At 38.2% G+C, this 508,784-nt stretch overlaps 1 protein-coding gene, 3 long non-coding RNA genes and 1 pseudogene across 10 annotated transcripts; 2 read left to right on the forward strand and 3 right to left on the reverse strand.

Moving 5' to 3' along the window:
• Positions 1 to 734: 734 nt before the first annotated feature.
• Positions 735 to 65,058, reverse strand: LOC141571113 (uncharacterized). Its single transcript, XR_012495706.1, has 2 exons — positions 64,402 to 65,058; positions 735 to 9,399 (listed from the first exon to the last, which is right to left on the reverse strand). It is a non-coding gene; the product is annotated as an uncharacterized LOC141571113 (long non-coding RNA).
• A 13,285-nt stretch (positions 65,059 to 78,343) lies between these two features.
• On the reverse strand, positions 78,344 to 81,497 carry LOC141571330 (uncharacterized). The gene is made up of 4 exons (XR_012496093.1): positions 81,299 to 81,497; positions 80,101 to 80,169; positions 78,546 to 78,636; positions 78,344 to 78,422 (listed from the first exon to the last, which is right to left on the reverse strand). It is a non-coding gene; the product is annotated as an uncharacterized LOC141571330 (long non-coding RNA).
• Positions 81,498 to 94,475: 12,978 nt separating this feature from the next.
• LOC109451149 (uncharacterized) lies at positions 94,476 to 110,174 on the forward strand. Of its 3 annotated transcripts, XR_002137925.2 has the most exons (7): positions 94,476 to 95,327; positions 97,689 to 97,759; positions 100,473 to 100,699; positions 101,358 to 101,508; positions 102,290 to 102,376; positions 109,282 to 109,520; positions 109,655 to 110,174. It is a non-coding gene; the product is annotated as an uncharacterized LOC109451149 (long non-coding RNA). The 3 variants fall into 3 exon arrangements; XR_012495707.1 differs by lacking the exon at positions 100,473 to 100,699 and having other exon boundaries at positions 94,490 to 95,327; positions 102,290 to 102,415; XR_002137926.2 differs by lacking the exon at positions 100,473 to 100,699 and having other exon boundaries at positions 94,624 to 95,327.
• A 93,229-nt stretch (positions 110,175 to 203,403) lies between these two features.
• CCDC171 (coiled-coil domain containing 171) lies at positions 203,404 to 480,395 on the reverse strand. Of its 5 annotated transcripts, none has more exons than XM_074330354.1 (26): positions 480,138 to 480,395; positions 476,030 to 476,187; positions 469,327 to 469,462; positions 459,759 to 459,933; positions 454,813 to 455,003; positions 453,550 to 453,681; positions 444,654 to 444,800; positions 426,616 to 426,708; positions 423,164 to 423,324; positions 419,502 to 419,640; positions 401,240 to 401,342; positions 388,105 to 388,211; positions 386,294 to 386,383; positions 385,099 to 385,299; positions 382,053 to 382,220; positions 380,339 to 380,527; positions 371,076 to 371,580; positions 370,185 to 370,301; positions 353,050 to 353,279; positions 352,393 to 352,575; positions 346,952 to 347,137; positions 304,363 to 304,508; positions 302,375 to 302,429; positions 284,380 to 284,511; positions 254,559 to 254,711; positions 203,404 to 205,845 (listed from the first exon to the last, which is right to left on the reverse strand). In XM_074330354.1, exons 2-26 carry the CDS (start codon positions 476,071 to 476,073, stop codon positions 205,624 to 205,626), a joined length of 4,005 nt encoding a protein of 1,334 aa, XP_074186455.1. In that variant the 5' UTR covers positions 476,074 to 476,187; positions 480,138 to 480,395; the 3' UTR covers positions 203,404 to 205,623. The 5 variants fall into 5 exon arrangements, with proteins under 5 accessions (XP_074186455.1, XP_074186454.1, XP_019594757.2 ...); XM_074330353.1 differs by lacking the exon at positions 302,375 to 302,429 and adding an exon at positions 298,486 to 298,540 and having other exon boundaries at positions 203,412 to 205,845; XM_019739198.2 differs by lacking the exons at positions 302,375 to 302,429; positions 453,550 to 453,681 and adding an exon at positions 298,486 to 298,540 and having other exon boundaries at positions 203,412 to 205,845.
• Positions 476,154 to 477,008, forward strand: LOC109451153 (small ribosomal subunit protein eS8; annotated as a pseudogene).
• Positions 480,396 to 508,784: the final 28,389 nt, after the last annotated feature.

A 508,784-nucleotide genomic window follows, 5' to 3' on the forward strand; every position in this document is an offset into this window, starting at 1 on the left:
TCATGTTTACCAAGTATTCAAGATAACAAAATATTGAAAATATTTGTTGTGTCTTCTCATTGTCTATGACTTAAGTCTCTTGACTGTCCAGACCTTCCTATCTTTCAGATGTCTCACACTCCCCAATTCTCTGCTATAGTTTATCCAAACTATTTCCAAGTTTCCCTTTTGCCAACAATGCTTTTTCTTCTATTTATACTGCCCAAATGCTACCTTTTCTTTAAGTTTTATCTCAGATACTTCCCACTTTTATAAGTCTGTCCTGAGCTTTCCAATCACCTGATTTAAACCACCAAATCACTACATACTTTCCAATTGGCATTCTCTTAATTCTTTATTGTATAATGAGTTTCTGTGTATTTGTCTATATCCTTTAGAAAAAGACTAACAAACAAATCCCTGGAAAGAATGAACTAGGTTAAATAGAGAGTTGGTATAAATTACCAATACACACCTACAGGCATTAAAGAATATTAAGAGGATATTATAAATAATTTTACTTTAATGAATTTGAAAATGTAGGTGAAATGGACAAATCACTAGAAAAATGCAAAAAAGAATGATCTGAGAATAAATAGATAATTTGAATATTTATATATGTATTAAAGAAACTGAATCCATAATTTAAAATTCCCCGCAAGGAAATCTTGAGGACCAGATGGTTTGAGTGGAAAATTTCTTTCAAATATTCAAGGAAAATATAGTATGAATGTTACACAAACTCTTCCAGGGAATAGGAAAAAAAGCAAACACTGTATTAATCATGTAATGAGGCCAGCATAACCTTAATACTGAAACTTGTCAAGAACATTATAGGGGAGAAATATAGATTTTATACTCCTAAGCAAAATATTAGCAAATCAAGTCTAAAGGTATATTAAAAGAATCAAATATGATGACAAAGCAAAGTTTTCTCCAGAAATGCAAGGTTGGTTTAATATTTAAAAGTCAATCAATATAATTCAACACAATTGCAGAATAAAGAAAACACCATATAACCACCTCAATAGTTGATTAAAAAGCATTTGATACAAGTTAGTATTGGTTAATGATTGAAAGGATAATTCTCATCAAACCAGAACTAGAAGGAAACTCTTTAACTTGTAAAAAGTATGTCTAATAAACCTATACCTAATTAGTTTCCACCTGAGATCAGGAACAAAACAAGGCTGCTCACTCTCACCACTGCTATAGAATGTTGTACTGAAGGGTCTAGCCATGGTAATTAGACAAGAAAAAGAAATTTAAAAACCTAAGGATTAGAAAATACATGAACTTGATGTTATTTGTGGACATCATTGTAAGCAGAGAATATACAGGTGAATTATTAGACTAAATAAGTAAATTTAGTTAGATTAATGACTATAAGGTTGACATAGAAAAATCAATTATATTTTTGTATACTGACAATAAATATTAGAAAATGATATTTTGAATTTGATACCATTTATTATAGCATTTTAAAAATCATGTACCTTTATAGGAATACATTTAGCAAAATATACATTTGATTTATGCATAAAAACTTCAAAACATTACAGAGAATAGTTTTTAATGATTAAAATCAATGAAGGAAAGTACCATGTAAATTGAATTGGAAGTCTCAATTTTGTAAAATCATTAATGCTCTCCAAATTAGCCTATTGCCTTGGAGTAATATCAATCAAGATCCCAGCATGTTTCCTCCCTCCCTCTCTTCCTTCCTTCCTTCCTTCCTTCCTTCCTTCCTTCCTTCCTTCCTTCCTTCTTTCCTTCCTTCCTTCTTTCCTTCCTTCCTTCTTTCCTTCCTTCCTTTTGTTTCTTATGAAAATTGATAAGCTAATTCTAAAATATACATGGAAATGCAAAGGGTAAAAAAGAGTCAAGGTGAAATTGAAGAAGAAGAAAGTTTGATATCTGCCAGGTATCAAAACTTATTAGCATAAAGCAACGGTGATAGAGACAGTGTGAAATTGGTGTAAATAGAGACAAATAGACACATGGAACAGAGTTGAGAATCCAGAAACAGATATATACATACATATATAATATATCACCTGATTTACAGCAAAGGCATCCTTGCAATGCAGTGTGTGAAAAATGGTCTTTTTTATAAATGGTTGGATTAACTGGATTTTTAAAAGTAAAAACAAATTACTTTGACCGCTATCTCATATCACATACAAAAAGCAATTACAGATGGATCATAGACCTAAGTGTAAAAATTTAACTAACAAAACTTCTAGAATGTAACACATGAGAATATCCTTATCACCTCATGCAGGTAAATTTAAACAAGACATAAAACACACTAGCCATAAAACAAAAGATTGATATAGTAGTCATATTAAAATTAAGAACTTCTTATGAAAGAAAAGAAAACAAAAGAAAAGAAAAGGAATACAACCATATAATTAAGAGAATTAAATGTGAGTCATAGAGTGGGAGAAGATATTTCCAAAAATACATCAGAAAAAGGACTTGTATCCAGACTATTTAAAGATCTCTTACAGTACAACAACATGACCTACAGCACATTAAAAAAAAGGGAAAAAAACAACTGAACAGTCACTTCACAGTAAAAGGTATCTAAATTGGTGACAAATTTATGAAAAGATGCGAAATTAAAATCATAATTCAATATTAACCACTTACACATTAAATGTGTGAAATTTAAGGTAAGTTGACAATTCTAAATACTGGTATGAATATGAAGCAACAAGAAATCTCACATACTCTTAGCAGAACTGTAATCAGGTATAACTGCTTTGAAAAACTCTTTTGCAGTGTCTACTAAAGGTAAACATATGCATACCGTATGACCCAATCATTCTCCTAGATTTATACCCACAGAAATATATGTGAAAGTGACCCAAAAGACATGTAAAGAAACGTTCGCAGCAATTCTCTTTTTACTAGTCAAAGACCGGAAACAACAGAAATATCTATCAACATTGGAATGACTCAATTGTGGTATATTCATACAACGGTTACTATATATCAATGAGAATGGGAAAAATACCACTCTGTGCAATAACATGGCTAAAAATCATAATGTTTAATGAAAGAAAGGTAAAAAAGAAATTTCAAAAATACTTTATAACTCCGTGCAACCCTAAGAAACAGGCACAACTAATCTGTGCTGACGGACGTCTGAAGGGAGGTAACACTTGGAGAATAGGAGCATGACAGTAGCTTTGGGGTAACAGCAGTGTTCTTTGGCCAGATCTGAATGGTGGTCCTAGGGGTGTGCTCATTCTAATACATTAACCAAACTGTACACTGATGATAGGTATATAAGTGATACTTCCAATTACCATGCTTACCAAAACAACAATCGCAAAAAGCCTAGACTGCAAGACCTGTGTAAGTTCATTTGAGTCCTAGCATTCATCGTTTACAGGTTGCTTTATGTCTTTGCAGAGCTGGCAGTGTCTCCATTCATAGCTTCCGCTGCTTCTGTCTGTTGATATGGTTCTATCACTTTCCTCTATTCTGCCCTTTGCTTTCCGTTTGAACTTGATATATTGATCCCGATCCTTCTTCTTGGTGTTTTGCCCTTGGAGCTGATTTCTTATTCTCAACTTCTATTTCAATGCTTCGCTAATTTATAGAAGAAATATAACTAACCTGTTATGGGGAAAGTGCCATATCGGGTTAGTTCTATTTCTTGTATAAATTTTGTTCATAGCCTTGGTTTAAATTTATTGTTTAAATTTTTGCTCCTCCCTTATTTTATTTTTTTCCTCATTTTGCCTAAATGATTTTTTATGTTCTTATTATCTATAACTTCATAATTACTATTAGATTATTTGCTTGGCCACCATTTTCCTCTTTAAACTCACAACTTTAAAAAAACCCAAAAAGGCTTCATCTCTATTTTTCTGTCCAATGGGGTGTAGGTGGGTGTGGGGGTGGAATTGGAGAAGCTGTTTCTTATTCTTCACCCTTCAGCTCCAGGAGTAAAAAGCCAGGTCATCTGACATGCAATAAGAAAGGGGGGGGGGGGGAATGGACTAAAAAATGATAACTAAAACAAGTGCTTCCCAGTTGCCCAAAGTGGTTTAACAGATTATTTTCCTTACAGATTTAGCTAAGAAGCCGTCTGACCTGAGTCCATTTATGGAACTATTTGGCCTCACTTTTATTTTATTTTTCTCTTTTGGAATAAATCCTCTAGTTTTCAACTGGAGACACTGAAGAAACAAGGGAGTTTGTATTTTTTTAATCCATATGAAGGTTTTGGCCAGGAATTTTTCAAACACTGGAATAAATTTTTAATTTGGACTTTGATATCCAGACAAGACCAGCTCATGTTCTCTTGGGTCTCCTTCCCAAAGACCAGACTTCAAACAGACACTGCTCAATGTCTTAGCAGAGGCAGAGAAAAGCACCACACGAACTCCGGTGGCAGCAGTCAACGGAAACCCTGCACATTGGGCCTGTCTGGGCTGGACCCAGTTTGCTACCTCACCCTACAAACCGCCATATCCTATTCCTTGGACCTGAAGCAAAGTTCCTCAGAGGAGAATGAATGAGTCTGTCGTACATCAGGGCAGGAAATGCTGGGGACGTGCTTCCAGCTGGGGACTCTGCCTGGAGCATTTTCAATAACAGGACTCACATCTTGAAAGGAAACAGGCAAATAAACGTTATTTTGTTTGGCTTTATTATTTGCTTCTTATTCTTTCAGTTTCCTATCTTGCCTGTTAGAATTTGTATTGTGGGAGAAATAAATGTGTTTCTTACAGATGAGACCACAGAGAACCTTTGGTTTAACTCTTAGTTTAACTTCCTTGAAAATTGACAAAACAGAGGGTGGGAAGGAGGGGAAAAAAAGCCTGATTTTCTGTGACCACTACAGAAGCAGCTCATTTCCTTTTGGAGACCTAGATTACAGACTATAAGTAATGGAAACTTAATACTCAGAGTCCCTTGGAAAAGTGACCACCCTGGGGCCATTACCATCGTTTTCTGTTCATTGTCACCTGAAATAACCAGTTATGGAAATGGCATGGGGGCCTGAAGCAAAGGAATGTAGTTTGGGGAACGACTAGCCCACTCATGTTCCTTAACAAAATACAAATGATTTAACAGCAGTACTGACAGGCTTCTCAGAATAAATCATTTCCATTCCTGCCACAGCAAATCATTTACCGTGATTGCCTTGAGACAGATTTGGGGAGCTGGTTGTTGGTCACCCAAGCTCTGGGACAATTCCCCCTAGTTTCCTACGAGGATAAATTGCAGTTCTGACCTAATTTATGGCTCTTCCCTATGGCTAAAGGGCAAGTACTCTCTGTACTTTGGGAAGCCTAGAAGCTAAAGGTGACCAGATGATTACGGAGCCTTTCCAAGAATCCTTTCTGTCCATCCACTGAGCACTCTTGAAAACCTCAGGGCTCACATGTGGAGCTGCTGCTGGGCCAGCCTGGTTTTTCTACCAAGCCAAGGACCTGGTCAGACCCAACCATGCCCTTCTGTGTATTTTCCCATTTTTCCCAATCTTTCTCTCCTCCCAGTGCAATGAATAAGGTTTGGAACCCCTCTTTTTTCTTTGTTTTGGAGAGGCCAAGCTCCTGTGTGCTCTGACCATCCAGAGGTAGCATGACCTGGGAATTGTGCTTCTCCCTTGAGTTAGTCACATTGCCCTCGTGGTCTCCTCAGCACTTTGGCCATGGCGGTGTGTCAGTGTGTCTGTCTGCTGTGGGCTGAGAACACCTGGCAAGAGGGACCTGGGGCCTTATACCTTTGTATCCCCAGTACCTGCCAGAGCATGCATGGATGAATATCTCAGGAAGCAAGAGAAGTGAAAGGATGGTGGGGATGAGAAGTCTTGGCTTAGTGATCTAGTTCTCTGGATCTGGTTACAAACCAATAAAATGAACAGAAATAGAACATCAAGGGAAGCCTCCTGGAAAGTTTTTAATTCTAAGATGGAAACCCTGAGGTGAATGCATTACAATATTGGTAGGCTCAGGATGTTGGGGCAGCTGCCCCAGACCTGCCAGTATTATATCTTTTCTTTATCTTGATACCCAGAGCCTTAGTCCTGGCCCTTGTCACTCCACACCTCGGTGGCCACCCTGGACAGATCATGTGTCCTGACTCCCTGTGGCCTAATCATCGTCATTCCATTATGGCCAAGTGATCATTCCCAAATGACAGATCCTGCCAGAATCCGATGCTCACCCCCAGGCCCCATCTGGCAGTCTAGTGGTCCCATCCAACTATCCAGACTCCCTGAGGACCCTCAGGCCAATTCTCTTGTCACATCTCGATTAGTCACACTTTGAGTCTTTCAACGCTTCTCTGCCAATCAGTATTCATCTGTCATTTCATAACCCAGTTAAAGTGTCGTTTCAAGAAACCTTCCTAAGGGACTACAATCCAGCTGATCTTTCTGGACCTTTGTCTCCCCTCTTTGCTCGGGTACTCCATCTGCACCACATCCTCAGCATTCTCTTCCTCGTTTATTTCTTTGGTCAAGGCATATTTCACAAATGCCACACATGTTAAGTGGCAGAGCAGACTCAAATCCACGTCTACACAACTTGGGAGCCCAGTTCTCCATCAGAATACCACATCCCCCCGCCGGATGCCAGGAGGTGGCATGCTCCTTGCTCTGGCACGTGCCTCCTGTCTCAGTAAAGAGAGAGGTGGCATTGGTCATAAAAACAAGAGCCTTTCCAGTTGGGCTGCCGCCACCAGGGTCCCTCTCTTCAATAGTTCCCATGTACTGCTTTTGAAATGAAATAGCTAGCAGGCTCAGGTGATGCCTTTTTTGGAGTGCAAGAGAGCAGCCTGGCTTCAAAAAAGGATGAGTATAGAAAGAGAAAACTGTTCCTCCCTCCTCATCCGGCGCTTTCTTTCACACTAAGTGGAGAAACTCAGACGGGTGTGTGTTTGTCTCATCATGGGATAAGGGAACAAAGGAAACAAGCAAAGAAGATGGGGGCAGCGGTGACAAGAGGGGGCTCTGGGCCAAGGCACAGTGGCTGGATGGAGAAAAGGGTCTGGATTTGGACACAGGGGCTGTGCCCTCCTTCCCGTCTACAGAGGTGTCAGCCTGATCCATAGCTGGCTGGGCCTGTGGAGAAGGAATCTTTGGATGTGGGCCTGAGGTTTTGAGTTCACTCATAGTGGGCGACAAAAAACGAGCTGGTTATTTGTTTTATGGTAATGATCTCCGTGAGCCTCCCAACTCCTGGGCGCAGTCGGCGTGCCACACGGCAGGCCTTCCTCTGGGTGCGAGAGGATTTCCTTGGTTTTCTGGGATTCATTTGTTTTTTAAACGAGGCTGTTTATTTTCTCTTCTTTTAATGTTATGATATTTTTCTCAGACTCACAAGGAGGATACATAACGTACAGCCGAATCTGCAGTCTCCTATTTTGTCAGCTGCTTGTGTTGATTAAAACTTCAATAAAGATCCTGTGATAAAACAGAGCTATGTTCAAAGGATCTTGTTATGTTTTTAAAAGCCTGAGCTTGGCAGCAAAGACGTGGAGTATAGGTTTGCTACCTTGATAGTTCCCCCCTTTTCCAGGTTAGAAAAGGAGCAGACGGAGGGAGGAATGCGGTGTTTTCTAGTGCCTGTGGGACAGTTAGAGAGCACGTGTTTAACCAAGTCCCAAATAATAAGCAAGGTCCAATTTAAATGATATGGAAATTGTTTATCAAACTGGTGTTAAAAGTGTGACCCAATCGCCCTCTTCCCCCAGAGGTCTGACTGACAACCTCTCTCTGCAAGAGGCCTCAGCCTAATGCAGGGGGAGAGGAGAAGAACCACCGGCAAAGTGAGGTCACAGAACTCATGGAATTCCACACCCAGTGATTCACCCCACATGCCTGAGCTGATCAATTCCAGCAAGATTCCATAGAATTGCCTGTAACACGCTGCTTTAAAGCCCCGGGATCATTCATGGATCCCAAGGGAGAGGTGTCAGCAGTGGACACCTGCTCCCCACCCGACCTACCGCCCTTCCCTCTAGACAGCCTATTCCTGGCAGCCACCGAAGTCTCGCAACTCTTTTTCTGAAAGAGGCTGAGAAATGGCTGTGCGTGAAAGTCAGGCTAGCCAAAGTCGCTGACTTTATGCAAAACAGGCAAGTGCAGTCAAAACACTTACAGCAATCAATTCGAGTTGTTGGGTAAAGTTTTTTCCATGTCCCATACATTATTGAACAGTGAATTTCGTCTTTGTGCCTGCAAGACATTCCAGCTCTCAGATGACAGCTTTATCCATTAAGGAGCGCTCAGTGACAGGCAGGCGTACAGTGAGAGCTTTGCTAGCCCTGCCTGCCGGGAGGCGAGCCTGCATCACCACTGAGAAACCCTGGGACATATCAACGTCTTAATCAATATGCGAGAGTCAATTACCTGGGAAGCCAGGGCTTAAGCAGGACTTGATGATGAGGTTCACGTGCAAATGGGCTTGATCAATAGGCAGCTGAATCTCACGTGTGGATTCACATGAGGCCTTCTCCCCCAGCACCCAGCGACCTTCCTAACAGGCCAACCACACCTTCTCCCAGCATCATTTCCAAACTGCCAGTCACCTGCTGTACTGGAGCTTGATAGGAACGGAGAAAGCAGGGTTGAGAACAACCAAAGCCAGATTCTGTTGTTGGATACACAGGCCGGGCTCTTAGGATTGATCACTTGGAGTTGAGAGCTCTTCCATAGGCGCATCCAAGGGGACAATTAAACCCACCCTGTCTAGCTGAGAAGGGGGCCTGCTGGGACCCCTCCTTCAGATTTTCATCCTTTTTCACCTGGATGACTGCATTAATTTCTTAGCTGATCTCTGAGCATCTCATGCATTACTCCTCCAAACTATCCTTCACTAGCTGTCAGAATTAGTTGGATTATGTCACACATGTCCTAAAAAACCTTCAGTGTCTGTCTGGGTAATAGATGCCCAACTCCACTGAGTGTTCTTAAGACTCCCCCTGGTATAGGCCCCCATTCTTGATATGAGTCTCGTGATATCACTCAGCCTTGCTTCCTTAAACACTAGCATGCTCTTGTACACCTTCATGTATGGCCTTACCCTTCTCCACATTTGTCATCCTTAAAACGCTTGAATACTTCTCTGATTTCCCTAGTCAGAAGTTAATGGCCTCACACCATTATTGGCTTGAGGTCATTGTGTTAGGATTCAAGTTCGGTGTTTGCTTATTTGTTTTTTCCATGAGATCATTTGCTCCATGAGAACAGGCACCATAATGTTTTTTTCATGACTGCCAGGAAGGTAGGTAGTTCTCGATGCTCCCATGTCCATGACTCCTTTCCTCATTATTGTAGATTTTGTCACATTGGAAGCCAGGTGTAAGTGGTCCCTTTGTCCTCCAGCTCCCGTCTCTCCTCAAGCACTCTTTATTGTTCTCCTGCACCAACACAGTAGGGGAATTCAGCTCCTATAAGAGTTCCACACAAAAATAATAATAATCCATTTGCACGAGTGCTTTGATGAGCAGTGTAGATTTTACAGAAAATTTGGTGAGTCTACACAGACTCCACAGCAGACAACTTAATCCCCATCGATATTCCTGGTCTCTGCTGTCCCTCAGAGCCACCTCTGGATTCCCACTCGCTGCTCCCCCACGCAGCCTCCACATACTGGAGCACATGCTTCAACATTTCACCCCCATCCCCAAGTTATCTCCCTACTTATTCCACAACATCACTCTCCTCTTCAAGAAGCATTGCTGTATAAACTTCTAAGAGAATGGAATGTTGTTACATTACAATTAGTTGTCTTTATCCTCCTCCGTCTCTTCCCAGGACCTTAGGGCTCTCGAGGACATACAGTAAGACATGCTGAAGAGCCACTACAGAAACCAGAAATTTAAAAAGAGTGGGAGTTGAAAGACAACGCTTCTATCCTTTCACTGCACGTGAGGAGAACGGCGAGTGGGCCCACTGGGAGGCAGAGAAATAAGATTCTAGATTCAGAAAGGCTGGAAAAGGGGCATCAAGGGGGTTTCCAGTGGACTGGAGGCTTTTTTGATCTTTGGAGAGGGGTGCTGTTGGCTCTGAGACCCAGAAAGGGGTCTAGTGGGCAGGTCATGTTGGTTCCTTCTGTCTGTAGGCCCAGGTAGCCAGAACCACCTCGCAGGCTTAACAGAGAAGAGAGGAAGTCTAGACTTGGGAGAGAAAGGGGACTGCATTCTTCCCCTGTGCTGATGGACCAGAAAGCTGAGAGAATCCTTATAAGAAGACTCCTTTTATCTCTTGTATTTGGATTCAGAAACTCCATATAATACAAGGACATTTGGTCAGTCTGTGACATTCTTGTACAGGGGCAAGAGTGAAACCCCGGCCCCAGGAGCGTAGGGCCTCTCTATATAAGTATTAAGGACTGCTCCCTGCAAGTGTGGGTAATTGGGGGAATGTTACAAAAGGCCTTTTCATGAATGCTATTTTATTTAATTTAGTCTTCACTGCAGCTCAATAAGTATCATTAGCACCATTTCATAAGCATGGAAACAGAAACCAGAAACCAGAAAGGAGAATAGGTAAAGTAGCTTTACTAGGGTCACATGGCTTACTCATGGGGGAATTAGAATTCCAACTGGGTTCTAAAGGGTGCATAGCGAATGGGGTAAGGTCAGTTCCTTTTCTATGTGGACACAGAACATGATCCTAGAAGGGTCCACATAAATCTCAGGTTGCTGGGTTGGTTACACTTGAGCATGAGGTTACGAAGGCCTGTCTGATGATGTGAGTGCTAAGGTGTCCTGCGTCTCCTCCACTAGACTGCAAGCTCTTTGAGGCTGGAGACATACTCATGACAACTCCAACAGCAACAACAGCTATCATTTATTGGTTTACTGTATGCCAGGCTCTGTGCCAAAGATTTTATGTGCACTATGGTATTTACTCCTCCCAATCACCCTGAAAGTTTAGGATTATAATTTCCATTTTATAGTGAGAAAACTGGCACAGAGAGGTTAAGTAAATTTCCCAAGTTCACACAGCTAATAAATCGAGGAAAAGACTCAAATCTAGATCTACCTGATTTTAGTCCTTGATCCCTTTAAACTCTAGCCTGGAGTGAAAATCTGAGAACTTAAAGGAAACAAGGTCTTAAATGGATTTTACCTTTCAGGAGATGCAAAAGTGTATACATAGTAAAAGTTTAATAAATATTGTAGATGAAACACCCTCTACCTTAGGTTCATCCAAAAGCATTCATTCCATTGTTCATTAATGTGTTCTTTGAACAAAGAAGAACTACTCTGTGCCATGTACTGTCCCAGGCTCTGGAACACAGGTGGACACGGCAGGTTTGGTTATCTTGAAGCTGACCACCAGCTGGACAGATAATCCCTAAACCTTGGGATGTGGTAGTCAGGAGCACCCCAAAGGAAAAGATCAAGAACCATGGGCCCCTAATCTAGTTTGGGATGGAGTCAAAGATGGCTCCTTAAGGAAGACATATAGAAAGATGGATCTTCAAAGTACTCCTTGCATTACCACTTTGATTCAGCAATGCTTATTGAGTCTCTTCTCTATACCAGCCACAGAGAGATAAAGAGATTCCGTGTCCATATGAGATAACCATATTATTAGAACAAGGTGAATAGAACAAAGGCAATGATGACATCTCAGCTTTATTTGCAGAGGCTTCCTCTTACTGGTCTTCACAACCATGCTGGAAGGTATGCTCTGCCACCTGCCCCGAGGGCCAGCCAAGGTGAGAAGGTGATCAAGGTATCCCGTTAAAACCTTGGGCTTTGAAGGCTGTAATCTGGCTGAGAATGGTAGTTGGTGGTGTAGAAGAGGAGGTGCTGGACATAATTCCCAGATGTGTTCTTAGTATAAGGTCTGATGCTTTAGACTGATGCCATGCAGAATCCTGGAAAGAGCCCAGTGAGTTCATTCAAAGACCAAGACAGAAGATTTCTGCAAAGATTCCTTCTCTCCACAATCACGCTCCTATTCACCATTTCATTAAGGGGGGGGGGGGGGAATAGATTCAGTTTTTGGGGAATATATTCCTTCTTTTTACAGATGATAAAGCTGAGACTTAGAAAAGCCACGTGCCCAGGGTTGCATAGATAGTGAATTCAAAGCTGGGACTTGAACCAAGGCCTTTCGATTCCAGTGTATCTGAGAGCTAGAGGATTGGAAAATGAGAGAGCCATATGACCTGCAAACGTAATAAGAAAAACAAGTTTTCTTAGTTGCAGTAGTAATTTCAAATTGGACCTTGGATAGTTGGATGTGATTTGGTGTGTTGGGTACAGAAAGCGGCATTTTCTGAGGGAGGTGGATCTGTACCTGTGACAAGCACAGGGCGGCCATGTTAACAGCAAGTGGCTGCATTGATGGCTGGGGAAGCAGGTCGGTAGAATAGGCAACATTTTTCAAGTCAAGTTAATAATTGTGTTTGCAATACCAAGGCCAGGATGAGGACTTTGAACTTGATCCTCTGGAGCAGACTTTCCTACACTAGTATGCTACAGAACACTCACCCTGTAAGACACTTCAGAAAATACAGGTCACTATGATCAAAAAAATCTGGGAAATGATGTATTATTACCAAGTCACTTCCTTGGAAGGTCACACTACATTTTAGCACGCTGTCAGGCTTTGAGAAGACTTGAAATAAAGCAATGTATTTTGTTTCGTTCAACCCTAATGTATACCTATAAACACCCTGTGGATCTTCCTAAAAGTAGCTTCCCTGACCAGCTAGATCTAATCTAGATGAGTTTAGATCACTTTTCAGGGGCTCCGATAAGCATGCTGAACTTTTCCTCAAAACACTCATCACCTCTGTAACTTTGATTCAATGCCTAACTTCTTTGTTAGAGTAAAAGCTCCATTAGTCTGTCTTTCCCCCATCCTGGCACAGAGCAGACTCTTGCCCCTCCAATGAGGGGATGTGTGTGGAATATTCCAGAATACAATTTGGCTAAGGCTGCTTTCATAGAGAACCACTGGAGGTTGGTTCTTAGTCAATATAGTAAACACTGTATCTTAAAGGATTAGCTCTTAATAATGTTTTTGATGGGAAAAGGCTGAATCCAGGGAAATCATGGTGCTGGGAAATCAGTGCAGGAGAAAGATGATGTGGGCCTAGGTGGACTGGGAATAGGACAGGACCGATGGCTTCGAGAGACATTTCTTAGGAAGAATGGGTCAGACTCTGTTTGATTGCCATATAGTGTAGGGAGTTACGTGTGAGCTCTGGAGAAGGACAAACCAAGATCTAGATCTACTTAAGTTCCACACTCAGTATTGTGACTGGCCAATCACTTCCCATCTCTGAGCTGGTTCCTCATCTAGAAAATGGGAATAATAGTGGTAATAATAATAATAATAATATCTACTTCATAGAACTGTGATGAGAGCTCAATGAGACTATGAAGCCAAATGAGGCAAAGCACACAGGAAGAATCCCGTTAAAGTTAGCTATTATTATTAATAAATGGCAATGATTGTTAATATTAAAAAGACAGGAAAGTCTGAACGGTTCTAGTATTTCAGATGTGAATAATTGGGAAAATGGGGACATTAGCTAAAACAGGGCACTCTGGGAGCAAAAGGACTTGTTTGGGGGCATGCTGACTTTGAGGTGAGGCCACCATGTTTAAATGTCCTACAGGCAGCTGGGCAAACAGGACCGAAGCCGTAAGGAGAAGTCAGCATGGAGCCTAGAGATTAGTGTAGAAGTCTCGACTGATATTGTGAGAATAGATGAACAACTCTTAGAAGAAGAATGCAAAGAAAGGACAAAGAGCAGGGGCTGCCTTGGGCAGCTGCCTTACGTTGGGAGAAGGATGGAAAGGAAAAGTTGGCCTCATTGCTGCTGCGATTTGATGCTGTGGTTCTCAGTTGCTTTAGATGATTGAGTCACATCTCACCAGCTTGTACCAAGGAAAGGCTGCCATGTGGGCTAAAGCTTAAGTGGTACTCATAAGAGATAGGGAAAGTTCCCGTGGCAACTTCTTATTGAAAATCTTCACCTCAGTTATTTTCCATTCCTGCAAAGACATCCCTGTGTCCCTCAGGTTATGATATAAATATTTCACAAAGTACTGAGGGTTGAGATATTTTAACACGTTGACTAAAAATTCATTTTTCTGAAAGTGAAGGGGTGAATTTTCCACTTGCAAAAATTGGAAACTCGAGATTGGATAAAGAAATGAAAGTGGCACATTGCAATATTTTATGCAGTGCTTCCCAGGGTTTCAAAGTACTTAAAATATTAATACCATGCCTTTCTTCGTGAGGTTTATAATTCATCACCCAAGTTTTAAAATTGAATAAGGATTAAGCATAGTACCCAAAACATAGTAGGTGTTCGATAAACATGTGTCCTCTTTCCTTCTTCTTTGATAAAGGTTGAAATGTAGTCCACAGACTCAGGGAGGTCAGTCAACTGAGGTATTTCCAGATAATTCTAGACTAAACTCTTATTAGCAGAGATTAGGGGAAAGGAGAGAGAAGAACCTTAATTAGAAGCAGTACAGTAGGAAAACATATTCTGCAACTCTGTGACCAGGTAAAGTTGCAGGAGCCCAGGATATAAAAGATGACCCATAGTTCATGAATGGAGTATAGACATTGATACTAAAAAGGGATCTTTTTGCTAGCTGTGCAGAAAGAGTTGAACATCCTTTGCCAAGCCGAGTTTCTGGCAAAGACATCTGAGGGACCATAGAGTTCCAACACTCCTTGTGGATCACAGACACAGTATAAAGAACAAGGAAACGTGAAGTGACCAAGGAGTGAATGCCACCAGGCTACTGCAGTGCTGACCCACTCACCACCTCCATAGAGTGCTGTGGGTCCAGAGTCTGTTCCTACGTCTGGATTATATCCGTGGTTTAGGAAACTAGGCAGCTTTGGGGAAACATGATTTCTGGTACCAAAAGAGCGCCACACTAACACACTACGTCTGTGTCCTAGCCTTGGTCTGCCTTCATTTTTATCAGAAAAGGGTGGGTAATATGTAAAAAAAAAAGAAAAAAAGAAAAAATTGGCCCTGTAAAGAGATCTTGAAAGAATGACATATTTTTCTGTTAAGTATAAATACGAACAGCCATGGAGATATGGTCCTGTGGTGCTAGGTTTTCACTCCAGCAACATTCATCTATTGCCAGGAAACACTAGATTTAGTACCTGAGGGACTGGAGTTTCAAATACCTTATACTTTTTTTTTAATACTCTGCCAAGAATTTAAATTGGTAAAAGCTGGGGACTGACAAAACTTGATCCCCAAGAGCTTTTCTGGCACTGGTTTATCAGAGAATATGGTGCCATTATTTTTATTATAATTATTATTATTTTTTTTTTTTTTGGTGGGGTGAGAGCTCATTTATAACCCAGTGACTTCTACTCCCAGATGTATTTTTCTTTCTTTAAAAAAAAAAAAATCCCAAATGCTTAAATAAACAGAGGCTTTGCCTTTTGCAGTGGCGTTAGAAGCTGTCATTGGACTTACATGCAAGGGCGTAGCAAGCCTTTTCATGTTTTTAGATGGGATCAGAAAGAGTTGAAAGAAGAAAAGCTAATTTTAGGATCTGAGTTGCCACCAGCTTCCTACTACACATGCCCCCCTCTAGAGCCTCCTCCCCACCTTGTCCTTATAACCAAATCACTTAGCAGGGCTTTGCAAAGAGGGTGTGCTGCCCCCAGGGACAGCTGGGGAGGAATGGCAAAGGACAGAAAAGAGTTAGAAAGCCCACCCAGATTTGAGCCCTAGCGCCATCACTTTTTAGCAATGTAACTTTGGACAATTTTGCCTTTCTTAGGTTTTTTTCATCTGTAAAATGATAATTGGATTTTCCACCGAAGGCTGTTGGGATGATTAAAGTAAACAAGACAAATTATGTGAAAGTCTTGGCACCGTGAGTTTTTTAAACAACACCCTACCCAAGATGAGAGCTGGGAAGCGGGGAAAGGGAGAAAATGTCATGGAGCACCACCGTGGATTTCTTTCTAAGGTTAGGTTCTTGACATAGACATTCGAGCTGAGGATACAAGTGCCACCACAGAGATACATAAAAGAAGAAGATACTGTTTACGGTCCAACATCTTTATGGTCCCTGATTGCTCCCTGCAGCCATATTCCCGCCTCCCTTCAGGCCCCCGTCTGTTTTCCCCACAAGCAATTTCCAGGGTCAGCTCTCCGCTCCCCTACCCAGGGCAGTGGCGCGGCAGCCCGAGCCTTCTCAAACAGACCTGCAGGTCCGATCCTGCTTGAGATGATTCGAGTTTTATTACACAATTAGATCAAGTCTCATAGGTGTAGTAGCCCTCCTCATACTTAGAAGAATAGATTAGCCATTAGGACTTTGTATATTTTTTCCCAGTAATTGACACCACATCCCATTTTCCTCACCAAAGGGAAAAAGAACCACATAAAACACTCATGATTTGGGGGGCAGGAGGTGGAGTCGGGGGCACTCATAATGCAACAATGTCTGGGTCTTCACCTCCATCTACGTGCCTTCTCCAGCCTTCAATAGCTCCAGAAGACAGGCAGGGCAAGCCTCGCTCTGCTTGCCTGTTCTTCCATTTCAGAGCCCCTCGGGCTCACACTCCCCAAGCACTTAACTAAGAATAAACCAGGCATCACTCTGCCACCAAAAACCAGCCGCCACCACCGGCCGGGAGCCTGGGCATTCTTAAAAAGCCCACAGAAACATGACCAACATGTAACCTCTCTTTCTTTTTTCTTCTTCTTCATTTTTTTTGGGCGGGGTCCTCCTCCCAGGATAACGCCACTACACACCCTTTCTCTCAGCATCACCTTTCATCTCATCAGGGAACAAGGCAGGTTGTTGTTGGGGGGATGCAAACACCAGTGAATTGAGGCCCTTTAGTATCCCAAGTTGGGAAAAGAAGAGGAAAAAAGGGTTCGAAAACCAGAGGGCAAATGGTGACCAAGATACCTCAGGTTTGTTTCTGTCCCCTCCCTTCAAATGCTGAAAGTTTAGATTTGGAATACTACAGGAAGAAACTCATATTATTGAAAGATTTAAATAGGAAAAATGCAATCACCTAAGTTGGCTTTGCCCATATCAGCATTGCCTATGTTTGCAAATGGGTCCCCATTTTGCAGCCCAGGCCAGGCAGGCTGCATCCATATGGGCAAAACAAAACAGATATTCTCAGATGTCTGGTCAAACATTTCTTTCCTTAGGTCATGTCCTAGCAGCCCAAACTTGGACTCCCAACTGTAAGGCCTGGTGGTACCAATAGACTCTTCAGATGTTCCACCCTTGCTGCAAAACATCTGCGAGCTACAGGCTCTTCCTAACTGCAACAATCTTTGTGCAAGGCTCAGAGGGTCCCTGACAGCTTCCATAACTGCCCGTAGACCTGTCTCTCTGTGCCTGGGGCACCTGGGTGCAGACCTGAGCCAAAGCAGTCTGCAGAGAGAGGTGATCCTGGTCCCCCCTCCCTCTCTTTCTTCAGGAATAGACCTTCAGACAACACAGCCAGTGGCACCACAATCAGTAGACATGACATGTTGTAAGTACATTTTTCAGCTTGGGTCGATGTGTCCAAAGGGACTCTGCTGACACATCCAGGCTGATTCCTCAGAGAGAAGCTGAAATGCTCATTTTCCAATGAGATCAATAAACCCACTCATCCCTGAAAACAGAACTTTCTTCAGGTACCCTCTGACCCAGTCAGATTGTGCTGGGCTCTCATGATAGTAAAGGTGACCCAACATGTCACCCAAAACTTATCCTACCTCCAGAGTTTGCTTTCCTGAGGAAAAAAAGTCCTAAAGCTTCCAGTTTGGTCCCCAAAGACTGGAGAAAATCACAAGATCGAAAGTGACTTTTCTTTGGCCATAACTGGTGATGACTTGTGAACATGTCTCTTTTGCCCAACTTGGCTTTAGCTAAAACCTACTGTTTTGAATAAAACTTGGGCCACTCCCTACCCCCTAATACCTTACCTCTAGGCACCCCCTGCTAAGTCCTAAGAGGCCCTCCCTTTCTATAACTAGGAATGCAAAATGAAACTTTACTCATAGCCTCTTTTGCTGGTTCTGAAAACATGCACATTTAATTTTTGTAACTTCTCAATGTACATAAGTCCCTTCATTATTTTGTAAAATTTCTCTCACTGCTCCCCCCAGGAGGGCCTTCCCCATGTTAGCCAGGGGCCGAGGTGAGCTGAGCTCCCCTCTGCACCCAGAGAGAACCTGAGGGCAGTGTGCTGTGCTTGGCTGTCCCCCCTCGGCCTCTCCCCAGTTGCCAGAAGAAACCCATCTGGGTCCCTCAGCCGACACAGGCCCCTAATTTAAGTTTAATAGTACAGCATTTTTACTGCTTTTGGCCAGGACATTTTGAGAAAGGTTAAAATATGTGAAAAATACACGCTTAAAAAAAAAATCTGTTTAGAAAACAATTCCAGTCTAAGTGCTCTATGCACTCAGCTTCTGGCCCCCTTTCCAGGAAGGCAGCTACAGCAACCACACAACTGAGCTCCGTTTGGGGGGCGGGGGGTTCCCATTTCCTTCCTATGGGATTTTTTTTATTAGTTTTTTTTTTTTTAACTGTTTTTCTTTCCCTATGCTGGTTTACTGCCTTGTATCTATCTACCCCCAAGGAGTTTAAAAACCTCAAGTAAGTATTATTGGATTTTTCTTAGTGTATTTTCTGATTTTTCTGGTGTGAGAGCATGTGGTCAGGGCCTGGGTGTTCGTGTGTTGGTGAGGATGGAGGGCTGTGTGCCAAAGAAATGATGTCCAGAAAGACGTCGGGAAGTGTCAGCTGAGCCTTCCAAGCGTACCCTGACAAATAAATTGCCTGTTATTTTCATTGCCCTGCAAACACTATTGGTTGAAATTAATGCACATAGTAGGCATTGAACAACATGCATTGTACGGATAAGGGAATGACAAAGCATTGGTACTGTTTATTGAACCTGTATTCTGCTTACCATAATTGGGGCTTTATGCAGTATATTTCATCCAACCCTTATAACCGCACTATAATGGTGGTGATCTGTGCAGAGGAAGAAACTTCAAAAGTCACTTCCTCAGATCACACATGGAGTCGGACAGGACTCTAATCCAGTGATGCCTGTCTACTGGAAATACCTTAAACTGGGTGAAGTTATGCCTATAGCATGACCCCCACCCCTCCCCAAAAGGCAAAATGTATTGATAGTGAACTATAAACTAATGTTTGGACCTGTTAGAAAAAGGCTGTCCGTTGTAGAATTATTGACTCAAAACATTTGAATGGTTCTGTTAGCTTCTCTGGGCTTCTTCTTCCTCTGGAAAAGGAGCAAGCTGGCTTGATCAAAGAGGTCTCACAAGTCACTGTTAGTTCCCCGCAAGCCTGCATGGTACCCCAAGGCAGACATCACTAATAGATAACACATGGGGCCTCAGAATCCTTCTCAACACAGAATTTGAGGTGGCTAACACTATCTCAGCTTTCCTGCTCTTAGAGGCAGTGTGGCTGACTGTGGTATTTCCCCAACCTCCAGTCATTTGTTTCCTTCCTTTGTGATTTTCATCATATCAGCACTTTCTACCATTTTTCTCAATATATTTACTTAATTTGTTTACATTGCTTTCCTTTCTTTTAAAGTAAAAAATGGCCATATTATTCTTTAAAAAGGCTAATTTTTTCGGTTAAAAAGAATAGCAATGCAATTTTTAATATTTGTTTAAAAAGAAGCATTAAATTATCTAATTTTGTATAAGTTGGTCCAGGAACCACTCGATGTCACCTTGGCATGTTTTCCACACTTTTTGTGACACTGGCATGGTGGGAAGTCCACAGACTTTGGAGGTTAAAGAGGCTCAATCGCGTACCACCTCTGTGACCTTGGGCAAATCATTTAATCTTTTTAAGTCTCAGTTTCCTTTTTCATAAAATGGGAATAATAAGACTTTCTTTGTTATACTGTCCAGAGGATTTGAATTAATCAAAGGCACTAATACACACAGCGCCTAGCATAATCTTTGGTACACAGTAGATGTCCAATAAATGGCAGCCATTGTGACTCTCCATACTCGAACACACTGTGTTGCTAGCATGGTGATACCAATACTATTTGAATATCTCCTCCCTTTCCTGAAGTACAAGCTAGATCATGTCTACCCAGGTGTCTGGAAGTCCTGGAGTGTAACAGGGCTGACAGGACTGCAAGATGATGTTGTCCAGTAGCAAATACTTACCCAAAGAAGGGAGATCTTTAAAGAATTCCATTCTTGCTGTCCTCTCAGAGGATCATGGCCTCCTTGTCACAGAAACGTGGTTTCAACATTAAGACTCCTCATAATTAGGGAGCCATTTTATTTTTGTGATGACTTCATCCCCAAGGTTCAGCACATCTGATTACATAAGTGGTTTTTCTTTACCATCTTGTCTCTGTTACTACTTCCAATTTTTTTTTCTCCTTCTGAGAGGCAGGTTTTAAAAAGGAAGCATATATGCACAAGGCCTCTATCGCTTGGGACAAGAATAGAAATGCCCACACAATCTTCACCTGTCCCTGTCACCAGCCAGATGCCTAACAGGCTCTACCTTTATTCTCCAAACCCAGCTAAACACACCTATTTTCTCAGTTGACTTTATGTTGATTCAAAGCAGCCAGTGACATTTCAAAAGCCATATTTAGAGGACCCTGTCATCTGAATTTGTCTATGAAAAGTAGCTGACAGAATGCTATGACACCAACTCCTCCCCGATGTTTTAGTCTGAAAGAAAGATGTCTTTGTTTATTTACTTAGTGAAAGAAGGGACAGGGTGGGGGGGGGGAGTGGCAAATCATATTTATTTTGAAAGATTTCAAGAGCTGATCTCAATGCTAACCTTCTGTGAACGGTGAAGTTTGGGCTGACACTCAGGAGGAACTAGAAGGGAAGGTGTGTTTCCCGAGGAAATGCAAGAGGCACTCTCTCTCCTCCTCCCCACTCTCATATTTGTTCTCTTTGGGGCCCAGATCAGCTGTTCTCAGGACAGGGGAGAGAGAAGCCTGAGCCTTGCTGATGGTACTGGGATGACATGTAAGTCTAAGGGAAAGCATTTCTGCCAGGCGTAGGGGAGGGAAATCCCTGATAAAAACAATGTGACTCAAAGAGAAAGGCAAGGACCAAAATCACGCCCAGAATGTAGGGGATTCACAGGGACTGGAAAGAAGATGAATAAAATGGATGAAAAGGACAATGGAGGACAGGCAAGCAACAAATCTCTGACTCTGAAAATCAGAACAAGCCTCTTCCGTACAGGCCACGGGAAACACTGGGGCAACACGCAGCCACCTTGTTTTCTGGCCATGAACTTATACGCTCACTTCATGTGCGAGTGTGTGCATGTGTATGCAGAGCAATTAAAAAAGGAAGACTGAAGACCAAACAAATCAATGTTTACAGATTCATAATAAGTTCCTTTCTATATATTTATTTATTTTCTCTTTAGCCACTCAAGAAGCAACAGCAAACTTGCAGGGAGCAGTTGTTGCCAGAGGGTGAATCATGGCTATATTGATTTGATTATGTAAAAGCTCAGAGGAACCTAAAGCCAGATACAGAAATATCTCATAGCCCTGAACCCTATGGGACACACACTAGTGAAAAAGCAATCTTTATATTGTTCCTGATAAAAGCATCATTAGTTTCCTCATAGTGAAACCATTTCTCTGCTGATACAGTATATGGTTTTCTTTTTCTCTAGAATCCACTCAGACATAATTAACACTCAGTTACCAGACTTGAGGTTCCCTGGGGTGAGCTGCTCAGGTTGTGGAGGGGATGGGGGCTAGAGATGGGAAGAAAGACCGAGAGAGGAGAGGGAAGGTAGGGACAGAGGAGGGGGCAGGGAAGAGAAAAGACATAGGAGCGGGACGGAGACAGAGGAGGGGGGTACAGTATTGAATCGATTCATCTTTGGCCTTTCTGAACATCAATCACCCCCCTCCACTCGCCTGTATCTTGTAGCAAGATGAGCGTCAGCGCGGTGGCGCCCTCTGCTGGTACTGCTTGTCGTCCTGGCTGCCAAGCAATTTTGGTCGCCTCCACCCACCCCGTTCTTTGCTTCTTTGGGAATATCACCCCAACCATCACCTTCCAATGGGAAATGGGAGAAGCTTGGGCTGACACTTCTTCAGACAGACCAATGCCCACAGTTTGTGCTAAAACTACAGCAGCAGTGACTTTCTCCGTTTCCTTTTTCCTGTCGGCTTAGAGGCAGTGGCTTCTGGAAAAGCCCTGTATAAACAGTGTTTCTGGGGACAGCAGGGCTGGTCTTAAATAGGGGTCTTAAATTTTTAAGGGTTTGGGGAAATGGAACCTGGACGGCCCTGCCAGGTCCCGACTTCATGGCCAAATTGTTAATGCCTCTGAGCCACCGGCGTAAGTCCTGGCCGCCCACATGGATAGGAGCCAGCATACCAGGGGACTCTGTGGTCCTCTCCAATTGTGTGCCTCAGCTTCATTCAAGAGAAGAGAAAATCTCCAAGGGTATTGCTCATCCTATGGACTTCTGAGCAAATAATAGCCCTTGGGGGGGGAGTGTTAATTTTAGAATTCTCTCTTTACTTTTTCTCTCAGCTTCATTTTCCTTTGGCTCAAGGAGAAGAGAGATCTGAATCATTTAGTACGCAGGGAGGACTTGGTACTTCGGAGGCAGAATGAACCCAGATGTGGGTATGAACTCACTACGCAGCAGAAACCAAGTCATAGGAGCGGGACGGAGAAGGAATTGATTCTAGCACCTTCCCAGTACATTAGCAAGTCCACAGGTGCACACACACACACATGCACACGCACACACACACACAGTGGGCACAAAAACATGAATGCATAAACACATTCACACACAACCAGAACCACATGTGCGCAGACTGCCAAACACATATATACATGTGTCTCAATGTAATCGCATATGGACTGCATCTTACATCCCAGCCTCGCCCTCACCCGCTTTCCTTGCTCTGTTCCCAACAAAGCTGATGTATTTGTGGAAAATCTCCTCTGGGCATCTGTGTTGCTCTATTGTTCAATCCTGAGGACCCTTCCAGGGACCCCATCTCATCCAGCAAAGCCTCTGCACTCTCACCAGCACCAGACCTCTACATGTTCCTTAGTTTAGGCGGATCATGGGGGATAACAGTAAAAACTTCTGGAAAAGTTAAGGGGCAGAGCTCTGAGGCCAGGCTGGCTTAATGGTTAACAGCAGATTCTGACCAGACTGTCTAGGTGTGCCCCAACTCTGCTGTGTGCCAGCTACATGTCTCAGTTTCCCCATCTGTAAAATGGAAATAATAGTACCTGTCTCATGGGGTTGTCACAATCATGAAATGGATTCATATTCAGAATCTGCCTGGAACAAGTCCTGACACATAATAACTGCTACAGAAATGTTTGTCAAAGGAAGTTGCAGCATCCAGACTGGTTTTGTTATCCTCATGAGTAATCCTGGGTAATAACAAGGAATCATAAATAATTCCTCTTTCCCTATCTCTCATTAGATAAAAGGAAGAAATAATGACAAAGAAATGATGATGAGATGGACACATCCTTCAGACGTTGTCTTGGGGATCATTTTCCTGTATCTCGCTGATTATCTTTTAATTCTATATACGTTGCAGTCACATGAGAACCTGGGCAAGTCACACTGGGCCGCAGTCTCCTCATCTGCAAAGCTTCTTAGATCATCTCTAAGATACTCTCTAGTACAGATTCTTGTAAAACCAGATATAGGCAATTTTTAAACCTCCTTTTAAATATCAGTTTCTACTCCATCTTTTAAAAATTAGAGTTGTCAAAAAGTTGAACACTTGACTGCTTTAGATCCCCTTTCTTCTTTTTTATTGTTTTCACTTTCTGATGGAAGTAGAATCAGCTTCCTGAAATGGCAGACCGTGGGGTGATTGGGATTCCAGGATAAGTTGACCAGTGAGATTTAAACAATCCACGTACTCGGAACAAAGCCAGACAGAGACATGATCAGACCTTAGTGGGAAGCCTAATACGTTAGCATCCCTCCAAAATGACTTTCTTTAAAAATCTGTTTTACATTTATGTAGAGGAATGAGGGAGAGGGCAGGAAGACCGCTGACAAAAGTGCCAGGCTTCTCTTCTGTTCTCTGAACAATTCTGCTCTGTCCCAAATTGGCATACCCCACTCACATAAACAAAAGCTCAGCAGACATCCAGACCTGCCCTCCTTCAAAGGAAAAACAGCATGCAACTATTGTGAAACCCCAACACGTTGCAAACAATATTTCTTTTAAATATTCCAATTGCATGTATACTTCTAATAAATATACTTCTAATTGCACTTATACTTCGAATAAACCACTTTTTCTATCTTGTTCTATTTTCAGTAAGGTCTGGTACCCCAGCAATGCTTTGGTGCCCTTAGGAAGCAGAGCCCCCAAGAAACTGCATTCTGACTCAACTCTGAAGCTGGTTCTGATTAGGAAGGACATTTCCACTAGATGCCTTTCTAACCACGGGCCAGAGGAGCTCCAAGATGCTATCTGTGGCAACACCTGTCCTCTGGTACAGCCCTGTGTTCTGCTCATTCCAGGAACAGCCTGGAAGATGCATGCCTTCCTAAGTTGACCTCCACCCTCAACCTCCAGAGCAAGCTTGGTACTTCCCACAGGAAAACATCTTTGCCCTCGTTCTTTCACTTTCTCACCTCATGTACCTAACCTTACCATCATAATGTGAACTTTAAGAACCCATAACATCTGCAGTGCCTTTGAATCTTCACAGAAATATTAAATCATGCATGGAGTTATGTTGGAACAAAGTGGTCCCTTAGTGGATTGTAATTCTTTGAACATTAATAATGTATGGATGACTTCTGTAGTAACTCTTAGATCAAAATACTCAACTAACCACCACAACGTTACTTACTTAGTCAGGCTAAGTAGGAGTTTGCTGGGGCAGTGATGAGCGGTACCATGTGAGCCTTCATAGAAAAGGATGGTTCCTGTCATTTATACATTGTGTTAAGGCTTCCCATTCACTCCAGTGAAATTGATGAGACAATGGGACAGCTAGCCAGATCACAGCTGGCCGTGGTCACTTTCTGTTGCAGGGATCAAAGAAAAGCAAACCATAGCCTATGGTAAATGAACTTAAGAGGACAACCTCATTCTCTGCCTGCTCTGAACAACACAACAAACTCGACAGAGGTAAGACATAGGCATTTTTCTCTTTCTCCACACCTACCACTGTCCCCTGAAAGGTCTATTTGGTGCATGAATTTTCATTCAGGGATGAATCAAAATCAGATTGTGGGCATGACTTGTGTAAAACTCAGATGTAAATACTACAAAAAGCTGGCTCACATCCACCGGAACATATGAGAGAGCTGTAGGAAACTTCTAGTAGTTCTCCGTACGCTAGTCTCAGTGTTCACAATTTCTTGCCCAGATTGTGTTCTTACATCTCTTTTACCTTGTCTGCTGAAGGAACTCCTACTCATGCTTCACAGCCCAACTTAAATATCTCCTTTGTCATACTTTTACAATTCTCACCCCCACTCAGGCAGAAGGAGGCACCCCCTTTCTTGGATCCCTCAGTACCCTGTATATGCTCTTTTCATTCCAGCTCCACCAATTACTGTCTTCATAAGTGGGGATAGTATCAGTACCTATCTCATAGGATTGTTATGAGAATTAAGTGACTTAATGCAAATACAGCCCCTCTGACAATCACGGCTACATAGTAAGTGCTCAATAAATCTCGGTCATGGTTGTTAGAGCACTGGATGCAGTGTGTCGTAATTATCTGCCTGCTGCATTTGTGACGGTGTGCTTCTTAGAAGAATGACCATGTCTTTTCCAGAGCTTCATCAGAACAATCCTATAATCCACCTCTGACTTAGGTGAACAACTAAGAGAAATATTCACTCTTCTGGTTCCATTACCTGAAAGTTGTTAGAGTCATACACGTCTTGAGTGCTCTAGTGGGCCTGTGTGGTAATTGCAAAATTTGACCACAAATACTTTGATACTCCTTCCTTCAAGAGATAGACTCTAATTTTCCTCTCTTAAATGTGAACTGTACATAGTGACTCACTTCTAATGAAGGGAGAGTGGCAGAAGTGACAGCATGTGACTTCCAAGATTAGAACATAAAGACACCTGAGCTTCTCTTTGCCCTTCCTTTCGGATTGCTCTCTCTGGAACAAGCTAGCTTCACTGTCGTGAGGACACTCAAGCAGCCCTATGGAGAGGTCCACATGGTGAAGAAGAGAGCCCTCCTTCCAACAGTCATGTGAGAGAGCCATTTTGGAGGCAGCTGTTGTCAGACCTTCAGTTGTCTGCAGCCTCTGACAGCATCTGAACCAGAATTACCAAGCTAAGGTGCTCCTAAATTTCTGACCCACAGAAATTAAGATAATTAATGTTTCTTGTTTTAAGCTGTTAAATTTTGGGTTAATTTGTTATTCACCAATAGATAAATAATACAGATGGTGACTAAATAAATAACATACTTTGGATGTCTGAAAGTGATATGACTTTGGGGAGAAAATGAGAAAGCACAGATGAGGAGTGGTAATTTCCTGTCAGAATTTCTCTCCTGGGAAGAGACAGCTTACATCACCTCTCACTAGGGCTGGCCAGGCTGCCACTTACCTGGGGTGTGGGTGTGTGTGGGGGGGTGTATGCCCTCCCAGAGGCCACCCTCAGGAAGAGGACTTGGCCTTCTCATGGGGATGGAAGCACCCACTGCCTACTATTGCCCTGAACCCTCCTGGCTGCTGGTCACTGGCTAAAAAAGCTGACCTACAACAGCTGTATCCTCAGTTCCCTGGAAAGTTCAACTAGAGTAGGGGGGAAAAAAACACTCAATCTAAGGACCTAAGTCATAGCTGGACTCTGCTTCTTATGTACAGACTTCGAAAAAGTCATAGAATCTCCCAAAGCCTTAGTGTTCTCATCTGAGAAATGGGAATAATAAGAACATCTATCTTTTTGTGTTGTGGTGAAGATGAAATAATATAATATGTGAAGCATTTCTCAAACCACAGATTTATGGTATCACAGAAATATTGGAGCTTTGTTTCATTTTTTTCCCCACAGCTCACATAGTTGCCCAGTAACATCAAATTCACTAGTAATCCCACACTGCCCTGGAGAAAAGTTATTTGATAGGTTTACATAAACATCCAAAGAGAATACCTAGAGATATGTGTCATCCAAAGAAATGACTTTCGACTTACAAAATTTTAGGCAGCACTGGAAGAAAGATTCAGAAGAAAGGCAATTACTTGGTACATATTCAAATAGACCCAAGTAGCCAACTCTTCTTGGCTAAAGTGGCTTTTGCTGACATGAAGTGGATAGGGTGGAGAGAATCATTCAAATACATATAATGTCATCATTGTGAATTAGAAAAAGGAAGCACATTTTTCCCAGTTTCATGGCAGCCCTGCCTGCAAATGGAGGTTGCAGTGTCTGAGCCCTTGAAATTCCTTCCAGTTTCATGATTTTGTCTTCACTACATCCTCTCCCTGCCTCCCCTTCCCACTTCCATCTCCATGCGCTTCTACTTTGTCAGACAAAACCCAGAAATATTGAAATGTGGTTTGAGTATCAGAGCAGCCAGGAAGTTGAGAGAACAAGTTAAAACTATTTTCTTAACTCACGGCTTCTTTCCAGGAAATATAGCACTTACAATATATAGATAAATAGCTCAAGCCATTTAGATAATTTCACTTGTCCTTTCCCACTTGTCAAAGCATTTAGCTACAGCATGACAGGCCCTATTTAAGTGAACAGATATCTCCCTCAGCTATAAACAGTGGCTGGTCTCGGGGGTTTTGTTCACAGAATTAGGTCACAGGCAATTCAGAATTTTCCCAACCAAGAAAACTCTGAGTTTCTCCTTAAAGACATGAAAACTCTGCTTTTCTGAATTAGATTCTTCATTTAAGGTTACTAGATGTGCTCCTTCTCAGGGTGGTTAGTTCTTAGTAGTAACAGTTTTCAGACCACAATTAATGTCATGCCAAGTGGAACCAACTTCAATTTCCAGATTTCTGAGATATATTGCAGAGAGAGCTTTTCAAGGTCTCTGCCACTGAAAACGCCCTCACAGGGTGAAAAGTTTAGTGCCCAAGATCCTACAAGGGCTGAGATTCCAGGGTATGGCAGCTTTTAGGGCAAGAGTTGACCGTGGAGCCTTGCATCACAGAGGAAAGGACACAAAAATATCTCCTGGTGTTTGTGTTTACCTGAACTCATCATCAAGATGCATCCAGGGTTGTTAACCTCCTCCCTTCATTTGTCCATTGTGTGATTCAGACCCTTTGGATTGCAGGAAAGAGACTAACTCTTTTTAAAAAAAAATGAGGGTTTATCATGAAGACAAAGAGAGTGATGTACAGGAATTAGAAAACCATTAACATTAGACAACTTAGGGACCAGGTGCCCGGTCTCTCTTCTTTCCTCTCTCTGTTTCTTCTTGTGCATTTTTCTCTTCTGTCTAATAACCTATGCTTAGCCTGTACACTATAGCTTCTCTAACTCATACTTCCAGCTTCCTTGTGGTATGTTCTTCCTCATCTCACTCAGAAATTGTTTCCCCAATTTCCAGTCAATATGGCAGAGTAGGTAAACACTATGTTTGCATCCTCTCACGACCAAATGAAAACTACACCTAAACTAGAGAAGAACAATCATTGAAAATCACCTGAAGTCTAGCTGGACAGAAGTCCTATAACTAAGGATATGTAGAAGAATTGAGATTGGTAGGAGAGGTGGAGATGCAGACAGGCTGGTCCCACATCCACAAGTGGCAGTTAAAAATCAGGAATGAAATCTCAGCTGCAGAGGTCCCCTCTGAAGAGTGAGGGGTCCCAGCCCCACACCAGGACCTCCAGCCCAGGGAAGGCACTGGGAAGAAAAGTCCCCATAACTTCTGGCTGTGAAAACCAGAAATTGTGGCTGAGTGAGACAGATGGCTGCTGGAGTCCCAAGCACTCCTCTTAAATGACCCACAAACAGACTTTCTCACTGACAGACTCACTTGCTTTGAGCTCCAGTGCTAGGGCAGCAGGTTGAAAGGTACCAAGGACATATAGGAGGAACTGAATTGTCTGGCTTCAGCATGAGGGCTAGCGGAGAAGCTTTCTCCCAGACAGAAGTGCTTGCAGAAGCCACTGTTTCTTTGTTGAGCCCTCCCCCTTACCAGTGTGGAGACAAAGGCAACCACCATATCTGAGTCTCAATCAACCTGGCTATCAGCATAAGTTTACCCTAGCCTGGTGATTCCCTGACAACCCACCCACCCAACTTGAGGGCCCACCCAAGCCACTTCCAGTGGCTTTTCCATCCAAACAGTCTGTGTTGACTCATGCTGTGGACCTTCCTAAAAATCTTTGAAAGGTTCACAAACCTTAAACAAGCAGCATCTGGCCTTTGCATGCCCTGTACCTCTTGTTAAGCAGCCCCAAGACCAGCACTAGTGGCAGCCAGCCTCAGTTTGCAGCTTAGCATCTCCCAGGCACCTCCAAGCCTAGTGCAGGTAAAAGACAACTATGGATTGCTTTGTGATTCATGCCAGGTGGCCCCAGGCAAGGCAGAGGCTGGACTTGCCCTGTGGTGCCGTCCCTCCCAGGAAGTCCTGGCCCCAGCATGCTGACCAGTGACAGAGCACCACCAGGCCACATCCACAGATGACACACCCAAAGAATATACTGGGCAGGCACCAGAGACCTGCTAAAGTGAATCTTATCTATAGGGTCAGCCCCTTCACAATAACTCCTTCACTGTAGTCATGGCCAGTCATCACAACCAACCAGCCTGAGGGTCAGTCCCTCCCACTGACATGCAAATCAAGGCTCAACTACACACAACCCACACAAGGGATAAACCTGGAGCACCTGGCTCAGGTGACCAGGGAGATTGCACCACTGGGCCCCACAAGACACCAACTATGTAAGGCCACCCTACTAAGACCAGGAGACACAGCAACTCTACCTAAAACATGGAAACAAATACAGGGAGGCAGCCAAAATGGGGAGACAAAGGAACATGTCCCAAATGAAAGAACAGAACAAAGCTCCAGAAAAAGAACTAAACAAAATTGACATAAGCAATCTACCAGATGCAGAGTTCAAAACACTGGTTATAAGGATGCTCAATGATCTCAGTGAGAACTTCAACAAAGAGGGAGGAAGCCTAAAAATGGAGATAGAAAACATAAAAAAGAAAAACTAAGAAATGAAGACTACAATAACTGAAACAAAGAATACATTAGAGGGAATCAACTGTAGAATAGATGAAGCAGAGGTTCAAATCAGTGATTTGGAAGATAAGGTAACAAAAAAACACCTAATCAGAACAGTAAAAAAGAAAAAGGAAGCCAAAAAGTGAGGATAGTTTAAGGGGCCTCTGGGGCAACATCAAGCATAACCAACATCATAGGGATACTAGAAGGAGAAGAGAAAGAGCAAGTAATTAAAAACCTATTTGAAGAAATAATGATGGAAAACATCCCTAACCTGGTGAAGAAAATAGATATACAAGCCCAGGAAGTGCAGAGTCCCAAACAAGACAAACCCAAAGAGGCCCACACCAAGACACAACATAATTAAAATGGTAAAGTTTAAAGACAATGAGAGAATCTTGAAAGCAGCAAGAGAAAGGCAGTTAGTTACCTACAAAGGAGTTCCTGATTGTCAGCTGATTTTTCAACAGAAAGTTTTCAGGCCAGAAGGGATTGGCATGAAATATTCAAAGTGATGAAAAGCGAGGACCTACAACCAAGATTACTCTACCCAGCAAAGCTATCATTTAAAATCAAAGGACAGATAAAGAGCTTTCCAGACAAGAAAAATCTAAAGGAGTTCATCACCACCAAAACAGTATTAAAGAAATGGTAGAGGGACTTCTTTAAGAAGAAAAACAAAAGATAAAAAACATGAATAATAAAATGCTAATAACTACATGTCTATCAACATTACTTTAAATGTAAATGGATTAAATGCACCTATCAAAAGACATAGGGTAGCTGAATTGATAAGGAAACAAGACCTGTACATAAGCTGCCTACAGGAGACCCACTTCAGATCAAAAACCCACGCAGACTGTAAGTAAAAGGATGGGAAAAGATAGTCATGAATGTGGAAATGAAAAAAATAGCTGGGACAGCAATACTTACACCAGACAAAATAGACTTTAAGACAAAGGCTATGACAAGAGACAACCCAGTAATCCCACTTCTGGGTCTTCATCCTAAAAAACCCAAAACACTACTTTGAGGGGACGTGTACATCCATATGTTCATTGCAGCATTGTTTACAATAGTCGAAATATGGAGGTAACTTGGGTGCCTATCAATGGATGAATGGATAAAGAGGAGGTGGTACGTGGTACATATATACAATGGAATATTAGTCAGACTTAAAAAAGAATGAAATCTTGCCATCTCCAACAAATGGATGGACCTAGAGGATATTGTGCTGAGTGGAGTAAGTCAGACAGAGAAAGACAAACGTCATATGATTCTACTTACATGTGGAATCTGAAGAACAAATAAACAAACCAACAAAACAGACTCATAAAGAAAACATTTTGGTGGTTGCCAGATGGGAGGGGGTTTGGGGGTGGGTGAGGAGAGTGAAGGAATTAAGAAGTATCAATTGGTAGTTACAAAATAGTCATGGAGATGTAATAAAGGATAGCATAAGGAATATAGTCAATATTGTAATCACTATGTACAGTATCAGATGGGTACTACATTTATCGGGGTGATTATTTCATGAGTTATATAAATGTCTAATCACTATGTTGTACTTCTGAAACTAATATAATATTGTATGTCAACTATAATTGAAAAATTAAAAACATTGTTTAAAAAAATTGTTTCCCCAAGATCTTGGCTAGCTGTACTCGGCCACATGATACCCTTTCTACTTCAGCTGCATTGATGACACTTCATTCTCTCCTCTCAGATCAAATAGAGATCTTGCTTGACTCAGCTCATCTTTTGGGGGGCCAGGCTATGTATTCTGTCTTTGACAAGCTTTGGCTTGGTTTCTTTAGGTCAATGCCCATCCCTGTTCCAATTAGCTGTCCCTGGAACAAGTCATGGTATATGGCTGCCTAGACTTTTATCACAGGCTGTAGACAGAGAAGCATCTCTTAAGAAGATGGATGGGGGCATGTGAGGTGGTTTCACTGCTGTATCAAGGTAATCATGTGAGGCAGGTGACCCTGCAGCCAGGGTCATAAAATTTCCTTCATTATTTCCAGGCTAAAAAGTAAAGACCCCTTAAGCTATCCCAAATTTGGCTTTTCATCAGGAACCATTTGCAGGTTTATGGTATTCTAATTAAATGGCTCTCAGGACAGAACACAGAATAGGATACTGGGCAGGTTAATCCCAGGCTTCAGGAATGCTCAATCTATTCACTATTCATAACTGGACACGTGAATACCTTGGCAGTCAGTAAATCCATGAGCTCCCTGAGAACACGTCAGATCTGAGTATCGGTGAGGCCCGATTTATTGATTTGCTGAACCTGATTATCATATACTTGGGATCAGGTTCCTCGTGTGTAAGATAATAAACCCATGGCTTAATTTGGAAACACTTTGAAGCATGAGCATATACCAGTGATGTCCCAAAGAAAAACAATTTCGTAACTGTCAGACACATGATGGAGTGGTCAAAAGGACATGAAATCAGCTATGCAAATTGTGATACGTAAGTCACACTTCTATTTGTACTGTGACAGTGTGAAATTGGAATTATTTTTTGTTCATATAGAAGGAAAGTCAGAGGCTATGTGCAGTGACTTAGGAAGAAAACTAGTGTTCTATGTTCAAATTATCTGTGACATGCCTCAGAGCACCCTTGATTTTTCTTTTTTTTTTTTTTTTTGCACTTAACTTGTGGCTCAAGAACCATCAGTGTTGTGTTTAATTTAATTATTTAAGAATGTAATACAATGGAAGTATGCGTGTGACTATTTAATAAACCCTCTACTAATTGATAATGAAGCAACAAGTCACCCTATATTCTGTTGATAATGAATTGGTTTAATTTTACCAAGTCAATTTCAAATAGGTAGGAAGAAATTTTTTTTAAAGTGAATCTGAAGTTCAAATATGTCACCATCACACAGGTATGTTAGTTAAAAGATCCAGACCATCATGTTAAAATATAAGTCTGGTGGACTAGGAGTGGCATAAACTGCTTTTTGGAAGAGAGCATAGTGCTGCATTAAGAATATGGGCTTAGAGGATTAAAAACTCTTCTGCCAATTACATAACTCTTCTAAGTCTTGTTTTCCCTATATATGAGACCATGATTACGAGTTTCCTCTAGAATTTTTGTACAAATTCCTGTAGAATTTAATGATATGACCCTATGATGTGCTTCAACAATGGCTGGTACATGCTAAATACCTAATAATATGCAGCATTTATTATTACTTCCCCCAGTTTTCCTTTTGGAAAGAAAAAATACTAAAAGAGCAGCTAAACTCAAAAGTATTTTCAGGCGATAATAAATAACACTAACTCTTAACTTTTATTAATCACAGCCTCATTTAACTTCAATTCAATTGAAAAATACATTCATAATTCTCCCTGAATCTTAATGATAAAATCAGATTTTTTCCTAGGCTGGCATATCAAAATGTGAGACATTCTGATGTTGATATTTGATGTTGAGTTGTCAGGAATGTGTTCTTCAGTCACTAATGGAAAAATAATGATAACAACAGCAGCAGCAACAGCAGAAATAATAGCCGCAACAATCTACTTCACTATTGATCTTTATTGAAGGGAGAACATTGGTTTGACCACCTAGTCTCTTTCTGAAACTGTTTCTCCCCAAATTCCTAAGGGCACAGGAGTATGATCGTCCACAACCATAGACCAAAAAAACCCCACCGCAAGTAGAAATTTACTTTGATGCTTCCTGTTTTATTTTAAAAATTCACATGAATTTCGAAGTCTACTTTATAATACATTGGTATTTATTTTTAAAATATTTTTTCTCTGCCTTTGCATAATCCTAGCATGCCAACCCAAGCATCACTGTGTCAGTTAAAAATGAGTTCAGCTGCAAATATTCATAAAAGAATACTCAAATGCAGTGGATTAAGCCATGAGTACCTACATGATTACTTAACATGTTTAGTGATTTATCTCTATCATTAGGGACCGAATTCTATTCACCCTAGGTTAAGCTACCTTAAATGTGTTGGTTTACCATGATTGTCTGTTTCTTTGTTGTTGTTGTTTTTTGTTTTTTTGTTTGTTTGGTTGGCTGGTTGATTTTTTTGTGGGTTTTTTTGTTTTTGTTTTTGTTTTTTTTTTTGCCTGATCACAAAATGACTGCCACAGCTCCAGGCATCACTTCTCACACCATCAACCAAAGAAAAATGAGGAAAAGAAGCCCTCCAAAACACATGGTGTTAAGTGTCTTGGCCAGAACATGTTATGAGCCTCCCTAGATACAAAGGAGACTGGAAAACAAGGTCTAACAAAGGCAAATGAAGCTTCCCTGACTGGCTCAGACTGATCATGATTCCTTTTCTGGAGTATGGCTACCTGGGAATAAGGAGGTGGGAACGTCAACTGAATAGGCAAATAATAATGTGTACCACATTCAGGTTGAAAAACATAGACGTAGGAAATTTTGCTTTCCTGTCTCCTCTGAGTCCTCCCTCTTCAGGCATCAAGGAAGAAAGAAATTGCATAGCTTTGTCTCATGAAATCTGTGCAATCTCAATCTTTCTTCCTCCCACTCCCCGCCCACTTTCTCCAAATCAGAAAGGAATAATGTTCTAGTAATTTTTTTAATTAAATTTTATTGGGGTGACAATGGTTAGTAAAATTACATAGGTTTCAGGTGTACAATTCTGTAATACATTATCTATATATCATATTGTGTGTTCACCACCCAGAGTCAGTTATCTTTCTATCAGCATGTATTTGATCACTTTTACCCTCATCTACCACCTCCCTCCTCCCTTACCCTCTGGTAACCACTAAACTATTGTCTGTGTCTATGAGTTTTTGTTTTTTCATTTGTCTTGTTCCTTTGTTGTTTTCAGTTTTATATCCTATATACCAATGAAATCACATGGTGCTCGACTTTTTTCTGCCTGACTTATTTCACTTAGCATAATAAGAAAGAAAAATAGTTCCTTTCTAACAGGATTTTCTAGCACTAAATGGCATTTTAGGAGTTACTTAAGATTCCAATACAATTCCATGAGAAGACTCCCTGCTTTAGGGATACCACCTGCACTTGGAGGGAGGTCTATTGCTGAAGCCTAGAGGCAATCCACACACAATAGAGGCTTGGGATTCTTGAGATAAGGAATAGATGAGGGGCCTTTGAAGGGTAGATTTCTTGAATGTGCTTTTGCCTTGGGGCTTGTTGGGGAAAGGGACTGAATCACACTGAAGGTGTAATTTGAAGGGGTCAGGAGCAAAGACCACCTCTTCCAGGGCTGCTTGGATGGGCGAGGCAGCTGAGCCAGTGCATGCCCTTAGTACAGGTAAAAGAACTGCTCCATCTACTGACTGTGTGCAGCCCTGGGAAAGCCTCTCAGCCCACTGGTCCTGGCTGCTTTCAAGGGCAGCACCAATCTTGGAGTGAACAGCTTCCCTCCCATGGGCTTGGGAACATCACTTCACTGTTACTAATGAAAACTCATAAGATCCTAGATCCATGCCCCAGGAAGCAGGACTGCTTGCTAATCTGTTGATAACTGGTGGGGACAATACTCCTGCTTTCCCTTTGATCACATGCCAATTTCCCAGCATTGTGTATGCCCAGGAGATACTGGTAGGCTTACCTACACAGGTGCCAAAACAACTCGCATACATTAATGTAAGTAAGCAAAGAAAGATTGCAAATGAAATCAATAGTTTCCAAAGATAAAACCAAGTTGAAAACAGTTAAGTGGCACCTGTTGAGGCTGATTTAATGATAGAAATAAGATATGATTTAAGAGACAAGATCTTAAAAGTTCAAATCACAAGAAAAAAGTTATAAATATGTGAAGTGATGGATGTTAACTAAACTTATCATAATCATTTTGTAGTATACACGTATATGAAATCATTACGTTGTACACCTGAAACTAATAAATGCTATATGTTAATCATATCTCAGTAAAACTGGGAAAAATGCTTAAAGTGCTAAAAAAAAAGACATGATATGACACAAAACAAAATAGAAAATGAATATAAAAACTCTTAAAGTGACACAAGATAACGTTGCCACAGAACCACCTAAGAACATAAAAGTTTTTGGAAAAATTATAACTTCTAAATGTTAAAATAGAGCAAGGGATTTGAACAATAGACTGGACCATGATGAATATTCAACTAGTGATTTAGAAGAGTAAATGGACAAACTATCTCATAACACAGAGACAAAAATACAAAGAAATGGTAATAATGAGTGAAAAGATAAGAGATGTGGAGGATAGATTCAGGAAACCGAATGTGAAAATAATAGGAGTCCAGAAGGAGACAAAGAAACAGTTTGGAGAGAATAATCAAGTACGTTTTAGAAGAAAATTAACATGACCTAAAAAATGACTTGTATTTTCATATCAAAAAGGCTTACTAAGTGCCAGGCAGATTTAATAAGAGGAAAAAAAAAATCTAGAGATATCTGGGTAAAGGTTCCAAAATCAGAGGATAAAGAGAGAACCATTTACTTCCATAGAGAACAGAATAAGACTGGCATTGATTTTCCTATCTGTAAGTAAAGGATGATAATTTAAAAATTATCCACCTGACCAAGACCCTGGGAGCCAGAAAAAGACGTCTCTACACATACAAAGACATTTGTACTTTTCTAAAGGAATTGCTTAATAAAATGTGCAAGCCAAGTGAAAATAAAATCAGAATACAGATCTCAAGGTAGAAGAAAATGGAATACAAGAATTAGGGGAGCCCAAATGCAATAAAGTTTACCATGAAAAATAATTAGATAATAACATACTGTCTTACAGTTTTAGATGGCTTACCATGTGTCGGGCATTTTTTAAAGTATATTATATGTATTACTTACTATTACTTTTCCCACACTGTAGGAAAAATCACATTTTACTATCATTTTTCCTTTGGTAACTTATCCATACAGCCAGGATTTGAACTCACCGAGATTGATTCTGGAGCCTGCACAGTTACCCTCCACACTACACGCCCTCCATAAATAGCCTCATGATGATGCAAGAATGACTTATAATGCAAGTATTAAGAAAGAGTATTTGAAAGAAAGATATATGCTATAAGAAAAGTGTAATAATTGGTTGGAAATAGAATCCCATATTAATTAAACAATATCCAGAAGTGGCATAGGGGGTTGATAAAGGAATTACGAGTGGGGAAGCAAAAGCTTGCTGAAGGTCCTGCACTTTTTGGTAAGGGGGTAGGGGTATAATTATTATTTAATTTTGGTAAAGACAGAAATTTAAATATAACTGATAAAATATAAAGGTATCTAGGAACAAAATAAGATTTATAGCAGAATTTCATATTAAAGAACAGGAAAGGATATAAAAATATTCAAACCAGGGAAAACAGAAGAAACAATAAGTAAGAATTTTTTTAAAATCTAAAATAAAAACATATAAGAGCAAAAATGTCAGATATCACAATTAATACAAATAACTTTACTTTTCTCATAGACTCACAGATTAAGTTAGAAAAACAAACCAACGAACAAAAAACAAAACAAAATTTAGATAGATTTATAAGAGATGGACCTAAAACCTAAGTTTAATAATAAAGGATACATACACAGACAACGGTATGGTGTTTACCAAAAGGAGAGCGGGCCTAGGGGGAAGGCAGAAAAGGGTAAAGGGAGTCAAATACATGGTGATGGAAGGAGACTTGACTTTGTGTGGTGAACACAGTGCAATCAATATACTGATGATGTATTATAGAATTGTACACTTGGAATCTATATAATTTTATTAACCAATATCACCCAAATAAATTTAATTCAAAAATATAAATAAATAAATAAATGCTACAGCTATAACATTCAAATTCAAACCAAACAAAATGACAATATTGATGTCAAATAAAGTGGAATTTCAGGCCAAAACATCAAACTAGGTAAAGAGGAATATTTTGAATTGTTGAAATCAGTAAAATAGATAATACAAAACTTATAGCCACATAAGAATAATTTGATAAAATCATAATCACAATGGGAGATGTTGCCTCTCACAGATCCAACAGATCAGTTTTGGAAAAAAAATAGGATATAAAGGATTGGAATAATAATCAATAAATTTTATCTAGTATATGCATGTATGAATATTTTCATGCATGTGTGATGCATATGCACAAATACAATGTATGTTACAAAGAATTACTTTTTCCTCTTATGTCCATTACACATTTACAAAAAGTTCATGTGCTTGGCCACAAATTAAACTGTAAAAATCCAAAAGCTGAACTCCTATAGGTCATATTTTCTTATCATGTTGAAAGAAAGCCAGAAACCAGCCTAACAACATCCAAACAAAACTCATTAATTTGGAGAGAACTTTAAACAATTCCTGAATCAAAGAGGAAATCAAATTGAATGATAAATTATCTAGATATTAGCAGGACAATGGTACTTTATATTTAAAAAATGTATGAGCAGTGGCTAAAGCTGTATTCAAAATAAAACATATAGCTTTACCAATCAAGAAAATAAGAAAACTAAACTTATTAAGGAAATGGAAAAAACAGCAAAATAACTAAAAGAAAGTTGTGAAATAAATCGTATAAAAATAAAAGCTTAAATTGATTAATTCTAAAAATTGAAATAACCAGGTATAAATGACTACTAAAATCAAAGTGGATTCTTGGAAAAGACAAATAAAATTGACCAACCCTCAGCAAACCCAACTAAGAGAGAAAACAAAAACATACAACATGAGGAATGAGAAAGAAAAGGCACAGTCACAGATAACAAAACGACTCTAAATTCATTTTAAGAGACAAATGCAATCACATCTCTTAGCTGCTAAAGTTGCCTTGGAAAATTTCAACTTAATAACTTCCTTAGATAAAGACTTCTTTGTCTCCAGTTCCTCAGAATTGGTCTATAAATGGATTTGTATTTCTACCAGAACAAAACATTTTAAAACTGCACTAAAACAAACCATAACAAGGGTTTTTAAATAGAGTGTTGCAGGGATTTTATTACATATGTTCATACAACTCTGTTTTAAGTGACATCTGTCTTCTCAAGAGTTCCAAGTGTAATCTAATGACCTAGGTCTTGCTTTAAAAGAAAAATCAATGCATCATTTCTGTACTCAAATCATGATGGCCTAACTATCCCATCTAATTAATTGCCAGAAACAGAGCCCCCTCAAAGTGTTTCTCAGTTATTTCTTGGAGTCTCTAAAGAGATGGCTTGAATGTCCCAGCCTGTGACAGCAGCTACCACCTGGAGTTGACCCCTCCCTGTCTCTCCTGTGATCCAGCTTCTTAGAGAACACCAAGCATTCTGCTGTTCCTGCCATCCAGCATTCAGCCACCTTCTTTCCCTCTGGCGAACCATCTAATTCTTCTCTCCCAACATACATTCAGGTGGGTTGTATTTCTCCTAGCTCTAAGGGAGGCGTGACCACTCATTCTCCTAGACTTAGTGATTGGTTCAAGGATGATCAGGGGGCCCAATCAGAGGCGAGGAGATACAATGGCATTTTGCTGAGCATGCTGGGGGCGAGGCCGGCTTCTTTCCACCAAACGTGAACTGGTGGCAGCCATTTTGCCAATACGTGGGATCTCATCATGCAACCCACTCGCAAAGAACAAAACCAAGAGAAGGAGGATTGTGACATCATTTAGGCCTCTGAGACCACCTAATAGCAGAAAACAGCCTATTCCTGAACTTTTCAGTCTCGTGAACCAATACACTTTTTTTCTCTATTCCTTAAACTAGTTGAATTGAGTTGTCAACTGGAGCCAAGTATCCTAACTGTATTATTTGTCTGGCAGAGCTGTGCGAGGTACTATCTAGGCCCCAAAGCAGCTATGCTTGTATCCAACAATTTGCCAAGTCTCTTTTGAGCTGTTCTGATGGCTTTTGCCTTTTACCTGTCTTTCTGGAGGAGAAACTTACAACCAGCCCAAGGAAGTGACTGCAATTCCATCCCCTCTCTCCATATTGCCCCCTGGCTCCCACTTCCAACCAAAATGCCTCCCACCTTTCCCATTTACAGCAGCTCATATCGGAGAATGCACACAGACATGGGGAGCAGGGGAGCTGGGGAGGGGGCTTGTTTACAAGAGTGTCATCTAAGCTCTCTCAGAGCTAGCCGAGGGGTCCTAATTCACCACATGTTCAACCTGCATGACAAGAAATCTGTCCCTTAAGCACAAAAAGCAAGGGCATAGAAAATGACCTTAAAGAGAAGAATGAAATAGATAGGGGAACATCTCTCCAAGCTGCCATCAAATATTTTGGTTTAAGCTGTACATACACCTCTTTAAGGCCTTTTAAAATTCTTCCTAACATTTAAACATTTTCAACTCACTGACTCAGACTTTTTAAAGATTAATAAACCTTCCCAAATCTGTTCTTGTCAACCATGTTAATAGATTTGTCCTGCAGCGCTCTTATCCCCACCCCCTCAAAATAAAACAAACCAAACAATAAATCAAGACCACTGAAATGAAATCCAGTCTCACATCACAGAGCACCAGTTTTATGGGTGAAACGTGTGCTTGCTAATTTCAAGAACAAATTATTGTGCTTTATTTAGTGCAGTTCAATTTATACACTTTTAGCTACAGGAAATAAAAAATAAAGCCTACAGGCCAATTTTAATTTGGTCAATTTTTTTTTCTTTCACGAGCATCCCAAGGTAGAAACTGGATGACATCAAATCGGAAAACCCCTCTCTGCTCTCTTGCCTAACAGAAAACACAGCCTCTTGAACTGAGAAGTTATCTCACTTACAGTATCAATGATGCTTAAGAGACTTGCATTATTAACGGGATAACGTCTCTGCCTGGCAAAGCTGGAGTCAATATTTAATAGATTTAGGTCCTATTTAGCCACCGGATTTTGGGGAAACCTGACAAAATGAAAAGTCAGTATGAAAGCTAATAGATTCAAAGATTACAAAATGAACGTTTCCATAAATATGCATTCCTCATAAATATTTGAGGCATCAAATGGAAGGCGATCCAATATCCTTTAATCATTGCCTAATTAATATTCTTTAGATAGGGCAATCCTGAGTAAATATTAGCCTTCTGTTAAAGAGTTGTGTTAAAAAAACAAAAATATCTAATCAAATGTTTTGGGGGTATTGTTGTTAAGGAAGTGTTCACAAGATTTTTCTGCATAAAACAACTAGCTCAGCCTCAATGAGAAGACATTTCTTCCTATATTCTCACCACTGTTGAAGAAAAATGAAGAAAAATTGTTCTAATGGCCAAGAGGGGTGGCTCCCCAGTTCACTGGATCGGATGAGCCTGCTGAAGGACCCTGAGGAATCACCAGGCTGAGTGCTGTACTCTGCAGAAGCTCAGAGCTGCAGAGTCTAGTGTTACCAAAAAGCAACTCGGTTCAAGACTCCACTCTGCCCTAGCCAGCTATCCTTGGACCTCTCTTAAATTTTGAGAGTCAGTTTTCTTGTTGGTAAAATGGGAATAATAATTTTCATCCTTCTTTCTTCCTGTAGCTATATTGACAAGTCAGTGAAATAGCTTTTGTGAAAGCCTTTGCAAACTAAGTCTCTAAACAAAAGTCCACTGCCTGGGTCCAGAATCCAGCTGTATTAATTGACCTGATGAATAACTTTAGATTGACTCATTTAAATATCCTGGGCCTCAGTTTCCTCAACTGTGAAATGGGGATAATAACAGTCCTTTCATGGCAGGTTTCTTGAGAGATTTAGATGAGTTAATTCACAAAGAAGAACTTAGTAGTAATAATACTTGATGCATAATAAGAACACAATAAATGTTAACTTCTCCTTCCCTTCTCCTTTTTCCTCTCCCTCCTCCTCCTCCTCCTCCTCCTCCTCCTCTTTCTGCTCCTCCTCTTTCATCCAAGATGAGGAAATTCGGTCCCAGGAAACGTCTGAGGCTTATTAAAGTCACAATTCCACAGAGAAATTGTGATGTTAGGTGACAGAGCTGCTGCATAAACGTCCCTCTCTCTGTAGCATGATAAGGTGCTTCATCCTGGCAGATTCTGACAGGGCACCGCCCAGAGTGGCAGAGACGCTGCCCTCAGGAGAGAAAGCACCTCTGATTGGAGATTGTGATTGGTTAAACTAAAATGAGACCCAGCCACAAAAGCCCCAGGATGGGTTGCCACCTTCACAGCGAGGGCTGGGCATTAATAATCAGCAGCCCAGCTAAGAGTAAGCAGAAAAACATCCTCCAGGAGGCGTGGTGGGAAAGAATGCAGCGAGGTCACCTCACATTCTCAGAAGGAGGGAAAACAAGAGAAGCCCAACTGCCCTATCGCTGACCCTGGGCTGGGAAGACAACCATAAAAAATGTCATTCTGATTGATGAAGAGGTGATAAGGTGTGGAGTGATGAACCAACTCCATTTCAAGGTTGGTGTGTGTTCTTAGGAGCTTCCCTCCTAAGAGCCAGGCTTGTAAATCTCAGTCAGTGCTGGTCATTATAAATATGGGTCTGGTCTGGAGCATGACAGCTACTTTATCTTCCAATGTGAGTACTCCATGTGCAGGGACCCTCTGCGGAGGCTGAAGAACTTTCTTAAGAGAGCATGGGAGTGTCCGGGCCTGCTTCCCAGCCCACCTACTTGGCCATGGCCTTTGAACTTTAACCTTTCCAAGCTCCATATACCATTCTCCCACCCCCTTACACTCAGACTCCCACTCCCTCTCCTTTCCTAACAACAGCTGGGTGCCAATCATTTTTGCTTCCTGAGGGAAAATATTCAGACATCACCCAGAGATGCCAAGGATATGTAGAGGGGACTGAAACACCAGATGTTTCTTTGCCTATGGGCTGATGGCTTTCACACAGTTAGTTCCTGGTCAGTGGAACCATTCCCGGTGGCCAGGACAAAGCACTGCAATATTTGGGAGGCAGGTGGTGCAAAGACTGAGATGCTGGTGTGAGAGTCTCCTTGTTAGTTTTCTGATCCTCTCCACTAGCTTGCATCCCCCCACTCTCTTCTTCCTCTCTTCCAATCTTCTGACTTTTCCTCCACTTTTTTCATGTAATATTTTCTCCAAAATGTAGGTATTCCAGAAAGGAGTTTCAAAGAAGATTGAGTTATTTTACTGTCTTTTCTATTGTCACCCAAATAACATCAGGCTAAGCAAACATTAAAAATTTTTTATGTTGTTTGATATTCAGCCCTTGTTTTTAGGCTGTACTGTAATCTTAAACTGCTCTTCATTTGCAAAGAGGGGTACTGACTAAATGATTCCTGAAGTTCCTTCCAACACTGATTTCCCAGGAAAATTTCACAATCCACTCACTCCTCTTCCCTCTGTGGACTTGCAATCATTTCCCCAAAGGAAATTTACCCCCAAACAATGTGAAATCAAGGAAAGGCACCAAGAAATACAATGAAGGAATGTCAAGTCCTTTGGGTCCTAAACAAACCCGTTTAATGTTTACCAGGGCCTGCTTCTTAGGAAGCTGCATATCAGGAAAATGTTGCATAGGTCTTGAACAGAAGCCATGCAGTACAAAAGCAAGACACCGCCTCCCTTACTCTTAACCTCTGTTACTCTGACCTCAAGCCCTTTTCAACAAGGTGTTTGAAAGACAACTGTGTGTTTCCACAGTTCACTTGGGCTTCTTTTGAGGCCAGGGCAACAGCTCAGGGGTCCTACAATTAGAATGGTTGGGCTTATCTAATAAGTCACCTGCCTCTGAATTGACATCCCATGGAAAATGGAATATTCCTCAGCTGATGTCCCCTGCATTAAGTAGAGACCCAACCCAGACCAGCCATCCCTTGACTTCCCGGGAAATAGGTAGCAATGCCAGTCATCTTACCATGATGCTGGCAAACAGAACCAGTAAATGTGCCCCTGCTGGAATGAAAGTACACACAGCAGGTATTATTATTGCTATTAATGATACACTAAGTGGATGCAACAGTGCCTGCATACAGAAACAACAAGCAAAACCCCAAACCAGTGAGAATTAACTTTGAACTTTGCAGTACACAGTATATCACACTCACACAACCAATTAAAAAGGCATGTCATCTTGTTTGGAAAGTATGTATTGATTTCCCAGTTCATCAGATCAGGTTGATGTGTCTTTCAATGGCCTCGATGACATCATCAATATTTTTCTATTTAGAATAATGACTTATTTTATATGCCAACAGCTATAAAAAGCAACCCACCTATATATATTTCTACCGACACCAGCTTAAGAGCCATCTGGTTTTCTCTCCTTAACATATGATATTGGTAATCTGGGGCAAAAGAAATGTTTTGGTCTTGTCATGAGACTCATTTAGAGACCACAGTAAATTTGTTTAGTTTAAAAACCAACCACTAAATCATATTTTCTCTATTAGAGGCCGATGCTCTCCACTGCATTTGGTGTCCAAATTACATTCATTTTATACTGAATTACATTCATTTCAGAAGCAGCCCCCAACTCCCGCTCTCCCTCCTGTCCAAGAAGGCAATATACTCACCAGCTGTGTGATCTTTGGCAAGTGACTTAATCTCTCAGAAACTCATTCTTCTCATGTATTAAGTGGGGGGAAAATGCTAGGGTCCTTATGCATATTACTTCTTTTAACTCTCACAGTCACCCCACAAGATTGGTACTGGTTGTTAGCCCCGTTTCACAGATGGCAAACTGTGGAACAGAGAGGCTAAGTAACTTGCTCCAAAACAATGCAGCTGGTATGTGATAAAGCCAGATTATCTAACCACAAAAGTTTATAACCAATTACACCTGCCTCGTAGGGCTGTGTGGGATTCAATAACAGTCGAAACACCAAAACAGCAATTTGAGCACTTGGTAGGTGCTAAGAAGGCATTATGGCAGGGGATTCAAATCCCACGTTCAAATCCCAGCTTTATCTTTGAGAACCCACACGATCTTGAGCAACTGACTAAACTCTATGTGCTTCAGTTGTGTCATAAAAGGGTGGTGATAGGAGTGACACCTGCCTTGTAAGGCGGTGGTGAGGATAAAATGTCCTGAGGTGTATACAGTGCCTGATACTGAGTTAGTGCTCAATAATGGAAGCTATAATTACTCATAAGCACTCCATATATGCTATGCTCCCTTCCCCCCCAAATTTTCAGTATCACTGAAGTGTCTTCAACAGATACCCGATCTCGATCTATGACCTGTGGATCAAAAATTACGTGCCATCATGGCTTTGCAGGAAGCTCTGTGCTGGAAGAATCTCTTTCCCCACCAAGGGACAGCATTGCAGAGTAGGAAGGAGGAACTTGGCTGGTGGCTCCTTACATTTTTCTTCTCAATCCAAGAGATCCATCATGAGTGTATGCAAAATTGAGTTACAGAAGAGGGCCCTGCTTCGTGCAGGGTAGTGACATAATCCAAACTGGAAGTGGAAAGAGTTGGAGAGAGACCAATGTGGCTTGAGAGCTGGCTCCATACAAATTAGCTGTGTGATTTCAGATATTCACTTCACTATGTTGAGTTTTAGTTTTCTCGTCTATAACCTGGGATTAATTTTATCTCCACTCACGGTGTGGCTGTGAGAATTAAACAGAGCACATTGAAGATAAGTTCCCAACAGATGTCAGCTCCCTTCTTCCTATCACCCTCCACTAAATTAATCTGGGGAATGAGTGATAAGAGGTCTGTAACTTTTCCAAGTCAAGAATGTTTTTCCATTCTGACTGGAGCCTGTAAGAGGCAAGGGCTTGTTTGAGGGACTCTGTTTATGGCAACTTTGAACATTGTACCAAGTCATTGAGGGTGATATTTTAGGGCAGTTTTAGACTCTTTGAATCTTTTCAAGAAAGGGGCTGGTCTAACCAGACCATTTACCAGCCCGGGAAATCTAGCAGTGAGCCTTCTGTGCAGTTCTCCAAGGGGCTGCCCAGATGGGATTCCAGCCAGGAACTGGCAGTCCAGTAACTGTGAGGAGAGTTTTGGTGCATTTGTCCTTAGTTTTCCTTGTCTCTTTGGCCAATCTCTCCACTCCATTTTTGTTTCCCCTTTTCCAAGCCCATGTCTCAACGATTCAGTGTTTGCCTCTATAAAAATGAGGTCAGTGGCCCTTGCTCTTTGATTAAGCAATGGAGGAAAATGAAGCTGAAGGCTCAAGGCCTTGGGAAAGGCGTCTTGGGGAAGAAACTGAAAGCAGAAGACTGGGATCCCAGTCTTAACTCTTGTCACTAATGAGCCAGGATACCCTGGGCCAATAACCGCGTGTCTCTAGGTCTCAGTTCCCTCCTCGCTAAAGACTTGAGATTGGTTTTCATGCTGTATCCCACAAAGCCTGGTGTTTCATGGCAGTGCATTTGAGCTACCAGAGGGTCCTGGGGCAGAAGTCAAAATTAAGCAGCTTATGGTCAGCATACAGATGAGTTTTTCTTGGTCTATATAATGGTTTTATTTTCCTTAAATATTGAATTAGTAGCTAAACTTGCAAAATCCGGAGTTTTTAAATTACTAGACATTACAATATGCATTTAAGATTCTTCTATGTCTTTTCATGGCTTGATAGCTCATTTCTTTTTAGCACTGAATAATATTCCATTGTCCGGATGTCCCACAGTTTATTTGTCCAATCACTTACTGAAGGACATCTTGGTTGATTACAAGTTTGGGCAATTATGAAGAAAGCTGCTATAAACTATCATATGCAGGTTTTTGTGCAGACATAAGTTTTCAGCGCATTTGGAATGTGATTGCTGGAGCATGTGGTAAGACTGTGTTTAGCTTTTTAAGAACTGCCAGACTGTCTTTCCAAGTGGCTGCTCCATTTTGTAGTCACACCAGCAACGAAGGAAACGCCTGTTACTTCACATCCTTACCAACATTTGGTGTTGTCAGTCTTTTGGAATTTAGCCTTTCTGATAGGTGTGAGTGATATCTTACGGTTTTAATTAGTAAGTCCCGTGGGTCATGGTATAGAATGTGGAGCATCTTTTCATATGTTTATGTGTAATCTGTGTATCTTCTTTGGTGAAGTGTCTCTTCAGATCTTTTGCCCAATTTAATTGAGGTGTTTGTTTTCTTATTGTTAAGTTCTCTGAATATTTTGGATACAAGTCCTTTATTAAATATGCGTTTTACAAATATTTTCTCCTTGTCTATAGATTGTCTTTCCATTCTTTTCCCCCATGTCTTTCAGAGGGCAGAATCTTTAGAAATCAGGAGTTTTCTCATGACAACCTAGCTTCTACCCGTGGAAGTAGATCTGATAACACTGGGACTCATTTCTGCAAGGCTGAAGCCATCCAGTGGCTCTTTAGACAGTGGGATGCTGTCTCCAGTCCCTTGAAGCTGCACTCATCTACATGACCTGCCTCAAGATATGTGACTGGTGTGACTCCCGCCTTGAGGAAGCTCCACCTTTACCTGTTTTCCACATTGGGTTCCACACAGGATCGCTTTGTATCAACCTATCTGGTGCTTAAAAAGCAATGTTTAAGCGTGACTCCCTTAGAGGATCTTCCTGCTCCTTTCACATCAGCCTACCCAGTCACCGTCCCCTTTGACTTAAATGAGAGGTGAGATCAGCTCACAAATGCTCTCTGAGTAGCATCTTCTAATTAGCCTGTTGTGTCTGCTCCTGTCCACAGCATGGAGCAGGACACCTCATGAAGGTCACCACCACATGCCACTGTGCCCAGTGGAAGTGCCCCACACCAGCCTATGTATGGCGTCACCTCCTATGTAGGGATGGGTGATAGAGTCATCTTATAAGGTAAAGTAATTTAAACCCAAAGTTATGAGAAATAGGCATCATTATACATGATAATAACCCATATCTGGGAAGATACTCTCACATGAAGGCATGTGAGAAAGCAGAGTAGGAGGCAAGGGCAGTTGGAGTAGCAGATTCCTGTGTCTCAGCTCACATCCTTGTGAAGCATGAACCTACTGAGTGGGATGATGGGCAAACTCGCTAGCATCATGTAAACTGTTCTCTTTCTCCCCTGAATTGGGGTAATTGACTTTCTTAAAATGCTCATGTTGTTCTTTGATTGTGTTTCTGAGTTCATTAAGCTGCCTTTCTGTATTTTCTTGCATCTTGTTGAGTTTTTTCAGAACTGCAATCTTGAATTCTCTGTCATTTAAGTCACATATTTCCATATCTTTAAGTTCCTTTTCTGGAGGTTGACTTTCTTTAAGGTGTATGTGTATACCATGAGTCCATTTTCACCAGGGCCACTGGTGCAGATGGAGAAATAATCCTCGGGTTCTAAAACGCATCAGTAAAGACAAATCCAGGGAGCTCAGCACAAAACTTCACAACAAATTAGAGACAAAGACACATTTTTTGCCTAAATGCCTTATCCTCAGACCAAGTCTGGCATCCTATGTTGTGTACGTGTTGAAGTTATATATGTGGAGGCCTGTAAAAGTTTGCTCGTCCTGCTGTAACACAGTATCACAAACTGAGTGGCTTAAACAACAAAGATTTATTGGCTCACAATTCTGGAGGCTGTAAGTCTGAAACCAAGGTGTCAGCAGGGTTGGTTCCTTTTGAGGGCTGTAGAGAAAGATTTGTTTCATGTCTCTCTCCTTGGCTTGGAGGTGACCATCTTCTCTTTGTTTCTCTTCATATTGTCTTCCCCTTATGTGCAGCTCTGTGTCAAAATTCGGCTTTTTAATAAGGACACCAGTCATATTGGATTAGGGCCCATCCTAATGACTTCATCTTAACCAATTACATCTGCAATGACCCGATTTCCAAATAGTCACATTCTGAGGTACTGGTAGTTAGGACTTTCACATACGAATTTGCAGAGAGGACACAATTCAACCTATAATGAGGCCTCTAGTGTAGGGGACAAAAATGCCTTGTCTACATGGGTCAGTTGAAAATAAGTCATCAGGGAAGTGAATTAGTGAAGAAAAGCCGCAGAAGTAAAGCTTAATGATGGCATTCTCAACTTTCTCCATTCTTCTAGAATCTCGCTCTTCTTTTTCAAGTAATACAGGCATGATAGAGACAAAGAATGCTAAAAATAAAAGGAAGTTTACTGTTAAGTCCCAAAACCCTGCTCCAGTCTTCCCTCGGTCCCCATGATATCTTTATGAAAGCAGTTCTTAATAGCTGCCTCATAAACAGCCCCTCCAAGCAGCTGTCTTGACCAGGTAAACAGAGCCCTGAAATAAAAGCCAGTTGCACAACTACAAAGAGATGGTCCCAGAAGCTCCCCACCTAATTTTATAGGGTTTTGCATTATTCCTCATTCTATTCTCCTGACAAACTCTACCACTCATCCTAGCTGCCACCTCACTCCACTGTTTTATCTATGACTTGTGCCTTCAGAGACTTACCATTTCCTCCCCCTGGTGATCCCATTCCACCAGCTTTTGATCCCACCTCTGTTTGCATCTCATGAACTTTGCTTTATCTTTTAGGACACCCCTTTCTATGTAGTCTCTCTCCTGAACTGGATCATATTTTATTTCCTTTCTCTAAGGAAATAGTGAAGGCACAAATTAAAGTTTAAATGGTGTAGGGGGAGAGGGAGATGGGAAAGAGCAATTAACATTGGTATGTCCATGTGTCTAGGTTGGAGTCATGTGACTAGGGTGGAGCCAATAGGCCATGAGCAGGAGTCACATGTACAATGTCTAGACCATGCACTTAAAAAAGGGAAGGCCCCTCCACTTTCTCTCCTCCCTATTGTTGGTGAGCCATTGCCCACCATCACATCCTAGGGAAGGATGGAACCCTAAGAACTTTGGACTTCCTATCTGGATATAACATGAGAGAGAACTAAATTTCCATCTTATTACATTACCATGGCAGCTGAACGCCCTTGCTATATACCTCCAATGCCTTGCTTTCTCAATTAGAATAAAATCTAAAGCCTTCCCACAAAGCCCTGTGTGATCTGGCCAACGACTAGCCCTCTAACTTTGTTTCTTACGAGTCTCCCCACTCCCTTGTTCTCTGTACTCCGGCCAACAAGGATACAACTCCTCAGGGCTCTGCCTACATGTCACCTCATCAGGGAGCTTTGTCCTGGTCACCCGATGGCACTTCACACCCTGCTTTATTTTTCTTCAGCATTCTTATCGCTACTTGATATGTAACTGTTGCTTGTCTGACTATGCCCCACAAAAATGTAACCTTTTTGAAAAAGGGAATTGTAGTTTTGTTCACTGCTTTAAACTTCTGATAAACTCCCCAAAATATTTATTGACAGAATGAATGAACAAGCTTCTGTTTCCTCACCTGTAAAATGGGGGTAGTAATTTCGCCATTTAGGCTTATGATGAGAATGAGGCGCACAATACCAATGGCTTCATGTGGTGGCTGGAACTTAGAGGTATTAGAGATACCTCTAATGCTTAAGAGATATTAACTACCTCATCTGAGGGACTACTGCTTATGACTTCCTGCCGAGGCACAGAAGGGTACATTTTAGCAGGATGTTTTCCTATTTAAACTTGGAAGTTTTTTCTTTTTTTTCTTTTTCTGAATCATAGAAGTCCCTTTCAGTGGATATTTCCTGTGTTAAAAGATCACTCTGTTCATTCATTCCTTCCTCCCAACCTCTCTCACATTTATCTCTGTTCCCTGGCAATATCCATTTATTGGTTCTGTCATAGATCCAGACATCTCTGAAACTGGTGATGCTGTTTCTCATCATTGCTACAATTATATCCAAGGCTGGAACTTTCAGAAACAAGAGACGTCCCCAAGATGGTGACCTCAGGGGATGCTCCCTGCTGACCATCTCTTTCAAGCTGGCGGAGGAAAAGGGTATTATGTCTTGTATTTCTCCAACTTGAACAGAGTTATGCTGATTTAGCACAAATTCCCCCATAAAACGCTGTCCTCCAGGGAGGAGAGACTGAAGTTGGAAAGTTTTATACCAAAAGGAGAATTTATTGTAAAGTTATGAGTGACTGAAATGTGAAGGGCTGGCGCTGTAAGAGTGGGGTGGAGTGGCGGTGGTTTTACAATTCCTGCAATTGCGTTTCCTCCCATGAAAGCTCGACTCCTCCCCCGTGCACCTCCCTTCCCCATGACCTTTGGCCAAAAGCACCGTTGCCTTGTTCACCCGCTGAAAAAGGATTAGGACTGTTACCAGCAATGCTACTTCCCATGGTAAAAGAAGCCCTTGAATCAAGTTTTCTCTCTGCGGCCACTGAAAATGACAGTTCCTTTCTTCCCCAACAGCCAAACGCTGTCTCCAGATGCACACATGTGGATCTTATTGAAGTCAGAGAGGCCCCCAATGTGTTTGACGTCTGTTCGTGGTGACAAGAAAGTGGAGCTATAAAGACAAGCTCTAGAGCAGTAGTATATGAGCGTGTGTGTGTGGGTGCGCGCTCACGTGTGCGCATTTCTGTATGTGTGTGCACGAGCACATATGGGTGGGACATTCTTATAAAAGTCAAAAATCCATTTGTGAGCCTCCATCGTTTAAAAGCAGCCGAACTGATGATGCTGGGAACACACCAATGATTGTGCTCCCGTGTAAGAGCACAGAGGATGGCAAAGCTCTATCAACAGAAACTGCCACATGTTCAAAACCATAATTTCTACAGGTCAGGAGGCAGAGGGCACAGTAGGTGACAGCAACATACACAGGTTTGGAGGCCACAGACCTGTCTTCAAATCCCAGTCCGGTCAACTCCCAGCTCTGGGCTCTTGAGCAGTTTCCTTAATTTCTCTAAGCACTAGCTCTAGTGACCTCCTGCCTTTTGGTCGTCTGTAAAATGGAGATTAATATATTATAAATGCCAGGAATGTAATAATTGCTCAAATAGTGATCATTATCATTTCAATAACAGGAAACTAGAGGACATAGTGAGTGCTGCTCCTTCTACCACCTCCCCCCCCACACACACACACAAACATACTCACACAAACGTATACTCTCAGTCCAATTTCTAAGCCTCCCAGGTGTGGTTCCCTGTGGTAAGGGCTGCTTTCTGCCCCCAAGCCTTTTCCATCCACAAAGCTGGGAACTCTGGCCTCCACCTCGGTTTCTGGAGCGTCCCAGGCCAGCAGTTCAGCAGCTCATTCTCTAGCCACTCGGTGCCTAGCCTCATTGGGAGGAGAACAAGATTCTCATCTTGTGTCCACTCTTCTAGACATTGTAAACTCGGTCCATTCTGGTTTACCTGTGACATACAATGATGCAGGCTTGCCTATAATCCTCACAGAGACGTAAAACTCAAATAAAATTAAAAGTAATAGATACCCTCTGACTACCGCATTTCCCCAAAAATAAGACCTAGCTGGACCATCGGCTCTAATGCATCTTTTGGAGCAAAAATTAACATAAGACCTGGTCTTATTTTACTATAATATAAGACCTGCTTAACATAATATAATATAATAATATAATATAATACCAGGTTTTATATTAATTTTTGCTCCAAAAGACACATTACAGCTGATTGTCTGACTAGGTCTTATTTTCGGGGAAACAGGGTAGTTTGTTCCTTTTATGCAAAGCACCACTGTGGTTAAAACAGACGGTGCAATGATTTGCTTCAAATTGCCTCCTTCCCTAGACTGTAAGCTCTATGAGGCCTGTTTTGTTCATGATTGTTGCTCAATGTAGCAGAGTGTTTAGAACATAGCAGGCCTTCAGTGAATTTTTGCTGAATACACACAAGAATGAGAATGTAAATGTGCTTTGAAAACTGCAAAGCACATACTACTAATGTCAGATACTACTATTATTATGAGACATCATGCAAATACCAAGTGATTGGTTACTGGGTCGCCCTGTTCAACTAGTTTATATATGTATTTAAAAGCTTTACACTGTCGAGTTTTTAGGCATATGATTTCAACAGAAATGAATATTATGCTTTTAGTCATTTCTGTAGAAATTCAGCATGGGACCCTGATTCAGGAGTATCATTCGAGTGGCTGGTATCTGCCTAAACATATGGTATCTGCATATGTTGCCCAAGTAGCCAAAAAGGACACCTGGAACCATGGAAATAGGAGTAAGGGTCTTTGCAACAGAATATCAAGAGGAAGGAGTTTTAGGCAGATACCAGCCACTTGCCCCCTTTCCAGGAGGAGGATAAGCAATAACACTCAATTCTGTTTCAGCCAATTTGGAAATGTCAAAATGCTACAGAGGACTCAATCTTCACATGTCACCAAGAGGTTCCAAAGAATGGATGGAATGATGGACATTTTCCTACTCTCCGGGATGCACAAATACACTTTGGTTCAAAGCAGGGGACATTGTTAAAGACAACGTTATTCTCCCAGAAAGCCAAACCAAATGCGTTCAAATGCCTCTGACTCTATTCTGAATGCTTTGCAATCTATGCATTTAAAATCATTTTCTAAGCTGGGACAATGACACAAACATCCACACAACACGAGCTGCCGTAGATGAAGTTGGGCTGCCTGGTCTAGTTGAGCTGAAAAGTGCTGTTGCAGGGTGTTTCCATTTAAAAATTCTTCTTATTATTTTTTAAAGAATTCTTGTTATAAATAAAAAAAAATTATTATTATTCAAGTGCATACTGAAACTGAATCATGCCATTCTTACATAATTTTTCATTGGATTGTTGCAACCTATAAAGAAATCCAATTAAATTTCCCTTGCAGGCACAGACCTTCATTCAGGGGGCCTTGAAAAAGCTAGTTTGTTGTATTGTATGGCAGGTCGGTGAATCGAGAAGCAGAGAGGGCCTGTCCCATTTCTTGTCCTGTGTGACATGATGTGAAGAGAGTCTGCCAGCAATGTTTCAAAGAGCTGCATTATCAGACAACATAAAGGCCCTCCGTCTGTCCTTTCTGCTGCTGTACCACAGAATATGCACACGCCGATGTCTCCGTCTGATGAACAGTTTTGAACAGTGTATGCTTAACATACTGCCTTCTGGATCTCGTGAGCATTCACCGTCATTATCCTAGACATCGGACCAAGGTTAAGAGCAGAGTGAGCCAGAGATAAGATAATGTTTTTGAAGCTACTTTAAAAGGAATGTCCTGGAAACCAGACTACACAAACATGTGTTTTCATTATCTAAAAAGAAGGCAGAAGCCAGTGTGTCACAGAATTACATTATTTCACGTTAATCTGTTTCTCAGTTGCTATCTGGATTGTTTATGCATTTCCTTCATTGATTTATACATCATGTGGGGGTCTCAATTATTTCCAGACACATGGGGTTTTTGTTTTTCAATATAAATTCCGAATTCTGCATGAGCACACGCACACACATACACACACACAATTTTTCCCCCTTGTCTTTCCTTTAATACAGAAAAAAGCTCTTCTAAACTTCCACCGTGTAAACAAAACTGTCTTTAAGATGTCAGCTATGCAGTAGAATTCAGTCTTCTTGCTATCTTTCATACTAGATGTGGAGACCTGAGAGTAGAGTCAAAACAAAGAGAAAAACATGTAGAAGGCTAAGGGAGAAAGATGCTGCCCTTTGCATTCCTTACCCAACTGCTACCTGGAAACGATTTTACATTCTCTTCTCCCACTGGCTTTTTTTGGTTTGGTTTTTGTGTTCCTTTTCACGGTGTTTCAAAAAAGTAGCAATTGTCTAATTCTTTTCTACCATCATTAATCAGCAAACATGAGATGCTTATTTCACTCCAGCAGAGGTTTTATAGGACAAGGATCGTCATTCAACTCTGCCCTTTCCTTCTCTCTCTCTTTTGCAGATGGAACAGGCATATCTCACAATCAAATTTTCAGAATAATTCACTTCTGTGTTTTCTCCGTGTAAGGAATGCAGGTTTGAATTTGTCTTGCTTTCACACAAAGCAATAATTTGATTGGTGACAAGATATGTAGGCAGATATAATTGTTTTATGTAAAAAGAATCTCAGGGAGCGAATATGAGTGCCAGTCTGTGCAAAGCCACACCAGGTTTTTCCAGATCTAGTGTTTGCAAATTATTTGTGTCAGAAAGGCCTTCTTTAAAGTTGGAGTTTCAAAGTGAGCAGTGGTGAGTATCACCCTTCTCCCAGAGGGGCCTAGTTAGAGGAGTAAAACAGGGGCTGATGTAGCTTGTGGAGGACACAGGGCACTGTCTCCTTTGTTTCAGGTTTCTGAATTTCTTACCACAGAAAATTTCATTGTTGTTTTTTCATTTGTTTGTTTTGGGTTTTTTGTTGTTTTGTTTGTTTTTTTTTTAAGTATAGTTCTCTGAACCTAACAGTATCCAAGTGAATTGTAGTTAGAAAAGCGCCTCACATGCAAACTTTATACAACCAGACAAGAGGTCTATCTGTCTGTCTGTCTGTCTGTGTCCATGTGTATGCAGGCATGTGTGGCTTCCTTTTAGAGGAACCCTAAATTGTTCTTTAGACCAAAAGTAAACCGTCCTCACACATCAAGTCCTAATTCAACACAGACTCTCTCCCACAAATGGACCCAGGGTTCCCCCAGAAACCAATCCTGATGAACTATCAAATTTGCCCATTCTCAAGGGTCACAACCGCAAATCAACCTTTTGCTGAATTTGGCCCAGGCTTTGGGTTTTCAGTGAAACTTGAGCTCGGGGAAGAGCTCTTAACTTCAAATTTCGCTATGAACATTTCTTCCGAGATGCTTGTAGTTTTGCTCTTCTTACCATAACCCCAACACACACACACACACACACACCACAGCACAAGCATGTCACAAATACACACTTATTACACACACACACACACACACACACACACACACAGCCCCAGAGTTACAATTTCACTAAAAAGGATAACTTCAAAAGGAATTGGGTTTCAATGACTCTATCTTATCCCTGAGAAGAACCGTAACTGACTGTTAACTAAATTATTTCCCTCAGAAAAACAAGTCACATTCTGAGAGCTTATTTGAAGTTTAAAAATTAGATAAAGGCTCAAATGTTGTTGCTCTTTGTAATGTGAGGTTTTCATTTTCATCAAATAACATTTATAAATTGTCCACCAACTGGTAGGGGAAATGGAGCAGAACACAGGCTTTAAAAAAATGGCCCCTCTCTTTTCTGCACATACAGAGCAGGATCTAAGAGAAATGAGGAGCTCTAGGGAATGTGGCCAAATAACTCATGTATTGGAAGATTAACTCCATGTCTAATCAAGCCACTAATTTGCTCTGAGGAATCTATCTGCACCTCATTTTGCCATTTGTAAACCAGAGCTCCTCATCATTGTGCAAGAAAATTAAATTACTCCAAGTACCTGGAGCCATAGGAGTGAGGGGACAAGGGTAAGTAAAGATAACATCTGATGCTGAAGACGGCACACTGACAACCCCAGAGGCTGGGAAGTCACACACCCCAAGGTGCAGGCATTGGTCAAATAGGAAAATTAAGGAATCTTCATTATGTGAAGGCTGAGGGAGCCGGAAGGATGAAAAGACATGTGTGCATTGGGTGTTGAAATAAGTCAGCAACATCTTTCCAATGGGCAGGATGGTAGCTGGGAGGGAAATGGCGTTTCAGAAAATCTTTGACATATAAAAGAAGAAAGTGGACAAACTCTGAGTAATAAAAAGGCATTTCCAACACAGGAACAGAAAGAAATAGAGAAGAGTTAATGCCATTTTCTTGAGGTGGGGTAAGAAGAACATACGATTTTGAAGTTCTTAAAGACTTTGATGTTAATAGTATGGGACATGGTCCCTCTCTAGGTCTAGAGGAAAAATTTTGGGGTGGGTTATTGGGATGACGCAGTGTTCAAAAAAAAAAAAAGACATGTTTCCAAGGCCTCTAAGAAGTTTGACAGACAAAACCCTACAAAAATAGAAAAACATCTAGGTGTAACTGGCATTTAACTAAAATATAAAATAAAGGGTAGAACCATGGGCTTATCTTTGCTCAGCAATTTCTAGTAAATCTTCACAAAGAACCAAAACTGCCTTAGGAACACACACATACACACACACACACACACACACACACACACACACACTCCAGAGTCTAGTGAACACCTTGGGACTTCATTTCCTTTGGTGCTGGAGACCTAGGAGGATTTCAGAAGCCAGAGATTTCTTTTGGATAGTGACATACTCTAGCTTAAAAGAGGATTTCCAAGGCAGTGCGCCTAGCATGGAGTTCCCAGCCATCCCCCTTCACCTGAAACGAAGAGTCAGCGGGGAGCTAGGTGGGGAGCAGAAATTTTGAGAGATTTGTGAGATTCAACTCTGCATCAGCTGGGCCAGATGTACTAGGGCCAGAAGAATTGATCTAGACTAGAAAGTGGTGCAAAGAGAAAGACGGGAACTCATCTTAGATTCGAGCCATTAAAAGATGACATCAAGCTATTCAAAAAAATAATTCCAAGCCAAGCCAGTACTCCAAACGAGCCCTAGTAAATACCACCCAAGAGACAACGGGGCCTGCCAAGGAGTGACCAAACATTATAAGCAAAATTAGCCAATTAATGGGCTCGCCTGTGTGTTGGTTGGATTGCTGCGCTTGCTGCTGCAGCATCAGCCTGGCCTCGCATCCGCAAACCCGCCCCCTGCCGTCCCGGGCAGGCGCTCCACCAGGTGAGCGACAGAAGGGTGGTGGGCACACAGCCTTGCCAGATGGCTGAGCTGCCAGGAGCTGTGCTAAGCTTTTTCTTTGCTGCAAGTTACTCTTAACGCATGCACTCCATAACCTTCCGGAAGTGATTCCCGATCTGTAATAAGTTGCCAAGTGTTACCTGAATAGGTGATTTTATGTCTTTTATCCCTCCACGCAAAAACTATTTTTTGAAAGATTTTCCAACAATGAACTGGAACATCGACTAATGCTTTGGGTTACTATAGGAACTTTCCTTTTGAGGAATTGAAATGTTTGAAGAATCTCTTTCTATTTATCTTTACAACACAGATGACAAATGACCGTCAAAAAAATGAATCTTGTCCCCATCTTACAGACGAGGAAGACCAGGTGAAGAAGAAGTGTTAAATAACTAGTCTGGGCATGTCTGGAAAGCTAATAATGGATTCCTGATTTCAATTACAAACTGGAGATGTATTCCAACTGTGCACTTTGAGCTCTGTTGAATGCTTTTAAGAGAAGAAAGGCAAAAACACTTTACCCCTAAATTAAGACAAGTAGAGCTGTTTGTTTTGTATGCCACAGACAGAATAAGAATCCTGCCTTTTGTGATATCTGGAATGTGACTGATGTCGGAGCCTGGATCAATGCCGCTCCCAAATAGGAAGTCATTATCATAATAATATCATTTGTAATATTAGTCAAAATAGTCCAATTAAATTCAAGAAATATATATCACATACCGATTTTTTTTTTTTGCCAGATATTGAGCTAGGCTTATTAGAGATTGTATTTTATCCTTAAAGGGAGGTATTATTCCCATATTTTATACACAAGGAAGTCAAGAAAGTAAAGGCTTATGAAGATGTAATTGGAAGAATATCTAACTTCCTGCCCTACTTCTCACCTCCCACCCAGAGCTGGGAAGGAGAAGACCTGATGCAAGAACCTAGTTTGTCCATGACAAGTTTTGCATAGGAGGCTCTGTAAAGAGAAGGAAGCAACAGCACATGAAGGAATCTAGGAGTTCAGAGGGAAGATGAGACGTTAGTTGGTGGGGATCATGGAGGAACAAAAAGCAATAGGTGAAGCAAGGAGAGCAGAGGTTGGGAAGAGGGTAATAGCACCACTCACTCAACTCTTCCCCCATCACCATCACCACCAGAAAAACAAAAACAAAAACAAAAAACATCACTTTCTGCAAATACATTCGAGGGAAATGACCCCTAAAGAGGAGGACAAAATGGACCCGAGTGCCCAAAGTGTAGCAGCCGCAGTTCATTTTATCCAAAGAGCTGTGCAGAGACCCGTCCGTGATTGGGAAAGGCATGGAATCCCACATTTGGAAACCTGGAGCAAACCAAGGCTCCATGCCTCCTACAGACACAACACCCATGAATGATGGAACCCGCACAACAATCCACAAAGGGCAGGTTCCAGCCGCCATGGAAATACAGAAGCTGCACATGTAACTCAATTCAGGGAATGAGCCACTCAACTAAATGTGAACTTTCCTGAGGGTGGTGGTTGTGGTGGTTGTTTTTGTTGTTGTTGTTGTTGTTTTAAGCCAAACAAACAAGGAGCCAGCAGCTTCTCATCCAAGTCTCATGCATTGTTTCTTTTGAGAGTCTGTGCTCTCCAACACAGGCCTCCTTCCTCACTAAATATGTCATTTCAGCCCTGCTTATGCTGCTCGTTACCACAATGGTGCTAATTCGAGCATGGCTCACTTCAAAGTTGACACTGATCCTCCTCATAAGCAATTGTTTTTCAGCCAGACCCATCAGTGGTTCCCGTCAGCCCCTTTCAAGCATGGCGCCAGCTTTTCAAAATGCTGACAAGAGTTCCCCTCTGTTGCCTAGGACAAGCCGTGGTTGTCCTTTTCAAAGCATGTAATTGTCTCCTGCGGAGAGCAGACCCCCTACCCCATAGGCCCAGCCACCTGTCTTTCCCATCACAGCAACTGGTACCTCAGACTCAGGCAAACGCGGGAGCAAGTTGCACCAGTTTTCGCGCTTGGCGCCAGAATATGGTTATGAACCAGAGTAAAACCAGGACTAATTAGTGAAATCCACTGGAATCTTTAAACTACTGCCCTGGAACATAAGACCACAGAACAAAAAGGGTTTCCTTTTCTGTTTCTAAGGAGGACCAACCTGTGCTGCACCAAGAGCAATCTTATTTCTTTTTAAGGCAATAGTTCTCCAACTTTAATTTGCAACAGGGGAACTCGACAAAAATGCAAATTTCTGGGCTCCATCCCCAGAAGTTCTGATTCAGCGAGTCTGGGGAGAAGCCCAGGGAACCGCATGTTTGACAAGCTCCCCTGTGACTCAGATGCAGGTGGTCTTGAATTACACTCTGCAAAACATGGCCACAGAGGCTTAAGCAAACAAAAGTCCTCTATCGCTCTTAAAACACATCCAGGAATTTCAAAAACTTCAGAAAATTCTTCCCTGAATCTATTCCCATGGGTTTGGGGACTTACAATGACAGCCCTTGAAAATAAAATAAATGCATTTCTCCAAGTCAGAGGAAGATAAGAGCCAAGTGTCAGCCCCTGCCCCCTTCCCCCATTTTTCCCATCCCTATTTCCTCACAAGTACATCTTCTGATGGGATCCTCTTGCAAGTCCCGGAGGACCTGCAGCCAATCAGGAACGCAGGAAGGAATATGCTTTTGGCCTCAGTTCCCCCACTGGGAGAGGATGGATATGGAATTGAATTATCCATCATCCGGACCCAATCCCCAGGGACAGCTTTGGGATAGGCATGGCCGCTGAGCTGAGATACCTCTTTGCTACCTCAGGCTTCTTACCTCCACTTTGTGGGCTCAGACTTAAATCTTGGACTTCTGCCTTGGCACCCATCTCACATATTCCAGATTGTCTCCCTCATTCTCCCAAACTCCCCCTGGATCGCTGGCCCTGACTTGGACAACGCTCTCCTCATTATTTCCTGAGAACCCATAGGACCAGGAAGAGGTTGCACCAATCGTTGACGCTATTCACCGTGTGTTTCCAGGTGTCTGCCCTCCTCCTGCCTACTCAGTAGGACTATACTTTCTCTTGTGTAGGGGCCATGAAACTAGTTCTGACCAATGAATTGTAGGATTTATGTGGGTCACTTCTGGCATAGAACATTTAATAACAGGTGCAGGACTCCCCCACCCCCAAGCTCTCTGTCATCTTAGGCAGAGTGACTGACAACATTTGAGATGGTGACTGCTCCATCAGCCTGAGTCCCTGAGTGGCCATGACGAGCTAAGCCTCTTGCTGATGTGCAATGCACAGATAGTATGAGCAAGAAACAAACTTAAATCAGATCATGGGTTAAGTCATCGAGCTTGGGAATTATTTGTTTTCACAACATAATTAGCTTGTTCTGGCTCTGGAAGGTCTTTGTGCCATTTTCAGCTCTTGCTAATCCCTTTCCCTGGGACTTGAGCCCTTTCCTTTTATCCCCAGCTATGAGCTATGGCACTTCCATGAATCAACAAATAGACAGATTGACCAGAATAGGAGTGCAGCCATGCCTGCCATTGGGGTGATGATTCTCCCCACCTTTTACTGGCACTGTTGTTTAACTGAGTATCACGTGTACTCTGATACCCTTGGGATATTGCTGACTCTCCAATCAGGTGAATTTCCTGCCTCTCATAGAACACACCAGTAGGGTGACACTTTTCTCCTCCTCCTGCCCAGTTTTGCTGCCCTGGCTGATGAAGGCTTTCTCAGAACCTGTTTTCACAATGACAAGGGAGGTTGCTATCTTCATAACAGAGATATCTTCCTCACTAAAAGTTTTTGCCTACATTTGGGAAGTTATTACAAGTAAATCCAACCTCATTGCCTTTATTTTTAATAAGGATGATACTATAACTGCTAGAAGTAATTCATTTCCAGCAGCTTTCTTGTCTACCTTGTGTTCTGGTTCCTAAGGAAAGTTGGCAGGTGAACCTCCTCTGCTGCAGGCTTTCACATGACTATCTGATTTTGCAATGATGACAAATGAAATTACTGCAGGTCCCAGAGTCTTAGTCCCTGGAAACCATCAACAGGATGACAGCTCCTTCTATTTGGCTTGTAACAAGCTCTTCCAGTTAACTAATCGCCAGACAGGGTCTTCCATCCAGAATGCAGAGTTTCTTAATCTTATTTTGAAGAATTAATTGTGCAACCTCAGTAAAGAATTATTCCCCATCAAGAAGTCCAAAATTGAGACAGTATAAAAAGGTAATTATAACCCCAAAGACACGATGACATAAAAAGGAAAAATCTAAAGAACTGACATGCTTAAAAACAAAGTGAAATCTCAGAACATATGTGAGTGTAAACATGTCATTTCCCATGTAAATTTGTTGTTACAATTACAGTAAGTAAAAAAGATTTAGCTGAGAGCCAATGGAAAGGGGTTTTGCTGGAGAGAGACTATTTTTATTCCTTTTTCTAGGACTTTCCACTTGCCCCTGCAGCTGGTAGAGGGCTTTGCACTAAGAGCCCTGAATTATGAGTCCTCGAGCATTCAATTAATGTTTAATGAATTTGAAATGACCTCATGCCTAAATATTTTATGTTTGGAATATGTGTGATATGTGATGTGTGTGTATGTGCCTGTGTGTGGAGGGGGTAGGTATGCATACTTGGAAAAAAATAGAGGGATATAAAGATATGTGAACACTAAATGTAAAGCACTAATTCATTTATTTTACAAATATTTATTGAATACCTACCATATGCTAGACACTAGTCTAGGAATACAGATGAAGTTACCAGCCTCATGATATCTATATTTGAATGAAGGGGACATAAAGTAAACAACAAAAATATTAATGTTATAAAGAAAAGCAAGATGAAGGAATGGAGAATAATGGATGGGGTGTTATAGATTGGTCAAGGAAGCCTCTTTGAATAGACGTATGAATAAATTAAGAGTTAAATATATGGTTATTGATGCAGAAAACACTCCAGGAGGATAAAACAGCAAGTGCAAAGGCTCTGAGGCAAGGCCTGTTTTGTGTATTAGAGACACAAACATACCAGTGTGCTTAGAACAGAGCCAAGACCAGGAAATGGTAGGAGATAAAGACGTGAAGGTCGGCAAGGGCCAGGATCATGCAGGGCCTTTTGTGTCATGGTGAGGACTTTGAATTTTGTACTCTGAGTGAATGGAAGCCACTGGAAGATTGTGAGCTAGAGAGTGGCATCATCTGATTCACATTTTGAAAAAATTTTCCACTGCAGCAGTGGAACATACCGGCTGTGGGTTAAAAGAGCCAATTATACCTCTTACACTGAGTTCCGTTCTTCGTGGTTAAGATTACAATTGGACTTCCATTTCAAGGCAACATGATTACCAGAGTCCTGCATGTTTCATTTTTCAAATGGATTCCTGCCTTTGTGCGACCACCCTTTTCTCCCAGAATCTCACTATGGGAATATTGTGATAAAAATCAAAGAACCAGAACACCAGAGATTCTTACATATGGATTTGAGAACACAAGGGGGAGTTCCTGGGATCCTAGGAGAAGAGAGTAGGATAAAAGTAGAATTTGCACCACCTTTCTAGCCTATCCACCCTCAATGCTATATCAAATAATTTCCAGGTCTGAAAAACGATGACACAATAATACCCACATTTACAGCACCTCCAGTTGTGAGCATCAATCAAGACTGAGCCCTCTCTGATACTTTGGCTCTTTACCAGTTTCAGTTGGTGTCAAGACGTTTTCAAAAGAAGGATAAAACATTTCAGCAGGCTCTCCAAGTTAAAATTTCCTTCTGCCATTAAGAACCTCACAATTGTTTGCCTAACACAGGCGTGCCCTTGTAACCTTTCACAAAATACAAAAGACCTTCCTATTCTTTGTTTTTAGAGCATGCGCCTGCTTCAGAGACAGAAAGACTGAGAGAAAAGATAGTAGCCCATGAAAGAAGGTGAGTTCACAGGGCTGGTAGTAGCCTCTGAAAGGTTTTCATGCTCCCCCAGGAAAAAGAATGCTTTCTCCTTAGCCTTAAGTCATAAATGATACCACTTCTCCAAACTCAGACTTTAGGACTTCTCTTGTCTGGGTGATAATTTTCAAGAATCTTAACTTCTCTGGCCTTTGTGTGAAGAAAAGGGAATTGGACTATATGATTTATATGTGATGAATTTTGCTCTAAATTTCTGAATCTCAGAATCACACACAAAGAGAATCCAAGCCAATGTCTTCCAAGACCAATGACCTACTCCTATAACATGAAGATTGCAAGACTCCAAGTCCTACTGTGAGTGATTTTGCTTGTTCTATTTTCATCAAAAAAATGAAGGTGGAAGAAAAAAAAAAGGAAGGAAGGGAGGGAGGGAGGAAGGAAGGAAGGAAGGAAGGAAGGAAGGAAGGAAGGAAGGAAGGGAGGGAGGAAAGGAGGAAGGAAGGAAGGAAGGAAGGAAGGAAGGGAGGGAGGAAAGGAGGAAGGAAGGAAGAGAGGAAGGGACGGGAAGAGAGACCTAAAACATACGCAATTGATATCCACTAGACACAAAAGAACCTTCTTTTCCAAATGTCAGTGGAAATATGAGTTTTCTATTATCGTTCAGTGTAAGCATGTGTTGTGAGGCTGAAACTTTTGGTAGCCCTGGCTCACATGTCAACCTTTCTGCTCAAACCATTTACTTTAGAAAATGTTTAAAAAGACACTTTCTTCTTCCTTTGCATTTTCTTTTGATACAAGAAGAGAGAGTACATACGACAAACTTTACATGCCAAAATACTCTTTCATGTTCTAACCAACTCATGGCAATAAGAGACAGCTGGTCACTGTGGGGAACCCTCCAACTGTCCTCTTTGTGTTACCTTTAACCAGCGCTCCCTGCGGAGTGGATCTGGCAATCAGAGGGTCCTCTTGAAGACATCATTACTGGGGTGAAAATGCCATTTAATCAGTTCTCTGATAAGGAAAATAGGAAAGAAACTCAGTTTCCTATGCAGAGGATGAGATGAATCAGTGGACTTACTCAGACCTAAGCAGCAACTTCAAGAGGCCCACACCACGCCATCTCTGATTTCACATCTCTGCCCAAAATGAGGGTTTGTCTCCTGTTGTAATTTGACCATCTTGGCATAAGTTGAGAAACACCTGTGGTATTTGAATCTCGTGGAGCCAGTGGCTCCTAAAACTCTGAAACCTGAGAAGCAACATCTGTCTGCCTTTCTCCTCTCCCAGCAACCAGTCTGTGGCACTACCGGGGAGTAAATGCTGAATAAGGCTGGTGGCTCATGCTGAAAGGGAGAGACCAGCAAAGCAGTAAACACCATGTCTTCAGCATGTGGGGCTTTCTAGCCAAGCTGGCTGGTGTCTTTCCTTTCCCCCTCACACAATGGAAAGAAAATTTATTGAGCAAATTCTTCCACAGCAGAAACAGTGTCTGAGTCGCAACAATTGGTGCGTACCACCTGACTTGTGGTCTGCAACATGCCAGGATTGTGATTCATAACACGGAATCATTTGTCTTGTGTTTACCTACAGTCTGAGGGATATCAGCTAATAGGAATCAGGGTGGTCATTTTGCTGACCCTTTGCATTCAGCTCACCACAGAAGAAAGTGGAGGGAGAGGGGGAAGAGGCCTACACACCAACAGGAGAAGGAACCAGGTGAGGTGGTCGCTGGCAAACAGGGCACAGAGCTGACATCTTTCTTGTGTCATTTTCTTGGGTTCTTCACCTTTCCCTAGAGGGCCTGAAGCTGGAAAAAAGTTTTACTTTCCAATTCAAAGTCACTATTTCTCAAGGTTCTTGATGGGAAGTTAAATGTCTCTTTGTTTTCTCTCCTTACCTTTGACTGGGAGTTAGATGGACGCCCATGTTTCCAAGCATGGGCAGGAAAGTAGTGAGGTCTTGACCCCTGACAGTGGAGGTAGGAGGTGCATGGCCAGGCCCTCTGGAGGTTGATGGGCTCCCCAACTTCCAATCCCTGGAAACCCAGCCAGTCAGACAACCACTGTGATTGGTTTTGGAAAGTAGAAGTCCCAAATCCAATTTAATGTCCTTTGGGATCTTGTAAGTAAATGAACTTCTGGGAAGGGTCCCAGAGAGGCAACAATCTGAGAATGAAAGTGCTTTTGGAGTGCACATAAAAGAGTAGGGAAACCACACGTGTGCTGGGCATTGCCCCTAATGCTGGGCATACCCATTAATGCCAGTTATGTTGGTACTCCCTATGGGAAAGGTTGAAAACTGCTGACCCAGGGGACAAAAGATGATGGACCAGACTGATTCATTAGCATGTCTGGCTCATCACAGATACTCCCCAATATCTGAATGATGAAATGAGCACGAGAGTCACTGGTCATTACTTAACATGCTACCCCTCCCAAGCATACATGTTTTTAAATAGGGTGTCTGGGAGTAAAACCAGAAAGGCAGTGCAGTACAGCAGCTCAGGGTGGTCTCCAGAATCAAACAATTTTGAATCTGAATCCTAGCTCTCTCACCTACTAGTGGTATTATTTTTGGCAACTTGTTAACCTTCTTGAGGCTCAGTTTCCTGGCCTGTAAATGGGGATTACACCAGTGCCTACTTCACAGGGTGACTGTGAGAATTAAAAGAAGTGAAGTATAGGTGATGGTTCATTTTGTGTCAACTCAGGTAGGCTATAATGCCCAGTTGTTTGGTCAAACACCGGTCTAGATATTGCCAAAAAAGTACTTTTTAGGTGTGATGAGCATTTAAATCAGTAGATTATGAATAAAGCAGATTACCCTCCAGAATGTGGGTGGGCCTCACCCAATCAGGTGAAGGCCTTAAGAGAAGAGACAAAGGTTCCCCAAAGAAGAAGGAGTTCTGTTTGCTGCCTGTCGTTGGGCTTGAGACCGCACCACCATCTCTTCCTTGGATCTGCAGCCTGACAAGCTGCCCTGCGGCTTGCTGACTTGGTCCGACTTCACAGTTGCATGAGTCAATTCCTTGAAATCAATCTCTCTCATTCTCTTCCTTTCTCTCAATGGATGGATGGACGGACGGACGGACGGACGGACGGATCTCTAGCTCTCCTATTGGTTCTGCTTTTCTGGAGAACCCTGACTAATACAGTATGTACAAAGTACTGAGCACAGTTCCTGGCACCGTATGTGCTCAATAAAAGTTTTCTCTTATTATCACTAATTCTCTAAATGATAAAGTTTTCCATCCCTGAACAGAATTCCAGGTGCTTGTAGGAAGGTTATGAGGGGACTCGGGATTAGGGAGAATAGAAGACCTGCTCATTGGCCCTGCAGAATACAATTTAGGTATCACCAGCTCTGGGGGTGGCGTCAGCCCAACACCTGCTGTTTTGGAGGTCAGAAGGTGGGGCCCCTTGGGCTCCAACCAGCCTCAGCTTCCCTCCCCTGCCATCCTCGCAGCTCCTCAGCCCTCACCAGGGAGACGATTTGTGATTCAGACTCCTTGGCAGCTGCCGGTGGAAACCGGCGTCTCCCTGCCCGTCCCTGCGGTCCGCCTGCAGGTGTTTTCTCCTGGCCTTTCTTCTTTTAAATCCTGTTTTCTCCTCTGACCCAAACTCCCAGTGAGGCTTTTTGGTAAGCTATGCTTTTCCTCCAGAGTTTCTGACCCCATTACCATCAGTAAATCATCTGAATCATCAGCTCAGTTTGGAACCACTGACACAGGACAGAGACCCACAGCTCACCCTGCTCCCTATTTACTGCCCCCCCCCCCAGGGTGGCTATTACAGACAGAGAGTAGGAGACTGGGGGACCCTGCAGCACTAAAAAGCCTATGGTTCTCTGTCCTCGAGCCCAAAAAAGCTGCATTTTTCTTCCCTGTCTGCTCTTCTTTGGTTCTGCCTGTTTTGGGTTCTCCTGGCTTTTCTGAGAAGAGGCCTGCCCTGTAACTCACCTCCAGCCCTGGGCTTGCTTCATCTTGAATCTCTGTCCCTCATTCCTTGCTTGAAGGATAGGCCTGTCCACAGCACTGGAAGCCATGCTGCTGGCTCCCTCGTTGCCTCATTTTCATGAGCTGGAAGGCATACGGCTTGAGCTTCAGAGATTTGATCGTTCAACTGCAGCCTCTAAAGAGTCTGTATTTTTGGGGTGTCTGTGGTTCCTGCATCACAGGCCAAGTGTGAGATGCCTGTGGCACCTGCAAAGGCCATTTACAGAGAAACATATTTTGATGGGCTCCAGCTGACCACCTAGGTCTCCCCTTCCTTTGACAGAAGCAGTGGCTAATGTCCAGAAAAGGGAAGAGTCCTAATGAAGATCATGCAGTTAAGTGGGAGCCAAATTGGGGCTCACATGTGGATCTCCTGGTTCCAGCCCAATGCTCTCTACAGGCTGCATGGAGTAGGCCATGGAGACAGAATTCACCTTGGCCATGACCCTGGATACTGCCTCTGAGGGTTGTGGATAGGTTGATCCAAATTTTGTTCATTCAGAAAGAAGGAGATAGGGCTTATAGGTAGCTTGTGAAATTTGCGTATAGAGAGGAAAGGGAAGACCAGAGTAGCCCAACATAGATCTCTCATCTCATCTGTTTGTTGATTGTTTGATTCATGCAGTCATTCGTTTATTACGCTATGGACTTTTGGGGATGCCCTCTCTAGCTTCCACCAAACAATGCCATAGGTTCTACCTTGATGTTTGCTCCTGTTTTTTCTTAGAATTGGCGAATTCCTGGCCACCCTTCAGGCATGGGTGGTTTGATCTCTATACGTGACGATGGCCTTCACACATACACACACAGCCACACAGCTCTGGCCAAACCATGAAGAAGAGAATGTTGGAGTTTCAGGGTCTTCTACAGGTGAAGGGGTCCCTCCTTCGGCCCACAAATCTTGGAGTCACATACTGCTCTCTTTCTCCTTCTCAGTGGACCACTAAACCTGAATGAATATCCATTGGCTGCCATGGCAGACCTCCATGCTCCCTCCTTTCTCAGACCCTCTCCTCCAGGCCTAATTGTGTGATGTCTTCCCCCTTCCTGGCCATGTCCCCTCGCCCGCACAGCTGTTAGAGCTCGGCCTGCCAAGTCTCCCACAGTCGTAAGGATCTCATCGCCCAGTGTAGGTGGAAAGGACATGGAGATGCAGTCAGCTCAGTGAGAAAGCAGCTCCCTGGAGGCAACAGTCTGAAGTCCATGCCAAACCCACCCCAGAGTGATATTTTCAACAATTCCATGAGGAACACTGGAAAGGACAGTTGGCCAAAAGACCACCGCTCTTCCCAGCCCTGCCACTCAGAAACATGTCAGCGTTCTGCAAGGGGTCCCAGAGGCCAGCGTACAGGCTGAGGGAAAGGAGAAGCAAGGAGACAGCTTCTTTCCAAGGAGAGGCCGAGGGCCCCGTGGACCCTGAGGATCTAGCTTTCCTTATGGTCAGTCTCTGTATAGACCATCAAAACAGAGAAAAAAGAGAAAAGACAGGGTATGAGGAAGCAATGAATTTCCTAGAAAGAGCTTAGACTTTGGAGTTAGACAGACTCTAACACTGCCTAGCTCTGTGACTTTGGACAAGTTATTTAACTTCTCTGAGCCAAATTTCTAAAAGGGAGATACTGGTTCTTTTCTTGCTGGGTGTGTAAGGCTTAGATAAACATATGCAAAGCACCAAAACAGTGCCTCGCAGTACCTTTATAATGATGATGACAGCTGAACTCTGGGGATCACTTACTATGTTCTTGGGACCTGGTAGCTAGCAGATTATTCTGCTTTTATTCTTGGTGGAAGAGAATGGATGCTACAGATACAAACACAGACTGGGTCTCTGACTTTGTGGCTCAGATTCATACCTTCCCCAGGAGACTTGAAGCCCTGTCATGTTCTCACAGAGGCAAGTGATACCCTGTCACTGTCTCAGAGCACCTAGGTCCCCTTGGGTGGACTCGGCAGCACCCAGAGATCAGCCCCAGCCCTGTTTCCCTTCTGCAACCACAAGGTGGTATGGCCAGCAGCCATGGGAGAGTTCTTCTTTTTCCAAAGTATGTTTGCTGTATAAACACAATCGTAAAATGAAAGCCAAGTGTCGGCGACGGCGGGGTTGGAGCAAGAGGGGGGAGAGGCAGCATTCCTGCTGCCGGACGGCCAGCTGTGCCCAGCCCAGCCCCGGTGGTCACTGTGGAGGAGGAGAGGTCCTGTATCCCATCATGTTGTCAAGCCACACAGACCCTACTTTCTTCAAACTTCATTTGGCTGGACTCATGTAGGGGGGTCAGGGGAGGAGGAGGCAGCTGGGAGAAGGAGGGGGAGGAGGAAGCCAGGGAGTTAAGCTAAACTGCTCCCAGGCTCCAAAGTCTTGCTGGATGCAGAAAAATCATCCAGCTTCCACCAACTTGTCATTGGATCCATAAAGTGCACTGCTTGGGTACTTCAGATATGCCTCTTGGGCTGCATCTGTGTGGTTCAGATTCAAAAGCAGGATTACTGACCCTGGAAATGGCTCCATCACCCAGTAACCTAAAGGAGGAAGTAGGTTCTCAGAGACCCTCTGGCTGTGTCTCCATAGGAAGAATTGAGTGGAAGACGGGAACAATGACTTTAGGCAACTCAAGGCCCTGTCCCTTCAACACACAAAACAAATTGCAAACACTTGTATAAATCATGAAGAAGTAGGCATAAAGACTTGAATTATCAAAACAGCTGTCTGAATTCTCAGCGTCACTTTGGCTACGAAATTCCATCTCTTACGCCCCTTGCCCCGTGGCCCTGCCGGCTCATTCTCCCTCACCCCATCCCCAGTGCCATGACTTGTGGACTTCCAGCGCCCCCAAAAATACTTCCAAAATATCACCAGTTCCAGCCACATCACATTCCATTCCTTGCCCCTCTCCGACTTGCCTGAGGAACTTGAGTTCTTTAAGAAGAGTGGGGAGTAGAGGGAGGGTGCAAGGGGTCTGGAAAGAGTGTGCTAGGTTCCGATCTAATTCAGATGTACTGTACTCTGTCAGCTCAGAAGGAAAACTTACGACTCGCAGCTGCATTGCAACAAGCACGGGGATGTAGCCGTGGAGGGCCCCCGCATATTTTCCTTGGCCTCCGCACAAGCCGTTGACATCATTGCAGGCTTTCGCCATTCATCCACTGCTGTTTGGAGCTTGTGGCTGTATGAGGCTGTGTTCCAGAGTCTGGGGAAGGTCTGATTGCAAATTGGGTGGTGGTGGGGATGGAGGTGGTCCCAATGCGTTTGTCAAAACAAACAGAAATGCACTGAACCTTGCTTTCCCTCCACTGGAAGGATGAGTGAAACTAACCCCCACCCCCTCTGCCCAGCCCACTCCCCCAGTGCAAACAGTCCCAGGCCGAGGCTAGCCTAGAGACCCAGAGAAGCCTTTGTTCTGTCTGCACTATTCGGGGGAATGATGACGAATGTTTGCCACAGGTAAGAAAAGCAGGGGTTCCAGTAGCAATTCTATCACATCCTTCTAGACGTCAGTCAGGCCGCTCTGGGCCCATCTGCATTCTCCCGAAAATCCTGGGTAGCAGGAAAACCCTGTTAATCGTTCCCAGAGGTCCCAGAAAAGAAAATGGCAAAAGTAGGAAATGTTAATATTAGGAAACAGGGCATGTGCGTAGGTGTGTGCTGTGCAGCATTAATAATTATGTTTAGGAAACAGCTCTTCTATATGGGGGATGTTGTAAAGGAGAGCCTCTTTCAGCCAAGCTTCCTAACTCCTTGAAATCTCTCCATTCTGGTAGCACGGGATGCAGTCTGGACAGCAGTCAAGAGTGGGGGAATACTTCGAGGCAGGATTAGAGAGCACAAGTAGAGAGCCTCTGACCTGCCCAAACGTTGCTTCCCATGTTGAGAACATGAGATGTCATGTTTCCCACCACCAGCTCTGGACTTTGTTACTGAGACAAAGTGTATCTTAATGGAAAGTACCCAGGCTCTAGAGGCTGTGGGACTGAATCTGGATCCTGGCAGAGGCCACTCCTTATTCCAGCCAGGGCCTGCTCCTCTGCACACACTGGGGGACAGGACCCCTTCTTTGTCAAACATCATTTGACACAAAGGGTTTCAGGAGAGCACTCAGCCCCAGGGACGCCCATATAACTCAGAGCTGGAGGGACCCACAGTGTTCTCGGAAATGTTTAACAACAAGTTCTCTAGGGAGAAAGAGCCCTGATTTGTAGCATTTGCCAATGTCTGTGGTGTAAATAATTCCATCATGGCCAATTTCAGGCTACTAACTGTTGGGAGACAATTCGTTAGTCTCTTCATTTCTGTACATCTTGTGGGCAGAGGGACTGACAGCTTTTGTTCTGGACTATCTCTCTCTCTCTCTCTCTCTCTCTCTCTCTCTCGTTGGAAACATAGGACTCCACATCCCTAGAACATGGGAGATTTGCACGATAAAAACAGTCTCAATCTCTGAATCGATTCTCATAGAGGAGTCACACAGGAGAGCTACTAATTAAAAAACATTCACATTAAACTCTGCATGAATGAGAAGTAAATTTTTTCTCATGGTAAAACATATATATGTAAGGTGTTGGTTATGGTATCCAGCATTATTTACCCTGACTAATGTAAGTAGTCACCATTATTATCTTTACCTACTGATGGGGAAACTGAAGCTTGGAGGTTTAATGGACTAGGTGTCATTACTCGTTAGTGGCAGAGCCAGGATTCAAACCTAGGTCTGTCTGCCTCCAAAGCTTTTTGCTCTGCTTTGCTGACTCTTCTTGACAAAGGCCCATATGTGGCAAGGGTTCTGAGGTCCAAGATTTGCCCATAGTAGGAAACAGGTCTCCCTGCCAGAGAAGGCCAGTTATCTTTGGTAATCAGCCCCGCCTCTAGGGAAGTCTAGAAGGAAGTCTGACCATCTGCACCTTCCAGGAAGATTGATTCATTGTGTCCAAGCCACTGCTGTTCCGGGCAGGGCAAAGATCCCCTGAAGAACTCTTAACCTGATGAGTACTGCACATTCAGGACAGCTGGTGGACTAAATGAGGGCCCCCCACGGCCACTGAGAGACTCCTGTCACCATGGGATTGCAAACATTGCAACAATTCAGTGGGAACTCATACCATGAAATTGCTGAACTCCCGCAGTCTGCAGTCAGATGGGAGCACCTAAGGCGTCACAGCCAGGATGACCTAGACCCTGGAAAGCAGCTGCCTGGCTATAACTGCCACGAAGTCCCATGTGACTTAGGTTAGGCACATTTTAAGCACTTATTGAGCACCTGCTGTGTACATTATAACTACAATTACTACTTATGAGACCCTGTTTCAGAGACTGACAAAGGATTTGTTGTTCTAAAATCTGGATGTATTTGAAAGAAAAATCTGACAACAATACTAAAGTAAGCTCACATTTGGTTTGACATTTAATGAATCATCTTTGCTGAGAAAGGGGCGGGGAAACATAAATTCAGGACTATCTTGGAAAATACCCGACATGGAAATGCTGTTGGGTGATACAAATGAAACAGAAGAGGTGAAGGGGGTCTCATCTGTCTTATCCACTTCTATGTCCCAGAACCAACATAGAGTAAACACTCAGAAAATATCTACGGAATGCTTGGCTTAAAAAAAACAAGAGTTTTCTGGGCCGCCTTGGTAGTTCTTATATCTTTTCTGGGCTCTCAAAAAAACCCACAAGGTTCACCTACACACTAAGTCAGAATGGTGGAAAGGCATGTCTGCCATAGCCTGTCCCAGGATATTTGAGAAACACACTGGCAGCTCAGCCGTGGGTGTAAGTAACCATTCCCCCTCTGAGCCTGTGCCCTGTGGTTCCACCATCCACATTCTTGGTGCTTCTGACGCACGCTGAAGAACACAGCACGAGGTGTGAGTGGATGAGCATAAAATGACTAGCTCTAGGCTGAGTGCCTGTCTGCTGAGCTCTGGAAAATGCGAACTTCACAGACCATTTCTTTCTCTGGGTTCTGCCCACCGCCTCCCAAGCCTTGGCATTCAACAGTCCAAGAGTAGTAATAGTAACTAATAATAGAAATCATTTCCAATCATAACACGTGGCCTGATCTTACTATAGAGTCATTGGGATTAAAATATTCTCAGTATGAAAGAAACTGCTTGTTTCACAATTCGACCTTTGGCAAACACAGCTACTAGATCCCCAGCCATCCCCCTGGGCTGGCGTTTGCAGGAGTACATAGGGAAATTCCAGTCTGTGTGTTACTTACAGGGGCCCCTGCCCCAAGCAAAATTTGTCATTTTACCCCCTTCCCTCCTCCACGCTGCCACCATTTACATTCCAAAAGCTTGCACAGGAGCTTGTTTTTCCCCTGCTCAAAAGCTTTGGATGACTCCCCATTGTTTAGGTAATAAAACCAAAACTCCTTTGGCATTAAATGCCCCAAAGTGCATCTTACACATTACTGTACTCTTCCCCTCCTCCCCTATCTAGAACCCCATGCTCTAATCAAAATTATCCACTCATTTTCCCTGAACACATACTTTTCTGTTGAGTTTCCATTAAAATAAAATTTACATACAGTGAAACATACTGGTCATCAACGTACCATCTGTTGAGTTTTGGGAAATGTATACAACCGTGTAAGTTCCCCTTCACTACTTCCATATCTCAGAAAGTTCCCTCATGAACTTTTCCACTCAATCCTTCCTCCCATAGATGACCACTGTCCTGATTTCTGTCACCACAGATTAGTTTGCCTGCTATGAACTTTATATAAAGGAATCACACAATACGTACTCATGTCTAGCTTCCTCTGCACAACATAAGGTTTTTGTTATTTATACGGGTTGTCACATGTATTGGTAATTTAGTCTTTGTTTATTCATTATTGCCAAATAGTATTGCATAATAGGACTATGCCAAAAGTTTTTATCTATTCACCCTCTTGGTAGATACTTGGACTGTTTGCAATTTGGGGCTATTTGGAATAAAGCTGAGATGAACACTGTAGCCCAAGTCTTTTTGTGGATATATGTTTTCATTTCTTTAGGTAAATACCAAGAAGTGGAATTATTGGAACATAGGATAGATACATTTTTAAGTTTTTAGGAAACTGTCACAGTTTTCCAGAGTGGTTGTACCACTTGATACTCCCACCAACTATGTGTGAGATGGAACACACTCTTTATTTTCTTGCCTCTGAGTTTGATTTTGCTGTTTCCTGTACCTGGAAAGCCCTGGTGCTACTACCTGACACTGCTCCCATTGGCCACCTCTACCTCTGTTAAGCCACCTAATGATTGCACCAAGTTGACCCAAAATGTATAACATCTTAAATCCAGTGATGTTTCCTTCTCCTTCACTTAGTGTCCAAGGTCGTTCTACGACAGCAGGTATTGGGCGGTGGGTGGGTTTGTTGCACACAATGTTTTAGAAACCAGGCTACTAGCAGCCCTGTTATCCCCACACAAGGCTTACAAGGTAACTCAGCACATCAACATTTAGCCAAAGGATGGAGAATGAGAGAAGGGAGAAAGAACACCTTTCTCCTTAATGACTTGGCCCAGAAGCAACCATCATCCCTTTGGCTAACATTTCACTGTTGAGAACTAGTCTCAAACCTCGCCTAAAGGTAAGCAAAGTTGTGAAATGGAGATTCCAGCTGGACAGCAGCGCACAAGCCACAAGTCTATATCATGGGAGGGGAATCACAGTCTTTGGTGTATAGTTAGCCATCTCCATGACACAAGGGGTTACCCACCTTTCCAATCTGACTGTGCCCTTTGAAATTGTCCCACAAGCTGTGTGGAATTAATCCCTCTTTCCTCTATATCCCATCATACTTGCTGTCCCTCTAGCACAGCACTTAAATCTGCCTTTCATTAGTTATTTCTCTGTTTTGCCCACTAGATGGCGTCCTCTTGGAGGGTTATGACCATCTTGGAACCTGGTGTTTGGCACACAGTGGAGTCTCCCTAAGTGTTTGTTGAACTCACAGCAGTAGAGACGTATGGCGCCCTCCAACGCCTCCTCTTGGACACACCACTTGTCTACCCTCCCCAGTTCCCCAGCATCTAGATGAGCCTTGTCTCGCCAATGCAACATGAACCACAGTGGCATGGCCACCTCCAAGTTGTTGCAGGAGGAGTGGGAATGCATCCCAATATTCTAGATGTCTCTTTCCTCACCTGCCAGCTGGATGTAGAGGCTACAGGGGGACCCAAGACCCAACAGGCAGGGCCTGTGTCCTGAATACTGAGTGAAACTGAGCCCCTCTGCCAACTTCACTGCCGAGAGTGGCCACTGTTTGTTAAATCAGTTAGCCTGCCCTCACGAACACACTCACAGTGTGTGAACTGCAGCCACTAAACTCAGGGAAGGACATTCAGTTTCCTTGTCTTTCCATTTCCTTTCATTACGTGTCACAACGTGCCACTGTACAACCCCATGCTGGTATGTGATGCCAGTGTCTCAGTAAAGAGAGTTTTCAAGGTTTAAGTTGAACCGCGGTTTTGTAGTTAAACCTGCTAATGATTCCATTGAGTCTTAAATATAATGCATTTCTTCTATACTCCATTTGACTCTAAGCTCTTAAAAACCGGGTACTAATTCTTCCTCTGGACTCTAAGTACATAGCTTTTCATTCACTTAGTAAATATTTACTGAGTGACTAACTACATGTTATTCACTATCCTAGGCACTGGAGATAGAGCGGTGAATCAAACAGACCAAATCCCTGCCCTCAGAGAACTTCTGTTATAGTGAGAGAGACAGATAATAAGTAAGTGTGATTATTGAAAAAGTGAGAATAACAGAAATCCGCTCATATAGCGTCAGGCCATTCTTTCCCAGCTCCTGGCACAGGAGCATTTTCACATTTATTTGAGTCAATAATTGATTAATGTCTGTCTCACCCACAGAGTTGTGAGATCCATGAATCTGGGGCACCATGTTATCTCCAGCACCTAGCATAATACTGGCACAGAGCAAACACTCCATAAATTTTATTGAATTTTAAAAAATGATGATAATATTTACTATTTGCTGAGAGCCAGTTATTTTCCAGGCACATGAAATGTTTGCATGCATTATTTTATTTAATCCTTATACTATCCTGCCAAGTAGATATTATTATCTGTGTTTTACCCATGAGAGAATTGGGGCTCAGAGAAGTTAGGTGAGTGGCCCAATGTCACACGGCTAGCAGTAAGTGACAGACCTGACATTAGAATCTGCGCACTTTCCTCAGGACCACACCGTGACACACAACAAGAAGAGCTTTTTGACGTCTCATATATTCTTGCTCAACAATGAGGAGCAACAACTATGCGCCACTGTTCCTGTGAGCTGGACAATTCATCCCTTTCCGCAATTTGCCCTGGTCAGCCACGGCGCCTTCCCCAGCAGATGGAAGATGTGCGCTTGTGGTAATTACAGACTGTGTTGTCCTTTTCATTTATGTCTTCACAATCCAGCTTGACATTGTGTCATAAAAGTTTATGTACTGTGTTCTCTCTGCTCCTTACTAATATTCTCTGGCATTCTCCCTGGCCATCCAGAATCAATACTATCGCTCCTCTCTCAATAAAGTAGGGAGCTACGAACAAGGCCCAAATGTGCACAATGACTATTTGCAGCAATTAGACGTCACTCTGAAAAATGGCCATGCTGAAGGAGAGTGGGCAAGATCTAAGGACCAGCACATCACTGATGCTCCTCACCAGGGACCCTGCAAATTGGACTGCTTAAAAAAATACCCTTTCTCCTATCACTTCTTCTCTTTCTCACACTCTTTGTCTCCTTCTTTCTCACAAGAGATAAGGAAAGAGAAGTGCATTCAAATTAGGGACCATAGCAATCGATTTTTACTTGCAGTTGGTGGATTGTAATCAATGTTAATTAACCAGATTCTTTTTCAGCAAAAGTTGGGACAGGAGAATAACTGCACAATATTTTTGACCAAGACAACGGATATTAATGGGCTTTGGTGCAGTCAGAGAGCAGGAGGGAGAAAGAAGGAGTGTGCTGAGAGGCTCCGTGGGAGAGAACACAGCCACAGAACATGTCCGATTTTAAAGTGGTCTCCTCAGTGGGCCCTAGTAGCCTGGAAGTTCAGCTATTTGCACATCCTCCACCAAAGAACAGACTTTCTGTCCTGGGAACAATGGGCTTCATCAGGGGACTATTTGCACATTGTCAGTGGCAGCCACCAGGAGGGTGACAGGTGACTCAGGCCATGTACCTTCCCATGAGTATTGCTCATACCTGGACCATATGGCACAATGGGAAAAGCAAGGCATTTAGCAACTAAAGGTGGCTTGACCTTTAGGAGGTGCTTCCTGGCTATGGATCTGTGGGCAAGTTACATAACATCCAGACCCCCATTTCGCTCGCCTACAGCAGATGTGATTACAATTGACCTCATGAGCATCGATGCAAGACTCAAATAAGATTCTATACAGAGGCACGAATAAGATTTTATATGGAGGCACATTGTAAGATGCTCCAGGAAGGTCAGCAGCTCACTGTTGTAGGCAACAAGGACAAATCCCTGGGGCCTCTGATCTCAACCAGCCAGGACATGAGATGGGACCTGAGGTTCCCTTCTGATCTCTACCAATGTCTGGTAATGTAGTAAGTTGTCTTGGGAGTTACTCATGCCCATCTTTATTTCAAAACAGTCTCTATTTCTAAATGTAAGTGTAACACTGAGGAGAGAACCCCCAAAAGTGCCAATGCACCTGTCAATATCCCAGAGTAAGCAAAAGAAAGATATAACCATTGGACACATAACAGAGTTGCCAAAAATAAACCCAAAAGTTGTATCTGTTTCAAAACAGTGCACACGTAACATTTTTTGTCAGGATAGACAATAGAAGCAGAAGCCTATGGGCATCCAACTCCTAGAGAGACCTACCACAGCCAGGTTCTCTGGGCTTCCCCCAACATCGTTTTGGTCCAATGATGCCTCTGCTTCCAAGAGAAACTTCCAAAGCCTTTCTTCAAGAGAAGAATACCAATATTTTTGTGTGTTCTTCAAGTCCTCTGGGGTTGAGGGAGCACGTTGGGGAACATTATAGCAGGTCACATTGCCAAGCAAGAAAGAGATTTCTAATTACCGTGGGTGGCCCGTTGGTCTCTGGGATATGGAAGTCCCAACTGCGGTGATATACACTAGCTCCTCCTTTCCCAGGCATCTTTACAGGTCTTCTACCTCAGGAAGGTGAATGAAACAAGAGGAGAATAGGATAAAGAAGAGGAAAGTGAGAGAAATGGAGAATCAGAGGAGGTCGTCGAAGGTTCACGGTTTCAATAACCTGTGCTGACACCTGTCATGAGGTCACCCCCCAGCACATGCTGAAGACCCAGAGGGAAACATCACCTCTGCACTCAAGTTGCCCACGGAATCCTGGGGTTGGCTGGAGGGACACAAATTAACAGATAATCACCGAGGAGGGGCGCATTGCTCAGCTAGGGCTGCAGGAGGTTGGGGAAAGGAGCCATTTTTAAAGAAAGGACATTATCAGGGAAGAGAAAGACAAAAGAACAGAAGGGAGAATGAACTGAGAAAACAGAAAGGGAAAATCAGGAGATAGCAGCAGGGGGAAAATTATTACTTCACCCTAGGATTTATATACTAACCTCATATGCAAATCTTGTCTAATTGATCTGTGACTTCAGTGAATAAAGCTGCCTTTTCTGGAACTATTGATTGTGAAGCAAGCTGAGAAAGCCAGGTCAGTCCTGAATAGACCTGGGGAGTGAGCTCACAGTGGGTGGGCCTTGCACTTAATTAGGGAAGAGCAATTGGCGACCAGGACCAAAGTGCATCCTTGAGGGAAGACATATCTTTTTTTTTTTTTTAATTAGTTTCAGGTGCACAAAACAATGTACTAGACATTTATTATTTACATCCCTCACCCAGTGATAACCCCCCTTCTATCATCTACTACCCCTCTGACATCACATATAGTCATTACATTTCTACTGTCTCTATTCCTAATGCTGTACTCCACTTCTTGAAACTATATATAATATATATAATTATGTATCATATATAATATACATATATATATAATTGTAGTTGACATTCTTTAACAGTACCTCCCTCCCCAATACAAACAACATTGTTTGGAAAACAGGGCCGGGTCCACCATCCCAGAGCCCTATAATATGGGCCCCTCCTGGGCTGGTCTAAGGGTAGGGAATCTCCTTTGCTCACAGAAGTGCATCCCATTTCCCCCAACTGTTCAGATTTGCCAATACTCAAGGTGTGGACCCCTCTTGGATCTATGTGGAACCCATCTAGTTTCTGAGGAAAGAATCAGGAAGTTGACCTGACTTAGGGGAAGAGAGACATTCAGTTTTGGTCCCACTCCCGAAAGTACATGGAAAATACCAGGGGCCAGGAGAGAGTCCAGCCTGGGGCTAGGACGTGCGGGTACTTAATCCTGCAGGAGATGCTGACAGGAGGGCAAAGGAAAAGCGAGAAAAGGAGATCATGAAGGTAAACAGGAGAGGACAGACATTCAGACACATCAGAGCATGTGACCTGGGCAAGAACGAGGTGGTGATGAGTGGATTTCGTACTTATCCTACCTCAAAGGTTCATCAAGCACCTCCCCATTAGGCGTCCTGGTAGAACCTGTGAATACAGTAGCGAGAAAAGCTTACCTGCTCTCATGGTGCTTGTAGTCTCATGGGGACAACAGAGGACTTGTGGCAGGCAGGGCTTCTCAAACTCTGTGGTGAAGGACCAGTTGTTTTATTGCCCGTCCATTGTGGATTGATACCATGTCACGTCAATGTCAGGTCACTAATAGAAGTTTCTAAAGGCTTACATTTCTGTATTTATCTTCTCACAGACTGACATGGATTGCCCACCACATTTTGAGTAGCTTGGATGACAGACACTGATTGCCTGCTCAACAGCTACTCTTTCCTTCTACTTTATCAAGAGCATTCAGCGTTTTTTAGGGTGCTAAAAGACTACATTTATCAGCTAAACACAGGCAAGTAGCTGTCTTTTGGTACAGCTTATAGGAAAGTTGCATAAAGGGGGCTAAGTCATCTGGGAGACATTCTCATTAGTTCCTGCCCCTTTCAGGATTGTGCTGACCTATATTCTCATGGGCATTTTGGAACCATGAGGCAACACTAAGGGTACTGGAGCGAAAAGCTTTAAGGACCTAAGTTCCTATTGACCATAAAGCTACCACACCTGCTCTGTACATCCTTCTTCAAACTTCTTGTTACAATGAAAGTTTTTAAATTTGTATTATGTTTAAGCCACTGAAATTTTGGGACAATAATCAAGGATATTTTTCATCTGTGACATGAGTTAAAAGGCACTTACCATGTGGGGCAGTAAATATTATTATCACAATAATTAGGGGAATATAGAGTTCTATGAGGTCCAGAGAAACTGCCTCTACCCCAGGTTGGAGGGAGGGCTGAAGAAAGCTATCTGAAGGAAGCAATGACGGCATGAAGGAGGAGTTAAATAGGGAAAGGAATTAATGGGGAAAAGAGATTTCCAAGCCAAAAAAAATAAACCCAGTTTGTGCAAAACCAGGAGGTGAGAGGGAGTGGGGCCACAAGAACTCATAGTCAGTTTAGTGTGGCCTGAACAAGAGTGGGAAGGGAAGAAACCGCGGTGGTCTGCCTGACACCTGTGACTGCCCAGGGGTGGAAAGTGGTCGTGCACATGAAGGCGGTCAGATGCCTGACCTTCTAGAAGACTCTCTCCCAACAGAACTCAGATAAAAACTTTCAGAAGACAACATTACCTGCTAGAAATCAGCTAGCAGACATTGGTTCTAGCCTCATCTCTGAGGAGGGGAATCACGTTCCGTTTAGCCATGTCACTCACCTCTTTGGGTTTCCACTCCCAAATCTGCCCATCAGGCCTCGTGATAGTGTCCCATCGACCGCACATGGGGTTTGTGAACAGAAGTTGTGATATCCTACAAATAAGAAATGTAAAGACACTATGTTCAACCCTCGCCTTTTACTGATAGGAACGTGCAGCCCAGAGTTGTCCCAGCTAGATGGAAAGAGCTAAGCCTGGGTTTTTGCTCTCCCAACTCTCAGGCTGTTATTCTTTCTGCGCAAATAGCTGCGTGTTATGCACTTGAAGTGGATGGTTATTGTTCCTGCCAAAGGGAACACAGCAGAGCAAGATGATAGAGTTTCTTATTTCAAGAAACCTAGTACTTGAAGGTGTTTTGAATAACACATATTTTTGAAACTAACTAAATATTTGGAGTGTGCCTTCTCATGCTTCCTTTCTGCTCTAAAAGCAAAAACAAGTCTCTGTAATTTGGTGGGGGGGGGGGGTTGGGGGATTGAGTTAGATAAGAGGGAAAAATATAAGTCAGTAACCACAGATGTGAAAGGGCCCTGATGTCTTTAGACCAGATTCACATTTTTGGAAGTAACTCTTTCAGTTTCCACTGAATCACTGAGAAACCACAGTCAGCCCCCTCTAGGACTTCACAGTTGCTGTCTGAAAAGGTCATTGCAACCCACCCTCTTCGTTCCATAAAGTAGCAACTCCAAAAGCCCTGTCAGGATGGCCATTGCTTTGGAGACGACAGCGAAAGTTCATAAACAAATAACGTGCATTGTAGTAGCAAGTGTTACTTATTAAAAGTGTACCCATTATTTTACCTGGTGCTCATAATAAACCTGAAGTAAGGAACTGTTGTCCCTATTTCCTAGGTGAGGAAACTGTGCCTGTACCCTCCACTGACTTCCTTCACATCTAGTCACCAAGCCCTGTTGAATCACCCTTCATTGGGTCTCTCTTTCATGAGGCTTAGCTTTTCCAGTGCCTCCTGAAAAGTCCAGTGCTTTCCACTTCCTCCTTCCCACTTGTTTCCATCCACCCAATACCCTCCATTCCTAGATAGATCTAGGATGTTTCTTCTTAGGTATTATAGCATCACTGCAAACTCAAAATGTCTAAACCATGGCAACTTGCATTCCCTTGCAACCTCCCCCTTCATCTTAAATTTTTAATTGTGAGGCAATTGACACCCCACAAGATTGACACCCCACAACCTACACTTCTCCCAAAGAGGTCTATTCACAGACCACCCCACCCCACCATGTTTCCCCGAAAATAAGACCAGGTCTTATATGAATTTTTGTTCCAAAAGACACATTAGGGCTTATAGTCAGGGGATGTAACCCTGAAAATCATACTAGGGCTTATTTTCCGGTTAGGTCTTGTTTTCGGGAAAACATGGTACCTCGTACTTTTCATTCTTGCTCATGTTGTTCCCTCCCCTAGGCTCTACTAAAATTCTACCTTTTCTTTGGAACCTTCCCTGATCTTCCCAAGAAAAAGTTGGCTTAACAAGTGCAGAAAAATAAGTGAACAATAAATAAAAAAGAGTGTTTACTTCAACATTGTTTTTAATGGAGTGAAAAACCTGAGAGAACTGAGTCTGACTGTTGAACAATAAGAGACATTACGGTACACACATACAACAGAATATTACACCACCAGTGAAAAGTAAAATGAGAAGATATATCTATATGTACTAATACAGGTTGGAGAACAATGTGCATAAAATGATCCCATTACATAAAGACACATGTTTCTATATGCATAAAAATTCTGAAAGGCTACAACAAAATTCTTAATAATGCCTGTCTCTCATATTGGATACAGAGAAGTAGAAATTTTACTCTCTTTCATAAATACATTTCTAATTGATATTCATTTTGATGGTAGTGAATTACTTTTGTAAGAACAAATGTTTCCATTTTGGGGAAAGAAAGGTTTTTCTTCCTCTTTGGAACTGCTGATAGCCCATAGTATACCTGCCGGGTCTGAATATGTCTTACACATCTTTTATCCCCCAGGGCATACATATAGCACACTGCCTCACATGTCAAAAGTTGTCTTAAATTGGGATATTTTCATTGTTTGTTGAGCTGACATAGGAGATTAAATTTAAAAGCCCTGTTTTCTGGCATTCCCTCATATATATTGTGGATACTCCTGACACATATACACACAGATAATTCACCACCACCACCTTCACATACACGAGTGAAAACTGAACAAGGCAAAGAATGCATAACCATCTTCAAAGAGAAAACCTGTTTATCAGATTTGGAGAGAGAAGCTAGACTGCTCAGATATATAAAATAAAGAGGAAAAAAATGAGGATGAATTTGTGGACTCTTCCCCAATGATTTTACGGTTTTAAAATGTTGTCTCTGGGAGATACTGTATTAGAACCAGGGTCAAAATCCATCACCAAGATAGGAGAAACTCTGTTTAAAGTGGCAGTGAAGGAATGGGGATGTATAGGTCCTTATATTTACCACTCCTTGGTTATTTTGTTGTTGGGAGTTATTGTAAATAATTTAAACTGCTCACTTGTATTCTTGACCATCAGTCATATGGCAAGGCATGAAACACAGGCAGCCAGAGCATCTCGTCAGAGGACCTGCTGGAGGACCAACAACAGGGTGCCAAGTGCCCTTGCAGCAAATAGTAATTGTGACTGCAGGATTCTTTGGAGATCCAGAAGAACATACCTAAGAAGCAGAGTTTCAAAAGTAGAAATATCTGTAGATTGAGAAAGAAAACTGAGCTGTATAACCACCCATAGATAACAGCTCAGTGCTCTCAATGTCAGGACAAGGATATCAGTGTGTGGTGTCACTTTCAAAACCAGCCCCCCAATCCAAAAGATATTTTTAAATGCTAGTTCCACCTCCACCACACCAGTTCTTGAGAGTTTTAAGTGCATCAAAATCACTCTGTGTGACTGTAATATGTGCAGAAAAAGTAGTTTAATATTCTAATACATTAATTACAAAGGCTTTATTGATGCCAGCTTTGTGCCTGCTAAGGTATAAAGAAGAAGAAGGCGAGAACTTCTGTCATCGAGGAACTGAGACAAATATCCAAGAGTCCATAATTATGAACTTTGGTGGGATTCAGTGTTCTGCAAAGTCGCAGAGGATTAGTTCATCAGGAAGTTATTACAGCTCTCTTACAAGTCCTACAAATGCCGAGAGCCATACGGGATACCAAAGAAACAGGAGGTGAGACTCAGGTGCTATTCTCCATGACCTTAACATTTTCTTGGGAAGTGTGAGACTTTCAATGGGAAATAATGTGAGAACAACAGCACAGAATAAAATACCCAATTACACGGCATGAAAAGTGATCAATGAAGGGTTAAGAAAAAGAAGAAAGGAAGTAGTTGAAGACTTCAATTCAAGAAACATCCATGGGCTTCCTTACTATACATTAGGTGGACACTTGAGAGAGGAGAATAATAGGACAATTTGGGACAAAATAGATTTTCTCCCCTCAGAGAACCTATCATTTAGTAGGGAAGACAATATATAAATAAATACAATTAATACCAGATGCTGTCAGTTGGACTCAGGTGCTGAGTCCTACACAGTCAGTCCAAGCAGAGGGGTACTGAGTTCCAAATCAGGAAGATGTTGGCAGTGAAAAAAAAAGGAGACAAGACGAAGGAGGGAAATGAAAAAGGATAAGAAAAAAGAGAAAAGAAGGGAAAGAAAGACCTTGAACCATAAGAAATTTGCTAGTCACATAACTTTAAGCCCAGAGGTAGGATGACCCAGGCTGAGGTTCCTCCCAGCTCTCGGCCCTGCTGTCCTCATTGGCTTCTTCCTAAAGCCTGTTCCACTTGGACAGCAAGATGGCTGCAGCAGATCCGGGCAGCACTTTCAGATATGACACCAAAGAGAAAACAAGAGACAGTTGCACTTAGAGATTTCTCTCCCAGAAGACTCCCATCAGCCTTTCCTCACATCTCAATGGCCAAAGCTAATTTAGCTGTGGAACCATGACCACTAGAGCCACCTACCAGGAGTTGGGCCCTATCCTTGTTGCTATGAATAAGACAAAGTCCCTCTCCTCACAAATCTCATAGACAAAGTGGGGAAAGAGATAAAATAACAGCATCATGTGCTATAAGAGCACTGAAGAGTGGCATTTGTGGGGGACAAGAGGAATGAAGAAAATAATTCATGGAGCAATAAAGCTAGCTGGTAGAAGAGGAAGGAGGTATAGGAAGAGAGAGAAGTAAGCTCTAAGACTAGAGACATATTCCATGAAACAATCAGATCATGTTCTGGGCACTGCAAGGAGTGATATGTTCCCAGTGCCTGGCGAACTGGCTGGAAAATATTTACCCCTCAGTAAATACCAATTTGATGTCTGAATAAATGAGTGAATTAATGATGGTGTGTAAAAACATAGTAGGTATTTCTGTACATGTGGAGGGATTGATATAGGTCTTTCATGCTAAACTAAGGGTTGGAATTTTATTTTGAAGACTATAGGAAGCCACTGAATCTTTCAAGTACAGGAATGGCATGGCCAAATTTTAGGTTTTATAAAAGATTATTCTTGTCATAGTATGGTGAAAGAAAGACTACAGGCAATGAGACAGGGTAGGCATTATCTGCATAATAATAAAGGCCAAAGAGGATTCGAGACTCATCACCGCCACCCAATGGCAAGTGGACCACATAGAAAACCCCGGACCTATCTTGTGGTTCCATGCTTTTGGAGCAGAAAAACATGGGAATCCATCTCTCAGAGACATTGGACAGGGAATTTTTGCCTTCATTTCCTGAACTCAATGGTACTACAGTTTGAAAGAAGCAGTCCTCCTTCTCTGTCCTTTGCCACTATTTAGGTGTGGGCACAGTGATATTTCTACATGATTTAGTAGCATCCTCTTAGAAGAAACCCCCTTGCTAGTTCAAACATACAAAAATCCTGTTAGTTAACCAGCTTCTGGAGCAAAGTATTATATTTACCAGCACTTTTTAAATGGTAGCAATCTCTGTCATGTGCCTGTAGTGATTGAGCAGTGGTTAGCCCAGAGATTTTTTCTCCATGAAGGACTCTTATCAAATCAGCCCTTCCCAGCCTGCTTCCTGTTACCCCAACACAGCCCACACCCAGACACCAATTGCTCTGGGCTGTCCTTTCCTCATCTATTTAAAAAAAAAAAAAAAGGGAGGGGAGTGGGGATGAGGATCAAAACCAGATTTAGCATCAGGGAGTTGCTGAGGATGAAGAGCATCTTGTCTGCTAGGTGCTCTGGGCGCTTCAAAAGAGCAAAGAGAGGGCATATTACTCATGCAAGACAGTGTTTTCCACACTCCTCACTGGGGAGTACCCCACCAGGGAATGGAGAAGATGGAGCGTGGTCCCCCCACACCCTCTCCGCATACTCTCTCCCCAAGCCTGGCCTCGGGGAGGCTCCAGGGGGGAATAAATCGTCGGCAGCTCAGCCCTGAGAGAAGAGCAACCCGGTCGCAGGTGTGCAGTAGGCCGTCCTGTTGGAGGTCTGGGCCCGGCTTGGAGGCTGCCTGCTCTGGGCCCAGCTCCTCTCCAGGGCAGAGACCCTCCCACGGCAGCCCCCCTCCGTCTTCTCATAAGCCCCATCTCCAGCCCCAGGTCAGAACTTGAGGCCCATTAATAATGAATCACTGGGGCTTGAATTCAGTTCAGCCAATGCACATTCATAGGGTAATAATCAGGGTTCTTATCCATCCTGCGTGTTGGCCTGTTTTTCCCTTTTGCTATAGTCACCACCTGAATAGGATTAGAGAAAGCAAAATATTGCAATTCACTGGAGATCACATTTCCCTTTCCTCAACGTTTACCTTCATGGGCTGAAAACAAAGGATCAGAAGGGCTACGACTGGGGCTCTGGCCCATAGAGGAGCTGATGAGGCAGTGATGGCACTCGACCAGGCTCAGTTCTACCTGCTCAGGTCTTCCACTTCACTGCCTGGCACCGTGCAGCTCACGCTGCCCCATAAGCCCTGCACTTTGCTATTCACACAGCCAAATGAGGGCTTCGGCTTCCAGAAGGCCTGTGCAGGGGCCAAAGCATTGATGTTTGTATCTTGAGGCAAAGACCTCTGGTTGGAAAATGTCCTTGGAGGGAAGTTATGTGGTGTCTTGTGTTTTTGCAGGGGGAGCAAAAGGTCCAAATTCCTCACCTATGCTGATAAGAGGACAGACTGCAGTGGGTTTCCAGTGCCATAACAAGCAGCTCTCTCTCTCGCTCTCTCTCTCTCTCTCTCACACACACACACACACACACACACACACACACACACACACACATCCTGCCCCTGCCTTCCTGATTACGGAGAGGAATTTGATGATCTGTTTTTGTGGGCACCTCATAATGGTTTGGGGGCATTTCCCAGTTTGTTTCTTCTCTGGGACAATTGTTAGATCTGCTCGGAAGGGAGCCTTGTTGGGATATTCAATACCATGTATTTGTTGCTTTAAAAATACCAATGCCCCAGCAAGAGAAGGTCGTGTCCTCCTTATTGGCACATGTCCCCAGATGCGGTGTTTTTTTTGTCTTGGAGAATCGCTTAGGTTTAATGGGTGTTGCATACAAAGAATGATGGGAATTTGGTGATCATTTTTTAATAATAATAATAAAAAAAGAGAGAGAGAAATCAAACAAAAACAGTTCTGCTTGTATAGGACCCTGAGAAGTCACTCGGAGCAGTTCTCATTCTCCCTCAGGAAAAGCCTTTGGTGGCACCAGGGAACCTCTGGATGCATTTGGTGTCACAGAAGCCATTCTCTAATGCTCAGGTCCTCATCCTCTCTCCAGGAACCACAAGAGCAAGTTCCCCACCTCTTCCCCAGGCCTCCAATGGCTGTACCCTAAATGATCCCATCCCTCTGTCCTGGAACCCTGAGAAGTGATTTTAATGTAGCCATTTCCTGAGTAACCTCCACATAGGTGAAGAGTCTCATTTCAGGGTGTTTGCTCCTAAGATGTCCTGGTTGATTCTTACATCTCAGTAAGTCACCTTAGATCCAAGAAAACAAGGTAATAATTATTGCCTAAATTAAAGAGTGGGGTATTCCTAATGATCCCTGCTTCCTTCTCCCTCAAGCAACCTGCTCTGTGGGTACCTGGTTTAAATCACAGTGATTGGGGTGGGAGAGCTCCCCCCTACATGTGAGAAGGGACAAAAACATCGATCCATAAAGGACCCTGGGTTTTTCTCCCCTGGCCTTAATTTGCCTGGCCTACACATACTTCAAACAGGAATCTGTTTTTTTTTCTCTCTCTCTTTTTAATCAGGGCTGCTGGCTTTTCACGGCAATCTTTGAAGCATATCCTTCAGCAAGAGCTGTTTTAGCTTCCCAGCCTGAACTCCTCAAGGGAAAGGGCTCGGTGTTGTTCACCTCTGAACAAGTTCCCAGTGCTAGGCATACGGTAAACATAATAACAGTAGCTACCACTTAGTGAGTACTTTACCATGCACCAAGCAAGCACTTTGTAAATATTATCTCTTGCCATAAAATATAAACAGACAATTAAGTTCACAAACTTTCCACCATGTATGCACACAGTGGAAAGTTCGCCAACTTAATTGTCCGACCTTTCATACGCTACATCGATTTTAACTGACCCACACAGTAGGAATGGCGTTGCTTTAAGGGGGCATGGGGAATCAGAGAGGCTTTGATTCAAATCCTGGGTTTGTCACATATTAGTCATTTGAAACTTGAAGTTCTGGGCCTGAATTTTATCGTCTTTAAATTGGGAGAAATATCTGCCCTGACTGCTCCATAGAGCTGTTGGAAAGGAAATACGAAGAAATATTTGTGAAATATTTCTTGGTAAGTTCTAAAGTTCCTTACAAATCAAGTGGCATCAACAATCAGATCACACAGTAAGCCTGTCACAGTTTAAGAAGAGGTAGGATTTGAGGAAAGTTCACATTTTCCAAGTATTCCCCCATTGATCTACCCTAGAATGGTCCCTCTTATCTGTTTCATAATTCCCATGACTAGCATGAGCAATAGCTTGAAGAGCAAAAGAGGTTGTTACCAAGTCACTGTACCTATGGCTGCATAACAATTGAACCCAAGCTTCGGTGGCTTAAAACAAGGATCCAAGTGAATCTCTCACACAGTTTGTGCAGATCAAGAATTTGCAACAGCTTTGCTCAAGGGTTCTCGTGGTGTGTGCAGTTCAGATTTTGGCCGGGGCTGTAGTCATCTGAAGGCTTTACTGGCACTGAAGGATTTACTTCCAAAAAGTTTGCTTCACATGTGCAGGTCGTCGGTAGGAGGTCTCAGTTCTTCATACGAGCATCTCCATGGGTTGCTTGAATGTCTTCACAACATGGTGCCTGGCTTTCCCCAGAGTGACAGTTCAAGAGAAAGAGCAAGGAGAAAGCCACAATGCTACATACCATTACTTCCACCGCATTCTCTTGATTAGAAAGGAGGTGATAATTCTGGCCTGCACTCAAAGGGAGAAGAATTAGGTTCCACCTTCTGAGAGGAGAATTGTCAAAGAATGTTTGGATATATTTTAAAACCATCATAGTCACCATGAAAATTCACCTTGGAGGCCTCTCCTATTAGTGCTTTCTTAGCTGGGTCAGGCTAAAAGGGGTCTTGAGATGAGGACAAGATTCAAGACGAGGAGAGTTCACAAGGCAGGCACAGAGATGGAGGACTCTGGGCTACCAGGGCATGACGTAGTTGAGGGGGAAACATTCATGGCGGTTGGACATTCCATGGGAGAACAGTTGCCCTGGTTTTGCCTAAAGGCTGACCAAAAGTTTTTATCCCAGAGCAGTTAGTTTTGATCTCTCTTGTTGTTGAATTGGTTATTCTCCCTACTGTCATGGGAGCTTGTAGAATCCGTCCTGGAAGGTCTGACTGGTTTGAGGGATAGAGATAAAATCTTCTTCATAAGAGATTTGTTCTTCTGGTATGGGTCAGTCCTAGTTCCTCCTGGGCCTTGGCCCTGACAAGGGTTGAGCAAGGGATTAAAGCAGAAAATCATGAACTCAAGAGCCAAGTGAGGCTGGTCAAAGGGAGCATAACAGATCTAAGAAACAACTAGAAGTGGTAAGCATTATGGCAGACTAAAAAGGAAGTTACAGATAATGCTACACAAGAAAAAGAGAAGCATCTGGATCTTTCAGGAATTACTGGTCATTGATACTGATCTAATTATCAGGGTTCCATAAAACCACCATGATCCATTGGTAAAAGTATACGAGAGTTCATTGATAAACAGAATTTGGGACTACTTCAATCTCTCAGTGAGCCCAGTACATCTATGAACACACTCGCTTGTTATTTAGTTTGAGGAAATATACTCGGCAACTGATAGAATCACTACATTAGCTCCTTGATTTGTAGAGTTTGGGCTGTTATGATAGGGTAGGCAAAGCAGAAACACCTGCAGAACTCCTCTCTATCCCAAAATAATAAGAGCAATGTCACATTCCTGGGGGAGTAGCGCAAGTTAATCCACCAACAAAGCCTTTACAGTTATAAAGGTGTTGATCCCTAGCACATCTCTATTTAATTAACTTCCCTGTTTATCCTCTTCAAAAGACAGATAGAAATGATAGTATATTATATTAAGTGTTATTAGGTGATGACTACAATTGAAGCTTCTGTCCTAAATGTTGTCTCTTTACGTGTAGGTCTGCTATATGGCTATTGATTGGGTGAATACATGTTCTCTATTAGAAGTTTGCTTTTACCTGACAGGAATAACAGTATATATTCACCATTCTGGTTTGGAGCTACATTATTATTATTATTATTTTTTTTTTTTGCTTTATGCCATAATTTAGATAAGAGGGATTTTTGATCCTCTTATTAAACCACAGAACATTATGCTGGACCACAGTTTCAATGAGATCATGCTAATAGACCAAGTGAGCAAGCAGGAGCAGACATCCTGGACACTCTATAAAACCCATGTGTATCTGAGTTTGGGAGATACATCCATTGGAAATTCAGGGATCTCAGAGACATTTCTAGAAGTTTATATGTCTGCATAATATCAGAATATTTCATCCAAAGTGATGGATACCCCTAAGAACAAGAAATACAGTCTTTGGATTTTGAAGGCAATATATGCCACAGATGGATGCACTCCTCTAACTCTATTGCTGAGTAGTGCATAAGGCTGCTATCTTTGAGTGGAGTCCAAAGCAGGAAAAGCTGATTCAGGCCACAACACAAGCAAGTCTATCAATAGGTCTTCTGACTAATCAATCTAAAGGTATCAGTGGCTATTCAGGATACCATATGGAGTCTGTGCCAAGCCCTGATAGAAAAATCACAATGGAGAGTTCTATTGCCCTCAACATCATATGAGTATATCATTTTTAAAGAATCAACTTTACTGAGGTATAATTAACATACAATAAAGCGTACCCACTTTAATATACAGTTCGATGATTGTTGATAATGTATACACCTGGAAAACTACAATATAATCAAGATAAGGAACATTTTCATCAAACTAGAATGCTTCCTGTGCCCCTTCGCACAAATCCCCAAGTCCCCCAGAACGTAGCCTAGGCAACCACTAATTCTGTCATTATATATTTGATTCATCTTTTCTACAGTTTTTATAAATACAATCGGGCAGTATAAACTCTTTTGCATCTGGATTTTTTTCATTCAGTAAATGTTGAGATTTTTCCATCCTGTCACATGTACCAGTAGTATCAGCAGTTTGTTCCTTTTTGTTAATGAATATGAATATAGCACAATTTCTTTATCCATTGAGAAACTTTTGAATTGTTTCCAGGTTTTGGTTCTCATGAATAAAGCTGCTATAAACATTCTTGTAAAGGCTTTGTGTGGACAAATGTTTTTATTTCTCTTGGGTAAATACCTAGGAGTGGAATTTCTGGGGCACATGGTTAGTGCATATTTAACTTTATAAGAAATCAACCATCTCTTTTTCAAAGTGGTTGGACCATCTTATATTCTCATCAGCAATATATGAGAGTTCTAGTTGCTACACATCCTTACCAACATTTGGCATTGCCAATGTTTTTCATTTTAGCTATCCTGATGGGTGTATAGTAGTATTTAATTATGGTTTAAATTTTCATTCCTTGATGTCTAATGATGTTGAGCATCTTTTAATGGGCTTATTAGCTATTTTTATAATTTTTGTGAAGTGTCTGTTCAACTTTTGCCCTTTTTATTGGGTTAATTTTTCTTATTATTGAGTTGTAAAAAATTCTCTATATATTCCAGAAATAAGTCATTTGTCAGTACATGTATTGTGAATACATTCTCCTAATCTGTGGCTTACATTTTTATTTGCTTAATAGAGCTTCTCAACAAGCAGAAGTTTTTAACTTTGATGAAGTTCAATTATTACATTTTATTTAATAATTTTCTTTTTTTTAGTCCTGCCTAAGAAACTCATTTTTCAGCAAAAGAAGCAAAGCAACCATCTATACTCATGGTATTTGTGGTGTTACTATGTGTCCTGTCACCCAGAGGCAGCTGGTCATATAAATTGGTAAAATGGACTCTTGAAGAGTCAGTTTCAGCTCCATCTGTGAGATACCATATTCCAGCTTTGGAGTGAGTCCTGGAGGAGGCAATATATATTTTGAATGAGTGACCAATATATAGTGTAGTTTCTCCCATTGCCAGAAAACATGGATCTATGAACAGAAACGTAAAAGTAGGAAAGGAATCTCTAGTATTTCACCCAATGTTCTACTTTAAAAATGTTTACTTCTCATTCCTGGAACTCTGCTGGTTTAACAGCTGTAGAACTAAGAACAAAATCTCCCACCAAGGAAACACAACCATGTTTCCAGTGAATTGGATATAAAGATTGTCACCTACAATTTGAGGCTCCTCATTCCACTGGGTGCTGTTGTTTACTTGAGGTAAACCTGCCTCCATTTTTGACCTTGGACCTACACAGTTCAGAGATGTTCATTCTCTGGGTGATGAATATCTCCTGTGAAATCATTGCTTGTGTCGCCCTCAAAACGGATGAACATTCTGAAGACTTTTTAATCAGTTAGGTACTTTGTACCTTATCCTTTTTCCTGTAAATATGATTCAATAAAATACTTAAAATTTCAGAGAAAGTTGAGTTTACTACATGGGCGGGAATTTTTTAGAGCCATGTGTATATTTAATTAGTATGGCACTATGTTATGTGAATAGTCTAACACATGGCCTATTTTATTCATTGGTATAGATTATTTTTATGATGAACCTGTTAGGACCCATTTTGCACTAACACATGAACAGGGTTATAAGGTAGTCAGACTCAGGACAGATATGTTTCAATAGAGAGTGGGGTTTGGAAAAAGTCTAGGGCATGTGACACCACTGTTTTTAGAAGAATAAAAAGCCTAGTTGTAGAAGAGAAACCCTGGGTGTGCCATAACATTGGCACGTAGGGACTTGGAGAGGAAATACTCAAAAGGAGCCATGAGAAGGAGGTAAACTTCAAACTTCACTTGCCCAAATACATGGCCCCACCATTAAGGAACAGTGTAATCTAATAGAAACTCCATAGATACCTGACTTAGGAAAGAAAATCCTTGTCCAAAGACTGCCAGAGCTTCAAGGAGAGCTCATAATGTCATCACTGCCTTCAGCTAGACCATGCTTTCCTCATCTGCAAAATGGGGGCTTAAAAATGAATCAGGACACCTATTCTGTTTCTTAGTCTCACGAGTTTAATATAACACTTAATTGAACCCTTTGATCATCTCAAATAAAGATGCATAAATTTATGCAGGCTATTTCTTTTGAAGAAGTGGAAACAAAACATACTCTCAATCATTATTCTTCAAATTTTCCAATTAAGGCACTTAATAAAAGAAAACATATCCTACTGCCCAGACTAGGGGCCAAACCTCGATTTTGGTCTTAGCTCTGCAGTAATTTGTTGTGTGACCTTAACCAAGTCACTTCCATTCCAAGGAACTTTATTTTGTCTACAGACTTACAAGATAAAATGTCATTCCCCCTGTGATCCCTCCCAGCTCAGGATTTAGTGATGTGGGGTCATCTGCCATAACTTGTTTCAGCCCTCACAGTGATTTGTTCATGGATGTCTTGTCTCAGAGTTAGGAAGATGTGGATAGCTTCTCCTGGCCATTTGTTGTAGAGGAAATGAAAGGCACAAAATGTGGAAATATAAATTATGAATATTGTGATTTAAATAAAATAGTATTTGATACACTCTCTCTCTATACCCACTGAAACTCCCAGGCCTCTTCTCAGCCCCCACCCCCAAACTTATCCCCCGAGTTAGGGGACAGTTCCATTGGATTTGGGATAACCTGGTGAGGGCTCTGCCTACAAAGTCTGCATGAAGTGGAAGAGTCTCCAGGATACAATGGGGTTTGGCAGTCCTCCAAAAGACCAAGACAATGTTTAAATAGTGGTCAGAATAGCATGTACTAAGAATTTTTTTTTTCCATTTATGCTTAGGACTGTCAAATAGAATTGTGTCATTATCGGTAAAATTCAATTTAGCAAAACAATTTATATAAATTCAATTAACCTGAAATATACACATTTTACATGTTTTCTACATCATGTGCATGTTTGGTAGGGTAGGTATTCATACAGAGTATGACTATATTCCTACTCATAATGCCATATTCCTAGGAGAAGTCCTGGAATTTTGTACTACATCTGTTCATTCTAGAATCCATGAAAAATCTGTCCCCAACATACCCAGTACCATACTAACCACTGACTTAGGAAGCAGCACAGGGCACAATAGGTTGATACGCATTTTGCAGTCGAGAAAATCAAGGCAAATACCGGTTCGTAACTTATTTTGTTAAGCTCATAGAAAATACGAAGTAAAGTTCAGGAGCCCCCAATCTTTGCTTGTCAAAGAGAAAGCTGCCAATGAATATTTGTGAGTGAGTGTAAGGAGACAAGAAAGTGTTTGCATTACTGGATTACACTGCCTCCCAAAGAGCAGCATAAATACTGAGACTGGAATGGCAAACAGCATGCTCTACTGACTAGGAGCATCGTTCTTGTGCCGTGAAAGGGACAGCAGGTAAGTCCTGTTTTCTTATTTACTGGTTTTGAAGCAACTTCCAAAGTCTATAAATTGTCAGCCCAATTTCTTCCAGCTTCTAAATTACAGAATACGTTGTGATTGAAGTTGTTACTGCTGACCCTGATTTCCATTTATTTATAAATAAAAATGTAGTTTAGTATTATGACATATAACATTTTATGTTGTATATTTCTATTAAAATAAACTGTTTTATTTTACCATAATATCTGTTATATATAAATTATATAGAAATGCATGGCATATGCTCTGTTCTAATGAGATATTTTATAATAGCTCCTTCTATATGCCAGGTACTACGCTGGTGCTCAGTCACCAAACATGGTTAAGACACAAGTTCCTGATCTTGAGAAACTTAACAGCCATGTTGAAGTTACGGAAATCTTTTAAAATTTTTCTTTTGTTAAAATGCAAAGAGAAAGTCTTTGTTTATCAGAAATGTTTTCTAGACTCTTTAGAGGTAAAGGGACATAATGTCTGCAACTTACTCTCGAACAGTTCAGAAAAAAAAAATATATATATATACATACATACATATGTTATAGACATGTATGTGCATGTACAGATATATGTGTATATGTGTAAATAAATGTGTATGTTTGTGTGTACGTAATACAGAAAAATGTTAAATTAGGGGAATCTGAGTAAAGGCTATATAGCATTCATTCTCTATGAGGCAATATTTCACTCAAAGGAAGAAAATTGTTTTGGGGGGCAAAAACATCTTGCTTTTTTTCCATGTAAAGCTCAGCTATATATGTAGTCTATAAGCAGATATACAATATATCTGTGGTATTAAAATGGCATGGGAGAAAGCAATTAGGGAAACAATGTCTAACAAGGGCTCTTGGAGGGGGCACTCATGAGAAAAAGGTTGAGAGACACTGGTATACAGAAATTCTTTAGCCTCTTTTTGCACCTTTTCTGTAAGTCTGAAATTATTTCTAAACAAAAAATGCAAACATTGCAACGTGACACTGCTGGAAGAGTTTCGGGAGCACAGATGAGGCAGCCCTGCAGGGTTGAGTGTGGGCAGCTCTGGGTCAGGTGGTACGGGACCTGAAGGTGACATTTGCCCCAAAGTACCCCACCCTGAAGGTGACATTTGCCCCAACTCTTGAAGGAGAAACATGAGTGTTTGGGGTAGATAAGTACACTGCCTAATCCCAAAAAACCTCTGAGGAAGATTAAATTCTCTATCATTTAGTTATACTGTCTAGCATGTTTTGCCATATTCTAATGAGATACAAATTGATAAGCCACATCGTTTCTAGCATAAGTCTTAAAATTAAATAACAATGCTTTGTTAGGCAGAAGATCCAACTTCAAAAGTTTCTAAACATATGGTAGCTTGAGGGAAAACAACTGTCTGTGCTCTAGGATTCACTGGTTATCCAAACTTTCAGTCCCTGAGGGGATGTTTCTAGACTCATGACTTAAGGGTTTGGGAAACCCTTTGGGGTTTTGGAGAGGGAACGTGCCATCCTGTGAAATTTGCCTTTAGCTCCAATGTTGCACTGGGTCAGGAGGCCTGAGAGAGGCAGAGGTGGCTTGCACATTCCACAGCAGCAAACCCTGCCTTTCTGTCACTGGAAACCCGATACTGAGCTGTGGAAACGCACAGAGTCAGAAAGCATGCTGTGAGAAGGGGTGCAGAAAGGGGCAAACCCTGGAAAAAAATGTACTTGTCTCCCCACGACAGTTGCCTTTTGTTTCAACAAATAATTTGAGGAGAGAACAAAAAACAATTGTTTGCTTAATGCCAAGCCACAAGAACATGGAGACTTTCTAGCCCCAGTTAGGAGGATTCCTTGTCTCAAGCATTTCTGATGATTCACCTTCTCGTCCTACAGACCAAGGTGACACAGAAAGCACCCACTGTCCCCAGAGCCCCTTTCACTGGGCAGGGGCCACCTCACTCATTCATAACTCAGTAGGACAGGAGTCCAGAGAGTGCCAGGTTGGGCTCAGTCAGAGTGTGGCTGTGATGGGGTGGGGTGGCCTGAAAACAAGTCATTAATGCACATAGATGTCCTGACTGCCAGTTGCTTGTTTTCTTGGCCAGAAGAATCTGCAAAAAGAGTACAAAACCTTGTGTTCAAAAGTTTTGGAGTTTATAACATATACAGACTCATACACACATACACACATGCCCAGAAACACACAAACTGCTTGTGATACATACATTTGGTGCCAACATAAACAGATCCCTGGCCAAAAACCATGTTGGTTAGCAACTGGCCAATAAAGTGTTTAAAGTTAGAGGCCAACAAAAAAACCCAAATAGTGGTGTTTTTCCTAAACTTGAAGTCACCAGTCAGTGTTGCTGTTTCTTTCCAGAATGGTTTTCTAATATCTTCACTCAGGAAAGATCCTGTCTGCAAAGAGGCCCGTGACAGGTCTGCTATTAGGTGAGTTCATTACCATAAATCCATCCAAGGTGAGTTCCAATAACAATTACAAGGCCATCAAGCCATGAAATCCAATGGCCGCTTTGAATCTGTGACCAGTGCCAGTGAAAAGGAAGAGAGAGGTTCTGGGTTTCTAGAACTGCCTGATCTCCCAAGTTTATGGAAGCACTGAGGCTCTGAAGGAGGAAGGAACAGCTTATCTGGCCAGCCAACTGGTCCCTGGAAGAACAGGCCAGGGAGGAAGTGTGTGCTCTTCCCCCTGAAACTTCAGAGTCCACCCCAGCACCATGTAGAGTGAGCACGTCATCCTAGGGACACATACACATGCCAGGGATGACCCTCTTCCCCAAAGCTCCCACCTTCAGGTGTTAAATGCCCCTTCTACCTATAAAGGCTATTTCCAGGAAAGGACTGATGTCCATTATTTACTACTTAGTCTGAATAGATTTAAGTCACTGTTATCAGGGCATAGGATCTGTTGCACTTGAACTCAGGCCTAGCAGCCTTGACATCTGCTAGAAGAACCAAAGTCCTTGGCCAGCAAATGGGAGAAGATTTGGTAGGAATGAGGAAGGGCAGTCTTTCTCAAAAGCTGTTCCCACTGCCTTCACGTTCTTCCCTCTCAGCCTTCAGATCTCAGCCTAATCCTCCATTCCTAAGGAGGTCAAATCCCGACAAGATGGTCTCTTGGTACCATATACCTCTCCTTAGCCCTTAGTGAAGTCAAGATCCATGCCTATGCTGGGTCACCATTCTCTCTCACGTGCCTAGCACAGTGTCTGGCATATAGAGCATTTCAATGAATGCTGAATGAATAAATCAATGAATGGTTAAATGAAGGCATGGATAGATGGATGGATGGATGGATGGATGGATGGATGGATGGATGGATGGATGGATGGCTTACAGAATGCTAATACAACTCCATCTCGGCCCTGTCCATCTTCTTATGATCTTGCCTTCCTGAGAACTTGGTTGCATCAGCGCAAAACTAAAGAAGCCCAGTCAATAGGTGATGGTGTTACTGGATGCTCATGATGAATTACAGCAGTAGCAACTGAGAAAGGCCAAGAGAGCAACCAAAGAGAAGGGCTAGGAAAATAAAAGGCAGAGAAGGGAAAATAGAGAGGTTGAGAGGTGTGCAGGAAAAAAAAAAAAAAAAAAAACAGACCACAGGCAGCTGGAGGAGAAAGGCAGAAGCTTTGGGGACCTAAAGGAAAAACAGAGAGAAGAGAGGCAGTGAGATTAGCAGTGGGGAGGGGGAGGCAGCTGCGAGCGGGAATCATAGAAAAAGAATGTGTATCATCAGGAAAACAAAAATGATAAGGGTTTCTCTAATAGGACTGTAGGGAGGTGAAAGTTGAAAGTGGGAGGCTTGTAAGAGGAAGAAAAAGGAGGTGCAGAATCTTAACCAGCAAAAATTAAATAGCAGAGAAAGAGAAAAACAAGACTAGAGAAAAATGCTGGCCCTGAAAGCTGCAGAAGGGGTGCCCGGTGTGAGAGAGCCAAAGCCACAGCCGCTCTGCCAAGGGAGGAAACCTTAGGAGACCCTCCCAGCCAGAATCTTGAAGTCTCAGACTTTTTCCACCTTATGAGCTGTAAATTGATCTATTCAGTTAGAGAAACCTGGTTTTTATTGAGTAATTTCCTCTGAACGACCTCCAGTTCTGAAAATGTCCCCAAAGTTCTCTGACTCCCACTTTGGGTCCCCACGTCAATGCCATCCATGCCCCTAAATCACAGGGAGACAGCCCCCACCGCCCTTGCTGCTCCTCAGGTCCCTTGGCTAATCCTGATATGGCACTGGGTCCTTCTTGGTACGGAGACCTCAGATCTGTTTGTTCTGCCGGCCAGGTCCCAGCATGCACCTCACTGAGCTCCCCTCCAGACAGCAGCTCAGGAGCCCCCAGCCACGGAAGGGATTTCTAACTGGTCCCAAGCCACGTCCTCCGCCTGGCCTCAATATCAAGGAAATTTCTCCATTTTTCTTCTTAGCCCTCAAATAGGGCCTCTTGCAGATGCAAACAAGGGGCTCTTTATAGGGAACATTGTCCATCACTTGCTTTTACATTGCATCTTTTATGCCAGCACCCCTCAAAGCATTTTCACAGACAAGTGTCATTGTCTCCGCCTTACAGATGGCACCAAGAGGAAAGCACAGAAAGTTAAGTGGTTCAACGAAGGTCACTCAGAAAGTCAGAGCAGAGGTGGGAACAGAACTCAGAGCTCCCTGCTCCCAGGCATATCACCTGCTCACTCCCAGGCCTAGCTGGATACAGTCAGCCTCTGTGAGTGCCCTTCCCACACTCCAGCAGCAGGCCAACCCCCCCGCCCTCCCTGTTCCTTTCCACCCCCCCTTATCTTTGCTACTTAAAGCTTAGAAGTGAAACTCCATCTTCCTAACCAGTATGGCACAGATCTTTGGATGGAAGGGGCCATCTTGCAAAATCAATTGAAGGCCGATGGACTTGCCAAGACCCACTAGGATGGGAGGGAGGTCTGAGGGCCGCCTCAGGAGGTAAGATGCAGGCGTCAGGCTCAAAAAGCAATTACATTACCTGTGTGGCTGAGGTTTTACTGCTTGCTCAATCTGAAAGTTAGCAAAGTAGTAATCAATGAAAAGGAAATATAATTGAGAAGATTAAAAGCTGAGGGTGGGTATGGACTGGGGAGGGAAGTGATTGCTAAAGAGGTCCATTTGTATAATTCAAAGGTCGATGCCTCTCATTAAACTCACATCTCCAGACACTCAGGGGATGAAAGAGAATCTCTCCATGCTGACTGGCTGACACCTAAGAGTTTCCTCTGGCCACTTTCAAGGGCAACGTGAGGCCAGAGCAACAGAAGAAGCTGTTGGAAAGAGAATTTAGGGGAATCCATAAGCAAAAGAACATTTGGAGAACTGAAACACAAAACCAGTTCTTCTGACCCTTTTAAAAGGTACACCCAAGTTTCTTTTAGACTCTTAGGACTTACTCACATGATCTAAATGCAAGCTGAATGGATGCCCAGGGAAGTGCTAGACTGGCAAGGCCTCCCATTCTTTGTTTATATTCACACCCACCTCCCAACACACACACACACGCTTATCTTTTCATGGAGTGCATGTGTTTCTTCATTTTAGGATCAGTAATGGGCTCTGGATGATACCACATGTTTATTTGCAGAACTAGCAACTGCATCTTTATCTGAGAAAAGTGACGCGCTTCTCCCCCATGCTCCTCCGTGGGAAGGAAGATACATACGGGAGTGTGTGTGTATCTCCCTGTGAACCGAAATGGTGGGGCCTGTGGTCCAGAAGCCGGGTCACTGTGCCTCCCAGGACACAGGCACCAGAGCAGACGCTGGCATGATCTGCCTTCTTCCCTTGCCGTTTTTGCTTTGGTTGCCGACAAAAAGATGTCCAGTGTATCTGGGCCTCCCTTACCCTTCATTTCCTCTTCTGTGTTTGCTGCCTATATCAGGAAACCCTGTAAGTGTGTCTTGGAGACCACAGGATACAGATTTAGCAAATGTATTAGTTCACTATTGCTGCCTATCATATCATCACAAACCTAGCAACTTAAAACAACATCCATTTTCCGCTCATGGTTTGCAGGAGTCAGGAGTCTTGGCACAGTATGGATGGAGTCTCTGCTCAGAGTCTCACACAGCTAACATCAGGGTGTCGGCCAGGCTGCCATCTCTCCTGAGGCTCAGGGTCCTCCTCCGAGCTTTTCCAGGTGTTAGCAGATTCCAGTTCATTGCAGGTAGGATCAAGGTCCATGTTTTCTTGCTAGCTGTTAACTGGGGCTCTCCTTAGCTCCTGAAGGCTGACCACCATCCCCTGCCAAGTGGCCTTCTCTACAATACAGCAGTTTTCTCCTTCAAGGCCAGCAGAAGAATTCTCTGTGGCTTCAAATCTCAGGCTTCTGTTTCTGACCTCTAGGCCCAGATTTCAAAGGGCTCATGTGGTTAGTTCAAGCCCACCTACATAATCTCCATTTTGACTGACTCAGAGTCGACTGATTGTTGACCTTAACTACATTTGCAAAAATCGCTTTTGCTATGAAATGTAACATAATCACGGGACTGATGTCCCATCATAATCACAGGTTTCACCCACACTCCAGGAGAGATGATACAAAGGCAAGGGTCACTGAGGGGCGTCAAAGAATTCTGCCTAACACAACAAATAAAAAAAGCAGATGCCCAGTTAAATTTGAATTTCAGATAAGCAACGAATAATTCTTTCCGCAGAATTATGTCCCGGACAATATTTGGAACATACTTGTACTTACATATTGTCCAACCTTTATCTGAAATTCTAATTTAACTGGGCAACCTGTATTTTATCTGGCAACCACAGACACCGAGCCTCGGAGCCTCTACTTCACAAAAAGGCTGAGATTGGCCTGCAGTAGGCGAAGGTATTTCCTTTGTGAAGCAAGCAGCAGTAGAACTTTCTTCAGCTGGGGGCCCTTTCGTGATAAGAGAAGGCCTCTGTGGCCTTATTTCTGCAGCATGGCTTTCTCTGCTTCTCTCCCCCAGCTCCCTCAGCCCACAGCTGTCAACACCCTGCAAGCACACGGAGAGCAATTGCTGTTCCCAGGCCATGTGCAAACGCAGGCCCCCAAGGTCAGCCACAGAATCTCACTTGCCTGGAATCACAGCCTGGTGGGTGGGGTAAGGAATCGGGAGGGGAGTTTGGGGGACAAGGGGAGGCAACAACAACCCCAGGCCCTCTACTCACTCAGCTCTGGGTAGAAAATTCCTGCCCCACAGGCGCTCTTGCCCTTGAGATGGGTCATGCAGACTCTTTGGACCGTGGAAAGTTCCCGTCATCAGCAGAGGGGCTTCCCTTGCGAGCAATGCTTGGCTCTCCTCATGGCTGCTCCAAATCCTTGCCAGCAACACTTCAAACTCTGGCCAGCCCAGTGTTACATTTTAACAGGCCAGGCCCTCTTCGCCTGATCCTAGGATGGGTTATTCTTTCCAGTTTTCACTAACAAAAATCCCCTTTTATTTGGACACTCAAGTGGCCTCTAGGAACGAGGCTTTCATGAGTTGCCAAAAATGTTCGGATGCAGCAACATTTGTGTGTGTGGCCAATTACCTCGGTACCTCTGGGGCTGAGCCCACAGGCCTTTCTCAGGCAAAATTCCTTGACCCTTCAGCATACCCCCACCCTTTTTCCTGAACTCTGTTTGCAAGAGGAGGCCCTGAGCAGCTGTAGATGGGCTTATTCATGGAGTTCTTACTCTTATGAAATCAATCTGAGTGGGGAGAGTGATTTATATGAACACTAGTCAATGCATTATTAGAATTAATATCATTATTTCGCTGCTTCCCTTTTTAGGTTTTCCTCTCATACATCAATTTAGTTCGATAAGATTGGGCTGAGTTTTGGCTGCACACAGACTAGAATGTTCTGCCTTGTGGGAGCAAAGGGCCGTTGTCGAGTTCAGACAATGCCTCCATTGTTTTCTGATTTATGGAAAGCTCAGGTTTTGCTAGTATTACATGTACTTGTTGATGTTTTGCAAAGCAAGGATTAGTGAGATTGTTCTGACCCGAAAGCTATCCCCATACAGCGTTGGTTTCTCAGAGTCTCTAGCTGGTTGTGAGTTGCCTTTTCCATATCCAAGTAATGGCCACGGAAAGGGTGGGTAGGTGTTTTTATAATCATTCTTTCTTTCCATCGTCATATTGGGCCAAAACCCACTAACTTATCTCCTGTCTGCTCTGAGTTTCCTAATGCTTGCAGAAGAACATCTCTGTGAGTCCTTTCTTTTCACCATCATACTTACTAAATACCTTGGTGGTACCATCTGTCTTTGTGATGGACGCCATCCCATTGCTAAGCCAGCACGGACTGTAACCTCGCATCCGAAGCCCATGAATATAGGCATGTGGGGCATCTCCACGGGCATTTGGATATGCTGTGCCATTGACCTCTTCGTGCACCTCAGGCAAAAGGTTCCCTCCAACACCTGCTTCTCAGAAACTTGTTGCAGAAGACATCACCAGGGAAGGCTGAGATCTTTTTCGTACGAGCAGGACAATATCAGAAATGCTTAGACATTAGTCTGCACTATGAGATCAGAACAGGCTGATGTATGCTCAAGTCCAATCACGTTCATTTTGCCCTTCATCTGCTTCACCCACCACATCTTCAACCTTGCATGTGCGGCCCACCTGCTCACCAGAGCCTTCCCAGAGTTCTGTGCAACGGCTTTTGCTGTCCATACTTCTTGCCTGGGGATTCCTCTGCCCCTTCTCCTCTTTGTTCTGAAAATGAAACAGGAGAACAGGGTACTTTCCCACGGGCATATGCACCTACTGCTAGGAGGAACTTGGATGTTAACCCCTCTAAGGGTGGCCAAAAGCCTGGTGGTGCTTTGTTTGATTAAATCTAGCAAGAACCAAGCAAGAAATTGAAGTTTAAATAAGCCTTAAAGAGATGGGGCTTCCAAACCCAGGGTCTTAACATATAACAGCCATTCACTGTTGAATCAACTGGATTTGATATTGATGAGCTTTTCTGTTTTAAGAGAAATTACTAAAATAAAACCTTCCCTAAATGAAAGCGTTCCCCAAATAAGGGATTATTGCTGCATCCTTCGTGGCAATCCCATGTCAGAGCTACATAATGAGCCCTCCCTGCCCCAGTACTTGGACCTGAGGATTCTCAGAGCAGACTCAGTTTTTCTGAAAACATAACACGCCTACCAGCGAGCACAGCACACTGTACCATTATTGCTCCCCCAACCCCAATTCACACACCTTCTCTGGCTAACACATGCCAAGTCTATTTCTTCCAAGGGAGGATATTATAAAGGGAAATGAATCAAGAAATGGCTTTTGGAAACAGAAAAGACTCTTGAAAATGTTGGCACTGGAATGCATGCCTTTGAGACAGCAATCAGAGGTGGCAAAAGCTTTGCTGGTGGTGTTACAAGTTAGGAGCACTCTCCCTACCTTGTAACTCCATGTTCTAAGGCACTAGGGTTCATCTCATCTAGGTCATTAGCACAGTATTCTGGGAAGCTGGCTGACACACTATTAGCCCCATTTGACATACGCCAAAACTGAGGCTCTAGGAAATTAGGTGGCCTGTCCTAACCCCCAACGGTGTGAACTAAAGCCAGCTTTCTTGTTCTCCTTTTGAGAAATGCTGTTCAGAAGGAACATATTTTTCTAAATATGCTCTTATTAACATATCCTTCCAACCCGGCTGTGAAGTCCTCGATAATGATGACAAAGACAGGATGATGGTGATGATGACACTGGTGACCATTACAATGACCCACTACCTTTCAAGCCATGTATTATGCTTGAATTTGATTTAATCTTCAATATGCCCCTGTCAGTTAGGGTAATAATATTAGCCCCATTTTATGAATTAGGGGGGAAAGGCTCAGAGATGTTGATTAACCCGCCCAAAGTCACACAGCTAAAAGACAGACAATCTCTGCCTTGGTTGGACTGTGCTGTGTGTGCTCTTTACTGTTGGATTGCACTGAACCAAACACCTGGTTAGAAAGGCTAGGCTGATTGTTTTCATGTCTCTTTCCCTTAAAAGCTCACACTTTCTTTGTCCTCATTTCTCACAGTAGGCATTTCCAACTGTTGGCCCATTTAACATTTCGTATTGTGCACTGACTGATACCAACACAGGGCTGACCATCTGGAGCACAATGCATGGGGTGCAAAGGACGGCAAAACGTAAACTTTCTCTTCCTCTCTCTCTCTATCTCCCCCCATTTGAGGCTCAATATTGTCCTTCTTCTGGTTTATCACAGATAACACAGATCAGGGCCACTAAGAGACATCTACTTACTTACATCTATGAATCTCATTGTAAATGATGCACCTTATATATGATGCAGTCTTAGCAAGGTTTGCCCCAGAAAAGCTAAGAGAATGTATTATAGAAGTGTGTAGTCATGCCTCAACTACTGGAAATGTTCATGGGTCATTCTGGATAATGATTCAGCCTTTTCTGAGATAGTGTGGTTGCTCAGTGAAATCAAAAAGCTGTGTTCATCTCTTACCTCTGAAACACACTAGCTTTTAAGTAACTTTTTGTTTCATGTAACTTCAGGCAGGTCACTTACTTTTACTGAATGTATAATACTTCCTCAGCTATAAAATGAGGATGATGCTATTCTACTTTCAGCTGCTATGAGAATTAAAACACACCTGTTCTGGGAAAGAGTAGGCCCTAAACAAATATTGCCTCCCCTTTTGGAATGGAATTTATAGAATATAATTTACATTTATCTCTGAGATGCTAGCTCATATAAACTGTAATTATCAACTCGTAGACTGTGTCTTAACATAGTGAGGCACTCAGAGGTTACTGAGCCTGGCACTAAGCACTACAACTCACTTGTACGGACCAGCTTGTGTGGCTTTACTTTGACCCTTGGGATGTTCTCAAGGGCTGGGGAGTCTAAGTGCGATGGATGGTCCAGACTGCTAGGTTGATGTTTCATCTCTTTGCCCCAGGCATCACGTACCCACTCTGCTGGTGTTACCCCAATTTGTATTTTGCCCGCTCTACTCCTCTGTCTTCCAACGACACTTTTCATTGCCCTCATCCCCTCTCTTCTTCTGATTTTCTGCTTTCGCCTTTTGCCTCCTTTCTTCCAGACATTTCAGTCTTAAGTACCAGGAGACTTGGCTTGTATTACTGCTAACTGTTCCAATCAAGGGCCCAGCAAGAAACAGATGATACACCCAAGGAAGATTTAATTCAAAAACTATTTACCAAGTGTGGACAAAATGTACCACACAAGGGATAGTCCAATACTGTAGGTCTAAAAACAAGGGAGTTGTTACCACCTCTAGGCCCAAAGAGGTGAGGGAAGGGGACCTGGAACTTAACTTCTAGAACCTGGAAGGAAAGTGTCATAAGGAGAGACCCCATGGGAAAGGAACAATGATCTCAGTTGAGAGATCCGGGGAATAAATACCTCAGACCTGCTCTCTTCCCTCCCTTCCATTTCCTGCAAGGGTTTCCCATTGGAGAAACCTACATGAGAAGCCACAGACCAAGATTTCCAGGGACGAGAATGGGGTAAAGAAGGGTAGAAGGTCTGGAGGGTCACAGACACCAAGAGAGATTGCCTTCTTCCGATCATGAACCCAGCAGTCACACATCATCAACCTTTTTCAGCAGCATTTAACTCTCTTTTGTGTCTGGACTCCCCACCATGCTAGAGAGCCAGGAGTCCTGGGTATGGGTGATGGGGAATGATTGGGGTGTGGCTGTCATTTTATACAGACTTACAGGCCAAACTGTGTTTTCAGTCTTCGTTCCATTTTCCTTCCTTTCTTTAATTTACTATCGCCTGCTCTACATTTTATGGGGCTATTTTAAGCATACACAGGAGATCTTCTTGCCATACACAGGGAACAATCAATGTTCTCACTTAATAATTCATTCTTTCATTAAATGCCCCAAGTAATTAAATAAAACATGAATAAATTCCAAACTGATATTTGCTAAAGTTTTGTTTCTAGAGATTTTACCTGTTGGAGGGCATGCTGGGACCATTATTCATTATGATGAACAATGAAACAAGGAAACTTTCACAGCGTAGAGTCACATAGTATTAACTTGGTTCTAATATTGATCAAATGCCTACTAAGCGCTAGAGATTTTATAGACATCACTGCCCACATGGAAGTAGCCCTATGAAGTTTTTAAAAACTCAGATTCACAAAAGCTCAGTGTCTCACCCAGGATCACAGCAGGGAGAATTTGACACTGGGTTGGTCTGGCACCAAAGCCCTGCTCTTTCTACTACTCCCCAGCTTTCTAACACTTCTATGGGGAAGTAGGTGATGCAGAAAAATATCCTAATAACTCACAGAATTTTCCGTATTTCAGTGCATGCATGCATATGGGTGGGAGTATGAGAAACAAGTGTGGATTTCAGAAGCTTAGGAGACCACCTCCAAAGAAAGTTCTAAAAGAATGGGAGTGAAGATGGGGAGGAAACTGGCAGAAAATAGGATCTTCTGCTCTTCCCTCATTCCCCTGAGCATCCTTCCCCTGAAGAAGTTCAGCCAGCAATTTTCCACAGGCCACAATGTTTGTCTAAGTTCTCCAAAGAAGCCCACCCGCACAGGATGCAATCATGTCCTTGGTTCTGCTATGAACCATTCGGGGGCACAACCACTCCTGAAAGGGCTTTCCCATTAGTATTGGGGTCACACTCCTTTTTAATCATTTGTTTCTTTGATGACCTCCCTGTCAGCATGTTCTGATTGTCTCACATCATCATAAACTTCCTTACTTTATCATTAGTCTTGTAGAAGGTGGGGATTGATGCTAAGTGTCCCCGAAGTCTTCTGAATGTTAGGATAGTCCTGTTCCTTAGGGATGGGATGTATATGGATTCCCCCAACCCTATCCGCTCCTCTTCCTACTTATCCCCTCTGGAATAATGGCCTCATCAGTCCCTTTGTGGTCTCAGTAACCCTTGACTCTTGCCCCTCCCTCCTACCCACATCAATGCAGTCATCAAGTCCTGTTGGGTCTGTGTTGTAAATCTCTTCCTACTTCTCTCTCACAATGACCACCATAGTTTAACACTGTGTAAAGATTTTTGAATGACTGAACAAAAGAACCATTTTGAGAGAGTCTCCTAACCACCCTCACTTCCTATCCATGTTCCACTGAGTCACTAGAGTTAACTTTGTAATATTGAGATTATCATTTCACGTCCTTATTTGAGGTACCTTCTAATGCCTGCCACTTGCCTAAGAGAATATTTCAAATATTCTAACATGACACAAAGGGGCTCCACCCTCTTTTTTCGGTGCTCCCTCCAGCCTACCATGCACTCTATATTCATGCACGCCTCTCTATTTGCGTTCCTAGTGTCCTCTCTACTCACAATGCCGTCATCCTACTTCTTCCATCCTCTTCCATCCTCTTGCAGTAGCACCACTCCATGCTCTTAACCACCACATTGTGGAAAGAAAGAATCCACGGGTCCACATTGGTTCAGTTAGCTATGGCTAGTGGAACAAGGCCACTCACTATGCACACTTATTATACATATGTGGATACATATGATAGACATGGCCAGTGGGGAGCACTCATTTGTGGGGGGTGGGCATGGAAGGGTGAACCATCATTAACCAGGTAGCCACGCCAAGTTATCTGCTGTATTTTCCTGTGTTGCTATAGGAACATAAAGAGGACAGACTCTCTGTTCATGAGCTAGTGTGGCACATAGGACCTAGGCATCCCGGAGACCTGTCTGCCAACTGGGAGAGGTTGAGGCAGGGGACTCACTTATTATATTGGTTAACGAACATGCTTTTCTTGTCATTCACGATATATAGAGACATAATTCTTTGCTAGTTCTTTCTGGCTCTAAATAACTCAGTCTTAAGTTACCATGCACACCTTGAAAGGAAGGAGCAGAGGGTTACAGAGAGAAATGGTGGGCAACATCAGAGAAAGGGGGGGCACAGAAATCAATGCACTTCTTGTAACTCTTTTCTCTTCCTTTCTTTAGTGGAACCACCCGTTAGAGTCACAGTACTCTAGAATATTTCAGATGTATTTTACCTGCAGAATCTTTTCTTCAAAAGAGATTCTAGTGACACTGTCTTAGTGAACCAGATAGAAATGGAGCTGTTTGGTGTGGGAGGCCTGAGAGCACTGCATGGCCTGCCCAAACCCCCCCTTCACAGCGTCCTGGGGAGCACCAGCCTGGAGCACAACTGGAAAGCCCCTGGAAAGGACCAGTATCAGGTAGGTCTGCCCACCAGAGAGGACGGAATCTCAACCAGGGCACAGGAGGCTTCATTACAAGCTCTGGTTGAGTTTTCTGTATTAGCTTTTCATCAAAGAATTCTAACAAAGCTGTTTTTCTTTTACCTTTGCAGGTCCCTTATTCGAGATGAGAAAATGGCTGTATCATTTGTGGCCTGCGTGTGTTGTGTCTGGTTCTCGTGGTTTGTTTTCCTGCTTTGAAAACGAAACTGTTCGTGGCTCAGAGATGGAAAGCAGACCACATTTTGTCAGCGAGGCCATTCGTCATGTCCCCCAGAGGGGGCTGTGAACTTCTGCAGCCTTGTGCTCTGCCAGCTCAAGGACCACCCATGTTGCTGAGCTCAGAAGGCCACCAGGCAGCACTGGGCATGAGGCTCTGCTATCCAGCTGGCCTGAGGCCTCAGCCAGCTCCCACCCACCCCTGGGGATGCAGGTCTGAAATAAACCGGTGTGACGGTCCTGGGAGATTAGATTCTACCTGGCGGTCCAGGTCTCTCGCAGGGTGAATCTGAGGTAGGCTCAGGGTAAACTTGCAAAAATGTCCAGCGTGAACAGAGCTTCTCAGACATGCTTCAGAGCAGAACCCGGTGAGGAAATCATTTGCTCCATTAAAAGTTGTTTGGCTATGTTTAAGTTGAACTAGTTTTTTTCTGTTCTGCAGAAAGCTAGTTGTAAAATGCTCTGACATACAGCAAAGAACTTCTGTTAGCAAATGTCTGCACCTGCTGGGTGGGGGGAACCAAAGGAGGCATGCAGAGGCATCAGTGCAAAAAGAAGTTCCTGATGCAGCTGTCCCAGGCAGGCCGGCATTTCTCAGCAACTCTGTCAGACTCACCTGGAAACTTACTAAAGATGCCATAGTGGTCTGCAGTGGCCCACCCAAACCTTTGGGGCTGGCAGCCTGGAATCTGCATTTAAAACAAGTGTCCTGGATTATTGTTATATAAATTCATACAAGTGGTGGGGGGGGCTCCGCCACTGGGGGTGGGTGGGGAGGGGGTAATGTTGATTACAGAGCTCCATGTCTGGGGAATGTCTGTCCATGTGAGCCCAGAAGGGTGCTCTGGTCTCCAAGGCTGATTAGCAGGGCCAAAGAAGACAATCCTGTTTCCTTTGCCAAGTTGTGTCAAGATTGGAGAAAATGAGCACAGAGCTCAAGCCTTCTGAATCCATAACAGACTGGGGTAAATATGCCATTTGGACCAGGAACAACAGCATAACACAGAGCAGGAACTAACTGTAATTGAGCTTAGTAAGGAACAAGTTGAGACTAGAGCCTGTATTTAAAACCTTGTTTCACTCTTACGTCTTTGTTCATTTTTATAGGAAGTAATGACTGACTCACACTACAATTTCAATGAAGAGAAAGCTATAGAAAAGGATGGAAGTATGTGCTTTCTCACTTTCTCTCATTTAAACCTATTGGATATACTGTCTTATTCATCTTAGACATATGCAGCCAAGGTAGCCTTCACCTAGGGGAGACTCCAGGTGTCAGGATGAATCGAGAGTATAGATGGGATTTCCCTTGCAACTGCAGTGATACCCAGTCCGCAATTTATCCTGACCCCAGAATTGATCTGACCTTTCAGGATTTCCCAGAATGGGCAGAAGTAGTCTCAACCCTTCAGTCTTCCTCTGGCTGACCCCTACCCAAGAGTGCCCTCCAACCAGGCCTGTGCTCCAGGGATTGGCTGGGTTACCAGTTGTCCCAGACCATTTGGTGCTTTGTCAGCTCCCACACTGGATGGTGACTCCTGAGTCAGATTTCCCGACTTCATGACTTCAGCATGTGTGGCCGAAGGGACTGAGCGGTCATGCTCCCCACAACATCTGGCATGCTCTGTCTCTTGGGTTTCATCTTGCAAATTTTCTAAGGAAAAAAAAATCCTAATTATCTCATTTCTTTCCCATTAGGTACAATGGTGAGCTTTGGTGGGAGGAGGAGATGCTGAAAAAAATTGCTCTTCCTTCTTCCTGTGCATTAACTGTCTTTGAAATCCAGTGATGAAGATGCATGTGGGAGGGAAGATGGGCTTTGGAAGGAAGACACATTCCAAGACCTACTGGCCTGAGCAGTCAGCTAATCATATGTTATCCACAAATGATTTATATTAACACAATCAGTATTCCTGGGGTAAGGGAATTACTGGCTATGGCCAAGTCTCTGTGGAAAAACAAAGACAGGGAAGAGCAAATGGCACAATTGGTGTGAAGAGAGAAAGAGGGATTAGAGAACAAGTAAATGATGAAATGGGGATTTAAAAAACGAAAGAGCTAGAGGGAAGAACCAGGAGATAATTCTCTACAATAATTATTATTTTTTTTTATTTCTACGATCATCCTCTTTTACTTTTAAGAGGAAAGATTTTTCTTCATTGTGGTAATACCCTCGAAGTGCTTCACTGCGTCATATATGTAGGAAACTGTTGATTTAGGAGTCTCTCTCTTTATGTCAGAACACACAACTCATAACCAATATTTGAAATTCATTGAGACTTGGTAAAGACTCAGCAAGTACCTAAAATGACCATTATGAATTTTTAAATAATTATCTTCACCGGTGAATGAAGTTGTGTGCTTTGGGGATAAAAAGAGAAGGGAAAGTGAGGCCATCATTAGTTTCCTTCTCTCTTCATTTTTATTACCCTTCATTTTGTTGAAAGAAAAATTTTTAGTTAGGATAAACACTACCAAATTCCAATTAGCACCCATATTCACATTTGTAATCATCGTCTTTGGGATCTTAATGCAGCCTTGATCTCATGCATTCTTGCCCGGTAACAGTATTTTCATGTAGTGAGGACTGAAAAATGTCTTTAAAATGGATACAGCCGATGTCCTTGGTCATCAACTAATAACTCAGCCTCAGTGCCACCTCCTGTTGCATTCTCCACTGAATCACAGGAGAGGAGCCTGAAAACACATTTCTCAGAAATCTGCCCCTGTATGGTTGTGGGGTAGAGTCTGCCTATCACGGGCCCTTGCACAAAGTTTGGAAGCCAGAGTTCCTGCATGAGTTCCAGGAAGACATGTGGTCAGTCAGCAGATGTGGGGATTTCCAGGCAAGCTCTAGAGAATCACCTGCTGTGGAGCGAAGGCCCCTGGCATTGGCTTCCTGGAGACTGCATAGTGACTTCCGGGCAAGCTCTTGAGAATTACCCCCTCCAGGGCTGCAGGCAGCTGAGATGAGCAGTGGCAGTTTCCCTGACCTGGGCTCCTCAGTCCTTCCAACAATTCTGTAAGCCTCTAATTCTCTGAATTAAAGACAGTACTGCTTATAATACCTAGAGTGTCTTCTGTTTCCCTGACCAAGCTCTGAAAAATGCAGCAAGCCATTGGAATGAGATGATATCATTTAGGGAAGGAGCATAAATAGAGAAGACAAGGAAGCGTGTAAGCTACTTCCTTCCTTCCCCTGCCTGGCACTTTCTGACATGCTACTCTCCAGCTCGGTGGAGCCACTCCCAGTATCCAAGCCAGGTGGCTGGTAGACCACCTTGGATGCTCCTCAGAGTTAAACAACAATGGCACCCAGGACCAAAAGATACTCTTTCCTCTATTTAAAGAAACAGCCTTTACTTTAATAACCCTGCTTTACAGATTTCAAATGTTAATAGCACAACTTCTGGAACATATTGATTTAGGTTTAAAAGGAACCACCTGTGTCCACCATTCACTCAATGGAATATTCTGTAAGAGCAAAGTAACTCAAGTAGAAAAACAATGTTTTGGTCTCTTTAGTCTATCACTAATCTCAGCAAAATCGACTGTTTGCTCCTGAATACAGTCTCTGTAAACAAACAAACAAACAAACAAAAAAACATGATAAGATCACTAAAGGGAGGGGCTGAGCACTGCCCGCATATATAGACACTCAAAAAAATTGTCAACTGAATGAGTTTTTTAACTCACAGAGTGAATTCCAGGAGATATGGTTATCAGGGCAAAATGCTATCTCCTAGATGCAGAAAGAGCATTGAAACATTTTAACTCTTCCATGGGGGAGCTAACAACATCAAAAGACTTTCACCACCTGAACCTTTAAGAGGATTCAACTCCAGAGAATCTGAATTTCTGGGTCTCTAAGAAAGAAAGGAATGTGAAGCTATGTCTTTCTAGAACCACCCCCACACTTGCCCTAAAAAACTATTTAACAACACAGAAATGATTTCACAGGCATGCCTGCCAGAGAACCCAAATAAACAGTTCCATTTTCCAACAAAGGGAGTTATTTAAAATCTCCATGGAATACCATAAAAATCAATGTCAAGAACAACACAGGTAATATTTTGGACATGATCTCAGAGTACTGTTCCAAACTTTGTTTCTTCCTGTGGTGGAAAGAGAGCAGGACTCAGAAGCACTGAGTTGAAACCCCAGGACTGGCCTAGGGAAAAATCACTTTGCTTCCTTGAGTTGCTTTTCTTTGACTATAAAACAGGAATAACGGCATGTGCCCTCCTAACACAGGATTATTGTGAGAGTAAAATGATGAACGTGAATTGTCTTGGAAAATTCTCAGCATACAACCCATTACTAAAATCATGTATTCTATTATGGTAACCCTATCTAATTGCTCAGAGTTTAACTTATCACTCTTTTCGTAACAAAATTAAAACCTTTGATAATCAATTCCTATGGCATGGGAGTGGATAGTGATTTTATTCCACTGACTGACAAACAGTAACTCTGCACCCACACAACATTGCCATTACACACACATACTTACAAATAGAAAAGTCCATAACTAAGTTGGTATGGCAACAGCTGGACGGTGAGTATGAGATTGGAGTGGACCGTGTCCTCACTAATAAATGTCAGCTTGATTTGAATTACTTGCTAAAGTACAGCTTAGACAAAGCCAACAAGGAAAACCAAAGCTTTCTCGATAAAATGGAATCCCAAAGCATAAATAAAAGATTCCACCTGAGAAGATGATTTATTATCTCTCACTCAAGAAAAGGATGCACAGTCCATTCCATGTGACCACATCTCTTAAGTTGTTTGCTACTGGTTTATAAAAAGCTCACGAATGTGTGTACATAAGCACACACACACACACATACACACACACACACACACATACACACACACACAGATTCGTAAGTTCAGTTAAAAGGAAAACTACAGTGTATACATGCATACGTACGTACGTATATCAAAACCTGCTTATTCCTCTGTGGTGTGAGGCTTGCTTTGTTTTGTTTTGTCTTGTTTTGTTTGCTTATGTGTATTTTTTAATGAACATGTCACAGACAGAATTAATTTTTTTAATAAGTAAGAGTCAATCAAATAATTTGCAACTAGCTTATAAGGGCAATGGAGGCACGTAAACTCTTGATGAAATAACTATTAAAATGTAAACCTCAAGTCACATCTGGATCACTTGTCCAGAGGAATAAAACTGGCAATATAAAAAACAAAAAAAAAATTTTTAAAGGAAAACCAGAAGTTATATATTGGTAACTTGAAATGAAACTAGGAAATTTTATTCTTTTCTAAAATTGAAACTTATTTGCCCTAAAAATGCCAATTATCCCACTTGGAGGTCAGAAACACTAAAGATAGTTTACATTGACCAAAGAGAACCTGGGACTCAGGGAACCAAGGTTACCTACAATTCTTTGGGCACCAAAGTGGGGCTGTCATAAAAGCAAAGAGACTGAATATCTAAAACTTAAAAACCCATCCTACCTGGCATGAATACATAAATGAATTTATTCTGCATCAGACCAGTCTGAACCATATATAATCCACCTCCTTATAAGCTATTTGATCAGAAATACTGGAAATAATCATTTTACAGTCTAAAGCCCCTCATTCTGCAAGTTCTTCAAGCCACCAGAGCTAGGACACTATGAAGAATATTTACGTTTTTCCGAGGAAGAAACCAAGTACCCTTATCAAGAGCAGCCAATGAGAAATGAAAGGCCATAATATATTTTTCTCTTTTTTTAGTCCTACATGATCTAACTCCCTTTTCCAACATAATTTAGACAGCTTAACAAAATCAATATCAGATTTTTGACAGTTTTTAAGGTTCTTATGGTTGTATATCACCATGTTCACCATGTGACCACCCCAACTCTATAATTAAGATAGGTGGAATAATTGGGACAAAACACTGGATCTGTGGAGAAGTCATGTGAGGCCGCAGTAAGCATGTCTGTCTTACGTTTTAAAAAAGCTAATCAATAAGAAGCAAATATTTCAGTTGCATTAAACAAACACAGTTGACAGTTCACCACCTGAACCTGGGTTTTACCCTATACCAACCCACCTCAGCAGCTCTACCATACCTGGCAAGAACACGAGATTCCTATTTTCCTCGGGCTCTGTAGCAGTTAGAATATTTGACTCCAAGAGGTGTAAACAATGAAAAAATGTATTACCTCTCATGTCAAGAAAGCTAGGTACATCATGACCCAAACTCTGTTGCTCTGAAATGCTCTCAGTTTGGCCCTTCTGCACATGCTGACATTCCAACAGCACGCTGTTCTGAGTATCGTGATGAAATCTCACCAGTCCCACGCTAGGCCTCCTGGGACATGAATCGTCGCTTTGTCCTACGTCTCCATGCTGTCTATGCCCCGCCCCCATTAGTCAGTAGCTGTTTCTTCAGATCAACTGCTGCCTTATCACAGAGCTAGGGTTCAAGTCACCATGATCTTACTTAATAATGGTCCCAAAGCTCAAGAGCAGTGAAGCTGGCAATTTGGAAATGCCAAAGAGAAGCCATAAAGTGCTTCCTTTAAGTGAAACGGTATGGATGTGTAGGACATATCCATATTCAGGTATCCACTGGGAGTCTTGGAATGTACCCCCATGGATAAAGGGGGGCTATGGAATTTTCCTTTTTTATGAGGACACCAGGCATATTGGATTAGGGTTCACACTAATAACCTCATTTTCACTTGATTATCTCTGTAACGACCCTATCTCCACATAAGGTCACAGCGTGAGGTGCTGGGGGTTAGGACTTCAACACATGAGTTTAGAGGGACACGGTTCAAACCATAACACCATGTCACTGGGAATCTTTAAAAAGAAGCTACATGGCCTATGATCTGAGATGTTGCTGGTTTAATTCTGCAGTGAGGACATGCTTTTACAAAACAATTATAAGTCAACTCAGAACTCCCAGCATGCAATTTAAGATGCAACAAAAAGCTTAATTTCTTAACCCAGAGACCTGACCTAGCCTCACAAATTACAGTCATAAAAGGACAGAGCAGTATTGCTGTTGCTTCTTTGGTCCATTTTCCTATAGAGACCACAGGGGAAAGTATCTCATCATGACCCTTTCAAGGCTGCATTCTTGCTTCAGCATTCTTTTTGCTCCACAAGTACCAGGACAGCAGTACCTATAGGGAAATAATATTCTATCACTTCTGTAGCACTGCAGACTTTTCTATCTTCATCTCAATTTATCTTCCCAACAATTACGAAGACTACAGACATCAAATAGTTTGATGCTCATTTCCACATGTGGGAACTGAGAAGTTAAGCTTTTAGTCTAGGGTCATGTAATTAATTAATGGCAGTGCTGTGATCAGGTTTAAGTTTCCTGATAATCTATCAATTACTAGCCGATTTATTGAGCATCTCCTATTTGTTTACCACTGTGCTAAATACTGAAGGGACCGAGCATCAGTCAAATCAAATCACTGAAACTTCCAGTTTTGAATTAGGAGCCACATCATTCAAGGCTAAGTGCGTTCCTGCTCACTCTTAACGAAGCCACGAGCATAAAAGCGCTCAGAACATTTATGTTCTTTTACATGGCACAGTTACAAGCAAATCACCCAAAAGGCTTTCACTTCAGCCTCCCAAGATAAAGAACATTCTGCAGTGCCATTTCCCTGCTTTTTGCAAGAACTGATCCCTCAGTTCTCCTTGCTGTACCCCAGCAAGGCCTGGAGACTGTGTCTCTGCTGTCCCCTCCATACCCTGGAGAAGATGGCACTGCCATTTGGGTTGGTCATTTTGCCACAGAACGCAATAGTTTGGAGTTTTCCTGGGCCCCCACATCACCTCCACTTATTAAACTCAGGTATCAACTCAGAAAAGAGCAGGGTGTGTGTCCCTCATTTGTCCCAGGGTAGCCCTGGTAAGTACATCAATCAGGTTCGCTCCATAACAAATGACCACCAAAAATCTCAGTGGCAAACAACAAAAGCTTTTTTTCTCCCTCAAACATTTATGAATTGACGGGAGTTGGGCTCCTGATGTAGGCTGAGCTCGGCTGGGCTTGGCTCCAATGTGTGGGCTGGGTTTAGAGATCCTCCACATAACCTTTATTTTGCCTGACCAGCACTGACCTGAGGCATGTTCTTTCTGTGGCAAAACACAAGAGCACAAAAGGGCAAGTCCAAACTCACAAGTGTACTTCAAGCCTCTGTTCACATCACATCCACGAACCCCACATCAGCCAAAGCAAATCACTAAAGTCAAGTAGTCCTACCTGCACACTCATCAAGAGGCCACGGCAGGTACGCTATTACTACACAATAGTGACAAATTCGACCCGTGGTTTGATTTTACCCTGGTAAAGCAAAGACCTCATTCTTCAGGTTGCCGAAGCTGCTCCCCCACTAGGTATCTGCCCTCCCAGCAGCACTTTCATCTTTGACCGTTGAGCTATCCCATCTTGTCCTTTCCTCCCCACATTTCATGACACTACCTTTTCCAAAGCAGCTCCTCCCTCCTCATGCTGCTTTATTAAAAGCTTTCCTCCAGGCTGGGAAGTTGAGGAATCCCACCTGCGTCTAAGCTACAGTAATTTACTAGTAACCCAGCACAGCTTTTTTTTCTCAGTCTGTTGCTTGCCTGTTGCATTGTTGTTGGCCAGGTTCCAAAAATCATAATAGGAAAGGGAGAAAAGAAACTATTTAGAAGATGATTATCCAAATATCCAAGCCATTCTCCAGGTAATGAATCCATACTGTGTGAGACTAGCATTTGGAACAATAACGTAAGAGGAAAAGAAAATGAAAAAAATCCCGTCAAAGTAAATAGGTCGTACAAGTCTACCTTTGCAGGCCCTCAACATGGAGCCTCATAGATTTAATCGTTCACACCTCTTCCATATTTTCAGAACCATTAACCAAGGCAGACTTGTCAGGGTTTCAACAATGTAATTGTTTAGCTATAAATTTCCCTGCTGGCAGGGGCCTGAGGTTTCCAATAATCACAGGCAAAGGCCAAAGTCAAAACAGATAATGCATGGGGGAAGGGAAAGAACACAGCATGAGGATTTACTGAAGTAGGAGGGCCTGGGATGGCATGGAGACAGCGTGAAGGCTTCCAGAGGCATAGGATGCTGAGAAACAGGGCACGGGACCATGGCGGCTCTAGGTTAGACTGCAGGTCAAGATTTCTGCTTCCCAACAGGATGAAAACAATCCTGAGCTGCTGGATCCCTTCTATACAACCAACCTGGAAGAACCACAGAAATAAGAAGCAAGGCTGGCCTTGAGGAACTAACATAAAAACTGTGGGAAACCCCTTAGGAGACTAAATATGTGGTGAGGATCAACCTGGGGAGGTGGGTATCAGTGAACTAATGGAGAACATGTTGTGAGAAAGCTCTCAAGTTCTGACACTTGCCCACATTACCTCTGGAGGATAGTCCTGCCTGGTCCGCTGTGGAAAAGAAGCCAGCAGCATCCGCCAGGTGGGAGATGGGAGGTGGGTAAAACCAGCAACACCCTAACGCAGGGTGAGGACCTGATGAAACAATAGAGAGTGAGCAGCTGACTTTGAGCGTTCATTCCTATCTCCTTCATGGAGCCCCAGGATGGGTGGATCAAAATCAAAAGCTACGTTCTTCAAATTGTTTTGATTTTCACTCACAATGGAAAAAAACACATATTGTGTGGTAACTCAGTACCTAAACAGCCCTGTACAAATGAAAGAGTTTCACAAAACATGCTCACTGTTGAACAACCCTTTATATTTTTCGACCTATTCTATTCTGTTCTGTTCCGTTCCGTTCCATTCCATCCCGTTCCATTCCATTCTGTTCCATTCTATTTCTTCTCCCTCTCCCTCTCCTCCCCTCCCCAATTTCCTTCCTCCTTTTCTTCCTCCTCCGTCTTCTTCTCTCTCCCCCCACCTCTCTCTCTCTCTTCCCCCACCTCCATACTGGCTGACTCAATAAGTTGATTGATTTCATGACCCAGTAATGGGTTGCCACCCCAAGTTTGAAATATTTATCCATAGAGATTATTTTCTTTACAGGTTGGCTTTTCAGGGCATTTAAGGGAAGATCCTCACCAAAGTTGTAGCCGAATGGAGGGGCAAAATATTGGGGTGGTGAGCTACAGTTCTGTGGGACCTGGAGCAGAGTGCCTCGGAGCTCACCCCTGCCCCTCTCCTAGGAGCTGAGTCTGAGCCTCTCCATCAATACAGATTACCAAACATGATCACTGTTACCCCTAAAAGAAAAAACAATTTTAATATAAAATTATATATTCACCCAAATTATGATTTCAATCTAGGGGCTCAAAAGACATGCTCTCAAGCATATAAGGTTTTAGCAGGTTTGCCCCACAAAGAACCATTGTAGAAAACTCAGGTAAGAAGTAAATCCAGGAGGTTGCTTGAAAACATATGGGAAAAAAAGGATTCAAATAATTTCGTAGAATTCATTGTTGTCTAAAAAATTAAGAAACAAAGAGAAAGAAATACGTTTATCCATAATGACTCAGAACAAAAGTGTTAAACAACATCAAAAAGGAGTTGAGAGAAAGGAAGGAATAGCAAAGAGACATGAGACTGTGCTAACATGTCCAACTCGTTCATGGTAAGATGATAGATGATAAGTAATAGATAAATGATAGATGGATAGAATACAGATATATCTGCAATAGCTATAGGGATAAACATAGGTATAGGAAAGACAGATTCTCAGATTAGCTAAAATTTGTTTTGGCGTATATAGCAACACGTGGTCTATGAGAGAAATGAAAAGAAACAGAAGGAGAAAGGATGAAGAAATATTCAGGGTAAATATGAATCAAACAAGGTCAGAGTATCAATTTCAATATCTGACAATGGAATTCAAGACCCCCAAAAAAGAATATCAAAACAATAAAGTGCCATATAACCATCATTAGAATATATGAACCTCATAATATAGATTTAATATACATAAAATATCAAGGATAAAATTGGGCATAACAGAAAACAAAGTAACCCCTCCCACCAAAAAAGCACAAATTATGCAGTCACATTTGTACTTATAGCATTTGGCTTCCTATGGTCCTCAGTATAAAGTCTAATACTAGGGCTCGTGAGGCCCTCCATGATCTGGTCCCCATAAACTCTCCAGCCCCACTCTTCATACCTCACTCTCTTCACTAATTTCTGTAACTTTTTGGATTTATTTTTATTCTTCGCCCATGCCTTTTCTCTCTTCCCTCCCAACCTTAACATTTGTTGTTCTTCTACCTGGAACATCTTTCCCACCTCTCTACCTGGCTAATGGCTACTTATCTAACCCATCTTAGATTCAACATTGTGTCTTCCACAAAGCCTTGAGTGTATTTGTCCTTCCATAACACTCCTCTCACTTATACATTTCCCGTGTGACTATTTATCTCCCCCACTAGACTGTAAGCACTGTGAGGGAAAGACGTGTGTGTGGTGGTCACCAACGCCTTCTAGTGTCCAGAACACTGACTGGCATAGGAAGGAAATGAAAAAAGTATTTGTATAGTAACTGAATCAAAAAAAAAAGTATTTGTATGGTAATAACAGAATTAAAAAAAAAAAAAAAGAAAAAAAAGAGGCAATCAGCCCAACTTCTGGTTCAACATGGCAGAATTAACATGTGCACTCATCACCGTTTCTGTGCTCCCCAATAAAACGTCACTAAAATACCAATAAAATGTTTTTTTCATGCATAAATCCTCCAGAATGAAGAGAAAGATATTGAAGATAGCTTATCAAAGTCAATAAAGATGAAGTCTAACTGGATGGAAGGGGAGGCCTAGAAACCAACAAGAAAGACAATCAAAGCCCAAAGAACTGGAAAGTCTCAGTAATTGAAGGCAGTGGGTGTTTCAGAATATGGGGAGTGAAGGGGTCGACTATATGGCTGAAAATCAGGAGATTGAAAGCCATTATGGAAAATCTAGCCACGCCCCACACCCTCATCTAGCCCACTGATACCAAGAAACTACCCTACATCCAAGCCAAAGAAAAGAGGTTTACGCTGAGGCTACATTGTTCCAGAAGGGCTCTGAACTTAGAGACAGGTAAACAGAGAGCAACAATGAGATGCTGTACTGAAAACAAGATTAAATAACAATTTGAAACCCCTCTTTCCAGTCACTTTCCCGCTTTGTTCATCCCACCTCAGACTGGCGAGACAGACTGCAGAAACTGACAACTCCACTAGAAAAGACGTACCTTTGTTGATATCAAATCAACTGGCAGATCACAGTTTGGTGAGGTCCACCTCTCAACAGTCCCACCTATGCACATGGGTTTTTCCTTTAGCTTCTGGCCTCTTGCTCTTAAATATATATAAATATAAAAAATTTCTACTCTCAGGCACTTCAGGAAAACCATTAACTTAAAAGAAAGACACCAAAAAGGAATTCACAGGAAATAGAGACAAGGAAAAGAACAGAACAAACATGTTTTTAATTAACATAATTAATATTCTGAGAGATAAGATTCTACATTCATAAAACAAGAACAGAGTACCTGTAAAAAGGGATTTTCAGTAAAAAAAAAAAAAAAAAAAAGTAAGAGTTCTTGGAATTTAAAAATATAATTGACAGCTTCCCTGTGGGCTGGGACAGAATTATATGTGTAAAAATATACATAAAAATATATGTATATTTTTACACATATAATTCTGTCTCACCCAAAATTGTCACTCTGCTGACCTTTACCCAGAGCTCCTAAATCAAACATGAGTATGTGGATGCTTTTGTATGTAAGGTGTGACATCTTGAATTGCAGAAGGCAACTTGGTCCTGCTCATCTCCCAACCCCCAGGTACTTGTTTGTGGTTTTAGTCCCAGACCCAGTCTTCAGCTCCAATCTGTTGATACCACTGATATTCCCAGGAACCCTTAGGCAAATAGAGATCAACATGGATGGACCTAGAGGGTATTATGCTAAGTGAAATTAGTCAGACAGAGAGACAGATATCATATGAAATCACTTATATCTAAAAAAAAACAAAACAGAAACAAACTCATAGATACAGAGAACAAATCAATAGTCGCCAGATGGAAAGGAAGTGAGGGGATGAATGAAAAAGGTGAAAGGGATTTAAGATGTACAAATCGGCAGTTATAAAAATAGTCACAGGGCTGTAAAGTGCAGCGTAGAGAATATAGTCAATAACATTGTAACCACCATGTATGTCTGTTTCAGACAGGTACTAGACTTATTGGGGTGATCACCTTATAAGTTATGCAAATGTCTAATAACTATGTTGTATGTCTGAAGCTAAAATAATATTGTATGTAAACTACAATTGAAAAATTAAAAAAAAATAACACACTTGATTAGAAAATAATACACAGGCTTAGAGAGACTTACCCAAGATCACATACATAAGGGACAAAGACACTAAATCCTAAGTTTCCTGATATCCCCTATTTGTTCATTAATTCATTCACATAAGGAACATTATAGCAGGGATAACAATCAACGTAATGAGCTCACAATCTGGTGAGCAGAGAACGAGGTAAGCAAGACTGTTCCAGTTGATGCTAAGATGGAGCTCTACTCAAGGGGCTATAGTAGCTCAGGAGGGATGGTCAAGGCGGGGATTATGCCTACGCTGAGTCCTAATGGATAAAAGCAAGAGGAGGAAAAGGGGATGGAGAGGACCAAGACAGAGGTGAGAGTGACCACTGTGCTTTGGAGGCACTATGTGGTACTTGAAGCCTGGACAGAAAAGATAAAAAGATCACGAGGAGAGTTGAGACTGAAGCATCAGCCAAGAGCCAGTGTGCCAGGCTACAGAGCCTGGGCTTCATTCCTCAGCCAGACAACTGGGAGACTTTTAAGGATTTTTAGCAGGTGAGTGACTCTTGTCCAGTATATAATAGATTTAGTGATATGGATCCCAAAGGCCACACAGGTCAAAGAAGGAAGAGACCATTGTGAGCTGCTGATTACGCCTGACAGAGGTGGATGATTTAAGCTGATGAAGTAGAAGGAGGAATCATTTGGAAAAGAAGATGACGACATGAAAGAAGCTTGGGAATGCAAAGTGCTGAGTTCAAAGGACAGCCAGGAGATCCCTCCAGGAAATAATGAGAGACAAGGAGAATGGTAGGAAGGAAAGGACCAGTTGAGGTAGACACTGAATTGAGGAGGTTAGACATGACTCTACATGTTGCTGCCTCTCCAAACTTTCTTCCCAGTGGCAGAAAAGAAAAGGAACCCAGAACTCTTGGGTGGTGGCTGGAAGTGGACTTCTACTATCTCAAAATGTCTTCAAAACTTATCTTCATCTTCAAAAGTTCAAAACTTAGTTTCATCTTCAAAAGTCATATGAATTTTGCATTCTACTTTATATAAGATCAAGCTGTTTTAATAAAAAAGAAAAAATGTTTTCAATTACTCTCTAGCTAAAACACCTCACCCCAAGCAATCTTGAAGTCAAACTAGGATTCCAGAAAGATACTGCTGTGGCTTCTTATGGTCACGAACGCCCGTGTCTGAGAGGCATGGCAATGAGCTGTGTGAGGTGAAAGAGGTATTTGGAAAAGTTAAATAAACAGAAGGGTTCTGGAAGGGTGGGACCATTTGAAACGGGTGTTAGAAAGTCAGGTAAGAGGCTTCTGAGATAATCATGATAGATCTTAGACCAGAAGATGGCGGTGGATGGAGAAAAAATGACATATACAAAAAACATTTTTGAAGACTTGATGGATGATTCAATATGAGGCAGGAAGAAGGAGAAAAAGGAATCAAAGATAATTCTGACTTTGAACTAAGGGGACCATATGCCAGGGCTGCAGAGGAGGAAGTGCAGAAGGGGCCCCTCTCCTTCCCAAGGACCGGGCGTAGCATATTCACTTCAACCAGCTGTGCATGTCCCCTTGCATGAGGCACATGTGGAAACGTGTTATAGATGGCTGGATATGGGGAACAAGATCTAAGTTAGAACCACAAATGGGGGAGCGGGGGTCATTTCACAGAGGTTGACACCGTAAAAGTGGTGGAAGCCTGAGTGAGTAAGGGAAAGAAGAAAACACAGAAAGTTGACTACTTAACTTTGGGAGACATACATAGATGAGTAGTGGAAAAAGAGAGAAAGGCCTCCATGTAGGGAAGACAAAAAAGGTATATCAACCTAACATACAGACATACATTTTCAATTACCAATAGCAGGGGGGAATAAATTCAAACTGGTTAAAAAAGAGGTGATGAGAAATTTCTTGGTTAGTATAGTTGAAGAGTCCAGGAATGGATCCTGACCAGGTGTATGATTAGATCCCAGTGCTCAAATGATGCCATGAGAAATCCATCTCTGTCTACCTCGTCACTCTTCGTCCCTTTCCAGTAGCTTCACTTTCCGACAGATTTTTCTCATCATTGTGGCCTCTGGAAGCTCCAGGCTTTTATCCTTTCATCTAATCAACATAGATGAAAGAGAAGTTCTCCATCCCAAAAGTTCCAACAAAAGTTTCCAACAGAAGTTCCAGGTTTGGCTCTGATTGGACCATTGAGCTCACAGGCCCATCCTTAAATCAAACACAATGGCCAGACCTGGGTCATATGCCCCAAAGTCTCCATACCCAAACCTGCATGAAATATGCATGGGGGGTGGGACTTCCCTAAATGAAAGATGCGTATGCAACTTCCATAAAAAGAGAGAATGAAGCCTTTCACAGAAGCAGAGTGTAGGTCCAGTGAGACAAAGAAAGGTTATAAGAAGCTGGAGGGTGGGGATGGAGTGGGCAAACATGTGACATGCCACACAAAGCCCACAGTGGGGGGCAATAGAGGCCTCACTGCACTTGGCTAGACAGGAAATGGGGCAGCTCCCCTGTCCTCTGCATCTCTCTCCTGACTTAGGAGTGGGAGTCTGAGGACAATGGCACGCCATCCTCAGCTTTCCTCCCTCTTCATTCCCAGCCTGGCTTCCAGAGCCCTGGTGCACAGCCTGCCAGAGCCATGCCACAGCCACCTTGGCTAGGGCCTGCAGGCCTCTTGGCAATAAAAGTCCCTCTGGCTTCAGAAAGTGGCCGTGTAATGTGAGAGCCAGGTCCTGTCTGGCTGGACTTCCCTGCCACACACATCATACGATTCCTTCTTTCTCAGCAGGTAATTTTTCCAGTGAAAAAAATCACCCCTCCCCTGTCCTTTGCCTCTGACCCACCAATTGTTTGCCGAGGCAAGACCAGTAACGCACCTTGGCTGGACTTCAGAGTTCCAGTTCAGCCAGGGGAGCTAGGCTGGGATTTAATCAAGGACCCCGAGGGGCTCATGTTATATGAATCATCTCGCCAGCGCGCCCAGACATCAAACCACACTTCACCCCTCACTCTTTCTTTCCCGGCAGCTTCAGCTCATTGACGTTTAAAGCAACAGTGCTGGCAGCAGCTCATCTGGAACAGCCTAACGCTCTCCCCTTTTCAGGAGTGTGAGCACCCTGTACTTCAGAGAGCGAGGAAGAATCAGACAGACAGAAGACAGACAGATGGACAGGGAGAGGGGAGTCTGGCAGATACATGAATATGGATTTCGAGCTTCTGCAGTGGGAGGGGAGCCATGGCAATCACATCCACTGTTGCCCTCCAGCTCCGGATGGACCGACAGCAACTCCCCTTAGGAATCTGAGTGGGTTCTTTCTTGTGTGATGTTTTGAAGCATGTCAGCATTCCTGGGCACTGTCAGCCTCCTCCAAACGACCTGAGTGGGGGTGGGAATAGCAAACTCTCACTGCCTTGGGCTGTGCAGGGAAAGGCTGGAAACACTGTTCCAGAGGTTTCCTCTCAGTGTGAAAATCAAGGCAGAAATGCCTGGTCCTCACTCCCCAAATACCCTTGAAGATCAAGGGGCAGATAAGCTAATCTATTATAAAGTCTAATGCAGCACAGTTCCCTGACCAGAGCCCCTTCTCCTTCGGTGCCCCGAGCATTCGCCAATATTTCATCAAAACCAGCTCCTTTCCGCAGCCTCAGATCTGCTCCTCCCGCTCACCCGGAGAGACTCTCACACTGGCACCTTCTGTGCATGTGCTGTCCACGCACACACACACACACACACACACACACACACACACACACACACAGACACGTACACACACACACACACACACACACACACAGGGACCCACACATGGACACACACACACACACACACACACACACACACCAAGGAGACTCAGCTTTTCCATGAGATATCTGTTTCTGAGAACTTGTCTTCTCTTGATGTCAGCCTTCCTCCTTGCTCCCCGGAGGCCCGACTCCCCAGTGTAATGAAGGCCAATCCCAAGTTCAGGAGCAGCCCAGCCACTTCTCTGGCTGTTCCTTCACTGTTCATTTGTCAGCAGCCTGGCTGTCCACCTCATCAGCTTGGAGCTCTCATACTGCCACTTCAATTCCTACTCACTCAGTCTTAATTCTCCCTCCTGTAAAATGGGTCTAATAAACCCTAATGGGAGTCAGCCAGGAGGAACTCATGTGTTAATCCTGCCAGACCCTTTTGAGGATGAACACATGATTATCACCATTCAGCCCAGGTGCCCTGAGCCAGGAGGAACGCAGGGCTCAGCCTGACCGTTAGAACCCATCTAGGTGAGCAGTTTAAGAAAGCATATAGTCTAGCAGCTGAGTGTGAGCAAAGACAAAACGGCTCCATAAAAAACGCACTTCCAGCAGAATGTACCACATGAGCGTAGGTTTCTACTGCACATAATAAGAATCCTGAAGGAAAACCCTTTATAGTGTTTACTGCGTGCCAGGCACTGTGTTTTACTTGGATTAGCTCACTGGCTCAACCACCCTCTGAGGAACGCATTATAGGAAGCCCTAGCTTGTAGATGAGGAAACAATAGTAGAAAAGTTCAGTAACTTGCCTAAGTGGTAGAGCAAGACGGTGCTTTTACACACTACCATATACTGCAGCAAGCAAGGGCGTGAACAAGTGTAGCCGGAAGGAACACAGCATGGTAGCTTATGGTGACAGGTGATAGGATTGCAGGTGACTTTTTTTCCTTTCACTACAATATCTGTATTTTATCTAGATTTTCTCATTTCCACAGTGAGCATGTATACTTCTATAAGAATAATGTTTAAATGTTCTTTGAGAAAGCATCTCCATTTCTGTTTCTCAGACCCCCATGCATTTTCACCCAGAGCAGCAGAAAGAAGCAGGACCAGTGCTGCACACTGCCAGATAGGCTCCAGCCACTCTTCAGACACAGCCAGCAAAACAAGGCAGAATGACCTAGAAGAGGTTAGTCTGCTGTTAAGAAACATCATCATCAAGGAAGTAGGAAGTGGCCTCGTGCACCCCAAATCTATCCAAGCTCCTGATACCTGTAAACATCACTGGGGAAACAGTGGGAAGGATGGAAAGAGACACAGGTGGGGATCAGACCAGATTTCTAGACTGACCTCTTTCTCTTTCTCACGTGGTGGTATGCAGATAATTTCCTCGCTCTCTGAACCATCCTTCTTACCTCGTGACCTCTGAGGGCCTCCTGGATTCTAAGATAAACATAAGAGATGCTGTGTGTGTGCCTGTCACTCTCCATGCTCTTTACATGTGTTGTCTCACTCAATCACCACAAAACGCCCATCAAGTAGGTGTTAATATTCCCATTTCACAATGGGAACCCAGAGGCTCCAAGGCTAAGGAACTTGATCACACAGCAAGTAAGCAACTGAGTTTGAATGCAAACCCAGGTACATCCCACCCCAGACACTGGAGCTCTCTTTGAGTTGATGACATTGCCAGATTTCTAACGCCAATATTCCAAAGAGAACGACCTCGCCTAATCTTCCAACTCGTATGCGTCAGCGTGGTGTTGACAGTTCTCAGTACTGCTTTGGGTGTTGTCTTTAAGTCAAGTGCTTTGTAACTCTTACTCTGTTTCAGCCCACCCTTCACTTCACCCTTTCTTATCACTCAGGCTCCACAAAGTCCTTCAAGGCTTCTCGAGCTTTCCAAGGGGAAGGGGAATCCGTTCATCAGGAAGAGATCTCAGTTCTCTGGCACCCACAGAAAGACAATCGCACATTAGCCCTTAGGTGTTGGGCCATAAGCTTTTCCCAGAACGGGCCAGAAGTGGGAGGGAGGGTGGGAGGGATTTTGCACTACACCCAATCAGTTAGCTCTTTAGGCAGGCAGCAATAATGGAGAATGCGATAAGCTGTCGCTAGAAGCCAGCTCAATTCTCTGAGATTTAATGGTAGACTAACACAATAGGGTCAGACTAAAAAGGTTCCCTTATGAAAATTTTATCAGCAACTTTGGTAAATGGCTATGGGAAAGGTGCTTTGCTCCCAGGCAGACCTGGGACCCAATTTTACAAGGTACAGGCGGCCTGCATTGCATCACCCCCTCAAGATATTAAGGGCACTCAAATTGAATTAACACCAAATCAAGTCGGTGCACTTAACAATACAAATGCACTTAAGGGATGCCTCAGGATGATTTGTGACTAAAGAAAGCAAAGAAGAAAACGGCCTGCAAGCCACAAGGGTGGTGTTGTGTGTCATATACAGGAAAGGCCCTAAGTAGAACTTAGAATACCGGAAAACCATGAACTTCAGGGGCTCTCAAATACCTTAGACCCAGCCATAAAGTAGAAGGCCGCTTTTGTGGTATGCAGAAACAATTGATAAATAAATTACAGCCAATTTTCTTAGTGGCATGGTCTCCATTACCTCTGACAGCACGTAACTACTCTGCTAAGATGATAAGAGGAGAATAATGGTGTATCAGGTAGCGCCCCAGGAAATTCTTTGCCAGTTGCCAGGTCTCTTCATGACCGTGATGACACAAAGATCCTCAGTGAGAGCTACGTGATGAGAAGTGACAGCTTGCCAGGCAGTCTGTGACAGGTCCTAAAAAGAATCAGCTGAAAATGTCCCTGGCAGATGGGACCCCAGAGTCAGGGCTGGCCCTTTGGTCTCTTTCCTTTTCCCGTCAGCATTTGTCGGCACACATTTTCTCCTCATTTGTCTTAATTCTCTGCTCTCAGTCTCCCTCACCTTCTTCCCACACCCCTATTCTCACGCCCTCACCTTCTCTTCTGAACATACCCCATCTACTGAGCTGGAGGACAAGTATGCCATCTCCATAGATGAATGGCTCTTCTGAGATTGTCTTGGAAACTTGGATCCATCCTGGACTTGGGAGAATTCAGGGGGAAAAAATGGCCTCACTGGGGATTCCTTTCCACCCAGTGAAATACACACAAAAGCATACTTTAGTTATCCTTTCAGTAAAGAGCTGTGTCCATGCAAGGTCTTACTCTGAAAACAAGCTTCATTTAGATTGGAGGTGGCCTAATTATGTCAGAGTTAAAGCAATTGCTCGTCAAGTCATAAGGAGGCTGGGCAACTGGGGCAGGCAGGTTAAATTTTTCATGACAGAGAAAGAAGTTCTCCAATACCAAGAAGGACCATTTGTAGCCGCTGTTGTTTCTCAGCCAAGACTTGCTTGCTCCAGGAGGTAGGCATTATCACAAGGGAAACCGGGAGAATAGGAAGATCTATGTGTCTACAAGGAAAAATCTTGCGCCCCTTTCGCTGCTAGAATTCAGCTGTGTGACCTCGTGGGATTATTTTGAGGATGCAGTGAAAGTAATTATGGGAAAGATCTCTGGAAATTTGTAGGAAGCGTCTACAGATATAAGGCATTGTTATGAGGAAAATAATCTACAAAATACACAGGCAGACCTACTTCTTATAAAAAGAGTTCTAAGTCCCAAGAAAGAATATTCAAAATACCCCTGGTTTTCCATAACAGCGGCTTCCTTCCAGATAATCAGAGAAAGAGAAGAGCAAACAAATGTGAATGAAATCCATAGAAATCACCAAACTTCATTGTACCAATTACTTTTCACCTTTTCCCATACTGAACTTTGAAGCCAATACAATGCATGGTATAATTCCTAGCGTTCCCAAGCTCCCCAAACATGCCTGCAGCCTTGTGACAAGACCGCTTGCTTCTCAGAGTGGGAGCCAGAGATTGGCCCTATCTTCAGATCAGCCCCAGCTGAGATCATCCCCACCTGCACAGCAGGGGATGGCATTCCAGGACACACCTCACTTGTCCAAGTACTTTACTTCCTCTCTGGCATAGGGTCCCTGCCCATGTTCTGCCCTCTGCTTACTCTATTCCTCTACATAATCCCTTATATGCTTAGTGATCACTACTTACGCTCCTTATTTTCTTTTCCTCAAACAACCTCCTTTGAAGCTCACAAGTCATTATCCGTCAATGATTCATCCACTCAATAAATATTTACAAAGTGCGTAATGTGTGCCCACCATGGTGCTAGGTGTCAGGAACATACGGGCAAATCAGACAACATCCCTAGCTTCCTGCATCACTGTCCCTTTCTTGACCCCATCTTCGGTTTCTCTGTTTGGTTCTGAAATGCTGAGAGCTAGGCTGAGCACACCTCCAGTGAGGGAAGTCCCTCCATTCATTGGGAAGAAAGCAACATTTGTGTTACCTGGAAGCTTCAATGTATACGTGGCTAACTCCATCCTCTGCCCAGTGGGCAGAATTCATTTCTCCCTCACCTGGGGTCCCATAGACTCACACATACTTCTATTACATAATGTGCTCAGTTACTTGTTTACATGTCTGTCTCATCCCAACACAATCTGGGCTTTTTAGGTTTGGGCCCCCTGCCCTCTTATTCATGCCTATGGAACTTAGCTGGTACTCAGAAAGCCTTTGTGCAACGAACGAATGAATAAAGGAATCTGTCATCTCTTTACTTTCTCTATCCATGACCATCTCCCCTTTCATGTTTCTTTTCTGTTTTCCCCAGCCCCAGCCTGTCATTGAGGGAAGCAGTGTAGGTCAGTGGTGACCAAAACCGGCTCTCTCTGGAGTGTTTTGGATTTGGCTCCTATTAGCTTGCAAGAGCAGATTGTTAAACATTCAGAAATTTTTTGAGCTTCCTTTCAACTGTTGGTAATCGGCCGTGGTGGGAGTATTTGCACCATGGAAATCAGTAAATGCTACAAATCAGGGATTTAGGGCTTGGTGTTTTATTTATTTATTTATTTATTTATTTATTTATTTATTTATTTATTTATTTTTTTGAGCTCCTATTTGTCAGCACACCACTGCTCTGATTTAGCCAGACCTGGGTTTGTGGTTCAGCTGTATCACTCACTAAGAGAGTGACCTTGGACAAGTTGCTTGATATCTCTAAGACTCCATTTTCTCATCTATAAAGTGAGGGTGGTAATGACGGCTTCACAGGGCAGTTGTGAGAATTAAACGACCTCACACATAGTAAGTGTCCAATAAAAGCAACGTATTAGTATTATTCACTGGCTTTCGCATAATGCATTTTTCCATCTAGTTTGTTATACTTTATTTTCTTGTTCCCTAAAGTGCGTGTGACAACATAGAAAAGCAAAAGCCTTAAAGTAGAAAATAGAAATAAAAAATCAGGATAAGGAAAAATATAAATAATAATACAAAGTCAAAATCATAGCACAGTCATGATTGAATGGAATGTCTAGACTAAGGCTCACTGGAGAGTTAGTTGGAAATGCATTAAGACGTTGCTAACAGAGTCGCCAAGTGTTAGAGCAGAAGGGGCCTTGGAGACCTTCTAGTTCAATTCCTCACTTCCCAGATGAAAAACCCGACGCAGGCAGGCAGGCCGGAATCATTTCTTGAGTGTTTACAAACATGATGGCAGATGCTTTCACTTTTGTCATCCCCATAGCATTCCATTTTACAGATGACACTGCTGACCTTTCCTAAAGCCACTGGGCCAGTAGTAGTAAAACTGAAATTGGGACCCAGGTTCCCATTTCCCAGTCTACTCCCTTTCTCTCCCTGCAAACCATGCTGTCTCTTTACTCCAGGAAGATCCATTTTATGATAGTAGCTTCCTGAAGATCAAAACGTCTTTCAAGAGCCAACAGAATCATACTCAAATGAAGAAACTACAGGCACTGTGATGGAGGGAACTTCCAGAGAATTTCCTAGATCTGACTGTGACACATGAAAGAATGACAGCATAAGCCCAATGGCAAGAATAGCTGTTCTTGCATAAAACACATCCTTATTTTGTGTTGGTTTTTGAAAAGCGAACTGTGTTTTTAATTCATATTCATTTGTGGTCCACTCTGAAGTTCAGGACCTTTTCTGCTGTTCTTATAACTGGAATTTTTTTTCCTAACTTCTACCAATAGCTTCAACTTTATTCTTCACAAAACTTCTTTTGGGGCATTAATACTGTGTTTCCCCGAAAATAAGACCTAACCAGAAAATAAGGCCTAGCATGATTTTTCTGGATGACATCCCCTGAACATAAACCCTAATATGTCTTTTGGAGCAAAAAATAATATAAGATCCAGTCTTATTTTCAGGGAAACACGGTAGGCACAGAACTCAAATCTCTTTTCCCTTCCTCTTCAACTGAAAGAAATAGCATAAAGGAAGAAAGGGGTTAAAAAGCAATCAACAGGACGAATGAGAGGGTAAGGAAGAGGCTACATGATCCACAAAGTGAATGAATGCACCATTTATGGAGAGTTGACAGCAATGTCTCATTTATTAGACCACCACCCCTGTTTGGCAGCGAGCAGGCCGGTGGCCCAGCCTGGGGGGTCCATTTTATGGGGATGGTGTTACTGCCCTCAGAGCTGTAGTTGACCTCACACCAAATAAACACGTCAGCCACTTCCCAAGTCACTGTTCCAGGTGTGGTATGAAGGCACCATGCAAGGACCCTCAAGGCCACTGCTCCCCATTTCCTCACCTTACTCAGAAATGGCTCCCCAAGTACCAGTGTCCATGCTAACAAACCTCTCTCTCCCTACCCTCTTCCCCCAAATCATCTGTCATGTCTGTCCAAAACCTCACGAGCTGGACCTGTGTTGCCACCTGAGTGCAGGGCCACTAACCTTCAGAGAAACAGCTGGTTATTAAATAAAGCCCTAAGAAGGAAAGCCAACACACAATTAAATACAAATTCTATTAAATCTGTATCATTTATCTATCTACATATCTCCCTCAAAAGTTAAGTTGGGCACTTGTTTTTTGTGTTTTTTTAATTTCTTTTTCCAGGTTTTTAATTTTTTTTATTATTTGTTTTTCAAACAGCAGAATTAACTGCTCCAGACTTGATCCCAGGTTGGTCTCACCACAAGCATAGCTTTGAGCACCGTCACTCTGCCACCTGTTTGGGTGAGTTTAGGGAACACTGACTCACTCTTAAGTTTTAAAATGAGGCAAGCACAATTTAAAAAAAAAAAAACAATCTACCAAAAATCAAACCAAATCCCATAATCGACTGAAAAGCCAACTCTAAGTGCTATTTGCATCACCCACCATGGGGAAGTCCTCTCTGCACTTTCCTCTACAAACACAGATGTGCTCCTCTGCGAATTTCTGTAGTTGGGCCATAGTTCCCTCAGAAGATCCATGTGGATTCCAACTCCATCACTCACCACCTCTGTGACCTTAGGCAAGTCACATCAACCTTAGTCCTTGAATTGTAAAATGGGAATGTTAATACCTGCCTTACGTACAAAGCACAAACGTGCTTTGCAAACAAAATAATGTGGTGGAAAAATGGCAGCTGTTGTTATTGTGATACGATCAAAAGAGAGACGGACATGTGTTTCATCAGATAAAATTTAGGGTGCTTGATTCTGGAAGTATTTATTTTGGCGCTGGTGGTGAGGCCACTGTGAAGACAGGAGTACACTCACCTGCCGCCATCTCAGGATGGAGGAGAGTGGTGCATGGTGGGAAAGCCCACAGCTTGCCCATTGTCCAGAGAGCTGATTTGAAACCACACTCTTTAGAAAGTACTGAATGTATACACGCTGAACAAAAAGAATTAAAACACTTGGGCCTACACATACTCTGGGACTGTTTTCCCGGGACCAATCCTGCCTTAGCACTCTGCTGAGGACTTTCGTTTCCTCATTACTGGAAGGAAATATGAAGCACAGCTGAGACAATTATAACTCTATTCTGAAGGTGAAACAACAGTTCCGGTTTGGCCTCTATTTTATTCCCAAACTCTCCTGTAGGCCTTACCTGAATTGTCCCAAGGGAGTCAGGGCTGGGGGTGGGTATCTTTGTGGGTCTATCACAAGGTCTTTTTGTGTTCTGCTTCTCAAGTTTCTCAGTCTCTAACTTGTGAAATACAACTTGCAAAGTGCCTCTCTTGGCAGAAGGACCATTGAAATTCATTATCTTCTCCTCTGAGAATCAGGGAGAGATGCTGGCACCCATGTGGAGAAGGCCTTCACACTTACAAACCTGTCTGGGCCAGGCGTGGGTGATTTGTGCAGGCCAGCAAGGAACCCCAGCATGCCAGGCTGTCACTGCAGGGTAACAGGCAAGGGGCTGAAAAATGGAGGGAGGAAAGAGGCAGGCAAGTGTTCTCACGGTAGATGGTGAGGGGCGAGTGGAAGGATGTGGTCATGGGGAGAGAGGAAAGAAAGATGAATGGGGCCTGAGTCAGTCATAGGCTAAAGCAAACAGGAAGGTTTTAAAATGAGATTTGAGGAGAGGAAGTGGTTCTGAGCAAGGGAGGGAGAGAGTTCCAGAGATCTGTCTTGGAAAAGAGCTACTCTTCATTTTTTTGGATATTCCTCCTCATGTGAATATTTCTTGGCGGCACTGACAGACGGGTGAACCAATTTTTTATTTTATTATTATTTTTTTTAAATCACAACTGGCTCCAACTTTTCCCTAGAACTTGAACCAAAAAGGATTGAGACTTTAGGTTTGAAAACATTCAGTGGATTCATTTGTGTTAAATTGCTCTGCTGCCTGCTGCTCTTAGCAAACACTAGGGGCCACCCAGATGAAGAAAGCACAGGGAGTGGGGTGGCCTGTTCAACCGAGGTCATCTCTCTGATACTATGTCCACTGCACCTCATGTCCAGGGAATATGATCCCAGGAGAGCTCGGCATCTTTCTAAATTGCCAGATGTGGAATTAAGATTGGCTAACTCCCCACCGGGCAAGAGGAGCCGTGTGGGATGGGGCCCCAGGGCTTGGGGGCTGGAATAAGTTCTCATGAAAAAGACAAGGATTTTTTGCTTGGCATTTCCATGGAAAGCATGAAGACACAGATCCAACAAATAAAGGGCAACGTGCCTCCTGTGAACTAATCCTAAAACAGTTAGTTCTAGCAGCCAAAAAACAAAAACAAATTTCATTTAAAGAACTTAAAAACAGTAACTCTTTCCAGTTCCTTGGGGAAATCCCCATCCCAGGACAGTTTATCAAAAAATGGTCTGTCCATATTGTGAAAGATAATAAAAGTCCTCTGGGCTTCAATAACTCAGAGATTTTCTTTTTGCTTTCTGTTTCATGACTTTGGGAACTGAACCTCCATGGGCCTCATTTTTCTCATCTATAAAATGGGGATAACAAGCTTTGTTCCCACCTCAAAAGATATTACTCAGATAATTTGAACTAAATATGTATACAAAAGAATATTATTAGTAACAGCAGAAATTGCTGCAGAGCGACAATTAATAACATCTAAGTATTGTCTGTTTCTTCCTGGTCTAAAACTGAACTTGGGCATGAACAAGCTTTATGCTGGATCACTTTTTATTGAGCTAGAAAATAAACTACTTAAATAAAAACCCCAGTGTTTTCTTGTGTTGTGTTCACATTCTCTATCATGAAGTCCAAACTCTCTTCCACATTGCAATAAAATTTCATACCTTGATACAGTGAACACATTTTGAAGGCTTATTTTATCTTAACAGTTTTATTGAGATATAATGCATGTTTCCTTTTATGAATTTTTGTACTTTAAAACTGCGCTGTCAAATACAGTGGTCACTGGCTTCATATGGCTCCTAAAATTTAACTTCAAATTAGTAATAATTTAGTACAATTAAAACTCCAGTTCCTCAGTCACACTTATCACACTTCAAGTGCTCAATAGCCATATGCGGCTAGTGGTTATGGGATTTTAGATGATAAAAATATAGACTATTTCCATCATGGTAGAAAGTTCTATCGAGCAACACCTTCTAAAATAATATATACTCATTACAAAAATTTGGAAAATACATAAAATCAGGAAAAAGATAAATATATTTTATTTTCCTACCAATGAATACCACTATCAATATTTTGGCATATTCTTTATGATGTGTGTTTTTTTTCCCTGCACATCTGTTTTGCTTTGTTTTATTTACATTACATGGTTGTGATCTATTCAATATGTAATGTTATAGTCTGCCTTTATAACTTGAAAATATAAGCATTCTTCCATGTTATTACCTACTTCTCAGAAACATTTTCAATGGCTGCAGAATACTTCTCCAAGTAGAGGTGCCATTACCCTATTGTTAGGCGTGGAAAGGACACATGCCTTAATGTTTTAATAAAATAAAGGTAAAATGTCAAAGTTACTAGCATTTACTAGACTGAAAAAGGGCCAGAGAAATTGCTTCATTCTGTGATAATTTCTAATCATTCCTGTATTTTTCTAGGAACATACACAAAATCCAGTAACAGGTGACTATTATCCAGGAATAACCCACCTGAACCAGTGGCAGCTTCCTCTCCCTTACTGAGCTCCCGAAAATGGTGGCGGCCGCACGAGTGCTATAATGCATCAGAACACCCATCTCCCACTTCTTTAGGGCTGTGCTCAGCAGATGCTAAGTAAGGGCAACATGCTGCAGAATGAGAATAATCATCATGAAATTACATGTTTCATTTGCCAAAAGCTAGGGCAGAAGAATTATGCTCTCCCAGAGCATTCTTTCTGCAATCTACCACGAGCCTCACAGGGCTGGTGCGAGTAGCTGATGAGGTGATTTACCTGAAAGGGCCCCACACAGCACCTGGCACACTCTCTCCAGCTTCCAGAACCTCGCTCTGCTGGTTCTCCTCATTCTACACTGGCTGTTCCTTCGCTGTCCCCTTTGCTGGATCCTCTCTGCTTCCTGAACTCTGAATGTCCAGGGCCCCAGGGGCTGCTTTGGAGTTCACTCTTCGTACATCCTCTCCCCAGAGGAGCTCCGTCTCCTCAGGGCTTTGACAACATGCGGACCTCCAAATTTCTCTCTGACTCCTGACTCCAGTCTCATATACCCACCTGAACATCTCCTGTAGGCGTCTCAAAATTAAAATGTAATTTTACCCCATTCTCCCCACCAAGCAAACAAACAGAACAACAGCAACAAAAACCTCTGCCCTTCCTATAGTTTTCCCCCTCTCCATAAATGGCACCTCCGTTTTTCTAAATGCAAAGGTCAAACACCTGCAATCCTCCTTGCCTTCATCTTCCACTAACACCTAGTCCATCATTAAAGCCCATAATTTCTCCCTTCCCGACTTCCGCCACCCCAGCCAAGCCACCATCCTCCTACCTGGCCTCTCTGCTTCCACACATACCCTTCAGGGCCTTGCCCCAAGGTGGTTCCATCTGCCTCACCTTCCCTGGGGTGTTTGGAAATACATGGAAGCTTTGGGGGTTGTCATAACAACGGTCATAGCCTTTAGTAACTGGGGGCCAGTATCCTAAATCTAGGATGGTCCCTCACAGCTACGTATTATCCCACCCCAAATGCCAACCCCCCACCCCCCATTAAGAAGCCCTGAACTTGAGTGATCCTTTTAGAACTAAAATCAGATTTTTGTTTTGCCCTGTTCAAAATCCTCCATGGCTCTCCAGTCCACTCAGAATAAAATCCTGACTGCTTACCATGATCTAGGAGGCCCTGCTGATCTGCCCTCACCTCCCAGCCCCCCTCTCCCCACCCACTACCGCCCCCACTGTGTCTACCCCACACAGCCTCTTCTCCCTGATCTGGGTCTTCACACTGGCTGCTCCGTCTGCTGGGAAGCTCCAGCTGGACCCTCCCTCCTGCACTCAGGCTTCTGCTCAAGTGTTACCCCTGCAAGAGGCCTTTCCCACCATTAACAGCCCCATTGGTGTTGGTCCCCTTTGCTTTCTCTTCACAAACATTTATTTACCTCTTTATTTGCAATCTGTCCCCCATGAATGAAAACTCCATGATGTCAGGAGCTTTGTGTGAGTGCAACCTGCCAGGCTCGGTCCTGAGCTTTCTACGTGCATTAACTGTCCTAGCTTCCTAGTCCTGCTGTAACAAATTCCCACAAACTCAGCAGCTGACAACAACACAAACGTATTACCCTACCGTTCTAGAGGTCAGAAGTTCAAAATGGGTCTCACTGGGCTAAAATCAAAGTGTCAGCAGGGCTGTGTTCCTGCTGGAGGCTCTGGGAGCAAATCTGTCCCTTGCCTTTCCCAGCTTCTAGAAGGTGCCTGCATTCCTTTACTATGGCCCCTTCCTGTCTTCTGGCTCTCCCACCATATATAAGGACCCTTGTGATTACATTGGGCCCATTGGGCTAAACCAGGGTCATCTTCCCATCCCAAGATCCTTAACCACATCTACAAAGTATTTTGCCACGTAGGGTAACATAGTCACAAGCCCCAAGAATTAGGCTGTGGGATCCTACAGGGCTATTATTCTGTCTACCCCATTAACCCACTCTGAGCTGGTTTCACGCACAACACTTTGTTTGCATTTGTTTTTGTTTTCTACACCAAAAACTAGTTCTCCCATTCTCTGGACACCAACTGGGTGTCCTATAATTCAATCATCCTTGACACTGTGCACCCAATAGTATAAAATCTCACAAGTTAGCAACTCAGACTGCCACCATTTCAGCTGCCAGTTGCAAGTCCCAGGTTGTCGCTTGTACTTCCGACCAACCAGCTGTAAATTCAGGGAGTTCCCACACCGCCCCTCTTCAGGTTTAATAATTCACTAGAACAATGCACAGAACTCAAGAAAACACCTTACTCACTATTTCCAGTTTATTATAAAGGGTACAACTCTCAGGATCAGCCAAACAGAGGAGATGCCTAGAGCAAGGTATGGGGGCAGGGGCCATGCCCTCTCTGGGTGTGCCACCCTCCCAGCCACTTGCTGTGCTCACCAATCTGGAAGCTGTCCAAACCCCATCATTTAAGGGGTTTTATGGCAGCTTCGTTATGATTTAATTGATTAAATCCTTGGCAATTGGTGATTCACTCAATCTCCAGCCCCTCAACCCTCCTGCAGGTCAGAGACTAGGGCTGAAAGTTCCAGACTTCTCATTGTAGCTGGGTCTTTCTGGTGACCTACCCCCCATCCTGAAGCTATCTAGAGTCCCAGCAAGAGTCACCTCATTAGGAAAAAAGATGTTCCTATCACTCAGGAAATTCCAAGGATTTAGGAGCTCTGTGTCAGGACTGGAACAGCAACAACAAAAAAAACCACATGTATTTCTTATGCTATGCTCATTACTCATCCCAGCAACTTTATGCAATAGGGAGGTATATTGTCCCTGTTTTACAGATGAGCAAACTGAGGCAGAGAGCATCAAATGGTTGTTCAACTTCCCAGAATTAGTAAGTGGAACAGTCTGCCTTCCTAACCACCAAGCTATGGGGTCAGCATTCAATGCATAGTATTGCAATTGATTATTCTTTATTTTTCGTACTCTTGTCATTGGTATGAATGAGTCTCATCTCCATACCCAGCTTAGGACTGTCCACCATCAGACGACAACCTGGAAGGGATTTTTAAATGCTAGTTTGAACGGGGATTTTTTTGAACCTGAAAGCCAGCTGTTTCCATAAATAGCACTACTCACTTTACTCCACCCCCACCCCCGGTGCTTTCAGGCAGATGTAGGGGGCCTGTCACAGTCAACCATCAGTCAGCAAGGAATCTCCAGGGCGGTCAAGGGGGAAGGAGAGGAGAGGATCTTTGGAGAACACAAAAGGTGTTTATAGGTATTCACTCTACCCGGACTGTGCCTCCCCCTCTGGCTGATGCACTCCTACTAATCCTTGAGAATTCCCTCTAAGGGTCACCTCCTCTGGGAGCCCTCACTGACCTCCTCTGGGAGCTCTTGCTAACCTCTGCAGACTCCTGTCTCCTTGGTACCAGCACTGGGCCTCGTGCACACCACATGACAGCATCCATCCATTGCACCAATTATTTATTACTGATCTTTCCTCTACTAGCTAGGGTTCCTTGAGGGCAGAGACAGTCTCAGGGTGGCAGCACAAAGAGTCACCAAGGTGTGGTTCCAGGAGCCCTGAGCAGGCATCTCCCTTCACCCTGTCTTGTCACAGTCGGGCTGCTATCTACAAAGCCCGTATCAGCACCGACCTCCACCATCCAGGCTGGACCCTGGGCACACAGTGTGGACCCAGAAAAAAAACCACTTCCCTCCATGCACTTCCCTCCATGCAAAGATGTGAAGGCCTTATGCCCACACTTTGAAAAACAGCAGTGAGCCCTGAAGAGAAAGAAAGGCATGTGGCAGGAGGCAGGAAAGGACACGAGCTGGCAGGCTACAGGTACTGGGACCCAACATCAATGCCTCTCCCCCTTGACAAAGGCCAGCTCAGCCCTGGAACTAAAATGAGAGAGCTAACGGGCAAGAAATTGAATGCATCAATTACATGAGAGGCCACACGCCTCAGGGAAGGGATGTCCAGATTTACACTCATCTGTGGACCCAAAAATCTTCTGGTGGAATAATTTTGAAACTGTGCCTTAAAACTTATCACTCTAAAAAGCTCTTGAAATGAAGAAGTGCAGCCCCAGCAAGGCAGCCAGCCTCTGCAGGTGCCAGATTCACGTCAGGCAGCTCTCTCTGGCCCAACACTGCAGCGTTTGGGGATTCAGCCTTCATGACAAATAGCAGCTGCTGTCACCATTGATGGTGAGGGACCACACTCAGGAGGCAGGCTGACCAGCAGATTGCTTTTGGGGGAGGCAGAGGAGTGCTGAGGGAGGGAGAAGAGAGGCAATCATTACATGACCTGTACCTGTGCCAGGCATCCTACTGTTACTTACATTTTCATAAGCCTACAACAAGGACACGACACTGAGGCTCGGACAGAGGCAATAACTTGCCCAAGGGCACAGACTAAAGACGCAGTGCTGAGAGGGGAGCTCTTATGCCCCCCACGCCTCAGATCCCTCCCTGTTCATTACACTTCCCCACCCTAAAAGCTCTCAGCAGCGCTGTCACGAGGCAGGAATGGAAGACGATTGGAGATGGTGGGGAAGGTGCTGGGTGCTCTCAAGGCTCAGCAGGCATGGGGACTGGTCCAGGCTTGGTTGGTGGGCAATGTTGGGCAGATCCCCTGAACACTACAATTTTCGGTTCCTCCTCTGTCTAGAGTGGCGCTGCCTGGAGATCTCCGAGAGGCCTCCCAGCTCTAAAATTCTATGATCTTCAGAATTTACTACACTCGTCAGTGAGCATTTGTCCCGCTACAACTCTGAGAGGAATTACTCCTGCAGATATGAGGCTCAGAATGTTAAGACTCTGCAAATGCTACTGTTCCAGCAACAATGTGTGCATAGAATATTCTTGGCTGGGGAGGGCGATATTAGGGAAGGGTGGAAGTCCATCTGTCAGCAGTGGTGAGCGGGGTGATGGGAGGAGGGAAGCTGGGAACGCTCATGGTCTGTTTGAAAAGAAGAAGGGTTTTAATGGGACACGCTCACTCACTCTGGATTTTAACAACCTCTCGAAACATCACTCAGGGAGAAGGCGAGTTAAGGAAGAGGATTTGTGGGGTGAACAGAGAGGAAGAAAGAGAAAGTGATCAAAACAGGACAAATTCAGCACCAGGGGTCATTGAGCACATCAACTAGAAGACAGGATCGACACCTGACCTGGCCCCTGGGTAGCAAGGCCTATAGTTGACTCTGAAGAATATTTTAATGCCAGAAATTGAAAAGCAAACATTTCATTTTAAAAATTGGAAAGCTCTAATATATATAATGCAGGTCCGTTCATTAACCTCTCTAGGCCTCAGTTTCCTCATTTCTAGTGTGAAGAGAAGGCTTTTGTGAGACTAACATGAGACAGCACGAGCGTAACCCGGCAGTGCCCTGTCCCCTGAGAGTGCTGTCACTCATTCTGTGACAGGAAACAACACCGAGGAGCAAAGCCTCATCGTAGCAGCAGACACGATGTGTGAGGCCAGAGTATGCAAGGCCACCTTTCCCCAGGGACAGCCTATGGCAATATGCCGGAGACACTGCATCCGGAACTCGGGACCAGAACCAGGGGAGGTCTCCTTTCCTCCTCCCCACCTGCTGGCCCCTGTGCACTGAGATGGGCAATTCAGAGGGATGGGAAGCCTCCAACAGAACACAAGGCTTTTCACTACCCCACGATGGAGGGGGCTCAACTCAGTGTTAACGAGAAAATGAAAGAGATGTGATATCAGTTATATCCCAAGACAATGAGTGTAGTGCAATGGTTGAGAACTCTGGGTTTGAATTGCTGGGGTTGCATTTCAGATCAAGCTTGGTAACAAGGAGCGTTTAATTCAGAGATTTTTTTAAAACCATAGTAGGGCCCCATAGTAGGGTCAAGGAGGGGCTGGCAAGTAGAACCCTGAGAGATAGCTCCCTAGAGAAGGAGAAGCCAGAACAAGCCCACCCAGGCCGCGGACCACAGAGGATGAGTGTGGAAGAGAGGGAGAGGGGCTACAGCCTGGGACTCTTCTGGGGCAGGGGAAGACCAAGGCCTGGGGCCCGCGGGCCGTGGACCTACATTGTCCTTAAACTCTTTGTAGATAAGGAAGCTGAGGTCAGATGGGACAAGGTGATGTGGATAATCAGAGAAACAGGTGACAACAGAATCCAGCACTTCCGTCCCTCAGTCTGAGGTGGTGGCCTAAATACTCCTGGAAATCGTTGCTCATACTCTCATCCACGTACCGTGTCAGGCATACTTTTAAGTACCTGGCACATAATAACTCCTTGAAATCCTCGCAGCAACTCCCCTTAGGTGGGTACTGGTACTATCTCCACTTTCCAGAGGAGGACACTTGAGCCACTTGCCTAAGGTCAGCCCGGCGAGTAAGTGGCAAAACTGAGAGTTGAACCCTGAGAATTTCACCCCAAATCTGTGATCTGAATCTCTAATGGATAACTGACTGAGGGGGACCCTTGAAGGAACTGAGGGGATTGTCACTATTACTGAGGTAGCAGGACATGATGTAAGTGATCATTTGCTGAAATGTGGCGCTTGCTGCCCACGCCTCACCCCCTGCCTCCAGCTCACTCTCCCAGGCAGCCCCTCCGAGGGGACCCCCTATCCTCCCTCCCCCAGCCTGCTCTCTCCTAGAGAGACCTGGTAGGGACCCCGGAGCAGTGCATGAGGGCTCATGGAGGAACCATGCCAGCCCGGCCTGCACGTTTTCTGGCCAACCCAGCTGCTATGCAAAGCACCATCTGTATACAATAAGGGTCCCACACGGTCTCCCCCAGTTAATCAGTCAGGAGGTGTGTCCTGGAAACACTCTAGACCCCTTCATTGTGCTCCCGAGGATGCTCATAGGACCATGTGGTGAATTCTTGGACAGGAGGCAGCTCAAGCGCGGCAACCAGTGTCAACTTGATGAGTCGCTCGGTGCTCGGCCTAACTCATATGCGCTCTTGCTGGACACTACACAGACTCAAAACTCTGTTCCTCACCCTCTCACCCTCCATGTGTCCTTTCCCAGCGGGCGCCTTGCCAGTGCTGGCAACGTGCTAATCCTTCCTGCATCCCCACGCCCTGCCCCGCCCAGGGCCAAAGACTGTGTCACTGATGAGGGAAAGGATGCAGTAAGAAGATGATGTATGGCAGGCAGAGCTCTTCCACAAGTGTCACTTTGTTTCACACTCATAACAACCTTGGAAGTCAGGCAACAATAGAGAATATTTATTGATTTCTTAATATGGGCCAGGTTCTGTTAAAAGTGGTTTTTATGGATTATTTACACAGGTACTGTTGATCCTTATTTTACATTTGAGGAAACTAAGGTTGAAAGAGGACAGTAATTTAGCTGAGGTACCAGGATTTGAATCCAGGGAGTGTTGACTCTAAATCACACTGTATTCTCCCTCCTCAAGTAACAGAATACTTGGTATTCTTGGATAAATTATTTCGAGTTCATTTGGAAAGTGGTGAGAATCTTTTTTTTTTTTTCAAATAGAATATGGTGATGGTCACATTTGCCTTTTACAAAGAATGGTCAGGGGGAACTTGGGGACAGGGAGGTCAGTTTACAGGCTGTCATGATATTGGAGGGATGAACAGCAAAGGCTCCCTGCATTAAGCAGCAGGGGTCAGTAGTGAAGATCTAGGAGATAGAATGAGACTTGTCGGGTAGGAGAAGGGTGGAAGGGTACCGGGTAACAGGGAGAAGTTTAGGAACCCTCTCAGATTTATGCCTTGAGAAGCTTCCTATACAAGGGAGTCACTAACTGGTAAGAGTTTAGAGGAAGGGGGCAAATGTAAGGGCAATTGGAGGGAGATTCGTGGGTTCTGTTTGGGGCTTGTTGAGTCCAAGTTACCCACAGGATAGTCACATGGAAATGTTCCCTGTTATGGATTGAATGTTTGTATCCCCCCAAAATTCATATGATGAAATCTTACTCCCCCATGTGATAGCATTGGGAGTGAGGCCCTTGGGATATAATTAGGATTAGATGAGGTTATAAGGGTGAGGCCCTCAGGAATGGAATTAACACCCTAAAGAGACCTAAGAGACCTTGCTTGCTCTCTCTGCTCTCTGCCACATGAGAAGTCATCAGCCTACAACCTGGCAGGAGACCGAAGACCCTCACCAAATCTGACCATGCTGACACCCTCATCTGGGACTTCCAGCCTCTATAACTGTGAGAAATAAATTTCTGTTGTTTATAAACTACTGAGTTTATGGTATTTTTGTTACAGCAGCTCAAACTAAGACACCCTCCCTTTGCCCAGGCAGAGACTGGCAAGTCACCAATCTTAAAATCAGGAACCAAATACACTGAAGTTGATGACTTCGTCCAGGAAAAGTGTTGGTGATAAATGCTAATGACAATGCCAAAAATGTGGCCTTTAGAGCACGTCCTTAAGGGTCACTGCTAGCGAACCTGTCAAGGAGAATGGGAAAGAATGATCAGAGCGATGGAGAAAAGAAGCAGGTAAGATGCCCAGGGAAAAACTGAAGGAGATGATTTCCAGAAGGAATGGTTTACACGTCAAATGTCAAGGTCAAGTGGAAGAAGACAGAAATATGTCCATTGGACTTGGCCATTTTGAGGATCTTTGCCAGAACAGTGATCAGTGCAATAGTGAAGGAAGAGGGTCCTCCTCCAGGAAGCTCCTGGAGTCTAAAGTTTTGGGGCTCTGGGGACAATTCTATTTGGTTGGGTCTTGGTAGAAGGGAAAGCAGTCACTATTCTAACATACCACACTCCTTTAAAACCTTCAGTTCCCCACGCTCAGCAGCTCATTTCATTCCTCGGTTGGTTTTTTCAGCATTCATCCATATGCTGGAGCTTCCTGAAAATGTTCCTCTCCCTAAAATAGTCTGCCTCCACCCCCAACATATTGGGAAAATAGAAAACTCCATGTACTTTACGTGCATGGAGAACTGAGTTCAAATCTGGACTTTGCCCATCGGTAGCTTTGTGTCTATGGGTGGCATGTGTGACACAGGTTAATGAGACCTTTGTTGCAGGGCTAATCTGAGGAAGCAATGAAATAGCCCAGGGGAAACTGCCTGACCCCCAAAAGGCCCAAGAAACAGTGTCTTCCTTTAACTCAAGTCTCTCCAGGCTCTGAAAGCATGGGGAAGGAGAGCCTGGGTTTAGCTCATCTGTTCTCAGAGAAGATATTATGGGGGTGAAGGATGCGAGGGCATCAGGTTGATGGGAGCTTACAGAGTTAGAAGAAGTCATTGAAAACAAGTGTTTCCGCCAGTTTTATCTCAGGCCTGTCTCCTCCCCATAGCTGTCGGCAGTCAGCCAATAACACTGAGTGACAGCACTTCTGCTCACTCCTCCACTTCTAGAAGAAGTTGCAGCAGACACACCAGTGCCCACCTGTGGCATGTCCTCTTGGCCTTCCCATCTCATGGCTCACCAGCCAGACTTCCCATGGCCAGCGCCTGAGCCTGGCCCAGGTTCACCATGGCTCCTGTGGTTCTAAACCATAGGCCATTTTTTCCTCACCAGGGAGTATTTGGCATTGTCGGGAGACATTTGTGATTGTCACTCCTGGTGGGGTGGGGATTGTGACTGGCAACGAGTGGGTAGAGACCAGGGATGCTGGTCAATCTCCTACAATTCCCAGGACAATCCCCACAACAAGGAATTCTTCAGCTTAAAACGTGCCGAGGTTGAGAAAGTTTCCCGGCAGGATGAAGACCCAGTTGCCCACACTGGCCACTAGCTTGATGAGGGCCTTTTCGTGGCCTCCTTCTCTTTCCTTCCTCCCTCTTTCACATCTCTCCTGGGATCTCCAATCGTTGTCTCAGGGTGTGCTTCTGGGGGCTCCTGGACAAGACACAGCTCAAGCTGCTTCTGGTCTGGTTAGGCAGATGGACTCGCTCGCCTATCCCCCACTAGAAAAAGCACTTCCACCATGAGGAAAAATTTTTTAAACATTTTAACATAGAGAAAAGGCGAAAGGCCATGAATGTAACACAAATAGTGACCTCTTAGGACACAATATAGAGAGCACTAAAAATGAGCAGAGACTGGATTTGGGCTGAGTCAACCCAAGCACGTGTCCTTGAGGAGGTGAGTTTGAAGGAGGCCCAGAGCAATGAGTGGGGAAGATTGGCAGCAAGAAGGAGGAAGGGCTTTCTGGGAAGAGAAAGCGCCCTGGTGGGGGCTCCCAGATTCCAACCTCAGGTCCCAACGCCCTGGGTTTCTTTCCCTTCCAAGGCCAGGTTTGCAGGGCACCCTGGGAATTGTAAACATGATGTGAAACATTACTGGTTGTGCGCTGGGCCTATAACATCCTCCTCCCTGAGCACTTCCTTTTTGTGGGAGGGAACAAAATGACTGCAAATGTCTCCAGTGTGAAGGGAAATCTTTGCTGGTGTCACGGCCAGGGGATTACATCTGCCTACAGTTACAGGATGTATCACTTGCAGAGAATTCCTTCCACAACACACTCAAAGAACCAGGAAAAAAAAAAAGTATTAAATAGCTGGTTAAATTTGATCTATATTTTTCATTCTGTTTTTTTATCTCCTGTGGTTTTTTACCAAAGTCCATTCTGACATGCCATTAAAAGAAAACCCTATGTATACAAGCAATAGATTTAAAAAGAAAAAAAAGAAAAAAAAAAAAAAACTAATATACTGAACAACCCAACGTATACAATTTGGAAGAGGTAATCGGATCCCCTGCTCTGGCAGGCTGTAAACTGGGCTAGGGAGGGACATTGTTTTTCTTTTGGTCATTCTGCCAAGTTAAAAAGGAAGTTGGAGATTAGAACAAAATATTTAAATCAAAAATGAATCCTTCAATGAAAGTTGCTTGATCCCCTTTGCTACCACCCCCTGTCTCCCTTCCCCCTTATTGGAAGCATATTTCTCTTTGAAAAGAAGTAGTGTATTGTTGCTGAATAGAAGGGGGACAGCCCACTGGGGAGACACATCGATCTCATCATTTTAAAAGTGGGAGATAAATGACCTAAGGCCTCTTCCCAATCAAATGCTGTTTCTGCACATTCTCAGGATAAATGGCATGGTTTTCCCTAGTGAGCAGTGAGGGCTCTCCCGCTAGCTGGGTTTACTGATGCTAGCCATGCATCCAGCTCCAGGAATAAAAGTAAGTGCAACTAAAATAGACATATGTGAGTGATGTCAGGTTATCTCATTGTTCTTTGAAACTCAAGCAAGACCTTGACTCTTTCTAATGGTGAACTTATAGAATGTCTCCCATAGTAAGATTCAGTATTTTGATTTCTTGAACTCTCCCTCAAATTCACTACAAGAGATGCATAGATAGCTTAGGTTTTGCAAGTACTATTGCAGAAGATCCAAGAAAGGATATGTAAAGAACAGAGCCACATCTGATATCCAAAGATGCCTCTTCCACTGTACCCTGCCAGGCTCTCCTCAAAAAGATCCCATTTTTTGAAGTGGCCCAAGTACATGTGATGCTCTTGATGTGGAGCCCACGGAATACATGTTGAAATAACAATGCAAAACAAATAATGTTGTGGGACTTTCTGACACCAGGTTCTGCTTATTAGAAACATGGTTCAAGAATTGATGGGAGAGAAGTAATCAGCAAGAATGTGATTCTGGAAGAGTTCAAGCAAACAGGGCAATCAAGAACGATACTAACTTGGCTACCATCTTCATAACTGGCCGGGTTCTGCACACTTCGGTATTCGTCACCGTGATGGTGTGGTCTTGCTAAACCAATGCATCTATTGCTCTTCAATACTGGTAACATAGCCCACGAATATGAATGATCCAGTCATAATAAATCAACAACAGAACCATCTAAGATATAAAAATATAAGGGAACACTGATAGCATTAACAACAGCTTGGAAATACATAATAATGGTTATTATTCTGTATTATAATGAGTTGTATTACACAATGGATTTTAAAATAAGCATCTGTAAGTATGTATTTTGATAGGGAACAATTATATAGAACCCATAAATATCCTGATTATTTTTCTTCCCAAGTTCTCTGGCTTCACCATCCTGTGACCTTGTGTATTTCAGTGTTGACCTTGTGTCAGAGATGACTTGAGCTCATCACATGTCACTGGCTTAACACCCACCAATACCTGTGCAAGTGACCTGGAAGCCCAGCATTCCCCCTTGTAAGGACTAAATATTTTAGAAGGAGGTTTTAAAACTGAAATATAGCATCATCATCCAATGATCCTTGATAGGCCCACAAACAGGCATCTCAAGTGGGGGCCTTTTCCATTGTCCACTTTGCTCACCTACAGCACGTCCTCAGCAGGAGGCAACCATTCAGTTTTACCCAATTTGTGTGTGTGTATGTGTGCGTGTATGTGTGTTTCTTCAGTCTGCTTTTCCTCAATGATCTATTAGAAATTATAACAAAAAGAGAGCTTCTGTCCCTTAGAGCCTTTCTTTTGTTCTTATATGTAAACCCCAATGCCACCGTCTTCCCTAGACAAACTGCAGGTCTTCGTATCATTTTCAGCTCATCTGCTTGATAGCTCTTGATGGACTCATTCAAAAAACCTGTATTAAATATGGCCATGTCCCAGGGACGGCGCCAAATGCTTGGCCTCCATTATGTCATCTAATTCTAACAACACCTTGCCCTCGAGGGTTATAATTCATCTCATGTGCACAAGAGGAAGCTGAGACTCAGAAAAATCAAGTGACTTGCCCGGGGTCCATGGAGCGTCAGGTGCCTTCAACCTTTCAACATCTTTGCTTGGGCTGGCCCTGCCCAGGAGCCCTTCCGTGCCAGCGCCACACCACTTGGCCTGTGGGGGCTGTCATTTGGGTTGTTGGTGTCACACCTCCCTCAGGCCTGACTGCTCATGACCCTCTGCAGAAAGCCTGTCTCTTTCTTGCCTCATCCTGTCACCCTGTCATCACCTCCCACCGCCCTGGCTGGAGCAGTCTCTCTCTGTCTAATTTGGTTGCCTCTTTCACTGTACATTCATGCCTCTGATCGCACGCACTGCCAATTCACTATTCCAAGGAAACTGCCTGAACTTCTCTAGGCTCCTAAGAGTCTTGCTCCACCATGAACCAGCTGTGTGAGTCTGGGAAAGTCATTAAAACCCTTTGACAGTTTCTTCACATTTATAATAGACATCATAATTCCAGCTCTATCTCTGGAAGAAAATTGAAGTGAACATCGAATGAGACTCAGAAAGTGGGCTTTGGGGGAAATAATTCCCATGCCAGATTTTATCTCCAAAATGGCCCTGAAATGCAAATTTTCATCCAAATTTACTCAAAATATGATGTTTGTTGGTCAGAATCCAATGCTGAATTTTTCCTCCAAAATTTCCCCCTCTGTCCACAAAAAATGAAAGTTGGTCCATCAACTCTACCCTGCAAAACCTGAGTTCATAGTTTGCGTTCCAGAAGGTGTGACCAAGAATTATACTCAATAAGAAAGTCTGCATTTCTCACTTGTGAAATCACCAACAGGGAAATCTCGATAAGGAGTTTTATTCTTTAATACCTAAACATCATATTTAATTAATCTAACTCTAATTTTCTAGGTTAAGTCATATACACTGCAGTAGCCAAAAAAAAAAAAAAAAAAAAAAAAAGTTTTGAAAGCACAAATTGAGAATCCTGCTGCCAGTCTGGTCCACATCAAACTAAGCACCCAAAGCCTTCACTGATTCCCCTTTATTATGCAATAGAAATCCCAGCTCCTCAGCCTGACTTCCCAGTCCATTCCCAGCCTCAACTTACCGTTCCCACCTGAAGTTCTTTTTCTTCGACATGAGACATCGGCTCTAGCCACTCTGGATTACTTGCTCTCTTCTTTTAAAAGCCCCTTCATTTTCCTCACTCTGCATTTTACCTCAGGCTTCCCTTACCCAGAATGCCTCTCCCATTCCCCTTGACCTAGCCAGATCCATCTGGTTCAAACCCCTACTTCTTCCATGACACCTGCCCTGACCTTGCTAGTCTAAACCGATCTCTCCTTCCCCTGAGCGCCTGTGGATATCTCACCCTCTTACCATGTGCTGCCTTTTGATGTGTCTCCTAATTTCATCTTGAACTATCATTAAACGTCTTTCCTTTTCATATTTTAACTTTTGGTACCCCATTCTTCCTGCGTACCCCAGAACTAGCTAACATAGTACTTCACATACAGTAGCCATTCATGAAAAACTTGTTACTTAAATTTGACTAACATGCTTCAAACTACTCTGATCAAAAAAAAAAATATTTCTCATGAATAAAGCAATGGAATTGTAGAAATCCACCCCATCAAATATTTTTGGCTAAAAAGAAAGGAGTATCTTTCCACAGTCTCAACGGAAACTGTGCATGTGAATGTGTGTTTGGGGTACAGAAGTAGAGAGAGACTTGTTAATTTTAAAGCCACATAGCATGTTTGGCTAAGACTATGACTCCATTTGTGTATTTCAACCACGTAAAATACACCCTGGGATTCTGGACTGAGAAAAATAGCCATATAAGGAGAAAACAAGACATTCCCTATAGCTGCCCTTGTAAAACACTCTATGATTTAACCCTCTGCTCGGACAGATCCAAGCTCGTGTACTTTACAACTGCAAACCATCAGATTCCTGGGAGGAGTTCAGCCTGTGACCTGCACCACTGGGCACAAAGGATCGCAAACAAAACCTGACAGGTCACACACAGGGCAGCATGACCAAAGCTTTGTAGCAGCCTGCCTGTCTCTCGTCGGCAGGCCATCCCCAGCCCGAGCAGGCACCGAGGAGAGCTCCAGTTCAGAGACAACTCTGAGGGACTCATTAATCCTTCTTTGCTTCAAGAACACAGGGATCTGGGATCTGCCTCCACCTTACAGGTGACAGTTCATCAATCTGCAAAATCTTTTCATTGGGAAGGAGGGGGTGGGATAAGGGGAAGGAAAGAGGGGTTTCAGGAATGGCAACCAGACGCAGGAGCAGGTCAACTGTTGGCCCACCCTCCAGACAGTGCCCATGGGCCTGCAGTGCACTGTGTGCCTGGCTGCGGCCTCGGCTCTGGGCAGACCCAGGGGCCCACAGGGAGCCCTTCGGCCCTCACTTTCGCTCTCTTCTTCTTGATTGCTGTGGATAGCAACTCTGCGTGATATGGTTTTCCACATAGTAAAGCTGAGGTTCTGAGAGGTTCCAATGTCCCTCACATATAATGAGTGGGGCTATGATTAGAAATAAAGTTTTATGCTGCCACTGACACTGCTCATTTTCTTTAGTTCTCCAGGATAATCTCCTTCCTTATAGCAACAGAATGACTCCACAACGAACACATACACATACTGAGGAGGAAGGAAGATGGCTGCCCCGCTAGAGACAATATTTCCCAGGCTCCCATACAGCTCAGAATGTCCATGTGACTAAGTTCCAGAGAGAGGGACATGAGTGGAAGTTCTGTGTGCAAATTCTGAGTCATAGCTTTAGAAAGGAGCTGCTTGCCCTTCCCATGGGTTGAAATGCAGATGTGGGAATGAAGATGAGAACAACAAAATAGAAGGAAGCTGCATGACTTTATGGAGCAGCGCCACCTACCTGCCTGGTACTGACTGTTCCCAGCAAGAGAAATAAACAATCTCATCTGAGCCACTGTATTTTTCAAGGGCTTTGTAACAGCAGTCTAGCTTTTACCTTAACTTATGCATGTGACTTTCTGCTGCAGCTGTGTGCAAAGAATCTTGAGGCCATACTAGCTTGCGCTAATTTAAAAAGCAGAAGGAAAAAAATCATAGCCAAGTTACATAACAGTCAGCAGTATTTACGTGCCAAAATCACCTCCTCCCTGAGGCAAGGCTGGAACGGGCCTCATCCACACGAGGGAGTCCTGCACAGGTTAGAGTAAAGGTCAGAGAATCTGGCTCCTTCCTTCCCATAAAAGAGTGTCCTGTGGAAAGTCTGCCTTCCCAAATGAATTTCAGAGAGAAGGCTCCTGAACCTCTTTGAGATGGAGCCAGAGGCACTATTTGCACAATTGTCATTATCATTCCAAAAATGACTCATTCAAATCTTCTTCCTTACTGATTTTTAAAATTTGCTTTACCTATCTGAAGAGATGTGCTAATATATCTCCTACTACGGTTTTACATCTGACAATTTTTCCGGGTAATTCAATTTTTGCTTTTTATTCGAGACTATGTTATTAGGTACATATCACATATTAGAGTTGTTATATTTTTGTAACAATTTTTATTTCCTAATCATGAGTTTTGCCCTAAAGTCTGCTATAAATGTAACTCTATTACAACCCTCCCCCCTTTTTTTGGCCTGATAGGTCTTTTCCCATTTTTTTTTGCCTTTGTTCTTTTCTCTGCCCTTATATTTTAGACCCATCTCTGACAAACCACACAGAATTTTTTCCATCCAAATTAACAATCTCTGTGTTTTAACTGGTACATTTAGTCCATTTACATTTATTTAGGATTTATTTCTGCCATCTAATTTTTGGGCTTTGTATTTACTTCACTATATATGATCTTAGCTTTCTTTTTCCCTGCCTTTTAGTGGACTGGTCAAGTTTTCTTTATCCCCTTTTCCTATCCTACTGATTTGGTAATTATACATCTCATTTGTATGTTTGTATGTACATATAACCTTTTTAGATGTCACCTTACATTTTTATCACACATACTTGACTTTAAAAAGTATAATGTTAAGTCAGCATCTCTATACACCTACCAATCTTCAGCGCTCCAACCATCTTCCATTCTTCCTACATATTATTGTTGTCCACTAGTTGAGTTCCACATTGTTTCATTCCCTGAAAATGTGTCAGTATTATTGTCATTTCTACAGATAATGCTTGTTTAAATTTAATTTTCCTTCTTGGATCGCATTCCTTCCTTAGTGTTTTGAGTATATTATCTTATTGACTGTTGGTTTGTGTTGTTGCCGTTGAGAAGTCTCATGCCTGTCTAATCATATTACCTTTGTAGGAAATATGTCTTTTCTCTGTTACTGCTTTAAGAACTTTTTGGCTTTGTTGTTCTGCAATTTCATTATAGTGGACTTAAGGTTTGGGTTTATACTTATTTACTTAGCTCATGGCTTGCTATGTATCCTGAATTTTATCTTCATTTTTTTTTAACTCTTGTGAAAAATCCTCAGCCTTTTTCTTCTTGAATAATTCTTCATTCCTCAATCTCTTCTTCTGAAACACTTATTCTTTCTCATTCTATCTTCCATAGCTTTAATTACTAATTCATATGTTCATAATATATTCTGAATTAGACTTAGATCTCTCTTCCAACACACTAATTTTTTCTTTAGCCATGTCTAATCCATTAAGTTATTACTTCTAGAAGTTTTAGTTGTTTCTTTTTAAAATCTGTATTTTCTTTTTTCATGGTACCTTGTATATTTATTATGTTTTTAATTACGTTTTTATGTCTCTAGTCATTTTAAACATACTTATAGCCCCTATACAATAGGTCCATTATCTGAAGTTATTGGAAATCTAATCCTGATACATATTCTATCTGCAGATTCACTCTCATTGGGTACTGTTTCCTAACATGTTTTGTAATTTTGAAGGGTAAATTCATCTTAGTGTAGCATTACTTATGGGGATCATGTGTGGCCTAGACTGAGGATGTGACTCAATAGAGAGTTTTGTGTTTGGTTTATAATTTTATGGCATCATGGCTTAGAATCACATTTTATGTTAACATCTCATTTCAAATATTCCTAGACCACAATATATAGCATAAAAATCAAACCTCAAATCCAAGTAAGGCATTAGGTTCTTATTTAGAATTCTTGATTCACAACTGAGAGACATTCCTTTGTACTCAAGTCTCTGGTTAGAACAGACAAATTTTCTTTGTTGTCTCCATGTGCCAATAGCTTTCTTGGAAATGCTTGCATTTGGCCCATCATGAAGGCCACAAAATGTAGGTCTCTGGGCATTCACAGTTACTTCCCTTCCCAGTTCAAGTTCCCAAGACAACTAATGTAGTCTCTGTCCTTAGACTAAATGTGGCTGGCTTATCTTGGGTCAGGAATCTTTATCCAATTCAATCAGCTATAGATTGGAACAGGGTCTCATACCGTGTTTCCCCGAAAATAAGACCTAGCCGGACCATCAGCTCTAATGCGTCTTTTGGAGCAAAACTTAATATAAGACCCAGTCTTATTTTACTATAAGACCGGGTATAATATAACATAATGTAAAACTGAGTCTTATATTAATTTTTGCTCCAAAGACACATTAGAATTGATGGTCTGGCTAGGTCTTATTTTCGGGGAAACATGGTAGCACTTGAGGATCTCCCTTTTGGGCTGTTTTTGGAGAGACAACTTCTCTAGCAAGAAGGCATCGAAAAAAAGGAGGAAATGGTCATTGGAGGAAATAATTACCATCTCTACAACCAGTAACTTTTCTCCAACACTTCTCTTTTGTAAGCTCTGCTCTCAATGACTAAGTTGCCTCCATTGTGTCAGGGTAAGAGTCTGAGCAATTGTAACCAAGAAGGCGTCGATAGCATCTTCCAGAAAAGATCAAGATGAGCACGTTTCTGCATAACAGTGGAATTTGTTTTCAACTCAGATTAAATTTGGAAGTTACTTTTCTACAGAGCACCTAGCCCAGTGTATAACATAGCAGATATTCAATAAATATGTGTTGGAACAAAATATCAAACACTTCCTCCACCCTGCCATAAGGAGATAATGCAGCCTACAAAGGCAGCAGGCAGAAAGTTTTGAAAGAGAGACAGAAAGCTGCAAGGTCATGCCAAGAGAAAGATAAATCTTTCCCAGAGAAATAAGTAACTTGAAGCAGGCAGTTAGCAAAGAATGCTGGAAGAAAGTAACCTCCTTAAAGGCTCAGAACTTGGAGTGGACTTTGAGTTAGCACCTATACAAGATTGTGGAGAATATGCTGCAGTTCGTAAATAAGAGTCCTGTCACAGGTGGTGACATCCCACACAGATCCTCGCAGCAGGGGTCATCTATGAACTTGGGTATTATATTATGATAAAGCACACCACACAAAAATGAAGACAATTCTCTTAGGCACACATGCCTAAGGGATTTAAGGGGAAGGGAACTGAAACATTTTTAAAGGTACTCACTGTGTTAGTTTTTTAGATGTAATGATACACGTATTAATTATGTATTAAAAATACATAATTCAAATCATCCTGTGGATTCCTCCTTTATATATACATACATATATATATATATATATATACAATTTGATTTTTGTTTTTAACACCCACGTTAAAGAATCTCTCCAAATGCTATTATAAATAAACATTTAGATTAGCTGAGAGCTGCAGGCAAAGTTTGGGATCTAAGAAACCATTTCCCCCTTACAGAATGCTGCCTTACCCAGGATTTCCTTTTAATAAGTGTACCACACATTCGATTCAGCTTAGTAATGGAGTCTCCAAAATTTCTTTAGAAAAAAGGTCTTAGGGGTTGCCATCTGGAGGACAGCAGACTTCACTTGAAACTGTGTTTGCATATCAAGTATACTATTTTACTACTCAAGTTGTTTATTTATTAAGGTTCATTTGGGGAGAAGAGAGGTTAGACCGTGTTCCCCAAGCTCATCTTTAGTTCCACAGAACTTGAAAACTAAATGAAGGTCTCCACAGTAAAAACTCTGAAGAATAAAACCCATCACATGAAAAAGATGATTGCAGTGCCAACCCCAAGTCCAAAGAAGCTTTGTGAGGCAAAGTTTCAGGCTGTTTCAGCTTTTCAAAACACTCAAACCACCTGTCTCGCAGGAAGGGGGTAGTCTCTATCATGACGGTAAAATGCTGGAGCCCTGCCTGTTCGGATTGACAGAACTTATGACAGGAGGCTTCCCTGATGAATTCAGTAGAACTCAACTATGACACAGACCTGGAATACCTAATACCAATAATGACCTCAACATTGAACTTTGGGTTGCATTCCCAACTATAGCTCCTGCAGTTGTTCTCCGATGAAATCAAATTACTGTGGAAAAAATGTGTGAGACCGCCCTTTCCACAATGGGGTGAAAAGGGCAGCTTCCTGGGTTACCACCCATTGAAAATACCGCCTCACCAGCTTACAGGTGGTGTTCTTCAAGCATAAGAATGTGTGGAACGTGTCAAATGTGTGTGTCAAATGTGTGTCAAATTAGGTACCCTCCCTCTTGAAACCATTAAATCTTTGCCTCTCTCTCATTGTGTGTTTGTGCGTGTGTTGGTTGGTGGGGAGGGCTCATAGACGGCGGTCGGTGGGAACCCAGCGACATAACAACTGGAACCAAGCATCTCCCTTCAGAAACAAGGAGGCACTCTGCAGTGGCCAAAGGGGGTGACTGAGTCTTGCACATTGTACCTTACTTTCCCAGGTAATTCTTTCCAGAAATGCTGCTAGGTGCAGTTCCCCCTTTTCCAGCATTCCTGAAAATATTTAAGATGCAGCATCAGCACTTGGACTTCAAATTTATATTAAGCAGGTTAGGTGAAAAGGCTCTAATGTGTGTATACTGAGCATTCAGAACTCTGGAGCAGTTTTCGGCTAGAAAATGCCATTCCACTTCCCTCCCCACTGGAGCTCCATGTGTGGGCATCACAGAGACCAGAAGTCTCTGGGGCCCCAGGGCGAATGTGAGTCCGGGACATTTCCTGAGTCCACACTTGGTTTCCTCTCCCTCACTGGACCTGAGAGAAATAAATGAGGTAATTAACCCCTTTCATTCCATGATCCCATGGTAGCCAAGAAATCTCGTGGTGTCTTCGGCCTAACCCTGTGCACTGGGCACTTGTGTGCTTGCTTGCCCACCACCTATTTCCTCTTTCTCTGATAACAGCCCTTCAGGTTTCTCCTGTAGAACCTCTCTGCCATTGCTCATGGTTTGGGTGCCCTCCTCTGGCCAACAGCTGAGAACATGACCCAAGCCAGACCAACTGGATTTGCCCTTTTGGAAATGTGGCTCAGGGGCAGGAGTGGCACCCAAAAAGAAAACTTCTAGAGCTAATTAAATCTGGGATTTAATGTGAGTCCGGGAGCCTAAAGAGCCTATCCACTGGTCCCTGTTTTGCCACACCCCTGCAGCTGCCCTGAGCCTCACCCCTTTCTCAGGTTCTGAGAGCTACTTTAGATCTTTGCAATAAATCCCATCTGCTTCTGGAAGCCAGCACAGACTTCCGTGCCTTGGTACCCCCTTCCCTGTGCAGAAGTAACCAATTCCCAGGTCATGGGAACCCATGTGGAAGCGGGAAGAGATGCCAGCCTCCAGCTGGCAGGCTGTGCCCTTCCCCTGCACCCTCCCAGGGACTCTCCTTGGCCTCTTGCCTTCTCCTCCCTGCCACATCGCTCTCTTGCGTTCCACGTCATCCCAGCTCCGCAAGCATCATCTATTTCAACTCTCAAGTTTCTTTTTATTCTGGTACCAGGTTATTTTCATAAATCTTTCATTTTAAAATAAATCTCAAGTGTCTCATTCACCACAACATTTCTAAAATTCATTCCTCTGCCCCATTCCTCTGCCAATGTGCTCATTCCAGAGGGGGGCCCTTCCCACTTGAATGTTGGCAACATCCTGGCCTCTTGGCTTCCTCTCCTGCCACCTTCCTCTCTCCCAGAGAGAAAATGAGGTTTGGACTTGGGTGGGTTGAAAGCCCATCCATGCATGCCATGCATAACATTCCCTTCCTCGGCAGTGATGCATTCTGAGACAAAAAGGCCTTTGATAATGTTTCTCGGGGGGCCCATTTGGCGCCATTTTGGCCAAGTTCTGCTGGAGAGTTAGCAGCAGTAACTGACAAAGGGCAAGCTCCGTCCCTGCCCAGGTCTATGGGCTGCTTATACAGCCGACCCCTGTGAGCTGCCACGTGCTCACCTAACCCAGGGTTGGTGGCATGATCGTGGCACATAGTATCTCTTCTACCTAAACATGTTTCACCTAATTGAGCCTCTACAAACATGGCCCTGTTTGGCAGGCAGGGATCATACCCACCCCTCAGGAAGTGGTTACATATTAGAATTCAGGGTACCTCTTGCTGCTGGGAAACACATTCTATGGCTGTCCTCTGGGGACCCATAAGGAATTCACACCTGTGATTTCCCTAAAGCCTTCTGTAGATCCAGTTGACAGAGCAGCTCTCTGGCCATGAACAACTTGAGTTTTTTAGAGAGAAATCAAGGTACAACAGATTCAGGTAATTTAGCATATCACAATAAACACTGTGACTGGAGCCAGGTTCAATTACTGCTGACATATGCAATAAAGAGTGGACGTGCTGGTCCAGATATGTACAACCTAACACCTATTACTAGATCTGTACTGAACATTTTAAAAAGTTTTCCTGGTATGAAATATTGAATTTGCTATTCACTAGCAATTTACCATGCTACTTAAAATTAGATTAGCAATTTACTTTTGTGTGGTATTCAGAAGTAGCATGTTGTACAACAGAATGACCACATATGTGGAACATGTGTTTGTGTTTCAGTTGGGAGAAATTATTTTTATAAATGTAGGCTAAAGAACCTATTTTTAAATGAATTCTCTTAAACTAAAAATTCATTTTAAAGTTAAGCCCCCACTACCATAAAAAAAGAGAAAGTGGGCAGAATTCAACAATTACTTTCATGGCTATGTTGTATTAAGTTGAGTTCTCTAAATGATCTCTTCAATTCAAGGCTTTAGCCTCAAAACTAGATTTAGCTTTTCTTGTCTCCAGTGTACTCTTGTGCCCCTGAAAATTGAATCATGGGCAGAAGTTTCCAGTATTTGTGTTCCCTCCCTGCTTTGAAGTTCATTAATCTTCATGCTGAATTTCCCTCCACCCTACTGAAAAAAGAAAAAACTGTGTGCGTCCCTAAGATGGAAAGCCAGGAGCTGGCACCTTGGGACAAGATCACATGGAATAGGAATGGCAAGAGACTCGCCAGTGTGGTGAGCCATCACCACAAACCATGGCTGGCATCTCAGGAAGGGAAGTGAGTCAGTCTGCTGAATTCTGTGGTGACGAACCCCAGAGCCTCTGTCACCCTCTTCCCTCCCAGTGGGGGCCTGCCTGACCAAGCAAGGGGCTTCCTGGTATGAGGCAGGGCCAGACAGATGTTCCTTTGTCCTTAACACAACCATGCAAATTGCTGCATTGAATATCAAGTATTGTTTGTGCTCACTTTAGCAGCACATATACTAAAATATCAAGTATTGTTCATATTCTTAATCTAAACTCACTTTATTTTTTAAGTAATTTTTTTAATTTTTCAATTATATACAATATTATATTAGTTTCAGGTGGACAACATAGTGATTAGATACTCATAAAACTTATGAGGTGATCACCCTGATAAATCTAGTACCCATCTGATGCCATATAGTTATTGCAATATTGACTATATTCCTTTTGTTATATGCTACATCCCCATGACTATTTTATAACTACCGATTTGTAATTCTTAATCCTTTCCCTTTTTCATCCTTTCCACATCCTCACCTAACCCAGGGTTTGATGGAATGATCGTGGCATATAGTATCTCTTCCACCTAAACATGTTTCACCTAATTGAGCCTCTACAGAAATGGCCCTGCTTGGCAGCCAGCGATCATACCCACCCCTCAGGATGTGGTTACATATTAGAATTCAGGGTACGTCTTGCTGCTGGAAAACACATTCTATCTGGCAACCACCAAAATGTTCTCTGTATATATGAGTTTGTTTCTGGATTGTTTACTCATTTATCTTGTCCTTTAGATTCCACATATAAGTGAGATATATGGTATTTGTCTTTCTGTCAGACTTACTCCACTCAGCACAATATCCTCTAGGTCCATCCATGTTGTTGCAGATGATAAGATTTCATTCATTTTTATGGCTGAGTAATATAGTCCATTGTGTATATTTATATGTACCACCTCTTCTTTATCTATTCATCCATTAATGGACACCTCGGTTGCTTTCATAGCTTTGCTACTGTAAATAAAGCTGCAATGAACATATGGATGCACATGTCCCTTCAAAGTAGTGTTTTGGGTTTCTTTGGATAAATACTCAGAAGTAAGATTACTGGGTCTTTGTCTCTTGCTATAGTCTTTGTTTTAAAATCTATTTGGTCTGGTATAAGTATTGCTACCACAGTTTTTTTGTTTGATTGTTTGATTGATTCCATTTTCATGAAATATCTTTTTCCATCCCTTTACTTTCAGTCTGTGTGTGTCTTATGCTCTGAAGTGAGTCTCTTGTAGGCACCATATGTAAGGGTTTTGTTTTCTTATCCATTCAGCCATCCTGTCTTTTGATTAGCGCATTTAATCCATTAACATTTAGTGGTGTGGTCAAAAGGTGGCCACTGGGTATGTGGTTACAGGGCCTCTTGGGAGGACCTTTGTTGCAGGCTAAGGTCAGCCACTGCCTGTGCCCTGCCCGGAGCCACTTTGTATAAACTATAAAGCGATCTTTAGATGGTTGCCACTTGTGCTGAGCTTCTTGGTGCCTGGGAGAGGCTAAGCTATGAATGGAGGCTAGTTGATGTTAGTGCCAGGGTTGGTGCTGCCTAGAAAGAGGTACGAGGTAGGCCAAAGTCAGATGCTGCTTGTTTGGGACTTGTGAACCTTTGAGAGATTTCAGGAAAGTCTGCAGTATGAGCCAAGATAGGCCATTTGTATAGAAAAGCAAATAGAAGTGGATTGGGTGGACCCACAAGCTGGGTGGGGAAGGGTCTCAGGGAATCACTAGGGTGGGCCAAATAGTGTTAGCCAGCTTCATAGAGACTCAGGTATGAAGTCAACCTGCATCTATAAGCTGGGTGTGGGGAGGGCTCAACAAAGGAACAATGGCTTCTGCCAGCACTTCTGTTTGGGAAAAAGCTGCCTCCTGCAGCCCTTGCTCTGAAGCCAGACAATTCAGTTTCTCTCCATATGTCCCTGGTGCCTTTACAGCTGCTGCCCCAGTGCTGGAGCTCAGAGCCAGTAAGTCCATGTATGAACCCTTTAAGATGAATGCCTGGGAATCCAGTACCCTTTGTCTCAGTCAGCCACAATCTCCACTGGTTTTCACAGCCAGAAGTTGTGAGGACTTCTCTTCCCATCACTAAAACCCTGGGCTGAGGAGCGTGGTATGAGGCTGGGAACTCTCTCTCCTCAGGGGGCCCCTCTGCAGCTGAGATATCCCTCCCAATTTTAACCATCACACATGTGTATGGGGCAGCCCATTTGTGTCTCTGCCCCTCTTTCCAGTCTTGGCATGTCTTCTTCTGTATATCCTTAGTTGTAGGACTTCTGTTCAGCTAGACTTCAGGCAATTCTCAATGATGGTTGTTCTGTAGTTTAGTTGTAATTTTGCTGTGGTTGTGAGAGGATGCAGGCACAGCTTTTACCTACTCCACTATCCTCACCAACCTCTAAACCCATTTTTAAATCAATACATCCTATTTCCAGTAAAGAGAAATTCAGTAATACATGTCTACAGTATTATTCTTCAGGTTGTTGTTTTTTAAAGTAACTTCAGAACAGATGAAATTACTATACACATATGTACACATAAAGAACAAACATGTATATAACCAAATATGAATCTGTCCATTTGAATGATTGCAATTGAATGAATCTACTCATCCAGACTTTCCATCCATATAAAAATGCACACACAGGTATAATGGCTATAGAAATCCACACTGATGGTGATGACAACACTACTACTACAACTACTATTACTACTATGTATCTGAAGAGTAACTCAAATTACCAGTCCCAGTTGGCAAGGAGCTTATCGTCTGTTTAGTTGCAGACACACACACACACACACACACACACACACACACACACACCAACCATTGAAACCTCAAAATCTTATCTGATTCATCCTTGTCCTTTACCTTGTGCACCAATTTGGTTCCCAGGTCTTGCTCATTCTAGTTCCATAATTCTCATATTTACCTCCCTATCTTTTCCTCTCCAACTCTGGTTATTTCAGGTCCTCTTGTTTCCTTCCCAGGCAACAGCAATAGCTTCCTTTCAGGTACAAGATATTGCCTTTAAGAGTCCGCCACCATGGGCAGGGCTGACAGGCACAGCACTCACCTGGCTGCCCTCTTCTCTCAACATAACAGACCACATTAATCGATCCCAGTGCCCTTCCACTTGGCCACATAGCACATAGCACAGCCCTCCAAAGTCACTCCTCACTTGTCAGAGTTCTTCTAGAAGCAGAATGTATTTACCATCCTGATCTAGGTCCTTTAAAACAACATTCTTCAACCAGGACTTTCAGCACCACAGGTACTTGAATAATACCTAAGATCAAAATCAAGCATGAAATACAGGCATTTCTTAATGTACAATGAATGTTTTTGATGTGCACTCTTCATTAAAGACTAATTAATATTAACACAAACCAGAAAAATTTCCCCCCTCAAATCCTGTCTCCTCTCTTTTGCTACCTGCTGCCTTAAAACCCTCACTGGTTCCCACGCCACAGCTACAAATCTTGAATTTTCCCTAGCCAGCTCCTGACAACTTCCATTTGGATATTAGCTACATTAGTCCAAGACTAACACCAAGACAGGTATATCCTCCAAGAAGCAAATGTCGAGATGGGATTAGATATGCAAAGTTTTACCAGGGAAAAGGCCCGTTACAGAAAATGTGGAAGGAGCCAGAAGAGGCTGGGAGAGCTCTCAGGAAGCAGTGCAGGTCTGACCCCATGAAAAGGAGAGAGAGAAGGAAGGTTGGGTGAAAGCATGTTAAACTGAAGTGCAGTACTAAGGCAAGTTCAGCAAGGCCTCTGGGAAGTCCTGGGGCCAAAGTCACCCACCAGAGGAGCCTGGTGTGTTAGCATCCCCGCTGTGCTGAGTCAGTGGCTGAGAGTGGGTCACGGGAGGCATGGCTGCAGCACAGATGCAGCAACTTCAGGTTGCAGCAGTGGAGACTTCGGCTTATTAATGACTCTCCCTGTAGTTGGAGATCTGAGAGGTGCATTCTCAGAGGTGCCATACCAGGTGATTGACAGCAGCTAAAGCTGTCAAATTTAACAAATAAAAATACAGGATGCCAAGGTAAATTTCAGAAAAACAACAAATAATGTTTAGCCTAAGTACACCCCAAATATGGTTGTCCTGTATTTTATCTGGCAACACTGGCAGTAGCTCTTCTGCATTAGATTTTATCTGTGATGATCCTTTAGCTTTTGAACAGGATCTGTAATTCAGCACAATTCTCACAGGTCCCTCCCATTGGTCTCTTTCCTACCCAATCATCCATCCTCCCCACTGCTCTAGATTGTCTTCTGGAAACACTATTCTGGTCCTGCCACCACCATCACCACTGCCACACTGACACACACCCAAGAAACTCCAAATAGCTCCCATGGCTTTCAGAATGAGCCTCAAACTCCTCAGGCTGCCATTCAACCTTATTTTACAACACTGATTTCTACTGACATTCATAGCCCCGGACTCCAATTAGACCAGACCTTATGGTTATCAAGACACACTCTATAATTTCAGACATCTTGCCTTTGCTCATGCCAGTCCCCTCTCTTGGAACACCCCTTCCGGAACAGCCTTCCCCCAGATCTCCACATTTCTAAATTTGACCTTTCCTTCAAGCCTAGCTCAAATGCTGCTTTCTCCTTGAAGCTCTTCAGTGTACACCAAGGTCTGGCCCAGAATCCCTTACATCTAGAGACACAGAAAGAAGCCAAAATAACATAGAAAGATATAACCTGATATGCCCTGGATACCAAGCTTTCCATATGGAGTAAATTTTAGCAAGCAACCTTTCCTGATTCCACGTGTGGCATTAGTATCAATAGCTCTTGTACATCCAACAGGGCAAGTCTTGCTTTTAGCCCTGGTGCAGATGTTTAATTAATCAGGGTCGCCGTCCTTGTTTGCCCTTGACTGAGTTTCCCTGATGATTACCCACCAGAAAACTCAGCCCTTGAATGCAAACAATGTCCTGATTAATGTTTTGTGCCATGCGCCAGGTTGGGGGAACAGGTCCTTCATTAGTGAGCCAGTCTGAACTGCAATTTTCAGTCCTGAAAACACAAATCTAATTTCATAAGAACTGTCTTTCCATTGCCTTGTGTGTCAAACCTTTCCTTAACTCCCTTTCCTTCGTCTCAACTTTGATTTGGGGAAGGAAGTTTGCATCAATTGAATATAAAATATTGAATTATTCTGACCTCAGCATCATTTTGAAATTGACTGGAGCGGTGAAAATACCCTCCATGCAGCCACAGTGCTGCCGCCCCACAGTCTCGAGCTTGGGTGTGTCCTCCTTTAGTCGATGGCACAGGTCTTCATTCATTCAATCTCTCTCTCTCTCTCTTTCTCTCTCTCTCTCTCTCTCTCTCTCTCTCTCTCTCTCTCTCCCCCTCACTAGAAAAGGGGAGCAAGTCAGATGATTAAATGAAAACCGTTAAATAAAATATCATTCACACAAAGGAAAAGAATTTTCCTCTGGGTCATTATCAGTGGAAACCCAGTGAAAACATAATAAGCACACGATTCCTGATTAATTAAACATTTGTGCTCATTGTATGCAATTATTCTGGGGAAAATCAACTCTGGGATATCTGTTTACTCAACCTTGGGCTGAGAAACCACCAAACTCCCTCTGCCCTGCATTTCCAGGCACAATGTCAAGACATAAAACTGATAGCTCGTAAGCCTGAGGAATATGCCCACTAATTTTCTGGATTGGAAAGAGATGACCATTCTACAAGAGCAATAAAATATGAAGGCTGAGTAAACTCACAGAGGGTTAATTGGGGAAATCTAAAGTGACGATATATTAATGTAATACACATTTACTAATATGCATAATTGTTTTATGCTACAGAGCAATTAAACATAGATGACAAATATTTTCCTGAATGCTTCAATTATTATTGCTTTTTACCCAGTGAAACCACATTTCTAACTTTTTTCCTTTTCATCCAGTGTCTTAGACTGTTCAGGCTGCTATGACAAAATAGCACAGACTGGGTAGCTTATATACAACAGAAATTGATTTCTCACAGTTCTTTTTTTTTCTTTCTGATTTCTCACAGTTCTTAAGGCTAGAAGTCTGAGATCAGGGTGCCAGCCAGCATTGTTGGGTAAGGGACGTCTTCTGGGTTGCAGACTACATACAGCCTTCCTGCCGTGTCTTCACAAGGCAGAAGGAATGTCAAATCTCTGGAATCTCTTTTATAATGGCATTAATCCCTTCACGACCTAATAAGCTCCCAAAGTCCCTACCACCTAATATCATGACCTTAGGGGTCTAGGATTTCAACATATGAATTGGGGGGAGCACCACAAACATTCAAACCACAACACCCATTAAGGTCTCCCATTTCAATGATTTTTGCAATACCACTAACCCCTTAATTGCCATCCCCATCTTATCTTCCTCTCCTAGCAGTTGGGGCCAGGGAATATCTCTGCCCAGTTTCATGGGAGGCCAGGAAGGGGCAGAGGTTTATACTTCTCTCCTTGTCTATTGATGAACAAACACCAGAAGCTATGAATTGAAGGTATCAAGATTTAAGGGGTGGCCGGTTAGCTCAGTTGGTTAGAGCATGGTGCTGGTAGCTCCATGGTTGCCAGTTCATTCCCTGCATGGGTCACTGTGAGCTGCGCCCTCCTTAAAAAATAAAAAAAAAAATAGACAAAGATTTAAGAGTAGGTTGAACAGAACATGAAACTGAGGCCCCTGGAGGTCAAATGGGAGGAGACTCAAGGCAGCGAAGGAGCAAGGGTGAGGAACCCACTGGCTGGAATCCAGATTTCTGGAGCAGCTTCCTGTGACTCTCCTACTGCACCCAAGACCCCGGGGAGGGACCATCTGGATTTTCAGCCATAGAATCTTCATATATGATTAAATGAGCACAGATGTTTGAGGAATTGCTAATGCCTGGTTGGTTCTCCTGTCCATCCAACACCGTATGTTGAGACCCTGCCTCTGGTGGGCCAAGGTTTGGGTGTCCTCTAATCTACCAAGTAGAAGACACTAAAACCATTAGGTTCCCATGTGAAGGGAGAAGTCCTCTGACCTTGGGCCTCTCCAGTGAAATGGATTAATTCTTCACACTGTCTTAGGAGGCATAGCAGCAAAGATGTAACTCCAGAACCTAGTTAATAATCTCCATCTGGCCATAATACGTGTGAAGGAGAGGGTGGGCAGGCAAGCATTATGATGAAAGGCTTGAAAAGCATCTTCTAACACCAGGATGTCGATCAAGGGCTGGAATGAAAAAGTAAACAATGCCCTCCACTCCTTCAACCCCAAGTAAACAAATAAAAAGGGGGGGGGGACAAGAAGTGACTTGGGAATCCATGGAAGTAGGTGATCTTTTTTTAAAAAGAATATGGGTGTTGCAGATGGAAAGCCTGTGCAGGGGATAGAAATGACCATTTTCATGGGGTTGTCTATGAAGTAACAGCTGCTAAAGGGCAAGACATGCCAACGTGCTGGCCCTCCCAGGGCTACCTCTGATTGGTCCGATATCTCAGGTGCCATATGTGTAGATATACCTTCTCCATATATGTTCTTGCTATATTGTTTCTCTTTGTTTCCAAAACGCATGGCCACAACTTCCTTTTGTCACATGACTTCTGGGAATGGGGTTACCTCTTGACATGTGCTCTAGGTTCTAGGATAGAGGGAATTGCTCAGAGTACTGACTGTATGGTCTGCAGCAGAAGATAAAACCAACCCAACAAAGAGAGTGGCCCACGGTCCCTGTTCTGGACCTGTGCTCCCAAGTCTATCGCAACTGCTCTTGCTCTGGTGGTCTGAGAATGACCTTTGATGCAGTCCCTCTATGCCTCGAGGCAGCCATATTAACAACAAATAACTCTTACCCCCGTATGGGGTAATGGCTCCCATAGGGGGCCCAGCTTCCTGGAAAAAAGCAGAAAGGATGGGATGTGAGGAGTTGGCTCATCCTAGAATAATCTCCTTTTAGAGAGGGTGCTTTAGGTTTGATTATGTGTGTATGGGTCAGTTTGAGAGAAGACCGAATTAAGGCACTGAATTAGTTTGCTATTGTTGCTGTAACAAATTACCACAAATTTAGTAGCTTATAATAGCACAAATTTATTACTCACAGTTCTGAATGTCAGAAGTGCAAACTAAGTCCTACCAGACTAATATCAAGGTGCAGACAGGGTTGCATTCTTTCTGGAGGCTCTACGGAAGAGCACATCTCCTTGTCTTTTCAAGTTTCTACAGGCTGCCTGCATTCCTTGGCTCATGGCCCTTCCTCCAACTTCCAAGTGTATTGTGCCAACCTCTGCTTCCCTCATTGTGTCTTTTTCTATCTTTGACCCTTTTCTCTACCTCTTATAAGGATCCTGTGATTACATTGGGCCCACAAAGATAATACAAGACAACCTTCCTATCTCAAGATCCTTAACCACATTAGCAAAGTCCCTTTGTCATAAGGTAACATATTCACGGGTTCCAGGGATTTGAATGTGGACATCAGGGGGGAGAGACATATCTGAATACCACACGTCCTCGGTTGTGACTTGACCAGGTGAATTCCTTGCTGATCTTGAGATGAACAGTTACTGGAAGATAAATAGTAAAAACCAAAAATATGTTAAATAATGAGTTGGTAATGGCCAATGAACGCCAATGGCCAATGGCCAGAAATTCATGAACATCTTTGCTTATTTTGTAGGCATCCCACTGGAAAAGGGCTGACCCCTTAAAGAACTTCATGTAAACCTCTCGACTGCACTGAACACAGCCCACGAATTCCATTTCTAGCCTCACAAATCTATTCCTTTGGACAAGGCTAGAGGTTGGGGCTGCCTCAAGTCAAGAGAAATAAATTAGGGTAGCAACTCTTAAGTCAGTACGTCAAGGTTCATTGTTTCTCAGGATGTTAATCACTTTTCTGTATTAAAAATGGCTCATCGTCAAATTTAAACAAGTTTGAGGAAAACACAGTTAAAGTCTAACCTAATTCAATTTATTTGATTCAAAGAGGTTTTTTAATGTGAGGACCTGTCAGAGCCTCAAGCAGTTCGTAAGAGTGTTGTTAGTCATAATTGACCAAGCAGTTCAAATCACTGAGGGGGGGGTGGATATAGAATACAATGCACCCCCAAATGCTTTGACCTCAGAACCCCTTAGTACCAGGTCATCTATTTCTATCCTCTAGAACTTAGGTTCTATGGAACAGAGCTTGGGAAACACTGAATAAGTGTATTAATTATTTAGGTGGTGATACTTTGTCCAGGGTTTGATCAGGACACTGGTAATTCAACATATGAAAGGCTGTTTACTACTCACCAACCTCTCAGATGTGGGTGAAGTGCCAGCACTCCAAGGTTTCACTCCACAAAGGCTTATGCTGCAAGGTAGGCAACTGACTCAGCTGGTGGGAACAAGGAGGACACCATTCTCTATGAGAAGCAGAACACCCCATCTTTTTTCTTCACAGAGAACAAAGGGGACCAGAATAAAGATAAAGGGCCTGAAGCAGCTTTACTATAAGTCCATGCTTTTTAATTTGCAAAGGATTCAATTTCAGGTTCAGCAATGAAGTATACTCACCTGGCAGGAATACAGAGTAACTACTTTGTTTTGTGTCACCTGGTAGACAGCATACTTTCCCAGGAAATCAGACACAGGACCGCCACCCCGTTTTGGGGAATGCCTAGCTGCATCTGGAGAGCAGTGTGGGACAGGTGTGAGGCTGCTACCGCTAGTCACTTGTCTCTCCATAGACCTGGTAGGCAGGCAGTGCATCCCACTGCTGGGTGGGAGGTCCTCACAGCAGCCACAGGCACCCCACCTGTGGGCCCCCTTCACAGACATTAACGTGACGTTTCCATCTTCTCATCTTTGACGGGTAAAATGAGATGCAGCCATGAGAAATGTGGGAGGTCTCTGGACCCCTTAACCCTGCCTGAAGACTTTCCTGGAACCGAACCAGTAAATTCAATACCATCCCAAATGAATAATATTTTCCTTGTTTCAATGTCTGTTAGGATATGAGGTTCCATGCACACGCTGCTGCTCGTAACACACGCTACTGCCCCTCCCCTCCCTCCAGTCATGACCACCCTGTCCTCAGCCCGTGTGCCGATTCGACCCTGTCCCAGGGCATTGTCCTAATCACCTGTTTCTGCCAGGGTCCTCCAGGGGTTAGTAGTAGGAACCTCTGGGTTCCCTTCTGCATTAGTCAGGAGAGGCTTCTTCCGCCGCAGTAACAAACAACCCTCACATGTCAGTGGCTTACTAAAATAAAACTGTACTTCTCGCTCATTTCACACGTTCATCACTCATCATCAGGGGCCTCTACTCCACACTGGCCTCATGCAGGGGTTTGGGCTAACAGATCCTGAACAATCTCGAGCGTAGCTAGTCACACGGGGTGGGGGGGGGGGGCGCAAGATTTTGTACTGACTCTCAAAGACTTTTGCTCACATTTCATTCGCAATATTTTTTATAGCAATTATCATTTATTGAATCCCTACTCTGGGTCAAACATTTTACAATCATTTAATCTCCACCACGACAAACTTAGGCGACACTTATTTCCCTTATTTTTCAAATAAGGGACCTGACTCTTAGAGAGATCAAGTAGCTAATTGCAAATCTAGCAAGTGGTAGCAACTGTCTGATTCCTGGTCTGGCCAGCTCCCAAACCCCTGCATTTAACTAACTTGACTTCCTTATTAAGGAACTTTCTCTGATTTCTGAGCTTATTTATGGAAAAAAATATTTTAAAATATAACAATTAAATCAGTTATGTATTTAAAGAATTTTCTTACTGAAAGGGGAAAATTTAAATAAAAAATGTAACTTATAGTAAAAAGCACATAACAATTATTTACATTCATTTTGGTTATTCATCTGCTGGTGAAGTTGCTAGCGTATTTTCCTACTCACACTTGTGAAAAGAACTTCATTTGTTCAGTAATTGTTTATTTTCCTATTTTCCCCAAACATTACTTGACAAGTCTCTGAATAATTAATTTACATTTTTAAAAGAGACTTTTCGGTGCCAGAGCCTATTGATGACTTCTCTGCTGTCCAGAAGCCACTCATCAGTGACATCAAGCTTTCCATTTGAGGTCCCTGAATTCATATTCAGAACCAACAGAATGAATTCACACATTTGTAATGCTTAAAGCCTTGATTCATTCAGTTAACCACTTGTCGAAATATTTGCATTTCCAAAATACTTTGATGTTTTATGGGGACAAAGAAAGCAAATATTTAAAATCCAGAATATATGGCAACTATAGACTGTAGTTGTTCCAAAAGCACTTTTTAAAAAAGGCACTTCCCTCCTGGTATTTATATTTTCTTGGTATAAATCAACTAATCAACTGACTTAGTATTGCCCTAGGTAGAGTAATAGAGGGTTATTCCTCTTCCCACAAGTGAAATTTCTCCTCTCTCTCTCTCTCTCTCTCTCTCTCTCTCTCTCTCTCTTTCTTGCTCTGTCTTTCTCTCTCCCTCCCCTACCACCCTTTACCTAAACCCAGATTGTCACAGCAACTCAGCTCCTACCCTTGCCTATGAAAAAACCAGAAACAATGGTTAAAAACACCTAAAGTCTGGGTACTTTCTGTTTTCCTAACAGAATGCGAAGTCCCTTGCAGAAGGAATTGGCTCTATTTGAAAAGGCCTGTCATTCATCCGCGCACAGATGTCACCTAACTTACTTTCAGCAGACATGGGACGGAAACCACCAACTCAGCTAGACTTGTTCCCACCACTTGTGAACATCTGAAGGATGTCATTCCAGGGACGTGCCTCTGGTTCTTAGACAGGAGCAGCTGGACAGAAGAGGTCAGAGCCCAGAATCTTTCCTTTAGGTATGCAGGGCAACATGGTGCAATTCCATAAACGTCATGGGTGAGGAGTCAACTCCCACATCAACGGTTTTTGGACTTTGAGAGGAAACTTAACGTTTTGCCTTTGCAACAAATTTGTTCCCACTTTCTTCAATTAATCCACTACTTCTTTAGATGTAGTCAGTCTTCCAACAGCCCTCAAAGGAAAAGCCTGTTACCCATAGGCAAAATCTTCAATCTTGGCTGCTAAGTCAAGTGACAAAAAGGCTTGCTAGGAAGGGATTTCTCTGGAGAGGAATGTCGGTGGCCTGGGTGATGACGTCTGAGTTCACACCATCTCTGAAAAAAGGCCTGTTGTAGCCTTTCTAATTGCTCCATTCTCCATAATCCCCTGTGGCTCCCTGGTGTCAACATCTTTCTGAAAAGCACTGTAAGGAGAAAAAGCAGAACCAGTCCTCCAATGAACAGAGGGAGCTGACAAGGCCACTGTATGGGAGCCCAACTCCACGTGGTGCTGTTTACCTGTGAACAGTGGTGCTGGGGCAGTGCAGCCCCAGCAGGTGAGCTGGGGAATGAAGGAGTCTTTGATTGATTACTGATTATACTTAAATAATCAATTTATTCAACGAAGAATCAAGTAGCTTAAGAAGTTACTGAATGAATAAGGTCTAAGTGTTATAAGGAAGGAGAATTAGTGATATTTGAATTACCATGTTATTGTACTAAATACAACAAAAAATCTCTTTCATGCTTAAATATTGATATATGTACAAAGACATCCACTTTAGACCTTTGGACCCCCTGCAGTAAGGCAACCTATGGAGTCATCTCCTGTTCTTTCTCACTTTTGCCTGGTCTCAGTTTGCTAAGGATACGGCTTAGAAAGGATTAGAAAGTGACACTTCATTTAAGAGGCACTATAACAGGTTAACAAACATCACAGACGTATTGAGCAATGCCAAGATGGATATGGGAGGTTAGGTGGATATGAGATTAGGTGGATATGGGAGGTCAGTGCCTAACATCCATTCTGCCCTCCTCATGGGTCTTCCTACACGCAGAAGCTGGAAATCTCAAAACGGCATTTATAGGACTCCCTTGCAACTGGTTTCCGAATGTGATTTCTATTTGAAAGCAGAAGTGAGGTAAGGCTGTGTGTTGTGTTCCTTCTGCTGTTTCCACCTGCAAACTCTGGTGGGCTCTCTGCTTTTCCAGTAGAGATTGCCCAACTGTGGTGCCTTCACGTGGCAGGAGCAGTTTTTTCTGTGATCTGGTTCTGTAGCACAGTTCTCAAAGTTATATCTTAGATCCCAACCCAGGCCTTTGTCTTCTGTAAAGCATCTAACAAAATAAAGCTCCGTAAACCAGATCAGGTGATTTCTATTCCCTGCTACTGAACCTGGGTGATTCCAAGTTCACCCAAACTCCATTCCAATCAAAGAAATGAAAATTGCCTCTTAAGGTAGCAAAATGCTCTAACGGTGCTATGTAACACTGGTGCTGCTGCAATGAAACAGGTATTCTCAACATCTCAGGCTGAAAAACAAATAAGTATAAGCTCTTAGGAAAGCAATTCTTTAATAAGAATCAAGAACCTTAAAAAATCGATTTCCTTTGACCCAGGAATCCATTTTCTTAGAATTCTAATTTTAAAATATGGAAAAAAGTTGTATGTACTATGAGGCCCACTGAGGTATTATTTATAAAAGTTTAAAAGTAGAAACAGCTAAAACTATGATCATAGGGAATGTAAAATAATTATGTGCTGTCTACGTGGCTTGGCCATAGGAACATGAGGGTATGTTTACGTGATTCTATTAAATTTTTAAATCAAAACAGCAAACTCTTTGTGCAGTGTGATTAAAAACTATGACAAATAAAACATGCAAACATGCATAGAAAATATAAAGTCAGTATTCCAAAATGAAACAAATAGTATTCTCTGGATGGAGAGTGTAGGCACATTTTTTTATATATTCTTTCATTTTATGGGTTTTTTTTCTCTTAATTTCGTTAATTAAAATACATATTTTTTAAATAGAAAAATAAACTTTATAAAAGTTACTTCTAATGCACCAGCTAAAAAACCTTTTGTGGTTAAGTTTCTACGGCTCCAGTTCATCATCTGCCCTCCCCCATCATCCAATATTTATTAAGCAGGCCCTTTAATGTCACAAGCCTCTACTGCCATGCATTGATTTTTATGATCTTACTGGAAAACTGCTAGGTACATAGAAAGGTGTCTGTGCCTGGTGTCTGTGTGCACATCATATATCACTTTGGATTGCCAGACAGCAAAGGAAAAACACCATAAACACTAATTTTTACCCCTAGATGGTTTAGTAATTTGCTAAATTTCCTTGTAATTGCTTCTAATTATTCATTACATTAGAGTAGAAGGAGGTGGCTATAAATTTTCAATGAAAACAAAATTTAAATACAATGCATCCAAAATGTCTCTGCAGACACCAGTGGCAACCTGATTTCCTTATTAGGGAAATCTGACAGATACTGGCAACACACGCTGCTTCTTAATGTGACAGAGGAGACTGAGCCAAGAAAGCAATACTAAGAGTTCGATGCTAGCTTTGTGAGGAGACTGCAGAAGGAGCTCACCATGTTTAGTCAGGTACAAAAGTACTGGGGGAGCTGGCCTCTTCTGCAGTGGTGAGTGTTTACTAATCCCTTGCATCCTCCCGTGTGAGGTGTCAGCATCTCCTGGTATTACTCTTTCTTTCCCTTTCTTTTCCTTCCCTTTCCTTTCTTTTCCTTTCCTTCTCCCTCCCTCCTTTCCTTTCTGTCTTTTGCAAAATATGTTTCAAGGACCTGCTCTGAGCAAGGCATCATGGGAAACAAAGACTCTCCTGAAGGAAGCTAAGGGAAAACAACCCACAAGTAAAACGCCATAGCCCAAGGTGGTGGATTGTGCCTCCCCAGTGGCACAATCCCAGTGCTACCCGAGTTCCAGCTGGAAGGGTATCTGAAAAGCTGCGTGGAAGAGGTGCAACGGACATTTAAAATTTGACAGTGAATGCAGCCACTGTGGAAAACAGTGTGGCAGTTCATCAACAACTTAAACATAGAGCTACCATATGATCCGGCAATTCCACTTGTAGGTATATACCCAAAAAGTGAAAGCAGGAACACAGATATTTGCACCCCCACACTCACAGCAGCGTTATTCACAAGGCCCCAAAGGAGGAAACAACCAAAGTGCCTAGTGATGGATAAATTAATAAAGAATGTGATAGATCCATATTATGGAATATTATCCAGCCTTAAAAAGAAGAGAAATTCTGACATATGGTCCATCAAGGATGAACCTTGAAGACATTATACTAATGGAAATAGCCAGATACAAAAGGATAAGTATTATATGGTTCTACTTATATGAGGTACTTAGAATAGTAAAATTCATTGAGACAGAAAGTAGAATGGTGGTTGGCAGGAGTTGGGGAGAGAGAGCATAGGGAATGATCGTTTCAGTTCGGGAAGATGAAAAAGTTTCGGAGACGGATGGTGATGACGGTTGCACAATGAGAATGCACTTAATGCCACTAAATTGTACATGTAACATGATTAAAGTGGTTGATCTTATGTTACCTATATTTTACCACAATAAGGAAAAGTATTAAAAATTTTGACAGCGTAGAGAAGAGAAAGAACATTTGAGGTAGAAAAACAGCATTAGTCAGCATGGCTCCCGTAAGGAACAGGGAGAAAACCAAGTTGCCTGGAAGATACTGGGTGCAAGGAGTGAACAATCACCATAATAACAATAGTAGTAACAATAAATATAAACCATTAAATAGTGTATATTATGTACCAGGCCCTGTGCCACTGCTTTTGCTAGTATTGTCTCATTAAGTCACCTCAATAATCCATAAAATAGGTACTTTCATTATCCCAAAGTTAGAGATGAGACATCTATGACTCAGAAAGGGCAAATGATTTGTCCTGTAAGCATCAGAGCCAGGACTTGATGTATCTGTCTGTCCCCAGAGCCCACGCTGCAGGCTTCTGCCTCCCACAGGCAATGTGGTAGAAGTGGGCTGTACCTCTGAACGCCAGATTAAGGAGTTGTGCCTTGAGGAGTAAACAGAAGGGACCCAGGAAAGAATTTTGAGCAGCAGAATGATGTAAAGAAAACTACGTTTGGGGAATATTAATCTGGCAGTGAGCGGAGGCTAGAGGGAAAGTTGGACTTTTTCCAAGGAATAAATAATAATGACCTGACTGGAGAGGCTGCCATGGGAAAAGGAGGACAGACAGAGATAGGAGGTTATCTTCAAGGGCTCAGGACACACTAAATGTGGAGCATAAGATCCTCCCAAGATTGGTCTGTGGTTTTAACACTGGGAGGGAAAGAGGACTGTGAAGGTAGAGAGTAAATTGTGGGCATTTGGAGTTTGAAAATGATGGCAGATCTGATTGGTGAAGATGTCCCTCAGAAGGTTGGAGAATGAACATGTCAGACTTTAGCTTGGGAAGTTCAAGCAGACAGGAAAACGATGGCAGCCAGTATGAGGGTTGGGAACCCAGGGCTAATCTGACATATTCAAGTATTTAGAAGTTTCCAAGATGCTGGCTGGCTCCCTGCCCGCTCACCCAGCCAGTCTACACCCTGTATCCATGCACACCAACCTCATCAATCACCCATGAACAGATATCAAAGGAATATCAGACATTTGAGGAGATATGATACATGAATAAGAAACACAAACACAAACAAATGACCCCAGAGGAACTGTAGATAATTCAGTGAACCGAAATTATTCTCATTATTCTGCAAGAAATTTGAGATAAAATTGTATCCATGAAATGAGAAATGCTGCTATTATCCAAAAAATGAAAAAATGAAAAAAACCATCAGAAATCTATAAGGAATTCTTTGAAATAAAAATTATCAGTGTCATTGTAACAAAATTTCAATAGAAAATTTGGAGATACGGTCAAGGAAATATCCCAGAAAGCAGACTAAGTAGTTAACAAGACCTAAAACACAATAAGAGAAAAGAGACCAGATGACCAGTCTGGGAGGGCCAAGCTCCGAGCAACCAAAGAAATAATACACGAATGAAAGCTCGAGTCTACGTGTCAAAGGAGTCCACTGATTTCCCAGCACAAGGAATGAAAGAACCACATCTAGACACATCCTGTAAAACCTCCACATCATAAGAACATTCTCCATAAGGAGAAGGAGATCCCAAAATCGTCCAGACCTAAAAATACAGGCCTCCTTCATGGATGCTGTGGGCATGGGAGCAAAGTGGACAGTAGGGGCCACACGTGAGACACTGTCCATGTGAGGGCTTCAGTTAGAGGGCCTGCCTTGGGCAGCACAGAGGAAAGTCTCAGTTAGCTAGAACTGAATTCCCTCCCGTGTTTGTTCTAACATTTGGGAAAGGACTTCCTATTTGCAGAGCAGTCCATGTGGGTCTGATGCCATCTGTCAGTGAGTCGGTGACAGGGAACGAAGAATGTCCTCCCTTCTCATCATTTCCTCAGGCTCCACAGAGAAGGAGCGGACACTGGCCCACTGGGGACAAGGATCTGAGTCACCAGCGTGTCACAGCGTCCACACTAAGTCCAGCAGCCCTGAGAAGATAAGGGACTAAAGCAACCTTCTAACGGCTGGGAGGGAGGCAAGAACCGCCTCTGAGAAGGGAAGCACTTGGGTTTAGACTGAGTTCTCATACTCTTGTAATTTCCTGTTTATCTATCCCTTCCGTTAACTGTAAGCTTTAGGAGAGCAAGGCCTGGATCTTATTTAGCATTTTTTACCCTGCCCAAGCACATAGTTCAGAAAATGCTGAATGACTGTATGTGCGGATGAAGGAATGGATGAATTTCTCCTTTTGTTACGTAGGAAAGGTGACAGTGGCTGCCTCTGAGAAGTATGCACAGTCCGCCCCATTATTAAAAGAAACTCTGCATAACTGGATTCTGTTGACACTCCTAACAACAGAGAAGACCATTTTGCCTGTCATTCTTCAGAAAAAAACTGTGAATAACAAGTTCATATGGATTATTAAAATTTTACCCCAAAGAGAATTACACTGCAAAAATCTAAAGCACTGCATTTTTCATACCACTCCTGTTCCTCAGATTGCATGTTTCATTCCTGCTTCCAGAACCGTTCTCCTGTGGCTGTTCCTCAGTCTCTTTGCTAAAATTTGTGTTCTTTGCCTGTGGCTTTAAAATCCACGGACTGTCACTGTGAGGGCTTCCGCTCAGATGCAGGATCTTTATTCCTGCATGGAAGCCCCATGTGGGGACACCTCTGACTAATTCACTTCCACCATTGTTCCCCAGGGACCCTACCATGCCACTCACCATCCTGATTTAAAGCCCAAATGCTGTCTAGGAGAAACTCTCCCCTCAAGAGCATCATATACATGAAAGGCTAGTGTCCTTCAACCCACAGGCAACTATTTACCTCACATGATTCAAGCCTCTGGCAAGAGCTTAAGTCTCTACTCCTCGCCTCCTCTTCTATGCCTTGAACTGGGTTGAGACAGTTGCTGTTCCTCGTTTGCAGCCCCCAGCCTCGGGTTCCCTGGAGTGTTGCTCAAGGTTAATGACATTATTTGGTCTATGATACTAAAGAGAGAGTGGACTCTTCCTTTGAAGTCCCATCTCTTGGGCATTTTTGGTTTTTGCCCTAGCCCTGAAGTAGGACTAAGATGGTGTAAGCGAATTAAGCCAGTTCTCCTCTTAGGGGCAAATTCTTTCTCTCTGGCTCTTCCTCTTGTCACTAGCTGGAGCAATGGGAATCCTCCACACGGCCCACTCTTTCTAGATTTTTAGATCAGGCTTTGGCACCAAAGTCACAATTAATAGTAACTCCTATTTGTTTGCTTTATCCTTCTTGCTTATGTCCCCTGCAGGGACCTCAGAAGCAGGGGCACTGAAGGCCTAGGCTAAATTTGAGTTTGAGCCTCTCGTGCCTAACCCATCTAAGTATATAATTTCTTATAGATATCTTTTGATCCCCTATTTGCTTTTAACTTACCAAACTGCTCTGAAAATTTCCCTTCCTCAGTCGCAAGAACAGGCTATCCCTTGCTTCACCTACTATGTGCATAAGCCTGCCCAAACCACTGTCTCTGTCTCACACTGTTATCTTCCCTTATTTCACTTCCCTGCGAAAATCCACTTATTCTTATGCAGGATTTTAGCAACATATAATGATACAAGGAAGCTGCCTCCAGTTGAAATTCACAGTTACAGCATTTGGTGAGGGGAAAAAGAGGGGGGAGGTTATCACAGTTCTATCTCTGGTACTTAGTTTTGCATAGTCTGAAGAGGATGATTCGCTCATTTAGAAATGACTGGCTGATTCACAGGACCCAAGCTTTTAGGAGACTGGTGTATAAACTAGAAAACTGGTGCATTAATTTACAATGGTAGATAGAACTTCCTAGTGATTCAAAAGTTATATCTTCCCTTGAGGGACCCACCTTTCCAGGACCCAGTTGCTTAAAGCACCAAGGTCAGATTCAGATAGTTGACAGGAGACTAGTAATCAGAGTGAAAGGAACTGAACAATCTTGTAGGACATTTGCCGCATTTCTGGAAGGCCCGATAGATTATCCCTGCCTTTCTGAAAAAGTTTATCTGGTCAATGGCCAGATGACTTGAGCCCACTAGATACAGAGCCTCTCTCGCTTGAAGAAAACTAGCTAGCATCCCCAAACTCAGGCTGCTCAGCTCAATTTCCCTACAGTCTGCCCATATCACCACCATCCTGTTTAACATATATAAGGATGTGTGTGTGTGTGTATGTGTGTGGGGGTGGAGTGGGGGGAAGATTAGGGTGGTCTTCCATTAATCACCTAAATTCAAAAGTGTGATGATCTCTTTGTATTTTACAATTATAATGTTCATACTGCATGGTCACCATGTTGAGAACCCCTGGCATAATTTTTGCATCTCTGTTAATGATTGTCAAAAAATAAACAAACAAAAACTTCCCAACTTCTACATCCAGAGCTCTAGTCCTGTGTCAGCTTTTACTTTGCTGTGTGACCTTGAGCAAGTCATACACCCTCTCTGTGTCTCCTGAATAATATCTACATTAAGGGACATGGGGCCAGGTGATTTTTAAGTTCCCTTCCAGCTCTATTATTCAAGGGTTTTGTGCTGAAATTGGTGTCCCTCTCTTTAAAAATCAAATGATCACATAACACAACGGCTCCTTCATATTTCCTGGGCACACAGCAAATGGAAATTTGCACTGAAATTGATTGAAAAGTTAGAAAAAGTGAAGTAAGAAGGTACGTAAGTGTCAAGAACAGTCTGGGAGGACACGTTCCTGGGCTCAACTGCATGTCTTTCTTAGGTTGCAAGCTGGTTACATTTTACCTACCTGGTAAGTTGTTGGGAGTAGAGGTGGAGGAGTAAATTTTATGAACATCAAAAAAGGCTTTGAAACATTTGGATGAAATGTACCATATAAGGACTAAATATTTTAATTGAGCCTTTTCTGTCTCATTATCTGCCAGTGAAACCAATTCTGCTGATCTCTAGATACTAGGGGAATTTAGAAATAGAATTCCATGCTCAGATAAAATCCAAGTATTCACCCTTAACCATTAATAAGTGTTACACATATGAGAATTGAAGTGTCCTATTTCCCTTAACTACAAAGTGTCCCTTTGGAGCTCATATTTCACCGCCCCCCCCCCCAAATGCACTTTACTAAAATGTTTACTGTGGAGTGGGGAGTGGGGTCCTGTAGAAGGGAGTTGAAGAGGTGAGGGCTGTGTGCAAACACGCGGTGGGGAGTCTGGATGAGTTTACAGTAAGAGCAAGCTCCCCACTGGGACTGCAGCCTTTTACCTCCCACTGAGGGGGAGGGGGGCACAGGGGTCTGCCGTGGACCTGGTGCTGCAGCCCCGGAAATCAATTTCACACTAACAAGGGCTGCAGCTGGGAACACAGAGGAGCAAGTGGGAATTTCAGATGATGTAGCTAGGCTAGCTGAAGACACGACGGAAGCACAAGAAATGGCAACTACCACATCTGTCCACCTCACCTTTGAACACTGCAAACTCAAAGCTGGGTAATACGAGCTAGTAGTAAAGGTCCAATACAGAGGTTCAGATACAGGAGGCTTTCCTTGTTGAAATGGAAGTTTTAACCAATTGGTCAGCCCAGGGCACAACCAGAACCAGAGATAATATATAAGCGAAGGAAAGATGATTTTTAAAGATTACATGCCCTTGAGAACGTTGAAAAATTCAGCCAGGGAAAGGAAAAGTAACATACATACAGCTACTGCTCATCTCTTGTAGACCAAAGATCAAGAACTGATGACCCATGAGAGAAATCTTGCCCAATGGTACGCGTTCCTGGCTTGACCTAGTATTGGCTTTGTGCTGTTTCATTCTGTTTTCATTTTGAAAGTCTTTGGTGAGTTACCAGGGCTGCACATTGTGCAATTCCAGGCACAGGTCCCCAGTGTAGTGTTTCCCTACTGCCCAGTTCACCAAATGCCCCATGGTTTCCTTACACTGAACCACAGCCACATATTTCTGCTACCCATCTTGTCCCTACAGGTGTCTAATTTGACACCAAGATATAGAACATCAAGGTTTCTTAGTAAAGTTAGGGTCTATGGACTGGAGAATGAGAGTGTTCTGCCCTTGGGGGTTGTTTGAAGCTGGTTATTACAGGAGATGGTAGATCTCCTTTATGTGGGAGCCCATAACATTATGGAAAAATCTGGCCTTGGAAGGATGAGTTGTCTAATTGCATCTAAAGTGGAAACCAAACTAGGCAGATAGATAGATAGATAGATAGATAGATAGATAGATAGATAGATAGATATAACTTTATTATGCACATACAATTTACCCACTTAGAGTGTACAGTCAATGTTTTTCAGTATATTCAAGGTAAGTGCAACCATCACCACGGTCAATTTTAGAACTTTCTCATCAACTCAATAACAAACCCTGTATCTTTTAGCAGTCACTCCCCATCTGTCCACTCTAGGCAATACTTAATGTACATTCTATCTCTGTAGATTAGCCTATTCTGGACATTTCATATAAATGAAATCACATAATATGCAGTCTTTTGTGACTGGATTTTTTCACTTAGCATAAGGTTTTCAAGGTTCTTCCATGTTGTAGCGTGAATCAGTATTTAATTCCTTTTTATGGCCAAATAATATTCCATTTTATGAATATTCTAAATTTTATTTATCCATTCATCAGTTAATGAACATTTGGGTTATTTCCATTTTTGCTATTATGAATAATGCTGCTATCAACATTGACATGTAAGTTTTTGTGTGGACATAGGCTGTTGCTTCTTTTAGGTATACACTGAGGAGTGCTGGGTCACATGGTAACTCTATGTTTAACCATTTGAGAAACTACCAGACTGTTTTCAAAAGTAGTTGCACTCTTTCAATTCCCTCTAGCAATGTACAAGGGTTTCAATTTCCTCACATCCACACCCACACTTGTTATTATCTGACTTTTTATTATACCCACCCTAAGGGGTATGAAGTGGTATCTCATTGTGGTTTTGATTTGCGAGATGCTGAGCATCTTTTCATGTGTTTATTGGCTGTTTATATGTCTTCTCTGGAGAAATGTCTATGCATATCTTTCGTCCATTTTTAAGTGGGTTGTGTGCCTTCTTGAGTTGTAACAGTCCTTGTATATACTGAATATAAGATCCTTATCAGATACATAATGTGCAAGTATTTTTACCATTCTATGGATTATCTTTTCATGTCCTTGATAGTGTTTTTTGACACATAAGAGTTTTTAATTTTAAAGACATCCTATTTATTTTTCCTATGTTGCTCATATTTTTGTGCCATATTTAATTTTCTCCTGCCAAATCTGAGGTCACAAAGATTTACCCTGTTTTCTAAGAGATTTATAGTTTATACCATCGCTCTAAAACTTAGGTCTTTGATCTACTTTGAGTTCATTTTTATATGTGATGTGAGATAAGGATCCAACCTCACTCTTTTGCATGTGGCTGTGCATTTTTGAAAAGACTGTTCTTTCCCCCATTGAATGGTCTTGGCACCCTCGGTTTTTTAAGATCTCTTCTAAATCTGTGACATAGATGTTGCCCCACATTCTTAACCTTCAGAGGTTATTCCTCCCTTTAATCTCATCTAATATACCCGACCTTTCCTGAATGCAGAAATGTCATCTTTTATCAGGTTTGCCCTAAGTCTTCCTGAGAACACCCAGGAAATGCTTAGGTGTCCTATGGGTCTGTCCTAGTGGTTGCTTACCCTGAAATGAAGCTATCTTTCTCTCTCTGACCCCCAGTTCTTAGATTTCTGGCCCCAAGTATAGCCACAAGTCTCATTCTTAACTCCCATAGCAGAGCTAAGATTATGCAATAACATCTAACACAATTTTACTGAAGGCATGGGGTAAGCAGCAGGGAATGACAACGCAGGAGACAGTAACACACAGTTGGATATTGGGGATTGCTGTCCTAGGTTCCACCCGCCTTGCTTGCCCACAAAGCATCCCCTGGATAGCACCCACCCTAGTCCTCTGGTCATCACCCCAGTGCTGGTATCGCCAGACCTCCTCCAGATAAGCCCGTCCTTGACCAGTCCCCGAAATCTCCCTTTGCCTGAAGGAATAGAAAACCTTTTCTTCCTCCGAGTCACTACCATTGTAATCTTGCAAAGATGTAACTGCTCACAGCAAGGATTTTTTTAATATTATTATGGAGAGTACTTTAGTTCCTCTTTATCTTAAACACGCCATCCCAGAAAATGATCTGGCTTTATTTAACTTTGCAGAACTAAAAAGCTCACAAAAATGTTGTTCCTGAATCAAAAGAGCTGTCTGCTCTCAGGTGGAAATTTAGTGTCTACTTCTAGTTTAAAAGAATCCTTTTGGCACTTTGACATTGCAAATACTCACCCTTCTATCCCTGTTTTGGCCATCAAACAGGACATCAAGTATTGGGGTACAGTCTCCGGGAACTCTGTTACTAAACCTGGTATATCACAATTGCTTTTCCTTAGCTCTACTATTGATTCTCCGGTTATAAATATTCTTACTTAAATATTTTTTCTAAAAAAAGAAAAGCTTTATTTCCAAATGGGGTTTTGAGGAAATATATTCTTAACTTGGATACACTATCTTTAAGCTTTTTAACCATTTCCCTTATGGTTCTTTCTGGTAAGTAAATGAGAATCATTTAGTAGTTCTAATATTGTCCTACTGAAGCAGAAAGGCAACCACACATATTAATAGTCAAATTGATAGAAAATCAAGAAAACCAAATGCCTTTAAAAAGAATTATGTGAATGTAAGTGGCATGCATGTGTGTGTGTGTGTGTGTGTGTGTGTGTGTGTGCGCGTGTGTGTTTAATCCAGATAAACTTCTGAGTTATTTAGTCCAGTATTATTTGTAAGGAAAATGGAACTAATTTTTAACAAAACATATTTAACTTGGGCTACCATAAAAATAAATTTGAGGAAAAAAATAAATCTTGAAAGTAGACAGTGAATGGGAATAATTTCCAAGATCTAAAAAAAATGCATTACAGGCAAATTGAATGCTGGCAACTCTGTTAAAAATCGTGTTCTTATTGTTCCAAACCAAGAACTGATCCTCCTCAATTCTTCATTATTAAAATTCAGGGGAAAACTAGAACTATTTCCTATTCTGAGTAATTTATATCCTTGCATCCCAAGTGCCTTAACAGAGTACCCAGTACGGTAGAAACCTAAATAAGAACTTGCTGAATTAAATAGAGTGGAAATGTGAACATTCTCAAGTCCGTGTGTGTGTGTGTGTGTGTGTGTATGTGTGTGTGTGTGTGTGTGTGTGTGTGCGCACACGCGCGTTTTGTGAGGTGAGGTGTTTGCCTCCCCAGAGTGTCTCTCCCAGCTCCTCTATAGAACAGGCCTTCACCCACTTCCTGTTGATTTTATGTGACTTTTTCTCATTACCCAAAGTTCACATCACAATTCTATGATGGTCAATAAAACAAAAACTTCTTGGACTGAATATTTTTTAATACCCAGATTGCTTGCATGATACTCCAGGCTAGCCAGGATTTTGCAGGAATATACACACAGACGTGTCACTGGGGAATGAATGAGCAGGTGGCAAGACCTGTAGAGGCAGCGAAGTGCCTCTCCCTGGAATCAGTGAAGGAGACGGAAGTGGCAGTTCAGCGCTCTCGCTCACCCTCCATGCTCCCGGAGACCACCAACACAGAAGCTACATCATAAAGAAATGGTTCCCTCAGACCGTTTTCCTTCTAGGCTTCTTCAGTTTCCCCACTCCTGAAATTATTTTTATTCTAACAGAATTTCCTGAATCCTGGCTTTGTCCTAGATGATGGACAGACCTAGGTCCAAGTGCAAGCTCACAATATAATGTTCATTCAGGATTCTAAGGTCAACAGTCTACCAGAAATGCTCTGGGGAGCATGGAGCACTGAAAAAATGTGGGTAAAATATGCATTTTTTAATCAGTGGTACAACATGGTATTGAATGCCACGGATATGGGTGAGTTTGTCTAAGGAGAGTATAGGATGAGAAAGAGACGGCTTCCAGATAAAGTCCCCAGGAATATCCAAACCTGACTGCTGATTAGGTCCCCTGCATCCATCCTCCCCTTCTTCCTTAGTAATTTGAAAAATTTGAATAGTTAACAGGCACTCTTTTCCAGCATCTCTTGTACCTGGGAGGTCAATAGAATGTAAACCAAAGGGTTGTAAGAGGCTTACAAGAAGCCTCTTTGACTCACCTAGAAGGTACGCCATGCTGCCTTTTCTCCCTTCCTCTTGATGACTCCTTGCATATGGATGTGCTGGCTGCCATCGTGGACCAGGAGGTGACCTTGAGGATACTAGGATGCTGAAACAAAAAGATAGACACTGGATCTCTTTATGGCCTACCTTTGGGCTTCCGTCATTCATAAGAATTACTCTTCTATTTTATTTAAGCTACTGATCATTTTTGTTTTCAAAAATCCTAACTGAAAGAGTAAGGCAGAAAAGGATGAGTCAAGAATGAAGAAAATGAAGGAGCTGTCACTGAGGTAAAATGGAAGACTAAGAGAATGCAGGTCACAGAAGCCAAGGGGACAAAAGTATGCCATGAATGAGTGAATGATCAAAAGCACCAAATCCTCCTGAGTGATCACGAGGTAACACTAAAAAGTCCCCCTAAATATCCATTGGACTTAGTGGCCTAGAAGCCAGGGGTGACTTTTATGAGACTATACAGTTTCATGATTGATGCAGTTTCGAGTGGGTTGAGTGATGACAGATGAGGAAACAGAGACCATAGGTATAGAGAATCCTTGTTGAGAAACTTGGCTGTGAAGAAGAGGCAAGACATAGAGCGTAACCTGTAAGGGGAGTGAATGGAGCCAAGAAAGAATATTTCTAAGACTGGAGTGACCTGAGCCAGTCTTAAGAGGAACAAGATGATAGAGACGTTACAAATATAAAATTGGGGAGGGGTCAATCCTTGTCCAGAACAGGAGCTATCGTCTCTTATTACAAACACCTCCTTACAAGTACCCTCAACTCCCTTTCCTGTCTCCCCTTGTGCCTGGGGCAAATCCCATGCCAGAATAAACCCAACAATTGTCATGCCATCACCTGAGCAACCACTGGAGAAAATCACACAGCAGAGCTGACAGGCTCCATCTAAGAAGCATTCGTCCCACTCTGAGTATTTCACATCTTTCCTCTCCTCAAATCTCCACAATTACTTCCCCACCTTCAGTTTGCTGATGACCTCCCTTCAACTTGATTGGAAAATGAAAAGCATTAAAGATTAAAAAAAAATGTTTTTCCCACCTCAAACCTTTTGTGGTATTAAACAGTTTGTTTTTCACCCACACCTCCTTGTCACAGAGACCCAACTCATTTAGGCGACTCAGGAGACGCTCATTGCCTGGAGGAGGGTTGTTGCAAACAGAAAAGTCAATTCTTTGTTTTTGAAACTTATTTTATAGACAATAATCTAGAGAGAAAATACTTTGGGTTTGTAAGTTTATAAACTTTTGAGTTTTATAGATCTTAGCCAGAAGACATATGGAAATGTGTGTGCATGTTTTGGGTTGCACAATGCTGAGGCGAAGCGGGGGGAGGTGGGGTAATGTGCCGTGTGCCTCCCACACAATGAGGAAGTATCCTGCCCCCACAGCCAATAGCGTCCCCATCCTGCTATTTCTTGCCCAATTTTGATAGCAAGGGCCTGAGAAAAATATGGTTCATCAGGGGCTTGAATCCCTCAGGAATGGGGACTTGGGTCATAATGTCACCAGGTAAGTCATTGCAACCGGCAGAGGTGATAGCCGACAGCAAGGGGAATTTCAAATGGATAGTGAAGGAGGGAGAGGATGAGTATCATTTGCAGCCCTGAGACCAAATGCAGCAAGAGGGGCAGTACTTTGTCCCACTAAGTCTCCCCTCTGAAAGTCTGCCCACTGGCAGCCTGGAAGCGCTACTCCCTGAACCTATATGGTCAAGTGGATCTGGACTCCGGCAGCCAGGGAAGGTGGGAGGGTGCTGTGAACTGAGAGCTTCCAACTGCAGCACCGTTGGGATCCACCACAGTCTAGGAGCTGAGGCCACGCTCCTCTGGGCAGCCCCAGCCAATCGCTGAGCATGGTGGGCATAGGGGGGCCTGGCCATCTCGGCCTGAACAAGTCTCCCTGCATAGGTATCTTTGTTCCGGAACTCTCTGTGAGACTGGCTTTGTGTGGCGCACACTGTGGTTTGAGTCTCTCTCTGTCCAATCCTTCTTCCCTTCTTTTCCTCTTACAGGTGTCAGAGCAGCACCACAGTCTGAAGGCTTTTCCTCCCAGTCCTGCACCCTTCCCTTTCACCTTTCACAGGCATGACTCTGCAATAACCATCGTACACTCCTAACTCTGTGTGTGCTTCCCGAGTGACCCAAATGGACACAGACGGTTAAAGAACATGAGGTCGAGGACACGAGCGAACAATCCCCTCACCCTATACCAAGTCATGACAAAACCTTGTTGATCATTCTTTTTCATGCATGATGGATTTCTTCTCATGTCCCATTTTCATTACCTGGTTTGAGGCTTTACTACAATTGGCCTTCATATTTATTTACTTAAGTAGTGTTTTAAATTATTATAAAAATAATACAATGTAGAATTCAAACAATGCAGAACTAAAATTTTCCTTTTCTATTCCAGTTCAAATCCCTAGAGTTAACCATTAACTTGTATATCCTTCCAGATTGACATATATTTCTACATACAAATGGGATTATAGTAAACATCGTTATGCAACCTGCTGGGTATTTTTAACTTAAAACTGTTATTTTGGACATGTGAACATCTTTCCATATTAGTATATGTAACTCTACTTCATTCTTCTTTATAGCTGCTCATCATAATTTAGTTAATAAGTCATGTCACTGAGGAACTTTTATTTCCAGGATTTGGTTATTATAAATAAGTTTGCAGTGCATCCCCTTGCATTTATTTTTCTGGGAACTGATGTCCCATGTCTCTGTCCATTTTCTTATTAGAGTGTTTATCTTTTTCATACTGGTTTTTAAGACTTCTTTACATGTTAAAGAAACTAGCACATTTTCTGATATGTGTTACAAATATTTTTCTCTTTTATTGTTTGTGGTGTTTTTCTCTATAAAATTTAAAATTTGTACACAAATATATGAGTATTTTCTGTTATGGATTTTAGGTTTGAAGTTGTGCCTAGAATGAACTCTATACCAATGTTGTGAGAAACAAATCACCTATGAATATTTCTAGCACAATCAAAATTTTCATTTTTAAATTATTTTTTTGTGTGAAGTTTATTTTAGCGTAAGTGATCCAGTTTTATTTCTTTTCCAAATGGCTGCCAGATATTCATTCTAATGCCATGTATAAAACAACCCATGTTCCCTCACTGATTTGAAACACCACTTTTACCAAACTCTAAATTCTCACAGTATTTCTTAATTACTATGCTCCTCAATCCCTTAGGATCCTTGCAGAGCCTGTGTTAATCAGCCAAATGTGAAAAAACAAATGAGATAAACAGCAGAATGGAAACATTCACCTCAATGTAAGTCAATAAGAAAGTTCTCCAAGGTCCTCATCACTTTTACAGAGTGCTACGTCTAAAGTTGAATAAGAAGGTCCACATCTTCAGTGGGTGCCAGGCAAGAAGCAAAAAGGCACAGATCAGGGCAATCTGGGTTCTTGGAATCCTCCTAATGTGAAATCCTTCCCATTAGAGTTCTTGGATTCTACGAAAGCATGGTAGTTTTTAATGAGTGAATAACGCCAGGAAAGCTTTGCACTTCAAAGCCTGTTGCTATTACAGCCGCTGCATTAGTTAAGTAAGTAGGGGGATCAGTTGCACACAGGAACTTGGAGTGTCTTCTAGCATCCCTCTGCAGCAAGACAGCCTTTCTGAAGGCGATTGCAGACCGACGTGGCCCCACATCTTTGAAGTATACTCAATGCAGAATCAATTCAGGAACTCACAGATACTAGTTATTAGCTTGCGTTTATTCACATCGCAGAGAAGGGTTTAATTAATGTAATACATATTGGTCAATTCCTTGCTTTTAAACTTTACCTTTTGCCCATCAGCAGATCAATATATATTTTAATCTTCTTCTGTTTTAGAACTGGTTTTAAGACTCACAGCAGAGGCCCAGATTTCACAATCATTAATTGCTATTATCAGCCCCTTTCATTTCCTAAACATCAGCAGTTTCTTAAAATTCTGCTTTCATTCCTCTACTAAGTTATCCCTTCTTGTTCATCACTTGTTTCTGTGGTGTCTTTCAACCAAGCCCAGAGTTTACAACTAGCCAATAAATGGAAAGAAAAACACTGCCCTGAAATTTTCCATTGATTAACCAGTCTCTCTGACTTCAACAGCTGCACACCAAACTTAAGAAGTAGTCTGGCCACTTTCTGATGGTTACTATCAAGTACTTCCAAGGTTCCAGGTGGGTCTGCCAAAGAGTAGAAGACTCATATTCTTTTTCTCTTTTAAAAAAGGGCTGCATTATCATCTTTGGATGGCCAGTTATTCTACATAGTACAGTACATTTTCCAGCATACAAAGGTTGGGACATCAGGAGGATTTGCCATTCCCTCACTGCCTAATTTGGGCAAGTCACTTGATCTCTGTGGATCTAAATATCCTCATCTGTAAAAGGGAATTGCAATAGGGCATTTGTGGAAATTATGAGATAATATGAAGAATGTATGTGGCATTGAGCCTGGCGAGCAGGACACATCCTAATGACTGTCCCTGTTAACAGTGTTGGTTTCTATATGTGGAATCTAAAAAACAAAATAAACAAACAAAACAGAAACAGACTCATGGATACAGAGAATATATTGATGGTTGCCAGATGGGAGGGGGTTGAGGGAGTAAGTGAAAAAGGGGAAGGGATTAAGAAGTACAAATTGGTTGTTACAAAGTAGTCATGGGGATGTAGGGTAGAGCATAAGGATTATAGTAAATAATATTGTAATAACTACATATGGTGTCACATGGGTACTAGATTTATTGGGGTAATAGATGGGAGGGGGTTTGGGAGGCAGGGTAAAAAAGGGGAAGGGATTAAGAAGTATAAATTGGTAGTTACAAAATAATCATGGGATGTAAAATGCAGCATAGGGAATATAGTAAATAATATGGTAACAACTATGTATAGTGCCAGGTGGGTACTAGACTAGTCAGGGGGATCACTTCCTAAATTATATAAATGTCTAACCAGTATGCTGTACACCTGAAATTAATATAAAATAATATTGAATGCCAACTGTAACTGAAAAATTAAAAGGGGGGAAAGGGGATGGGCAATAAGTAATCCAAATTTCCAGGTATAAAACAAGTAAGTCATGGGGATGTAATGTACAGCATAGGGAATATAGTCAGTAATATTGTGATAGCGTGGTACGGTGTCAGATGGTTGCTGGATTTATCATGGTGCTCACTTCTTTAGATATATAAATATTGAATAACTGTGGTGTATACCTGTAGCTAATATAATATTGTATGCTAACTATATTTTTAATAAAATTCTTTAAAAAAAACATGATTCTCAATATTGCATGGTAGACTGTTATATGAATACCAAATTTATTTGACAGTCCCTTATTTTGCTTTTACAAATAACCCTGTGACGCATATCATACAGAGAAATCTTAGTGTATATCTACGGTTATTTCCTTAGGAAAGATTCGTAGAAGTTGGATCAAAAGTAATGAATTATTTAAAGATTATGATATACATGGCCAAATGCTTTCCAGAATGATTGTACTTATTTATATACTACCCACAGTGGCACTGTTGCTGACACAAAGTTATCACTATTCCAAAAATCCTTTCTAATTAGTAGGCATGAAGCTGTATTCTATTCCATCCATTTCGGTGCGCTTTCTAAGACCTGATCTATATTTTCTTCGACCATAGTAGGCCTCCAAATTATCTGTAGTAACTCATATTTGTCCCAGGACCCATGGCTTCACTGGTATTACCTTCTTTCTAGTCTTGTTGCCCATCTGGGCTTTACTATTTCAAAGCCATACCGACCAGTTTTGCCTGATGTGAAACCACACCACAGTCTCTTATGACACCGAGGACCACAGACGCTCCTGGTCTCTGCTCTGCAGCAGATTGGAAAGGGCTACTATGCTGCCTCAGTGCTTCTGGATGGAAAGATGGTTTCTGAGCAGAGTTTCTAGTTTCCCTACTTCACATTTCCTCTTTATCCTGCAGTTGGAGGTCAAGTTGAAACAGTAGTGCTTAGTTTCTGAAGGCAACACTCTAGCTCTCTCTCTCTCTCTCTCTCTCTCTCTCTCTCTCTCTCATTCTTGTCTCCCTACTTTGGGGTAAATGAACATAAATAAAGTGATAATTATAGACTGCTCTCATCTCAGGCAATCACATCCATCTCAATGAGCAGATAATTATAACTCCTTATACAATCACCTGGCATCAGTCAAAGAGATTTCCCAAATAGTATTCAACACAACTGTTTATCCAGGAACAATTGCCTGTGGGACTTTGGGAGCAGAACTGAGGATCCCTTAAAAAGGTGCTAAGTACCTACTAGCTGCTTTCCTAGATATTCTGCATACTTAGAATCTCTCTCTCTCTCTCTCTCTCTCTCTCTCTCTCTCTCTCACACACACACACACACACACACACACACACACACACAATCTGCAATACAGGAAATATTGCATATCACTAGGTCTGAAAACATTAAGAAGAAAGTTTGGGAAATTAGCTACAAACAATAATGAAGTCATGTTTTAAGAAAGAAAAGCCAGCTATTACGTGGAAATTAAAGTGATAAGAAGAAAGAGAAATGAAGAGGACTCCTGTTTACTTGGAGTATTGTGTTCCAAGTACTCTGTGGTTGAGTTTACCAAGGGCCAGAGAACTGCGGAAAAGAGAGACACACAGCGATACAACCTCAAAAAGTGTCCATTATTTAAGGGGAAAGAAGAGGAGCCAAAAAAGAAAAAGAATCTATTAGAAGTAGGAGGAGAACCAGGATGGTGTGTTTTTGTGGAAGCTGGAAGAGGAGCTTCAAGAAGCAGGAACAAGTCCATCGTTAAGGTCTACACAAGAAGTCAAGGAAACACTGACATAATTAGGCAGGGCTTATGGGTAGGAGGTGACCTTTAAGAGAGAATGGGAGTTAATGTTTCTTGAGTGACTTTTCTGGAGATGACCATTATTTCCTCCTCACCCCACACCTCTTTCTCATAGAATCTACCACGTCTCCCTCAGTCTCTTCCCACGGTCTTTGCTGAGCAGGTAACAGCCCATAGGACCCTCTCTCTGGACACAGATGACTGGGTCACAAAGAGTTTCAAGTTAAGCTCTTTCAGTTTCTTAAGTGGGAAATGATATGAGCCAGAGCCCTGGTGGCCATGCTGGGCCACAGGGCAATGGAGCCGAGAGCCAGTCAGCAGAGGGAGAGGAGAGGAAGCAGAAGCACAGAGACCACCAACAATTAGAGAACAGGGAGCCTCAGAAACAGGAGAAAGACGCCACAATGGGAGAAAGATCCCTTCCTTCCTCTGGAGCTTGGGCTGCACTACGTGCCCTGGGGTTCCATGAGTTATCCTGCTTTACTTTCTAGTACTTTTGAGTGGCATCTGGTATCTCATAATCAAATTACCCTTATAGGAGACAGTGACTACTCTGTGCCATTTAGCTGCATGCTAAATGCTCTCTCACATAATGCCCGCAAAAGCTCAACAAGAAAGGTGTCGTTACCCCCACCCTCACCCCCGCCCCCACAGGAATCTGAAGTTCATGAGGCTAAATGACAGGCCGAAAGTCACAGAGCTGCTGAGTGAATTGAGTTTTAAATTCTCACGCCACTACCCTGGGCCACAAACACAATACAAGTTCAATGACTGGATTGATAAGAAGGCCTCAGAACTGCATAAAGGCGAGGTCTGTGCTATAAGCTCTTCCTTTATATGAAATTATAAACGTAACACCTTACTTGGCATTACTCATACATCAGCATTCAGTATGCTCCATAAGAGATGAAGAGTGTCAGAGAGAGCCAAAAGCTTCACAAAAGAAGTGTGCATTCTTCCAGTTCATGAAATAAACTACAACTATGATATGAACTTTATCAGAAGTTCTTAGAGACTCTCACAGAAGTGTAAGCCTTTTCAGTTATTAAAAGAATTGAAAGCTTTTTATTGTGCATGAAAAAGACAAACTCCTCCCTTTCAAATTATTCTACTTTATAGTACAATTCCTTCGGCTGGGCGGAGAACTTCAGACACTTTTTCAAATAACCCCAACAATTTAATCTGTACCTTCAGGAAGTCCTGCTGAGCGTATATGGAAAAGAGACAGACAGAGCCAGAAAAGGGGGGTGGGGAAGGGGAGAGAAGGGAGAAGAAAAGGTAAGACATTATTTCTGAAGTAGTAAGAATCTCCCAGTTTTCCTGGCCTACTTTGAAATGAGTTGGGTATTTCTAGCCACAAAGAAGAGCTAACATTGTTTAGGTAGCTACAACCTTAAAATCTACTTTTCTACTTGTCTACCCCAGCCAGATCTTTCCACCTATTTGTCACCCCCTTCATGTATAAATCAGGACTGTTTACATTAATCAGACATTTTCACTGGAAGTTAGGTTGTTGTCTTAGCTCAAGCTACTATAACAAAATACTGTAGACAGAGCGGCTTAGGCAATATTTATTTCTGACAGTTCTGGAAGCTGGGAAGACCAAGATCAAGGTGCCAGTTAATTCAAGTCGCACTGAGGGCCCTCTTCCTGGCTTGTAGAAGGCCACCTTCTTGCCATGTCCTTACAGAGTGGGCAGAGAACAATCTCTCTTCTTCTTCTCCTTCTCCTTCTTCTTATAAAGCCGCTTATCCCATCATGAGGGCTGCACCCACATGACCTTGTCTAATCCTAATTCCTCCCAAAGGCCCAGTCTCCAAATACCATCATAGCAGGTGCTAGAGCTTCAACATATTAATTTTGAGTGGTCACAACTCAGTCTGGAGCAGATGTTTTGAACTGGGTACTAAAATTTAAAAAACCTATATGAGCAACACTGCAGAATATCAACTATAACACTATACAAAGGTCTGCTAAGCAGAATGATAAACCTTGGACAAATGCCAAGGGCCTTCTATAATTTGGGATGGTTAGAGAAAATATATTTGAAGAAGGTTTTAGGCCATGAGAAATGGCTTTCTAAGAAAGTAGTTTTAGGAGGTCTCTGATGAAAGAGAATCCAGATTGGAAAACCTGGGCATGGGGGCAGCAGAGGCCTTACATGCAGGCTACTATCTCAAGAACAGAATTCAGTTGCTGAGGGTGTGGAGAGAGGAGGGGAGATCAGCTGCTGCACCCCCTCTCTGAGCCATATGCTCATTGGGAATAGGGAAAGCCCAGGAACTTTGACTTGAGTCCAGCTTAAGAATTGGTTCTGGAACCTTTGAAACCTTGAAAGTAACATGTAGTTTCAGAAATTCAGTTATTGCTTTGAATTCACTTTTGGGGACTGATTATTCTTGTTTGTGGAAACCACTTCAATTGACCTTTGGTTCTTCAAAGGTAAAGCCAAGATTCTAGTTTGAAATAAAAAAAAAAAAATCCAGAAAACATTAACTGCTTTGTATAATTATATCTAAAACCCTATTATGTGTGCAGTTGTCTGTCAGTAGACTGTGGCTAGCAAGTAGGCTGGAAGGAAAACTGAGATTATTTCCTCATTTACTAACACTCACCGTATGGGTTGAGTACCTGGACTCTGAATAAAGGAGACATACTACAGAGCATACCCTTTGTGGGAAAGTAAGTTGGCCTCAAAAACATGGCAGCAGGCCAAGGAGAGTTACTCTGTGAAAGGGCTTTTCGTTAGAACATTGGGAGTCTTTATATCTATTTCCAGTTTTATGATTTTTCTTTTCTATAATAAAAATTCTCTTCAGTTATTCTCAAGTCTTCATTAAAGTTGTGCTAAATACTACAGACTAGTCTTAGTAAAGACATTGATTTAATAATCAAGAAATCATTAAAATAGTACATTTTGTTACGTATGTTTTACTACAACTTTCAAAAAAATTCCCACAGAGGAAAGCCCAGGCCCAGATAGCTTCACTGGTGAATCCTATTAAATGTATAAAAAAATAATTAACATCAATCCCTGTCAAACTCTTCTGAAAAATAGAAGAGGAGGGAGAATTTCCCAATTCATTCTATGTGACCATTATTACCCTGATAGAAGACAAACACACCACAAGAAAAGAAAAATTCAGACCAACATCACTTACGAACAGAGATGCAGAATCGTCAACAAACCCTAGCAAATGGAATCCAGCAGCATGAAAAATAAATAAATAAATAAATAAATAAATAAATAAATAAATAAAGGATTATTCACCACACCAAACCAAGTGGGATTTATCCCAGGAATGCAACATTGGTTTAATGTGTGAAAATCAATTGATGAAACACATCATATTAGTAGAATAAAGGACAAAATCCACATAATGATCTCAATAGAAGGACATGAAAACATTTCACTCACACACACACACACACACACACACACACACACACACAAATTGATCCTAAAATTCAGATGGAAATGCAAGAGATATAGAATAGCCAAAACAATCTTGAAAAGAAAAAACAAAGTTTGGGGACTCACATTTCTTAATTTTGCAGCTTAACTTCAAAGCTACAGTAATCAAAACAGAGTGGTACTGACTAAGAATAAACATACATAAATCAGCGGAATAGAAATGAGAGTCCAGAAATAAAGCCCTTATACTTACAGTCAAATAATTTTTGATACTAGTGCCAAGACAACTCAACAGAGAAAAAATAGTCTTTTAACAAATGGTGCTGCGACAGCTGGGTTTTCCACATGAAAAAGAATGAAATTAGACCTCTAATTCACACTATACACAGTAATTAACTCAAAATGGATTGCTGGCCTGAATGTAAGAGCTAAAACTATAACACTTAGAAGAAAACATATAAGTCTTTATGAACTTGGATAAGGCAATGGTTTCTTAGAAAGAAAGAAAAATACCAAAAGCCTAAGTGACAAAAGAAGAAAACAGGTAAAACGGACTTAACCAAAATTAAAGACTTTTGTGCTGCAAAGGACACTATTAAATAAGTGAAAAGACAAACCACAGAATGGGAAAAGATATGTGCAAATCATATATCTATCTATATCTATATCATCTATATGACTTGTATCCATAATACATAGAGAACCCTCACAACTCAAGACTAAAAAGATGTACATAGCAATTTAAAAACAGGCAAAGAACTTGAATACGCATTTCTCCAAAGAAGGTACATAAATGTCCAAACAGCACATGCAAAAATGCTCAACACGATTTGTCTTTAGCAAAATACAAATCAAAACTACAATGAGATACTACCTCACACCCACTAGAAAAGGTATTATCAAAAAAGATCAAGAACAAGTACTGGCAAGGCAGTAGATAAATTGGAAATCTACTGCACTGCTGGTGGGAATGTAACATGGTGCAGTCACTTTGTAAAACAGTCTGAAAATTCCTCAAAAACTGAAACTTGGAGCTACCATATGACCCAGCAATTCTACATCTAGGTATATATGCAAAAGAAATGAAAACATGCCCACACAAAAACTTGACAATGAATGTTCGTATCAGTATTCTTCAGAATGACCCCAAAGTAGAAACAAATGAAGTGTCAGTCAACTGATGAATGGGTAAAGAAAATCTGGCATATTCATACAACGGAATATTATTCCACATCAAAAGGAATGAAGTAGTGATCCATGCTACAATATGAATAAAACTTGAAAGTATCATGCCAAATGAAAGAAACCATTAAAAAAAAAAAGCCAGATTTTTTTTTTTAATTTTTTTTTTAATTTATTGGGGTGACAATTGTCAGCAAAACTACATAGATTTCAGGTGCACAATTCTGTACTACATCATCTATAAATCCCATTGTGTGTTCACCACCCAGAGTCAGTTCTCCTTCCATCACCATATATTTGATCCCCCTTACCCTCAGATTTTTTTTTTAAAAGGCAGTACATACCATTCTATTTTCATGAAATGTCCAGAATAGGCAAATCCAGAGACAGGAAGTACACCACAGTTGCCAAAGGCTGGGGGAATTAAGGAATGGAGAGGGCCTGCCAACGGGTGTGGAGTTTTCTTTGGAGTAATCAAAATGCTCTGAAATTAGACAGTGGTGATGGTTGCACATCCTTGGAATACACTAAAAACTACGGCATGAATTGTATCATGTGAATTAGATCTCAATGAAATTGTAATTTTAAAAAAGATATGCATGTGTTCCAATCTAAGTATTTGAACACTTACTGGAATTGTTATGCAGTAGGTAAATCTAGTCAATTGTGAAATTCATTTAGTGATAAAGTGACATAGGGTTTCTACTCTGATTAACTTCATCTTCAGGGAAGACTGTGTTGGACTTCCTCAGGCGTTTCTCTTATGGAGAACAGGGATTCTGCCATCCTGCAGATGAAGAGCATAAGAAATCCTAAAGATTATTAAACAACATCAAAGTTAATAATGGCGTCCATGTGCCAGGACTGTCACGTGCAGCCCTAGTCACAGCCTGACGTAGGTGGTGCCCTCTGAGGTTGTGCTTTCTGGCAGCCCTGCCATGTCCTTCAAGGAATCTTGGACCCAGGCACATTTCAGTAAGAACATCACCACCATTAATTACCAGAAAGCACAATTGTTAGTTGTGACAGTGAATGTGAATTCTGCTTCATAGGAATCTCTGTGGTCTTCACCGTACAAATTTAGACTATTTAAAGCTTAAGTGTAGTCATAGGTGGTGCTTCTGCAACCATAAAAGCACTTACGATGAGTTCAAGAGTCAGCTGTACATCAAGGCCGCTGAAAATGAACTGCTGCCTTTAAACCTCCAGTCCTAAATGAATTATAGGGAGTGTCCAAGTTCCAGAGCTTTCCATGTGGTTTTACTGCCGAACCCTCTGACTTTCAAACCAGAAGTGAGCTTAGAAAAGTAAGAAAAACATATTTTGCTATTGCTTGAAGGAAAAGGGCAAAAATTAGACATCCTACTATACATCCTATGTTATTTTTTATCTGGTACTTTTTACTAGGTACCCAATTCCATGCGTTCTAGATTACATTTAACATTTTTGTCCTTTGATAGATGATTGGATAAAGAAGATATGGTATATATACACAATGCAATACTATTCTGCCATAAGAAAAGACGAAATACTGCCATTGGCAACAACATGGATAGATCTTGAAATTATTAAGTGAAATAAATCAGACAGAAAAAGTTGAAAACCATGTGATTTCACTGATATGTAGGATATAAAACTGAAAGCAATAAAGAAACAAGACAAAGAAAGAAAGAAACACTCATAGTTATAGATAATAGTTTAGTGGTTACCAGAGGGTAAGTGGGGAGGCAGATGGTAGATGAGGGTAAATGGGGTCTAATATATGGTGATGGAAGGAGAACTGACTCTGGGTGGTGAGCATACAATGTGATATATAGATGCTGTATTACAGAATTATACACTTGAAACCTATGTAACTTTACTAACCATTGTCACAATAAACTTTAATTTTAAAAAAAGATTTTCTCCTTATACATATACCTCAAAATATAGAAGGGATCTATTGAGGATAGGTAGCTCCCCTTTATTCTCGTCAACAGTGAATATTTATGAATATCTGATTGCTCTTAACCTGTCAACTGAGTCTTCTTCAGATGTAAGTAAGTAGTTCCCTTCAGCAACACATTTCTGGAGCCGCTTCACTGGGAGGACTCTGTAACAATCAACATTTCACTGGCATTAACATGCAATAAGAGACAATGAAGCATGACTGACTCAATTCAACTGCTAAAAAAAAAAAACAACCACCTGTCGTCGCAGGTAACATTAACCAAGTAGTTTTCCAAACCTATGTGGGGCTTCCACTACATAAGTAGCATTAAGGTCAGTGCTTTAAAAACATGTCTAAGCATCTAACAAGCCCACACACAGGATGAGATAGAGGAAAGAGCAAAACTGTGTTGATTTACCTTCTTCCCATACTGTATCCAGCTACTTTACAGCTTCTAATATGTAACATCAATTATGTCTCGCCACTGCAAAGATTAAGAATAAATTTTCCCTTTGAGATATCAATGGAAATTTTATTTTTACAGAAGATACAATTTGGAAGACCATTAGAGTCAGACCTGTTTAAAGCTAACAAGCAAAAAAAAGATTATTCATGGTGTGGTTCAGAGAACACATGAGGTCTGACAACTAAGTTCGCAAACTCATCCTAGAAAAAGTGCTATGTACCTCATTGCTGAATACCACTAGGGGCGTCCTCAAAGTATTCCCCTTGGGAAGTTATGCACAGAAGCTATGCCAGCACCTAGTCCACCCTTCAAAGCAATTTTGGAACTCTTTTTCTGGAATGGCCATCAGAGCTGTAGTCGTATTTCCCTTGATGTCCTGAATGTCATCAAAATGTCTCCCTTTCAATATTTCTTTTATCTTCGGGTAAAGAAAAAAGTTATTGGGGACCAGATCAGGTAAGTAGGGAGAGTGTTCCAACACATTTATTTGTTTAATGGCTAAAAACTCCCTCCCAGACAGTGCCGTGTGAGTTGGTGCATTGGTGTGATGCAAGAGCCATGAATTGTTGGCGAAAAGTTCAGGTCATCTAACTTTTTGACACAGCCTTTTCAGCACTTCCAAATAGTAAACTTGGTTAACTGTGCATCTAGTTGTTACAAATTCATAGTGAATTATCCCTCTGATATCAAAAAAGGTGAGCAACATCATTGCAACAAGTTCGTGAACTTAATTGTCCGACCTCATATGTAAACACCCACAGAATGAACCGCCAGGCCATCTGATATCTGGATATGCCAATCAACCCATTCCCCAGTCAGGAAAGAGTCATATAATAAAATTGCCAAGGTTCAAGAAAAAAAAGATGGAGCTCTTTCTATCACTATGTAAATGTATACATTTATGCCTCACTTAACCAGGATGACTGAATGTGTTCCTTACAGAACCAGAGGTTTTTGTTTTTGTTTGCTGTACTTGAAATATTTAGCACTAAAGGTTTGAATGTTCAATGTTTTAGATTTCATTACATTGAACAGTTAATCATTTCAGTGAAAATTGTTCTCATTGAACATTAGGAAGAAAACTATTTGATTTCATCAAAGAAAATATAAAAAAAGATTCAAATATCATACAATAAAAATTTTCAAAGATTTCATTATTTGGAAAATTATTAAAATTGTTTCACTTCAGTTGTAATAAAAGGCATGATAAATGACCAGGGACATATGTTGAACTCATGAGTAAATCATAAAGGAAAATGCTCTGGCACATTTAAGATATGATTTATAAATTCCAAATCATTATTTTAAATAATGATTAATAAAAATTCTTTCAAGATTGAATTTCTTTTATAAGAAAGCTATAAACTATGCCAACAAAAATGGAATCAAATTAAAACATTTAAAGTAGACCTTAAAGATAAATTTAATACATTTAAAGCATGATACCATTTTAAGAGTGTAGAAATTAAAAATAAATATTTGCAGTCACAGGTTAATGAAGAAATTATCAAAAATGATGGCAATAGAGAGTGACTAAATGTCCCAATATAATCACTGCTTAATATAATCAGAAGCCAGGAATATAAAATGGAAACCTGAAAACAACAACAACAACAAAAAATTGGAAATTCAAGTTATGACAGCAACTGATTAGTATAATTTAACAAAAGGAATGCTTTTTCTATTTGAAAATATTGAAAGACTAATGTATTAATCTTTTTTAAAAAAAAAAAGCCACTGGAAGTTTACTGATTATATTAGTTTCCTATGGCTGCTGTAACAAATTACCACAATCGTATTCTCTTACCGTTCTCGAGCCCCCGAGGGGAGAATCTGTTTCCTGGCCTTTTGAGCTTCTAGCATCACCTGTATCCCTCAGCTTGTGGCCCCTCCTTCCATCTTCAAAGTCTGCGGCTCAATCTCTGCTTCCATCATCATATCGCCTTCCCGTCTCTTCAGTCAAATCACCCTCCACCACCCTCTCTTACAAAGACACTTTCAATTGCATTTAGGGCCTACCCAGATTATCCAGGATAATATCCCCATCTCAAGAGCCTTAATCACATCTGTAAAGTCCCTTTTGCCATGTAAGGTAACATTCACAGGTTCCAGGGATTAGGGTGTGGAAATCTTTTGGGTCATTACTTAATAAATCACACAGTACAAAAAACATATTTTAAAATCCCTGCTCCATCCCAGGAGTTATACAAGTTAATGGTTTCTTCTTGATCTGCTTTATTCAGCACATATCATTACTTCCGCTGGGAACTTATAGCTTGCTCAGGCTGGCTTACCATCAACATGTTTAAACTGAGAGTCTGTCTCTGAGAGTATCTATTTAGTCTCCTGGCCCAAGCTAGAGGCACTGGATAACACAGTGAAGGTGCTAGTTCCTTTAAAAGGCAGGTACAAACTTCATTCACTATTCTTCCCATTACTAGTCATATGAATGAATGGATGTGTTTAGTTTAGTCCAATCAATTGACAAGAGATCTAGACTTCAAACAAAAACACACTTCTCAAAATTATTCTTAACTAGTTAGGATAATTTAAAAAAAATTTTTTTTCTCCTCTTTAAAAAGTGCTAATTATTACTAGAAGGCAGGCCTGGCAAAGTGGAAATTGTGTGGGCTTTGTAGTTGGAGTTCTGGGCTTGCTAATTACTAGGTTCTATGTGATCTTAGGTAGTCAAATGCTTAGCATTTTAGATGCTCAGTTATTGATCAACAGAATGGTATTGCAATTACCTATTCTAGAGGTTTATTGTGAGAACATTAGAGTGTTGCTATAATGGCTGGCATAGAGCAGTTGCTTAATAAATGTTATTTACTTTCCACCTTTTATATTAGAAAACTTGTCTATAAAAAGGACACAGTAAAATAGGCTTGATTTACTATTGTTCAGTATAGTCTATGTAAAGAATTCAGGCATAACTGAGAGAGTAAGATGAAAATAGTACTGATCTCAATTAGCACTCGATAATTGCATATAATAAAAAACAGTGTTGCTAAGTTTAATAAGAGTCAGTCAGACTTTTGATAAATTAAAGTTATTCTACTATTTAGAAGGTTATTCATCTATGTTATTAAATTATCATTGAACTGGCAAAGCTTGCAATTTCCTATACCTCTTCAAATTTGTGTTATGTCATTGCAAAATATTTATATTAAAGGTGCTGGTAAATCCTTGATAAATAAGTGCAACTCAGGTATCAAAATAAATAGTAACTTTAAGAACCCCTTTGATAGTGATGGATGAGATAGATATTTTTTCTAGATTACAGAAGGTTAGTAAGAAAATCCACATACTAAGGTGTAAAGTAAAACTTCCTTTCCCCCACCAAAGTATTTGAAGTCTTCCTCCTGAGAAATGTCTGCTTTATACATCATTTTGAAGGAGGGAAAGAGCAACTGTCCTTACCAATACAACACAGATCTCAAATGTGCAGTGATTGGTCACTAACGTGCTCAGAAGCCATCTAGAGTTTCTCAGATCTCCATAGGATATGTCATTAAATCTCCTCCTGCTGGTTCTGACTTCTGGGGGAAAAGCTCATGGTATAAAAATTATTATATCTGGTAGTTAATAGTAATGATCACTCAGAAAGCTCATCCTTCCGTCTCTATGACCTTTCACATCTAGTTGGTTATAAATGTGGCATGCTTTGATTTGATTTAATAATCCTGCATTTATAGTTCAGAATTTACTCTATAAAATGTACCTGTAAAATTGGATACCCACATATATGGAGAAACATATACATTTATTTTTGGTGTTATTCCATTCACATTGTAAAATTAAGGCAAAAATTTACAAAAGGCAAAGTTTACAAAAGTTCTCATTCCTCTTAAATTAGCAAGATCTGAAAACAGATACAACACAAACAGAAACAGAGATATGTAAGTAAGTGACATAGGGCAATACTTTATAGTGTGAGAATTGGAAGCTCAATGATGTTACATGAACTGAAAAGATATATATCAATTTCTATATGGACAATATCTTAATCATTGTGTGGAACGGCAAAAAAAAAGTTTAGAAATGTGAAGACATTACTCTATGATCCATATAACAACAATGAATGGCATTTTCCGTGTTACAATAAATTTGCAAGTTGAATTTCATGCATGTTACACTACACAGGGCATATTCCGTAACACTCAAAACCCAGAATGGTTAATAAAAAGAATTCCAAGGAAACAATTAAGAGAAATTTGGTTAAAGATGTAATTGTACTCCACATAAATTGCTTTCTAAGGATTCATGTAAAGCTCTTTATATTGGCTCAGTACTATAAGAAACAGTATTGTGCTACAGTGTAACAGAAACAGTGGTGTGTTACCTCAGATGGCATAAATCGCTTGGCTAATTTGGCTAACAACATAAATAGTATATAAATTTTATTTACCAAGGCCAACTGAAAAACTTCTCAGAAGTTGGGTATGTTTTGGATCAAATGCCACTGTAAGGTTAGGACAATACAGATTTCATAATACACAGTTGTATTCTAATTGATCTATAATAAACTCCATAATGAAAAATAATGTAAAGTATGGATTTTGTATCAAAACTCTTCATCAGAAACTACAGTTCACATCAGAAGTTAATATAACTGGAAGCTAAACGATTAATACAAAAACATATACATATTACAAATCTTCTTTTGTTTTTCACTTACCATGATGCAAACTGTTAAGATTTAACCTTTAAGGGTTAAAGAGTTTAATCAATGTCAATGTCTGATCTTCTGAAGGCAATAAAGAACAGTCTGTCTATCGATGCCCAACAGAACATCACTTTGTCAAGCCACAAAGCGCCCAAAAGCTTGTCAAGTAAGTTACCAGAAACCTCTTTGTGGTTAGAACTCAGCTCCTTCCTGCTTGACCTATTATTTGATATTTGACCACTTGGTTGCAAGACACTTGCTCTTTCTAGCTGAAATGTCACTGGGGCATCTTGTCAGCTCCCCGACATCTCGGCCTGACATACAATTTTACTTTTGTGTGCTACAAGGCAGAAAATGCAGGGCAATGGCCTTGTTTTAAATTCTGTCAGCATCAAAGATGGGCGTCACTCTTGGGTCCTACCAACAACAAAAACAAAAAAAGGAGTCTATTTTGAAGGTCAAAACAGCCATTATCTTGAAGTTTTTCAGCTTATATACTAAACATATTACCTGCGATACTGGTGTGGGAACTGTCCTTAACAGAGTGCCTAAACATACCAGAGAAATCTTCCCAGCACAATTGTTCCACTTTCTCATCAAATGCAGACTTGATAAAAGGATGAGTTTTCAATGCCTGCAGGGACCCGATTCAGCAGTTAACTTAACTTGTTCAAATGGGCAAGCGGTATCATGTAGCTTTACAAGGAGCAACCTGACCTTCTCACACTGACCAGGAGTGACATTATTGTGCAGGAGGAGCAGCAGTCACATCATTTCTGTTTTGCACAACCTGCTTAAAGTTTGCAACGAAATGCTTGTCTTCAGTTGAGCTGACAAGAGAGAAGAGGGGGCTCAGTGAACCATGGCAAGGCTGCCATGAAATGACAGGAATCATTGGCATACATTTCAAATAGCTCTCTCAATCCTATTAAAGCATTGCAGTCCTGCTTTAAAATAGACAAGTATGAAACAACTTTGATAGATAGAGACTAAAATGGCTTATCGATTTTTTTTAAGTCTGAAGGAAATTACCCAAAATGTGTCATTCTTTAACATTTAAAAATACGTTACATAAAAATGAGCAACTGTGATAATAAATAAAACTTCGAGGGGGGGAAAAAGTTGGTTATTTCATTATTCAAGGAGACAGAGAGACCAGCACACATCAAGATAGCACACAATTTTTAAAAACCCATTGCCACTTGTGTTGAAACAAAATTCCACTGATAAGAAAAAGTCCCTTCAAAACAATTTTAATTGTACTGTTAACTTTTCCTGCGTTTTTTTAATTCATAAAGTCATAATCCAATGTGAGCTGGTCTTTTGGCATTAGCAGACATAGTTACTGGAGAGGAGTCAGATGACGTCAGCGGCGCAGAATTTATAAATGGCTCCTTTAAGAAAGTGTATGTTGTATCAAGTTCAGCTTTCAATGGCAAAAAATCCCCAACACCAATTGTGTCGGCAGGAAGAGCAGCTCTTGAAGGAATCGAGATATTTGAATGGTCTCGTGATCCTGTCTGTGATATAAAAAGGAAAAAACAATAATAAACATATAATTGAAAACTCTTAAACAGAGTCTAAAACCACAAACAGAGATGTGGACTATTCTTCACTGTAATATGAAAGGGGGTGGACACTGCCATTTATATACTCTAGATGATAATACATAAATATTACATTATTGTCCAAGTGTAACTGAAGTGTAACGGATTCTACGTCATACACTTTCAGGACATCAAGAGTGTGCCTAAATATTAAAATTTTGTACCAAACTTTTATGAAGTTACTGACTCAAAGAGTGAATACAACCAGTCAGGCATTTTCACCTCTGCCTCCATCCGCTGGCAACTTACAGAAACCAGTGCTAATGGTGTCTATTTCCTTATGTTATCTAATGTGTGCTATACAGTATGGAGAATTAGATTGCTTAGAAAAGGAACTATTTTCTAGACACGCAGGGCCTACCACGTGCCCCCTCACCGTCTCCCGCCTCCCGTGCTCTCCACCAGCACCGCCAGCACGGTGATCAGGAGCCCTCGTTGTCTCTCCCCAGTTCATCCTGGCCGTGATGTGCCCGGCATTAGCCCTGCACAGCGATGCTCGTTCTGACGCACACATTTGCAATGACTTAGAATCAAAGGCTGAACTAAAGCCAACCACTGGTTCCGTAGTGTAATGGTTAGCACTCTGGACTCTGAGAAAGCCAACAGCTGACCCAGAGTCACCCGCTGACTTAGGCTTGACCGTGACCCTAGACTTCATTGCGGAAGCAGTGTCGACCACCGTGTGTACTTGGAGAATACACAGGCTTTCAGACTGACTCCTGATGCAGAATCAAACTCCCCAAGTCTGTGGAAGAAGCCACTGCAGAGGCCACAGCAAATGTCACTGGTGATTATTCAGAAGAGCTCCTGACTGGAGCACCAGACGAGCCTAGCCCCTCCATGGAAAGCCATGAATTCATCTAAGTGCTTGTTTAAAATTAGGCAGATTCTCCATTGGCTGTGATCTTTACTCTGTTAACCACAACTTTCTAAAAAAATTCTGAGCTTCTGAACAAGCCGACTGTTCCATTATAGGAGATTCAATAATTGTAAAAAAACTAGTGAGACACAGGATGTACCCAGCTGAAGATAAACAGAGTGGAGGGAATTGTCCATAGACAGAGGAGGCGTATGTCTTAACCACGTCTCATTTAATATGGGATCAATAAATGTTCATTTGAAAATTTAAAAGAAAAAAAAGAAAGTGAACTATGGATATTTATGTTTTAAAAAAATCTATCACCCTTATTTAATTGACAAATATAGCACAAAGAAAAAAAAGTCAATCCTAGTGACCTCTAGAAAAATAGCACACTGGGCTATAAAATGCTAGTGAAATGAACTTGTTGCCTTTATCTTTAATAATAATGCCACCATCCTTTGTTATTAATAATAAATACTGTTCTATGGTAAGTATCTAGAACTCATGCATCAAAATACAGTATTGCAACATGAAAACAATTTGTCACATATTTAAAAACATTACTGGTATCCAGAATCTATTGGAAATCAAACTTAAGAAATTCACACATTAATGAAGTACTTGAAAACAGAATTACAATTTTGATGAAGCTATACATTTAAGCCATAAGTAACCAGTACTCAGTAGTTAATATTTAACATTAACAAAGTCTTACCAGTTAAACAGATAGGCATTATTTTATTACTTTTATAGGTAAGTAGGAAAATAGTGATCAATTCGTATGTCAGAATTTTCCAGATTCCCAGCAAATAAATGTTGCTGAAATAACAAGTCTAGTCATAAGTGTCTCCACTAAAATCCACATTTTTATACCACAAAATTTTTTTAAAAACAAACATCTTTTTGGTAGATTCCCTCACAGTTTTGACAACAAAATAGTATGAACTCTAAGGATCTTTATTATGGCATGCTTTATTATCTCATGTTATACAAAGCCAGTTTTACATGTGAAAACATGAGGAAAGCTATCTCTGACCTTAGGAAAGTATTAGAAATTCAACTGTCGTATGCGTTACTATTTTTGTGGGTTTTTTTTTAAAACTACAACTGGAGAAAAATCAATGGCTGCATCTAACACCTAGTTCAGCAATTTTCTTTGATCTCTGTTCTTTTGATTTCTTGATACTCCACTGCAAGCCTACAGCTGACGGAAACCATCTCTTTTTATGCTGGAAGTTAAAAAACACCTAAAATGGCCACTTGAATGGCTTTATGAAGAAAAGGATTTAGCTTATCCCCATGGAGAAATGGAATTCCGGAGATCACGTGTTGATACTTATTAGCAACACTGATGAAGTTTTATTTGCAGAACCTTAATACAGGGCTGAGCATATCAGAACTGGAACAGAGACATCTCAGTATATCAACGGATGGAGGTGCACTGTTACCGCACCTTTACTGCCACATGAACCATCTTCTCTGATTTTTTTTAAAGCTGTGTTTCTGAATTAGCAGCGACATTACCTGATTGACAGTGCTGCGGTAAAGATGACAATGCCATCTACTAACTTATTCTGCCAGACCTGGCGGTAAAGAGAATGCGGGCAAGAGCGGTAGATGGTGGGGCCAGATTTTCTGCTTAATAAAACTTAGTGATAGCAATAGTACTCTTTGTTATGATAAAAGAGTACTGTCAGGCAAGGCTTCAAAAGTTTGTTGTTACATCTTTATACTTCAAGTGCTGGTCTAAGAAAATGATATATGAAAAGAGAGGAGTGTGCAGAATCAGACGAAGGAAGGTCAGGTATTCTCCAAGGGTTCTTTCTTCTTGATGCCTCAGACTAGGGAAAGATAACTGTGCCAAACTGACCAATCACTCCTGTTTTGCAATGTTAAAGATACATATATATATATATATATATATACATACAGATATATATATATATAATACATATATATATAATACAGAGTGCGCCAAATAAAATATATACACATTTTAAGAAAGGAAAAAACTATGAAAATTGTAATACTCAATATATACTGATAGCAAAAGATGAATACAAGTGATGTTTGACTTCTGCAATTATAAGAGGTGCTCGAAGTGGTTACCATCAGCTTCCAGACACTTCTGATTATGATGAACTGCTGCTTGAGCAACACTGACCAAAGTGTCCACTTGTATACATTTTTACGGCACCCCCAGTATATACAAAGATTGCCAAAAAAATGTATACACATTTTAAGAAAGGAAAAAACTGTATTAAATTGTAATACAATGAATGACACTAGCATTCATTTGATTAATGCCATCTTTTGAGCAAACATCATACTACACATTGCTACTGTAATTCAAGTTCGAAAAGTAATACATAGATAACATCTCTTAAAACAGTGTTTTCACCCCCAGTATATGTGTGTATATATTTATAATATATATTACATATAATACATTATAAATATATATTCTATGTATATATATAATTTACTCATATCTATATTCTGTACTTAGTGTCCTTTTTTGTTCTTGTGGTTCCATCAAGCTAACACATTACACATTAGGAAGGCTGTCTTTTAGGGACGGTTTCTAACTGCTTACTTCTTAATATTCTATGGATCTTGGCACTCTGCATATAGGGTCCCTCTTTTGTCTTTTCTCATCTTACTTTTTAATATGTCTATGCTCCACTATGTTGTCTGAAAGCATCTTTTCATCTAATATGATATTTTTTAACTAAAAAAACCTTGAAATGGGGTGTTGAGTATTTCTCCACTATTTCAAATCTGAGACTCATTTTTTGCATATTATCTTGTGACTTTATGTCCTAAACATGGAAAATAACCTTTAAAAAAGATATTTCCTTAAAGATTTGCACCCCCCAAGAGGTGCCCTCCACCAAGTAAACAGATATACTTTTTGTGTAAATGAAAACAAATTGTTTGTTACTAGGATCATTTGCTATACTCCGTACTCCATATACTATTCGAAAATAACTTTTTCCATGAAATGGAATAAAATCTGATTTTAAGTCATTTAATAGCTTAAAGACAAGCCAGCAGATATTTTGGTGGAATTTTGATTTCAGAATGTGATGTTAAAAAAACAAGTAAATATGAGCTCTTTTTCTTGTTACAAATAACATCCAGAAATATAACACTTTTAATATGACACAGAGAGTAAAAGACAGTTAAATAACTTTTTATCAGAGATCATTAAAAGTTAATATTCACCACCTGATTTTATATTTTAAATCTGTAAAGTCTATGGTTATTTAAACTACTTTTTAAACTGCTGAGGTGTTCTGGTAGTCTCTCATGTAAATCTAAGTTTAAATAATTTCTCAAAAAAAAATTAGTTACCTGAAATAAAAGCTAGGTGTCATGTGAATCTTTATGGAAGCACTTTTATTTACTCAATAAGCTATAAATGATTCTATTTTAACTGTTATAGTCCATCAGCTAAATATACATTCACAATACAAAATGCATCCACTATATTTCTGCATTTTAGAAATTTTATGAAATATAGTAATTGAACATGTCCAATAGCCATTTTTCAAGGCTTTAATATCTTAGTTTTTCTAAGAGTGTTTTCTCTCAAAAAAACTAAATAAAGCATTAGGCTAATAATAAGATAATTATTCAATAAATTGTCTATAAATCAAAGCAATTTTGCAGACCAAGTCTTCTGAAACAACGGCATTAAGCTATTTGTCTCCTGCGTATATAAAATTAAGTCTTCCAGAATCTAGCATTATGAAAAGTGAGGGGTGATATGATTTAGTAAGCTTGAACAGTATTGCATGGGATTATGCTAGGAATGCAGGATGGTGAAAAGAGTAGTAGACTGGCGATCAGAAGACTATAGTTTTTCCTCTCAGTTCTGTTAAAATCTAGCTCAGTCATTTTCGGCCGGTGAATCAGTCCTTTCAGGTGTCACTTCCCTTTCCTACAAAATGAGGAGCTAGACTCTTTCCAACTCTGAACTTCTACAGGTCCACTGTAATTCCACATGTGATGACATATGGTATGATGTCAACACCCAACTTTTGCAGATGACATTAACTCAGAAATCAGAGTTTCCCAAATATAATATTCAATATTTTGAGGGGATATAGATAAGCCATTCTTAAGGGGAAGGAATACATATTACATGTGGTTCTAAAAAAAGTCAAATAGGTAAGATTAGCCACAGTTCTGATGATGTGGCTTCATTCGATTAAACTCTGTAATACATGTTTTATTACTTTGCCCTCCATGATGATATTTTAAGCTCTGTAAATTATTGATGGTTTTAAGTAGAGTGTGCAGCTCCACATAAACTGATGGAGGAATCAAAGTACTGACAAGAGGGCCTTACAATGAGGCTCCCTCGCCATTTCTACTTTAGCTCCTAGTGTGACCTTACCCCTGGAGTCTCTGTACTCAGCATCACAGTCTTCTTCCTTCCAAATACTTCAAGTTAGTTAACCAAATTCTACCTGTCTATTTTCTAGTTCTGCGACGCTGGCATCATAGGACACTATAGTTTACATGAACCATCAGAGTCGACAATAATCACATATATAGTTTTCTCTTGTGGAACACTCATTTATATACCCTACACACACACACACACACACACTTGCTATATGCATTCACATAGATACATTATACATATGTGTGTATGTATATGTGCATGTATACATATATATACTTGGTATCACATAATGAAATATTCATTCCTTGTAGAATTGGTAATTCTAATTTTTGGTGACCAGTAGCAAACCTATAGGAATATTTTATGCATTCCTTTCCCCATAAGTCATTAAACCTTAGTACAGACCAATTTGGCTCTTTAGCTCACTGACATTAAGACATGCAGGATATGTCAGTCAATGGAGCATTGTAAAGAAGTCTCTAGATAGATAGAAAACAACTTAAGAGGTCTGAGTACCTAGAGATTAAGAAAGAAGGGCAATCATAGAGGTGGAAACAAATTAGAAAAGGTAGAAGATGTTAATAACAAACTTGATTCACATCACAACGATTTTGTCCTCAAGTGGACACTCAGCATTGGTTCAAAAGCCAGAGTTCTAAAGTCAATCTATCTGGTTCTAATTCAGCCTGGACTACTTGGTTAACGTGATCGGCTAACTGGATGAATGGCCTCAATTCTTCACGTTTCCTTATAGGCACGTCCTTTGCCATGTGATGTTCCCGCTCTCTGCAGCCTGGTTCACAAATTCTGCTTCCCCGTCCAGCCTCAGGTACCATTTCCTCACTTGTACTCTGCAATTTAGTTACATGGAACTTGTGAGTCTGTAAGTGTGATGTCCCATAGTTCACACCCACCTCCTGTCTGAGATACCCTTCTGTCCTTTGTGGGATGAATGCCTTTTCCACTTTTCAGGCTCTGCTCAAGGGGTCCCTCTTCGTAAGGCCTTTCCAGAGCTTTGCCCCACCCTTCCCCAACTACAATTAGCTGCAACAGCCAATCATACTCTCATATTTCTTCAGGAGCACTTTTCTATTTTCACTTATTTGTATACACTTTTAACTCCCCTGAAAAACTATGAGCATCTAGTCTGATCGACTCTTGACTTTGTATTACTAGCACTTCAGACACTTCAGACTAACTAAGATTTCTAACTAATAAATGACTGAATGAAGAAACCACTCATGTTACTACTGCATGGTTTTGACCTTATGTTGCTATTTGGTTATTCTACATATATACCAGTTATGTCCCAATTAAAAGGAGCATACTATAGTGGAAAGAATATGGGCTTTGAAGTTGGAGAGACCTCGGGGTCCAGACCTGACTCTGCCATTTATTAAGTATGTGAGTTTTGACAAGCTACTTGACCTACATGCTTATACAAATCAAGAAAATAAAGAACTTAATTAGAAAATAAGCTAAGGATAATGTATTTGCTTGGATTGGGTTTAGCTGTAACAGAAAACTCAAAATGTCAGTGGCCTATATAAGACAGAAATTTATTTCTATATGAACATATCAGGAATTCAGGCTGCTTCTATCTTGGGCTCCACAGCCTAAATATGTGGCTTGCATCTCAATGCCAAAATGGTTGCTCAAGTTCCAACCATTATGTCTACATTCTAGACAGAAGAAGGGGGGGAAGGAGCAAAGAAGGAGGCATCACTTACATTTACATATACCGTATTTTGCCATGTATAATGCACTCCCGTGTATAATGCACGCCCATGTATAATGTGCACCCACGTTTTTGGCCCAAACTTTCAGGGAAAAACTCTTTTGTTTTAATTTTTTTAATTCAAATTTTTATTTATTTACATTTAGGTACTTGCTTTTTGTATTATAAAGGATTTTTAGCATTTAATTTTTAACAAATTATGGTACAAGAAATTTTATGTAACAAATAATTACAAAACACAAAAACAGATACAAGACACAAGGAATTGTATGTACCGGTAACAAATTTACAATATTTACACATCATAGAAGGCCAAGAACTCTTCATCGTTGCAAGTTCGTTTTAAGTTCAACAAAACTGATTATTGTATTCCAGGGCATTATTTTGCATACGGATATCATTATTGATTTCTAGAGTTACACTTTTAACTCATAAGTATAAATGAAAGAATTAAAAACATTTACATAGATACCAAATTAGTATTACCGATGTATAATGCACATCCTTATTTTTCCCTCACAAATTTGGGCATAAAGGTGTGCATTATACACAGCAAAATACGGTACTTCTTAAAATCACAAAACTTAACTTTTTTTTTTCCATCTGAGTGGCCAGGTAATATTTAGAGTTTCTATTATTAAGGAAAAGAAAATAGATCAGGAAACCACTGGCAGCCTCTGCCTCAGATACAAACTGGCTGTTTGGGGGTGGGAGGGGGGCGGAATACAATAATCATCAAGCATTTGAAAAAGTGCTAAACCTCACTCATAACGAAAGACATGCAACACGAAATGTGAGAATTAAAGATTACTTTTCACGTATCAGATACACAAAAATTTAGATGTCTGTTGATACCCACTGTTGAAGAGATAGGGAAACAGGCGAGTCAGACCACATAGGCTGGTACAACCTTTCTGGACGACAGAATTTAAATTGTACCTGCCCTTTGTTCCAGAAATTCCATTGCTAGGCATTTCTTCTATGGCTACACTCACAAAAGTTCACCAGATAAGCATGCAGATGTGTTCACGGAAGCATCTTTTACCGAAAAAGATTTTTTAAATGAAACTAAAGGATCCATCAACAGAAAGCTATTAAAAGAAGTATGACACAACCAAGGAATAAAACAATTTTTTAAAATTGAGGTAAATATGTAAGTGCTGATGTAGAAATACATCCAAGTGAAAAAAAGAATGTTCAAAAGGGTGTATGTGTATAAAGAGAGAAAACCCATTTGTATTTAACCATAAGCATAAATACATACATGCATACACAAACCTATTTTTCTTACTGAAAAAGGAACCAAAAGAGACTGTTAATTATCTTTAGAAAAAGGGAATAAGTTTGGAGTTTGGTTAGGAGGAAGAAGCATTCAAAGTTCAAAATTTTTTGCCATGGTTTTTGATCCTTAAAACTATTTGAATCATGAACAAAGGCTATAAACTGAAAGATCACAAAAGTAAAAATATAGTTGATTATAAGTGGTAAAAAAACCAATAGTAATCAAAAGTGGAAAGTAAAATGTTTATTGCCAATCAAAATTGAATTTTAAAAATTATATGAAATGTTAGTGAAGGCATTATGAAACAGGTATTCATAAATTGCTAGTGATTGTATACATTTATATATCCATTTGGAGTATAATTTGGCAACTGTCTTAAATGGTTAATACCATTTTATCCAACAATTCCATTTATGATTAGGTGTCTTATTAATAATAACAGGCAAAAATTGGAAATAATCCCATATTCAACAATAGAAGTATAGTTAAGTAAGCTAGAGCTAGTTGATGGAATATTAAGTGGCTGCAAAATTTATGTTTATAAACTTTTGGATAACATAGACAAATGCTTAGGCTTGACTAGCGATTGGCAACCTTTTTCTGTAAAGGATCAGAAAATAAATATTTTATGCTTTGAAGGCCATATGTTCTCTGTCACAATTATGCGATTGTAAACCCCGAAGCAGCCATAGACAATATGTAGATGAATCAGTGTGGTCATGTTCCAATAAAACTGTATTTATGAACACTGAAATTTGAATTTCACATAATTTTCACATAGTGAAATAATATTCTTCTTTGGTCTTTTTTTCAACCATTTAAAAATCTAAAAACCATCCTTAGCTCCCAGGCTATACAAAAACAGATAGTAAGTAGATTTGACCCACAGGCTATACTTTGCCTACCTCTGAGCTAGACTATGTAAGCGAAAAGGCAGGAAGCAAAATTACACGATACTTGTTGTGAGGTATTGAAATTGTTGAATTTTTTTTCCCTAAAGTTCTGTATTTTCCACTTACCTACAATAACATGCCTTACTTATACAAGTATAACTAAAAACTCTTTATTAAAAAGACTGATTTTACATATGCTGAGACCTGTATTTTAGTACAGTTATGACTTTAAACTGTGTGGTCAAAATGAAAATGTAATTGGTTTGTTAAAGGTCTCAGAGGGTAGGTCTTGAACCACGTGTTTTGCAAGTTTTGAAAAGATTTTAATTTAGCTAAGAACACATTCTTATTTCAACATTTCAGTTATCAAACTCATGTCCATAATCTGACATTGAATAAATATATACACTAATAATTTTATGAGGTTTAACTTGTACCTCTACTCGGCACAAATGCAACTCCTTATGTAAAGTGGCTACTTACAACCTACGTGCCTTCATTTTACTCCAAATAGCACTGTCAGCTGTCAAATTACAACTTTTGTGGTCGAAATGTACACACGTCACACACTCTCTGGGAACTATTAGGCAAAAGTTTTCTGACCACTTTTTCATTACTGAAGAATTTCTTCTTAAAGTTATAAACATTTTTTATTCAATGTCAAAAATTTAGTAATAATCTGGAATCTATAAATTCGGACTTTTAGCAGTATGTTTTCCTCTGAGTGAAATTTATTAACCATACACTCAGGTAAAGAGCAGAAGGAAAGAACCATCTCAAATTTAAAGTTGTTCAAAAAGGGAAGACTTTCCTAAATCTTACTAACATTGCAAGTATCTGTCAGTCACATATCTCAACAAAATAAGCAAAAAACTTACATCTTAATTTTTGAAACCATTTTTTTCATGCCCCTTTCTTCCACTACTGTTTTAAACCATGTTCCCTTATTATTCCACAGTATCACACCTTAAATCCCTAGCAATTCTTTACAAGACATTGCAAACAGTTTTTAATTTCCCCACTGACCATCCAAGGTATAAGTCCTATATTCCCCAGGGCTGTTGACCCTTTGATCAATGCCACAGCTGGGCCTTTCTGCAGGAATTGGTTGTCCTCAGTTAAAAGAATGTGGTTTCTCTATTTCTCAGTGAGAGATGGGCACTTCAGACGTAAGTCAAATCATGTGATATGGGCAGTTCACATCAAATAGAATGCCTTCAAATCACAACAAGCACTTGGGAGTATGTTCCAAAACAAATCACTTAGTGGGCAATGACATTTCCTTTACACAATAGACAGGAATGCTATTTCTAATAAAACCGGGCCATTCCTAGCAGTCTCAACCCAAACCCATCTCTAGAGAACATCCTATGGAACTGTGAGAATAATGCAGCAACCACAAAATTCCCAAAATTCCAAAATAATATACCGATAGATTACATTTCAGGAATCTATTCCTTATGTGATCAATTCCATGTGATAGATTTTTCCCATGGTTGCATATGTGTAAAGCATATCTAAACCCACATCTACCACGAGTATCCTAAATTAGCCCTCATCATTAATTCTTTCAATAGATATGTATCAAGTGTCTGCAATGTGCCAGATCTTGTTCCAAATACTGGGTACAGCAGTCAATTACACACACAAAAATTCCCTGTCCTCAGGGAACTCAGACTGTCCTTAACTATCTGCCTCCTGAGCCAGCTCTCCTTAAATTATGATTTGCTGAAATATTACATAACCACAGAACTGCTGTTTTTGTAGCGTTAAGTTCTGATGTACAATGGTACTGCGTTTGCCAGCTTCACTGTTCTGCGGATACAGACAAGGTCCCCGTTAATGAGTCACATTTCCCTGATCTGTTCACACAAGAGCTCAAGTACTCTTGTACAGTCCCTGTCAAGAGTTGCTGGGTGTCTGCAACCCCTCACCAGGTCCTGGCTCCAGTGTGTTAGGAGGGCTCACTGTGCCACACGGGTGATGGCTCTACACAGAATCGGCCTTACGCTCACCCTTCCTTCGTCACCTAAAAACTGTGGCAACTGTGACTGGAACCCAGGGACTCACAATTGTCTGTCATAAAACATTTCTTTCAGCTTCCACCTGTACGTATCATTTTTCTAAGAGCCCAGATGCCAGTCCCTAGGCCAGCATGGAGGAGAAGCACGAGGCCATTCTCTTTATTTCCCCATCTCTTCCGTGGGGTACCTGCCCACAACATCTCCACCAGTCAGTCCTTCAACAATCTCCACGGCCCTCACTCAAATCAACTCCCTGAGAGCCTACACACCAACTTTTCAAAAGGGCAGTTCAGACTCAGGGTATGATATCCACAAAATAATGATTTTGACATAGATTTGAAAGCTCTTTAAGTTTTTTCACCAGTTATTTAAATTGTCCTTCACTTTCTCTAGTCTAAATGCACTTTTCATTTTTGTAAACAAGCCATCCCTTCAGACTTATCTCTATTTCCTACTCCATCTCTTCTTTATTGTATATTTGCTTATTATTTCAGAAAATTCAAATTTGCTACTGTAGATGGGAAAGAAATTGGATAGATGAAGCTCATAATACGGCTAAGCATAGAGAATGAATCGGTCAGTACTGAGACATAAGCAGAGCCCACAGGTTAAGAAGCGATAATAAGTCAGTGCCCTGTAAGACAGGTTACTTATAGATGGAAAGGGATAGAAAGACTGTGTCATAAGGTAGAGATAGGCCACCTCTAGGCTGTCATCCTTACACTGGCCGCAGAACTGCAGAGAAACCCCAAAACTGTTGTGCGGCCTAAGGGGAAAGCTATAGCTCTTGGCCGGGGTATTTGCCCTACATCTCTCCTTGAAGGCAAATGTGGTTAAGTGGTCCCAGGTACCCACTGTCTCCCAAACCCCTTTTTTTCAAACCTCCACGCTGGTCCTCATAACCTCACAAAGAATGTGCAAGACTAATGCAGCCAAGACAGACAGATCATATGGACACTGAACAACCAAGGAGTCAGGTGGTAGGTAGTATGGTGGCCGCCCCCCCTCTTGGTCCCTATCCCACCCCTTCTGCTTCTCATTGCGTGTTTTAAATTGACATGGTAAACCATATGATTTGAGCACGAATCTTAATTTGGTCTGTGAGACCTTCTGTCCTGTGACCTCTGGGATAACTTACCTGGGAGTGTACTCGGACGCCACCATTGCATCAAGGTAATTTCCCATAAAACCCTGGCTCCCTAGTGGTAATCAAAACACTGATCCTGAGCACACCCTGCTTTCTTCTATCTCGGGGTCTCTTTTTCACGCTGTTCTTTCTATTTAAAAGGAGGCTTCTTCGGCGGGATTTTACAGTTTTTCAAGACTCACCTCAGGTATGACCTTTCCCCAACACTTTCTTTGCCATCTTGTCACCTCACATTTGGATGCCCCTTCTCTATGGCATCATAACAACCCACACATATTTTTACAATAGCACAATATCACAATCTGCTGTTTGCTCAAAACTGTGCTATTCGATATGGTCACCCCTAGCCATGTGTCATCATCTAATTTCAAATTAATTGAAATTTAATTTAATGTCAAATTAAAGGAAAACTTAAAATTCACTTCCTCAGCTGCACTAGCTGCACTCCACAGCCCCATTTCCATCATTACAGCATGTTCTGATGGACAGCGCTGGCTTTCATTTTCTTTAATTCTAACTGTCTCCAATTCCTCCTTTCTAGAGTGTCTAAAGTTTCAGAAGAGACCTCTCTGTTCCTTTCTATGTTTATCTTTCTTGACCTTCTGGTGAGTGTCATTATGGCATTTTTCCTTTAGGCCGCTCTGAAAAAGCAGGAAAGAAGCCTGTGACAAAAGACAAGAGGCAAGTTATCTTGGCAAGTGTCCATTCTCAAGACATCCAGGCAAGAATCCTCGCTCCCTTAAGTTAGATTTTCTATAGCAGAGAAAAACACGTGGCTTATTCTACTACTTTAATTTTCAATTTTTATACTCTCTTGAGAAAAAGATTCTATTATAAGCTGCTAAATTTGGAGACTATCTAATTGTTTGATGTAAACCTTCAAAGTTGCCTTTGAGTTGAAGGTCTATCTGCTTGGGCAGAAAAGGGGAAAAGAGGGAATTTACATTCACTTTGCTAAACATTACCATCTTTTGTTCAATCATTTGAATGCAGGACAGTTAGAGGGAAACAGCTTAGAGAACAAGAGTTGACATATACAGTGCAAAATCTTTTTAGGTGCTTGGACGCAATGAGGGAGAAAGTGAGACGGAACCACATTTCAGCTCCCTAACTGTGCTCCAGTCTGCGGGAACTTTGTGACAGGTCTCTGTCTCTCAGCTACACTTCACTGGTTTTTGCTGACATTCAGCTGTCAGACAGCAACCCTTTACCAGGCCCCTAACATGCTCCACAGCTTCACCCAATTAACTCGCTTTCACTTGACACAGCAGCAAAAAGCTTCATAATAGGTGGTCAAGGTGCATGGTGTGTGCCTGCCCTCGAACTGCTCGCACACAGCAAGATGTTTAACTACTTTCCGTCTTGCCTGTATGCTCACAACTAGTATGACTACAATTCAGTCATTCCATAGATTGAATTGGACAGGAATCTAGGAAATACTATAGTGATGCATTAAGCTACTCAAAAAACAGACATCTAGATGACTAAAGCTAAATTTCAAATCAGTTCTCAAGTCTTTATGAGAGGAAGATTTTGGTTTTTAGACCACCGAAAATTAGTATCAACTAGCACTAAATTTATAGGTAGTTTTTCCTCTGTATCTTTAATAGTAGTATTATATAAAGATGACCTGGCATAGAAAAAGAGCATTTAACTAGAAAGGACAGAAAGGTCTGGGCACAATTCAAGAGTATGGAATTCAGCCCTTGCTCACAAAAATGCACTATTTTGACAACCTTGAGAATAATTTTTCTGTAAATATTTGTCATGCTACTTAGCTTTCAAATGAAATATATTGTACTTGAAAACAAAGACAGCTAAGAAATAAAAATGTTTATATTACTTTTGAAAATGATCTGAGTACACATTTTCTCTCATCTTCCAGTACGTTCAGACTTAAGCATATAATCAGTTTTCATTAATTTGCACTCTGAAAACCTGAAAATTATGAAACAAAAATGTTACATAAACAAACAAAAAAAAAGAGTAATATAAACTGTACTGCTTTTGGAAACCTACATTTGTAAAGCTATGGGATAAAGAGGCCACTGAAAGAGTTACTTAATGATAGAACTCTATTCTGGGCATCCAAATGCAGACCCTTGGAGCTATTATTAAGATATAGTTATTTCAATGCCAAAGCTGAAAATCTAATTACAAGAATGGGAAATTCTAGCCTCCCCACCATGAACTAATCCTGGCAGAGAGTTAGCATTGCTTTACACCAGACCAAGCAGAGTTTAACGATGCTTTGCCATTCCATATGAGTCTGAAAAGACTCTATGCTTTTGGAGTCAGGTATTCAAGTAACAGTGCTTTTGTAAGATATCTTCAAATTGAAGGAAATCTTTCTCTCCAAAAAAAAAAAATGCATAGTTGTTGTTTTGAAGACTACTCACTTCTTACCAGAAGCTTAAGGTAAGGATAAACCTTGATAGAATTCCTGGGTAATTAGGAAATCACCCTATATCCATTTTATTCTTTAAGTCCTAGTCAATCCTTCCATCTACATCTAGCTAGAATCTAACCCTTCTCCATCTCCACTTATACTATCCTCACACAGATAATTTTCACTTCTCACTTGGACTTCTTTAATATGACTTATCACAATTAATTACAAGTATTCGTGTATATGTCTGTCTTCTCACAAAAATTGTCAGATCCCTGAGAGAAAGTCTGTTATATTCAAATCTTGGACTCTACACTTGACAGCTTCTTCATCTGAAAGGAGTACATAATAATCTATTTCAGGTAGGATAATGAGGTTTAGTTAATATATATAAAGTGCTCAGCACAGTGGCTGGCACGTAGTAAGCATTCAATAAATATCGGTTGTTATAATTCTTACTGTTGCAGCCTTAGACCTTGGTAAAGGATGTAGCACATAGTAGGTATTCCATAAACACTTGCTAAAGGAATAAGTAAGTACTTCTCTCATCATTGCATCACTTAGGATGATGTAAAGAATAAAATTGTTCATGAAGAGGATGAGTGATAGATTTAAAACTTTGAGTTCTGACGGTTTCATTTTTATAGAATTAATAAGAAGTTTTTTTAAAATCAGTAAGAACTTGGAAAATTTCTTAGATAGACATTTATTTCTGAACACATAACAGAACCAGTATAAAGAAAAAAACACTGGTTCTTTTTGTTCTTCATTGTTCCATAGGCATTTTTTAGGTACCCTCCTATTTTAAGGATTATATGGCAGGCTTAATCTAATTCAAGGAAGATCTCAGTATTTACAGAATTTTTAAGGAATGTGAATAAATGGTTTATTTGAAATAAAGGTTCTAGTTGGATACCACTTAAAAATGTTTTTAATTCCCTTTTTTTCCCTGACAATAGCTTTACATTTTTCTGTCCCAAAGCTACTGAACATCTTAACCAGAATAGGAATTTGGATTGACAAAATACAGTTCTTCCTGGGCTGAAACGCACCCAAAATGTCAGGTCATGTTTTGTTAATATGTTGTATGCCCTTTAAGTAAAGACAGACCAGAAAACAGAATTATCATTTGCAATTAAAACAAATTACTAGTGTTTAGAATATAAACAAAAATTTGCCAAACTTTCAAATTTAATTTCACTTCATAGCTACCCTGAATAATGCCTTTCATACAACGAAACCCCATATTAAACTTACCAACTGTATTAGTTTCCCTACAAACTGGTGGCAGTTTATTTCCTAATAGTTCTGGAAGTCTGAAATCAAGGCTCATCCTAATCCAGTACAAACTCAACTTAACTGATTACATCTGCAAAGACCCTAGTTCCAAATAAGGTCACATTCTAAGGTTTTGGGCAAACAGGAATTTTTGAGAGGATTCTATTCAACCTACTACACCAACTATTAACAACATAAAAAGGAATGAGTTAGGATTGTTAGTCTCATCCTTTTGGGCTCAGGGCACCCATACAGTTCTACTTCCGACTATAATAAATAATAGCTTAAATATTAGTTCAGCAGAACCTTGCGGACTTCCTAAGCCCGATTAACTTCCAAGATCACTGTTCATGAATATCACTTCTGGTGAACCTATTATGTTTAGTCTTCAAATGTTACTAAGCAAATGGAGCAAATATTTTATGAGGCCTAGTTACATCTTAAAATGAACTAACCTTTTTTTCCTTCATTTCCATTTACTACTGATATTTTACTTTCACTATAAACCAAATATGTTCAGAAAGTAGTAAGGTGTTTTTAAAGTGTATTAAACGATGCCATGATAAACATAAACTTTTATCCAAAAATTCCACAAACACCCTATAAAAAATTTAAATGTCTATGAATGTTGAGGTCTCAGACTTTCTATAATATATGTGCAACTATAATTTTCTAATAAATGCATGCAGGAATGGTTTATAACAATGGTGATACACATCGCTTGTTGTTCCATTATTAAAATTCATGCTATAGCAATTTGTTGTCTCTCCCAAATCCCAAAGTAGCTTGATTTGTTAGTATCATGTTTTTCACTTTTTAAATCAACATTTTATTATAATACAATATTATTTATGCAAAAAAATGAGACAGATTAAAATGTTAATTTGACAACGTAAGAAATAAAACCTTGTATTCAGAAAATAAGTATTAAAAGTACTATTTCTCCCTGCCATCAATAAGCCAGGCATTTAACAACAGATCTTGAAACCTAAATGAAAAAAACATGGTTTTAGGTAGAGATCCAAAACGGCCAATCAGAGGCATTCTAAGGCTAGCTACAACGCTCTGCCTAGGACAGGGGAGGCCATTTGAGGCCTTGGTCGTTCCTTCCTCTTTTGAAAACAAGTTAAAAGTATAATTTATGCTCAACTAATTAGGAAATAATAGAAATAGCATTAATAATAATAGCAGGGACTTTACAGGTATTCTTTCCTTTAATCTTCTAATGTAATCCTAGAGAGAGGAGCTATTATTATCCTCATTTTTACATGTGATGAAGCCGAAACATTCTTGAAGAGGCTGCTATTTGAACCAGGAATGAATTATTAGCAAGAGGTGAAGCCAGGATATGAATGATCCCACTGCAGCGCCTACACACCAGCCACTGCGAAAGGGGTCTCGCGTTGGACTGCCTGTGTTCATCCCCATCTTTGCTTCAGCACCTGGTCAATCATACACTATGAAGATAATCACAGTACTAAAAAAACTGATTTCTATCCATAGGGATGTTCTAAGTATTAAATAAGTTAACACACATTAGATTCTGAGAATGCTATCTTACATATGGGAAAGACTAGATAAATGTTAGCTAATCTTCCTCCTCTTCCTCTTCCTGCTCTATACCACCCTCCGGCTTGAAAACCATATACCATGCTTCCCAAAAAATAAGACCTAGCCAGACAATGAGCTCTAATTCATCTTTTGGAGCAAAAATTAATATAAGGCCCAGTATTATTATATTATATCATATTACATTATATTATATATTACATAAACCCGGTCTTATAGTAAAATAAGTAAAATAAGACTGGGTCTTATGTTAATTTTTGCTCCGAAAGATGCAGTAGAGCTGATTGTCCAGCTAGGTCTTATTTTTGGGGAAACACAGTATATAAACAAGCTCTGTTCTGTTTCATACTCACAGACTGTTCCTTTACCTGGAAGATACTCTCCATTTGTCACAAGGGCACTTCAATAAGAAAATATAGATGACTTAGGCCAAAAAGAAAAGTGGTGGCCACAGTGGTTTACAAAGAGCCAGCAGTCCCAGCTCTTTGGCTTACTAGCTAGGTGACGCTGCATAAATTGCCTAGCCTTTCTGATTCTCATAAATAATACCTTTTTCACACACAAAGAGAAGTTACAAGGTTATGAACATGGTGTCTTTTGAAAACTGTAAAGAATTACATAAACAAACAAAATTATCATCACTTGAAAAACCAACTCATAGCTTGACCTTGATCGTGTACAGGCCAGCAGCGTCTTCTTTCTGCTCTCATAGTTCTTCCTCCAGAATTACTTACTCAAACCCTATCATTCCTTCAAAAATCAAGCTCAAATACAAATTCTCAAAAATATTCCCTCACCACACCAGTCCCAATAAGTCTATCTTTTCTATCTCCACGAGTACTTATCATCTTACTGCTTTATGTGAGTCTGTTCTGATTCACCAACCAGATTGTAAGTTTCATCAAATCAGTGACTCTTCATGATGCCTTTTTTTAATTCAAGCCACGTGCAGCTACAACTATCTTTCCTGCATAAAGTATGGGAAGAGAAAGAGCTCTAAAAGATTTTAGAAATCTTGCAAAGGGAACAAAATTCATTGATTCAACAAAGTTTTGGGGGGCATTTAGTAATGAGTCAGGCATAATGTGGGTAACAAGGCTACAAAGATGATTAAACACAACACCTGACTTCAGACCCCAAGCTTAGCAAAATGAAAAATGGACGCAGGCTGGCAGGCCTTGACCACGTCTAGTTCTAGGCACACAAGTCTGGTCAGAATGAGTAGCAGTGATTTGCATTCACCCTGAGATATTTGTTGATTCTTGGGACCTGACCCTTTTTATTTTCTTTCATAAACTGTTAAGAATCACAAAGAAGAGGATTTACCAATGTTCCCAAGATCTCTACAAAGCCAAGGACCATCCCTGGACCAAACTGGAACCTTGGAAGGAGTTAGAGTGGGAATGGAATAGCTTGATAACTTGAAAATAAATTTATAACCCCAAGTGTATAATAAACCCCATCATAAATAATTGGGGAACCATGTCTCAATTCTCCTCTGTTATCCCAAAATAAATATATGCTTTTTTAATCTGGGGTTTATTCATTTAATAAATATTAACTCATTGCTATTACATTCTTAATTATTATAAAATTTCCCATCAACGAGCCTATTTTTTAAATATCTAGTACTGTCAGCATTTACAGAAATACAAGCAAGCACAATTTCTTATCCTCTATATGATGTACTCCATATGCATCTCAGAAGTTCTGAATTCATAAATAATTGCTTCTTTCTAGCACTGATCTAAAAAGGTCTTTTTACATTTCCTTTTAAAGATTTCTGCTCTTCTCATCCTTAAACTCATGACACTGCCCAACCTCCCACCATGTCAATCAATTCTAGAGTCACTGAATTAAATGCATCAGTGACAACAGTGACAAAGCTGTTAACAATGCTGAGAAACACACGTGTAGTACAGAATCATTACTATGTTGCCATGAACTTGATAGGGAACAGGAATTTTCAAAGGGAAAACTAACATCAAATAAAGCTGACAAGACAGCCAGCAGTTTAACGCAGGGTCTGCCTGTTTCCTCAGTTTGGCTTGGGTTCAGCAGCTAAAGTTCAGGATTTGGGGATAGTCTCAGGTGGGCTGACATTCCTACCACCAGATTCTCAAACTGCTTTTTTTTTTCTTTTCTTTTTTAATGTGATGTTGTACATTGCTATTAATGTTGTAGGAGCCCTTGTCATAGTTTAAAATTTCTATAATACCCTGTTATCTTTCTTTATATTTCTTATTACAAAGAAAAAAATGATTCAATGTGTGTTTTTTTCCTTAGGAATATGGAAAGGCATCACATAAGGATTATTTGTTGCAGAAATTATGATTGCTATAAAACTAAAAAATGTATCCTAAAGCACTCTCTTTACTTGAACTTAGAACATAAAAGAATAGCTCTTTCATTCTTTGTATTATTTTTAAGGGCTACAGATGGCCTAATAGTATATTCCTCACCATCACCATTATTACTTATTTATTGTGCTCCAATAGTATTCCAGGTACTGAATAAGATATAAACAAAGACACAATCCCTGATCTCAAGTGAACAATTCAAATACAACTATACATCAAAAATATCTTTCCTGTTTTCTTTCCCTTAAGAAAGAGAGCGGGGGAGACCACAGAAAGGACATTTTCAATAACAATCTGAAGTAACAGATGATCTTTCTTAATAATAAACAAATTAGAACTCACAGAGACAGAGAAACAATCACAACCACAAGCTTGACTTTTTGACAACTGAACTTCCAAACAGGCTGATGAACTTTGAGGTAGGCCACATAATTTGGAATTTGCAATGGGACTTTTAGCAAACTCTTTATTATGTCCCAGGTATTGTGCTAGATATAGGAATAGAACAAGCTCCAATTCACATGGCACTTCCAATGTATAATAATACATGTATAATATAAGTAATAATATATGTGTAGTGATAAATAAATGTATAATAATATAATAGAGTGTTTTGGTAGAGATTTGGGATTTAAAACTTAGGGAGAAAAATCAACTAGGTAAAGGGTGGAAAATACCATTCCAAACAAAGGAATCAGTATATATAAAGACTCATGAGAGAAAGAGACTGGTACTAATTTATTCCAATTCATGTTTTAAAAAATAATAATAATTTAATTTAAAAAAAAAAAACCTAACAGATTGGTAACCCTACAAATGTTACAACTGGTAACCTTATATTAGGTTTTTGCATTTTTGTGCTTAAAAATGAATTGGCTTATTTTATATAATATTTGTGTATTTTGTTCCTGAATGACCAAAGGAGAGGGTCTCAGGCTGCTATTTCTTGTCTACAACGTCTTTTGAATTATACATTGTAAGTCTTGATTTTCAAATGAATACCCAATTTGAATAGAATTTCACAATTTTCTCTTTGAACACTGGATTTGAAACATTAAAGATATCAAAGTTGTTGGTATAAGAATTTTCATCAGGGAATTTATAGATCTGCTTATGATCATGTGATCCATAATTATTCTCTTTTTTTTTTTTTGGGGGGGGGGTCCTTACTACCATTACATTTCAACTTCAGTGTTCTTTATGCTTCCTGTCTATCCAGTGATACACTATGGGTGCAAACTAAGTATGAATAAGACTAAAAAACAAGTTAAATTTAAGAATTGTTAAAATCACAATGGTGTCCAGAAATGCTGAACTAAGTAATAAATTAACCAAGTGTTGAATCAGGAGTACTACCTGTAAGCTCCATTAACCAACGTACTAACTTTCTATGCATTTGGGGACTATCAAATATTTCATTTTGAAGATGAAAATATTTAAATACTCATTTTATTTCTTAATCTAAAAAACAGAAACTGAAACAGATGCCACTATCATTAATGACCTGAATGAATCCTCTGAAACAACCTGCCAGATGGGTGAGGTAACATTGAAGTCACACAAACCCCTGAGAGGTTTAATTTGTACCTACATACTTCCAAGGTTACAGAGTAGAAGGTTGTGACAGGACAAATAAAACAAAAACATTTGTTTAGTACTAGAAGGTATCTTAGAGATAATCTGATCCAATCCCCTCCTTTTACAAATGTGGAAATTCCCAGCTGAGTTATTCACCCAACATCATACACCCAGTGCAGTACAGCCAGGATTAAGTTCTTAACTCTTGATTTGCCAGTCCAGTTTGCTTTCCATTACAATGAAATGAATTAGAGGCATATCTTGTCTACTCCTCTATACCTCAAAAATAGGTAGAAATGTTACAGAGGTAAAGCTACAGTAGCTGTAAGTACGCATGAATTGTGATCAAGAAGGTAGAAAGGGAAAATTAGTGAAATGTTTGATAGATTGTCCAATTTTTATAACTTTGTTGGTTCCCAAATTCAGTGTGTAAGGTTAGCTTTCTGCAAAGGGTCCTTACCCTTATTCCCAACAAGGAATTTTTTGAATGTCCTCAGCAAGGGGGAAGTTGAGGAGTCAAGTCAGTTACCATCGTATTTTCCTTTGTAAATTCCCTTCAGCCTTGAAAAAAGTAACGGCCATAACTGACTTGAAGCTTAATGAGATAAGATTTTGAGATCTATAGATAGATTAAAGACTGTGGATAAGAAAGCCATGCTCCAGTGTAGTACTCTGAAAAGTCTTTATTAAGTTTATGAAAGTTAAAATCTAGATTTTAAAACACGTTTTTTGCGGGAAACGAGTAAACTCGTCATATCGCCTCTAGTTGGAACCGGCAAAAATTTTGCAAAGTAAATAAATAGAGACCTCTTTTTAAACTAAAACACTGAAAGTTTCATAGAAAAATATCAAATAGATTGAAAGATATGAATATCTTACGGAAAGTCTAATTTTGGTGAGAAAATGTCAAAAAAGCCCCCCGTTACGACGCGATTTGGCAGGAAAATGCCCGCTTACAAAGTGTTAAAATATATGTTAACGTATGATTTTATTTCTTCAAAGGTTAACTATATGCTTTTACCCAAAATATATATATCACTATTATCCCAAAGCAAGTGACATAAAGTTATTATATATGTTTAATGACAAAAATCAGCATCAACAATCAAAATCTTGTACAAAGTCGTGCCCAAAAAAGTTTATGTATTGCCACTCCTGAGAGCAGCCCTGCCAGAAGTGGTGAGTGAGCAGCTCTGCTCCACCTGTGCCGCTCCCACAGCCCTACCAAAGAAAGTGGGCATGGAGAGTCCACATAGGTAATGTCCATTGATCACCAGCCTCTGGTGGTCTAAGGGGCACACCTTTCTAGGCCCTATAGGTCTAAACAATCAGAGAAACAGTTCAAGAGAAAACCAAGAACTAGGGCAAGGTTAAACAGTGAGATTCATCTCCTATACAGGGCAACTTGTGCAAGACTGGGAGAGATAGCTTTTCACATAATACATGCAAACAAATACAGAGTCAAACAAAATGGGAAAACAGAGGACTATATTCCAAACTAAAGAACAAAATAAAAACCCCATTAAAAAAACCTTAATGAAATGGAGGTAAGCAACTTACCAGTTAAAAAGTTCAAAGTTCAAAAAGTTCAAAAAGGTCATAAAGATGCTCACCAAAACTAAAAGATTAAAATAAATAAATAAAATAAAATTCATAAAAATACATATGTTCACCAAACTCAAGAAAACTGATAAACACAGTGAGAACTTCAATTAAAAAATAAATAAAAAATATTAAAAGTACCTAACAGAAGTCACAGAGCTGAAGAATACAATAACTATAGTGAAAAATACACCAAAGGGGTTCAACAGCAGACTAGATGAAGCAGAAGAAAGAATCAGTGAGCTGGTACACAGGGCAGTGGAACTCACCCAGACACAGCAGCAAAAAAGAAAAAGGATTTAAAAAACTTTTAAAAAGAATTGTAAAATTTTAATAAGTTCCTAGCTTAATGAACTTATCGGACAACATCAAACAGAATAAGATTTGCACTACAGGAGCCCCAGAAGGAGAAGAGAGAAAGAAGCAGAAAACTTATTTGAAAAATGACTGAAAACTTTCTTATAGTGGGGAAACAGCAGACATCCACACACAGGAAGACCAGAAAGTTCCACACAATATGAATGTAAGAAGACCCACATAAACACATATAATTGACATGTCAAAAGTTAAAGATAAAAATAGAATCTTAAAAGCATCAAGAGAAAAACAACTCATACTACATATAAGGAGACCCCCATAAGACTATCAGCAGATTCCTCAACAGAAACTTTGCAGGCCAGAGGGAGTGAGTGGTATGATACATCAAAAAGCTTACAGGAAAAAACTCCCAACCAAGAATACTATAACCAGCAAGGTTATCACTCAAAATAGGAGGAGAGACAAAGTGTTTTCCAGACAAGCAAAAGCTAAAGGAGTTCACCTCTATTAAACTGGCCTTACAAAAAATGTTAGAAGGATTTCTTTCAGATGAAAAGATGGGATACTAACTAGTCACAAGAAATCATATCTAAGTAAAAAATCTCACGTGTAAAGGTAAATACATAGTAAAGGAACTGAACTGCTTTACATATTTAGGTACTCCTGTGTTGAATGCATAGATATTTGCAAATGTTATATTTTCTTATTGGACGGAACACTTTATAATTATGTAACATCCCTCACTGTCTTTTATTACAATCCTTGTTTTAAAGTTTATTTTGTCTGCTATACTCATAGATACTCCAGCTTTATTTTGGTTTCCATTTGCCTGAAACATCTATTTCCATCCCTTCATTATCAGTCTGTGTGTATCCTTATATTTGAGGTGAGTCTCCTTTAGACAGCATATAGAAAGGTCTTGTTCTTTTATCCATTCAGCCATTCTATGTCTTTTAATTGGAGAATTAAGTCCATTTACATTTAAAATACTTATTGATAGGTATGTAATTATTGCCAGATAGTTTCTCTAGTGAATTCTACCAAACATTCAAAGAAGATTTAATACCTATCTTGCTCAAGCTCTTCTACAAATTGAAGAGTAGAAAACACTCCCAAACTCATTTTATGAGACCAGCATTATCCTGATACCAAAACAAAAGACAGGAAGGAAGGAAAGGAGAAAGGAAGGAAGGGAAGAAGGAAAATAAAATTATAGGCCATTATCCCTGATAAACATAAATGCAAAAATTATCAACAAAATATTAGCAAACCATATTTAATAATACATTAAATGAACAATACACCATGATCAAGTGGGATTTAGTCCAGGGATGCAAAGATGACTCAATATCCACAAATCAATCAACATGATACACCATATTAACAAAATGGGGAATAAAAATCATGTGATCATCTCAAGAGATGCAGAAAAAGCATTTGACAAATTTCAATATCCATTTATGATTAAAAAAAAATCCCAACAAAATGGGTATAGCTGGAACGTAACTCAATATAATAAAAGCTATATATATATAACAAGCCCACAGCTAAAATCATATTCAATGGCAAAGAGCTGAAGCTTTTCTCTTAAGATCAGGAACAAGACAAAGATGCCCACTCTCACCATTTTCATTCAACATAACACAGTAAGTCCAGCCAGAGTAATTAGGTAGGAAAACAAAATAAAATGTATCCAAACTGGAAGCGAATAAGTAAAACTGTCACTATTTGCAGACCACGTGATTTTATATATAGAAAAACCTAAAGACTCCACCCCAAAACTGTTGGAATAAATAAATTCAGTAAAGTTGCAGGGTACAAAATTAGTACACAAATACAAAAATCTTTTGTGTTTTTATATACTAACAACAAACTATCAGAAACAGAAATTAAGAAAATAAGCCTATTTACAACTGCATCGAAAAGAATAAAATACCTACGAATAAATTTAACCTATGAAGTGAAAGTTCATAAAGAAAGTAGAAGAAGACACAAATAAATGGAATGATATCCCATGCTCATGTATTAGAAAAGTAATATTGTAAAACAGCCCATACTACCCAATCTACGGATTCAATGCAATCCCCATCAAAATTCTAATGGCATTTCTCACAGAAATAGAACAAACATCCTAAAATCTGTATGGAACCACAAAATATCCCAAATAGCCAAAGCAATTTTGAGAAAGAAAAACAAAGCTGGAGGCATTACTTTCCCTGACTGAAAACTATATTACAAAGCTATAGTAATCAAAACAGTATAATACTGGCATAAAAACAGACAAACAGAGCAATGAAACAGAATAAAGAACCCAGAAATAAACTCATGATAAATTAGTTTATGACAAAGGAAGCAAGAATATACAATGGGGAAAGGATAGACTCTTCAATAAATGGTGAAAGGAAAACTGAACAGCCACATGAGAGAGAAAAAAAGTGGATCACTATCTTACACAATACACAAATAATAACTTAAAATGGATTCATGATTTAAATGTAGAACAGAAAACCATAAAATTCCTAGAAAAAACATAGGTGTAATAAACTCCTTGACATCACTCTTGGCAATATATATTTTTTTTGTATCTGACTCCAAAGGCAATGACAAAAAAGCAAAATAAACAAATGGAACTATATCAAACTTAAAAGCTTCTGCACAGTGAAGGAAGCCATCAAAATAAAAAGGGAACCTACTGAATGGGAAAATATATTTGCAAATCATATATCTGATAAGGGGTTATATCCAAAATACATAAAGAACCCAAACAGCTCCATAACAAAACAATCTAATTAGGAAATGGGCAGAGAATCAGAGTAAACATTTTTCCAAAGAAGATGTACAGATGGCAAACAGGCATATGAAAAATGATTAGTATCATTAATCATTAGGAAAATGCAAATCAAAACCACAATGAGATATCATCTCACACCTGTCAAAATAGCTATTATCAAAATGACAAGAATTAATAAGTGCTGACAAGGATGTGGAAAAAAGAAAACCCTATACACTGTTCGTGGGAATGTAAATTGGCACAGCCACTATGGAAAACAGTATTGATGTTGCTCAAAAAATTAAAAATAGAACTACCAAGATGACCCAGCAATTCCACTCTGGGTATTTATAAAAAAAAAAGAAAAAGAAAAAGAAACCACTAAATGAAAAAAAATATATGCAGTCTTTTGTTCATTGCAGGATTACTTACAATAGCCAAGATAATTGAAAAATCCTAAATGTCCATCAGTGGATGAATAGATAAAAGATGTGGTAAGTTGTGGTCAAGATGGCAGGGTAGGTAAATGCCATGCTCACCTCTTTCCATGACCACATCAAAATTACAACAAAATTATTGAACAATCCACCTGGAGAACCATCTGAAGACCAGCTAAACAGAAGTCATATAACTAAGGATATAATAAAGAAGAAGCTACGTGGAGACAAGTAGGAGGGGTGGAAACATAGAACATGGTGTGGGGATTAAGGGTTGGGAGGAAATCTCAGTTGCAGAGGTCCCTCCTGAGGAGCAAGGGATCCCAAACCCACAACGGAATCCCCAGCCCAGAGCACCAGTGCTGGGACAGGAGACCCCACAATATCTGGATGTGAAAATCAGCAGGGATTCCATGGGTGAGAAGGAAGGCATCCTCTTAAAGGACCCACACACAGACTTACTTGCTCATTCCTGTTGAGCCCTCCTGCTGCAAGGCCAGATCTGAATATGCATTAGCCTGGTGAACCACTTTCCCCACTCTGATGACTCCCTGAAACCCCAACCCACTCAACTTGTACACTACCAGAGGCTCTTTCAACAGCAGGCAGCTGACTTTAGCCCAACACACCACCAGAGCCTCTCTTGACAGCAAGTAGCCAACCTGGCCTGCACTGAAGTCTTTCTTAAAAACTCTCAAATGTCTGTAGGTCCCAGGAGAGGAGCAGCTGGCCTTGGTGTAATCTAAGCCTGTTTCTGAGAGGCCCCAGGCTCAGCACTGGCACCAAATTTGAATCTGCATTAACATGGTGAACACACCACTCGCCCCACCCTGGTGACTCTGTGAGACATGCCTCACCCAACTCACATACCACCTGAGGCTCATTCAGTGGCTGAGCTTTACAGGCAGCCAGCAGGAGATGGCAGGCCTTATGGTTACCTGTGTCTTTGCTGAACTGCCCTAGGCCCAGTACTGGTGGCAGCTGGCCTCATTTCGCAATGTGGACTTTCCCACAGACCCCCCAGATCCAACATAGGCAACTACCAAGCAGATAGCTTTGAGGCTCCTACCAGGTAGCCCAGGCCAGTCACAGGCAGCAGCTGACAGAGCCCTTTCCAAGAAGTTCCAGAACCAACACATCCAGTAGCCAGTATCAGACTACAACAGAGTACCACCCAATTAGCCCCACAAGTGGCACACCCAAAGGGTGTTCTCCACAGGCACGAGAGCCCTATGGGATGAATCCTGCTTCATAGGGTCAGCCCCTGAATAGCAGGTAGTACCAAAAACAATCAAGGCTCAACTACAACAGGAGGGCACACACAATCTACATACACAAGGGATACTCCTGGAGCACCAGACTCAGGTGATCAAGGAGACTGTGCCACTAGACCCTACAGGACATTTACTACATAAGGCCAACCTGCCAAGACTTGGAGACATAGCGGATATACCTAATACATAGAAACAAACACAGAGTGTCAGTCAAATGGGGAGAGAATGTCCCAAATAAAATAGGAGAAAACTCCTGAAAACAAACTAAACAAAATGGAAGTAAGCAATCTACCAGATACAGGCTTCAAAACAATGGTTATAAGGATGCTCAAGGAACTTAGTGAGAACTTCAACAAAGAGAGTGAGAGCATAAAAGAAGACAGAAACCACAAAAAAGAATCAGTCAGAACTAAAGAGTACAATAACTAAAATTAAGAATACATAGAAGAAATCAACAGTAGATTAGATGAAGTAGAGGATCAAATCAGAAATTTGGAAGACAAAGTAGTAGAAAACTCACAATTAGAACAGCAAAAAGGAATAAGAATTCGAAAAATGAGGATAGTTTAAGGGACCTCTGGGATGACATCAAGTGTAACAACATTGGCATCGTAGGAGTACCAAAAGGTGAAGTGAGAGAGCAAGGAATTGAGAACCTATTTGAAGAAATAATGACTGAAAACTACCCTAACCTGGCAAAGGAAATAGACACACAAATTCAGGAAGCACAGAGAGTACCAAACAAAATGAACCCAAAGAGTCCCACAACAAGAAACATCATAATTAAAATGCCAAAAGTTACAAAGAGAGAATCTTAAAGGCACCAAGAGAAAAGCAGTTAGTCACCCACAAGGGAGCTCCCATAGGCTGCCAGCTGACTTCTCAACAGAAACGTTGCAAGCCAGAAGGGATTGGCATGAAATATTCAAAGTGATGAAAAGTAAAGACCTACAACCAAGATTACTCTACCCAGCAAAGCCATCATTTAGCATCAAAGGACAGATAAAGAACTTCCCAGACAAGAAAAAGCTAAAGGAGTTCATTACAATAAAAGCAGTATTATAAGAAAAGTTAACGGAATTTCTTCAAGAAGAAGAATGGGGCAAGGGGGGACGGACAGATGGACACATGAATATAAATAATAAAATAGCAATAACTATGTACACATCAATAATTACTGTAAATATTAATGGATTAAATACCTCCAATCAAAAGACTTAGGGCAGCTAAATGGATAAGAAAATAAACCCATATATATGCTGTCTAAAAGAGACCCACTTCAGATCAAAGGACACACAGAGACTAAAAGTAAAGGAATAAGAAAAGATATTTCATGGAAACGAAAAAATGCTGCAGTAGCAGTACTAATAGCAGACAGAATAGACTTTAAAACAAGGGCTAAAATAAGAGACAAAGAAAGACATTTCATAACAATAAAGAGGTCAATCCAAAACAAGGATACAACACTTGTAAACATTTATGCACCCAGTAGGAGCACCTAGATGTATAAAACAAATATTGACAAACATAAAAGGAGATACCAACACTAATAAAGTCATAGTAGGGGATTTTAACATCCCATGAACATAAATGGATAGATATTCCAGATAGAAAATCAACAAGGAAACAGTGGCCTTAAATGACGCATTAGACCAGATATTTTTAGATTATTTTACCCAAAGCAGCAAAACATACATTATTTTCAAGTGTACATGGAACATTTTCCAAGAGACCATGTGTTGGGTTACAAATCAAGTCTCAGTAAATGTAAGAAGACTGAAAGCATACCAAGCACATTACCGACCACAATGAAATTGGAGATCAACTGCAAAAAGAAAGCGGTGGGGGGGTGGGGGGGGGAACCACAAATACATGGTGATTAAACAACATGCCATTAAAGAATGACTGGGTCAAAGAAGAAATAAAAGGAGAGACCAAAAGATACATAGAAACAAATGAGAATGTAAGTACAATGTATCAAAATTATTGGAATGTGGCAAAAGCAGTATTAAGAGGGAAATTTATATCATTACAGGCTTACTTCAAGAAATAAAGAAAAATCCCAAAAAGAAACCTAACATTACATCTTAAAGAACTAGAAAAAGAAGAACAAATGAAACCCAAAGTCAGCAGAAGGAAGGAAATAATAAAAAATTAGAGCAGAATTAAATGAAATAGAGAACAAAAAGACAATGGAAAAAAAAATAATGCAACAAAGAGCTGGTTCTTTGAAAAGATTAATAAAATTGACAAACCCTTGGCTAGACTCACTAAAGGAAAAGGAGAAAAGGCATAGACAAAATCAGAACTGAAAAAGAAGTCATGACTGACACCACAGAAATACAAAGGATCATACAAGAATATTATGAAGGACTATATGCCACCAAATTCAAAACTTAGAAGAAATAGACAAGTTCTTAGAAATATATAACCTTCCTAGGCTGAATCATGAGAAACTGGAAAATCTAAATAGGACAATCAACAGTAAAGAAATTGAAACAATCATCAGAAACCTCCCAAACGCAAAAGTCCAGGACAAGATGGCTTACTAGTGAATTCTCCCAAACATTCAAAGATGATTTAGTACCTGTTTTCCTCAAACTCTTCCAAATAATTGTAGAAGAAGCTATACTTCCTGACTCATTCTATGAGGCCAGCATTACCCTGATACCAAAACCTAGGCGAGAATAACACAAAAAAAGAAAACTACAGACCAATACCTCTGATGAATACTGAGCCCAAAATCCTAAACAAAACATTAGCAAATCGAATACAATAATGCATTAAAAAGATTATGCATCATGATCAAGTGGGGTTCATTCCAGGGACACAAGGATCTTTCAACATACACAAATCAATCAATGTGATACACCACATAAATAAAATAAAGGATAAAAATCATATGATCATATTAATAGGTACAGAAAAAGCATTTGACAAAATACACAAATTTTTATAATTAAAACACTTAATAAAATAAGTATAGAAGGAAAGTACCTCAACATAATAAAAGCCTTATACGACAAACCCTCAGCTAATATCATTCTTTATGGTGAAAAACTGAAAGTTTGTTCGCTAAAATCAGAAAAAGATAGGGATACCCCCGTCACCACTGTTATTCAACAGTGTGTTGGAAGTCCTTGCCAGAGCAATCAGGCAAAGAGAAAGAAATAAAAGGCATCCAAATTGGGAATGAAGAAGTTAAATTGTCACTTTTCTTGCTGATGACATGATCCTTTATATAGAAAACCCTAAAGACTCCACCAAAAACCTATTAGAAACAATAAACAATAAAATGCAGTAAAGATGCAGGATACAAAATCAATGTACAGAAATCCATTGCCTTCCTATATATTAACAGTGAAATTTCAGAAAAAGAAAAATTGTTTAAAAACTCCTTTTGTAATTGCAGCAACAAAAAGAATAAAATGCCTAGAAATAAACTTAACAAAGGATGTGAGGACCTACACACTAAAAACTATAAGACATTATTAAACGAAATTGAAGAAGACACAAAAAAATGGAAAGGTATTCTGTGTTCATGGATTGGAAGAATCAATATAGTTAAAATGGCCACATTACCCAAAACAATATACAAATTTAATGCAATCCCCATCAAAATCCCAAAGGCATTTTTTAAAGAACTAGAACAAAAAAGTCATCAGATTTATATGGAATCACAAAAGACCCCGAATAGGCAAAGCAAACTTAAGACAAAAGAACAAGGCTGGAGGTACCACACTCCCTGACTTCACGTTACACTACAAAGTGACAATAATCAAAACATGATACTGGCAGAAAGCCAGACACACCGACCAATGGAATAGAATTGAGAACCCAGAAATAAATCCACATATATATGGGCAGATAATTTTTGACAAAAGAACCAAAAACATACAATGGAGAAAAGAAAGCCTCTTCAATAAATGGTGCTGGGGAAATTGGAAAGCCACACCCAAAAGAATTAAACTAGACTGCTATCTGTCACCATGTTCCAAAATTAACTCAAAATAGATCAAAGACCTAAACATAAGACCTAAAACAAAGTGCATACAAGGAAACATAGGTATTAAACTTATGGACCTTGGGTTTAGAGAGGATTTTATGAATTTGACCTCAAAGGCAAGGGAAGTATTAATAAAAGCAAAAATAAATAAATGGGACTACATCAAACTAAAAAGCTTCTTCACAGCAAAAGAAACCATCAATAAAACAAAGAGGCAACCAACCGAATGGGAGAAGATATTTGCAAACAACGCCTCCAAAAATGGGCTAATATCCAAAATAAAGAACTCTTACAACTCAACACCAAAAAAAAAAAAAAAATCCAATTAAAAAATGGGCAGAGGACCTCAACAGACACTTCTCCCAAGAAGACATACAAATGGCCAACAGATATATGAAAAAATGCTCAACTTCACTAGCTATTAGGGAAACGCAAATAAAAACTACAATAAGATATCACCTCACCCCAGTTAGAATGGCTATCATCAACAAGACAAATGATAGAAAGTGTTGGAGAGGCTGTGGAGAAAAAGGAACCCTCATACACTGCTGGTGGGAATGTAAATTCGTGCAGCCGCTATGGAAAACAGCATGGAGGTTCCTCAAAAGATTATGAATAGAATCACCATATGACCCAGCAATCTCTCTTCTGGGTATCTACCGCAAAAATCTGAAAACATATGTAAAGATATATGGACCCCTATGTTCACTGCAGCATTATTCATGGTGGCCAAGACATGGAAACAACCAAACTGTCCTTCAATAGATGACTGGATAAAGATGATGTAGTATATATACACAATGGAATACAATTTATTCTGCCATAAGAAAAAATGAAATACTGTCATTTGCAGCAATATAAGTGGATCTTGAGATTATCATGTTAAGCAAAATAAGCCAGGCAGAAAAAGTCAAGAACCATATGACTTCACTCACATGTGATATAAAACTAAAAGCAACAAATGAAAAAGACAGACAAACAAAGAAACAAACTCACAGACACAATCAACAGTTTAAGTAGTTACCAGAGGGTAAGGGGGGATGGGGTGGTAGATGAGGGAAAAGGGAGTCAAATATACGGTGATGAAAGAGAACTGACTCTGGGTAGTGAACATATAACACAATATATAGATGATGTATTATAGAAATATGCACTGGAAACCTATATATTTTTACTAACCAATGTCATCACAATAAATTTTTTTAAAAAAACAACATGGTTATAAAAACTGAATGATTTTAATAACGTTATTTAGAATTTCTTGGTTTTTTATTTTTTTACCTGCTTTAGGAAAAACATTTAGCGTATCTTAAAGAGTTGGAGGATTTCATATTCAAAAAATATGGATCAAGAAATATAAGTGCATGAACCAAGATATCTTAAAAAATTACTCCATAGGCAAGATATAGTGATACCTCAAAATAATGAATACCTATATCTATCTAAGATAAGATATAGAATACCTACACAGATATACATACGTATCTACATTCAAAACTTCTTCCTAGGCCTTTTTCTTTTCTCCAAAAGATGATATTATCAAGAAAAGGCAAAACCAATTAGGGTATACATAATTATAATCATAAGAATTGATAATATACAGTGATTATTTAATAAAAATTTTAAAAATTAAGTCAGAAACCATCAGAGGAGATTAAAAAAAAGATATATTAAAACAATTACTTTATCATGATAAAATTAAATGTAATGTACACTGTTTACAATCTACATGGCACGCTTTTCAACCAAATTCATGTTTTCAGTTAGTAGTCATCAGCAATAAGATGGTGGAGACTAGAAGCATAAAGCTATAACCTTAGCTGGCCTCTCACATTCTGGAAGGATATCTTTCCAGTTGATGTCAGGCAAACATTGAGAACAAAAGGAGATCCAAAAGAATAAGCTGAATTCAGATTTTTTTCAAAGTATGCCCTAAGCCAAAGTTCTGGGAAACTAAGAGCTATTTCTTCCCAAATTCTCATCTGACATAGAATCTTAAGAACAAACGCAGTATATCCAAACTTCAAACCAGTAGAACATGGAAGGCTGTACACTTTCAATTCTCTGTGAATAAAGCAACTTCAAAAGAAAAAAGGAAGGTCCTTTTGTTCTAGGTAAAAGGCCTTAACCATAGACCTAGTGAATTTGTCAGTCTTCATACACAGTCTTTTTCTACTGAAAGAAAAAAATTAGCTTTTTTGTACAGAAAACTGTAAAACTTTTCTTCAAGTTTAAATGCTCTTGTCACTTAACAGCCTAAAGGCACATTCAACATAAACTTCATCATTCTAATGTTTCCCTACTATTTCATAACCTGGAATCCATTTTCCAAGAAAAATGTCTATTTCCATCTTTGGTTTACAGCATAGGCTTTGGACACACAAGTGTTTACAAGTGTTCCAATCTAGACACCAAATTGCATGGTCTTAGGCATATTACATATACTCTCTGGGACGGAGTTCCCTCATCTACAATACTAGGAAATAGTATTTCTCTCATAAGATTGATATGTAGATTAAATTAAATAATAGATGGAATAGATATAGACGTAAAGTGTCTCTAATGTCTCTGGCAATTAGATGTTATTAATATTATGGGATAATCAGTTGTCCAGCTTTCTCTTTCAAGACACACGTACTGTATCATCAACACAACTATTCAGCCAAACATTCCTCATAATTAATTAACTATGTATTAACTCCTAATTCAACTAGAACAAAAGTTTCCTTGTCCATGCATGGTTTAGAGAGAGCCAATTAATTGTTCAATGAGTCTGACTAGTAGAAAAGATGTGCCTTGACCACCCACTTTGTTAGATTTAATGTCTTGAGTGTGGGAGATTTCATTTTAAAGAAATCATTTAGCTCTCTCTTGGGTATTCGGTTTGGCATAAATCATGAATTTTCAAGCAAAAGTTTCTTCCAAAATTATAAGAATTATATGACTCTTTATGTTTATTGTTCAGCTGCTCACCTTACTCTTTTGGTATTGCTTTTTATTTAATACCAACTTTTTAAAATATTGACAAATAAAAAACCACTCACAGCATACAAAGGGAGTTTTAGACATCTAAAATACAATGGAACTGAAATTACTTTAAATATGTAGTTGTAATATTTATGGTATCAGTGACAATTGTATTGAAAATTCCAAAGTATTGAAACCATACAATTATTAAGACTTTTACTTCCCCTGCAGGTATAAATACATGAGTCTAATAAACTTTCTCACTGTGAAAAACACACTTACATTATATTAAAATATTTAAAACTATTTAATGAGGTTCGTTTCCTTCCAAAAGTAAACTGAGGTTGTGTCTGAACCAGCTTGAGGCAAGGGAAGTTTCTAACATAATGTTTTTAAAACTAGCCATTATTTCCCATGTTGAAAAAAAAATTGCAATTTTATTTCCTAACAGCAAATGAAACTGTCAGGAAAATTTAGGTGTAATAAAATTGGGTGGTTAAACCAACAGGCTGAACTTGAAATAAAACTGAATTAAAGGAATTAAAATTAATTCTTATGTCAGTCAACTCTTTAAAAATACTATTCAAAACTTACTGTTTTTACAAACAGAACTTCTTTGTTCTTGATAAAGTGCAAAGTTAACTATCTCTTTAATGACCACGAATGGTGCTGTAGTTGAAATGGTGCATCGAACAATATTTTGCATAAAAATGTGTTGCTTCTGGCAACTTTTCTGCCGACATAAAAAGTTGTCAAGCTGGGTGACTTTAGTGGTACAGAGTTTTAAAATAGTGGATTCAGTCCAAGGTTAGCTAATAACGGCTGACATGCCCTGGAATCTTGAGGCCTAAATCAACATTGTTTTCACAGCTGTAATTAAGCCACCTAATCAGAAGCACATTTTGACGGGACAGTTTCTGGAAGCCAGACATTACAATTTCTTATGCCTGGAGCGCAGTGGCTCATGAGAGGTCCTCGTTTAATTTCAGGTTAAAAAGAAGGAGGGGGGCAGTAAAATAAAAAGACGACTTTTTTTTTTAAGCAACATACAACTGTTGAAATGAAGCAGGCCTATGTGTTCCTGCCCTGACCAGCCTTACATCCCACCCTCCTCTGGCTCTCTGCTGAGTCCCCCAACTCTCAAGTGGCAGCTGCACACAGTGAGATGAAGGGTTTCTGCCAAGATCAACAGATGAGCTGGTCTAAACTGGCTCTCTGTGTGTTCTGATTGTAAATTGTGCTGGTGATGATTAGAGAACTCTAACACAGGATGTCGACTCTTAAAACTGTCCAGAGAAAATAATTTTTTTAACTTCAGGAAAAATTTTTTTTTAACTTTTTTGTGGCTTGGTGCATAGTGTTGTGTCTATAACTTTCATATGATTCAAATGAATTCACCCAAATTAAGCAACGATGTTATTAAAAAAGAAAAAAAGAAAGCTATGGCTTGGCTCATAGCAGCGACCTTCCTCTCTAGTTGTTTATATAACTGTGCTGGAGAGTGTGGTTCTCCACCAGCACACCAGTCACGTGCTTCAACCACCTGCCAATGGAAGATACTCCTAAAATGATGAAAACCTAGGATGTGATAGTCACTTCTTATCAAGTAACTGTGTTGACGTTTTTAAAACAGCTGCATTGCCAGCTTAAGTTGTTTTCTGCAGTGTTGTTGCATTCTGTAACATTTAAACTTTCAACCCCAGAGGCCATTGTAAAACTATCAATATGAAGGCACTAGTCGCTGGAGTCTGATTACATTTAGTTCTGCATTTTAATTACATATGGATTCTATTAACTAAACCTTTTGCCTTATAGGCAACATTTTAATCAAATTACTATAATTTTCAAATGTTACAATAGTTTGACGAGTTAAAAAGTTCACATTCCTAACATATTAAATATCAAAAAAACTTTGCATAAAAAAGGAAATACTCCTTACAAATAAGCTAATACAGTTTCAGATTACTTTGGGGACTTTTTGACTGCCTAGTTACAAGTTATTGAGAAATTTTTATAACTGGTATACATTTGTAAATGGATTATTGGTGCTAAATTTTGCCAAATTCAAAATATAATTATGTTATTATAAATCTAAAAACACACACTCATTTTATTGTTGTAAATTGAAGCAAGAACAAAACAAAACATGGTTAGAATCTAAGTATTCAAAATCATTATTTGTAGCTTCAATCAAAGAATTTTAGAGCTGAGAGGGAATTTAGATTTCATCTAGTTTAAACCCCTTCATTTTACAGCCAGGAAAAATTAAGTCCAGGGAGATTGTGTGATTTACTTCCTAAAGCTTTGTGGTGCATTGATAACAAAGGTTGTTCTAGAATCCCAGTTTCCTCAGATTCTCTGTCCTGCTACTTTCTAGTATACCATATTGCCATTTTGTGTAAGCAACAATATAGGTGCCTATCCCATAACACCCAAGAACTAAATAATATTTTTTTAATGTGGTAAAACAAACAACATAAAATTTACCATTTTAACAACTTTAAGGTGTACAATTTAGTGGCATCTAGTACATTCACAATGTTGTACAACCATCACAACCATCTTAGCTCTAAAACCTTTCTGTCATCCCAAAAGTAAATTCCATAACCATTGAACAGTCATTCTCCATTCCCTCCTTTCCGCCTGCCCAGTCAACCACTAATCAGCTTTCTATCTCTGTGGAGACAGAATATGCCTATTCTGTACATCTCATATAAATGGAATCACATAATAGGTGGCCTTTTGAGTCTGCTTATTTCATCTAGCAAATGTTTTCAAAGTACATCCACATTGTAACATGTATCAGTAATTCACTCTTTTTTATGGATGACTAATATTCCAATGTCTAGATATACCACAATTGTTTATCAATTTATCAACTGATGGACATTTGAGTTGTTCTGATCTTTTGGCTATTGTGAACAGTGCTGCTATGAACATTCACTGTTTTGTTTACTTTTTTAATAGCATTCCTAGTGGGTGTGAGGTGGTATCTTATTGTGGTTTTGATTTGCATTTGCCTACTGACTAATGATGTTGAGCATCTCTGCATGTGTTTGTAGGTCATTTGCATATCTTTAGAGAAGTGTCCTTTGCCCATTTTAAAAATTAGGTTGTTTGTCTTCCGGTTGTGGAGTTGTAAGATTTCTTCACATATTAAAACCTAACCAGATATAGGATTATAAATATTTTCTCCCATTCTGTGGGTTGTTTTTTAATGCACGTAAGTTTTTAATTTTGAGAAGTCCAATTTGCCTTTTGTGGGTTTTTTTTGGTCACTCATGCTTTTGGTGTCATATCTAAGAATCCACTGCCAAAGCAATGCTCATAGAGATAAGATTTATCTTAAAGTTTTTTATTAAGATTTTTAGTTCTTCCTCATACACTGTTGGTGGGAATGCAGGTTGATGCAGCCACTATGGAAGGCAGTGTGGAAATTCCTCAAAAAATTAAGAATAGAATTACCATATGACCCAGCAATCCCTCTCCTGGATATCTACCCCAAAAATCTGAAAACATTTATCCGTAAAGATATATGTGCTCCAATGTTCACTGCAGCTTTATTTATGGCAGCCAAGACATGGAAACAATCCAAGTGTCCTTCGATAGATGATTGGTTAAAGAAGTTGTGGGATATATACACAATGGAATACTATTCTGCCATAAGAAAAGATGAAATAGTACCATTTGCAACAACATGGATGGATCTTGAGATTATCCTGAGCAAAATACATGTAAGTCAGACAGAAAAAGTTGAGAACCATGATTTCATTGATATGTGGTATATGAACCAAAACAACAAAAGAACAAGACAAACAAATGAGAAACAAAAACCCATAGACACAGACAATAGTTTAGTGATTACCACAGGGTAAGAGGGGTGGGGGATGGTAGATGAGAGTAAAAAGGATCAAATATATGGTGATGGAAAGAGAACTGACTCTGGGTGGTGAACACACAATGTGATATATAGATGATGTATTACAGAATTGTACGTCTGAAATCTATGCAACTTTACTAACAATTGTCACCCCAATAAACTTTAACTTAAAAAAAAAATTTAGTTCTTATAGTTAGGGCTTTGATCCCTTTTGAGTTTATTTTTAGTATATGGTGTGAGGTAAGGGTTCAAGAAAATACATTTTTGAAAATAAGCTTTCTAATGATTTATGTAAATTAGACTTCTGTTTCTGAAATAAACCTCACGTACTCTTACTTTTTGGTGGAGCTGGGCATAATTTTAATTTGGCATATCATTATTATCAACACACACTGAGTACCCACCATGTAAATGAAAGTTATTACACTGGTCATTTTATGTCTATGTGGGTAAACATACAGAAGCCGGGGTCCCAAAAAATATGACAAAGTTTAAAATTATTTAAGTGGCATACTAAAAAGAATGTTCTTTTTTGTCACAAATAATTTTGGGTTTGGGGTTTTGGAGGGTTTATCGGTTTTTTATTTTGTTTTATTGTTTTTGTTAGGAAGAGTGGTGAAGAGGAGAAGAAGCATCCAGCTTATATTATTTTAATGTTTCACCTAAAATTTTATATTGGTATAATAATATATAAATTATTCTATTCATTCTCATTAAGTATCTGCTAAAGAAATATATGAAATATAGTTTGATGGGTATTAAAATTTTATGTGGGAAAAATCTTGGGGGAACTATGGTTTGTGCAACATATCTGTTCCATAACAAATACGTATTGAACAAATATTATTGAAGGGATGCTCTTCCAATTCATTTCAATTCAAATCAACCAGAATTTATTGAAGTCAGATCATTAAAACAGATTTTAAAAATGAATAACATATCACCTCACAGACTCACAATATAGTAATACATACACTACTAACTGATTATATAAGTCAGATTACTATATAGTGCTCACACAGGTAAGTACAGTGATAAATGAGCATAACAAAGGGAATCCTTACATCTGCCAACTGGGAAATGAATTAAAAAAAACAGACGAAGTCAAAATGTGCCTGTCAATGATAAAGAATTTTTACTATGAAGAAAGTGTAGAGCCAAATACATTTTGAGCCACGCTATGGCCTGACAATATCTGAGTTGGAAAGATAACTCTCGTACTAAATGTGGCAGACAAGATGGAAGGGGGAAATCTAGATTTGGGGAAACTCACTGGAAGACCATTGCAATAGCCCAAGGAAAACTTAATGTGACCACAAGGGTCAAAAAGACAGAATGAATCTGAGATCTGTGGTGGTAGAAACTTTAAAACTTAGCAATTGTGCTGCAGCCCTTCTTGAGCAGTTCTCAGCGATGTGAGGTCCTCCTAAGCAAGCTGTGGCTGGCCGCAGTGTCCTTGGGGCATTTTGCGGAGCACCCATAAGCTCAATATTGGCACAAGAGCTGAATCTGCATTAACTTTGAAAAACCATCGCCATACCCCATGAATCCCTGGGACCCCCACCCCACCCAACTCAGGCGGCATCACTAGAGGCACTGTCGACACCAAGCCAACAAGCCCGGCCAAGGAGGCTCTTTCAGCAGTTGAGCCTTATTGGCAGCCAGCAGGTAACAACGGGCCTAGGGAAGCTCTGGGCCTTTTGCTAAGCTATCACCAGCTCAATACTGGTGGCAGCAGGCCTCGGTTCACAGCGAGGTCACCCCACATGCCTCCAGGTCCAGCACAGATAGCAACCAACCACCTATAGCTTTGTGGTTTCTACCAGGTAGCCCCAGGCTGGTCACAGGCAAGACTGAAATTGGCCTGCATGGGAGCCTCTCCCAGGAGGCACAAGAAACTACACACCCAGAAGCCAATGTCAGACCACATCAGAGTTACTACCTGGTTAGTCCCACAAGCAGCACACCCAAAGGGTGGTCTCAACAGGCACAAGAGCCCACTCAGGCGAATCCTCCTCTGAGGGGTCAGCCCACACAGCAGCTCAACACTGGGCACAGCCAATCCTTACAGCCAGTCAGCCTGAGAGTCAGTCCCACCCACTGACACACCAAAAGCAATTAAGGCTCAACTACAAAAGGAGAATACACACAACACATACAAGGGACACTCCTGGGACACATGCACAGTTGATCAGAGACTGTGCCATTGGACCTGACAGAATACCTACTACATAAGGCCACTTGGCAAAGACAGACAAAGGAGATCTACATAATACATAGAAGCAAACAAAGAGAGGTAGCCAGAATGAGGAAACAAAGAAATATGTCTCAAATAAAAGAACAAGGGAAAAAGAATTAAATGAAATAGAGGCAACCAACCTACCAGAGACAGACTTTAAAACACTGGTTATAAGAATGGTTAAGGAACTTAATGAGAACTTCAACAAACAGATAGTAAGCATAAAGAAGGACATAGAAACCATAAAAAAGGACCAGTCTGAAATAAAGAATACAATAATTGAAATGAACAATACACAAGAAGGAATCACCAGCAGAGTGGATGAAGCAGAGGATCGAACCAGTGATTTAGAAGACAAGGTAGCAGAAAACACCCAATCAGAACAACAAAAAGAATTTTAAAAAATGAAGATAGTAACGGGCCTCTGGGACAACATCAAGCATAACAACATTCACATCATAGGAGTACCAGAAGGAGAAGAGAGGGAGCAAAGGATAGAGACCTATTTGAAGAAATAATGACTGAAAATTTCCCTAACCTGGCAGAGAAAATAGACATACAAGCCCAGGAAGTGCAGACATTCTCAAACAAGATAAACCAAAATAGGCCCACACCAAGACACATTATAATTAAAATGGCAAAGCTTAAAGACAAAGAGGGAATCCTAAAAGCAGCAAGAGAAAGACAACTAGTTACTTACAAGGGAGCTCCCATAAGACTACCAGCTGATTTATCAACAGAAACTTTGCAGACTAGAAGCAGGAAATATTCAAAGTGATGAAAAGCAAAGACCTACAACCAAGACTACTCTACGCAGCAAGGATATCATTTATAATTAAAGGAGAGATAAAACTTAGCAATTGATTAAATATTGGTGGTAGAGGGAAAGTAGAACAAATGTTAAGGGTTTTACCTTGGGCTGCAAGGTGGATAGCTATGTCAGAAACAGCAAATGTAGAGAGAGGAGAATTTGGAAAATGGGGACTGGTGAAGTTGGATAACATGTTCAGTTTGAGACAGAGAGTTTGAGGTATTTGCAGAAAAGTGGAGACTTTTGAAACTAGTGGGCTACTAAAGCCCACAAAGAACTCAATTTAGTGACAAAGATAAAACAGTAGGAGAAAAACCCAGAAGCATGGTTAGTTGCTGCCAATCTTTAAACAACTGGTAAAAATAATTAATGCATTAGATTGCCAAATTACCATCTACATTTTCTATAACTTAATTATTAATTGATTACAATGATCAGGGTTTGAAATTTTCATTCTTGTCACTCCTTGAATTATATAAATGTATTGTACCATGTTTCCCCGAAAATAAGACCGGGCCTTATATTAATTTTTGCTCCAAAAGACGCATTAGGGCTTATGTTCAGGGGATGTCATCCTGAAATATCATGCTAGGTCTTATTTTCCAGCTAGGTCTTATTTTCGGGTAAACAATGGTATTTGTTTTATATATATATATATATATATATATATATATATATATATATATATATATATAATATTTACTATATATAAGTATACATTTTATATTTATACATATATAAAATACAAGCATATATCTAATGTACATGTTTATTACACAAATATTACATATTTATGTTATATAAACTACATATTTATATAATTATATTATTTATATTTATATAAAATTTATAACACCATACCCCTATAGTCACTATCCAGGTATCATCCATTGTGAAAGTGGCTCCTCTTAAACTGCATCATACAAAAACTATACAAAGTTTAGTTTGTTTTTTGTTTAGTTTTTTGTATAAAAACTGCATGTATGATACAAAAACTGCATCATACAAAGGCTAAAAAGGAGGTATGAGGCCAAAGAAATATACATTATTAACTCCAGACCCTGTTTATTATACAAAAGAAAGCTTGAGTTTCTGGACTATGAGAAACTCTTAAAAGTTTGGAAATGTATGTCAAGGATCAAGGAAAATGCTTGCATGTTGACTGGGCTGCCCCACCTTTTGATATTTTATGTTTCCCTTATTTAACTCTGTTAATATCCATAGGCCAGAGCTGGAGCTCGTGATAAAAATATGGGAGAATTTGATGAGCATCTCAGTAAGCAATATTTAGCAAAAGGTAAAATGGATGTTATGGCATCAAATGTCAGTGAATTCTAAAAATAGAAAAAAGTAAAATTTGCAGTTGGGAAATGTAAATACATAAAGCAAAGGGAATAGATGTCTGCAATGCAGTTGTCAGAGACATCTCACTCAGTTTCTCAGAGCTGAGAATCATGGCTGATAGGGCACACGGATCTGAACCCCTACTCCTCCAGCGTCTTCTCACACAATTTTCCACTTAATTTGCTCCAGTCATACAGACATCTTTCCACTCCTTAAGCATTCCATGCTTTCCCTTGTCAATACCTACTTAATCTTCACTTTCTTAACTAAAATTTCAATTTCTCTAAAAGTCACCCCAGGCCTAAGTTAGGTCCCTCAGTTCCATGCTCTCACAGCACTCTGATTCACCTTGAGCATCATTATTTTCATTATTTGCATAACAGTTATATTCTCACGATACTTTTAGTGTCACGACGGTAGAGATTTGCCTTCATCCACTTCGCAGTCTCATAGGAAAGCACCAGACAAGGACTCAGAGGCTTTGGGTTCTCATCTAATTAACTGGGTTCTAATTAAACACCTGGAAGCAAGACTTGATAATCTGTACGTATTACCACTGAACTGCACTGTACAGTCTCTCTCAACCAACTAAGTCGTGACTTATAGCTCATTAACAAGAAGTATTTTTCTTGAAGGGCTAAAAACCTCAATAATAAACATCAGGAATCAACTGAGATAAAGGATTTGAAAGTTTATGAAAGCAACTTACCTAGAATGAGTTACTTAAATTCTATCAGTTTCTTTATCCACACAACACTAATACTTACAAACACTCCTTCCTTTCTCAAGAAAATGTAATAAAAATAAATGTGACAAAATATTACTTGAGAACTTAAGGGAAACCAGAATCTTATTTTTCATTTTTATCTGAACCAAACCAAACTATCGAACCCTTTTACCTTTATTAACAATATCACTTGATAACTATCAAATCTGACATAATCTGAACAATGATGCAAAGATATCTCCTTTGCAAAGATACTAACTGAAATGCTCCCCGATTTGTAATTTATTTCTTTCTCATAAATATAATACTATAGAATTAAAAACATACTGTTTAAACATACAGTGGAAATGAGGCAAATCAGTACTGTAATTTGCAGCATCATAATTCACAGCAAAGTATTTGCTTTTGGCGTTCTATGTTTCACAGATTGAAATATCGTATGTTTCTCCACAGATGTGGATATGCGCCGGCATCCAGACACCCACAGTAATTGGTTCTGACTGCTGTACTGTTCTCTATTGGGCTGTATGGGACTCAAAAACTCTTTACTCAAAGCTCTTTCTGGTTACTATTACTCAAGATAAAAGCTCTAGAGCAGCCCTATGTTAATGGGTCAAAGACCAACATACTGAAAATGTTAAAGTCCTGGCAAATGCACAATTGATGAGAACTCTTAAATGAACTCCAGCATTATTATTATATGTTGCTGAACAAAAAATAAAAATGTCACCTACCGAGCGATAAAATTTTTAAAGATGACTATTCATGTCTACAATATGATCAATCTCTTCCTATGCATTACAATGCCATGATATATTGTTTTTGATTAATAATGAATATTTTTTATTCTTATCCAGTGAAATGGCTTAAAAGATAGTACTGAGCATATACCGACTGTCCTCAGTTCATTAAATAAGTGATGATAACAACATTAATACTATATTTAGTACGTGCTAAAAGCACTGATTTAAGGATTGTTTTAGCTCTTTTGCCTATTCATAAAAAGATTTCCTCTTAGTTACATATATTTCTTAAAGCTATATGCTTAGCTTAGCTGTAGGAAATATATGTAACTATCAGAAACATTTTTATGTGTAGGGAAGAGAATATTTATTGAGCTCCTACGAATATGGCAGACACTGTGTTTTTATTTAGTTGTCATAACAACCCTACATAATGCAGGTAATTTCAACTACGTGGTACAAATATAGACCCTGATGCGTAGACTGTTGTATGGATAATAAATAATAATGCCAGAAAGTATACCCAGGATTTTCTGACTCTAACGTCTTATTTGAGGGATAGGAGGCAACAGTAGGTGGGGTGGGTATTGAAGGAGAGAGTTAGTTCATCTGAGGGCCGAGTAAAAGAGTTTTGAGAATGGCTAAAATAACAAATACTAGAGAGACCAAACGAGAACATCAAGAGCAAAACAGTCAAAGGCAGAATCAAATTATGGAGTAAAATGAAGGGACTGGATAGTACAAGAATGGATTGGGAACATAGGTGAAGTTTGGAGTGATTGTTGCAAGCAGTCTTGGGCTCCAATGGGTACAGGCTGTTTGGGTGAGTTGGATGCCTTTAACTGAGAGGGGAAATGGCACTAGAGTAACAATACATTTTCTATTATACAAAAACACTCATTATATAATTTAATTCATTAAACATATGTACTAGCCATAAGTGCTATTCCTCAAAACAAAATAAAATACATGTTTTGATTGTTCTTCCCCTTTAACAAAGTGTCAAATTGCAAAAATTTTTTCAAAATCTCCCACAAACATTTCATCTTCTCAGTACTTTCTCCTGACAATGTTATGCAGAATGAACTCCTGCCTCATCTATACGCCCACAGACTTTACACATGCCTATTTTTATGATTTGCTTATGGGACTACTTCCCACAAGGGCAGAGATCATGTCTTTCCACCTTCATCCCCCCAGAACAAAGGAAATGGTAGACAAAAATCCAAAAATGTCAATAATCATATTAAATGTAAATGACCTAATCACCCAATTAAAAGCCAGAGATTGTCAAATGGATAAATAAAACAAAACAAAACTATACCTTTCTACAAGAGATCCATTGTAAATATAAAACATAGGTTAAAAGAAAAGAATAGAAAAAGGTAAAGTATGCAAACACTAATCAAAACAAAGCTGAAGTGTGAAAAGGTGATTGAAATTACAGACAGTGTAGTGAGCAGGGCCAAAAACCAGATTTCTGGAGGCCTATATTTAAGATATTTAAACATGCTATGTCACTCCCATCTTAAAACAGAGTTCCTGAATCCTCTGAACACTCTACACCTCTATCTCACATTTAACAGCTAAATCCTTGAGATACTTGGTTAAATTCAGTCTTTTTCTTTGGGGGTGGGGGGAGGGTCAACTTCTGCTTGTTTATCCACCTCTTATTGAAAGAGCCTTTGCAAGGTGACCATGGGACCCCATGTATTAAATCCAAAGGCCATTTTCAACACTCATTTCACTTGATCTTCAGCAGCATATAATAATATTGACATGTCACTCTTCTTGAATTACTCTATTGTGATGCCATCATACTTTCATTCTTAGACCTTTCTCTCTTCTTGCTTTATAAACTGTCCCTTCATTGTCTCATTCTTGGTAACAGTGTTTAGTTCCATCTATATAACAATGACTTAAACTCTCTATTTCCAGCATGGCATCTTGCTTAAATTCCGTATCAAGTAGTCCTTTTGACTTCTGCAGTTTGGTATCTCAAAGGTACCTCAAGCTCAGCATACTCAAATCTAAACTCACAATATTGCCTCCTGTTCCATTGTTTCTCTATCAGTAAATGAGATTACCCATCCAGTTCCAAAAGCAAAAATCCCAGGAATTGTCTGAGACACCCCTTGCTCTTGTTCTTCCCATCCAATTGTTTCTTCACATCATGGTCAAAGGGATCTTTTAAAAAAGCAAATTTGTGCATGCCACTCCTTTTTTAAAGTTTTACAGTGACTTAAAGTCTGACCTCTGACTTTTTCTCCAGACCATCTTTATCTCAGAGACTCTTGCCTTTGTCCTCTTTATTCCAGACACACTGGTCTTTCTCAATTTCTTATTTCCATTAGAAAGCCTTTTTAGATGCCCTACTCCCATCCTCCTGGTCTTAGAAACAACTCTCTCCCATCCTGGATAACTCCAACCCAGTCTTTATATATTAGCTCAAGCATTATTGACCCTAAAAAGGCTTTACTGATACCAAAATATCTGACACAATCTAAAGAGTATAGTATAATCCAATGGGATGAGAGTTAGCAGGAAGAAATGTGAGTATGTTTCAGAGAAAGGCTAGAACAAATTCCAAATACTTATTTAAAAAAAAATTTTTTTTCTCTTCAATTTCTCTTGGTGGAAGTCAAATTTACTACTCTCTTATTAAGAAATTAACAGTCATTTTAAAAATTGAACTCAACTGAACTCACATCTCAGGTCCCAAATAGCTGGTTTGTTCATTTATTGGATAAATTACCAGCATTTTTCATTCAATAAACATTTATTAAGCACCTATTGTGGGCCAGACTGTATTCAGCACTAGAGTGCCTTCACAGCAGTGAAGAAAACACCCCAAATTGCTTGCCTTTATGAAATTTAGTTTTACTGAGGATAGGGAGTAATCAGACAATAAGCAACTAAATAAAATACACTACATATCAATTGGTGATAAGAGCTGTAATGAAAAAAATAAATCAAGGAAGGTGGAAGATAAATAGGCAATCTAGGGCAAGAGTGAGACAGAGCTTTGGGGGAAGGGAGGGTTAGCAGTTTCAATTTTAAATACCATGGTCATTAAGGTTTCATTGGGATGCTGACACTTGAGCTAAGACCTGAAGGAGGTGAAGAACCAAAACACAGCTGTACATCCATTTGCTTTAATGCTAACACTTTTTCTGTTGAACATATCATTTGAAACGGGTCAACCGCTGAATGGCAAAATGATACTTACAAGTTACCTTCATCTATGGTAATCAAACCAAAAAAGAAAAAAAAATTCCAATTATTGGTAATCCTCTATCACTACTGATATATCTGCCTTTTGAAAAAAAAGTTTAAATGTTTATTTTATTCCCTTATGTCACAAACATATTAATTTTTTTGATACTAGCCAAACACATATTTCAAATGTAGAAAATTTTGTTTAGTCTTAAATGAGCCAAAAGTTCATCACGGGCTAAAATTTTAAAACATAAAATGACTGCTGAAACTGAATTTTAATCATATAGATGAATCACAACATGCATTTTAGCTAGGCATGTATTATAGATAAGTCTAGTTTTCTACAGAGAATAATCACATGTTCTAATTACCATTTTGGTTATACACATAATTAATAATATTCTGTCTTAATGGGACACACTGAATCTTCAGACAGTTGCAAGCTTTAACTATGCATACTGCCAAACCAACTGTCAGCTGCACTGCCAAACACAAAGGAATCTTGATGTAGTATTCTAGCACTGATAGCAATATGCATATCTTTATACATGATACAATGGAAAATTAATTGCTTTTCTTCCTTCAAAATTTTCTCCACACTAATAATTTTTTATTGTTCGATTGATCATTTACCCTAAATTATATGTATTGGCAAGTTATCTTATGAGCAATAAATACGTGAATGTAAATGTATTTTACATTTAGGTACATTTAAACACAAGATCCAAAGAAAAAAATATTGTGGGACTTACTGATTGCAAACTTTCATTTTCACGTAAACAAGCTGTGTGAAGTTCTGATTTCAAGGTTGCAATGTGACTTCGATGAGATGTCATTTCCTTCTCTAATGTAGCAATTCTAGTGCTTGCAAGCTGGTAGACATCCATGAAACTTTTAATCATAGCCTAAAGAAATAAGAATAATGTCACATACAATTCAAATAAAGCTGTCCCCAAGGAGAATTTCCATAATTTGAAAGCAGTATCATTAAAATTTTTAAATAAACAACCTTTCAGATTTCTTTAAAATGAGAAAGCTAACCCTCATAATTTATATTGAGAACGGTGACTATCTTAAGAAAGTTTGAGAGAAAATAATTGAGACTTATTTTCCAGACTATTTATTTAAATAAGATGTATTTTGATCTATTATGCTTAAAATAGAGAGTGTGGTTTTTAAAGACGGCACACTTATTTTCTTTGTACAGTTAAATTCAAGTTGTAATTTAACCTGAATTTCAATCTTATGGCACACAACAGATGGATATTATACATAAGCATACTTCAAAATGAATTGAGTTAGTAAAATTTTCAATCCACATTAAAAACAAATGTCTTTAAACAAAAGGAGTTGAAATAATCCTGCGATTTTTTAAGAGTAAATAATGTGATTCCTATATTTTAAGAAAAGCATAATTACATTCATTCATATAACAGTGAAATGTTCTTGCACTATACTATTTATAATAAAACAAATAACAATAGCAAGTGTTGGTAATTTTTTTTCTCCCCTAAATAATATTTTTGGGGATTGTTGTACCTTCGTATTACAGATTAACAACATTTTACAGACTTTTTCTTTTAAAGAAAAAAGTGAATTTTAAGTCCAAGAATACTATTACACTTAAAAAACAATCTTTCAAAATACTTCAATTATACCAAAATAAAATCAAACATTTCTCACACATTCAAATATAATGTTACAAGAAAAATGTAAAATATTTACAAGAAAAAATGTTCCAACCACAGTTACAACTTAGTACAATGGTAAACAATCTGAGAATTTCCAAATTATATTTAATTTGAAGAATCTAACTTAGGAAAGCTTTAGAAAGTAGATTTTTGAGCAATTCTGAACACATATGAAATAATAATTTGGTGAAACAATAATATCAATATACACAATGTCTACAAACAAGAAGTATTTGTAGTTAAGAGTAAGAAAACTCATACCTTTATGCCAAAGAAATTCCTATTTGCCCTCAAAAATCCAGCTCAGACACCACCTCTTTCAAGCAGCCTCTTTTGAGCCCCGAGGCAGTACTAACTTCTACCCTGGTCCTCTGTGGATCCCTTATGCTTGCTTCTACTATTACACATATTGCTTTGGAAGAAATCCATTAGTTTACAGGTTTAACTTGACTAGACTGAAGAGATCGTTAGGCCAGGTACCATGCCTAATCATCTCTGTATCTTCCGTGATAACAGTGGCCCATAGTGACCACTCGTTTGAATGAATGAATGTATGAATGAATGAATGAATGAATGAAAAAATTTGAAAGATGAAAAATCACAAGCTAAAGTCATACGCTGTCATAAAATACATTCTAGGAAAAAATGAAGATTTTTGGTGAAACAAAATCTTAACACTCAAATGAATAAAGTATTAACCATATCTTGTTCAACTTGATAAGAGAATCAAAAGCATAGCTGTAGGCATGCAAGATAGAGTACACAAAAGTGAATTCTATCACCCAACACTAAACAAACATGATATGACCTCATGTTTGAGGTCATTACTTTGAATCATTTCAAGGTAAGCTTATAGCTAATACTAACATAAAATATCTCCCTAGGTTTCAAAAGTATATAAAAATCAGAAACTATAAAATCATATCTGTTTCTTCCTATGCCAAGTCTCTCTCCACTCTTACAAATTCACTCATGTTCTCCACTGAGATAATCGATCAGGAATCACAACTACTATATATATATATATATTGTTTGTCCTCACTCTGCCACCTACTGAGCTTTATGTTGTTGGGCCATGCCAAGTGATCTCTCTGAGCCTCCATCTCCTCCCTCCGTGAAATGAGAAGAGGCATTTTCTTGCCTACTTCCAAAACCGTTGTAAGGCTCAGATCACTAAAAATCTAATGCAAAGCTAGTCTCTTAATCCTAATACCAGAAGGACCTCTAAAAATGGTGTCTACTGAATTTCATTTTATTGTACTATTTTTAAACTCTCCACTAAAATCTCGATGAGACAATCTGTGATAGGTGGTTTGTATACCCATGTTCTTGCTGTATAAGGACTTAAAATGTGTAAAGTCATGAAAATATGCATAAATGCTTATTGAATCCCTTCTATCAGGAACAGGCTCCTGGATTATTATTACACTGTTAAGTCACATTAGAATTGGCCTCTAATTTTAAGGATGTAAAAGTTCAACACTTAAAAAGTGATCCTATTTCTTAAATTTGGAGAAACATTATTTCATGAATATTCTCCCATACATGATCTTCTTTTAAAAATAAATAATATAGGTGCTATTCCTTCAAAAATAAGGGAGCAGGGGGGTGATAGGAGAGGGTAAAGGGGATCAAATATATGATGATGGAAAGAGAACTGACTCTGGGTGGTGAGCACACAATCTGATACATCGATGACGTATTACAAAATTGTACACTTGAAACCTATGTAATTTTACTAGTCATTGACTTCCCAATAAATGTTAATTTTTAAAAAATCTCTTTGAAAATACTTTTTTAGAGAAGTTACATCTGAATATTTATGTGGTGAATGGGACAAAATTTGGCTCCTTCCTCAATCTTCTTTTAATAATTAAACTAATGTTTAGTGCAGTACATTAAGAAAAACTGCACATTACTTCTTTATAACACTAACAAAATTATAATAATCTATTTCTTCCTTAGGATTTAGAATTCTAAGAATTTAAAATCATTAAAGCAGCATTTCATTTGAAAGACGAAATCAGTTTTGCCTAACACTTACTGAATATATTTTTTCAGAGCATCAAACAACAGTGATAAACACAGAAAGCATGTTTCATGGTATGAATACACACTCTTCTAAAATGAAAACCTCCTTCAGAACTGAAAGGTACGGAGGAGTGCCAGTGAAACTGCAAAGTTATTCAAAGAAGCCACGAATCTTTTGGGAAATAAAGTATTTTAACTTGGTATTAAAAAGTGTGATAAAGGATGCCAGTGAAAACCAACTCTTTTAATATAAAAGAAAGGTGCCAAGTTGGTAGAAGAAATGGAAATGACTGTCTGAATCAACTGAGGACGGAGTGAGCATCTAATGACCTCTACATCAATCTCCTGAAGTCTAAGGCGCTGTCTCTCGTATGAAAATATCACATCTTTTTACATTGGGAAACAATGACGGAACAGCACGATATTGTGCACAGCACACCCAGCATTTGAAAACTTATCCCATGTCATCTTTGTGCCTAGGTATTTTGACTATAACATACAGTGAGATACATATCTCAGTGGGGCTTACCTAGTTACAAGAGAAACAGAACAAAAGACAGTTTCTGGACAAGAATAGGCTTTTGCTTTGGAGATAATCTATAGTGTTTATAATCAACATAACAAGATGAGAGAATCCAAACATAAAATTCCACATCCTATGTATTTTAAGGAAAAGTGTATTTTAGAATATTTTTAAAAATCTGAGATACGAATAGGTAATTGTCACCTGAGGACCAGAATATTATTTATATTATTTATTATGTACATATTATGATGTAGTTTAGACTGACTTCAAAATGGACTTCAGGGAAAATGGAATCCTCGTGGACATGATGTTAGAAAAAGGAAAAATCAGTAGAAAATATCAAAAGGCCTTGATGTCAAAATAGCAAATCTTTCATTTACACCTTTGAGTGTGTAATTGAAAAGCAAAAACCTCTGATATGTCACTTTAAATTATACAATTATAGATATACTTCATTTCTATATACTATATAAAGCAAGCACACCAGGTAAATTAGATATACCACACATCTAAAATATAATAAATCCCCATAACATGGGGATAATAATTCCTACCTTAAAGCAGTTCTGGAGTTTAAATGAGTATTAATACATGAAAAGACCTTAACATCTACATTATCTGTTTCTTTTAAAATATCATGTATGGGAGAATATTCATGAAATATGTTTCTCCAAATTTAAGAAATAGGATCACTTTTTAAGTGAACTTTTTCATCCTTAAAATTAGGGGCCAAATCTAATGTGACTTAACAGTGTAATAATAATCCAGGAGCCTGTTCCTGATAGAAGAGTAGTTTCTCTTTTTAATTCAATAAGTATTTATGCATATTTTCATGCCTCTTACACATTCTAAGTCCTTATACAGCAAGAACATGGGTATACAAACCACCTATCACAGAATGTCTCATTAAGATTTTAGTGGAGAGTTTAAAAATAGTACAATAATACTACAATGAAATTCAGTAGATACCGTTTTTAGAGGCCCTTCTCGTATTAGGAGTAAGAAAATAGCTTTGCATTAGATTTTTAGTGATCTGAGCCTTACAACGGTTTTGGAAGTAGGCAAGAAAATGCCTCTTCTCATTTCACGGAGGGAGGAGATGGAGGCTCAGAGAGATCACTTGGCATGGCCCAACAATATAAAGCTCAGTAGGTGGCAGAGTGAGGACAAAATATATATATATATATATATATATATATATATATATATAGTAGTTGTGATTCCTGATCGATTATCTCAGTGGAGAACATGAGTGAATTTGTAAGAGTGGAGAAAGACTTGGCATAGGAAGAAACAGATACGATTTTATAGTTTTTGATTTTTATATACTTTTGAAACCTAGGGAGATATTTTGTGTTAGTATTAGCTATAAGCTTACCTTGAAATTATTCAAAGTAATGACCTCAAACATGAGGTCATATCATGTTTGTTTAGTGTTGGGTGATAGAATTCACTTTGTGTACTCTATCTTTCATGCCTACAGCTATGCTTTTGATTCTCTTATCAAGTTGAACAAGATACGGTTAATACTTTATTCATTTGAGTGTTAAGATTTTGCTTTGTCAAAAATCTTCATTTTTTTCCTAGAATGTATTTTATGACAGCATATGACTTTAGCTTGTGATTTTTCATCTTTCAAATTTTTTCATTCATTCATTCATTCATTCATTCATTCATTCATTCATTCACCGAGTGGTCACTATGGGTCACTGTTATCACGGAAGATACAGAGATGATTAGGCATGGTACCTGGCCTAACGATCTTTTCAGTCTAGTCAAGTTAAACCTGTAAACTAATGGATTTCTTCCAAAGCAATACATGTAATAGTAGAAGCAAGCATAAGGGATCCACAGAGGACCAGGGTAGAAGTTAGTACTGCCTCAGGGCTCAAAAGAGGATGCTTGAAAGAGGTGGTGTCTGAGCTGGATTTTTGAGGGCAAATAGGAATTTCTTTGGCATACAGGTATGAGTTTTCTTACTCTTAACTACAAATACTAACTTACTTCTTGTTTGTAGACATTGTGTATGTTGATATTATTATTTCACCAAATCATTATTTCATATGTATTCAGAATTGCTCAAATATCTACTTTCTAAAAAGCTTTCCCAAGTTAGATTCTTCAAATTAAATGTAATTTGGAAATTCTCACATTGTTTATTATTGTACTAAGTTGTAACTGTGGTTGGAACATTTTTTCTTGTAAATAATATAACGTTATATTTAAATGTGTGAGAAATGTTTGATTTTATTTTGCTATAATTAAAGTATTTTGGAAGATTTTTTTTAAGTATAATAGTATTCTTGGACTTAAAATTCACTTTTTCTTTAGCATGGGTTAGCTGGGTCCTCTGCTCAGGGTGTCACCTGGATGGAATCAAGGTGTCAGCTGGAGCTGTGAGCTCATCTGAGACTCAGGGTCCTCTTCCAAGCTCATTCAAGCTGTTGGCAGAATTTAGTTCCTTAAGCTTCTAGAATGGAAGTCTCTCCATTTTCTTGCTGGCTGTCAGTCAAGGTCACTCTCAGCTCCTAAAGACCAACCTCAGGTCCTTGCCAAATGGACCCCTCCTCTCTCCACACAGCTGTTTGCTTTCTTCCAGGCAGGAAAAGAGCATCTCTCTGACACCTCATTTGCTCTTGAAAAGCTCAACTGATTAGATCAGGCTCATCCACGATAATCTCATATTTACTGGTCTTGCCCACTCTCAAGAAGAATAAATTAATCACACAGTGTATATACACCAGCGGAAAGGGTCTTATGGGCCATCTTAAAATTCTAATTATCACAACCTAAACCACACACCTTACCAAAAATCAATTCAAAATCGATCAAGATTTAAATATAAAACATAAAACTTTTAGAAGAAAATATGCAGAAAATCTTTGGCATCTAGGGCTTGGTGAAGTTCTTGGACATGATATTGAAAGCATAATCTATAAAAGAAAAAAATTCAATAAATTGTACTTCATCAAAATTTAAAACTTTTGTCTGCAAAAGATCCTGTTATGAAGATTAAAAGACAAGCTATGGACGGGATAATATTTGCAAGCCACATATCTAATACAGAACTAGTTTCTAGAATACACTTTAAAAACTCAAAACTCAATATTAAAAAGACAAACAACCCAATTAGAAAATGAGCAAAAGATACTAAGATACATTTAACCAAAATATATACAAATCTCAAGAAAGCCTACGATTTTCAAAATCACTAGCCATTAGAGAATGAAAAAAATCACAGTGACATATTACTATACGCCTATCACAAAGTTAAAAGAAAAAACTGTGACAACAGCAAAAGCTGACAAGGAAGCTGAGAAACGATCTCTCATACATTCTGGTGAGAATGAAAAATGGTACAGCCACTCTGGAAAATAGTTTGTCAGTTCTTTAAAAAATAAGCATGCACTTATGTATGGCCCAGCAATCACAATCCTGAGCATTTATCCTAGTGAAATGAAAACTTAGGTCCACACAAAAATCAGTACACAAATGTTCATAGCAGCTTTAATATGTAATAGCCAAAAATCGGAAACAACAAAATGTCCTTCAATGGATGACATTTATTGACCTTCAATGCTAAACAAATTGTGTAACATCCATATCATGACGATTAGTCAACCAATATAAAGGAACAAACTATTTATAGATACAACAACTTAAACGGATCTCAAGGGCATTACGCTGAGTGAAAAAAAGTCAATCTCAAAAAATCACATTCTGTAGGATTGCATTTATGTATCATTCTTGAAATGACAAAATTATAAACACGAAAAACATTTCATGGTTACTAGGGGTAAGAGATGATTTCGGAGGAACAGGCTGATACATCTATATAATGTAGTTAGCTGAGGGAGATCTCTGTGGTAATGTAATGGTTCTATATCTTGATTGTGGTGGTGGCTACACGTGTGTGTGTGTGTGTGTGTGTGTGTGTATGATAAAATGTCATAGTCCATACATACATATTGTACCAATGGCAATTTTCTGGTTTTGATAATTGTCCTAAACTAATGTAGGATGTAACATGAGGGAAAACTGGGTGGTTACTATTTTCGCAACTTCTTGTAAATTTATGATTATTTCAAAATAAAAAGATAAAAGAGTAAAAGAAAATCAAAGTATATATGTGGATATCTGTGAATATAGTATGCAAACATTTAACTAAAAGGGAGATATATACAAATTTATATACTGCATTTCCCCGAAAATAAGACTGGGTCTCATAAAAATTTTTGTTCTGAAAGACGCATAAGGGAGTATTTTCAGGGGATATCTTATTTTTTCATGTACAACAATCTACATTTATTCAAACACAGTCACATCATCTTTTTCTGGAACATCGTCATAATGTACTAAATGCGCCCGTCTGGCTGACGATCTTAACTGGGTCTTATTTTCGGGGTAGGTCTTATTTTCAGGGAAACACAGTACACATCTACATATATTTTAGAAACAAATAAACAAAGGGGGAGAAAAACTTTTTCCAAAACTTTTAAATGGTACCTATTTATCTGGCAAAGATCTAGACTAGACCAACCAGTCTTCTGTCTATAAATCCTAAAGATTTCTTTATGCAGATACATGAATGCAACTACCTAGCATTTTGCTTATTATACTCAACCTAAAAGGATGTCAGACACCTGCCTATGTTTTCTCACTAACTGTCACAGCAACACCTGTAGCCTCAAAGGAATCAGTGCAATCTGAGAGGCATATGCACTCAACTCAACTTTCCACTCAAAATCAATCCTATATCTGCCCCAAAGTATGCCAAGGAGAGAGGTAAATCCAACATTCTACCACAAGGAATCACCAAATGAGTTGGAAAGTATGTGAATGAATAAAGCCCCGGCTCGATCATCTTCGCCCAAAGGTGTTCTCACTTCCTCTGTATTTCTCATGCTACAAGGCATGCCTGGATCCCAATTCTAAAACAGTTACTACGGGCCAGACACCACATTATGAGCTTTGCATATTATTCTAATTATGGCAATAACACTGCAAGACTCACATTATCTGCTTTACAGAAAAAGAAACTATAAGGATCACTCATGCTAAGCACCTTATCCAAGATCACCTAGCTAATAAAAGAACGAAGCTGGGATTCAAATCTATGCCTGTCCAGTTCCAAAGCCCATTCTCATTCTATGTGTTGCATTTTCTGGTTTCCTTTGGATTTGCTTAGTGTTTTTTTGGTTTGTTTGGTTTTGGCTGTCCATAACACAAAGTTTCTCAGTGAAGTCAGCAGAATTAATCAAGGCTTTCCCAAGTTTCATAAAATTGCACAGCTAGTCTATCACAACTTTCCTATAAGTATCATTTTAATCCATGCTCTCCCCCTCTACTGACTGAAAAACGTACAAGAGCGAAGCCATCTTGAATTTTGCTCTGAAGCCAGGATTTCCAAAGATCTGAAACTCAATAATTATTATACTATATCGACTCTGAGCTAACAGTTTTTGCTTATGTAATGGAAATAAATGTTTATTTCAAATAAAAGAACTTCAGATAATATTTTCTTGAGGATTTCATTCATTATGTAGAATGGGTTCAATAAACATTTACAACAAATTAGTGAATCTCTATTCTATCCAAATATGTCACATAACTTCTATACTTCCCCCAAACCATCTTTTGAGTCTAGAAAAATGTGATTTGAGAGAAAACTGTGAGATTATGTTAATGAGAAAAAGTTAAATTAAGCTTATAAATTATAGCAAATCTATTATCTACACAATAAAAGATTATTTTGAAGAAACAGAAAACTTAGAAAACAACTGCTGGTGTGTTTTACTGACACATACGTAAAATGACAATGCGCTGTGCATCCCCCAGCAGCCTGACTTAAGGTTATCTTCTATGTTCAGTGATGACAGACTTTAGAAGCAAGATACCAAGAGAGTGATATCCCAAATCCTCCCCACATAGGATTAGTTCATCTGATGCATAAATTCTGAGATCAATGCATACTGTATACTGTACAGAAGGAATGGGATTCCAAAAAGCTGTATTTTGTTTCCATTTTGCCTAAGAATGGGGAAGGCTTTTATCTTGCCACATCTGGAAAATTGCCTGGCAGAAAAACAACCTTTCCTTGACATAAAAACTAGGATTTTGGTGAACCAGGTTTCTCCCCCCCTCCACCCCCCACCAAGACATTTTCCCATTCCTGGACAGCCTACTTTTGACCACAGATGTCCTAGGGGTTTCTGTGCAGTACTAGAATTACTGTGTTTTCTTTAGAGACTGGTCTGGGCCATGGCTGTCCACCTAAGATTATGTACTCCCTTTTTTTTAGTATGGAGCATAGTTAAAAATACGTGTAACTAGATATTTAAGGCAATGTGCACAAAGATACTGAAATGCTTTTAGTATCTGATGGTGACAATGATACGGGTAATAAGCTGTCAGGTTATTAGAAGAAAAAAATGTTGCAAATGCACAACCTCCTTGGTCAAGCACAGCTGAACAGAGAAGAGCATGAATTGACTTGATGCAATTGTATTAATACATATAGTTCGGGGACGTGTTTGTTGGTGTTATTTTATGTAAGAAAAAGAGAATCAAGGTTCATTTTCCCCTTTTTGCCATTTGAAATGGCCTTGGACTTGACTTACCCGTCACTCAAAGTTTTTACTGGCACCAGTTCGGAGAATGCAAATATAGTAGCTTTTCAGGTATGAGAAGGAGCCTCATGGGAAACCATATTCAGCAGAGTTGCAGAATACTTCTGCAGCATATTTTTTTAAATGATGTTTTCTTTATATCATGTTTAGACTCTCGACTTTTTTCTGGCCTCCACTCAATCGTGGCATATACAACTTAAATGTGCCAAAAACAAGACCAGTTCTTTTTCAAATATGTTATTTCCAAACAGAATTGAATCAAAGCCAATCCTGAGGCTAAGCGCAGCTTCTAGATTGATGTGATTGTCGCTCTTATTATGTGAAAGGTCACTGTGAAAAAAGACCAAAGGGATAAGAAACGACACGCTGGTTTCCTACAAGAATATGCGAAAGGGATCATCAAAATAACCAGAGACTAGGGGAAGAAAAGTTCCTCTTGGAAACTATTGCATATGGACATGAAGCCATAAAAAGGAGCAATGATCTTGGAGAAATTCTAAGAGGAATGAGTTTCTCAGAAGACATTGCCAGATTAATAATAATAATAATAATAATAGTAATAGCAGTAGTAATAATAATGGCGGGGGGAGGAGGAGGAGGAGAAACGGCCTTGCTTTAGGGACTTAATTAAAATTTTAAGCAATACACAAAATGTTCATCCTATGGTAGATTATAGAATTGGCACTGGGATTATTAATGTGTTCCAAAACAAAGGCTGGTAAAATAATAAGAGTAACTTAGTTAGCAACCCAGAATTAACTGTGTCATCAGAAACCACGAAGAAGCTTAACCTCATTACTTTAGCTCTCCTTCAGGAAAAAAAAATATTATTGTCACCATTTCTTGAGCACCTATTATGTCTTGACATGATTGGCAGTTTTGTAATGGAAATTATTAGGCTGCTTTGAATTCTGATACAGAGATAAGATTTAGTATGCTATGAGTGTATAAGAGAATTTTTGGATTAAACTGTGATGGTGTGAGCTGGAATTCAGGCAGTCTAGCTTTGTCCAAATGTCAAAACCATAACATCTGGCACTGATATGTGGAAATGTTTGTATAAACTTTTGGTATCTAAGAGTACATTCCTTAGAGATCACAGTTACTTTGAATATTCTCTAATTCTTATCAAGTAATGGATACACCTGTGCAGGGTGATTCAGACTCCTCACCCCAAAAAAGGGCATTTTCTAGCTACACTAAAAAAAAAAGTGTATACAAATCTGAGCAGTCTGTTTTCTGTGGCAACACACATAATCTCTAATCTTTACACTGCCCTTGCAAAATAGGAATTATTTAGCACAATTTTACATATAAAACTACTGAGCCTCAGAGTCCATAAACAACTTTTTTAATGGCACAGTGCTAAAAAGTGGAACAACTGGAGGCCAGGGGTCCATCTTATTCGAAACACCTTGCACTTCTGCTTAACAGGCATGCAGTTCTGCCTTTTAAAAAGGCCTCAATAGAGAAAACCTCAGTTCATGCATTAATATATTCAACAAATAATATTGAGTTCTTCATTTATGTTCAAGGCACTGAAATACAGCACCTAGGGACAGTGTTCCAAAGACATCCTAATTTGAATCTTTTAGGGGTTCAGTATGCAAATTTTCATAAAGGAGTGGTGTTAGTACAAAGAGAAAAGTTACAGAAATAAGTGGCTTACAGGGAGGGTGAGAGCTAGTTGTTTACTACCAAAGAAAAACTGCTCAGTCCACGATCTCAACACCCACAACTTTCAGAAAGTACACTTGATTTAAGCTAGTGATACAAATACATACACACAACGTTAAATGCTTCACCTTTCCTCTCTTCACATAAAACTGTTAGCTTTATTTATGAATCTCAGCAAAGGACACCCATAACTGGCACCTTTACATTAATTTAAACAAAGGTGCTAAAAAGCCATTTAGCTGGAATTATTAAGAATTTGATGCACTTGTTTGTGGTTTAATTACATCCAATATGAACAATTTCAATCTACTGAAAGGAAAGCAAATAAGTAAAGAGAGAAAATATTTTATGCCTTTATTATGAACTAATTCTTTTATTACCATGATTCCACTCTGATTCTGATATATCAGATTGGCTTGGGAACCTACATGCTTACATCAGGGTTATCATCTACTTCAATATTCCCTATAATCTCTATAACAAAATTCATTGAAGTATTTTAAACTATATCTCTGAAAAAATATTGGTATTATATTGTTTTAAGGACAAATTCACTTTAAGTTGCTTTTTGATATTTAACTAAATCAATGAATTCATTTTTTGCAAATTATGAAAAAACGGATAAGATCTTCATGAAATTTCGCAGAGACCATAATTTAGTCACAGTATCACAGAGCTTTGGTAGCTGAAAAGATCTTCACCAATCATTTATTTCAACCCCCGCATACAGATGAGGGATCCCACAGATTCTGCCCCTGCAGAGCTACTACCTAGTTGCTGAGACTCTAACCCAGATATATTCCATCACTATTTCCTGACAATAACATTTTATACGGAAGGGGATTCTCAGCTGCATAACTTTTTCCCCCTCTTTTTCCTCCTCCCCCCCCCCCCCCACTCCGGTTCAAACCATTGTTTTTCAGTCTAGTTGTGTAGGACACAGCTCCCTGGCCCATGCTGGTATTATGAGCCTTGCACTCCCCACAGGCTGAGGCAGTCGGTTGCCACTCGTCGGTAGGCCACTCACAGCAGCTCATGGCAGCTCACGCTGGCCACTGGCCGCTCATGGCAGCACATGGTAGCCGGTGGCAGCCCACACCAACCTCCGGCTGCTCATGGCAACCCAGTTCCAGGGAGAGCTGTTATTCACAATCTTAGCTGTAGAGGGCGCAGCTCACTGGCCCATGTGGGAATTAAGCCAGCACTGCACTCCAAACCACCTGAGCAACCTGGCCAACCCTACATAACCTTTAAGGCCACTCAAATGCCACCTCCTCTATGAAGACTCTCCTAATCTTCCCAGCAAGAACTGATTTCATTCTTTTCTAAAGGGCAAGCTATAGTACTTTATCTGTGCCTCTCTTACAGCAATCACACTTTCCATCTCATACCACTCTTAAATATTATTCCCCTCAAAAAAAGTTGAGTCATTTTTGTATCCCAGAGCATAGCACAATGACTTGAACTTGGCAGGTGACCAGTACTTGTGCTGGGGCAGCATCACTGAATGGTGTTAGCCATGTCTAAATCTACATGTTCAACACAGCTGGCCATTTTATTTTTTTAAAGCCAATTTCCTGGTTCACATTGATCTTCAAATACTCTCAAATGACATTTCCATTTTCCCTCTAGAATACGTGAAAAAATTTGAAGCAAAGGACATTCTGGTTCCTAAGCCTCCTATGGATTGCCAGGAGTTGGGGATGTGAACAACCATCCCCCTGGATGCCCAAGTGACCTTGCTCTCATCACCTAGGGCAACTGTCTGGATACCAGGAGAGCCGGCTTCTTCAGATATGTTAAGAGTCTGCATTACCTTATCCAGTGGAAACGGAAGGATAGGTAAGAAAAGATAAGCAAACACCGGAAAAATGGCGGCGTGAGGTGAGCCTCTGTAAAGCTCCCCTGGAATTTACAATGAATCAAACAACAAAAACTCCACAAAAGATAAGCAGGTTAAATAACAAGAAATTTCATCCATTCTTTCAGGATATAAAGTGGGAGAGGCCCAAAAGAATGTCTTAGGGGATTCCTAATTACATGGAATAAAAATGTACCTTTAGTTTGCAAACAGATATTAGACACAAACAAAATAAAGCCTATTAGAGCCATATCTAATTTGCATATAATACAATTGTTGAAATCTCTTTGAGTTTTCAGGTGGCACAAACTTCTACACAATTCCTTTAGGACCCAAAACAAAAAGCAAGAGATGCTAGAAAATAAATCTAAATTTCACCCAAGAATACCATCCTACAGGCTGAATGTGCCTTGCTATAAGTAAAGCAAAAAGCTTTCATTGAAGCAATAATATGTGTTATTTGTGTGGAGTCTGTTTTATAACGCTGATGCAGTTCTCACAATCCCTTACGTGGAGCCTTGGAACCAGATGAGTTTCGAAGCTCAGGATTTTTCGGGTTTGGTCAATGTGGGGCATATACAATTACACTGAGTAACATTCTCATCGGGATCTGGGGCAGCACACTCTAATCAAATACATTCTACAGCAAAACATTTAAATAATCGCACTGAGACTATAAAGAGCTTCACATCAGTTCTTCTCAGGTTTGCCACAAAATTAGGTCAGGTCAGGTTTTGCCTCCGAGTCACCAGTTTTTTTTCAGCGTTTTGTTGCTACCTACCACTCAATGCTGACAAGAAACTTAATCTCTTAATTTGCAGTAATTAAAAATTTGGTAATAACATGAGCAGCTCTAACTTTCAAAGAATCTCTTTCCACTTGATGAAGAATCATAACACGGCTAAACTCACACACCTGTCTCGATAACAATCATAACTGCTACTGTTTCCCCGAAAATAAGACCTAGCCAGACAATCAGCTCCAAAGCAGCTTTTGGAGCAAAAATTAATATAAGACCGGTCTTATATTATATTATGCTAGATAAGACCTGGTGTTATATTATAGTAAAATAAGAGGTGGGTTTTATATTAATTTTTGCTCCAAAAGACGCATTACAGCTAATGGTCCGGCCAGGTCTTATTTTCAGGAAAACACGGTATCTGTTGAGGTCTTTGTGTAAAACCCTGTACTAAGTGCCCCATAAGATTATTTTTTCTATTTTGTCCTATGACATAATTGAATACATGTACAAGGTTAAACTGCATGTTTTAATTTAATTGCGATTTCCTTCTCGATTTTAGAACATAGAGTTTCTTCTTTCAGACTTTAATATCTGGGAAATCCTTCTATCAGATGATCATTTAACCAAAGATCTAAGGACTGCGACTTTGTTAAGCTTTATTTGCAATATAGAACTTGTGCCTCCTTTAAACACGTCACAGCTATCACTTAGGCTTCCTCAAGGTCGATATCCTAAACCCCCGACCACATGAACAGAACCCACGCACTTTCTCCATTTCAGAGCTCTGTTTTCTATGTTCTCCTTTCCATCTAATGAAGTTATACGAAGCCACGTTCATTTTGATTGATATGCATTATAAGATATACTCCGGACAAAATACTGCTGTGCAACATTAAAGCAAAATCTACTGGCTGGATGTGAGTGAACTAGCCCTCACTCAGAAAAGAAGTTAAAGTATTAATATGTCACGCTCTTCTGTAAATTACTCTTAAGCTAGTCTTCCCCTCAAAAATTATACCTCTTTTTAGTTAGCATTCTGAGATTTCGGGTTATTGAAAACAATAAAATAAAAGCTACTACTACTATTAATAGAAGGCTCTGAAACTGAAAAGCATTTAAAGCTTCAAAATTATTCACTCTACAATACATTGGTTATTTAATATACATCACTCATGCAATCTCAAATAAAATACTTTTTTAAACTGTGATTCTGACAAATCCAAGTTTAAATAAGTTGGCAAAGGAAGATTTACTATCATTTGAAAAGATTTAGGATCACTTTTAGTTCTCTTTCATTTCAATTCCTCTCTTTTTCTCGCTCCGTACACACACACATACACACACACACACACACACACACACACACACATACACACCAGGGGTGCCAAAAATATGTATACAAGTGGACACTTTGGTCAATGTTGCTCAAGGAGTAGTTCGCCGTAATCAAAAGTGTCTGGATGCTGATGGTAACCACTTTGAGCACCTCTTGTAATTGCAGAAGTCAAACGTGACTTATATTCATCTTTCATTATCGGTACATATTGTGTATTACAATTTTAATACAGTTTACCTTTTTTAAAATGTGTATACATTTTTTGGTACCATACACACATACACACACACACACACACACACACACACACACATGTAAGCACACACATACTCTTGAGAGTAATAATCTGTTTAATAAAATTTAAGGCATCTGTGGAATTATTATGAGAAATTACTTTTGTACCTAGTTTTAGACTGAATGATTTACAGAATTTCCCTTAATCCTTAAGTTGCATATTCATTGCTGTATTTTCCTCTAACTACTGTCACTTAAATTGTCATGTAGAATAGGGCAAATCAGGGTCAGTTTATATAAGCGGCATCAATCTGAAGAACTTCATCAGTCTTTATTTCAAGGCATTATGCAAAGAAAACTGACATTAAGAGAGCCTTAACTGACAGCAAATGAAATCAATCAGCAAATCACTAAGCCATAATAAACTCACTCAATTTGTAGATAACCCTTCCTTTTCCAGGTCTTCACCTAGGCAGTCCATCAAACACTGTTTTTTTGTCCAAGCAGCTAAAATGAATAGCAATTCTATTGTAGCACTTGAAAGTTCAAGTGCTCACAGGCTTCAGTCTCTCAATAATAAGCATTAAAAGGTATTATCTAGTGTAGGCTTATACTTAAATAGGCTTCAAAAATGAAAAAAAAGATAGAGAAAGGGTCAAATTTGGGACTTAGTTTTTGCCTCTTAACATTAATGATAAAGAAATTATGTGCCAATAGTCACGGGGATGTAAAGTACACTATAGGGAATAGAAAAAAAAATGAAACTACGTTTGTATCATTCAGCAGCTTTCTTACTTTAAACTATCTAGAACTAAAAGGTGTAAAAAAAATGTTCTGTACTTTCAGATGTTTTGTGATTTTGTTTTTGTTTTTTACTAAGTGTGTCTCAAACATTTCACATACAGGTAACTATATGGTCATCACCTCAGAGTTGGAATGTGAAGTCCAAAAAAAAATTAAACGATGTAAATTAAGGCAACAAAATGAGTTAAAAGTAAATATGAAAACTGTAGTAATCCTTCAATTACTTCACATAATAATTACTCAGATAGAAGTATATGGCCGGCATTCACCAAAGTGTTAGCAATTGCATTTCATTAAACTGTAAGGAAACACAAGTTGTGGAACATTTTACTCTTTTGATTGTGCAAGTTGCTACTAAAACTTGTATCAAACAGGTCATCTGTCAAAAACCTCCCAGAGACAAAACACTAAAACATTCAGTATACTTAGGTCACTTTTCCTGACCCCGGGGCTGTTTGCAGTTCAGTTCCACATAGCTTATATTAATTTAGCACGTTATAATGCCAAAAGCACGCCCACATGCATGCTCTTATCTTATCTCCCCACAGTGCTATGAGGGAAAGAAGGACAGGCTTTCACTGTCTCCACCTAAAGAAGAGGAATGGAGGCTAAGTGGTGTTGAGTGACCTGCTAAGGTGCTTACGTTACAGAGCCAGGACTTCAGTGCAGACATTGTAACCTCCACATAGGCTTTCCCCAATACTACATCGCTTGCTTCTTTCTCCAGCAAACAGAATTATTGTATAGCTTCCAAACACTACAGTCTTAAGAAAGCAATTCCCATTCTGATCAACATGATGTTTCCAGCCAAACTCAGCAACATACAGAAAATTGCATAGATTCATGGTTGTCAGCTTACCTCTAATCTGATTTACTTGCTTGTCTTTTAGAAGGGCAAAAATCTCAAAATGAAATTGAAAACTAAGCAAGTTTACACCTGATGGAAGAACATTTACATGCCAGATATTTACAGGAACACAATTCAAATAATATCTATTAGTGCTGTTTAGTTTTCAAAGGTCTTTCACGCATGTCATGTGAACATCACAGTTGCCCCAAGACGCAGCAAGGCTGGTATCATCATCTCCATGTTACAGATGAGAAGCTGATGCAACAGAAGCATTGGGGGCCAAGAGCTCACAGAAAACAGTGATTCTAGGATAGAGCTCGAGTAACACTTCCAGCTCCACAAGGAGAATAACTCACATCCATCCTTCACAAGAAAGACAATGCTGTGTTACATGAGAAAAAGACAATTGGGTAAAAATAATGAGAATTCCTGCTACCTGTGTAATTTGTATCTACAGGGGATTTCATCAGTGGCCAATACTACTTCTTTCTGGTAAAGTTGCATAACCTCTTCAACCTTCTGTCATCCTGACTCGGCTATGATTTTATTTTCTTCCTAATATTCTTCCTTGTAATAAACAAAGGAAGAAATGATAAAAACAAAAGTGGAAAAAGAACTTTATGAATCATACTTAGTTTTTAAAGAATTCCTATCACATTTTACTTAGTGACAGCTCAAATGACTAATACCAGATCATCCCCAGGGGGACTAATTCACGAATATTTTCAGCTGAGTTAAGGAGTAAGGTGTTATGAGATTCCTCAGTATGAGATTCTGTGTAGCAGAAGCTTTATACAGCTGCATTCCCTTGTCCTCATATGTCATCCTGTCATTTTTCAAAAGGCAAAGAAAGACAAAAGTCCCAACAAGAAAAACAAAAATCCTGTTGTTTCAGACTACCTGTTTATTTCAAAACTCCTGTTTATTTCACTGGTCTAAAATAAAACCCATGATGCAAGATGTAACATATCTCATCTACTAAATACTAAAAAAAAAAAACAGAAAAACTTTTTAGAACTCCTAGCTTTAACAGATTCTTCTTAGAAGTCTTAGTTATCATTTAGTACCGAAAACTATGTTTTAAAATAGATATGAAGAAAAATACTTTAACAATAAATCTTTTTAAAATAAATGATGGATACTAAGAAAAGAATGGTAACATGTTTCACCTAGTAAAGTATTTGAAACCAAAAAAAAAGCATAATTTTACATTTTTACTCTCAAGATTATATCCTAAAATTCTGACTAATGCATCCCCCACCTCCCCTCTCCCCCCCACCCGCCACCAAAAAAAAAAAAAAAAAGTGCAAATCAAATAGGCAGAGGAAGGGAAGAAAGGAGGAAGGAGGAAAGGAGAGTGACAAGACTTGTGTGATGGTACCAAACCTACTCTAATGACTGATATGCTAGGAATAGACTCCAGCAAACTCTTCCTGTTCATCAAAAACTAAAATTTTAGAAGAACACACAGGTTGAGAACAAGGCTTAACTCACAATGGCTATAACCAATGTTTAAATGACACTGTTTCATTTTATTAATAATTGTTATCCCAATTTGTAACACATCCTTAAATCTAGTCCTTCTGTACACACTAACATCTTATTGCTCATGACATTTTGTTTCATTTAGCATTGCTTACAGCTCAATTTACCAGGAAATGTTTAAAAAACATAGTATGCTTGAGCATAACCAAATCTTTAGAGGAGAATCCTAAAATTTTAACCAGCAAATAACAAAAATGTTTTTCTGACAATGTTACATCAGAAAATGTCATTTATCTTCCTCGTGTCAACAGAAAAAAATAACATGCTAATTCTTATATTCATCCTTAAGTTAGGCCTTAAACCTGGGACATTTAGATTCCTCATTGGCACAATTTATATCTGTGGAACCATAGACTACAACTGTCAAGCAGCTAGGTGAGACAGAGAATGGCATTTTCCCATCAAAATGCATTTATTCTCAGATGCACTATATGATTTTTCCAGGTAATTGTGTTCCCCTAGCAAACAACTCTTCTCTGGGAAGTACTTTCCAACCTTTGAAGAAGGTAGTATTTCAACATTCTGTTGGATTCCATAACCCAATTCTAAAATCATTTTACATTTTTTAATTTAAAAGATATTTTGACTTGAGAATTTAAAGAAATTGCATAAATTCTCATGGATAACAACTTTAGATAACCCCCAAATCTTTTTGATACCTTATTACTAAAATGATCCCACTTATCGAAAAGGTCAGATTTCCAATAATCTCACACATTCAAAGCACAGTTATGGACCCAGAATAAACGAAAAAGAATATCTGTGAGACAAACAGCTGTCACAAAATATATACTCTTTACTTCACCATCGAGACTCTGAGACTGAACCCTGCCAACTCTGTAAATTAAGGACCCAGTGAAAATGGGCATCTGAAAATCATACACATTTTATATATAAAAAATATATAAATATATAAAATATATTATTTATAAATTTATAAATATCACAAAAATGTTATAAATTTATAAATATATAAATTTATAAATTTATAAATATATAAAATATGTTTATAAATATAAATTTATAAATACATAAAATATATTTTTATTTATATATATAAATATATATTTACATATATATATTTACATATATATATATATATATATATATAAAGAACCATACTTTTAAAAGGAAACTAAAGAACTAAGAGAAGTCAGTTAGGAGTAAGCTGGAAGAGTCGTTTTCAAGGGCAATCAGGAAATATATATCAAAAACCTTAGCATGTATTTAATATTAGGGCAGAAAATCCACTACCTTATTCTAAAGAAAAAAATAAGAAATCATGCAAAAATTTAAACAAAAGGATACTCATTTTCACCTTCATAATAACCAGAAAAATTAACAACTCAAATATCTATGAATAGAAAACTGATTAAATATATTGTACTAGATGCATGTAGTGGATTATAACTCAACAACAATGAGATAAATATGTTTTACTGACAAGAAAGATATCCATGATATGTTATTAGGTTTTGAAAATGCTTACAAAACAGTATTGCCCAATTATTATCAAAATATATATAGATAACATTATATAAAAATAATATATACATGAGTGTTTGTATTTATGACTAAAAATAACTATAATACCTACAAGAACATATACCTAAACGTTAACACTGGTTATCTCTGAATGACACAACATCAAATGATCTTAATTTTCCTATATGCTTTTAAGAGTCTAATTTCTTTTTGTCATGATCATATACAACCTTTATAACTTTTAAAAGCTAATTTTCAATATTAGCAAAATTTCTATGGAGTATTTAAAGGCAAATAACATTATACATCTGAGTATTTTACACTATTATTACAATGTTACAGTTTATATCTAAAATAATGAACCAGCATAATAAAATTTTAAATTAGGTATATTATATTCTTTTTATTTAAAAAACAGCATTTGACATATTTAGCAAGATTTCCATTCAAAATGGTTCATTTTCATGTTTTAAAAAATAATCAGATATCTGAAAATTAACTTATATGGTTAGGATAGTATGAAGAAGAAATTATCTAAATAATACAATCTTTTAAGTGAAATTGTCTAATATCTCTTTAATTTCTAAATATGCCAGAAAAGGAGAAATGTCTTGTACAGCAATTAGAAGTCTGCTGGATTAAGTAGCATAAAACACAAGTAAAAACTTACCAAGTGTGATTCTTAATATTTTTATTCCCTAACAGAAATTTTTATTCCCTAAAAGATATATTTATTCCCTAATAGAAACATATTTATTTCTTCCTTCTATACACATAAAAAAAATAGTAACAAAATTCCCTTCAAGATGCTCTTTATGATTTAACTTTATAAATGCAACAAAATAGCTGGAAGAAATTTCTATGCCTGGAAAATAAGTATAAATGTAAAAAACTATGGTTTCCCAAAAGTTGGGAGTGTAACACATAACAAAATACCATACCAAGTAAGGACTATGTAATGACATGTTGGGTTAGGGGTGATTAAAGGATTACTGTATTTATGGTGTAGATCCTGCTGTTTAAAATCTTCATAAATAAATGGGTTTACAATGAAGCTTTTCTAATGACGTGTTTATAAACATATATTTATAAAATATACTATATTTCCAGAGGTATAGTTATTACGCACTAAGCCTTTAACACTTCTATGAGATGGTTTGGGGGGACTTTTTCTTTTTTAAACAAAATGGGCCTAGAAGTAAAAAACTGATAGCAAGTCTCTCAAGGGCACGTACAACTTAGGCAAAGCAGCTTCCTGAGTCAATTGTCAAGTGTCTGAAATCGGGTATTTATTCCTTCACCCATGCTCACTAAGGGCGTCCTCTGTGCCTGGCACAGTGCTGAGCTGTGGGGATGCAGCAGTGAGCGGGACCAAGTTCCTGGCCTCACGAAGCTTTCACGTGAGCGGGCAGCTAACAAATATTGAGTGTCTCTCTTCTAAGCACTTGAGATGTAGTGAGCCACTTAATTGCCCTCACACTAACACTGAGTTAAATACTTTTATTATCTTTACTTTAGAGATGAAAACGGCCAAAATACACAATCTAAATTAACCTCTTTTGGACTTCTATTCTCTTCACAATTTCCTCACAAATGAAATTGTATTCTACTGACAGATCCTACCTTTATTCTTTTTCCCCCTCAGCCATCTTAAAATACACACACACACACACACACACACACACACACACACACACACACAGAGTAAGCCATAGTTTACAAAAGGCAGAAAGGCATGATTAAAAACATGAATGGACCAGTTACATGCTAGATACCTGACCTTTAGCAATTTACTTCATCTCAATAAACTTCAGCTTCTTTCTTTGTAAAATGGATAAAAGCAGAGTACCTATTATTCATTAGGTTGTTGCAGGGATTAAATCAGATAGTAGCTGCAAGGTGCTTAGCATAGTAACTGGTACAGAATCAGCACCCAGCAAATGTTAGCTATTGATATTATTCTTTGTTGTTTACTGTTGAGTGGGCATGGTGACACAAACAAACATTTATTGCATGCCTGTTAATATTTGCCAGATATTAAAAGCATGACGTAATGTAATTATTGAAAGAACAAAATTCAAAGTATAAAATAATAACCAATTATTATCTTTATAAAGTATTACAGGCTATTTTTATTATAAAATCCTCTGTATTCACACTATACTGGACTTTTCAGCTAAAGCTAACTTGTCTAATCTAGGCTTTTTCTCCCCCAGTATTCTAGTAGACTGATATGCTATTATTTGGGAGATTAAAAAGTCAGGTATAATTGTTCTAAACTTGCCATAGGAGCTTAGACAAAGCATTTTAGTGTCGACATGGCCTCTTTGGAACATCAAGTAACGCGATAAAGTAAGTAGGGAGGTAAAGTTGATATTGATCAAAATTATTTAAAGCTTTTAAAGAAACAAGTAAGAGTGGAGGAACCAAATGGAAATCTATAGAGAGAAAGAGTCTAAATAACCACTCCTCAAAATAAAACACACACACTCACCCCTTAAAAGTAATAAAAAGAAGCTACTGTTGCTTACTTCATTGTTAAGGGGCCCATAATGGCCACAAAAATAACACCGCCATGCATTGCCTGCTTTCTTGGTGCTGGACTGTGATCTCTACCTTACATGCATTCCCTCATTCAATCTTACTATGAGTAGGAGAAACAGGTAGCACTACGCTTTTTTGCAGATAAGGAAATTGAGGCTAAAGGCTAGCAGATCTCAGAGACTAGTTGAACTGAGTTCTCTCCTGTAGGAAAGCATCAGTCACATGCGCTTCTGGGTCGAGACAAAATGTAATCCACGCATCCTCTCTGCCTGTCAATGAGCATTGGTCTTCCTTCTGTCCAGAATTATGCCTACACTAAAGCTTGCCCCATTGGAAAAGACAGACAGGGAGGTCTAGGAAAACTTCAGTACCTCCTGCTATAAATGACGGTTGTGTAGGTTGGCCAAATGGTTCACACACTACCACAACCGGCACAGTGGTCGTCTCTTCATCATAATCAAAAGATGTGCATTCTTTGAACAGTGCACTTCATCAGCACTAAGCACAAAGCTAAACAAATACTGAATTCTTAAATATGCAGCCACACTTAGCATAAATACACATATTTATACACTGCAAAAAGGTAAAAAGCGTGCCAAATTTTTTTATCTGTGAATCTGTCTACAGTACAGCATAAACTATGACATATATCACACGTAGATGCATAATGAATATTTTTGTAAATGGAAGAAAAACTACACTACAGATTTAAAAGGTTTTACTCTTAGCATTTAACGGAGATGTCGAGATGTTTTCGTGTCAGATTTTATCAGTTAAGGGTTTGCAGTCAAATATACCTAGACTTAAACCAAGGCTTTGGCCCTGTCACTTACTTGCTGTTGATTTTAGGATAGCTGTCTGTTGCAGTGGTTGTTTTCCAATTGTAAAATGGTGCCATGCATTTGACAGGTTTGTTGTGAGAATTAAATGAGATCATGTATTTAACGTGCTAAGCATGATACCTGGTGCACTGTAAGTGCTCACTGAAATGGCAGCTACTATTATTATAATTAAGGTCTTCAGTTAATATAGTGCCTTTCTTCTCAAAGTACTCAAAACATCACCAAGTGTGTGTGTGTGTAAAACACTATTATGGCCCAAATCATGTACTCTTCTCTGCATGGAATACTAAACCAAAATATATATTACTAAATTACAATGTATATTATAGCATGTCAATGCAAAACTTACCCAAGTGTTTAACTATATGGTAACAGCCATAACTATTTTTACTACAACTTGGAAAAGATAGTTTAAAATATAAGTCTATACATTTTCTTCTTGCTATTCACAGAGGTCAACACCACAAGAGAGGTCATGCTTTGCCCCCCAAAGTGCATTCTCTAGGAATCGGTCTCTTTCCAAATCACCAAAATCTAGAGTGTGGGGGAAGTTTTTATTTCCAAATTATGACAAGTATTAAGCCCTGTGAGATTCTGAATCAAGACAGCCAAGTAAAGGATTATTTTACAACCACTAGAAAAATCTCAAATCATACTGCATTCATGCTTACAATGAATTCATGAATAATGATAATCAAATTTTAAATGTACATCTTGATCTTATACTAAATAATGGTACAGTATTCTCGCCTATAACTGGAAATAAAATATTTTATGCTTATTTTACAATTACACATATTTTAGATATATGAAAGAAACTAGTATTTATTTTTTTCTTTGAAGAGCATTTGACATATTTAGCAAGATTTCCATTCAAAATGGTTCATTTTCATGTTTTAAAAAATAATCAGATATCTGAAAATTAACTTATATGGTTAGGATAGTATGAAGAAGAAATTATCTAAATAATACAATCTTTTAAGTGAAATTGTCTAATATCTCTTTAATTTCTAAATATGCCAGAAAAGGAGAAATGTCTTGTACAGCAATTAGAAGTCTGCTGGATTAAGTAGCATAAAACACAAGTAAAAACTTACCAAGTGTGATTCTTAATATTTTTATTCCCTAACAGAAATTTTTATTCCCTAAAAGATATATTTATTCCCTAATAGAAACATATTTATTTCTTCCTTCTATACACATAAAAAAAATAGTAACAAAATTCCCTTCAAGATGCTCTTTATGATTTAACTTTATAAATGCAACAAAATAGCTGGAAGAAATTTCTATGCCTGGAAAATAAGTATAAATGTAAAAAACTATGGTTTCCCAAAAGTTGGGAGTGTAACACATAACAAAATACCATACCAAGTAAGGACTATGTAATGACATGTTGGGTTAGGGGTGATTAAAGGATTACTGTATTTATGGTGTAGATCCTGCTGTTTAAAATCTTCATAAATAAATGGGTTTACAATGAATCTTTTCTAATGACGTGTTTATAAACATATATTTATAAAATATACTATATTTCCAGAGGTATAGTTATTACGCACTAAGCCTTTAACACTTCTATGAGATGGTTTGGGGGGACTTTTTCTTTTTTAAACAAAATGGGCCTAGAAGTAAAAAACTGATAGCAAGTCTCTCAAGGGCACGTACAACTTAGGCAAAGCAGCTTCCTGAGTCAATTGTCAAGTGTCTGAAATCGGGTATTTATTCCTTCACCCATGCTCACTAAGGGCGTCCTCTGTGCCTGGCACAGTGCTGAGCTGTGGGGATGCAGCAGTGAGCGGGACCAAGTTCCTGGCCTCACGAAGCTTTCACGTGAGCGGGCAGCTAACAAATATTGAGTGTCTCTCTTCTAAGCACTTGAGATGTAGTGAGCCACTTAATTGCCCTCATACTAACACTGAGTTAAATACTTTTATTATCTTTACTTTAGAGATGAAAACGGCCAAAATACACAGTCTAAATTAACCTCTTTTGGACTTCTATTCTCTTCACAATTTCCTCACAAATGAAATTGTATTCTACTGACAGATCCTACCTTTATTCTTTTTCCCCCTCAGCCATCTTAAAATACACACACACACACACACACACACACACACACACACACACACAGAGTAAGCCATAGTTTACAAAAGGCAGAAAGGCATGATTAAAAACATGAATGGACCAGTTACACGCTAGATACCTGACCTTTAGCAATTTACTTCATCTCAATAAACTTCAGCTTCTTTCTTTGTAAAATGGATAAAAGCAGAGTACCTATTATTCATTAGGTTGTTGCAGGGATTAAATCAGATAGTAGCTGCAAGGTGCTTAGCATAGTAACTGGTACAGAATCAGCACCCAGCAAATGTTAGCTATTGATATTATTCTTTGTTGTTTACTGTTGAGTGGGCATGGTGACACAAACAAACATTTATTGCATGCCTGTTAATATTTGCCAGATATTAAAAGCATGACGTAATGTAATTATTGAAAGAACAAAATTCAAAGTATAAAATAATAACCAATTATTATCTTTATAAAGTATTACAGGCTATTTTTATTATAAAATCCTCTGTATTCACACTATACTGGACTTTTCAGCTAAAGCTAACTTGTCTAATCTAGGCTTTTTCTCCCCCAGTATTCTAGTAGACTGATATGCTATTATTTGGGAGATTAAAAAGTCAGGTATAATTGTTCTAAACTTGCCATAGGAGCTTAGACAAAGCATTTTAGTGTCGACATGGCCTCTTTGGAACATCAAGTAACGCGATAAAGTAAGTAGGGAGGTAAAGTTGATATTGATCAAAATTATTTAAAGCTTTTAAAGAAACAAGTAAGAGTGGAGGAACCAAATGGAAAGCTATAGAGAGAAAGAGTCTAAATAACCACTCCTCAAAATAAAACACACACACTCACCCCTTAAAAGTAATAAAAAGAAGCTACTGTTGCTTACTTCATTGTTAAGGGGCCCATAATGGCCACAAAAATAACACCGCCATGCATTGCCTGCTTTCTTGGTGCTGGACTGTGATCTCTACCTTACATGCATTCCCTCATTCAATCTTACTATGAGTACGAGAAACAGGTAGCACTACGCTTTTTTGCAGATAAGGAAATTGAGGCTAAAGGCTAGCAGATCTCAGAGACTAGTTGAACTGAGTTCTCTCCTGTAGGAAAGCATCAGTCACATGCGCTTCTGGGTCGAGACAAAATGTAATCCACGCATCCTCTCTGCCTGTCAATGAGCATTGGTCTTCCTTCTGTCCAGAATTATGCCTACACTAAAGCTTGCCCCATTGGAAAAGACAGACAGGGAGGTCTAGGAAAACTTCAGTACCTCCTGCTATAAATGACGGTTGTGTAGGTTGGCCAAATGGTTCACACACTACCACAACCGGCACAGTGGTCGTCTCTTCATCATAATCAAAAGATGTGCATTCTTTGAACAGTGCACTTCATCAGCACTAAGCACAAAGCTAAACAAATACTGAATTCTTAAATATGCAGCCACACTTAGCATAAATACACATATTTATACACTGCAAAAAGGTAAAAAGCGTGCCAAATTTTTTTATCTGTGAATCTGTCTACAGTACAGCATAAACTATGACATATATCACACGTAGATGCATAATGAATATTTTTGTAAATGGAAGAAAAACTACACTACAGATTTAAAAGGTTTTACTCTTAGCATTTAACGGAGATGTCGAGATGTTTTCGTGTCAGATTTTATCAGTTAAGGGTTTGCAGTCAAATATACCTAGACTTAAACCAAGGCTTTGGCCCTGTCACTTACTTGCTGTTGATTTTAGGATAGCTGTCTGTTGCAGTGGTTGTTTTCCAATTGTAAAATGGTGCCATGCATTTGACAGGTTTGTTGTGAGAATTAAATGAGATCATGTATTTAACGTGCTAAGCATGATACCTGGTGCACTGTAAGTGCTCACTGAAATGGCAGCTACTATTATTATAATTAAGGTCTTCAGTTAATATAGTGCCTTTCTTCTCAAAGTACTCAAAACATCACCAAGTGTGTGTGTGTGTAAAACACTATTATGGCCCAAATCATGTACTCTTCTCTGCATGGAATACTAAACCAAAATATATATTACTAAATTACAATGTATATTATAGCATGTCAATGCAAAACTTACCCAAGTGTTTAACTATATGGTAACAGCCATAACTATTTTTACTACAACTTGGAAAAGATAGTTTAAAATATAAGTCTATACATTTTCTTCTTGCTATTCACAGAGGTCAACACCACAAGAGAGGTCATGCTTTGCCCCCCAAAGTGCATTCTCTAGGAATCGGTCTCTTTCCAAATCACCAAAATCTAGAGTGTGGGGGAAGTTTTTATTTCCAAATTATGACAAGTATTAAGCCCTGTGAGATTCTGAATCAAGACAGCCAAGTAAAGGATTATTTTACAACCACTAGAAAAATCTCAAATCATACTGCATTCATGCTTACAATGAATTCATGAATAATGATAATCAAATTTTAAATGTACATCTTGATCTTATACTAAATAATGGTACAGTATTCTCGCCTATAACTGGAAATAAAATATTTTATGCTTATTTTACAATTACACATATTTTAGATATATGAAAGAAACTAGTATTTATTTTTTTCTTTGAAGAGCATTAATTTGAGTATTAACAACAAATTAAATTAGGGTGTAAAATATGTAGAAAAAAATTAACATAGCCCCACTTGGACGGACATTAATTTTGTACAAAATTAAAATTGCACAGGGTCATAAACTTAAGAATGAAAAACTTTATTTGAACCCTCAAATGTGAAATAGACTGAGTTTTAAGAGATATTTCTCTTTTAAATACACTGAAAAATCTAGGCTGCTATTGAACAAGGATAACCTCTTTTGAAAAATCAGGTTCCCTATAGTTTAGATAATATTCATAGATTTTTCTAAAAAAGGCACTGGGCATTGACAGGAGAATAAAGCAAATACTGAGTTATGTTTTGTCCATTTAAAAAAAAAATTTTAACCTTAAGGAAAAACATGATCACAACACAATAGTAACCAAGAATAGAAAGATACCTGCAGCGTCTGAAAATGATTGTGTTTTTGAAAATAATTTTTTCATTAAGTTTATTTTTAAATTATTTGAGATTTGATGATGTGGTGCTCTGAGTTTTATAAATGAAATAACCCAGTTTGCATATATTACAATGTTCATTAAAACTAAACATTAAAGGGCAAAATACTCTATATTGCGAAGTACAGTTTGGTTCTAGATTGGCTGAAATTAAATAAATTATCAGGTAAAAAAGTTGGATATACTTTGGAATTAACACTGAAAATTTTCAAATATCTCTCCTGATAATTTTATCTAAACTGATTTATTTTAAAACAGTAAGAGCTATAAATTGAGAATAGCTTAAAGAGATAACAGCCTAGCATCCTATTGTCCTCTGCTGATAAAGTATTATTTTAATATTATACTTAGCTATAACAGACATATTTTTTCCTTGGTAAAAAAAAAATATATATATAATATATATATATATGTATATATAATATACACTTTTCTGGATTATTCAACAGACTGGACTGAGGCTTTAAAGAAAAAAACAATTATTTGTGAAATATAGTATTACATGATAGAAGAAAATAAAGAAAAATTATTTGCATCTCCTTTATGCTATTCACAATACTTTGAAGCTTTCATTTTTTCCAGTTAGTGCAATTTATTTTTCTACACATCTCGATTGCAAACAATGTTATTTAGACTCTAACCTGGCACGCCACAACCTCTGGCCCGCCCTTGAGCCCCTCCATTGCAAAGGTCTCCAGGTGCAGTTTGGGTAGCTGCAGGGTGAAGTCATTCCTACTTGCTGCAGTCCGTGACAGCGAGATCTGATCTCTGACCTAAAGGGAAAAAAACAGCATCAATGGTAATTCCCCTTCAGACACATTAACTGGGATGAACTGGGTCCCCTTGAGCCCACTGAGTGGACTTGCATTGATCGCTGGACCTGAAATCCATGAATAAATTTAGGACTAATTGATTTTTCGTTGCAAATAAATCTCTAATTCAGAGTGCTGGGGGAGAATGTTAAGAAGAAAAAGCATCCTCCTGCTTGAAATGAGGGAGGGAAGAAGAGTCACTGGAGCTCTTCTGATCAAGAGGTTTTGAATTATTTTTCACTGTTCCACCCTAGAAAAGAAAAGGGAAAGAAGGAAAAAACATCCACAAAATTAATAACAGCAATCTCTTAATTATTATAACTTTCTTAATAATATGTTTAATTGAATTGGTAATAACCGATATATGTATTTGACAAGACAATTATTAGGTCTTTAACTTTGAAAAATAACTTCAATAATATGTACCCTGAAATAAAACCAAATATACTCAACACACAAGAATACTTAAAAATATACTAATAAGAGGTTTGTTTGCCCTTTTTACTCTTATTAAACTTGAGTCTTATCAAATAAATACATATAAAACAACTTGGTCATGCAACTTCTAAATAAGATAACGAATACAATCAGTAGTATTCATACTATAGTTAAGTATTCAGATGGGTAACAATACAAACATTTCACACATACAGGAGAAATACTTCTCTAGCCAGTATAGGAATCATATGCAGTTGATATTACACTGCCACCTTCTGGACAAATGAGAAAATACTTTCTATATACTACTAGATACAAGAAAACATTCAGAAACAGATATTTTCATTTTTAATTTCCAAACTTAGTAAAAGCTCTAGGAATTCTAGTTTACTTTGCTTTTAAGATCAGTAAGCTCTCATTTTAATCGTATAGTTTAATGATAGGAGTTTTCATATGTAGGCATGTTTTCTAACTTTCCCATGCCTGAATTGGTTTTAAAAATTTATCTCTTTGCTACCATATATTTGATAAATATTATATAACTTGTTTAAGGACACAGGATAGAAAGAGTTTTTTAATGAGTTTTATGACCTTTTTATCAAAGGTCAAAATGGAGAGAACTATAAAAATAACATTAATTGCTCAAATAAATGTATTTATATCTCTACTTTAACCTGAGCAACTCAAATGTAACTTGGCAATAATATATGATAGAAAACCTGTCCTTGATTTTTCTATTCTCCATGGGCAGCTTGTAAACAGTTTCAATTATTTCTTACTTCATGAATGAACTATCATACTATATAGGATTTCCTTAAACCAGCAAATACACACAAACATATGATGACATCTTTCATTGTTCATACTTATCTATGGGTATAAAAATCCTTATACTCCCAAGATGATCCGAAAATTTCTGTCAGTAAATGAATGGCAAAGTTTATGCTGTAAAATATGCACAGTAATGCAATTTTTATAATAGTGTGAGTATACTATATGCACAATGGAGTTCCAATTCAGAATCATATTAATCTGTAACAAACATTCTCCAGTCTTCAGTCAGTACGAATGAGACTGCTATTAAACTTACTTAACGAAACAGAATACATCATATTTTAAAAACATATTTGCTTTAGGTTTTATATTTTATATGTCTGGATACCTTATCTGCTTTTTTTTTTTGTCACCAATGTGAATTCAGATAAAAGAAAACATTAATGTGGATTAAGGCACTGAGAATTTATCAACATCAAACCACTGGTGTTTTGCCTTCTACCCTTCTGAACCATAGTCAATAGATCTAAATATTTTACTGCACCCTGGCCAATTCATTGTTTGATGTTTAAAAACTCACCCAGAATCAAAGAAAATTTATTAAATTTGAGCCCCCAAATGAGACACTATTAGCTTTGAAAGTCAAGTTTAACTGCGATATTGATGATTCTCTTTTTTCTGTGACAAAATTCACTGGGGAAATCCTAGATGTCAAAGTACAAAAGCAGATTGCTAATACGGGCAAAGGGGGTTGGGGGAACTATAAGCAATAGAGGTATAATCCACACACAGTTCCAGCACTGGAGGTCCTTTAACCCGATTAATATCAGGTACTAACTTCATGTGTGAAGCCTGACATACAGCAACAGTAAGCCACATTTTGTATTCTCTAAATAAACTGTCTGAACAAAATTAACCTGGGGCATTTGACATTTAAAACTGTGATTTATTGTGAAATTAATATTGTTACTACAACATTATTTAATTTGGCAAATTAAATAATTCTTTATTTTAGATAGAAACTCAAAACACTGCAGGTGTTTTGCTAAACCTAATGATGAACATCAGAATTACAATATTATTTGAATAGTATACATATGATATAATACTTTTATCTAATTATAAATTATCTCTTGAATGTTGACAATGCCAGTGGCCCATAATATACTCATATAACAGGTGTAATATCACAAATATTTCTACAAAATTTAAGAATTCTTTTCCACTTTTAAATTAAAGCAAAACTCTGAGAGTAGGCATCTAAAACATTCTCCAAATACTTCTAAAAAAGGGGTTTAAGTCTTGAAAAGGGATTGGCTAGGAATTCTTTTATTTTAATGGGTAAAGGAAGTGAAAAGCATCATGTTGAGAGAATACAAAACAGTAACACCAGGATAACTAAAAATATAACAGTACAGCAAAGGAGCAGGAAGGAAAATTACAAGAAACAGGAAAAAAATAAAAGGTGAAAGGGAGAGACTGTTCAGAAAGAATGCAGCAGGCAAGTTTGAATGTCAGGTTTGAATATGAACAAGGATAAAAAGGGAAGAGATTCAACACAGAACATTAGAAGGACTCTCCCCTTATTGCATAAAATTCTTTCATGAAAAAAAAAATATATAACAGGCAGGCTAACAAACAAAGTAACTAAAATCAGAAAAGAGACAAGTGGGATTTCTTTAGGAAATACCCATTACATACAAAATGATTCCTTTCAAAAATGAGAATCTAAAGTAAGTTATTTTACTGTCAAAAGTTTTGAAGACTAGTAACAATATTAGAATAGCAAAATTATTTTTTCCCTGAAAGGAAAAGTAGGTTCACCTTTTCAAATACAGATTTTAACGTGTATTAGGGTTAAAACAACAATTGTCACCTGTCTACAGACTACATTATAATTTCAAATTGATTTTAAATTATAATTTCAAAAGACAGTCTTTAATTCTGTTTACAACACATCATTATTCATCCTACAATTAAGCTACTATAGCCTTTTCACTCTGATTTATTTACAGATGCAAGCAATAATAAATATATATATACACAATGTTTTTCTACTTCAAAATAGCTAATAGCTCTTTTTTAACATAACGAATTTTTTCATAGAATTTCATGATATAAATCTCAATTGTCAATTGTATATGCTTTTATAATATTGGATAAAAGTTAGACAATTTCATAATATTTTGACAAAGAATAAAGAAAAACATACCTACATTACTCCATTCTAAAATTTTGACTTTTAGAAAGAGTAGTTTACTTTCTCCTTTTCTTATTGCATTCAGAAAGCAGATATTTCTAATAGATATACTATAAGAAACGAGATACACAGAGAAAAATAAATGAAACTTTCTAAGAAGTCAAAACATTGTTACCAAATATGTATTTATTTTATTACAGCAATCTAGTTGCAGAATTAAGTGATTTATAAGATCCGTGTTGTACTACTCCTATTCCTCTGATTAGCCTTTTCTTACAAGACACCGATCTGTTTTCTAATTTTCTGTACTCCAACCATAACACCAAAAAAGCTATTTCTGCTAGATATATCAACTATGAAGTTAAATTAGTCATTTTTAGAAAAACTGCTCAACTCTCAAAATGTGAAGCTGCATCTTTTATCATACACAGCTATAAATCTCTCTGGACTCAATGTTCCCACTTAAAAAAAAAAAAAAACTCATGAAATATAGTACTATCTATGTTTTTATCAATACCATACCAAAAAGTAGTAAGTAGTAGTAGATCAAAACTCAGATGCACTTAAGAACACATGTAAGAAAATGTATACAATGCCTGAGCCTTGAATGCCAAGGAAAAGCAACTGATATTAGGACTTTACATAACACTCTTAATCTGCCTGAAATTATATTTTCTCCAATCTATTATTGCTTCCAATGTTTCAAAACAAACATTCTTACCAGAGATATTCCTGTCAAACACAGACCTCTATAATATTTTCTGTAACCTCCATTCGTATCACTCTGTGCTACTGTTTTACTTTGCTTCCATTCCCTGCCTTCCTTGTCGCTCTCCCTCCTCTGTACTTCCTTCCACATCCCTTCTCTCTTTATTCTAATTTTTCACCCTACACACTAAGGCACCCTACAGTCTATTTTTCAATCCATGCACTAGAAAGCAGTGTGCAGTTGACTCACTGCAGCCTGAGAACCAAATCCAGGCCACATTCTGTTATTATAAATAAAGTTTTATTGGAACACAGCCAAACCCATTCATTTACATATGTCTTTGGTTGTTTTCCTGCTATAACGACAGAGTTTAGTATTTGAGACGGAGAACATATGATCCACAAAGCCTAAAATATTTACTGTCTGGCCCTTTACATAAAACATTGGCCATGCCTGCCTTAGAAATACAGAAGAAAAGACAATATTTTTCACCATCTATAAAGTTTCTTAAAACGACCACATCTCACAGAGAATGTATGAACAATTTCTGGAGAGTCGACCTTATATCACTAACATAGGGTGCCATCTCAGACATTTCCTGGCTCCTTTTTTCTACTGTTTCGTGAAATAAGTGTGCTATATTCTGATGTATTTTAAAGTTTACATAGTTTAATACATAACTTGATTGGGTCTAACTTTCCTAGCACAGCTATTGATCATCCACTCCAATACACAATCAACAGAAAATTTGGTTGAACAAGTAGAATAGGCATACTGGAGAGCCTTTTGTAAACAGAAAGAGAAGTGAATCGGCCAGTTAAATATACTCTGTAATAACACTAGCTGCAAGAAAAATGCTATGCATACATACGTTCTTCGTAAGTATGCAATCAAATAAGAATGTGCTTCCAAACTCAGAAATTCTACAAGGCAGTAGAAAGAGAATAACAAAGAAGATATTTAGACAGTTCCAAGACTGTGGTGTGTGCCTAGCGATGGAAGTAGGGATTAAAACATGTCAGCACAATGGAAATGATAATCACGAATTGGATACTCACAGTTATGTCTGAACGGATGTTTCTCTTTCTTTTGCCTTTTCCTTAACTATTTAATTAATGAAATATACAGAGTACAGTACTATCTCTATTAGTAATAATACCATTAGTACTTCCAAAAGTACTTCATACTTTTCAAAGTGCTCTCCACACTACCTCACTTCATTCTGACATCAACCTTGTAAAACAGAATTGTCATCCCTAATATGAGGATACTGAATCCAGCACTCTTAACACGAAAGAATAATGCCTCTTAATATCTATTCTGAACAGTTAATAGTTGAGGAAACTGTTTAAGATTTAGTACTTCTTCCATTTCCCTACCTAAAAAAAAACACTAATTTTTTCCCTTATTTTTGTCCCTTGTCAGACAATCTTAGCAAAAGTGCGTAAGTTTCATAAAAGTAGTTTTGTGATAAGCAATAGAGATTATTATTTAAACATCCTTACTCCCCTCAGCAGTTTCACTGGACCTGTGGACATTTATATTTTCTCTCCCCTCTGCTCTCCCCCAGACGCACACACAATTGTGACCCTGAGACACAGGGTACCTGCGCCGCAATCATCCTTATACAATGGTCCCAATCTCACATGGAAGATCCCCAAACTATGATGTCCCAAGATATATACAACAGTTCCTGCTGTGCTCCACACCTGTGGGAAGGAGACCTTGGCATTCTCTCAGCAGAAGCAGGCGCTCATCCATTGGTGCTGCAGTAAGCAGACACTGACTTTGAAAAGAAGGAAGTGAGAAGCTAGCCTTCTTTTACTAACAGGTTATTTAACTTGACCTACAACTCTGGAGCACAGCCAGAATTCTCCAGTGACTGCCAGCTGTTGTCACCAGGAAAGAGGGTAAAATCCACCACCACAACCACCCCACACGTTATACTTACATCCCAATTACAGAACTAAAAAACTGATCCCTTGAATCAAATTATCAAGCTGGCTACATCCCAATTAAGGATCTGAAAAACTGAACCCTCAAATCAAATTATGAAGCTGGAAAACAGGGTGATTTAATCATGTATATATTATAAAGCACTAGACAGCGTGATAACCCTGTAGTGCAGATTATATACCATGGCATGTACCCCACAAATAGACTGTCGTGACCTTGAGCTATTTCAAAAACACAAAGCCCATACTTGAGAATGGAGAAATGGGTTTATGAATTGGTAAAGTCCTCCACACAGAGATATTTTCTTTCCTAGGGTAAATTATTTCAAAAGAGAAAGATGCACATTGAAAATAGTTATTTAGATGTGTTTAAGCTTAAAACTGTTAAGCACACTATATGACATTCTCTAGTGTCTTATCTTTAGTTTGTCAAGGTTTTTAAATCCCGCTTGAGCTGGAGTACCATTTTTAGCTTGGCTAGGTCAGAATGACACTAAATGATATGAATAATGACACACAAGACAGCTATATGGACAGAGTTGTCATCAGCAAGCCAGCTGTGCTAACACCTGTATGGTCCTGCACAGCTGATCTTCAGAACCAGGATCAAAAAACTAAGCATGGAAAGGAGTTCAAAGATCATTAGTAACATTTAGAGAGTCAGTAATGAGTCACTAAAAATTGGGTTTTAGCGGCATGAGATCATGTTTCAACTTTTAAAATACTGTCCGTTTCATAAATTAAAACAAAATATTCCATGGTCTTTGTATTCCTTCTAAGTGCAGTAAATACTAAAAATCAAAGATAACTATAATATCAAGTATTCCGGCTAACCATTTTTAAGGCTATAAAGTCACATTTAAAGATTTGGCTACGCAGAGTATTCACCTGTCAGATCCTGTTTGACTGTGTTGTATCCCACAATCCACTCTGATAACAGAAGTAATCATCTTTCTTTTTCTCATAGTCATCAAACTAGCTGTTACCCGTATAATCATTGTTACCATCCTCTTTCCTCAAGTCATTGTTAAAATTGAATTCAGGCTTTCTCCTCTAACTCTTGATTATGCAAAGTAAATATACATGATATTTTTAGCAATCAAACAAAGCAAGTTATAATATCAGCAAGACTTACTCTGGAATCTAGAGATAGCTTTAGTTATGTTTAGAGACGGGGTGATGGTGAAAGCTTGACTCATTTAACAAACATTCGTTAAGTGCCTACTGGGTACCAGGCATTGTGATATAGATGCTGAGGATATAAAAATTAAGGAGAGAGAATTCCATCCCTCAAGGACTTCAAACTCTAGTGACATAATTAATCTCTCAAAATGCATTTCCTAGCTTCCCATTTATCTATAATGTCTTGTTTCTCTTGTCAATTGTTATATGGCCTTCTTTCTTTGCCAGAAAGTGTTATGTTAATTAATCTCAAACCTTCATCTGACTTTTTCCCTGTGGTTCAGACTTACATATCCTGCTGATCACTCCACATCACCTGAAACTCAGTATTTCCAAAACAAAACTCATCACTGTCTCCCTTGTTCTCCCAACTGAAAAAACAAACTAACTAACTAACCTGCTCCTTTTTTTTTTTTTTTTGTACTCCTAACATCAGCTAATCACACTGCCCATCCTGGAAATCATCCTCCGCTGCCCTGCTCATCCCCATTTGCTATTTTACTAAATAAGTTTCATATCCTTTCCACAACTTCATCTACCATTACTATCTGGTTCACACCTTCACCAGCCCTCATCTAGCCTACAGAGTCATGGCTCTTAAAACCCCTTTCATCACTCACTACATGCAGTTTGCAAATCTTCCCTACACAGTCCAAATTCAATAAGGAAATCTGACCACATCACTCCCTAGCTTAAACCATAGTTTACTCCCCACTGCCTCCAGGATAAAGATCCAAGGTTCTTAGAACGGCAAAAAAGTTATTCCGTGACCTGGCTTCCACCTACCTCATCCAGCCCCATCTCTCGTACTCTACTTGCATTTAATACTTAGCTGAAGCTACCTGGCTAGTCATGCTTCCACACACTTGCACATGTGACTCTCTCTGCTAGAATGCTTTTCCCATCTGTCCTCTCACTTCAAAGCCCCTTCCAGCCATTAATATTCTTCTGAGAAAACTCCCGCCCACCCCTTGGTTTTCTAAGTATGCCTCATAAATGAATAACTCTATCTACCTGCATTTATTGGTGCACATTTACCATGGTATAGTGGAATTACCTGTGTCTCTACCTTGAGGGAAGAAGACTAGGAGATCTCTCTATCTATATCTCTATATACCTATATGCCTATGTATAGATATAGGCATATATAGGTTATTCCATGATATATAGGTATATAGATAGATATAGATATGGATATGGATATGGATATGGATATAGATATAGATACAGATATCCCCAGAGGTGGGTATGGTTCCTGGCACATAACATACACTCAAAAGGATTTTGTAGGCTCAACTATTTATAGTAAGTAATGTGTTTTATGATGGGTTAGAAGTTTTAAGTAACTTTACTGTAGAAGCAAATCTAAAAGGGCTTCAGCAAAACTCCTGGAACTCCCTAGTTGTTGTTCCAGTGTCATTTCAGCCTGATAAATTTAGAGAATTTATATATGCAGGGTCTTCTAGATAGCCTTTTGAAGTTTCTGGATTGTGATTTCCTGTTTTATCTTTTAAACAACTTATTGAAAAGGTATTTAACACCTCTCAGTAAATGTTCAGAGGTAACTTTAAACCTCATAGTGCACTATGATAATACATAGGTAACACTTCAGTTAATTCTTCTAAACTTGCAGGACTCAAGCAATCTCTAAAAGCTCCAAGAATCCTGCCATTCTGCTAATTCAACAATAATGGGGGGAAAAATCACTATCAAAAAGGTTCAGATTCTTCTCTACATTCAAATTTTACTCAATTCTACTATTACCCCCAGCCATAGTAAACAAAGACAGCTCTCTGCTAAGAACATGGTTAATACCCAATAAATATTTAATTAACCTAATTTTCCCATGCCTAACCCTAAATAATCTAGACATTGTCCTATCCATCCAGTCATTACACTACCCAGAAAATTATTTCGATGTAATTATTGTATTTTCACTTTTTTTCCAACATAATAGAAATACTTAAGCATGTTTGGAGAGGTTCTTAACTTTTTAAAAATTTTCAATTCCTGAGCATCTATATTATCAGTAATATTAGAAGCTTACCATTGGCAAAGCTATTAGGAAAATAAAAGTATATAATGTGATGTTAACAAAAATGTGAAGTAAGAAACTCCAAAAGCCAGTCCCTCCACAAAATAAACTGGCAAAATTTGTCAAAAGTCAACTTTTTCAGAACTCTGGAAACTCACTGAAATTTTACAGAAAGCAGCCACAAGCTTATTCAAGAAAAAGAAAAAAACATCTGAATCTTGGTATTTAAAAAAATCTCTGTTGAAACAGTAACTGACCACTAAATTACTAGGACAGAGATTACAATGGCCACACATGACAAAGAATACAAATTTTATAAAATAGTTCAGAAAAGTCCCTAAATAAACAAGCACTACTAGAGTAAGCAGCACCAACAAACACTAGGGATGGGGGAGAATCTGACTTCCAGAGTTGCCACATTGTAATATTCAGGATATCCATTATTCAACAAAAAATTATGAAGTATGCAAAGAAATAAAGCATGGTCCATACACAAGAAAAATAGAAATTAATAAGAACTGTCCCTAAGGAAGTCTAGACATTGGATTTACCACAGAATGGCTTTAAATCACTTATTTTAAATATTCTTAAATAGTTAAAGGAAACCATGTACAAAGAACCAAAGGAAACCATGACAATGATGTCTTCCAAAAGAGAAACTCTAAGTAAAGAGATAGAAAGTATAAAAAGGAAGCAAATAGAAATTTTGGAGTTGATACATTCAAAATGAATAGAAAAAAAAACACCACTGTGAACCAAGAATTCTGTATCCAACAAAAATAGTCTTCAAAAATGAAGAAGAAATTAAACAATAGCTGAGTGTGCTCATTACTCTTCGACCTGCCTTAGAAGAAATGTTAAAGGGAGTGCTTCAGCCTGAAATAAAAGGCACTACAAGGTAATTCAAAGCCAAATGAAGAAATAAAGAACACTAGCAAAGGTAATTGCACAGGTAAATACAAAACTCAGTATTAATATATTCAGTGTTTGTAACTCCTCTTTTTTCCATATATGATTTAAAAGACAATCATATAAAACATTAATTATAAACTGTGTTGATGGGTACACAATGTATAAAGATGTAATTTGTGATAACAACAACATAAATGGGGGAAAGAGCTATACAGGAGCAAAATTTTTGTATACTATTGAAACTAAGAGGGTATTAATTTGAACTAGATTATTGTGAATTAAGATGTTAATTGCAATCCTCAAGGCAACCACTAAGAAAATAGCTAAAAACATATAGTAAAACAAAGGAGAAGAACATCAAATGTTATACTAGAAAAGTTCTATTTAACACACAAAAAAAGGAGGAGACTAATACAGGAATTGAGGAACAATATAGATATAATACATATAGAAAAAAATAGCAAAAGTCCTTCCTTATCACTAATTACATTAAATGTAAATTAATTAAATTCTCCAATTAAAAGTTGGAGATTGGCAGAATGGATTTAAAAAACATGATTCTGTATTCTGTCTTTAAGAGACTTATCTAAGATACAAAGACACAGATAGATTGAAAGAAAAGGGACAGAAAAAGATATTTTATGCAAACAATAACCAAGAGAGCTAAAGTGGCTATACTAATATCACACAAATTAAACTTCAGACAAAAATTTTTACAAGAGACAAAAAAAGACATACAATGATAAAAGGGTCAATCTACCATGAAGATATAACGTGTTCCAGAGGTATGTGCAACTAACAACAGAATCCCAAAATACATGAAGCAAAAACTGACAAAATTGAAGTAAGAAATAGTTGAACAATAATAGTTGGAGAATTCAAACTCAATTCATTAATGGATAAAACAACCACACAAAAGATAACCAAGGAACTAGAGGACTTGAACAATACTGTAAACCAATAGGACATAACAGATATATATAGAATACTCTACCCAACAACAGCAGAATACACATTCTTTTTAAATGTGCAATAACATTCATTAAGACAGACTATATTTTGGACTATACCAAAAATTCAATAAATTTAAAAGAACTGAAATTAAAAAAAAGTATCTATTCAAACCATACAGAATTATATTATAACTCGACAGTAAAAAGATATGTGGAAAATACCCAAATGTTTTGGAAATTAAACAACACAATCTTAAATAATGAATCAATCAAAAAAGAAAACACAGAGGAATTTTAAAATATTTTGAGATAGATGAAAACAAAAACACAACATAGCAAAACTTATGGAATGCAATAAAAACAATGTTCAGATATAAACTTATGGTTGTAAATGCCTACATTAAAAAACAGAAAAAGAAAGATCTCAAACCAATAACCTAACCTTCCATCTTAGGAAAGTAGAAAAAGCAAAGCAAATTAAACCCAAAGAAAACAGAGCAAGGGAATAATAAAGATTGGAGCAGAAACAAATAAAATAGAGAATATAAAACTAATAGAGCAAATCAAGAAAACCAAATTTTTTCCTTGAAAAGATCAACAAAATTGACAAAACTCAACTAGATGTACCAAGAATTAGGACTAAAAGTGGTGACATACACTCACCTTACAAAAATGAAAATAATTCTAAGAAAGTGAACAATTGTATGCCAACAAATTAGATAACCTAGATGAAACAAATTCTTAGAAAAACACAAACTACCAAAACTGACTCAAAGAGAAAATCTGAATAGATCAACTTTGCTAAAGAGTTTGGATGTAACCACAACCATTTATTTTCACTGTACTGTGAAAGAGCCTGGACCCTCCTTCTATACTACTCTTAGTTTCTTCAAGACAGGGAAATGCCACTGAACAGTCCAAGGTGGCCAGAAAAATAAACCTGTGAATTCTGGCATGTCTTCATGCCAACCTTCTTTACCACCAACCTGAGTGCTTCAGAGGAACTCTCTAGCCAGCCACTTCCTTATAATCCATTCGTTCTCACCCAAACTTTGTAGAAAATCAGAACTAGCCCAATAATCAATTAACCCTTCCTAAATTTTCACTTCAAGTTTAAAAGAAATTAGTAATTTAACAACCACTATATAAATAGAAATTTCCAAAAACATAAATCAAAATAATTAACTATTAAATTTGAGGGGGAAAAAAGCCATAAAGCAAAAGTACATCTACAGGACTGTAGCCTAATTCTGCAGATCTCTTTCTTTCCATATGACACAAAATGAAAACATGCAGTGCAACTGAAGAAATGTATGATTATAATTGTCCTGTTGCAATCAGTCTTTATTATATTTAAAATATATATATTTTGCCATTCTCATAAGGAAAGGATAAAGTAATGTTTAGATTTCATATCGATGATGGTTTTTCTCTGATGTCAATCAATATCCATTGCCCAAGACAATTGCTATTCAACACTGCTTTTTTCCTCTAGCTGGAAAGATGAACAAACACTTGGATTTTAAAGGCAACGTTAACTGTATAAAAAGGTATGCCATATATATGACATAAGTGGTTTTTCCTATCTAAAGCACAAAAAATATCTATCCAAAGAGATCTCTTTTCCTACAAATCTAAATTTCAGGTTTCTTGCATACATGAGTTTGATATGCCTATATTTAAACTATACTGATTGACTAAACTTTTTTAAATTGGGAGGGGAAGAAATCATATTTCAAACAAATATTACTTAAAAATAGCACTCAAAATATTAGATTTTTTTTCAAAATGCTTTTGGTGATATGAAATAATGCGAGTCACTTTTTAAACTGTCTAAAAGAATAGAATACAGAGACCTAGTGTTTCCAAAATGTTATAATGTATTAAATATTAGTTGCTAGTGTTTATTAAATATCTCCTTAAAAGGGTTAGTTTTAAGTGATTTACAAACTATATTATATAATAAATTGATTCACAAAATTATTCTAAATATGATTCATCATAAATTCCATGTCTTACTAGTATCTGGTATTTATACTTTCAACAAATTGTCAATTAGACAATAACAGAAACATATAAATAACATTTCTCTATTTTTAAATAATGAAATAGTGAACACACCTTTAAACCTATATTGCTAACAAAATATACAGTTAGTTAATACATTAAGTTTTTAGTAATATCCTAAAATCCTGATAATGCTACTCATCACTACAAATTAAAAGTCAATTTACCATACAGAAGTAATCAAGTCTGAGAATATAACATTATTAAATTTCTACTTTAAAAATATAATTTTTCAAGTTGTAACGCAAATTACAACTTGAAAAACATGACTGCCTAGTTAAGGAAGTGAGTACTGCCAAATACAATCCATTACTCCCCTCTCTATATATAAACATATATAGGGTAGTAGGTTTAAGAGTGGTAAGAGGTTAGACAGTGTGGTCAAACATTTTATCATTATGCGATATATAAGAATCTTAATGACCTCTGGTTCATTCAGCAAAGACCACAAATAATTCAAGTGCAATTACATCAGTTTAGGGAAACCACGATTTTCATAGTTTTATCAAGTACCTAAAGCGAATTCTGAAAAAAATTATGCAACATAGCAGTGTAAAAAATAAATTTTTCAGTCATTTGAAAGGATCTTTTCATTAATTTATTTTTTTAAGGACAAAATGAGTTCAAGTGCTTTGCGCTCAATAAAAATAATGAAAAGGAGAATGGTATCATAACACAAGTTGAGCAATATGTAAGACAAATTACAGTACCTTATGAAGCATATTTTCTATTGTTCTCATATGATTAGCAACACACTCTTTGTCTCTAGAAAGAAAAAAATATTAAGTGTTAGTAAAACCCAAGCCTTACTTCAACTGTTATACATTTTAGTATAAGTCATTATTAATGAAAAATAAGGATTAGTTATCATTACACGCCTTCTAAAAGTATAAAACCTAACTATATTCACTGGTATATTTCCACCTTTACCTCTTAACTTCAGTTATATTGCCTGCCATAGATTAGAAGAGGAAAACATCTTAAGGACATCTTCAAAGTCAAAAAAGAGTGAAAAAAAAGAAAGAAAAACAAAATCTGGGTTATACTATTGATTTTCAATGTGCTGAAAAGTCTAAACTTTTATTCTTTTGGTTTCTAATGAAAAATAATTTTAAAATCTTCGTGGTGGGGACATATTATAAATGGCCACACTTGGCAAAATAATATTTTCTTTCTGTATAGTCTTTTTTTGCTATAATAACTCTTGCCAAACCATCTATGACCTTGACTAAAACTAAACAAAGTTACTAGTTTCTTCTATTAGCTTTGTATATTAAACTTGACCATAATAATTAAATAAAAGTTTAGATGAAAATGCTGAAGACGAAAATTTAATGGTAAATTATAAACTGAAAACTGTAAGTAAAGTATTAGCTCTCCAAATTTCACAAACAAGCCAAATTCCTGAATTAGCAGCAATGTTGTAAAGACACAATATGAACCTGGGGGTTTTATCTTGTTTTCCTTAATCTCAGAATTTTCATAGTTATAAGACACACTAGAAATTACCTAGGCTTAGCTTCTCATTTGATATGAGGAAACAAGACTGAACAAAGAAAACAAAAAGCTGATTTAGTCAAACTTATATTTTTGAAAAATGACAATTATATATATTTGATATGCTATAGCAATGTTATAGAACTTTACAATTTTCAAAAAAACTACTGGTAGGTATTCAAACATGCCATATTTTGGCCTGTGTAAACTGAATTTTCATTATGTATGAGCAATTTCCCAAGCCCACTGGCAAAGCTGTGCATGTCCTAAGACTGCAGATCCCCCATTCTGTGATTTAGTTTACTACATTCATATTTCATGATGAGCATTTAACAAGAGTTTGTCTCAAATTTTTTTAATTAATATATATATTTTTGTAAGTACAGGAATCCAGAATTCCAAATTTAGAAAATACTGAGTTTACTAAAATTAGATGTTTCTTTAATCCATAAATAGATTTTCTTTAAGACATACGGTTGTACAAAGGACTATCTTAAAGTAGTCCATGTAATTTAATGTGGGGAACAAATAAAAATACCCAAGAGAACTATTCAATTTGAACTTCACGGTGTATGTCAACTTGATTACCTGATAAAAGGAAAAACACTCTCATCACATTTACATAGTTGCCCACTCTGAAAACTGTATATGTTTTCTATTTAACATATTAGAATATACAGCTATAAAATTAAATGACTTTTCCATGATCGATATGTTTTTATTACACTTCAAAAGATGCTATGATATACATGTTGATTGTATACTAACATTTGTTTATGGAAATATTACTTGCAATATTAGTGAATTATAATATGTGCAGAGCAAAATTTGGAGGGCAGTGGGGCACAGGGGATACTGAATATGTGATAGAAAAAACTATGCATAACTTTTAAATAGTCTTAGATTTCATATTAATGAAAACATGGTTTCAAACATGTAACACTACAACAGAGCCCAAAATACACATAATTAGAGGTTATATACACTCACCTTACAAAAATGAAAATAATTCTAAGAAAGTGAACAATTGTATGTCAACAAATTAGATAACCTAGATGAAACAAATTCTTAGAAAAACACAAACTACCAAAACTGACTCAAAGAGAAAATCTGAATAGATCAACTTTGCTAAAGAGTTTGGATGTAACCACAACCATTTATTTTCACTGTACTGTGAAAGAGCCTGGACCCTCCTTCTATACTACTCTTAGTTTCTTCAAGACAGGAAATGCCACTGAACAGTCCAAGGTGGCCAGAAAATAAACCTGTGAATTCTGGCATGTCTTCATGCCAACCTTCTTTACCACCAACCTGAGTGCTTCAGAGGAACTCTCTAGCCAGCCACTTCCTTATAATCCATTCGTTCTCACCCAAACTTTGTAGAAAATCAGAACTAGCCCAATAATCAATTAACCCTTCCTAAATTTTCACTTCAAGTTTAAAAGAAATTAGTAATTTAACAACCACTATATAAATAGAAATTTCCAAAAACATAAATCAAAATAATTAACTATTAAATTTGAGGGGGAAAAAAGCCATAAAGCAAAAGTACATCTACAGGACTGTAGCCTAATTCTGCAGATCTCTTTCTTTCCATATGACACAAAAATGAAAACATGCAGTGCAACTGAAGAAATGTATGATTATAATTGTCCTGTTGCAATCAGTCTTTATTATATTTAAAATATATATATTTTGCCATTCTCATAAGGAAAGGATAAAGTAATGTTTAGATTTCATATCGATGATGGTTTTTCTCTGATGTCAATCAATATCCATTGCCCAAGACAATTGCTATTCAACACTGCTTTTTTCCTCTAGCTGGAAAGATGAACAAACACTTGGATTTTAAAGGCAACGTTAACTGTATAAAAAGGTATGCCATATATATGACATAAGTGGTTTTTCCTATCTAAAGCACAAAAAATATCTATCCAAAGAGATCTCTTTTCCTACAAATCTAAATTTCAGGTTTCTTGCATACATGAGTTTGATATGCCTATATTTAAACTATACTGATTGACTAAACTTTTTTAAATTGGGAGGGGAAGAAATCATATTTCAAACAAATATTACTTAAAAATAGCACTCAAAATATTAGATTTTTTTTCAAAATGCTTTTGGTGATATGAAATAATGCAGTCACTTTTTAAACTGTCTAAAAGAATAGAATACAGAGACCTAGTGTTTCCAAAATGTTATAATGTATTAAATATTAGTTGCTAGTGTTTATTAAATATCTCCTTAAAAGGGTTAGTTTTAAGTGATTTACAAACTATATTATATAATAAATTGATTCACAAAATTATTCTAAATATGATTCATCATAAATTCCATGTCTTACTAGTATCTGGTATTTATACTTTCAACAAATTGTCAATTAGACAATAACAGAAACATATAAATAACATTTCTCTATTTTTAAATAATGAAATAGTGAACACACCTTTAAACCTATATTGCTAACAAAATATACAGTTAGTTAATACATTAAGTTTTTAGTAATATCCTAAAATCCTGATAATGCTACTCATCACTACAAATTAAAAGTCAATTTACCATACAGAAGTAATCAAGTCTGAGAATATAACATTATTAAATTTCTACTTTAAAAATATAATTTTTCAAGTTGTAACGCAAATTACAACTTGAAAAACATGACTGCCTAGTTAAGGAAGTGAGTACTGCCAAATACAATCCATTACTCCCCTCTCTATATATAAACATATATAGGGTAGTAGGTTTAAGAGTGGTAAGAGGTTAGACAGTGTGGTCAAACATTTTATCATTATGCGATATATAAGAATCTTAATGACCTCTGGTTCATTCAGCAAAGACCACAAATAATTCAAGTGCAATTACATCAGTTTAGGGAAACCACGATTTTCATAGTTTTATCAAGTACCTAAAGCGAATTCTGAAAAAAATTATGCAACATAGCAGTGTAAAAAATAAATTTTTCAGTCATTTGAAAGGATCTTTTCATTAATTTATTTTTTTAAGGACAAAATGAGTTCAAGTGCTTTGCGCTCAATAAAAATAATGAAAAGGAGAATGGTATCATAACACAAGTTGAGCAATATGTAAGACAAATTACAGTACCTTATGAAGCATATTTTCTATTGTTCTCATATGATTAGCAACACACTCTTTGTCTCTAGAAAGAAAAAAATATTAAGTGTTAGTAAAACCCAAGCCTTACTTCAACTGTTATACATTTTAGTATAAGTCATTATTAATGAAAAATAAGGATTAGTTATCATTACACGCCTTCTAAAAGTATAAAACCTAACTATATTCACTGGTATATTTCCACCTTTACCTCTTAACTTCAGTTATATTGCCTGCCATAGATTAGAAGAGGAAAACATCTTAAGGACATCTTCAAAGTCAAAAAAGAGTGAAAAAAAAGAAAGAAAAACAAAATCTGGGTTATACTATTGATTTTCAATGTGCTGAAAAGTCTAAACTTTTATTCTTTTGGTTTCTAATGAAAAATAATTTTAAAATCTTCGTGGTGGGGACATATTATAAATGGCCACACTTGGCAAAATAATATTTTCTTTCTGTATAGTCTTTTTTTGCTATAATAACTGCGCGCAAACCATCTATGACCTTGACTAAAACTAAACAAAGTTACTAGTTTCTTCTATTAGCTTTGTATATTAAACTTGACCATAATAATTAAATAAAAGTTTAGATGAAAATGCTGAAGACAAAAATTTAATGGTAAATTATAAACTGAAAACTGTAAGTAAAGTATTAGCTCTCCAAATTTCACAAACAAGCCAAATTCCTGAATTAGCAGCAATGTTGTAAAGACACAATATGAACCTGGGGGTTTTATCTTGTTTTCCTTAATCTCAGAATTTTCATAGTTATAAGACACACTAGAAATTACCTAGGCTTAGCTTCTCATTTGATATGAGGAAACAAGACTGAACAAAGAAAACAAAAAGCTGATTTAGTCAAACTTATATTTTTGAAAAATGACAATTATATATATTTGATATGCTATAGCAATGTTATAGAACTTTACAATTTTCAAAAAAACTACTGGTAGGTATTCAAACATGCCATATTTTGGCCTGTGTAAACTGAATTTTTCATTATGTATGAGCAATTTCCCAAGCCCACTGGCAAAGCTGTGCATGTCCTAAGACTGCAGATCCCCCATTCTGTGATTTAGTTTACTACATTCATATTTCATGATGAGCATTTAACAAGAGTTTGTCTCAAATTTTTTTAATTAATATATATATTTTTGTAAGTACAGGAATCCAGAATTCCAAATTTAGAAAATACTGAGTTTACTAAAATTAGATGTTTCTTTAATCCATAAATAGATTTTCTTTAAGACATACGGTTGTACAAAGGACTATCTTAAAGTAGTCCATGTAATTTAATGTGGGGAACAAATAAAATACCCAAGAGAACTATTCAATTTGAACTTCACGGTGTATGTCAACTTGATTACCTGATAAAAGGAAAAACACTCTCATCACATTTACATAGTTGCCCACTCTGAAAACTGTATATGTTTTCTATTTAACATATTAGAATATACAGCTATAAAATTAAATGACTTTTCCATGATCGATATGTTTTTATTACACTTCAAAAGATGCTATGATATACATGTTGATTGTATACTAACATTTGTTTATGGAAATATTACTTGCAATATTAGTGAATTATAATATGTGCAGAGCAAAATTTGGAGGGCAGTGGGGCACAGGGGATACTGAATATGTGATAGAAAAAACTATGCATAACTTTTAAATAGTCTTAGATTTCATATTAATGAAAACATGGTTTCAAACATGTAACACTACAACAGAGCCCAAAATACACATAATTAGAGGTTATATAGAAACTTACACTTTTCTGAAGTTTCTCAATAAAATATACATTTAGAATGTTGAGTTAAGAGTTTTCTCTTTTTGAGGATATATCAGAGAATTTCAAAGAGAGACAGCTGTACTTTTGTTTTCTAACACTGTGTTATCCAGGGCTAAAACCCGGAGCATGAAAGTAAGAATTGATCTTTTGTCTGTTTTAAGTGATCTCCCCAAGGTCCAAATGCTCACTTGGCTGCCATGCGGAGAGCACTCTCTGCATCATGGATGTTCTCCTCCAGTCGACGCTTGTCCTGCTCCAGCTGGGTAAGATGTCTATTGAGCTGACGCAGAGATTGATCTTTTCTTCTCAGCTCCATCTTTGCCTCGGAGAGACTCTGCAAGCAGACAGAAGACAGAGTTACTTGTCAGCCCTGATAATTAACTTCAATTTATGCCATAGGCTATTAAACAAAGAAGGATACAGACTGACTGAGAAGTAGACTTGGGTCATTACACATCAAGGTTTAACAAATTTTCTGCAAAAATTTTACATACTTACTAATTAGAAATGATAGAACTGATAAGATTTTGAAAAATGTTTAGCTACAAAACACAACTCTATTTTATTGTTTAAAATACTGCAAGACAAATACATTTTATTCTTAATAAAAATATCAGGCTATAAAAACCTCCAGGTGCATTTTCTTTTAATGATGAAAAGAATAAAGATTTGGGGGGTGGGGGGAGCAAAGGGGAAGCACATGAAATTTAGAATTATTTAAAACCAGAACTACCACACACTCAAAGTGTGTATATGATTGAAAGCGGATTATGATACCTAGCAGAGAACAGGGAAGCCAAGATTTAAAAATACTACTACTGTCATCATAAATATATCTATAATAGTTCCTATAGACATGTCAATAGACAAACTGGACTCCAAAATAAAATTCACTTCCCATAAATAACTCATGTCAAGAATAGCAACACAACATGATCAACATGTTTCAACAGAGAAAGGTACAAATAATACTTGCATTTGGAATTATTTATAGTCCACAAATATTTTCCAAGTCACAAAAGTATGAAATGTGTTGATTGATATTTGCTGCTTGCTTTCATCTGAAATATTCACTTAGCATAAAAATTTCAAGGGGCAAGTATACAACTTAATCTTGGAACTTCAGGGTTAGTCTTAGAATCAGAAACTCGCAATTTAAAGGAAAATTTTCTAGACCTCATTTAAAATTCCAGGATGTAAAACAGTATAGTGATCAGAGTATCGCTTAGCACTAAAAACCTGCTCATTCCTTTGCCTATGAAATTTCTAGAATATAAGCTTATCAAACAGTTTTTCATTTAAATTTGTTGGACAGTGAGCTGAATAATTGATTGCATATATACAATATATTTTTCTTGTTGCTCAGAGGTTAGCCACACATTAATGTCCACAACTATGCTCCAAATATCCAGTAGAGAATAATCAAAATGTGATCGTTTCATTTGTAAAACTCTTCTGATAGTGTTCTTTTAATACATTCACAATAGGTAGTATAAGAAACTCAAGCTGCCTACATGGAGCTAAAACAATTCACTCTAAGTGTTAGTGAATTGAAAGCAATCATCAGTCAAATCAGGTATTTTTAAAATATTTAGTTTTTAAATTCAGTATTTCACATTTAAAACAGTCAAGTTGTTATCATAGAAATATAAGTCAAAAAAATAAAAATAAGCAAACTGAACTGTGATTACTTATTAGGTATCATATTTCATTTTAAATCTTTAGTTTAACAGACCTTTAAGAACATCCCACTATGGAAATAGTGACTGATTCAAGCCAACTTCAACAAGACAGCAAAAATTTTAGAAGCTGTAGTAAACCTACCGATTTTGTCCCAATGTTAAGATATTTAAACGCATTGAAGAATCATGAGATTTCTTCATTTAAAAAAATAAAACCCGTATTTGAGTCTTTTTAAAGCCAGTGTTTCTACATGTCTTATTAGGGAGACCATTTCATAGATGGTGTAGATGCTTGACCACTGCATGTACACCTGAAGCTGAATAATATTGTATGTCAACTATAATTTAATATATATATGTATAGTCACGAGATATGGAGTACAGCATAGGGAATAGAGTCAATGGAATTGTAATAGATATATACAATGCCAGAGGGGCAATAGATTAGGGGAGGGGAATTATCACTTTGTGAGGGGTGAAATGTCTAGCTATTACATTGTTTTGTCCACCTGAAACTAATAAAAAACAAAGAGAGACAGAAAAAATTTAAAAGAACAAAGGCTAAACCAAAAAAAAAAAGAGCCAGTGTTTCTGATTATCTTTCAGATAATAAAAAATGCTATTTTCTACCTATGAAGATAAAACAAATGACCCACAACCAGTTACACATAAAGCTTGAATTCCTTTTCCAACAGCAATAACAGATTTGTGTCAATCCATTCAAATTCTCTTGCTCAGTAACTCTTTATGACTAAGGGTGTATATTTGTGAGGGGTAGTGAAGATATATCATCTCTCTAGCCTTGTACAGATGCTGGTCCAATGTGAACTAACCCACAACCTTGGGATCACTATAAAAATCACACCTGACTTTTCAGCAATCCTGTGATATCCTTTCAAAGAAGACAGAACGCATAAAATTAAGATTTCTACTATGCCTAAATCTTCTTTAATTTTCATCTTTCAAGGGCAATGGCAGGGAGCCACCAAACTCTCCTAAAGCTTGCACCATTTCAGACGCATAGCTAAATAATAAACAAAAAGTGGCATAGACAAAGTGATATAGATCATACTTTCTTAGTGTGAAAATTAAGAGATAATACAGTTTTCTTTTTTTAAAAAAATCACAGTTATATAACTTATAGACACAGAACTCTCATTTTAAAGAGCTGAGGGACATAACAATAGAATCTACACACATCAATGGGCCCAGGAAGATGTACAAAAAACAATCAAGATATAAAAACTGATTCAATAATGCCATTTCCCTAATAGTCACCTTGTTAGTTTATACTGACAAAAGTATTTATCTTTAAAAATTCTAACACTGAGCTTTCGAGAAAGAAAAATATATTTACATATATGTGTATATATGTATCACACAGGTGTACCTGTATCATATATAATATGTACTATATGTAAAATTTTAAGTTCAGCTTTTCTTTTCTCCTGTTCAGATTTGTCTAATTAAAACTCATGATAAACTTTATGGACTGTAATATTTCCAACGGAATGACGGAAACCAAGAGGGTGTGCCTCCAGGCAGCAAGGCAACAATGATAAGCAGCAGGTTAGCCACTAATTTCTCAACCAGGGTAGATTGTGAAAGTGTGATGTTCTGATATCCAAGAAACTGTTCAGGAGAGAATAGGATAAATCAAGTTTAATAACTCTGCTCCTAATTGTTCCCCCAATGCTCAACTCTAATTACTTGGAGAACTCTCCTGACTGTCACCTGATATTAAGTTGTTGGAGGCTGAGCCTGGAACAGCGAGATAATCAATAAACATTTAGTGGGGAGAAGAATGAAGATCCTGTTAAGCAGTGGGAACCTGCAGCACCCAAAGCCCTTCCGCTCATGAGAAAACCTGTGGGACAGCCATGGTGATTGCAAAGCAATAATCCACAGCACTGTTTCTAGGCCTTGAGGCCTTTAGGCAACAGTACGTTTGAGGAAAAAAGGTTAACACGGTCACCCTAATTACAGCCCACTTTCACATACTTCATATATAAGCGAAGACAAGCCAATTAGGTAGAAAGGAAGATAAGGGAAGTTTTATTTGTATACTAATTAAACCCCTGATGAAATTAAAGGAAAAACATACAGCTCTGTAATTGTGTCTGAGAAAGGTCACTTCAGGTTCAGTTATCAAAACAGCACAGCCTTGAGATATTTCACTTAATCCACAATACAGCCCTCATTTTGTAGTCTGGTCTTAGTATTTACCAAAAAAAAAAAAAATTCAAAGCCTGATACTGCATTTATCTTTAAACTGTGTGGTGAACAATTTTAACTGTAAGAAAGTTAATGCTAAATATGATAACAAGAGTTTTTAAAAAGACAAAGAAATAGTCCAGCTACACAAGAACCAATGCCACAATATTATTTATCAAAGATTCTGAGTTTTCATGTTAAACCCAAAAGGTTTTAAAGCAAATTTTTAGAACAAAATCCTAAACTATTTCAAAAGCTATTCTGCAATATATTTATTGTATCTAATTTTAGATAATGATATTATTGCTCACCTTCATGTACACTTCTCAGAATCCAAGAAAAAAAACACTATTCTTATAAGAAGATATTTTTATATCTGACTGCCTAAGATGGTCATGAAAAGCTATTTACGACTAATGAAAGCTGGCAGGAAAAGTGTGGATACCAAGGAAACACAGTCATGTGTCGCTTAACGACAGAGATTCGTTCTGAGAAATGTGTTGTTAGGCAATTTCATTGTTGTGCAAACATCATATAGTGCACGTACACAAACCTGGATGGTACAGCCTACTACACACCTAGGCTGTACGGTACAGCCTAGTGCTCCTAGGCTACAAGCCTGTATGGCATGGATAGAATACTGTAGGTAATTGCAACACAATGGTAAGTGTTTATGCATCTGAACACAGAAAAAAGTACAGTACAAATACAATATAAAAGATGAAAAAATGGTACACCTGTACAGGGCACTTACCCTGAATGGAGCTTGCAGGACTAGAGTTGCTCTGGGTGAGTCAGTGAGTGAGAGGTGAGTGACTGTGAAGGCCTAGGACATGACTGTCCACTACTGTGGACGTTATACACACTGCACATTTAGTTAGGCACCACTAAATTTCTAAAACAACGTGAGATTAAATCAAGCGCGAGAGAAGATGATGCAATCAAGAGACTCAGTGAACACTAAATGTATGAGGCTACTGATGGCGCAATACAGCATACTGTTAACAGCAAACACTTTTTATAAGTAGAAAAACTAATGATAAAAAGTATAATATAGTATGTATAGTAAATACATAAACCAGTAACAGAGTTGTTTATTATCATTATCAAGTATTATGTACTTCACATAATTATATGTGCTATATACTTTTATACAACCCACAACACAGTAGGTTTGCTTAACCAGCATCATGGCAAACACATGAGTAATATGTTATGCTACATCATGATGGGTATAACATCACTAGATGACAGGAATTTTTCAGCTCCATTATAATCTCATGGGACCGCCATCATAAATGAGATCCAGTGTTTACTGAAACATCGCATGACTGTAGTGAAGTATAGGGAAAGCTTAGAGATAGAACACATGGTAGATGTAAATGTCTAAAGATCTACATATTACATTTTTAAGTGTCTTTTTTCTTATCTATAGTTTCTGAAGTTTGATAATAAGCATGTATTACTATTGAACAAGAACACAAATTATTTTTAAGTCACACATAATTTCATATTTCTAAAGCTTTAAATGTTTAGTAAGGCTAAGAATTTTTAAATATTTTGTGAATATAGACCGAAATTCTATTAGCTTGCATCTATGAAAACATTTTGTGTAGTGGAAATGTTTTAAACAACAGCTTTATTGAAATATAATTCATATACCACATAATTCACCCTTTTGAACTGTACAATTCAATGGATTTTAGTATATTCACAGAGTTGTGCAACACCATCATGGGAGATCTTTTCTGAAGAGTTCTTTTTTTAAAAAAAAGCAAAACTTAACAAAACAACATGGCTACCTCAATATAGTATGTCTCATTTCAGCAAACTCTAATGTTAAACTATATATATAAAGTTTATAACTTTGGTGAGTTTCAAAAATACAAAATTTATAACATGAATTCCCTGAATCAGAATATTTGATTAATAAATGCAGTATAGTACAAAAGTAAAAGTTATCTGAAAACTGTGTTACAACTCTCCAATAAATATTTCTGGATGTCAAGGGAACCATCCAACAGAGTTCTTTCTCATAAGGGTACAGTGTAGTGGTGCTTTAGACCATTAGGCCAGCTAGGAAGACCGAGCCCCGGGGGATATCGCTTTTATAGATTTTCTTTTGTCTACTGGGAAATATCTATGGATCCACATTCCTACCAACTAAAAGCTAATGGCTTGTTCAATTTGGTATAAAAGTTAGTCATACAAAATGAAAGGCAAGACAACACACGCTAAAAAGAACTAAGCTACATTTCCTAGGTCAAGGGAAAAAACATCTATAACATTTCTTTTTTTAATTTAGTGCTGTCTGACTACATGTTTTGAATTAACATTCCTAGATTGTGATTAACTGGGCGAAACATCTCAGGGTACTAAAACTAATGTTGGAAAAGGAAAGCGCACTGTCTTCAGCCCTACTATTATAATGTGACAACCAAAAATGATACTAATCAAGAATTGAGTAGCTGCTGGGTGTATTACACTATGCAGATTGCCACAGAAAGGATAAAGTTAAAATGACATAGCCACCGAGTTTACAATTGGGTGCACAAGTTAGGGAAGAAACTAAAGAATAAAATAGTTTACAGTAAAGCTTGAAAATCTGTGAGATAAGCAACTAGATAATTTACAATAAATATACAATAGAAAAAGATGCTGCTATATGGTAACATTAATATAGGAATAGATTTTAGTCTTGGTATTTTATATTTTACATGGATAATTTGAATTAAAAGTTCGGCAATTTTAAGTTATCTTCCTTAGGAACCCTATCTTTTATTATTTTCTAATAATAATCTTATGCAGAACGTAGGTGATATATATACTGAAGCTGAAGGTCAAATAACTTACTCACATTTGGGGTTGAATAAATAAATGACAATCCACATGTCCGGTAAGACAACAGATGTGGAAGTGTCCTATGAACTATAAGAGGCCACATGAATTTACCATATGAAGGGAAACATAATTAATGCAATACTTACACTTCTACCTATAGTGTCATTGCATAGTCTTCTTTAAATCCCCACCTATACAAAGCCAATTATGTTTCCTTTTTTTTTACATCATGTATCAACACATATAAACATAATTTTTTTACATAACTACTTCTATCATTCTTGAAAAAGATAAAAGGAAATAAACTAAAACAAGGTTAAAAGAAGTTTTTATAAGTGGGCCTTATGGTAGGTGATTATCAAAAAATGGTGCAAATGAGCAAGGAAAATTCACCTTTAAAATTTCAAAGTATACTGTAACATTTTGTCATATAATGCTTTATGGATATTGGTGTCATATTCTCACATATTCCTTTGAAAATGCCCTCCTAGGGGCCGGCCCAGTGACTCAGGTGGTTGGAGCTCCATGCTCCTAACTCCGAAGGCTGCCGGTTCAATTCCCACATGGGCCAGTGGGCTCTCAACCACAAGGTTGCCAGTTCGATTCCTCGACTCCCTCAAGGGATGGTGGGCTCCGCCCCCTGCAACTAAGAGTGAACATGGCACCTTGAACTGAGCTGCCGCTGAGCTCCCAGATGGCTCAGTTGGTTGGAGCGCGTCCTCTCAACCACAAGGTTGCTGGTTCAACTCCCACAAGGGATGGTGGGCTGCGCTGCCTGCAACTAGCAATGGCAACTGGACCTGGAGCTGAGCTGCGCCCTCCACAACTAAGACTGAAAGGACAACACCTTGAAGCTGAACGGCATCCTCCACAACTAAGATTGAAGGGACAACAACTTGACTTGGAAAAAAAGTCCTGGAAGTACACACTGTTCCCCAATAAAGTCCTGTTCCCCTTCCCCAATAAAATCTTAAAAAAAGAAAATGCCCTCCTAAATTCCATCAATATAAAAAGAAAAAGTTAATCCTCCCTGGTAAACTAACTGAGAGTGACCACTAGTAAAATACAAGTCAAAGAAAAGGAACGTCATGTAAGTGCTCCAAACACACTGAATACTATTTGTTCTAAGGCTCACATATACACTACAAGACTCTGGTAGACTTAAAGTGTTAGATAATAATGAGGTAAAGTGAGAGAAATAGTCAAAACACATTTTAAATAAAAATAAAAATAAAAAAGAAGGGTAATAAAGAGAATCATGAGGGCCCTCTCAACTAGAAAATACATCCAGGAATACACAGAGTAGGCAAGTGGTGTCGCTACATTTATTGTGACACATGGCATGTAAGCAGTAATGTGGTACTAATGATTTCTCCGAGTATAAAACAAACTGCATTTAACTGTCCTACAGACCTTATGAGACAGAAACTAGCTGCAGGTAACAAACATCATGATGCTGCTATAATAAAAGAAGCTCATATCTGACCCTAAGCTCTCTCAGTGAATACCTAAAAATACAAGCGGATAGAATATACACAGATTCTTCTGTTGAGCCTTATCAGCTACGGACTACTCAGCAGGTTCCAAAACCTTCACTCACTTGACAATCCTAGCTATGTGGAGGGCCAAAAAGTGGCTGAATTCCCTGGCAATAATTTAAATGAGTCAAACTATAAATTAGGTTGTAGAAATATATTTAGAATTAATTTTAAAATCTTTTGAGAACTACCTAAAATAATTATCTAAGAAGAATTTGAAAAAAATATGAATAATTTATAAAGGGCTTCATATAGTTGGGTTCTTGACATTTAAAAAAAAAGAAATTATTGTTGGAAGAATTTTTCAATTTCAAGAATTCTTTTTGTGATGTAGCTGAATAATAGGGTAGATAACCCTATATGATAATTAAAATACCCTCACATTAATAATTTCATGGTACTATAGAATTTAAATAACTATCTTGAATATGCTGCATATTAAATAATATTAATAACTGTAAATCAAGTATCAGCTGGTTAAAAATCAATAATTTAAGAGAATCTGAAGATCAAATTTAAACTAGAAAAATAAGCGTAGGTCCTCTTAGACTTAAATATAAATAAAACAAAGCCTGAATATTTTTCTTAAACGTTTATTCATTGGATAAACTTTTGTGTATTAAGTGTTTTACCACTGATTTCTATCATAATTTTAGAGGGATATGTATGGAGGAAAAAGTTCTGAACAGCAAACATTTACTTACTTTCACTATCTGGGGCATTTCATCTTTGTAATGAAGGCACTAGGCCTGTCCTTAAACAACGCCTATCATACTTTAAGTGCTCAAGAAATGTTTTCTATTATAACTTATCTCCCCCAAATCCTGGGTAGAGACGCGGGGGAAATAGCTTGAGAGACAACCTAACCGTATCATCGTCATCATACAAGCATTTTATAGCTACATAACTCACTTGATTATTCGCAGTCCAGTGAGGTAAATGACACCGTCATCCCTATTTCACATACAAGGAAACTGAAAATCAGAGAAGTAATGGTCCCAAGGTCATGTAACTAACTACTAAATGGGTTTATGCCAAAACGTGAGGCCAAGTCTTCTAAAGCGAATCCCTTATCCTTTTATCCTGTATCACAATGATATTAGTAACCATCTCTCCAGATTTTCCATAAAATCCACTGACTGGGAAATGCCCATGGAAATATAAAACCTGTACGAATATTTTACCTAATTATCAAGTTCTTAGTAAAATCAGTAAGGCATTTCAAGCTATTTAGATCTCTGCTTTCTACTTATATTGAAATAAACTCCAACAAGGACTTTCGTGTAATATGATACCATACTTTCAACATCAAAAAACAAAGCACGCACAATTCAAGATTCCCTGTGTGAAGGTAGGATGAGTCATCATTTATTAAATGTACTAATGAAACAAAAAATAAATATTTGCAAAGTAGGATGAATTATACAGCAAGCCATTGCAAGTACAGAATTTTGTATAATTCAAGACCATATTGGGCTGCTGCTTTTTTTCAGCCTTTCAAAAGCAATGGAGTTCTCTGTGTCTCTTTCCTTTATAAGTTAGCAACAATAGCACTGAACTTTCCCTGCAGATCTTGAAATTAGGCTGCCTAGTATAACCTCAACTTTTTAAATATTTATTACAAGATTTCTACACTATTATAACAGAATATCAAGCTCTCTAATATCAGCACTTGTAACTAAATGTAAGGAAATCTTAGCTACTATGTAAAAAGCCACCTAAGTGCCTAATTTAATCCAATATGCCACCCTTAAAGAATGGACACCATACAGACTATATTATAGTGCAAAGCAACAGAAGAATTAGTAATTAGAACTGAAATTTGTTAATCAAAGATGTGAAAGTAGAGTTGCATTTGATTTAAAAGAATTCTATTATACTTACTCTGAAGGGGATAAGGGAGAGGAGATGGGAGCAAAAAAAGGGAATTGGAAGAGATCAACAATGCAAATACAGTAGTCCTGGTGCCACTCCAAGTCAGAAACATTTATGTGCAGCATGCCTGTAATAGGTGACAGAAACAAAGCAAATAGCAACTACAACAAAACCTGATGTTTCACTTGGTTGCCCTCACTTCCCATGTAACCGTGAGACTGCATATATTCTAACAAGAAGGTAAAAGTAAGGAGGTAAAAAAAAAAAAAAAATGTTTTTTCATTCAACTTGGCCCCTGCATGAAATCAGCTTCTTCACTGCCCAACCAAAGAAATGGCACCATATTCCAACATGGAAGAAAATCTGGCTGTTTTGGATTTGTTTAGAATGTCATCTCTAATTTAGCACACCTCCAAGGGACTTTTTAGAGGCATAAAAACAAATATAAACAGTTTACTGAACTGGGTAGAGTGAAAGGGGTGAAAAAAATAAACGGCTTAATTATTTTTCCACTAATAAGTTCAACTATCCCCCGTTAGATTTCACTAAGGGATTCCTAAAGATACTTCTGACTATACAAGATTTTGGCCTTATACGCTTGCTGATTCTAAAACTTAACCTCAATATAGGATGTGAGTCTACTGTATTTATTTGTTCATTCAACATACATTTATTATATGCCTATCCATGCCAAAGCTATAAATAATATAACTGGCACTTCCTAAATACTTATTTTAGGCCAGACATTAACACAATTAGTCTTCATAACAACTCTTTGAGGTAAGTAATACTATTATTCCCATTTTACAAATGAGGAAACTGAGGCACAGAGTTCAAGCAACTTGCCCAAGGTGACATACAGTCAGTTCTAAATCAAGCACTCTAACATGTAAGTAAATACAAAAAATAAACTCTTCTCAGAAATGACTTCCTATCTGGAAAGACAGAAAAGGTTTAAAAGGCAGCTAGTATTAAAACTAAATGGTCAGTATCGTGAAGAGCAATCTCAGCACAATAAAATGGCGTCTTCAGAGAAGTACTGGTGAGGTACAGCTAAAGGCCAGGTGCTACTGAAAACGGAAGGAAAAGGACTAGAAAAGTATATGTGGGCCATAGGTCAGAAAACTAGACTTTTTTAACCTTGTAAATGATGTTTGAACAGAACTCCAGGAAGAGTAGCACCAAGATATCTTGGGGGAACACATGAATTAGTGGACTCCCAACCCCTCCCCTTCTTTCAATCAGAACTTGCTTTAATGTTTTCAATGAGCTTTTGTACACAATTTTGTTCAAAGAATGGCTCGATGACTAAGTACTTGCCAACTATTGTCACAGAAAGCCATTGGAAGCTGCTGAAGGATTCCCAGCCGTGGAGCAACATTCTCTGATCTCTGTCTCAGGGATCATTTATAAAAAACTATAGCTGCCAAATTAGAATAAATACAAGAGATCACTCTGGTCATACTGCAGCACCTCATTTACATCTTCAGTTGGACTCTAACGAAGGTTTAATAAGATTTCACCTTTGAATATAAAGATTCAGTGATTACTAGATTCAACAGAATTTTAAAAAGAACTGGCTTGTAACAGATAGTTTTCCTTAGTATGCTAAAGAGTATTATATCAAATTTACTTTTACATTGCTCAAGCATAGAGTATATATTACATATTTATTTCATATAAATGAAGCATCCTAGCCATATTTTTTCTATTTCTACTAATAACTCTATGAATTCCTACAAATTATTTGAATCATATGACAACCATAAATTATGAGTCACAGCAGAAATATATGATTAAAAGAATATATTATTTTAAGAGCACCAAAAAAAAAATGATTAACAATTGAATTTAGCTATTGTTTTCTAGGGAGAACTACAATTTGGCCTATAAATGTTTCTTTACATTTTATTATACCAATAGCAAAATGGTTATTACATTGGGTTATTTTGAAGAAAAAAGTGATCAAAAAGTTACCACTAGCAATAACCATTAAGTGAAGTTTCTAAATAACTAAATGAGTTATATGGTAACTGAACCATAAAAGTTATTTTTAACTTATCTAACAGAAATATAGAGCTTTTAATTCCTCTTCACGCCTATTAATTATATAAAAAGAGACTGAAGCTGAGTAACATAGAGGATGTTAAAGATGAAGGCTCACATCTAAAATAACCACAGTTTCAGCAACAGTTAGCAAATTCAAACAAAGAATTAGAAAAGAGCAGAGAGATGGACCCAAACCTCAGTGTAATTTCTTGAGAAACCGTGCTTAGGAAAACTTTTGTCAGTGTTTGGGTAGTAACAGTTGAAAAAATATTGTTTTCCTGGGCAAGTAACAATATAACAAAGCATTATTTTACAGCTTTGCTTCGAATGGAATTTTCCCGTATGAGGAAGTTGTGTGTGTGTGTGTGTGTGTGTGTGTGTGTGTGTGTGTGTGTGTGTGAGTGCGCGCATACACATGTATATATACATACTCAATAAATAGTACCATTTTGATTACAAAGAGCTTCCTATAAAATTAGTATGGTTTACATTTCTGATACCTATGTAGCAACCCATTCACCTGAAGAAAAAAACACAGCTGTTCTAGCCTTCTAAATGAGCGACATCTCCATCTAGTGGTAACTCCTTGAAATGGCAGGCATATGGCTTCTGGAGCCTAGAAAATGCTTTACGGAATGGAATGTGGTTAAGTATTCTAGAACACTCAAGTTTACTTAGAGAAAAACAACATAACACACTGAATAATATTTTTCTTTTTATACTAAGAAAAACTCTACAGCAAGAGAGAAAAGTGCCAGCTAGACATATGCATCCTTGTTTTCAACCCTCCAAACAAACTAGGGATAAAAGCTACAGATTTAGTTAAAATGTAAAGTTATACCAAATCCAGTCAATGTGGCTAACTAGAAACCAGATCATTCATCTATCCTGCAATTTAGAGAGTAAAAACAAAATTAGTTATTGTAGTGGATTCCATTTGTTCCACCTCACTAAGGAGAAAGTATGCTCTCCAGTCCTACTGATACCGTGTTTCCCCGAAAATAAGACCTAGCCAGACCATCAGCTCTAATGCGTCTTTTGGAGCAAAATTGAACATAAGATCCGGTATTGTATTGTACTGTACTGTACTGTATTGTATTGTATTATATTATAATTTATTATACTGATCTTATGGTAAAATAAGACCGGGTCTTATGTTAATTTTTGCTCCAAAAGATGCATTAGAGCTGATGGTCCGGCTAGGTCTTATTTTCGGGGAAACACAGTATCTGTCTTGACAATGTAATTGGTAGTACCTGTTCTGGAAAGAGGATTATATGTTCCCATCCTGTCAGATCTGGAAGTACCCAAGTTATTGTCTTTGGCCAATTAAATGTGAGCAGAAGTAAAATAGTGTCACTTTCTAGCAGACACAAGACAAGCAATGTTCTATACAGAGACCTTTCCCATGAGACTGGCAGCATCCGAGGCAGGGGCTACTCTATCAGCCATATTCAAAGGGTGAGGAACCATCTAGCAGAAGCAGAGCATTTCCCTGATGGAAATGTATAACGTGTGAGAAAGCACTTGTAATGTCACTGAAGTGGAGTCATTTGTTACTACAACATTACATAGGGTATCCTGACTGATACAGTTCTATCCTATATATGGCAATATACTCTAGAATTTATACAACTATGAAATCATCAATGGGTACTTTAGAAAATCAGTTTCTAGCCTGATTTAATATTGGATCATCAGTAGAAGAAATGAATTTTAATTAACTATTAAAAACCACAGAAAGTCATTTGATTATTAGTCAGTATAAAGATATGATAAAAACATATCACTATCTTACAGAAAAAAATTGAATTTTCACATTACAAATTAAAATAAATTTATCTGTACTGCTATAATTCATAAAAATCATTTTCTTCCAAAAACTTTCCTAACTTGTATTTCGTGTATATATGTTTGAATTTAATATTTTCCACTCTGAAAGATCTAATGAGAGAAAATGTCTAAATAATTCCTTTGTTCTTTTTCTTTTCCTTCTTAAAAATAAATTATATTCATTGACACTTTAAAATGGCCATGATATATTTCTATCAAGTTTTTAAAAGGGCTACTATAACATCGTAAAACATGATACCATATCCTTAATGAGTATATGATACACCTTTTACTAATATGCATGTAAATATATAAATGTATACATTTAAAATTTTGAAAGTATACACCAAAATGGCAACAAAAATACCTTTTTCTTATTAGTATTTTTCCATTATTTTCAACAGACTATATATAAACTTTATGAAACAAAAAAAATGCAATTGACACAATTTTCATAAGATCTTAATTTAAATTTATATACAATATATCATAACAGTAGCTGAAATTGTTAAATATGCTCTACTAAACAAGAATAGGAAATTAATCAGTTACATAACCTTATATCAAGTGATGAATATATATATGTATAAAATGCATTTAATCACCATCATTTATCAAACTCCTTGGGAAAGAAGGTTTCAATTATTTGTTCCCTTTCAAGAGAATAAGCAGTGAGGGCCTTAATATGAATATTTCTTATGCTAATAGTCACATCTAAATACATATCCAACTGATTAAGGGGATTATGACAAACCCTCTCCATAGTTAAAGTTGCCTCTTTTTAAGACTTTTCACCATGACATAGTATAGAAGCCCTAAACCTACATTCTTTACAGACAAATGATTTTCTAAATTCCACAAGGACTCTATGTCTGTTCTGTGTCACAGGACTCAGATCAGAAAAACAGATGAATTCTATTTCTATCACAGAAGCACTCTTGATGATTTTGGCGTGCTTTGATACTCTGATTTTACTCCTGAAATAAGATTAAAGCACTATAAAGGTGTTTCCTGTTTCATCCATCACAGCAATTTTTCTTGTTGGTACCCTTAACAATAATCCTTGTACAGTACATATACCTCCCTAAATACATTTTAGAATTGAGCCAGGTTTTTGCTATCAGAAAACAAAACTAACAAATATGTTTTACCCTTTATAGTGTTTGGCATTCTAATTTTATAGCGGTTAACACTACCTTAGTTTTGTAAATTAAAACATAGTAAATACAGCATTTCATAAAATCAAAGCACTAGAAAGTCATTCATTAGGTAACTTTTTAATTGTGAAAATACTAAAATACAGTCCAATTTTTCAAGATTAATAAACACTGGTGTTTTCTGAAATAGCATTAAGTCAGTGATGTAACAGTGAAATATTACTATACTTCGAAATAAAACTTGAGCATGTTAATTAAACATTTCCTATAAACAGAATGGTTTAATGATTTAGCCCTACATAGGAGTAAAATTACCTCTAAAATGATTTAAACATCACCACTCTATCTTGTCAGAAATATAAACCTATAATGAGGCAATTACCTCCAAAGTCTGAGACATTTGTATTTATACTCATTCCAGTACAAATGTAATATTCTAATGTCGGTTACTAAAATTGTTCACAGTTAATAATTCTGAAACAAAACCATCACTAAGTCTCAGAAACTTTAATGAAAACTAAAACACATTCAGAGAGTAAATAAATTTTGATTACCCTTTATGTTATAATGTACTATTTACTAAATTAAAAATGGACCCATTGAAACAACAAATAAAAGTATTTTCATAGTTAACCATGGACTATTTGTAATTAAAGTATACAATTTTGGTCATTGTTATAGTGCATTCAAAGGAAATAATTTTTCTACTAGAGAAAAGTCTTACTATTAACATTATCATCATCAATAAACACTTTCAGTTCCTTGTTCCACCAATTACTAGCTCTACGACCTGGGGCTAAATTCTCTGTGCTTTGCTTTCCTTATCTGCAAATTATGGATAGTAATATTTATCTTAAAAATTATTTTAAGGATTAGATGAGATTTACCTGTTAATTACTTAAGAGTGCTGAGAAAATAATACCTAATCTAAGGACAGGTGTTAAAATTTACAGTCCCTGAAGCCACAGTCCACAACAGAGGTTACAGGATTACAGAGAATCTCTTCTGAGAAATACAAATCGTAAGATTATAAAATTGCGTGTTTATATTACACAAAGTATTTTTAGCATATTATTGATTCAGTTAATCAAAGAAACTAAAGACTCTCATTTAACAATGGCAAAAATCATCTTCAGTCATTTTATATTTTATGTGGTATGACATAAATGAATATCATTTACAAAATTCCAAATAGTTTACATATACTTGAAAACTGGTTTTCAGACCAAAATGTGTATTTCAGACTAAAACTTAGCTTCATTTAAGGATGGAGTACCAAAAGGTCAAATGCCAACCACAGCTAAATAAGGTCAAATTAGAGGAAAAAGAGATTTGACTCCTACCAGATCTGACAATTAAGTTCGCGAACCTTGTTGCAATGATGTTGCTAACAACCTTTTTTGATATCAGACAGGTTTCCATTATGAATTTGTACCAATTGGATAAACAGTTAACCAAGTTTACTATTTGGAAGTGTTGAAAAGGCTGCATGAAAAAGTTACATGACCTGAACTTTTCACCAACAATTCATGGCTCTTGCATCACAACAACACACAAGCTCACACGACACTGTCTGTACTCACCTGATCTGGCCCCCAGTGACCTCTTTCTTTACTCGAAGATAAAGGAGATACTGAAAGGAAAACGTTTTGATGACATTCAGGACACCAACGGTAATACGACGACAGCTCTGATAGCCATTCCAGAAAATGAGTTCCAAAGTTGTTTTGAAGGGTGGACTAGCTGCTGGCATCGGTGCATAGCTTCCCAAGGGGAGTCCTTCAAAGGTGACCGTAGTAATAATATTCAGCAATGAGGTATCTAGCACTTTTTCTAGGATGAGTTTGCAAACTTAATTGTCTGACCTCGTTACATCACTGAGAAGCCCATTGTAAACTTAGTTGGCCTATGATATTTCACAACCAAAAAATTTAAAAATAAAAATCTTTACAGACTTAAACTTTAATGAAAAGGAAATGAAAATCCTGGGTAAAGTTGAATAAGATGAAAAGTAAAGACACCCTGAAGAAAATTCCATGTAAGTAGTAATTCTTTACAAACAGCAAGACAAACAAATATGAGGCCAGGGCAAGGTACAAAAAATAATTCAAAACCAAATACCCAGACACCCTCTAACTATAAAGGACTTTAATATTGCAACAAAACCAGAGACAGAAAGAAACCCAGAAAAGTCATATACATTGGTATTCAGGCCACCAGGAAAAATATGATTTCAAACATTTTTTAAAAGGCTGTTTTGTAGGCTTATTGATTTCTTTTGCACATTTCAAGGTAAAGTAGTTACTTTGAGTTGACTCAATAACATAACAAGGATCTCTAAGGAATCTGGATTTAACAAGAACCCTATTTTTGAAAGAAAATCTAAAAACAAGTTACAGCTCAAACTAACTATAATAAATGTATGTAAGTACATGTGCTTAACATGCAATCTACTTATGCAATAATCCCATATTTCTTCCAAAGCATAAGTCAATAAATCTTTCCTGTTGCACTATAAATTCCAAGGTCATGGACAAAGATGTTTATTAGTATAATTACAATGTAGAAGTAATACCATTAAGCCTCCAGTTCCAGGTTTTGTAAATTAATAGAAATAGAAGACGAAGAAAGTGTCAAGTGTGGTTTTAATTCTTAGACACACACACACACACACACACACACACACACACACACATTCCTGGTGTAGCTCTCTTCTTTTTCACGATCTAACTTTCTGATTTAATTTTCACTTGATCTTTGAAGTTACTCACATTTTTAAAAAGTACTCACAAAGTACAGTTTTGTGATCATTAAAATTAAGACACGGCCTTAAGAAAAGAGGAAGAGCCAAAATTGATAAATGGCTGAAGGGAACTCATTTATAACACAATTAATCACTCAACTTTAAAGAAATTCTTCAACAAGATCTCTATGTTCAATTTCAAAATACTTAACATTCTACACAAGTCTTAAACAGTGTTTGAAATCTATCTCTATATAACTGCAATATGCATAATACAGTAGGTTCTTGATTGCCCTTCAATACCCAATGGCTTCACTTTCTACTCCCAATAATAGCAGAGAATCAGTATTTCAGAAAAAAAAAGTTTTTGACATTCTGGTCAAAGATTTTGGGTGTTTGGTTTCACATGAGAAAGAGAACTGCATTAAACAAAAATATCTAATTTTCAAAGTATGTGCTTCCTATTATTATGGACTTTGTTATCATTAGAAATGCTTGAAAAGATGAGGCAGTTGTTTTGAGGTTGATTTGTTTTGTTTGGGGGAAAATCTCTTTTTTAATATGCTTTCCTTCTAATAAACAGCAAAGAGTAGTACAGTAGGTACTCAGAAAATAGCTACCCCTGCTTTCTTCTGTCACTAGAGAATATATGAATTATAATACTATAGAGATCGTTATGCACCCTTTGGTTACAGCATATCTAAAACATTAAAAGCTAAAGAAAATCTCAGGTTGTCTAGATCTGGCGGATCTTTCATGTCTTCCTTCTAAGAACTTTTCACCACCATAGAAACAAACAACAATAAAAACACTTTCTTATAAGGATATTTAGTTTAAACTATATAGTCACTTAATGCCTCAGCACTTATGAAAATATAAAGTGACCCAAACAGCATTTCAACAAGGAATTTCTGGGTACACCAATGGAAGCACTACCTGAGGACAACAGACCTAGTCAAATCTCAACACTTCTGTAAAAACACCAACTCCTCTACCAAAGACAACAGGTAACTTTATTCTTAACAATCTCCACAGACTTCCCCAATCTCACTTATTCACTAGTTGAGCTGCTATTGATATTTGCTACCATTACGACACAATTCTTACACATAGTTTTAACATACATAACATGAATCTCTTGCATAACAAGTTTTGCAGTCTTGTCAGTAAAAGAGAAAACACATGGTAAGCAGATTCATAGCAATTTAAATTTTAGCTACTTTAGACGTTGAAATTAGTAACTTTCATGGTTCCCTGTTTATCCAATCTCACATCTTCAGATCTTTCACCTCTTCCTTTCCTTCTTCTCATTCTCTCTATGTATTTTCAAGTGGCTTTCAATTCAGGCACACCTAGGTGAACCTAAACTTTGTAAACTTGACCACAATTTTCCTTCAGGTCCTCATCTATCATCTTTTTGTTGTTGTTATCGTTGATTTTCCAAAAGTAAGAATCTGTATCTACTACTTTCATTCCCCATCCACACACCAGATGCAATGAAAGAGTAGGAATTTTAGAGCCAACAAATCTAAATACAAATTCCTACTTTAATACAAACTAGCTAAGGGAACTTTATCAAATAACTTACATCCCTGAGTCTTATTTTCCTTATCTGTAAAACAAAAACAAAAACATTGTGCTGTCTATATCATAGGTTGTTGTGAGGATTGACTGTTATGATATATTTCAAGTATCTAGCAGAGAGCCAGATACAGTAATCAAGTAATAAACAAACTAAATGCTTGCTATTCTTTGCCACGGAAGTCTGGCCTCTGGTTCCACCATTCTCCTAACAGAGGCAGGACTCAACCTGCTAGTGTCCAGCTTCCATTATATGTCAATCAAGAAGGAGAAAACTGACTTATTAACTAAGGATACACAAACCCTGGTGATTATTTTTGCAAATCAACGGAAGTTTATTTCAGGACCTGTTTTTAGAAAAGAGTGAAATAACGTTACAGAAAAAAATAGTTTTAATGTAAAATTTACAACTCTCTGACAACCTACAATTTTCACAAATAATACCACTCAGGCTTTTATAGTACCCTCTATCTCTACAAAGGCCCTCTCTGTTTTGTAGTATGCTTAAGTATATACATACAGAGGTGCCAGAAAAATGTATACACATTTTAAGACAGAAAAAAACTATTAAAATTTTATTACTCAATATATACCAATAACCAAAGACGAATACAAGTCACATTTGACTTCTGCAGTTACAAGACGTGCTCAAAGTGGTTACCATCAGCATCCAGACACTTCTCATTACAGCAAACAACTGCTTGAGCAACACTGATCAAAGTGTCCACTTGTATACATGTTTTTGGCATCCCCGGTGTATGTTCTCCCCTAATAAACTGAGATGTACTTGGGGAAAGGAACAATTATTTGTTGAATAAATCTTGTCTTTGAAAACTATCTTCTTTTAAAGGGTTTCTACATATAAATCTAAGCATATGCAGATATATTTTAAACACAGTTTTCGATATAGATTCAAACTCACTACATAATATTTCTAGGTATTTGACATCACTGAACAAGCTTTCAATGAAATTTTTCACATAAAGCTTTCCTAGGTCCTGCTTTTCTGTATCTCCTCTTTTTTCTTACTGCGTTCCAAATAGATCTTTCTTATATCTGTCTGCTCTTTCTTTCACGTCTTCAAGATATTTCATCTATTCCTTAAATCTGACTCTTCACTACAACTACTGACATGCATTTCCTTACTCAAATTGATGATCATCTCAAATTAAATAAAATCAAAAATTAGAATCATAATCTCTTGGATTCCCCAAATTGATCCCCCACTCTATATCTTTATGCTAGAAATAATATTAATCTTACAAAGTAAAATATTAATTAATCTTTTATTGCTCTCTATTCCTATAGCCTCTAATATTTTCTCTGTTATGATGCACTACTATTGAAGACTTCCAAGAAAGGTCCTCATCTCAGATTTCTTTTTTAATGGGTTATAAGAAACAAGATTAATCATTTTCCCTCATTCTCACCCAGAAGAAAGCAGGTCAGGTATGAAGAATTCTAATATTAATTGCTCAGGCACAAAAGAAGGATAGCTTAGAAACAGAAAAGCTTATTCAGCTACAACAAACAGGGGGTTCAAGGACCACAAGACCTTTGAACCCAAGTGGCCTAGTCAATATGAAAGGAACAAAACTTAGGGCACCTGCATGTAACTAGCTTAATCAGATTGAAAATACACATACACAAAATTAGGAATAAGAAAGAGTTGATAATATGAGATACATGTAAACTTTTAATGATTATAAGGAAAAATATGGCATATTCCTAGGCACATATGAAGTATATTTTCAAACTTGAATGAAAGGTGTCTATAAATATATAGAGTCAAGCCAAGTCCAAGAAGGCACAAAGTCCACTTCAAATTGACACTTCCTCTCCCCATCACTATTCCATTTTAGGAAAAAGTATCAACAAACAACAACAAAACAAAGGAAGAGGGGCGATCAACAGAAGAAAGATTTCAAAAAATATAGATGAAAGACGGGAACAGCTGACAAATGAAGTGCGGCAGAGGAAGCTTCAGCCTACTAGACTGTATACGGAAGACATGTACAGAAAACAGGTGTGTTGCTCGACAACCTACAAGAGGCTCGAGACATGAAAACACAAGGTACCCTACAGAGCAGGAGTAAGTCAAGGTGCAAAAGACAGAAAGCATCTGGAAGACGGCACTCAGAACCACGTACCACACCCCCGGCCCCCTCCCCCAACCATGTGCAATCCACAGACATTTACCTGAGAAAAAAAGAGAAATTTGCTCCATAAAACAAACTAAAACCAAACAAGAATTATGGATGAGTTTTCTAAGGGTATGAGTGGCAGTGCTACAGAATAAAAACCAGCATACTCATTTGGGGGTCACCGAGCCCAACAGCCAGCTAGCTCATGGCCCATTCACTCTAAAGGAAAGCCAACCAGTCACCAAGTCTTGCCTCTATACAAAGAGCTCCTAATTAGCTTTTCTTTTTCTTCATTCTTAAATATGAATGACCAAATAAATCTTACACATTTGAGAAAATCTTAGTTCCGGTTCCTAGCGCTACATAACAAATCACTCTAACACGTAGTGGTGTAAAACTACTATTCATTAGGCTTTCAGGTTGTGTGGATCAGGACATAGAACAGGGAGCAGCAGGCACTGCTAGTCTCTGCTCCTGATAACTGGAACCTCACCTGAAGGCTCGTTCACACACCTGGCAGAGGAGGCGTACTTGCTGCCTGAGACTTTAGCTGGAACCATTGGCTATAAACAGCCATACTTAGTTCCATGTGACCTGGGCCTCCCCAGAGAATGATGGCTGAATTCCAACAGAGAACACTGAGAGATTCTAGAGAGAGCCCAGAGCCACAGGAGAGAAGAAACAGGCAGAAGCCAGGTGGCCTTTTATTACCTAGCCCCTAAAAGACATGCAGGGTTGCTTCCACCTTATTCTATTCACAGGGGGCAGTCACAGAAGCCCACCCAGTTTCCAAGAAAGGGAAATAGACTCCACCTCTTGATATGGAAATGGCAAGGTTCTAGAAGCATCTGTGGGACCAGAAATACTGCTGTAGCCATTTTTGAAAATATAGTATTTCACAGCCCCCAACATGAAAGAAAGTGGTCAATGGTAACAGAAAAAAAAATAAAGACCACTGAAGAAACAAAGAGAACTTAAATAATTGTTTATTGTCTGTTAAATACACAGTTAAAACTACAATTTAAAAAGATACAGAAACTATTTTTTAAGGGATGCTATGAAAAGAGAACCAGCGAATTAAAAGCAACTTTTAGAAATTAAACATGAGTACCAAGGACGTCATAGGAATGGTGGCAGTGGGGCGCACTTTTTGAGTTCTCCTCCGGATCTTACCACAAACAGGACATCTATAACCCATCAAAGGACTCTCTGCTCATCACGCAAAATAGCTAAGAGGCTCGTGCAAGGATTACTTGAAGGTGGGCAAATTGGGCGAGCAAGGGAAGAGGGAAGGGAGCGGAGTAGAGATGCGGCCCGCACCTTCGGCTGTGGAAACACGCCTGCATCTGCGGCGGTGGAAACACGGCCGGCATCCACAGCCGCAGAGACGCAGCAGATCCCAGGACGGAACAGAGAACACAAAAGCCAGGAGGTGGGCTCTTTCCCTGTGTCCCACAGCTGATCTCTCCCGCCGAGGGGGCAGCATATCCAGCATTTGAGGCAATAACCTCAGTGAGACCTCCAGTTGGGCCCTACGCCGGACAAAGGACACAAACTTCATACCTGGGCCCCTTTCCCCCCTGCTCTCCCAATCCTACCCCTGCCCTTCCAGAGACTTAAAATGGCCCCTGAACCGAGGAGTAGTGTCAGATTACAGAGGAGCCTTAGTGCTCAGGCTCTGGGAAGCCTGGAGGGCAGCTCTAACCCAGGGAAGAGGCTGGGAAGAGTGTGATTTTTGCTGGGCTAGGAGAGAAGAGACTCCTCCACCCCGAGCCACCACCTTTTCTGGCCTGCCTAGGGCAGGGCAATTACAACTGCGGAGGCACTCCCAGGGATCAGCAGTAGGCGGCCTACGCAGCTCTGGGCTTTCAGCAGCTCAACTGCACTGACTTTGTAGAAACTACCATCCAGACCCCTCAGCCAGATGCATCTAAATCTGCAGTTCCAACGTCACTCTGGGCACCAGGTGACCAGCTCTGCCTGCACAAAACGCAGGGGACTCTTTGGTACAGCAGAGGACAACCTGGAGATTACCTGGTGGGCTTAAGCCAGGACTGGCGCTCCTTTTTGTTTTGTTTTGTTTTGTTTTGTTTTGTTTTGTCTTTATATCTTTGATATCTTTGCCTGTGCTGAGTGGGAGTTGTGGGTTGTTTTTACATGTGAATGTATTTGATTTTTTCTTTGTTGTTGTTGTTGTCATTGTGCTTGGTGATTTGATTTGTTCTGAAATTGCCCTACCAGGGCCCAGCTTAAGAGGCACAGATTCAACATACCCAGAGGCCAACTCCAGACCAAACCAGAGTACGACCGGGTTTGACCTACAAGTGACACACCCAGAGGGAATTCTCTACAGGCACAAGAGCCCATAGAGGCCAAACCACATTTAAGTGGTCAACCCCCACGCAGCAGAACACCCTGCATTGGGCAGAGCCAAGTCTCACAACTAGTCAGCCTAGGAGTTAACCCCACCTACTCACAAGTGAAAAGCAATTAAAGATTTTCTTTAACAGGACAATATACACAAGAGTCACCTTTGGAGCACATGCAGAGGAGAAGAACGAAGTAGTGCAAGTCAAATATAAAGGACACATACCACATAAGATAACCCAGAAAGAACTAAGAACTCTAGGGGATCTACCTAATACATTGAAGCAAACACAGAGAGTCAGCCAGAATGGGGAAACAAAAAAACATGTCCCAAATAAAAGAACAGAAGAAACCTCCAGAAATGGAACCAAATGAAACAGAGGTAACCAACCTATCAGAGACAGAGTTCAGAACACTGATGATAAGAATGTTTAAGGAGCTTAGAGACGACATAAAGAAGGATAGAGAAATCATAATGAACAACCAGTTAGAACTAAAGAACACAATTACTGAAATAAAGAACTCACTTGAAGGAATTAACAGCAGGTTAGATGAAGCAGAGGATCGAATCAGCGACTTAGAAGACAAGTTAGCAGAGATCACCCAAACAGAACAACAGAAAGAAAAAGAATAAAAACAATGAAGATGGTTTAAGAGACCTCTGGGATAACATCAAGTGCAACAACATGCGCATCATAGGAATACCAGAAGGTGAAGAGAGGAAGCAAGGGATTGAGAACATATTTGAAGTAATAATGTCCAAAACTTCCCTAACCTGATGAAGGAAACCAACATACAAGCCCAGGAAGTGCAGAGAGTTCCAACCAGGATAAACCCAAACAGGTCCACACCAAGACACATTATAGTTAAAATGGCAAAGGTTAAAGACAAAGAGAGAATCCTAAAAGCAGCAAGAGAAAGACAGAGGGTTACATACAAGGGAACTCCCATAAGACTATCAAATGACTTTTCTACAGAAACATTGAAGGCCAGGAGGGAGTGGCAGGAGATACTCAAAGTGATGGAAAACAAAGGCCTACAACCTAGATTGCTTTATCCAGCAAGGCTATCATTTAAAGTTGATGGAGAGATAAAGAGCTTCCCAGAAAAGAATAAGCTAAAGGAATTTATTACCACCAAGCCAGCATTGCAAGAAATACTAAAAGGACTTCTGTAAATAGAAGAAAGATGAAAACAATCTAAATACAAATTTTAAAATGGCAATAACTATGTACCTATCAATAATCACTTTAAATATAAATGGATTAAATGCTCCAATCAAGAGACATAGGGTGGCTGAGTGGATAAAAAAGCAAGACCCTTGTATGTGCTGTATACAAGAGACTCACCTCAGATCAAAAGACACACACAGGCTGAAAGTGAAGGGTTGGAGTAAGATATTTCATGCAAAAGGAAATGAGAAAAAAGCTGGAGATGCAATACTTATATCTGACAAACTAGACTTTAAAATGAAGAACATATTAAAATACAAAGATGGGCACTATATAATAATAAAGGGATCGATCTAACAGGAGGACATAACCCTAGTAAACATCTATGCACCCAACATAGGAGCACCTAAATATATAAAACAGATATTGACTGACATAAAGACAGAGATCAACAGTAACACTATCATAGTAGGGGATTTCAACACACCTCTGACAACAAGGGACAGGTCTTCCAGACAGAAAATCAATATGGGAACAACAGCCTTAAATGACACATTGGACCACTTGGATTTAATCGATATTTTCAGAGCATTTCACCCCAAAGCTGCAGAATACAAGTTCTTCTCAAGTGCACATGGAACATTTTCCAAGATAGACCATATGTTAGGCCACAAAACAAGTCTTGATAAATTTAAGAAAATTGAAATCATCAATTGTCTTCTCTGGCCACAGTGCTATGAAATTAGAAATGAACTACAGGAAAAACACTGGAAGACACACCAATTCATGGAGGCTGAATAACATGTTACTAAATAATGAATGGGTCAACCAGGAGATCAAGGAACAAATCAAAAGATATCTCAAGACAAACGAAAATGAAAACACGACGACCCAAAATCTATGGGATGCCATGAAAGCAGTCCTAAGAGGGAAATTTATAGCATTGCAGGCCTACCTAAAGAAACAAGAAACATCACTAATCAACAGATTATCTTCACACTTAAGGGATCTGGAAACAGAACAGCAAAATAAGCCCAAAGGCAGTACAAGGAAGGAGATAATAAAGATCAGAGTGGAAATAAATGAAATAGAAACCAGAAAAACAATACAAAATATCAATGAATCCAAGAGTTGGTTCTTAGAGAAGATAAACAAAATCGACAAACCTTTAGCCAGACTCACTTAAAAAAAGAGAGAGAGGACCCAAATTAATAAAATCAGAAATGAAAGAGGAGAAGTGACAACAGACACTGCAGAAATACAAAAAATTTTAAGAAATTACTATGAGCAACTATATGCCAACAAATTTGACAATCTGGAAGAAATGGAGAATTTTCTAGAGACATACAACCTTCCAAGGCTAACTCAAGAAGAAACAGAAAACCTGAATAGACTGATTACCACCAGGGAAATTGAATCAGTAATCAACAGTCTCCCAACAAACAAAAGCCCTGGACCAGATGGCTTTCAGGTGAATTTTACAAAACTTTCAAAAAAGAATTATCACCTATTCTCCTGAAGCTCTTCCAAAAAATCCAGAAGAAGGGAAGACTCCCAAACACTTTTTATGAAGCCACTATCACCCTGATCCCAATATCAGACAAAGGCACCACAAAAAAAGAAAACTACAGGCCAATATCTCTAATGAATACAGATGCAAAAATCCTCAACAAAATATTAGCGAACAGAATTCAGCAATACATTAAAAAGATCACACACCATGATCAAGTGGGATTCATCCCTGGTATGCAAGGGTGGTTCAACATCCGCAAATCAATTAATGTGATACACCACATTAACAAAATGAAAAATAAAAATCACATGATCATATTGATAGATGCAGAAAAAGCATTTGATAAAATCCAGCAGCCATTTACGATAAAAACCCTTAAGAAAGTGGGAATAGAAGGAGCATATCTCAGCAAAATAAAGGCCATATATGATAAACCCACAGCTAACATCATACTCAATGGGGAAAAGCTAAAACCATTCCCCTTAAGATCAGGAACAAGGCAAGATTGCCCACTTTCTCCACTTCTATTCAACATAGTGTTGGAAGTTCTAGCCACAGCAATCAGACAAGAAAAATAAATAAAAGGCATCCAAATCTGTAAGGAGGAAGTAAAATTGTCATTATATGCAGATGACATGATACTATACATAGAGAATCCTAAAGACTCCATCAAGAAACCATTAGAGCTGATAGATGAATTTAGTAAAGTAGCAGGACACAAAACTAATATTCAGAAATCAGCTGCATTTGTATATACCAATAATAAAACATCACAAGGAGAAATTAACAAAACAACCCCATTTACAATTGCTCCAAAGTCTATAAAATACCTGGGAATAAATTTAACCAAAGAAGTAAAAGATCTGTACTCAGAAAATTATAAGACACTGAAGAAAGAAATGAAAGAAGATACAAATAGATGGTAACACATACCATGTTCATGGACAGGAAGAATTAATATAGTTAAAATGTCCATACTGCCTAAGGCAATATACATATTCAACACAATTCTTTTCTAACTACCAACAACGTTTTTCACCGAAATAGAACGTATAATCTTAACATTTATATGGGACCATAAAAGACCCCGGATAGCCTCAGCAATCTTGAGAAATAAGAACAAAGTGGGAGGTATAACAATACCTGAAATCAAATTATACTACATGGCTACAGTAATCAAAACAGCATGGTACTGGCATAAAAACAGACACATAGATCAATGGAAGAGAATAGAGTCCAGAAATAAATCCATGCCTATATGGCCATTTAATCTACGACAATGGAAGCAAGAGTATACGGTGGGGTAAAGACAGTCTATTCAATAAATGGTGCTGGGAAACCTGGACAGACACATGCGAAAAAATGAAGCTGGACCACCTCCTTACACCATATACAAAAATAAATTCAAAATGGCTTAAAGACTTAAATGTAGCATCTGAAACCATAAAATTCCTAGAAGAAAATATAGGAAGAAACTTCACAGACATTACCCAGAGTAAGATTTTTACTGATATATCCCCTCACGCGAGGGAAGTAAGAGAAAAAATAAACATGTGGGATTACATCAAACTAAAAAGTTTTTTCACAGCAAAGGAAACCATCAATAAAACAAAAAGGGTTTCTACTGAATGGGAAAAGATATTTGCCAATGATATATCTAATAAGGGTTAATATCACAAATTTATAAAAACCTCACTCAACTCAACTCCAAAAAAACAAATAACCCAATTAAAAAATGGGCAGAGGACATGAAGAGACATTTTTCTAAAAAGGACATACAGATGGCAAACAGACATATGAAGAAATGCTCAACCTCACTAACCATCAGAGAAATGCAAATAAAAACCACAATGAGATACCACCTCACCCCAGTCAAAATGGCTATCATCAATAAATCAACAAACAACAAGTGCTGGCACGGATGTGGAGAAAAGGGAACGCTTGTGCACTGTTGGTGGGATTGCAGATTGGTGCAGCCACTATGGAAAACAGTATGGAGGTATCTCAAAAATCTGAAAATGGAACTACCTTATGATCCAGCAATTCCACTCCTAGGTATCCATCCGGAGAAATCCAAAACTCTAATTCAAAAATCTTTATGCACTCCTATATTTATTGAAACACTATACACAATAGCCAAGACATGGAAACAACTGAAATGCCCATCGGTAGATGACTGGATTAAGAAACTGTGGTACATTTATACAATGGAGTATTACGCAGCCACAAAGAAGAAAGAAATCTTACCATTTGCAACAACATGGATGGACCTATAGAATATTATGTTAAGTGAAATAAGTCAGACAGAGAAAGACAAATACCATATGATCTCACTTATATGTGGAATCTAAAGAAAAGAATAAGTGAATGAACTAATCAGAAACAGTTTTGGAGACATAGAAGAAAAACTGAGGGTTGCTAGATGGGTGGGGGGGTGGGGATAAGGAGGAAGGTGAGGGGATTAGAAAACAGTTGGTAACCACAATATGGCCACGGGGTTTTGAAAATTAATTTGGGGAATGTAATCAATAATGTTGTATAGATTTTGTAGGGTATCCGATGGACACTTGTCCCATTTCGGAGACGACCTCAGGGATGATGTAGATGCCTGATCACTGCACTGTACACCTGAAGCTGAACAATAATGAATGCCAACTATAATTTTATATATATATAAAATTTATTTTATATATATATAAAATTTATTTTATATATATATATATATATGTATATGTATATGTATATGTATATGTATATGTATATGTATATGTATATGTATATGTATATGTATATATACATACATATATGTATATATGTATGTATATGGTTACAGGAAGCGGAGTACAGCATTAGGAATAGAGACAGTGGAAATGTAATGGCTCTGTGCGATGTCAGAGGGATAGTGGATGGGGGGAGGGGGGTTCACACAGTGTGAGGGATATAAATGATAAACGTCTAAGTATTACTTTGTCTTGTGTACCTGAAACTAAAAAAAAAAAAAGAATATTGATGACTGAGCCATAAAGATGACCTCTCCTTGATTACTTTAAGAACCATAATACACACTCAATTCTACTGGTCACAATAACTTAAAAAAAAAAAGAAAAGTAATAAGTTTCTTAGGTGGAGGCATATAAAATTGCCACTATAGTGGCCATTTTGACATACAATAATAATTTTAATAACTTAAGGCCCCCACACACAAGACTATTTGGATTAAATATGAAATTTTAAGACAATAAACTATTTTTCCACCACTAAGTAAATTAATTTCTTGAAAGTTTTTAAAATAAACAGTAGTGTTAAAACCTTTTTTAAAAAAATGAGTACCAATATAAAATATTTAAATAGACAAATGAAGAGAAACATACAGGCTTTACCAGACTCTAAAGCAAAAGGATAGAAAACATAAGAGAAAATGTAAGGCCCATACAGCATCAAGCAGGGTTATTCAACTTCTCAAAAGGAGGAGAAAGAAATAAAACAGGAGGATATGAGATTGAATTCTGAAGCATCTATCGAGTATTATTTCACAAAGTAAAAATGTTCATCCACCCCAGGCTTACCATCTTCCTCACTTTGGAACTCTTCTGCCACCAACACTGAACTGAACTTCAAGTAGTCTAAATTACAAGTACTCACTTGACGAAAAGCATTTGAAATCTAAATAGCTGCAGGGTAAGACATTTATGGAATTATTCCAATTTCCATGTCTAGATATTTTAACCAATTATCTTTTTTAAAAAGCCTCTCATAGAGAGAAAATAAAATGCCCCAAACTCTGAAAGAAAATGCTGTATTGGAAATAGAATGGCCTGATCTAATGGAAATAGAATGCCCAATGAAGTCGCGCAGATCCTAAGTTCAAATTCTAACTCCAAAACCTACAAATATGTGACTTTAAGAAAATTTATTAGTAACTCTGATCCTTAATTTATGATGCGTTTATAATTTACATTTATGTATTATTATATGTTATCTTTCCAGGTAATTGTGAGGATTACAGAAAATGTGTGTAAAGCATCTAACCCATAATGGTTACATTACTGGCATGATTCAAGATCCTCATGAGAATCCACAAGTGTGATGGCCACATCCCCACTCTGCCTATATCATCAAAGAAACATTCTCTGAACTAAAGGCTAGGACGACTGATCTACCCATTGCCTGGTCTCATCTATTCCCTGCCTGTATTTTTGGTTACCAATTATGTGAGTGGTGTTCTTAAGGCAGGAGGCTGTAGCAATCTGAATTCCACAAACAGAGGCAAATCAATAGCTTCTACTTCTAATAGTACAGAGCTGGTATTCTCACCTGACATTGAGTCACAGAAGGAAGAAGAAGAAAAGCTGGGGTAATTCTCTGTATTTTCTTCTTCCATACAATGAGAGGGAAGACTTGTGACAAAGCAGAAGAAAAGTAAAACACCTTCCATCTCTTTAATTAATATTATTCTCTATGTGTAATAAATGGTTACCACCATCCAAGTCTGAGAATCCAAGAGGAAAGGAAACACTTTCACAGCAGATGGCCTAAAGTCCCAAAGCCATGTAGATGTTGACCAGCTCATGAAAATACTGTGAGCCATGTTGGAATTCAGGCAATGATTTGACTACGAGAGGCCAAAGTAAAATTAGAAGGCACCATTCTCATCAAAGTACAATAATGAGTTAGGGATAGACGACAGTAAAGGATTGGTAAGAAAGATATCAAATTGTACACAGATACTTGCTTCTTAAAAGAGTTTACAGAATAGAAATCAGCCAGTTTCCTGCATGAACTTAGTTCTGTTCAGCTATTTTAATAAAAGATTTTTATTAATTACAAATAAAAGAAAATCCTGTCAAATTCTCAATTCTAATCTAGACCTTAGCTAAAGCACAGGCTTTGTCAATTCAGACCATAACATTATGTGACTCAAAGTATTTGCCACCACCTGGGGGCAGCATACCACTAGCTGCTGGAAGTGACCTAAGGGCAAAGAGCCAATAGAAGACTGAACATGCAAATGACAAAGACCACACCCAAAATATGTCATAAAAATCGGTTTCCAAGGGTATACATTACAACATAAATACATACATACATTCAGATATACACGCGTATAGTTTATATATTTACATATAAAATATATAAGTAGAAATATAATAGTATATAACATTATGTTATATGTAAGTTGTATTATTTTATATGTAAACATATAATAAAATAAATTGAGTGTGCCTATATGTGAATGAATACCTGTGTATACAGTAAGTCCTCATTTAATGTCATCCATAGGTTCTGTTTCTTTACACGAAACAACACATAATGAAACAAATTTTACCACAGGCTAATTGATATAAATAAGAGTTAAGTTCCTATGCCACCTCATCAACATTATAACTAAACGTTAAACAAAATGATATTATTCAAGGACCTGCTGTATACATATGAATATGATTGAAAACTGGAAGGTCAGTATGTCATTTTTTATTTAAAAAAATAAAAATTTTAATAATAAATTATACAGTTTCTTTTTGTAAAGCTCATAAAAGAATTTTCTCTACTGTGTAGCTCACTAATTCAGAATATGACTAAGTGGCTTTACAGAGGAAAATCTGATTCATCGCTATTGAGTTCTTGAAGTGGGCAACATATGGCAGGTAATAGGAATATGCATATTTTCAAGTCTAGAAGCAATAATATCTGTTCTAAAACCTAAGAATGATTTTGTTAAAAGGCAAATAATGTTTTATTCTGTCATGAAAATATTTATACACAAAGAAAACATACAGCTCTTATCAACTTTAAATAGGTATGAAGCATTTTATTTTTCTTAAATATAAAATATAAAAATTTATTTCTGTGACATATTAATACTACAATTTTTCAACAATAACACTCTTTAAAGCTATTAAGGGCCCAAAGAAAAGTCTTTAAGCAATACTAATAAATGTATTTGGCTTTTATATATAAAGCATCTTGATCATGTACATTGTCAAGTTCTTTGCAATTATTTTTGTTTCTTAATCTATACAATGTAAGCAATAATACTTATCTCTTAAAATGTTGTAACTGTTAAATAATATAATATGAAATGCCTTAAAATGTGTCTAACCAAAGTGTACACTCAGATATGTTAATGCTCCCTCTTTTCTAAAACTACACTACACATAGCAAATTAACTTTACATAAAATTATTTGAATAAAAAACACCTGTGTGGGGGGAAATTCATTGTTCCTTTTTATGCTCAGTGCAAAACAAAACAATATAACTCTCCTTATCTGTTACACTGACAAATGTTCTTGGGTATCAATTGCTAACATTGGTATTTTATTGATAACGCCTAATGGTATCCAATGCTGATGAGGATGGGGCTCAGCAGGTGCTCTTAAACACACTTTCAGGAGTTTCTCCAAAGAGGACATAGAGATGGCCAACAGACACATGAAAAGATGCTCAACATCACTCATCATCAGAGAAAAGCAAATAAAAAACACAATGAGGTATCACCTCACCCCAGTTAGAATGGTTATCATCATCAAGACAAATAACAAGTGTTGGAGAGGCTGTGGAGAAAAAGGAACCCTCATACACTGTTGGTGGGAATGCAGACTGGTGCGGCTGCTATGGAAGGCAGTGTGGAGGTTCCTCAAAAAATTACGAATAGAATTACTGTATGACCCAGCAATCCCTCTCCTGGGTATCTACCCAAAAAATCTGAAAACATTTATCCATAAAGACATATGTGTTTCAATGTTCATTGCAGCTTTATTTACAGTGGCCAAGACATGGAAACAACCAAAATGTCCTTCGATAGATGACTGAATAAAGAAGTTGTGGTATATATGGAACACTATTCTGCCATAAGAAAAGATGAAATAGTGCCATTTGCGACAACATGGATGGATCTTAAGATTATTATGCTAAGCGAAAAAATCAGACAGAAAAAGAGAACCATATGATTTCATTGATATGAGGGATATAATACTGAAAGCAACAAAGGAACAAGACAAACAAACAAAGAAACAAAACTTCTAGACACAGACAATAGTTTAGTGGTTACCAGATGGTAAGGGGGAAGGAGGTGATAGAGGAGGGTAAACAGGTCAAATACATGGTGATGGAAGGAGAACTGCCTCTGGGTGAACACACAATGTGATATACAGATGATGTATTACGGAATTGTCCACCTGAAACCTGTGTAACTTTACTAACCATTGTCACCCCAATAAACTTTAATTAAAAAAGAAATAAAAAATAAAAGTACAAAAAAAAGTACACAGCAGATGTAAACACCAATCTAAAAAAAATTCATAGCCTTAAAAACACATACACACATCACTTTAAAGTATCTATATTTTTGAACCAGTACATCTGCTTCTTGAGCCCTATCCTGAGAATACAAAGAGCTATGTAGTCAAAGACAATCATAAGATGCCCATCTTAATTTTAACAGTGAAAAATGAACAAAATTTGAATTTCCAACAACGGGAAAATAGTTAAATATATTTCAGCACATTCATAAGATGGAATATTATATGGCTCATTAAAATAAGGTTTTTAAATAATCTTAATGAATGTCAATCCCATTCACCTGGTTGCTGAAGATTATCCTTGAATCATCTCTTTCACACTTCACTTCTAATCCATTTGAAACTCCTTAAATTTTATCTTCAAAATGTAAATATATCCAAAATCTCACCACTGTTTACGCCTACTACCCTGTTCTAAGCCACCATCTCTGTTCTAAATTATATTGTTAGCCTCTGACTGGTGACTCTGTTTCCACTTTTGCATACCTACATTCTAACAGATGCTAGAATGATGTAAATGTAAATGTAAATAATGCCACTCTACCCAAAAAAACAGGATGCAAAACTATATACAGCATACTTTGTTATATTTGCCAAAATATTAATAATGTTTATATATGGGTGAGAATGGGGTTACATACACTTTGGAAGAGGTATGTTTTTAAAGGTTTTCTTACTGTGAGCATGTTTAATCAATAAAAAGAGCAAAATTAAGGGAATGCTTATAAAAAAAAATTATACAGAGTTGAACTGTATGATTCAAAATATTTTAAGTAGTATTTAAAATATGGTATAACCAAAAGTTAGTATTCAATTAAGAAACATGATAATTCTAATCTTAAATTACTACTCATTGAGGACAAGTTTAAACATGGAAAAAGCTATTTTAAAATTATATATGAGAACATACACTTTGAAAAAAAGAAATTATGTCATAATGAGTTTAAACAGAAAAGGGATTTTTTCTTTTATTATGTATTTTTCTGTTGTTCAGTCTACCAAAAAGGGGAATAACATTTTTTATGAAATTCTTAGCTTCTAGCTTGAATCTTCTCTGCTAATTTTGTTTAAATGACCTGAGAGCTGTTTCTTTCTTAATTTTTTTTTCTCTGACCTTGAAATATAATGGACTACTTCATAGGTCTCAATGGTATAAGTCATTAGGAAGATAAAAAATATATGGGATTAAAGTAAAAAATGATAAGACTTTTAAATTAAGTAATGACGTTAATAATCCTACTTTATGAAAATGGGTTATGTGATAGATTTTAATTATTATAATCAGGGTTTATCAACTAAAAAATGTTTAAATTTTTTAAAGTAAATTAATTTTGGGGGCTCTCTCATTTAAAAGTTTACTAGAGAAAATATGGCTATATATAAAAAAATTAATAAATAAATGACTTCATTTACATTCTATACCCTCAGAGTATAGCAAATAATTTTATTAAGATTATAAAGGTTAGGACTTTTTTTTAATAAAAAGCAGATAAATATTCATAAAATGTGATCCTTTACCAGTATTACTACAAATCCCAAAAAATCTTTGCAAATTATTCCATTTGAAATTTGAAAAACATACTCCTTTTTCTTCTTGCTTCTTCTTTCCCATCTTTAATCTAAGTGTAATTAAGTTTTGAGAGTGGAAAATAGTAAAGCACAGAGTTCGTTTTCTATTACAATTGAGATATAAGCAAGAAAAAGCTAAAGCAGCTGCAAGAAGATGAGGAATGACACAGGGAGCTGGGAGGAGGCAGGAGTCTCTGAGACCCTGTGAGGCTACTACAGCTTGATGGGATGGAGTATAAGAGAGAAGTACACAGATGACAGAAAATGATGATGAAAAAGGGCATGTGAATAAGAGTTGCATCAGAGTTAGACAAAGGAACTATTTGGCAGGCCTGCTATGAATAAATCTTTTATTTTTTTCTATAAGCTATTTTCTCTAAACCAATGTCTAGGAATTTTCATGGACAGAATTATAAAATTGTGACAATTCAGATAATTTAAGATTTTATAATACTTTCAGAAGCTCCCATCATTGTTATATCAAAAATCTCACCAACCACTAAGATATAGGTATTCTTTTTAATTAAATTCAATATGTTCTCCACAAAATCAAGTACTGCACTTTCCACACAGTGAAGGCTCAAATATGTATATTAATTAGATGACCAAAATTTATTTTTCAAGAAAGATGAATCAAGTGGTGATTTTTTCACCTTTACAGAATGATTCTTTGGTTTAAAATGATCCTACAAATATAAAAATATTTTTAAATTTTCTATAAATAATCAACACACCAAGTACATTTCAGATGTAGAGTTATCAGAATTTAACACATACCTAACTTTTCCTAGGAAAAATAAGGAGTAACTATAGCTTTATTCTAAACCTAAATGATTCAGTCATTCTTTTTTTTTTTTTTTTTTAAAGATTTTATTAGGGAAGGGGAACAGGACTTTATTGGGGAAGTGTGTACTTCCAGGACTCTTTCCAAGTTAAGTTGTTGTCCTTTCAATCTTAGTTGTGGAGGGTGCAGCTCAGTTCCAGGTCCCGTTGTTGTTGTTAGTTGCAGGGGGCGCAGCCCACCATCCCTTGCAGGTGTCGAACCGGCAACCTTATGGTTGAGAGCCCACTGGCCCATGTGGGAATCGAACCAGCAGCCTTCGGCATTAGGAGCATGGAGCTCCAACTGCCTGAGCCACCGGGCCTGTCCCAATTCAGTCATTCTTAATGTCAAACTTACTAGAGGGCAAAATAAAATATAAATACACACACACACACATACACACACACACGTGTGTATGTGTGTGTGTGTGTATATACATATCTTTTCATATAAGCAATGTCATTCAGGAAAGTCATTCAGTTTCTCCTTACTCTAAAATATTTTAAAAAGTAACACAGTGAGGGATATAAATGATAAATGTCTATTACATTGTTTTGTACACCTGAAACTAATTTTTTTGAAAGAAGGAAAGAAAAGATAACATATGGAAGTTTGCTTTAAGTTAAAGAATCTGACATAACTTAGAAGAATGTCACAAACACATTAGAAATGTCATTTAGGAAAACAAACAAAAAAAGACATTCTGAGGACAATTGGGGAGTTTGAACATGGATTATATATATATTAAATTATATTACTGAATTTAAAAAAAAAGTAACACAAATCTAATGCCCATCAGAAGATGAATAACTAAATAAACAATGTCATTTACATTATGGAGTTCTGTACATTAATTAAAATGATAAATAGATCAAGTAAGGCGCATGTAAGGCTCAAAGAGTATAGGCTATTTTAATCCAGACTTGTGGTTTCTTGGACAACACAACTGTCTCAAAGTTGGTAGGTTTTAATCTCTTTTCTTCTAGTCAGTGCCACATGCCAATAAATATACCAAGATTCTTTCTTGGAGATTACCCGCATTATTGATTTCCCTTTTTCCATATACCCATGTGTACACGCAGGCATTGCGCTTAATGGTGGTTACCTTGAGGCCATCTAAGATAACTGGCTAGAATAAGAGAGCTACACCCCTAATTTGTTCTTTGCTCCGGGACTGAGACTTAATGGGCTCCTTCTAGGCCCCAGATTTCTAGATTCTCTCTCCCTCTTCCCTTTTATTTATGTTCACAAACGAACTAATTCTTTCCTGACTTCATCTCTTTCTTGTAATACCTTGTCCAAAACAAAGTATCAACGCCAACATATATTACCACCAATTCTTTCTAACTACTTCCCCTAGATCTATAGGATCAGCAGTCCTAAATTATCACAAGTACAGTTTTATCAAATATTTTGCCACAGCTTAACATGAATTTCCATCTTTCCACCTCTGATGTTTCCTCACCACGAACTGCCTGATTACTAAGCCACTGCCTCAGGCTTTAGGTATTGGTTACAGCAGTAACCTATTTTAAGATACAAATTTCTGTATTATTTCCCACAAGTATTTTACCCACAGGTTGACTCCCTCATTAAAATAATTGTGCTTAGGGGCCGGCCCGGTGGATTAGGCAGTTAGAGCCCCATGCTCCTAACTCCGAAGGCTGCCGGTTCGATTCCCACATGGGCCAGTGGGCTCTCAACCACAAGGTTGCCAGTTCAATTCCTCGAGTCCCACAAGGGATGGTGGGCCCCGCTCCCTGCCAACTAAGATTGAACACAGCACCTTGAGCTGAGCTGCCGCTGAGCTCCCAGATGGCTCAGTTGGTTGGGAGCGTGTCCTCTCAACCACAAGGTTGCTGGTTCGACTCCCACAAAGGATGGTAGGCTGTGCCCCCTGCAGCTAGCAACGGCAACTGGACCTGGAGCTGAGCTGCGCCCTCCACAACTAAGACTGAAAGGACAACAACTTGACTTGGAAAAAAAAAAGTCCTGGAAGTACACACTGTTCCCCCAATAAAGTCCTGCTCCCCTTCCCCAATAAAATCTTTTAAAAAAAATGAAAAAATAAAAATAATTGTGTTTATTTTAATCATTCTTCAGTTACTCCATTAACATGCAGTGTCCATCACCAATCTGAAGTCTATAAAGCATAAAAATATGTAAGGCACGATCCAAGATAAAACGGTTAGTATAAATAGTTACCAAATTTAAGTCCAAACTTGAAGTCAAGAAAAAAATAAGATACATTGGATTTGTGGCTTTTGTATGAACTACTGTACACCACATACAATTTTAAAAAACAAAAACTTGCCTAACAAAACTGCCTCAGAGGTCCAACAGTACTAAAGATATTACAGAGCAGATTAACAATATAAAATATCTCTCAGCTTAACAGGTAGCTCTTTACTAGCCCATGGGGGTTGATGCCTAGATGTCCCTAAGTGTTATGATTATAAACTCTAGCCTCCAGCTAGGTTCGCACACCTCAGTGAGCTACTTAGACTTCGCTGCCTCTCACCATTCGGTTTTGAGTACCTTCTTATTTCTCGTACCTGAGCATTGTGTTCGCTTTGTTTTTAGCTTGGCTAAATACCCCACAATGCACCTGTAATATTTTATCTAGTTCCACTCCATGTGTTTACAGTGAGATGGAAAGTTTGCAAAATTTTAATAACCGAAAACTGACAAGGACAGTTGAGATAAATTATGTCAATCATGACTATGGACATACATTTTAAAATCTTAAGTGAAAAATTAATAATCTGAGGGCAGCAATGTATTTTTAAAAATCATCACAACTAAGTGGGGTTTATTTCAGGAATGCAAGACTGACTTAAGATTAGAATACAGAATAATGTAATGCAGGGTCAGCAAACTTTAGATAGGAAATACTTTGTGTGCCACCTCGGTCACATATTCTTTGATTTCTTTGATTCATTTTTTTTGTTTGTTTGTTACATATGGTCCTTTAAACACGTGAAAACCATTCTTAGCTCACTGGCCAAATACAGGTTGTGGGCCATAGTTTGCCAATCCCTGATATAATTCAACATTCTAACAGAATAAAAGAAAAAAAACCATAAAATTATCTCAATATATGCATAAAATGTATTTGATAATATCTAACATTCATTCATGATTTTTTTAAAATAATGCAGAATCTAGGATGATAACTCCCTTAACCCAATAAAGATGATATATCAACTAAAAACCTGTAGCAAACTTCCTCCTTAATGTAGAAATGTTAGAAAGATTCTCTAAGACTGGGAACAAAATAAGGATGCCTACCTACTGTTTCTACTTCTACTTAACATTGTATCTTTGTCAGTATATTAAGGAAGGAAAAAAAAATTAAAGTATTAAGATTTGAAAAGGAGAGGCAAAACTCAATAATATGAAGGTCTAATTAGAAAACCCTACAAAGTACAGATAAAGTATTACTTGAATTGGTAAGAGTTTAGCAATGCGGATGAATATGAGATTAATGTATCTGTCTATTTATTCATGTGCCAGTTACTTGGCTGATCTTAGGCTGTGAAGGCTCCTGAAGGAACTAAATTAGGCAAGCTTTCTTCCAGAGAAAATTTTACATTAGCTTCTGTCTAGACATTACTGACCTGAGATTATCCCATTCAGGTTACTAGGCAATTCCTTAATAAGTGCAGCTCAGGTTCAAGGCCTGATGTGCTTGGTGGAGCCCAAAGCTTAGCCTCCCACTTCCTGCACTGGATTTGGTGTTTGCCTACAGGGTAAGCCCAGCATGTGTTCACGGTGCTAACTTTGATTTCCACTTGTTGGAGCTGGTCGGTGGTGTTTGTTCTGTGAGATTTCCTTCCTCTTTTTTGTTTTCTTTTATTACCTTTTCTTTTTTTTTTTTAATTAAAGTTTATTGGGGTGACAATCGTTAGTAAAGTCACATCGGTTTCAGGTATACAATTCTGTAATCATCTATATACATTTCCTTTACACTTTAATGCACTGCTGCAATACAGGAAGTGTCTTATCCAAAATCTAGCTGTATCGTAAAGGAAGGCCATTCATTCTGTGTATCAAGTCCAAAGTATGATTTATAAAAAACCATTGCCTATAGAAAAATGATTAAAAACAAACCCCAAATGTTAACAGTGGTTGTTTTCAGATGGTAATTTGTTTTCTCTTCTGTATTTCCCTATCTTCTATTCATGATCTTATTTGTTTTTATAAAGAAGAAGCAACACACTTTATTTTTTTAAAAGAAATTATGCACAGAACACATTAAAAAATTATTTCTTTAAGTATTATTGAAAAACAAAACAATATGCTTGCTTTTCCAACAGTACCTTAATTAAATCTCATAAAAATTCTGTAACTTAAGGATCATCATCCCTAATTTTGCAGCAGAGGAAACTGAGGCTCCGAAAGGTTAAGTTATTTGCCCAAGTGACAGAACTGGGATTTGAATTCAGAAATACTTGTTCCAAGGCCAGTGCTTTTTCTACTGAATCATACTGCCTCCCACAAGAGATCATTTTCACATTACCACCTGCTAGTTCTAATTAAGAGGTAGTAATTAAACAATTCTCCGCTCCTGACAATATTTAAACTACTGGCATTTTAAAGAAATTAATACAAACAGCTTTTTATCTGCTGGAAGATACTATAACTAAACACAAACTACAAGCTATTGCAAAGAGAAAAAAACTGCTTTTTCAAAGCATGGTTAATTACATTATCTATTAATGAAGCATAAAAATGGTGTTCAATGACCAATTGCAAAAATGTTCAACTTACCTAGTAATCAAAGACATACAGAGTAACAATGACATAATGATCAAATTAGCCAAAAAAATTTTTAAATAGTAATAGCGAGGTTGGGTAAAAAGTGAAATTCTGATACATTTTTGGTGAGAGTGTAACTGGTAAAAATTTGCTGTAGGCCAACTGATAATATATACATTTTAAAACATATGTGGCTTTTGACCTAGTAATTCTCATCTAGGAATTCATCCTAAGGAAATAATCACAGATTTGTAAATAAAGATTTAGCTACATGGTTGCTCATCTTAGAAGTACTTATTACAGCAAAACAGAAAAAAAGAAAGAAAGAAAAAGAAACTGGACTGAATTTAAGTCTACAATAATAAAGAAATTAGGTTAATAATTTTTAATAAATTTTTCTAAAAACTAAATCCCAGTTTCAATATTTTATAGGCCAGGGAACCCTGAGCAAATCCATTCAACTCTCTCAATTTATCAAAAAACAATGGAACAATAATAGCACCTATTTCACAGGGGTAATTTAAGAATGATGTAAAATAATTCATCTAGAGACTGCAGCATAGAGCCTGGCATATGCACAGTGCCAATCAATAATATACATAATGTGGTTAGGAAGGCAGATGTGAATCTGACTCCCTAGGTCTATCACTTACTAATGGTTGTGCAAAGTTACATAACCTCTTTGTATTTCTGTTTTCTCATCTACACATTGAGAATAATACCATAGAGTTTGTGTGAGGTTTATATGAGATAATTATTTATAAGTATTTAGCATAGTGCCTGGTAAACAGGAAGCTCTCAATAAATTTTGACGATTTTATTGGTAATATTAACATTTAGCTACTAGAATAAATACAGATTATTTGTATAAGAAATTATATACTAACTCTGAGTTGCTTACTGCTTTTAGGTTTGATACCCAATATAAAAGCTATGGTATATCATTTTGGTTTTCCTAGAATTAGTTGTTCCATTCCAGTGTGTATAACCTCACTAGTGAAAACTCCACAAGCATTATAATCATAAACTACAATTCTTGGCTCAGAGTTAGAGCCAACATTTCCAAAAGATACCATAGTCATAAATCCATTAATGAAATCTTCTAAATGACAACTATTTTATTTTAACTTCTGTTTTCCCTTCTGAATACCTTTCCCACAAATAGATGACAGGAAGAACAACTCCTAACCAAATCTCCTTCACCCTCAAACATGCACTTATATAAGATTCAGAGAGATCCAGATGCAAAACCTTTCAAAATCCAAAAGATACATGGAATTTCAAGGTCCAGAGGGAACAAAACAAGGAAAAAGAAAAAAAACACTAAAGAGAGAAAGAAACAAGAAAGATAAATGAAACAAAGGAGCAAATTATTGTTGAAAAATATCTCCACTTTGTTCTCAAATAGCAAGTAAAACCTACTTATACATTTTCAATACACACGAATCCTGCTTGGAATCAAGGTCCCAGAACCATATTTCATTCCATCCTTATAAGCGTTATAGAATAAACATTTCCTATCTTGGGATCTGTTCCCTACTCAGGAGATATATATGATTCCCTCAAGGATCCACACCTAGAGGAAACAAACCATTATGCAAAGAATATTTTCCCACCTTAACAGCTTCTCCGAGAGTTTGGTTTTTGTCAGCTTCCTCACTGGAATGTAGTTCAAGTCTATAATTCAACTCCTGTAGTTGTTGCGCCTGTTCATTCAATAGCATTTGTGCCTGCTGTTCCCGAAGTAATGCATTATTCAGTTCTTCACAGGCACTTTCAAACTTCTCATGGGTGATCAATTTCTGAAACAAGGGGGAAAAAGTTCAACAATCAGCTAACTACATTTTGTATCATTTAATCTTCAGAACTGTATTTGTTAACATGAAGAACATAACACATACATTTGTAAATGTCTGATACAAGACAAAAAATACTATTAGTTTGGTGCAAAAGTAACTGCGGTTTTTGCAATGAAAGCTTTTAACAAGTTCCTGTGCTTTTCAATGATTCCCTAAAAGTCTGTGTTCAGTGTATGTTACCATCCAGGCCACCCTTGTCAACATGCCCTCCTGGGAGACTCCTTACCAGACCATACCTCCTGAATCCCACCACAACTCTCATTACCATATAATCTTCTTTTATTTTCTTCACAGTCATTATCATTATCTAAATGCATCTCATATAGTTGTTCACGTTTTTTATCACCTGTCTGCAGGCTGCCACCACCCATTGAAGGATGGGAGCTCCACTGAGTGGGGACCTCACTCAGCTGGCTCATCCAATACACAGAAGAGTGCCTGCCATGTAACAGGTTCTCAAGAGATATTTGTTGAATGAAAGAATATTCAGATATAAACATCTGCCAGAAAAACTGTGCACCATAACATATAACATGGTTTTTATAATATCGTGACTGCTCTGGAGAGCAAAGCACTCTGCTCTGGGATAACTAATGACAGTTCTAGACAAGGGCCATCCTTTCAGGGGTGTGGAACCCAAGGCAGACCACACTTGGTTTATATCCTGTTCAAACCATTTAAACAACTGAAAATTGGCTACAACAAACAACAAGAGACATCTTGATCTTGAAGAACAAAAATCAGGAAGGTTTCCCAAAAGGTAACCTGAGAAATGTATGTGGAAATTAAAGGAAACCATGCAATTCACTTAATCACAGTAAGTGTATATATGTATATCTATTTAAGATTGATAATTTCCCCATTGTTAAAAAGAATTTGAGGTGGATTAATATAATTAACCACAAATATAAAGCAAATTGATTTAAAATATTTAAAAATCTAGCGGGTCAGGAGAGGCCAAAAACCTATTGAGTCTAGGCATCTAAAATGGTAAATTATTACAGTTGAATGTAGACTTTACCTCTGAGTTTTCTGACAAATGAGAAAAGAATAGAAATGTGCTTAGTTATATTTCCTCTTGGGCCAATAATAGCAAGTATATGGCTCATATAGAAAAAAAAAAACTTTTGCTAGAACTAAGTTTGAGGACAAATTTATTACATGGGTCTTTCTATATTATAATATGTAAGTACTCAGTTTTACTTTGGCACCAGGTACCTGGTCTGCTACCTCCTGGAAGCAACTGTCTTTTGCTATTATTTGCCCTTTCAAAGGTGTATATAATGGAATACACCTTTGAAACTCAATACTGATTAAGTTTCAAAAGGCAACAGTGCAGCATAAAAATAGATTCCTAATGATTAACCTAAGTTAATACAAAGTAATGAGAAAGCTCACAAAGCACTAAGGAGAGCTGCCTCATTTATTGAGAGTCAACTAGTAAAGGTGTATCTAACACATCACTGACACTTGTACAGTGCTTAGACTTTCGGGAACACACTTTTTACTCCCTCTTAACAGGTGCCTCACTCTTCACATTGCCTATTATTACAAATACAACTTTCACTTTCAAAATATCAACTATGACAACCTCCTCTCGGCACTCCAGCTCCATTTCAACTTCTTAATATCCCTCTATTCCCCAACGCCACAGCACTCTTCTGGGTCATATGAACAAATATTTTTGCACTTCTTCTACCTTCTATTGGTTAGGTTGTTTTAAATTATCGCTCCTTGCCATCAGACCATTCTGTCCTGGGCAATCTACTTGACCTCTATAAATCAAGATCCCTGCCATTTTGCAGAACCTCTTTCCACTCCTCCAGAATTTCTCATTTTCTTAAAAACTTAGCTAATTTTAGCCTCTCTCTTGTCCATCTATCCCTCCCAGAGACTCCCTCCATTCTGTTCACTCTTCCACAAGCAAATAGGATCAAACAAGTGTGGCAATGTAAAATAAGAAAGAGATGGTGTGTGAAAGCAGCTGTATGGAGCTAATAAACCAAAATAAGATCATGAGAGTTAGCTGTTGAAGAACAACTGTCAGTAGATGAACACGGTATTCCAAAACAATGAAAGTACTGAATAGCTTTTGGCAGGCTGGATGTTTCCTTTTCTGTTACAATTTTAGACCAACCTAAACAACCTGTTTTATTTTCCTCCTACATACTTTGCTTGAACCAGTGAAAGGCACACACCCCAATTTGTTTTAGAGGAAAATAGCATCTTCTTTTCCATCTATTATGTTTTTAATAAAATCATTCTTCATTAATACAGCCATTAACCAGTGTCAGTGAAGTGGTTAACCACTACAGTGAAAACCACTACAGTGAACATTGACCACTATAGTGAAGTGGTTAAAAGTATGAGTTTTGGAGCCTGACTACCAAGGTTCAAATCCTGTCATTTCCACTTACTAACTGTGCAACTTTGGGCAAGTTACTTAGCTGCTCTGTGCTCCATATTTCTCATCTGTAAAATAAAGATAATAATAGTATTGAGCTGTTATTGATATGAGAGGACAAAATGAATCAACATCCTAAAGTACTTAGGGTCAGGGCCTGATACATGGCCAATATGTCACTAAACATTAGAAATCATCACTCTATAACTTTACACCTTGTAATTGTGTGTCAAAATATAAAAATTATGTATCTCATTCCCTCAATTTTACTTTAATTAATCCAATTTTCATTTCTACACTTCAGTGGAAGTAATTCACACTAAACATTTTCTGAAACACAGCCTTAGGGTTTGCTGCAAGTCAATTATTCAACCAAAGCCCTTACAAGAGGATTCTATCACCTTCCAGCAACTGTTCTTCAAACTCTTATAACCCCTCTAGATTCTAGAAAATGAGTCCTGGCTACTTCCAAACTAATGAAAGATAAGATGTTTACTTGTTTTCCTAATGAATTTCCTATGAACTAGGAAATCCTAGAATTCTTCATACATATTCCAAGAAGTAATGTATATAAAGAATCTTCCAGTTTTTCAGGAAACCCACTATTAGATAAAACCTCATTATAGTTGACTATATTCTAAATCTCAAATTGCATCAATGGCCCTCTCTTTCCATTTCAGCAGGCCATCTCAATGTCCAAAATTTAGTTAGTATATACAGTTGAAAGCAAACCAAAAGGAGAGAGAGATACTCCAAAGGAATTGGCTTTTAAAAGTACACACACACACACACACACACACACACACACACATACACACACACAAAGTATACACAACAGCTCTTTATGATTTATGTATAATGGCAAAACAGATTTGGGGAAAAAATTAAACATGTATGAATAGAGGAACAGTCAAGTTTTAATACATCCATATGATAGAATAGTATTTATTTATCTGAAGTGAAATTAATAGTAAATGACACAAGAAAACATTAACAGTACCTTAACTAAATATATATATATGCGATAGAATATATCACATGCAAAGTCATTCCATGCAAAATCATCCCAAACTACAACTGTCCAAAAGGGCGTGCATATACACATATACACAGAGAAAAACACAGGGAACAAAATGCATGCACACTTCAAAAGTGATTGGTTCTGGGTGGTTAAGATGAAAGTAATTTGAACTTTCTTCTTTATACTTTTTAATTTTTATTTATGACTATCATGTAATACCTTTATAATCAGAAAAAAATGTTGATAACAGCTATACATGATGTGAGAAGGGTAGTAAACTGGGGGAGGGGGTTATTACTTTGTGAGGGGTATAAATGTCTAACTATCACATTGTTTTGTACACCTGAAACTAGTAAAAAAAATGCTGAAGCAGCTCATAAATTTTTCTTCTCTGAGCAAAAACCAAAGAAAGTAAGGAAAACACTGTGTTTTCTTTAGATAGTCACCAAAAAGAAAACTATTACTTATCTCTGATCAGAAGAATAATTCATGATTAGTTGACCTGCCTAATTTATAACTCTTCGCCCTTTGAAGGTATAGCTATTTGAAATAATAATTAACATTAGCAATTTACATTATCATAGGATTAATAGCTAATCTACTATCTGCTGGTATCTCCATTACAACAAATGTTAAAACTGCAAATTCCAAATTAACCAAAAGATCCATTTAAACTGAAGTTAAAACTCGAAAAATTTAGGTTTCCCAAAAAAGGAGGTACTCAAAGTAGCTTATCATGAGGTTTAAGAAACAAATTTTATATTCATATGTATATTAGCTATCATCAGTTGTATACAGTTTTGAAGTTGTAGAGTAACCTATTAACTCTATATTCCTATATCTACATTAAGAACAATGTTAATAACTAACCCAACTGCAAATAGAACACGTGGATATCTGTATTTTGTGGTGCTTCATATATTTATATATTTCATTCTTGATCTAATGTTATTTGGCTAATAGCCTTCACTTTCTCAGCTATCTTCTGTTTTCTTGCATAATACATATAAATCCTTTATGGAAGTTAGACAAAACGAACATTTCTTTGGAAAAGCAACCTGATTTCATACTAAATAATCTAATTTACTCAAAATATTCAATATAAAATGAAAAGAGAGGAAATTCCACCCTCCACTCCAAACATCTGGCTCTATTGGGAGCACTTTATTTATTATTATACATGTGGGGGCTTATTTGCTATAGCAGTTAAGCTATCCTAACTTAATCGTTGTCTACACTATCAGTCACAGTTTACATTTTAACAGGGTTATGAGTTGTGCTGACACAGAATCAGTATTCCTAAGCATTGGGCGTAACTTTTTTTAATTGAGCTATAATTAACATACAACATTGTGCAGTTTAAGATGTATAACGTGATAAATTTATGTATCACAATGTGATTACCACCATAGTATTAGCTAACACCAGTATCGAGTCACATAGTTATCATTTCTTTTTTGTAGTGAGAACATTTAAGATCTAGTTTCTTAGCAACTTTGAAGTATATATACTTATTGGGGCATTTTAGAAGGGAAGTGTTCTGATGAAAAAGAAATATTCTTAATGGGACTTTTGAATTACTTGAAAAAAACAAACAAAAATAAAATAAACGTATCTATACACACACATATATGTATATATTAATATATGGGTATATATATATATGTGTGTGTGTGTGTGTGTGTGTGTGTATACACACACACACACACACACACACATAAATATTCAGAGGAGAGTTCACCAAAGCCATAGTTCTTTAAATCATATACTTACAGAGTGCTTAAATTCATTTAATTGCATTTGGAGACCCTGGGCTTTGTCAAGCTCCTTTTTCATTTCATTGACATTTCGTTTGAATTCAGTGACCTCTAAGCGCAGAGCACGGCGCTCCACTTCTGCTGCGTGCAGTCTCTGTGTAAATCCAAATATTTGCTTCTGTAATGATGCTGTGCTTTTCTGTTAAACAAGAGCAGTTTTACAAGAAGTAATTACAGACTTACTAATAAACAGCGATGACCATTTCACCAATTAAATGCAACTTACATTATACAGAGAATACCAGCTATTGCTACAATTTAGAGGTGAAAACTTTATATTTTATGTGACCAATAATTTGGATTACATGAAATGAACAGCTGAAGAAAAGAAATAATCTAGATGGGTAGAAAATAGAAATGACAATCATTTATGTCTCATACAATTCTGTTACAATATTCTTATAGAGGTCAGCTCAAAACTCATGCCAGAACTTTCGTATTTTGCTACTTGGACCCAATTGGAAGTGCTTTCATTTATTGTATTAAAGATTACATGAAACCTAAAGGAAACATAGGCACATTCGTGTACAACTAACTTAAACTACAAATAAATCTGATTAAGAATTAAATTCACAAATCCTAAAGTTTCTATTTAATAAAGTTTTATACATACCAAAATGGGCACGTGACCACGCAGTCCGTATTTCAGGGCCAGTGTGTTTACTTTATGAAGTCCACGGGCCAGCCTCTGAACCAGGGAATCTTTGTCTACATATGTAATACTCCTGCTGCTACTGTGCAAAGGTAAACTCTCCATTGCTAACCTAATTTTATCCATGAGTTTTGCAAAAGAATTCTTGGCAGCACCTATTAGTAAGTGTCCACACATTCTGGAATTTGGATCTTCAAAGAAAAAGAAAAAAGACAGGAAAGTGTGAATTGTCGCTTATTCGTTTCACAACAATACTTCCAATCGCAACACAATGAAAGTATTTTCTCAATTATATAATTCCCATTTACCTGTAGTAATTCATTCAAAAAGTCCCCTCCTACATTAGCTTTCACTGTAAAAAAGGAATGCAGAAAATAGTTCACCTACTAAACAATTATTGAAAGGAAATCTGCATGTACATCTCGTATGTCATTCACACTGAACGCTACAATACTAAAAATTGATCATCACACTCTGTTTTAAAACATAATATAAATTCATTTTCTATTTACAACTACCAAAGCTTGTTACCTTAGCGTCATACTATTTATATTCTCAGACAAGAAAACATAATTTGCCTTATTCCAAGGCAATTAAAATTTTACAACTACAATTACTTATTTCCCCACAGGATTTCTGTAATCATCCCTCTCATACTCGTATAATGGACCTAAGGTCCCAGCATATCCAACATGGCTTGCTTACGGCTAGATTCATCAGGTCTGTAATTAATAATTGTGTTTAATGTTGATAAATAAAATTGTCAGTGCTCTTTCTACTAATTGGTATTCCAGATAATAGTTAATAGGTTTGTTTATGCCTTAATAAAAGTCGTGTAATTTAGTTTTCCCACTGCTAGGCAGGTCTTCATCTGTCATTACTTGTCTTATGATAATACCCACGTAAAATGACAAGCATGCAGAGATTATTTAAATTCAGCAGTATACCATTCTACATTTCAAGATCCTCTGATTTTCAAGTTAATTTAAATCTTGTCTTTACATCATAAGCACAAAAACACATATGTAGTCTGATTCATCCAACCGAAAAATGTTTCATAATTCTAAGAATACGTATGGTTTGAAAGTAAAGTGCAACATTGAATGAGAAGGCAATCGAACAGTGTTTTCTGTCATAAAGAACCATTTCACAGAAGTCCTATGTTCAAAAATTTGGGCCTCGTTTTATTTCTTTTATTCCTCAATGAATGAAAGGTAAATTTTTAAATTTGTGCAGCAGTCAGAATTTGAAAATCATATTGCTTAGAAGTTACACATAAAATAGAAATTAATTGGACAAAAGCATAGTATCTTCCATTTAGAATTGATTTCTATCACTTACTGATGCACTGACTTCCAAGAATATAACACAGGTAATATAAGTTTAATTCTATATGCCTCTCATAAACATACTCTCTGAGAATCCCATGGACAGAAGACAGACCAGGTATAATTAAAATACACAGATCCTTCATTATCAGATTCCTTAAATAAATAATGAATAAAAAAGAATTTAGTAGCTTTATATGCCAATCAACATATAATGCAGAACACTGAGTTAAAAGAATTACTACACATTTAATAAGTTGCTGTTGAAGAAATCAACAAACAGTAAAATTTACTTTACCCATAACTTTCAATATAACACATTATTCCAAAGCCTAATATATGTATTCCCTGTTTCTCCAACTGGTTTGCAACTCCTTAACTGTGTTGTTTTTTTTTCATCTTAGTGAACTCTTTTTAACTTCACTGTGCCAGCCTAGCATATGTTATTATATGTTTGTTTGATTATTTATATTTCTTTTTTACTTCCATAGCAGCTGCAACAATGCTGAATATTATGATGCATTCAATAATAGCAAGATAAATTAATTAATGTTAACTTTTATGGTATGTCCAAAGTTATTGTTTTTAAATAACAGGATAAAAGCTCCTTGTTTTAAGAAATTTTCAGGAATATAAAAGTAATTAAATCGTCAAAAAGAGCCAGTAAAAGCAAAAATCAACTACGATGAAATATTAATGAGTAGTGCATTTTTTTACTATATCACAGAAATGTGTTTTTGTAGACACTAACCACTCTGAAAGGTAAAATTAAGTGACAGTATAAATCTATAAGGTATTCTTCTGAATTTGTAAGATGTGGGAAAGAGGCATGTAAGTTCCTTGACTGCTGACTCTCCATGAATTACAAAAAGAACACTAAATAACTTATGCTTTGATGAGTAAGAAGTGTTTTACAATATAATTCACATTATAGAGTATAGAGTACAATTAACTCAATATTAAACGAAAAAAAATTCCTCTAGTGACATAGTTGTAGAATTATTTGTATAGTGGTACAGAAAAAAAGAAAAGAGGTCACTAAAGTTTTTCGTGTCAAAACTTGTCTAGACTCTAAATGGTTGACATGTTACATTTAACAAATTCTTGTTTATGTAAACATTTGTTAATCACTTTCCCCTATTCAATAGCACGTGTCTTTCAAGAAAGAAGAGAACCCTATGTTCTGCCTTTACTTTTTCCAACAGAAGGGGCAATATCTTACATCTAAGATTAAAACTTTAAAACAAATTCATAAAGAATTGTGTCAACCAGTAGATCTAAACATGCAGGCTACAGATCTCAGGGTATGAGAGGGGAAGCTGAAAAGTTATTACAAGCATTTCACCACTTATAACTACAACAGCTATTGCCATTTTTATCTTCATTAAACCCTAAAAAACATATACAGTATGAATAATATATGCTCATGATATTGTGAGTAATAAAATTAAAAGCCCATTAAAACATTACAGAAGTCCACTGCTACTAAAAATACAACTATTATGTGGGGAGAGAGGAGTCTACAATGTTTTCTTATTAAAATGGAGCCTTCACACCCTGAAAAATTGACAAATACTCCTTTAATGAAAAGAGAGGGTAAATGAGCAATTATTTAATTAATATGTATGTAAATATGTGATTGTTTAATTATTTAATTTAATGATGTTAGTCATGAATGTAATATTAATAATAATTAGTAATATAATTAATAATGTTAACAATGTTAGAAATGTTAATCATGTTGACTGCATTAAATTCCGACTCAGATCTACATACTTGGAAACATGTTAACATCCCTGACATTTCCATTACCATCTATCTCCCTACATCCTGTTCTTAATATTTCTCCCATCTATTCAATGTTTTCAGTGATCATGGCCTTATCTCACCTATATTCTTACAAGAGTCTCCCTACTCTTCTCCACTCTTTCCCCTCTTCAGTCCATCCTCCACTGTAGATAAAGTGACTTCTAAAACACAAATAGGATCTTGTCACAACCCTTGCTTTTAATTCTCAATGACTCTCTTCACTTCTAAGAATAAATTTCAAATTCCTTAAAACATGCTCATACGACCCGACATGAGCTGATCCCTGCTTAGTTTTCCAAGAACATCCTTCACCATTATCCCTTCTATAGCAACTCCTTTTAAGTGAAACCAACACATCACAATCTCAAAGCATTCCACTGAGCAAAAACAATGCTTGTATCTCCAAATAGCTAATAATTTCAGAAATATGAATGTAGATATCAGTATTCATACATAGGACCTAATCATCATGATGAGACGTTTGCTTCAAAGTAGTGTTCCATCTAAAATTTTTAAAAATAAAATATAAATCCTATAAAAATAGTCCAAAATCCTATTTGAAAAGTAATGAGATAATTTGTCTTACCATATTTTAAAACATCACGATATATGTTTTAAAACATTAAGATAAAACATCATACTGATGAAAACATCAGTATGATAGAGGACATAGGGAGACTAATAGGCTGGAGAGACAGGAAACAGATGTTAGTATATGTATTAATTTAATATATACTAAATGCTATATTTTAATTTAGTAGGGAAAAATGAATGATTGAATTGAAAAGTATTGAGACCAGCTGGTCATCTGGACACAAATAAATCTTAACCATTTCTCACTATTTATACCAAAAATAATTCTATATAAGACCAAGATTTAATATACAAATTGAAAATACTAGACTAAAATATGAGCAATACAACCTTGAGGTAAGGCTAGCCTTTCTAAATACATCATCAAAAGAAAATCCATAAAGTAAATGTTTAACAATTTTCTCCACATAAAAATTAAAATACACAAATTAAAATACAAACCAGAAAAACATTTATGTTACATATAGCAAAGTGTTAATATGGGTGATGATACACAGGGAGTTCTTCTAATTCCAGAAGAAATAAACAAACACCCCCATATATGAACATAATGAGATAATTTCTAAAAGAATATAAATGGGTGTAAAACAAATAAAGATATGCAACCAAATAATCAAAAATAAAGTAATAATAGTTTCTTTTGCCTTTAAAATTGATGAAGATAAAAAAGACTGTCAAAACTTCATGTACCAAAGGAATTATGAAGAAACCAGAACTCTTAATACTGTTCATGGGAGTGTAATGTAAATCAACTTTTATGAAAGGCAGACTGGCAATACTTTCCAAATGTAAAATATGCAAACTCATTTTCAGGATTTTAGCCAAGGAAACAACTGTTCAAGTGTAAAATAATTTTATGCACAAACATGTTGATTACACATAGTTTATTACAGTATTTCTTAAAATAGTGAAAAAATAAGAAAAACACCAATATCCATCAATTGGGAATTCACAGAGTAAACTATAGTGTGTGTGTATATACACAGGTCTGACAATTAAGCTCGTAAACTTGTTGCAACGATGTTGCTAACCTTTTTTGATATCAGAGAGATTATTCATTATGAATTTGTACCAACTAGACAAACAGTAAACCAAGTTTACTATTTGGAAATGCTGAAAAGGCTGAGTGAAAAAGTTAGACAACCTAAACTTTTTGCCAACAATTCATGGCTCTTGCATCATGACAATGCACCAGCTCACATGGCACTGTCTGTGAGGGAGTTTTTAGCCAGTAAACAAATAACTCTATTGGAACACCCTCCCTACTCACTTGATCTGGCCCCCAATGACTTCTTTCTTTACCTGAAGATAAAAGAAATATTGAAAGAAAGACGTTTTGATGACATTCAGGACATCAAGGTAATACAATGACAGCCATAATGGCCATTCCAGAAAAAGAGTTCCAAAATTTCTTCGAAGGGTGAACTAGGTGCTGGCGTCAGTGCAGTTTCCCAAGGTGAGTACTTCGAAGGTGACCGTAGTGATATTCAGCAATGAGGTAATATATGCACACACAGACACACACAACCACTGGAACAGTATGTGACCAAATACAACTAATCATGTACACCTACTTTATTGACATGGAAAGACATTTATTTTCCATTGAGTAGTATAAAACTACAATGAGGCATTATTCCCACACCTGTGTTTGTGTGTATACATGTTTGTACACACTTATGGGAGATTTGTGGAAATCATCATTAAAGGGTTAAGAATGATTAGGCATGGCCTTTTGGGTGATTTTTATTCCTTTAAACCTTCTGTTCAGGTTTCTGTACAGTGTGAAGTTCTTACACCAAGCATAGCACTTTTATAGAAACAATAAAACTATTTTTAAAAGCACTATACACACTGTCTTCCTCATTCATTCATTCAACTGCTAGCTATAGAGTGGCTCATATGTATACAGGCATTGGGTTAGACAAAGGGGATGGGGACTTAAAACAATGATTAAGAATCAATAGATCTTTTTTGTTGCTTTCAGTTTTATATCCCACAGATCAGTGAAATCATATGGTTCTCAACTTTTTCTGTCTGATTTAGTTCTCTTAGCATAATAATCTCAAGATCCATCCATGCTGTCGCAAATGGCACTATTTCATCTTTTCTTATGGCAGGATAGTATTCCATTGCGTATATATACCACGTCTTTATCCAATCATCTATCAAAGGACACTGGTTGTTTCCATGTCTTGGCCACCGTAAATAAAGTTGCAATGAACATCGGAGCACATATAAAACTGAAAGCAAAAAAGGAGCAGGACAAGCAAACACACACACACTCATAGACATAGATAATAGTTTAGTGGTTACCAGAGGATAAGGAGCGAGAGGGGTGGTAGATGAGGGTAAACGGGATGAAACATATGGTGATGGAAGGAGAACTGACTCTGGATGGTGAACACACAATGTGATATATAAATGATGTATTACAGAATTGTACACTTGAAATCTATGCAACTTTACTAACCATTGTCACCCCAATAAACTTTAATTTAAAAAAATCATTAGCTCTTTTTTCTATCAGTATTATTTATAAATAATACTATAGATATAAATGCTCAATAATAGGACTTTTCCAAAAACATATTTTGACTCAAATGATATTTGGGGGAATGATTATCTAAAGCAGGGGCTCTTGGTCATTTTTGTGCTATGGATTTCTTTGGCAGTCTGGTGGATCCTATGGATCCCCCTTCTCAGAGTACTTTTAAATACATAAATCAAAATATGTAGGATTACAAAGAAAGCAAATTTTATTGAAATGCAGTTACCAAACATTTTAAGTTTATCAATGTAGTAAATATAAGAGAATACATTTACAACACATACTAATTAAAATTAATTTTTTAAAAGACATAGTATGGTGAAAGTTGTTGCTTAGCCAAACTAAGAACATTGATCTATAAAGTGATCTTCAAGAAGGCATCATATAGGTCATGTTGGAAATCAAATTTTTTTCCCATTCAAAAGTGATAAAAATCCTGACCTACATATATGCACTGCTGCAAATATAATTAAAGTTTCTATGGTTCACTTTATAAGGTAAAGGTAGACTTCTCTCAAAAAATACCAGAATTCCACAAAGGCTTTTAAATTCAAAACCTACTGTGGTAAGTTTCTGCCCTAAAGTCAGTGAGTTCATCTTTGACTAGGTCAACATATTTAATACAATTTATATCAGAAAGAAAAAGGATTGTGAATCCATGCTTTAAACTGATGCTATGCTATGACATTGGAATTTTACATAGTCATGAACAGTTCCAGGGATAAATTCTCCATTCAAAAATCATTCTTAAAAATTATGATAGGAAAATAAATTTTAATTTAAAAACCCAAATATGTGTTCAGTGTAAAATTCTTTCAAATTTTCTATATGCTTGAAAATTCTCATAATAAAAGAGTAAAAAACATTTTAAAATACAAATGCAATAACAAAAAAGAAAATCACAAAATAAAATTCAATAAATTAATGTGGCTTCCCAAAACAGACACTAGTACCTAAAGTACCAGAAATGATACATGGTCGATTGTATCATTTCAATTTCAGATATGAATGAAGTTTTATATAAGTAACAAAATCCTCCAAGTTATTTCTTCTCAAACTTTACTGTGCATGTAAATCATCTGAGGGTCTTGTTAAAATGCAGATTCTAATTGAGTAGCTCTGGAGTGGAGTCTGAGATTATGCATTTCTAATACTTTCCCAGTTAATGCTAACACTGTTGTTCCACACATCACACCTGGACTAGCGAAGCTCTTTTTTATTATTTGTTAGGATTAAATAAGGCCTTAAAGCTTATAAATATATACCAATAACTACTTGTTAATACAAATATCTTTACTTACTGCTTTGAACTTCTAAGAGTAAAACCTCAGTGTTATGCTGAATACAACCTAGATTTCTGAGTTTTGCCTAAAAGAGTTGCTATGACCTCTAGAAAGTTAGCTCAAATGAAAGAAAGTTCTGAGTAGTAATAGCAGGGGTATGTATATTTGGGTCATCTTTTAGATAATGAAGATTCAATTATAATTTAAATGTGTGACAAAATGTATTAACATTCTACTCATATCCATTTTCTTCTGTATTTGTTCAGAGATATTGCAAAGCAAATAGGATCGGCACATTTGTTTCTATCTTGAGAAATTCAGTCTGGACCATTCATTTGAAAATATTCAGCTATTGAAAGGGTTCTTTAGTCCATTCCCATAATGATTGATATCCCAGCCCTTCAGTAGAAGTAACATTCTCCCCTGTTTGAGGTAAATGATCTCTCGCAGGCGCACCATTTGGATACCTGGAAGAGGTAATTTATCTCAAGTGGGCAAACACTTTAATGAAAGCAGGAAGGCTGCCACCTGTCCAGCATTTACAGAGGCATTATGGCAACTGGGGTCTTTGCCCACTGTCTATAAACACACCGTCAAAGTTTAAGAAGGTAGCAGGGACAACCACCTTAAGCACTTTCTGAGAAGTGAAATCAAGCCACCATATTGAAATTCTAGATTCATGAAAAGGTTTAAAGTAATACACCAGCTCACTTGAGACATCAGTACACAAAGAGACAAAACAACAAACATTTACTGGACAATTACATATACAAGGGTTAAGCAGGTTACATTTACTCCTAATAACCCTATGGGAGGGAAATTTTCTTAGCCAAATTTTACATACGAAGATATTGAGGCTGGAAAGGAATTAAGTAATTTCCCCAATGTTACACATATAGTAAGTAATGTAACCCAGACTCAACTCTAGAGTCAAAATTCTTAATTTATACTCTACATATCCAACATGTTTAACTTTCTCTCCTACATACTTTTTAAATTCTCCCTCCTCAATAGTTAATAGTATGTGCATAATTCAGAATTATAAAAATATAAGCACCTAATTTTTAAAAAGAGTAATTTACTGACTTTTTGTTTTTAACCTTAAAGCAAAGATAATACAAGCAATACAGTTACTATTTAATATATTAAAAACAACTACTTGGTATCGGCATACATGTACCAGTTTTCCTGCAGCTAAAAAGAAAAAGTGCCAATGATGCTATCAATATGTAGTCCTGACATGTAAAATGTTTTTTCAGCAAGTTCTTCAAAAAGACAGAAAGATCGATAGAAGACAAAACAGTTCTAAGAAATATTTTCTTTCATTTTAGAATTTTTAGATTTCCTAAAAAGACTTTCCCAAGATTTTGCCATTTTAGTGTCATACATGGTTGAAAGAATCAAGATATTGCTCATAATATTAGATGATTCGAGAGATAATGAATCAATTACAAATCAAAGTTAAACTGATATCCCAGATACCTGTGGTATGATAAAAACACCTTACTGCGAATTAGTCAAATAAATTAAGGAATGCACAACTGATAAATATTACCCAGACATTAAAGAATCATTCTCTAGAAGACTAATATAAATGGCGAAAAATCCTCCAACAATGACTTTTTTAAACTAAAGTCATGATAGTATATCATAAGCAAAGCACAGAATCACTTCTGTGATATTCTTGCCAAAAATGCTTAAGCTGAACCTTATCTTGAGGAAACATCCAAGAAGTCAAAATTGAGGGATAGTCTACAAATAATTGGCCTGTAATCTTCAAGGTCATGATAGTCAAGGAAAAACTGAGGAACTCTTCCATGCAGAGGAAGGCTAAAGTAACATGACTAAATGCATGTTTCTAAACCAGATGCTTTCACTACAAAAGACATGGTTGGCACACCTAGGTTAAATAGAATGGGGTCTGAATGGTAGTACCGTGTTTCCCCAAAAGTATGACCTAGCCGGACCATCAGCTCTAATGCGTCTTTTGGAGCAAAAATTAATATAAGACCCGGTCTTATTTTACTATAATATACGACCCAGTCTTATATAATAATGTAATATAATACAATATAATATAATATAATACAATATAATAATATAATGCCAAGTCTTATATTAATTTTTGCTCCAAAAGACGCATTAGAGCTAATGGTCTGGCTAGGTCTTATTTTCGGGGAAACATGGGTAATGTTTTCTGATGCTGACCAGTACACTCTGATTATGTACAAGGATGTCTCAGAAATGCACACTAAAATATGAGTAATGGGGCATCATTTCAGCAACTTGATCTCAAATCATTCAGAAAAAAAAGGACTTCTCTGTTGTGTACTTGCAACTTTTCTACAAGTTTAAGGTTATTTCAAAATAATTTTTAAATGCAAATATAAAACAGTATGTAGCTTATGATATAATTTATAACATTTGCTAGTCTGTTAGTGGATGGATTCGTGGGTGGCAGGATGGACGGTAGGAAGGGGGAGGGAGGAAAAGTGGGTAGATAGGGAGACAGAGAGAGATAAAGGGATAAAATAGATTAGAATAACATACACAAATTTTAATAGTTAACTATGCCTGTATGATAGGAAACTATTTTTATTTTTGTTATTGTTATCTGATTCTTTTTTTTTCAAGTTTTCTAAATTGACCATTTTTAAAACTGAGGCAGTAGATGTGGAGGTAATTGGTTTTTTGAAATCTGAATCCTCTCTATTGCAGACATTGTTGATTAGCTGATCCATTCCACCCATAAACTCTTCCTTCTCTTTTGCCAATTCCAGCCAGCCAGTTAAGGATAAGTGTGTGATCCAGTTTAAGCCAATGAAACAATAGCAGAAGCCTTCTGAGGGTGGGAATGTTTTTGGGAAAGCTTTTGCCTCATGGTACAAAGGGATATATTCAGCAGCCACATGACTTCATATTTTTAACAACTTTCTTGATACATAATTCACATATAATACAATTCACCCACTTAAAGTGTACAAATCAATGGTTTTTAATATATTCACAGAGTTGTGCAACCATCATCACAACTTTATAACATTTCAGTCACCCCAAAAAGAAACTCCATATACATTAGCAGTTACTTCCCATAACCTCCAACAACCTACCCAGCCTTAGGCAACCACTTATCTACTTTCTGTCTCTAGATTTGTCTAATCTGCACATTTTAAATACAGGCATCCCTTAGAGATACATGGGTTTGGTTCAAGACCACCTCAATAAAGCAAATATCACCAAAAAAGTGAGTCACACAAATTTTTTGGTATTCCAGTGCATATAAAAGTTATGTTTATACCATATTGTAGTCTATTAATTATGCAGTAGCATCATGTCTAAAAACATACCTTAATTTAAAAATACCTTATTGCTAAAAAATTTGAACCATCATCTGACCCTGCAATGAGGCATATTCTTTTTGCTGGTGGTGGCTCTTGCCTCAATGTTGATGGCTGTTGACTCACCAGAGTAGTGGTTGCAAATGGTGGGGTGGCTGTGGCCATTTTTTTAAATAAGACAACAATGAAGTTTGCTGCATTGATTAACTTGTGACTTTCATGAATGATTTCTCTACAATATGTGATGCTCTCTGATAGCATCTTACCCACAGCAGAACCCTGCTTCTGCTCTATCAACTAAGTTTGTGTAATATTCTAAATCCTTTGTTGCCAGTTCAACAATCTTCACATCTTCACCACAAGTAGATTCCATCTCAAGAAACCACTTTCTTTGCTCATCCATAAGAAGCAACTCCTCATCTTTTAACGTTTTATCATTGGATTGCAGCAGTTTAATCACATCTTCAGCCTCCACTTCTAATTCTAGTTCTCTTGCTATTTCCAATCTGTAGTTATTTCCTCCACTGAAGTCTTGAACCCCTCAAAGTCATCCATGAGGGTTGGAATCAGCTTCTTCCAAACTCCTGTTAATGTTGACATCTGATTTCCTCCCACGAATCATGAGTGTTCTTTACAGTATCTAGAATGGTGAATCATTTCCAAAAGGTTTTCAATTTACTTTGGCCCAGATCCATCAGAGGAATCACAACTATGACAGCTATAGCTTTACGAAATATATTTCTTGAATAATAAGTTTTGAAAGTTGAAATTACTCCTTGAATCATGGGCTGCAGAATGGATGTGGTGTTAGCAGGTAAAGAAAACACCATTAATCTTATGTACATCTCCATCAGAGCTCTGGGGTAGCCAGGTACATTGTCAAGAGCAGTAATATTTTGAAAGAAATCTTTTTTTCTGAGCAGTAGGTCTCAACAGTTGGCTTAAAATATTCAGTAAACCATGTTGTAACAGATGTGCTATCATTCAGGCTTTGTTGTTCCATTTCTGAAGCACAGGCAGAGTAGATTAAGCATAATTCTTAAGGGCCCTAGGACTTTTGGAATGGTAAACAAGCATTGGCTTCCACTTAAAGTCACCAGCTGCATTAGGCTCTAACAATACAGTGAGCCTGCCCTGTGAAGCCTTTGAAACCAGGCATTAACTTCTCCTCTCTAGCTATGAAAGTTCTAGATGGCATCTTCTTCTAGTATAAGGCTGTTTCAGATACATTGAAAAGCTGCTGCTTCGTGTAGCCATCTTCATTGGTTATCATAGCTAGCTCTTCTGGACAACTTGCTGCAGCTTCTCCATCAGCACTTGCTGCTTCACTTTGCACATTTATGTTATGAGATGTCTTCTCTCCTTAAGCCTCATGAATCAACCTCTGCTAACTTCAAACTTCTGCAGTTTCCTCACCTCTCTCAGCCTTCATAGAATTGAGGAGATTTAGGGCCTTGCTCTGGATTAGGTTTTGGCTTAAGGCAATGTTGTTGTTGGTTTGACCTTCTATCCAGACCAGTAAAACTTTCTCTGTATCAGCAATAGGCTGGTTTCACTTTCTTGTCATTCCTGTGTTCACTGGAGTAACACTTTTAATTTTTTTTAATTAAAGTTTATTGGGGTGACAATTGTTAGTAAAGTTACATGGATTTCAGATGTACAATTCTGTAATGCATCATCTATATATCACATTGTCTGTTCCCCACTTTTAATTTCCTTCAGGAACTTTTCCTTTGCATTCACAATTTCACTGTTGGACGCCAAGAAGCCTAGGTTTCAGTCTATCTCAGCTTTTGACCTGCCTTCCTCACTAAGCTTTTGATTTAAAACGAGAGACGTGCAACTCTTCCTTTCATTTTAACACTTAGAGGCCATTGTAGGATTATAAATTGGCCTAATTTCAAAATTGCTGTGTCTCAGGGAGCAAGGAGGCTCAAGGAGAGGGAGAGAGCTGGGGAGGGGCTGGTCAGTGGAGCAGTGAGAACACACACAACATTTACTAAGTTCACCATTGTACACGGGTGCAGTTTGTGGCACCTCAAAACAATTACAATAGTAACAACAAAGACCACTGATCACAAGTCACCACAACAAATATAACAAGAATGAAAAAGTTTGAAATATTGCAAGAATTACCAAAACGTGACACAGAGACACAAAGTAAGCAAATGCTGTTGGAAAAACGGTGCCAATAGACTGCTCAATGCAGGGTTCTCACAAACCTTCAATTTGTTAAAAAAAAAAAAAAAAAAAAAGAAGCACAATAAATGTCAAGTACAATAAAGTGGGGCACAATTAAAATGAGGTATGCCTGAAAATGGAATCATACAATATGTGATCTTTTGTGAGTAGCTTTTTTTAACTTAGCATAGTGTTTTCAAGGTTCATCCATGTTGCAGCATGTATCTGTACATCATTCCTTTTAATGGCCGAACAATATTTCATCATTTAGATATTTATCCATTCATCAGTTGATGGACATTTGGGTTTTTCCACTTTTTGGCTATTATGCATAAGGCTACAATGAACATTCATGCACAAGTTTTTATATGGATATATGTTTTCATTTCTTTTGGCTATATATCTAGGAGTGTATTGCTGGTGCATATGATAATTCTGTTCAACATTTTTAGGCATTCCTAGACTCTTTTCCACGGCAGCCGTATCATTTTTCATTTCCCACCAACAATGTATGAATGCCTTCACATTACGTCCTTACCTTTTCCTTCCTGCCCTTACACAATCTTGACGCCTAAAAGCAGAGTAGCCAGCTTAAAACGAGGAGGCATAAACATGAAGATGCTAAGGATGGCAGAGCAGAAAGACACAGTCTGGATTTCTACCAATGTCCAAACTTTCTATCATTTGGGAGGAAAACATTTTATACAATTCAGCTACTTTAAGTGGGTCTTCTATTAGTTACAAAGGAAGCAATCCTGCGATGCCCCCAAACATAATAACTTCACTATATTCTGAAGAAGAAATTTCTCCTTGATCTTTATATGCTTATTTATAACAAAACCACATTTTAAAAAGTTAGAGCTGTATGAGGTATGTAAATTATCTTGAAATTTTAAGGTAAACGTATTTTCATTGGATCCAAATTTTTATGAATGTTCTTTATTATTCAGTTAATGCAATAAATCTTCATAATAACCAATATTTGAAAAGTAAGAAACTAAGAAAAGTAAGCAAACTAGTAAACAAAGACTATATTAAGCACTTTACAAATTAAGTCATTTAGTCCTCTAAACACCTCTATAAGTGATAACTATATTCTCATTTAACAAATAAATAAAATGAAGAATTTAAATAACTTGCTATGTCACACAGCTAGTCAGAACCAGTATTGAAAGTGAGGCAGAATCCTTACTTAACCCTACACTGGGTTACCACCACTATAGAGCACTTGAGCAATTTTAGAATAGAAAATTAATAATGAATAGACTAAAAATGTGTACAGGTAGACACCTAGTGTCTATTCTTTCATGTTATGTACTACTTTCATGGTGAGATGCGTGGTAGGGAACAATTTTTTTAGCACCCATCTATGTCAGGTACTGTACAAAATTTTAACAAAATTATCTTATTAAACCCTCGTAACAACCAGGAAGATGACGCCATCTCCATTAATGGATAGAGTCCGTGGCCCAGTAAAGTTAAGTAACTTGCCCAATTTCACACCACTAATAACTAACAGAGCTAGACACAAAATCAAATCTGCCTTGTCCAAAGCTAGTGCTCTTTCTACTATACAATAATGCTTACCTACTTAGGTTATTCACACACTTAAATTATAAACTCAACGTGACTATATAAGCTGCTATGGCTTTACATTTATTACCCTCATTATTATCTGTTGATAACCTTTCATATACTTTAACTGTCTGAAACTATGTTCCCACGCTGTATGCTAAAACATCTAAAATTTCTACTACTAGGATACATTTAAAAATGAAAACATGCAACCTGGAAAAGATAATATATTAACCCCTCATCATGTTGAAGGAATTATTCTATAAGCCGAGCTAGTTAAGTCACCTGCAGAAGAGGTCCACACTGATTATTTCTGTGCTAGTCCAGTAATAGTCAATTATCTACCTGTCCAGACCACATCCCTTCCAATACGCTTTAGGAAATTGATGCATCAATTATTCTCCCTCCCCCATAAGCAAGTTACTTTCTCTTCCTTAAGTAGTGTTCGTTAGGTAACAGACGTTTAAAGCTTCCCCTAAAAGTAAGTTTCCCTGAACTTGCTATTTCTTCAAGCTACTAGAGGCATAACCAGGTTCTAACATCAAAGGCAGCTGTGTTCCTGGAAGTACGCAAGCACTTAAGAGACACCACTCTTGGTCTACCTTATACTTGATAGGTCTTAGCTACACCTATTTTTATCAGGGTTTCAATAACCATAGTGTCAATATTTTAACTTAAAAATGTTACAAGGGGCCACTTTTGGAAAATGTGCTGAGGGCAGGGATCACTGCCTACTTTCATAAAACTTCTACAATCTAATCCCATGTCAATAATCCAAACTTTCTCCCACAAATCCCTAATATAGTTATTACATTTTAGTAATCACCATCTATAAGCCAGGTCTGCTAGGCGTGGATTTCCATTCTCATCTCTTTCATGTCCCTTCTTCCCATTCTGTGCTTATTCCCACCTCCGCATCTCTGCTTAAACCTTGCCCTTCATCTGAATGCCATCTCTCCTCTCTAACTTACTATCATTCTAGGCCCAACTAAATTACCAGCTCCCCCTGAAACGTCCCCAACAGTCATATGCCCATATTGCAATACATCTTCTATGGATTCCTACGTTCAAAGCCTATACTGCCCAACCCAATCTTTGACTACAGTTTGCCTAACATTGTTCATGAGTTGTCATTCTTGTTCTATAACCATTGTGCATATTTTCTAGAGGGCCAGACCAAGTCACATATTTTTCTTTTATCTCCTAAAGTATATATAACATGGAAATCAGAGGAAAACACATCCAACAAAGTAATAGTATAGAATAACATTAAAACAAGATTACAGCTTAAGAAATCAACCTACTTTTAAGTGTCCACATACCCACAAAAAATATGGCTAACACAAATCATCTGTTTATTAAAATAAATCCAAAACTTTTAATAAGTTCTTTCAAGAATGTTACAGTTTTTCTTTGAAGTTATAATACCACCGTTCTTAAAATACATTTATTTAGACTTTTATTTCAGACTCCTAACCCAATATGTTGAGATTTTGCCAATCCATTAAACACGCATATTGCTTACCAATATCAATGACCACAATGCAAAAAACAACCTTTGAATCATAAATTTCCTTCTACAAAAGCTTAGGTTTAGATATTTGAAATCACAATGAATGACGTGTATTTACAAAGCAGAGCTATCTAGATAATTAAATTACATCCCAAATTATTTCATTAATGCTTACAACATTTCATCAAGCAGGCAACTATTAACAAGTGCATTATACTATTTGTGGTATTAATGTGTCTGAAATGACAATAATTATTAGTCCAATGACATAACTTAACCAGTAGGTAACAGTATGTTATTTTCCTAGCATAGAGAAATTAGCTTTCACTGAACTTTTCACCTAAACACATCATGTTATCTCAGTCATGAAAAAATAAACTTGAATTTTAGACCTTTCGAAATCACAAATTATAGGTCGTTCCACACCTGGTGGAAAGGAATAGGCAATTCAAGTTAACTCTACTTAAAATTAATTAGAAAAAATAAAAACACATTACCAAATGAGAGAGGAAAATTTTCTACTGGCTTAGTTATTACTCAAAGTTCTAAAATTTATAGCCAGAAATAGAAATGAAGAAAGACTAAAACATTGGAAAGAACATTACCAGTTTTACTTAATAAAAAAGCTAATTATGAGCTTTCCATAGGAAAATCAGATCACAAAGGAAAAAAAAAATAAGGTGGATATATTCACCAAGAAATGTCATTTAATTTCCCCATAAAGACAAAATTACCCATCAACATTTACATTAATTCCCTACATCATTAAATATAGATTTAACAATGTCTCTGCACCTGAATAAAAGAAAGATGATAACAAATGTATTTTCTTCCTAGATGGTTTATTAGAATTTGTACCATAAAGCTTTTCTGGACATTTACTTTTAAATGAATTTTGCAAGAACATAAAAGAGGGAATCATACCTGTTTTAGTAATGACTTCCTGTAACTCAGCCATAGAAGTGATTATTGCAGCAAGAAGGTCAGAACTGGTGAGCCAACTGAGCGCTTGCAAACAACGTAACTGCTCCTTTTGATGTTCTGCAAAAGTTGAAAAAAAAATCCATTATGCAATGCTACAAAAATTTATTAAAATCCATGTTTAAAATTCATAGTAATGTTTAACTATTTAAGAAATAGATCAAAAGTTGAAGACAGAACTTTGCCTGATGCAGAAAAGTCTACAAGAAATGTTAGATTTGATTGACTATTTATTTATATATTTGACTGTTAACTGTCATTGGACATCAAAAAAGAGAGAGAAGGAAATTTTCTTTAGTTCTACTTACATTACTTAAGAGCTTGATGTTAAAAATTGAAATCATTGTTTCCTTAGGATAGCATTCAAAAAATGTTATATATGTCTCATTTATATTTGTTTCATTTCCACTGAGTTCTTCAATAGATTTTTAACTCTGATCATTTTATACTGATTCATAGAAAGTGAAAATAAATTATACTGATATTTAATTTTAAATAGGGCAGTCTCTGGATTAACTTAATTGAAAAATTGCTCTATAAACTCTTCACTCTACTGTGAAAAGATCATTCAAATATAATAAAGCCAGACAACGTTGAAATTACATATATTTGCTACTTTCTTTATACTTTAATGTTTAAAACAAAAAATCAAAACCTAATTTATACATAAATATACATTTATACATACATATGTATTTATATACGCATGGGATTATGTTACATGACTTAATATATTAAATGATTTTTTTTAAGTTTTTGCGTAATGGCAAAACATATTCACATTGTACGTCACTTATATTCAACTTAGAATTTTAAAAGCACAATTTGTCTTACTTGGAAATTTATGTTTGTCTTTCGGCTCTCCTGTACACACTAACATGCCTATGCCTTCTTTGAAACTTTCCATCCAGGTAAAAAGAGAGGCACATGATTGGCCTAAAACCCTGAGTCTGTTTGCTGCCAAAATTGCAATAACACCTTTCCGGAATACACGTATCAATCCTTTGAATGGTTTTTTCTTCATCTTGGCTTCCTCTTGCTTTTTTTCCTCTACTGTTGACAAAGCCTGGGCTAGAGTTCTTACTTCCAATTTGAACAACTCAAAGGTGTTAACTTGCTCCTGGAGAAAATCTCTCTGTGTAGATAAGGCACATGATCGGCTATAGAGAGGATATAAGGCACCAGCCATCAATGCACAGGCTGCCAGCAAGGATGTTTGCTCCTTTTGAGTCTGTGATAAGACATTTTTGACGCGTGAATTTTCAAGAACCAACTGTTCATGTGACTTCTCAATACGGTTCAATTTTTCCATATTTTTTTCAGCAATTTCCTGAAATTTCTATAAGAAGAGAAGTCAAATACTATATTTAATCATGAAACAAATAGGCGTTTTATTAATACCTCTTTATAGAAAGAAAAAAATGTTTCCTGACAAAACTACTACTTCTTCAAAAGATCCATGTTCTAAAATATCCAAAAAATACATATGATACAACAACAGTGGGCCAAATAGCTTAGATCTGAATGTGCACACTGATTTTTAAATCCTCTTACATAGAAGCTTTTTATAAAGTAGAACACATAAATTTAAAAATACTTCATGAATTTCCTGCACACTTACAAATAAATACACATATTTAGAAATAGATAATTTCCCCTCTTCCATTTCTCATAAGTTTTCCTCTTCCATTCCTCACTAACTTTTATTTCCTGCTTTTAAACAGAAATTATACCAATAGAGGTTCTCATATATATATATATATATATATATATATATATATATATATATATATATATATATATAGAGAGAGAGAGAGAGAGAGAGAGAGAGAGAGAGAGAGAGAGATTTCACTTCTACCAAAATAAACAAAGGGTTAAATCAGTGATACAACAAATAGCACTTGACTGTCTGCCATTTACCAGAAGAGAAGGGACTGGCTCTCAGAACATACTTATATTTCAGTTCGTTTCTTACATACAAAATACAGCGCTAGTTGTAGGAGGAAATACTAGTTGTAAGCTGAACCTCAGCAGCTCTCTGATTCTAAAACTTAATTTGAAACACTAACAAATTTAAACTGCAGGTAGCACATTTTAATCATTAGAAAATAAGCTAGCTCTCTATGAAATCTTATGTCTAATCATTTAGGAATTGCTGAGGTAGAGTAAATTTTAGAAGATATCAGATCCCAATTTCCTTTACAGATGCATTTATCATTCAATAAACATTTATCGATTACTCACTAAATTGCATGTGCTAGGAAAACAGAGAAGTAAATCAATTATTGTGGTATAATGCTATGATAGAGCTATGCATGATCGCCAGAGGTACAAACACATCATTGTCATGACATTAACAGGCTTTTGGAGGGTCACAACAAAGGACAAGTAGGATTGAAGTATGTAATAGAAAGAATTTTTTTAAAAAAGAAAAAGCCTAATCCACCGATAGAGAGGCTGGCCATAGCGACCCTAACATAATTTAATCTAATCTGTATAATCAATGGTGATTTGATGGCTTCATTTGGATCTTTACTTGGCCAAGCAAGATGCCATGACTTGGCCATGAACCTCTTCCTTTTTACGAGTAGGCCACGGGGGTTCAATTTGAATAAGTAGGTTCAATCGAATTTGTATATATGTATGATAAAGTGAAGTGCTGTCTTCATTGTGAGAGAATCCTTTTGGGGGCAGTCAGGAAAATACTTATCTTTGTATTACTAGTTCAGACTGCACTCTGTCTAAAATTTACTGTTGATCTTTGGGAGAGGCTTATAGTGTGTTTGTGATTCAAGAATTACCCACAAAACAACTAAAAGAGTCAAAGGAATTTCTAAAACTTACATTGGCAGGAAGACCTCAAAGGTGATCATCAGACTAGGAGAAAAATCAGAGTACTGACAATTAAGTTCACGAACTTGTTGCAATGATGTTGCTAACCATTTTTTATATCAGAGGGATTATTCATTATGAACTTTTACCAACTGGACAAACAGTTAACCAAGTTGACTATTTGGAAGTGCTGAAAAGGCTGCATGAAAAAGTTAGATGACCTAAACTTTTCGCCAACAATTCATGGCTCTTGCACCACAACAATGCACCAGCTCACACGGCACTGTCTGTGAGGGAGTTTTTAGCCAATAAACAAATAACTATTGGGACACCCTCTATAGTCACCTGATCTTGCCCCCAAGACTTCTTTGTTTACCCAATGATAAAGGAATATTGAAAGGAAGACATATTGATGCCATTCAGGACATCAAGTGTAATACGACTACAGCTCTGATTGCCATTCCAGAAAAAGAGTTCCAAAATTGCTTTGAAAGGTGGACTAGGTGCTGGTGACAGTGCATAGCTTCCCAAGGGGAGTACTTCGAGGGTGACCACAGTGATATTCAGCAATGCGGTATGTAGCACTTTTTCTAGGATGAGTTCACGAACTTAATTGTCTGCCCTCGTACAAACTCTTGACTACTCTGCAAGATTTGGTGGCAAAGCCTACCATTGACAATGTTCACAGGTAGTAGCCAAAAAATTCAAACTTGCACAAATATACTGCTAAGGAAAGTAACTTCTGAACCAAAAGCAATTCTGAGTCTGGAGGACAGGTTCCCAAAGGTGTACAGTAAGTAGAAGGAGGCACTCAGAGGTATAATCCTGAGCACAAAAGAGTAAAGGCCATATACAAAAGGCCACTCTCTGAAGGATTCAACTTCTTCAATGCTTGCCCTTGGGCAGGGAAAAAGCTGTATTTTAGACATGGTTTTAAATGTTTCTATACTGTAATTCCCTTTATTTACTCTAACTCTTCTCCAAAGTCTGACCCAGCCACTTCTGTGAGAAACAAAGGAATGAGGAAATAAAGGAATTGTGGCTTGCCCCTAACCACATCTCCACTGGCAGACAAGCTGTGGTAGCGGGACGCTCTCATCGGGACTGTGTCCCAGAGCTCCAGACAAGGACACTTGCAAAGGAGGTGGGATCCCACTGGTATCAGCTGAAAGAAGCCAGAAACTGTGAGAAGCACTAGCCAGGTGAACTGCTTGGAAGAGGTGAGACATCCTTTCAAGAGACTGACACTCAAATTGTAGCTAGAGAAAGCAGGAAGACTAGCATGTAAAAACAGAAGAGTCAGAAAACAGGATAATGTGTTCTAAGGAAGTACAAATAATCCAGTACGTCTGAAGAAAACAGGAGAATGATGAAAATTTTAGAAGATAAAATTAGATAACAGATGATTAAACTAAGGCATTTAAACTTTATCTGAAAAGTTATGAAAAGCCACAAAATCCTGGAACAGTCTCTATGCTTTAGTAAATGGGTGGAGAATCAGAAATACAAATAAAGACTGCCAAGGGTAACAACAGGGTTGCAGGGAACAGGGATAGAATGAGGGAAGTATATGAAAATTACAAAGGTTAATTCCATATTCCCTCCAAAATCAATTCCATCAGCTCAATTAGAGCCAAAAAAAGGAAAACTGTAGAAAATATAAAAGAGGCACATTGGTCATAGCTATGTAGTAGAAATAAACATGAATTTAATCAGATTCCAGGTGGCCACCTATTTACATATTTACAGATCTCAAAATCTCAGGCAGAAGTGTTTTTCCAACAAAACTTACGTTTTAGAGTAAAAAATGGTGAAAAGTTATATTTGCCAATGATATTTTAAATATTTAAAAATAATATTCAAACCCATTGGTCCAAATCAAATGGAATGCTGAAGGAGGAGTACAAGGAAAGCAAGGCAATCGTGGGAAAGGTTTCATTTTAGCGCATGATTCATTGCAAACTCCTCCACGGTGTACAGCTGGTCTATTTCCACAACCCATCAGGTTAAAGCTAACAGCATTTTAAAGAGGCAGCCAGAAATAGGTGGTCCTGGCATGAGGATGAGAAGGTAATCAAAACATGGACAGAAAAAAATAAAAATTTAAAATACATTACCAAAAATACCCCACTTCTCTCCATCTAAAGAAAAACAGGAACATGATAGAATTTTTTAAAAACAGGACTGAGATTCCTGCCTTACACAGCCACTTTTCATTTTAGGTTACCTAGCAGAAGTAGTGGCATGTAACAAGGCAATTTCTGAAGATTTTTATGTCATTTCGTGGCCCCCAAATTTTGATCATTTATAATGATTATATATTAAAAAGTTCAGATTAATACTAATTACTACCACTATGGATGATTTCATGAGACTTGTAAGAAAGAGAAGCCATTCACAATTGCTAAAAGAATAAAAATCGTTAAAAGAAGAAAAAGAATACATGTGAAGTCTGTTTAAATATAAATAACCTCTAAAGACCGTTTAACAACCATCTGCTGTCTTAAATCATTCTTGGTTTAAGTAATTATAATCAAATAACAAGTATCAAAGGTTATTAAAAAATATATATCAACCAGGCCAATATCAACTATATAACTAGGATTAATAAAGTGGGATATTTTAATTAAAGATTTTTAAACAATGAAATTAAATTTTCAAAGCTCTTAGTGACAAATTAGGTTAACAAAAAAAAAAAAAACCTCAGTAATATTAAGACTTAATGAGAGTTGAGAGTTTTGTTCATTTCTTAATGGATGTACATTTCTACATCCCTGGCATCTCCATTGAAATCCAGAATCACAGATCTGACTGTCTAGTAGACATCTCCAGTAAAATGCCTCACAGCCATCTCAAGCTAAAGTATCCAGGCCAGTACTGTTGATTTTAGTCCTAAAAGGGTTCATAACAGTCTTCTTTATATTAGGAAATTGCACCAACATTCACCAAACCATCCAAGTCAAAAATTTTGTAGTCCCTCTTAACTCTTCCTTCCTTCACCCTATTTTCTGCATTCCCAAATCAAAACCATCAGCAAGAAAAACATACATCCTGATTCATCTCCACTGTTACCAGCCTAGTTCCAGCTATCATCACCACCAGCAATTCATGCCCATTTCAATGCTATGTCAGATTATGTCAATCCAATCCTATCGCTTAACCTTTGTCTTTACTAACCCAAGGTTCTCCACTCAAGTCACAACACCCCCACATGCCTTCTCACGTAAGGCTTCACTTTCTCCCATAGCCTCCACTTGAAGAAAAAGGAGAGAAACATCTGCTCCTTTAGTATCCAGACAGGAACCTCACCAGCACTTTTCACAAATTAACCACATTCTCTAGCACCCCTAGGTTCTCTCCATCTCCACTCCCCTAACGTTATTCAAATTCTAGTAATCTTCAGAACCCATTTCAGAATCTATCTATTCCATGACTAGACTATTCCCTTTACTATCATTCTCACTCACACTGACTTTGACCATCTCTGAACATAATTAAACTACTCAAGCATTTAATTCCTACACTGCTACTTATTTATATCATGTGTATATATCTACTCTCCCTCAAATACAATAGAGTAATTCCTAGAGGCCAGGAATTATTTACTACAGCGCCTGTCACCGTGCTCTATACCCCACAGGTATTTAATAAATATTGAATGAATTAAATAATCCTTTATACACTTTTCCTTTGTGGTTACCACAGTGTTTTACCAATAATAGGCACTGAATAAAAAGCTTTTTAAATGTAAAGAGAAAGAAATATACAATCAAAAAAAGATATAGTTTGCAAAAATAATTTGGAACTGATCAACATGTCAGAATTCTGTTTTAAATTATTCGGATATTCCACAGGGACCGTCAGAGGTACTGCATTATTTACTGTGAATTATTCCTGAAGAACAAAGCTTGTTTGATGGTAAGGCTGGAAACGGCTTTAAGAGCAAATTTTCCTTAAAAAAAAAAACCTATGTTTTTTGCATAAGGTGATTAAAGGCCAATATTTTTAAAGCAAACAGAAAGAACATTTCCTTCAAATGGGACAGAAGCATTCCTAGTACTAAAATGTTCCTTAGTGTGTATAATTTCAAAAATAATATTCAAAAAATTATCCTCCCATAAAACAGTCTTATTTTGGGGAGGGGAAAAAAACCTGAAAATAAAGGATGGATACCTTTTACACAGATTTCTTTGTCATATCAAAAATGCTATATAATTTCACTAGTTTTCCTTTACACACTGTATGATTCCCTTTATATGACACTCCATAAAAGGCAAAACTATGAGAATGGACAACAAACCTGTGGTTCCCATACATGATCAATTGTTTTTCACAAAAAGAGGAAGGCTATGCAATGAGAAAGTCAAGTCTTGAACAAGTGGTGTGGGAAAGTCAAGTAAATGCAAAGGGAAAATGAACCTCAGCCTCTACCTATCATCACACGCAAAAATTAATTTGAAATGGATCACAGACCAAAATACAAAAACTAAGACTATAAAACTAAAAGAAACAACAGATTGGGATGGCCAGATAACTCAGTTGGTTGGAGCGCGTGCTCTTAACAACAAGGTTGCTGGTTCAACTCCCACATAGGTGGTGGGCTGTGACCCCCACAACTAGATTGAAAATGACAACTGGACTTGGAATTGAGCTGCGCGCTCCGCGACTAAGATTGAAAGGACAATTTGACTTGGAGCTGGTGGGTCCTGGGAAAAAAACACACTGTTCCCCAAAAGAGTCCTGGAAATACACTGTTTCCCAATAAAGTCCTATTCCCCTTCTCCAATAAAATCTTAAAAAAAAAAAAGAAAGAAACAACAGATTATCTTCACAACCTTGGGATACAGAAAGATTACTTAACACATAAAAATAAATTCTCTAAAGGGAAAAAGATTTGTAAGTTGGATTTCAATAATATTTTAAAACTTATGATCAAAAGAAACATTAAAAACTGAAAAGGCAAATGAGCAACTGGAAGAAAATATTTCTGATACATATATATGTAAAAGGATTTACACCGAGAATATATAAAGAACTCTTACAAATCAATAATAAAAACACAAACAACCCACATTTTTAAATGGGCAAATACTTAGAGAGATACTTCACAAAAGAAAATGTATGAATGGCCAATAAGTACATGAAAAATGCTCAACGTCATCAATCACCAAGAAAATGTAAATTAAAATCACAATGAAGTACCATTTTAAAACAACTAGAAGGGCTAAAATTTAAAAGACTGACAATATCAAATGTTGCAGAGGATATAAAACAATGCAAACTCTAATACACTGAGGATAGAAATATAAAGTGATACAACCATTTTGCTAAAAAAAAACTTTGATGGATTTTAATAAATATACACCAATCCTATAACCTAGCAATTGTACTTTTAACCAAGAAAAATCAAAACATATGTCAACAAAACACTTGTACAACCTCTGTGACAATTTTATTTACAATAGCCAAAAACTGGAAAAAAAACAAATATCCATCGATTCACAATCTAATATCTATCAATTCACAATCTATCAAATTGTGGTATAATTATAAAATGGAATACTACTCGGCCATAAAAAAAGAATTAACTACTGATATATCCAACAACATGAATGAATATGAAAAATATTAAGTGAAATAAGTCAACCACCAAAGACATACACCGAATGATTACATTGAGAGGAAATTCAAGAACAGGTGAACGTAATCTATGATAATAGGCATCAACACAATGGTTGTCTATGGAGAGTGGAAACAGACTGGAGGTGGGCATGAGAACTTTCTAGTGTAATAAAAATGTTTTAAGTCTTAAGTGGGATGATAGTTACATGGCTGTTTGCATTGACCAAAACATCAAAGTGTACATGTAAGAGTTGTTCACTATATGTCAATGTTACTGCTAAAAAATATAAAATAAATAGTTTAGGTCTTTTACTTCAGTAGTAGATAATGCAGAGCAAATCACGAGGCACCCTAATACAGAGAACAAACGGCTACTCTAAGGGAGTCTATTAATTCATTCAAATTCATAGAGAAAGGCCTAAGTGCACATAGGGCCCTTATGCTTAGGAAAACAAAATGGTCCTATTTTAAGCAATCCAAACTGTTTATTGGCAAACAAAAACAAACAGACAACAACAAAACATATATATATATATATATATATATGTGTGTGTGTGTGTGTGTGTATATATATATATATATATATATTTGTATGTATGTGTGTGTGTATATATATATATATATATATATATATATATATATATGTTATTGTTTTTAATTATACTTGCCAGTATACACACGAGTGGACCAAACAAGAGGTTAAATGCTGAATCAAACATGGGAAGAACATCCAACCTTCTGGTTCCTAAGCATCCTATCTTGAGCACAAGTGACCTATTATTAAATTTAATATGAAAAAAGTATATACTACCATTGTGTTATTCCTGATTGGGCAACAATATAAATTATACTGACAATTTGTGTAGGGAAAAATACGGTTATGTTAACTACCCATAACTTCTGTTCCCAATCAAATCCAGCATAGAAGGCATGACATATCTCACAGTCAATTATTTTGATACTGGGTCTAAAACTATAACTCTAGTTCTTATACAATGTTAGGAGCTATAGGAAATTTCAACCCCAAATGAATTAAAATGATGGCTTGCATAGGAACCCCTACAAGTAGAATAAACTGGATAAAAGGGTACCTACCTAAAAACTGGTAATATTTTGCCAAACCTCTTAACCTTCTATTTTAAAAAGAAATACACAGACAATAGTTTAGTGGTTATCAGAGGGGAAGGGGGAGGGAGATGGCAGATGAGGGTAAAGGGGATCCAATATATGGTGATGGAAAGAGAACTGACTCTGGGTGGTAAACATACAATGTGATATATAGATGATGTATTACAGAATCGTACACCTTAAATCTATCTAACTTTGCTAACAATTATCACTCCAAAAACTTTAATTAAAAAAAAGAAATACAATTTTAGCATTTAACTGATCAATGCATCCTGAGATATATTAACCAGAAACCCATCTATTTTCAAACTTCAGTGAAAGACAATCCTTAATACACACACGTACACAACACATATCCATTAACGTGTATGTGTCTGCATATGTATTACTTGTGCCTAACAAGTTCTGTGTAGTCCTCAAGAAGTTTCAAATGGACTTGGCAGTGGAACAGAAAGAAAACACCTGAGGTAAAGATGAGCAGCCATTTTTTAAAGCTCTGTCTGGAAGCAGCATACCTGGGCCCTCTTCTGCACCTCCAGAAGGAGCTCCGAGTACTGCAGCTCCAGTTCCTTCTTTTGTTTGTGCCAGCAGCTCTCTTGGGCTTTGATCTGCTCTGCCACTTTGTTGAAGGTGTCTTCCTGGGTCTGCTGAAGCTCTCTCATCGTATCAGACTTGTTTTTACAGATGTACTCTAGATGACATATCTAAATGGAAAAAATGCAACAGAGAATGAGATATCCTGAAAAACCATTTCCTTATATCACATCTTCCAAAAACATCCAAAATTTTCTAGTATATTTTATTCCTTAAGATCATAAACATTTTAAATTAAAATAAAAATAGAGAAATTATGAAACAGAGATTAGTAGGGCAAATTATCATATTTTAGCAGAAAATGGTGCCATTTGTATGCTTAGGTGACAAATTTTTTATTCTTCTCTTTCTAATAAAGCTACTCATTCTACAAAAAAAAAAAAAATTAAGAAGAATATTCCTCTAGAACCAAAGCTCAAGCTAGTCAGATAGCTAAAAGAGAAAGAAAGTACTTAAATGAGATTTACAAATCTACGAACATTGTATATATAATAAAATAGAATTTTCCAACCATTTTATTCACATTTAAAACACTGGAAAGAAAATCCTAATCATGTAACAAATATGACAATTCATGATGTCTTGAAACCATAAAAATTTATTAAACTATAATATCATCTCAGAGAACATGGAATCATTTTAATTACCAATAATTTTCAAACCCGTTATACACACATTCACAATCATGAACAACATTTTTGCCTCTCACGATGTATTCTCTCATTTCCTCACTCCTACTTTTCAGTGCCTATCGTTATATGTGCCAATCAGACCAAGGTCAAATGCTCTGCCTCACCCTAAAATTGTGCCAAAATTAAAAACAAAAAGAAAACCTTTGGGAAACAAGTTTTTTATTTTTGTGTTCCTTAAGAGCCAATGTCATTGCAATTAAGATCTGGAAATTAGACCACATAAACATAGTTCTGACCAGTTCAATAAACCCAAGATAAGACTCTTTAATGGTGGCATATGTTAGCCTGCTAAGCTCTTTTAATTTTCTATAACCAAAAGAAGGCTTTTAAATTTTTTTGAAAGACTTAATTCCTAGACTTGTGAATGATAAAGTGACTATAAAATCTTACATTTTCTCCTACAATATATACTTCTTACAATCTAAAGCACTGAATGGGTTGGTAAGATACAGTTTGTTATATTCTAAGAAATGCCATGCATATAATTTAAAATGTGTAAGTGCTTTTAAAGTAACACCTCATTATTTCCTAAGCGCAGAATTTTAAGATCGTGTTTTTGAATAAGTGTATCTTGTTTCTATTTCATGCTAACATAAAGAGTTGGTTTATTAATGTAAATGACTAAGTTCTTTGAATTGCTTCATCAGTAAGATTAATTTATTTTCTTTTAATTAGGTCCCTGTGGCTAATACTGGCTAGTAGTATTAGCATGTCCTGCACAGAAAGTGGAGCTTAGAGACTTCATAGAGACTTCAGTCACATTTACATGCCCACAGCAATGGCATCAAACTGAGTTGTAGACAAGCCATAATTAATGGTATTGAATTATTAACATCCAAATTCTTTTTGAAATAAGATGAATGTCAGCCCCTCTTAATGATACTGTGATGTGGACAAATGTCACTGAATTTAATGGAGGTATCTGGTGCCTGAGGACAGTTACCTTCTCATTAGCCCTGTTGAGGTCTGCGATCAGGGCATCAACATTCTCCTGCAAGACTGCACAAAGCTCAGACCAAGAGAATTTATCCAGCATGCCTTCTGGTTGTTTTATGAGCGTACAGCCTGCTACCAAGTGCTGATACAAGGTATGAAGGAAAGTTAGCTTCTCCTATGAGAGGAAAAAAAAGAAAATTAATTCCAGTATACAAACATTCTTAGAAGTAAAACACATAACACACACGGTAAAGAATTTATTTCAAGAACCTAGAAAGGAATTGAAATACTCAGAATGAAAAGTCTCAGAATATTGTCACTTTTTTTTTTTCAATTCAAAACGAAGCATCAGAAAGAAACTGGGAATTGCTTACACTTAGTATTCAAAACTAAAATCTGAAATCTAGAAGCCGAAAGAACGGGGCTCTGACCCCCACTCTGCTACTACTGAGGACGTGATCTGAGTAAGAGCATGTTCAGGCCTCAGCTTCCTCAATTGTAATATGAGGTACCTGAACTAGTTGTTTCTAAGCTCTTCTAACTGCAAGTCAGTATGGTCATTCTACAATTTCATATTTATATTTGCTAAAACAGATGTTATTTTAAGTTTAAAAAAAGAGCATATAAAGAGAAGAGCATTACTCAACTCTGTCAAAGAAAAAGTTAGACCAATATCTGTACTTTACAGGTACACAATTACTCAGCTTTTTTCTCCAGAGATTCCGGTTTACTTACCACTTATAGGAAATCTATCCCAAGCCCCTTAGGCAAAGCAGACAGTGATATGAAAGATATGGAAGATGGGCTCATTTGTTTTACCCACCTATAAGTTCATATAGTGTTTGGCACACAGGGCATTTGTAGGTGTTTAAATATTACAAAGTAACAGGGGAAAAAATGGACATAGATGCCCAAGACATACCTTCAAAACTGTCCAATTAGAAATATGTAAAAGAAAGTTCTTTAAAATTATATTGCCATTGCAATAACTAAACTATCCAGTTTAATGACCTAGAAACACTGTGCTGTAGAATTCAGTAAAAAGCTGATCTCATCTTGAACACACAAAGAGAATTTACTTACTAAATGCCAAATGGCCATCTTTATAAGGTGTTTCATCTTATAAAGCCCCAAATAACGGAACTCAAGACAAGGTAACTGTGAAGCTGCAAAATGAAAATTTTATGTAGATAAAATAAGTTCCTTCAAGATTTAACAGATCAGCAGAAAAAGAAAAATTTTTAAAGGAGAAATTTTAAGAGGGAAAAAATACAAATTCTCAATAGTTTAGTGGTTACCAGAGGGTAAGGGGGTGGGGGGTGGGAGATGAGGATAAGGGGGATCAAATATATGGTGATGGAAGGAGAACTGACCCTGGGTGGTGAACACACAATGGGATTTATAGATGATGTGTTACAGAATTGTACACCTGAAATCTATGTAATTTTACTAACAATTGTCACCCCAATAAATTTAAAAAATAGAAATTCTAATCTTCTAGATAATAAAAACTAAATGTAGCATAGTTAACATTTTGTAATTAGAAATTGTGGGGAAAGTTTTCTGACATATTTCAAAAGTGTATCTTTAAAAATTCTCCCTCTATGCCACCTTATTTTTTCCAAATATAACAACTGAAAATCCAAAAAATTGAGTATGTAATTAAAATCATAAACAAGTCAGGATATCAGAAGAGTCTTCATAAACATGCTATGCCTTTTTCTTTTTTACGCAATTAAAAACGTCTTTTGCATTTTCAACTGGGCTGAGATGTTTAAAAATCTGTTTAAATATAACTAACCAAATGTACTATTCAGGCACTTAAAACCATCCCCCTGCAACATTTGCCATCGAGTTCATCCTCAAGGATAATTCATTGTGTCGCCATTATGTCCTTTTTGCTTGGGCTGTGACAAACCATGCATGATAATCATCCATTTGGCATGAAAAGAGAGTCTCGAGGTCCAAAATCAATTCACACATGTTGAACCCAACCACAATGCTGTAGACATGCTGACTTTACAATATAGTCAGGCTTCCAGTTTCCTTTACTTTAATCATTATCTGATGTGTAGAACAATTCCAGCCCCTTCATGTGGACACAATTTAAATCCCAGACTATAAGAAGAGGGGAAAGAATGTTTCCTTTTTTCTCTCTTGGCACTCATGTTCATATTTGTTGGAGTAATGAACTCAATATGCAGGACAACTCAGATAAACCAGTTCTATACTAGCTAGACTAGCTCTATATCCCATGGGTAAAAGAAAATACAAGATAACAATTCCATTCACACAGGCTCATACAGAATATGAAAGTTTTGTCATCATATTTTAAGAAGTCACTAATAAATAAAAATGGACAGGCAACTCTCTAGGGCATCCAAATAAAGTTATAATTTTGTGGGATTTGTATTTTTCTAAATTTTTATCTGAAGAGTGAGGAGATTGTCTAATATTAAAGTAAATATTATTCCTGTTTTGAAAATAATGAAACTCAGATGTGGAGAGACTAAGCTGTGTGGCTTATCTATTTTCACATAGTTTGTAAACAGAAGTACCAGGATTCAAGTCCAGTTTTTCATCTGATTACAAAAAAAAAACCAAAAAACATTCTTTCTACCATGTCAAGCAACTGAAAACTGAAATAAAAAATAATAGTTATAATAAAAGTTAATCAAGAAATTCACCAAATATAATAATAATAATAATAATAATAACAATAATAATAATAATTTTGTCATTGGCTATCAGGCACACCTTGACAGGACTCAGGAGCATAGCTGCTTGACGGAGGATGTTCTAAATAGAGACAATCAATTGTACATGTGATAGAAGGGTTAATCTGTATTACCTCTCTTACAAAACAGAATGACACAAGAGGAATGGGATGACTGGTTTTACAGCTGGCGTGAATAGTTCAAAACAGTCAGCTCTGAACAATTTTTTTGAATTAAGTCAAACAAGACTAAAAATAGTTACTTGATGTATGTCAATTTACAAAACTGAGATTAGTGGGAGGCTTTTCCTGACAGTCTTCTTGTCTCAGGTAATACCTCGGTATCCTTCTGGAAAGCCTGGGAAAGTTTCTGCAGTTCACATTCATATTGGACTGCTCGTGCCTTTTCTTTCTCCCAACAGTGCAGCACATTTTGTAGTTCCACTTTTAAAGTGCTTATGAGAGCCTCTCTATCGGCACACTTAGTGCGTAAATGACTTAACTCTTTACTGACATCAGCCAGTTTGTCCTGAAGGTCCTGTCAGAGACACCAAAAACAGAGGTTGTGTGATGGCTGGTCAGTAAAAGGGTGGGGGATACAAATATAAAACACATCATGAACTTCCAAAGCTTCAACATAAAAGACTCACAAAGCTAAACATTAAGGTATTTTATTGACTATATTTTCTAAGTGTAATATTTTAGTTCAGTAATTAGAAAATTAGCTGTTTTAACATTTAAACGTAAAATGTTAATAAGAGCTTATCCCAAAATGCTCTTTTCTTTCAACCCATTATGAAAAAAATAACTTGGTAACTCAAAAAATTTTAAATAACATGAAAATAAAATTCTAAAAATAAATCTCTTATATCTAATGTAAGAACATTTACTTCTCAATGACATTCCAAATACTAACACAAATCTCAAAGATGTGGCATAAAATGCTGCTGAGCATTTATTCCATAACAAATTCTACTGAAGTATAACCATGACAAACTCAACATGAACCAACACAAAAAAATTCCAACAATACTGAACGCAGACTTGATTCAGTATAACATTGCAAAGATGTAGTCTGTAAAACCAGCACAGAAAATAAAATAAACTGTTGTCCTGGACCTCAGCCAGGTATGGCCTCAGCCCATTACCAGGCATGATGTACTAAAAATAATGGCTCCACCCTAAAAAGATGAAAACTGACTCCAAATACTGATGTGCTTATGTAAAATGTGTTATTATGTATCAACTAGTAGACATTAAATCTTAAATCATTTTTTGAATCTATGGTATTATAATTAAATCTGGGAAATAATTGTTTCCATTAACCAGAACAACGTCTAGTCAAGCTTTTTATTTTTAATGAAAAAACATTTTTGTTACTTTGATCAACAATAAAAGATTAAAATTGTATCTCCACACATACTTAATAAGAAATAGGAAGATGCATTTTTCAGATCTCTACTTAAAAAGTTTCCCTAAATAATTGTTTGTTTCTTAATACAAAAGGAAAAAGTTATTTTAAATCATAATACCTTTATACTTTTAGTGTGAAATTCTATCTTCTGTTTGGTAGAATCAAGCTCATTAGATGCCTTTTCCTTAGCATCATTCACATTGTTTAGCTGATAAAAAAAAAATGTAAGTAATTTTATTATATTTTTCAAGGATAGGTAACTTGAAAGCTAATCTTTAAATGTTTTTATGCAATTACTTAATATAAATTTTTTGATAGTAATTAAGAGTCTTAAAAATTTCTTTTGGTTAACTATGTAATTTCTGTCACAAGTTCATATAGGTAAAAAGAAAAAGCACTCAAGCTTAAAATGTCAATGGTGTTATGTCTGGATAAAGCATTTCATTCTTACTGTACACAAATATAACTTTATTCTTAAAATCCTACCGGACCAAAATGCCAGAAGCAGTGGCATCTATAAGAAAAGAAAAAAGGACAGAGCAGAAGACTGTTCTTTCTATACATCATGAGAGTATTCACTGGTCTCTCACTCCATATGACAACTTCAGGGTCGGTCACATGCAGTCCTATTGGGAAGGCTTGTGGCAGGTCATCAGTTGGTCCTGCTCCGCTTGTGATTTATTTTCTTTGACAGTTCATTCTTCTTTCTGTCAGACTGCTCTTTCTGCTTTCTTTGCAGCCACCCCCTTGGTCTCCCCACTGCTGTCTCTGGCACTGGTTCACAACAAAGCGCATTACTAAGCCAAAGCCTGCTGAGTCGACTTTTCAACTGTGCTGAGGATCATGTGACATTCATCCTCCCAAATAACAATTCGCTGTGGGTAATATGTTCCTAGTTACCCTGCAGTTTCCAGACTTAGGCCTCAGAAGAGTTTCATAAAGTACTAACAATACAAGTTGTCTTGTCTCACTGGGAAAGACTTAGCAATATTTGTTCTTTAATTATTTCGGTGGTCACTTTATTTCATGCCTTTTGAACAATTACAGAGGGTATTAAGAAGACTCACTTTTCTTTCTTTGTTCACCTTATTAAACAAAAGTAAAATAAGCCCCTTCTGAAATGTCAAATGTAATGGTTTCATGGCCTTTGTATTATATGAAAAAACAGATAAACAGAAGGATCAACACTAAATTCCACGCTATGTAGTTTGGTTTGGGTTCAAACCATCTGCTTGTTTTGCTAACTAATTGTATTCAATGGAATTACTTCATATTCTCTAATTTGACAAGATGTAACTAAGCAAACTCTTCATTTCTTAAAGCACGAATGCATAAAATATTTTAATACCCAAGAAAATTATCAACTCACATATTAAACAATACAAATGAGATGATAAATAGAAGCATGAGCTTTTTCAATCAGCAAAGTAAGAATTTCCAAGCTGCATCAAGCGGACATTTGTTTTTAAAAACTTCTAACATTTTAAAGAATGAAAACTAACTTATGCCTTTTTTATTCAGACTTCAACAATTTGTAGAAATCTTAACCTAAAATAATGACAAAACCCAAATTTTCACTATCTATTCCAAATTTCATAAAAACACATTAATATTTAAGTATAACACATATTAACTTAAATAACTTGCATAGATTTTGTATTAAATCAAATAAATAAATTTTGAAGTCTAAGAAGTGACAGAGTCTTTATAACTTTGAAAATAGTGTAACTGAAATTATAAAAACATAAGTGAGACACGACTTTAGGCCACACTTAAAAAAACAACAGTGACAGACAATTTATTATTTTTTGTATCTGTGAAGCTGCCAATTCAGTGTTCCCAATTTTTCTGGCCTTTGTAACAAGCAAGGGCTACGTACTGCTGCAGGCCGAAGGCTATATGTGTGGAGCCAAACAGCGCAAGACTTACCTCATTAGATGCATTTTCCAGCTTGTTCTGGTAATCTGTCAAGGTATGCCTCAAAATCTCAAGGACAACAGAGAAGCTGGGAGGTTTATCTTTGTCCTTGTGGATGCCTAGAGAAAAATATAGGATGAAAGTATACCCTGAAAGTCACACGGAGATAAAAGCTAAGCAAATAGTAACAGAGATATTATTACAATTAGATAAAGCTGAAAAGACATTATGAAACACTGAGTAGAATCTTATTCTCCAAAGTACACTACTGTATAGCCAAATATGAACAGTCTTTCTAAACCAGTGGTCAATTTAGTCCCTAATATATCAAGTTCTAACTTATGGCTACTTCGTACCTTACCAAGGCCCACGCTGCAGTCACTAATGACCTCTTTTCTTTTTTTTCCTATCTCCTAGTGGAAGTGTTTGTACACACCTGTTATACAACAATTAAATAATGGTCTATACTAACATTGTCTTGGAGAATTAGATACACTTACTTTGGTCCTGTGTTTCTGATCAGTCAGGACTTTTTGCTTAAATAATAATTTCTGAATCCAAGAGCACATTATTCTCTGTTATGCTTAGAAATATTTTTCAATCCTTAAAATTCTCAAGTTACAATTTGAAATAAATAATGAAAAATTCTATTATCTACATAGGTCCACATCATGTTTCAATTAAAACCCTTAAAACTGATACTCATTGTAAAAATATGAGTATTTCCGTATTATGCCCTCAAACTATTTTAATTTAGTTGGGCCATATGTTAGTTGAGCTAATCAAGGTCACATGGTAAAATGTAGTTCAAAATATTAATCCAAAATAATCAGAAGTTTAGTTTCAAAAGCCATTTTAAATTGATTGCTTATTGCACTACTCTTCATCTGTTAAAAAATAAGTAGCAAATTTAAAAACATTTTTATTTAAAAATATTTTTATTTTCCTATTATAATTTCCCCCCATATTTTACAATCTAAATACTTCAATAGACAAGAAACATATTTTCAACAAAGATAATTTTTTTAAAAGCATTCATAGCGTGTTTTATTATTCATTCATTCATTCAAGTAATTTACTGAATTCCTGCTATGTACCAATCCTAGGCATTAGGTACATGGAAATGAACAAGACTGGTGTAGTCTCTGTCCTCACAGAATTTACTGTCTAAAAAGAGGAGGAGAGAGAGTAATTATATAAAATCACTCATCCATTCTTTAAGTATTCAATTGCTTAAATTTGGAGGGAGGGGAAGAGGGTAGTAACAAAGGAAAGAAAGAAGGAAGAAAGAAAAAAGGGGCAAAAAAATTTTAATGACAGACCAACTGTATTCATCTGAGTGTTGATGACATTTAGTGTTTCAATCTTAGACAAAATTTTGTTAATAAATTTATTGCATTCATCAAGGTATAATTTAAACACTACCTTAAGTATGGGTACACCTCAGGTTTTCTTAAGCAGAAGACTATTTAACTTAAAAAAAGTAATATGGAAACCACACATAGCCCAGGTAGGGGGGAAAAAACACACTGCTCTAAGCCATGATAATGGAGAAGACAGGACTCTTTGTAATGACTATGAGTTGGAAAGACAACTCATTAAAAATTTTATTAAAGGTCTTACCAAATATATTTTTTAAAATTGCTCTCTAGCACATGATAAAAAAACGTAATGTATAATTCCTTTCTTTTGCTACTACACAAGTAGGCCATGAATAAATCATTCAAGGACACTCGGGAAATCTGCTGGCTTTTACAATAAGGGAGAAAACTTCATCTTAGAAATTCGGAAGAATAAAATCATCTTAATATGAGTGTTGAGGGGTAAGGGACAAACGCCCTCTCCTTACTGACTCATGCACATTCTTATATTCTACATATGATAAAGATTAGTTTATTTGCCTGAAAATATTTATACAATAAAGTTCAGGTAAAGTAAAAGTATGTTTTATGTCCAACTCACATCCACTAAAAAGATATACTTACTGGTCCCTTAACATGACAAAATGCTTACAAATAAAAAGAAAGGGTCACTGAGGACCCAGAACCTTATCGACTGATTTAATTTCACCTAATAATATACTAATCATTGTACTATGGCCCAAAAAACAGCCTATTAAAGCTGTCCTATCAGAGAAAAGTCTAAAAACTCACAAAGAACAGCAAAATAAAAAAAAATTCTGAACAGTTGTCATAAATGGTTTTTCAAAGGACAAAGACCAAATGAAGAACAGAATGTGTCAGAACACTATTTCAATAACACTAACTCCAAATCTTCTGTTTGTCCCTCTCCCTACGTGTGTGTCTCTGTACATGGATGCCAGCCTATGCTTTCACATCATTCTGCCTGTTTCAATCTCTCTCACTTTTAAGTACATTTCAACTCTGGGTATACCCTAGCAAATCTTGTCTTTGAATTAATAGCCCACAAGAGGGAGCAGGGCATAAGAAAATGTTCCAAGCCCTCTATTTAAATGTTTCCCTGTAGACAATGTCATATACTAAGTATTTTTACATGACTCAAATAAACCACTATTTTACAAGCTGGTGTTATTACCTCAGTAACCTATAATTCCATAATTAAAAACATTAAGCAGCAATGAATAAGGTAGTCTATCTCCTCCACCTTCTCAACCATTGTTTTATCTACTTCAGTTTCCTGCAAGACCCCGAAAGGGGAGAATTATTAAGAAATAATGCAAAAAGAATATAAAACAAAAGACTGAGTTGTTTGTGGGTTTTTTTTAAGATAGCGGTTATAGAATATGAGTAGTCATGTTCATCCTCAGAACAAACAGGAAAAAAAAATCTTTTTGTCTAATGTTGATTTTTAATTGTGTTGTAAAATACAGAAAATAACATTCAAATGTGTTTTATTTTCACCTGAAAAAATCCAAACATTTAATACACTGATGACTAGGGAAATCCCTTTTTCCATTCTAAAAGCACTACATATAAACATTTTGTGGGCAGTCATACTTTTCAAGCTGAGACTACATTCTATGTATTAACTTGCCTTGTTCACTGAGATTATAAACAAACATCCTCATCATCTTGCAAACATTGGTGCCCACTCTGGAGATTTTAAGGAAAACAGCTCGTAATTTTTCTAACATCTGGAGTGTGTTTATTATGTAAGTGCTGCTCACCCACCCCTTAACTATTTCCCCTGGGATAGTCCAAAAAGCACTTCCTATACCAAGGGTAGAGAAATGTACTGATGAGGGGGGCCTCATCATCCTTGATGAGCTCTGTGTAGCTTGATAAGCTCTGTTTCGCTACAATGGATAATAGTGGGAAATGATACCATCAAACTGCGTTCCTTGAATTTAGTGAGGAGTATGGGATCTTGGGTGACACAGGCCAAGTGGCGGCACTTAACTTCCAGAGACAAAATGGATACAGTCACCACAGGGAAGTAAGTCAAAGCAACAAACAAAATGGTTTTACCCATGGCGATCGCTGTCATGGGCTAACTGATCATGGTGTTCCTAGGACTGAAATAAAGAGGAATTCTACTTAAGTGGTACCTGATTTTGCACAAGTAAAAAATCTCTAGGTCTGATTACTACCATGTTTCCTCGAAAATAATACCTAGCCAGACCACAAGCTCTAATGCATCTTTTGGAGCAATAATTAATATAAGACCCGGTATTATATTATATTATATTATATTATATTATATTATATTATATTATATTATATTATATTATATTAATTTTTGCTCCAAAAGACACATTAGAGCGACAGTCTGGCTAGGTCTTTTTTTTGGAGAAACACGGTAGAAGTAAGACTTAAATCAACATGAAAGAGAATGTTGGCCCTCAACCAATTCTCAGACCTGAACTAGTTCATAGACCAAGTATTCCTTGAATAAAAATGATAGGTCCCTTTTAGGAACCCTACCATACTAGCAAAAGATTATACTGTCAATTTTCCTCCTTGCCTTCCTCAAAGAGACATTCAACCATTTACCATGGGGAAGGGTAGTTAACCACTCTTATCAGGGATACTGGGACACTGGATCTGAACTAACTCCTGGAGACCTAAAATGAAATTGTAATTCACTAGTTAGGGTATGAGATACAGGTCAGGTGATTAACTGAGTTTTGGCTAAAGTCTATCTCCAGTAAGCCCAGTAGGTATCTGAATTTACTCAGTTATTTCCCCAGTTTGGAATGCATAGTTAGAAAAGACAAATGCAGAAACTGGTACAATGTCCATAGTAGCTACCTGACCCACGGAGAGAGGGATTTACAGAGGAAAACCAAGTATTAACAGAAAAAAAGCACTAGAACTTTTACCTACCAAAGTAACTCAAAAGTAATGCCACATTCCTTGAGAAATTGCAGAGATTAGTGCCTCTGCTAAGGACTTGAAAGATAAAGAGGTGGTATTCCAACCACATTAGCATTCAACTCACCTATCTGGCATAATACAGATGGATCTTAGAGAATGACAGTGAATTACTGTAAACATAACCACATGTGACTCCGATTTCAGCTGCAGTTAAAGATGGAGTTTTGTTGTTGGAGCAAATAAGCACATTTCCTGGCAACTGGAAGGAAGCTATTTCTTTTATCCTTTTAGCAAAAACCACCAAAACAGTTTCTTTCAGCTGGCAAGGCCAGCAATATACCTTCACTGCCTTATCTCAGAGCTATATGGACTCTAGACCTCTCATAATCTAGTTTGTAGAAATCCTGATCAATTCTCCAGAAGACATCACTGTTTCACTTAGTCCTCTACCAAGGTATCACTCTGACTGCTTGAATTCAAGCAGATCAAGTTTGCAGGTCCTTATAGGTGAATCATAGTGTAAAATTTTAGGATTTTTGAATAAAGCAAGTCATTCTCTAGAGATAACTATTCTCCTCTTGAAAATAAGCTTTAGACTTGATTTACTACTAGTCTTCAGCTAATACTGCATGCAAGGCCACCAACTTACCAGGAGTTGCCCATCATAAAATGGTTATTGTCTGATCCACCAAGCCATAAATTGGGGCATACACTACAGCACCCTATCATCAAGTGAAAGTGATGTATACAAAACTGTGTTCAAGTAACTCCTGAAGGCACAAGTAAGTTGCATGAGTAAACAGTCCAGATTCCCATGGCCCCTGTTCTTGTTACATGCTTCCTCTCTCTCGTCCCACACTCTGGACCCATGGAAAGGCCCCTATGATCAGTTCACTAAAGGGGGAAAATATAGGTTTCATATATAGAGGATTCTGTATGATGTGCTGACACTACTTGAAAGCAGACAGTTGCAGCACTACAGCCCCACTCAAGGGTGATCCTGAAAGACAGTGGTGAAGTGAAATCCTCCCAGTAGGCAGAACTTCAAGGCATGGATTTGTCATTTTGCCTGAAATGAGAGATAACCAAAGGTACAAATATACACCAATTTATGGGTATTAGTTTTGCTAAATGGTCAGGGAATCAAAAAGAACAGAACTGGAAAATTAGTTAACAAGGTGGTCTGCACAAGAATATATGTGTGGAGAGACCTCTTCAAGTGGTCACTGTGCCCAGATCAATTTCAGTATCTTAATAGTCAGAACAAGTGGATGTCAGCCAGCATCTTTTCCCAGCTACCTTTGTCTTTACCACCTTTGTTGTCCTTATAACAAAGGAGTCATGGCAGCAAGAATGGAAAGTACATGGGCTCAGCAACATAGACTTCCACTCACCAAGACTGACAGGGTTACAATCCCAGCTGAATGGCACTATTCTCTGGGGGCACCAGCCAGCCACCTGGTGGCAAGTTGATTATACTATGTCACTTCCATCATGGAATGAGCAATGTTTTATCCTTACTAAGGTAGATATTACTCTGGATATACATTTTCCTCCCCCAACCATAATATTTCTGCTGAAATCATCTTCCATGAATTTACAAAATACCTTATTCAGCATTACACTTTCCAAATAGCATTGCTTCTGACCAGGGAACTCACTGGATAGCAAATGAAGTATGGAAATGGGCTCATTTTCATAGAATTCACTGGTCTTCCTATATTTCTCATCTCTTGAAGTAGCTAACATACAGAATAGTAGAATGGCCTTTTAAAGATAGATAGCAACACTTTGTGGGACACGGATAATAAATACCTTCCAGGATACAGTACGTGCTCTGAGTCAGCAATCAATATATGGTGTGTTTCTCCAACAGCCAGGATTCACAGATCCTAGAATCAAATGTTGGAAAAGGGAGTGGCTCATCTCACTGCTCTACCTAATGACCCACTAGTGAAATGTCTGTTTCTCATCTCAGAAACTTTGGGCTCTATTGGTCTAGATCTTAATTCCCAAAGAAGAAATGCTTCCACCATAGGACACAGCTACAGTCCCATTAAAATGGAAGCTGAGAACATCACCTGGTTATTTCTGGGCTCCTCATGCCAGGAAACCAAAAACCAAAGAAGGCTCTTCTGTACCAGGACAATTGGTCTTGATTAGCAAGGGAAAATTGGTTGTAAGAAACAGTATGTCTAGAATGCAGGACATCCCGCAGAGCACCTATCAGTACACTCATGTTCTGTGATAAAAGTTAATAGACTAGCAATACCACTTCTGGGTACATACCCAAAAAAATTGAAAGCAGGGTCTTGAAGAGATATTTGTACATCCATGTTCCTAGCAGCACTATTCACAACAGCCAAGAGGTGGACGCAACCCAAAAGTCCATCAATGGATGAACGGATAAACAAAATGTGAAATACACATACAATGGAATATTACTCAGCCTTAATAAAGAAGAAATTCCTGTCACAATCTATAACATGGAGGAATCAAGAGGACATTATGCTAAGTGAAATAAGCCAAACACAAAAAGACAAATACTGTATGAGTCCACTACATGATAGATTCCACTATCTGAAGCAGTCAAATTCATAGAAACAGAAAGTAGAATGGTCGCTAACGGAGGCTGGCAGGAGAGAGAAAAGGGGATGTGATGTTTAATAACTTGACTGGGCCATGGGCCCAGATTTTTAGTGAAACATTATTTCTGGGTGTGTCTACAAGGACGTTTCAGGATGAGATGGAGTAAACTGAGTAAAGATGATTGCCCCCTCTAACATGCATGGGCCTCATCCAATTCACTGAAGGCCTGAATAGAATAAAAGGCTAAGAAAGAATTATTTCTCTCTGACTGTTGTCAAGCTGGACATCAGTCTTCTCCTGCCTTTGGACTCAGACTCAGACTGAAACTCAAAGCATCAGCTCTCTTGGTTCTCAGGCCTTCAAAGTCAGGCTGGATCGAAACCACCAGCTCTCCTGGCTTTCCATTGGCCACCTGCAGATCTTGGATTTCTCAGCCACCATAATCATGTGATTAATCAGTGATCCCACTGGAGAATGTTTAGTATGCCAAGTGAAGTCACTCCCTTGGATTTCACAGACTGAAACTATGAGCATGATGAAGTAGGAAGTTTGGTTTGTAAACCTCAGTGCATTGGGGGCAGGGAGGTAAGAGAGAAGTTGGCAAATGATACCAGAGGAGACCTGTGTGCTTCACCCTCAGCTTCTCAGTAATTCATTAATCTCTAGCTAAAACGTCCCAGCCATGAGGTTCATAAGAACAACTAAAATTCTCAAGAAGACACTAGATCTAGGCAATAATCCTTTATTAAAGGAGGAGAAAGAAGAGGAAAAGTCCACTCTTTTGTCCCAATTTTCCTAACAGCAGTCCCTGAGATTGCCCAATTTCTGGGTGATAAACACACGACTAAAGGCATCAAATGCTGTTACTATTATTTCCTAGGGTCCTTGAGCCTTTCCAGTAGAAAGAAAAAGAATACCTCTGGAATATTACAAATGACTTCCTCCAGGAAAGAAAGGATGAAGAAGGTTGAAGGGCTCTGTCTCAGTCAACACAAAAATCAACACCATGCTGCCAGTTGGCTCAATTGGTTAAAGCGCAGTGCTCGTAACACCAAGGTTGCCAGTTCAATTCCCACATGGGCCAGTGAGCTGTGCCCTCCACAACTATGTAGATTGAAAACTACTTGACTTGGAGCTGAGCTCTACCCTCCACAACTAGACTGAAGGACAACGACTTAATTTGGGGCTGATGGGTCCTGGAAAAACACACTGTTCCCCAATATTCCCCAATAAAATAAATAAAAATCAACCACCCTGAGGAGAATCCAAGATTGAGCCACAGGAAAAAGTTCCTTTCATGAACCTAATGAAGGAAAAGTCACATTGTATATGTCTGCTAGCATCCTCAGGTAGAAGTGAAACTGTATTAGAAGAAACATTTGAGGCAGAAAGACTACATGGGTTCAAAGTGGGAAAAGATTTCTCCCCATACACACCCTACTATAAGAATTTCCGCCAAAAAAGAAATGAGATAGGCGTGCTTTGAAGCAGCTGAAGTATTTCAATTTCAGTGGAAAGTAGAAATAGGAAATAATGTCCCTGATCAAGTAAATTGAGGCTATCTTGTCTAATGATAGTAGGCAAGCAATGACTCATGTAAGATTGTTCTTCTTTTCCACTGAAGGCTAACCTGGTGAGCCCTTATGGATTGCTACCCAAAGGGCGACTATACTTTGGAAAGTGACTCCATGACTACCCTTTATCACCTAAAAAATTTAAACATAAATGTAATGTAGACCTTCAACCTGATTATTAACTCATTCATGCTTTTATTTATTCATATTTAACAAATATTTATTGAGTGCCTGCTTTGTGCCAAGTATTGTTTTAGCTTAAAATACATTAGTAAATAAAAGAGACAAAGATGCTTGCCCTCCTCTATAAAAATTAACCTATGATAGTTAATTTTATCTATCAACTTAACTGGGCTAAGGCATGCCAATATAACTGGTAAAACATGTTTTTTGGGTTTGTCTGTGAGGGTATTTTGGAAGAGATGAGCATTTGAATCAGCAGACTGAGTAAAGAAGATTTGTCCTCATCAACGTGAGTGGGCGCTATCCAGTCCATTGCTCCCCCAACAGCCCAGCCCCAATAGAACAAAAACATAGAAGAAGAGCAAATTCTCTTTCTGTGTGAGCTGGAACTTCCATCTTCTACCCTTGGACATCAGAGCTCCTGGATCTTGGGCATTCAGACTCCATGACTTACACCAGCAACCCCCAGGTTCTCAGGATTTTGGACTCAGATTGAGTTATACTCCCAGCTTTCCTGGTTCTTCAGCTTGCAGAGGACATATCATGGATTTCTCAGTCTCCACAACTGTGTGGGATAATTCCTGTAACAAATCTCTTCTTGTATATGTGTATGTATGTATTATGTATATATATTCTCTCTCTCTCTCTCTCTCTCTCTCTCTCTCTCTCTCTCTCTCTTTGGTCTGTTTCTCTGAAGAACCCTGACAATACAGACATAATAATAAATGCACCGTACAGTGAGTTAGACCATAGTAAGTGCTATGGGGGAAAAGGAGAGCAGAAAAGGGAGAGAAGTAGTGAGACAAGTGGCATGGGAATGGGTAGTGGGCAAGCTTCATAGATAAGGTGAGATTTGAGAAAGATGACAAAGAAAGCTATGCAGATAGATCAAGGTGAAGAACTTTCCAGGTAGAAGGAATGGCCAGCATAAAGGCCACCAAAGCAAGAGCACCTTGGTGTGTTGAAGAAACAGTGGGCCACAGTGGCCTAACAGAGGGAGGGAGACGAGAATAGTAGGAGGTGAGGTCTAAGGAGTATAATGATGGGAAGATCTTACAGAGTCTTGCACACCAATGCGCACGCTTTGGCTTCTACTCCTAGTGAAATGCAGAGCCCAGCAAGGTTTAGAGAAAAGGAAGACATGCTCTGATTTGGGTTTTGAAATGATGATTCTGGGGGCTACAGATAAAACAGATTAGAGGGGAGCAAGGTGGAAGCAGAGAGACCAGTTAGCAAGGAGGTGCTGAAAGCATTAGGAAAAAAGATATAAACTGTCACATTCATTACTGGTGAGGAGATCAAGTTAAATCCTCTACGTAAATAAATTGCTTAATGTCTTAGACTAACTGAATCTTTGCCTTGTCTACTGGCTACAAGAAGATAAGCTGATGGGTTACTCTTGCTTCAGAAAGGTTTCTTAATGCAGAAGACCACGAAATCTGAAGAGGACGGGGAACAGAACACCTGGCAACTACTGTCAATTCTGGACTAAAACTCATTCAGGAAAATAATGTCCTATATTCCATTTTTAAAAAACAAGTCAAAAAACAAACAAACAATTTTGTAACCATCCCCCTAATTTTCTACCATGGATTAGTTTTTCTGAAATGGCGGGTAAGAGGGAAAGACTATATACTAAACTGAAAAAAGTTAGAAGAGGTAATAAAAGGGAGTAAAGCACTATTTCCTTCTTGCCATAATGGCAAAAAAGAGGATCTCTCTGGTAAATCCCTCCCAAAATAACTGAATTAACTTTGTAACAAATTCTAAGGCTGAGCTATCATCACACAGTAAGAATATGTCTTTTAGTAAGAATATAGGCTTTTTCATATATATATATATACAGAGAGAGAGAGAGAGACAGAGAGACAGAGAGAGACAGAGAGAGATAAATGTTTATATATATCGTACACATATGCACATGTACACACACACACACACACACACACACACACACCCTTGAATTAACCTAGGATAAATTTTTAAATTACTCCATTTGGGAGGAACAAAATATTTGGTCATCTTTGTGTAGCTGAAGCCGAGCCTAATGCAGTAGGCAAACTTAATTGTCCGGGTTCCATAAAATATTGAGCAATAAACTTTATTATTTCCCTCTTGATGAAGTGAAAATAAACCCAACCTGAGCTGGTGTAAGCAGAAAAGAAGTCCGTTAGAGTTACATGGGGCCATTTCATGGAGTCAAGAGCAAGAATGAAATGAGGTCCCAAGCAGGTATGTGAATGAGGGTTATCCACAGGAAGAGAGATGGCACACTCAGAAGAGTTCATCAGAAGAGAATTTAATGAAGAGACTATTTACAGAAATGTGGACAGGTTAAGAGAATAAATAAAATATGATGAGGCATCAAGAACTAGCACGAGTAGAAAATCAATACCATGTCTCAGTCTAAAGGGTCAAATGGAGGGAATGTTGTCACCATAATCCAATACAATCCACAGCTGTGGACGAGGACCCGCCTGACAGGAGCTGTGGCTACTGAAAAATGAAGCCACTGCCAGGAGGAATGCACTGGACCAGAGGGCGCAGGGGAAATAACACCCTGACTTTCTTTTCTTTCCTTTTTGCCTCTTAATCTGCTCTCCCAGATTCCTCTTTACCCACTGTCCAAATCCAACCAGAAGCCAGAGGACAAAAGAACCCAGATCATGCAGTTGATAGAGGTCAAACTCGACAAGGAAAAACAGACCAGAAAAGAATGATTCTTGGCAGGTAAATGCATGAATAACCAGCTCAATATGGAAACAAAGACCAGTCTATTAACATCACAAAAATCACGAATTCAGCACACAGTCCTTTTTCCAGGAACGCTTTCTCTGTAATATATACAGTACACATATACAGAGGGTGTCAAAAAAATGTATACACATTTTAAGAAAGGAAAAACTATATTAAAATTGTAATACTCAATGTATACCAATAACAAAAGATGAATACAAGTCATGTGTATACATTTTTTGGCACCCCCAGTATATGGCAAACTAGGAAGTTAAAAAACAATGGTTACTAGAAGAATAAAATTAAAACTTTACCAGAAGACAATTCTTTTTCTGTAGCCTTAGTAATAGCTTGTGAGTTGCTTTGTTATCAAAACTCATTTTAAAACTCAAGAGACATGACCTCATTATTCTTAGTTTTTCTAATTCAACTCTGAAAAAATATTTTAAATAACACTGAGGCATAAAATATATTATAATAATTTAATAATTTTTAAAATCCTAACACCATTTAACAAGGTACAACTCAATAATAGAACAGTACCATTGCAAAAGAAAATTTTATCCTCCAAAGCTTTATCAAATGTATTTGAAAACTTGATATCCACATTTTATGTCACTTTTTCTATACCTTGATTTTTTTCCACAGTAACAAACCATGAAACACCAATTTTTTGGAAAAAGTTTAAATAAAAACAAAGAAAGTTACACATTAATTTCATTAAATTACTGCTAAAACATATGAAGGAGAAAAGATCCAAAAACTAGGTAATAGCAAAGCACACTAAATTTCTAATAGTCACCAATAGAAATCTGCAGGTCCATCAGGAAAAATGGACCTTGATTATATTCTTCTGCTTTTTCTAGGACAATAAACTTTCTTGAACTTGAGAGTTTCCTAAAGAACTCATTTGCCAAATATCTGTTTGATTATTTTATAATACAGAGTCCTGGGGCTCAATTTTAAAGTGGATGGAATTTAATTTTACATGCTTTTTAAAGAATATAATTGAGTTAGAGAATAACAAATTATTCAAGGCTGACAGTATGGCAAAAGAAAACTGAAGTAGAAAAGTAAAAGTATTTCCGTCAAAGCTACCGCAGCACACACATGGCATAAGCACAAAACATTAAGGAAGCAAAAATCATAGACAGTATTCATGGCCAACTAATGCTTTTGCTAGTTCCCAAAATTTAACTACCTAATATACAATTGTTGTAGATCTTTATCATATTAAGTGTGCTAATACTAAAACCAAAACATTTTACCTAAGCATTTTTATCTGGAAAGAATATATAACGGGAACGAGGAATGAAGAAGAAAGCCAGCTTAGAAAGCAACAGTGTAGAATATGCAATGTTACAGCCTGTGTCCTACATAACCTTTTGAATGCATGACCTTTAAGTTGCTGAAGGTTGCCTCAGAATTTGGCTCAGTTTGATCGAAACATCTGCTCCCCTTGCAGGTATACTGTAAGGACTTTTTTCTCAGTTGGATTCAGAACACAGCAAGTGAGCCCTTGTCTGTCCAATCATACAGACCCCGACACTTGTAAATCAAGTTCTGGGAGGACAACAGCAGGTCCACATTCCATCACCTTTTCTCAGCTAGCTAGGCCAACTGACTGCTGTGCGGACTGCTCTTATCATGTCATCAAATCAAAACATGTTGAGATGAGGGACTACAAGAGGCATCTGCAGAATTCCCAAAATGTAGTGACTTTGGAACACTGACAGATGCATCTGTCATTTTATACCTTCAACTAACCTGATGTCCACTGGCCCGACACAGTAAAGCTGTCCAAGATCGATTCCAATTCTTTCATGTTATTTTCACATGTCTCTACGAGAAAGGCCTGGTGCTTCTTTGCCTTTTACATAAGGAGAAAATGACACATAATAAGGTCACACATAAGAGCTGCAGACGTTTTGTGTGAACATATATAGCACACATAAGTATAAACGAGCTAGTAATTACTCCATTCAAGTCTATTATTAATAAAGCTCTTTCTGTCTTAATCATACCTTTTACTTGGCTTAACGTAACATTGTATAAGGTCTCAATAACAATTTACCCAGGCCTTAGCGCCTGACACTATTCTAAGTACTTTATACACAATGATTCTTTTTTTTCTCACAACAACCCTATAAGGGAAGGGCAATTATTATCCCTATTTTACAGATATGAAAACTGAGACACAGAGGAATTGCAGAACACTGCAAAAGATCATGCTGGCAGTCATGTGGCAAATTGCCAGATGGTGGTCTAAAGTGACTGCAGTAAGTCCCATTAGAAGAAGGACACACCGCAGCCTACTCAAGAGGTGACGGTAGCTTAGGCCAGGGTCTTAGCAGTGAAAAAGGGGTGGAGGCTACATACTCTGGAAAGATACTTAGTCAGAGGTGGGATGGACAGACTTGGTAACCTTGTATTGGGTTAGGTGATGTTGACTGGATTAGACTGGACTGGACTGGACACAGCTGGGGTAGTGCTCAGATAAAAGGAGGAGTCTAGCCCAAAGTTTCAGGCTAGAAGAACGGGGCCAATTTCCATAGTTGAGTGAGAACAATGGAGGTGGAACACGTCTTATTTTGGCTGTTTTTGTTGTTTGTTTACTGTTTGTTTTTGGCAGGAAGCAGGAGTCATGAATTCTATTTTGATCATATTGCATTGGAGATACATTTGATACTCCCAGCACCAGCACAATGCCTGGCAAATAACAGGCCCTAAATAAATATATTTAAACTAATAACGAACAAGTAGAAAAATGTGGGAGGCATCTGGACATAATGATGGAAATCTCAGAAGAAAGATCCAAGCATAGGTCAAGATAGGAATCATCTATAGAGATCACCTAAAGAAATGAGAGCCTAAAATAAATAAATAAATAAATAAATAAATAAATAAATAAATAAAATAAAATAAAAAATTTTAAAAATTAAAAAAGAGAGCCTAGGACAAAGCCTTAAGAAACTCCAGAATTTAACAAAAAGAAAAAGCCAGCAAAGATTTTTAAAAAGGAAAATAATAATAATAATAATAGTATAGTGCCATGAAAATCAAGATAAGAGAACATTTCAAAGACAGAGTTGTCAGTTACGTGCAATGTCGTGGAACAGTCAAGCAAAATGGACACTAAAAAGTGTTCACTGTGCATGAAAGTCACTGGTGACCTTGATGGAATCTGTTATACCCCAGACTGGAACAGGTTGAAGAGAAGTAACCCTGACTTTTTTCTGTCTTAACTGAGTAAGAGAAATGTCATGGAAACAGGAGGCTGAGACAGCACTAAGCAGAGATAAAGGACAGTAGTAGGAAAGGAATGTAGGTTGGAAAAGAGGTTTTTTGTTGTTTAGTTTAATACATGAGAAACTTAAGCATGTTTAAAAGCTGATGAAACAGAGGCACTAGTGAAATAGTGCTTATAGATACAGAAGAAATGGGAGAATAGATATTACAGGATAAAATGACATCATCAAAATATGTAAAACTAATAATTCCTTCTTTAGATATCAGTTCAATTATCACTTCACTACCCAAACTATATCAATTGCCTCTATTAGATTCTTTTCAGCACTTATCACACATATGATTCTACATTGATTTGAATAAGTCTTTTATTAATGTCTAGCTCAGAGAATTGTTTTGTTTTGTCTCACCAGTGCATCCCCAGCACTGAGACAATACCAAGTATCTAAAATAAGAGTTAAATAGTTAAATCATAGTACATACTATCAACAGAAGACTGTTAAATCAATCAGGATTCATCCACACAAACTTAAAATAGAAGGAGGAAGCTCTTCTTCACATAGGTACTAATACAGAGCGATCTCTAAGCAATACTGTTGAGTTAAAAACAAGAGGGGGTGGGAAAGGAATGTTCCATTATAAAATAAATGATCAATGGTCTAAATGAAAGTCCTCTGAGTTGATATGCAAAAAGAAACAAACAAAAACAGACTTGAAGTTTTCTGCATTAGCATACCATTAGTAACATGCTTTGTAATGTTGTAATAGTAAACAAGTTAGTATGGGGGGGGGAGAGGGAGGGAGAACAGCATGTTTAATATGCTACCATTCCTGTAAAATGTGTGTGTGTGTGCATGCACATCTGCGCACATGGTGCACATATTTGTAAATGCAGAGACAATCTCTACACAGAATTACAAGAAAGTAGTAACTATGGCTGCCCCAGGGAAGAGAATCCGGGTGGCCAAGGGTTGGGAAAAGAGAGATTTCATTTGTACAACCTTTTGTATCTTTGAAATCTTGTATCATGTGTGTACCTATTATCCATTTTTAAAAATTTAATTAAGATATTTGAGGGAGGGTTGGGGGACAGAGGAGAAGGTGAAGGGATTAGAAAGTACAAATTGGTAATCACAAAATAGTCACAGGAATGTGAAATACAGTATGGGGACTTTAATCAATAATGTCGTAAAGATTATATAGTGTGTCAGATGGATACTGGACTTATCAGGAGGATCACTTCATAGATTGTATAGACGCCTGACCACTGCACTGAACACCTGAAGCTGATGTAGAATAATACTGAATTTCAACTATAATTAAATATATCATATATGTATTTTATATATATATATATATATATATATTCCAATGTTCATTGAAGCATTGTTTACAGTGGCCAAGACATGGAAACAACCAATGTGTCCCTTCAACAGATGATTGGACAACGAAGATGTGGTACATATATACACAATGGAATACTACTCTGCCATAAGAAAAGACGAAATACTGCCATTTGCGACAACATGGATGGATCTTGAGATTATTATGCTAAGTGAAACAGGTCAGAGAGAAAAAGTCAAGAACCACATGACTTCACTGATATGTGGGATATAAAACTGAAAGCAACAAAGGAACAAGACAAAGAAACAAAAACTCATAGACACAGACAATAGTTTAGTGGTTACCAGACAGTAAGGGGGACGGGGGGTGATAGATGAGGGTAAATGGGGTCAAATATATGGTGATAGAAGGAGAACTAACTCTGGTTGGTAAACACACAATGCAGTACATAGATGATGTAGTATAGAATTGTACACTTGAAACCTACCTAGTTTTGTTGACCATTGTTGCCCCAATAAATTTTAATTAAAAAAAAAATCAGGAATCTAGTAAATAAACTGCATTCTGTGAACTGCTCTAGCAAATTAATTTAACCTGAGCTGGTGGTCGTAGGAACTTCCAATTTATAGCCTGTTGGTCAGAAGCACAGATAACAAACTACCTGGACTTGTGATTGGTATCTAAAGGGGAGCAGGCAGTCTTGTGGGACTGAACTCTTAACCTGTAGAATCTGATGCCATCTCCAAGTAGACAGAGTCAGAATTGAGTTAAATTGTAGGACATCTAGCTGGTGTGACATAATTGCTTGATGTGGGGAAATCCCCACATACTCGATGACTAGATGTGTTTTGTGTGAGTAGTGTTGTGTGTAGAGAGAGACACAAAGGAGTCCTGTTCACAAACCAAATTTACCATATACGAAATTCCCATGGATATTCATAGCTACATTTTGAACTCTCTGTTCTGTTTCATTGATTTTTCTATTTTGTCAGTACCATACTCTTAATTATGGTAGCTTTATATTTTTTTTAATTTTACTTAGGTATAATTGACATAACATACAACTCACCTAATTGAAGTGTACAATTCAATGTTTTTACCATATTCAAAAAGTGCAACCACAATGTCATGTGGGGACTCAGCTCCCTCTTTCCACACAAGAACGCAGGATATGGTGAGGCCAAAAAGGAACAACAACGGAGCCATAGATAGGGGAGTCATACCACTATATTCTTGATGGCAGCTCGTTGAGACACAAATCCAAACATCCACTAGTACCCCAACGAGGGGTCTTCCTGCACCCCAGTCTCCCTGGCGGCCGGGCGAGACACAGGAAGTAGGATCCACATGATCCGCAATCTGCCATCTGCGCTTGCTAACCACACTTGCTGGCCGCAATCTGCCAACCACTTCTCTGAAAACCAACCAACAACCCTAGCGTAGCCACGGCAGTTATATTAGTGGCTAACCGGTAACAACTGATGGCCAACTAGTTACAGCTGCTGGCCATCTACTACCCGAGCCAGCACCTTTCCACGTTGAGGCCGAGAGCCTGGAAACTGCTCTATGGGACTCTGTCCCCACACGTAACCACAATCTAAATTTAGAACATTGTTGTCCCCAATAAAAGATACGCCATATCCAGTAGCTGTCACTCTCCACTCTCCCATCACCACCCCCACGCCTTCAGCAACCACCATTCTTATTTCTATTTCAATACATTCTCCTGGTCTGGGAACTTCATATAAATGCAATCATAAAATATGTGGTCTTTTATAACCGGCTTCTTTCACAAAGAATAATGTTTTCAAGGTTCATCAATTTTATATTATGTATCAATAATTTTTATTGCCAAATATTACATCCTATGAATAAGCCACATTTTATTTATCTAATCACCATCAGGTGATGAACATTTGGCTTGTTTCCACATTTTGGTTATTCTGAATAATGCTGGGATGAACATCCACATACAGGTTTTTGTGTGGTTGTACATTATCACTTCTCCTGGGTATATACCTAGGAGAGGAACTGCTGGGTCATATGGGCAAGCTAGGTTTAACTTTTTGAAAAACTGCAAAATGTTTTTCTAAAGGGGCTATATACCATTTTACATTCCCACCAGCAATGTGTGAGGGTTTCAATTTCTCTACATGTTCATCAAAACTAGGGCTGCCCACTTTTTTTATTATGGCCATGCTAATGAGTATAAAGAGGTATCTCCTTGTGTTTGTTTTGTTTTTAGTTTTTTTTTTGTTTTGTTTTTTAAGATTTTATTGGGGAAGGGGAACAGGACTTTATTGGGGAACAGTGTGTACTTCCAGGACTTTTTTCCAAATCAAGTTGTTGTCCTTTCAGCCTTAGTTGTGGAGGGTGCAGCTCAGCTCCAGGTCCAGTTGCCATTGCTAGTTGCAGGGGGCCCAGCCCACCATCCCTTGCGGGAGTTGAACAAGCAACCTTGTGGTTGAGAGCCCACGCTCCAAACAACTGAGCCATCCAGAAGCTCAGTGGCAACTCAGCTCAAGGTGCCATGTTCAGTCTTAGTTGCAGGAGGGGCAGCCCACCATCCCTTGCGGGACTCCAGGAGTTGAACTGGCAACTTTGTGGTTGAGAGCCCACTGGCCCATGTGAGAATCGAACTGGCAGCCTTCAGAGTTAGGAGCACGGAACTCCAACCACCTGAGCCACCAGGCCGGCCTGTCCTTAGGGTTTTGATTTGCATATCCCTATTAATTTTGAACAATTTTTTACATACTTATTCACCATCTCTATATCTTCTTTAAAAAGCTGTCTATTAAACCTTTAGCCTATTTTTAAATTGAGTTCTTTTTTAATTATTGAGGTGTAAGAGGTATTTATATATTCTGGATACAAGTTCTTTATCAGACATTTGACTTGCAAAAATTTTATATTTTTGTGGTTGTATTTTCATTTTCTTTATTGTATCCTTTGACTCATATAAGTTTTTAATTTTAGTGAAGACCAAAATATCTATTTTTTGCCACTTTTTCAGTGTGGCACCTAAGAAACAAATGCCTAAGAATTATGTGGTTTTTGCTATTATATTTAAGTCTACAAACCATTTAACTTTTGTGTAGGGGTCTAATTCATTATTTGGCAAGTGGATACCAAGTTCCCTCAACACCATTTGTTGAAAAATACTATTGATATTTAATCGACTTGGCACCCTTTTTGAAAATCAATTAAACATAACTCTAAGGGTTTGTTTCTATACTCTCAATTCTTTTCCATTGATCTGTATGTCTATCATTAAGTCAATGCTACACTATAGCTTTCTAGTAAGCTTTAAAATTGGGAAATGTTGCTCCTCCAATTTTACTCTTCTTTCTCAAGGTTATTTTGACTCTTCTACATTTCTTACATTACCATCTGAATTTTAAGCTCAGTTTGTCAATTTCTGCAAAAAGCCAGCTGGGATTTTGATAGCATATTGAATCTATATCAATTTGAGGAGTACCGACATCTTAACAAGTAACAGTAGTAACTCTTATGATCCATGAACATGGGATGTCTTTCCATGTACTTAGGTCTTGTTTAATTTCTTTCAGTGATGATTTGCAGTTTTCAGCATGTAATTCTTGCACTTCTTTTATAATTATTCCTAAGTATTTTATTATTTTTGACAATATTATAAATGGAACTGTTTCCTTAATTTCATTTTTGGATTGTTCATTGCTAGTGCACAGAAATACAATTGATTTTGTGTATTGATCTTGTATCCTGCAACCTTGCTAAACTCATTTATTAGTCTAATATGTGTGTGTTCCTTATTATTTTTAATATACAAGATCATCTTATCTGTAAATAGATAGTTTACTTCTTCTTTTCCAAAATGGATGTCCTTTATTTTTTTAATTGCCTAATTGCCTTGACTGGAACCTCCAGTACAATGTTGACTAGATGTGGTAAGAATATAAATCCTTGTCTTGCTCCTGATCTTGGGGAGAAAGAATTTAGCCTTTTGCCATTGACTTTGATATGAGCTGTAAGTTTTTCAGAGATTCTCTTTATCAGATTGAGGAAGTTCCTTTCTATTCCTAGTTTGTTGAGCATTTTCATCATGAAAAGATGTTGAATTTTATCAAAAGTTTTTCTGTGTCTATTAAAATGATCATTTGGTTTTGTCATTCTGTTAATAAGGTCTATTACACCAGCTGATTTTCAGATGTTAAACCAGTCTTACATTCTTGGGATAAATCCCATTTGATCATGGTATAAAATCCTTTTTATATCTATCTGGATTTGGTTTGCTAGTATATTGTTGAGGATTTTGGCATCTATATTCAAAAAGGATGCAGGTCTGAGTTTTCTTTTCTTGTAATTATCTTTGGGGTTGTTTTTGTTTGTTTTAATCAGAATAATACTGACTTAACAGAATCAGATTGGAAACGTTACCTCCTCTTCTGTATTTTTTTTTTTAAAGAATTTGTAAAGAATTGGTATTAGGTATAATGGCTAGGTCATAAGATAAGTCCAATTTTAACATTTTGAGGAATTTCCAAACTGTTTTCCAGAGTGGTGATACCATTTTACATTCCCAACAGCAATATATGAGAATTCCAGTTTCTCCACATCCTCACTAACAATTGTTATTACCTATCTTTTTTATTATATTCATCCTAGTGTGTGTGACACAATATGCCATTATGGTTTTGATTTGTAGTTTCCTGATGACTAACGATACTGAGCACCTTTTCAAATGGTTTACTGGCCATTTCTACGTTTTCTTTAGAGAAGTCTCTGTCCATATCTTTTCTGCATTTTCCAATTGGGTTTTTGTCTTTTTATTGTTGAATTATAAGAGTTATTTATATATTCTAGATAAAACTCCTTGTATGATATGCAAATATTTTCTCCAATTACATGAGTTGTCTTTTCATTTTTCTGATGGTGTTCTTTGAAGCAGAAAGGTTTTCTTAATTTTGATGATTAGTAAATTTTCTTGAATGAAATTGTTTCCTTTGCCCTTGGGACAATTTCCAGAGTTTAAATGATGTTTTTCTAAGTTTTTCACCAGTTTAATTTTTGCTTTGCTAGTTAGAGGGTTCACCAAGCTCCGTACTCCATCAATCCCGAACTTGTTCACTACCGCATACTCAAATTTTAATATCCTAATTTTATTAGAGTAATCTTTTCTAGGTCTTCTTATTTCGTATTTGCCTAGTGTTATGATATAATTATCTTTCCAGAGAAACTCCAGCATTATATTCATAAGTTACATAAACACACACACACACACACACACACACACACACCCTGTTATTTCAACACATATATTACCTTTAATGCTCATCAAAAATCCTGCATAGTAGAAATTATTAGAATCATTTTACAAATGAGCAAACACATTCAGAGAAATAAGATCACTTGGGGGTCACACAACAATTATGATATAGGACTAGGATTAAAACCCAGATCAATCTGTCTCCAAAATATATGTTCTTTCTCTTATGCCATGCGGACTGAGGCTAAGACCCCATCAATACCAAGGGATAAAAATTTACAGAAAATAAATGTAGAAAAACACACAAATTACATACTTGGAGACAGCTCAATATGAAGATTCAATTAAATTCCTAGTTCAACACTAATTCTCTTTCAAGTACAGGGCTCAACCCTGACTAAAGATGAGCTAAAATTTTAACACCGTTACAGTTTAAAATCAAATTAATGTCAAATTAGCCAGGAAACATTGACAAGTATAAAATTTTTCAAAGACTGAAGAAGAGGTTTGATCAATGACAAGACCTAAGAAGAGTTAACTACATCTGAAAATGGCTATTACATTTATAATTAGTAGTAGTATAATTTTCTACAGAGATATCTGACTAAGAGTCTTATAATATAGCCAATAAAATTTTTACTTATGTTTAATGGTTAGACTTACGAACCAGCTAATGACCAGAAAAAATGACTTTGTTTTACAGTTGACAATTTTTTTCCTAATAAATTGTTTTAGTTTTATAAATGAAACTTCCATTCTTCTTCTTTCATACAGCAGAAGTGCCTGGAGTATTTTTTAATGTAAATTGTACTGATGTCACGTTCAGCGCAACACAGGCAGTGAGAGAAGGAGAAGGGGCGGCGAAAGGTTAAGAAAGAAACTAAAGTCAAGAGATTTATGCAATAGGGGTCAAGGGTCTCACAGCCTCAAAGAGGACTGAGAGCCCCAAATCGGGCCACTGTGTGGCTTTTATTGATGTACAAACAAGGAAGTAGCATTGTTTTTTCCACAGTCTGTGAGTCTCATACATCATACCAGAAAACTGATTCAAACCAATCACCCTTGCCTGCAAACAGCCGGAACAGAAAGTCTTATGGTGTCTTAATAATTGTTAAGTGTACCTCCCCAGGGACAAAACCTTTATATTGAAACTTACTGATAAGAGTAGATGTAGAACTGATGTTATCACATCATTGAATCACTTCCCAAGCAGGTTGTGGGAAGGAATATAGCCACAGAGGAAGAAGCTCTCCTTAGCCGGGGGAAGGTGGGGGGCTGTGCCCACATCTATCAACCCCGTGAGTTCTCCTGATGACCCCCCCATGCTACTGTGCCTGGCTTAGGTTGTTCCTCCTTTGAGGAATCTTACCCGTCATTAACTAACAAGCCATCCTTTGGGGCCAAACAAGGAGACATAAGATATAAGCACAAGGTGAAGCAAAGCGCCTGAAAGGATCAGTCTCACAGATTCTTCTTTCTTTAGGGGTAAGTATGAGGGGACAGATGGTTAGGCTGCTGCGTGACAACATCCTTATATTTAAATTTTTTTCCCAAAGCTTTTAGTTAATAGTCTTTATACTAGCAGGAAATTGTAAATTGAAAACAAAATCTATCAGCTAAATAAATAAAACTTTTGGATTCAAACAAAGTGCCAACCAAAGATAAAATACTAAGTTTCCAATTTTTGACTAACATGTTTTACCAGGTGACATAAAGAATAAGTTTAGGGGAAAAAAATAAAATAAAATAGGCTAGGTTAAATGTTAAATTGTTGATTCAACAAATCCCTGTAATTCAATAAATCCATAGAAGTTACTAAGGTCATTTTTTAGTGAAACTAGTATTTAATGAAATTAATATTAAAATGAACTTCTGAGACAGTTCTGAACATTTTTTAACTCTAGTAAGTTTTCTAATTTTTTATTTGCATATATTTTAAGCCATTATGAAGGAATTCTGAGTAACAACAGGAGCATCAGATCCCATAATAAATATCACAGACTTTTGCTTCACAGCGCTCACCTTTTTATCATATCTTCCACCTAGTTACCATTACATACTCAGTGCATTTTTAAGGACTCAAGGAGAGCTTGCTCAGCTGAACTGAATTTGATCTGGTTAGCTTTCATAATCATCACTAGCTGCAGCTTTTCCTGTATCATATTAATGATAGCTAATATCTATTCATAAAACTATTTACTATTTCTCACCTTACTTCCCTATGTTGCTTCCATGGATGTGAGCATTCTATCATCCCAATTACTTATTTCATATGATGAAATGTCACCCTCTCTCATGTAGCTTTACAATTAGTTTATTGTTTAGTAAATGCTACCTTCCAGTCTATATATGGGTCTTGATATCTCTCTCTCCTCTCTCTCTCTCTCTCTCACACACACACACACACACACACACACACACCACATACACACACACACGAATACCATTTTACTTTTTCACAGGTCAAAAATGAGATTTGAATGTTCAAAACTTAGTCATTTGTATAACAATAAATTTCAAAAAGCTTATGCCCACATTATAAATTTAGAAAGCCAGCCATATAACAAATATTTAAACACACAAATACAAACACACATTCGATGAATACTATGTAATAATATTACATTTTTAAAGGCTACTAAGAGAGACAGAAAGTGATCTTTATATTACCAAAAACAATGCTCATATATAAATACTACTCCTATTCCAGGTGAAAAACAGTGATCAACAATTTTTTAGTAAAATTCGGAATAGAATATTTTTAGCCCATTAATTTCGAAAGCCTCCTGCAAAATCAGAAACATATCCTTCTAAAGCAAACCTAATAGATCATTTGAAGGAAAATATTATCAAGAAACATTAACTTTACCACAAAGCATAGCAATCAAAGCACTTTCCAAAATCCTATCTAATACTAGCAATCGTTATTATTATATAAGCAGCCAAGTTTCCAAAGTATAGGGAAAAAATATACACTTGACTATTTTCAATCACAAGTTCTTTAGAGAATAAAATATTCTTTGAGCAAAACCTCATGAGAACTACAATTCCCTTTCCAATATATGGTCTCTCCTAAAGCTGTAAGTAAATATTACTGAGTGGCAGAAAAACAAATCTCAAGAAATGATGGACTTAAAAAAATTTCATTGTAGAAAGCACAAAGCAAGTTCTAATAACACCAATTTGAAAATGATAGCTCCCCAGCTTGGAGCGAGGCAGATATAAAAATTCATAGTAATGACTAAAAGACCCATCGGATCTGATAAGCCTCTGATGGATTTTAATAAGTATGATCACTGAGCAGCTTAAACTGGAAATTTAGTTTTATTTAATAGCTAATTAAATCATTATTAAATTCATAGATTTAGAAATTAATAGTTCAATTTTAATCAAAACTTTTTAAAGTCAAATTCAATAATGTGTAACAAAGAACACGAAATGAATTTTGTTAAATCCTTAGATGTCTAATGTTGAAAGTCTATAAATTCTATCACATTAAAGATAATAATAATATACTATTCATTTACTAATCATATTTTATGCAGTTCATTATTAATAAAGAAAATTATATGTGTATATATATATATGTTCATATTCCATGTAGAGGGTTTTTTTTATTAGTTTCAGGTATACAAAGCAACGTTAATAGACATTTAAATCTCTCATAAAGTGATAACCCACACCTCAAGCCTCTACCCCTCTGACATCTTACATAGCTGTTACAATACCATCGACTATCTTCCCTCTGTTGTACTCCATATATATTTAGTTATAGTTGACATTCAATATTATTCTACTTCAGCTTCAGGTGTATAGCACATTGGTCAGACATCTACACAGTCTGTGATGTGATCCCTGTGATAAGTCCAGTGCCCATCTGGCACCTTACATGATCTTTATAATATTGTTGATTATATTCCCCATACTGTATTAACTACAAATTTGTATTTCTTAATGCCTTCACCTTTTCCTCCCTCCCCAACCTCATTCCCATCTATCACCCTGATAGATCTGGTACCTATCTAGCACCATATCTAGTTATGACAATATTATTGACTATATTCCTTATGTTATACCCTACATCCCCATGACTACTGTATAACAACCAATTTGCACTTCTCAATCCTTTCCCCTTTCACCCATCCTTAACCCCCCTCCCATCTTAAGAAGTCCCTCTAAGAGTCCTTGTAATACTGGTTTGGTGGTGATGAACTGCTTCAGCTTTTTCCTGTCTGGGAAGTTCTTATCTGTCCTTCAATTCTAAATGACAGCTTTGCTGGGTAGATCAATCTTGGTTGTATGTTGTTGCTTTTCATCACTTGGAATATTTCCTGCCACTCCCTTCATGCCTGCCAAGTTTCTGTTGAGAAATCAGCTGACAGTCTTATGGGGGCTCCCTTGTAGGTAACTAACTGCTTTTCTCTTGCTGCTTTTAAGACTCTCTCTTTGTATTTAACCTTTGGCATTTTAATTATGATGTGTCTCAGTGTTAGCCTCTTTGGGTTCATCTTCTTTGGGACTCTATGTGCTTCCTGGGCGTGGATATCTATTTCCTTCACCAGGCTAGGGAAGTTTTCTGTCATTATTTCTTCAAATAGGTTTTCAATTCCTTGCTTTCTCTCTTCTTCTTCTGGTACCCCTATAATGAGAATGTTGGTATGCTTGATATTGACCCCTTAAACTCTCCTCAATTGTTTGGATTCTTTTTTCTTTTTTCTGTTGGTTGGGTGTTTTCTGCTACCTTATCTTCTACATCGCTGGTTGGATCCTCTGCTTCATCTAATCTACTGTTGATTCATTCCCTGTAATACAGTCTTCATTTCTGTTATTGTATCCTTTATTTCTAACTTGTTCTTTTTATGGTTTTCATCTCCATTTTTATGCTTTCTATCTCTCTGTTAAAGTTCTCCCTGAGATCAGTGAGCATTCTTATAACCAGTGTTTGGAACTCTGCATCTGATAGATTGCTTATCTCCATTTTGCTTAGTTCTTTTTCTGGAGCTTTATTCTGTTCTTTATTTGGGACAAGTTTCTTTGTCTCCCCACTTTGGCTGCTTCCCTGTGTTTGTTTCTACATATTAGGTAGGGCTGTGATGTCTTCCAGTCTTAGTAGTCTTATGTAGTAGGTGTGCTGTGGGGTTCAGTGGTGCAGTCTTTCTGGTCACCTGAGCCATGCACTCCAGGTGTGTCCCTTGTGTGGGTTGTGTGTGCCCTCCTTTTGTAGTTGAGCCTTGGTTAATAATTGCACATCAATGTGAGGGACTGACCCTTGGACTCACTGGATGTGAGGATTAGCCTTGACTACAGTAGAGGGTTGTTGTGCAGGGGCTGATTCTACAGAGCAGGATCTGCCTCAGCAGGACTCTAGTGCCTGCCCAATCCGCCCCTTGGGTGTGTCATATTTGGAGGTGGGTGGGTGATGTTCCAGCTCATTTTGAAGCAGGCCACTGGGGCGCCAGCCCCAGCACCACTTTGGAGGGAATCCGCTGTAGGTCAAGTTCAGCCACAGCCCGTGCCCCACCCATGGCCACCCAACAGGAGCTATAAAGAAATCCACAGATGACTGCCACCCACGCTGTGCTTGGAAGCACCTTGAGAGGCCAAGCCGCAAACCAAGGCCACCTGCCACTAGTGCCGGTTTAGGGCTGCTCAGCCAGAGGTACAGGACACGCTCAAGCCAGATGCTGCATGTCTGGGTTCCACAACGCTTTGAGAGACCCTAGGAAAGAGCAGCTTAAGCCAAAGCAGGCAGTCTGCGTGAAAAAGCCACTGAAAGCAGCCTGGGTGTGCCCAAAAGTTGGGCAAGGCCAGGTCTCAAATAACCAAGGTGTGGTGAATGAACAGCGGAGACTCAGAAATGGCAGCCACTTGTGTTCACAGGCCAGGAAGGGGGAGGGCTCAACTAAGAAACAATGGCCTCCGCCAGATCCCCCATCCAAGAGAAAGCCACCTCTCCAGCCCCCGTCTCAAGCCAGACAACTCAGTTCTCCACCATATATATGTCCCTGGTATCTTTCCAGCTGCTGCCCCAGCCCTGGAGCTCAGAGCCAGTGATTCCATTGGTGGGTAAGTCTGCACGCAGTCCTTTAGGAGGAGCGCCTGTGAGTGCAGATGCATTGTCTCACTCAGTCACAATCTCTGCTGTTTTTCACAACCAAAAATTATGGGGACTTCTCTCCCCAGCACTGGAACCCTGGGCTGGGGCGGGGCTGGGATCTCTCACCCTTTAGGGGATTGGGGGGGAGCCCCGACAGCCAAAATAGTCACGTGGGTGTTGGACTACCCGTTCTGCTTCTTTGACCTTCCTACCAGTCTGAAAGTGGCTTCTTCTCCACGTCCTTAGTTGAAAGGGTTCAGTTCAGCTTGATTTTAGGTGATTCTCAATAATGGTTGTTTGGTAGATTAGTTGTAATTTTTATGTGGTTGTGAGAGAAGGTAAACACAGCGTTTACCTACTGCGCCATTTTGCTTGTCTCCTTATCATATTTTTTAACCCATTCATTGAATAGGAGGAATTTCATTAATATAAAAACACAATTAAAGTTGGCTGGGTTTACATTTTGGACTTTTCCAAAATTATTCTATATTTTTATTACATCTCTTTATACAGGGGAACTATCACTTTCCAACTGGTTTATTAATACTTTGCATGTCCTGACCAAGGTGCTCTATAAGGCCTCTTCCAATTCTAAAAGGCTATAATATACCACATTATACAACTGTTATTTTTAAGTCTCAAAACTTCCTGAAGTCTTTGCATATTTTTAATAACAACTTGATCTCTCTAGTAAACCTTAGAGGAAAGTGGCTTTAATTTTCTTTTGTAATACAACAGAGAAGATAAAAACCAAGACTTGAATAATGGCCATGAATGTGACCCAAACTAGAAAACAAGCTGTTACCTCAATGGGAGAGAAAAATTACCTGTAGGTAATTTATACTTCTATGAAATACTGAAACTACCATGTTCAAAAGAAATATAACTGTGGAAAGACACACTAGGTTATACAGGATCATGGAATGTCATGAAAACAAAGTTTTATTTCCAATAGCAAAAGGTAAAAGCTTCCTCAAGTCATTTTCTCTTCAGTCAAAAACAATTATGGGGGCCGGCCCAGTGGCTCAGGCGGTTGGAGCTTCATGCTCCTAACTCCGAAGGCTGCTGGTTCGATTCCCACATGGGCCAGCGGGCTCTCAACCACAAGGTTGCTGGTTCAACTCCTCGAATCCTGCAAGGGATGGTGGGCTCGGCCCCCTGCAACTAAGATTGAACACGGAACCTTGAGCTGAGCTGCCTCCCAGATGGCTCAGTTGGTTGGAGCGCGTCCTCTCAACCACAAGATTGCTGGTTCGACTCCTGCAAGGGATGGTGAGCTGCGCCCCTTGCAACTAGCAACAGCAACTGGACCTGGAGCTGAGCTGTGCCCTCCACAACTAAGACTGAAAGGACAACAACTTGAAGCTGAACAGCACCCTCCACAACTAAGATTGAAAGGACAACAACTTGACTTCAAAAAAGAAAAAGTCCTGGAAGTATACACTGTACCCCAATAAAGTCCTGTGCCCCTTCCCCAATAAAAAAACCTTTAAAAGAAAAAAATTATGAATGCAAAGCAAAAATAACACCCAGACTTTGAGGATGCAGAACTAGAAAAACTGCAGTTTTTTGTGGTTTAAAATGTTTACTCTAATATATACCTCTTTAGAGAAAAAATTTTAAAAACTTCTCCCCAAAGGCCACTAATCTATTGAAATAAAAAAAAAGCAATACAGGAATATGTGCAAGAAAACCGTATTCAGGAAAACCGATAGATGAATTTTCTTTTTTACAAAAAAGAAAAACGCACTTACTATTTATAGTAATAATATTTCCATTAAATGAATTTTCATTAAATAATTTTAAAATTTCATATTATAGTCAGGTAAAAAGACAGAGTGCAACAGTTCTAATAAGCACAAAACAGAACAAGTTAAAAAAGAAAGCTAAAAACAGTGAAGGGAAGAAAGAGAGGAAGAAAGGAAAACAGAAAGGTGGAAGAAAATAAGACATAAAGCCAGGGACTTAAGAGAGAAGGAAAAATGGAAAGGAACAGATTAAAGAGTTAGGTTGAACCATATGAAATGTAAATCACTTAGCTTGCAATCTGAGTACGTTTTTGAAACATCCCACTAGCTACTCAGCAAGGAACTATTCACAGATCTGCAACTGCTTTTAGTAATGCATCAAGCTTTGAAGAAACAATTAATCCACAATCTTCAGGGCATTCATCATGGTGAGTGCCAAGGACCCAAATACACAAAGGAGATTGCTAGTGAGCTGCAACTTGCCTCATTTCAGATCATTCACCAAGTAAAATTTTTTAATCACAAAGCACCCATACCCTCAGTGGTGAATTAAGCCCGTCTTCTTTTATTTTGTATCTAATTAGTGGAGTGCTAGAAGGCCAGAATTAGGGTGCATGCAACTTACATTGCTGACTCTGTGTTCAACTGTTGCATTCCCAGTTATACCTCTGCCTCACTTTCCAAACTATTGAGTACAGTGTCTCAGAAGCGAGCAGACCAAATCCAAGACTCAGGTCAATGACTCTGATGTGCTTCTCTCCACCACTGATTCACCCTCCTGAACCAGGAGTTAAGAGGTGGGATAGCCCATTAAATTTAGGGTAGCACATAACAGTGAATGGGACCAGAGTATGCTATCCAGAGAGCTCTAAACTCCCTAAAACCTGACATCCAAAGTACTCAAACGACAAATTCAACCACAGAGCAAGGAATAACATCAATCCCTGAATCAGAACACATTGAATATCCTGAGTTGAGTGGAGACTACATAATATTGGCTCATTTGAAAATGAAAAATACTTTCAGTTTTATCCCATTATTACCTATCTGGGCAGCATTGATCTGGCCACCACTTAGTATAACCCGGTCTCCACCTTTTTCAACAAGGAGAAAAAATTCTCATTTCCCTCAGTAACTGATAGCAATAGAGTTGTGGGATATAACTGAAAATGAAGTAGCCAAGTCTCCGAGGAAGATAATGTATGTGGGGAAGAAGACAAAGAGGAACTAGGGTATTACTATAGACTTTATGCCCTCCCTGTTAAGGATTCCAGCAAACTTCAGAGTAGGAGGATGCTGCATCGACCAAATAAGTCCACCCAACAAACATTTCTTGAGGCAAGTACTATAGTGGAATCTTGGTATGTAAAATGAACCCAGTTAATCTCAATGCATTCACAGTCTTTTGGGACAGATAGTACACATCACATTTTGGTGGGAGTTATGATGAAGATGCTAAAGTAAGTACGAAAGACACAGAAAGTGGGGAAGGAGCAGAATTCTGACTTTAGGTGGGTGATAAAGGAGGGAAAGATGGATGGAATCACAGAAAACATCACAGATCACAGATATCAGAGAGAGGTGTTACAGAACATACAGGAATTTATTAATGGAAAAGAAGAGCAGGAGCATTTTAGTCAATGTGGGTCAAAAAAAAATGAAGAACAGCCTGCACAAAAGCAAGAAGATATGATAAAACATCACATGTTTAGGAAGCCAATAGTACTCTAACGGGGCTGAGGCAAGGCACTAGCAAGAGAAGCCAGCGAAGTTACCATGGAGCCCAAAGAAAAGGGCCTCAGACAAGAAGCTGGACTTTATCCTGAAAGCAAGAGGGAGACGTTGATGGTGTTTGAATAAAAGGTGACACGAACAGATCAATACTTTAGGAAGACAAATTTGGTGATGATGCAAAAGCTAGATTATTGGGGAACGGAGACAACGTGATCAGGTACAAAATCATTACAAAAGGGAGTCGATGAAATCATTAGATCTATTCATTATAAATCCTGAGACACCTCCCCACCATCCACCTAGGTCGCATTATTTTATGCACCTAAGAATAAATAAATAGGTAAGTAAGAACCCCTGAATAAATTTGAAAACATTCTAAAATTCAGAATTTTCACTAATTCAATTAGTTTTCCCAATTATGCCAAAGAAGAAAGGTTTTATTATGTACATCTTAGTTGTAATCAGTATCCTCTGTTTTGAAATTTTATATCAATGGCACTAAAATTACTTTCATATTATAATCGCATGGCAAGTTATAAGGAAAAAAACCTGTTAAACATCAAATTTGACCCAATAAAATAATTGCCATAGGGTTTTCTTTTTTATCCTTACCATTACGAGTTCTTCCTGTAATTCACTGCAACTTTTTTCATTATACTGGAGTCTCTTTGAAAGGTCTATAATTACTTTCTTCTGTTCCTCAATCTCTTCATTCAGTTTCTTGTTTTTGGAGAAATACTCTCTTTCTAATCTGAAAAGTTAAAGTATGAGAGCAAGTTTTTCGAATATGACTTTATCAAGTCCTATTAGACACCTCTAAGACAAGTGGCAGATGTACTATATATAACATGTTTTCAAGCCAAAGACATTTATAGGTCACTTCTCATTTTTTCAAATAAAAAGGGCTGCGCATTCTTAAATGAAAGACTAAAAAAATAATACCTCCCCCTTTTGTTAGCAGATATTTGTACTATGCCCAACGTTATAAGCAAGATACATTTAGTGTTGATTTGTTCTCTATTATTTTTGATGCACAAAACCCACTCACCACAGTTCAATTAGCTCAGAAACTGTCTCAAGACACAGAAGAGTCCCATCGAACAATCTTCTAATTAAAGTGTAGCATTAGACATGGAACAAATGTTTTACTCCTGCATGTCCATGTCTAGGTGGAACTAGAGTGACAGCACGGAAAATCCAAAAGCAAAAATAGTCAAAAATGATTCAGATTCACTGTGAAGACACATGAATTTTTTTTCCTATTTACGTTTTTATCAGGCCAGCATTAAACTGTATTTACATTCTTGCATGAAAAGTAGGTTGGAAGTATTTTAGTTTAAAATTTGCTGTAGATAATACACCAAATCACTTCAGACTTTCTGACACTAGAACTGAATAAATAGCCAGCTAAACTATGAAAGGCGGTAAATATCAAAAAAGACATTTTCAGAATGCAAGTTTTAAAATTTTTCTTCTCATGTGTAATTTCTCAAGAAGCTATTCTAAGGGGAAGTAAACCAAACAAGGAAGAAGATACAAAATCAGCAAACAAGAGATCCGATATAGAAAAGAAGCAGAGGGAATTGCAGGATGATGGTGAACGGAAGTCCCAGGATGACTTAAAAGGGAGCCTATAAAGCAATTTGTCCAGTGGACAACTTAGAGAATGGATTCCAGTAGTCTAAGTTTTATCTTAGAGAAAACTTAAATATGATACAATTTCTGAGGTGTAGGAACATAATGAGAGACTCTCAGTTCTAGAGAGTTTAAGAATAACTTAGTGGTTGGTGCATATAAACTAATCCAATTTAAAATGAGGCAATTATTAACTATTCATTCATTGGATGATTCAGCAAGTCTTTATTTGAACAGCTGTTATGTGCCAAGCACTAGTCTAGGCATTGGGAGACAGCAATGAACAAAACACTCTCTCTCCACATAAGAAGAAAGACAACACACAAAACAGACTATAAAAAATTGTGTTATAAAGAAAAACAAAGATGAGTTACCAAACGAAAAGTTGTAGAAAAAATACCCAAAGATATAACCCTATTAAAAGCTGGGAGGAGGGAATGAATAAGTGTGTGCCATGTGGAAGATGGGTACAAGATAAATAAGTGAAAGCCAATAGATAATATCTAAAGGTAGAAATTGAAAACATGGCAGAATATAAATTTTGTTTAGAATTATTAAGTTAAATATCAGAAGAAACAGCAATAAGAATTAGAAGTGATTGTCTCAAAGGAGTAGAGAGCCATGAGCACGTAACTGCTATTTTTCATGAGCTTAACAGTACTATTTTACTTTTTAGAGTATGTACAAGTATTCATTTTATTAAAATCAAATTTTTAAATAAAAATTGCTAGCAAATGTAAAACTAAATGCAACTGTTATTTGACGCTATTTTATAACTAAAATGCAAACTGAGTCCACTAAAGGGGAACATCCCTTGCTAACAGGACAACCCAAAAAAGTTGGCTCCTATGCTTCAGCCAACAGCTCCACCCCAGGGGAATGAGTAAGGCAGGAGGAGTATAATGCAGGTTAAAGGGAGGCCCTGTCTCTTTGAATTTCAATAGAGAAGAGTCAGGAGTTAAAAGGTGCAGGATTTAAGCAAGAAAAGAAAGGGAGAAGGTACAAGTAGAAGAGATGCTTGTTTTCCTACTAGATTTCCATTCTAATTTTTCAAAAGAGCTCAGCCAAGAATTTAACAACAGCGACACAAAGTTTTCATAAATAGTCATCTTTTACTAAGAAAGTAAACAATAATAATGCTAAGTTATAATACTTTTGTTATTCTTTTATACTTTTGGGTGACGTATCTAGAAAAAAATTAAAAATTCCTAAATATTGAGTGCAATGCAATAAATCTAGATTCAATCCATTCAGTATCATATCTTTGACTAGCATTATTTTAAACTAAATTTAAATTTAAACTAGATTTGATGATCTCCTTCTTCCTACCATTGCCCAGCAATCAATTACTACAGTTGATGAGGACTTGGCATATTGAAAACTCTTAAATAAAATTATTGAAAAACTTTAGTTTCATCCTGTAAGTTTTACATAAAAAAAAATGTATAACTAAGAAAATTTGATTACAGAAATATCGAATATATATATTTTGTCTAAAATTATATATAATATATAAACTTGTTAAAAGTCTCAAATTCTTAGCTGAGCTCTTTAAAAATATTCCATCTAATATATACATATCATTCTAAAATAATTTCATGCGTGGATGTTCATTGTTATGAAACTGTTGACCACATTTGTAAAACAGGTTTTTAAAAAGTCGCTACCTCATAGGGTGTTATATAAATTAAACAAAACCATGCAGTGCTAGGCATGAAGTGAGCCACAATGCATGGCATCCCCCAGTAGACTATTACTCCTACTATTATTTCTGCAGTTTGAGAAAATCTCAAACATTATGCATCTCCACATAGACCATTTTGGTGGCCCTGAAATCAAGGTCTTTAAAGATATTATGCTATCTCACCAGATATAATATAAAATACATTAATATATTTACTTTTTTTTTTTAAGATTTTATTGGGGAAGGGGAACAGGACTTTATTGGGGAACAGTGTGTACTTCCAGGACTTTTTTTTCCAAGTCAAGTTGTTGTCCTTTCAATCTTAGATGTGGAGGGTGCTGTTCAGCTCCAAGTTGTTGTCCTTTCAGTCTTAGTTGTGGAGGGCGCAGCTCAGCTCCAGGTCCAGTTGCCGTTTCTAGTTCCAGGGGGCACAGCCCACCATCCCTTGCGGGAGTCGAACCGGCAACCTTGTGGTTGAGAGGATGCGCTCCAAACAACTGAGCCATCTGGGAGGCAGCTCAGCTGAAGGTGCCGTGTTCAATCTTAGTTGCAAGGGACAGAGCCCACCATCCCTTGCAGGACTCAAGGAATTGAACTGGCAACCTTGTGGTTGAGACCCACTGGCCCATGTGGGAATCGAACCAGCAGCCTTTGGAGTTAGGAGCATGGAGCTCTAACCGCCTGAGCCACCGGGCCAGCCCAATATATTTACTTTTGAGTGTAAGAACTGCATCTCTGAGACTACTTGGAATAGCCATGATACTTGAAAATCTAAAAGAGCATTTCCATATTTACCTGTACAAGAAATGTACTTATGCTTTATGAAGTCCTTTACCTCCAATCTACCACTGACATTAATAGGAGCTATATCAAAGATAGTATACATTCATACTTATATAATAGGTTCCATAAACTATTTATAGTAATTTAGAGAATTTTACAGTAAAACACTTACAAATTTAGCTTTGCAAAGCTCTCTTGGGCATTATGCTTCTCTCGCTCATATGCACTTTCAACTTCTTTGAATTCATTCTTGATCATTTCCAAATCAGCAACAGCTTCTGCTTGGCTGGCCTTTTCTACCTGCAAAGCTCCTTCAAGGTCTCGAATCCGTAACTACATATGATAGAGAAGCAATTAAAGCAAGCAAGGAAACTAGCATCTTTATCTGCTCTAGATAAAGAACAGACTACTGTATCAACAACAGATTATCATTCATCCAAACACTTTTTTATTTCTGCTTTGTTTTAAAAGGGAAAATAAACAAAAGACAATTTATTCCCTTTCTCAACATGTTTAATGGAAGAGAGGAAGAATAGAAGAATACGGAGTCAATTGTGTTATGGAAGGGGTAGGCTGCTATAACATAACCTATCCCATCTAAGTGCCTAATTTTGACCTACTAATTCATTTGGACACTTATTTTATAAAACAATAAATTAAGTGGTTTTTGAAAACTAAAGAGAATTATTCTTCCCTTCTTATGAGAAACATCATTACATGAACATTTTTGTAAGCCTAAGAAAGTTAACAGACATTTTTATTCCTGGAGCTTTCTTACTGCAGAAAGTGAAGTTTTTATTATCGAATAGTACGATTTGACTAAAATATTTATGGGCCTAGTAATATGATACCTGGGAGTTGCTTCAAAATAATCTGAGGGTAGAGGCGTGGAGATGGGTAACAGATACAACACAATTGGCCTCAGGTAAATCTTCAAGCTAAGTGATGGGTACACTGGGATCATTTTACTAGTCTCTCTATTTTTGCATATACTTAAAATTTTATATAGTATGACATTTTAAAAACTAGAGTCCTTATGTACACCACGAGTAGAATAAACAAAGTACACGCCCATAAAAGAATAATACTTATGCAGCTGTAGCTGTAAACAGGGGGCAAAACAACTTTTAAAAAGGAAGTTCTCTATGTAATGTTAGTACATTACTGAAAAAAGCAATGTCCTAGTCCATACTATATAGTATATTTTTGGTAAAGAAATGTGAAAAATAAGAATAAGTAACAAGCAAGAGGGTAGAGTATGGGGTGGAAGAAGAGTGAAAGCAAGAGTTCACTATTGTTGAATATTGTTTTGATTTTTGAACTATGTGGATATTTTACCCTTTTAGAAAATGAAATTAAAAATAAAAAACAGTTTGCTAAAGTTCAAAAAAAGGGAGAGTTCGGGGTTGGGGGGGAAAAAGGGTGGAAGAGGAGAAAAATGCTTCACACTAGACAGACAATGGGCTTTAGAACCATAAGACTCAGGTTTGAATCCCAGCTCAACAAATTATGTGACCTTGGGCATATTAGTAAAATTCCAATATCCTGAGGTTCCTCATCTATAAACAGCAAATGATAATAATAACAATAACAACAACATACAAACTACCTACTTTAGAGGGTGGCTACAAAACTCTAATGAAATATTAGATATTAAATATATTTCATAAATATTTAGGTAAATATTTATTAAGCACTTATGCTCCAGGAAATGTGCTAGTGCTCAAGATATACATGTGTATAATAATCATGAAAAGATACAATCTTAGCTCTTGAGGAGTTCACAGTCTTTAGGAAAGGAGACACTACAGCAGCATGTGGCACGAGCTTCCTGTCACAGAGGCGTGCGTGCACACGGGCCATGTAATCAGAGAAAAGCCGTGAACTGTGCATGGGACAAGCCACCCAGAGATGGCAAAAGACAACCTGAGTTAGGAGAAGTGAAATCACCTGGACAATAGGAAAATGGCTCCTAAATTAATCTATACAAATAATAATCACCAGAAATATTATTTCTAATTATGCAAACATATTTTGGAATAATTGAAGCATTTATGTTTATACTAAAGTTTAAGGAAGTAAAATGGATATGTAGATACAACTTTGTAAATTTTCAAATTTGGTCTTTAATTTAAACTTTATTTTTCTTTGCAATTTTGTCTAAATCCAATGTTTATAAGTAAAATAAATATAGGAAACATTTTCTTCTGATTACATTGTTATCTTCTTTCAGAAAATAACCACATAATCACAAATAATAAACCAATGCAACTAAAAGAAAAGTCAACTTCAAATGAACAATTCTAAGTCAACTCTTTTGATTCTACTTTCTCATTTTTATGACACAATATCCAAACAAATTTAATAAAATACTTGAAACATAGTTAACTACAGTTTATAACATGGTGACTATAACTATTTGATAGTCTCATTTATTTCAATCTAGTCTGAAACTAAATTTTACTAGGTATACCTCACTGAAAATAGTTGTCAATATTTATAGATACAAGGTTCAAACATAAACTTTTTCTTTTTTTCTAACTCATAGCAATCAGTTAGATATCAAATATTAATTTTTAACTGAGTAAAAAAATACATGTAACAATTTTCATTTTTAGAGCTATTAACGATATATTCCCAGTGATATGGGCACAATGAAAAACTTCATTTTGAATTATACTTCATGAATTTAAAAGTTCAGCTGTATTGGCTTATTGATATATTTTGGGTGATTCAATAATTTTAAAAAAGAAAAAGCTTAACTTACACAAGTTTGCTTAACACACACACTCAAATACATGGGTCTGGGAATCTTATAGCTCGAGGGGTATTTGATTAAAGATAACAGTAAAAAAATTTTTTTTATTTATAATCGCCTTACAAATTCAATTGCATCTCATGGTAAGACCTATTTAAACAATAAGGTGAAATTCTGTAAACTCTAGTAATAAAATTTAATGTAGGGAAAAAGTCTAAGTCTTAAAAAAGAATCAAATTAAATTAAGGAACTGAGACTCATGGAACTTTATGAAAAACTTTATTTATAACATAGGTTGCATTTGTGGGTCAGACTTGGTCCACGGGCAGCAGTTTTCCAACCCCCAATTAAAATGCATCGCTTCACTTAAATATTCCTTCTTATTCGCTAATAAAGGGAAAAGGACACTTTCCTTAGGATGCCTTCATTTAATTCTTCTCAGATTTAAACTTTCACTTTATTATGTTCCCATCCTATTTTAGTATTTTATATATCTATCTATATATGTATTTTATATCTATGTCTATGTAGTATTTCTAGTAATAAAATACAATATTCTGGACTTTGCAGACCCTAAGCTGTTAGTCGCAACTACTCCACTTTGCCTCTGTGGCATAAAAGCAGCCACAGACGAGATAAATTCCCAAGAACAGGCAGTGGTGAGATTTGGCCTGTAGGCTGTACTGTACCAACTCCTCTAATATAGTAAAGGCTGTCCTCAACTATATTCTTAAGAGTAAACAGCATAGTGAGTGTGTTAACCATATGCAACCCATTCCAAATGCACGTCTTAGTTCTCTGAGCATAATACTGTTTTTCCCAGCTTAACAAAACCCATACAAAAGAAAAAACTGTTTACATTTTACCTGAATAATTTCAGAATTAAATTTTGATTCCAAATGTGCAGCTCTTTCTGCTTCAATATTTTCCTCCAATTTCCTCACTCTTAGAGTAGTTGCCTAAAAACAAAATAAATGTTTGAACTCATAAACATCGGTATTTAAAGAGTATATGGATGACCATATTCTAGAATTGTAATTACCACTTTAGATCACTATAGCCTCTTTTTTTGACTTTGCAGGAGCATATAAAAGTCATGTTAAAAATCATGTAAAAATCATGCTCAGGAAGAATGCTTCAGGGTTTGCTTTCTTTCTCTTTTTTATCGAGGTACAATTTACATATAACAAACTACACATATTGAAAGTATGTAATTTGACAAGTTTTGTCATATATATATATTATATATATATATCCATACACACACACACACACACACACACACACACTAAATCATTGTCATAATCAAGATAGGAAATATTTCCATTACCCCTAAAAGATTTCCTGTGTCCCTTGGTAATTCCTTCATCCGGCCCTCACCACCCCATCAGTATCCTGAAGTAACCACTGATCTGCCTTTTGGCATAAGAGATCAGTTTGTACTTTTTGGAATTTTATATAAATTGAGTCATACAATGTGTACTCTTTACTACCTGGCTTCTTTCTCCCAGCATAATCATTTTGAGATTCATCCATGTGCTTGCCTGTATCAATAGTTCATTCCTTTTTATGGTTACAGTGTTCCACTGTGTAGATACACCACAAATGGTGTATCTGTTCACCTGTTGATGGACATTTGAGTTGTTTCCAGTTTGAGCTTTTACAAATGAATCTGCTATGAGCATTTGTGTCCAAGTCCATGTGGACATACATGTCCATTTCACTGGGGTAAATAGTGAAGGGTAGAATGACTGAGTCAAGTCCTAGGTGTATGTTGAATGTTTCATGAAACTGCCAAACTGTTTTCCAAATTGTTTCCAATTTTATACATACTTACCAGCACTTGGCATGGTAGTTTTTCTTTCATTTTGGGTTTCTGACTTTTTGGGGGTGGGGGGGTGGGGCGGGGTAGATATTCAAATAGGCATGTAATGATATCTAATTTTAGTTTCAAATTGCATTTCCCTAATGATAATGATATTGACCATGTTTCTTCATGTATTTATTTACCATCTGTATATCTTCTTTGGTGAAGTATCTGCTCAAATCCTTTCCCCATATTTTAATTGGGTTGCTTTCTTATTATTGAGTTTTGAGAGTTCATTATGTAATCTGGAGACAAGTCATTCATTGGATATGTGATTTCTAAATATTTACTCTCAGTCTACAGCTTGTCTTTACATTTTCTTACCAGTGTCTTTCATACAGCAAAAGTTTTCATTATGATGAAGCCTAATTTATGAATTTTTCAGGCAGGAATCAGCTTCTGGCAAGAAGCAAAATTCGGGGCCGACCTGGTGGGTCAGGCGGTTGGAGCTCCATGCTCCTAACTCCAAAGGCTGCCGGTTCGATTCCCACATGAGCCAGTGGGCTCTCAACCACAAGTCTGCCAGTTCAATTCCTCAAATCCCGCAAGGGATGGTAGGCTCCACCCCCTGCAACTAAGATTGAACGCGGCACCTTGAGCTGAGCTGCAGCTGAGCTCCCAGATGGCTCAGTGGGTTGGAGCGTGTCCTCTTTAACCACAAAGTTGCCAGTTTGACTCCCACAAGGGATGATGGGCTGTGCTGTGCCCCCTGCAACTAACAATGGCAACTGGACCTGGAGCTGAGCTGTGCCCTCCACAATTAAAACAGAAAGGACAACAACTTGCCTTGGAAAAAGTCCTGGGAAGTGCACACTGTTCCCCAATGAAGTCCTGTTCCCCTTCCCCAATAAAATCTTTAAAAAAAAAAAAAAAAAAAGCGGCAAAAGTCAAGAGCTTTATTTTTTAATGTCATTTTTGTTAAGAAAACACAAACTTGGGAAGCAATGGATTCCTAATTCCACAGAGGGAAGTGGTCATGACCAAAAGCCTGTCAGGGGCTGGGCAAGTAGCCCTATGGGAACACCCAGCTGCATGTCTCAGGTAACAGTAGCAGAGAAAAGCCAGGCCTAGAGCTCTTTCTGTCAAACACAGATAGCTCAATAGTGATGGGAAAAGGCATTACTAATTTGATTTCCTTTCCTAGATAAAATTTGAGCAAGAAATAAGTTTCTATTCATTATAAACACTATCATTTAATCTAAGCTGAAGTTTTTTTAATGCTCAACTTGATTAATTTGATTTTTCTGCTTTTGTCCCACCATTTCCTTTTCTTCTTCTTTTTTTTTTCATTTCCTTTTCTTTAGAGACAGCAATGAAATACAAAGAGAAGAGGCATAAATAAAAACTGGATAACACCCAAACTTATCAAGCAGTTTGTGAATAAGTAAGAAATGACTATACTTCTCTCTGAGCAAAGCATATTTTCATAATGTCTGTTATACTGCAAATATCCCCTCTTCTCTAGAAGCTTTTCTGGACACCACTTGCCTTCATAGTCAAAAAGCAATTCTGCTTGTGGATTTAATCACTCTGTGTTACGCAAACACAAAAGTCACAAAATATTTTTTACACTGAATTATTGGCTTTATTTAGATTTTGCAACCCTGTCAATAATATTTCTTAGTAAGTTATTACACTAGAAAAGACTTTTCTCCGGTGGGCAGATAAAGAAGTCCAAATACCATTACTTTTGGATCTAAAGATAATTTAAATCCAAAAGGATAAAATGACACTTTTAAGTATCATTAAGTTAGTATAGTATAATCTCTTTGAAAGTAAAATCTGACATTTATATCCTATACTAATAGAAAATTTTGAAATTACAGGCATTCCACTGAAAGATGAAACAAGTAAATATTCATAGTGTTAGTCTGAAGGCTCAAGACATTCAAACTGGAAAGGAAGAAATTTAGATATTTGATAATAAGGAATTATTATATTTTTAGGGGTGATAATATTAAAAATAATATTTTTTTAAATCGCCAATCTTTTAAAAATACATACTAATGTATTCATGGATGAAACTATATGGTCTGGATTTGCTTTAGAATAATCAAGCTGGGGATTACAAGTGCGGGTTTGGCATTCATGAAATAGTATTAGCTAGTAATTGATAATTGTTGAAGCTGAGGCAGGACTTTATATCAAACAATTCCTACTATTTTGTAGAAATATTAGGATATATCAAAAATATATTCCCTTCATACTCGCTTCCACTTTTCTCAAAACATGTATCACACTAAATATTACTCCCATGGGATGTTATTAGCTATTATATGAAAAAGAAATTTCATCATTATAAGCATGTAAGACAGAGGATTAAAGCCAAAAAACAGAGGATTAAAGCCAAACAATTTACTAAAGGATTTCTCAAAAAGCTAATATGAGAATCCTCAAAAAGAACAAAGTTGGAAGACTTACATTACTTAAATTACACTTCTTGCTTTCAAAACTACTACAAATCTACAGTGATCAAAATAATGTGGAACTGGCATGAGGGTAGACATTTATATCCATAGAAAAGAACTGAAAGTCTAGAAATAAATCTATTTATCAATAGTCAATTGATTTTTGACAGAGGTGCCAAAACCATTCAATGAGAAATAATTTTTTTTCATTAAGTGGTCCTGAGACAACTGGATATACACAGGCAGAAGAATATATTTGGACCACTGCCTCACATCATATATATAAATACAAAGGAGATCAATGATCTAAATATAACAGCTAAAATTATCAAATTCTTAGAAGAAAACACAGGTAAATCTTCATGACCTCAGATTCTGACACCAAAGGCACAACAAAAGAAAAAAAAGATAAATTAGACTTCACCAAAATTTTAAACTTTTGAGCATCAAAGAATATTATCAAGAAAGTGAAAAGACAATCTAGAGAATGGGAGAAAATATTTACAAATCATGTATCTGATAAGGGTCTAGTATTCAGAATACAAAAAGAACTCTTACAACAAAAAGACAAACAACTCAATTTTTTAAATTTGTAGAGGGAGTGAATAGACATTTCTCCAAAGAAGACATGCAAATAGGCAGTGAGTACATGAAATTATACTCAACATTATTAGTCATTAGGGAAATGTAAATCAAAACCACAGAGAGATTGAAATGAAGAGATCCAAGATGGCGGGGTAAACACTGTGCCGCTGCCTTCCATGAACACATTAAAATTTCAACAAAATTATGAAACAATCAATGTGGAGAACCACCTGCAGTTTGGTTAAACAGAAGTTTTATAATTAAAGCTATAAAGAAGCCATGTCAAGGCTGGTAGAAGGGGTGGAGAAGCAAAACAGGCTAGCCCCAAGCTTCCATATGGCGGTTGAGAACTGGGAGGGACATCTGAGCCATGGAGTTTCCCCCCAGAGAAGCACGGGACCACAGCCCCCACACCGGCCGCCCCAGCCCAGAGCACTGGGGTCAGGAAGAGGCGCCCCCACAACACCTGGCTGTGAAAAACAGTGGGGATTCCAACAATCCAGGTGTGGTGTAATGGAAGGCTGCGGGAAATTCAGACAGCCTAAGTGGCTCGCGCACAGACTGTTTCACTCACAGTTAACTCACCTTGGGCTCCAGCGACAGGACAGTAACTCCAGGAGTGTCAAAAGGTATATGGGGGGAGGAGGGACAGATTGAGGTGTGTGGTCTTGGCATGGGGGCTAGAGGACAGTTGCCATGTCCCGTGTGGGGGTCCTCCTTCCGTGCTGTCAGCAGAAGGGTGCCATCTTTCCTGTGTTCAGCCCTCCCCCATAGAGCAAATCTGAATGTGATTGGCCTAATGAGCTCCACTGCTCCACTCTGCTGACTCACTGGGATCTCGCCCCACCTAACTCACCCAAATTCAGAGGCACTTTCTCCCAGAGAAGCCAGCCCCACCCGTATTGAACTATTTCTTTAAAAACTATTGGACTCCACAGGACCTCCCTGTGTTCTGAGACTTTTGCTGAATAGCTCCAGGCTCAGCACTGGCACCACACAAGAGTCTACACTAACCTGTTGACCACAATTCTTTCCACTCTAGTGACTCCTTGCAACCTTGCCTCACCCAACTCGGGTACTGCACGAGGCTTTATCAGGGGTTGAAACTTAAGGGAGCTGGCAGGTGGCACCAGGCCTCAGAGTGTCCTGGCTTTTTGTAGAGCTACCCTAGGCCTGGTACTGGTGGCAGCCATCCTCAGTTCACAGTATGGCCTCTCTTACATGCCTCCAGGGTTAATACAGGCAGCAAACAACCACAGATCAGTTTGTAGCTCCTAGCAGGTAGTGCCTGGCCAGTCACAGGCAGTGGCTGACCTAGACCTATACCAGAGCCCCTCACAAGAGGCCCCAGAACCAACATACTTGGAGGTTAGCTTCAGACTACAGCAGAGCACCACGCAATTAGCTGCACAAGTGGCACACCCAAAGGACAGTCTCAACAGGCACTAGAGCCCACTGGAGCAAATCCCACTCAGTGGGGTCAGCCCCCCACACAGCAGCCTATGAGCTGTGGATGCAGCCAAGCCCCACAGCCAATCAGACTGAGGGTCAATCCCACGCACTAATGTGCCAACAGCAATCAAGATTCAATTATATAACAGGAGAACACACATAACTCACACAAGAGACGCACCTGGAACACCCAGTGCAGGTGACCAAGGAGACTGTGCCACTGGGCCCCACAGGGCACCTACTACATAGGGCCACCTGGCCAAGACTAGGAGACATAGCAGATCTACCTAATACATAGAAACAAACAGAAAAGCAGCCAAAATGAGGAAACAAAGAAACACGTCCCAAATGAAAAACAGGAGAAAACTCCAGGAAAAAAATAAACAAAATGGAGGCAAGCAATCTACCAGATACACAGTTCAAAACACCGGTTAAAAGGATGCTCAAAGCACTTAGTGAGAACTTCAACAAAGAGATAGCAAGCATAAAAAAGGACATAGAAGCCATAAAAAAGAACCAGTCAGAAGTAAAGAATAACTGAAATGAAGAATGCACTAGAAGGAATTACCAACAGACTAGATAAAGCAGAGGATCGAATCAGTGATTTGAAACACAAAGTAGCAGAAAATACCCAATTGGAACAACAAAAAGAAAAAAAACACACAAAAGTGAGGCTAGCTTAAGAGCCCTCCAGGACAATATCAAGAGTAACAACATTTGCATCATAGGGACACCAGAAGGAGAAGAGAGAAAGCAAGGGATTGAGAACCTATTTGAAGAAATAATGACTGAAAATTTTCCTAACATGACGAAGGAAATAGACATACAAATCCAGGAAACGCAGATTCTCAAACAAGAACCGAAACAGGTCCACACCAAGACATATTATAATTAGAATGGAAAATGTTAAAGACAAAGAGAGAATCCTAAAAGCAGCAAAAGGCAACTAGTAACATATAAGGGAGCTCCCATAAGATTGTCAGCAGATTTCTCAACAGAAACACTGCAGGCCAGAAGAGATTGCCACAAAATATTCAAAGTGATGAAAAGCAAGGACCTAAACCAAGATCACTCTACCCAGCAAAGCTATCATTTACAATCGGAGGACAGATAAAGAGCTTCCCAGCCTAGGAAAAGCTAAAGAAGTTCATCACCACCAAAGCAGTATTACAAGGAACGTTAGAGGGACTTCTTTAAGATTGGGGGGAAAGATCAAAATTATAAATAATAAAATGGTAATAGCTACATGTCTATCAACAACTACTTTAAATGTAAATGGATTAAATGCTACAATCAAAAGATATAGGAGGGCCGAATGGATAAGAAAACAAAACCCTTACATATGCTGCCTACAAGAGACTTACTTCAGATAGAAAGACACACACAGAGACAGAAAGGGATGGAAACGGTATTTCATGAAAATAGAAAAAAAAAAAAAATCTGGGGTAGCAATACTTATACCAGACAAAACAGATTTTAAAACAAAGGCTATAACACTAGACACAAAAGGACCCAGTAATCCCACTTCAGGCTATTTATCTGAAGCAACCCAAATGCTACTTAAGGGGATATGTGCGTCCATATGTTTATTGCAGCATTGTTTACAATGGCCAAGATGTGGAGGCAGCCTCGGTGTCTGTCAGTGGAAAAATGGATAAAGAGTAGGTGGTACATATATACAATGGAATATTGCTCAGCCATGGAAGAGAATGGGTTCTTGCCATCTGCAACGGCATGCATGGACTTGGAGGGTATTGTGCTGAGTGGAGTATGTCAGACAGTGAAAGACAGATGCAATGTGATTTCACTTATATGTGGAAGCTACAGAACAAAATAAACAAACAAAACAGAAACAGACTCATAGATACAGAGAACATTTTAATGTTTGCCAGATGGGAGCGGGGTTGGGGGTGAGTGAAAAAAGGGGAAGGGATTAAGAAGTACAAATTGATTGTTACACAGTAGTCATGGGGATGTAGGGTATAGCATAAGGAATAGAGTCAATAATATTGTAGTAACTATGTATGGTGCAGATGGGTACTAGATTTGTTGGGGTAATAGATGGGAGCGGGTTAGGGCCTGAGTGAAAAGGGTGAAGGGATTAAGAGACACAAACTGGTAGTTACAAAATAGTTATGGGGGGGGCCGGCCCGGTGGCTCAGGCGGTTAGAGCTCCATGCTCCTAACTCCGAAGGCTGCCGGTTTAATTCTCACATGGGCCAGTGGGCTCTCAACCACAAGGTTGCCAGTTCAATTCCTCGAGTCCCGCAAGGGATGGTGGGCTGCGCCCCCTGCAACTAAGATTGAACACGGCACCTTGAGCCGAGCTGCCTCCTGGATGGCTCAGTTGGTTGGAGCGCGTCCTCTCAACCACAAGGTTGCCAGTTCAACTCCCACAAGGGATGGTGGGTTGCACCCCCTGCAACTAGCAACGGCAACTGGACTTGGAGCTGAGCTGCATCCCCCACAACTAAGACTGAAAGGGCAACAACTTGAAGCTGAACGGCACTCTCCACAACTAAGATTGAAAGGACAACAACTTGACTTGGAAAAAAGCCCTGGAAGTACACACTGTTCCCCAATAAAGTCCTGTTCCCCTTCCCCAATAAAATCTTTTTTAAAAAAAATAGTTATGGGGATGTAAAGCACAGGGGATACACTCAATAATGTGGTAATAACTATGTATAGTGCCAGGTGGGTGCTAGACTAGTCAGGAGGATCACTTCTTAAATTATATAAATGTCTAACCACTATGCTGTACCCCTGAAAATAATGTAAGATTATGTTGAATGTCAACTGGAATTGAAAAAGTTTCAAAGGGGGAGAAAGGTAAGGGAAATCAGAGGTCCAAATTTCCAGGTATAAAACAAATTAAGTCATGGAGATACAATACACAGCATAGGGATATAGTCAATAATATCGTGATGGCATGACACAGTGTCAGATGGTGGCTGGACTTATGGTGATCACTTCTTTAGGTATATAAATGTTGAATAACTATGGTGTACACCTGAAACTAATATAATATTTTATGTTAGCTATATTTTAATAAAAATCATAAAATAAAAAAAAGAAAAACAACATAAAGAGATATATCTTCGTGCCCACTAGGATGACTGTAATTTTCAAAATGGAAAATAACAAGTATTGGTGAGGATGTAGAGAAATTGGAAACCTCGTACATTACTGGTGGCAATGTAAAACAGTGCCACCACTATGGAAAACCGTTTGACAATTCCTCAAAAAATTAAACAGTTACCATATAATCCAGCAACTCTACTCCTGAGCATATACCAAAGAGAAATAAAAACATGTGTAAACAAAAACTTATACATAAATGTTCATATAGCATTTTTCATAAGTGGAAACAACCCAAATGTCCATCAATTGATGAATGGATAAACCAAATGTGGTATATCCATACAATGGAATATTATTCAGCCTTAAAAAGGAATTAAGTGCCAATACAAGCCACAAATAGATGAACCTTGAAAATATGTTAAGTGAAAGAAACCAGACACAAAATACCACATATTGGATGATTTCATTTACATGAAATGTCTAGAACAGGTAAATCTATACAGATACAAAGTGTTTTAGCCAATCGCTAGGGTCAGAGAGAGGAATGAGCAGTGACGGATAATGGACATGAAGTTTTCTATTGGGATGATGAGAATGTTTTGGAATTAGATAGTGGTGATGCTGCACAATTTGGGGGAGATATTAAACACCACTGAACTGCACACTCTAAAGGGGTGGATTTTATGATATGTGAAGTATATCTCAATAAAATAAAAAAATCAAAAGAGTCCCAGAGTGTAAGAACCAGTGTCTGGACAGATAATTTTTGACAAAGAAGCAAAAAACATACAATGGAGAAAAGACAGTCTCTTCAATACACGGTGCTGGTGAACACACAATGTGAGCTATAGATAATGTGTTACAGAATTGTACACCTGAAATCTATGTAACTTTACTAACAACTGTCAGCCCAATAAACTTTAATTAAAAAAAAAAAAGAGAACCAGTGTCAAAGAAGTGACAGCCACCTAAGACAAGCTTCTTGATTTCTGGAAAAAAAAAAGTTCCCTCTAAATGCTGACTTTGAATCCTTCAAACAAGCGATCCCCATTGGTTGTGGATAAAGCATGGTGCATACTACAGAAAGAAATTCTTATGTTTAGCCAGATTAAAATGAGTATTACCCTAGCTAGGCCCAATACCACTTAGCAAATATGTACTTTTTTTTTTAATGTAAACTTCACAAGATGAAGTTCCTGTCCTTAAAGAATTAAAGTTGATTTTCTCAGTATTCAGTATGCTCATTTTAGCTTCTATAAGTCAGAAGTCTAACCAGTGACAAGAAGCCAGCTTATAGACGTTGAGATAAAGGATTAGAACAAGCAAAAAGCTAATAAAGGGCAGAGAGAGGGAAGAAACCAGTCTAACAATGCTAAAATATTATTTTCGATTTTAAAGAGCATATGCATAAGTTTCTGTATCAAAATAGTAGTCTTATATTTTATTAAAATACAGACTATTCAGTGATTCCATGATAAAAGAATCAACAATTCAGTCTTGTTTTCATTTCTTATGTACATGTTATGCTATATTCATTAATTATATGATTTTCACTCCAAAAGTCAAGAAGAGGTTGGGTTGAAATAATAAACCAGAGATCACATCTTTATTTTCATACTTTCCTACTTTGAATCAAATTTCCAGAAGAAAACAAGTTTATAAATTGTTTATTATTACTAAAACTATTAATTAATCAGTAAGGACAGTAAAAAAAAAATCTTCAAATCATTAAACAAACTCCTTCCAAGAGTGGACTTTGTTGATAGATATTATTAAATTAAAGCCCTCCTAATAAATCTTTTTTAATTTAGTCAGGTGAATTAATTCTTATATCCAGCAGAGGGTGCTACAGGAACATCAAGATGCTGTTCACAAAAATTTTTTTCCAATAATACTGCCTAAGAGAACTAGTACAACAAGCATTAACTGTCTCATTAATATCCAGCCCTAATGTAGTCAACAAAACAGGGAAAGAAAGCATAATAGAATTCAGATTAAAATACAAAATCCAGCACAATATATACAAGTCAATTTAACTAGACAGCTTTGCCTGTAATAAAAGTATTACATTATACAATGTCTATTCCCTAACACTACGCACAGCAGCATTCTATATGTAATACAAAATGGTAACATATTTTATCATGTATTAGCTGATCGTCATGTCCTTTCCTACTGTAATATAATGCCAAGAGATTTTTATTTCAGTAAATACTATATGTTCACCATACCTAATTTTTTTATTTTATGACTTATACCTCATTAAATCACATTAAGTCCAATTAGATAATCTACTCCACTTAAGAAAAGTGAGTGTTCATCCTTTGAAAAAGGTAATATAGAGACTGATGTCTACTATCCAACCCTTGGGTACATGTTGTTTTGTCATAACCCAGAGCATGAACAGCAGGCTCCAATTAGCAGCAGAACTAACCGAATACACTGAGACATTTGTTCTCCACGCCACATTTGTTCCCACGGTTTCCATGGGCCTATTCTGAAAGTTATGAAAACACAAATATATCATGAATTTGCTAAAAGATTCGACAAAAAATAGTTCCTACTACATACTTTCCACCTCAAATAGAATATACCCAGGTCAGAAGATATATGTGAATTTAAAGGCCTTGGTCAAGCAGTAAAACTTTGATACACAAAATTTAGTCCACTAAAATGGACATCAAGAAAAATAGGGGAGGAAATGTCACAGAAGTACAAACTAGAGATTTCTCAGGAGTGTGTTATATAGCACTATTTCCAAACAGTTATACAGTTTACCCCAGAATGCCAACAGCCCGTAAGGGACACGTCTGACATATCTCTGCTATGGATTACCATTCATTTGCAACTGTTTTATTAATGGCCAAGTCATATTTGTTTTCCAGAATCTTCTAGATTATTTTACATAAACAGGCTCACTTAACATGGTCCTCTCTCTAAAATTCCACAGCAGTTTCAAGAAAGAGCCGAATGTACAAATATTCAGAGTTCTACGTGTGCATCATCTTGATTGTGGTGAAATGCAGTTTGAAGAGAGGAATCTCAAAGTTAGTCACTGAGGGAGGCCGGCCCAGTGGCTCAGGCGATTGGAGCTCTGTGCTCCTAACTACGAAGGCTGCCGGTTCAATTCCCACATGGGCCAGTGGCCTCTCAACCACAAGGTTGCCGGTTCAACTCCTTGACTCCAGCAAGGGATGGTGGGCTCTGCCCCGTGCAACTAAGATTGAACACGGCACCTGGAGCTGAGCTGCGCCCCCCACAACTAATCCTGAAAGGACAACAACTTGAAGCTGAACGGCACCCTCCACAACTAAGATTAGAAGGACAACAACTTGACTTGGAAAAAACAGTCCTGGAAGTACACACTGTTCCCCAATAAAATCTTGTTAAAAAAAAAAAGAGTCACTGAGGAATGCAACAACAGAGCCTTCAAAGTTTCAGAATGGACACATGAAGGCAGCAAGATGACTACATGAGTAAACTGGAGAACACTTTTTTTTTTCATTCAGAACAAATGAATAATGAGGTCTACCATTCAGATTATAAAACAGTTTGGGAGTTTTAGGTATAATAAAAGAAATCACAGATAATATAAACAGGAAATTTCAGGAATAGAATCTGTAGACCACAAATTCTGATTAGCATGGTAGTAAATTAATTTAGCATCTTTAAAAATCATCTTTACCTTTTCTGGCAACAAAAAATTCAGCATTTAACAAATTTTTTACTGAGCTTGCAATTTGAAAATCCATTATGAACACAAATACAAAAATGTATAATACTAATAAGCACAATCATACAATGCAGGTGATTTCAGCATTTGCCTACTTGATAGTTAATAATCAAATCAACACAAATAGGAGTTAAAAATAATTCCTAAAAACACCTGATGGCTTTAAAAAGATGACTCATAAGAGGTTGCCTTCATGGACAATACGAAAAGTGAAATTCATTTTTCTTTTCCTTTTTCACTTGAGTGTAGTGTATGTGTAGAGGAAAAAGCTACATTATACCCTTCATGTTACTATAATATAGAATATGACTGACTGAAGCAATTCAGAATTTATTTGCAAAGACTTCTATGCTGTAATCTTCGCAAGATTCTTCAGTTCTCTCAGAATTAGGTTTGCATCTTCTCTTTTTTCTTATTGCGTTAAGCTTATTTCCCATGATAAAAAATTTTTTTAAAAACTCCCCTAGTTGTAAGGAGGTTTATAAAAGCCATGGATATTTCTTTTTCTAGTTCACTTTTCCCTTGGTTCTCTAGTATCCAGCACCAAATTTATAAAATTGGATTGGGAGTTTGTTTGCTTTTTTAATCTAAGAAACCATTGATCCACGTTAAGATGATTAAGCCACACAATGGTATACAGCTTATCAGATTTATAAAAAAAAAAATTACATATATATATATATGTGTGTGTGTGTGTGTGTGTGTGTGAGTGTGTGTGTGTGTGTATATATATATATATACATATATATATAAAAAAAAACATATTTTGCCTGGGTACATAAAGAAATCATTTTTTCGTGAAATGCAACTATTAAAAAGCTTCACAAAAAGTTAAAGCATTTATTAGACTAAATGTCTATCATATTAGTTGCTTTAATCTGCTATTACTGACATTAAATAATCTTTTCTCGTAAATTAAAATGTTAACAATTTTCCTCTTTATTATCACACCTTAATCTTTTTTTTTAATACCACTGACAATTACTTAAGTACCTAGAAGTCCTAGTAGTTAATGTCTCCACAATTGAATGTAAAACTAGCAAAAATACTCTCTAGACATTTAACTTCTCCTTCATTATGTCATCATCTGGTCAAATGGCCAATACAAAATATATTAACTTAAATACAAAGCCAAATTTTTAAAGATGTCTAAAAATGAAAAATTGTAGATAAGTTAAAGGATTATACTTGCCCACTTATAAAACTTTTATAAATAGAATAAAAATAGAGATTATCTGGACTACCCCCAAAGCTACAAATTCTCCAAAACCAGAGACCTAGTATTATCAATAGTATTTACAGAATAGCTAAAACACAGACACACACACACACACGCACAGTAAAACTAGTCTTAAAACAATTTTATATTTACAAAATCAATCAATAAAAAATAACTTGCAGCAAGTAAATATTTTACAAGAAAAAAAACCAATACTGAGTTATCCAAAAACAAATCCTAAAGTTTAGGTATTAGACACTTCCTCAACTAAGTTAAAACTGGCTTACAAAGAATTTTATCAACAACAACAAAATCAGTTATCTAGTATTTTTTCACACCTGTATGGCAAATAAAATGTTTTTAGTGATAATTATAGGATTTTATGGCATCCTAATGTGACTTCTAAATGATTTTTTTTTTTTAATTCTAAGTACCGTGTTTCCCCGAAAACAAGACGGGGTCTTATATTATTAATTTTTGCTCCAAAAGACGCATTAGGGCTTATGTTCAGGGGATGTCATCCTGAAAAACCATGCTAGGGCTTATCTTCCGGTTAGGTCTTATTTTCGGGGAAACAGTATATTCAGATCTTTAACTCTATTCCTTTTTTAATAGGCCATCCACAAACCACATATTAAAAATTATGATGGTGCGATGATGTCAGAGGGATAATGGATGGGGGTGGGGGGTTGACACGGTGTGAGGGACGTGGACGATGGACGTCTGGGTATTGCTTTGTTTTGTGCACCTGAAACTAATAAAAAAGAAAAAAGAAAAGAAGAAAAAAATGATGATGTAAAATATGATGATACATTCCCGAATCTATTGGCCTGAAAAAATGTTCAGCATGAATGACAAATAAACTAAAAATATTATTTAGAATATAATCTCATTTTTATTTGTTCTCTAACCTTACATAAAATTAGACCATGTGTGATAAGAACGTGAATGATTTTATCTTTGTGAAATTCATATTTATTATTAAAAGTTTATGTGTACCCCACACCCAGCTTCCCCTGTTATTAACATCTTACATTCATATGGTATAAATAACCCATTAAAAATGGACAATAGATCTGAAGAGATATTTCTCCAACAATATACAAGTGGTCAATAAGCATATGAAATGATATTCAAAATCACCAGTCATTAGAGAGATGCAAATCAAAAACCACATTGAGATACTAGTATTATATACCCACTAGAGTGCCCGCAATCAAAAAGACAGATAATAACAAGTGTTGGTGAGCATCCAGAGAAATTGGAACTTTCATACATTGCTGATAGGAATATAAAATGGTGCCACCACTGTGCAAAATAGTCTGACAATTCCTCAAAAAGTTAAACAAAGAGTCACCATGTGATGCAATAATTCCACTCCTAGGTATATACCCAAGAGAAGTGAAAAACATGTCCACACAAAAGTTTGTATACAAATGTTCATAGAGGCATTATTCATAATAGCCAAAAGGTGGAAACAACACAAATGTTCATCAACTGATGAATGGGTAAACAAAATGTGACATACAATACAATGAAATCTTATTCAGAAATAAAAAGGAATGCAGTACTGATACATGATACAGTCTGGATGAATCCCAAAAACATCAAACTAAGTGAAAAAAGTCAATGGCAGGATTCCATTAATATGAAATATCCAGAACAGGCAAATCTATAAAGGCGAAAGTAGATTAATGGTTGCTTAGGGCTGAGAGAGATAGGGGAATAGGAGAGTCACGGCTAGAGGGTATGGAGTTTCTAAATGAGGCGATGAAAACATTCTAAAATTGATGTAGTGATAGTTGCACAACTCTGTAAATATACTAAAAACCACTGAATTGCACACTATAAATAAGTGAACATGCAACATGTAAATTATATCACTAAATTGTTTGTTTTTAAATACCATCAGCATAAGAGAAGTTTCACCTCCAGGCATCCATCTGCACCCCAAGTAGCCAAACAACACCCCTCCCTAACCACTACACAAACTGGAGGTTTATTATGTGGGGAATGTAAATCTGAACCAGAGTCTGGATATAGGGATACACATAGAGGGGGCAGGAAGAGAGGTACACAAGACTGAAACCAGGGGAAAGTCTGCATACTGAACAGTATGATACCCAGATTCTTCCTCCATTTTCTCCTTCCATTTTATAACCACCAAAAAGGAAACTAGCAGACCACGCTTGCTTTGCAGAAACTAAATAAACACAAAGACCTACATAGATTGTAACATTTTAAAATTTCCCAATGAATTATTCGGCACATCTCCTATCATCCTGCTGGTAGGCCTCCCTAAGACTAATACTCACAAATTCAACTGCCTACTCAGTATCTCCACCTGTATGTCAAATGGGCATGTGAAATACAACATAGCTAAAACCAAATATTCCTGATCTCTCCAAATCTACTCCACTTGCATTCTTTGCCAGTTGAGTATTTGGCAATGCCACTCACTGTTTGCTCAGAGATACAGAGACACAGAAATAGAGATATATTTACCTTTTGTTGTAAATATTTTTACTAGTTGGTTACTTGTTTTTTTACTTTATTTGAAGTAGGGGTTTCACTTATGACTTTAATTTTTCATAGTCAAAGCTGTACATTTTGTTAACTGCTTTTATGATTAGTAGTAAATCACACTACTCAGAGAACAAAAAAAATTAATCTAAATTTTCTTCTTCTTAGTGTATCATTTTTAATATTTCACTCTTTTTAATCCAACTGGAATTTATTTTAGAATATAATGTAAGATATGAATCAAATTTTATTGTGTTCCAGTTAACCGATTATTTCAGTACAATTCACTGGATAATCTTTCCTATCCTCACTGATTTAAAATGATATACTAAATTTTTATAAATTTTTTGTAAGTCTACAACTAGCCTTTCAACTCTGTTCCACTGAAAGTCTGATCTTAGAGTTATTACACTTTTTGATCACTCAACAATCTTTTTCTCTTCTTGGGTACCAGCATCCTGATTTTCTTTATAAGAAATTATTTTGGGGGCTTTAATATAGTAGAATTGAGAGGGATTTATTTGGGGAAAATTACTTCTTTCAATCAAATGTTCTCTTCCTGGGATTTGAATCCTGAATAAAGTTACAAAAAAAATGAAAATTATTGATAACAATTCATCCCAACTTCATCATTTCTGTTCCCAAGACCTCTGGAGATGCTCTGGGATTCACATGCTTTCAGAGTCTGATTCGTCAGCATTCCTCCCGATTCTGTGAATAAAAATTTCCATATTCTGCCACTGAAGTTCCCTTTTTTTAAGTTAAACGAAGTTGCTTTCTGTTGCATACAACCAAAAACCACAAATGATACTTTACTGAAGCTTTACAGTATATATTCACTTCTGGTATAAGACCCCACTCGTAATTCTTATAAAAATGTTTTAATATTCTCATTTGGGCTCTTCAGTTTTCCACATAAAGTTTAGAATCTGTCTTCCCAAAATAATTCCATTGAATTTTTGACTGGAATTGCTTTAACCCATAATATAATTCATAATATAATCTAGGGAGGATTCATGTCTTTACAACGTTAAGTGTTCCCAAAATGTCTCACCATCTTCTTTTAAGACTCTCAGTTAAATTTCATAATTTTTTTATGTATTGTTGTTAACTGCATTTCTATTTTTGTTACTGTGGTGAAGAAAACTTTTTTAATATTTTATTCCCTTATTATTGCTGGTATGTAAGATTGTAAATATAATTGTTATATATTATTTTCTTCCTGGCCTCCTAGTTGATTATTACTATTGTCAATAATTTTAAAGTTGATTTTCTTGACTATTCATGTTTATAAGCATATCATCTGAAAATAATAAGAATCATATCCCCTTCTTTCCAAAAATTATAATTCTTATTGCTGCTCATACCTTTATATATTTCTTTGGCTAAAATTCCCAAAACAATGTTAAATGATAGCAGTGAGTTTAACAAGAGTCCTCCTAGAATTTTACCATTAAATACTCTATATAAATGTCTATTTACCTAATAACAATAAGTTATATGTAGGACAAACTTCTTATCTAATAAAATATTTAATTTCCCACAAAGCAAAAGGAAATTTTGGAAGGAAGAATTAAATAAATTTCATTTCTCTCAAGATTAATTAAAGTGATTATCACTATTATTCACTCATAAAATCATATGTTTCATTTGTAAACTGATGCTCCTTTGCCATCTACTCTTACCTATAAAGCATTCCACAAAATCATGCAGCTAGTATATGATTCAAATTATAAAACTATAATTTAATATTATATATATATAATCTTTTCCTGTATTGCTTCCTAAACATTAGAGTGTAAACAATTACCCTCAATCTTTCCAAATATTCCATGAGAATTGTTAAAAATTGATTTTTAATATTAGGGGCAAAATATAATTTATTTAGATATAAAAGTTTTCAAAGGAGCCAAATATTCAATATAAATAAATGTCAAAATATTAGTTTTATATTTTACTGCATGACAAAACTTTCTCTGACCTTAAAGTATTGACTGGCTAACATACATAAGTTATAAAAGAATGAGAAAATGTACCTCAAATTCTTTTCTAAGACATTCCTCTCTCTGAGTGCTAAATTCAAGTTCACTTGTTTGTCTCCGTAAAAGGTCAGAGCACTCCATGTGTTCAGCTTCTAATTTTTCTACTTTCTTGTGCATATTTTGTACAGCATTGTCTTGCTCCTGGAAAATAATTCATTTTTGCATCAATAAAGTTTATAAGCCAACAATGACTAAAATTGATTCTATAGGAGACAGTAGATAAATAAATCTGTGCTTCAACCAGAATAATAGGTTAATTTATATAGGGAAGAGAGTCCTAGATATTTTCCAGCAATGTTTCAGAATATACATGTATTTAAGAAGCACTACTAGAGTTTTACAATTCAAAATATCTGATTAATGCATATTAAAATTGAAATATGTACAGCTTACCATATTTACATAATGCTATAGTTCAACTGCCATATATAATGTTTTCTTCTCTCATGAAAGTTTTAATGTACTTAGTAATACAAATGTATATTGTTCCTCTGTGTGATAAGGGATGATTGGCTTGAATGCCTAATATTGGCCCTTGAGAGATTTTTATGTGAGCTCATGATAATTTAACTGTGCTTATAGATCTTAAAGTTGCACCTACTAACTAGATGGCTGTGTTTCATTTTCTCTTCAGTTTTTAAGTTTGAAATCTTTTCTATACTATTGAAAGAAAAATAATACCAAGTAGTCTTCTACTTAAATCTCTCAATCTCCTTTTCCAATTAAACTCAGAAATCAGAGTTGAATTTTATGGAAGTTCAAACACAAAGTTAATGCACATATCAAAGGAATTTTCCCCAGTAACTAATCTATATTCATCATTCTCACTTAAGGTGTTTGACAAAGCCCTCTTTCCCATCTTTACCTCACCAGCATAATCTCACTCTGGAACATACATTTATATGTGCTTCCAAGTATCCCTAGCCATTCAAAAGGTATCGTTGGAATCTGAGTGAGAAATGTTCCAGGCACCAAATATAATTCTCTATAAAAAGATTCTAGTTTGGAAAGTACCCAGCAGCATAGTCCACAATCAAAGGACGAAGAACAAAATTTAATTCCTCTCTCCACACCCTCTGTGTCATAAGATTACTACTATTCTACAGCTGACTACATATGAACTCATAATAATTATTTTCTTCAAGTAAGAAACTTCCTAATATACAAAAGCTCATCTACTTCCACATTTTTCAACCTGTAAACAAACACAGATAAAAGCAAAGCTAGATACCAGAGCAAAAGTATGCCAACACTGCCTACAACCAGCAGATAGCACTCTTGGTTTTCATAATGACACTCTGGATTTAGGAACAAATGGCATTGTGAACAGCCTTATGCAATCTAATTTTATCAAGAGTACTTTCATATATGAAAGTACTTTTAAGACGAGTAAGCACTACATAAGATACTATTATTATTCTACATGATAGATCTTCTTCCTTCAAGCAATCAATACCAGTATTAATGCAAATTCACAGTTAAATTATATGACTTCTTGATTTACAAATAGTCTCCAACTTTCAGTCATCCACTTATTGTACTATGTATACTTTAAAATGAATAAACAGCAATTTACAAGGTTAATCACAAAGTAAACCTAGTAATTTGAAATAAAAAAATAAAGTCTATATCCAAAAGATGCTTATACCCTAACTTACAGCAATTATTTCAAACAATATTTATTGAACAATGTAAAAGAAATTATTCAGGAGGTATGATGAGATTTGTTTATAAGAAAATTTGACTTGTGATTCCCACTCTGTTGATATATAGTATAGAAAGACAGCCTACAATATTTCCAAATACCATTATCTTAAACAAAGTGCATGCCCATCATTCCATGCAAGTGTGAATTTAACCCTATAAAAAAAAACTGGAAAAGTCAATGGTCAATCATTTAGGGCTTATTATGCTAATTTTGGTGTCATTTTAACTACATGACACTTGACTTATGTTAAATAAATAGATTTTAAATAAAGGTCTTTTAACACGTAGATGAAATTCTGACCTAACAATCACAATTTTAATGCAGAGATCAAGTAGTCACTAATATTATGTGATAATTATTATACATTCTTGAATATGGATAGAAACACACAGTTTGTATAGAAAAACACCCACTTTCCGCAAACATTGGAGATTTTTAAGAATTCTATTCACATGTGCAAGAAACACATTACAAAATCAAGTTAACTGATTATATTAGGTTAAAATTACATTGATTTTCTAATGTTAAATTCACTTGACATTTATTATACAAAGGCTTTTTATATTTTGCTACATTCAGTTGGCTAATATATTGTAGAATATTTTTCTATCCATATTCATGAGTGAGATTAACTATAATTATCTTTTTTTGTATCCTTGTCAGTTTAGTACCAAGATTTGTCAGTTTAGTATATTATCAAGATTTTTCCATTCCCAGAATATTTCTGGTCAAGATGGCAGAGCAGGTAAATGCTCTGCTTGCCTCCTCTCACAACCCCATCAAAATTACAACTAAATTGCAGAACCACCATCATTGAGAATTGCCTGAAGTCTAGCTGAACAGAAGTCCTACAACTAAAATCATACAGAAGAACCCACATCTAGACTGGTAGGAGAGGCAGAGACAAGGAAGAGAGTGGTTGTCATACCGCATGCGATGGTTAAAAATCAGAAAGGATAGCTCAGCTGCAGAGGTCCTCACTAAGGTTTGACAGGTCCCAGACCCACACCAGCCTCTCCAGCCCGGGGTTCAAGTGCTAGGAAGAGAAACCCCACAACTTCCGGCTGTGAAAACCAGTGAAATTTGTGGCTAAGTGAGACGGAAGGCAGCTGCACCCCCAGGAGCTCCTCTTAAAGGGCCTGCACATGGCCGTACTCACTGACGGACTCACTCGTTCTGAGCACAAGCACTGGGGCAGCAGCTTGAAAGGCACCAGGGACATATGAAGAGAACTAAATTATCTAGCTTAGGGCAAGGGCTGGAGGGGCAGCTTTTTCCCAGACAGAAGTACTGTTAATAACCATTGTTCCTTTGTTGAACCTTCCCCCACTTCCAGCATGCAGACATAGACAGAAACCACATCTGACTCTCCATCAACCTAGCTAACACCATTCACCCTGCCCTGGTGATTCCATACAACCCAACCCCACCCAACTTTCAGACCCACCCAAGTAGGTTCCAATGGCATTTCCATACAAACAGCCTATCTTGACTCCTGCTGCGGAATTTCCTAAAATCTCTCAAAAGTTAACAAACACCAAATAAGCAGCATCTGACTTCGGCATGCCCCATACCGTTTGCTAAGGAGCCTCAAGCCCTGCACTAGTGGCAGCCAGCCTCGGCTTGCAGCTTCGCCTCTCAGGGCTCCTCCAAGCCCAGAACAGAAGGCTGCCATCTCCAGATTGCCTTGTGACTCATACCAGGTGTTCCTGAGCAGGACGTAGGCAGAGGCTGAACTTGGCCTTCAGCAGAGCCCCTCCCAATGGTCAGCTTTGGTTTGAGCCACAGCACCATGCTGTTGCCTCCAGAGATAACACACCCAAAGGGTAGATTGGGCAGGCACCAGAACACTAAAGCAAATCCTGCTCTGTAGGGTCAGACCCTGCACAACAGCACCTCCACTCTAGTCATGGTCAGTCCTCACAACCAATCAGCCTGAGAGTCAATCCCTCCCATTGACATGCAAACAGCAACCAAGGATCACCTATAATAGGAGGGCACATACAACCCACACAAGGGACACACCTGGAATACCTGGCTCAGGTGACCAAGGAGACTGCACCGCTGAGCCACATAGGACACCAACTACATAAGGCCACTCTACTAAGACAGGGAAGGATAGCCCTCTCCAATACATGGAAACAAACATAGGGAGGCAGCCAAAATAAGAAGACAAAGAAGTATGTCCCAGATGAAAGAACAGAACAAGGCTCCAGAAAAAAGAACAAAATAGAGACAAGCAATCTACCAGACGCAGAGTTCCAAATAACTAGTTATAAGGATGATCAATGATCTCAGAGAGAACTTCAACAAAGAGATAGGAAACATACAAATGGAAACAGAAAACAGAAAAAAGAACCAGTCAGAAATGGAGAATACAATAACTGAAATGAAGAATACATTAGAGGGAATCAATAGATTAGGTGAAGTAGACGTTCAAATAAGCAATTTAGAAGATAAGGTAGCAGAAGACACCCAATCAGAACAGCAAAAAGAAAAAAGAATCCAAAAAAATGAGGAGAATTGAAGGGACCTCTGGATCATCAAGTGTACCAACATTCACATCATTGGGAGAGTGAAGAGAGAAAGCAAGTAATTGAAAAGTTATTTGAAGAAATAATGACTGAAAACTTCCCTAATTTGGAGAGGAAACAGACATACAAGCCCAGGAAGTGCATAGAGTCCCAAATAAGATGAACTCAAAGAGGCCTACACCAAGGCACATGTAATTAAAATGGCAAAGGTTAAAGACAAACAGAGAATCTTAAAAACAGCAAAAGAAAGTCAACTAGTAACTTACAAGGGAGCTCCCAGAAGATTTCAGCTGACTTCTCAACAGAAACTTTGTAGGCCAGAAGGGATTGGCACAAAATATTCAAAATGACAAAAAGCAAGGACCTACAACCAAGGGTACTCTACCCAGCAAAGCTATCACTTAAAATCAAAAGACAGATAAAGGGCTTCCAGACAAGAAAAAGCTAAAGGAGTTCATCACCACCAAACCAGTATTAACAAGGAATATTAGAGGGACTACTTTAAGACAGTAAATACATATATATATATATATATATATATATATATATATATATATATACACATATATATATATATATATGAATAATGAAATGGCAATATCTATCCACAATTACTTTAAATAAATGTTCCAATCAAAAACATCAGGTGGCTATGGATAAGAAAGCAAGATCCTTACATATGCTGCCTACAAGAGACTTGTTTCAGATTGAAAAACACACAAAGATTGAAAGCAAAGGGATGGAAAAAGTTATTTCATGAAAATGGAAACAAAACAAAAAAAGTTGGGGTAGCAATACTTATGCCAGACAAAACAGACTTTATAACAAGAGACAAAGGACTCAGTAACCCCACTTTTGGGTATTTAGCCAAAGAAACCCAAAACGCTATTTCAAGGGGACCTATGCATCCCTATGTTCATCGCAGAATTGTTTACAACGTCCAAGATGTGGAGGCAGCCTGTCTGTCGATAAATGAATAAAGAGGAGATGGTACATATATACAGTGGAATATTGCTTGGCCATGGAAGGGAATGGGTTCTGACCATCTGAGGTGGCATGGATGGACCTGGAGGGTATTGTGCTGAGTGGAGTATATCAGACAGGCAAAGACAAATGCAATATGATCTCACTTATATGTAGAATCTAAAGAACAAAATAAACGAACAAAACAGAAACAAACTCATAGATACAAAGAACATTTTGAGGGTTGCCAGATGAGAGGGTTTTGAGGGGGTTGGAGAAAAAGGGGAAGGGATTAAGAAGTATGAATTAGCTGTTACACAATAGTCATGGGGATGTAGGGTATAGCATAAGAAATATAGTCAATAATATTGTAATAACTATGTATGGTGTCAGATGGGTAGTAAATTTATCAGGGTAATAGATGGGAGGGGAGTTGGGGGACAGGGTGAAAAAGGTGAAGGGATTAAGAAGTACAAACTGGTAGTTACAAAATAGTCATGGGGATGTAAAGTATAGGGAATATAGTCAATAATATGGTAATAATTATGTATAGTGCCAGGTGGGTTCTAGACTAGTCAGGGGAATCACTTCTTAAATTATATAAATGTCTAACCACTATGCTGTATCCCTGAAATTAATATAAAATAACACTGAATGTCAACTATAATTAAAAATTTTAAGGGGGGGAAGGTGAAGTGGAATAAGAAGTCCAAATTTCCAGGTATAAAACAAATTAAGTCATGGGATATAATATAGAGCATAGGGATACAGTCAAATATATTGTGATAGCGTGGTACGGTGTCAGGTGGTTATCATGGCGATCAGTTCTTCAGGTATATAAATGATGAATTACTATGGTGTATACCCGAAACTGATATAATATTCTATGTTAGTTACATATTTTTTAATAAAAATCTTTTTTTAAAAAAGATTAATTTGTGTCCTTCCAAATAAATCTTTAAAATTTTGTCAGAGTTTATTTTCTAATCAAAGCAAAAGCTACTTGGAACTTGACAGTGAAAAGGTAAGAGAGAGAGAAACAAAATCATATTAAGGACATTGAAAATTGAGGGAGTTTTTCTTTTTTCCACTAGAGGGAGATGTTGAACTTAAAATATTTTTAAAAGAGGCTTGTTTTTGAATTGACATTTAACATCACAGGAAACCACATTGTGCTGTTAGAAAATAAACTTGCTTTCTTTCCACATCTTCCAGAAACATATCCCAAAAAGTATGATTCTTCATATGTACTCACATAAACAACATTTCTCAGACTCCAAAATACGGTTTCAGTTCTGAAGAATTATAGTAGTAGAGTTAGAAATGTACCAACAGAGAAAGCCTAGCCTATAAAATATACCAATATACCCAGTCACAACCTTAATCTAGTACATAGATATCTCCTGAAAGAGCCAAAACAAGCTCATCCTCTCTAAATCCCCAAAGCCAGCACAGTTTTACAATCAATAATAGTGATTGCTGCTGTAGATTATAAACTGGTACTAACTTTGTATAATACCTATCATAATTATAAATCCATAAGCTTGCAGACCCAGCAATACTTCTAGGCATTAACACAGCTGAATCACTTCTACAACAGCTCAGAGGTATAGACAAGAATGTTAGTGAATCATTTACAACTAGAGCAGAAAAATTTTAACAATATAAAATGTCCATCCATAAGGTATTCCTTAAATATAATAGGATCTTGCACATAACAATACCATGCAAACAGTACAAGAATAATATAAGGACATCAAAAGATGGACACCAAATATTATTGAGGCACAGAAGTTTATTTATGTAAATACAATAATACATGTTTTTATACCCTTAGATGAATGGGGTTGGAAGGAGAGAGGGCAAGACCTTCACTTTCTGCTATTAAATTTCCCTAAATTAGGGGCATTTTTACAATGATAACAATATATAGTAATTTTATAAATTGAACATTAAGATATTTCCTGTTTGGAAAAAACAAGCAGTTCCAGTGCTATTTTCTATGCCCTTTGCTTATACAGGACACCAGTGGACAGTTTCCCAAGAAACTACAAAGAAATGCTCCTTGTTGCCTAGATCATTTAAGGCAAGCTTCTTAAACACTTCCTTTGCATGTGACTTCCTCCAAGCTATGCCTAGATCACAGTGCTTACCAGGTCAATCTTTGACAGGCTGCACCCCAGTCCTTACCTCCTTACCTGCTGCCTTATTATACAGTCTACTGATGCCTAAGCCTAGCCTGATCCTTCCCACTTTTCCTCCTCTTTCTTCTGTTTATGGCACGATTTTCCATCTTCTTTCCCACCCTCTTTGCCATCACAAACTCTCACACCCCTTAATCGCTAGATACATAAATCAAACGTAGTCAATGAACGAGGAAAGGGTCATTTTATTCCATGGTTGAGTTGTAGAATTTTGGAAACAAAATAAATACGAAAAACATATGCATTCATCTTCTGAAAGCTTGCCATCCCACTGATAAGTTATACATTGAAATGAACTGGAAAAATGATAAAGGGCATGGCGGTTTACAAACAAAACTTTACCACTTCATGTCCCACAGTGCCTACAGTAGAAAAGCTTATGCAAATAAGCACCCTCAAAGTTCACACTGTTATTGCAGGAATGAAGAGAAAGATAAATAAAAACAAAACAAATGTTCGCTGTAACTAAAAAATTTAAATAAAGATATAAAAATGAAACAAATTAACATATATACACTTTTTCAAGATCAACATAAATATTTTGTTCTAAAATTACCATGGCTTAGATTTGTTCTGAAATTTCAAATAATGCTAAAGAAAGACTTGGGATTTTTATTTTTGTCAAAGGAGGTAATCCATTTCTTTAAAATGAGAAATACTATTTTAAAATGAGGTAAGTCCACTAACAATTTCCATTAATATTCCAGAGATATACACTTCTATTTCACACTTCAATTGCTGGGAAAGAAAGGGGACATGGCATAAAATTAAGATTTTTCTTTTTATAGTGGGTCTGAATTATAAAGCCCAGATGAGAGAAATATTACACCAGCTTTCTGTTAAAGATGGGGTTTCACTGGCTTTTTTTAACTTATTTTAAAAACTGAATTCCTTAGAGAGCTACACAAAGAGAACATTATATGATACTAACACCTAATTAATAGATGAAAACCTATACCCATCAACAGCTAATATAGAGAGAATTTCAATTTATCCCTGAAGTTGTTTAAAAAAGATTTTTTCTATATATAGATTTTTATATATAGTTTCTTATTTTATAAAAGGTAAAGCAGTTTTCTTTGTTTAATATAGAAAGGACAAGAAACTGAGACAGAGCTCTGAACATTTCAGTTACAAAATAATACAAAATTTATCTTTCAAAAGATGGTAGTAATTATAGAGTAATTCTCCACATGTAATAATAAAATACCAAAAATGTATATATAGATATATAGATATATAGATCCATCTCAAAAATCACATAATTTATACAATGGAAGTCAACCAACTCTAATGATATTCGTGGGCAAGCTGCACATATGGTCATGTAACTACAAATGAAACATGGCCTTCCAGAGATCAAAGAGTAGGAATTACATTCTCCTTGAGTAATCCAGCCAAGTATCTCACTAATATAATTCTTAATATCATAAGCATTAAAAAGACATATTCAAGGAACTGTATTATTATTTTTCAAATACCTGTACTATAAATTGTAACTCTCTTCTTTCTGCTTCCCATTGTTCTGCTTGTAATCTAAACTCCTCCAATGCTGTCTCCCTGATATGAGACTCCATCTCATTCTTCTCCTGCTGATGTTTTTCCAACGCTTCCTTTATACGAATAAATGTGGGGAGGTTACATAGGGCCACTCAGGGACCTGTAGTACCACTTGCCACATAAATTTTGCCCATTCAAATACTAATGGAGCCCTTACAGAAGCTAGACACTGTTCTCGGGTCTAGGAATATAGAAGTAAACAAGATACAAATGAGGACTACTTCTGTGGAGGAAATCAAAAGTAGATCTACTGACAATGTCTGGAAACCCTTGTGTCAAAACTTTTACTTTTAGTAAATGCTGTGTAAAATTATTTTTTCATGAAGATTTATTTCCCAAATTCTGAAAAACCATTTACAGCAGTGGTAAATGTAGAGCCTTTTTAACGTGTTTTTTTATTTAAATGGGTACTTCAAAAATATGGCAAATATAGTGGGGTTATCACTTTGTGAGGGGTATAAATGTCTAACTATTACATTGTGTTGTACACCTGAAACTAATAATATATATATAATATATAATATATATATATATATATATATATATATATATATTATATATATATAATTGTCTATATTGCCATAGCAAATATAGACAATTCAAAATCTATCTTCTAAATGGCTGGCAACCTCAACCTTAAACCATACTTTCACTTTGGAGAGTAAAAAGGAACAAAAAATGGGAGAATAAATAGTTCACAACAATTCCAGTAAAAGGTCACCAAATTTTTTACACACCATTATCTATAAAGAATGAGTTCTATATAGATAATGAGGCGTACATCAGATATGCAAATATTTTTCTATATTTATTGTATATTCAGACCAAATCTAGGACCCACATTTCTAAAATTCCAAATTTTCATGCTACTGGGCCAAAAGGGCTATAGGTTCTTATCTTCTTACAATATGTTCATTTAAGCATTTTTTTTTTTTTTTATGAGATCTCTTTTTCACAAAAGAAACAGTAACATATTAATATATTCTAAAGCATATTACAAAAGAGACCCGCAAAAATGCCACTAAAAAGGAAAAAAGAAAAGGAGAAAGGGAGGAAGGGAAAAAGGAACTCAAAATTTCTTGCTTTCTGGTAGTTATTTTCCTTTCAAGGATAACTTCAAATAATGTATAACATATCTCAATGAATAGTATATAAAGTAAAATTCCTTTATAAAAATATTTTACCTGTAGAGTTTTCTCTAGTCTGCTTTTTTCTTTCATAAGTAAATCATATTCTCGATTGCAATTTTGAATTATATTATCTCTTTCCTCCAAATCACATTCAAATCTTCTGCATTCTTCTTTCCATTTCTGCTGGGAAGTCTGATACACCTTCTCAATCTCATTTGCCCTTCCTTGAAGTTCTGTATTCTGAGCTATTAAAAATATAAACGAATAATAGGTATATTTACAACCATAAATTAAATCCCTAGGAGTTCAAAAGCCTATGCCTTGGAGCTGATTTCATTTACAGCGTGATCTTAGGACAAAACCTGTAACCAGTGCGTACCAGTAAACTCTTGAAAAGCTCACCGTCCCAGAACCACTCTATCCTATCATTTCTCGATCTCTCCTTCCCCTCCAGACAAAGGTGATTTTACCAGGAAATGGTATGGTACATTCCCAAAGTCATGCCCAGCTTTAGCTGTGCCTCTCGTACCAGCTGCAACTCTACTACCTTTTTATCCTATTCAAGATAATAAATCAAATTTTAAAAAAAAAAAAAAAAGACTGACATATAGGGCTACATTTTTAAAAAGACTTGATAGATTACAAATTTTGATAGTTGACTCTTGGCAACAAATTAGTTTTAACAAATCTTACACGTAAGACTCATCAAATTGAGGTGGGCAACCACTGCTCCAAACCTTAAAACTATAGCTATTTACTCCCCCCAAATTAGACTCAATCCCCTCTCATTCTACTATTATCTCAACAATAACCAACACCTCTCTACAAGGGCTGCTGCTATGTTTCAGCATCTAGAAAAGAAGTAATGAAAAGCTTCCAGGTGGGGGTCCATCATCTATCACCTGATTAAACCTCTCTGACTCTCAGAATAAAACGCCTCCTGGTTAAGTTTTTGTGAAGATAAAAATGAGAAAATACGTACAAACGTACTTGTCAAACAAAAAAATGCCACACTTAGTAGTATTATTTTTAAATTATAGTTGTATTTTGAATGCATCATATATTCCAAAGATTCAAACTCAAAGGTATAAAAGGGACAAAAAGTCTCCCTCCTATCCAGCTACTCTCTCTACAACACATTACCACGGTCTAGCACCCTGTATTGCAACAAGAAGTTTGAGGCCATTTTGATTGCTGGCCCCCTGTATGTGGCTTACTTTCCTTTCCCTTTCTTTTCTCTTCGAAAGCTTCAGGATCTTCTCTGTCTCTACTTTTCTGAAATTTCATAATGGTCTGCCTTCAAGTGGGTGTAGTTCTTTCCATTGTGGTGAATATTCAAAGGGCCCTTTCAATCTGGCAATTCATAACCTTTAGTTCTGAGATGTTTTCTTAAATAATTTTACTGATGACTTTCCCCTCCCTGTTTTCTCTCATCTCTTTCTTTTAATATTCCCTATTGTTCAGATTGGTCCTCAAATCCTCCTTTCTTTTCTCTCCTATATTTCTACCTCTGTCTTTCTACACTAATTTCTGGGAGATTTCTTCTATCTTCATTTTCCATTGCTTCTATTCACCTTTCATTTCTTTCACACTTTTAATTTCTAAGAGCTTCTTTTTTCTTTATGGGATCTGATTCTTATCTCACAGATGGCATACATTCTATTCCAGTTCTGAGGATATTAATGCTACCTGTTTGTTAAATCAGAGTTTCTGATTCTTTCAAGTTAATTTTTTTTCTCGCTCCATTTTAGAGGCTTTCCCTAAGTATCTGGTAATTTTTGGTTGTCTGATTTCAATTAAGAGTAACTATAAGGGTGACACGCCTCTTATCCACCCACACACCTACAGCCCAGATTTTGAGCTTGAGTGTGGTGCTTGACACCTGTGGTCTTCACTGGAGGAAAATCTGGCTGGGCCATTTATTAGGAAACCCCATTATCAGTATCATTAGTATCAGTATCATTAGGTTTTTCCTCTTGGCTTGGTCAGATGACACATAGAAGAGTCTTCCAGGGTCCCACATGGAGTACAGGAATCTGGTGATAGCTTTTAAGGAAGCCAATAGAAAAAGAAAGCTGGAAGGAATAGTTCCTCAATATTCAGCATTGAGTGTGCTATCTTCCTGGTTTTGCCAGTCTGGGAACCCTCTATTTTACCACCTCCAGAAATCAAGCCTCTCACGTGGGAACAATCCCAGAGTACCATGCTCTTGGTAAGGGGATCTAAGAACCTAATTGCTTCTAGAACAAATAGCTTTATCTAGCTCTATTTTATCCACTACTGCTATTCCAATTCCTAATTCCAAAGGTACCTTGTGTTTCCAGTTCATAAGTCTTTTGACTCTCTAACAAGCTGTACGCAAACTTTCCCACTCCTGGTTCAAGATTCTAATGTCTCAGGTGTGCTAATTCAGTTATCCCTTATACATTTGCTTTCCGGCTTCCACAATTTTCTTTCTTATCACACCTCTTATTCTCTCAATTGTTATGAGATTATCTTTTTTCATATCCCATAACTCCATTACGTTGTTTTTAACTCTCCTCTCAACATTTTATCATAAAAATTTGCAAAAGTACAGAAAGTTGAAAGTATTGTAGAGTGAACACCATAAACCCACCGCCTAGACTCTAAGACTGTTAACATTTTGCTATATTTGCTTGATCACACATTTATCCATCTACCTATGCATCCATTCACTTATCCATCCATCAAATCATCCTACTTTGTCATGCATTTCAAAACAAGTTACAAATATAAGTACATTTCACTCCTAAATAAATCAGTATTCATATCATTAACTAGAATTCAAAATAGTTTAACTTTTTACAGGTAAAATTTACATATAATGAAATGCACAACTCCTCAGGTACCATTCAGAGTTTGACAAATGCATATGCTCATGTAACTGACACCCCTCTCAAAACACAGAACATTTCTTTTAACCCAAAAAGTTTCCTCATACCTTTTCCAGTCACTCCACACAGTCAACCCATCACAAAGGCGGCCACTGTTCTGACTTTTTTTTCATCAACAATTAGTCTTTTCTGTCCCAGAACTTCACATAAATGGAATCATACAGGATGTTCTCTTATGTGTAAAGCTTCATTCAGTATAATGTTTTTGTGATTCATTCATGTTATAGCATGTATCAGTAGTTGGTTCATTTTTATTGCTGAGTAGTATTTCATTGTGTGAATATAACACAAATTGTTTCTTCATTCTCTTGTCAATGAACATTTGGGGTTGGTTGGTTGGTTGGTTGGTTTTCCAATTTTAGGTTGTCATGAAGGGGCTGCTATGAAATTGGTATATAAGTCTTTCATGGACAAATGTTTCTCACAGGGAAATACCAAACAGTGCAACTGTTGGGTCATAGGATAAAGGTATGTTTATTTTGAAAGAAATTGCCAGGTGTTTTTCCAAACTAGTTGTACCATTTTATTCTCCCACTAGTGATGTGTAAGAGCTCCAGTTGCTCTACATCCTCACTAACATTTGGTATTGATAGTTTTTCAATTAGAGCCACCTGATGGGTATGTAGTGACAGTAACAGTGATTTCTAATCTGCATTTCCCTAATGACAAGCAAGGTGAAGCATGTGATTAACGGCCATTCCTCCATTTCCTCTGAAATGTGTTTTTAAAATTATTTGACTTTGAGCAAATAAATTCCCATCTTTCCTAAACTTCAATTTCCTCACAATTAAATGCAAGTCATTAGCTTGTATATCTAGTGCCTTGCAATTCTTTTATACCTAAAGTCCAGTTAGTGGTGGTTATTAGATGACAGAGGTAATCAAAAATACTTCTGACCAATGGCAATAACCAAGACAGCTGGCCAAGACTAGGGTTCGTAACATTTGCAACATTTGTAACTTATCCTTTGCAATATGTTAACCATGCAGTTAACAAAGCACTTTCATTTTCTTATTTCATTCTTAAAACAATTTAGGTTCAAATATCAGTAAATAAGTGGTAGAGCCAGACTTAAATCTAAATCTTCTGAATTAATGATCATTGCACTCTTAATTAAAACCTGCTGTATACAAAAATATTCATAGCAACACTATTCTCAATAACCAAAACCCAGACACTACCCAAATGCCTGTCAATAGTAAATGGGTAAGTGTAAGTGTGGTACGTTCACATAATATTAAACAACAATATGAAGTTCATAGAAGATTATGGATAAACTGACAAACACAACTGAAGGAAATTGAACTTCACAAACACAGTTGAAGGAAAGAAGCCAGATACAAAAGAGTACATACTATGTGATTCAATTCACATACAGTACCAAAAAAGGGCAAAATTAATCCTAGCTATTAAAAATCTGGACCGGTTTTGCTTTGTCTTGTGCACCTGAAACTAATAAAATTATATTTTAAAGAAAGAATCAGGACCGTACTTATCCATGTAGAAGGGCTTCTGATAATTTTCTATTCCATGAAGTGGGTTCTTGTTATCACTTTGCACTTATCTAGGCATATTTCTTTACATGTATTATACGTATGTAAAAAGATTTAAAAGATGGCCATATGCTACATAACAGATAATTTTTGAGTATTAAATCACCTGCCTTTTTCTTTTCGATACTTAACTAATCAACAAAATTACCTGCAGTGCCTCCTGCATCTACAGAGTCTGTCAAGCTAGAGATTCTGATTCAGACTATATGTGATAGGAGGCCTAGAATATGTTTTTCAAAAAATATCTATGTGATTCTTGTGATTATTCATAGAACAAGTGCCCTAAAAAAGTGATTAACAGCATTTTGAACCCTGTTTTGCATACATACACAACATAAAAAAATAAAGTAGATGAATGTTCACATAATTTCCAGAAGGCTTTATACACACCCAGCAAAGTCTGTCCATCAAAGGCCAGTCAATGAATCAAAAACCTACCTCTGACCCTATATGGAATGAATACACAACAGTAAGCAATGATATACAAAGAGGTGACAATTCTAAACAAGGGAAGAAATGGAAACGGTCTTACCACACAGTTTTTCTTGGATCCTTTGTGCCTCAGCCAACCTTTCTTCAGCAGCCCGTCTTCCAAGACCAGCTTCCTTTCTAGCAACAGCCAGGTCATATTCCAGACTTTGTCGCAACGCTTCTCCTTTTTCAACCTCAGACCGTAGCTTGGCAACCTGGCTCTCATAGCTTGCCAACTAAAAACAGATTTCTGATATCATGAACCAATATTAAAATATGTCTCCAAGATTATGAGATCATTCACCCAAACATTTAAATTTCTCAGAGACAAAAATTTATAAATATTTACAAGACAAGAATTTATAAATTTATACTTTGTGAAAGACTGGAAAAGAAGCACTAGTCTTACTCACCAAATGACACTAATAATTTTCTTATTTTAGAGACTCCATGAGAGAAAAAAAATAAAAACAAAAATATCTTATATGAACTTCCTATGAAAATAAAGAAAATCCGTTTTAATCAGATAATAGTCATACCTGAGAAATGAAAAAAATGCATGACACATAGTAAGCACTTAAAAATTCATTTTTTCTTCTCCTACTATTTCCTAAAATCAAAAAGCAAATTACATCAAAATATAGTTTGGTAAACATTACCAATATTATTAACCTTAAATGATATTACTGATAAAGCATAAAGTAATAAAAGTGCCAATCTTGCAGGAATTTTAATGAACTAATATCTCATTTATCTAATATCTTGATACCTAAAGACTAGATTCATCTATAATCCTTCCCTGAAGTAACATGAAAGAAGATAGGTCAGAGAGTTAGAACTAGATAATTTATAGTCCTTTCTTTCCCATTCTAAAATTATATGATCTAATCAATGATTCCTTAAATAATATTAAATACCTGGTATCTGTCAAGTACTGTGAAATATACTTAAACAAACATTATAGGGCCCCTAATCTCAAGGAAGTCGATGCTATAGAAAGGCATATGGCATAAGTTTTATACAAGAAGTTAAAATATTATAGTTTAAAGAAAAGCAAAATTAGTCATTGCTGGTGGGAGAGAAAAAGATGGTGGATGAGAGAAAATGCTTGAAAAGTATCATTTAGGAAAGCATTTCGCTACTATACTAGGCTAGAAATAGATGATCCAATTATCAAATAAAAGACAAAAGGATTTCTGAAGGGCAACATCAGAAATTACTATAGGTAGCTGTTAAAATGTAGAAAGTAGGAGCAATTACACTTTTTCACATGTAAAGAATAAAATAATTTCCAACTTAAATTTAGAAAAGCAAATGTCTTCAAAACACTTAGACTTACAAAATAAGAATTTACAAATATATTTTAATAGTTAAAGAAAGATATCATAGAACAACCTTAATTACATATTCAAGATAACGCCAATGTTTTTCAGAATCACTCCATGCCTCCTGCCCACTCCCTCCCTCGCCTCATAAGAATAAAGTTGTTAAACATTTGGGCGTTCCAAGTTGTGCCAGTCACTTACCTGTTTGCCCTCAGTCCCTTCCCTATCCTTCTCCAGCCATGGTCTGTATCACAGGAATTACATTTCCCAAGCTCTCCTGACAACTAACTGGCTTCTCAGGAGGTTTGGCCAAGGAGAGGCATTTGTGATGTACTTGAGGCCAGGAGAAGAAAAGCAGGCAGGGTGTTTCACACTCTTTAAGTCCACCCCAAGCAGCAGCTGTCTTCCCTGTGGCTGCAAATCCTTCTGGGTAGTCCCTCCCTCCATGGCCCTCTCTCTCAACGGTTCTGGCTTTTATCAGCTGTAAGACTGAAGAAGCTGCCTAAGGTTGCTACCCTCTGAGTTGCTTAACATCCCCTGTTTGTCTTTCAGCTCTTCTAATACCTGTGTAATGAATGATTCCCTCTACTAACGTCCTTTTGTTCAAAGACCTACAGTGGTTTCTATTTTCTTGACTGGACACCGAGTAATATTGCTCTTGTTATCAGAAATGGTCTCAAGATGGGTTTCTGATATTGCGTGGGGAACCTACATGAGCCTAAATACAATGAAGACTCTTTGCAGTTAGAAACGGGATACTGGTCATCCACGGCACGTACTGGGATCACAGTTTTTTAAAATTCTCATGTGCAGTTGTTTAGAATAACGTGCCAGTTGAAGACAAGTCTTTGGGAAATGAAGGAGCAACTGTGCTTGACCATTATGGCATTTTATTTACTACAAGATCTGTGGGAGGGGAAGGCTACATCTTACTATGCTAGAGAACTTATAGAAACAAAATGACTAATTGCAGGGCTTAGAATCTCAGCTCAAGATAGTCAGAAAAACAGTGTTTCTATGCTGACTTGAAAAGAATCTTATTTCTCGTAGCCCCAGGGCTGACAGGCTAAGGACCAGACAGAAAATCTAACTATGGGGAATGCAGAATTACAAGTTGAATAAAGAGTCTCATCAAGTTTCTAATGTTAAGATGGTATGTATCAGTTTGACAATAGGTAGGAAGAAAGGACATGGGATAAGGGCTTTTAGAATTGCACAAACCTGAAAACAGTGAACTCCCAAGTACCCCCTTGGACATCCCTTGCCAACAAATCAGCCTCTGCTGCCTGTCTGAAGTAATTAGCCTTCCCTTGCTTAAAGCCTTAGTAATGGCCACAGCCAATGCAGTCTTGGAAGAGAATCTGCAAGACCCACCTCCACCACTTTTTGTTGCCATATATAGATTCGGAACTCTCTATGCCGCAGAAGGAGAAATGCAAGGTCAGCTCCAGGAGAAAATAGCTTATATAGCAAAAGAATTGCAAGATCTTGCTAATCTTGTATTAGCAGGAACTTGCAGAACATATATAGGATTGATTTGGATTTAATAAGCTAGCTCGAACAGTTTGCTTGGATGGGTGACTATAATTGATTTTAACACCAGCCTACAATCATTTAATAAGGTCAAAATGCCAGTACTTTTCTAGCATAATATGGAGACTTAAGGAGACAGGAGGAGTTTTATTATGAGCAAACCCAAACCTCCCCTTTCCCTGACTACATCCTCTTGGAGAACCAAAGACATTCTTTTCCAAATTAAAACTCTGTATAAACTACACAAGAGTGGGCAGCACAAGCATCCTTAGAACGCTTTGGTGGATGACTGTTATGTGCCAAAGATAACAGTGGGTGGTGGAGCTAATGGTGGGATATGTCACCATTGAGATGGACTCCCCAGTTTCCATTGGAACAGTAGACTTCCAGAGTGGCAAAGGTCAAGTGGTAGCAATTAACCATTAGATAATAAATGCTCAAGAGTAAAAGGCGTGAACTGCCAATCATTTGCCCTTTCAATTTCAGATCCATTCTCTAACCCCTTCTTTTGCTCTGCTCTATTACATCATAGGAACTGTAATTCCCATGCTCCATTTCCAAATGGCTCTATTTCTGGCAGTGCCTCTGCAGTAGCTACATCTCTTTTGAGGTTCCAGCTCCCCATCCCTTTCCTCCAACATTCCAACACTGCCTGAACAGCCACTACTATGGCTTTACCGCCTACCATTTGTCCCCAACTTCTGGACTCTGGTAACATCATCTTTTCCCATTGGCCCGCAGGTTTAGAGGTGGTGGTGGCTTCCTGCTGTTAGTAACCTCTGGGTGGCCTCCTCATATCCTGTTTGGATTCCTAGGTCTTTCATCACCAGTACAATCAATTCCCTGTATGAATGCCCCTCGTTTTGCCTGAATGGACCTTATTTGATTTCCAGAACTATGCACATAGTTGATAGAAATATATCCTCTGCCCATGAGATTGTTTTCCCACTTAAGGTTCAACACATGCACTAAAACATGCAACAGCCACAAAATGTTATCTCCTTCCTTTTTAAAACATATCTGCATTCTTTTAAGTCTTTATGCTCAACCAGGTATCCTTGAACGTCCTCGTGTTGTCACCCTCCATTATCTTCCTTTATATTTTTCATAGCATGCCTCAGCCTCTAAAAGAAAGGTTTTTCACCATTTTTGTACCATGACCCTTTCTGGCAATCTGGCAAAGCCTTCTCAGAATAATGTAATTAAAGGCATAAAACATATGAGATACAAAAAAAAAAAAGGGATACCAGAGAGAAACAAAGTATAACACATATATGATATAAAAACAAATTTGTGATACTGTAATCCATGTACTTCTTTAATAAGATTAAATAACGAGCTCTTAGATCTAATAACTACTGGAATTTCAAAGTAATGACAAATATAAACAATATTTCAAAATATTTGCAATAATTGAATTGTGATACCTACACAATTTCTATCGATGATAAACTCGAAAGTACTGCTAATACTAATATGGCTTGTTGTTAAAAGGAGGACTGCCTGGGTCAAACCCTTCATAACTGAAGGAAATGCTTAATATGAGTTAGAGGTTAATAAAAATTAAAATATAATTTTTCCCCGTCCAAGTACATGGATTTCCTGATTTCTCTTTTTCTGAGGACCCCAGCTTAAGAACCTCTGCTTTTAAGAAGAGTGGCTAAATCAAACATCTTCAGGTCCTGAAGCCTAAAAATCAGACTACTGATTGGTCCCAGGGTTCCAGTACCTTTTGGCTAAAGAAAGTTATATTGTTCTTCTTTGTCCTCTCCCATCTGTCGCAATAAATAGTTATGAAATTGTTTTTCTTATGATAAGAACTTTTAAGATCTACCCTCTTAGCTATAGTCACCATGCTGTACATTTCATCCCCATGACTTATTTATTTCATAACTGGAAGTTTGTATCTTTTGACCCCCTTCACCCATGTCACCCAATCCCCATCCCCACCCACCTCTATATTTAAGAGCTGGAGGGGTTTTTTTTGTTTGTTTTTTAGATTCCACACATAATGAGATCATAGGATATCTATCTCTGTCTGACTTATTTCACTTAGCATAGTGCCCACACGTCCATCCATGTTGTCACAAGTGGCAAGATTTCATTCTTTTTTAATGGATGAGTAATACTCCATTGTATGTATATACTACATTTTCTTTATCCATTCATCCACCAATGGACACTTAGATTTTAAAGATATTTTGTAACAATAACACAGCACAAAGTGTGTTAGCATTAGGAGTACCTGATAAGAGAAATTTATGGCCTTAGTTTTTAGTTTCATTTATCTCTGCTCTACTTTATAAAGGGCATATTTGGAAATAATATAGCTAAAAAAAAATTACTACATAATAGGAGTAAAATCATCTAAACAAATAATTGAAACAATAAGAGTAGTAATACCTTGTTTCCCCGAAAATAAGATCTAGCCAGACCATCAGCTCTAATGCGTCTTTCGGAGCAAAAATTAATATAAGACCCGGTCTTATTTTAATATAAGACCGGGTATAATATAACATAATATAATATAACATAACATAATATAATACCGGGTATAATATAATACCAAGTCATATTAATTTTTGCTCCAAAAGACGCCTTAGAGCTGATGGTCTGGCTAGGTCTTATTTTCGGGGGAAACACAGTATTTGGTTTTAAAAATAACTTTGGAGATTATGAACAGTTAGCATAAATTTGACAAATATATTACATATACAGTAGTACCGTGGTTTTCAAACATCTCCGTTGACGAACATTTCAGTTTACAAACACTGTAAATTTTATGGATCAAAGGTATCATTAAATAGTAAAATTCATGCTAAATTTGCAGTTTTAGGGGTTGATTTTAAAGGTTTGGAACGGATTAATCCATTTTGCAGTACTTTCAGTGGGGAAACCATGCCTCAGTTTTCGAACATTTCAGAACTCAAATGGTCTTCCAGAACGGATTACGTTCAAAAACTGAGGTACTGCTGTATTCAGTATATAACATTACAATGTAAATAAAAGCAATTACTTCAATTACCAATTTGAATTACCTCAATGTCCATTAAGAATACAAATAAAACTGTCATATATTTATTGCTTTATTTTAATCAGAAACCACTGTTCTTTAGATACTCTAAAAAAAATCATTTTTTCAAACATTTATTCAAGACACAGCCACTGAGGGCCTAAGCAATACAACAGATAGAGAGAAAGCATGGTCATTGCTTTCATTGCTTTCAGCTCTCAAGAAGCTTACCGACTAAGGAAGGACATGTAAGCATGAAATGTTTCAGCTCTAAAATATCTGTAAAAACATGTTGTGAAAGAGCAAAGAAAGGAGTAATCAGTCTTATGTAGGGAGGCTTGAAAAGGTCCTGACAGAACAGCATGGGAATTTAGTAAAAAAGGTAAAGAAAACACACTGTTCATGCTTACCTATCAGTAAATTAGAGCTACTAATTTATAAAGTGCACAGGCACTTTATAAAATTCACTTAATTATTACAACCACCCTTTAGAACCAGCATGTCACAATGAGAAAACAGTAATGTACAGGATAGATACCTCCTCCAAGGTAACACATCTTATAAATGGAAGGACCAACAATGAGTCTCGGTCTGTGTAACTCAATATTCTTTCCACTACACCAGGCTGCCTACGCTGAGCTTTAAAAATGAGTAAGATTTAAAAAGAGAAAAAGTAGAAAAACAGAAAAAAAAGAAAACACACAACAGACAGAAGAGACATAAACATATAATTCATGACTTAAAGTGAAAGATAACTACTGACCTTGCAATATGTACACATACATATAAAATATATATATGTGTACATATGTATATACAGTAGTACCTCGGTTTTCGAACGTCTCCCTTGACGAACATTTTGGTTTACGAACGCCATAAACCCGGAAGTAAATGCTTCAGTTTTCGAACACGCCTCGGAAGTCGAACATGTCACGCAGCTTCCGCTGAGTGCAAGATCCTGAGACCTAGCTGTCGGCTGTTGAGTCCTGAGCACCCGCGCAACAACGCACGGTGATATTTGGGTTTATTTGGTGACTGTGTGCAATCTGTGCTCATCTCATCTCAGGAACACTCTTGCAACCAATTTGTTTTTGTGACAGTGTGCAATCAATCTGTGTTCATGTCATCTCAGGAGCCCTCTGCCAATCATCCCTTGCTGTGAGAAATGGATAAAAGCTGCAAAGCCAAGAGAATCATTAACAGACTAACAATAGAGGTGAAGAAGGAAATTATTTCCAAACATGAAAGTGGTGTCTGTGTATGTAATCTGGCAACGCAGTTTGGTATTGCCGAATCTACAGTTTGAAACATCTTAAAAAATAAAGAAGCCATTAAATGAGCCAATGTTGCAAGAGGTGTTAAAACACTTACAAGACAAAGAACACAGACACTTGAACAAGTGGAAAATTGCTTTTCATATGGATAAATGAAAAATAGTTGACCAGTGACAGCATTGCTGAGAGCACAATTTGTGAAAAAGCTTTATATTTGCATGCTGACCTCATCAAAAACACCCCTGGAACAAGTCCTAAGGGTGATATTTTCAAGGCAAGTAGAGGGTGGTTTGAAAAGTTTAAGAGGAGAAGTGGCATACACAATGTGGTGAGACATGGTGAAGCTGCCAGTGCCAACAAAGAAGACGCTGACCAATTTGTTTTGTAATTTAAAGATTATGTAGAGGCAGAGGGCTTCCTTCCCTAACAAGTTTTCAACTGTGATGAGACAGGCCTCTTTTGAAAGAAACTGCCAAAGAGAACCTACATAACAAAGGAGAAATCATTGCCAGGACACAAGCCCATGAAAGACAGGCTAACCCTTCTATTTTGTGGGAATGCAAATGAGGATTCTAAGTTGAAGCCTTTGCTATGTCTGCCATTCTGAACAACCCAAGGTATTTAAGAAAAACAACGTCATAAAAAGCAAATTGCACGTGACGTGGAGGGCAAACAGCAAAGCTTGGGTAACCAGGCAATTTTTTATTGAGTGGGTTCATGAAGTGTTCAGGCCAAGTGTAAAAAAGTACCTCCAAGACAAAAATCTTCCAATGAAGTGCCTGTTTGTTATGGACAATGCTCCAGCTCACCCCCTAGGCTTGGAGGACGAGTTGATGAAAGAGTTCAGTTTTATCAGCGTAAAGTTTTTGGCCCCCAACACAACTCCTCTCAACCAGCCCATGGACCAGCAGGTCATATCTAATTTTAAGAAGCTTTACACCAGAGCACTGTTCCAAAGGTGCTTTGAGATGATCTCGGACACAGAACTTAACCCTCAGAGAGTTCTGGAAGAATTATTTCAATATCCTACATTGCTTACATCTCATAGACAAAGCATGGAGGGATGTGTCTCACAGAACAGTGAAGTCAGCGTGTAAGAAACTGTGGCTGGACGCTGTCCCTAAACGTGTATTTGAGGATGTTGAAGAGGATGCTCCTATTGTTGAGGATATTGTGTCTCTGGGAACGTCCATGGGCTTGGAAGTGAGTAGTGATGATGTGGAGGAGTTAGTGGAGGACCACAAGACTGAACTCACCACAGGAGAACTTCAGCACATTCTGACGGAGCAGCAACAGGCGGCAACTGAGGAACTGTCTTCGGAGGAGGAGGGAAGACAAAGTTTCTACCGCACTGATCAAAGAAATGTGTGCAAAATGGGTTGAAGTGCAAATTTTTGTTGAAAAATATCACCCTGATAAAGCTGCTGTAAGTCATGCCACTAACACTTTCAGTGATAATGCTATGTCTCACTTTAGACAAATTTTAAAACATCGGAAAAAGCAAATGTCAATTGAAAAATTTTTAGTGAGGAAAAGATCCAGTGAGTCTAAACCAGGTATCAGTGTTGTAAAAAAATCAAGGGAAGGAACAGCAGGAGAGGAGTCACCTACAGTGATTATGGAAGAGGATCACAGAACACCTGAACAACAGTCACCTATTGTGATTATTGAAGGGGACCCCCCCATCTAAACCATGGCTATCATCATTGCAGGTAAGAAAAAATTACATTTTCATTTTTATCATCTACAGTACTGTTTGAACATTGTGTTTATTATTGCTTTCACAGTACAGTATATTGTGTTTATTGCTTTCACTGTATATCATTTCACGGATCTATGATATCATTAGATAGTAAAATTCATGCTAAATTGCTGTTTTAGGGGTTGATTTTAAAGGTCTAGAACAGATTAACCCATTGTGCATTACTTTCTGTGGGAAACTGTGTCTCAGTTTTCGAACGTTTCAAAACTCAAACCGTCTTCTGGAATGGATTACGTTCAAAAACCAAGGTATCACTGTATACACATACTAATAAAAGATGTAACAAAACAAAAAGAAACTAAAATAATTTATGAATTACACTATGATTAAAAATTCCATACTCAAATCTACTTGTTTAAGAGATTGTTCCATGATTGAAACCATAAGGAACCTACACTAATATTTCAAAAATGTCTAATTTACAAATCCTTTAGTCACCAAACACATTCATCAATTAATATTTTTAATCAAGTTTAACCCATTAATTAAAATAAATTTAAGACAACATACAAATAAACATAATAATTCATTAAATTTTTACTTTAACACTCCTATACAATTCCACTATATAAAAAACCCATCTGCTCCCTTTATTACAATTCCCTTTTTAACTACAAGAATGTTATAGTGATAAATGTTAAACATGGAAACTGTAATATGAAATGAATCTAAAATAATCAAACTCTATTTTTAACATTATTTGAGACGAAAATACATTCTACCTCTGCATTGTGCTTAGTTGTTATTTCTAATTTTTCTTTCTTAGCCCGATGGAGTTTCTTTCTGAGATCAGCAGTAATATCCAAGTCTGTTTCACTTTTAAGCATTTGTTTTACATCAGATGAGGCATTCTTCAACCTATAAAATGAGATCATAATAAAGCATAATTCTCATTAGGTGTATTTCCAGCATTTCAGGTATTTCAAATAACTTATTTTTCAAAAAACACAGGGAACATGGTATGATCCTTGCACAAACTTACAATCTAGTAGAAGATGTCAATTGCAAAAGCTAGGTAGAAATGCAAAGCAGTATAGGATTAGAAACAAACCACTGTTCATTCGGAAACCACCACGTTGTTCAAGATTGGTACTTAAAGGCTGATCCTATCACAAGCTGGGCAGTTTTAGAAGAGATTGAGTTCTTTCCTTTTCACCTTCTTAAATTATATATTTTACTTATTGCAAATCAAATACATGTTACAAAAAGGACAAGTATGTATGAGAATACAAATTTCCAGTTTTAAAATGGCAGACTAAAGCATTCTACTCTCACTCAAAATTTAAAATTTTAATTAAAATAACAGCAAAGAGAATTTAAAGGTATAAACACACAAGAAGAAAGAGCACAGAAGATGAGACAATAACAATAAAATACTGGAAGCTGGAAAACAGGTGGACAAGTAGTAACATAACAGAGTTATATTCAAAGTTAAAAATGGGGAAAGCAACCTGATTTATACCAGAGTCCCAACAAGTTCAGTTAATTGGCAACACCTTTGAAAATGGAGGTAAAACTAGAGCAGAAAACAGGAGAATTGGTTGAAAGTCTCCCAAAAAAATACTGAGATCCTCCAATCTTCTACCCTATGCACCATACAACTGATTACTGTACTGATCTCGTCCCCACTCCGGCAGAACACTATGGGTTTATTCCCTGGACAGGATAAAACAGATTGGAGACTGGATTGGAGACATCAGCTACAAATGGAGTAAGGGCTCCATACTAAAAACAAGACACAACAAATGAGAGCCCCAGTCTGCTAACACTTCTTATCTGCCAGAATAATGGCAGCCAAGAAGAAACTGAAAGTCTTCCCTGGAAAAGCTAAGTAGCAAGGTGAAAAAGACCTAAGTATCCTGCTAGGGGTTCTCCAGCAAAAGAGAGAATGCCACAAACACAGTCTCCAATCACCTTTTTAGGTCCCAACTTTTAAATATGAACAGACAGCCAAGGATCACCAGAAGTTAGGAAGCATTTAATATGAAAGACAGAGACCAAATTAGGTTTTTTGTTTTTTTTTTTTTTTTGGGGGGGAACCTCTAAAGTTATGCTGGGAAAAGATAACTTTGAGAGAAAGTGAGAGAGAATGCTAATGTTAATATCCTCAGAAAAATAGGAGAGGAAATAACATCAATTAAACAAGAACTGGATGTGATAAAAAAAAATAAATGAAATACTTGGTGAACAAAAAAACAGCTCTTGGAAATTGAAAATACTAACAAGAAATGAAAAACTAAATAAATAAATGTAAAAGAAAAATTTCCAGATGCCTGAAAAAATTCCAAGGGAAAATAATTTTTACTTAGAATTTTATGCCCAAAATGTTACCATTCAAAGACAAGGGTATGAGAAAGACTGTTTCAGATCTACAGGACATCAAAACATTTACCACCCATGAACTTTCTCAAGAGGCTAATGCAAGATTTACTCCACCAAAATAAAAACCTAAACTGAAAAGAGAAAGACATGAGATCTCAAAAGTACGGCATTCATGACAAGAAAACAGCAAAGGGATTTCCAAGAGGGTGATGAAAGAAAACACCAAGTGACAATTGAGCAGCAAACATTCAAAGAGCAATCTGTCCTAACTGGACTGGCCAAAGCCTCCAGCAATGATTTTTTAAGATGATAACAGAAAATAACAGAATACTTCAACTATCAAAACATATTGAGAAATTTATACAAATTGGTTGGAGTATGAAATTGAATTCATGATAAGTTCATAGAAATTACACAAACTAAACAATAAGTGAGACAATTAATAAATCCAAGAGAAACAAAATGTACAAGAGAGAAAAAATTTTTACTAAGTACTACTACACGGCTCAACTGGGAAGTTTTCATAATTATAATAAGGTAAACATTGAATAACCAATCTAACCAAGATTATAATATCACTTAATATAGAGAGGACAGAAAAGGGAGACAAGCATGAATGGAAACTACAAATTATGATCATCTATATTAGGAAGTCAGTACATAATGGCTGAACCTGAAAAACCAAATAGCAATATAAAAAAATGTTTTAAAAATGATAGATTTAAAAAATCATCTCAGGGGCCGGCCCGGTGGCTCAGGCGGTTAGAGCTCCATGCTCCTAACTCCGAAGGCTGCCGGTTCGATTCCCACATGGGCCAGTGAGCTCTCAGCCACAAGGTTGCCAGTTCAATTCCTTGAGTCCCGCAAGGGATGGTGGGCAGCGCCCCCTGCAACTAAGAATGAACACGGCACCTTGAGCTGAGCTGCCGCTGAGCTCCCGGATGGCTCAGTTGGTTGGAGCGTGTCCTCTCAACCACAAGGTTGCCGGTTCGACTTCCGAAAGGGATGGTGGGCTGTGCCCCCTGCAACTAGCAACGGCAACTGGACCTGGAGCTGAGCTGCACCCTCCACAACAAAGACTGAAAGGACAACTTGAAGCTGAACGGCACCCTCCACAACTAAGATTGAAAGGACAACAACTTGACTTGGAAAAAAAAAGTCCTGGAAGTACACACTATTCCCCAATAAAGTCCTGTACCCCTTTCCCAATAAAATCTAAAAAAAAAAAAAAAAAAAAAAAAAATCATCTCAGATGATCTCAATGCTTGCTGTCTCTCAAAAAAAAAATCATCTCACAAAGTTGAAAATGATGGTTTTAGAGATCAAGAAAGTGATTTATCTCAAGGAAATTAGTACTGCTATTTTTTTTCAAAAGTTACTATAAAGCTACAGTAATCAAAACAGTGTGGAACTGAATTAAAAATAGACATCTAGATCAATATACCAGAATTGAGACTCTAGAATAAACCCATACATACTATATGGTCAATTAATTTTCAACAACAGTGTCAAGGCCATTCAATGGGGAAAGAATAGTCTTACTAACAAGTCATGCTAAAACAACTGGATATCTATCTACATACAAAAAGATGAATTTACCTCACACTATACATAAAAAGTAACTTAAAATAGAGCACAGACCTAAATGCAAGAACTAAAATTATCAAATTTCTAGTAGAAAACATAGGAGAAAAATTTTCATGACCTTAAGTTAGGCAAAGATTTCTTAGATATGAAACCAACAGCACAATCCATAAAGGAAAATAATAGGACTTCATAAAAATTAAAAACTTCAAAGGATATTAAGAAAATGAAAAGTCAAGCCAACAAATGGGAGAAAATACTTGCAAATTATATATCTGATGAAAGACTTGTATCCAGAATATATAAAGAATTCTTAAAGCTCAATAACAAAAAGACAAATAACCCATTTTTAAATGGGCAAAAGACCTGAACAGACTTTTCACCATGAAGATATACAAATGGCCAAAAAAGAACACACAACAATGCTCAACATCATTACTCGTTAGGGAAACACAAATTAGAATCACAATGACATTATCGCTCCGTACTCACTACAATGGCTATAATCAAAAAGTCAAAAATAGCAAATGTTGGCAAGGATATAGAGAAACTGAAACCCTCATACCTTACTGGTAGAAACGTAAAATGGTTCAGCCACTTTAGAATACAATTTGGCAGTTTCTTAAAAAAATTAACATAAATTTACTGTGCAATGAAGCACTGCTGCTCCTAAGAATCTACCCAAAAGAAATGAAATCATATGTCCACACAAAGACTTGTCCAAAACGTTCATAACAGCATTATTCATAATAGCCAAAAAGTGGAAGCAATCCAAATGTCAGTCAACTGGTGAATGGGTAACCAAAATGTGGTCTATCCATACAATGGGATACTATTTAGCATTAAAAAGAAAGTACTGATAAATGTTATAACATGATAAACTTGAAGAACATGCCTAACAAAAGAAGCCAGACATAAAAGACCTCATACTGTATGATTCCATTTGCATGAACTGCTCATAAAACACAAATCTATAGAAACAGAAAGTAGACTATGATAGTTTAAATAACTTAATTTATTCAGATTTTAGAATTTTGAAGAGTAATTTAGCCATTAAAAATTGTAACACATGTATATTGATGTGCTATGATATTCCCCCCGAAATTGAAAGGAAGGATACTAAATAACATGAAATATGGGGCCGGCCCAGTGGCTCAGGCAGTTAGAGCTCTATGCTCCTAACTCCGAAGGTTGCTGGTTCGATTCCCACATGGGCCAGTGGGCTCTCAACCACAAGGCTGCCAGTTCAATTCCTCGACTCCCACAAGAGATGGTGGGCAGCGCCCCCTGCAACTAAGATTGAACATGGCACCTTGAGCTAAGCTGCCTCCCGAATGGCTCAGTTGATTGGAGCGCATCCTCTTAACCACAAGGTTGCCAGTTCGACTCCTGCAAGGGATGGTGGGCTGCGCCCCCTGCAACTAGCAACGGCAACTGGACCTGGAGCTGAGCTGCGCCCTCCACAACTAAGACTGAAAGGACAACAACTTGACATGGAAGAAAGTCCTGGAAGTACACACTGTTCCCCAATAAAGTCCTGTGCCCCTTCCCCAATAAAATAAAATAAATAAATAAATAATGTGAAATATAATTCTAATTTTTAAACATATATTTATATGTTCATAAGAAAAGGTCTGGGCAAGTATATACCAAAATATTATCAGTAATTAATATTGTGGTAGGATTATAAGTGGTTTTATTGTTTTATTCATTTATATTTTTTAAATTTTTTTCTAAAAATGCATATATTATTTTCATTAAAATATACGTGTATGTCTGTATGTATACATATATAACGTAGAATATCAAACCAAGAAGGAACCTTGAATACCCTCTATTCACCAGCTTTTAAATCATATTGCTCACCATAGTGGTGGTGAACAAGCTGATGAGACCTCATTCTTGACCCTTGCAACATTTGATAAAAGAAAAAGTCCTCTTTGAAATGAAATTTTAGCAAAGTAAAAAGCTTGTATCTTATTCATTTATTACCTATATTACTTCAGAAGGATTTTAGGTAGCTACTAAAGATAGGTGGAAAATGTTTGTATAACAAACCCTACTTACATGTAAAGTACATGTTAGTCATGGCACTTGCCCCCCTACCACATCCTTGCTAAAAAGGCACCTAGATTAGTTCTTCTCAAACTAAATATGAGCAAAGACTATTCCCACCCAACCCATGATGCTTTTGTAAAATATATTTTAAACGGATAACTAAAAAAGAAATTTTAAAAACAGATAAAATAGAACCCCAAGGGTTTTGTTATTAGATTCAACAAACAGAAAATTACTCTGTTACATGATTACAAAACTTTCTAAATACTTATTTCAATTTCTGCATTTATTTCTTTGTAAATCACGCTTTGGGTTTGTAGGGACAGAGCCCCAGAAAGTAGTTTACAGGCTCTCGGCCTCACGTGGAAAGGTGCTGGCTCGGGTAGTGGATGGCCGTTGGCTGTGGCTGATTGGTCGTTGGCTGTGGCTGGTTAGCCGACTGGCCGCTGGTATAACTGCTGCGGCTACGGAGGAGAGCCGAGGACTGCCGAGGATTGCCAAGGAGCCGAGCAGAGCTTAGGAGAGCAGAAGAGGAGAGCCGAGGAGAGCAGAAGAGAGGAGAGAAACAGAGTCGAGAGAGTGGAAGAGAGTCGTCAGTCGGTCGGTTGGCGGAAAGGCGAACGGCAGGTCGCGCGTCCGGTGAACCCAGCCTACAGTGAGACCATAGTGGTATGACTCCCCTACCTATGGCTCCGTGGGTGTTCCTTTTTGGCCTCACAATATCCTGCATTCTTGTGTGGGGAGCGGGAGCAGAGACCTGCAGGCCGCCCCACCTGAAAAATGGCGCGGTGAGCAGGCCTCCGCGCACGACAAATGGCGCAGCAAGCAGGGTCTCCCGCACGACAGGGTTGCACCCTCCAAGATGGCTCAGTTTTATATTATAGACTCAGCTTTACATTATTCATATCAGAAGTGAATAAACCAAAGGTAGAAACCTCACCCAAAGGTAGATATCAATGGTACAAAAAAGACGAGCAATAGTAATTCTTGGAATGTAAACTCCAAGTAAAGGAGCAGTTAGCAACAGGACCTAAAACTAAATGCTTCAACAGAAGTCGCGAACTAGAGTTGGGGCAATTCTAGAAAGAAAAGGAATGAGAGCAACAGAAATTACAGCAAGCGAAAGTAACAACCACACAGAAATGGGAATAAGCAGAAATATGAGAAGAAAGATTTTGAGAAGCGGAAAAGAATAAGCAAGAATCTGGGAAGAAAGAAAAGTATAGACACTCTGACGTTTGTGGACCCAAATAACAAAGGAGCACAGAGAGCAGCACAAAGTCTCCAGATCCAGTTCTGGTTCCTATGAGGCCTCATTCCTGCTCCTCCAGTCCCATGAAATTTCTACTTCTCTTACTATACCATGTGAATTCTTACAATCAGCCCCTCCAATCACTAACTTCTTCCTGCTCCCTGCAACCAGAAGCAATCCTCAACCAAAGGGAAAGACTGGAGGCTTACCTTTGCTTATCACCAGTGGCATTACTTGAAGGGTTTAAACTCATGGTAAGTCTTCCAACTCTTTCAAAATACTCCACTGTTTCTTAAAGATATACTTTGTTACTGATGATTGAAATTGTCCAAGATGTCTGTGGCTTACAGGTCAGATGGACTGAAGTCTGTTAAAATAGTAAACAATGTAACAGTGGTTATATATGTGAGTCCTGAGACTATGGGTGAGTTTTTTGCTGTTGTTATTCGACTTATTTGTATTTTTAAATTATTGTCTAACAAACACATACTTATATTTTTTAAAGCCATAATGTTTTCTTTTTAAAAAAGATTAGAAACCCTCTTTTCCAATCAGTGCTGGGCCACAGGCATCTCTCGGGACAACTGGCATAAGCGCTGTAAGACAGCGCAAGAGAAAGTCCTCGCACAAGAAGGGGAAATATGAGCTGGGACACCCTGCTGTCAACACTAAAATTGGCCTCGGCCACATACACAGAGTCCATGTGCCAGGAGGCAACGAATACCGTGCACTGAGGCTGGACATGGGGAACTTCTCCTGGGGCTCCGAGTGTCGTACGTACAAAACAAGGACTGTTGATGTGGTCTTCAACGCATTTAACAACGAACTGGTCCACACAGAGACCCTACTAAAGAACTGCATGGTGCTCGCTGACAGCACACCGGACTGACAGTGCTACGAGTCCCACTATGCACGGCCCTGGGCTGCAAGAAGGGAGCCAAGCTGACTCCTGAGGAGGAAGAGATTTTAAACATTGAAGGATCAAAGAAAATTCAGAAGCAATATGATGAAAGGAAAAAGAATGCCAAAACCAGCAGTCTTCCAGAGGAGCAGCCACAGCAGGGCAAGCTTCTTACATGCATGGCTTCTAGACCAGGCCAGTGTTGTCAAGCAGATGGCAGCTCTGTGCTGGAGGGCAAGGAGCTAGAGTTCTGCCTGAGGAGAATCAAGGCCCAGAAAGGCAAATAAGTCCTCCCCCCTCCTAGCTTCATCCATGTAATAAAGGTGTTTTTTGTTCAAAAAGAAAAGATTAGAAGCAAAAATGACAAAATGTTAGAAAAATGTTCCTTCTTGTAAGAACAAAGCAATACTATTATATTATTTTCATTTCTCAAATAAAAAGAAAAATTATTATAATGAAATAGTGACAAATTGTTCCTGAACTGGAAAAGGAATATGTAGTGCCTATCTGTAGGGCACAGAAATCTGTTGGAAAGAAAATGAAGATTTTGAAAGAAAATGAAGAAGGCATAGTTGTGGTTGCTATACAACATAGAGAATATACTAAAAACCATTGAATTGTGAACTTTAAAATGATGAATTTTAGGTTATGTGAATTCTACCTCAATTTTTTAATATGTCATTAAAAAAATCCTACCTAAAGTCTCCTTTAGAAAACTATTATTTTCTTCGTCCTCTCTGATGTCAGCTCTTGATAACACTAGGGTTCAAAGGCTTACCTCTGCTTTAGGATGACTAAATCAACATAGGGCCAAACTTAGGTCTGTGGTTGAATTTAGACTTCAATGGGATTTCCATGCTATTGAATATGACAGAGAAGATGCAGCAAAATCTTTTCCTTCCACCAGAGTGAAAAGAGGGCAAGGAATGATAATGAAAGTAAAGTAGCTAGGTACTGAAAATGTTAGTAATGAAAATGTCAATGAAATAGGAAACTAAGTCAAAGAATTGCAAGGTAACGACATATCATGTGTCCCTAGCTTTACTTGAAACTTCCCTACTAAACTCCACAAGATAAACAATAACTTGGCAAATCCATATTAATAATAAAAAATTTCTTATGCAATTGTCAGCCTTTCTCTTCTTCACTAAGATACTGTTAATATACACCCCACATGATACCTGAGAAAACTGGGGCTTAAAGGTATTCAGTTACTTGTCCAAAGTCACATCTCTAATAAGTGACAGAATCAGGACTCAAACCCAAATTGGCTGACTCTAGAGCTCGGCTGTGCACCTTGCTATTGGCCTTGAAGACATGACTGACCCCCAGCCTGGGAACATATGAGACTTCACTTGTCAGAAAAGCACTTCTGCTCCGTGTATGAAAGATAACTCAGACCTCCAGTGGATTCTCACTCAATCCAGATGGCACTTCCACAGGCTTGGGCCAAAACCAGGCCATCCTGCAGCAGTGATGAATAAAGACAACATTTAAATCAGCATTTAATGTTAATGTTTTAATAGATTAATCTTCTTGGTATTGGAGTTAAGACTATTCTCACCATTCCTCCTAAAATAGATGAGCGGATGTTATATATATCATTATTCAATAAAAAGTTTTTGGAAATAGGGAATAGGTTACTTGAAGCCAAGAGACCAATGATCTGGATATTTTGAGAGGAAGTACAGTAGTACCTCGGTTTTCGAACATCTCCATTGACGAACAGTTCGGTTTACGAACACCATAAACCGGGAAGTCAATGCTTCAGTTTTTGAACACGCCTCGGAAGTCGAACATGTCACGCAGCTTCCGCTGAGTGCAAGATCCTGAGGCCTAGCTGTCGGCTGTTTTCAAACATTTCAGACCTCAAATGGTCTTCTGGAACTCATTACGTTCAAAAACCAAGGTACCACTATACCAGCCAGAAAGACAATTTGACTTTAGATTCCGGAGCCACTGCTGGTACAAAGTTTTCCTGCCTCACATCTGAGTTGTTCAGTGGGTCATCCAGAATGTACTCCTCTCTCAGTATGTCTGCACAGATCAAAGGAAAAAGGAGGAGCATGGAGCATGAAAAGATAAAAATTACTATTTTACTATGTGCCAGATACTACACTAAGCATATCTGATCTCACTGAATCTTCCTAATAACACTAAGAGATTATTATGCACATTTTACAGATAAGAACACTGAAGCTTGGAGAGGTTGAGTAACTTGTGTAAAGATATTCATTCAGTAGGAGGGTTAGAATTCGAACCCACATCGGGCTGACTCTTAAGTCCATCCTCTTTCATAACACAGTGCTAGCTGCCTTCCATAATAACCACAATCTGTGTTGGGGTGTCTATCTGCCGACTTGTACATTTCACCTTTAAGGGGACGTTTGGTTTTCATCAAAACAAGGCCAAGACAAAGGGGCTGAGACAATCAAAGAATTGTATAAGTGTATGAGACTTTAAAGACCAAGTCCAGCCTCCTTATCCCACAAATAAGGAATCTATTGCCTAGGGAGCTTAGGTGATTTGCCAGAGGTCTCACACCTAGTAAATGTCTGGTAAGCCAGGATAATACAGAAAGCTCCAGACTAAAACTACTCTTCATCTTTCCTCTTAGCAGGTTGTATTGCCTGTTTCCTCTTCATTTCATGGTAAAGAATGTTTGTTCCTGCTCTACCATTGTTTTGTTGTAACGAAGCACTAAGTGTTCAATAAAACAAGTGGCAAAAGGGTAGGTTCTTTTCTCCAAATTATGAAACTAAAAAACATCGATTTATAATGTACTCAGAACTGGAAACCAACTGAAATTGCTTCTCAAGTAAACTTAACGCAGTATCATTTGAGATCTGCTTAAAACGAATAAATATGTATCTTCCTAGGATAAATATCGTAATGAAATAAAGAACAGTCAAAAGGAGGCTCAACTCCTGCAGAATATTTACAGGCTTCAGGAAAACTCACAGCTGACTTTTCTAGGTCTCTTCGAGTCCTGGAGGATAAGCAGTAGAAGCTACAGAAACAGCCCAGCACAACTCATTCTTTCATTTATCAAACATTTATAGAGCGTCTAATGTGTGTTTTTTATGTCCTCGAAGGGCTTACTGATTATCGGGAGGGTAAAATCCGGAGTTGTAAACCTAACAAGCTCCAAATCCAAGCCCCCTGGTCCCTACCCCGTCCTCTGGGTACTGCAGCTGCAGTGTCTGCCTAGGATGCTCCAAGGAGAGCTTCCTCCAGGTGGGCGGAAAGGCCCTACCAAGAAGCTGGAGGCGTGTCCCCATGGATGACAATAACCGAAACTAACGCGGCGTCCCCCATTATCATCACTGCAGCCCCCTCCACCCCGCCCCATATCCTGCTTAACACCTCCCCGCGCTTAAGTCGTTTGCCTCGAAGACCTCACACCCCGTGGTTACCTCAGGGGGTTCCCGTGGTCCAGACCGCACACCCAAGACCCCAGGGGGCAGCTTCAAGCCTCGAAAGTACTAGAAAGAAGCCCAAGCGGACGGCGGGGGCAGAGCAAAAACTGTTGGAACTGGACGGACTCTAGGACCCAGGGCGGGTGAACAAATAGCACTGGGGGACTGAGGGGGGCAAACCCCGTGGAGAAGTTGTTTACAACGGCCGCTTCCGGAGACTCGACTCGCCTCGCAGACCTTAGCTGATTTTCGCAGGCCTCCAGCCCCGCCCCGCCCCGCCCCTTCCTCCCGCCTCCCGCCGCCGGCCCCTCCAGAATGCGCCCTCCGAGAACGCCAGGCTCGGATTGGAAGAGTTGGGCCCGCGAAGCCGCGCGGCTTCACTGCAAGGCGAGCCCACGCATGCGCCGTTGCTGGGGAGCTGCGCGCTCGCCACCGCGCGCGGTACGGGGCCAGTCGCGCCTCCACCCGGCGCGAGGACGTTTCGGCCCGGGGTCCAGTGTGGTGTGGTGTGTGTGGGGTCCCAGGTCACCGTCAGAATCCCCAGAGAGCTGATTGAAAATGCAGATTTCTAAACCCTAACACCTTTCCCCACCTACTGAATAAGCATCTAAAAGGTCGGCTTCCGGATCCTACATTTTGAGACTAGCTCCCCCGCTGATTCTTAGGGCCAGAACTGCCCTTGGGATCCGTGGTCTGGTGCCAAGAGCCAGCGGGAATTTCTCTGACCTCCGCTTCTGCACCATTAGAAGGTTTCCCGCTGTTTAGACCGCTCTCCGCGAGCACGGTGGTTCTTGTCCCCTCCTTCTGACCCCATATTATCCCAGCTTGTGGTTGTAAACTGGGACGGAAAAATGCAGGTCAGTCCGCTGATGCTGTTGCAGCGCCTTTCGTTATAAATATTACATAACCAGGTACATCGCAAAAAGTCCTTGGATCCTCATTTCCTATCCCCCTCTTCTCCCAGCACGGCCAACACACACACACACACACACACACACACACACCCTTGATCATTTATACACACACACACACACACACACCCTTGATCATTTATACTTGGGTTTCTCCCTGTAGCTGCTTCACAATCGGCTACCGCCTCAGGGAGATTGAAAACCAAATCCTCTTTTGTTCCTTGGTATTTCAAATCCTATTCCCCAAAGAACATTGCAAAGTGACGGGATTTTGATTAAGGATTTTATTTTCACCAACACCACCTTCTCACAGAAAAAGGTGTTAAAAAACGAGCCTTTTTATGCTAAAATCATTCCCTATTGATCATAATCAACCAGCAATCAGGTGTGTGGGGGGCGGCATCTTGCCCCTCTGTCTTGGGAGGGCCAGCGACCATAAATATAGATTAAGATTAAAACCTTCTGATTCTTGCACTGAAAGTATTTTAATATTTTTAAAATTTTTTCCATTACAGTTGTCATACAATGTCATACTAGTTTCAGGTGTACAACATACTGATTAGACATTTATGTAACTTACCAAGTAATCACCCTGACAAATCTATTACCCACCTGACACCATACATAGTTATTACCATATCATTGACTATATTCCCTATGCTTTACTTTACATCCCCATGACTATTTTGTAACTACCAATGGGTACTTCTTAATCCCTTTACATTTTCACCCAACCCTCCAACCCACCCCCCACCTTCTCACAACCATCAAAATGTTCTCTGCATCTGAGTCTTTTTCTGTTTAGTTAATTCCTTTATCTTGTTCTTTAGATTCCACAGATAAGTGTAATCATATGGCATTTGTCTTTCTCTGTCTCACTCCATTCAGCACAATATTCTCTAGATCCATCCATGTTGTTGCAAATGGCAAGATTTCATTCCTTTTTTTTTTGTTAGATTTCATTTTTTGTAATGGCTGAGTAATATTTCATTGTACAGCTGTACCAACTCTTCCTTATCTATTTATCCACTGATGGACACCCAGACTGCCTCCACATCTTGGCTACTGTAAATAATGCTGCAATGAACATATGGATGCACATGTCCCCCCGAAGTAGTGTTTGGGTTTCTTTGCATAAATACCCAGAAGTCGGATTACTAGGTCCTTCTTTGCCTCTCATTATAGCCTTTGTTTTAAAGTCTATTTTGTCTGGTATAAGTATAGCCACCCAAAATCCCAGCTTTTTTTTTTTTTTTTTTTTCCCGTTTTCATAAAATATCTTTTTCCATCCCTTTACTTTCGGTCTGCGTATATCTTTCAATCTGATTTGACTCTCTTGTAGACAGTGTATATAGGGGTCTTAGTTTCTTACCTGTTTAGCTACTCTATGTCTTGTGATTAGAGCATTTAATCAATTTACATTTAAAGTAATCGTTGATAGATATGTAGTTACTGCCATTTTATTATTCATATTTTTTATCCTTCTCCTTCTCTTCATTCTTCCTCTTCTTCAAGAAGTCCCTTTAATATTTCTTGTAATAGTGGTTTGATGGTTATGAACTCCTTTAGTTTTTTCTTGTCTGGGAAGGTCTTTATTTTTTCCTTCAATTTTAAATAAGAGCTTTGCTGGATAGAGTAATCTAGGTTGTAAGTCCTTGATTTTCATTACTTTGAATATTTTGTGCCAATCCCTTCTGGCCTGCAAAGTTTCTGTTGAGAAATCCTCTGACAGTCTTATGGAAGCTCCATTGTAGGTAACTAATTGTCTTCTCTTTTAAGAATCTGTCTTTGTATATAAGCTTTACCACTTTTATTATGATGTGTCTTGGTGTGGGCCTCTTTGGGTTCATCTTGTTTGGGACTCTGTGCTTCCTGGGCTTGTATGTATTTCTTTTACCAGGTTAGGGAAGTTATCCATCATTATTTCTTCAAATAGGTTTTTAATTCCTTTCTCTCTCTTTTCTCCTTCTGGTACCCCTATGATGCAAATATTGGTGCATTTAATGTTGTCCCAGAAGTCCCTTAAACTATCCTCATTATTATTTTTTTTCCTTTTTTCTATTTGGGTGTTTCTGCTACCTTAGCTCTTAAATCACTGAGTCAATCTCCTGCTTCATCTACTCGATTGTTCATTCTCTCTAATGTATTCCTTATTTCAAATATTGTACTCCTCAATTCTGACTGGTTCTACATTATGTTTTCCATCTCCATTTTTTATGTTTCCAATCTCTTTGTTGAAGTTCTCCCTAAGATCACTGAGCATCCTTATAACCAGTGTTTTGAACTCTGTGTCTAGTAGATTGCTTATCTCCATTTTTTTAGTTCTTTTTCTGGAGCTTTGTTCTGTTCTTTCATCCGGGACATGTTTTTTTTTTCTTCTCATTTTGGCTGCCTCCCTGTGTTTGTTTCTATATATTAGGTAGAGCTGCTATGTCTCCTGGTCTTGGTGGGGGGGCCTGATGTAATAGGTACCCTAAGGGGCCCAGTGGTACAGTGTCCCTGGTCAACTAAGCTGGGTTCTCCTTATGTGGGTCATGTCTGCCCTCCTGCTGCTGTTGATCCTTGGTTGCTGTTTGCATGTCAGTGGGAGGGATTGACTCTCAGGCTGATCAGTTAGGAGGACTGGCCATGACTACAGTAGAGGAGCTGTGGTGCAGGGGCTGACCCTACAGAGCAGGATTCACTTTAGCAGGGCTCTGGTGCCTGCCCAGTCTGCCTGTTGGATGTGTCATCTGTGAAGAACCATCATTGAGAATTGTCTGAAATCTAGCAGGTGGTGCTCTGGCATGGTCAGAATCTGAGCACCAGGCATGCCTGCCCCAGGGCCTCCTGGGAGGGGCCCTGCCACAGACCTATTTCAGTCTCCACCTGTGCCCTGCCTGGGGCCACCTGACATGAGCCCCAAAGTGATCCACAGATGTCTTCCACCCACACTGGTCTTGGAGGTGTCTGAGAGAAGCTAAGCTGTGAACTGAGGCTGGCTGCTGCTAGGAACAAGCTTGGGATTGCTTAGCAAATGGTTCAGGGCACACTAAGGCCAGTAGCTGCTTGTTTAGGGTTTGAGAGACTTTAGGAAAGTCTGCAGCATGAGCCAAGACAGGCCATTTGGATGCAAACGCCACTGGAAGCTGCTTGGATGGGCCCACAAGTTGGGTGTGGTGAGGTCTCAGGGAATCACCAGGATGGAGTGAACGTTGTTAGCCAGACTGATGGAGGCTCAGATATGGTGGCAGCCTGTGTCTATGTGCTGGGAGGGAGGAAGGCTCAACAAAGAAACAATGGCTTCTGCCAGCACTTCTGTCTAGGAGTAAACTGCCCCCTCCCGTCCTTGCTCTGAAGCCAGACAATTCATTTTCTCCCTGTATGTCTCTGGCTTCCACAGTGATGGAGCTCAGCGGGAGTGAGTTGTCAGCAAGTAAGTCCATGCATGGGCCCTTTAAGAGGAACGCATGGGCCTCCAGCTGCCTTCTATTTCACTTAGCCACAATCTCCACTGGTTTTCACAGCCAGCAGTTGTTGGAACTTCTCTCCCCGGCACTTGTGTGAAGCTGGTACACCTCTCCTCAGAGGGTCCTCCACAGTGAGACATCCCTCCCAATGTTTAACATATGGGTGTGGGACCAGCCCATTTTGCATCTCTGCCCCTCTTACCAAGCTCCATGTGCCTTCTTCTACATATTCTTAGTTGTATGGCTTCTGTTCAGCTAGACTTCAGGCAATCCTCAATGATGTTGTTCTGTAGTTTGTTGTAATTTTGATGTGGCAGTGAAAGGATGCAAGCAGTGTTTACCTACTCCGGCTTCATGACAGGAAATCTCTTGAACTGAAACTTTAATTGGTTTGAATTTAGTCATTTAGATTTAAAGAGGAGGCCCATCCCACTTCCTAATAATTTTGCCAGAAAAGGAATAATTGCTTCAAAGGAAAGAGCATATGGAAAGAGCAAAATAGCCCATTCTACCATTTAAAAATAAAATGGAAACTTAGAATAAGACTAATGAGATCAGGGCTTTTTTTACTTTACAAGTCTTAAATAATATTTATGAAATTTCTTATTTATGTTTTAACAAAAATCACAAAATTGAATATTGTGTGGCAAACATAAATGCCAAATATACTATATTGCACACTTTTTTAATGAAAAATGGATGCAACATAAAGACTTGAAATCTTCGCTTTTTGTCCGTTCAACATTTATCAAATACAGACCAGACTATATACCCAGCCTGGCACTAGGTGACAGGAAAACAAGATATATAATATAGATACATGAGAATCAGAAGAGGTATATGTTAATATCAACCCTGAGCACCCCAAAAGGCTTTATAGAGAACTTGGAGCTTAGTCTGGAAAGATGGTTATAGATTCACCAAGCTGAGAAGAAATTGAAGACACGAAAGCTATAAACACCAGCACAAGAAACAGCATGAGGTATTTGGAAAACTGGAAGAAGCTGTGTGTGCAGCCCTAGGGGAGAAAGGGAGTGGAGAGGAAGATATGAGGCTGAAAAAGTAAGCAGAACCCAGAACACAGAGGGCCTTCTAGGCCATACTTTGTTTATTAAGCAATGAAGCTAATGAAGGGAGTTAACCAGAAAAGTCATAAGTACACAATAAATTTGACTATTTTAAAATACCCGGAGGTTTTCTATGTTTTTCTAGTAGTTACAAGGTCAGTTCTGTGTTGTCTCTTGTTTGTCTAACATGCTACTACTACTGCTTATGAAAAGTGGTGTGTAACGATGCTCTCTAACCCACTGGCCTTTTAGCCTCAAAAATCACAATACTCACCTCATTCTTCTCTCTTTTTTCTGCCCATCCTTTTGAGATGTTATTCAATCCACCCCCACCACGCCACCAAAACAGCTTCCAAAGTCAATAATGACTTCATTGCCAAATCCCAGATCCCTTGAAATCACTGATACTGAACCTCCTCAGATTTCTCTCCAGCATAGGTGAGACCCTTGGTTTCTCCAACTGACCTTTTTGCAGCTGCTCAGGGAACCGTTATCCCCCTTTTGCCCCCCAAAGTGATATTTTCTCAATTTCTACCCTGGACCTTCACATTTCCCCATATAAGCCTCCTTGGCAATGTCATCCACCCCTGTAAATATGAACTCTAGGTCCACGATTTTCAATTCGTTTTGACCACCTGATATCATACTATTATAAACTGAGCTCTAGTTTTCAATTTTAACTCCCATTTGAACAGTGCCATTTTAATGAGTTCAGTATATCTAAAACTTAATTATCTTTCCCAACTTCTCACTGGAGTCCCCCCAAACTACTCCTCCAGCTAGTTACAAAATTTCTAATCTCTAGAGACCCAAATGAAAACAAAAATCTTTCTTCTCTCTCAAAATCTGAATTCTTAAATCGAACAGTCAATATGTCCTATTTACTTTTTCTCTAAGCCTCCTGACTTCTTTCTACACCTACTTCTAAATATCTTCATTTGTTTCCTTGTTGCTTCATATCCAGACACTTGTGATCAGGACCTTTGCTGAGGCCTGATGCAACTCACTCATCTCTCCATTCTGTGCATTCTCAACATTGTTACAAGTTGACAACTAAAATCTATGGCATTTTTAAACCGGCAAGTATGAAAGGGAAGGATCAAAAAGTAGAAAAAATCAAGAGCAGGCCTAAAGGCACATGTGTACCTTTCTGACACTAGCTAAGTGTTATGTGCTCATTGTGAGCCTTTGGGGTTTTGTAAGCACCAGATGAGCCCCATCATTTTGACCCTTCTGTAACCTCCCCAGACAGTTCAAACACCAGGTGCTTGATAATTAAGCTACTTTGGTATCAATTCTTGGAACCTCAAGGTCTTACCATAATTGTTGCTCTCAGCAGCTCTGATCCTTTGTTTCTCAATCCCTGGACTGTATGCTACAACGGAAATGATCCTTTTAAAGCATAACTCTAATTACGTTATCCACTTGGTCAATTATTTTAATGGCTCCTCAGTCCTTACTGGATAAAACCCCAACTTTTTCCCCATCAATCAAGGGTCCCTAGTCTTGTCCCTACCTGCCTTTCCAGCCTTGCGGTCCTTTCACAATAAATCTTCCCTCTCATTCACATTTAGCATAAGAAGAACACACAAAACACTTGGGAATGAATGTAATAAGAGGAAGGCATATTGAAAGTTTTAAGGTTTTTAAGAGATATAAGTTTATATAAAATATTTAAATCCAAATACATTATATGTTGAACATACAATATGTGCCAAGCACTATGCTAAGTGGTTGCACGTTTATTCTAATTTTTTTCAAAAATGCAAATATCTTTATTATTTACTGCAATAATATATGGTCACTTAAGAAATTGGGGCAACTGTAGAAAAGAGTCTCCTTAAACCCCTACCTTCTCATCCTAGATATAAAAACAGGAGTGTGTTATAATTTTGATGCATAAATAAATATGTTTTAAAAGAATACACATTTATTTGTTTATTCATTTATTTTTATATTTACACACATACACTAGTAGCAGACATTGTTAGTTGTATTGGGGTCCAGGACAGGCTGCCCGCAAATATCCCACAATAGCATATTGATTTAATTGAATTAAAGTTACTTGACAAGCACTTGGTGCCAGAAGGTCCCTTGATCATCTCTTGTCTCCTTGGATGCAGGAAATAAATCCCCCCTTGCAAGGTGGGTTTCCTGCTCCAGGAGAGCTGAGAGAGACCACTGTATTGCTAGAGCTAAGAGATCCAGCGCTAAAGAGCCTGTAAAACAAACCTTGTTGCCTTTTATTAACTTACTATTCAAGCCCAAACATTGTATAGATTCTTCACTAATGAATACCCAAACATTGTTTAGATTCCTTTCTAATGAGCACTAACTTTTGGAGGGGTTCTGTCAATTCTTCATACATTTATTATTTCTTTGTAAGTATAAAACACTGGCTGGTTCACCATTTCTTTGAGCAACATTTGATTCTCCTGTACGCATATATTAAATTGGATTTTGTTTCTGTTAATCTGGTTTTGTGGCAATTTTATTATTAGTGTAGCCATACAAACTCAAGAAGTCTAGAGAAGGGGAGTTCTCCCCCACCCTGACAGTTGCTTTTCCCTTCGCTAGCCAACCGTTGCTGATAAACCCCAATTTGCTTGCAGCAATAATAGGTAGATCTCCAGGCGAGACATGTTTTGATCTTGCTATCCCGTTTTGTACTGCCAGCTGTTGGTTCTCCAAGACTCTCTTGTAGCTAGGATTGGCTATGTAACCAGTTCTGAATAATGACATGTAAGGGCACATCTACCAAGGGGAGAATAAAAAGAGCCTTTATTTTTGATGACACTATTTAGTTACTGATCCATTCCTGGACTGCCTACCACTTCTGATCTAAACAATAAATAGTCTTAGAGTTTAAATCTGATCTAATCATGTTTTTTGAAGTCAGTGGTGTGCTTATTTTCTTGATGTAAGTACTCTAAATACTGCCAATATGGCTCATTTCAGGAAACGATCATGCAATCTCTGCTGCAGAGGTAAGTAAAAATGTGTACACTCATCTCCCAAGAGCCCTGTGCTCTTGCAAGCCAGCTGTAGCATACCACTGCTAGGAGCCAAACATATGCTCACAGATATGTTACAATCATATACTTTTTTGTTACTTAACAATACAACATAGAGCCATTTTTATGTCAACATGAAAAAATACACCTTTTTAATGGCTATCCTGTAGTCTATTTTATGAATGTCCATAAATTATTTACCTAATCATCACTGTTGTTTCTGATTGGTTCCTTTACTTAAAAAATAAAAATATTGTTCTTGTATACTTTGCATATTTGTCTTTTTTAAGGTCATAGTATACATTCCTAGAATAGAAATGGATACATAAAAGGATAAGCATTGAAAAAAACAAAATCAACATAATTACCTGTCCCTATGTTAAATAATACTAGGACTAGACGCACCTTCCTATACTTATTTCAAACAATTCTTGGATCAAGCAAAAATAACTTGGTTGCTTGCCAGTTAAAACTTGTTTTGGGAAGACTAAACAGTTTGCTTATGAAGACTAACAGTTTACTTATTCAAAAATGTTTCAAAACGATTGCCTGTCTGTGCCCACAAATCTATTGCCATTGCCCAGTGCCAATCATTTCCTTGATTTGCAAGAATGTCTCTAAAATTATTCAGCCCAAGCCCTAAAACCTTAAAACTGAGTGGCCCTAATTTTTCATTTTGAGACACTATTGCGGCTCAGTGAAGGTAGTGTTCTTACTTATGTAGAAGTGACCCTATAGCTTCAATTTTTGAAATTTGGACCTCTGATATCATTCAATTTAACAGTGGTTTGGCTTGGGACTTTTTGAAAGTTTTTTTCCCCTTTCTTTGTCCCTCCCCTCCCATCAAACCTCGAGGACCCTGTTTACTGTGTGTGGACTATTCATACCCAGTTTCAATGATTCTGTTTACTTCGGACCAGTGTGCACACCTCGCTGGGTAATTGGGGAGGGTTTTTTTTTTTGCATCTGTATGGGGTTCACTCCTGACCCTCGGGCAGAATAGCCTATAGGAAGCACCTTTTTGCCTAGCCAACTTCTCCTTCCTTTGTTTTGTCCTTCCTTGAGTGTCTATAAAACCTTTTGGCAATATTGAGAGCAAGGCTGTCTTTGTGACAGGGAGTCACTGTTTTCCCTTTAATGCTGGCATTTTGGAATAAAACCTACTTTTCTTTCCACCAACCTTGCCTCTCAAGATTTGGCTTTTGTGTGCCAGCGGCCAGACCTGATACACGGTAACACTTCCTGCCTCATAAAGCTAATAAACACCTTTTGCTTCATCAACTGTTTTTATGCTGTGTTTTTGAGGAGTCAACAATTGATAGCATATTTTAATTTTTATACATAGTACCAGATTACCTTCCACCACGATGAGTGTATCAATTTAAATAAATACCAACATTTTGTGAGAGTATTTACTTCCCTCTGCCCTTGCCAGCACTAGATATTTTTGTAATATTTAAACTTTTCCAACCGATAGGCAAAAAGTGATACATCATTGTTCTAATAGTCTTTCAATTTGTATTTACCTGAGTATTAATGAAGTTTAGTAACACCCAGAAATGCCTCTTATTTTATGTAACTGAAAGCATGAAACCACTACTACACACCACCACAGCCATAAGAAATTAGAGAGGAGAATTTGCCAAGTCTAGGAATTTAATTCATAACCTTATGGTGAATAATTAAAAAGCTGTACCCACATCTCTGTAAGTAAGGTATATTCTTCAGAGATATACCGGGGGTGCCAAAAAAAATGTATACACGTGACTTGCATTCATCTTTCACTATGGGTTTATATTGAGTATTACAATTTTAATAGTTTTTTCCTTTCTTAAAATGCATATACATTTTTTGGTACCCTCTGTATATTGTTAAGTATTGAGCCTATTTATTATTATTCCTGGCTGCTCTAAAGAGCACAGATTGAAAGCAGAAATGTTAAGGGGTGGGAGTGAGGGCAATGATGGAAGAAAAGAAATACAAGTGGTATGTATACAGTGTGAAGTAATCACTCCAACATGAGGAATGATGCTTTTACAAATTATGGACAATAGGAAAGTGTTTTTCTTTCTACTTGGAAATTTAGACTAACATTCTCTAATATTTATCCTTAAGTAATATAAATGTATAGATTTCTAATCCCATAGGCACCCACCCAATAGAGTTCCACAAAAATTAAAGTAGGTATGTGCATTTATCTCTGGTGGACAGACCTGGAAAAGGTCCAGATTTGTTAGCAACCTGCATGGGACTGCTAGACATGATTCTGTCTCCCAAAGCTCAACGTATACTTTTGAAGCTCTGAGCTATTGTTCTAGATGAAATAATTCAAATTTAGAGAACTGTATTTGTGGGGGAGAGAATGTCTTCTACAGTTAGACTGTCCTCCGTAGTTCAAAGTTAGAACTAGCCAAAAGGAAAAAGAAGGCACTATGGCAGAAATTAGAGTGTCCCTGAGAAGTAAAGATCCAGGGCAGAGGACCTGAATAGACATTTCTCCAAAGAAGACACATCGATGGCCAATAGACATATGAAAAGATGTTCAACATCACTAATCATCAGAGAAATGCAAATTAAAACCACAAATAAAACCACTCCTGTCGGAATGACTATCATCAATAAATCAACAAATAAGTGTTGCAGAGGATGTGGAGAAAGGGAACCCTTATGCACTGTTGGTGGGGTTGCAAACTGGTGCAGCTACTATGCAAAACAGTATGGACATTCCTCAAAAAATTAAAAATAGAACTACTTTATGACTCAGCAATTCCACTTCTGTATATTTATCCAAAGACATCTTAAACACTGATTCTAAAAGATATATGCATCCTTGTACTCACTGCAGTGCTATTTACAATAGCCAAGATATGGAAGCAACCTAAGTGTCCATCTATAGATGCTGGATAAAAAGAAGTGGTACATATATATACAATGGAATATTACTCAGCCATAAAACAGAGTGAAATCTTACCATTTGTAACAAAATGCATGGACCTAGAAGGTATTACATTAAGTGAAATAAGTCAAACAGAGAAAGACAAATATCATATATGTCACTTATATGCGGTATCCAAATAACAAAATAAATATACAAAACAGACTAGTAGATACAGAGAACAAACTGATAGTTGCCAGATGGAAGGGGGATTTAAAGGGCTGGTTAAAAAAACATGAAGGGATTAAGAATTACAAATTTACAAATACAAAATAGTCACAGGGATGTAAAGCATAGCATAGGGAATATAGTCAATAATATTGTAATAAGTATGTAAGGTGCCAGGTGGATACTAGACTTATTGAGGGGGTCACTTAGTAAGTTACATTAATGCCTAACCACTATGCTGTACACCTGAAATGAATATAATATTGTATGTCAACTGTAATTGAAAAAACAAAAATTGAGTAAATAAATAAAATACTGATGGAGACAGCAAAAAAAAAAAAAAGAGTATATAGATGTTCTTTGTACTATTTTATTTCTGTAATTTTAAAAATCTTGAGATAATTTCCAAATAAAGATTTTTGTAAACAAACCGAAAAAATAGAGCAGGAAAAAAAAGATCTATGTGAGTTCATAGTGGTACCCTAAGAAAGGTATAACTTAGTGGGCAGCTTTGTCTCCATCTTTGTGAAAAGTCACATTTAATGTATAGTTTCAAATGTTATAACTCTTGGAGAGATTAACAACTTTATCTAGATGTAGATGGAAGTAAGGTCCACTTCACGAAGGGAAGCCAGGGCTGCCCTTTATGACCCTCTTTAGCCCTCTGTGGAAATCCTTGTGGAGATACCAACATTGATGAAGGATGAACATGCAGTAAATGAGTTCCAGTTAGTGAGCAGCCCAAAGGGTTACAGAAATGTCGAGGGGCTCACCAGTAGAGAATTGATGGTCAACTCAGAAGCAACAGTGAGACAAATGCGCCCCCTTTTAAAAAAATATACTGAAGAAGGATGACCCTTAAATGGGAGTGAAAATTTGGGATATATGTGCATGTATATCTGGATTTTCTATCCTGTTCAATGGATCTATCTAGCTGTTTATGTTCCAGTATTACAATATTTTCATTATGGTACCTTGGTAGTACATTTTTTAACTGCTAGGTCATCTTTCTTCATATTTTGAAATTTTCTTGATTAGTCTGCATTTATTAATTAAGATTCATTAATAAATATTTACTGGGCACTTACTATTTGCTGGATCTTGTAGGTGCTGGGGATATAAAGGTGAACTACACATACAAAAATCTCTGCTCTCTTGGAGCTTACATCTTAGTGAAGGGACACAAGTGAGAACTGAAACCAACATAATCCCTATCCGTGTGTTACACCATCATGGCACCAAGCATGTCCCTATGTTAATAATTCTCACACCAAGCAAAAATAATTTACCTACTTGCTCCAGAAACCACCTATTCCTGGAAGGTAACACTGCGGAGTGAACAGCTTATTTACCAAGACTCACAGCTTTCTCCTTAAGACTTGCTTCAAGACCTTCCTCCACACTGCGCTCAACAATCCAACCATCCCAACAAGTTTCTTGTGAGCAAAGCTCACCTTAAAAAAATCTCCCTATAAAAAAGACTCTTTCCTGATTTTCTCACTGTGAGGCACTACTTAGGTGAGTTTAGGTAATAGCCTTTATCCGTAGATAAAAGAAAAGCGAGACAGGCAGAGCTTTTTTTTCTTTTTTGTTTTTTGAGGGCGCACCTCACCATGGCCCATGCAGGAATCAAACCCCGTGACCTTGGTGTTACTCACACTACACTCTAACCAACTAAGCTAACTGGCCAACCTAGACACGCAGAGCATTTGACATGATTTCAAAAGTTTTTATAAAAATATTTCATATTATAAATACACAGGTTTGTTTATAATTTTTAAAAGTCCGTGTAATATTACTGATAGATAGGTGATTCTTTGGACATATTATGGTGACACAACTGTAGCTTAAAAACAACTTTATGGGGCCAGCCCGGTAGCTCAGGCAGTTAGAGCTCCATGCGCCTAACTCCGAAGGCTTCAGGTTCAATTCCCACATGGGCCAGTGGGCTCTCAACCACAAGGTTGCCAGTTCAATTCCTCGAGTCCCGCAAGGGACGGTGGGCAGTGCCCCCTGCAACTAGCAACGGCAACTGGACAGGGAGCTGAGCTGCACCCTCCACAACTAAGACTGAAAGGACAACAACTTGAAGCTGAACGGCACCGTCTACAACTACGATTGAAAGGACAACAACTTCACTTGGAAAAAAAGTCCTGGAAGTACACACTGTTCCCCAATAAAGTCCTGTTCCCCTTCCCCAATAAAATCTTTAAAAAAAAAAAAAAACCTTTATGTCTTCTCCCTGACTTTATAACAAAATAAAAACATAAGCTCAATATTTTTTAAACTAAGACTTGGGTTTAGTTTCTCATGATCTAAAATCTTTAAATGTTTACATTAAGTCTATGTGCTCAGTACGTTATTATTTCCGAAGATGGTTTAAGATTACAAACATAAAATGGTGTTTAGCTAAATGAAATTACATTTTTAAAGGATTTAATCTTATGGATTCGTATAATATCAAATATGATTAGGACTCAATGGGTTAACTCAAATTGTAATTTACAGATTTTTAGTCAATTTTAAGATCTTACATTTATATTAAAATGTATTAATTAACAAATATGGTAGTTACCCAAACAATTTGTATGTAAAAAAATACAAACATTGATCACGAAGCACAGTTTCAAATTACTCTTGCTCCTTTTTTTGTATATGGAATAGCTATAGATTAGCAAGGTGTGGAAATATAAAAAATATATTATATATGTACTATATATGTATTAAAATAGTATAATATATATGCACAATTAAAAAATTAACAAGATAGTTTTTGGTTTCCCACTTTCTAATTTTTCTTTCTTTTTTTTTTTTTTTTAACTTTTATTTATTTAAGTGTGTTTTTCCAGGACCCATCAGCTCCAGGTCAAGTAGTTATTTCAATCTAGTTGTGGAGGGTGCAGCTCACAGTGGCCCATGTGGGGACTGAACCAGCAACCTTGTTGCTAAGAGCACCAGGTTCTAACCAACTGAGCTAACAGGCCGCCCCTCTCATTTCTGTGGTGTTTGAAAAATCCAAAACTGACCAGCTCATGTACATCCCGTAGAGATAGCTGGCCACTTTTACAGACTGACCCAGCCTACAATAGCAGACCATTCTGAAAACCCCTCTAGCAAGTTTCTTCATCCCTGGCAGGCTGTGTGGCTGTGTATGTGGCAGGCATGTCCTTTCTGAAGAGGTCTGAATCTCAACCTTGGGGGAGTGGTAGGTATGAGAGGTCTCTTCTCCTAGTCCTTAGTTCCTTTATTGCTTGTTCTTCCTCAGCTTAGAGGTAGTAGCTGCTTTTCCACAACTGCTATTCTGGATCCCTTAGAGTCCCCTTTTATCTCTACCTCCTACTAGTGAATAATTCTTTATATTAAATATTCCCTGTTCAAAAAACCCATGTGGTTTCTGACTGGTCCCTGACAGAAATATCTTGCTTTTTTTTTTTAATTTTAAAAAAAATCAGGGATGGCCGGTTAGCGCTGTTGGTTGGAGCGTGGTGCTGATAACACCAGGTTGCCAGTTCAATTCCCACATGGGCCCACTGTGAGCTGCACCCTCCTTAAAAAAAAAAAAACACAAAAAATCATAAATATCTTAGAAATATACTTTTGTTCATGTCCAAAGACTGGTACAATAACTGTCTCCAAAAAGATTTTATTTCCATGCTATAAAGTTCCAATGCCTTTGTCAATCAGGGACCATCATAATACACTTTGTGGTATAATACAAATCAAAAAGTGCTGGCGTCGCCTTCCTGTTCATAATATGTTCCTATTCCTAGGATAATCAATGACTACATCCTTATATATTAATTTTATGTTACACCTCAAGAAAGAATTCTACTCTCTTTTGTTCTGATAATGATCTGAGAGACCTCATCTTGAAGAAGGGACCTCAGTGAAAAATAACCCTTGAGCTTCGATGAAAAGGACCTTATCAGTGACCATAAACAATAAACGCTACAGCAAAACTTTAGGGTGTTTATCCTCAGAACCACTTCTCAAAAGTAAAGATATTTAAGTCACCCTTAAATTACTGGAAAACTGTAATGACCAGAAACTGCAAAATCAGGAGGAGGCAGCTTCCACCTAAGGCTTTGAGATCCAAATGACCACACGAGGTAGATACTTTCCATCCAGGGCACATGAAATAAGATCTAAATGATTGGAGTCAGGCTACCATGCTTTAATCAGCATGCTTTTGTTCTTTATTTTCAAAGCTATTTTCTTTCCTCTTGGTTGCTTTAAGGTTTTAGATTGTTAACTATGATACTATAAGATCCTTATCCTTAATAGTGCTTTTTGCATCTCTGGTCACTCCTTGGTAAAAGGCCAATGCTTAGTTAGAATTTTCTTGTGATTTGGCTAAAATACAAAATCAAACCAACTCTTGGGTTTATATTCTCTTTCCTTTGGGTATCATTCATTTTCCTTTTATATTGGTTTCTTGTAAAAAAAAATCAGTTGATTTCCTGGGTAATTGGCTTCAACCACTAAGTGACTTTTCTGAGAGTAACAATGGTCAGAAATCCCCTATCATGTTCCCCTCCAAAGAAACAATACTTGAGGACTGTGTAAGAAATAATTTGGCTGGTCTTTGTCCTCAGTTCCTAGAAGATAATCTCTAAACTGTTATAATTTCCCCAATGATAGGAGTGCCTTTGCTATTCATAATGGACTCCTCAAATCACATCTGACAGTTTATGTTAATGAGGAAACTTGGGTGGGGGCTGCCCAGGCCAGAAAACCAACCATGTGATTAGAGGACTGGGGCTTTAAGCCACGTGATATCAGCTTGACCTCTGGGGAAGAAAAAGCCTGGAGATCGAGTTCTATCACATGGGCAATGCTTCAATCAATCATGCCTCCATACCCAAACTTCAATAAAAACTCTAGACTGTGAATCTCAGATGAGCTTCCCTGGTGGGCAGTACTCAGAGCATTTTCACACATTGATGCAGGGAGGGTAACACGTCCCTGAGGATGATGGGAGCTTCATGTTTCAAACTCTCTCAGACTTCACTCTATCTATGCATCTCTTCTTTTGGCTGGTTCAAGTGGTAGCCTTTTGCTGCTATAAAACTGTAACCAGGGGCCGGCCCGGTGGCTCAGGGGGTTAGAGCTCCATGCTCCTAACTCCGAAGGCTGCCGGTTCGATTCCCACATGGGCCAGTGGGCTCTCAACCACAAGGTTGCCAGTTCAACTCCTCGAGTCCTGCAAGGGATGGTGGGCTCCTGCAACTAAGGTTGAACACGGCACCTTGAGCTGAGCTGCCTCCCAGATGGCTCAGTTGGTTGGAGCACATCCTCTCAACCACAAGGTTGCCGGTTTGACGCCCGCAAGGGATGGTGGGCTGTGCCCCGGCAACTAGCAATGGCAACTGGACCTGGAGCTGAGCTGCGCCCTCCACAACTAAGACTGAAAGAACAACAACTTGAAGCTGAACAGCACCCTCCACAACTGAGATTGAAGGGACAACAACTTGACTTGGAAAAAAGGCCTGGAAGTACGTCCTGTTCCCCTTCCCCAATAAAATCTAAAAAAAAAAAAAGCCCTATCTTTAAAAACAAACAAACAAACAAACCAAAAAAAAAACAAAACCTGTAACCATAAATATAGCACTTTTACTGAGTTCTGTGGTTCTTTTTAGAAAATTATCAAACCTGAGGGTGGTCATGGGAACCCCTGAATTCGTAATCAACTGATTAGATGTGAGAGTCGCCCTGGAGACTCCCAAACATGTGGCTGGTATCTGAAGTGAGGGCAGTCTTGTGAGGACTGTGCTCTCAGAATCTGCAGTTTGACAAACTCATTATAGGAAACTTTTATAGGAGCTAGCCTTTGCAACCAATGGAAACAGAGCTTGGAAAGGATTTAAACACAGATGGAGTATATTCAAAGACGATTTCACTTTTATAGATCTTGCAAGGAAGCCACACTAGTGGACTTAACCCTGAGCTCTGTTACTTTAGAGGTACCTACCAGTAATCTCTTTATTACAAATATCATTTCTTGATATCAAGGAAACATATGTAATGATGCAAAACATTACCATACCATTTGACAACTCTATGGTAAACACCAAAAACATACTATTAGTTGGCCCTTGAAACTGGTATTAGATTTGTGGCACAAAAACTGACTGCTACCAGCCAATTTAACAGAGATCTGTTATCCTGGTTAATTGATGTCTGCTTTCAAGACAGGCCCTGATATCACCTAGGCTTCATATTAACCCACAAATATCCCTACCCAGAAAAAACGTTTTTGAATAATTTAATTCAACAAGGAGGAAAATTGTGCTTTGAGTTCAAAAACTTTAAACACTGAAGGGGATTTTTTTGAACCACCTTCTTCTGTACCCAAGGCTCTTCATTTTATACTTTCCAAGAGACCTGAAAAGTAGTAAGAGCAAGTTGCTCTTGTAGTCTGCAGTAGCTCCTCTGGGGGATAAACCAGATGCAGAAACTACACAGAGAGGTGGAGGCCCAAGACTAGCTAATGAAGACCTGAGGAACTCCAGCCATTTGATTTACCCTAATGGAGGTACCAGACATGGAAGTGAAAAAGCTGTCTTGGATGGCCCAGCTCCAGCAGGCTCCACACGGAGCAGCTAGAAGTAGCTTCTCTGTGCCCTTTTCAGATTTCCTGACCCACAGAATTATAAGACATAACAACACAGTCGTTTTTTGAAGCCACTAATTTTTGAGGTAGTTTGTTATACAGCAGTAAAAAACAGAAACAAACAAAGAACACTCCCAAACCCTGAAGGAAAGAAACTTCTGAAACCATACCACAAATTGACCTGGTAAGACAGTTACCAACATCACCAATCTTGTAAACACGTTGCTTCTGCGAGCGCTCTGCCAGCCAGTTGGCTGCTTCCCACCTGTGTCCTCAACTTCTGACTCCACGGTTGTGCAAATGCTTCTGCTTGGTGGAACTTCGGTCACAGGTCTAGGAACAAGAGGCTGGGAAACATAAGCTTGGAGATTCTAATTTGACAAAGGAGACTCCTGCAGTGGAGAGTCACCAACATTTGAAGAAGCCATACAAGAGTCTAATAAGTACCTGAAAGTTTTTTAACCTTAAGAACTGTCCTACAAAGTCAAAAGAGTTTGATAGTCACACCCAAAGGCTTTATTTTTACTTCTGTTATGATTTATTTTATTATTTTTGTCTTATTCTTAAAAGTGTATTATTCTTATATCCCTCCCATACCCCCACCGCACCACTCATTTCAATTCCTACAGATTAAGGGCCGATGTCAGAAGAAAGCTGCAAAAGTACCTGAAAGCAGCAGGCACAACAGTTCTGCAGAAGTGTGCAAATTTGGGTAAAGCTTTAAGGTCCTTTACAGGCTCTAGAACAGCTTAACTTTTCTTTTGCCTTTTAGAGGTGGCTTATTCTGTCTCCGATTTTAGAAATCATCCCATAGTTGTCCTAACTTCCATTTTTTAAGCACATTTATTGAGGTATAATTTTATAGGCCATAGAATTTACCCATGGTAGGTGTACAATTAAGTTGTTTGTTTATTTATTTATTTATTGTAAATTTATAGAGCTGTACATTTATAAAACCATCACCATAATCTAGTTTTACAACATTTCATCACCAGAAGGTTCCCTCATGCCTGTTTGCAGTCCCTCCTACCCAACTCTAGGAAATCACTGGTATGCTTTGTGCATATGTAGATTTGCCATTTATTGACATTTCATATAAATGGAATCATAATATCACATTCATTTTTAAAAGAGAAGAAGATTCATTATTTGTTTTTACATAAGTAATACATGTTAGCTCTTGAAAATTTAGAAATACATGTTTAAGAAAGGAAGAAAAAATTTAAAAAATCAATTATAACCCCATTACCAAGAGTTAATGACAAGCAATATATTTGTATACAAAAAAAAGAAAAGAAAAACAGAGAGAGAGAGAGAGAGAGAGAGAGAGAGAAGGAGAGATAAAGAGAGAGAGAGAGACAGAAGAGAGACAGAGAGAGAGAGAGAGATCTAAATCCTTTATTGTGGTCTGCAGACCCTGCATGATCTAGAGTCTTTCAATGTTATCTAATGCATTGTTCCCACACCTCTCTCCACATTCCAGTGAAAAAAGTTTTATTTCAGTTTCAGAAACATTCCAAGCTCTTTGAAGATGCTATTCATCTTGCGAGGAATTCTTCCTCACCCCCTGAATAACTAGCTCTTTCTCTTCCTTTAAGGGACTGTATAAACAAACCTCATCTCCACAGAAAGGTCATCCCTGACTGTCCTGCCTAAATTAATCACAGACTCACTCTTCTCTGTGTAATGTTTCCTTCATACCACTTGATTGAATAACTACCAATCTGAAGTTATTTTATTCATTCACCTGTTTGCCTTTTTGTTTGTGTTGTCTTCTCCACTTGATTGTAAATTCCATGAGGGCAGAATGGCCAATATCAATTATGTTTAATATCCCTAGCACTTCTCATCAAGCAGATAAGTATTAGTGGAATGAATGGGTTGAATAAATCTTCTCTGTATCACAGTTTCCTTATTAGCAAATGGGAATAAAATTCACCTTCGTCATATAATTTTTGTGAACACATAGTAAGTACTCAATAATTTATTACACTGTTGTAATTCTTTTAGAATCTTTTGGGAAGACTTTTTTGATTGCTTTATTCCCTTTGGACTTTTCAGTTTTATTTTGGTTTGGCAATTTCCTTCTCTTGGAACATCCTCTTACTTTGGGTTGTTTCATTCTATCCCATTCAATGTAGCTGGTGTAGTAAGAAGGCCTGGAGTCTGATCGTCCTACCCTCTACCCTAACTAGAAGACCAAGGAGAATTCAGAGTGGGGCCCAAGATTCAGAAGATAGGAAACGTGGAGATATCTTAGACCAGTGACTCTATGCTTTCAAGAGAAATGCTTCCTTTCCCTGTTCCCCTTTTTCCTTGGCTTTATCTTCCTGAGTGTCTTCTCCACTCTAGAGGAAAGTTTTCATGGTGCCTAGGAAAGGTCAAGTTTGGCCTGTTTGTTGTGAGGTTTGAGACAACAGGGATCAGAAAAATTACTACGAGATCACCTGAGATTCAACTCAGCGCAACAGATCCAAGCGTATACCTAGGGGATCAAAGATATACTGTAGCAAAGAACACTGTGCATTATCTTAGCTTCTCTATGCATGTTTCTTTGTGAGGTTTGGAGGCAGACTATTAACCACGGTCAAGATTCTCCTACTCACTCTCTCTCCATCAGGGACATGACTGACATACAGAATTTTCTATTTTTTCCTCTAATTTCCGGTCTATCCCAATGACCCTACTCTCCTACTATTAAGTTAGGACAAGAAGTGTTCATTTTAGGATGAGGAAAAAGTTCTAGAGATCGATGGTGGTGATGGTTGCACAACAATGTAAGTATACTTAATGCCACTGAACTGTATGCTTAAAAATGGCTAAAATGGTAAATTTTATATTAGAAAAAATACAAAATAAAAATTCAGTATATTTCTGTCCTCCTTTTTGTTCTACCCTAACCAGGAGGCAAAAAGTAGGAATGGATAAAAAGATACTGAATTGGATTTGAGAGGCTTGAGTAAGTTGAAGAGACTAGACTGAATGAGCAGCTGAGTTTTGCATCCTTCAGAAATAATTCTACATCTTAATTTTCCCTTTACCTAAAATGTCAGCGAAGAAAACACATGGCAGCTTCTCAGCATTGCTCCTGCATAACATTTATGACCATTTCCTCACCCATGTAACTGGCTGGACAATCGTACCTTTACAATGTATAAATCTACACTTGAACTTCATAATGAACATGGTCATATTTCCCTTCTCTATTCCTATACACTAGTGTGAAATTAAAGCTACAATCTAAGAAGTTTACGGTATTTAATTTTTATACAAAGAGGAAATGTATATCTGCATTAAAAAGATAAAATTCTATGTCTGCATAGTCCTCAAAAAATTGTTCTGACATTCATCAGTGGTGCTATTGAATATGGATAGAATGATCTAAAACCATTAAGTATTGCTTACTCATGCCATTGCATTACAAATTTTATGATGAGAAAAGCAAGCTTGAGTGAACGCATGCAACACTAAATAATGTAACTCTAAGCCCCAGAAGTCCATGTCACTAAAACCCTGCAAAAAGGAAAATAATTTCTGAATAGTCAGTGGAAATAAAATTATAGCTTAGTTATCTTAGTTCTGTGTTTATATTTTCACAATCAGTGTCTCTTCTATTTTTATATTGTTTAAAATGATTTATATTTTCCTTTACGAATATATATATATATAGTTTTTTCCAATATTGGTTATTTAATATTGCTTAAATTCTATGTACTAGAACAACTAATTTTGCTGTTCATAGCTAACTTATAACATGAACACTTGGGCAATATTATAAAGATCTGGAACTGTTATACAATATTCCTTGATTGGAAAAGGTAAATAAAGGTCCCATAGGGAAACTGAATTCAATACCCTTCTTTGAATTCTGAAAGTTGTTTATTTGTTGCTATGTTGGTATTTTTTACTTCTCTTGTTTTATAAATATTTTCGTACTTTGAGCTCCTGTGGTGGGTAGGACGGTATCTTGGATGTTCAATAAACATCTACAGTTGACTATTGGTTAGTTAAAGCAAAAATGGGGGAACTACATCACTCAATGATAAGCTACTAGCTAGAAGTAATGGTTCATAAACATGTTTGGCTAGGAGAGAAGCTGGATGTACTAGAGTATGTACAATTGTACCCAGAATGGAGAAACAGGAGAAGAATGCCAACAGAAATATAAGCACCAAGAGGAAAAACAAACAAACAAACAAACAAACAAACAAACAAAAACTGGTAAAAGTCAAAAGACAAGACTGCCTAGGCAGGGTGTTATTGCCTAAATCCAAAAAAGGGACTTCTTCTTCCCCTCTAGGAGACAGGTACCAGGGAGAGAGGAAAACTAACTTTCACAGTAAGATCAATGAGTACAACAGGTGATCTAAGAATGACATTATTTGCTAGGACAAAAGGGATACATTTGGACTAAGACATAGTCTCAGCCCTCCAGAGAATACAATCATTTTACTACGCTGTGATTCAACTTCCGTCTGTATAGTTTACTTAGTGTGGTGGTTTACTCTGTGTCAACTTGATTAAGCTGGATTACATTTCCCCAAATCCACTTCCCTGGAGGATTCCAAATTAGAGTTGGCCAAAAGAAGAACTTGTGACAGATTGGAAGGTGGCTGTAAAGCAGCAACCATTATCCTAAAGTTCACTGTGGTTAGATGCAGGAAGAGACAGAGATAGAGGATCAGAAGGGTCCAGCTTTGTCCTCATTCTTCTCCAATCCACAGCTGGCTTTCCGTCCCAACTCCTGAACCTGTTGACCAACAAGAGTCCCAGATGTTTGGCAGGTGAACCACAGAGGTGGCAGCTGAATGGAGGCACAACTTCCCCTCGATCTCCCCAGGAGTCTTCCCTGTACAGACCTATTTTGGCAGCTGGACATGCTTGGTTTCTCAGATTGACTCATTAGTTACTTACTACCTTTCTAATCTTCTAATACACCTTTTAGATCTTCACTTCTCTAGCTCCTACTACAATTGTGTACGGTCTACTTCCTATAAAAAAGAAAAAGAAGGAATTCTTCTCCCGTAACTTGTAGTGGTTCTGCTTCCCTGACTGAAAAAGTTATCAATTTCAGAAGAGACTGAGCTGACTGAAAAATTCTGAAATAATTATTTTTGGCTTAAAGTCCCCATTTAAGAATTTGTTGCTTTTAGCAGAAATACATAAAATTAAGAGGACTCTAACAATCATCTGGTGTGAAGTATGAAATGACTCTCATTAGATACCTGCTGTCAAAGATCTTCCAAACTAATTAGGGAGACGTAAGATTTACCCAAATGGATTACATGGCTATTATGCATATGTGTGGCAGACATCATTATTTGGCTAACTGAATTGCTATTCACAACCCCTTTCTCATTTGTACTTTCCAGGTAGGAGTGGATACTCATAGGTAACAGAAGTCTGGTCCAGTGAGACAAAAATAGGAAGCCTGCTGGGTGTGACTTTGGGAACAGCATTGTTTTCTAATCAAAAAGAGATGGATCTGGTTAGCCTATAAGGAATGATACAGTGGTGAGTTTCCTGCTGGGTTTTCTTCTGGCCTCACACATGTTGTGTTGGGTGCTGGAGAAGCCAACAACTGGAAATAACAACAGACACAAACACAAGAAAACACAAGTCTGCTCTCTCTAGCCAGTGAAGAAGGAGAGGGGCAGCCTAGCAAGACAGAAAAGTTTTAGACAATTACTACCCTACTTTAACCAAACACCATGGAAAAAATTGTGGTCCTAACTCCATGACAAAAGAAGGAAACTTGGAACTTCAGGAGGGAAGAAAGAACAGTCAAAAGAGTAAAAATATGGGTGAATAATAGACTTTACTTCTTCCCTTTAGTATTCTAAATTATGTTTGATGGCTGAAGCAAAAATGATAACCCTGTCTAATGTGGTTCTCACTGTAAGGGAAATATTTAAGACAATCATATTATAAATGGTGGAGGTTAAGGGACTTAAAGGGAGGTAAGGTTTCTACACTTCACTCAAACTGGTAATATGTCAACAGAAGTAGGCTATGATAAGTTATGTATGTATGATGTAATAACTAAAGCAACAACTGAAAAATTTTATACAAAGTAATACACTCAAAAACACTATGGATAAATCAAAAGGGAATTCTAACAGAAGTTCAAATAATATACATGAATGTAGAGAAAAGGAAACAAAGGAAAAAAACCCAAAAAAATCAAATGCCAGAATTAAGCCCTAACATATCAATAATTACATTAATGTAAATGGTTTAAATACACCAATTAAAAGACAGAGATTGGCAGCATGAATTAAAAATATGACCCAACTATCTGCTGTCTACAAGAAACATACTTCAAATATAAAAACACATTAGTAAAAAGAGGCAAAAAGTAATATCATGAAAACATATATTAAAAGAAAAATGAATAGCTATATTAAACAGGTGAACTAGATTTTTTTTTCTTTTTAAGGAGGGCGCAGCTCACTGTGGCCCATGTGGGGATCGAACCTGCAACCATTGGTATTATTAACATAATGCTCTAACCAACTGAGTTAATTGGCCGCATCGGTAAACTAGATTTCCAAGCAAGACAGATTACCAGAGACAAACATTAAATAATGATAAAAGGGTCCATTCATTAGGAAACCATAGCAATCCTAAATGTATAGACACCAAACAAAGAGGTACAAAATATATGAAGCAAAAATTGATAGAACTGAAAGAAAAAAATAGATAAAACAACAACTATAGTTGGAGATTGCAATATCTCTCTCAACAATTGATAGGACAACTAGGCAGAAAAATAATGAAGGATATAGAAGAACTCAATAGTACCATCAACCAGCAAGATATTATTGACATTTATTAAATATTCCACCCAACAAAAGCAGAACATAAAGTCTTTTCAAGCACCCATAGAACATATACAAGATGGACCACATCCAGGGCCAGAAAATAATCCTCAAAAAACTATAAAATAACTGAAATCATATAAAGTGTGTGCTTTGACCCTATTTGCAGATAACGTGATTGTTTATGTAGAAAATCCTAAGAAACCTATTAAAAAACAAAAAACAAGAAACCTCCATAAAACTAGTAAGTGAGTTCAGCGAGGTCTCAAAATACAAGATAAACATACAAAAATCAATTCATATATTAGCAACGAACACCTGGACATTGACATTAAAATTACAATAGTTCCAAAAAATTAGATACTTAGTTATATATCTAACAAACCATATATGGGCTTGTATGCTGAAAACTACAAAATGGTAATGAAAGAAATTAAAGATGCTCTGAATTAGTGGAGAGACATACTGTGTTCATAGATTAGAAGATGCAACCTAGTAAAGATATCAATTCTCCCCAAATTAATATGTAAGTTTGACATAATTCCTATATAAATCTCAGGAAGATTTTAAAAACATATATAGACAAGCTTATTCTAAAATGTTATGGAAAAGCAAGAAACTAGAACAGCCAGAAATTTATTGAAAAACAAGAATGAAGTGGAAGGAATCACTCTACTTAGTTTTATAATTTACTACAGAGCTTCATTAATCAAGACAGTGTGGTAGTACTTCAGTAATCAAGACTGTGGCCCAGAAAGAAAGACACAATGGTCAATTGAACAACATAGATAAATAAGTCCACACAAGTACAGCAAAGTGATTTTTGACAAAGATAAAAAAGCAATTCAATGAAATAAGGATAGTTTTTTCAGCAAAGGTGCTATAGGCAAAAAAAATGAACCTCCATCTAAACTCCATACCTTATTTAAGACAAACAAACAAACAAACAAACAAACCTCAAAATGGATCATAGATTTAAATATAAGATGTTAAACTATACATGACTTTTAGAAGAAAACATAGGAGAAAAAACGCTTTGGAACCTAGGGCTCAGTGAAAGATTCTTAGACATGACAACAAACACATAATCTAGAAAAGAAAAATAAATTGGACTTCATCACAATTATCAACTTTTAGTCTGTGAAAGATCATGTCAAGAAGATGACAAGACAAGCTATAGATTGGGAGAAAATATTCACAAATCATACCCGACAAAAGATTCTTATCTAAAATATGCAGAGAATGCTAAAAACTGAATGGTAAAAAAAACCGTGATCCATTTAGAAGATGAGCAAAGGACACGAAGAGACATTTCACCAAAAGATGACATACAGATAGTAAATAAGCACATGAAAGGATGTTTAATATCACATCTACTAGAACAGTGAACAGAAAACATAGTGGTAATTACAAATGGTGGTGAAGGTGTGAAAATAACTAGATCTCTAATACATTCATTGTTGATGGGAATATAAAATGGTACAGCCACTCGGAACACAGTTTGCAGTTTCTTGAAAAACTAAGTATGCAACTACCACATGACCCAGTAATTGCTAATTGCATTCCTGGGTATGTATCTCAGAGGCATGAAAACTTACAGCTACACAAAAATTGTACATGAATGTTCATGGAAGTATTATTTGTAATAGCAAAAATCTGAAAACACCCAAAATATCCTTCAACAGGTTAATGGTTAAACAAATGGTGTCAATCTATACCATGGAATCTAGTCAGATATAAAAAGAAATGCACTATTGATATAGGGAACAACTTGGATGGATTTCAAAAGCATTATTAAGGTGAGTGGAAAAAGCCTATCTGAAAAGGTCACATACTATATGATTCCATATATAATGGAATGAAACGACAAAATTTTAGGGATGGAGAATGATTAGTGATTACCAAGCGTCAGGAATTGTAAGGTGGAGGGGGATGAACTGACTATAAAGTTGGTAGCACTAGAGAGATAGATAGTCATGGTGATGAAGATGAAGAAATGAAAACATTGTAGAGGCCACGTGTTAAAATACACACACACACACACACACACACACGAGAAAACACTACATAATATTGTATTTCTCTGTCTCTGGTAGACTGTTTCCTAATAACTTGCTAATAACTATAAACACAGCAGATTTTCCTTGCCTTAAGCAATTCCCGTCCCTTGATTCTTCAATATATAAATATTTTTTTCACTTTTTATTTTGAAATAAGTGCAGATTCACAGAAAGCTGAAAAAATAATACCTAACATTCCTGTGTACCCTTCACCCATTTTCCCCAGTGGTTACATCTTAACTAACTATAATACAATGATGAAACTAGGAAATTGACATTGTACTTGTATATGTATAGTTCCCTGCTATTTTTATCACATGTGCAGATTCCTGCAATCTCTATCACAATCAAGATACAGAACTACCCCATCACCATGAATATCTCCCTAGTGCTACCACTTTATCCTCATCCCATCCCCCTCCATTTTACAATTTCTAACCCTTGGCAATCATTAGTCATTTCTCCACCCCTGGAAGAACCAAAGGCACAAAAATAATTAAAGAAATTATCGTTATTAGCAGGCTTATTCACCAGAACAAGGGATCATTCATTGCATTTTCCAAGCCACACCTTTCAGGCACCTAACTCAGGAAGTGAGAACACGCAGGATAATGAGACAGAACGTACAAGGCAGAATATGAAGATGATGAGGAAAGAAAAAAGGCGCGCGCGCACCCCCACCCCCCCCCAAAAGCCAGTCAGAAGAGTAAAGAGCAGCGTGGCTCACAAACGTGGGGTAAGAGAAGCTTTAACTGAGACCGAACGTGGAGATGTAAGAAAGAAGCCAATCAAGTGTCTGAGACGAGAAGTAATTACAGGGAAGTAGTGCTGTGATGTTAAAAAAAATCCCACTGGAACAGCCCACAGGGAAGGCAACTGTCAAATCACGTCCTGGCCCAGCTTCTTTCCAGCTGTTCTGATGACCAGGCAAGCCTCATCAATGCTTCTCTTATCCGTCATGTCTGAGAACAGCTCTCCTCAATGGTAAACCAGCTCAGCAGTGTCTCAAATTGCTGCCTCCCAAACTAGTACATCTCAATTTTTCCCCTCCTAAGGGCCAAAGTTCCAAATGATTATTAATTTCTGGGGGAGCTAGGCCTAGACCAGATTTATGACACAGGTGACTGAATTAGCTCTTTGATTAATGCGTTTTTTTTTCTTCCCCATATTCTTGTTAACATTCCCATCATGAGGCTTAAAATATCACTCATGAGAAAACGTTCAATAATTGCTGTTAACACCAATAATTTGAAGGTGTGTTCCAGTGCGGATTGATGTATATTATATGTAAAAGATGTGAAGGAATGGATTAGCATTGCTGAAGTTGGGGGATAAGTATCAGATCTCATTGAGAATGATTTCCATTAAAATGGTTACAACGAATGTATTTGTAGTTAATGAAAAATGTCAGTGTTTTTTAAAGGGTTACATACATGAAAAATCCACAAAGTCAAAACAAATATAAATACCCTCAAGTGTCTTATCTGCTTCAACCTCCCAGTGCTCTCATTCATTCAACAAATATTTATTGAGAAAAATTTCACTGCATCCTGCTAAACGCTAGGAACTGATCACAGAAACAGTGCCTGCTTCTAAGTAGTTTAAA

Source organism: Rhinolophus sinicus, linkage group LG04 (genome assembly GCF_036562045.2).
Source record: "Rhinolophus sinicus isolate RSC01 linkage group LG04, ASM3656204v1, whole genome shotgun sequence".
In the NCBI taxonomy this organism is placed as follows: domain Eukaryota; kingdom Metazoa; phylum Chordata; class Mammalia; order Chiroptera; family Rhinolophidae; genus Rhinolophus; species Rhinolophus sinicus.

Bases quoted from the DNA above. Each gene is read 5' to 3' on its own strand.
- CCDC171 (XM_074330354.1), bottom strand. From the start codon at position 476,073: ATGAGTTTAAACCCTTCAAGTAATGCCACTGGTGATAAGCAAAG. The intron at 401,343-419,501 runs GTAAGGATAAAA...CTTATGTAAAAG, and splicing joins TACAGGAAGAACTCGTAATG to GCAAAGAAGCACCAGGCCTT. The intron at 388,212-401,239 runs GTTAGTTGAAGG...ATTTTTCTCTAG, and splicing joins GTCGGGCCAGTGGACATCAG to GCATCCACAAGGACAAAGAT.